Below are 576,716 nucleotides of genomic sequence, written 5' to 3' on the forward strand. Positions count from 1 at the left end.
ATCATTACGAAGCAAAAACAGGGTAAAATGTAAGACTCGCTCTAGTTATATATTCCCATCAAACATCATTTGTATATCTTCTGTATTGAAGAAGGCTAAACTGCGGCAGACAGAAGTCCCAGATAAAACTCACATGTATATGTTTTCAATGTTGTATTAGAACTTTCTTATTCTTACTTTCATATATATCTTACCTACAATTACCCATGTTTCATTTCTGCCCTTTACTATTCACTATTCATCACAGATATTTCTTATTTTCTTGCTTCGTTTGCTCTTTCCTACATCCGTATACATCAGCATAGTATTGGTGCTCAAAATTAGTACCTTGGAACTGTTAAGTGTTGCAAACCACACACTACTCATTAATAACTAAATCAATGCTGCCGATTAAATATCATATCTTCCCAAAGGGTGAGGTTAAATTTACATTGACGTTACACCACCCAAGAGTGACGTAATATCACGTGGTATTTAGTCTACTTTGCATATACTATTTTATTGACAAAAAAGGGATTTACTTAGGTTATGAAACACAGCAGAACGAGCCTCAGCGAGTGAAGGCAGTTAGACTACCCGCAGGGATGGTTTTGTTCCACCTTGATCCCAAACATAATACAGCAGCATAAATATCCTAAGTTAGTTAATAACACAATGAGGTTGAAACATTGTCAGACTATGTTCTAGTGGCACCTCATCGCATATCGCATCAATGTGCGCAGTCCACAATTTAACTTACGTTTTCACCCTTATTAATCACCTAGAATAATGACCTTTCTAACGTTTGCTATTCGTATTATCAGATTTAGTCTGATTCTGTTCATTTATCCGTAAATTTTGTATTTCTATGCCGCTATCTGGGGCAGTTAATTCTTCAAGAATATCATTCAGCCACTATTAATATTTAACATATTCTACTTGGTATAATTTTAAACGTGTGCCACTTCCCGAAAGCGAGTATTAAAATACACATGAGTGAAGAAAATCCTTTTCAAAACTCCTTTACCTTAAAGAAGCTATGTTCATTCTGGGGCATAATTTTAATCCCTATAGATTTGCAAAATATTATTTCGAATGAAATATGCCTACTTGCACCATTTCAATCTCCACTTCTCCGAAGTTGAGACTGGTCTCGTCCTATTGAATCTCGTAACCAGGAATCGAAATTAAGAAATTAGTCATAAATAACTAGTTGGCCAGTACAAGAAGAAGCGTACATGTGATATACAGTACCTTATTACTGTAAACAAAGTACGTTAATATTATCTTGGGTTAGTTTTCTCTCATTTACTTCTGATATAACAAAGGGATTTCTAAGAATGACTAAACCATTAGTACGACTGACACCTTATTTTTGGATTGTATCGAGAGACCCGCGTTTTATCATCGACTGTGACAACTTTAGAGGAAATTTGGTTCACGGTCAGTAGCCTTAAAAATAAAACCATTAACATGTACAGAAGTTGGACAAAAAAAATCTAAAACGTTTGCAAAAGTGTGAAAATCATACTTAGTATGGTGTGGGGCCTCCTTTTTCGTCCAAAACAGCTTGGATCCGACGTGGAATGGACGTATATAGCTGCTGAATCATGGTGTGTGTGAAATTTTGTACCATTGTTCCTAAAAAAACATGCTCCAGTTCCTTAAGGGATGCTGGTGGAGGGTAATAAGAACGAACACGCCTTTCTAATTCAAACCACAATGGCTCAATGATGTTCATATCTGGTAATTGTGGGACCCAGGAGAGATGTGTAAGCTCCTGGTCATGTTCTTCAAACCATGATTTCACCGTTTTAGCAGCGTGACCGGGTGCCAGATCATCTTGGTAGATGCCAGCACCATCAGGGAACAATATTTGGGCCATGGGTAGAACATGGTACCCCAAAATGGCATCATATGCCTTAGCATTCATTATTCCATGCAGGGCTATGATGGGACCTGCAGAAAACCACGATATCAGTGCCCATACTTTATCAGAACCACCCCCATGATTTACAGTTGGGAGCAGACAGTCTGTATCATAGGCCTGCGACGGTGTTCTCCATACGTAAACACAACCGGTTGTTGGAAACAAGGTGAAGGTCGATTCATCGGACAACATTACGTGTTTCCACTGCTCATGAGTAAACGCCTTGTGGTCCTTCCACGCCTCTTCGCATTTATTGCTGTGATCGGGGGGTTTGGCGATAGCGGCCCTGCCATGAAGTTTCATTTTATGAAATTCCCGTCGCACTGTTTTCAATGAAACCTTGTTCTGTAGGCCGGAATTGAGTTTAGACTTAATTTTAATTGCAGTGGTCTTCTTCTATAATCCGTTTTAATGCTCTCCGGTCCATATCTGACATGATTGTCTTTCGACCACTGTTGTGCTTTGCAGACGTGATTTGTCCATGAGTTGTATATGCCCTCGTGACATTGGACACAGTGGCTTTCGATTCCCCCACAATGTTCGCCGCTGTGGCCACTGAAGCTCCAACCAGACGGGCACCAACGATCATGCCTTTTTGGAAGTCTGTCAGGTTGCCCATTTTATCGCACCACATTCACACCACGCCACTCACAGGTGAACTGGTTACTGCTGACGGAAGAGGAAGGTCCACATGACACATTAAAGACAAAAGATGATCGGCAACCGCAACACTTGTTGTACAGTGGAGGGTCAAACTTACGTGTCCTTTATGAAGTGTTTTTAGATTTTTTTTGTCCACTCCCTGTACCTTCTGCAGTAGGATGTACCTTCTGCTCTAAAAGCGTAATCGGAATATAAGTTCTACACGTTAACTTCTAAGATAGACCGGATAGTTATACATGTTAGTTTTAGAAATCCCCAGCTCATCAATTTACGGATATTCAGTCACCGAGCGAGCGAGCGTTTATTAGAACAAACCTTGATGCAGATTTACAGGACTACTTGCTCATGATACAAATGAGACTATAACACGATACACCTTCTCAGTCCGGTTCGTCTAATTCCCAAATTATACGTTCCATGAACAGCGCTAGGAATAGGTAAAGCAGCAAAATGACGCACAGAATCTAACTAAAAATGACTAATATTATCTAAAAGATATAGGTAAATTTGTAGCTAATATAGTTTAACAAAAAAGTAAGCAAAATATATCAGAATTTAGGTTAATTAACTTAAAATGTGATGTAATGCTCTTCGTTATATTTTTGAAGATAACACTTTTACCATTAACACCTAATACATTTATAGTACGTGTTACTGTTTAATGATTTAAAGTACTAGTAAAATGTCTTGAAATTTCTACTTTTATGCCCAACTCTTTAGTATCACTGCCTATATTTTAATAAATTATTGACCTAGGATAACACTATTAATACACAACACAAGCAGCACTATAATACACAAATTCACAATGGGAGAGTCGAAACTAACTACGGGAAAACAAGAGTTTTATGAATTTGGGGTAGCACATAGAGGAAAGTGATACAAGGAAGATACTACAGTGTCACAATACCATTAGTGTTGCTGTACGTAAACGGGTACTGAACAAGTTACAATTGAAGCGCTTAGAGGATAAAGGCGTTATATAACAAATTGAATATGACGTAAAAGTTGACTTTCACAACTTTGTCCTTTTAACATACCGCCCTCATTGTTTCTAAATATCTGCGCTCAGACGAGGACTCAACTAATTAGGGATGATTCCATTCCGGGACCAAGTATCTGGGGAAAAACCTATATATCGTCTGAAAGCTCCTGCCATAACAAGTACGAAACCGTTTGCAAATCACGGGCAAACCAGCAACCTGACCCTCTAAGGGTCAATTTGTTGGTGTTTGTGATTCTACGAATGACATATTCGACAATAGTAAAAATTAATGTTACGGTGCATCATGTGTAATCACTTAAACCCGTCAGGTTCCCTTGTGATTCATTTCTAGGACGTGATTCGGGCAAGAATTTGATAATATCACTTTGCACCCCGACGTAGCCACAAGGTCAGTGTTGCAAAAAAATTGTAAACACCAAAAAACTGGCCCTTTATAGGGTCAGATTGAGGGGCTTGCCCTGTTTTGAAAACGGTTTCATACTTCTCATGGCAGGAGCTTTTAGACGAAATATAGGTTTTCCCCACGTACTCGGTCGAGGTATGGAATCATCCCTAGCAAGTAATGTGTTACGTAGGATAATTAACATACAACAGGTACATGAACCATCATAATGTAACGTTTCAAAAAATGTAATGTAGCACCTCTAAGTGCTTCAATCCCATATTATTGTAACGGAGATGTTGATAGTATAAGAGATTTAACTAGATATAAATTTCTAGAAACTGTCAAACATAGGTGCAGAATTTGTCACAATCATAGCTAATAATTAAACCATATTGTGCTACCTATTCAGGAAGTGTAAATGACCAGACTTAACTAATATAATTACTAAAATGGGAACACTGCCAATGAAATTGTGCATGAACTTTACCGTATTTTATGTCAGGTTACATGCTTTACGCGTAAACCGTTTTCATATAACAGCATAATACATTTCCGAAAATTTCTCGTATATTTCATTCAAGTACATTTTATCAGCATTATACGCAAGAATTTTTTTTATCACTTTCTACTTTCAAGAACATTCCTAGTTCCTGTTATAGTTACCCTCTTTTACCTACGCTTATGGGATTTTTTATTGAGAACAATATCCATAAATAAATAAAAACTAAACAACTGTTTCTACGTTGAAGTGATAATGTTAATCTCGGAAGAAGGAGGAAGCAAAGGGATATGATTAAATTCTACATTTTGCTCTCTTCCACAAATGTATTCTCTCTTTTTGCAACGGAAGATTCCCATATTTTCTCAAGGTAAAAAGGTAAAAAAATGAGATTAGTTTACATTATCTAGATAGTTTATTTACTTCTATAGATGTCATTAGAAAACTTTAACGTGTTTTTTCTAACATGTTCAAAACCCTGTAGAACTAGAATGACAATACGTAACACAAAAATTTAGATATTTAATTGTAATGAGGTTTAATAACTGCTGTAATGGCGATATAACAATAATAAAAATAAATAAATAAAATATTGGTAAATCTCAATAATGTTTTACAACCTATTTCCAACTATAATATTTTTTTAAAATTATAAGTCGTGAAGTAAATTATATAATATTGAGGTCGTTCTGTTTTTAATTGTAATGTTTATTTTACTATACATGATCGCATTGTAAAGTCATTTATACTACTAAACTAAAACACAAAAATTTGGATAGTGCAAGAAATTTCGTATATGGATTACTCGGTTCTAAAAGTGTATTCGGCTTCACAAGTGAAAATCTACTACCCGGATCCATTATTACTCATGACCGCTATCTCAATAACCAATTCTGGCCATCCCCACTACAGATCCAGTCTGCTCACCTTAGTTAGCATGTGTTTTATCTACTATTCGTAGCAAGGAGCAATAAGCTACTACACAGCGCTTTAATGACGGCGGCAAAAGGAAATCACACAATGTATTTATTTTGTGAAAGCAAATTAGTGAAAGTAAGAGTAATATAAACCTCATTATCTGTACGTACACCAAGGAGTTAACGTGTAACATCGCAAACCGGTGAGGGTTTTAATATGTCCTCTGCATAAACAAATATTTTTTCTCCCAGAAAATGTAATATTATTCTCGATTTTGTGCCTTTAGTTACTTTACTTTATAGTTAATACAAAACAGTGAAGAATATTACATTTTATGAAACAGAAAATAATGATTTATTTGGTGGACATTTTGTAACCCTTGATTAGTGTGTGGTGTTACGCGTAACGCATTAGTGTATGCAAGGTTTCTACTTTAATTACCAGTGGCGTAGCATAAGGGAACGCCGGTACGCCCCGGCATCTTCTGTTAATTAGAAAAGTGTATGTATTTCATTATATATAAATTGTTTACTTGTAATTGTCACAAATATTTCCACTGCAATCTTCTGAATGAATAAATAAATAAATAAATAAAGCTAATACACGATCTCTATGTTGCTTAAATGCGAAAAAAAATGTAAACCACCTGAGTTTTTTGTTGTCTGTTTCATCTTTTTATGCGTCCTATGGAAAATATCTGTACTATTTTGCTTACGTAAAAATTTTCTCATACAATATTAGGTTTTCAAACATACTTTTAGAAATTTACAAAGGATAAAAACTCGTTTCCAAGTACCATATTTTCAAAGTTTCCGAGAGGAAGTTTAAATACCTCAATAGGGGCAGAAAATCAACGCTCCATGCACGCAGGAACAGTATAAATTCAGCCTTCCCCCAGTCTTTCTTTAGTATTAGTAAATATAATGTATATACCTATATGTGAAAATAAAATAATGAAGGGGAATTTTAAATTAAGAAATGCTTAACTGAAAGTATCCTTTCCCATGGAGATTAAAAGAAACAGTTGAAACTCATTGCCGCTAGAACCATAAAGGTTGTACACACGTATATCATATTGAAGTTCCTACAGATTCACAACGGATTATAAATGATTTTCTGGACGTGAATACGCTTTGATTTAATTCAAGTAGATATTCAATTATCTGAGAAAGCTTGATGAACACCGAATATTCTGTTCATCCACCGGAAAACATAGTTAAATCACATGGGCAGAGTCGAAATTAGCATCTTAATTTCTCTAGGCTGAAAGGTGTTTATCGTTTCTCACTTCGACGTAGAAAGTTTAAAAAATAAATATATATGTTTTACACACATCTTTTTTTATTATTTTGTATGTAGTTCTCAATGTATTTAGTTTTGAATCTGTTGTAAGAAAAGGTGTGAATCGCTATATAATTTTACGTTTTTATAAATATTGTGCAGAAAATGATTATTTTACTTTTAGCATGTGCACTAGTATTATTACAAAAGAAATTCGTTTTGAATTCTTATCCGCTGTGCTGGGAATATTCAATCAATTAAAATACCACTAAAACGAATAGAATTATTGTTTGATTGTTAGGATCTGTAAGAGCGTTGTTTCGACTCTCTGCTACACTTTACAAAATGATTATGTTGATTACCAAGAAATTAAACTCTATTTTGGATCAAAATATCCCATATATTACAATCAAAAATTTTCTTATATGCCTAATATCTGGAAAACTAGTGGCCAAACCCAAACTATCGCTTTACTCAGTAATACGTGATTATTCTGCAGAAGATAAGAAAACTCGATTTAGGGGTCATTCAAAAATGTTACGGCCCCTGATCCAAGATACAATATATTTCAGCAAAAAAATTCTTGTACACCTTATATCTGGAGAACTACATATAGTGTAGCCAAACCAAAACTATCACTTAACTCACTATGATGTGTTTATTCCGTAGAAAATATGAATTTAGGGGGTCATTCAAAAATTTTGTGGTCCCTGATCCAAAAATTAATTATTGGCCAAGATCGCAACCTTTTGATGCAATTTTTTGATAATCCCTTAAATTCTTAGCCAAGATCGTAATCTCCTGATCCATTTTTGGATCATTCCTAAATTTTTTGGCCAAGATCGCAATCTACTGATCCATTTTTGGATCATTTCTAAATATCTTGGCCAAGATCCCAATCTCCTGATACATTTTTGGATCATTCCTAAATTTCTTGGCCAAGATCCCAATCTCCTGATCCATTTTTGGATCATTCCTAAATTTCTTGGCCAAGATCGCAATCCCCTGATCCATTTTTGGATCATTTCTAAATTTCTTGGCCAAGATCGCAATCTCGTGATCCATTTTGGATCATTCCTAAATTTATTGGCCAAGATCGCAATCTCCTGATCCATTTTTGGATCATTTCTAAATTTCTTGGCCAAGATCCCAATCTCCTGATCCATTTTTGGATCATTTCTAAATTTCTTGGCCAAGATCCCAATCTCCTGATCCATTTTTGGATCATTTCTAAATTTCTTGGACAAGATCCCAATCTCCTGATCCATTTTTGGATCATTTCTAAATTTCTTGGACAAGATCGCAATCTCCTGATCCATTTTTGGATCATTCCTAAATTTATTGGCCAAGATCGCAATCTCCTGATCCATTTTTGGATCATTCCTAAATTTATTGGCCAAGATCGCAATCTCCTGATCCATTTTTGGATCATTTCTGAATTCTTGGCCAAGATTGCAATCTCGTGATCCATTTTTGGATCATTCCTAAATTTCTTGGCCAAGATTGCAATCTACTGATCCATTTTTGGGTCATTCCTAAATTTCTTGGCCAAGATCGCAATCTCCTGATCCATTTTTGGATCATTCCTAAATTTCTTGGCCAAGATCGCAATCTCCTGATACATTTTTGGGTCATTCCTAAATTTCTTGGCCAAGATCGCAACCTCCTGATCCATTTTTGGATCATTCCTAAATTTCTTGGCCAAGATCGCAATCTCCTGATCCATTTTTGGATCATTCCTAAATTTATTGGCCAAGATCGCAATCTCCTGATCCATTTTTGGATCATTTCTAAATTTCTTGGCCAAAATCGCAATCTCGTGATCCATTTTTGGATCATTCCTAAATTATTGTTTGAAATAATATTTGCTTTATTCACAATAAATGTATAAAAGCAAATAAAACCTGAGGAAAGGATGTTATGGAACACTATAAGAAAATTTGTTACCATTGTCCAAAAACAGATTTGTGCAAGTACTAACCTTGAAAACAAATTCAAGAGGAATTATTAAATTGTCATGAAACGTACGCCTCTAGACCAGAGCCTATTGAGCCTAGAAGTAAATCCGCCCCTGCACATGGGCTAATCAATTGGATAAAAAGAAACAATGAAAAGTCAGCTTGTGGAAGAACAGGTATGATATCATAAGTCAAGCTTTCAGTTTAAGAGACGATACTATATTCTACAGCTATATAAAGTTATACAGAGAATAAACTCGTCTATAAGGAAATTAATTAAACTGATATTGTTAAAAAATATATGTAGACATTTTATATTCAAGTATTGTCCGAAGATTTACGTAAATACTAATTTTGTACATATGTGTTTGTATATACATATATGTATGCACAAGGTATTCAAGTTGTGATAGGGAAACTATGACGTTACACAGCATAACTTCTAGCTTTAATAATAATGAATTTGTTACCAGTAAGCCAGTCATAGGTCTATACACTTTTTAAAGAAAATAACTATATAGCTACTATAGCTTCCAGCCGATATTCCAGATGATTGAGGATTTATTCTTACCAGCTGAATGGAGACAAGATTTTCCTCTTGACTATATAGTTAGCGGACACGCCTTTGGTGTGAAAGAGGCGAGTTCGATTTCTGGTATGAGTTCATATGGTTAGGATCATAGTTATATTGGAGATACATCTTTCTTATATAACTTCGGTGTCAAACGGGATACTAAAATCCTTACCGGTAATAATACGTCCGGCAATTGAAAAAAAAAAAATAGATTTTTTATGATTCCAACATAATTTAAAGGACAATACTTTCTTATATATGTATATAATATAAAGGGTGAACCATTTATCCTAAAATGGTCATGAAATCTTTGAACTAATATAGCTCATATATAAATTGTGAATGTTCTAAATATCAACAGGGTAAGCCTACATTGTTTAATATACACTAATACACACTAATGACATAGTGACATGTTTTCAGTGTGCCAACCCAATATTTTCAAATGGCATACTTATTATTCAGTGTTACTAACTCAGGACGGTACAGTGTCATAACATGACAAATTTAGGAATCACTTACAACGGTAATAACGCAAGGCAACCTGTAGATGGAGAAATGCACATACAAAGTATGTTAGTGTTGTGTGGTTAAGTTGTAGTTTAGCGCCCCATTCAGCAATAAGGGTATATAGGCACTACGTATTATTCAACATCAATCTACAGTTTACATCTCTGAACCACATGAGATCATATCTGGAATAGCTTTGTGTAGAATTGTATAATGATAATATATAGTGTATCGTGAAGACACAGGAACAAAGTTTCAAGAGAATTGAATTCTTTAATTTTAAAATACTCTATTCAGTAAAACTGCTTTGCACTTGATGTTCATTTAAGCTCGGTTTCTTTTAACCCTATCGATTGATATTCAGGAAGGACGTGTGCTAGGAGTTGGGGTCTGGGAGAGTGTCATCCGAAATTCCGGCAGACTTCATTCCAAGTTCCAGGATCGCGTGGTGTCAAATTGATATCCAGCGCTCTTTTAATTACGGATTTTTCTTACCATCTACCAGTCCTGACTTGAACCTTCGAAATTGTTCCTTTGGGGCTTCCCAAAGGAAATAAAGGAGTTCCTCGTACACTGCAAGATTTGCGGACGGCAATTTTTTTTATTGCTTTACACTTGTCGATAGATATATCTGTAGACGGGTTTTACCAAAACTTCACGATTTGCATGTGGGAGATTAGCAAAAGGTGTGTAGGACACGTTGAGCATGTTATACATTCTATTCGCCAGTGGTGAGACTTAGAACAGTATTCTTTACCGTAATGCTATGATTATTTGTATAGGTAAATTCATTTGGTCACAGTAATAAAATGAAAAAGGGGCTAATTGACACTGTTTAATTTATTTTCATATTAAATTTGGACCCGCTTGAGAAAATCTATATACCTTTCGATATAAGTTCCTGCGTACTTCTCAGATATACGTACAATATGCATCATAATTGTGTAAAATGACGTTTAAATTTATAGTGCATTACAATTTTAAGCTACTATACATCAACCGCACTATAAACTGTAGGACTGCAAATCAGAATTACACGCAAGATATAAGGATATACTTAAATATCAGTTTCGTTTTAATAGCTATGGTATTTTTAATCTGTCATGTGCTGGTTTACAGATAAAAAAGTTTTTCTCAATTTTCTTTAAAAAAAAAACTACACGCAAGGATTTACACCCTCCCAACCAGTGGCGGATCTAGAAAGTAAAATTTGAGGGAGCCCGCCAGCACTGAGACTATATCATGAGTTTACTATGAGTGATATTTATATCATGATTTTACGAGTAGTGTAAGTAAAAGTTATCTCGAATGTAGCTAGAACTTTTCTTACGTTGTTCATACGGACAACTCTCCTCCTTTCATTTATTGTTATGCTCTTGTGGTCATGCTATGAAAGTTTGATCCTAGTTCCTTCATTTGTCTCCCTTTCGTTTCAGATAGATCATGGCCATTCCAATAGAAGTTGGCACCAAAGAGGAACAAGGATTCTGTTGTTGTGGTCGGAAAGTGTATCAGGAACCATGACTAATTTCCAGACGAAGTTTCACTTCAACAGTAGTCACTCGTCTGTGTAGCAGAACCTTGTCACGGGCATGTTCAATCTTGTCATCATTTGTGGCCGTAGACGTCTTTTGGCTCCTTTCTCCTTGTGCGACAATTTTTGAATTTTTCAATACATTTGTAGACACTCCGTTTCGGCAAGACACTGTTCCCGTATTGTGCCGAAAGTCTTTGATGGATTGCGGCCCCTGATACACTGTCCAACAGCAAGAACCGGATCACTGCTGATTGTTTCTCTCTGGTGAAGACTTTTAATGTAGCGGCCATGATCTATCCCTATGTGCAACAAAAGAAAGATAAATGGGAAAATTAAAAAAAAACTTTCATAGCACAACCACAGTAGCATAACAATAAAATAAACGAAAACAGAGGTCAGCATGGAAAATGTAAGAAGATTTATGTGAAAATTTTGCAAATAGTTTTTGACGTACCCTCGTATAAACTTCCAAAAACAAATATAAATAATAGCTTAAGTACTTTTGTATCTCAGAAACCCGGAGGAGTATGTAGGCTCTCCAACAACGGGCTAAATTCGCCACTAGCCCCTAAATCATTAGTTACTTTAATAGATTTATTGATTGATATAGTGTATGTGCTATATTCGGATATTTATAGCTATATTAAATGTATCAATATTGTAGAATAGAGCAATAGTACGAGTACCTAAAGGTTTCAATTCTTCAATATTTTGCGATATTTACTAAAAATTAGCGTTATTTCAGTAGCGCACAACTTATTAAATGAAAATGTCAAGCTGTGTAGGCTGTATTACCATAACGTTGCTACATTTCGTCACATCTTTTGTAAGTATAAAAGTTGTAACACAGACATGCCTACACACACACACACATTCACACACAGAAACATTTTTCTCTGTTGCTACTTTCGATTTTATTTTTCAACAGTGAGAAACCTATTGTCGTGACGAGGCTCTACGAGCTTCACAACACATAGAGCTTTTCCATTCTGTGAGCGCTTGCACACATCATGTTACGCACGCTGAAGCAACCTTTTGCTCTGTTATTCACAAGCGAGATATATTATCCATACTGAAAAAAAAGTGGTAAAAAGAACAATGTGACGAAGGAATAATTTACATGGGTTTTGCTTGTTATTAAAATTCCTTTCTTCTTTGTTCTACATTTTTTTACTTCAAGAAAACTTTTTTTTTCTGAAAGTTATAGAAAATATGTTTAAATAGCCCAGATTCGCATTGATTTTCTCATAATAACTGTAGCTTCCACCTACGTGTATGCAATATTATTGGTTCTTGGAGTTAATACACAATGCCCAACACGATTTGCAAATGTACAGGACTAGCATAAATGATTCACGCGTGTGTAATTATTTTTAATAACATGTTGAAATACCAGTTGTTATGTATAGAACGTAATGGATTCACAGATTAGGATATCATATTAGAATTATTGCAATGTTGGATTATCAAAGTATTTTCTTATTTGTCCTTAACGTCTCAAATCCTACGTACTATTCTTTATTGGCCGTACAGTTAATATATGCGCCTTGGACACGGAAAACCCATGTTCGACTCCCAGAAGGAGCTCATATCGTTGATCCCACGTTAAACTATAGGTTCACGTACTATATATTCTCGGCTCTGTAAAGGAAACAAAACCCTAATCCCGCAAACGAGCATATTCTATATAATTATATACTGTCCAAATTTCAAAATTGTACATAAAGCAGTTTTGCCTTGACGTTGGTGAATAACTCAGTTACAGGATTTCTGCTTGAGAAATGATACCAAGCTTACGGATATCAATAAAGCTAGCTTTCAAATTTGAAGTGTATTAGCAATATTTCTTGAATTAATTTTAGACGACCAAACTATGCTATACAGATATATTTGATGTCTTGGAAAACGGCTATGTCCGGCCGGCCGTCTGTCTCTCGATACATGCCAAATCCAAGAACGTATGGGTCTTTCTATGGGAAAACATGGTTCCTTCGTCTTTATCTCTCTTTTGCAACATAAAGTTGTATAAATATTGAAATTAAAAATCTCTCAGTTTAACGTCTCAATTTTATGCACTTTGGACTAAGAGGGATAATTAAGGGAAGTGAATCGTAATGGAGAATTGGTGGAATGGGATTGTGGGAGGAAACGGGAGTAGGTCGAGGAAATCAAGGAACAGAATGTTATCTAACATCAGGGCCGTCGCGCAATCGCCCCGAGCGCCGCGACCAGGGGGCGCCGGGACGACAAATCAACAAAATTCAAGGAATTCAGATTATGTTGGTAAATGATTTTTTTTAAAAAAAAAAAAAGTTAATTAACATATTTTAATAATGATCAGACCACGCCTAAGTAAAATTTATTTATTTATTTCATAAAAATAACACAACATGCCCAGTTATAGTGCCGTGTAGAGGAAGTACGGGTAATTTGGACCCCCATTTTTATTTTTAAACAGAAATTGGTCAATACACAAATGCATTGTATACTGTTAGAATAAAACAATTCTTTGTTTATTTGTAGAACGTTTGAACACAAGAGTTTCACTTACGTTATGTTACCTTTTCAATTATTCCTTGTTAAATACAAATGGCGAGTTTTGCCCGTTTGGAAAAAAGTCGGATATAGTGAACCCCAGGGTCCATTTTAGCCTCAAAATTTCAACTATTACCAAAAGATCATATCTTGTTGTTTAATTTTCATGATACATAACCACAGAAAATTACTGGCTACCACAAAAACATAAGCAATAAAAATAGACAAACAATAACTAAAATTAAAATGTAATATATGCTCTTCTTTCACTTTTATGTCAGAACAATTAGCAATTCAGTTATTGAACACTATTTAGCTATCCCGAGCTGAGCAATATTTTATCTGTTCTTAACACAAATCATAAATACAACGCTCAACATCTAATCCAGTGCATGTTTCATGCTACCACTCAAAACACTGTAGGCACTGCACCCACTTTTCGCCACCACAATCTCTGCTAAAATTTTATTATGATAGTATAGTGGTTAGTATCAGTTACCACTATACTCGCAAAATGTTTGACTATTATGCATCACCTGACTGTATAATAGGCATATACTCATAACAGCTTCATAATTTTTACGTTATTCGTGAAATAAATAGTAACTACGTAACACAAACAATTACTACTGAAAAGGTCGGGCAAATTGGATCCTACTCTAATTTAGCCGCCATGTTGGAGTCCACTTTAGCCCCAACAATGATGTTACATGTTTCTTGAAGAAATTACATGATATTCATTTTAAGGTCATACAAAGCTAATGTAACATACAACGATATCTCTTTCGTGATACATTATTAATATAATCATAAATGTACATATTACAAGAAAAAAAAATCGTAAACTAAGGTAGCTTTGCCAAATGTTAGAATCTTCTTCACACATATAATAATACCTCCTAACTCAATTTCAATGGTTGGTGCGAGCGATCTTGGGTTCGATTCCCGGTGGGGTCACTCGGTCGAACATGCTTTTTCAGGCCAGCCCCTCCCAATGAGGTTTTCCTGGGTTTTCCTCATTCACACCAGGCAAATGCCGGGGTAGTACCTAACTTATAGATCCCAGGCCTCTTCCTTCCTTCCCTTTCCCCGGATTGTGTGCCCGCCGAGGGACGTTATCCCTCAAATCGTGAAGGAAAAAATGACCTTAGATGTTGAAAGCCCAGAAATCTAAATCCTAATCCTAATCAACTTCAATGGCCTTCTTACTGAAAGTTTACGTTGATGACTAGGGAAGAGGGTGACACCTTTTGATAGTATTACCAAATCGTTCTCCTTATTTCTTTAGGAGAAAAACAGAGTCTACTTAAGCTACCCGGCTCCACTATACCCGCACTTCCTTAACGTAATTATCTAACATACACTATTACACATACACAAATATACGTCGTTTAATTATGGAGAATTTATTGCCTGACAATTGTTTTGAACTTGTTTTCGGACATACTAAATACATCTATTCGAGGAAATGTAATCATTTCGTCTTATGAAGCACACATTCTCCACAGAGAAGACTTATGTAATAAGTCAGTTCTTGCTTTTCTACAATAGATGTCCTAGTGCTTGCTGTTCTAGTTTTACCTATCGGGACTTTTAGCGATTAATAATTTATGTAAGAATAACAGATCAAACACCCATCTTTTTTTTAATGTTTGAAAACTAAAATTCGTTAGTAAGTCTTCATAGGAAACATACTTTGAGTAGAAACATTTTTTTTCGTAAGCAAGCATTTAAAAAAAATTTAAACTGAATATTTTCTATTGCATCAGACTATTTAGTGACATTTGGTGTCCAAATAGTACAACAATATTTTAATTTTGATCTTACATACGAAAAATATAACCTTATAAATGTTGATTCTTGTAGAAATTCTGCCCTATCCTATACATTAAGCCTATGTTTCTACGTGGACTACTAGTTATTGCGTCGGCGTGTTGAGGAAAGGTTAATTTGCTATCAAATACAGAATGGCCCAAAAGTAGGGTTACACGCTTGCATTGATTAAGTATAACATTCTAATTTATGAGTCTATTAGCATCGGCTGTTCCTAGCTTAAGATGTAAGTAAAACGACATTAAGAACAAAATATAAGGAAACTAAATCTACCTGATACATTCAATATAATAAGAATTGATAAACAATGCAACGAGCTGATCAGTGCGGTATTGTATACCAACTTTTGGATCACCCTGTATAACTTCTAGATCTTTGATAGTATTTGGGGTAGACAAGGAAGTGCCACTTATTGTATAGGTAAAGTTAATTGGATTTTCTTTCCTCGTCAAGGATACAGATTTATATTTGAATACATTCAGGACTAATTTATTTGAACTCTTTGTAGATCCTATTCAAGTTCCACGCACTCATCAATTAAACTAACTTGGGAGTATAATTTCGTCGACAGCGTCACAAAGTGTCGTATCTCAAAAAAATCGAAAATTGAGATATTTTACGATGTAGTTGCATACACTGACTTCTACAATTTCCCAAAACGACGCATCTGTAATGTGCGTTGTTTTGACGGTGGTGATGACGTCACTGTGTCGTATCTTAAGATGAAGCATATAAACCATTTTCACAAACAGTCGTATCTTGAGTTACGACAGTTTGTGAGCAACAGATCTTTCGCAACTGGACAGATACGCCTATATTCAAAGCAATTTGTTTATATATACAAAGTGGCCGAAAAGTAGGTATACAGTCCCGTACTGATAAACTCATTGCTTTTTATATCATTTCTTATTTTTATCCATCAGGTAGACTTATTTTCCTTATCATTTGTTCCTAATGTATTTTTACTTACATCTTAAGCTCGGAACAGCCGAAGCAAATAAACTTATAAGCTAGAATGTTATACTTGATCAATGCGAGGCTGTATACATATGTATTTACACGGCATGGGGCGTCCTCAGGTTGCGGATCGACACGACATGACATTTTTGAGTTTTACGTCCCAGAGTTATGCCGGTTAGGTCGAAGGAGACGGTGATTATAAGAAATGAAGGAAATGATGGAATGAAGAAAGTGGGAGGAGAACCCCGAGGAAACCCACGCACACGCTGTTTGTCCACCACAAAGTTCACTTGGCGGGAGCAGGGTTGAAACCCGCGACCCCATGAACTAGAGGTGAACGCTCTACCACTGAGCCACCGCGGTCCCAGGTTGCGGATCGAGGAGAAGGCCTTTAGATATAGAGGTTAGCTGCAAAAATACTGAATAAGCAGTCGCGGCAGACAAGGAGTGGCCCTCCAGCTTGGGGGCTTAGGTGGGCCTAACAAACTCATCCTGTAATAGAAAAAAAAATACACTTTTCAGAAACAATCACAGAAGCCTCGGACCAAGACTGATGACTTGGCACGACATCAGCAAAAGAAAATGGACATGAGATTTGGAACATGAAATATTAGAATTCTTTATAGGGAGGCGCGTTAAAATCCGTAACTAATGAGTTAGAGAAATACAGGATGGACCTAGTAGGAGTTCAGGTTGGTTGCTATGATGGGGTATGAGGTGCAAACACGTAAGAACATCAGAGAAATTTCTCTCCGATTCTTTCAATCTAGGCATGGACAAAATGAGGGAGATTCAGTCCACAGTGCTATAAGCACATCTATTAAGCACTGTGGCAGTAATTTTGTACCCTCGCAACTTGAACCGATTATTAAACTGGCAAGGAAAAAGAACACATATACCATTCATTGTGTTCACAGAAGCGATGTATGAGACTAGATCTCTGTCCCAATGTCTGTATTCTGTCAGTTAGACGTGACGAAAATGGAGATCCAATCAATTGGACGGAAATGCGCGACGTGAAAGTGAACAAAGACTATCCAAACTGCATTCAGTTTAAGACAAGTCATTTTGAGGACACTTACATCACTATTTTCCTGAAAAGAACGCAGATTGAATCCACCAGATAGAAGTTCCTACTTTGCAGACTTGTCAAAAATTATCGCTCCAGAGAAGTACGAAGACTCGTTTTGATTGATTGGTTGATTGATTTTAACGTCCCTTTCAGCAGCGAGGCTATATGAGTCGTGGACCTACTGATTAACGTGGAATCCGAACCACATGAGCTCCCGCCGGGAATCGAACCCGGGTCTCTCACACCTACGAGGACTCGTTATCATTGTGTCCGGGCCGAACTCCATTCATTTGAAACCCTGAACATGTACAATTTTACAGAAACTTACCACATTAGCCATCCTTCTCAAGTGCAATATCAAAGCATGCAATTTGCAAATTACTTTGCAAGATTTTATATTCTGGCATGACAACTTGATAGCATTATTTTATGTTATGGTTAGTATGCTCTTAATATTGTGTTTCTTGTGTGTTCTCAGGAATTTCGTTTTACCCTCAAGAATCTCAGGAAGCATTTGTTAAATTATTTTGTGTAATAAACACGAAGTTTTTCAATAAAAGTGCAATATATTCCGATTGTTCATCTATTAATGTATTTCTCAGTATAAAAAATATGCGTCGTATCTTTCATACAAAAGAGGATTACCATCGTCACAAACTGTCGTATCTTTTTCCCGCCAAATTTTCCACAAGCTTTTACAGGCAAATTCCATAAAACTTTCTACACTGATTTCTTATGATTTAAGTTATAACTTGGTAAATTTTCTCTCCTTTCGGTAAAATAGATTTTGAGTTATGGCTGTTCAAAGTTGTGTAAAAACCTAAAAATCGCTCTCCTGAAAAGTTTAAAAAACTGAGATACGACAGTTTGTGACGCTGTCGACGATTTGAGATTGTGAGCAAAATGAAAAAAAAAATTAAGAAGTTTTATTGCACAGACATATATCATTAATAAAAAGAAGAAACAGCAGGCGACCTATATTAGATCCTTGAGGGACTCTCGATAGAGTATTGAACTTGAAAATTATCGTTAATGTAAAACATTGTCTAGACCTAGGATTATTCAACTAGAACTCTCTCCAGCCCTCTGAGAGAAGAGTGTTTAATTTTAAATCTTGGAACTGTATATTTGTGTTGTTATTTGCATATTCTATGCTATTACTACGTTGATGTGTATCAAGTTCAAAATAAACAAGAATAGCACTAGCTTTCAATAATTGAAAACCATGTTTTCATTAACTTTCATGTTTTAACTAGAAAAGCCATTAAATACCAACTTCTTTTATCGTACATTTCACATTTAAATGCGCGGTGGCTCAGTGGTAGAGCATTCACCTCCGGTGCTTGGGGTCCCTGGTTGGATCCCAGCTCGCGCCATGTGTACTTTGAGGTGGACAAACACGGTGCTCGCGGGTTTTCTCGGGGTTCTCCCGTTTCCTCCCACTTTCTTCATTCCACCATTTCATTCATCTCTCATCCTCACTGTCTCCTTGAGCCTAACCGGAATAACCGTGTGACGTAAAACTTAAAGATTTCATTTCATTCTTTCCACCTTTAAATCTTGGAGTACAAAATTAACTCTAGTTGTTTCTCATAACACACTGGCTAGGGGGGCCGCCTTGGAATTAAGGCTTACAACCCACGTGACGGCCCTGTCTATCACAAAATTTCTTGACCAGGGATCGAAACACAGATCCCCCGCAGGAAAGATAAGCGCCATACCAATGGGTCACTGTACGTGTACATTCCCAAAATTTAAAGATTTACGGTTTCAATGTTAATCATAATATAAGAGAAATACTTAAAGGTAGCTACGAATGGTTTGTTGTTACTGATTTAGAATTTTAAATCACATGTCATGATCGGTCTTAACCCGCTGTGCAAATTGGGACTGATAAATCTGTCACTTCTTTTTAGAACAGTAGATCTCTATTACACTCACTCCACGGAACCTTTAAGCATATCCCTCAAATATAACGTTACCCTTTCAAAATCCACAATTTTTCCTCCAAATTCACACTTTCTCACCTTCAAATTTACAATTCCACTTACTTCCCCAAAATGTATTTTTCCCTCTATCGAAATTTACCACTCTCCTGTTTGAATGTGTCATTTTCAATGAAAAAAATATATATTGCTCCTAATATTCTCGTGAGTGTAATATGCGACATTGACCCAGGCTGTGTGCACTTCTGACAGTTTGAAGTCTACCGTAGATCCACACTTAAATGAAATACTTCTTCCAATACGTACGACAATCTATTTCATGTAGTATTTGACGAACCATCCCAGATAGAGCCAAGTGAGTTTTATTTTCGACAAACACCGTGTGCGTCTGTTTTTTCGTGTTTGTTTTTTCGTTTCCTTTCCCCTTCGTAGTTCCTACATTTCATTAATTCTCATAATCACAGTCTCCCTTAGCACACAAGGTATAATCGTGGGGTGTAAAAGTGAAATAATTCATTTCACCTTATTTGACGATCCCTATTCTGTAATAAGTTTTGACTTCCTGTAAACTTATAAAGGTGTGACGTAGGTATTTCCAAGGCAGAAATGTGTTTAATACATAACACCTATTAGAAACAAGTGAACTTTGCTTCACACCTATAAAGCTAGGGCATATTTCCATACTATGTCAATTCAATATTAAAACAGATTTGTCACTCACGGATGCAGATTTTTATTAGGTTACCATTCTGTTACTTTGAGAGTTATTGTTCAAATATAGAATTTAATTTGACGCAATTTCATCCTAAAACGCTGAATTTTTTATGTATACGTACGTACAAAAGGATTAGAGTTATTATTGGGCACAGACGCCATTGTTTCGGTTTTCGCTTTTCGAAATTCGAAACAGGTATTCGAAAACGATCGAGAGACTGTTTTCTAAACCCGGTTTCGCTTTTAGAACCAATTTTAGTTTTGTATCAAAAAATGGTTTCGTATTTTCAATGAAAACCGAACCGGTTTTGGAGAAAAACGAATTATCGGTTTTCGATTTTTCTACAAATCGGTTTCCGATTTTTATAAAAATACCTGTTGTGGCAATCTCGTTTTCAAAATATAATATTATCACTCATTTTTGCCAAAACGCATTGTTTTACTGTAAAACTAATTAATGTTTCATTTTATTTTCATTTAATGTACAGCCAGGCCCGTATCCATGGGAGCACGGAGGCTGGGCCCTCTAAATGTTTACTGGCTCCCTCTAAAATTTAAAAAAAAGTCACGGTAGGTTTGTAAATGAACTAGACTATGGTGATGAACTATAATGTGATTGGATCGCCATCCCTAACTTCTACCGGGCCCTTCTACATTATTGAGGTGGCAACGGGCCTTTATATGGGTAAACGCCAGTAAATTATAATCGTACATTGTTTTAACAGATGGTAGGGTTGCTTTAAATCGTTATGAGACTTCTTTTAGGTAAATGTATCAACTATTATTAGCCTACAAACTCGCTTTATTTCTCCTTTAGCAAACAGTTTGAATAAATATGTAAGTTTTGCTATATATTCTCAGGATATCAAATATGTAAGCTAACACATCGCAACCACGTAGTATTATTATGTTAAGTTAAAATTTAAACAATTGAGTACTATATTTCAATAAAATTTAATAATAACATACACCAATCAATCTTTTGAATGCCGACTCTAAGAGCGTAGTAAGAAATAAGTCGAAGCGAATGTAATATACTTATAGTAACTAGTAGATGTAAATAATGTAAGTATACTCTCCTTGATCAAACGGCTGAATTGGACAGAGATTTGTCTAAATTTACAATCACTAATTGATGTAGTTCTGAAGAAGAATTATATAATGAAGATAGTTTTTATTTACCTAAACTGCCTGCAGAACTGTGATCGTTGTTGTTGCGTACTAAAAACAAAATAAATGCATTTTTTTATTGTCTGCGGTAAATGTGGGTTTTGGTTTCACTAGCCCTCACCAAAGCAGGAAGCATCGAAAACGAGTAGAGGGAAGAAGAAAGCGAATTAGGTGATGAAAAGGTGAAGAAGTAAATACATGTTTTGTAGAGCAGCATACACACACAGGGTCTGATCATTTTTAAATTGCAGTGTTCTGGAAATATTTACCTGTCATTACGTATTCTCAGCTGTCATATCAAACACCAGCAGTTCTAAGACCTATAATACATACCAGTATTCATTTTAACTTCTTTGCATCGATTGGGGGACCGCTAGCCCCCAACGTATATACGCTCCTGTATATATAAGATAAATGTTAGGTTCCCACTCGTCCTGGAAATCCCGAAAATGTCCTTGAGTTGATTTTGTCCTGGAAACATCCTGGAAATGTTCTTGAAAATGCATTTCTGTACTTGAAATTTGCAGAAAAACTGAATGTCATAGTTTTCATAATTATAATGAAGATTTTAATTGATTGCTATTTTTGTTTGCTCCGTTTTTGTGCTGAATAATAATTTGTCATGGTCCTGCATTTGTGGTTTGGTGGTGGACTTTCTTCTACCGACAGAGTGGTTGATTTCTGTCTTCTTCTTTCATCCACTAGTCTGTTGTCTTCACTATCCTCCAGAAACTGTGCTCTGTACCAGTATCAATCCTCCATAATCAGTCTATTTTCGCAACAGTACATACTCTTCAGTAAAATTTCATATGTTATTATTGAGCTGAGCGAGCGAAGCTCTTATACTCGGGTTAGCCATTTGGTTGTCCGCGAACTCCTCCTAGACCGTTTGGCCGATCTCAACCAAACTTAGCACGCTGATACAGTATGTCGTACTGAGTGACAACATCGGTCGAAATCAAAAATCCGATGTACCATCGAGGAATAATGACCGAAAAACGCTTCCTCCTAGACCGTTTGGCCGATCTCAACCAAACTTAGCACGCTGATAGAGTATGTCGTGCTGAGTGACAACATAGGTCGAAATCAAAAAACCGATGTACCATCGAATAATAATCACCGAAAAACGCTTCCATAGACTTAACATGGGGAAAAAGTTTTCACGTAATTTTTTTGTCAACAATTAAAATCTGCGCGTGATTTTCAAAATTTCCGACGAAGCCCTTTTATTTTTTTAGCGTAAAAATTTACAATTTTAATCACAATTTAAAAACAAATTAACGATTTTTTAAACTTTTTTTAGCCGGAACAAAAGGTCAAGACGAAGAATTGTGCGATTGTTATGAAAAATACTGATTGTTTTAACAAGTCACAATAAACTGATTACGTTGCTTAAGCTCGCTCAGGTCATTTCATTGCAATCGAGTATATCCATTGCATTCCTAGTGTCTATAGATGAGGAAATCACACAACTCCATACTCAGTTGAAAAACTTGTAATATAATTCCTTTTTTCCCGTAATTATATCTGTCACACTGTCTTGCAGTGAAGATGCATCGTACGAAAAATAGGTTTTTGTTGCTTGTAAATTTGTTTGAAGCACAACTAAAATGACATGAAGAAAGAATGAAAATACATATGCTGGATGTGGGTGGATCGGGTGGCTATAAGGGGAGTTGGGAGGCGACAAAAATGCACATTACGCTCCGCTTTGTGTATATAATTATTGTGTATTAATACTGCACTTGAATTAACATTCACTTCATAAGATACTATACTTTTCATTTCAGTGTTGTGAGTTTTGCAATCCTGTTACAATCCTGTTATATCTTCCTGTGTGTAAGTCCTGCAAAACTGGCGATTTGTCTTTGAAACATCTTGGAATTTTTTTTTTTTTTTTTTTAAAGAAAAATAGTGGGAACCCTGAACGCGAGCCACTAAATGGCTACTTTAGTAGTTATTTCTCATGCTATAAAATCGGCAGTGATGGTTCTGGGTCGACCGAGGAAGGTAAGGTGGATCACATCTATCATAAAATAAGTAAAACATTTTTCAGCTAGAGGGTAATTTGGAACACGATACTGTACATTGATCAGACCCAACTGACTATTTGTGATAATCGTAAAGGACTCATAAATCATTAGAATGTCACATTGATGCAGGAAACTATCCAAGTAATTCACGGCTACAATTATTCACAGACCACCAAATTAAAAGTATTTAGCCTATGTATAGGCTTATATGTTGCGTACCTAAATGCATGCGAAGTAGAAAATAAAAGTAATTAAGTTCCCCAAGTATATTTTTATATTCCAACCGCTGTTATGAGGATTCCTCTTATTTTGAAGATTCTGTATAATAATGTGGAAGTCATAGTCTAATAAATAATAGCTTAAGGTACTGTACTTAATAGGGATCTGTATATTTTCTAATGTGAAAGTGCAAAACCACTTCACGGACCGATGGTTGAAAACCAAACATAATCTTTTAAACATGTCCGTAAAACATAATATTTTTCCAGAGCAGTGGAAAGAAAGTCTGATGTGTCCCGTTCCAAAACCTAGCAATGCTGAAAATATAGAAAGCTTTAGATCAATTAGAATTCTATCTCCATTTGCAAACGTTTTCGAATATATAAGATACAATTGCTTACTTTCCACTTCACGGACCGATGGTTGAAAACCAAACATAATCTTTTAAACATGTCCGTAAAACATAATATTTTTCCAGAGCAGTGGAAAGAAAGTCTGATGTGTCCCGTTCCAAAACCTAGCAATGCTGAAAATATAGAAAGCTTTAGATCAATTAGAATTCTATCTCCATTTGCAAACGTTTTCGAATATATAAGATACAATTGCTTACTTAATCACACCTTTTCCACCACCTCTGTATATCAGCATGGATTTCTACAGAGTTGATAACTCTCTACTAACCTGGCGATTATAAAAATCTTTACTGCTTTTATTGCTTCGGAACTCGACAGAGTGGAGCAGGTGGATGTAATCTACACCGATTTTCAGAAGGCGTGCGGTTTAGTTAAACATGGCATCTTGCTTTAAAAAGTAGCTCTTATGAATCTCTCTATACAAACAGTATATTTTGCTTCATACTTAGGTAATTGTAAGAAATCTGTATCTTACAAGGATTATATCTCAAATAATTGTAATGGTGCATCGTGAGTTCCGCAAGGATCAAACCTGGGCACTTTGTTATTTCTCATAATTGTTAATGAGATAACTAAGCACATTAAGAACTTACACACTTTACCTTTTTCCAGATGACTTAAAATTATATGCTCAAATTAAAATCTTTAGAAGACTACAAGAAACTCTAAGAAGATTTGGTAAATGTACACTGGCGCCACTTGAATACATTTAGGCTAAATATAATTAAGTACAAATTTAACACATTTAGTAGAAAATAAATATATATAAGTTTCGATTATACTATTATTGGGAGTAAATGTTTGTAAGCTGGAAACTGTTAAAGACCTTCGGGACGGGAACCCGGGGGGAAGGGATATAAACTGACATACGTGAATCACATTAAAACTTTTGCAAAGAATGCACTTATAAGAATCTTGGCTTTGTTTATCGTGTAAGTAAAGGCTTTTTTAGCACATGGCAATTTTGAGGTTATATTATTCCTATATCAGAAACCAAGTGAACCTATATGTTATTTTCACTCCTCGTAATGCAAAATATATCCAAATGATAAAAAATGTACAGGGCAAGTTTTAGAAATGATTAATGTATAGAAAACCCGGACCCCGGACCCGGACCCATGTACCCTGCATACATGTCATACATAGAACTGGCAGGTAACTTCAATACGCTGACCACGATGGCTCAGTGGTAGAGCGTTCATCTCTGGAACTTGGGGTCCCGAGTTCGATCCGAGCTCCCGCCAAGTGAACTTTGTGGTGGACAAACACCGTGTGCGTGGGTTTTCTCGGAGCTGTCCCGTTTCCTCCCACTTTCTTCACTCCACCATTTCATTCATTACTCGCAATCACCGTCTCCTTTAGCCTAACCGGCATAAGCGTGGGACGTAAAACTCAAAGATTTCATTTCAATACGCTGACATTAGAGCATCGTAGGTAGTTTTTCTGTATAAAATAATGAATAATAAAATTGATTACATGCAACTAAGTTCTAATAGCTTTCTGTGTGTTTAATTGTTATAATTACTCTCATAACCCATACATACGAGTACAATACAGATCGCTTCAACTGCCCGATGCTTCTTTATAACTTTATATATAACTTTCTGTAACTTTATTTTCGAAAGAAACAAATTTATATTTACAGGCATTACAATTAAAGTTATTTTTCTCGATTCCATTAATAGTTTTTTTTTTAAATTAATAAATGCTTTAGAGAAATAAAGAAGTAGGACAACCCCGAGAAAATTGAGGACAACTATGACATGTGCTACAATCTCAGAAGACTTAAGGAAATAAGTCTACCTAGAAAAGGAGCGACATTATAGAATCATTGTGCTTCCTCTTCTTCTTGAGAAAATAGCGTAACTAAGCGAAAGTATCGCTAAATTTAACGCTACATATTTCAAAGTACATGTTGAGAATTATGTTACTCAGAAAATCATATTGTTAAGAAAATATATTATTTTGAATAACTATTTTTCATTCTTTTCCGTTTTCATCCTTTTGTTCTTTTCTTTCTTTCTTTCTCCTTTTTTCCGTTTCCATTTTCTTTAGTACCCTCTATAGTTTACTTATTTTTTCCTTCATGTTACACCCATGTTATTTCTTTTGTTTCATACCTTTCCCTTTCCATTCATCTAAAGTCCCTCTCACTCTCTTTCTTTCCTTATCTACCATTTCCTTTCCTTTGTTTTCTGTTGTGTTTCTTCCACCTTTCTCCTTCATATCATTACTTTCCCCTTCCTCTCTTTGTTTTTCCATTATCTTCTTTTCCCTTTGTTTTCTTCAGGGCACTGTGATCACTTGCATATCGTTATTTCTGGTGCGATGAGATCCCTTGTTCGATCCCCACCCAAGACAGTTTGTGGTGGATAACTTCGTGTCCAAGGTTTCCTCGGGTACTTCCGTTTCCTTCCACGTTCTCATTCCACTATTTATTTTATCATCACTCACCTTAATTAACCGTCTCATTTAACCTAACATGGGACTCTAAACAGAACGATTTAATTTCTTTCGTTTCTTTGTATATGCCTTCCTTTTCTTTCCTTGTCTTTATTTCCTAATTTAAACGTTGTTTCTTTTCCTTTTTATTTCCCTTCCTTTTGCCTTTTCATTTCCCTTTAATTTTCACTTCTTTCTTTCCTTCTTATTCCATTAGCTTCTCATCTTAATGTTTCCCTTTCTTCTTTTTCTTTTCTTATTATTCCATTTCTTACCTTTTCTATCCTTTTCTTATCATTTTCATTCCTCTCTTAACCTTTTGTTTGATTTTCTATTCTTCTCTTTCATTTAATTTCCTTTTATCTTTTTAAATGGTTTATCTTTTTCTATTCTTACATTCATCTCTCTTTCGTTTCTTTTATTTTCATTATACTTGTTTCCTATCTTTTTCTTGATTTCATTCCATCATATTTGCTTTCCATTCTAACCTTTTTTTCTTTTATGAGCAGATTGGAGGCAGATCTAATTAGCAAAAAAAAAAAAAAAAAAAAAAAAAAAAAAGGGAGAATGAGTGAAATAGAAGTAAATATACTGTAATCAATACCTGAAACTAAGTCTTACGTATTGAAGATAAAGCACTAAAACTTGCAGTAGACAATAATAGTTTAAGCTGCTGGTGATAGTATGCGTACTCAACTCAGCTTACATTACATTCGATCCCTGATCGGAGTACACGTGATTTGAACTCCATATTTAGATCCATACACAGTACACGGTTATAAATAAATGCCAGTAAAACGCCAAAAATACATACTACATGGGACATGTATAATACTTTTAAGAGCTAATGGCCAAAAAGAAATATAAGATTCCTTGATGGACGACATATGGTCAGCTCAACCATTCACAATGACAGTATGTCTTATTTTCTTCAAAGATAGTCGCTATGATTTTATTCAAATAACTCCGCAATTATCACATTGTAGCAGAAAAAGTCGACGTAACTTGCTTCTACGAAGGAAACGAAGCAAGGTCGTTGCGTACCAAAAGTATACTCACTATTTCTTATGATATGTACACTCAATGACAAAAATTCCTTCCGTTTGACGAAATGAGTTTCGTAAATAATTTCAGAATGGAAGGACAATTTGAGTACAGTTTTCAGTATATTAAAAGTTATGTAATTAACGTCCTGTACGTTCCAGCCTTGGAACTCGGTGAAAATATGTACGTTGCACCGTTATCCCAAAATAAATTGTTTCATACGGAAATAACTCTTATTGCTGACTGTACATGGAACCATTAGAAAGAACATTTCAAAAAATAACTCTAATGATAAGGAATATCTGCATATCTTCTTTAATAAATCGAAATGTAGAACTTCCTCGTTCTTTGAATAAACCGCATTCACTCTGCTTTTAATGAAGTGGTTTATGGTTTGTAGGGTCACGTCGGATTGACGTCACAAGGAATAACCAATGCAAGAACTTAAGCTCAAATTATTTTTTTTTTTCGCTCTGATTCTATCTCATACGTAACTTAGTTTCTCTGTCATGTAGCCTGAAGAGAAAGGCTGTAATTATACAGCCAGACTACCCTTCCTTTTAATGAATATCCTCGTTCCACTATCATTTGAACACGAAGAACCAAAAGAAGAACTGAATCAGAAAGTATTGCCCAATCAAAGCCAGAAATTAGTTAAAGCAGAGCTAGTAGTGTGTTTCACAGGGTGATGAGTAAACTGGATAGTGAAAAAATCAAACAATTCTTTATTTTGCTTTGTTATAGGGAACAATTACATACCTATCGTTCTTCCTTTAACCTTCTAGATTCATTTAGAAGCACTAAATCAGATGAGACAGCCAAATAATAATAATAATAATAATAATAATAATAATAATAATAATAATAATAATAATAATAATAATAATAATAATAATAATAATAATAATAATAATAATAATGTGGTGTTATTGTAGAAGAGAAAGAGTTGTAGAGCGTTCACCTCTGGTGCGTAGGGTCCCTGGTTCGATCCCATATCGCTCCAAGTGGGCTCCGTGGTGAACGAACGCCGTGTGGGTGGGTTTTCTCGGAGTTCTCTCGTATTTCCTCACTTTCTTCATTCCACCATTTTCATTCATTTCTCATCAGCACCGTCTCCTTTTGCCTAGCCGGCATTCCCACGGAAGATTTCATTTTATTTTTCATTGTAGAAGGAGAAAGGGGGAGAGAATAGGACAATTGCGAATGTTAGTATTGAATTATGAAATTTAATCTAATCGTTCAAATTTCCGATGTTGCTTTACTGACTTGTGAGTACACATTTCTCACAGATAAAATGAAATATGATTTACAGTGGCTTCAATTATGATGGCAAGTTATTGGTGAGTGTCAAATCTACATGATACGAACAGATTCCATATTTATATTTTACACCCGTTGGCTCAAAAGGACTGTGTCCCTATTCTCCATGAAATTTACCGAATTTTGCATCTTTTTCCGATATTTGTTCGTGTTGGGTATAAACCTAAACAAACATGAACCTCCGCTTAAGATGAACCACTGACAATGGGTCATGGCTTGAAGAACTAAATACACGGAATATATTAACACCCGATAAGAATACTGTAAGTCCCTTTCAACGGCAATAGCATCGTAACAAGAAAGCTCGGTCGAGCTCTGATACCTACATCGTGTTCGGTTTCATTATAGATCTCCCTTAAATGTCTCTCTTGTGGATAATCTCTTTTTATTACACACTTTATACTTCAAGCTCGATTTTCTTTCTAAATATGCCACTCCTGGAAACTTCTTGTTCTTCGACTCCGTCTCTGTGCGTAGGTAGGAAGACGACTACAGTGGCCCCGCCTAGCAACCCCGGGCGTCTTCGGTGCGATCGGTTCCGGGTTCGATTCCCGGTGAGAGCATTTGGTCGGAAGGTGTAAAAAGCTTTTTCAGTCCAGCCATCCTGAATAAGGTTTCCCTGGGTTTTCCTTATTCACACCAGGCGAATGCCGGGACAGTGCCTAACATATAGGTCCCAGACCGCTTTGCTTCCTTTCTCAATTCTTTCTTACTTCCCTTTCCCCGGATATTCTGCAAGCCGAAAGACGTCATCCCAAATGCATGACTTAAGTGTCGAAAGATCAGAAATGTGAAACCTAATCCTAATCCGAACCTGACGACGGCTTAAAATGGAGCTAGAACAATATATAGTTAGAATTAAACTTGTATTTTCTGCTCATAAAACAACAACGCAATATAGGTATTTTATTACGATGAATTCTCTTCTGTAAATGTATCTATATATATATATATAAATGAAAGTGACTATGTTTGTGACTTAATTACTCTTATACCACTGGACCGATCTCAATCAAATTTTGAACTTTCATAAGGGGGGAGGGAACGTTCATATATGACATTTTTGATGATCGCTGTTATAAGCAGTGACATTTACGATGCCATTTAAATCCAAATTCAGCTTCGTAACTTGGGAGATGGGACACTTGCCGTTTAAATCTAAATTCAGCTTCGTAACTTGAGGGATAGGACACTTTCAATGCCGTTTAAATTTAAATTCAGCTTCGTAACTTGCGGGATGGGACACTTTCGATGCCGTTTAAATCTAATTTCAGCTTCGTAACTTGGGGGATAGGACACTTTCGATGCCGTTTAAATCTAAATTCAGCTGAGTAACTTGGGGAATGGGACACTTTCGATGCCATTTAAATCTAAATTCAGCTTCGTAACTTCGAGGATGGGACAATTTTGATGCCGTTTAAATCTAAATTCAGCTTAGTAACTTGGGGAATGGGACACTTTCGATGCCGTTTAAATCTAAATTCAGCTTCGTAACTTGGGGGATAGGACACTTTCGATGCCGTTTAAATCTAAATTCAGCTGAGTAACTTGGGGAATGGGACACTTTCGATGTCGTTTAAATCTAAATTCAGCTTCGTAACTTGGAGGAAGGGACAATTTTGATGCCGTTTAAATCTAAAATCAGCTGAGTAACTTGGGGAATGGGACACTTTCGATGCCGTTTAAATCTAAATTCAGCTTCGTAACTTGGGGGATAGGACACTTTCGATGCCGTTTAAATCTAAATTCAGCTTCGTAACTTGGAGGATGGGACAATTTTGATGCCGTTTAAATCTAATTTCAGCTTCGTAACTTGGGGGATAGGACACTTTCGATGCCGTTTAAATCTAAATTCAGCTTCGTAACTTGGGGGATAGGACACTTTCGATGTCGTTTAAATCTAAATTCAGCTTCGTAACTTGGAGGATGGGACAATTTTGATGCCGTTTAAATCTAAATTCAGCTGAGTAACTTGGGGAATGGGACATTTTCGATGCCGTTTAAATCTAAATTCAGCTTCGTAACTTGGAGGATGGGACAATTTTGATGCCGTTTAAATCTAAATTCAGCTCAGTAACTTGGGGGATCAGACACTTTCGACGCCGTTTAAATCAAAATTCAGCCCATAATAGTAATATTTAATTTTTAAGATAAAAATCATCGCCTATGTAAGAGAGAGCGCTTTAGTAATAGTAAAAAATGACTGACTAAAGGAACATATAGCTAATATATATTATTTTAACCCTGCGAAGCGGGGTAGTTGACAGTAGTTAAGAATAAAATTGAATTTCATAAAAATATTAAAGCAATATGTAAAAATAAACTGTTATACTCCATGATTGTCATTTATTTATTCAAAGTTGAAATATTTGTTTTACTCCTTCTGGCTCATATTCGTGCCGCTTTATAGTGTTCTGCATTCCAGAAACTGTATGGCAGGAAAAAAGGGAGTTAAAAACGCAAACTGTGACGCGGTACCAGCACCTTTTTCTGTCAGCAAGCACCATTTAAAGCGTGAAAGTCAAGCCATACCACATGGAAACAGGAGCCTCGGTGCGTTGCGATAAATTGGCGTTTTCGACCGAATGAAATCAATACCAGTAGTTGGGTAGCTTTTAAAGGATTTTGGGTTTTGGTCTCTCATCCTTCGCTCCCACGATCTTCTCTTCCTCTCTCTTTCTCTCTCTCTGTTTCCCTGTCTCTGTATCTTAACCCAAGAGTTAACACGCCCTGTCGAAACTGAGAGACAAAGTTAAACACTAAAGTTCCGACTTGCGAGTATTGGGTTTCTCTCTTCGAATTCACTGTTTCTGTTTTCTTTTTCTTATTCTTTACAACAAAGCATTTGTAAATTTCGTTAGGTAACAGAGACAAAGTTTAAATATTAGCTAACACTTTTAAAATAACTCTTTCCTAATTCATCAATTTTAACTAATTTTAATATACGTCATTATAATATACATAAATACAAGTTTTACTTTTAAATAATCTTCCCATAAAAGATAGTCTAATTAATAACTCGTTACAAGACCTATCTGGTTTTTCATAAGGACCAGACTTTTTCACGTGATCAGGTCAAAAGTGAAGTTTGCTTCCCAAGTCGAGTCTGGATATTTCAGATCAAGATATGAGATATATCAATCACGTAACTTCCGCGTGAGGCGACCTGGGTAATTCGAAGAAGGTGCATATACTTCATCATTATTATTTATTTTACTCAAACAACTTGCTTTTTGACAATGTTTCAACCATATTTACCTTACGTGCTATACATCGATTGTAAGCTCTTCATTATGTCTTTGCAATGAGCTTTCATTTAGTCATCTCCTTATTATAGCTTTTGAGACATGGACGAATTCATTTTTGTACATTGCTTTTCCATTGATATTAATGTTAATGTTTTGCGCGTTCTTTGACTATGTTTCATCCATTTTATGACAATTTGCTTTCAAAATATAGAACCTGCATAGCCTCTTCTACACTTGAGCTAAATTTTAGCCATCTACCTTTTTGCTTTTTGAGATAAGTGGAGGAATTATTGTTTTTATTATTGATTTCCATTGACATCAATGTTAATGTTTCGTGCGCTTTTTTAGCTATGTTCCATTCATTGTGGGACAATTTGGTATTCTAATATATCTACATAATCTATCTAATATAATCTACAAGGGCAAGTCAAAATTATCTACACTTTTCATTCTACAGTTTATTTACATGAAGCTAACGTTATACTATGCACATCATTTTTCTACGTAATCTCCCTCCTTATTAATGCACTTGGCCCAACGGTCAACGAGCTTACGTATTCCTTCCAAATAAAAGGTTTTCGGTTGGTCGTAAAGACACTTTTGCACCGCAGTTTGCACGTCTAAATCTGAGGCAAATCGGCAACCACGCAAAGCATCCTCGAGCGGCCCAAACAAGTAAAAATCAGTTGGTTGTAGGTCTGGGATATAGGGAAAATGATCCCATAACTTAAATTTCAGCTTGTTGATGGTTTCAATAGTGTGATGAGCCGTGTGTGGCCTTGCATTGTAATGCAACAACAAAACTTTCTTCGACAACAAACCTCGGCGTTTCTTGCAAATTGCCAGCTTCAGATTCTTTTCGAACATTTCACTATAACTCGCACAGTTCATCCTCTTTCCCTTGTCCATGAACTACGCCATTATGAGCCCCTGTGGGTCCCAAAACACAGTTATCAAACCTTTCCTGCGGATGGCTCAGTCTTGAATTTTTTCTTCGTCGGAGATCCAGGGTTTTTCCACTGCATACTCTGGCGCTTTGATTCTGGCTCATAATGATGAACCCGTGTTTCATCGCCAGTGACTATTCTGCTTAAAAATGCTTCACCTTCGTTGTTGAAATGAGTGAGTAAGCGTTGACAGACCCTAAAACGAGTGAGCTTGTGCTCTGCAGTAAGTTTTCTTGGTGCCCACCGTACGCAGACTTTATGAAAACCGAGCTCGTAGTGAATGATTTGTTGGGCAGATATATGACTGATGTTCAAAGCTACTGCTACCTCATCGATAGTGATTCTCCTATTCGCCGGAACCAACTCTCGAGCTTGCTGAATGTTGTCATCTGTAGCGGAGGTTCGTGGCCGTCCTGCTCCCTCTTCATGCGTTACACTTGTTCCATCACTTTTAAACTTCTCGAGCCATATAAACACAGTTTTACGTGATAATGCACTTCTCCCATGTTGCTATGATAGTCTGCGATGAATGTCTGATCCTTTGACACCCTCCGACCAGAGGAATCGGATCACTGCTCGTTGTTCCTCTTTGGTGAAAACTTCTAATGGAGCAGCCATAATATATCTGCAACAGAAGGAAGAAAATTGAGAAATTAAGATCACACTTTCACAGCATTACCACAAAAGTACAACAAATAAAATACGTGAGGACAGAAGACAAAGTGCGCAATTAAGAAAAGTTATGACAAAAGTGTAGATAATTTTTGACTCACCCTCGTATATAGTCTGTTATGCATTTGTGCTGAATTTGAGCCCTCTTTCCTAAATCCTGCTCACATGATTGCAACCGGATAAGCTTTTTTACTAAAACTTCAAATATGGGCACAGCACTTATTTGAATAGAAAGTTAAGTAAACGTGGGACTTATGGAATATCAGATAGTTTCTAACATTTGTGAAAAGAGATTATTGGGTAGGGATCCTATATTTTCAGACTGAAAATAAACATACTATGGAACTTAGAGTACAGGGTTATTCAAAAAGAAAGAACATATTTCAAACATTTATTTCTTCCAAACTACAAAAGATAGAAACATGATTCGGACGTTACTTGATTAAAAAAGGTTTACAATTTATTGTTAGTAATTATGATGTGCATTCAATATGAGCACCGTGTGTTACACGACAAATGTAAAAACGGTGGCTCATTTCTTGCCACACACGAATCAGCTGGTCTCTAGTTATCGAATTCACAGCTTCAACAATTCGATGTCATAGACCTTCAAGGGTGTCAGGCATAGGAGGGATAAAAACACGGTCTTTTACGTAACCCCATAGATCAAAATCACACGGAGTGAGATCTGGAGACCTGGGAGGCCACGGGCGATAAAGTTGATCTTCTGCTCCTCCTCTTTCAATCCAACGTCCTGGAATGGTGTCATTCAAGTAACGTCGAACGTGGTTAGAGAAATGAGGCGGGGCCCCATCTTGCATGAAGATGGAGTCATCTGAATGATCTTCAAGTTGGGAAAATAACCAGTTTTGAAGCGTGTCTAGATAGGTTAATCCTGTCACAGTTTTCTCCATGAAGAAGAAAGGCCCATAAACTTTGGTTACAGATATCGCACAGAAGACGTTCATCTTTGGTGAATCTCTTTCATGTTGAATACCTGCCGCAGGATTTTCACTTGCCCAAATTCTAATGTTATGGCGATTTCCCAAGCATGATCTTTTCAGCAAGTATCTTCGTTTCAACGTAAACTTTTTAAAATTTTAAATACCGTCAAAATCAACAGACAAAACATTCTCCTGTTTCTTCATTTTCTTGCCACAATACGTTCTAGCAGATACATATTATCTATGAACAGCTTCCCCTTAGCCAATGGTCTGATAAGTTTTTTTCCTCTTGTTTAGTTACATGCAAATTTGTTCTTTCTTTGGCTATGATTTCCAACACCTTCCATTCGTTTGCTACTTGACTCAGCTAGTACTCCCTACAAAGGTTATCTAATGTAATAATTCTTGCATACTTGAATTATAGGCAAATAACTAGTAGATGGTGTATACTTTTCTTCAATTAGTTTATAGTGTTAAAACTGAGTTTTAATGATTTGGCATTCGTTAATAGTTATGATTTGATTTGATTTGATTTTTAGTAGTTAGGCTATATGAGACGTGGACCCAACAGTTTACGTGGGATCCCAACTATATGAGCTCCCGTCAGGAATTATACCCGAGTCTCCTACGCCACATGCGCGTACGCTATCCGCTTAGCCACGTGGGAACTCTTAACAGTTGCCGTTGTTTTAACGTAGGTCTTACACGGACATCCCACCAATAAAATAATCGCATTTAGTTATAACTATTCGATATATAGCATGAAAAAAGCAAGTTAAGAGTGAAATACAATCTCGTTATGTTGATCTGCTTGATTTACTTAACTTGCAAAAAATCTTCAAAAGGAACGAACATTAAATTTCAAAGACCTACAAGCAATAATGACGTATAGGTACAAAGGTAACGAAATGTCAAACGATAAATAAGGCTTAAGAAACACAAATTGACAGCAGTAAACTCAAAATTCTCTAAAGTAGTTCAAAGTCACTTTACAGTATAAGGGTAACGTTATATTTGTTGGAGTTTCTTTTCCGTTTTCTTCAATATTTACGCACCACAAAATCTAACGAATAATTAATTAATAATCGAGAGACGTCGAACTCTATACTTCTTATAACGACTCTCTAATTAACGATCAAACTGGTCCTTTCTCCTTTCCATGTCATACAAGACACACCTAGCGTTTGACTGTCGCTTTCCTGCAATACTCAAGAGACGTCGAAAGTGACTAAAAAGCAACCACAGAAGCACTTTGAAATTTCAGAGATCTTTACAAGTTTATTCCTAATTTTCTTCTCGTGATTTCTTTACAAATATGACTTTGTAAATCAGTGCTTGATGTGGTTTCACACTAAGCTTCGTAGCACAAAAAAATTAATTGCTTCTTAGAAGTTGCTAAACAATCTAACTTTTTAATCAATAATATTGTTAATGTGACCCTTTTGCCGACGACTGAAAAATTCAATTCTAGTTCACATCAAAAGTTTAATTTAATATTCAAACAAAAACAGAGAGAAATTAATCGCTACAATGAACAATATACTCTAGGCCAGCTGATCGGTTTGTTCGTTGTTTTAATTTTTACAATCCTCTTTAACACCAAATTAATATATAAAAAATAAATCTTGAGATTAATGTGAAATATGAAATACAAAATTAGCTTGTAAGCAATAAAGCCCTAACGGGAATAAAGCCCGGTTGCCTTGGTCCATGATGGGGCGATGGACTCGAAATCTGTTTCAGCAGTACGCTAGTTTTTAATTTCAAGTAGAATACGAATAAAATCTTCTTCACGACCGGCACTTTCAGAGGACTGCATCCAGCTCACACAGAGAGAAAAACGTACTTGGCATACCTAAAAACGTAGGTTATGCATAAATCCTGTAGTTTTGGGCCTTAAAGTACGACTATAAGTAACAACCTGAAACAAACGTATCACTGAAGACATATGTTTATAACACTGTCCGTATAAGTGTTCCATCTATACGTACTTTCCGTATGACTGTCTATAGGCGGTAGGGATCTCATATACAGATGTGCATATATATCGTATAGCTGACGTACGCAACGTACGTATACGTATGTAATATACGGAAGATTGTTAAATGTCAGACATCCTGCAGGTGCAGGTAGAAAGCATGTTGCATTTGGATAATGTATGCTCCGTAAGACTTCCGTATTAAACATATGGATTCCGTATATATTTACAATATATCGTTATCCGGATGACGGACTTTTCTCAGTCTACGAGCCGTAGTTTGAGCATTACATATTTGGCAATGAATGATTTGCTAATTACTGACGTTCCGGTACTTAATCTTCAAACTTTGTATATTATACACCATGAATAAACCAGATAACATTCTAAATTATTTTGGAGTTTACCACTGTAGTGTACTCTCAAACGCTCTCGCCTTTGGTGTGAGCAATTCGGGGTTCGATTTCAGGTAGGAACATTCGATGGAAAAAGTGTGAAAGTTTTTTATTTCCGCCATTGTAAATGAGGTTTCCTTGGGTTTTGTTCTTATCATATTAGAAATTGACGGGAAAGTACCTAACAAAATGATTCCAGCCCAATTCTTTTCTCCCACAATCTTTTTTCCTCTCCAGTTCCCTGGACAGTTTGATCCCCGAGGGATGTCATCTCCCATACGTGACGGGATAACACAGACATAAATAAAGAAAATGAAGAAATCTAATACCTAATCTAAATTATTGCACATTATATTTTAAATATATGAAAACAAATATCAAATTACTTTCATAACGCATACAATAAATTTATAATTCTATGTTTTTGAACAATTTCGAAAAACGAATGATCACTGTGACCACAGAGATCGGATAAACAATCGTTGTGTGAACTACATTAATTAAACGTTATCATTAATATTTACATAGGTTCATTTGCATATATTCCTGATATTTTTCATACGTCCATGTATCCTAATCACCCATTATAATTTAGTTGCTGGTACACAGAACACACACACACACACACCCATATATATATATATATATATATATATATATATATATATATATATATATATATATATATATATATATATATATATATATATATGTGTGTGTGTGTGTGTGTATGTGTGTGTGTGATGCATATACATATTAAGAGCTATAGCATCGATCGATTATAGGATTTAAAAAAACGGAATAAACTCATCAAACTGATCTACATGATAAATATCTACCCCTCCCCATATTTCAGACCCGCGGTTATAACAAAATGTTAATAGTACATGTATGTGTGTGAGAGAGATTTTGTCTTTATTGCTGGGCTAATCTAGATTACTAGTTTTGGGCCAACATTCTCCAATGTCGCAGCTAACACATACCACGTAAAACCGCAAAACCATGCGATTACTGAAGCTGAAGTGATTTGTTGGTGTACAACAGCGACAGTAGATCATCTTAATGACAAACAGAGACGCTCAAAATCTGATGCAACCTATCAACATTTCCCCTACAATCCTTCAAACATTAGCTTCCTCTCATTCACAGGAACAATCAACCTTTTTTTACAACGACTTTTGCCTTTCGACATGTTACATGTATATATACATGTATCTATCTATCTATATCTATATATGTGTATATATATATATATATATATATATATATATATATATATATATATATATATATATATATATATATAGTATTATATAATGGGACAAATCAAGGACTGCGTCAAATTGTCTAATACGTTTATACGTTTTCAGCCATTAAAGGCCACAATGGAAATGACAAACGCATATAAATATATATACTTATATAAATTCATACTGTAACTATGAAACGTAATTTAACATTGTATTTTCTAGATACCAAATATAACCATAGTAATAGGAAGTCATATGTATGGATCTTATCAAATATAAATGCTTATATTATGCAATTACGATATGAACTAAATTGTAAGTTTATTGGTTTTAGTTAATCTGAATTATATATCATAAATTTGACTATTATGTTTCTATGAAATACATACGATATTATTTTTACTACAGTCATTTTCTTGAGTTACGAGGCACGTTTGATGTGACAGCCCAGAAGACAATTCATTCAATCTTAAAGAAAACAGAACAATTGATTTAAAAGTTTGCCATATGTGGGTATATAAGTTTGTTATAATCTGATCTAATATTATTAGAGATAACACAATTAAGTAATTACATTTTAAAAATATGAAATGTGGTCATGTTAGTAATTTCCAAATAGTTTTCACATATTACTGAAACATAAATTATGATCGAGGAAAAAGTGACACGAACATATTTCGTTGACTCAGGTTGGAATGCATTTTCATGATGTAGGTCCTTACCGGTACACTCGTAATACACTCAGTTACAAAATCTATGAGTATAATTACAGATAAGTTGGTCATTGACCTGAGGAAACGAGAAAAAGACTAGGGAAGAATTAGGCAACAAACTCAAAGTGTATAAGGGATATTATAGTTTTCCAAGAACTTATTTTATTAAAGTGCTTTAGCATGATTACAATCATGATTATTAGCATGACTATTCAACGTGAATCGATTGCTTAAGCTGATATATTTGCAAAAAGAAATATTTACTGATGTTAGTTCCTTAGTTAGCAAACCACGAATTTCAGGGATATCTTTAACTATGACCGCTTTTGTGAACAGGTAGGCATTGAGAAATCTTACAGAATAATATAACAAACCACGAATACATACAGTTAGAATTGTAAAGTTATGGAAATATTTTACGGTCATAGAAAATGAGCTTAAACACAGACATATGTTACCTATTCTTTTTCGATAACAATTCTTCAGCAAATCACTGAAATTATTCTTAGTCTTTTCCTTTGCTGTATTCGCAAAATTAATGCAATTTCTTGTATTCGTACTTTTCTCAAAAATGCCCAAGTACAAATGAAAAATAATATGAAATCTCGAATTTTAACGTCCCACGGTTATGCTGGTTAGGCTAAAGGAGACGATGATAATGAGAAATGAGTGAAATAGTAGAATGAAGAAGGTGGGAGGAAACGGGAGAAACCCGAGAAAGCCCTCGAGCACGGCGTTTGCCCACCACAAAGTCAACACGGCGCGAGCTGGGATCGAACCACCGACCCCAAGCACCGGAAGTGAACGCTCTACCACTGAGCCGCCGCGCCTCTTCCCCAAGTACTAATAGCCTTGCATACCGTCCTTGCAGTGTAGATGGAATATGACATCATAGTAAAGGCTAATGTCAAGATTTATAACTCCATTTTTATTAACCAAGTAACTCAGCACACCATTGTGAAGAAGTAAAGTTGACTGTGTCTGTTACTTGCATCGTGCTAACATAACCTTAACACCTAATGTCCCAGTGTCTGTTTTAACGGTCATGGGTTCATTTAAATTGAAAGACGTCAATGTGACCAGAATGATTTCCGAATTGTATAGGTGGTTGTAATATAATCCATTCACGCAACACCATCTTCATCTCTTAATTCCCAAACTTGAACTCACAACCAGGTTGATATACATTTTAATTTTAGTTGTGGAGGCAGTTTTGCGAAATAGGGATTTGACTGAAGAGTCAACATTACAAATACTGTGCTTTCCTCGAGTTGAGAAATTGGTATCATGTTTGTTGTTATGAACTGATACAACTTTCTGGTATCTTGTTTCTGGAGATGAAACCGTCAAAGTCAGTGAAAGTATATGTTAATATATATATTGTAGAATCTCTTGTAAGATTTTTTTTTTCAAAAAGAAATAATGATTGGAATAAGATGAGACTTTGGACTCGATATAAGTGACAACTTTGAGCAATACCATGCCTTGCGTTGTGTGAATAATCATAACGTAACGAACAGTATATTTCCTTGGAAGATAGTTTTACTATCTTTTCTCCACATTTTAGGAGGGATCAGTATGATGATATTAAGGAGCCAAGATTTAGTGAAGTTCTGGAAATCAACAAGAGATTGTTAATTAAGATAGTTTACAGTTATTGTTCATCTAGTCAGTTCAATTCATTTCAATTAACAATGCTAATTACTCTCTCTTTTGGTATTGATATGAATCTTTAAAGTGTTTCTAAATTTACTTCTTTCTTTTCTGTAAGTATGAGTCATATTAACAACCTATATATTATTCAACTAAGTAGAACAAGCATATCATTTTAATATATCATACATGTAAATGGAACTACCTATGTGGTTTTCGATTTAGTAACCACCTGCGTCATATATGTTGAGTATTGTTGTTTGTAGTCACCTTCTCCGTTCAAATTGACAGTTCCATCAGTTGAATATTTTTACTGCATTGAAAGGTAATTGTCTCATTCGCCATTCCCTGGGAATATTCTGCTTGCAGTAAAATCAAAAAAGTTCATCTCGATCAGCTGAGTAATTTTCGCTGCAGCGAAAAGAAAGTTACACTTGTCATTCCCTGAGAAGATTCTCCTTGCACTGCAATCTAAACATTATGACACTAGTTTTGATTATATATGAAAATAGGCAACCTGATTTTCACACACAATCAGTTAACCTCATTACATAACGACAGCTTTTCTCCCGTAAACCCTAACGAAAAGTGGATAATTTCGTAGGACATTACATCAGAAAATAAATATTAATAATGCGTAAGTAGTCACCGTGTAAGAACGGAACAGACAAAACAAAAATTTTAAAGAAGAGAATAAAGAAAACCTATCAAATTCCCTGTCCATTCTGTTCATCATATCACATATCATCATCGTTTCTAAAGTTTCATCATCAGGTAAATTTCGCCACCACCCCCCATTCCTCACACCTTGGAATTTCGAAACAAAGTCTATGCCAATCGTTTGTGCTACGTCTATGAAGGAATGCATCGCTAAATATTTAGTTTGTACCACTTCAGGTACAAAGATATAAGTGTTCTATAATGGGTGCTGCCTCCCCACCTTGGAATTTCGAAACAAAACCTATGCCCATCGTTTGTACTACGTTGTTATGGGAATGTATCGCAAAAAGATTCGTTTGTACCACTCCCGGTACAAAGTTATAAGAGTTTAAAAGTGGGGGTTTGGAAACGACAGCCCCCACATTGGAATTTCGGAACAAAACCTATGTCCATCGTTTGTACTAGGTTTGTATGGGAATGTATCGCAAAAAGATTTGTTTGTACCACTTCCGGTACAAAGTTATAAGAGTTTTAAAGTGGGGGTTTGGAAACGACAGCTCCCCCTTGGAATTTCGGAACAAAACCTATGTCCATCGTTTGTACTACGTTTGTATGGGAATGTATCGCAAAAAGATTCGTTTGTACCACTTCCGGTACAAAGTTATAAGAGTTCTAAAGTGGGGGTTTGGAAACGACAGCTCCCCCTTGGAATTTCGGAACAAAACCTATGTTCATCGTTTGTACTACGTTTGTATGGGAACGTATTGCAAAAAGATTCGTTTGTACCACTTCCGGTACAAAGTTATACGAGTTTTAAAGTGGGGGTTTTGAAGCGACAGCCCCCGCCTTGGAATTTCGGAACAAAACCTATGCTCACCGTTTGCAGTACGTTGGTATGGGAGTGTATCGCAAAACGATTCACATATACCACTTCTGGTACAAAGTTATAAGAGTTTTAAAGTGGGGGCTTTGGAAACGATAGCCCTCCCTTGGAATTTCGGAACAAAACCTATGTTCATCGTTTGTACTACGTTTGTATGGGAATGTATCGCAAAAAGATTCGTTTGTACCACTTCCGGTACAAATTTATAAGAGTTTTAAAGTGGGGATTTGGAAACGAGAGCTTCCCCTTGGAATTTCGGAACAAAACCTATGTTCATCGTTTGTACTACGTTTGTATGGGAATGTATTGCAAAAATATTCGTTTGTACCACTTACGGTACAAAGTTATAAGAGTTTTAAAGTGGGGGTTTTGAAGTGACAGCTCCCCCTCGGAATTTCGGAACAAAACCTATGTCCACCGTTTGCAGTACGTTGGTATGGGAATGTATCGCAAAAAGATTCACATGTGCCACTTCTGGTACAAAGTTATAATTGTTTTAAAGTGGGGGCTTTGAAAACGATAGTCCTCCCTTGGAATTTCGGAACAAAACCTATGTCCATCGTTACCGGACTGCACCGTAAATCATTTCGTTTGTACTGGCTTCAAATTCTGATACATTTCTACAGATTTGAAGATCTTCCAGTACGACTCGTTTTACTGCATTTGTACCGGATTTTAGTTTCGTTTGTACCGGTTTCAAATTCGAGAAAATCGAGAAATAAAGCGGTCCTGCTAAATTCACGTATACCTTAGCCGGACCAGGAAATAAATTTCTACAAATGTGAAGATTTTTCCGTACGAATTGTACCGTAAAAAAATCGTTTTTATCTGTTTCAAATTCGACAAAATAAAAAGTAATTATTGAGTTCACGGTAACATAGCCGGACTATTGACTAATTTTGTCAAATTTGAAGAACATGTGTATTCCAATAATAATTACTCAAAAATTCGAGAGACACGGAACACGAACCAAACTTTATTTACATTTTTAAAATGCGACATGATTTTACATCTACTATTTAAAATATTTAAATAGAGATTCGTACTTAAAGTGCACACAAGATTTGTAAAATAAAGTGAAAGACTTAAACACAACAAATAATACAAATGAATTCACATCTAAAAGTTTTCAGTTACGCCAACAGTTTGGTTGACTATTTACTATTTAGAAAAAATTAAAATAGGGTTAAAATAAAGAAATCATACATTCAGAACAGGGCTGGCCTTAAGCTGATTGGACCGATTGCTCCAAATCGGGCCTCACGCCTTACGGGGCCCCGCGTTAGTGCCGTCTACTCTACTATCCAGTCTAATCTACTCTCCAGTGCCGTTTTAACAGCATATTAAACCCCAGAGCCAAGAAGTGTGTTATGATCCTTATGATTAAATTTTGCTATTAATACACGTAATTAATACGTGCCATTCTGCTCGCGGGGCCTCCGGGCAAGTGGATATGGCACTATTAAGATGGTTCTGCTACTCTCAGTTGTTGTAATACGCATAATTATACATATATTAATTAACTACATTCATTGCTTAATTATATATTATTTAACTATATTCATTAAGGTTAACAAAGTATAAAGAAACAAGACGGCTGCAGACATCCGATTCTTTTCTCCTTTTTTAAAAAAAAAGAAAAGAAAGAAAGAAACAAGATAGAAGGTAGTCCTCATTATTTTACGGCCACACACGAGAAAAAAAAAATAGGCAACAAGCTTGTAAGTTCGTGGTTTCTTTCATGAAATTTTAGACTGTAGCGTCTTTACCACCCTGGAGAGGAATTTTAACATAGACAGTTCATTGACTGATTCGAAACAGACCATTTATTTATTTTAAGATTGTTACTTGTAGCTTGTCACCAACAAGAAAATGACCATAGATATAACAGACGAACTGCGGTTTTAAACCATGGGTGAACCATTTCCCAAATCTAACGAACATACACACAGGCCAGACTATCTGGAGACATACTAACAGAAACAGAATGCCCAATATGTTGTCACATTTATAAGATCAATAAGCACGCAAAATTTTAATGTATAAATAAAGCTTCGCTACTAAGAGAGTATAATAAAATAGATAACATTGCCGCGAGAGAGATAGTACTATTTAGTAATGCGACGAGCGAGAATAATGAGCTATATAATGGATTATTAGAATTAGACGCGTAGAGATGTGGCAACAGTTAAACACATGTTTGAAAGAAATTACCCCAACGCTGTGAATTTGACACTTCGCTTCGGAAAAGAAGAGAAAACCAGCCAAAATCGGCTACGTAAGGGGTCCAGAATGGCTGGCCATGACGCTAGAAAAATATTTTAATTATTCTACACATAAGCGAAAACATGAAACGCATGATGACAGAAAAGTAACACGGCTAAGTTTTGTGGTCATTTTAAGAAATTTTCTCAAGACACTCTGGCGTCTTGCGATATTTATTAAGACACGAAACATGTACCACGAGGAGACATAGTCCTCAAGAGCGGTCAGTGTCCAGCCGAAAAAGGGAGAGGAAAAGAAAAGAAAAGGTTTTTGAAAAGCAACCCTAAGAAAAAAAAACACCACAGAACAAGGAACGTAGAAAGAATAGGGGGTAAAATACACAGGAAGAAAAAGAGAGTGGGGGAATTTTACTAACTAAAATTACTATAATACGTAAAAATGATCAAAATTGAGTATATTTTATACGCAAATGTAAACAAATAAATGGAGCACTATTTCTTTGAAAGGATTTTCCTATGTCTGTCTGTCTGTCTGGCTGTCTCTCTCTATCTCTATGTATATGAGATCTATATATTACATATAATCATATAAGTATTAACAACATCAATTAAGTGCTAGGCAAAAGGTCATTCCTGAACTAGTTAAAAGCTGTACATAATCTGCGAAAATATTTAGAATAAAATCTTATTATTATTATTATTATTATTATTATTATTATTATTATTATTATTATTATTATTATTATTATTATTATTATTATCACGATTACTGGTAACTAGTATTTTGCATAAAGAATTATTAAAAAGGAGGATCATTTAGTTGTGTATAACATATTCAAGTAGATATAGAAATTTTATAGGGATACCACAATTATCATTAGTCTTATGTAACCAACAAATATTATTATTATTAACTCTAGAAATATTGTGATAGAAATATTGTTTTATTCAACATTATTAATACCACCATTATTATATCAAAACAAAATTGTCATAGAAATATAAATATTCGTATTCCAGTAAGAAACATCTGAGAAAATCTAAGAAAATTGTCATAAAAGAGTATAATATTTAGTAAATCGGGTTTAATAAATAGTAAAATCTATATTTGAAAATAAGATAATTTCGTAAGGCATTCACATTTGGCACTGGAGGATCATTCAAAATTGGTCGCGCGGTAACCTCAGCAGGGGTCTCTGGCTAAAGAGGGTGACTTTGAAAAAAAAAAAAAAAGGGGAGGTCTTTCTTAAGAAACAGGAGAAAAACCAATGAAAAGAGAGGGTGGTCAAGAAAAAGGAGAGAAACCAATAAGACAGAAAACGAAACTTAATGAAACAAAATGAAAAGAACAATTATTGGTTAGATTAGACAAGGGGTGTGTCAAAATGGTCAGAGTGTGTAAAGGACAAATAGGAAAGGAGAAACAAAAAAATGAATAAGTAATTAGTGTGAAATGATAAAGGAAGAGGACATAAAGAGGACAAAAAAGTTTTAGTTAGGTTGAGAGAGTCAAGTTGTCGAGATCATCGAATCGCGAAGTCCAGACCGAATTCAGGGGTAACAACCCGTATAATAACACATCTTCGCGCTCTGAGCGGTGAAAGACAGTTTCAGTGGGGCAAGTAATGGTAAAAATGCGAGAGGCCGCAAGAGTACGCTATTTTCGGCTGTGACAAAAGAACAGTATTGCAATTCTTTCTTGTACCAGAAGACCGTATAGTAAGTATAATAATTTAATCAACGTTTTATAAAAGTGTAGCGTCGCCTGTAGTGATAAAACGCAGTAAATGGAGTAAACGTTTGGAACTTTGCGAACTTTTCAAGAGTGTGAACCATCTAACACTTTCTGGGAAGCGAAACAATCAAGCAACACGGAAATCTGCCACGGAGAGACAGCGGAGTTACCTTACTAGAAGAAAAGGAAAATGTTCAACGGACAGTCATCAAAAAGGAGGTAAAGTGGCAAACATTTCATTAACTGAATTTTAAGTGCAGTGCGCGATAAGGTTTAAATTCCAAATGACACACCCTCGAATTAAGGTCATGTATAATTTGTGTAAAATTAAATTTCCTCCCTCTTGTTTTACAAAATAGATGTAACTATTGGTGTTAAAGATAGGATTTTGCTCGTAATTTATTAAATAAGTAGCATGATTTCTGATAACTTTGGTATTGATGCGAAATTGATTTTCTCAGATGTACTTACTATTTAAGTGTTATTATGTGCTATTTAAGTTTTATGAGTGATTTACGAATTTGAATTTTGTCATTTTTTTCTCATTTTCTCTGCTCTTTTAAGGAGATAGTGCTTTGTTTAGTTATTTTGTTGAACTTGATTAGAACGAAATGTTGCGTAAGCCTAGAAAAATCCGCGAAACGCGAACTCAGAAACGGCCAGCTAAGAAAACTAGTAATTTAGTTAGTGAAGAAAGGAATGAACTACACAACATGGAGCAGGCAAATAGTAGTCAGGGAAGTAGTGGTCTTAGGTTCGAAGCTAGTGGTAGTGTGGAGAATAGTAACCTTACGTTAGATAATTCGGTTGGCCAGGGATTAACTTTACTTGATTTAGCGAATATTTTTCGACAAGGTATTGCTAGATTGGAGAAAAAGTTGGATGATGCAGTACTAAACCTAGATTGTAAAATAAATAGTGTGCAGATAGAATCGAGGGAATTAGTAGAGACTCAAGGAGTCGAGTTACGGGAGTTTTGTTGTATGCGAACAGAAGGGTTACGAGAAGAGCTAATTGAACGTTTTGACACCATAGTTCGCGAAAACACAAGTGCTATGAGGGAAGAGCAAAATTCGTTAAACACGCAAATTAGTTCCGTAAGAGAGCAAGTAGAAACTTTGCAAAGAGATTGTTCTTCTGTACGATCTGAAATCAGGGGTTTGAACGTGTTGCCAGTCATACGCGCGGACGATTCAAATCTTGGTAACCATAGTAATAACATAACGCAAACAGTTGGTAATCCGCCTTCATTATGTCAAGATAGCAGCGCGAGTATTTTCTTACATAGAGACCTCAAACTCCCTATATTTTATGGTTGCGAACACGAAGTGCAAGCCTTTAGCTTCATTCACGAGTTAGAAACATACCTGCATTTAACGCAGACACCGCCTGAACAAATGGTCAGTGTCAGTGCACACTCATTACGTAATGACGCAGCTTCTTGGTACAGAATAGTGAAACAAAATATTTCGTCTTTTGAAGAATTCAAGGCAGCATTTATTTCAGAATATTTGGGGGAGGACAAAATGATCGATTTACGAGCGGAAATATTAACATCTCGGTACCAACCTAACTCCGGAAAGAAATTAACTGAGTATTTTACGGAGATCTTACAAAAGAATAGTGTTTTAGAAACACCGCTGGATGACAGGACACTTATAAAAGTGGTCAGTAGGCAAATGCCGTATAATGTAAGGCGGGTATTGATAAGTGCTCAACCACAAACTAAAAGTGAATTCTTAAGACTACTCCGTGAATTGCAAGAAATTCCCACCCATGGGGGAGGGGGGAGTAATCAAAACATTGCGCCCCGGCAAAGAGGACATATAAATCACGTACAATATCAGAGAAGTAACAGAGAGAATGGGATGAACTCAAATAATTCTCGTGATTTCCCGCGTTCCGCTAATGCGAACAACAATTATAGAAGGCAACCGCGTAGGGAGGACGATTATCAAACAGGGCATAGCAGGAATGAGCGAAGAAATGTCAGGAATGGGGGGAGAGAAAACCAGTCGCAACATGATAATCAGAATCGGTTTTCAAATAATGGGCGAGGCCCTGAGGTCAATCATGTACAATATGGCAGACAAGAGAACAGGAACTATGATCGCGATCCAAATAGTAGAGAGAACGTATCACGCGAAGAAAATGCCCAGGGAAGATTTGCGGGAATCGATCCGGGGCCGCCGCAAAACACAAACAGAGCGTGACTAACGAGACCGCAACAGCAAAATACACCGGGGGGAGAAATTAATCAAACCGTGATATTAGATAGAAAGGAATCGAACCAAGAAAACAAGATTGATACCGAAGAAGATAGGGAAACTTGTTTGAAAACAAGGGAGCAAATAACTTCAATTTTTGATGAACTCATTACCGAGAATGCGGAAATTCCCAGGCAACAAAATGTTTCAGTGTTGCCAGAAATAAAAGGAGAAATTGGAGAAATAGCTGTAAAAATTCTCTGTGACTCGGGCGCCAGCATTTCTTGTTTGAGTGAGACCCTATGGTCACAAATATTAGAGAAGGATCCTAATGTACCACATTTAAAACCCGGTGCCTTAAAGATTCTTTCTGCTTTTGGTACGAGAGCTGCGAAAGTTATAGCACAGACGTTTTGTCAGTTAAGATAGGAGGAGAACATTTTGATGTTGTAGCGCTAGTAGTGCGTTCTTTGGTTAGACCATTTATTCTAGGGGGGACTTTCTTTGAAGAATATAAGGCTGTAATGGATTATCAGCATGGTCTGTTAAAATTAGAGAATGGGAAAAAGGTAGTTAGTGTCCCTTTCGTTCAGGAGGATACGTCTGAAGTGGTAAATATTTTAAATGAACTTACCCTTGTGTTCGAAGAAATACAAGAAGAAGCGAGATTATTGCCCCTTAGAAATATAGAGGGATTCGATCCCTGGACCTTAAAGGGAATGGAACCCGTAACATTAAAGACAAACATAAGGGAAATGGGAAGTTATTATAATAACATGGACCAAAATAATGGTAGAGAAATTAAATGTAGTATGATTGAAAATGTAAAGGGGGGAGGAAAGAACAGTGTTGCCAACCCCTATTTACCATTGGAATGCGCGCGAAATATGGGAAAAGAAAGGAAAATTAATGTAGTAATGGACTCCGTCTCTCCACATGAGTATAGAGAGCATAATAAGTTGTGTTTACATAACACGTCTTTACCCAGCCAAGGGGCGGGAGCAGTTAGTAGTAGAACGTTGCGTTTCAACGAGTTAGAAAATGATGTTTGTCCCACCGGATCGTGTATTCCTGTATTGGCGACTTCTGTTACTAGTAATATCAATTGGTCCAAAGTTCCCACAAGGGCTACCCCTGAACAAATTCGCGAACACGTTATGCAGGCGGAAAATTTAACTGCGGAACAAAGGCAGCAGTTGGAAACACTGCTGTTGTCACACCAGAAAGTTTTCGACAATAAACCGGGATTATTAAAGGGATATGAACACCAAATAGAGCTCACAGACCACAAGCCATTTCAAGCAAAATTCTACCCATACCCTTTTAAATATAGGAAGCAAGTGAATGAGGAAGTGGAAAAATTATTAGCTTGGGATATAATAGAAAAACAAAGTACTGAATATACGTCACCCCTTGTGATTGTCCCAAAGAAAAACTCTGAAGATATAAGAATTTGTTTGGATATGCGAAATGTAAATGGGCGAATACGCGGTATGAGCGATATTCCTCCTCAGCCTTTTGAAGTACTACAAAAGTTTGAAGGAAAGAAAATTATTAGTACATTTGATCTTTCGTGTTTTTTCAATCAAATTTCAGTGCGAAAAGAAGATAGAAAATTCTTAGGTTTTGTGCATGGTGGTCAATCGTATGTATATAAAAGATTGTGTTTCGGATTAAAGACAGCAGTATCCTCGAGTATTAGCGCACTAAAGACAGTATTAACAAATGAAATTGATGACTTTTGCGAGGCGTACATAGATGATGTCATATGTGGCTCGGATTCGTTTGAAAACCATTTAAGACACTTAGACATTGTGCTGGGAAAATTAGAAAAGGCAGGCCTAACAATAAAGCTATCAAAATGCAAATTTGCCAGGCATACAGTGCCTATATTAGGCTATGTTTTGACTCCTTCTGGAATCGAAAAGGATCCTCAGAAAATACAGACAATAAACGAGTTCACTCCTCCCAGAAATGTAAAACAGCTGAGGTCTTATCTGGGATTCCTAAATTTCTACAGGGCGTTCCAAAATAAATATGCAGATTTAGTCTCGCCACTTTTGCCACTTTTGCGCAAAGGAACGCCGTTCCGCTGGACTCCTGAATGTCAAACGGCATTTGAAAACATTAAAAGAGCATTTTCAGAGGAGGTCACACTACATCGTCTTATGATGGATAGAGTGTTTTATTTAGCAGTTGATGCAAGCAGTGTTGCCATCGGAGCGCAATGTTTCCAGTATGATGATAATGGGGACATTAGAATAATAGGATTCGCTAGTCGAACGCTGAATAAGCATGAGATCCACTATACAATTACAGAGCTCGAATTTCTATCACTGATATATGGTATATCAAAATTCAGAGTGTACCTAGTTTCATCAAAATTTATTGTGTTGTCTGACCACGCTGCGCTTAAATTCATTTTAAAGTGTAAGTTAGGAAATGCTAGGCTCTCTAGGTGGATATTAGCCATCCAAGACCTGAATTTTGAATTCCGGTTTGTGCCTTCAAACCAAAATATGTCAGATTATCTTTCGAGATACCCAATCAATTCTGATTCTGAAAGTTATAAAATAAATCAGAATCCAATTTCGCCTGAGGTGGTGGCTGAGTTAACATGTCGGATACCAGGCGAGTTACGCAGACAGTTAGCTAATTTGTCGACACTGCAACAAAATGACGAGGTCCTAAGTGAAATATTAAATGAGGTAAAAGACGGAAAGAAACAGAGCAAGTACTATAGATATTTTGTACAAAATGGGTTGTTATGTAAAGAAGATAATAAGGGGACGCGAGTTTGTTTGCCTAAAGAAATTAGACTTCCTGTGATGGAATATTTTCACAATTTAGGACATTTTGCATACGAGAAAACGTTGGCTTCAATTAGTGAGTATTTTGTATGGCCGGGGATGCGGAGAGAAGTCAAGCAGTTTGCCGCTTCGTGCGACATATGTCAAAAATCCAGGTACCCTCAGAAATACAAAGCGGGTCCAGTAAAGCCCATAATCACAACAGGCGTGGCCCAATGTGTAAGTTTAGATTTCATAGGGCCATTGCCGCGTGGAAGAGGAGGCGTTCAGTATTGTGCAGTGTTTTGCGATCTCTTTAGCAAATATGTAGTAATATATCCTTTAAAAAGGGCAACTACAGAAGCTGTATTACACAGATTGAAAAATGAATATTTGCTCGTCAACCCAGGGGTGCAAATCATTCTCACGGATCGGGGGACACAGTTCTTAAGTAGGAAATGGAAGAATGGATTAGCGGAACTAGGAATCGAACACAGAACTACTACACCTTATCATCCTGCTGGAAACCCAGTAGAAATTTGCAATAAAACTGTAGGACGAATTATGAGAATTCTGTGTCACGAGAAACACAGCAAATGGCCATTGTGTGTTAACTTTGCAGCCAATTGCATAAATTTATCTGTTCATAGTTCCACGGGGTGCACGCCCTTTGAGTTGCATTTTAACAGAAAACCAACAAACGAGCTTTACAAAATTCTAGGGTTGGAGCCGCCCCCTCAGGACACACAAATGAGAATAGAACTAGCTCGTGCCAAACTGAGGAAGAAGGCAGAGCAACGTAAGCGTGCCTTTGACCAATCACACGCTCTTGTGACTTATAAGTTGGGACAGAAGGTTCTTTTGCGAAACTTTCACCATTCAGATGCCTTAAAAGGCGTGAGAAAGAAGCTCCTATTAGTTTTCCTCGGACCGTACCTTATTTCCAGAGTCGTAAACCCCAACGCGTACGAACTCACAGAGGTCAATTCCGGAAAAGTAGTAGGCGTATACAATGCCATTCACTTGAAAGAATATATCGAGAGGCAAGAAACATAAAAAAAAAAAAAAATGAGAGAGAGAACAGACGAGGAAAGTATACATATATGTAGAGAAGAAACATAGAGTACCCAAGATAATTACGATTTTGTATAATTTCTTTAGTGTAGATAGAGAAGAGATGTAGATGTTTAGAAGTAGGAGCAGTGTTGCAAAATCACGTTTTCACATTTTCACGCATTTTCTAAATGATGAAAAACTGAAAACGTGAGGGGGGAAATATGTAATACGCATAATTATACATATATTAATTAACTACATTCATTGCTTAATTATATATTATTTAACTATATTCATTAAGGTTAACAAAGTATAAAGAAACAAGACGGCTGCAGACATCCGATTCTTTTCTCCTTTTTAAAAAGAAAGAAAAGAAAGAAAGAAACAAGATAGAAGGTAGTCCTCATTATTTTACGGCCACACACGAGAAAAAAAATAGGCAACAAGCTTGTAAGTTCGTGGTTTCTTTCATGAAATTTTAGACTGTAGCGTCTTTACCACCCTGGAGAGGAATTTTAACATAGACAGTTCATTGACTGATTCGAAACAGACCATTTATTTATTTTAAGATTGTTACTTGTAGCTTGTCACCAACAAGAAAATGACCATAGATATAACAGACGAACTGCGGTTTTAAACCATGGGTGAACCATTTCCCAAATCTAACGAACATACACACAGGCCAGACTATCTGGAGACATACTAACAGAAACAGAATGCCCAATATGTTGTCACATTTATAAGATCAATAAGCACGCAAAATTTTAATGTATAAATAAAGCTTCGCTACTAAGAGAGTATAATAAAATAGATAACATTGCCGCGAGAGAGATAGTACTATTTAGTAATGCGACGAGCGAGAATAATGAGCTATATAATGGATTATTAGAATTAGACGCGTAGAGATGTGGCAACAGTTAAACACATGTTTGAAAGAAATTACCCCAACGCTGTGAATTTGACACTTCGCTTCGGAAAAGAAGAGAAAACCAGCCAAAATCGGCTACGTAAGGGGTCCAGAATGGCTGGCCATGACGCTAGAAAAATATTTTAATTATTCTACACATAAGCGAAAACATGAAACGCATGATGACAGAAAAGTAACACGGCTAAGTTTTGTGGTCATTTTAAGAAATTTTCTCAAGACACTCTGGCGTCTTGCGATATTTATTAAGACACGAAACATGTACCACGAGGAGACATAGTCCTCAAGAGCGGTCAGTGTCCAGCCGAAAAAGGGAGAGGAAAAGAAAAGAAAAGGTTTTTGAAAAGCAACCCTAAGAAAAAAAAAACACCACAGAACAAGGAACGTAGAAAGAATAGGGGGTAAAATACACAGGAAGAAAAAGAGAGTGGGGGAATTTTACTAACTAAAATTACTATAATACGTAAAAATGATCAAAATTGAGTATATTTTATACGCAAATGTAAACAAATAAATGGAGCACTATTTCTTTGAAAGGATTTTCCTATGTCTGTCTGTCTGTCTGGCTGTCTCTCTCTATCTCTATGTATATGAGATCTATATATTACATATAATCATATAAGTATTAACAACATCAATTAAGTGCTAGGCAAAAGGTCATTCCTGAACTAGTTAAAAGCTGTACATAATCTGCGAAAATATTTAGAATAAAATCTTATTATTATTATTATTATTATTATTATTATTATTATTATTATTATTATTATTATTATTATTATTATTATTATTATCACGATTACTGGTAACTAGTATTTTGCATAAAGAATTATTAAAAAGGAGGATCATTTAGTTGTGTATAACATATTCAAGTAGATATAGAAATTTTATAGGGATACCAGAATTATCATTAGTCTTATGTAACCAACAAATATTATTATTATTAACGCTAGAAATATTGTGATAGAAATATTGTTTTATTCAACATTATTAATACCACCATTATTATATCAAAACAAAATTGTCATAGAAATATAAATATTCGTATTCCAGTAAGAAACATCTGAGAAAATCTAAGAAAATTGTCATAAAAGAGTATAATATTTAGTAAATCGGGTTTAATAAATAGTAAAATCTATATTTGAAAATAAGATAATTTCGTAAGGCATTCACATTTGGCACTGGAGGATCATTCAAAATTGGTCGCGCGGTAACCTCAGCAGGGGTCTCTGGCTAAAGAGGGTGACTTTGAAAAAAAAAGGGGGAGGTCTTTCTTAAGAAACAGGAGAAAAACCAATGAAAAGAGAGGGTGGTCAAGAAAAAGGAGAGAAACCAATAAGACAGAAAACGAAACTTAATGAAACAAAATGAAAAGAACAATTATTGGTTAGATTAGACAAGGGGTGTGTCAAAATGGTCAGAGTGTGTAAAGGACAAATAGGAAAGGAGAAACAAAAAAATGAATAAGTAATTAGTGTGAAATGATAAAGGAAGAGGACATAAAGAGGACAAAAAAGTTTTAGTTAGGTTGAGAGAGTCAAGTTGTCGAGATCATCGAATCGCGAAGTCCAGACCGAATTCAGGGGTAACAACCCGTATAATAACACATCTTCGCGCTCTGAGCGGTGAAAGACAGTTTCAGTGGGGCAAGTAATGGTAAAAATGCGAGAGGCCGCAAGAGTACGCTATTTTCGGCTGTGACAAAAGAACAGTATTGCAATTCTTTCTTGTACCAGAAGACCGTATAGTAAGTATAATAATTTAATCAACGTTTTATAAAAGTGTAGCGTCGCCTGTAGTGATAAAACGCAGTAAATGGAGTAAACGTTTGGAACTTTGCGAACTTTTCAAGAGTGTGAACCATCTAACACTTTCTGGGAAGCGAAACAATCAAGCAACACGGAAATCTGCCACGGAGAGACAGCGGAGTTACCTTACTAGAAGAAAAGGAAAATGTTCAACGGACAGTCATCAAAAAGGAGGTAAAGTGGCAAACATTTCATTAACTGAATTTTAAGTGCAGTGCGCGATAAGGTTTAAATTCCAAATGACACACCCTCGAATTAAGGTCATGTATAATTTGTGTAAAATTAAATTTCCTCCCTCTTGTTTTACAAAATAGATGTAACTATTGGTGTTAAAGAAAAGGCCAACTTATATTTTGTGTTAGGTGAAGTATAGAATAATTCCAACCAACCTGTAAAGATAATAAGACTTAGACACAATTCTACAATTAATATAAAGTTGATTCTACAAGTAACATTTATCATTCAACGACGTGATAACTGTATTTATATTTGTAACTTTTATTTTATCTTTCATTTCAATTATTAAAGTAACCAAATGAACAATGGAGTTTTCATTATCCAAAATTTATTGTTGAGCAAATAAAGAGTTAAAAGAGTAATGGTACAGGTAGCTTTAGATGGAAAGCTAGCAGCAAACGGAGGCTCGACAGAAGCCCGAGGCCACGAAACCCTGAGATAAGAGTAAGTAATATTTTGACTTTAAGTTTCAGCAATTTTCACTTTATTACACAGTACGCTTCCAGCCAGTGCAGCCCATTACTTTTACATTGTCCAGTACACACAACATATTGCAAGAAAGGTATATCCATGAACTCCACAACGGAGAGTATGGCCTCTTCCTAACAAGTAAATTAATAGTCTGTATTAAGTTTCCGGTCACAAGCGAAAAGTTTCTAAATTTAATGCTGCAGTAGTTTCTTAATTTTTACTTTTACAACTTATGTTGTAAAAATAGATATTATGTCCAGTGAGTGTTTTGCTAACCCTCACCCCTAACATTCACCCAAATTTCCTTGCACACATCCCTGGGCATAAAAGTATTGTTTTCTTCGAGTTTGTGTAAAAATATATATCATTATACAGGGTGCACACCCTCTTTTATTTTGAACAACTCGCTAAGTAAAAGTTCTTGAGGTTCTTACTGATTATGACACATAACACTACCGTGAATACCGAGATGGCATCAAATATGTCAGCTTCAGTGAGACTTCTTTGCATGTTGTAATGTTCCACGTGTCTTCACGCCATGCTGCAACCATGAGGTTTTACTCCAAGTGCTTCAAGTAAACAAGCACACTACAAATCACAGCAACTAAGAGGACGTCGTCCATCATCGACAACATTCGACAAGTGACGCAGCTGTCGACAACATTTTGGCATAAAAGAGGAGAACACACCTCAGGAAGTATCAATGTCGCGCGGTTGATCAAACTACCAACTCTCTAAGGTCCCTGGCCATTCAGAGCATCATGTCAACTAAGATGCCTGGTCAACTGAGAAGCACCTTTCCTACATGCGTAATCGGAAAGTCTAAATTTGCGTGTACCGTATTTGGCTCTACGCTATAGAACAGAAATTTTTACAATATGCTTTCTCTTATTATATTTAAAATACAAAACAAGAGGACAAACTTGGCCCTCTCCTGAGAAAAAAAAATTATGTAATTGCATTTCTTTTGAAAACATCAAATCAGGAAAACCGAATATATATTAGTGCGTAGTGAATGGGTGTCTGCTTATGAAAGGTTGTCTTCTAACTCGAATAATTCAATGGAAAATATGTCATCCATCTTCCACCAATTCCTTAGGATTTGTGATCGTCTCATCACCATTTCATTTTGTCTGCAGTCGATAATGATTTCAAACTGATTATACCTTTCGTAAGTAGCTACGCACGATGTTCTCACTAGCGTACATTAGGTTTTCCTGACTTGAATTATTTTCAAAAATATAGAACTGTTAAGAAATCATTGAACCAATGAATTCATATTAATGTGCATTTCATTATGCCTTACAAATATAAACTTATAGGAACATAGACTTTACTATTGTATTTCTCGTAACATTCCAGCCCAATTTGATATATTACACGACTCCCTTCCTATTAAAAAAAATTGAGACAGATACAAGATGGCCGACTTCAAGATGGCGGCAATGATAAACATATTCTCAAATAGATATCTATTTCCTCTGTTGGTTAGTGTGTCTTTTGTTTTTTATCCCTTAACCCGTTTATCAAATAAAATTAAATTTTCAAACTTGAAACACATAGTTAAGGCTTATTCTGATCGATTAGGATTTTAGCCACTGCGGCCGTCTTTATAGACGGAAGCCTAAATTTTCCTTACGCTTGTTTCTTGATATTCCACATTTTTTTTTGACAAATTTGGTCAAGAAACTAGTTTCGACATCGATAGGAAAGAAAACTATGAATTACTTTCACAGCACCTTCTTAAAAAATTGCGAGATACAAGGATAAAATATCTATATATTAAAATGCTAGGTTTATATGTTTGTCTTCATGAAAAGATTATACGTTTGTCTCGAATCTTTTCGGCAATGAGATCTAGAAAACCACAAGTGCTAGAAACGTGCCGTTTTCGCTGGTCGATTTCAAATTTTATGTAGATTGTCTAGCTCTAATTGAATTTTAAAAAAAATCCTGGCTGTTATTTCTTTATCACATTTTGTAGGGGTACATTGGAAGTGATGATTTAAAAAAAAATCATATCCTATTAGTTACGCTTTCTAACACAACACAGTTGTATACATGGATTGCATATCTCCCAGCAATTTGTTTTATGGCCAAATGAAGGAAGAATAACCATTTTTCCAGGTTTAAGATGAATGTTTATTGTTTGGAGGGTTTTGCCCATTGAAGAATATATATCACTGACATTATAATTGTGTATGTAATGTATTTGCTTATAACATACTGCATGCAACAGGAAAGTGATTCTGATTATACATGAATTAGAAACTCCAACCGGAAGTAGGCTCAATCTTGCAAACGGTGCAAGATATTGAAACAATAATCGAAAAAATCTAACCTTTATGGTACCCCTTGCCGATTTTTATCAAGACGTCTTTTACTTATCTGTAAAGGAACATGTACAGATGTTGTGAGGAATGACAAGAAGATTTATGCTGATATGTGAATAATACGCTGTGTACAGAGCGCAGGTTCAACTGGTTAGTATATTAAAATGCTAGGTTTGTATGTTTGTCTCAAAGAAAAGTTTTTATGTTAATCTCCAATCTTTTCGGCAATGAGATCTAGAAAACCGGAAGTGCTAGAAACCTGCCGTTTTCGCTGATCGATTTCAAATTTTATGTAGATTGTCTAGTTCTAATTGAATTTTTAAAAAATCGTGGCCGTTATTTCTTTATTACATTTTGTAGGGGTACACTGGAAGTGATGATTTTTTTTTAAAAAAAAGTATCGTATCCTATTAGTTACACATTCTAACACAACACAGTTGTATACATGGGTTGCATATCTCTCAGCAATTTGTTCTATGGCCATATATATATGTATATATTGGCCCTACAGATCTTGGTGCAAGTTAATTGTAAATCTGGGGCCCCGAAAAATGTTCCCAATCGGGCCCCGCACCACCTAAGGCCGGCCCTGATTCAGAAATTAGTGCAAAACCAAGTTCACGGGAAACGTAATAGAAGTGTACATAAGAAATAATTCATACAAACATACTGTATAATCTTTTTTACAATAGAGATATTAATTACTCGTTACACACAGATTTTAATATAAGCATTTATTTCGTTTGTCGTTTATCAACACGACGTATATCAACACTAAAATAAAAATTCTACACTTCATCCTTATCTCTCTTACTTTTAATGAAAAGAAAAAGAGAAACATTTAGTTTGGGATTGAAAATGGGTTTCAATTCTGTCCATTATATTAAACTCAAATGTCAGTTGTCAACTTATATAAAAAAAAATGAAAAAGAACGAGTAAAATACCTTCTACATATATTTCCGAACATATTGCACACTATTTATTAACTGATAATTGCTAACAGATTATGTGTTTTGAATAATATTAATTCACTGTTTCAACACTATTAATAGTGTCTATTTCCAGATTTCAATTGGGGATTTTAAGTGCATGATATTCACATTTGAACCAAAATACCCCACGGAATTCTCTTCCATTTAATGTTTAATTTATATAAACTTTTAACTCTCACTAAACAGTGAAGTGTGATGAAAATTATTGTAATTCTCCATTTTCTCTATTTACGTTGACAACTAACATTTGAGTTTAATGTAATGATCGGAATTTAAAAAAAAAAAGACCATTTTGATTCACAAACTAAATAGTGTTTCTTTTAATTTAGAAGAACAGAGGTAAGAAAGAAGAGAGACGATTTTTTATTTTAGAGATTATTAGACATTTGATAAACGACAAACATGAATGTTTATATTGTAAAAAGAAAGATTATACCCTAAGTATATTATGCTATTTCGCGCGAATTTGAGTTTTAAACTATTTTCTGAAGGTAGGTATGATTTTGTAAACTTTGCTAAATTCCGTTTATTTTTTATGGACAATTACCAATTTCGGGTATATCTTACCGCGATCTAGTGTTCGCCTGCTACTCTATACACACTCCGAAGAGACAGTCAAAATTTATTTCGTACAGGAACTTAAATAAAACAAATGAAGCTGCCCTTTTCTTTGATGCGGCAAATATTCCTTGGCAGGTAATCTACAATTCTTCGTCTATAGATGAACAACTTAATTACTTTAATACAACGATATTAACACTACTTGATAAGCATGCTCCACTCATTAAACGCAAAGTATCGCGACCTTCTTCCCCGTGTGTAACTAACGAAATTCTAAATTTAATGGCTAAACGCGATTCCTCTTATAGATAATACACGAAACTCGTAACGATAATCCAATACAAGCTGATGACTGTTTTAAAAATACAAAACCTTACGAAATAGATGTACACACTTAAGTAGGAAAGCCAAAATGGAATTTGCCTCGAAACTAGAGAACAGCACTGGTAAATCGAAACTTTTGTGTAAAAAGTGAAATATATTAGGGATCAAGCGCAGTAGAAGACAAAATATGGCTAACAATAAATTTACTGCAGATGATCTTAATAATTTTTGTGACATTAAGCTTTTAAGTAATGCAGATTCTAAAATTACATATGATGAGAGTCCAGAATGTACAGAAAACGTTTTTCCCTTAGAATGTGTCAGTTCTCTAACAGTCATGAAGGCCATCAATAGAATTAAATCAAATGCTACTGGAGCTGACCAAATTAGTATTAAACTTATTTTTAAAAAATTTTGCCTTTTATACTAAATTCCATCACTAATATTTTCAACCGTTCTCTTATGAGCGGCACTTTCCCATCTGGTTGGAAAACAGCTGAAGTCCTAGCGTTTCCCAAAACAAGTAATATCACAAGTATTAATGATTTTCGGCCAATTAGTATTTTACCTGCTCTTTCAAAGGCATTAGAATACATTTTTAGTGATCAAATACGAACCCATTTAATGAAATACATTTTTTTGATCCGTTTCAATCAGGTTTCAGAAAGTACCATAGTACTGCTACAGCTGTTACTTATGTCACTGACGACATTAGACTACCAATGGATAGAAAGCAAGTAATTGTTCTTGCTCTACTAGATTTCTCTAAAGCTTTTCAATCAACTATACATAAGATTCTCTTCCATAAATTGGCGACGAAATTTAACTTCTCTAATGGTGCTGTAAAATGGGTTAAAAATTATTTACTGGGACGGAAACAATTTGTAATCGTAGCCGATACTTCTTCTGCACTACAGAATCTCACTCACGGCGTCCCTCAACGAAGCGTCCTTGGCCCTCTCCTATTCTGCCTGTACATTAACGACCTTCCTTCTGTCTTACAATACTGCAAGAATCACCTATAGCCAGATAATTTACAAATCTATATCTCAGATCTACCAGAAAACTTGGATAATTCAATTCAACTTCTATTTACTTGTGGTCAAAAGAAAATGGGTTAACCATAAATCCACTTAAATCGAAGTGCATTTGCGTCTCCTCTAAACTACTGATACAAATGCACCGTTCGAATATACCAACGGTACAGATAAATGGAACAATTATTCTATTTTCTGAAATTGTTACAATACTCGGTGTAATAAAAGATAAATTTTTTGAGTGGAAACCTCACATTAACGCTGTATGTAAGAAAGCGTTCTGGTCTTTGCATTCACTCACTAGACTAAAGAAAATTCTACCCACTGAAACAAAGCTACTACTTGTAAAATTTCTAATATTTCCTCATCTTGAATATTGTGATGTACACTATCTATCAGACTTAAGTAAAGAATTAGCGAATCGTCTGCAACGTATCCAAAATGCCTGTATATGGTTTGCTTATAATCTCAGACGATCAAATAATTAAACTCCATACTACAGAAAACTGGGCCTTTTAAAACTTACTGATAGACGTTATTTGCATCGAATTACACTTCTCTTTAAGGCCTTGCGGTTTGAACAATCTTCCTACTTATTTCAACGCTTGCAACCACTAAATGCTCACCACGATCACAATACAAGATCTGGTGTAAATAAACTCCTTTCTCTTCCCCTACATTCGTCAAAATTCTACTCGAACGCGTTCTTTGCATCCACTATCCGTGTATGGAATAACCTATCATCCAACACAATGCAATTTCAGACCATCAATCTATTTAAGAAGTCGGTTCAGCAGATCCTTCATAAGTCTATCAAGGCTTACTAACATCTAAAGTGCTGGTTTGTATTGTTCCTACCTTTTATTTGTTCGTTTTGTTCACTAAATGAATGTGACTATAGTATGTGGTCATTTGTTATAATCCATGTGTGCAGGGGATGTGATGTCTGTGTGTATTTGATTATTATTATTATTGCATTACAAATTATGATCATTGCATGGTCATGTGGAAGATAAGATATGATTAGCCTTAACTTCGCCATGTAAAATAAGACTAAATAAGTAAAATAAAAATAAATAATATAAGTAAAATTGTCGCTCCCTTTAGATTATTCAAATTTAGCCGTTTTTTGCATTTTTTTTTTTTTTTTTTTTTTGCATTTATCGCGCTAATTTTTGAAGATATATCAATGTTTCGTACATCGTTAGATTCCGTATTGCTCGAACGTTCAAACGTTTTGGTTTTCATTGTCATTGTTTCACGTTTTTGACAATCTTTAAGACAACATTTTTATTTTTAAGGAAGAATTTTTCAGTTAAGATTCATGGGCACTTTTGCACTTATATTATTAATGTTACACATTTTTGCGAAACACTAAACAGAAACATAATATAATTAATTCATAATTACACATTATTCTGCCATAGGTTGTGTTCCCGCTGATGTTTAGAAATGTAGCCGATATTGTGTAATTCCAGTTTTGAGTGTCCACCACAGCAGCATTACAAACATAGTGTGTGTTTAAAAGCTTTAGTGTTTACTACAAAAATGAATGGTTTCTTATTGATGCTGAAACTTGTAAAGATTGCATCAACTCATTTATGAGCAAAATGCTATATAACAGAAAATTAGCATCTTGCAACATTACTAAGTGTTAAGTGTGAAAGTGCATTTATTTTATTTTTGATAATACTGTAAATAGTACTGTTAATAGCAACGTTACGAAGCGTTTAGTGCGATTGTGAATTAATTTTGGTTTTCATAACGCTGAACATACTACAGATATTAATAGCGAATACTGAGAATTTGTCAAATCAAATTACTCCGGACTAAACAAATGAGTAGGTTAAAGTAAATAAAACTAGGAAGAACTCGACATGTATAATTCTGGGATTCCATCTGAGATTTCCGAAATTGATCTACCAACTTTCTAAGATGTTTTGACGTTCTATCTCTGGATTCGAGACCAAGCCTATGTAGAATCAGGAAAGCCAAAACCTGTTTCGGAAGTCGCTGACATCGTCGGCAAGAAAGTAGAGGAAATCTGGACAAAGGCATCAATCCCATAAACGAGTTGTTGATATGATTCGCTTGCATCGCATCAAGTATTCCAAAATTGGGAAGAGCGTAAGGAAAACAAAGTTCAGAAGTGGAAGAAGACAGTGAAAGTAACGGAGACACTAAAGTCTGTGACTTCTTCAGATGACTATGATGATGATGAATTTAATCCCAGCCGAAAAAAAAACAAGAATCGCCACTCGAACTCAAACCTACCCCTCCGACCGCTAGGCTAACGCTATCAAATTTTTCGATAGCTTGTGATCGAACTGGAAACTCAGACAGGAATGCTTACATTTCACGCCATCGACAGGGTCCAGCACTTCCATTGCTGAAGGACTATTACAAAGGCTAGAAAAGCAGGAATTTTCAGCAGAGCATATACGTTCGTTGCGACGGAACTGTGGTGAATACTGGACATACTTCATACTCGTGGGGTTATCCGACAACTTGAAACGAACCTGGGGAGACAGTTACAATGGGCAGTCTGTCTACTTCATGCAAAAGAGCTACCACTTCGTCATCTCATTCAATATTTGGACGGTCATACGACCGGACCCTACACGTTTTCTGGGCTTATAGGATCTCAACTCCAGAAGTGCAAAAAACGGATTCTCTATGACACTCTTGCCACAGTTGTGCCGTCAGTGGACCCTAAAGATCTTAGCTCTGACCAACAATACCTCTACGAAATATAACAAGTAATTGCAAGTGGACAATACACTACACGGTTGGAAAGCAAGAACCCTGGAAAACACTGCCACGCGAGGTGGTTAACTACTGACAACAGAATTCTTCGATAATGCATAGTTGCAGCGAATCGTTATGAGATTCTGAAGACGCTTGATACATTTGTCGTAAAGGTGTATGCTTCCACTTGGTTCGATATTAAGTTGAAACCGCATTTTGTGGAGGGGACGAAGCATCTTTTCAGTCTACGCATTCGGTCTCGGTATCCTAGCGAAGAACTAAAGAAGATAGTAGACCGTGATAGAGTTGTGAATGGGTGGAACTACAATGCAGACACCTCATCGAAGTTAGTCCGGGGTTATGAAAGGATGTGTAAAGGGTATTGTGCACTTGTAGAAATGCAAAGTTCAATTACACCTTACTTCCTGAAGTAAGCTAAGAGCTCCTAAACAAATATTATTTTTATGTGCATTCCGAATAAAGCACGGGCACTGACAAGTATAAAGTTTTAATAGAAAATCCGATTTCCCGCCGAAACCGTCTTGAAAGCGAGAAATATTCACAATGAGTAATAAGCTTTTTTAATGTAGTATCAAGACAAATCTAACGATAGACGGAACATTGATATACCTTATAAATTCGTGCAATGAATGCAAAAAATGCAAAAAATGCAAACAAAACCGGCTCAATTTGAATAATTTGAAGGAAGCGTCAAATTTGTCCCTAGCGAGAGATCAAACCATTAACAAAATGGACTGAACATTTACACAATTGTTCCTGAGATCATTTAGCAAATTTTCCGCACTAGCCACATACAGATTTTTAAAAAAAATTGAAAAATGTCAATTTTTCGCTCCACCCTATTAGACAGTATGTTCACGTGTACTCAGCAAAAAAAAAAAAATCTTTTCGAATTTGAAACCGAAAAAAAAACGAAATTCCTTACGGTACAATAAACGTTTTACAATAAAATCCGGATCAAATGCAGTAAAAACGTTTCGTACAGAAAGAGCTTCAAATTTGTAGACATTTGTATCCTGCTCCTGCTAGGTATAAGTGAACTCAGCAGGACAAAGTTATTTTACTATCTTTTTTCCAATTTGAAGCAGGTACAAACGAAAAGGTTAACGGTACAATCAGATAAAAACGCAGTACAAACGATTCGTGCAGAAAAATCTTCAAATTTCTAGATACTTGTCAGTGGCCCTATTATGTCGCTTGAAATTAGCAGGGTCACTTTTTGTCGATTTTTTCAAATTTCAAACCTGTACAAAGAAAGATTTTTTTTCAGTTCAAACCGCTACAAACGCAGTACAAACGTGCGGGATGCACATATTCATAGTTTTCATATGTTTGTTCTGCTAAGATCACACACGTGAGGGCTCCCCTTCGACAGGCTCCCCACTCTAAAGCTCTAACTTCATTTTACCGGAAGTGGTACAAAGGAAAATGTTTGCAATACATTCCAATACAAACGTAGTACAAACCATTTATATACTTTTTATTACAACATTTCAAGGTGGATGGCTGCCGTCTCAACGCCCCCACTTTAAAACTCTTATATCTTTGTACCGGAAGTAGTATAAACAAAAATGTGTGCGGTACATTCCGATACAAGTAGAGTACAAACGATTGACATAGGTTTTGTTTCGAAATTCCAAGGTGGGGGCTGCCGTTTTCACAGCCAACACTTTAAAACTCATAACTTTGTACCAGAAGTGGTACAAACGAAAATTGTTGCGGTACATTCCGGCACAAACGTAGCAAAAACGTCTGGCATAGGTTGTATTTCAGAATTCCAAGGTGGAATTCTGCTGTATCAACAGCTTCCACTATAAAATTCTTATAAGTTTGTACCCCGCAAGCGGTACAAACGAAATTTTTCCGGTACATTCCGGTACAAATGTAGTACAAGTGATTGGCGCAAGTTTTGTTTCGAAATTGTAAGATGTGGAACTGCCCGGCCATTTCAGAACTCATATCTTTGTACCGGAAATGGTACAAACAAAACTTTTTTGTGATACGTTGCGGCACAAACGTAACACAAACGATTGGCATTGGTTTTGTTTCGAAATTCCACGTTGTGTGTGTGTGTGGGGGGGGGGGGGCTGGTGCAATGTACCTTCACTCTTCTTTTGTATTCAAATTTTCACTTGTCGTATTTTTTGGTCTTACACATCCTTTGTGTGATAAACATTACGATATAATTTATATAGTATCTAATGATAGTAGTTTCATTACAATTTCTGGAATTAAATATAGAGCTAAGTAGTAAGCAAAACTTAACGCAAGATTTACTATATGCTAACTAGTTGACAAAAGTGATATTTATATAATGGGTGCATAAAATTAACCAGATATATTGATTCTCAGTAACCTTTAATAGGTAATTATTTTAATACCTTATAATTACTATAGTCAAGATCTCACCATAGCAATTAGCAAGGAAGCACGATGTCTCATGATAGAACAATCACATCTGTTGTATTCCAATCCAGATGAAATCACGGTAAATCACGTCGTCTCTGTAGGTTTCCTCAAGGTTCTTCTATTTTCTTCAACATACCAATTCTGCTATCCGTCTACCGTAGCCTAAACAGAATAAGAGCCATTCTACGAAAACGAAATGGCTTGGTGTTTATTTTTATAATCTTGCTTGATGTTAGTGCGATACTATACATTGCGTATATCACATTCTCTACCGTTAAAAACCTACAAGTTCACTGTACACCCTACCTTTTGTATTAATATGACCTTTCGCTTTCAAATTTCCTTCGCGTTTCGCCCAATTAAAGATGAGCTAAACATGTAAAGATTTTCGAATAACGAGGAAGTTCTACAAGTGATGTACAATTGGTTACACTTGCATCTTGAACTATACTTTCTCCTATAGAATAATTCCCCTTGTCACGTGCTGGTGTAGGAACATTCAGATAAGAGGGGAAACTACGTTGACATTTAGTAATGTTGCTAATAAATATTATTAATATATATATATATTAACATATTTATATTTACAAAGTTTGATATTATTTGCTCCAAGTGAATATTTGTTTTCAGAAAATATGACAGAACATCATAGATAAAATAGTGAATAATGAGATATAAGCAGAAATTTTAATCTCAGTATCAAGCATCCTATTTAATTTTTAGTGATCTAATATCTCCTTTTTTATAAATATGCTCTTTAGAATTATACATTTGAAAAAAAAAATTAAAATTTACAAATTTAAAAATGCTTCTTTACGTAAAGTTTTACGAGACGTCTTCTGTTATGTCACGTAAACTTTGTGTTACTTTCAGGTATCACTACGAACAATACTTTATTCAATCCTTTCACAACGTCAGGAACAATCATGTGTTTACTCTGTCCTCACCCCAGGATTCTTTGTAACCCTTCAACTTGCGTTTCTTTTATTTCCTTTTTTCTTCTGTTTGGAACTTCACGTTTATTTCGTTTTTTTTTATATTTTTCTTTACATTTTCTTTCCCATAGCTGATTTCTTTAGTCTTGAGTGGTAAAATGGCCTTATCCACTTTACGCAAAAGAACCGAAAGCTGTAAACATGTCAGATCAAACTGCACTTTGAGTTTCTTCTGCTTCTGTGTTAGATCGTCGACTTGTCTAAGAAAACAAGAAGAATGACTATCAAGGGAGAAGGGCATACAATTCTCCGGTGATCCTACTTCACTGTCAATCAATGTACATTGTATATCTTACAACACACACACACACACGCACTCACATACACTGATGTTATAAGATGGAGTTAAAATGGAAAGGGAGAAGAAGAGAGGAAGAAACAAGTAAGAGGAAGGACCTTTCATCTTGTAAGAATTTTTTCTTTTGATCTTTCGAAGGACTATAGTTTATAGTAATAATACAAATGAAACACTAAGATATTAAAAAGCCAGAAAGGGAAGTAATACAAATAACTAAATGGCTAGCAAGTATAGCATATATATATATATATATATATATATATATATATATATATATATATATATATATATATATCGGTTGCCATAGTGATATATTATGTTTTGCTTTTCAAATAATGGGCTTTCACATCAATTGCAAACTCTTGAATTCAAACGGCTCGGAAAAAGATCAGAAATTGAAGACAAATGAGTTCAGAGCGAAGATTGAAATAGCATGCAAGAGCTTAAATATTTTTCACTGTGTATCGTACTAAGATACATAGAGAAAAATTGACAATAACTGCAGTAGACATATCCATCTACACTCAATTCTAGGAAATGTATACTTATTTTAGTGAAGAAGAAAAATATCGATACCTTACTCTTTATCATTTATCGAAGTCAGCAGAAGGTTGATGATACCTGAAAATTTATATTCTGAGACTCACCCATTCATTCAAAGTTATATCGATAGTGTTACGGAAAAAAGTATTGTTACTAACAAGGAGGCTAACACTGTTAAAAAGAAACTATATACTAAGAGATCAAAGGAATATAGTATCCAGTTAATCACGGATATAGTCATGTCAGAACAATCATAAAATATGTTGGTGTAGCTAAAGCAGGAGTTAAATAACAATGAATGTGAAAGAGCATGGCATAATGTCAACTGCTACTGTATAGAATTCTACATATAATGAATTATTTCAATTTCACGCAGTTCTTCTTCGACGAGATTTGTACAAATACAAGAAAAGTGTACCAATCACTTTAACGGTTTCTGTGCAATCCCATGACAATTACAATTATCTAATTCAAGCAAGATTCATGGTGCATTATGATCTAGTGAATAAAGTGGAAGATAGGCACTGTTAGCTTATTTTCATTCTAAAATATTTCAACACATGCAGACCACCATGTCGGTTTGAAAATGCTATCAACTCTGTTGAACATAGAGGCCAAGTATATAATTTGATACATTGAAATAATCTTAAAAAATAGTGTAACTTTCTGTGTAGAAGTTACAAAATAATAAATGTGAATGTTACAACGTTGAATTAAACCGAAAGTTATATGATTGTTAAATTTGAAGTGTAAGATAAAAGATAGCATAAAAGAATTCAAGCTAAATTGCCGACAAAAATTTAAACTTTTTACAAAAAAGGATTTCTTAAACTAAACCCAATGAGGTCTCTATCAAAAATCAAAACTTGATGATTATGAAGAAATCAATCGTCAGTTTTCAACTTGAGGTATTTGGTCTAGGAATTAATTCGTGCGGGTGGACAAGAGATGGCGCAACGAACGGAGCGTCCCACAGTTCCGTGTATCCACACATGTGTTGCAAACCCCTGTCATCGCGTATCGTTCGTAGTATAGGGCAGTGGATTAAAGCGTCAACAACACCAGTTTGTAGTTAAGTGAACATGGCGCAATTTGTGCCTGATAAAGTGTTTTTGCGGGCTGTCCTGCTGCATTACTTTAACATGCAGAAAAGTGCGTCTGAAAGTCAACGTATTTTGGTGGAAGTGTATGGTGACCATGCTTTAGCTGAGCGAACGTGTCAGAAGTGGTTTGCACGGTTTAGAAGTGGTGATTTCGGCTTGGCAGACCAAGAGCGAGCTTGACAGCCAAAAAAATTTCAAGACGAAGAATTAACAGCATTGCTCGAGCAGGATTCGTGTCAAACGCAGGAACAACTTGCAGCAGCATTAGGCGTTGATCAAACAACAGTCTCCAAACGCTTGAAAGCCATGGGAATGATTCAAAAGATGTCACATTGGGTTCCACATGAATTGAAAGACAGAGACGTTGAAAGACGAAAAACCATTTTCGAATTGCTGCTTCAACGACAGAGCAGAAAGGGGTTTCTGCATCGAATTATTACGAGTGATGAGAAGTGGATCCATTAGGAGAACCCTAAACGAAAAAAAGGCCTGGGTGAAACCAGGTGAACCAGGTCCATCACAACCAAAACTAGATATTCACTGTGCAAAGGTTATGCTGTGCATATGGTGGGATATGAAAGGTGTGGTGTACTATGAGCTGCTGGAACCGGGTGAAACTATGAATGGGTAACGTTATCGACGACAATTAATGCGTTTGAAGCAAGCTCTGGCCATAACACGACCAGAATGGGAGAACAGACATGATAAACTTATTGTTCAACATGATAACGCTCGCCCACATGTCGCAAAACCGGTCAAAACCTATTTAGAAGATGTCGGATGGGAAGTTTTACCCCACCCGCCGTATTCACCAGACGTTGCTCCTTCGGACTACTACTTGTTCGATTGCATGAACAACGATTTGATTGGACAGCGGTTTACTTCTTCAGAAGATATCGAAACATGGGTCTCTGACTGGATCGCTTCCAAGGATGAGGACTTCTTTCGCCACGGAATCCGTACATTGCCTGACAGATGGGCGAAAGTGGTGGCTAGCGATGGACAATATTTTTCTTAAGGTATTTATGTATTTTGTGTTTGTACTACAGCTTCAATGTGTGCGTACCAACCGCACGAATTAATTCCTAGACCAAATAGAAGTATTGATTGATAACCAGAAAGTTCTGATCTCTGATAGATTTTATCTTTGAAACATAATGAATTAATTGTTTACGTTGCAAATATATACGCCTGCAGCATGTGACATTACAAAGACATGTAAACTAACAGTTTCTATTATTATTAACCAGAATATATGTTAGTAATAGAATGGAAGTAACCATTAATATTTTTATAATAATTACGGGGAGTAGTCACATACTGTGGAAACAAGGAGGAGTTTAAAAGTTGAAACTGTGTATTTCATTTTCTTCTAAACACAGAGAGATATACAAAAGGAAGAAGTCAGAAGCCTATAGGAAATCGTATTGCATAACTTCATCATCATTTCTTCACAGCAAACGCTCCTGGAGATTTGAGATATGAGCTATTGATAATCTCATCTTATCATAATATCAAGGCAATAACCTCCATGAAGATTGCGGAAAATAACTAGGAAGTATTTTGATGCATTATACATATGTTAAAAGCTAGTACGATAAATCAGGTTTTTGATTCTAAACAGAACTATAATTTTGGATTTGAATACTTCATAACAAACTTAAACATCAGGTAAAACAATAAATGACTTGTGTCATTTTTATGAATTTCTCATCTTAATATGGTCAATTGCGTGGTGAGTGGTAAAGGCGTTGGTTGTTTTTAATCAGAATCATCTATGTTCCGTTCAAGTAACTTATTTATCCTAATAGTCCTTTTCAGTTTCAAGATCTGCCTGCATTATAATGTGAGATTCGCATTACATACACTGCTAGTGGTAATCTTACTGTCACTGCAAAACGCAAAATCAAAACCAAATATTTGAGTCTGACAATCGATATTTTAATCATAATTCGAAAACAAAAGGTATATTAGCAAGTTGGCAAGTAGACATTGAAGAAACTCGTGAATATTGACTAAATTAACAATAAATTTTGAAAGTGTGCGATGGATTTATGATAGAATGCTTACCGCTTATGTATGGGATCCCTGCTCCCTGGTTTTATCTTATACCTTGCGTTTATATGAAAAAATACCGTGAGCGTTGCTGTTCTCGCTGTTTCTCCCACTTTCTTCATTCCATGATTTAGATAATTATCATCAACATCGTTTTCGTTAGCCTTGTAGCATAAACATCTCAATTTTAACTAACAACATAATCATTTAAGTGTTGGTATTAGTACGTCTTTAGGAATTTGGGAGTTTCAAGTTATTTTTGAAATGTGTATACCTTTTATCAACCCAAGTAAGAATATATATTATCTACCTGCCTAGTACTACATTTTAGTATTATATTAATTCATCTACTGGAAATATAATACATAGTGCTCTTCGATTGGTCAATTGGCAACACAAACGCGATGTGTTATACATTGTTTCATACTGCAACGCATTTTAATGTTTGCGAATATTCTATTCACCTGATGACAGACACTGAGATTGTAGGTAGTTGTGGCTGTTTCTCCCCAGCTTTCAATATCGAAGTATTTGATTTTTTTAAAAGAAAAAGATAAAATCTTTCACTTTAACATTCCAAGGTTTTGTCCTTGAGGCTAACGCAGACGAATGATTAAGATAAGCGAATGGTAATCTAAGAATTGGTGGAATGAGAAAGTGGGATGAAACGGGAATACGCCGAGAAAACCCACGGACCCGATGTTGTCCACCACTTACTTGATCGGGGATCGAACCAGAGACCTTTGAATTTGAGTTCACAATCTTTATTTTCTAATATTATGATCGACGAGGAAAGTATAGTCATTTTGAAGATTTACAATTAAAAAAACAATACCAAAATAATTTTGTGTTCTACTAGAGTATTATATATTATAGAATCCAAGTTCGGAAGTGAATGATAAGATACAAAAATCTTACATAGGGGGCTGCGGTGGCTCAGTGTTAGTGCATTCACCTCTGGTGCATGGATTTTATGGTTCAATCCCAGTTCGTGCCAAGTCATCTTTGTGGTAGACAAACACCGTGTTCGTTTGTTTTCTCTGGGTTCTTCCGTTTCTTCTCACTGTCTTCATTCCACCGTTTCATTCATTTCTCATCATCATCGTCTCTTTTCGCCTGGCCAGCATATGTGTGAGACGTATAACTTAAAGATTTCATTTCTTTGTACAAAAGTCTTATAACTCAGGAACCGTGTTCAAACTCTCATTCTGTATATCGTATAACACTGAAGCAAAATGTTTATCCGTAGTAGTGTAGTTAGTAAAATGAAGACTTATCAATCTCAGTGGCTGAATTTGGTGAAATGGTATTAAATCACATTCTAAACCTAATTTCAAAACAGCTCGGAGTTTCAACCACCGTTCATAAAAAGAATGCTTAAAATATTAGAGGAAAACCTGACCGTAACGTGAACTAACAACTTTCTCTACAAATGTTTATGGATTGAAGACGTGTAAGTGTGGAAAATCTGTAACGCTCCTGATTCTCTCAGACCTGTTACGAATGGGAGCTTGCCTTCACCAGGATGTTTTACAAGACTAGCATGTTTGGATTCTTGTTTATATATGATTTCTTTAATTAATAGGAACAATACATTTTCCTATTAATTAAATTAAATGAAATGTGATGTAATGAAATGTAATGAAGTAATTAAATTAAATATGGTTACATAGCATTACAAATTTATTCAATAATTGTTATTAAAAACATATTTCAAAACGGGAAGTTTGCTTGTTCACATTCAGGTTTAAATAAGATATTCTCGATTTACATACATTGTAAGCGCATGGATTGGTTGCAACCAACAATACCTAATCGTGTTGAGGGTTGCCTACATATACACTGTACCGTTACAAGCTTGGCATAGAAATTCGAATTATGTTCTTCCCTTAGCCGTAGATGGCTAAAATGCGTAAAAATTTACGTGTAGCCGTTTTGATTTTCCTTAACTGACACCTCACAACTACATACATTACAACCGTCAGTAGTATTTCCACTGATTACTTGGCCCTGTTGCAGCAGTTTATAATGAAAAGTTGTGGATGTTTTTGTTTCGTGTGTGTGTGTTTATTTGTTTCATTCTTTGCCGCGCGTATATTTTACATATCAGTGCATGGAAATTCAAGTTAGGTTATTACCGTGCGTAAAATTTGCACCTCTTATTTGCTGCCATAATTAAGATGTAATTTATTAACTGTAGCAAGTTACTTTTATGATTCATAATTGCATACTCTTGTAATGAAGTGTATTGAAAAATCATTCTTAATTAACAAAATTGCGTGTACGTAAAGTTTACACATAGTAATGGTAGTAATAGTAGTATAAGAAAACGCATTAGTAACCTGAAGTTAAATAAATAAATAAAATAAAAATTACTCTTCATTTGTAAAAGGAGTTTAACCTGAATGTGGGAATTAGTAAAGAACACGCAACGTTTGCATTTTTAATACGGCGAGTTACGAGTTCTTTCGCAGCTATATGGTTATCATACAGTAATCATAAGCAACTATATGTCTTCGATACGGGAGTTCTGAACGTGATTCCCGGCAGGAGTTCATGTGATTCGAATCACACATTAATCTGTAGACCACCTGTCATATAGTATTAGTGCTGAAAGGGACCGTAAAACGCTTAATATAAACAACCAACCATCCAACGGGGAGTTAAAGACGACATTGTTATCAGTCAAATTTGTGCCATTACGAAGAGCACATGTGACATTGTTAGGATTACGCATGACTATGTTAGAAGTTTTTTCATCACTGTCTGCAGTATCGGTGCTACTTTTCTGATTGCAAAATGAAAATTAAATGATTTTTTTGAGTTTTACTTCGCACGGTTATGTCGGCTTGCTAACTGAGACTGTGATGATGAGAAATGAATGAAATGGTGAAATGGAGAAAGTGGGAGGAAACGGGAGAACCCCGAGGAAACCCACGCACACGGTGTTTGTCCACCACAAAGTTCACTTAGCGGGGGCTGGGATGGAACGCTGGGTCCTTAGCACCAGAGGTGAACGCTGTACCACTGAACCACAGCGACCCCTTTTATGATTGCATGATTCCCTCTTAAAAATATGTGTCACAGTTAAGGAATGTCTATCAAATATAGATACAATCAGATAGTTAATAGCATACCTTTTTAAATATTCAATGCATGAATAAATAAATAATTTTCCATCCGTGTAAACTTATCAAGTATTATTAGCAGCGGAACACATACATTCTAGCGCCATACAAATTTGTGTCTTGTTGATTCTTAGAAAAGTATGCTACAGTTTTAACGTCTTAGCATTTTATTTTGTTCAGCAAAATCCTATCTACCCATTCATCTTTCCTCAATATTACAATTAAACTGAAAAGAGATAAAATTTATGAAATGATCAATATTTTAGAGCAGTGCTATTCAACTTTTTTTTCCTCATATACCCCTAGATACAGTTCGCCTTCCAATTGTGTTCACCTGAAACTCTTTAAAGGAAATTAAATCGAAATGAACTTATTAAACTTAATACACATCTTCTGATGGTTAAAAAGGGGGATAAATATAGACCCAACAAGAGTACAATCAGTGTGTCAATCAAAAGGCTATTTACAGGGGGATAAAGTGCACGTCCGAAAAACAAATTAAAATAGGAAATTTCAAAACATATGGGTGATATCCGCTTCTACTGAGGGGAAATTTTCTCCACATCCTCCGTGATAATTCACACGCTGCGAACAGTGTTAAAAATTCAAAACAACTAAAAGTAACATCAGAACTAACCTGTTAATGAGATGACAGCTTGTTTCTGTGTAGCCAACTCCTCGATTCTTGGTCGAATCTTCGCAAGTGCGAGAATCAGAACTGATTCTGGATTCAAGCAATTTCTGTGCTTCGTTTTCATTGATGTTAATGCAGAAAAACTCTGTTCACACAAATATGTTGATGAAAATGGAAGAAGTTGTGAAATAGCATTGTCGCTAATTTCATTGTACTCTTTTCGAGCATAAAGCCACAAATTGACAAGTTATCAAATTGCATTTGCAGTGAACTATCAACAGACATTTCCTGCAGACTTTCGTTTTAGTTCAAATGAAGATTGAAGAAGTAGAAACACTTCTCCAACTATAATCATTCAATAAATTTTGGAAATATGCTTATTTTAGGATTACGTACCCCCAAAACTTCTTCACTTTTCCCCAGGGGTACGCGTTCTCCCCGGGTTGAATAGCACTGTTTTAGAGTATATCTCTTTAAAGATACTGTGTGTCATTTTGTTACTTTGATTGGACTTTACTGTCTCTTTCAGCAGCTAGACGTAGACGCACAGGTCTAACATGGGATCCGAACCACATGCGACTCTGCTGGAAATATAACTTGGAAAGTCTCTCATGCAAAAGATTCGTACGCTAAACTTTTAGTCACACGAGGGAGCTCTAATTTTGCCACTGTTGTAATAGTAACTTAGATGAGGGACGGAAGTAATGTAAATTCAACACTAATCATGGTAATATTTCGATAGACTTTTGAATGAAATGTTATAGCATTAGCAAATATATTGACTATATTTTATTTAAACAGGAAATTATATGAATCAACAAATCGATATTGCATTATTTGTTACTTTGAAGTATGAAGGATGTAATACCTATATCGCACTCTCTGAGTATTGCTGTTATAATTATGAAAGTTTCATACAATTGAACAGTTTCATTAAATATGCTCAAACACTTTGTCTTTACTCGTTCGAAACCAGTAAAAGAAATTGAGCGGACAATAGTCAGCTCTGGATTGGATCACTTGCCACGAGAGATACATTCGCTATTTAGTTTAGACTTTTCAAAGTATGCTAATACATATAACGAGAAAATTTGCATTTAAATATGTTTCCTGATTCCTATCTTCGTCGTGTATTTCACAATATTGTGCTGATTACATCCAAAGGGCTTTTCCTTCCTACAGCAAAAGATTCTTTTGCAGAAACATCCTTCTTTATTCTCTAGTTTCTTTTCTAGTTTAAATGTTCGACATTTAACAAGTTGTTGTGTTGCTACATGAAGATCAAATTATATAATCATGTAATATGTTTATGATTATATACCAGTTATTTATTTGAATATATAACACTTATGAGATGATATTTCCGTGCGATATTACCGAATACATACATTATTTATGAAACTTGTTATTTATTTTAAATAACAAAATATTATTTATATCTCTTTTAATATAGATGCTAATTATTTTGGCAGTTTCAAGGCGCATATTCGGAAGATGAGCTACAAAGTCTCTTGAAGATGATTATGTAAAATATGACCCTCTTGAAAGACGCAAAAATTTTAAAAAATAAAACAGAAATCTTTTTTTAAAACAACTAGCGGGACTGAGAGCTTGTGTTTAATTTGTGATATAGTTTTTCCGCGTCTTTTAATATAATTTAACTTTACAACGTATTAACGTTTGCCATCTGTGGCACTCTAAGGACTTAATATTAACAAAAAGAGATAGGAATATATGTGGAGAACAAAGTAACAGAGTACGATATCTTCCGTCCTCTCCATGACCTTCTCTCTATGACCCCCTCCCCATACACGTTTATATATATTCCATACTTTTACCCCTACTTTTACCCATACCCATACATGACTCACATATTTTCATTACCAAATATGTGATGATTTACCTGACAGAAACAAACATTCATATCAACTAAAGGATAGTGTTTACGGACCACACATAAAGAGAAAGAAGAAAGCTAATATGTGAAAATACTCTATTTCTTGTAGCACTAAACTTAATTTATATCTCATAAACTGGCATCACGTGATACCTGGGTTCTTTTACAAGAATATGCTGCAAATGGTAGCCAGGTATGAAACTTAATGGGAAATTGAGAGATTTAAATCATAACGTGATTTATTAGTACCAATGTATTAGTCAGTAGCGTACTCAAAGGTAACAAACGTGATCAATACGCTTGTACTAATCCCCGATAAAAATAAAATTGATCTATAATTTAAACGCGAGGTACGGAAAAGTTGTTAAATAACTTGTTTCTTACTACACTAAATCACTAGCGAGGTACATTGACGTTCTCAATGGTATATATCTTGAAAATGCATCGTGATTAAGATCTCAGGTTACTCACTTTAATATGACAGTGTTGTTATCAATCGAATACTGTATCTTACCTTCAAGCAGTTGATTGATACATAATTACTAGAATCACCTCGCACAAGATTTAAAACATATTTTTACTCATGGGGCAGAGTGACATAGGGGTAGAGCGTCCACCTCTGGCGCGTGTAGCCCCTAGGTCGATACCAGCTCCTCACATGTGAGCTTTGTGATGGACACAAATTTGTGCGTTGGTTTCCTCGAGGCTCTGCTGCTTCCTCTTACTTTTCTCATTTCACCATTATCGTCTCTTTCATTATCACGGTTTTCCGTAGCTTCGGTGCGAAAGCATGGGATGTGAAGAAAAAGAAGAAGAAGCATAGCACTACGTTGATTTAAGCTGTTATTTCATTTCTTTCCTAAAGTCTTGTTTAATTGCAAGAAGTGCAACTCATTTATTCAGTACCGAAACAGAACAAGTAACTTAGAAATTATATTTTTTTGTCATTATTAAATGAGTTCATGTTAGACATCACGTTTGAGTTCCTTACAATGATATTGTATGTATTTCTTGGAATTCGATGCAATGTTGTTGGTTATATTCAAGTTTGGTTTATTTGATAATAACGATATGATGGTATGGAGTTAATCGGGAACATAGATTCAGGAAAAGGGCATTAAATTATTTCCATACCCGGTTCGTAGGACATGTGTTTTTTCAAGAAACAATATTTGTCGTCGTTAGTTCTGCAAGAGTGGTGTAAGTACTTGTTAAAGATCAAAAGTAAACTAAAATTGCAAAAATGAATACAGTTACATCCAGACGATTCTGATATGATCGTTAGTTAATGCACAACTCGCTTTTTAACATGAACTATCACTAAACAATTGTGTTCTAACATTTAAAAATATTCTTTTGTAATGGTCCTTTATACTACTCATTCAAATGGCAAGCCTAGAAGGTTTATCGTTCCTCGTTGATGTGGAGAAAACAAATATAATCAAACAAGGCGTGTATTGAATTATTTATTGAGTCTTGTCGGTTTTCCATGCGATTGAAGTTAACTGCATGCACAGTGACCTACTTTTATCAGTATCTTTTCGAAAATTACACAATACATTTTTTAATATTTTTAAAAAAGAATTTAATATAAAATGTGTATTTGTTTTCATTTTTTGCTCCTGCTTTTGAGAATGATAAGCATGCATCCCTTTGACGTCTATATGTGAATGGCAGACACAGACATACAAAGACAGAAATATTTTAATTTCGACTCTAGTTGTGTTTGAGTTTATATTGTAACTTTGAATGCAATATCCCTATCTTACATAAACTAAAGGTGTCAACACATGATTTTTAAACTATACAAAAACAACAATATACTCTTTCAACTAAATACAGCAAATTCAGGCGCGCACTCATATATATATATATATATATATATATATATATATATATATATTTGCTGGGATGGGTCCATGTTTTGAGGGATGGGATCCAATACAAAAATCCTAATATCTATGAAATATTTAACGGGTATTATGCAACATACCCGAAAATAATATAAGTGATTGTAAAATACGTGCACTAGTGTGGTTTGAAAAAAAAATGATTTTTCTATTTCCGGAACGCTATAGTGCGCAAAAGTTGCCGTTGTTATATAGAAGAAAAAACCTTAAAGGAAACGATTTTAATTACATATCTTCCGGTCCCGCATCGCCGTTGAAATTTGAAAGATCTAGAAAAAACAACAACATTTTCAATATTTTGTTTAATACGACTAAAGAATATGGGACGAGGACCCTTTATGACGTAAAACTTTCTTCAAGTATGTAAAAGCAACATTAAAATAAATAAACTATATTTATATGATATCATCTGGTCGCGCATTGCTTTCATTGTTTGCGAATTTGGCCAAATGTGTGATTCTAACATGTTTTTTTTATTTTTTTTTATTTTCTTACAACTAAGATAAAGATGCTATTTACCACGAGGGGTGGCTGCACTTGAAGTTCCACTACCCTACTAGCCATCCAATGATTAGGGTGTATTATTTACTACTGTATTAACAAGTTTCCAATTTTACATAATTCCCTCGTCTAAAATTTCCTTTTTCCTCTTTATTTTTGCCCATTAATAATGATTTTAAACTCTGATTTATGTGGAGACAACGGAGGCTCAGTGATGGAGTGTTAACCTCTTGTGCATGAGGTCCTTAGTTCGATCCCAGCTCGCAACAAGTGAGCTTTGTTGTGGACAAACATCGTGTGTGGGGGGGTTTTCTTGGAATTGTCTCGTTTCCTCCCACTTTCTTCGTTCCACCATTTGATTCATTTCTCATCATCACTGTCTGCTTCAGCCTAGTCGGCATAACCGTGGGACATAATACCTAAAAGTTTCCAGTTTTAATTTTCTCTGACTTAGGCGAAATGTAGGCGTAGATGATCTTGACAATAGTGTATCTCTGGTGAACCCGCCTCTAGCACTGTATCCACGCACACTACATGCTATTGAATTTAAACCTATCAATTGTGTGATTCCTGAAGGCAGATACTCAGCAAAGACCAACTATATTTACTATTACATATCAAAAATCATCCAGTTAGAGCACTGCTCTGAAGACTTTTTAGTTCGTGACTCTGGACTTTGTCACATTCAAGATGGCTCACTACAGCTAATAGAGTTCTGCGGCAATACATTATTGTGGAAAGTCCTTCAGGTAATGAGGCAAACTGTCACCTTTATCTTAAAGTTATAAAGTACGGGACAAGAAAAAACGACCTTAAACGCCATTAGTTTTAATGGCATTTTTGGTCGTTTATTCTTGTCCCGTACTTTATATGCCTATGTCGTTTGCCATTAAGTTGAGCAACAACTACCGAAAGTCCATAGTATGTTTACGAGACCATTCAGAAAACGCGGTATTATGACAGAATAGCTGAAATAAATTGTAGACCCCGTTATAGAAAGTAAAAAATGAAATGAAATGAAATCTTTAAATTTTACGTCCCACGGTTATGCCGGCTAGGCTAAAGAAGACGATGATGATGAGGAATGAATGAAATGGTGGAATGAAGAAAGTGGGATGAAATGGGAGAATCCCGAGAAAACCCACGAGCACGATGTTTATCCACCAGAAAGTCCACACGGAACGAGCTGGGATTGAACCAGGGACCCCAAGCATCGGAGGGGAACGCTCTACCACTGAGCCACCGCGCCCCCTGTTATAGAACGCAATGCTTACTTTGCTCACCCCAAAAATTTGCTCTTAGCGATGGTCATTGATGATAGAAACCACAGCTTAGGCACAGACAGACGACTTTTGAAGGCAAGGAAACCAGCTTTTGAAAGTGATCCTATTAGACATTTTTGCTACCAAACATGAACTTTGTAGCTAAAGATTACACTGAAATAATACAATGGGACACTTGTAATCTTACTTCTCCTCTTTTGTTCAGACCATTGACTAATGACGAAGTAACGACGAAATAATGACGACTAATGACGATAGTTTATAAACATAACAAGAAGTTCCCATGTCACACTCGAGCTGTCGGAAGATGCGTTAAGCTAGTGACGGAAGCTTCCGGTATAGTGTGTGTGTGAACACAGTGCTAGAGACGGTTTCATCAGAGGTACACTATTGTCAAGATCATCAATGCCTACTTTTTGCATAAATAAGAAAAAAATGAAAAAATGGAATCCTTTAAGTATTACGTCCCACGTTCATGCCGGCTAGGCAAAAGCAGACGGTGATGATGAGAAATGAATCAAATGGTGGAGTGAAGAAAACTGGAAGGATATGGTAGAATCCCAAGAAAACCCACACACACTGTGCTTGTCCACAACAAAACTCACTTGGCGCGAGATGGGATCAAACCAAAAGCCCCATGCACAAGAGGTTAACACTCTACCACTGTGTCACCGCTGTCCCCGCATAAATCATAGTTTAAATTCATTAGTAATGGAAAAAATGATGAAAAATTGGAAATTTGTTGTGGACGAATCATGTGAAATTATAAATTTGTAAATACAATTATAAATAATACCCACTTATCATTGGATAGCTGGTTGGTAGTGGAACTTCAAGTGCAGCCACCTCCTCGTGGTGAGTAGCGTCCTTATCTTACTCGTTTTACGAAAATAAAAAAAGCATGTTAAACTCTCAAATTTTGCTAAATTCGCAAATTTTGCAAATTTTTGACAGCAATGCACGACCAGGAGATATTATATATATATATATATATATATATATATATATATATATATATATATATACTTTACTTATTTCAACGTTGTTTTTACATTCTTTAAGAAATTTTTAGACCATATAGGATCCTCGTCCTATATTCTTTAGTTGTTTTAAAAAAATATCTAAAATTTACTGTTTTTACCGGATGTTTCAAATTTCAACGCCGATGCGGGACCGGAAGATATGTAAATAAAACTTTTTCCTTTAGGCTTATTCCTTGTCTATACGAACGACAACTTTTGCGCACTATAGCGTACCGGAAATAGAAAAATGATTTTTTTCGAAGCACCCTAACTTGCACCTATATTTTCTGAAAATATGATAGAGCTAGATTGTTTTGATAAGAGAAAGAGTATAGATGAAGTTTAATATAAAAGTGTCATGCTACACAGAATCATTTTTCTTTTAAACATGTATAGTTTTATTGAGAAAATTTACAAATGTGTGTTGAGCTAGAAGGTTTGTGAAGGTCCGGACCCGTTGGACCCCTCAGGATGCGCTGATGACGCTATTCCTTTATAACAAAATACTTTGGCTTGAGTAATATTTACCTGTACCTTGGGCAGAAAGTACTCATACATATGCACTATACTTAGTAGAATGTTCATTTCGTATTAACAAAAGAAGAATGTTTTTAATATATGTAAGTGAGTATTATGGGATAGTTGTTGATATGGACATGTTTTATGGTCACCTAGTCAGTGAGTTTGTGTACTTAACAGTTTAAAGAAAAGGATATTTAAGTTATATCAAATAATAAACCAGTTTAACACCATTTATAGATGTTGTCATATTTATTAAAAAGGTGAGATTAATGGTATTTACATATCGAAGCTAATTTTTACATGAAGAAGAAATACTACCACTTCGAATTTTTATTTTAGCAAACGAACCAGGTTTACGACTATTATTTTGATAAGTCGTTGTAAAAATTTGGTTTACCTCACCCGGGACTTTGTAAATTCAGTTCCCGAAGAAGAAGAGTAAGGTTGAATTTACTTTTATACTACAGTTAATGAATACGAACTTAACCGTATTGCGAAGTGGTAAAGTAATCATAAGAAAAATGGACAACGAAACAATGCAGCAGGAATCAAATACTAGTGACCAAGGTGAAACTAGTGTAACACCAGGTTTGTCATCAGAGGATCGACTCTTGTTAGCTGTACAGCGACAAATAATGCAGATGACTACCGAGATAAAGCAGACCATGGAACAGAAGTTCAACGAATCTAACACGACCATGGAACAGAAGATAGAACTGAAGTTTGACGAAGCTAACAAGCAAAATGAAGAATTAAGTAGACGAATGGAACAGAAGTTTGACGAAGCTAACCAGACCATGGAACAGAAGATAGAACTGAAGTTTGACGAAGCTAACAAGCAATATGAAGAATTAAGTAGACGGATAGAACAGAAATCAGATGAAACGAAACAGATAATTGTCCAGGTGGTGAACGACATATCCTCACAGTTCGAGGAAAAGTTAAAAAGGATATCCGATGATTGTCAAGAAAAGCACAATCACCAAAATCAAGAAATCTGTGCTGTAAAAAAAGATTTAGAAGTAATAGAATCTTCCATTAAACAGCAAAAGATCCAGGTCAGCAACAACTCTAATAACATACGTGTAAATACACAGTTGTTAGCTACTATTCAGGAAGAGATTAGAACGTTACAGGCTAAAGACAACATTTACCGTAATAACCCGGGTAGTGATCGCTTTGAGTTTCCCCACTCACCAGAGATGAACTCGCCTTCGCCGGGGTCTGATGAAGATATTATACTAGAAGAAAGTTGTCCGAAGAGTACTGACGAGCGAAACATAGATGGTGTCACGACACAGTCCGTCACGGATAGGAACTATCACTCAACAAGAACAAGGAATGAGAAAAAGAAGGTAAAATTAAGTGTTAAAATGAGTGAAATTCGAGCTATGAGCAAATTCAGTGGTAAGTGTAATGAGAATGCTACTTCTTTCTTAGAGAAATTCCAAGACGAATGCAATATAATGTCTATCGATCGATCACAATATATGAAATTAATACCCCATGTATTACTCCCACCTTGTTCCTTATGGTTTAAAGCAATACGTGATCACATTAGTTCATATGAAGAATTCAAAGCGGCATTGATCGCAAATTATGAAAATGACTTTTTGCTGGCAAATAGAGATGCCACCCTTAGAAATCAACACTTCAATCCTCGATTGCACAAATCTATTGTAGAGTTTGTTGTAAATGTCTACAACGAATTAAAGGTCGTTAATCCTTTGCAATCGGAATCGAGAATAATAGCATCGATTCGAAATTTGCTTCCATTTAAATTGCAACAGATCTTATTTTCCACACAGTGTATGAGTTTCAGCCATTTATTGATGCTTGTCCAATGCTACGAAACTCAATACCATGCCATGAATCCACAATCAGGAATAGGTAAAAATAAGAATAATTCAGATCATTTGGTGCCTGTTCGGAATTTAAATATTCGGAGTGTGAATAATACAGAACCTAACCTAAGCCGAGTATACTCTAGCAATCAAAATGCGCAAAATAGACAAGGTTATGTAGAGAATCCGCCTAACCTAATTAATCGTAGCAATTCATATGTTAGACCATATAGTCAAAATAGATTTAAAAATCGACGTAATGTATGGCGAAATTCCAGAAATACAGCGAACTACGCGGATAGACGTAATGGAAGGACAAGAGATGGCACTTCGCATCAAGATCCAGGCATTGAAGTAATTTCTTTACAGAACAATAATACGGGACATAACCACGATTGTGCTGTACAGTGTACCTTATTGGAACCATACACGAGTATGAATTTAAACTAATCGCGGCTGATGTGGTAGGGGTTAAACCCATGTCAGCTGTGGATTCTCATGAACATTTATCTAAAAATTTAAGTGATAATTCTTACGAACATTTATCTTCCAATTTACATGTTCATGCTAATTATGAAAATGATCTTTCACATGACGTCACTGTAAATAATTATTCGGAAATAGTAATTAATAGGTGTCAGTACCAATTTATACCGGTTGTAAATCGTTGTTGGTTTGAAGATGATACTGTTAATGATGGTTTTAATATTGAAGAAAATTTTGTATTTTTAAAGTCATATAGTACAGCTAAAATACCTATTAAAGTCAATGGGTTAAGTACCGAAGCTCTACTTGATACAGGAGCAAATGCCTCTCTATTATCGTATTCATTGTGGAAAGCAATTACTAGTAATTATTCGAATCCTAAGCTACAAAAGGCTGAGAAACTTATTATAGTTGATTTTACCGGTAAACATAAAAAGAGAGTAGCAGGAATTACTCGTGTGACAATATCTATTCAAGATTTTGAAATATCAATCCCTATTCTGGTGATAAAGGATCTTAACGAGAAATTAATTATGGGCTTAGATTTATTATCCCAATTACGTGTCATGCTTGATTTTAAAAACCAAACGTTGACGATACCGGGTATACATCAGGAAATTGTTCAGAAACTGCTTCCAAAATTAGATAATCTTGCTTGTCAATATAATGATATGTCTCCTATAGTGAATAATGTTTCTATTAGTGCAAAAAGTGATAAATTAAATGATCAACGATTGGAAAAGACACAAAATTTGATGAATGTAAAGGATGATGTATTATTTTCTGAAGATGTTAAATCACTCGAAAGCAGCCTTGATTTTGCTGATAATACCGTAATAGCCGACTTTAAGAACATCTTATATAAACATAGAAAGGCCTTTTCAGAACGTCCTGGACGCTGCAAGGATTTTGTTTATTCTTTTAAAGTTAAAACTGATAAACCCATAGTAACCAAGCCCTATATAATTCCATATAGATACAGGGAGAATGTACGTCAGCAAATCGCAGATATGTTAAGAGATGGGATCATTAGGCCTTCAAGGAGCGTCCACCTTAATCCATTACATGTTCCAAAGAAAAATGGTTCTCTACGTGTGGTATTAGATTTGAGACGCACTAACAGTCACATTGATCTGGAACAAGTGAGGTATCCTCCAGTAGAAGAAATACTAGCTTCTTTACAAGGGAACACTGTATTCGGAAATCTAGATCTAGTGATGGCGTATAATCAGGTCGAGTTACATGAAGATTCAAAACCATATACAGCATTTAGTTTTGAAGGTCACTTGTACGAATACAATCGTGTAGTCTTTGGACTTATCAATGGTAGTGCAGCATTAGCATCCTGCTTGAACAAAGTTCTAGGTCAAGACTTACGTAGCAACGTGATAACGTATGCTGATGACATCTTAATCATGGGGAAAAATCCACATGAATACCTGAAGTACTTAGATATAGTTTTAGACAGATTGGAAAGTTCGGGCCTTACTATCAATTTACAGAAATCCAAATTTTTGCAGAATTCTATAGAATTTCTTGGATACCAAATTGATGCCTCTGGTTTACAATTCAGTCAATCTAAAGTTCAAGCCATAGAAGATCTGCCTGCGCCAGTAAATGTGAAACAGACACGACAAATATTAGGACTCTTCAATTGGTTTCGCAAAGCCATCCCGCGATTCGCTGAGATAGCCCAGCCTTTATTTATGATCATAAAGAAAGGAGTACCATGGCAATGGGGTCCGATTCAAGAACACAGTTTTAATAAGTTGAAGGAGTGCGTAAAACGAAACATCCATTTGAACCATCCCAGATACAACGTTCCTTTCTATGTACAGTGTGACGGTTCTCAACTTGGAATCTCTGCAGTACTCTGGCAACCTAACCCAACTATTCAGGAACCAGCTGTTATACATTGCGCTAGCCGTACTCTAAAGAAAGCTGAAAAGCGATACACCACGACAGAAATTGAACTTTTGGCTATACGTTTTGCAATACAAAAATTCGCTCCATATCTTAGCGGATGTCATTTCATAGTGCTTACCGACCATAATTCATTGCGATATCTTAATAGCGTGCAAGGATATAATAACAGATTACTTCGCTGGTCGTTAGATCTTCAAGCTTATGATTTCGAAGTACAACACATTAAAGGGGTAGATAATGGACCCGTAGATACCTTATCACGTCTGTTTCCTGGAGAAGAGCAACATATTTTGTCCATTAACGAATTTAAGATCTTACAGGATGAAATAGCTACCATTTCGATAGAAGATTTAAGAGAACATCAAATGAAGTATCATGAATATAAACAAATCATGGAACATTTATCTTCATGTGGCGAGGGATGTAGTTGTCCCAAACACTGGAATTCCAGATTTAACCCTCGAGAAGTCGCGCTGAAAAAGTAACGCGAGTAGTCGCGCGCGGTCAAAAGGACCGCACGAACATAATGTGTTGCAAATATCGTTTCAAACATTTTTCTTGTATTAGAAACGTAATTTTCTATATTTTCCGATTAAGAGTGAATAACATTTTTATTATTATAACAAGTTTTACATTAATAACTATTAGAGGAACTTACAATTAGACATGTACTGTTTTTTATTTCTTATTTGGAATAAAATGTTTTTTTTCGTTACATATTTCTTTAGATAGATAGCTACGCCTTGGTTATATTGAAAATTCTAAATCTGATGAATATTTTTTGTTTTTGTCAACTCTTTGGTTCGTCTAAAATTAGAAATGCAATAGTAAATTAGTAAAAATAAATACTATATAAACATAACACTAAAATAAAGCTTCACAGCGCATTTTACATTCAATTAGAGCTCACTCGTAGCTAAGCGGTTAGCATACACGCCTTTGGCGTGGAACTTCCGGGCTCGATTCCCGGTGGGAGCACATGTGGTTCGGATTCCACGTTAAGCAGTAGGTCCACGTCTTTCATAGCCAAATAGTCCATTCCTAACATTTCTTTCCGTTTTTTAAGCTGTTCATTTCTAATTTTCTCTTCTTTTACACTTGGTATCAGTTTGTTAACTCTGTCGACCTCTCATCCGTCCATTAAAATAATATTTATGTTTATAAAGCTTAAAACATCTCCAAAGCAAAGGTCGCGTGCAAAGCGAAATACTGAGAAAAAACATTACACGGTTAGTCGCGCGCGGTGGAAAGCACCGCAGAATCACTAAACAATCACTAGTAGTTAAACTAAACAACAGATAACGGAGTGATTGAGCAAGAATGTTCGGGAAGGTGAGGGGGAAGATTAGCTAGACGGAGGAGTCTGTCGGACAAACAGAATAGACACACGATCAAAAATAATTTCCCTGCGGTGCTTTTGACCGCGGCGCGACTACTCGAAGGTTAAATTAAATAACGGAATTTTACTTATTAAGGATTTTAAATTCAAATCTAGGAACAAGATTTGCATTCCACCTACGTTAACAGCACGTATATTAAAGGCCTACCATGATGATTTCGGACATTTTGGGTATGTGAAGGTATGCGCCTTGGTTAATAAATCTTTTTACTGGAAGGGAATGAGAGCTCAGGTCAAAAATTATATCAATGACTGCATTGAGTGTATGCAAATTAAGCATAATTATCAGGCTATACAAAAACCAATGCTCTCAATAACACCAGAGAGACCACATTCATTTCTATCGATTGATTTATATGGACCGTTACCCAGAGCAGCTACTGGAGAAGTTTATTTGTTAACAACTATGGATATCTTTTCACGATATGTGGTAGCCTATCCCTTGCGTAAAGCAACCTCCGCTGCTATCGTGAATAAAATTCTGAATGTATATATTCCACATTGTGGCCCTATCGAGCATATATTATGCGATAACGGTTCACAATTCAAAAGTGATGTGTTTCTCAAAGCCATGAACAAGGCCAACATTAAAATTCATTTTGTGACTCCGTACCACCCAAGTAGCTCCGTGGTAGAAAATGTACATCGCAATTTTGGTATGTTGTTTCGGCACTTTTGTAAGGATAAACATGCTGAATGGATTAAGCATGTCAACCAAATTACGTACCTTTTGAACCATTCTATATCAGACACTTTAGGTGTGTCTCCTGCTAATGTGCATAATGGCTCTGATTTGATTTTCCCTGTGGAACAACATTTTGATGTCAAATTAGAAGATTCGACAATTATGAATTCATCCAGTTTAGTGAATATGGTGAAGATCCGAAGACATAACAAGTTTTTGAAACGTAATTCGCAAGTAGAGTCTTTGCAAGAAGGAAAATATCGGATCAAGGTCAATGACTTAGTTTTTGTTAAGCAACATCTACAAAGTAATATGCTGTTAAAAAAGATTTATAAATTTTGTGACATTTTCTCAGGTCCTTATTTATGTTTTAAGGAAATAAATCCTAAAGTTTTCGAATTGTTGAACGCTAAAACGGGGATGTCAATTGGACTTCGCAATATAGATGAGTTAAAGGTTTGGAAACCTACTCCGTATACAAAGGAAAAATGGATGCATCTAGTTAAAGAGTTAGTAGCACCTGACATTCTTGCTCAAATAAATAAGAATGAAAAATAATAATAATAATGAAAAATGTATTTATATAATAACAAAAGGGTGTCTTTTGTTTCTGTAAAATAGATTTATTTACTTACATTTGATTATTCAAACGTAGGTTATGTTTAATTTTTGATCTTTGTTCAATTATGTTTTCTTTGATTTTTATTCATCAACGATAAGTTTTCAATGACTTGAATTCCTTCTTATTAACGTGAAGGATTATAATGTAATTCATGATTAATCTAGCACAAAAATTGTTTTCATTATATTAATTTGTGTTAAAATTTTATTGTTGAAGATAAATATTGATGAAATGAAAGATTTGTTATGAATGCATTTATATATATGTGTATATGTGAAATGTAATGAATAGATATACAAGGTGCAATCAAAATATGATGGACATATGTAATGTATGAACATTAATGTAAACGGACCAGTGGTTCTTGAAGATAAAAGCCAAGCCTACTCATGACTTTTATATTCAGTCCCTTTGTCGAGCGACATTTTTATATAACAAAATACTTTGGCTTGAGTAATATTTACCTGTACCTTGGGCAGAAAGTACTCATACATATGCACTATACTTAGTAGAATGTTCATTTCGTATTAACAAAAGAAGAATGTTTTTAATATATGTAAGTGAGTATTATGGGATAGTTGTTGATATGGACATGTTTTATGGTCACCTAGTCAGTGAGTTTGTGTACTTAACAGTTTAAAGAAAAGGATATTTAAGTTATATCAAATAATAAACCAGTTTAACACCATTTATAGATGTTGTCATATTTATTAAAAAGGTGAGATTAATGGTATTTACATATCGAAGCTAATTTTTACATGAAGAAGAAATACTACCACTTCGAATTTTTATTTTAGCAAACGAACCAGGTTTACGACTATTATTTTGATAAGTCGTTGTACCTTGCATTCGAAGATTGAGTGGTACAATAATTCGATTCGAGTAAAAATGGTGGTAGCATTAATTAAGCGAAATCTGTACTCAAATTTATTTTGTGTTTATAGTAACTATATATAGACTGCACTGTACCGGATTGTGTTGTGTATGTGCCATTACTGTACATGATGGTAAAAGATGGTTTTCTTATTCGAGACATGTTACTGTCTTTTATCTTGCAGGTTCAATGGGGAAATAATGAGAATCGTTTGTATTCATCGGTCAATATAGATAATATTGATTGTATGTAATTTGTGAAAATCAGTCTATAGGAGAATTTGATTTGGTTTGCTTTGGATTTCCTTTGCTTATACTTTGATGTTATTTTTCATCCAGCTTTTTGTTCATGGCTACTCAAATTTGTCTTTCTTCAGCGATGAAAAATATGAAGCTCATTTTTCACCATGTTACATAGAATGACTTATTTGGTAAATGAGGCATATAAACTACATCCATCTTCTCCTAAAGTGTTGGTACTTAAAACGCCACACCTGTCCTCAAGGGATTGATCGACTGTGTATTTATGTAACACGCCAGTCCGTAAAGGATGCCTCTAGGGACGGGTGTCAGTCTCCATGCAGAGACGAAGTGAAATGAACGCTCTAAGAGCAAATGTTTGTATAAGCCTATGATTGATTTTGTAGTGACTTATTTGACAAATTGAACGAACACTGACAAGGAAAGCAGATGGACCTGTCATCTGGACATCCGAATCAAATCTAGTCCATTCGATAAACATAACAAAGATATATGTTCATACACAAAACATTAGATGCCATGGACAAAGAAGTAAGTCCCTGGGGCCCATTAACCCTGTTAGTATAAATAAAATCGTAGACTCGCAGTGAAATAGTTATTGCATCAACATTGTTCATTGGAAAGGCATGGTTTATAGTTCATTCTCTTCAGCATGAAACATGTTCTTCAAAGATGCTATGTATTGGGGCCCCTATGTACTTGAACAGGGAAAATTGGGAGAATGTCGGGAAAATTTCCTCCAGAAATTCCTCACATCAACTTTAGACCCCTCTTATAAACCACGCCTATTCTTTCCGTCTATATCGTATGTCTATATACCACATCCAGCTTCAGCCAAAGGATCAACTAGATATTCATTTGCCATGTCCGTCTGTAAAGGGATAAGAAAGTGAAACTGTAACTACATTTGCTGGTGAAAGCATTTGGTTTGTGTGCTTGTGCTTGACTAACTCATTTTCTCTTTCTGATCGGAGATCTGAGCATTCGATTCTTTTTTAAGGTGAACGAGTTTCGAGGGACCATCTTACCAAAATTCATTATTGGTAGTAATATTACCGGTCAGAGGTTGAGATATATCAGAGTAAATTTTACTGCTAACGTTTCGACTTACATTAATAGAGTTTTCCACTTGGGAACTTAATGATAAAACTTAAGGAAAATGCAATAAAAAAAGTCTAGAACGTTCAGTTGATACATTATATGCTTATATTCAAAATCCATTTGGTATTTTTAGTTATAATGTTCATTAAATATCCTATTGTTTAATAAAGATACATATAATGCTCATTTAGTGGCCAGTAATACTATTCAATTCAATTTATGAATTTAATATTTCTTCAATATCACATTTATATACTTAGTATGCATGCAATATTCATTCAAAATCTAATTCGAAGATTCAATGTAAGTATTCATTCAATTTGTAATTCACTTATTTACTATACACACAATATTTATTCAATACCAAATGAATACAAACAACGTATTTCTTCAATATTCATTTGTTATATTCAACATTGAATATCCAGTTTATATCAACATCCATATAATACATTTAATTAAATATGGTATTCATTCAATATCGAATTCAAACATTCAATACGCATTCGATATTCATTCCATGCCCAATGGATACATTCAATACACACACACACAAAATGTTCAGTTGATTTCGCAGGACTGAAGTTAAATCCTATTTCACTTTGAACCTATTTGTTTTCCAGCCTGATCTCATACGTTTAAGAGTAGTCAGATCGTACATATATACAAATGCCAGGAGAAAAATAAACATCTGGAAAAGTTTCCGAAGCACATATATCTCTCCAACATGTTTTCCAACTGACCTACGAGAAGATAAAGCCACGTTTTGTTGCGATTGAGGACAAAACTTTTCGGATATATATATATATATATATATATATATATATATATATATATATATATATATATATATATATGTGTGTGTGTGTGTGTGTGTGTGAGTTTTAAATGGAGACAGGTTGACTGTTGTGTAAGAATAGGAATTGACGGTTTAGTGGGATTTAACTATGGTGATCAATTGAATTGAATGTTAAGAGAAGGGTGCATTTGTCATTCGCTGAAATCTTTTTGCTCCATTCCATTTCATTTCCTTGTCCTCATTTCTCTCTTCACACACACACACACACACACACACACACACATATATATATATATATATATATATATATATATATATATATATATATATATATATATATATATATATATATATATATATATATATATATATATATATAATCTCTGTTCTCTTCAGTTTCGCAGCATCACAGTTTGACAGAGTATGCAGAAGGAAAGAGAAAGGCGCAATGACATAGAGATACAGAAGATGAAGGAAGAAAAAGAAAGATAAAGTTAAGTAAGAAGGGAAGGTAGAATAAAAGAATGGAACCTACGTTTTCCTTTTTGGTATTCTCTCTAGCAGAAAAGTTGAAGAGAATTACCCAATAGATATCGGGAGTTATTGGTGCATAAAAGAATGCTTAACGAGGAACCGTTGAAAGATGAGACAGGTTTCAGAAAGATTGAGAAAAAAACTCTATCTGTGACTCAGGTACCCGAAGAAATATGGCACGTGGACTTAATCACAGGGTGCCTCTAAAGTAAGTGAAAAAAATTACTGAAACTAAGTAAAGACGTAATAATAAATAATTTATCCTAAAGCATTAAGGATGCTAACTACTAAAAATAATACAAAAGCTAAGCGTGTTTCTTTTGTCCGTTTTTCGTAAGTGAAAAGAGATAATGAAATGTAACTTCCTACAATAATTGATAATGTTATTCTACACCCAAAAATGTGAATGGGAATCATTTTCAGTGTTGCTATCCATAGAAATTATAATGGTGTCTGAATATGAATTACGCAAAAATATAGGTTAAGACAGTGACTAGAAAACGAAACGGTAATTGATTACTTACCATATTGTCTTCATTCCTTGTTAACTACTTTTTAAATAATATGTATATTTATTTTGTACTGTTGATTACAAAATTATGTCTTTTTTATTATTTATTACAAACAATACAAATATATTCATTTTTCTTGTTGCTGTGTTAACCTAGATTTTTGGGTAATTCAAATTGTGGCCACATTGTAATTTCTAGGGATGGCAACACTAAAAAATTTTCTATTTTCGGGTGTAGAATAACGATGATTATTATTGTACACTTGTAATCACAACTGAACTCATCAAAGATTGTATTTGTATTTGTTTGATTTCACTTCAAATTTGATTATTTCGCATCCTCAGTTTACCTGATAGTGCTTTCCATCTTTTTCTGAAACTCTTCAGATTTTAAAAGAAAGTAACATTAAGTATAATAATATTAGTATGGAGTATTTATAGTATTCCCTTTCAAGAAATCCCTTGCAAACAATACAACTATGATCTCAAGACAACATTGTCGTAACATTATGTGTGGAAAGCACTAAACTTATTATTTTTGTATTGTTTGTTATTTTTGGAATGAAATGAAATGACATCTTCAAATTTTAGGTCCAACGGTTATGCTGGTTAGGCTAAAGGAGACAGTGATGATGAGGAATGAAACAAATGGTGGAATTAAGGAAGTGGGAGGAAACGGGAGAACTCCGAGAAAACTCACGCACACGGAATTTGTCCACCACAGAGTTGTCTTGGCACGAGCTGGGATCGAACCAAAGACCACAGCAGAGGTGAATGCTTTACCATTGAGCCACGCGACACCCTGTTTATATTTTTGTTTATTGGTGTGTAGTTAATTATTGTTTCTTTATCCTCATAGTACTACTGGTAGTATAACATTGCGGTGACTATGGATATGATGCCTCTAATAAACCTGGATGGTCAAGATTCGAAGCGTAGTGGTAGTGGGTATAAATTTTTTGTTTTAATCTTGTTCTAACACAAATCAAAAACTAATGCAAAATGTATTCTTCAGGAAATAGATGTGCTAAAAGTACGACGGAAGAAAATATCTTCTTATATGTCGCAAAGTCTGATAAATGTAAATATTTATCTTCACCTAGCAATTGGGACTCATATTGCAAGTCGGGGGTAAAGATAAACTTTATATTCTATTTAATTTCTGGGGCTATATTAATACTATCTCCTATTAAAAAAAACAACAACAACTGTTCGATTTTATCCGACATTTGGTTCCTGATTTATAGGTATTCTCTGCATTTTTTTTTTTTTTTTTTTTTTTTTTTTTTTGTCATAGCGCCCAAAGTAAGAATTTCTGCATCAAAGTCAGTGTACATATGTTGTATTGGCTTCAGGCAAGGCAACATATAGATCCATACCAACTGCTATGCCTGATGCTGCTAACCAGGCTACTTTTGCAAATCTTGTCAGTACCTACCAAGAGCTTTTGATGGTATTTCCGAACACTCTGTAGATAGGTGGTAGATCTTACCATTTACGTAGTTGAAAAATCGGTGCACCGAATAAACGCATTATTACATCACGGAAGATAAATGCAGAAAATAAAAGGGCATAAAGGAAGCAAGTACTTGTCTGTGAAATAGGAAATTGCATATAGTAAAAAGTGCGGTGGCTATACCTAATTGACAATTTTCACTACGTGACAGAGGTACCAAAAAAATCATCAAGAGGAAATTCATTTGAAAAGAAAAAAAAAGGATTGTGAATGTTCGCAGTGGAAGCGATGAGATGAAATTTTAAAAACTAAAGAAAAATGAGGTCGCTAGTGAGAATTAAATGTAAAAGTGTTACCAAGCGGAAGAGTGAATACGTGGGAAGGGAGGGACGAATAATTCTCAGTAACATGTCACCAACCAGTAGCGAACTATTACGTCTCATAGTTGGTATGTGCAGGCGTATGTTAAATGTGTGTATTTGTCAACGCGTCGAGGTTGTCTGCTATTGATGGCAGTGACACGAAGCTCTCTGTCACGTTGACAGAGTGTATGGAGCCCGGAGGCTACAAAAGAAAATGGCCTCTGCGCTTCAAGCTGTTTTCTATGTTATTTTATGCAATCCTCTCTTTCACTGACTGGACACATACGAACTGCCGTTATGATTTCAGTATTAAATAACCTGGAAGCCTAGAACGTGGTCATATTTCCTGTATATATCCACTATATGTATGATGTAATGTGTGACCATACAAACTATGCTTAAACAGACATGCATCTGCAAATTAGTTCCATCCACAAATAAACTGTCGTCAAAAATACATCAAAGGTAAGAAAGAAAAATGTGTATTTCCTTTTGTGCTTTATAGTGCATCTGCTGTAGATTGGACCGTACATTAAATAGAATAATGAGCAGATTTGCACAGATTGAAAGGATTGCATTCCCTATTAGTCCCTCAAAACATATTTTCAGATAGCTCATATTCGTATTAAATACTTTACGTACAATACATTGGTAAAAGATAAAGCTACGTCCGCAATTGAACACAGTCCAATGAAGTTGGCAGAAAGTATACAAATCGTCCCTTAATGTTTAGACTCTTATAACATATGAATTGAAATTACCTGTACTGTATTTCATTATGCTGACATGCTGACATTACAATATATATATATATATATATATATATATATATATATATATATATATATATATATATATATATATATATATGCATGCCGACATTGCTATTTTTCTAAGTGTTTCTGTATTCCGACAGCGTAAGACTATGTTTGGTATAGTTTCTGTCATATTTTATAACTGCTTGAAAAGCTTTGCCATCTGTATGGAAATCCGCTGCCCTGGAAGTAGTACTTAGGCATGCGTAGTAGGTGATACGAACATCATTACCTTCCGCTAGCCAATTTACTCTTTGTTTCTGCACCATACGTTTTAACAAAAGAAATACTAAATAAATAAAACTCTTTAAGCTATCACGAGGGGATTTGGTGCACGTATGCATGTAGTTTTCGGTACGAATCCCAGTGGAAGATCATGTACCTTTTCAATAATTAGGATTCCATTCTGAACCGTAGGTTCACGTAATGAACAGTCTCAGTCTCGGTATCGAATTGGATTTGTATGTATAACCTTAAAGTATACCTAATTTTAGCTCACCCTGTACATTTGGCTGTTGATTACATGATTTTTTTTAAAGTCATTTTAATGTTCAGTTCACACAAAACAGTAATTAAGAAAATCTATGCCATATGAAACCCAGAGGTATAATACCGCATTCATAAGAGCCTTTCATTGAATTCTGTACACAGACAACTACATCCAGGTTGTACTTTGTAGTCCAATCTCTGGGAGATCCTTCTTAATACTGTCCCCTCATCTGCACCTAGTTCTTCCTAATGGTCTTTTCTGATTAAATTTGCATTAAAAATTCTGAAAATGTTTTTACTTTTTTCCATTGCGGCTGCTGTCCAGCTGAGACTACTAAATGTAATGACCTTACTAATGTTAGGTAACAAACTACGTAGTTTCCCAATACAATTTCGATACAAAACTAATTCAGAGAATCCAAAACTGAATATTAGTGATTTTTCCCTCTGCCCTTCCTTATTTTCTAACGTATTCATGTTCCCACACTTAGACACCGTAAGAGTACACTTAGAATAATTATCATACACCTGCCACTTATATTCCTCCGATATATTTATATCTCCTTAGGTAACTACCATCAATGCACGCTAATAATAATAACTTCAGTTTCTGTTCTGTGAACTCCTCTTAGGCAAAATGATAGTACTAATTATACATTCCCTCACAAATACTACAAAAATGTCGTATATAATGAGATAAGCACCCCGGACAAAAAATTAGTCACCCCCGCGCGAGAGCAAGGCTGCGTCGGCAAACAGATACAGATGGCGCATTTGTCGAATCACATGGCCAAACGTGCATACCCTGCCTTGAGGCGATCAGAGGCCAGGGGCGGAGCTACACGATAATAACGTAACTACCAAGGGGGTGACTAATTTTTTGTCCGGGGAGCTTATAAACTAATTGTCAATGAAGTAGGTTAAATTTCTTGTCAGAAAGTTAACATACCTAAACCTACAAGGTTTACTCAAATATGATGCCCTAATAACTCAATGAGTTGAGTTGATTTTGAGTGTAACGTCCCTTTCAGCAGCGAGAGTATATGAGATGGGAGCTACTGATTAACTTGGAATCCGAACCACATGAGTACCTGTCGGAAATCGAACTCGAGTCTCCCACGCCACAGGCGCATACCGTAACCGCTTAGTTCTAATAATTCAAATTTTAGGTTTTCAGTGCCCCTACCAAATTGCATTTACCCAAAAATAAACAAATTCTCGAATCTACATATGTTTATGACTTCATTCATGGATTTTGAACCGCATGTTCACTATAATTAACATCTATTTGCAAATACTTAAATTTAAAAAGAATGCAGTTTAACTTTCAATTGAATCGTGAGAATAGATTACTGTAGGAATATACAAATATTAATGTTCAGATTTAAATATGGTTCGGCCTTGTCAAATTATGAAAGAAGTAAATTGAAGTCAAGGCAGTTTTCAAGTTGTAATTGTGTTATCAGAATATTTTAATCTGGAAATTAACTTCACGTTAGCATCACCTACTGACTCGAAGCAGACAAACAGGTAGGCAAGCGTTAACTATAAGGAATAATACAGTATTCTCAATCTCAAAAGCAGCAATTTATGTAGTAATAATAATTGTTCTATGACTGTGAAAAAATAGGTACATTCGGTTCGGCGATTCATGTGCCTGGCAACCATGAATAAACCATGTAGGGGTTGACGCTCGCACTACAATTGTTGTTTGTAAACAGTTTTCCATCCTAGAGTGAACGGACAATACGCACACATTTAGATGTGTTTACCTTTTATAGTAAGTAAACCAAGATGTTTTGTTTTAATTACACGTCACAAAGACAAAAGTTCGGGATCACTTAGTTGAATATTTTATCATAAACATAGATTAGCTAAAATATGCTAAATATTAGTGACGAACAAAATAGTTAGATCTTTGGGGGCGGTTCTCCACCAAAATCTTGAGTTTTCAGTAAATATAATCGTTTTTTAGAGGTAGTTTTACAAATTTTAATGTTTTCCCCTCATATTCAATTTGTCCCTTTCCCCCTGAAAGCTTTTCTGAACCGAAATACATTCCTGCGTAGATTGCTTCTGAAAATTCTTATAAATTTATTTTTTTTATCAGAAAACTAAAACCAGTAGTCTATGTGAGAAACGCACTGTTACATGCTATTCACTTAAAAAAAAAATATCTATATCTTGGTATAATTTCTCGGTTGTTATGAGAGTTTGCTCTCTGTTTAGTAGACATGTTTCATTTTGAATTTAGTAACGATCTCAATTTCTCACACCAACGATTCCCAACTGATAAGTCCGGAACATGTATAATGTAAAGATAAATTTTATGCCGTATAGGAGCCCTGCAAGCCCTTGCTCTCTCTCTCTCTCTCTCTCTCTCTCTCTCTATATATATATATATATATATATATATATATATATATATATATATATATATATATATATATATATTGTGTGTGTGTGTGTGCAATGAGCACATGAGTTGCAAACCCCGAGTTTTGCGAAACAGTTCGGTTTCCGAAAGAGTTTTTTCTATGAACAATTTACCCCTGCGGTTTGCAACAATATTATCGGGATATGAATACACACACATGCCTGTACTAACAGTTCAAAAGCATATGAGTGGTTTCCCAAATTTGCAAATTTTCGACCTCGCGGAGATGAATTCGTAACATTTCCGAAACCGATAATCTCCAAATTCAGCTCCACCGTCAAAATGGTAAGAAGTGATGAGAAAAAAAAATCCAAAATATCCAAGATTGAAGCCTGTGAAGAACATAAACTGAAAGAAAGCACATCGTGAAAACGAACGTTCTTGAAGATTCTGATAAGAATTTATATGTCTTCTGGAAATATGGGTTCTGCAAAATATGTCTTAGGAATTGTTGTTGAATTTCCCACTAATGAAGCAGTTCATTTTCTGTGCGAGCTAATTTTCTTCGGCAAACAACCAAGTAGAACTTTTAATACAATTCGTTATCTTCGAAGTGTGGGCACACAATGACTAAGCTGGATGCTAGAAGAATTTTGGTATTTGAACCTTTTCTATGTATATATGCATTACATAACAAGTCTCATACAGTTTAATTTAGTACTCACGCAAGAATATTTATTTTGATTTTGGTTTGATTTGAGCTTAGCGTTCCTGTTATATGCAAGACTATATCAGGCATGGACTTATAGCTTAATGTGGAATTCGAAGCACACGAGTTGTCTGTAGGAATCGAAATCGGGTATTCCATGTCAAAGGCTAGTGCGATAACAATATTTATTGTTCAACACCATTTGAACTAAGTAGGTATAATACATTTCTATTTTCCAAGTAAGATTTGGAGTCAGGAGCAACTTAAATAAACATTCTTAGTCATATGAATAATAGTCATTTTTTATTTTATAACAAAGTAGTCTTACTATTATGTATTCTATACTGCTTCTATTTTGACTATATGTTTATTACATGAAATATTCCAGATGATTAGATATATCAGAAGTTCAATCTTTTTTGAATAAAAAATGAAATCTTTAAGGTTTACGTCCCACGGTTATGCCGGTTAGGCGAAAGGAAATGGTGATGATGAGAAATGAATGAAATGGTGGAATGATGACAGGGGGGAGGAAACAGGAGAACCCCGAGAAAACCCACGAGCACGGTGTTTGTCCACCACAAAGTCCACACGGCGCGAGCTGGGATCGAACAAGGGACCCCAAGCACCGGAGGTGAACGCTCTACCACTGAGCCACCTCGCCCCCCTCAATCATATTTGTAGCTTGTTGTAATGATGCTCACACTTAATTAAATGTCGTCAGTTTCTAAATTCCTGTGATTGTGAAAATTTATTACCATGAAATATAAAACTTTGGAAATTTTAGATATTTCTTCAAACCACTTCTGTGTCCGTAACTGACCTGGTTCTCCTAGAAAACTGTGAACCCCCTAAGACACTGATGATCTCCTAGAATACCTCTGGACTACTGTACGTCTTGTTCAGAAGTAAGGAGGTATTTCCCTCCATGCAAAAGATGCTAGTCACGTCAATGGTCATCTTTGAAGAAATTTACTAGTTTAATAGCCTTGGAATTGGGCTGCCAGAAGACGGAACCGAGAGTCCTCTTGTTTCAAATGGTCCTTTATAGAAGTATCTCGTGACTATATGGTTAGCCTACCAGTCTTCACTTTTGTGACGGGGACAAATAGAAGTCTGTCGCGACTATATGGTTAGCCTACGAGTCTTCACTTTCGTGACGGGGACAAATAGAAGTCTCTCGTGACTATATGGTTAGCCTATGAGTCTTCACTTTCGTGACGGGGACAAATAGAAGTCTGTCGTGACTATATGGTTAGCCTACGAGTCTTCACTTTTGTGACGGGGACAAATAGAAGTCTATCGTGACTATATGGTTAGCCTACGAGTCTTCACTTTCGTGACAGGGACAAATAGAAGTCTCTCGTGACTATATGGTTAGCTTACGAGTCTTCACTTTTGTGACGGGGACAAATAGAAGTCTCTCGTGACTATATGGTTAGCTTACGAGTCTTCACTTTCGTGATGGGGACAAATATCATAGATGTTAGCGTTCTCATTAAACCTCAGCTAATAAATATATCAATAAATCTTCACCAGAGCAGACGCTGATTTAATCCCTTATAAAATATAATATAGTTAGGATTGCACATTTAGCTGAAGATCTAGTTTCATACAAACTCGTTAAAAGGACACTAGATTTTAAATAAGCCAACATTTTGTAATATTTTACAAGATCGTTGCATTAACATGAAAAGATTAAGAAAAATCTTTACACGCCTATGATATGTTACTTTGGTTACAAATATTACTGATTTTTCTCGGCAGTTAATTTACTTGAATCGGAAGCTAGACTTGTCTATCTTTAATCGGTCTAAACTCAGTAAATTTGTTTCGGGCAGTGGGTCAGGATGTTTTGAACGTGAAATTAACGAAAGAATGGGATTTTACAGTTGTTCCTTACTTTTGTTTTCAATTTGTGATTAAAAAGAATAAAAACAAGTAAAAGCTTAGATTTTTGTGGTTGCTAATGGCTTTACGAATGAAAAGAAACAAGCTAGAAAAGGTGGAAAGAGCGAAAAAGGTTGTTTGCCTCTCATTCTCTAAGTTCGTTTAAGGCTAGTACCTTGTTAGAGGCTTACGCACTTCAATATTGAAGTCAACATTTACAGGATATAAATTTTGTCTTTAGGTATGAAAATCTATAAACTAGAACATACGACTTAAGGTTTTTTCTGCCTTAACATATAAGTTACAAGCAGGGAAAATCTGAAAAGGTAGGTGGATGCATGACATCACGTTGTCCTCCATGCCTATCTTTACCCATTGTAATTTCTTAGGAATTGAAGGGACGTTAGAGATAATTTTTGGATGTGGGGGCCCGACGTGCACCCTCGTTGCCCCTCACCTTTAGCGCTGGTTGCAAGACCTTTAATAGATATATAACCATTCTCTAACAATTAGAAAGAAAATAATAAGAAGAGAACATTTTTTGCAAGCCAGGGCTAGCATCCTCTTAGAGGGCTATACTCTCTTGAAAGTTGAAGAGTTGATGGGATATGGCTCAGGGATTAGCATGTAGATGGGCTGTGATTTTGATATTTATTTATTATCATAAACCTGGACATTATGATCTTTGCGATCATAATCATAATACTGTGATAAGGAAAACTATTATATATTACTAAAATGGTAATTTATTAATATAGGAATGAAATGATCAGGGAGAAAGATAAAGTAAAAGTATGAGGAGAGAACCCCCCCACACATACACAAAAATATATAGATATATCGATTTTGAGATGTAGAGATATAGATATTTGTATAAACATAAGACAAAGTTCGAAACACAAATATATATAAATAGTGATGGTTTTGGTATCCTTAAATGTCTTACTATGGATTAGAAAATAATGAAGGTAAATGACGGAGCGAGGTGCGATACACAAGACAACACAGGAGATGATAGCAAGACAGGTGAAGTTATCTTCTGCCTAGGGGCTGCTCGAGGCTGATGAGGACATAAGGAGCCATGTTAGAGAAAGAAGGACTTACTGTGTAGAAAACGATGGAAATACGAGACATGATGAAGATGGGCATCTAATTTGATAGTCGTCGAGTAAATCTGGGTAATCGGGTGGCAGTGTATAGCAGAAGACTGTGAATAACTAACTAACTCTATGGCCTACGGAACCCGGAGGTTCAGTGCCGCGTTCACAAAAGCTCTCCACTGACTTCTATCCTTAACTAATTGCATCCAGTTTCTACTTTGTATTCCTATCTCTGCGAGATCCATCTTAATATTGTCCTCCCATCTGCGCCTAGGTCTTCCTAATGGTCGTTTCCTATGGGTCTACCAGTCAAGACTTTGAAAGCGTTTCTACTTTCTTCCATTCTAGCTACATGACCTGCCCACCTAAGCCTCCTAGACTTGACGACCCTAACAATGTTGGGTAAACCGTATACACTATGTAGTTCTCGTTATGAAGCTTCCGCCATTCCCCATTCCCGTTCCTCTTGGGTCCGAATATTCTTCTCAGGATCCTGTTCTCAAATACTTTCAGTCTATGTTCTTCCCTCAGAGTAAGCGACCATGTTTCACAACCATATAGAACAACAGGCATGATTATCGTTTTATATATTTTAAGCTTCAAATTTCTCGACAGAATTCGCGACGACAAGAGATTTTGAACCGAATAGTAACATGAATTCCCTGCTTTTAGTCGACATTTAATTTCTTCGTGAATATGATTTTCGTCTGTTAATATTGATCCTAAATATTAGAAAGTATCCACTTTATCAAAAGCATTATTTAATATTTTAACGCCTCCACAATTTGCCGTATTACGGTCCCGACGCACTTCCATGTATTTAGTTTTCTCTGCATTTACTTCTAGTGAATAGCAGACTAAAAGGAGAGTAGGCACAGAGAGGAGGAACAGAATGAAGATCATGATAGTGCACAGTATCGAGGAGTGAGGGCTGATAAGAGGTATATCGGACCAGTGTCACCACCCAGCCAAAACATTTCGTACTAATGTATGCAGAAAAAAAGTACTAGATCTGGGGTACAAGTACTAAAATTTAATCTGCTCCCGGTTCACCCTACTTATGACATTTTACGATATTAATATCTTATTAGAAGGTTTCCGGCAGCTTCCACTCCTGTGTGGGTGGGGTAGTGGTCCCCACTTTCTTGAAAGAACCCTCAACCTTATTTTTTTTACAGTTAAAATTCGATACAAACCGTGCAAACTATTTATATCCTTCCAATGTTGACTTTACACTCCAAACTAAAACTCCTGGCGAAATCCCTGTTTAATTGTGTCGAAACTTACGGTTAAACACCTAAAAGTAACACAAGTATGACAAATATAGATGATGTTGGTAGAAAACAAGAAATATCATAAAATTGGTTTATTGAGAAAATGAAGTTTTAATTCCTTAATAGCCTACTGTTTACACGGAACACCAAATATGTAATATTGTTCACTGTGACACTAGATTTGATGGTGAATGTACTAGAACACTAAAATATTATAAAAGGGCACTAGATCGGTCTATGTTTAGCAGAAGGCGTCCAGCTATTTTCTCTAAAAAATGATACAAGTTTGGTAATTTCTGTTCATATTCGGTTAGTTTAGGGTAGGGTTGGTTAGTTTAAGTTAGGTTAGGCTAGTTTAGGTTACGTTAGGTTAGTTTAGGTTATGTTATATTAGTGTAGGGATCCCGCATAATTTTCCAAAAAAAATGATAGAATTTCGCTTATTTCTACTAATATTACGTTAGTTTAGGTTAGTTCAGGTTAGCTTACGTTAGTTTATGTTAGGTTAGGTTAGATTTGGTTACGTTATGTTACGTCTAATTACTAGCATCATTAATTTCTCCTGTAAATTTTGTGTTTTTTTACGAGCTTCTGGACCCCTTGTACTAAACATACTCCACTAGATCTAGTACGAAAGTACTAGCGGTGGTCACACTGTATCGGACTGTGGTGAACTGGCGAAGGGATTCAAGTTGAAACAGTGATGTCGGGAATGAGATGAAGTTATATAATATGTATGTTGTATTTTTTTTCTCCCGGCTAGCATATGCTAGCTACTGCCCGAAGAAGGTTACGCCCTCTGTAGGGGAAGAGATGTAAAAGTATTATTGACTTTATTTGGAAACAATAGATGGGCTATGGGTAGTGAATAATCTTTATTAACAAACAATTGAGGTCATTATGGTTTTATAACCATAATCATGCGGAGTAAGGTACAGATGGAAAGGAGCATCAAGGTTGTAATGAAAGATGAATGAAGTGCAGTTCACATCACAACACATAGGTTCTGTTAGTATGACAAATGTGTATCTTCTCGCCTAGGGGCGACGCTAGGCATTAATGAAGACAAGGGTGCCCTGTTAAAACGGTAGGTATTACGGTGCATATGATGGCCAGACATGAAAAAGATGAGCATCGGAAGCGTATGGTTGATAGTATATACTGTCAGGGTGATCTGGAGGAATGGTGTAGCGGTACAGAGTAAGCAGTAATGAAAGTGGAGGAGTGAGAGCAGCAGAGGGGGAGGAAGTACGAGCGTGTTCTTCGAAACTTTGCTGTAGGAGTGGGTGATTGGACTTCAGACGGCGGGTAATATATTTTGTGCGAAGTGTTTCCAGATGATACAGAATGTGCGGGAATGTGAGTCGGGCATAGAGGTCCCGGGTTGGACTGGGCAGCTTAATGCGAAAAGCGATGCGCAAGGCATGGCTTTCAAGAATTCGTAGTTTTTTCATAGTATGATGGTGGTGCAGATAACCAGGCTGTGAAACCGTAGACCAGTATAGGTCGCAGAAAAACTTTATACGTGTTCAGGATAGTAGGTGCAGAAAGCCCCCAGGATGTTCCAGCAAGGCTTTTCAGTAAATTTAAACGACCATATGCCTTTTTTGAAATATCTTGAAGATGTGCCGACCAGAAGATATTTGACAGTACGAGAAGGTTTGAGCGGTGAGATTCAACAGACGAGGGTTACGGTGTAATGTATGTTGTATCTTGAGGGTTAATATTTATTAGCTGTGAATTTCTAACTACTTGGAAATTCTATTACTATTTGTGTAAAGAGAAACACACGTATTTAATTAATATTAATGTTAATATTAATATTTTATCACATATATAAGTAGTAATAATATCATCAAAACTGTCGGGTCGCCTGCAAATTGTTGGTACATCTCTCGTTATCAGATAGAGAGTAGCGCAACTAGTGATATCTATTAACCTCATTATGACTTACTAGGAATAGGCGTTACTGAGACTGAACTTTTTGTTCTTATCAGAAAAATTAAAAATTTGTCTAAATATTTTCGCCAAGATACAATCTGCAACTTTTGAAATACTTTTCAAGTTTGTCTGTTAATATTGCTCAAAGAGTAATGTGGTATACTTTAAAAAAAAATCACTACATAATGTTGAATAATGTATTGCAAAGAGATTTTGAATTGAAAATCACAGCAATTGTTTTATTTTTAATAATTACTTTCGTCTCTTTACAAACAATGTTGCACTTACAAGCTTATAGCAGTTAAGCTGAACCCATTTGCATACTGTTTTATCTAAAGAGAAAAGCAACAACATACTCGTATTTCGCCAAAATGTCCTTTTAAATAAAACATAATCTCGTTTTAACGTTCTCATTATGTAAAGCACATGTCTTAACATGTTTGCATTGTGTTTCTGTTTGATATTCTATCTTCAATGGCTTCGGTGCCTAAACAAAGCTAGTGTGAGAAGGTGCTGGCGGGAAATGTTTACATACAGCTCCTTCCAACCAGACGTTGATTAATTAGGAACCTCCTCATTTGTCAAAGGCGAGAGAATCTCCTTTCCCCTTCTCCGTTTAACTAGAGTGAAAATCCAACTCCATTTTAAGTGGAGTAGTAACAGCAGCAATAAAATTCTCAGTGATACGGATTCTAAGTGCGAAATGCCAATGGCTCCCTAGTTTTTTTCTTACCTTCTTTCTGAATTTCTTCTAGTGTTGTGTGTTGGGCAAACATTGGTATAACAGCTGCAGGGGAGGGGAGAGAGAGAGAGAAGCGCCCTTTCCTTTCAGAAGTACTCTTGACGCTGATCGATGTTTAGGGTCGAATTCCCCAAGTGGGAATTTATTTCTGAGAAAACGTACACCCAGTGGAACTCACCCAGAGTTTCAAAACCAATCCAATAGGATGATCTTGCACGGTTTAATTCCATTTAAGACAAGGAGGCTCTTACATATATGTCTTTAAATATGTAATATTATAATCTTAGTTTTAATTGGAACACATGTATGAACTTGTACATATCATATATACAAAACTATATGATATTCAGGGCCGGATTTAGTGGGGTGCAACGGTGCACATGCACCCCCACCCTTCGTTGTAAATATACATTACCTAAAATGAGAAGCTAGCAGTGAGAATAGCAAGGCATTCCGAAACTTTCTGCCATTATGTTTCGTTTGGGGCTTAAAAGAAAGCAGAGCTTTGCAAAAGCAAGTTTAACTTAATTTTCTGAAGGTCAATGCAAAAGAATTCACCAAACAAAACAATATAACATTTTTTTTAAGTAGGAAAGAAAACAGAATATAGGAGAAGAGAAGGGCATTTTTACCTTCCATTCCACTTGCGACTCTCTTTAAAATACCCCCTCCTACGCTCTATGTATCAGCGTTGTCAGAGGTAAGAAATACGGTCACATGTCACTTTGAAAAGTTTCAGTATGATTGGTTATTTTGGTAGTTATTGGTGCACCGCCCCCTCAGACACTCCTGGATCCGGCCCTGATGATATCCATATGTTAAATCTGTGTCGTGGTGTTAAAATCTCAAACAGCTACGTTCCACGTCAATAAGAATGTGCCAGAAATAGGAACGAAGGATTTAAAAGAAAACATGGGATTCATTTATAGAAAGATATTATACTGGTGATGTCCTAATAAATCATTTAATCAGATAATTACTTTATCTTAACTTGTAAATCATTGCATTACCTGACTATGAAAATAAAGTAATTGAACTTGCAGTGAACTGGTATGTTAAACGGAAAAATGATTATTGATAGACAAAATAATTCGTTACTGGATACCAAGAAGCAAAAAATGACCTCTTCAATGTAGTCATACAAGGTACTATCACGGAATCAAGAAACACTGTTGATTAACCTGTAAAAGAATGGTCCAAGATAAATTGTTTTAGAGAAGAGTTTGAAACACCTTCATTGGGCAGTGAATTAAAAACGGTTAACTACGATTATGGTTATGGTGATCGTAGGACGTATTACACCTTCATACGCCCTTGTAACCTTGAAACTAATAAGTAAGAACGCTTAACATTTGTAGGATGTAAGAATTGTTTCTGCGAAATGGGTATTGCCACAAAACCATCGGATATATAAAAAGGATGTTCGTAGAAGAGTTAACAATTTTAGGTATTAGCTACAAACATTAACGTTGTTTTCAGGCATACTCTCTATGCAGTTACACATGAACTGCATTTGAAGGCAGTTACACCTTAGTTTGACTAAACACGCTACACTTTGTTTTACTAATTATAGAAATTCCATTCAATATCCCTTTACTGATATGAAAGTACCTGAAGGGTTGTAAAAGCAACAGCACTTTGAATACAGATTTTTGGTTCTTGTATAGCATCTCTCGTTTGAGAAGAATGATGTATAGCATGTCTTTGAGATAGCCCAAACCGAAAGATAAAATGAGTGAGTTCCATTTGAACAAATAGTTATTTCTACATGTCGCATGTTGTTATTGGAATGTTACTGTGATATGAAGTACATGAGTTGTCTCTTACTCCGGTATTCACTGTGGTTATGATTGTTCCTACCTAAGAAGTTTGAGTACAGAAGTAGACCAATATACGTACGATCGGATCGTTTCCCATCATAATTATCCTAACAGGTGTTCTTCGCAACTGAAGTGTGTACAGCCCAAGATGAGTGACTGACTGTTCTTAGCGAGTTAACAATAACAGCATGTGATAATATACACAGAATTTAAGTTGTGTTACACAACATTATGATCTTTCAACGTTTCTTTACCAATGTTATAGGTGACACAGAATATAACTGGGAATCTACGTCTTTCGGAAAATGTATACGTACCCTCACCTCTTTTCGGTGCCTAGTGGCCCGGATTCGATTCTAAATAGGTTGCATTTACTACTTTACAGTTTCCTCATTAAATTGTAAGCCCGTGTCTTATATATCATCGGTACTGAAGAGAGTAACTGAATTTCAAGACAAAAGCACAACACGTACTCGCTCTGAATAGGAGCGGATCCAGAACGGACTACTGGGTGGCAGTGGGATGTAATACAGCTACTTAGAGCTCCTTTTAAGAGCTCCAAATTCTGGGATGAGTTTTATTTATACATAAAATAAGAAAGTTTCCTCTTCTGTGGGGGAGATCGCCCTGATCGCCCACCCTGGGTCCATCCCTGCCTCTGAAGAACTTGGACATCCTTCAGTGTACGAAGAATGTTCCGAATGTTTGTGGACTGGTAACACCGTGCCGATTGTATGTGAGTCCTTGCTTAACGCAGGTGAAGATTGGCTGAGGCATCCTTTGTTATGTAAGTAAAACCGAAGAACAGTTATTTGTTCTCTCAGCCGAAGCACAGTTATTTATTTGCCGAAGTACAGCTATTGTACTATGTACTATAATGGCTGAGAAAATCGTATACTGCTAATTACAAAACAAAGTATCAATATTGCATTTGTTTGAAGTTAAGCTACGCAATGTGTCCAGAAAGCGTTTGAATTGACCGAACACTCGCATGGTGAAGTATAAAATATTCTTAACTAGACTGCATTCATGTGACTGTAATGATAGTACAGCGATTAAAGTTGTTGGAAACACTTAGATGTGGAAAAAATTGGGTTGTATGAACTTTGACCTACGAATTGTAACAATGTGAAGCATTTTAAAGAAGGCAAATGCAACGTTCAAGAGAAGTTGAGAAGTGCGACGCCATCAATATTAGTGAATAATGAAAACATTGTGAAAGCACAGACATTGTCCAAAAAATATAAACATTCATCGATTCGTTTACCAAGATTCGATACCGAGAAAGATAATTAGATTAATTAAGATATGTTTAAATGAATCCCAAAGTAAAGTCCGAGTAGGAAAATTTTTGTCTACGAGCTTTCACGTCGAAAATGGCCTGAAACAACGAGATGCGTTGTCGCCATTATTATTTAACTTTGTTCTGGAATACGCTATAAGGAAAATCAAAGATAGCAACCAGGGCCTAGAGTTGAACGGTATTCGCCAGGTTATGGCATATGCTGATGATGTCAATTTAATAGGGGATGATACGAAAACAATAGAAAGGAATGCAGAGATCTTATTAAACGCTTGCAGGGATATGGGTTTAGAAGTAAATGCAGAGAAAACTAAATACATGGAAGTGCGTCGGGACCGTAATACGGCAAATTGTGGAGGCGTTAAAATATTAAATAATACTTTTGATAAAGTGGATAATTTCAAATATCTAGGATCAATATTAACAGATGAAAATCATGTTCACGAAGAAATTAAATGTCGACTAAAAGCAGGGCATTCGTGTTACTATTCGGTTCAAAATCTCTTGTCGTCGCGAATTCTGTCGAGAAATTTGAAACTTAAAATATACAAAACGGTAATCATGCCTGTTGTTCTGTATGGTTGCGAAACATGGTTGCTTACTCTGAGGGAAGAATATAGACTGAAAGTATTTGAGAACAAGATCCTTATACGAATATTCGGACCCAAGAGGAACGGGAATGGGGAATGGCGGAAACTTCATTACGAGGAATTACATAATTTATACGGTCTACCCAACATTGTTAGGATCGTCAAGTCTAGGAGGCTTAGGTGGGCAGGAATGGAAGAAAGTAGGAATGCTTTCAAAGTCTTGACTGGAAGACCAATCGGAAAACGACCGTTATTAAGATCTAGGTTGTTCGAGCTTAAGATATAAGTAAAAAGACATTAAGAACAAATAATAAAGAAAGTAAGTCTACCTAACGAGTAACAATAAGAAATGATATAAAAAGCATTTAATCGATCAGTACGAGGCTGTATACCTACTTTTGGGCCATCCTGTATATAACTCGTTTGTGCGAGATGGATCCCATGTTTGCTGAATGAAGAACAGAGGCTTCAACGTTGCCAGTTATTTCTTGAACAAGTGAAAATATATTCTAAATTCTTGAAGAGGATATTAACCACTGAACAGTCCTGCACGAGACTGTGATTCCGAATCAGTATCGAGAGTTCAATTTGTGTAAACACAGTTACTCATTGCCTACCAAAAGAATCGGGTTTCTTCTTTCTAAAAGAAGTTAATATTAATTTTGCGTCTTGATCTCCGTGCACTAGTAAGGAAGTACTTGGTTCGAGGTAATCAAGCTACAAATGGAGCTTCTTGTGCTAATGATTTGCAAATGCACATGAGGAGATCAATCAAATGAAGTAATGAGAAAGAATCTAAACTGTTTCACGAAAAATGGTTTCTTTTGCAGGATGACACCAAACCACATGTGGCATACCAGGCTATGATGGAAGCTTTGAAGAAATTAAGGGACAGACTACACGTCCTCTTCACATCCCAGACCTATTACTCTGAAGTTTGTGGGCGTTCTCAACACTGTAAAAATGATTTTTGGAAGGAATTGAAAGTTACCATATGTAATGACTTTCACTGACTTTCAGAATTTGTTTTCAACATGTCTCGATAAGCTGGAAACGGTTGGAGTGTAAAAAGAAAATAGTATTTCGAAAATAAAGATACACACACACTCTCCGACTGTCTCAGACTCCGAACAGTAAACTGAGTCCACTAAATTTTATAACAGCCCTCGTAGTTTTCCATTTTAAACCTTCATTGACAACAGTTTTGAAAGTCTGTATATCTTAAACAAATTTTCTCCCGGTTATGTTTATTTGAAAGAAAGTTTTCATGCTGAATAATTTATCTTCTAAAATGTATATGTTTCTATTTATTCTCTGTACACACCGCTGAGCTCTCTCCGCAAGATTGCCCTTTTCTTAATATTCTACTTCTCCACTATCTTAAACAACTTATGCCCTTCTACCTCCTTCTATTTATCAAACTGACGTCAACTTGCTTTCGAACTCAAAACTTTGGAAGACAAGCAGAGAAATGCTTTCAACTACTTGTCTATTTGTCTAATCTAACACAATTGTGCAATGTCTTACTGTTGATTGTTAGTATGAGTTGAGGGAGAGGAAGGATTTTATAAAAGGAGATAGGAGTTTGGTTCCACAAGAAGATAGGATTTAGGTTTACGAAATGAGATTCCACTTACTAAAACCAGAAAATGTGCAACAGACAAACAAACTAACAAACACAGCTCTGCATTGCTCACAAGTTTCGAATTATTTCACCAACTCGCCTATTGTGAGAGAAAGACACAATGAGACGTAACAATTTCACTTCTGTAACGGGAGATATATATATATATATAGTATATATATATCTACTAGTACTTCTAAGAAACATGACATAATTGTAGTTTATCCGGGTTGAAGAGAGTGGATTGGTGATTTTAAATTTTGTAAAGATAATCTTCTCATAGCGTCATGATTATCAGATATGCTTTTGCATCAAAAGATCCAATATATTTCAACCAATTTTTTGTAGAGCTTACCGGTATATCTGGAGAATTACATATAGTGCAGCCAAACCTAAACTATCAGTATGATGTGTTTATTTGTTTTAAAATACGAAACCTCTATTTACGAGACGTTCAAAAATGTCTTGGGATCCTGATCCAAAAACTAATTATTGGCCAAGTTCGCAATCTTTTGATCCATTTCTAGTTTGCCTCAAATTTTCATAATCTTTTGATCCATTTTTAGTTTATTTTTTTCCAATCTTGATTTTCTAAATTTGATTTTAGTTTAGCTGTGGCGTTAGTCTTGATCTAGTCTGCTTTGGCACAACGGAAAATGACATTTTTTAGCTTTGGAAAGAATCAAACATTCGATGGTGCTAAACTGTTTTTAAGACATCACACTCTCTGAATCTGCACGTTAACTCGAGTTTTGAGCGTTGCTCGATCTGTGAAATTGTGCCGACTGATCACTACACACTCTTGAGTTCAGCTACATTACTCGAATACTGCCTGTTATGACTTGTTCACACCTGTTAATTTAATAATTAGGCATATTAAGGATTGTAATGTACAAGATTTATTGTGATTGCATCAAAAATGCCAAACTTACAATAGTAAATTTTCCGGGAACTTTCTGACTGTCTTCGTAGTTCTATAGTGAGTTTTCGGCTGCTTTGAACCAAATAACTAATAAATTAAATTATTATTAGCAACATTCATTTTATTGCTCCTGGTATGTACAAATTTTCTATAATATCATAGAGAAATATTTGTGGCTATGAATTATATTTAACCCTACTTCACGTTTGCATATCCTATTGCCTAGCTGACTGAGAGATAAATGAGTAGAGGTTCCTCGGACAGTCCATGTAACATGATAGGATAGAGAAAGTTCGTCACAAAAGTAAACTACCTAAAACAAATTCTCTAAAACCATCTAGGTAATATTTCTCTTCCTTTGCTCTAAATTTTTCTGCTGCTTCTTCTTGTTCCTCTCTCTCTCTTTCTCTCCTTCTTTCTGTGCACGTATTTGTCTCGTGCTCTTTCTGTTTACCTTTTTCTCTCTTTTCGCCGCTGCTTTACTTTATCTTCTCTCTATTTCTCTGTTTATCTCTCTCTCGTTCTCAATTCTCTCAATCTATCTCTTTCTACTTTCATCTATTTTCTCATCCTTATCCTTTCTCTTGTATTGCACTAGTTTCTCTCAGTTTTACTTCACCTTTATTCTCTCTGTTTTCGTTTTGTAGTACCCCATGAGATTTTATCGACCCCATTCACCTGCTGAGCAAAGCTAAACACAGACACACACACACACACAAATGCACATATATTTAAAAGTGAGGGACCGACCACAAGGAAATGTGAACAAAAGTACTGCTGGTAGTGGAAGAGAGGGACGGATGGATAAAAGTGAGCAAATAAAGAAACCGTATAAATTTTCCACAAGCAACCAGCACACCAGTAACCCACTACCAACTAGCTACGCAGTTTTCTGTGCGTTTGGGTAGAAGGCTCAAAGGATATCCTTTTCAGAAAGAAATATCGGGGCTGACAAATAAGTTATTGTCGGATTACTACCAACAGAAATGTCCATTTCTTTTTTCTTTCTCTCTTTTTCTCCCTTTGTGACTGGGAACTAACTTTACGACATTCAAAGCTGATTTAGGACTTAAAAATGGCTTCGTTTTATTGCACGAATGAGCTTAAACTTATTTTTATTTATTTTGAAGAACAATTTTTTAAAAAAATAGTTTATTAGAGTACATGACGTTTGAGTGGTAAAGAATTCGTATATACCTTTACATATATCAGCGTTTTTTCCTTATAGCAACAAGTACGCTTAGAGGCAGATTTCAGATCAAATATAGCATATTTAGCCTCGGATTAGTTAATAAGATCTGAGCTCAGCGTTGTACTAAATCCTCCGCACAACGTTGACATTTCATTTTCTTCCAGTTTACCTGCCCATAGCGTGGACTTAAGGTGAAACTAATCTAATTTGGTCCAGTGTTCTTAGTCGCCACCGCAGCAATCGCTACTGAAAATTAAAAATATGTTGTCCGGGAACGTAGTCGCGAAGATAAATGCCGACAGTGAACATATTTGGATTACTTCATACAGATAAACTTATCATATGTTATTTATTAGCTAATTAATTCAAAAGTAAACAGAAACGTACAATTACTATTAAAATAATATATGACTGTGCATTTTATGAAATTTTATATTGCTTTCGATTATTCATGAACATACTAAAATATGAAACACACAAGATTAATATCATATCTAACGAAGTAAGTATTGCAGTAAGTAGCAGGTAATTGACAACAGTAATTTATATATATATATTAGTAGAGGCAATATACGGTTTGACCCGGAAATAATTGCAACACAAATGGTTTTTTCGTCTATCACTTCCAAATAGCGTTGCTAATAATATATTCAAAATCCGCTTTCGTAATGCTTGGGGAAAGTCCGCCATCTTGGATTCAATATGGCGGCCACACCGAGACATCGACTCACACTTAAATGACAATATCTACTCACAGATTTAAGCTGAAAACTTCGTTCCTGCGCCATTTTCAAGATAATAGCATACCTTAAGGGATGCAAGTTTGCATGCCTCTATGTACCACCGCCATATTGAAAAATGGCGGCGATTATTAAAAATATAGTTTCTTTTTAAATTGGCAATAATGTTTTATTGGCAGATAACTCAGAAACTAACAGAGATATGCAGAAATTTCTTGAAATAAACGTAAAAGCTCATGATCTTAGCTTTCCAACGAGGGTACTTATGTTCGTTTATCTTACAAAGTAACGGAGCTAGTCGAATTTATGTGGCACTGGATGTACGATTTTCGATAATATGACTTTTTTTCTCAGGTTCCTGCTAGAAGCTAAGTAGACGCAGTATACGGATTGACCAGTAAATAATTGCAACACAAATAATTTTTGTACCAGGAAGTGTAACAAGGTGTATTTAGCTACATATTAAAAATCTTCTACTCACCTCCTTGGGGAAAGTCCTCCGAAATTTCGTTGAAATATGACTTCTGAGATTTCGTTCAGATGTCGCTACAGATCGCGATAATCCATCATTGAAATGAAAGATGATGTGAAAAATCGCTCAAAATTACGATATTTCTTCAGTCCTTGTTATGGTTACGCTACATGTCTATTTGAAAGGCAAGAATTAAAAAAAGTGTAGCAACCTCTTCACTGAAAAAAATGTCCTCGTCTTTACAAAGTTTACACCGTTTTCCACATTATCACAAGTTTCTTCCAGGCAATTGTCACTAATTTATATTAGTAATAGATTACGTTTCTGGCATGAATACTTCATGTCTCTATTGTTTTCATGTATGTGTGTATATATAATGGATAACAAAACAGTGTAGCTATCTAATCATTAAAATAAATGATCATCTTCATAAAATTCTAGAATTTCTTTACACATTGCACAAGTTTCTCTCACATAATGCCCACATTCAATGTACAAACTATATCTACTTTGCACCGCATACGTGTATGTTCATACCTTATATGCATATTCAATACATAAAAACTACATTAATAAATAAAACTAATAATTTTCATTTTCAAAAACTTCAGTTTTGTCTCACATTATCAAAATATTTAACCAGAAACTGGTCACAAATTGATGTACAAAACTGTCCATACTCCTTGCATCAACACACCATACTGGCATAGTTTTCTGCGGATATGTATATTTAGTAAATAGCAAATAAGCAGCACACCAACCAGCATAGAGATATTTCATTGAAGAGGATGAGTAGGGATGCAGCTGATACTAAAAAAAAATACTTGATTTCTTAACATTATGTCAGCCGTTCCGAACTGAAGAGGAACTTATTAATATTACGAACGGTTTAACTGCCCAAGATCGTGTCAATGTTGATAAAGCAAAATGTGTTGGACAAAATATTTTACTGAAAATGAAGGAAAATTCGTCAGACTCATTCATAGTTTCGAAGAAGGATAAAGCCATTACAATGGCAGACAAGAAATCCATACATACGATTACCGGATCAATCAGTATGGAACATAACAAGCTTTTCCAAAGATTAGCAATTGTTGCTATTAGAGGAAACATGAATCTAGAAGACGTTTTCTCCTATGAGCTTTGTTCTGTTCCAAGAACTTTATTTGAAGATTATGAGAATCTACGACCAGCAAATAAATCAGCACTGGCTAATGCTTTATGGGAAATGACAAAATTACTTTCAAATACACCAACATCTTGTAAATATGTGATTGACGGTGGGTGGTTGCTCCACCAGGTCAATTGGCCAGTGAATCATACATTCAAAAGAGTATTTGAGTTCTACGTTTCTTACATGAAGACACACTTCAGTGACGCTTCAGTTATTTTCGATGGTTACATTAGTGGTCCATCGATAAAGGATTGCACACACCTAAGGAGAACTAGAGGTTTGAGCGCTCCTGAAGTGCTCCTTTCTCCAGAAATGAAACTTTCTATGAAAAGGGAGAGACTAATTCGAAAATTGGGTTTGGAGCTTTCTGCTGTTGGATTTCAAGTTTTGTATTCAGACAGGGATGCTGACACACTGATAGTCAACACAGCTATTCAAGAATCACGAAACCAAGATACTTGTGTCGTTGGAAATGATACTGATCTGCTCATTCTTCTCCTAAGTCTATCACCGTCAAACACGAATGCTTTGTTTTATAAAACAGAAACTAGGCTTTGGGACATTAAATCTACGAAAACAGACCTTGGCGAACTCTGTAACAATCTTCTATGTATCCATGTATTTCTTGGTTGTGATACAACATCACGATTTTTTGGAAAAGGAAAACAAGTGGCATTACAACTAGCTAATTCCGATGAGGCCTTTCAGAAATCCATCTCTATTTTTAATTCTAAAAATGCCTTTAAAGAAGAAATTATTCGTGCTGGAGAACAGACAACAGCAAGGCTGTACAAATGCAAGGCAGATGAATCTCTTGTTGCTTTAAGAATAATAATGTTTTCTAGCAAAATCAGTACAGCAACAGATTTTGTACGACCAGAAAACCTTCCGCCTACTCCTGATGCACTTAAATATCATTCTCTGGGTGTTTACTACCAAATCCCCAGTCTATCCTCTCAAATGCGACCAGAAGATGGGGTAATGGCGACTACATAAGGGAATGTATTTTCCAGTGATGATGGACAGGAAACCTGCTCCTGATAATATACTGGAAATCATTCCTTGTAATTGTCATGGAAATTGTATAAGCATGAAGTGTTCTTGCAAGAAGTATGGTCTGTTTTGTACATCATTCCTGTCTGGGACAAACTTGTGATAATGTAGAAAGGGAATCAGAACATTCTGACAATAAAGACGACTTGTTTTAGTAATTAGTTTTCTGCGGATATGTATATTTAGTAAATGGCAAATAAGCAGCACACCAACCTATGTCAGTATGGTGTGTTGATGCAAGGAGTATGGACAGTTTTGTACATCAATTTGCGACCAGTTTCTGGTTAAATATTTTGATAATGTGAGACAAAACTGAGGTTTTTGAAAATGAAAATTATTAGTTTTAGTTATTAATGTAGTTTTTATGTATTGAATATGCATATAAGGTATGAACATACACGTATGCGGTGCAAAGTAGATATAGTTTGTACATTGAATGTGGGCATTATGTGAGAGAAACTTGTGCAATGTGTAAAGAAATTCTAGAATTTTATGAAGATGATCATTCATTTTAATGATTAGATAGCTACACTGTTTTAATTGTTATCCATTATATATACACATACATGAAAACAATAGAGACATGAAGTATTCATGCCAGAAACGTAATCTATTACTAATATAAATTAGTGACAATTGCCTGGAAGAAACTTGTGATAATGTGGAAAACGGTGTAAACTTTGTAAAGACGAGGACAATTTTTTCAGTGAAGAGGTTGCTACACTGTTTTAATTCTTGCCTTTCAAATAGACATGTAGCGTTAACCATAACAAGGACTGAAGAAATATCGTAATTTTGAGCAATTTTTTACATCTTCTTTCATTTCAATGATGGATTATCGCGATCTGTAGCGACATCTGAACGAAATCTCAGAAGTCATATTTCAACGAAATTTCGGAGACTTTCCCCAAGGAGGTGAGTAGAAGATTTTTAATATGTAGCTAAATAGACCTTGTTACACATCCTGGTTCAAAAATTATTTGTGTTGCAATTATTTACTGGTCAATCCGTATACTGCGTCTACTTAGCTTCTAGCAGAAATCTGAAAAAAAAAGTCATATTATCGAAAATCGCACACTCAGTGCCACATAAATTCGACTAGCTCCGTTACTTTGTAAGATAAACGAACATAAGTACCCTCGTTGGAAAGCTAAGATCATGAGCTTTTACGTTTATTTCAAGAAAGTTCTGCATATCCCTGTTAGTTTCTGAGTTATCTGCCAATAAAACATTATTGCCAATTTAAAAAGAAACTATATTTTTAATAATCGCCGCCATTTTTCAATATGGCGGTGGTACATAGAGGCATGCAAACTTGCATCCCTTAAGGTATGCTATTATCTTGAAAATGGCGCAGGAACGAAGTTTTCAGCTTAAATCTGTGAGTAGATATTGTCATTTAAGTGTGAGTCGATGTCTCGGTGTGGCCGCCATATTGAATCCAAGATGGCGGACTTTCCCCAAGCATTACGAAAGCGGATTTTGAATATATTATTAGCAACGCTATTTGGAAGTGATAGACGAAAAAACCATTTGTGTTACAATTATTTCCGGGTTAGGCCATTTTTTCTCGTTTGTTTCTTCTACTATATATATGGCTAAATAGGACAGACTGTGGGCTTATTGCACGCAATAGCATTTTTCTTTATTTAATGTGCTTAGATTTAGCTATAGTATGTTAACGCATATTGGCACAGTAGCGTAGGATATTAAGTATATAGTAATGCTAGATGCTTCACGTAGTTTATGTACAATTAGTAGTAAATATAGTATCTTCTGTCGAATATTATATATTTGTAACCACATTTGTTATGTCTCATCTTCGTTTCAGGTATCCCATCCTCAACATACTATGCTGTTTAACCACGACTTGTAAGTATTCTTTTTATTTATTTACCATTTATATCCTTTCTTTTATTTATATTCTATTATTTTACTTTTATCAACTCATTTATTATTATCAATTGTATTTTATATATCTTCGCCGTACTTAATTACATATATGTATATATTCCTTTATTTATTTATTTATATCTCGCCGTATCCTTTTATTAATTGAATTTCTTAATGTCGTGTTACAGGTTAACGCAGCTAACTCAGGTGATACGCTGAAGTAAGAATGATGTAACTACAGAAGACAGAAGTAAGAAGTCCACAGAAATGTACATAAGAAGCAGATATATTGATTATTATCGCTCTAATGCGTATTTAGATTGCAATTGCTACGTGCATATTATAGTAATCAAACAATAGAAATTAGCTAAATTTGTATGCCACAATCTTTGTCAGTGCCATCATTTTTTAACTGCAGATTATACTAAACAGTAAGAATCAAATAAATGTGAATAAGTAACAGGATTGAACGAGGTATTCAGTCACAGCAAATTTAGTTGATCTGTTGATCGAGATAAGTATATAATTTACCTCATTTTACGAGTGGATAGCAGATAAGAGGAGGGAATGAAGATTCCACTCCCCGAACCGGTGACTTCTTCAATGATACATAATTTTTGTTATCATCATCTCACTAAATATATGAATAACAATGAGTAACATTGAATATACCTGGCATTTCTAGACATTTTTACGTTCTCTCTTCGCCTTTGTTCTAATTTATCTCCCACCCTGTATATGGTCTGCCATTAAACATCCTCTTTTTCTCTTTCTTTTGGTGCTGAATCCAGTGTTAGGAATAATTTTCAGCAATTGAGTTTACCAAATCGGAATGTTCCCTTGTAAGATTTGGAGAATCTTAATTGAAGTTTCCTATTTATTCGAGTAATTACAATTAAGTTAAAAATTTTATGTCTTAAGCGAGGATGCACAATACGATCGTTAATAAAATGTATTCCATATAAAATGACACGAAACATAAATTTAAAGTGATTTCCTTACCAAATAACGAAACCATGGTGACTATAATGCAAATATCAACTTATGTGCAAACAAATGTAAATACAAGTGAATACAAAAATAATTGGGTACATACAACTAGGTTAAAGTATATTGTATTATGTTTTGTGGTACTGTACTGAAAATTAACAGACAGTAACATCTGTTGACTTCCTTTTGAGTTTTTAAAAATTTAGTTTGTTTGTGCTTTCATCATTTGAATAATGATTATACAGTGTGGACTAAAATTAGGTACACAGTTTCGTACTGATCGGCTCATGAGATTTTATATAATTTATTTATTGTTATCCATACAGGTATTGAGTTAGTTTCTTCATTATTTATTCTTACTTTACAGTGTTTCCACTTATACCTTAAACTCGGAACAATCCGAAGCAAATTAATTCATTATCTTAAATTAAAATGTCATACTTGATCAATGCTGGCCAGTATACCTACTTTTGGGCCACCCTGTATATTAACTATGTTCATGTGATTTCTTAAGAGGAAACAACAGAGTACGAAACTGATTTTATCTCTGAATAAGTTCACACTTCACAAGAAGGAAATGAAACACGGTACCGTTTTAGTAAATGTTCTACAATGTCGGTTTACGTTTTACCAAATCTCTACCGAGTTAAATCAGAGGCGTCACTTGGGGAATATAGCAGTTCAATTGCTTCCTCTGAGTTTGAAGAACATATGCATTTTAATACATTATACGCTAGTAAACTACTAAAAACGTGAAAATATTATGTCGGTGGACAGTATTGCCTCGCTAACAAAGTCTGAAATAACATTACTGTGTTAAATATTGAACTAATGTATAAAAATGCACCATAAATCTTTCCTAACTAAACTATATTTAGGTAATCGAAATGAAACTTTAGATAGAATTTTTTATTAAATAAAATAGTTAATCTATATAATAATTTGGTTAATTGGAAATGAGAGAAACAATAATACAATGAACTGAAACATCAAAATCCCCTAGTACTAAAATGTGATTATGCACAGAAATAGTTTATGTTACAACATAACACTATCCAGTATCCAAAAATACAAACCAAATGAAATATGTAGCTATTGTTTTGATCCTCTGATAGATATCTTGAATGTATAACTGAACATGAGCTTGCATACCCACTTTAAACAGTATGCATTAACAAGTTTACCTTTACCTGAATTCTGATAAGCCAGAGACTGAAGTTCGCATTTTCATTTTTGTACTACAAGTAATCCCAATACTGCAATATAACGAATTTCAGGCTATGATCTCAATCTGCGGAACGCGAACGATTATTTGGTTACCCGTTGGAAAACAGTGATGTCATGGAATCGGTTTCCTGCCTAGCTTACAGTAGAATTGAATCAGCACATGTAGTGTTGGATCGAATTGTATATGCACAACGCCCATTCTGGGATTGGACAACACCCAATATCCCAGAAACGGGTTTAGGTTTTGGGGGTCCAGACAATCTGAAATATATATTTTTGTCTGTAAATTTAGTCTGATTTTATAGATGGTTTTGCACATTTTAATATAATTTATCCTTCTATCAAATTTGGATCTCCCGAAAACCTTTGAATCCGGAAATAAATTTATGTGTACGTCCGTGTGCAGAGGAATATACAGAGGGTGCAAAACTTATTCCCTATATAAAACAGCAAGAGTTAAAGCAGAGTTCCTAATAATAGTTCCTTCCCTCTCCATGTTTCTAAATGTGAACGCCCGTACATACCTCTAGGATGCACTTTATAATATACGAGGAGATATCAGGGGGGCGCGGTGGCTCAGTGGTAGAGCGTTCACCTCTGGTGCTTGGGGTCCCGGGTTCGATCCCAGCCTCCGCCAAGTGAACTTTGTGGTGGACAAACACCGTGCTCGTGGGTTTTCTGGGGGTTCTCCCGTTTCCTCCCACTTTCTTCATTCCACCATTTCACTCATCTCTCATCATCACCTAACCGGCATAACCGTGGGACGTAAAACTTAAAGATTTCATTTCATTACGAGGAGATATCACTTTATAAAGTAGATTCCACCTTGTATCCTATATTCCGCACTTAAGTGGTGCATTGAATCCCAGCCAACAAACCAATCAACGAAAACAAATAAATATGGGAAGCAGTAGCGAGCAGAAAATAGTAAAGCTTAAACTAGAAAAGCACCTTAAATATATAGTTTAACATTCTACACTTATATCCCCGAAGCAGGGGAAAACGCACCAAAAATTCAATGAACAGTTATAAAGAAAAATACGCAAGGGTAAAGAGAACGTCTAAAATTACGGAAACCGTGTTTTTAAAATAATATGTTCGTAGATTGGAACCTTATTTTCTTTTTTTAAAGTTTAATTTCTCACATTTCTACACCGAGTACAGTGAAATGAAGAAAATGGGATAATTCGAAAAATGTCCAATTAAATCCAAGTACGCAGTGTTTGTTGCCATACAGAACACTTCGCATGGATGGGATCGAAAGAGACACTGTAGCACTAAACAAATAAAATAATATTTCACTTAATTTTTGTATGTCTTGAATTTTATTTCGTACTTAGCCACAAATAAGGAAATAGTGTACATTTTTCGTGTTAAGTCTTTCACCACTTGAATGAAGTTTAACCTTATGCATACCTGCATAATGCGTTTATTGATGCCAAATAAAAACCTCCACGCTATCGAAAGCCGAATTGTTAGAAGAACTCGTAAAGCACATTTAATTTTAATTTCCACGTCACCAAAGGTTTGGATAAGAAACACATTGATAAATAAAATATATACTAGGTTGTTAATAAACTTATCTCTTATCAAATAAATATCATATAAAAATGTGTAGTCTTAAGTTGTAAATAAAACAAGAAATATTTCAATTTCACTTCTCTCAGTTATTCTCTGATGCAAGATAAAGGAATCGTTGGTTCATTTATGAAATGAAATGAATATATGTAATGGTATTGCAGAAGAAAACAATAACGTCGGAAAACCAATGAACGCGATGTTGTTCACCAAAAACCAACATTGCGTGGGACAGAATTAGACACCCCAGGACAAATTATGAACGCTCTACAACGTTTTAAAATATCTTTATTACTTTCATTACACTCTCAATCTATGTTAAGCGTAAGTGTCGGAATCTTATAAAAGATATATGTACAGAGTGCCCCAAAAGTAGGTATACAGAACTTCATTGATCAAGTATGACATTTTAATTTATTAAGGTAATGAATTTATTTGTTTCGGTCTGTTCCGAGCTTAAGGCATAAGTGAACAGAAATTAGAGAACGGACAATGAAGAAACTAAGACAATACCTGTATAGGTAATACTAAGTAAATGATATAAAATGCCATAAGGCGATCAGTAGGGGACTGTATACGTATTTTTGGACCACCCTGTATTTCCATCCGTCTTTCGACAGATTTCACCAATATGCTAGAATACAGTATATCCCAAAAGGGTGTTTAGCAATCGATTCACTGTTCCAAGAAGCATTTCCATTTGTAATAACCCTCTATTCAAATCAGAAGTGGTAGAAATATTCCGATTTCAACTTGAAACGTCATAAGAAAACAACGGTACTTTAAACATCATAACGGTGACAGATAGCACACTATTTTTTACATTCGTTTTAGAGTCTGAATAGAATATACCGTCACTATTCGAAACTCTAAACGAAAACAAAAAGTAATCGAAACTTATTAGTACTTTTGAACACTTACCGTATTTCCATAGAGAAAAAATGAAAGGAGACATTGAGAAGTGGATTTGTTGACCCAGATTCAGAGTCAGAAGAAAAAAATTAACTCTGGAATTTTATCTATCTGTTCAAACTAGAAATGACGAAAATCTACGATATCTTCATGATTTTCATTCAAAATAAGATCAAATAATTGATAAATCTGAAATAGATATCGACAAGCAGTTTTTTGATATAATAAACGCATTTTTTTAAAAATGGGTTTGTAAAACTATTTGTAATTCATAGATTGGTGTAATATGATAATAATATAAGCTTTAATGTGTAACGTAAGCTATGTTTTCAGTATTACGTTATAAATGTATTAGTATAATTTATAACCATTATGATTTTATTTTTATTTTTTAGTTTACTCATATGCGACAATAATGACCTATATGCAAATATTTTATGCCATGGATATTTACGAAATATTGCAACACTAGTGTATTGACTTTTTTTTTGGGCGTGAGTTTCCTCGAACGACTTTCCTTCGTCTTTTCTTTCTTTCTTTTACATCATCTCTTTCTCTCGAACGCTTCTCTATATACGTTGTGTTTGCTCTCAGCAGGTGAGCTGTGTCGATAAAATCTCATGTTTGACAGAAGGACAAAAAAATAACCAAGCAAAAAGTAAAAAGTGCATACAAAGCACTTCTTTGTCATCGATGTATATATTTGAATGATGAAAAAATATGGAACTTCTTTTATTGATGAAATGGCTAGGTGTATGTTGCAAAGGAAATTATATTTGTACATGGAAACATGTGAAACTATCATCAATATGTCAGTTTGAATATCAAAGTCGCTATTGCTTTGTTCCAAGACAGGAAATTAATTTTTTTGTTCCATTTTCCAAAATTCATATATATGAAAATGCTGGGCTGCCTATTTAGTTTCCATTTCTTTTTCCAATCAAATACTAATTGTGGCTCGGAATATTCTTCCCTTTCACAAAACTATGATCATTACGTCACATCATTATTGCTCCGCTAAGGTTAGGCAGTCTTCACTGAAATGTGATTCCGTCTGGTGTTTATTGTGATTCGTATCGGAGTCTGAGGAGAGTGATCAAAACGAACGGCGAATTTGTCTTTTTTTACTGAGGTTTATTTTTTTACATGTAAAAAGTGCTATATACGTACTAACAAATCCATATTTTATCACTTCATTCGATTATCCATACATCAGTCATTCCCGCACAACGATCATTTAGTGAGCACTTTTCTAAGCTCGAAGATTGTTCTAAGAAAATGATCCTCATTCTTTTCGCCTGTGCGTGAGTCGGAATAACATGAAAATGTTCAGATCAATGCACTTCTGATATCCGAACACCTACTAATTGTCTGTGAACTTACAGGGGAATTAAAACTTTCAATCGGTCATAGAGCCTGCACTTCTAAGAAATCGGAGGTATACGGTGCGCTTGGAGGATTCTAACACTGGATCACAACAGACGTTATGCCACCATCAACAGGGAACAGAAAGAAATCTCATTCGATGGTCTGGAATTTCTAGACAGTACCAATCACAGGAGAACGGATACGATCGAAAAACAAGGTAATATACTCCTAATTAATGTTGCTGGATCCCCCATGCCTGAACAGGTCCAGATAAGTTCGATCTTAGATACAACTACCGTCCTGAGTGTGTGTTCTCAAATGTTTGGGACTCTATATCACGAATTTCTCACAAGAAGTCAAGCTGACATTAAGGGTCTGCCTAGCTTGTTACAATGTTTATGCGATTACGCGTCAAATGGCAGGAAATGTGATAATCTGAGCAGTTTCCTTTCCATTACGGTGATTTCCTATGTGATTCTTGACAAATAATGTCAAATTTACTGCCCGAAAACAACATTCTTGTCGTACAGTACTGCCCTGCTCGCCACCCTAGCTCCATATGACTTTTTCTTGTTACTTACATACATCTCCAGCTTAAAAGGTGAACGATTTGACACAATGGCGTAGGGAAGGGGGGGACAGAGGGACCGGCCACCCAAAGAGGTCCGACAATGTACTTTGGTACTTTGATGTTTGTAATTTTTTATCTAATTTATGTTTATATATTTTTTGTTTGTAATTTTTTATATGTACCTATAACAGCACTTGCCCCTCCAAACACACATCCTGGCTACGCTACTGATTTGACAATATGTAGGGCATACAGGATAACACAACGCTGAACTCCAGCGTCTTCCGCAAAAGACTGCTTCCAACGTTGACGAAAACCTTGCAATCGATGTGCCATACACTAGAGAAATACTTTGAAAGGGATAAGAAGGGTATTCGCCCGTATAAAATTTACATAAGTTCATGAATTAAAGAAAAAAAATCTTGTATTTTAGCCTACATCCCCAATATTGCTATACACAAAGCTTTAAAAGAAATGCATTTTTAGCTTACTATATATATGAATATTTATTTCTGTTTTCCTTTTATGTTCAGCACTTTGTAGATTGTGACACAGCTTCATCTATAGTGCAGTATGGTACAAGAAAGTTAACAGCACTTCATAATTACAAACTCAATATCTTCGAACAACATCCACTTTCAATATTGATTCTTATAAACTAAGAGTTGTAGGATATACCAAGAACCTGCTTTCGGTAATGATTAAACTTTCCAAGGAAAGTTTCATCCTTGATATCTAAGAAACGGAAGTTAGACATAACTACAGGGTGTTAAAAAGTTACACACTCTTATGGGGAAATATTTCTAATTGCTTCCTCTTCTTCTTATCCTTTATTATTATTATTATTATTATTATTATTATTATTATTATTATTATTATTAAGATGATTGGCAATCTCTGTAACTCAGACTATATTTTTAATTAAAAATATGGGATTTTAAAGTTTCAATATATGGGACAAGGGGAAAGGCTTATTACACCGTATGACAGGAAATATATTTTGATCATGAGATTTTTAACAAACTATAATCGATACACATCTTGAAACAACTTTTTAACATATATTAGTAATTGTTTTTATCTTCATTTTTTAAAATTTTTGACATATGAATTGATTTAAACCACTGTATCTTATTATCAGTTCATTTTGACCATTATTTATCTTTTTTTTACTATATGGTAGTACGAAAATAATCTGGAATAATTTGCTGCATTTCGGTTGTTCTCAGGACATGAAATAAAGTTTATTATTATTGTTTGCATTTTCTACATTACGAGTCAGCAAGAGACACAACAAATAGGCTTTTTTGTCGGTTTTTTTTAAAAGAAATTCACCTTCCAATACAGTAGGAAATACATTTTAGCTCCATAGATGCCTCAGTAATTAGTTTCAAATATTCACTCTACAACCAGCACCAAACTGAAGGCATGTCACATACCATAAATCATGAATCAACAAGCCAGACGACTTTCTTCTAAGATCTTTTTCTCATTTTATGTAGGTTTTAAAAAGAAAAAAAAATCCCGTGAACCCAAAAGAGTACGGTATCTGTTTATGTTCTCTTGCTTTAAAAAACACTTACAAAATGTTCTCAACAACCACCAATTCACTGCATCACAAAAGTTAATGTGCTAAAGATTATTTATCTTGTATCATTATATTCTCACTCTTCCACATGTGCTCTAGTATATCAATCCACAAATTCAACTTGTTTTTATCTCCATATCAACTTTTAGATCTTTTTTCATTCTGTCAACTAGTTTATATTTTCTATTTTCCAGCTGAATATACTGAAGTTATTTTCTATGTAATTCAACAAGATGTATTTCAGCTTAATGGCACACATGTTCCGAGGCTAAGACAAATCACACTTTTTTCATACTTACACTTTGCTGAATAACAAATGTCACTAAGTATATGAAAACAATCTGATTTCCAAGTTTAAATTTCCAACTAATAGTAAGTTATTATTGAGTTTCTCAATATCTCTTTAGCTGGACTTGTGCGGTTACGGAAGTCACGGCTTCAATCAAGGGCGTCCATGTTGTGGTTTCCAAGGGGGAGGGGGCAAGTATAAGCGACATTTCAAATTTAGTCTCATATTTTGCGGTAACTTTTCTAAAATATCTATTGGGTTTTCGATCTTCCGAAGCACAATTTCCTCTAAAGGGGGGAGGTGAGCGCCCCACCTTGTCCCCCCTGATGGTCGACCTTGGCTTGAAATGATGTTTCGTCTCCTTTCCCTTGTTCGTCGATCGTGCCTTCTATCTGTTACTTTAGGATATTTTTTCTAAACAAAAATGTCCTGATCACTTTCTATTTCCTTTTAAATCAACATTTAATATTGGTTCTTGCTCTCTTGTATTCCTAACATTTTCTTATTTATTTGTCATTCGGATAAGTTAATTCTCTTAATTCATCCGCACTGACACATTTCGCAAATCCGTAACAGTTTTATTTATTTATTTATCTACTTTAAAATATGAGTATTTTGTAGTTCAGAAGTTCATCTTTCGAACAGTACACCACTACATGAAACATTCGATTAACCGTTGTTTTAGTTCTGTGTTTAGTCATCGACAAAATAGGCTTTCCTTCTTAAAGAAAAAAATGTGTTACCGTTTGTATTCTTGCTCTACTTCCCGTTTGCTCTAATCTTCTCTATCAGTACTATCCAGGTGCACACCTAGAACTTGTTGTTGAAAGGGGATCCAAAGTTGCGTGTTGGAGATAATTCAATACTACAAGACAGTTTATGCAGTATTGAACCGTGTTATTATGCACCCGAAAAGACAAGTAATTGTCAAGCAATGTCACCAATATTCTCAGAAGAAATAATGAAACTAGATTACTTTTATAAAGAAGATGATCTGTAGAGAAGAATCAAAAGATCAAATCACCCATCTATCTGAAAACATGTACAATTTTATTAAGAAAGTATAGAAATGTATACCGAATCACGAGTATTGGGAAGGGTCTTGACCCGGTGGACCCCTAGCGTGTATGCACTCCTCGCAATATCTAGCAATTCATACTCAACTCTATCACATTTCTTTTTTCTTTTTAATGTTCATCGTTGCTACATCTCCTCCTTCTGTTCAATCTCCATTGTTTCTGACATTTTAGTATTCACCTTCATTTAACAGTCTTAGTTTTTTTTATATAAATTTACTAATTATATGTTCCTGAGACGAATATTCGGACCTAAGAGGAACGGGGATGGGGAATGGCAGAAACTTCATAACGAGGAACTACATAATTTAGACGGTTTACCCAACATTGTTAGGGTCGTCAAGTCTAGGAGGCTTAGGTGGGCAGGTCATGTAGCTAGAATGGAAGAAAGTAGAAACGTTTTCAAAGTTCTTGACTTGAAGACCGATCGGAAAACGACCATTAGGAAGACCTAGGCGCAAATGGGAGGACAATATTAAGATGGATCTCGCAGAGATAGGAACACAAAATAGAAACTGGATCCAATTGGCTAAGGATAGAAGTCAGTGGAGAGCTTTTGTGAACGCAGTCTTTGAACCTCCGGGTTCCATAGGCCATAGAGTTAGTTAGTTAGTTAATTATATGTTCATTTTCGATAGAGATTCTATAACAAGACCCATATATCTTCCATATTTACTCCTTCTGAAATATGCCCATGCACACCCAATAAAAGAAAATGTCATCTCACTGCTAGTAAGATTCTCTCTTTACCGTTATAGATAGGGTTTCACTGATAAAACGTAACTAGACGTAGACGATACATCACTGTCCACATATAACCGCTGATGGAAGGAGTACGTACAATGGTTGTATGAAAACACTTGTCGAAATAGATTCAACTAAAGATGTGAAAGAATGATAAAAATTGTGGAATGAAGGAAGTTTAACGGAATGGAAAATCCCTTGAAAACATACTCGCATAGTACTTGCTCACCATTAAGTCTACTTGGCACGACTTGGGAACCAGGCATTCCCCGATCAGAGGTAAGCGCTGTATCACAAATCTACCGGGGACCTTTTCTTTTTAATTAATGCTAATTATTCAGTAGTTACATCTATAAGGTAATAAATTTCCTATTACTAAATGAAAACTCCTAAAAGAACTACTTCCAAAAGTCAAGTACTAAAACGAGAACAAAATCACTTATTTCTCGTCTGTATATGTATATGTATGATCATCATCATCATCATCATCATCATACATATTTCTGCTATTATTGGTAGGTCACTTGCTGCAACTTAGAAGCTTCCATGCTGTACGCTTTTTTGCCAACCTCTTCGTCTTCAGGTATATGTATATACTATATATAAATCTTCTACACGCCTACAGTACCAGTCAATGTACAAAAAATATATTGAGTCACAATTGGATACAACAATATTACGAAATTACAACCCAAAAGTATTTAAGAAGAGTCGTAAATCCACAATTAAACTATCTAAGTCTAGGGACTATGAAACCCGATGGAACAATGTCGCGTTCATAAAATCTCCCACTGACTCTTATCCTTAGCCAACTGGTTCCAGTTTCTACTTTATATTCCTATTACTGAGAGATACATCTTAATATTGTCCTCCCATCTGCACTAAGTCTTAATAATGGTTGTTTTCCGATTGGTCTTCAGTTAATACTTTGAAACCGTTCCTACTTTCTCCTCTCCTGGCTACATGACCTACTCACCTGAGTCTCCTAGACTTGATGACCCTAATAATGTTTGTAAACCGTATAAATTATTTAGTTCCGCGTTCCCGTTCCTCTTGGGTTTTAATATTCGTCTCAGGATCTTGTTCTCAAATACTTTCAGTCTACGTTTTCCCCTCAGAGTAAGCAACCATGTTTCGCATCCATACGGAACAATAAGCATGACTATCGTTTTATATACTTAAGGCGTCAAATTCCCGATAGAATTCGCTACGCCAAGAGATTTTGAACTGAACAATAACACGAATTTCTTGCCTTTAGTCGACATTTGTGGTTTTCGTGAATATGGTATTCGTCTGCTAATATTGATCCTAGATACTTAACTCGTTAGACAACTAACTCACCTATTTTGAATTTGTCTTGTCAAAATTCCCATACAAAATGTTTGGTTTTCAAGACTTCAAAACACGTTTTCTTTTCACCACTTTAAAACGCTCTTGATCGGAATAAGCAGTCTGTCTTTTAAAGTATAAAACTTGAATTATAAGTGTATTATGAAAACAAAACATATAGTTTGGCTTTTGTTTTTATATTATCATTATTATTAGCTGACATTCTCGTACTTTGCAGGAGAACAATATGTTTATGAAAAGTATCGGAACTCGTTCCGCATTAGGATCCGCACATACTATCCTATTCCGCACACATTGCCGATGTTTTGATACGAAACGTATTTATTTCATGTCAAATTTTATATTTCATAGATCATGGTTCATAAGTATTTTCTGGAATAACACGAATATACACATGAATGCTTGTAAACAGTGTTTATGCTTATCTCACAACAAAAGCTTACAAATGTTTATTTGTTTTCGAAGTACAACATAAGCTGATAAGAGTATAGTTATTTTTTAAAATGATTCAGTTCATTTTTGAACATTCTGTGCTGAATACCATATGCATTTCTTCAACGCAACTGTAAACAATCTAACTTCTTTACGATTTCCTTCATTAGCTCAGTGATTCAAACTTAGCGCCCTCTTAGATGAGTGCGATTGTGCTAAGCGTTCTCCAGGCATCTTAACTCATTCCACCCATCCATATAGATGAACATAAGATTTGGACGAAGAAATCTGAAAACCAGTAAATGATTTTAATAATTGAAGCATTCAAAGGAAATTTCGTATTCCCCGATTTACATCTATTTTTAACCTTTTTAAAAATATACGCTTGCAGTACTCACTTAAAAGGGAAATACACCAACGAACGTATTTTGGACCGAATATTTTGAAGCTTTAATGACTTAACTTTAATTTCAGTTAGATACATTAAGCACGTTAGTATTGTTAGTAAAGAAGCTTAAGCCTTTGATAACCTGTAAAATGCATATTCACGTCCATCCTATAATGAAAAACCCTTACAGTTTGTAAAACCTCAAACTCCCCCTAAATAATATAACGCCACTCAATCGCACTTTTTAGTTCTAGCACCCTGTTGGAAAGGAAAACGCAACTACGGAGGCGTTAACGCCTATGTTAGGTACCTCTGCTCTAGGCTATGAAATTCAATATAATTGTTATTCAGTTCTGTTTTACATAGAGTCTGAACATTTGACCACAAAGTTTCGCTTCACGTATTGCAACACAGAAAACAAAAGCGAAGCCGACTGTCAATGGACCGTCATCAAGAGGTTTCGGAAACCGAGAGTGAACAAGAAGAGTTGTGGGATATTGAGAAGAGACAGGGAGGGGGAGAAGACCAGAATAGAAAGCATGTACAGCTGATTGTGGCATTCTACACCCTTTGATGCATTGACTTCGAACAAGATCAACAAGTGTTAATTACTAGTTGTGAGTGACAGTCAGGACGGATAAACATAGGCAATCAATCTTCATAACAACTAGAAAGGTTTACCAACTACCAAAGGGATAAATGTGGAAGATAGGACGACGGTATTACACAAGCGATATTAACGAACTATCGGTCCATACGTTTGAGTTCGTGTTTCAGAATTAATCAATACTCTGGCCAGATTTCAAATACTTTATCATTAAGGGATAAAACTAAACAGATGCTACTGTGTGTTATAATACACCAAATACCGTAAGGGGTTCAAACTGTTTGCCTGAACCATATTATCTACATAATATTCGGTCACCAATTTTGTTGTTTCCTCATATTTTGTTTTTTACTCGAACGTTCGAGTATCTCCTTCTCAAATTCACGAAGAAACATTGGAACCATTTTAAGCCAACATCAGGAAGGAGACACAAACAACGATCGCCAAATATATTGTTAAATCCAATATGCGTTGCGGGGCCGCGGTGGGTCAGTATTGTCCTCCTTACTAGTTTAGTGGTAGCACGTGTGCCTATGGTGTAAGGGGTCCCGGGTTCGATTTCCAGTGGGAGAGCCTTTGGAATTTGAACTGTCCTCAATGTTTCTGTATTCGTATCCCTGTCGTTCTAGGTTAATGAAAAAACGAGCTATACAAGTAAAAATACAGTAAGAAGTAGATAAGCAAATTAATAAGGCACGTTCGGTGAATCAGTTAAGTTTTCAAAAAAGTGGTAGAACGTTCACCTCTGGTGCATGCGGCTCTTCGTTCGATCCCAGCTCGCGCCAAGTGAGCTTTGTGGTGGTCAAACACAATGTGCGTGGGTTTTCTTGGGTTCTCCTGTTTCCTCCCATTTTCTTTATTCCACCATTTCATTCATTTCTCATTATCACCGTGTTCTTTAACCTAGCCGGCATAACCGCGGGGCGTAAAACTTCAAGATTTCATTTAATTGTTTTTTCAATATGCCTTGCAAAATGTTCCATGTAATACGAAAAACCCACAAGTATCTAAAACTTAACGATATATATTTGTCTTCTTGTATTCAGAAGAGAAAGCTTTCATATTTTATATATAAATAAACCCCATCCCAGAGTTTGGAGCTCTTAAAAGTAGCTCTATGTAACAGTACCGCACCGCCCACGTTCCCCCAGAAGTCCGTTCTGGATCCGCCCCTGATTGTAACCACTAGTTTTGCAGTCGGTGAGCCTCTACCGATAAATACTGAAGTAAGTCCGGGTTATTTCGGTAGAGTATTAAACGCCACATACTTCAGTATAGAAGGAAATTCTAAGTATTTCAATTTACATAATATAAACTTCTTGAGGTCTATTGTAAATATTCTGATTAGAATTTGAAGTCCTTTTGTTTTCTTTACTATTCCGGATCCTTAAGGCTTTTGAAATGTTAATTAAAATATTCGTATCGGTTTTACACGAAGAGAAGCAAATTCAATACACAGGTCACAGCATACTCTATTAAAACTATAGCACTATTAGGCACAAAAGGAAATGTAAGTGGTAGAAGTGTACTTTTGTATACATATAAACTTTCTGATGATAAGAACGAGAAAGTGCGAACTTACAAGTTTGTTGTTATTCGCACCTCTTTATAGAATATTCGGTGTGGAAAGATATACATTAGGAAAAAGGGTGTACGAAAATGAAGATTCAAGGTAAAGAAAAAGAATATTTCCTAAAGAAAAGGAACAACACAGTCTCTCTTGGGAGATAGGATTGCACTGAGTATAGGCGTGAAAATAAAAATAAAATAAAATGAAGAAAGATGTTCGCTTAACAGAATGGAGAGACACCTACAGGGAGAAAAGGAAAAGAAAAGAGAAACATGGAATTCGAGCCTTTGTACTCTACCTCTTTTATCTATGCTTTTGTGTATGCTTTAGTTCTATGTAGGGAAGGTTTTCCTTGGGCTTTTTCCTGTCTCCTTTCTCCGTTTTTCACATTCTCTTCATCTTTCTTTCTTTCTTCTCTGCTTTCCCCTTCTCATTTCCCCACCATTTCTTTATACATCGTTCTCCCTATTTTCACTTTGTTCTTTGTTTTCTTCTGTCTTCACTTTGTCCTCCTTTCATCTTTCTCATCCTCTCTTTCCCTTTGACTTTTTTTTATAATTCCTTATTTTACTCTTCTTTTTCCCGCCCTTCTCTTCCTTCTTCCTTTGCTCCATTTCTTTCTTCCTCTCTTATCTTCCCTTTCTTTTCCAACCCCTTGTTTCTCTACTACTTTATCTTTCCCTTTTTTTCACCTCTCGTTTTCTCGAAAAAGGAGCAGGTACTCAATTCAATTCTTATGTGTATGTTAAATGTATGCTCACGCGTAATCTTGATATACGCGTAAGTACACTAAGTTAGACATTTCATATTTCTTTGAGAGAAAATTCTTTCCCGGACGACCCGCATACATTTCCTCAGGAGTCGATTATTGTCTTTGGCACTTGAGCACAAAACTCCTGAACAGGCGACGGTGTTAATCAGTTCACGCCATTGGGCGTATATACAATTTTAAATTAAAGATTATAATGATATTTTTCAGTGTGATAGAATATCCTACAAAAGTAGTCACTTATATATTTCATAAACAACATGTGATAGTTTTCGCGACCAGATCATGAAATTATTCAAGGCCTAGTAGTGTTAATACTCTAATTAAATCAGTTAATGCAAAAAGGTTTCAGTCAAACTTAGTTTTGAGAAATATAAGGTAAACAATTTTGAAACTATTAAATCAAAATGATCCATTTTCTTTACATGTAGATAAAAATTACATTAATTGAATGATGTATGGGAAAACCAGTTTTATGCTCATTACCGTGGTAAGAAAATGGTTTCAGCTATGGACTGAAGCCCTTTTTGGATGCAAATTATAGACGAACAACTTTATTCATGTACGTTTTTTAGGTATTAATTTTTACTCTCTTTTTTTAACACAAAACTGCGTTAAGACGTTTTTTTTTGCCAGGTTCCAGACGTTGTAGATCTATCAACCGAATGGGACGAAATCAATAGCTATTGCTACTAGCATATAAAACAAATATAATTCTCCATGCAGAAAGAGCTTCAGTCACTGACTCAAGCAAATGCTTCTTAGGATAGTCGAAGTTGACATCTGTTTATAAAATGTTAGACCAATAAAACTGAAGCTCTTTACACATAGAAACATAGATGTATCATCTGCATACACATATCCTTTTTAAGGTCACTGTAACTTACAGGTCTATTTCTATAGGTCGTTTTCAATAATTTGACTTTTTGACTTCGAGAGTAATAACTAGATCAGTAGTCCTTAAACTTTCCTATAACGCGGACCCCCTTTTCATTCGGGAAGTGATCTGCGGACCCTCTTGCAATGCTATATGAAATTTCACATGGTATTACAAAGATATACTAATTAGAATTATCATTGACAAGGAAAAGAACCAAAAATAATAATTCAATAAGCAATTTATTCTAAAAATACATGATTTTTCTAGTTACCGAAATTTCAATTGAAAATACCGTAACTTTCAAGAATAAAACTCATTTCTTAAAAAAGGTAATTCATTGATAAACAATGTTCTCAAATATGGGGTCACTAATGTGAGGAATAAATTTCTTTATTTTTCTATGATTGCATTGAAATCTGGAATAATTTTTATCGCCTCAATCTTAGATCCGATTCCACATTAAGGCGATTTCGCTTTGAAGTTTTAATACAGCAAAGAGCAGCAAAGGTATGCTCATGTAAGTAAATGGTAGGGAAAGAAATGAAATGTTGCAATGATTTATTAGACAAATCCTCGTACTCGCAATGCTCATGCAAATTAATTTGGGTCAAGAGTTACTCGCAGTGCCGGATCTAGGAACATATTTTGAGAAGAGTTTCTCATCGTCTTTTTTAGAAATTCCAGAATTAGGGATGTGGGAGAATTGATGTTCATAAGCACAAGAATGACTAACATTTACTTCTTTTAAAAAAAAAAAAAAACTCTGGAATTGGTGCTAGTGGTGGGAGCTTTCCGCCACTTGAAGATGAAATCCATGAAATTCCGAAGCGTCGTACAGTTAATGTACAACAATTTTTGAAAAAGCGACCTAATAAAGAAGAAATTTGTCTCACTTAAAGTAGTCCTATCTAACAATTGACCAACTTTAGGGCAAAAATTTAGTAAAGTAGGAAAACATTTAAATTTACAAACGTAGATATAATCTCTAATTGCTTTCTTTGTAGTAACTGAAAAAAATACTTCTTGCGTAAAATGTGGGAGTTCCATTTTATTACAATACACCTCCAATTTAGGTGTCGCGGACCCCTGGCTAGGTTCCACGGACCCCTTTGAGAACTACTGCCCTAGATGACTGGTTCGGTTATGGGATCTTGGTATTGACCTAAGGACCTATATACCAAATTTGAGCACCCTAGCTGTTATAGATAAAAAGTTATCTTGTTTACAGAGAAACGTATTTCACTCCATTTGCGAATCTGTATAGCACGTACCTCGCCATATAAGCACGCGGTAAGAAATGAAAAATTACTAAAAGTACTGAAAAAGGAGAAAAAATTCATGCTACGCAGTTAGTCTACATACAATATTTGTAATTGCTATTATCTATTTAAAAAGCATGTAAGTTATTCATTTGACTTTGTGTAGACTCTCTTTTTCTATAATTAATAATAGTAAAACTTAACCGTATAAAAGCTGATGCAATATAATATTGATATTTAAGTTTTTAACTTGTAAAGTCATTGCTTCATAATAACTTCAATGAAATAAGCATTTGTTGTATTCAGATAATGTTTTTTTCACTTTCTACTCTTTTGTATTAGTGCCAAACATGTTCCATAAAAGGTAGTAAGACAATTACAGTACTTAAAGCTTACATTGTTTTCCAAATCCATTTTCTAATCATTCACTAATGCATAGGATATTAACAATATTCGAAACTTCATTTTATATGAATTATTACTCAGTTCTCGTAATTGTCTTCGCCTTTATCCTTTTTATTTCAACACCTGATAATATACGAGAACGCTTAATTCTGACAAGAGCTGACTGTTTTCTCCAAATATATCTGTTTTATGTTAGCACATATTCCACACACCATACCACGATAAACTTCTGATTATTATTGCAAGTGATCGTTTACAGTTGTTCATTTCAGCCATTATTTTTAATTATATTTTAGTATGCGATTTTTGATGTGTTTCTATTTTTGTTGTAGGATCTTTCAATATGTAGTCTTCCGCCAAATTAATTCCGCCTGTGTTTCGTTTTCTAAGTTTTAAATGTTGTTTATTATAATATTACTTGCTCTATTTAAAACAAGGTAGGTACATATAAATATGTCTATGAAAAAAGATTTCAAAAGAACATTTAAAAGTATATACTTATTTCCTCTACTAGATCTAAATTACACTTATCCCTATCAAATCCCTTCGCAAACCTCGTTCATTCTTCTCGCGACACCTGAAGGGCTTTGACATCCAGATTGAGAGACTCTATTGTGAACAAATGGAGTTGTTTAATCCTTATGCTTTTAATTAATCTCATCTGTATATTACTACTAATATTTTCTTATTATTCCGTTGTTGTTAATATAGTAAGTGATAGATTTATTATTTATTGGTTGGTTGACGAAGGCTTAAAGTACTTTTCAAGCAACGTGACTATGTGAGACGGTGCCTACAGTTTAATATGGAATTCCAGCTACCGTAATACGTTCAAATTTAAAGAATCTCACAATGGGAATTGAACTCCGAATCCCACGCACCAAAGGTTCAGGAAACAGCAATCTGAGCAGCAGTGAGTGTGTTTATTTTTAAAATAACATTGATCATAGTTTATTTATTTGGGTCATCGTGTTTCAAAGTCTATCCTGAACTTTATATATGTACCGATAGACACAAGAAAAAACCTTGAAAATATACCATACAAGGAATTTGAACCTAAATATGTAACGTTCCTCTTTGGTCGTTGCATAATTTCACAAAAAACAATATTTCTTGGTTTTTATTAACTTTAAAAATAAATTAAACAACAATCGTGGAAGCATACATTTTTTTTGTGCAATGTCGTGCATGTTGTTTATACGTAATGATCTTTTAAAATAATATTTTGTTTTCTTTAACATATAAAAATATTATACGGTTATTTTTAATCATAATAGTCACTATAATATTGTACTGTTTATAAATTAATAGTATTTAGTCAATTTTTCTTTATCTATATGTAATTGTTTTAAATCAAACAATCAAAGGCATAAAAAATTAGCCGGCGCGGAAACGTAGTCCGGTGTGCACTAAGAAATGGCAAGTAGCCTATTAAATCTTGTTAATCATCGTTGGTATTAATCCAATCCATCACTCTAAAATTTGTAGTGTTTACTATTATTCTGCACAATTTATCACAAAACAAAATGTCTTATTTTCCGTAAGCATAAGTTTATGTAGTAAACTTTAAAAAATCAAAGCTATCATAACGTTTATTAACCGACTACTGCCTCATATAAAAAATATAAATTCTTTCTTGTTCAAACCTAAAAATAAAAAAACGATCACCAAGTAAAATCATTTACTTTAATTATTAAAAACTAAAACCTCCTTCATAGGTAACATTTATCTATACTACAAATTATAAACATTGTTTAAAAATTAATTAATCTACAAAAAAGCAAGTCACATGTCTACGCATTCTATAGTTATACAATAGAAGTCATTTTATTTATGTGTAACGAGTTACTAAGTACAAGTAAATCTTTACCGTAAATGGTTCATAATAAAATACAGGCAAACTAAATGTCGTAACTAATAATTCATATATCAGCAATAAAAACTGTCTTATAATAATTGTCTTTAATATAAATACTTCAAAAATGCCATATTATTCTAAAATAAATAAACTCCGTTCTAGTCAAACTACTTCTCGCACTAACCTAATAATATTCGCTATATTATCATTTCCTCATGCTATATGTATCAAACAATATCTAATGTATATCTAAATCATCACATTTCTATATAATAATGTCACCACAAATAATCATATATTCCTATTTTCATTAATTGATACAAACCATGTCTAACAAAGTCTATAAATTCTTTTTCGATAAATATTTACTTATAATCTAAATCTAAAAAGATATATATACTTTATATTATTACTTACTAAATACTGCTTAGGTCAGGCAAGTCAAAAACGGTGGGCAGCTTTAATTGTATATATCAATGCTTTAAATATTTAAATTTCTTAAATATTATATCACAAACATCCATGTTTAGTTGGCTATATATAGCACCCCAAAAAATATTTCCACTATTAAATGTAACGCTACTATAAACAAAATAACAAAGATCACAATTTATTAAAATCTATGTCTCCTTTTATAGTAGTTGGTTGTAATTTAGTTTATAAAAATAAAAATATTATATAATTTAAAAAAAACTATCAACTCAACCAATCATATTAAAATTTCTATATATTTATAAAATACCGCACAACCCATTCTATACCTAATAACATTATACGTCATGCAATCTATCCAATATTAACCTGATGCATGCCCCATATAAAAGTGCATCTACAATTAATATACTGTATATACATATTTACCAATACAAATAACTATATTTTAACAATTTCAGTGCTACTTAACAACAATAATATTCATAAACAAAAAATAATATTAAACTATACTTATTATATCATCTGTCCTTTATCAAACTAAACTTTAAATTTTTCCATCTAAAAAATTAAAACTATCACTATTTGCAATAATTAACTAACTAACTAACTCTATGGCCTATGGAACCCGGAGGTTCAGCGCCGCTTTCACAAAAGCTCTCCACTGATTTCTATCCTTAGCTAATTGCATCCAGTTTCAACTTTGTATTCCTATTAGCAATAATTAGTAACCCTATTTGTACCAAATTTCACAAAATTAAATCCCCACGTTAAGCGGGTTTGCATATCCAGGCTCCTAACTATGAAAAGATTTACGCTCACTCCAACCTCAATCATTTCACGAATTCAACCTGTTTTACGTATGTTATTAGGACATAATATCGATTGTGATTTATTCTAAAAACACTTTTATACAATGCAAGAGCTGTAACGTCCAAATTTTTACTGAGAACTCATAGTCGTATCGGAATAAACAAAAGCGAGTATGGAACAGTAAACTGCTTTCACAAAAGGCAAAAGAAGATGTGCGAAGGCATGCAAAACGGTCGAGTGGTTTGGGTCGATACACTACCAATCACATCTTTGTGTGTTCAAACCCGGTAGCAAGTTGTTTCTTTTTTTAAGTGTCTTCCTATTTTCATCCGGAGGCTAAAAATATTTCTTTGAGTAACTAATTGAAAACTTCTTTTCTTCAAATTCGATTAGAACGGAACATTATATGAATTGCGAATCTTAAATCCATAGCTAAAAAAAAAAAAAAAAAAAATAAAAAAATAAAATAAAAAAAGTGAAGTATACTCACTACTCCATTACCCTCTGATTTGTAACGAAAAACTATTTATAAACAGTGTTGACTTCAGAAAATTATCCTCGGGGGAATTTCAATATGCGGGTGGAGGGCAAACATTGGTAGTCCACATTGAGCACGATCGAATATATCGTCCTGAAGGCGGAAATTTCTTAGCTTGATAGGGGTCTCAAATTCTCCCTCAGATCACGTCCTGAAAGCATCATTGCTTAAAAGCTTTTCGTAACAAATATAACATTACACTTGTTTCTCGTTCTACATTTTGAATTGGTAAAATCATAACTTATAGAGGATTATAATAAAAGCATAAAAATTACAATACCAATTATGTATAAATTATCCTGTAAGTTACCAACTTTGGGTCAGATTAAAACTCAAATATTTGTTTTCGGATTGCACTTAGAAGTAAGTCCTCTCTATATAATCCTGATTGGAAAGCATGTATAACTCTAATTAATTAATCAATATTTATACAAATATTTTTTATTTTACTATTTTTACTATTCAATATTATATACACTTCATTTCCAAAATCAAATCTCGAAAATGTATATTGTACGAGTGCAGATTCGCAAATAAATGCTTATTTATCATATATATTGGTCTCTATTCGAAATTCTATTTAATCGAAGCCGACAAGAACACAGACAGAAACATCGAGAACAGGTGGAAAAAAAAGAGAGAAATAAAGTGCTGTACCCGGCGGGGACTCGTACTTAGTTCGAATGGCGCTTTATAAGCCAAACGCCTTAGACCACTCGGCTATGGTAACAACTAGTGATTGTTGCAAAGGCTTCGAGTAGTAGTTCTTATTACAGAATAACATTTTCTATTGCCTAAAATTTAAACCTAATTTACTTTGATATAATATATCTATTAGTTTCATGAACACGTTTTCCTTACTTTGATGAATGATGTATGTTGTTGATATAGATTCTATTATACGTTCTTTCGTAAATATTATAGAAAGTATCAGGGTTATTTATGATCTTTCATGGAAATTGACTGGCGCATGCGCAGTACACAGACAGTTCAATTGGAAGGCGAGGAATGAAACGCTAACACACTGTTAGAATGTTTCATCGCTGTGAAGTATAAAGAACATCTAAAATGTATTTAACGCTTGTGATTGCGTAAAGAATCACCAGGTTAATGTTTGTCCAAGTTTTTACTGATCAACTGGGCTCTTGAAAAATAATTAATATTGTCATTACTGCACAATATGAAGAATTAAGAACGTAAATTACACCACATTGTTCTCGAATTCGAACCTAGCTAAGGAAAGGACAATAAACAAAATGTGATTTATTCAGTCGAATTGAGATAATTCAATGAAACTAGAAATTAGACAATCTAAATTAAAAACATCGTTAAAATGACAATAATACTTTTATCCGAGATGTGAAATAAAGTTATTAATTAACTGAAATGAAAGTAATATTGGGCATGATATAGAGTAAGAAAAGAAAGTAAATGTATTCTTTGAAACGTTCAAAGTAAATTCAAAATACTTTTTGAAGATATACTACTCTTCCTTAACGTTTTAACCTTTTGTCACTCGCGCTGTTGGAAAAAAGCAAACAGGTGAATAAAAACTAATGATTTTTACGAACGGTTGCATTAGCGGATTCACCCTCACTGCTATTCCTCAAGTGGTTTCTCCCCCTCTTCCACCTAAAAGCTCGCAGACGTGCTGCAATTGTAGTAGCTTCCAGTACAGGTTGAGGAAATAGTTTCGTCTGTGTTTGCTTTTTTCAAACGCGCGAGTAGTTCCGTGATACAACTAGCAACCATATATTTCTATGGAGTTTGAAATTTTCCAAAGCGCGATCGTTAATGTAATAATTATTGTTTATAAGTGAAGTTTTGTTTTTCTAAGCAATGTTTCTCTTCTTGACTACAAGTGAGATACACAACTGGCCTGACAATATTAATGATGAATCTGATGCTAACTATCGAAAATTAGTGGTTGCTAAGAGTGATGCGGATTTAAGTAATAAAAAGTGGATGAAGATTATATTGATCATGATAGTGAAGCAGATAAGAACAGTGTAGATGCAAACAATATGGATGTGAGTTACAGTTGCAGTGAAAATTGTGAAGATTGTTTCATTGGGAAGGACAGAAAAAAAAATGGAAGAAGTAACTGGCAGCATCGGCAAAGACAAAGTGTAAAAACATTGTGAAAAAGATGCTACGACCGAAACTTACTGCTAAGGGTATCACTGAGTAAATTCATGCTTTTTAAAAAAATTTATCTATATTGCCGTGATTGATGAAATTGTAAAATGTACTAACAAGTATTTGGACAAATTACGAACAAGTTTCGAGGAAGAACGCACTGCAACTGTACAGCAACTTCAAGAGCGGAACTAATGGCTTTATTTCGACGTCTTTATTTGATTGCCACGAAGAAGGGAGCATGTGATGATGTAAGATCACAGTGGGCATGAGACGGAACAGGAATTCCAATCGTAACAGCAGAATGAGTTACACGAGCTTTTGACTGCTACTCAGGGCATTAGATTCGATGATTTCGTAACCCGATTCAGAGAAGAGATATTGACAAGCTATAGATATACATTGACGTGACACCTAGTCTTCTGTTCCAAGTGCTGCTATCGGCTAAGGAATCCACTCTCTTTCGCCAAAGCTCTCTCGTTTAGTAACAGCTGAACCCTTATTAGCTCAACGCGTGGGTGTGCGATGGTTTGAGCTTTAGTTCGCACTTTTGCCACGGATCAAGACATTTTAACAGCACTATAGCAACAATTCGAAATGTTCTGGTAATTTAGTCAACAATTGCATGCATTACTTCATATAAATGTTACTAAATATATTGTTTGTATCTCAAATTGTCAATGTTGAAAAAAAGCAAACGCGCGAGTAGTTATGTTACTAAATTTGGCGCGAGTGACAAAAGGTTAACGAACTAATAAGTAAACAAGCAAAGGAAAAGAATGAAGAACGAAAGTATTGCTCTTGAAAAAATATAATAAATAAATGAAACTTAAATAAATGTTTACACAAAAAATAACACACTAGTACTTCGTGTAATCACCTCCAGAGTCAATAACTTCTTGAAGTCTGGAGGGGATACTAGATACAAGTCTCGAGCAATACGACGATGTGTCACGAAAATGTTGCCACAGTTCCATAACATGATTTTGAAGAAACGTTTGGTCTCTGTCTTCACGTCTCTCTTCCCATTCTTGCACCATGTAGGCCCACAGATGTTCAATTGGGTTCAAATCTGGGGATAGAGGGGGCCACTCAATACAAGTTAACTCTGAATGTTCACTTAGCCACTCTCGTGTTTGCCGGAAAGTGTGAACAGCACTGTTATCATGCATAAATATATATTCTTCCTGTTCGGGGAAGTTTCTTTCTAAGGACGGTAACAACGTATTTTCGAGGATGTTAATGTAAACACTACTGTTCATTCTCTCAGGCACCGCAACCAAATCTCCAGGACAGGCAGCCGTCATGTATTCCCAAAAGTGTGCTGATATTCGCACTGAACAAGAAGTTCTGATAATATTTTGTTCAGCATACCTGGTTCCGCGCGGTCTATACAATATAACTCTGCCTTGTTGGTTAGACTTGAAAACCTTCTCGTCGGTCCAGATGACTAAGTCCCAATATGACTGAGGTTGGATTATGTTATTCTGTGCCCATTCCATTCGTCTGGCCTTGTGAGTTTCAGTCAGGAGAGTCTTCCTAGCGGGTCTTGAACAGTGTAGACCAGCCCCCAATAATCTTCTTCTTATTGTTTCGTGAGAACAATTATATTCTCTGGCTTTGTCCAAGAGGATTGACGTGTGGCGTAGAGGTCTGTTGATTACTTCTGTAACTAAAGCTTGATCTTGAGCTGCAGTTGTCACTTTTGGCCTTCCACTTCTTGACCGAGACCTGAACCATTCACCACCTTCTTTATGTCGCTGAACCCATTTCTTGACCGTTTTCTTGTCACATCCCAGATCTCTAGCAATCTGAGGCACAGTTTGTCCCATTTTTGCTCGGCCTATGATTTCTCCTCTCAGAGCAACAGACAGTTCTCCACAACCTTTAGAGCGAGGCATTTTCAGAACCTGTTAGAAATGTGCGTTCTGGCGTGTATGACAAATGTCGGTAAAGTGCATCTTTCTGTTTCTACTGCGCATGCACCAGTCAATTTTCATGAAAGATCATAAATAATCCTGACAATTGTTGTAATATTTATGAACGAATACGTAATAGAACCTATATTAACAACATCATTCGTCAAAGTAAAGAATACCGTAAACATAAAACAATTTCAACAGACTATTACATCAGGCCAAAATAGGCTTAGACTTCAGAGAATACAAAATAAATTTCATACTGTAACAAAAGATTCAACATGAAACACGCTTACAAAATTTTCTACTTGTCATATTAGCCGAGTGGACTAAGGCATTCGGCTAGAGATTCTGAGGCACCATTCAAGAATAGTTCGAATCCCACCACAGTACAATTTGATTTTACCTCTTCTTGACGTTTCTGTATGTGATCCTGCCGGATTCTATTAAATATAATTTCGTAATACGCTAAAATATACGTAATATTTGAAATTCTTAACCTTCCATTTTTACATTTTTCAAGCTCAGTTGAGAAGAAAGAGGGAAAATGAAAGTACAAAGATTTACAATAATTACTTAGCATTTACTGTCGTTGTAATTGTAGGTACTTAATATTATCTTAATCAACACTATCAAATTATATATATGTTTTGTAACAACAAAGCAATTTTTGCCTAATTATTTACATTAAAATTTAACAATGAAATATTGTTAAAACCGACGGCCTCATTCAAATTTGTAACATTCAAAGTTAATTAAAATTAGAAATTAGACAACAATAAGATTCCACTTTGCATTAAGTCCGCTGGCAAAACTACAAAATATTACATTCCTTGAACAGTGCACAATTTACATTTTACAGATTATTAAAATATAATTATTCACTAATACACGTTATTGTGATAAGCCTCACAACAGCATCCTCAAACCTTCGCCGAGATTACAAACAAAAGATCTCCTCCAATTCCTTACCAGAGGGTAGCGTTCCCAAAACTGACGCAACGTTCCCTCTTTGTACTGCCATGCTGATGCGTTGCAGTAGAAACGAGGTTGCTCTAGCATCTCCTGACGATAAACGAATGCGATGACCAACTTCTTTTATAAAGTTAAGGCCTTCGGGACCCCATGAACCACCCGATTCGACAGCTATAGCGACAAAATGATATTTGTCGCGTAAATTGCTATATTTCCTGCGCTTTTCTGTTTCCCGGCGAGCAGCCACGTTGCCAGCTTGTGCTGAGGAAGAATGAATATTTGAAGGGGCGAAGGTGTCGGAACAAGTAAAATCCCATAGAAGTGCTTTTCCTTTTTTCCACGGTATTAGAGTCATACCATCTGGCCTCTTGCCGTCTGCACGACTGCATCCCAACGGTTCACATATAGAAGGAACTCCTGCTGAAATTAGTGCCCTCATGATAATGTCGTTGACGCTGGAGTGGCGTGAATGTCTGCCCGCACTATTGGCACAGGACAGTCCATGAAGGCCCTTCTTGTCTACGACACTTCTACAGGCAGGACATCTGTGTTGCTCGCAAACATCTGCTCCCAAACGCAGTGCACTGGCAATTCGAAAACTGTCATTGGGAAGATGTAATCCTAAAGAAGGTGACGGGATAGCAGGGAGCCAAGCGCCTGCTTCTGGAGATGATGTAGCTAGAAGTCTGGCCTTATCTTCTGGGTTATCGGATGACTGAAGCAGAGCTGAAAAGTGATGATTTATAAGAGGATCGTCCCAAGAGGATTGTAGTCCTCTCTTATCAAGGTCAGGGGGATCTGATCCCACTATAGATGACCACTTAGCAATGCTATCGTTGACATCCGAATCCGATACTAGGCTAAGATCTTGCTGGAGAATGGTCTCGATCAATGGCTTAGCGCCATAGAATGAAGACAGAAAGGATGAAATAGCCAGATCCATGGCGCGACGAATGCCGAGACCTCCGTGGTTAACAGGAAGGGACGCCTGCAGCCAAGAGTTATTGTTGAGTGAACAATTCAGGATAGATTCTAGACCGGTTTTCAAGGTGTTGTCATAGCATTCCAGTAAATCAGCATCCCGCCAAGAAGGAGCACAGCGAAGAAAGTATAGCAGCCTTGGCATGGACAATGAGGCACGTAGTAGGTAAAAGGCAGAGTGAGCTGAAATCAAGGAAAGACGTGTAAGGAAGAATTCTAATTTAGAAATTTTGTCTTTTAATATTGTTCGTCTTGCCTCATTAGATAATGCTGCTCCTAATAAGCTGGCGTCATCTGTCGAAATTCTTTGAATCCCAGGCGCGGCTTCGTCAAACAGCTTGAAGAGATTATTAGACTGCTCATTGGAAACTCCGAGAAAGCTGACCTCACATTTGGAGAAATTCATTTGCAATCCGATCTCCTTAGCCCGTCTACGGATCATTTCTAATGTCTCTAGGACTGTATCCTTGTCTCCAGCTATAGTCCCGTCATCCAAATACCATATGTTCAGTTCTGTATTGATACTATTAACGATGGATTGTAAAGTTAGTGCGAACAAACCAGGGCCAAGAGGGTCGCCTTGTTGTACGCCACGCTGAGAGAGGATTATTTCATCTCCTAAGTATAAGTTGCTCGGTTGCGAGTAGCACTGATGTACGTATCGATAAATTGATGGAAAATTGTTTTTTACCTGTATGAGCATAGAATCACGATTCAGCTCGTTGAATGCGTTTCTAAAGTCTATCTTCAGAAACACTTTCTCCTGATGGTGTGGAAAAGAGTAGTACATACGAGCAGCGTGGACTGCTGCTTCTGCTCCGTGTGAGACGCAAACTCCCAGTTGGTGTGGGGATAGAAAAAGTGTTAGAGGTTCTCTAATTCTATGGCAAATTATTTTGGCTGACAATCTCCTCCACACATTGCCTACTGCGATGGGACGAATGCCGCCACTTTTCTTCCTCAAAGCTATTAGTGATGCTCCAAAGAAAATAGGTCTAATTTCCATGGGCACATCACCCGAAATAATCAAGTGGAGAAAATCACAGATGGTGTTAGTCAGGTGTTCTTTAGCTTTGCAGTCTTGGGAGAGTAGGAGGTCCTTTAATATTGAAGGACGGAGACTGTCCATACCTCCTGATGACCCGGAAGGAAATGATTTAAGTGCCTTCGTAAACTCGTCAGCTGATACTCTAGGCACTGGGCTCATACTGGGCTCAATGAGATCGGGAGGTTCAAAAGGGTGGCTATGAGCCGGGTGTTTCTCTTTTAATGCTTCTAATACAGATCCATTCGGAGAAGCTATAGTATCTTCTGAGATGAGAAGCCGTACTGCGTTGCGGACATCACCATCTACTAATTTGTTCTCGACATTCTTAATGTTAAAAGTGGAATTTACTGGTCGTCGAGCTTTGAAGGATTTTTTACTGTGGTTAGGAAGGGCTTCGCAACGAGAATCAGACCAACATCGCACTCTTTGTTTAAGTATAATGAACTAAGAATGAAGATTTATGAAAATGTATAATGAACTAAAAATATATTTAGTAGGTCACATGTCTCCATTTTTCGATTCTAACTTGAAAGTTACAGTTTAGGCGGTGACATATCAAAAACCCAGGGGGTTGAGGGGGTTCTAACCCCTCCCATTGAAACTTTTATATTCTATTGAAATAAAAAGTGTTTCAGTTTATAATCTTGGAAAAGCAACAATCACTGTGTGTGGAGGACGGTTTATTTACCTGTATACTACGATTTATCACTTCCAAATGTGTAGAAGATGTGACTGGATATTGTGCATAATCATTCAAGAAATATGACACAACGAAGGGACTTCGTAAACACTTCACGCCACCCCAGGAGGAGGAAGTGCGTCCCGCCGTCCCTCGGTTGTGAACTACTGCTTGCGAGGGAAACATTCTAACAGTGTGTTAGCGTTCCTCGCCTTCCAATTGAACTGTCTGTGTACTGCGCATGCGCCAGTCAATTTCCATGAAAGATCATAAATAACCCTGATACTTTCTATAATATTTACGAAAGAACGTATAATAGAATCTATATCAACAACATACATCATTCATCAAAGTAAGGAAAACGTGTTCATGAAACTAATAGATATATTATATCAAAGTAAATTAGGTTTAAATTTTAGGCAATAGAAAATGTTATTCTGTAATAAGAACTACTACTCGAAACCTTTGCAACAATCACTAGTTGTTACCATAGCCGAGTGGTCTAAGGCGTTCGGCTTATAAAGCACCATTCGAACTAAGTACGAGTCCCCGCCGGGTACAGCACTTTATTTCTCTCTTTTCTTTCACCTGTTCTCGATGTTTCTGTCTGTGTTCTTGTCGGCTTCGATTAAATAGAATTTCGAATAGAGACCAATATATATGATAAATAAGCATTTATTTGCGAATCTGCACTCGTACAATATACATTTTCGAGATTTTGATTTTGGAAATGAAGTGTATATAATATTGAATAGTAAAAATAGTAAAATAAAAAATATTTGTATAAATATTGATTAATTAATTAGAGTTATACATGCTTTCCAATCAGGATTATATAGAGAGGACTTACTTCTAAGTGCAATCCGAAAACAAATATTTGAGTTTTAATCTGACCCAAAGTTGGTAACTTACAGGATAATTTATACATAATTGGTATTGTAATTTTTATGCTTTTATTATAATCCTCTATAAGTTATGATTTTACCAATTCAAAATGTAGAACGAGAAACAAGTGTAATGTTATATTTGTTACGAAAAGCTTTTAAGCAATGATGCTTTCAGGACGTGATCTGAGGGAGAATTTGAGACCCCTATCAAGCTAAGAAATTTCCGCCTTCAGGACGATATATTCGATCGTGCTCAATGTGGACTACCAATGTTTGCCCTCCACCCGCATATTGAAATTCCCCCCGAGGATAATTTTCTGAAGTCACCACTGTTTATAAATAGTTTTTCGTTACAAATCAGAGGATAATGGAGTAGTGAGTATACTTCATTTTTTTATTTTATTTTTTTTATTTTTTTTTTTTTTAGCTATGGATTTAAGATTCGCAATTCATATAATGTTCCGTTCTAATCGAATTTGAAGAAAAGAAGTTTTCAATTAGTTACTCAAAGAAATATTTTTAGCCTCCGGATGAAAATAGGAAGACACTTAAAAAAAGAAACAACTTGCTACCGGGTTTGAACACACAAAGATGTGATTGGTAGTGTATCGACCCAAACCACTCGACCGTTTTGCATGCCTTCGCACATCTTCTTTTGCCTTTTGTGAAAGCAGTTTACTGTTCCATACTCGCTTTTGTTTATTCCGATACGACTATGAGTTCTCAGTAAAAATTTGGACGTTACAGCTCTTGCATTGTATAAAAGTGTTTTTAGAATAAATCACAATCGATATTATGTCCTAATAACATACGTAAAACAGGTTGAATTCGTGAAATGATTGAGGTTGGAGTGGGCGTAAATCTTTCCATAGTTAGGAGCCTGGATATGCAAACCCGCTTAACGTGGGGATTTAATTTTGTGAAATTTGGTACGTAGTTACCTACAGAAAACACTTATGTTAATTGCTATTAAAAATCCTGTCAAAAACATAATTAATAAATATTTTCTATCTAAAGCTGTTTATTATTATATTAATTATTAACAAAAATTAAAAAAGCAATAATAAAAAATAAAACATATGTAAGTTTTCTCTTTTATACTAAAATACAATATTAATAATAATATATATCTGTGTATTCTTTTCTTTCCTCAAAAATCACAACCATTCCTAAACCAATGCTATAACGAAAACCAAACATTTTTTAGTTTCTTTTAAAAAACAATTTTTTAATAGCACAACTAATACATATTTTTTTTCTTTCTTCTTCACTTCCATAACAGTAAAAGAATAACACATAATTCATCTAGCAACTCAATAGCCAAAATAAACAATACACATAAAAGATGTATATTCTATTACGAACTTCAATATTTTTATATCCCTTCCCTATATTGGCAGTTTTCGTACGGGTTGCCAGAAGATATAGATGTTATGAAGTTAAGTGAAATGTCTCATTTGAGCTATGGAAAATTATAGACTTTAGTTGGTAATTGTTCGCTGAGATTGTTTATTTTGTCGTCATTTCCCTTTAGATGTAACTACATGGTCAAGCTTTTCTAACAAGCTTACATTCTCTACGTGTGGTCTCGTAATCAATTTCTGGTGATGTTTCCGGTTCTGCTTTAAGCAGATGACGCCTTCTCATTATAGGCTCGTTGCTGAAAAGAGACGCCAAACTCCACTTAATCATTGTGATACCTTAAGTTCTATATAAAAGCATATTCATTGTAAGATGGATGGACAAGTTGAAAGAAGGTCAGAAAAAAGTTCCTAAGCTTTTAAAATAAATTGAAAACCAAATCTTACAGTTTAATGCCCCACGATTATGTCTGTCAGATTAAGGCAAATGATTTAGGCAAGCGAATGATGATGGAAGAATTACTCAAATGAGAAAGTTGGAGAAAACCGGAATACCCCGAGAAAACCATGGGGACAAAATCTTATCCACTACAAATTTACTTGATTGGGGTTTGAACCACGGACCTCAAACACAAGAATTAAGGGCTCTGCCACTGAGCCACCGTTTCCCCTATCCTAAACATTTGAAGATTCCAAGATATACGAGCAATTGTGTAATAGAGTTAATGAAAAACTCACGTTAGATTATCTTGTAATGTACGGCCAGGATATTTGAGCCTGACTCCTGATGGCAATGTGTGAATCAACAAACGTTACGATACCTACACGTTTTCATCAATTTGCCTTCCAAACATTCTTTCTTATTAAACATGTTGTAAGGAAATCACCCATACAAACACTTCTGCGACAAGAACTAAGCGATTTACGAGTTACTATCAGATTTCAAATCGTACATTTGAAGGCGATAAAATCTCATTTTCACAGGCAGATTTGATCTTAACTCTTAAGAATATTTCACAAGGGTTTACGTTGAATTCCTTTCTTTCCCTTGCGAATCCTCATTCCAAAAGAAATGACGTGATTTCTTTTAAAGAAACCGCTAAAATAACCCTTTAATAATACTGAGAATCAGAGAATTACCGTTGAAGAGAGAACAAACCTTAATGATCACATTTTTCCAACAGTTTCGTTTTCTTGAGGACTCTTGTGCCTAAATGTGTATGTTCTTGACGGCTTTTTCTTGTCACTTCCAAACCGTTCCACTGAATCCACTTGGTTCTTATTATATGATAGCAATTTTCTAGATCCTTATCTACGGACATTGAGTGACTGGTTCTTTGCTGTGAAGTAAGTCTTGCTCAAGAGGCCCGTAACATAATATAATTTGCAGTAATTTTGATAGTTTTCCTGTCGTGCTTTGGTAATGTCACAATAGTTTTTTTTTTAATATTTCATAAATGATAGTAACTAAATACAGTATCATGATTTATAGACACAAGTAACTTGTATTGGCAACACAATAGTTAGTTTTTTTCTATAAGGAAATTTCAGCTCGGGTATAATGAAGAGAACTCGGGTGTAACATTATTAACACTCATAGCATGTTATATATCTGTCATGGAGTAATTAGTAATACTGTTATATTAGGTATGTCGTTCATTCTTCAAAAGCATTACCCATGCAATATTTTTCCATCCCGCAACTAAGATCTTTGATTAACATAGCTTGTCGATATTCTTATATAACGTTACATATGTCACAACTATAACAAAAGTTAAATATATAATAATCTACACAAGAATAATGCATGTGATATTTTTTGTATTTTGTGCATAACATTTTACTTTTCCATTAGTATCCTTATATTAGGTATGTGCCATTCTTCATAAGCGTTGAATATGTAATACCTTCAGAATTATGAATAATATGTCTGAGCTTTTTGCATCTATGCCATTTTAACCCGTCATGCATGAGAGTTAAATTTCCCGAGATATAACACTACATAGGAAACTGAAGAAGGAAGAAAGGAATGGAAAAGGAAGAATGAAATGTGTTTTGATTTGAGTTTAGCGTTCTTTTCAGCAGAGAGGCCATATGGGACCTGGACGTATAGCTTAATGTGAGATTCAAAACATGAGCTTCCGCCTGGAATCAAAATAGGGTTTCTCACTCTCTAGAGGTGTATACTAGGGTGGGTCGTTTTGCCACTTTTTTTTTCGGAACGAAATGTAATACCTGGCAAAAGTGACCCACCAACATGGACATTACAAGTATAGATTTTTTTTCAAATCAGATAATATCTTCTGTGAGAACTATTGCCTCAAAGTTTCAAAATTTCACTGAAAATTACAAAAAATACCAAAATTGTTCATGAATTTTAGTTATATTAAAGTAAACATATTTTTGGATTTATATCTGCCAGATGCTATGAAAAATGACATTCAAGTCTCAAAATGCCAGTTATATGCCCCAGAGGTGGGATAGGGGTGCCTCCTCTGGGGCCCGAAAAAGGGGGCAAATTCAGTACAATCAAGCGTTTCTACAGTTATTTTCGTCCTTGCCTTTTCCTTCTACTGGTGGTTCATAGTGGTAGCAGAGCATCGTTATTTTTCACCATGACACTCCCACCCCTTTACCTTACAATACTGCAACGCCCTTCTGTCCCGATCTGCGTAACTCAGCGTCACTATCAGGAACGAGACGGATACGCTTCAAATTGGGCGCCATTTCTCAAGCGCTATATTTGGTTACTGTTGCCTTCAGCTTATATGAATTGGCCGTTACAGATAATAGTTTGCTAAACACTATTTTCACAGAAAATTCTGTATTTCTTTTTTAAGACAGTCAATCTTATTTATTATATCACAAAAATGACTTCAGTGACAATGAAGCAGACCTTGAAGAGAAAGCAGAGGAAAGCTCTTCTGAAGAAGGGACCAAACCCAGAGACAGAACATCTAAACCGAAGCTAGATTTGACTGAAACTGCTATGATTGCTCAGAGATACAATGCAAACGAAAGGGCTGCGGCACATATAACATCAACTGTGCTTCAGTCAGCTTTAAAGACTGGAATTATAACTTTTCAACAATCTAGCAACATAACTCTGCTTTTATTGTGGACAGGAGCAAAATAAGGCATGCGAAACTTAAAGTTGCTCGGAATTTAAAAGAACATTCTAGAAATGATGATCCCACTAAAAGCCTATACTTTGGTGGTCAAAGGGAAGACACTAAAACACACGCAGGCATCGTTACAGAAGAGCACTTATCACTTGTGGCTGAACCTAACTCCCAATACGTTGGTAACGTGACACCATCCTCTGGCTTTGGCCATGACGAGACCGCGGCTATTTTCGAGTACATCATGAACCAAATCGAAGGCGGCTTTGATGAAGTTGAGGTTCTTGGATGTGATGGAACAAACACTAACACTGGTTGGAAGGGAGGTATTCGTCGAGAATTAAAGGAACTAACAGGCTATTTGTTTCTTGCATTTTAATGAACTGCCTTTCCGAGCTCTGTTCACGAATATTGGCGCTAATTCAAGCCCCTATTCTTACACAGGTCCCATAGGTTCAAACCTATCTGACTGTGAAAAGCTTCCAATGGTGTAATTGAAACCAATAAAATGTGACTTACCTCATCATAGTCAGAAGAGCTCAGAAAACTCAGTAAAGACCTGTGATACTTATCTCAAGTCTCCCATTGCTAATGGTCCTTGTCACGTCTTTGAGAACTTTCACAGGTCTAGATACTTACCAAATGAATACCAGGCTGTAATCCGTTCATCCATTCAGACGAATGCATTTCTCGCACTCCCAGAGAATGTTCTTTTCGCCATGATAACTGATGGTCTACTTGCTGTCCGACAAGATGTATTACATAAGATTCTTAGTGCTCGAAAACACGAAGCAGAGAATCTTCATAACACTATTAGATATAATATCATTTCCAGACTGAATTTTGAGACGAAAGATAACACTGAAATGATCTTTTGGGAAAGCACTGATGTTTCAATAACTGTACCAACAGTTCTAAAGACGGTATCAAACAAATAGCCCATGGACAAACTTTCACTTTCTAACAACACTGTGCCAGAATAGTCCTCCACCCGCACGATGGCAGTAGAACGGATAGTGAAATTAGTCACTGAAGCAGCCTCCCGAGTATGTGACAGTGATGCTAGGGACGGGATGATCAGGTCAACCTTACTTTCTAGGCAAGCTGTGTCTAAATTGCAATCAAAGTCCCAATTTGTGAAAATTGTTCCTGACAGTGACGAATTGGTTAGTTCATCCATCCCTATATATGATTGGTTGGTTGGGTAGGGCTGGCGGAGGAGCCTTAGGTGCAGCCACATCCACGTGGTAGACGCTTGAACAGGCTATATGACCAGGTGAGCGAGGACCTGCAAAACCGCTTTAATGTACTGAATTTGCCCCCTTTGCGGGCCCCAGAGGAGGCACCCCTATCCCACCTCAGGGGCATATAACTGGCATTTTGAGACTTGAATGTCAGTTTTCATAGCATCTGGCATATATAAATCCAAAAATATGTTTATTTTAACATAACTAAAATTCATGAACAATTTTGGTATTTTTTGTAATTTTCAGCGAAATTTTGAAACTTTGAGGCATTAGTTCTCACAGAAGATATTATCTGATTTGAAAAAAAATCTATACCTGTAATGTCCATGTGGGTGGGCCACTTTTGCCAGGTATTACATTTCGTTCCGAAAAAAAAAAGTGGTAAAACGCTGCACCCTAGTGTATACACTAACTGTTTAGCTATTAGTGAGCTCCAAGAAAGGAACGGGGAAGAAAGGAAGCATCCTGAGTTAGGCACCATCCCGGCATGTTTCTGATATGAAAAAGATAGAACTAACACAATGGTAGGCCTGAAAAGGCCTTTATACCTTTCCTATGAGTATCCGTACCGCCAAGCATTTACCCAGTATTTTTTCGAGAGAAACGCGCAGCTCTTGGGGAATCCAAATCCAAAATGAGAAATAATTATGATTGTTCATTTTTTTAAAAACTCACATAAAATTTGGCTAAATTTACAGAAAAAGTATGGTCTTCGGGGACGTCCGGACCGCCACCACCAACCTTCTGCGTATGATCCTACTCACCAGATACAGAACTGGGGACTGCTTGCACCAAAGGTGTGAGCGTCAGCGACTAAGCTATGCAGGCTTCCGTGTAATACATTTTCCATTACTTTGTCACGTCCTTGATTTGTATTACATATTGACACCGTCACAGTATGTATACTCTTTTGTGTATGTTACACCCTTAATCTGCGATTTGTATTGTTACTTTTCTTGTCAATATATGCATTATAATTGAGAAGCATTATACACATAAAACTTATGTAATACCTGTATGTCTAGCATTGTCTGTTATAATAATATTAGATTTACTTCACACCTCTGATAAATATTACATGTATGATGCTCTTGCGTTAAGTAAGCACAACGTCCTTAATTTGAATAACGTTTACAATTTCGTTACATAACTATGTATATGAATATACAAAACACTCACTTATCACAAATGGTAATACTTTTAGAATCACTCTTTGGCCATTGTTCGCTTGACTAGCAATGAAGATGTTAGTGTAGGAAAGAAAGATTGACATAATCATTTTTTCAGCGAATGGATAAGAATGAAAGGTTTTTATATCTATTTCGTAATTTGATCCTTTATTCCTACTAGCTGCAATATCCTTTCTTGGCACGGGGAGAATTAGGTTTCTGCAATGTATCATATTTGAAGTTAAAGAAATGAGCAAAATAAGTAACGAAGAGCAACGCCAAAGGAGTTTTCTTCTGTCCTTCCTTCTTCTGTCTAGTGTACCTTCTTGTCCAAACTTAGGCATTTGTTTGACTTCCAGTATTTCTCACCATGATGAAACTAGAAAAAAGAAGTTTCATAGGCGATTAAATATGATAAAGATCTGTCTGTGTGTCAAATCTGGTGGCTATTAGTCACTCTTTTCTACGCGAAAAGCTGAGGACAGACAGACAGATACACACACATACACTCACATGGTTTGAGTCTTATTAAAGATGTAACATGCCATGGATATACACATTCTATTATTCATTCTTGTTGCAATTAGCCCTTTGGAGTTCTAGTACCTATTTTTAGGTACAGTACTAAAGTAGTGTCTTAATTATTGAATTAAAGAAGAACCAATAAAGCTTTTTACTTTGTTTTCTTGTTTTTCAAGTCTAGTGGCACTGTATCCACCTGACTGAATGTATATAATTTACATAAAAAGTGCCGTAATCTAAAAGGGTTAAAGCAGGAGTTCATGTGCCATATAAATCAAACTGCAAAGAACCTTAGACGCATCACTTAATCTCATAAAACCCTGGAAATATCTGAACTTTTGATATATTCATTGTTTAACTTTATTACATTAAGATGTTTTAAATCTGCAGTACATTTACATCATCTATGGTATATTAGATACGTCAGGGAAAGAAATATTTAACATAAATAATAAATAATAATCTTTCGCAACATTTGCCAAAGTACTTAAACTTTCATATTAAATTTTTAATCAAATATTATACCATGCTGCATTCACTTTTTAACCATTATTCAGTAATGCCAATATTTTCCAGATGACATTATTATACGTTTACGTTATTTGAGTATGTTATATAAATACCTGGAACTTTTAAGTTTTATTACAAATATATATAGTAAGTTTGGGTGATTCCGGAGAGTCACTGAAGCCGGACATCCTAAGCTTACGATAATACTGTTCTTCGCATGTGTAATGTAGAGACTTGATGTTATACCTATTTGAAACACTGCACCTTCCTACAGTTTAGTGCTGACTACGAAATGCAAAGAGTGTTATACGCAGTTTCGACGGTGGGGGAAAGAAGAAGAAACAAGAAAGTTCATGCACGTTTTCTGACCTGATGTAACTTTTTAGTGGAACATGATATTGTTTTACATAGAAGTTGTTATCAGCAAATGGTTAAGTAGGACATATATCGAAGCGAAGATCCTACTTTACTCGTTACATATTATAAGAATTCTGTTACTTTTCGAGTGCCTGCTCAACGCGTGCACAAGTTTACAGTGTTCACAACGGACGTTTAGGGAAGGGTGAATTTGGACACGTTTATTACGTTAAGCTGAATCCGGACAATGCGATTAATGAAGTAAGAAGATTCAGAACAATCTCTCCTCTCTCGCTTTTCATGTTTATGAGTGTGAAATAGTACGTGAGGTCTATTGCTTATATCTGGCATCTATTCATTTTTGCCATAAACAGACTCCGAGACATCACCAGAAAAAGCTATAAAATTATCTTAGGATCTGCAAACACAACTAAATTACAAAATGCTAATCACAAGGTGCTCAAAAATTCTACACTACTGAACGGCTACATCATCTCGTATATTCCCATTTGATCCGCAACAAGTTCGGGAAGATGAATTTCTTTTGTCGAATGAACATGATCCGCCAGTACCTGGAAAAATTCCTCTTCTGTCATCAGACTCATCCCCAAACACGTCTCAATCGCCTTCGGAGTTCTCAGTTAAACAGTTCATATCTTTTTCTGCTGTTGCTTCTTCCAAACCCACATCCCAAATGCCAGATGTTGCTAAAAGATTAAGTGTTACGAATTGGTGTTTGTTTCTAACTGTCTATTAAAACACAATCGAAGGTATGGATGAAAACAACTGTGGATTTTGTGGCAAGAATTACTATGCACTATCATCAGGCAAATACGGCTCCTGGATGTCCTGTACTGTGTGTAAGACCTGGTTTCAAGAAAGATGTGTAGGAGGTGACAAGGAACTGTATTTTATCTGTGGACGATGTGTCTGAATTATAACTATTGTTTCACGAAATTGGCAGGCGTCATTAACACAAATAAATAAATAAATAAATAAACCATAAATTCTTCCAATGCTAGTCTCAGTGCAAAAATATTATACATTTTACTAATAATCTAGTTGTTACTAGCAAAAAATAGTAGTAGAATGTAGTAATGGAAACAAATGTGATTATTGTGTTTAATGATTAAACGGTATGGTGATAGTTACACTACTGAGCATTTAGCTTACAATTCCAATAGTAATTAGTATAGAAATTACTATATTAGTAATTTGTATATATTTATCATGTATTTGTATTTATATTCTGTACTTATCATGTTAGAATGTTAGTGTAGCAAGATAGTAAGCTAAAATATACCTATCATGTGTGTATCTTCCCTCAAAGTTCACTGTCTGGAATCGCCATCCTACTATCCATATTCACCCTTCCAAATTTACAAACCAAAGATTTTGTCAGCTTTCGGAAAATTACATGCATAGCAACATATCATTAAATAATATGATGAAGTATTGGGTATTTTCGTTTAGCGGGGTAGTAGTAAAAGAAACATAAGAACTATCCGAATTCACCCAAACTTACCCTAAATCTGTAATTCAATAATTTTATATAGCATAACTAGAAATATTGTATATCTCAACTTTCATTCACGCTGAGAGAAAATATATTTATCACTTGATTAAGAATTTTGAGATAGCTGAAAATCTATGTGGAGCACGAAGTGCTATCCAATCTGTAATCCTGTAATAACAGCTATCTAAAGCCATGTACTGATAACGTATAACCAACCTTTGACCTTTCTGGTCTACCAAAGCCTTTTCCTTATTTATAACGTCAGTCAGTTGAGTTAGTTCTCTTAAAATCACACTGAATTATTTAAGATCAGGAGCGTTCGCCATTGCCAACTGTTTACGAATGTGATATTAAATAATTCTAAATACAAGCAAGTTATTTCCTTGACTTGCATTCCTCAGAGGTAGAGACTGCAAAAACGAGAGTATTTAGTACAATTGAGGAGGGGGGGGTGAGCGCAACAGTGGACTAACCCACAGTTTTAAAAAATGCAGAAAAATCAAGTTAAACACATGTGATTCTTTGTACAATATACGAAAAGCAAGCACAAGTGGTTGAATGTGCCATATACATACAAACATTGAACAAATCAAAACTCATGTGTTTAAGTTTCACTTGAGTTTTCTCCATTTTTAAAAATCTGGGTTAGACTACTGGTGCCTCAATTCCATTCTCATCTTCAACACGTTGTAAATACATTTACTTCAAATACACAGCCTGATTTTAAAAAAAAACTTAAAAAAAACATGATAATCTACTTCTCAAAAATCGTTGTACATCAATATTATTTCAACCCATACTTCCAATATAATTTGGATGATAAGGAAATTTACGTATCTATCTATCTACCTACATATCTATCTTATCTATCTATCTACAATAATATTTATAGGTACTTGTAATGTCATCATGTATTTCAAAATAACATTGTTATTGTTGCAGTCTTGTATCATTTTAAATTACATTATTTGTGTTCAGTTACGGATTTTGGAGGGAGATTAGTGATAAGAGAATATACATCGTAATATATGAACTAAAATATAGTCACGGTCAAGTTATTGCTGTAAATTGTCAGGATGCATACATGAACGTTAATAGTTATATAACTAAACAGATTTGTTGTTGTTTCTCTACACACTAACTTACATTCTATCGAAATGTTAATATTGATGTAATTTACATGAACGTTGTCAGGTTATGCTATGACAAGTTGCTCTGCAAAATGTAAGATTTCAATTTAAATTAAAATGAAAAGGTACTTCTCTTTAAACTACCTGCCTTCAACACCTTAATGTCTAAGCCCGAGGATCAGCAACATTTACAGGTCTATTGAAAAATAACATGTGATATTCGCATACCAGATATGCGCATGGCCTGTGTTATGTCTCTCAAAGAGTTTAAACACTATATTCTTGCAATTGTAAATTAAAAGTTTTGATCTTTTGGTTCAATTTAAATGCTTGTTCACCCAAAATAATTAATTGATTGAATTTACGATTTTATATATATATATATAGATAGATAGATAGATAGATAGATAGATAGATAGATATAGATAGATAGATAAATAGATTGATAGATAGATATAGATATAGATATAGATATAGATATAGATATAGATATAGATATATAGAGATATATATAGATATATAAGGGAAGAGAAATGAAATGAAAATTATAGTTTTACTTACAACACTGTATTATCATATAGAAAAAAAATAACACTACCCAATATGTCATGAATCGGAAGTTAAACTACAAAGTAAAATCTATAAAAAATATTTTGCATACGTTTTAACATGTAATGCTGTATATCCCATATAGTGAAATGTATGTTCGCTTCAACCATAACATGATGTGTATTTCTAACTGAAGAAGAGCATCTCTCCTTTAGAAACCGATTCGTTTCTCTTCCCTATGGAAGGTATCCTATTGGTAAACAGTTCACTTCTTCTTCTTAAATGAAGCAAATGGTGTTGTAAGAACTGATACCATTAAGAGCGTTCATTCATCATTTCGATCGAATCGTAAAGAAAATGCTAGAAAGAAAAAACATCGGAAGAAAAATTGGAGGCGAAAGTAGAGAGAAAAAGTGTAAAATCATGGCATTTTTAAAAAGGTTTGTTGAATTTAAAATCTTTCTTTTTTGTTTCTCTCCCTTCCTTTACGAGTATAAAGATTGGTGTTGTGGCTGCAATCACCCTATCCCCTGTTCAGAATGCTGATCACGCGACGCGAATACAGCCTCTGACCTCGATATCAGTTTGCGACGTACAGAGAGATCGGCTTTTTTCTGGCAGAGGAAAGAGACAGAGAACGAACACCGTCCACTCTCCTCCCCCAACATCATCACAAACTGGATCGATGGCAAACTCTGAGATAGAAATGTGAAGCTATCCCAATCTTGCTGCTAGCCAAGTTTTTGGAGTTCATAGCTAGGTTTCTGGAACCTTTCAAATGCTTTCAAATACAACATAAAACTCATTTTGCTAAGAACATAAGAGTACGTGTTATAGTTTTCGAAATCCCCATGCTCGTAACTTGTTATTCATTAAAATGAAAATATATTTCAGAGAGTGTTGTACAAGATGTCTGTTTAAATAAGCTACTTCGTGACTAACAGTTAATGCTACAGTACGTGAAACTTAGGTTCGACTCCTGGTAGGATGTCATGTGTATATATTACACTGCAAAAAATAAGGAAACTACTTTTAGACACAGTAGGACACTTTACACGTTACCTACACTCCTTGAACACTTAAAGAATACATATATTTAATTTTTAGACATTATGTTGTCCAAGTATGTTCCAGATGTATGTACAGAATGTCCAAAATGTATGTTATCATTTTGTTTTCGAACTGTTTGCCGAGAAGAAGTGTTTTAAATATGTCATACTAGATATTTTTTTTAGAAAATTAACGTTTTTGGACACGCGAAGCACATATTATAAACACTATTTCATCACTTTTCTCCTCAACATCTGTACTAAAAGTGTTTAAATGATCTTTTATGTTTTACAGTGTATAAACGGAACAGTGCCTTAACAACTCATATAGCATCAAACCAATGTATTTGACGTTGAGACAACCATCTGCAGAGAGATGGAACACAAACCAAGTATACTTTGGCAATCTGCATAAAGAAGTACCTGACAACCTATTAATTGTACTTACACTCACTATGTACTGTTTAAAATGTATATTTATTGATAATAATAATAATAATAACCAATTGTAACAATTTATGTAAAATTGGCGGCCATTTTAGAATCCGATAGGAATATCCCTACGAATTCTAGGAACGGAATTTTACTTAAAAATAAAAAAAACTAATATTTATTAATCCTTGCCAACGGTAATCTGATTTGTCAAAACCTGTCGAATATTTTAAGCACAAAATATATTTCACTTTCTTCTTTGAATACTTGAAAACCCTATTCCTATAGCTAATTTAAAAAATCAAAAGAAAACTTGTTGAGAATGCTCAAAGACCATTACTAGAACGAACTTAAAAAGAATGGAGAGATGGAGCGGGAGGATAATTGTGATTGTTCCTAGATGTAAATGTGAAACTTTTTTATCTGCACTTTCTTCTTTTTCTCCAAAACATCCGCAAAATATTATAACTTTCTGACTTACGATTGCCGAGATATGGCTCCTTAAATGTCACAAAATCGGAACTATTTTTGGAGTATGTTTAGTACAAGGAGTCCAGAAGCACGTAGAAAACACAAAATTTACAGGAGAAATTAATGATGCAAGTCCTTAGACGTAACAGAACGTAACCAAATCTAACCTAACCTAACCTAAAATAACCTAAGCTAACCTGAACTAACATAAACTAACCTAATATTAGTAGAAATAAGCGAAATTCTATCATTTTTTGGGGGGGGGGAATTATGCTGGACCCATACACTAATATGACATAAACTAACCGAACCTAACCTCAACTAAAATAACCTACCCTAAACTAACCTAATGCGAACAGAAATTACCAAAATAGTAACATTTTTTAAGAGAAAAGAGCTGGAATCCTTCTGCTAAACATAGGCCCTATTTTTCACCAATATCTCGGGAACGGTAAGTCATAGAGAGATGATATTAGTGTTAATCAATACCTAAGATTATAGTAAACATTTTGATAACGACACTAACACAGGAGGAGCTCTTAACGGGAAGCGCAGTTCCGTTTGGAACTTCTGTTATGCGCATGCCGTCAAGATAGGAGCATGTGAATATTCTATAACAAGAATGAAAAGACGCTGTGTCGCTCTTGCATGAGAAAAAAGCATTTTTGATCATTTTTTGCACCCGACTCGAGTAGCGTTTATGTCATGCCATTTTTATTCAAATGTGATCCTAAGGTGGAACAAAGAGGGTTCAAATTGTATCCCAAAAATAAAGTACCTCACCAGCACGCCAAGTAAGGAAGTTTAAACTCGGTACACAAACTCTTAATTAGAAAGAAGTGCCAAAACGTTCGGAAAAATACTATTTCGAAAGGGAGAGAGGTAAAATTTTGCTTCCGATTTTTTAATTATTATATGTGAGAAAACAGCTGAACCGTTGAAATGAAATTTTGAAAATACTGTAGTCAGCTCTGGGTTCACTTGTGTATTTATAATTTATTTTTGATTAAATTACATATCCAAAGGTGTTCCAAATACTTTTCTAAACATTATTCTTCTCGAGCGATAAACTAACGTATTGATAACAGACCTTTTAGGTGCGAGAGGGAAAAATCCTTAGTTTTTGCAATTCACTATCACTATCGAAGTGTTTCGTATATATATTTTTTTTAAAAAAAATCATATAGGTTTATTTCGGAGGTTTCCTTATTGGTGTTGTATTGTATAGGCGTATGTAAATGCAATGTGGGTGTTACATACTGTGTTTAGGTCGACTTTAAGTAGAGACTTTTCTTTTATTTCTTTTTTGTCTTGTAAGCCTGTACTATTTAGAAAAGTGAACATAAAAAGAATGTCTCGCTTTGCAGTAGCCAGTGTATAGATACAGCAGAAAAAACAAAATTGCAAACGTTGTGGTTGTTTTGTATGAGAATTGGCCGTCCTTTTGAGCAGCGAGCCCATATGAAACGTGAGTGAGGAATCAAACCCACATGAGTTCTCGCTGTTTGCACGGTGTTTGTCTACTACAAAGTTCACTTAGCGCGAGCAGGGATTGAGCTTAAGACCCCATGCACCAGAGATGAACGCACAAGCACAGGAGCCATCGTGGCCCCTGGGATACAAGAGTAAGTTGTTTGAATATCCAACGGATTCCGATTGCAAACGAAGAAAGTGTAGTTTGAAATACTGAAGTACGTTCTAGCTGCAAACTACAATCGTGCAAGTAGTAAAAATCTCAATTGGAGGTAATTGACCTACGTAGATAGATGTTCCGTTAACATGGACCGTTAACATGGTCACGACCGTTATTCTTTGTCATTGATGTCAGAGACCAGGAAACTTCCGCTAATTCAAACAAAGGTTCTTTACAAAGAGAGATTAAGCGATAGGACAGGAAAGATAAAGAGTTTCTGCATTAGATATAGTTAATATTTCGTCTACAGTGTTTTATGAAGTAAACAGAGGGATTTTCTCCCGAGTCGACTTTCTGGTACAACGACTTGGTATGAGCTGGCAACCTTGAAAAAGTTCAAGATTAAAATAATGTGAATCGTAAGACCCAGTAATATATCATAGAAATTAATAAAGAACCCTTTTCAACAGAATAAAGAAAAACTAGTAAACTTTAAAGGCAATGTGCAACACGTCTTTTGGAGTCATAAATAATGGTCTCGCTCGATTTTATCGAAAACTATGCAAGATTATTTACTCATTAAGAGTGTTGTATTCATGGGCGGCGATTAGGGGGGCAAAGGGGGGCAATTGCCCCCCCCCCACTTTTCTGAAATGGCCTATTAATGTATATAGTTTCAACCAGGGAAATTTGTATACAACATTGATATACAAATATTCAAATCATGTCTTGCTCCCCCCCACTTTTAACGTCCAATCGCCGTCACTGGTTGTATTCAAAGTTATCTAATAATTCATACAAATATCGTCTTTGAAAAACGTTATATTTGTGGTTAAATAAATAAATTATAAGAAAAGAGTTCTTCGTGTATCCAGTATCATAATAATAAGAATGATAAACGTATACTTTAGTATCAGCTTCAACTTAATAAGTGGAGTATCTATTGTACGGCGTCACATTTTTAAGGTTAAAAAATCTATTAGTTTTCTCAAATTTCACCAAAAGCTACGCATAAGGATTACACTGATTTTGTATCATTTTATTCATCCCAGTGCTATCTAACAGATTGTATATGTCTAATGTCCATGAGGTCCAGTGGCGCAATGCTGACACATTTCTCGGCGTTAGTGCTGTATACCCGGACCAATTTGAAAAACAATAAAAAAAAAATACCAAAATATACTGCATTCGGTTGTATTTCGTCAGGCTATACATTACATTACGTTACATGATTGATTACATTACATTACGTTAGATTATGTTACACAAGCCGTACAGTTTCACCATGCGGATCCATAGTATAAGTTATAGTAGGAGTAGCAATAGGAGTAGTAATAGGAACAGGTTAGAAACCACGCAAGTTTAGTTGGGTTCTGTTCTCGATATGAAATGGGCAAATTAAAGACTTGCCAAAATGTTTCTGTACATTTTACAATTTATATGTCTCCAAGGGCGCCCATCAGGGGGAAGGGTGGTGCGCAGGATCCCATCTAGAGGAAATTGTACTTCAGATGATCGAAAACCCAATAGATTTTTTTTACAATATTTACAGCAAAATTTGAGACTACATTTGAAATATCGTTTATACTTGCTCCCCATGGAAACCACAACATGGACGGCCTTGCATGTCACAGACTTGATATACACGAGTCATTTTGACACTCCCTTCCTCGTCATTATATTATAACAAGTGTTCCTCTCTGCCAAATATTCCGCGTCCACACTGTAACGTACCTATTACCTAACTACTTAGTCTTCGGTATCGTCACTGGGAGAGGGGGTATAAAATTCTCCCTCCATTTTATTTAGTATAATAAAGGCAGGTTTTATTGACAAGGTAGCGCATAAAAATTCAGATATTACCTTACGAGTGGGGTCGAACCCAGTTTTCTACAATAAGCAATTATGATGGCTCTTATCTCCGCATTCATCTATCCGTAAAATATAGGTATATTCTAGGATACAGAAGCGAAACTAAATGATTATAATGAAATAACGATTTGTGAAAAATCTTAACTGCATCAAAATTATGAACAAGAAACAATTAACCAACTGAATATCTGTATAGGACCTTACATACTGCCATAAGGGCTTTAGACTACATTGATTAATCATAAGCAAATGGTCCAATAACGAACAAAAATTAATTCCAACTCACCAGTTTGAAGATTCCGTACCATAGACATCAAATATAACAGGATACGACAATATACAATATATCACACCAATATATTGAGAGCACATAAACAAACTCACTTTTCCCTATATATGCCACTATCAATTAGACTTTTCATACTACTTTAACTATTTATCTCGGAAAATTTAAACCACTTCTCTTTTTAGAGAAACAAAACTATTTGGAAAATACACTTATCTTTTCCAACTTTCGTTAATTTTTTAATATTCCAGACTAAACCCTTGGTATCAATCAGCATTATAACGACGTACATTCGATAAGTAACTTGAAACATTGACGTATTAGATGAACTATTCCTATAGCTTCCAGTATACTTTTTCCCAGTTTGGCTTTCAGAGTGATTATTACGCTAGCGCCTGTAAAGCGCTATAAGTACAAAATAATTCTACCGGTCGCCGCTAATGGCGCCACTAGTAACTAGTGCTTAACAGCTGACAAAATTTTCAATTTTTCCCCCTAAATTAATGTAACTCATTACAACACACTGTACCGCTTACAACATCAAAAACAATCAAGAAATACAATCACTATCTTATACTTTTATTATTCCCCTTACCTGGCTTTCAGTCGTTCTTCCTTAGAAATCTAATAAATTCTCCATTTCACCCGGTAAATTTTCTAAAATTGGTCCGGCGATACAGCACTTAACCCAATTTCTCACTCCTAGCGTGTGGGCTCCAGGGTTGCCAACTTTTCTTAGGAAAACATCGGGACGAGACAATCGATGTTGGAACCCCCCGAGGACGACTACACGCATGGCGAGTCGTTGAAAAATGTAAATAATCAGCTGAATAATGAACCTAAATGAATGCGGCATCTTATTCCTTTATTTTCCCACGCACTGCTTGTCACTAGGTATAAGCAATATATGCAACAAATTCAAACCAAACAACTGTAATTTATTTAATATAAACAAAGTTTAGACAGAAAACTATATGGATTTTATTATCACAAATGAGTGCAGAACATTGTTGAGGAAGTACTGACAAAAAGTATTACTAAAATCAAATCTTATTCTTTGGCTATCCTCAAACAACAGGAACCAAGCAACTGCTATTTATTTAATATAAACAAAACAAAGTATTGTTAAATTGATTCTGTAAGTAAAACCGTGCGCAATAAAACATTAACTTTGAAATGCCATAAATCGGGACAATATGCGTCCAGATGAGTTTCTGTTCGGGACGCGAGACATATAAGTTAGAAATCGGTAAAGTCCCGATAGACTCGGGACGGTTGGCAACCCTGGTGGGATTCCTTCTTCGATTATATCTCATGCCAAGTGGACTTTGTGGTGGACAAACACCGCCTGCCTTGGTTTTCTTGTGGTTGTTCAACTTATTTACACTTCTGACATTCCGCCATTATTATTACCGTATTTCTAATTGTCGGTGCATAAACGTGGGACGTTAAAGGAAATTACATTGGGGCATTATCTTTTAAACACTAATAACATTCTGAAAATAGGGAATTTGGTGCAGTTTTACTTATTCTCACATGTTCAAACTTGCGAGATCTTTAAAGGATGGACATTATGCTCTGTTGTGATCTTCTGTAATAACAAGTTTTATTATTAATCAAAACAGCAGAAAATGTCGAGAACGATTTTGAAACATGCTCTTTATGTTTTCTGCATAACATGTGTACGCAGTTTTAACACCACACTTATATGTGATAAGATATTACTAGCATAGTTATTAGATTCATTATTAGACCAATAATGAATCTCTTTAAGCATACTTATTAGAAATGATGATGCCAAGAACAAGCATACATCCGATACTCCTATATTGTAACATAGAATCTTATAATATAGTATTATTTCTAAAATGGTCTTACAATACTAATCATATATTATATGTTGAAGTTAATATCTTATGCTTAAAACTTCCGTACGGGTACATAGTATACCCACAACTTTCTGGCATGAGTAATAGTGCTTGAGGATTGAAGATTTGCGGATTAAATCCTTATATTTGAAATAGCATCTTACCTTATATAATTAAGTCGCGTAGACTGAAATGCCAAAAGTCTTGGGATAGGCATACGGACCTAGTTCATGTTGTGGTAACATTAAGGAAAACTGGTAGAACGGCACGAAGCGCTTTCAGTGCTTTCAACGGGGCTTTTAAAATGCAATAAATCAAATGTAATGTGTTGATAACAATCCGGATTATCGGCGTTCGGGATGGTAGTTTATGATAGTCGAAATGGGAATGTGATTTAATAAGTCGTCCGAACACGGATTATTTTCGCATCACAATATTAGTAAGGCATTGGATACATTGTGACTCATCAAAGAGGAGACAATGGCCTCAAATATATGCCGAATGACCACAACTCGATGTAAACACGTCCAAATGAACAGATAACCTATAGTGCATGATCTGAGCCATGATTCTATGCAGGATGTCCTAACAACCTACCTCAGAAGCCAGTGAGCTTAAGTTGGTCTCCTTAAGATATCCGATAAGCAAGTCTACAGCATTTTAGCTATTACTCGCTGTCTATTGTTACCACAATTCAAGAGACCTCATCAACACATGGATTCGGCTTTAGATGACTGACAACGTGCGTTTCCAGTTTGCACGAGCTAATGTTTGAGTCTAGATGTAACGTATACCCCATAATTACATGCACTCATGTTGTCTCCAGGACAGTCTCCAAACTAATAGCGTATCTATAATGATTTGGGACGTGTTTCAGGCATGGCTTTGGTTCTCATATCAGTTTCCCGCCTATCATTGGCCGGTCCTTGATATGTTCAACTCCTCGTGACAATCTCCGGCTCTTTATGAACTTCGTGTAACCTGCCAAGAATATGCTTTTCCTTTTTCCACGTGGCTTGGCACCGAGCCGGAATGGCGTGAAACTGAGGAACATTCTAGCCACTTTAGAGGCATAATTTTGACTTATCAATATCCAAACATGGGTCATTTTGAGAACGTGTGAGATACTATCCAACGGATCGTTAGTGTGCAAAATCCTGACTTTACAAATCACTGAATTGTAGATAGCAATCTAGGCTGCATGACTGTGTATCCCTCCAGCAGACTACCATCAACTTGTCGCGTCTTTGTCATATCGACTTGATGAGCTTCTCTTTGCTCGAGGAGTGTATTTTTGGCACTTCAGCTTACATCACTTAATAGGGGAAACGTTAAACTTCAAATGAGACAAAGATAACATGTGATTTTTCGAGGACTATCGATCTAAGGAGCTAAAATAATGAAATGAATCTTGATAAATTATTACTTACAATTTAACTGAGCCTACTAGTGTTTTTATGCAGTTATATGAAGTTCATGCATTATCCCGTATGGTGGCCTATAAATAAGTTAAAATATTTCTGAAGCAATAGGCAAAATGCTTTTTGAGTCAGAATCTCATACAGGTATCACACAACACATTTTTATTCTGTCATGTTAATTGAAAAGGAAACGAAAAGAAGGTAAGTCATAATTCTTGCAATATGCTGGTACTACATGTATTTACGAGTATTACAAAGGAGGTTTATATTAAAAATGTAGTCCCTTATGCTACACTGTCTTAAGCCATGTTTCTGTTATTTCCTTGATTATACGTCGCTATATCTGTTGTCCTTGGAGGCAGAAACGTCATAACTGCTGTTTCCACCTCCTCCTGGTTTGGTAGATCATTGTTATTTCAAGAACTATGCCATGGACTGAAGCATACAGTAATCGAACAAAGGAAATCAATGGCATGACGTTCTCGTGATTCTCGCTTGTTTTTTCGAGTCGATTCTCATTTTGTCTCATCCTGTTGCAGCAGGGCACTCTTACATATACCAATACAGGATGTTTCATACTTTGTACAGCATTTAACCGTTCCAAATGTTTGCAATAGATTTCTACGCTGATGGCACAGCCAATAGGTACTAACTCGAAGTGGCACTTTCTCAAAACTTCTTTCGCACATTCGAATTTAGTAAGACATCCACTTTTCGTCGAAGTAATAATCTGTTTCATGGAACACACATCATGCTGATTTTGCCGCAATTGTTGCCACACATCCCCCTCCTGTCTGAACCTGGGCTGGTATCTACTGGTCTGGCATAAAGTAGTAAATCCTGACGTTTGTCCCTAGATTTTGAGCGTGACATACTACAGTAAAATGGATCATTCCGTCGTCGCGCGCTAAGGAATAAATTTCTTGCATGTAGTATAACCTCAGAATCTGTTACTCTGGGACAGCCTCACCTTGACTGATCTTCCATATATTTACAACATGTTGGAAATTTCTGGACCGGAGATACTGTGCTATAGTTCATTGCACCTCCCCCTATCGCAAGAAAGTATTTTGGGTTGCCTGCTCAGCATTGTGCCTGACTTCGAACTTATACAGTGATAGTTCACGTATCGGACGTTGTTCAGCACTCACCGTCACTGCCAGTAGAAACTGACTGAAGATGCTTGATGCTCATCTGTGGCTCGTCTGTGTAAAATAGTGACCCATCATTGTATACAGCTACCAAATGTAGCATACAACAAATTCGCAGTTCCATTCATTTCTAGTCGTCCTGTTGGTATTACCTTGGCTTTGCAGTACCCGAACCTGAAATAGCTTGAACATTTCTGGTATAAACAATCTAAAAGAATGGATAGTAAAAATAAAAGTTTGAAAGTAACTTAAGTTAAACATGGTACTTCAAGACACCATTAAAACCATATCAGTTAATGTTCGCGGGAAAATTATTGGAAATAGTGCATTGAGAATACAAAAAAGTGTTCCATTCCATACTCTTTATTGTCAGTAAGAGATGTAACGTATCACTATGAATCACTAGACACACACACATACACACACACACACACACACATATATATATATATATATATATATATATATATATATATATATATATAAAGCCGGATCCAGGATATTCTCAGGGAGGAATGCACCAATAACTACCGGTTTTTGAAATTTTTAAAATGCCTTTAGGTATCTTTGGTGTGAATGTGGAATTGCCTTAGAAATGCTAACTGTCTGCTCTCGGTAAATTCTTTTCCTTCAACCTTCAGAAAATTGATCTCAACTATTGCTTTTTTAAAACTTTGCTTTCTTTTAAGCCCAAACGGAAACATGACAGCACAAATTTTCAATAAATGTTATTTTCACTGCTACCTTCTCGTCTCAGGTAGTGTGTATTTACAAGGAAGGGAGGTTGCACTGCACTTTGCACCCCAAATCCGGCCCTGTATATATATATATATATATATATATATATATATGTATGTATGTATGTGTGTGTGTTTGTGTGTTGTGTGTGTGTGTGTGTGTGCTTTCACTTTCTTTCGTGTTACTTCTTTCTCGCTTTGTATTTTCGGACGAACGACAGAAACGGTCCGCATTTCTCGTTCATTGTATCGAGTCAGGCGCGGACACTGGGCAATTTATAACAGGAGACAGATTGAGATGGAACATTGGGTGACACCTTCAAGATTTATAGTCCTTGTACAGAAACGGGATGCGACGATTACTACTATTATTAGTATTACTCCTTCTGTGCTTTTATTGCTACTTCCTCTACTACTGGCGCACTGAATCATCTGCAGAAGAAAGCTAGCTTTTACAACAGCCACTCTGAAAAGCTCTTAAGGAAATCTTACGTTGAAAGGATAAAAATAAGAATACGTTGAATAACGCTTGACGTTTCTACTTTCCAGAGAAGAATATAATAATATTGCTTTTTTTTAAAACAATGTGTCTTCTTTGAACAAACTGAAGAAGCACTGTATATATGGAAAGCAGAGGGTTTTGGTGTCTCGTGTCAGTTGGCCACTTGATCCATGATGTTGTACCTCGCTATAAAAGAGTAAATATTATTTTTTTATGTTTCATATTGAACGGGGTCTGACTTAGGAAAGGTGGAGCCTTATCCTATAGTACATTTTGACATGGTTTGTCGTTTTCTCGTTTTTAAAGAGTAAAATGGTTAAAAAGTGCTGTATAATGATTTTTTAAAAAATGAACATCACTGCACCAACTCGATATTTTGAATTGCTTTGTGCTTTCATGTAGGAGTACTCGTAATTTAAATGCCAATACATTGTGAAAAATACTATGAAAAGCATTTTGCAAAATATACATTTTTTATTGAAATATTTCCACTGATAGATGATGAAGTCAGAATTTCATTTGTGGGATATGAAAGCCACCATTAGCGTCACCGTTACTCTTGAAAACGTCAATGAATTGTCTCAATTTTGAACTCGTCCGAGATAATAGTTGTAGCTGTTTATTGATAAAATATAGAGATCAAATTTTCGTTTCGTTGAAGTCTTATTATGTGGAGTAACGGGCAGACGGACTTACACAGACTACAATGTTACGAGATCTGCTATTGTGATCCTAATGATACTAAGTGATAAATAGATTTCTTGTATCAAAACTAAAATGTCAATTCCCTTTCGCTTTGGTGTTTAGGTAGAAAATGGCTAAGCAGAAACTGTTTCAACATCATCATCAATTCTGTCTTTCTAGATTCATGTTTGATTCATTCTGTTTCACATTACTTCCCAATTTTCTAGAAAATATAGACAAAGAAGAAATAATAAGCAAAAAGTTGATATTATAGATTTGGTCTAAAGTGACACAGAAAGCGATTGTTTGTAATTTTGAGTTCAGCGCACTTTTAATCAGTGAAGCTATATAAAACGTGGACTTACAGCTTAACGTGGAATTCGAACTACATGTGACCACGTCAGGAATTGAACTTGGGTCCTCCACACCGTAGGTGAGTACGGAAATCACTTAACCGCGAGAGAGCTCGTGTCAGAAGTTGAATTAGGTTACTCCTTCTACCTTATTTCCATTATTTGGTAAAGTTAATTTTTTTTATTTCTTAGCACTAAAGCTATGTGAGACATGAACCTAAAGTTTATGCAGGAACTCAAACTATCGTAATGAGTTTTATGCTTCCTGCTGGGAATCGAAACCAGAACCTCGTGGACCAAAGAAGCATGAGATGACATCTATAGCAGCGGAGATGACCTAAATAGAACATGTCTAATAGAATACGTGAATTTACTGTAGATATTAACGGCTTTGTTGTGAGTAATGTTTCAAAGCGTGTTACATAGCTTATTAAATATGTGCAATTTACCGAAATTAATATGATGTTGAATGCATAAACATATGTATTAGTAAATTATTCAATTTGCTACTAGACAACTTTCTTAATATATTATATGGGCTTCTTAATATATTATATGGGCTTCTTATGCTTTCTTAATATATTATATAAGCATGTGAACACGGTGTTAAAAATTTAAGTGTCATTCAAAGTTAAATTCTGAATTCCATAGTGGCTTAATTAGTGTTTCGTTCTTCGTCTATGGAGACCCGGCTTCAATTCAGAGTGAAACTCATGTGGTTGGGATCAAATATTAAGCCGCAGGTCCACGTATCATGTAGTTTCGTACTGAATGGGACGCTATACTATAAATCAACCAATGAAGGTTATTCCTATTGTTTGACGTTCAAAATAAAGAACTGTAAATTAAACATTAGCATATAATTTATTTTAGTTCATACGTAAAACTATTTCAATAATTTAACTCTTACAGACAGAAAAATTTGAATTTAATCCAAGCTTCGAACACAGGAGAATCAACACGTAAGACGTGCGTCCTAAATATTTTACTATCAGAGCAATGTGAGACGTGAATGTACAGCTTAACGTGAGATCTGAAATACAAATCATTCGGGTTTCCCACGAGAGAAGAGCATATGCTAACTATTGCCACGGAACAGATAAATGGAATTTCATACTAAATATTGCATCCAATGATGTATTAATACCATTGTCATCGATAATTCAAACAACATACATGATACACGTCTTAAAACAAGGAGAGCATACGTATTTAATGCAAACGATGCTCCAACATTGTAACAGAGTTCTCAATAAACGGTTATTATGGTAATCGTTATGTGAAATAGTGATACGACTAGCCACAATGATTAGTGGAATACACCTACCACATATGAGTTAATTGTATTAATAGTCTGCAATTTTCGCCGTGGTTAATTATTAGAAAAAATACAGTAAACGAAACATCGAGTATCCTAGAATGATAGAGCGCTAATTGCTACGGTACATTAGTAGCAAGGTGAACTACGACAGAGAAGAAAAATCATAAATTAGAACAGTAGGCAAGTAGCTAAGATAATTTAGTACGCGTGAACAATAACAGGATATTCCTTGCTAACTCATGACCTCTCGATTTACAGACGTAACAAGGATTTTACATATCATACTTGAATTGCAGGAAGTTAAAACAGTCTTCATGCTATAGTGGAATAAAATTAAAATTTACTTTTCTCGAAATTTTATTTGAAGTTTAAGGTCTTACAGAACCAAATTTATATTAGGATTGAATTTACAGCTAACGTGCGATCCGAAGCGCAAAAAGATGTTGGTCTCTCCCGCGAAAGACACATATGTTAACTTCTGACAGGAGGCATACACTTGATATGAGTTTTGTTCCTCAATGAACTACCTTGAATTTCAGAAAGGTAAACAAGGTTTGAAAATCCGAAAGATATTTTAAATGTACGTGACTCATTTTCTTTTCTTTTTACAAGTAAAAATGCACATACAATGCTACAAAATAGTAAAAAATCTCAAGTTTTCTTTTTTTAAAAATCGCCAATATCAACGTTTGTAAATTTCAGAAAATTCGAACCTATAAAAAGTATTTAACTGATTGTTACATGTTTTGAGTCTACATTAAAATTACAAATCCAGTTTCCAAACTGTAAGTATCAGAAATATCAATTTCGAATTCAATACAAATGGCAAATATGGAATCTACTCTTTGGAAGTTGAATCATATAAGAAGTTTTCAAGAAATTAATGTCTTACTCTGTCTGTTGTATCAGGGTAAATACTGAGACTGGAAATCGTGGATAACAGTGATAAAGTGGTAGTCATTTTTTTCCCTTAAAACTCTCAATACGTTAAAAGTAATTTCTCATTTTAGACTTTCAGCTTTACAGGATACAATATTGAAACTAAAAATGACTGGTTTACGCCAACTTCGCAAACACATTGAAAAATATTTATCACTTTTGTGATCTTTTAGTTTCGAGAGACGACAGGATAGAAAAAAGTATAGTTATCATGGAAAATAGACAATTCGATATTATAACAGATTTACACATTACGTGATATATCAAAAAGTATTTTTGAATGTTGTCCATCTGATTATCGCAATGTATATATAGTCACCTGGAGGTCAGTTTGTTCATCATAGCCGCGCCAAGGTTAAAACTTTAGTTTATTATGATATTCCCCAGGAGAGTACGAATATTCTTCCTATTCCCCTAAATAAGGAGTTTTAATAGATCGAAGTTTAAAAGAAGTGCGATTAAGGTACCTATATTGTGATAAAAGCTATTTTTCTGAACTACCCAGAATGGAGTAGTTTACTCTGCAGCGTAAGTTTTGTTTGGACAATTTTCTCGAAAATCATTCTTAACAGTTTGTTGATGTACCGAATGTTTAATAAGTGTTTCATAAATAAAGTGATATGATGAAGCTAATTTCTTTTGGCAAAATCCACAAGGAATAGTTTATCCTTGGAGGTCAGTATTTTTAGATCGATTTTCTCAAAAAATAAATCCTACGATTTTACTAACACGTATATTTCATAAATAAATGTTTCTTTTATAGAACTACAACAAAGGACAAGGCATTCCTTAAGGAAAATACACAAGGAATGATAAGGGATAGTTTATTCTTATTGTGAGTACTTCTTAGGGGGTTTTCTCTAAAACGGCTCAGGCGATATAGTTGATATTCCATCCTATATGCTGCGTAAATAATTTTCTATAAATTTGTCCGAGGTATTTACTGTTCCGGGTTTGGTTTTTGCCGATTTTCTCAATTGTGGTTCATACGAGATTGTTGACATTTTATAAGTAAATATTTAATTAATAACCCACTTATATGGTGTATATCATTCTCATAAGAAAATCTGCAAATGGGAGTTTATTTTGGGGAAGAGTTCGCTTCTGAAGTTTCCCGAAACTGCCCTGTAAGTTTGTTCAGAAAAATGTCATTCAGTAATAAGTACCCATCATTATCATGGGTATTCTGTCAGTGTTGGTAGCACACTTGTAACTGAGAAGCTCCCATGTTTACAGTAACAGTTTTTAATACTTATAAATCCTTATTTTATTGTAATTTTGGGGCGTAAGATATTTTAAAATATGTACTAGGCTGATTATGTAATTCGAAGAAGAAAAAGAAAAAGAAATATGTTAGTTATATTATTGATATAAAAAGATATTCATATGTTCTATATGTTTTAAATAATAGGATTTTTGGATTTTGGTTGTCAGGACAACAGAGATAAATAAATGGAATTATTCAACGGAGTTGGCGTTTTGATGGCTCAATAATTAATTATTATAAATAGAACCGTTATATGTTCAACGGTCCTTCGCCAACCTCTTTGTCTTCAATTATGATATTTACTTCTTCTCACTCCAGCTATTTGGCTTCATTCTTCTCCGCATCCACATTTTTAATGCTTCCAGTCGTTCCTTATCATAATAGTATGTAACTATAGCATTGTAATTTGTGTAATGTTATATAAATATACAATTTATTATAATATATGCTATTGTCATATAAGTAGTAACTATAGCATAATATTATCTAGATCATGAAAGTGCAGAAAGAAAGTTTAGTGCAGGTTCGCACTTTTGATTTTCCTCTATATTTGTCGACAAATGAAGACCTGAAATGCTAAGTGATCTAAGTGCCAAAGCTAGAAAATATTGTTTTGTCGCTGGTATGTGATTTACGAGCCCAAGCCAATGCGCTGCTATGAGATCTAAGTGCCAATACGTCTCTAAGTATTTGTAATAACTTCTAACAGAATGAGCAGTTTGCATTAAAATTTCTTCGTATTGTAAAAATAGTAATGTTTTTCTAGCTTTCCTTGAACCCTTTGCGGATCTACCCCGGGGCCGGGGGGCCTAGGCTCACCAATTTTTTGAGTGACATAAATAATTTAATCTGTTATTTATATTTTTGAATGTTTACAGTGTTCATGATATACCAATCATAGTCTGGGTTCTGGTAGGCCAACAAGATTTTACGTTCTAGATCCGCCACTGCCTTGAATACAAGTTTTTGGTACTTAAATCATTTAACGTTGCAGGTCTTCATAGGCCTAATGTCCAAAGTCGTTACGTAACCTTGACCACACTTAAACAGAGAATAATTTGGAATAAAAACATTTTTGTGTTCATATAACTATCTAAAAGATACGTTTCTCCCATACACTTGAATAGACTAGTTTATTATTCATATAATCTTATATAGATATATCATTCTTTTTATCTAGGGACAATACATTTAATACTTATTTAATATTTCTATTATACTAGAGTGCATGAGGAAATTATAACACTAATTACTACTAATACTACCACAAATTACCTAAAGTTATAATGAGAATCGCGTGTTAGAAGCGTTGAATTCAGGAGTTAATTTTTTTTCTCTCTAGAAGTTATCAATCACGCAACTTCAATTGCTTAAGGGCACTTCACTCTAACTTTACCCAAAAGTTTCCTTCCAAAACAACTGACGATAGGAAAAAAATATTACCACACTTTTTTATCCATTATTTAACACTTACAGCCGCTTCTTCATACTTTACATATTTTTAAAAGCGCTATCTTTCACAATGAGAAACCGAATCCTTTTTCTCTATCCAACTACATCAAAATTTCCATGTTTCTTGGAGGAAATATTTGTTTCTGTTGTCCTTAAGTTGAGTAACGGGGAATATTGTTTCAGTTCTTTTTAATGGCTTCCAGGAATTTTGCCAGAACTTACAAAAATAACCTCAAAGTATATTATCAAAAGCCTCTGTCAGGTCTACAGATATATGAATTACTCTCACAAAGAAGTTTTCACTTTCATAACTGAAAATATATTACAGTTTTCAGAAGTACGAAGAACTTAGTGGTGAGAGTTTGTATTTCTAATTCTTTTATTTACCTTCTAAAGTTTGTGTACTGTTAAGACTTTCGCAACTATGCTATCCCTCAATATTTTGTTGATAAAAAAAAATTATATTACCTTGTGGATACAATTCTATGCTTAGACCTTTTATTAAGTAATAATTGGTATTGTTTAATTTGAAGGTGAAGTATGCTACTTGTCGTAATTTGGTAAGTGTGTCACTTCAGTGTCAAAGCTTGTCTTTCACAGAATACTGATCTGCAGTTTTACTACATTTAAAGCTTCCTTTATTTCTTTAATCAAGTTAAAGTAAGGACTTATATATTAGTGTAATAATAGAATGAATTAAGACTTTGTTGCATCCTCATATGTTATTTTCGTGGATTTTAGGAATAGGAAAGCAAGTTCTAACACTCCATTTCCGGATCAAGACTTAAAATTTGTTAATCCCTTTTGTTACTACAGTAGATGGTGACGGATACTGATTGCTATCCCGTAATGATTTGAAATCCTAAGAATATGTATCTGAAAATTAAGAATCTGAAATACTCCTCTTCTTACGAAACGTTACAGATATTTATATCAGTTGATAAATAATTCGGCCTCTACAATTACGTTAATAAGTGTGTGTTCCACTTGTAACACACTTAATAACTTATTGATAAACGCTTTACACTTCCGAGATTTCGTATAGTCATTTGGTAAACACCTATTCTGCTTGTGTTTCATATACAGATTATAGAGTACCTCAGTCTATTGAAAAATACACAATTCCCTGTTAATATTTGCAAGACTATAATAATAAAGAAGTTTCTAATTTGTAACGCATAAGCTAACTAATCGATATACCTTGTGTTTTATTGGGTGAGATTTGGTTAACTTATTTATAAATGGATGTTTTACTTACGTTAATATTTGTGTTAGACTTCCGTTTGTCTATTGATAAATACGTATTTCCCCATATTATACTAATAGAAGAGTGTTCCACTTGTGACATATTGATAAACCATATGCTCTACTGGTGAGACTTCGATAGTTTATTGATGAAAACGTATTATGCCCATATTACACATCAATTTAAGGGACCACAATGGCTCAGTGATAGTTGTGCCAACTTTAGTGCGTGGGGTTTTTCGTTGAATCTTAGCCCGGGTCAAGGTGCTTTGTGGTGCAAGAAAAACAAGTGCTTGAATTTTATCGTAGTTCTTCCGCTTCCTTGAACTTAGTTCATTCCATAGTTTTCATCCATTTTTTATCGTCCTCTTTCTTTCTGCCTCAGTGCATAACTGTGAAACGTTAAATTATATATATATATATATATATATATATATATATATATATATATATATATATATATACACCACAGTCTATAGACAATACGCCTTTCGATATCAATACTATATCGATAGTACGATATCGGCAGTATATTTAGAATGAGAATTTTTCAGAAGATTGATATATATGTTTTTATTGATGTGGTTTCTATAAACTACAGTATTCATAAAGACATGTCTTAGCTATATAACACGCACATATAATATATACATTAATTAAATCAGCATATTGAAATATATGCCTTCCGCTGTTGATATTTAAGACAGTATATTAGTAAAATAATGTTTTGCTTGTAAGATATTAAAAAGGCCTATTTGTAGATATGTTTATATAATATAGTTTTTGTTGTTTGATGATGAATACAAGTTCAATCAACAATATACGTGTATATTCCAGTTCACCCATAAACTTAAATCGATAAACCTAGACTAAAATCATTATTCATGGCTAAATTGTAAAAATATGTATTTTTGCGATGTCCATCCACGTTCAACTTCAGTCCAAATAGTAGTTATGATCGCACGTAATATCCGTCTCATTTATATAAATAAAAATAAAAGTGACTACGGCCTAATTGGCGCTTTCGGATTTGGCGTAATTCAATATCACAAATATATCCTTCAATTTTAATTTGTATATCAGATTATTTACTATATATAAGCGTGTTATACCGGTTTGTTTTTATCGATATGGTCCACAATGTTTTTTTTAAACTTCACGGACAGTTGGAAGATTTTCAACAGTGAAAGTTGAAAAGAAAATTTGTTAAGGGACAAAGTCAGTTTAGCAATTGCAAGGATTTGTCTATAGAAAAGGAAATTATTATTTTTGTTATTTAGAATAATGAAGATACGTCTTTTTGCCAAGTTATAACTTAAGGAAATTTACAATTAAATTACAGTTGAATGTATTTTTATTTTACATTAATAGCATAAATATGATAATATTGCTTTGAATTATTGCATGAATTGTTTTGAATACATGTTCAAAATTTGGTATGAATCATCAAAGGCTCTGTAAATTAGGAAAGGCATTCAGGTGGGGAAGGCATATATGAGGATTTTAAGACAAATTGTATTCAAATTATGCCAAATATTGTATATTTCTAAATACAATGCGGGGGTCCCACATGAGCTTTGGGGTTACCGGCTCCCCGGCTCCTCTAGGATAGTCGCCCTTCTGCATTATTATCTAAAAACTAAATATTAAAGTACATGGGTAAACTTTGAACTCTGTTCCTCTATTCTCAAAACAACTTCTGTAACTTACACTAAATTACAAATTGCTGAGCAAATCAAAGTTTATTATAAGAAAATAATAAATATGTGACAGTTTCGCCAACTAACTAAACATATTGGCTTCATCAGACAATCTTATGTTTAGCTAGTTGGCGAAACTGTCACACATTTATTATTTTTTAAAATAAACTTTGATTTGCTCAGCAATTTGTAATTTAGTGTAAGTTATTGAATATAGCAAAGCTAGTATGAACTTCTGTAAATATCAGTGCTTTTGATTAGTGATAATTCAAGCATGTTTTCTGGAATACGTCACTGGTAGTTTGATTCTTATTTCTGAAATAAAGATGTACACGTTACTTCCCCATGATGTTTCAAAAATATTTTTAAATGAGGCTTGTCTTGAAAGTAATTGGGACTGGGGCTCTAACAATTTAGTTTTATGTTAAACTACAATCTAAATGGTATTTCTTCACTCGGACTTTCTTCTCTATCCATCTCTGCAATGTTTCTTTGCATTGCTGTTAGGATTATGTTGTGGTGCTATGAAACACCGGCATAACCCCCTTGTTTAATGTTCCCCACGTTTTCAAAATGGACTCCATTCATAATTACATTCCCTTCCCCTAGGGGTACAAAAGTAATCATAGGGGAAGTATTTGTTAAATATTTCAGTTCTGCGGAACTCTGCAAAATTCAGTTATTAGTGAAATGGGAAAACATGCTCCTTGCGACATACCTAACGCACACCGAGACCCTAGCATACGGTTGCCATTTACCCGTGTTACTGGGTACCACCCATTTTCGATACACTCTTTGCCTCCTCTTAATCATTACTAAAGGGCCAAAATTACCCGTTTGGCATGCTCCAGTGGAAAATGGATTATTCAGCTCTGAAAGAAGAAGATAAACATTGGCAATTGTTATTATGAGCACTCTTGAACTGTTTTGTACAATTCACCTCCTAATAAATATATCTTTCTATACTTCCTCCTCCCCTCCAGACGTTGTCAAGTGCTACTAAAGAATAATTGCAGTGAACTGTTGAGAGTAGCTCAGTATTTCCTTCCCTTTGCAATACCATGTTGCAGTTGAAAGTTTCTTTCCTGTACGCTGATACATAGTAAATATTCTGATAAACAAATTAAAATTGGAGGATATAATTAGGATATTGAGTGACATGTGTTTGCCAAATTCGAAAACGCCAAATTAACCGTTAGAATTTCGGCGGTATCAAAATTTTAACAGTTTTTAGATATGGATATTTGGTAAAAATTGTGATATCTCAATCCAAGTTCATTGATACATTGGCAATATTCAGTGATATTTATATTTTGTGAAACTTTGACATTTTTGGCCGTCATAGTTTTGGTGGTGGCTAAGTGATATCAAAATTTTACTATTTTTTTTATATAGATGAATAGTAAATATTATGATATCTCAATGAAAGTTGGTGGATATATTGGTGGTATAGAGTGATATATTTTGTGAAAATTTGAAGTTGGTTGCCGTCATTTTTGGCAGTTTCCAAGTTATATCAAAAGTTTAAAAGATTGTTAATATACATATACACACACACACACACACACACACATATATATATATATATATATATATATATATATATATATATATATATAGATAGATAGATAGATAGATAGATAGATAGATAGATAGTAATCTGCAAGTGGTCTATTTGCGGAAATTTGTCAGCAAAAAGACCACTTTCCATTATCTACTTACATGAAAGTGGCCTATTTGCTGATTGAGGTGGTCTATTGGCGGAATCTTGGTGGTCTATTTGCTGACTTGAGAAATTTGTGGTCTAAATGCGGAATAAGGCTTGCCAACCTCTGCATTCTCTACAATATAACTATACTCAGTAGATAGCCTCATTGCTTGACAATCTTGCAATTTAAGGTTTACCGCTAGTCGGCTATACTTGCTTAGGTTTATCTGGGTAAATCCCATTTCAGGGGTAGACGTAACATATCATTTCCATCAGAATATATACTTTTTCTCTAAAAATTTCCACCTTACTAGTTCATCATATTTTATTTGTCACGCTAGTGACTACGCCTGCTTCTACTCATTTGACATAGTTCTCATCAGCTTAAGCCGCTAAGCGGTAAGACTTAAATTCATTTCAGGGGTAAACATTTTATGAATGAAACCAAGAAAATTGTATCGCTTTTTCACCCACCACCTTCTAACATCATCATGCCACCTAAGACGTACCTCGAACATCAAAAATGATCCCCAAAAATATCGACGAGCTTGCCAACGTTTCGGAAGACCATGGATTCCATCGCGGAGGGCTTGAAGCAAAGAAGGTATCAAATGCATTTTGCACCTCTACTAGGAATTTGAGCTGGCGTCCTCTAAGGTGATTATCCAAGGAATGTAACAGGTAATAATCTGAGGTGCAATGTCCGGGGAGTGTGGCGGATGCAATAGTGTTTCCAATCCAAGGCGTGAAATGGTGTCCCGGATCATCCTAGCCACGTGAGGCTGAGCGTTGCCCTGTAACAAGAGGACCCCTTTGTGATTCAGAAGTGCTGGCTGAGTTTTGAGTTTTTCTTGAACATGGTTCAACTGCTGACAGTAGACAGTTACATTGATGCTCTGACCTGCTTGTAACAGATCCCGATGCACGATGCCGCGAGCAGTCCACCAAAAAACAGGAGGACGTTCTTCCGTGCAGTGCTAGTTTCGGCTGTTTTGGAATCGGTTCGTGGGATGCTAACCAATGATAATGGTGCCGTGGAGCTTCGTACAGGACCCACTTGTACGAGAAACAAACACATGTGTCTGCTTGTGTTGCCTTCTGGCCCGGAGTCAATTCATGTGGGGCCCATCTCCCCTACTTGTAGTGCCTCCCAAGTTGATGGAGGTGCTGCCGAATGGTTTATCCACTGACACTGAATTGTAGTTCTAGTTCCTCGTATATCTGGAAATCGTTCGCCAGATTTTCTGGCTGACGATCTTCATTTTGTACATATCTTCTGGCACGTGGTGCGTCTTCGAGTGTTTCGTCACCGTCCTTAAACTTGTTAAACCATCGTTGTACTGTCCGCGTAGTCAAGACACTCTCACCAAAGGCCTAGTATATCTTCCGCCCCGCTGCAGCGGCTTTGATCCGAGTTTGAACTCGTACACCATACACGCACTTATGACGCTCTATGGAGGTCCCATGCTCACTCTGTCCTTAAGCAAGTTCACGGTGTAAGTGAACTGCCACAACCAGGTAGTATGTTGGATATACCCACAACCACAACTGACCTTGGCATTATCTCCATCCGCGTTCAACTCACGGTGTGAGAGCCAATTGAACACAGATCTCCACAAAAAGCGACAGAATTTTCTTGGTTATCTTTATAATAAGTTGTCATGGAAGCCCGTCAATACAGTTTTTTTTTTTTTTTTTTAATATAGTCATCTTTTAATACTCTCAAAGTTGTATGACACTGATATTCTTGGATTAGGATTTCTAAATGACGATAGTTTATGTTAGTGAAACTTGTTTGCTTATTAATAATATGAATTAATGATGCATTGATTGTTTTTTAAATTGAGATAAGAAATTAACAGTGATGCTTAGATAATTAGAAAATTCAAGTGCACAGCAACCTGCTACAATCACTCTCAAAAATATACATAATTCAGGTTCATTTCACACCCTGATGTTCATTTTAAAAGTGTGACTATAACAAATACTGTATTCAGAAATTTTGCTGTATACTCTAATGTAACATATTTATCAATATACATATTTAAGTTATGTAGAATTTATTATTTTTATAGACAACATAAATTTAGGTTTCTAATACAGTACTTTAATTCATTTTTCGTTAATTACGTAAAGAACTCAAATATAGATGCTCAATGGTAAAACGCTTATCTATGGTGCGTAGGGTCCCCGGTTCGATTCCGGCTTTTTGTTAAGTTATTTTTGTGGCGGCCAAATGTGTGTGCATCGAAATTTCAAGAGGTTCTCCTTTTCTCGTTCGTCTTCATTCTACAATTTCATTCATTATCATCATCACCGCCTCCCTTAATATAGATACATAACGTGAGACGTTAACTAAAGAAAACATTGTGTTCGTGGGTTTTCCTGGGTTCACCCTTTCCTTCCATATTCTCCCTCTACACCCCTACGAGTAAGTCTATAATCTCGAACAAAATACACACTGTGTTTTATAAAAATAGGAGAAATATGAAATTGCCGTGGAAATATTTTATTTACAATCAGGAGGGATTCACTCCCTCATTATTGACGTCAAAATAGAACAATGTTACGTATGTAATTGTAGAACACTTATTTATTTGAACAACGGGGAAATGAGATAATTTCAATGTCTAGTTCTCGATTGATTTTAAATTCAGGTAGTAATGATGGTTGTGAAGCCTCAAAAAATATGCACTATATTGAGTCATTTTTTTTATTATTATTATTACGAAAGTTATAGTGTAGCTTATCCTGCAAAATTGTTTTGAATATTTACAACATGGGGTTGCTTTGATCCACCTTTCACCCCTTTAGGGGGAATTTACCCTATACTAGGGGTAAAGCCTTGGATTTTTTAAAAATCGTCGGATGCTGTGTAATCAATCTCCTTATACTTCAATGATTTCAGCTCCTCCCAGAGAGGCTCAAAGAAAATATACGCCATGTTGCATCAACATTTTTTAAACGAAAGTTATCTTGGAACATATTTATTTAAATGAGGTATAAATTCACCCTTCCATTCTTGGCAAATTTTAGTGGCGAACTGGGATATCATTGGAATCCCCTAAGAAAATTTTACATTGTATTTTCTCAAAATCGAATAATTATTAATAATATTAATATAATATATATGCAATTATTAATATATATATATATATACATTTATAACTAATGTAATGTACTGAACAAAAAGGAGAATGTCGTAAAATAAGCTACCGTACTAAATGTTTTACAAAATGAAGTATGTTACAATGCGTTTTTGCAGGGAAGAATTTGCCATTAATATTATTCCTAACAGGAATATTTTGTTCTATGAACTAGCTTTCGTTCCTGTATACACTGAAACTAATGGAAGGATGTAACTACAGGAAATTTTACAGTAATTTATTCATGTAATAATCTACTTCTACACTTAAGGTTTAAAAGATGTTCGTATTAATATACTTTTCAAACAACTATATTATCTTTTTAAATTCTACAATAGATTATTGTACAATAATTGTCCGAAGATGAGATATGCATATTAATCGATAAAGCTAGTTCAACCTAAGAAACTGAAACGCGGGAGGATAAAACCTTATGTGTACTTTTCGAGAAACTGCAAAAATAAATATTTATGGTGCTAAAAAAATGTTATTAGTGGCCAACAATAGCAGATCAGTAACATTATACCTATTAAAGGGAAATTCATATTTAAAAAAATAAAAAAAACTCCATAAAGCATTTCATTATGACACCACCAAGAAGGCAGTACACTATTTGGTTAAAAATACAATAACTTAATTATCATTGACTTTCATTTTAATAGAATATATCAAAAAATCCAGGATTGTAATTAATAATGTATCCCCTTTAACTAGGACTATATGAGTCTTTTCGCCTCGGACAAGGCACTCATAACAACTAAAGCAAATATGTGAAAGACGTTTGTGAATTGCCCAACCGCCACTTTCTAATTTTGATTCGGAACCGAAGCCATATATTCAGGCCCGTATTTATGTGTGCTATTCTGTGCTCGAGCACAGGGCGGTGGAATTTAGTGAACTGCAAAATTTTGGATTTTTTACGATTCACAATAAAGTAACATTTAAAACTAGCAACTCGCAGAGTCCCGCACAAACGCGAGAAAATATCTTAATGTGTTTAATTCGCTCTAATTACAATAGTTACTAATAAGCTAGATTACCTGATTATTTTAAAGAAGTCTTTCTCTCCCACCCTCACTCCAAGTGGGTGAGGATGAACTTGAACATAATGAAAACTGATCCCATTAAACTCAGCGACCTCGAAAACTATGAATTCAACAGTATTATCTGTTGCTTTTTATTACCTTTAAAATCTCGCGACCGCACTGGAGAGTGAAGTAAGACCTTAAAGTTGAATTGGACTAAAACTGTCACTATTCATCTCATCGACCTAAAAAAATATTAATTTAACTCTAATATTGGTCGTTTTCGATTATTTTAAAAATGCCTCATGTTGTTCTTATGGGTACTTTGCACCCCCATATCTCAGCTCAAGTATAACCTAAGAACCTGGAACAGTAATTTGGATAATTTCTCTTAGACCTTTAAAACATAATAAAATTTCACTTTTTTTTATATCTATTATGGTTCTCGAGTTGAAAAGTGCTACAGATATACAGGCAGAAAAAAACAGCTTATTGTATCATTAATATGGATGCTATTAAACCATTGTTGATAGTGAATAATGCAAACAGTTGTTTTTCTTATCAGTTATCACCAAGTGTCTCAGTGATGGATATCAGCCAATCCCAGTTTCAAAATTACGCCCCCATTAGATCTCTAGTAGGCTACTCTCTCTCTCTCTCTCTCTCTCTCTCTCTCTCTCTAGAAATTAATAGAATGTATTTTCTCCGGACAGTAAATTAAAACAAAAATGAATAAATTACATGCCAGTATTGAGAGAATGTGTCCCCAATGAATGAGCGGTAAGCTCATTGCCTGGTAATCAAAGGGTCCTGGGTTCGATTCCTGGTGGGGACACGAGAGGTTCGGATCCCAAGTTAAGCTGTAGGTCCCGTCCTTGGTACGTCATCATTATCCCATGGAAGGCAATGGCACTATCCATAGTTTCAGCTTGCCCTGGAACCTTCGGGTCAAACACCTACCTTTGGACAGAATACCACATCGTAGTCATCATTAAGAGAATTAGGCTATTTAAAATTACGTTGTAACGTTTGTAACTTGTAATACATAAACTGCTACTTAACAAGAGCTGGTATGTTTGCAAAATCAAAGCTTGTTTCCTTGTTTGAGACATAAGTTTGTTTGGAGCTCCTTCGTGGCTAAGCGGTTAGCGTACGCGCCTATGGCGTGGGACACCCGGGTTTGATTACCGGCGGAGCTCGTGTGGTTTGGATTTCACGTTACTCAGTAGGTCCACGTCTCATATAGCCTCGCTGCTGAACGGGAAGTTAAACTCAATATCATAATCATCAATCATAAGGTTGTGTGTGTGCGTGGGGGGGGGGGGCAAATTATGTAGAGCATAGGGGCGCACAATTTATAAATACGGGCCTGCAAACATTTGCTTTTCGTTTGTTATTGATTGTTTTGAATAATAAATCGTTTGTTTCGAAAACATAGAGATATATACAAAATTAAGTTAGTGGGGGCAGTGTGAAGTGACCCTCTATCAAATTTCGGTTCAAAACCAAAATCAATAGCATGTTTCTTGTTGGTTATCGATTCTTTTGAAGAAAAAAATCTTTTGTTTCAAAAACCTTCAAGAGATATTTATAAAATAAAGTTGGGACAACTTCACACTGTCCCCCACTTTCAAATTTTGTTTTAAAACTGATCTCAATCGTTTGTTTCTTGTTTGTTATTGATTGTTTTGAAGGGAAAAAATCGTTTGTTTCGATAAACGTACTGAGATATTTACAAACTGGACTGTAGTTAACTTTTGGATTGGGGTGTAGCTAACTTTACTCTCGATTCTCACATTTCAATTTTGATTGAAAATCCAAGCCAAATGTTTGTTTTTCTTTTGTTATTGATTCTCTTGAAAAAAAATAGTTACCTTCAAAAATTATGAAGAGATATTTACTCTTTCGCTGTAATTCTCCTACTTTTAAATTTTGATCCAAACCCAGAGCCAATCGTTTGTTATTGATTGTTTTGAAGAAAAAAATATTTATTTCGAAAATCATAAAGATATATTTACAAAACAAATTTTGAATATGACCAGATTTGCCCTGGTCCCTCTACTTACAAATTTCGATTGGAAACTAAAATCAGTCGTTTGATAAGGGTTTGTTGTTGATTATTTTGAAGAAAGGTTGTTTCGATAAACATAAGAATATAGTTACGATGTGGTTTGGATGAAAGTGGTTTGTTTCTCGATCGTTGTTGATTGTTTTGAAGAAAAAAATCGAAAAACAACAAGGGATATTTACAGAATACATTTGATGGGCCACTTCACACTGCTTATTCTACTTTTAAATTTCGATTCAAAGCTCAAGTCAAGTTTGTTTTTTGTTTCTTATTGATTAGTTTAAGAGAAAACAGTTTGTTTCGAAAAATATTAAGAGCCATTTACAAAATAAAGTTGGGTGGCCAACTTCATACTAGTCGTTTAAATTTCAAATTTCAGTTTTAAAATACTCAATCTTTTTTTTTTTTTTTTGCGTGTTATTGATTGTTTTGAAGAAAAATCGAAAAGCATTAAAATATTTTGATAATAAAGTTAGTGGTTATTTTCACGGTTGCCCTGCACTTCCAAATTGCATTCAAAGCAGAAAGTAATAAAAAATGTGAAAAGAAACACAATCGGTAACGTACGCAGAAATTCATCAAGGGGAGTCCAGACTTCGAAGTTCATATAATTTCAAGTGTTTATATATATATAACAGAATAATTAATATCAATTGAAAGTAGAACATATTTTATGATAAAGTTTAGATAGGAAAAGGCCAAATAATAATACCCGATACGAACAGATTCCATAAGAAACCAGTACGGTATTTCATTACATTCTTTTATACTTTGATAATAAGAAGTGAAACACAACGAATACAGATTAGATAATAACGCTTTAAAATTGCTTTATTTATTACAAGTTGAGAAGAAAGAAAGTAATATTATTTGATGGAACAAAGACTGAATAAAAATAGTGCTTCATTTTCCCTTTATACATTAAACAAGTGTCACATATACACCACGTGATGGTGTTTAGTTTTAATGGCATGATATTTTTTCAAGTATTATTGAAATCATAAGTGGTTAGAATTTATATTACTTCTAGTTTTAGTAGAGATATTATAGTTGAGACCCAATATATTCTTGGGATGCTTAATTGATTACAGATGACCGCGTCTTGCTATATAATACCGTTTTCATTTTATGACGATCAACGTTGGATGCGGACTCAAGTTTTTGTTATTTGTACAGCAATGCTTAATAATTTTCGAAAGAAACTATTTCTTCCAATATAATCAGTAACAAATGAAAAACAAACGATTGGCTTCGGTTTCGAATCAAAATTTGAAAGTGGGGTCAGTGCAAAGTTAGTCCCAGCTTTATTTTTAAATGTCTCTTGAAGTTTTTCGAAATAAATTATTTTTTCTTTATTCAAAACAATCAATAAAAAATGAAAAGAAAACGCTTGATTTTGGTTTCGAGTCGGATTTTGAAACTGAAGGACAATGTAAAGAAGTCCCAAAGTTTATTTTGCAAATATCTTCTGAAGTTTTTTGAAACAAACTATTTTCTTCAAAACAATCAAAAACAAAAGATTGATTTTGGTTTGGAATAGAAATTTGAAAGTTAGGGAGTTAGTGTGAATTTGCCCCAATTTTGTTTTGTATATATCTCTTAATGTTTATCGAAACAAACGATTGTTTCTTCCAAAGAGCCAACAACACAAAAAACAAACGGTTGACTTTAGTTTCAACTCGAAATTTGAAAGTCCCGAGGGAAGGGGGGGGGCAAGGCAATTTATAGATGCATGTAAAAGCAGTTTCACAAATATCAAGTATGACTAACTTGTAAGATAAGAGGACTCTGCCTCTGCCTGTGTAATTTTCTGCATCTCCTCCCTAATGTTGGTTAATAATTTTTGCTTTTTTGGCAATATAATTGTATTTTTCCATATTTAAACGATTGGAATCTAGTTTTAATTTGGTAAAAAAAACATTGTGTGGCAAGTAAAATTCATGTTCGACATAAGAAAATGTTATCTATTGTGTATCGTTATATTGTAGTTTATCTACTGTGCAAGGTTGGCAGCCTTGCTCCGCATTTAGACCACAAAACACATTGTTGCAAACTAAGTAGCACGTAATAAAACATCAATTGGACAAGAACATTAATCATGTGACGATTAAAAGGAACAGTATGGTGCATTTTCTCATGTCAATTAGGAATTCGTGTTCATAAATTGAATGTCACCATTAACTTACACTCGGTTTCAAATATTTGATTTAAAACACCGGTCAAATGACAATGAAGGTTTCAGGTAGGAGATGGTGACACTGAATTCTGCAAATAGACCACAAGCAGCTTTAATTATTGTATGTGCATTATTAAGCATTTTAATGCAAATATTGAAGTAAAAATTGGCATGTACAATCTCACCCTAAAGGGAAATATGTTTCAAACCTTATTTTCCTTAAACGTTTACAGAAAATTAGATTATTCCGGTTTTTGGCGAAATCTGGTTCTTTTTTCCGCAAATAGACCACTTTTTTCGGTTTATAATAAATATTTGCATATTAAACGCTCAATCAAGATGGAAAACCTATTTTTAATGGCCAATAATACTACATTAAACAATTACAGATACTCACAACAGTGAATATCAGAAATTTTAAAAATTCATTTTTTTTCACTTTTCCCTCTGATGACCTAACATCATTCTTGACTAACATATTGACTTTTTTGTCCCAAAAATGCAAACTTTTTTATTTGAAGATTGATAATATAGTTGATAAAGATTAAATTGTTCCTTTCAGCTCTTTAATGCCTATCAAACATCAATATTCTAAAAATAAAACACTTTTCTTTGTGATTTTCATAGTCGGCAAATAGACCACTTTGGGACATGTTTTTCCCAGTTGATAGCACAATTTTGCAATGAAACACTAGTCGGCTTTTACTTTTTTGGTTAATTCTACGCAATTCACTGTACGTACTATAATTTATTATGCCGACGTACTATTTTTAGACCTATAAATTGCGAGTCCGCAAATAAGCCACTTTCAAGCAGCTATAGATAGATAGATAGATAGATAGATAGATAGATAGGAAATATTTATTGTGTTATCCCAATGTACGTAAGTTGGTGGATATATTGGTGGTATTGAGTGATATATTTTAGAGAATTTGAAGTTGGTGGACGTCATAGTTTTGGCCATGACCACATTATTCGAAAATTTTTATCAGACCTTTGATGTGGATATACAGGGTGTTTCAAAACAACACCGACAACGTGTGGGAGGTGATTCCTGAAACAAAGGTAAGACAAAAAGTATAGACCAACCTGGCTGCACAAATGCTTCTGTCAGAGTTATAAGCTACCGAAAACATGAACTTTAAAGGTCCATAGCTCTAAAACTATGAAACCTATCGTAGTCGGGTCAAGACGTTATTTAGGAACTAGTATGTGTCCTATCCAAATATCCATATTTCATAATTTTGTGGCACTTCCGCAACAATTTTTATAGAGGTAGTTGCTGAGTGCTTCAAATTATAGGCCCCTAGTCGAACTGCCTTTATAAAAATTGTTGCGTAAGTACCTTAGGATTCTGGAACATTTATTTTTGAATAGCGCACATATTGAATTTTAAGTGAAGTCTTGACCCGACTACGGTAGGTCCCATAGTTTAGGAGCTATGGAACCTTAAAGTTCATTTCTTTCATGTTTTCGGCAGCCTATAAATCCGAAAGGAAGCATTTGTGCACCTATTTTGGTCTAGAACTTTTGTCTTATCTTGGTGTCAGGAATCACCTCCCAAACGTTGTCGGTGTTCTTTTGAAACACCCTGTATAGTAAATATTGTGATATCTCAATGAAAGTTGGTGGATATATTGGTGGTATTGAGTTATATATTTTGTGGAAATTAGATGTTGGTGGCCGTCATAGTTTTGGTGGTGGCCAAGGAAATGTTGTGGTCAGTATATTAGACACACCTATTTAGCAGTGCTTGCTTCACTAACCGCCGATAGTGGCGCCATCTATTATCCGCATGGGAAAACGGCGACTCGACGCAGATGAATCACTTTTTCCTACAACAGACGCTTCAAATATGCACTAGACGCGCCGGAATAGAAAATCAACTCTACAAGTTTTCTAGGAATCGAAGTAACCCGACTGACCTTGTTATTGCAGATGGCAAAGCCTCCCGATTTTCAGGCAAAGCCCCCCAAAAGTTAGCAAAGCCCTCCGGAAACAAAATCGTAAATACGCCACTGGTAGTTATTCATATCAAATAAACAATTTATCGCATCCAATGTAGTTTGTGTTTCGTAAGTTCAATACTGAAGCCGGAAGTAAGAATATCTTTTAGTATTTTCGGTCTCAGTAGAGATACTGAAACCAACATTAACTCTAGAACTCCCAGTGGACCTACTACTCTCTTAGGCAATTTGCATTTCATTAATATTATTAGAAATTAAAATTTGGTCCCTTATTTTTCCCATTTTCAAATGTTCCTTTTATTGCGTAAGTCGAACATTGTTTCCTTAAGAGTTTTCTTCAAAATTTGTATGTTCTAGCTAGGGACATCCGCAGCATTTTTCCAAGGGAACCGAACAAAACCAACACAGAAACGAAGATATGAATAGCAATCATTAGTGGTAAGTAATTATATATGAATTACTTGTCCTTCGAAAATACAGAGAATCGTGTTTACCACCTATTACTCCCAGCAGACGCCAATGGATGTAGTGTTTCTTAATAGTTGGAGTCCAAAGATTTATTTCTCTCTTGTAATTTCGGCGTTCCACAGATGTCGCTTTAGTTTAATAGGTATCGTTAATTACAATTTATTTCTTTATTTTGTTTTTGGAACTGCAAATTATCTATACATTTCATTCAAATGTTATAAGCACAAAATTTAGCAACTTTCTTTCAAGATTGTAACAGATGTTATGAAATGTTTGAGACATGACAAAACAAATATACAAGCACATTGCTACTTGTCGATGTCCAAGAATGAATTTTATTAACAAGGTTTGTTTCATAAATACGACATCCTAGCTAGACCTGTTTCACATAATTTCATTAATTTTTGAAAAGCATGTATAATGGTATAACCAGTATCTGAAGAGGTAGATAAACCATTAGTGTTACTGAATACTCAATCTTCATGTGTCCCTCTCAAATTGCAGCAAACATTTTCTTAGTTTTCAGTGACAGCACCACAGTGACGCAATGCGCAATTGTAACGTACACTCTTAAAAAAAATACCGGAATTTTTACGGTGAAATATATGGCAATCGGGGATGCCATATTTTCACCGGAAATTTGGCAGCAATTTCACCGGAAAATTCCAGGAATTTCACCTGAGCTTTAGATATTTAACCGGAAAATTTTAGTAATTTCACCGGAATATTTGCATGAATTTCCCCTCATCTTCAGACATTTCACCGAAAATTTGCAGTAACTTCACCTTGATAATTCCATTAATTTTATCTGATCTGTAGATAGTTTACTAAAACATTTACAGTAATTTCACCGGAATAATTCCATGAATTTCGCCTGGACTTTCAAATATTTTAACGGAAATTCTGTAGTAATTTTGCCGGAATATAGATATTAATGGAAGAGGAAACAACCAATTTTTTAACATACCAGATCCTATGTAGATGTGAATTCTATACCCCACAAACAGTGAAAAATGACCGACTGGACCGGAACTCGGACCCGGGACCTCTGCCATACCGTCTCGATGCGTTAACCATTATACCACCCAGTCCGCCTTCCACAACAGCCACTCACTCTCTCACTCTCGAAGTCAGTGCTCTCCACTGGAAGCACATGGGTTATACGGAGTCCGAGTGGAACCACCGATCTAGAGAGTGAGTGGCTGTTGCAGACGGGGAGGCATACGGGGTAGCATAGTAGTTAACGCATCGGCACGACATGCCGGAGATCCCGGGTTTGAGTCTTGGTCTAGTGGGTCAGTTTTTCATACTTTGTGCATTATAGAATTCACATCTACAGAGGAACTGGTGTGTTAAGAAATATGTTGTTTCCTCTTTCATTAACATCTATATGAAATCGCAACTGTCATAGGTGCTCAATGTACGAATATAGGCATTGTCCGAGCACAGCAATGGTTCTCTGGTACAATTCATGGTCTGAGTGTAGAGCATCGACTTCGAGAGTTTGTGACTCTTCTGGGAGACGAACTGGATGGTATAGTGGTTAACGCATCGACACGGTATGTCGGAGGTTCCGGGTTCGAGTCTCTGTCCAGTTGGTCATTTTTTACTCTTTGTGCATTATAGAATTTACGGGAATTATAGTATACATAACCTCAAGTGCTAGATATTTCACACAAAAATTTACAGATATTTTAACGGACATGTTGCATGAATTTCATTTAACAATTTACAGAAACTTCTCCTGAAAAGTTCCGTAAATTCACCAAAACGTTGGACATCTGTTTTCTACAGCCATTTGAAACTGCCTCACAGATTGAGGTGGAAATCATTATGGTTAAAAACTAAATATATTTATGTGATTTCGTGTTTAGTTTAGAGCAACAAATGTGCATGAGAGTATTTAGCACAGTGATGATTTAATGTATTTTTTTGCGGTGCTCTTCAACAAGCTTTGAAGTTATTGGCGTGTTCTTTTAACAAAGATATTTTTATCGGTACTGCTTAAGAGTCCAATTACACTGATGGCCTTAAGACACATTCTTCCTCGTCAAGGTTGCTAACTTACTGGGGAAGCTACGATGTATAAAGGTTGTGTAACTATTATCTGGCAAAAAAAAAAAAAACTGCATCGGAGTAGTTAAATACGACGCAATATGACTTAATCGCTTAAATTCTTATAGACTTCAGTTGAGGTTCTTCAACATCAAATTCAAGAAAGCGTCTCAAGAAAACAATTTTACAGTGGATAGGCTTAGGCGAGTTCTTCCATAAATTATAAAGTGAAATAGAATCAACGCTTGTTCCTTGGCCGAAAATGCGAGCAAGATACGTTATCAAAAAGCAAGAACTGAAATATAGTTCAGTTACTTTCAATCACGAAATTTCACTGTCCAAGACGCTTCTCGCAGCAAAAATGGATTACATTATGGCAAAATTCGAGCAAGATTGACATGTTTGACATCGCTAACGATCTAAACACCAAATAGTGAAAGGCCATTTAGAAAAAGCTTGCTACAAATAGAAGTTCGACGTTTAGATGGTACATGATCTGATTCAAAAGTATTTACTCGATCTAATTCCTATCTGCAAATCTGTACTGAAACAACGATCTCGAGCCATTTTTCAAGAGATTGATCAAGATTGATGAAAAGTGAATAGCTACGACAATATTGAGTAAAAAAAAAGTTCGTGGTAGAAGTGACTAGAAATTCCACACAGAAAGCCAACACTAACGTCCACGAAGGTTATACTGTGCGTTTAGTGGGATTGAAGGGGATCGTGCATCACGAGCTGCTGTCGCTGAAAAGAACGATATACTCCAACCTGTACTGTGGATACTTAGAGCGAGTGCACCTAGCAATGCAAAACAAACGACCGGACCTGGTCAACAGAATGAGTTACGGGTACCACGCTGACAATGCCACATTGCATAAACCCGCTATAGTTCATTCAAGGAACGTTCAGTACCTCATGTAAACAAATACACGTGTTGATTGTTTCATTTTATTGGTTAAAGAGCCTTGCCGCATCCATGCGACAGAAGAAAATAGTCCATTGTCAAGTAAGATGTTTTTCAATGTTTTTGTTGCTTATGAGGCTCATTACCAGAAATACAATTTACTTACGGTGAAATAACAGAAACAACACTCTATCTAAGAACTAAATTGAATTAATGCAATAAAAGAGAATACGCATGCGTAGAAACTGGGTTTGGTCCACCTTATTCGCGAATCACATTTTACAATATGGCTGCGTGCGGGGAATATGCAAAACGCCGACAGGGTACAAGCACGTGCTTCTCGAAAGAAGCGGTGACCGATAGCCAATCATCCGATGACTGGCGGAGTAATACCATTCTACAATGTTTACATCAGGATCAGAAGGTTCGTTGAATGAACTTTAGAGATTGAGATAGCTTGGCTAGGAGGTTTTAATCCATCCACCGTATAGCCCAGACTGACATCGTCACACTATCACTTATGTCGATCTCCACAGAACTATCTAAATGGTGTTAAGTTAGTTTCGAAAGAGGACTTTGAAACCCAGATGTCAATAATTCTTATAACAACGGGATATTGCCTTGAAAATGACAGAAGGGGATCGAACAAAATGGTGCACGCAGTTCGTAATGTTTACAAATGTATTCTCAACTTTCACCTCCAAATGCTCAATACTTTCTAGACAATCTGATATAAACACAAGAACATACATCACAATTAGACGTTATAAATTACGTTTACATGATGTTATAAACGCTATTTTCCAACCAGAAAACTTTTACCCAGATCAGTCCTTACTACTAACAACTTGGATTTCTTTCTGGACAATTTAATACAATGAACAATGCGTTTACGGTCTTTCTTTTCTTATCATCTGCATTTTCACTAGACATCAAACCAATATTCACATCCTTTAGACAACACTCTCTCTAATGTTTTCGATAACTGAAGTACAAGATTCAACTTTGCGAGGAGGAAAAGGGAAAAATTAATATTAATAAATAATAATCAATTATTGTGACTATTACTAATAGAGTTACAAGTAAGAATATTTTCAAGTGCACTTTTTAACAAGTATGTTAGGATTACTTTAAATTTTATTTCCTCCTGCAAATTCACACATAATTACTAAGACGAACCACCATATTTGTAACAAAGGATTACACAAATACATCTATAGCACATACTGGACATATTTTCAAAACTACACTAAAATCAAATCAAATCAAAACCTCACTTAAGCTTTTTCATTAAAAGGGACCACTGGATCAATAGCGTTATTTCAGGTTTTGACAGGAGGAACAAAATTGTTCACTGAGAAGAGTTTCACGTTTTTTCATTAGAATATTAGTAAACAATTTAATTAAAAGGACGTATTTCTCAAACTAAGTGCTAAGTGGGGTGCAATTGCCCCTACCCTTCCCACATGATGCCTCTGCAGTGAATCTGCAAACATTGAAGGCTAAAGCGGTAGGCAAGGAAATGGGTAAAGTTATTGTTTAATGTTATCTCGTGATTCTGTTCAGTGAAGAAAAACTCTACATGATATGTCGCAAAAGCAAGACGACTCCGTATTTTCGGTCACAGAATTGCGGCAAAATATCTAGTCTTGCATTCAGAAATATACAGTAGTTTGTATACTAAAACGTATATATATTCAAGACACCTTTTCTTTGTAAGAGTAACACAACCAGAGTTAAGTCTACATGTACAGAGAAGAGAAGAAGGTTTTCAGAGAAAAAGAAGCAGTCATATGGGAAGGGCAAGGAGGATAATTGTCCCCCTGGGTTTAAGAATTACATGCTCTTCAATAAATTCTATACTAAAATACTAATTCAAAACGTAAAACTCTTATGTTGATGGACAAACTTACTCCTACCTGGCAAAGTCTGAAATGACGCTACTGAAAAGAAATACTTAAAGATTTATACTTATAGGAAATTATTTGTTAAAGTTCCAGAGTTGTATTTAAAATGAACACTACCATGCAATCATTTAAGCTTATATTAGGAATAAGGATTGAAGAGTAATATTTATTGATAAGTTGTACCATGTAAAATTTATGAGATAACTATACATCGGAAAATTAAAAATAAGCATGAAACACTTTACGTTAAAGAGAGTTTAACTGTTGCTAAATAACAACGATAACTATAAAAAGCAATAATTATTGTATAAAGCAAATGAAATTGGTGTGTCTTAGCCAGCAACTCAATATGCTGATTAATATGTCCGATAAATTTTGAATGTTCAGCAAAGCAGTGTATTAAATAGAAAACTTCTTATCAAAAAAAAAAGTATGTTTACAGGGCTACTGTAAAATTTGTAACCTTAATTCCTCTGGCCTTACTCACCTTTTTTCCTAGCAATCAACTGTTAGAGAAAGGCACGAAAGCAAAGCAATATTCCGATCTCCACTATTTTCATTAACTGGTTAAAATGTATAACGAAGCATCCACAGAGAATTTCGAGTTAAGTGCGTGAGTGTAAGACCTGAAATACGAAAAATACGTAAATTTTCAAGGAAAGACATAGTAATTTTTTAATTCACGCTAGATAGTTTAATGTAATATTTTCAGACGTGAAAATCTGCGTGCTGTTGGTACTATTTTCAGTGGATGCATGCTGACATGAGACATTATGGTATAATGAGGAAATTAGTTCGGCGTATTCAAAGATGGCAACTCGGTGTTCGATTTCGATTTTGAGTATTATAAGAATTTGTGTTATGAAGAAAAGAGTTATTATATTTTGTAGACCGGTACGTATTATTGAAATTGAGCAGAACATATGACCAATGTAGGAAAACATTGAAAATAAAGAAATACAGAAATAGTTATACGTATATTCAAATGTGTTAATGATGTGAGAAAAATGAGCACATGAAAGGTTATCAGAGAAATTCAAGTCCTCTACCACAAACCAGTTGGTTGTTTATAGTTTCCTAAATGCAGTGTCGGCATTGTACAAATCGTAAAGGTAAGTAATAGCGTATGAAGAAAATAACCAAATTTATCTGTTTTCAATGACATCCTTGTCTACACGAATATCTACCATCGCTGACACGCATGCTACCTACGCACGCACCCTTTGCTACCGCTCGCGCTGCCCTGTCCTGACTCTATTACATGGCACTCGTGCGTTTAGTAGCCACCCAGCACAGGTTACTGCAGTTTTATAGCATATATCCGGACGCAGTATTTACACACAAACGGTGAGGTCCTCTTAAAGTGACTGCGTACCAAGAAACAATTTCTAACGTAGTGACAGTGAGTTTCTTGATAAATAATAAACTTTTAACGTTTATAAACCTGAAAATACTGGATCTGCACTACAGCACAAAGGCCCATTTTTTTCTTGCACTTAAATTGACGCCACACATTACTACTTGCACGAGAACAGTTCCGAACATACTTTTCCTTATGTGATGTTGCATAATATGTGACTTGAACGTCAGTGCGTTATTTGTACACTGAACATGGGATCAAACTTTGGATGAAAAAAAAAAAAAAAAACGAGATGCTTCACCGGTTAAAACTTTACACAGAAGACGATCATGAAACACTAAAAGAAACTTGACCTCCAATCCGTAATATATAAGCAATAAGAACCTTAAAATTATACTTAAAATAATAGTAATAAATGTACTCACCTATAATGTAAATGAAGAAAACGTATAATCAACAGTTTCTAATGTAATACACACAACACAAACAATCTCATTACTGGTGAGATTCTTTTTTTTTTCTTTGTCTTAAATGCTTCAGTTGCCGAAACAACTTTCATTTGTCATAAAAGTATCTTACGACAGTGTCTGCAACCACTAAATATAAGGCTAAAAGTATTTAATAATTCTTCTAATTATTTTGCGATTAAACCAGAAGAAATAATGAAAAACATCTTTGAAAGTTATTTTCTTTCGTATAACTTAATACTCATTCTATTATTCGAAATATAACAACAACTTCAAACAACTCGAAAGAACTTTAGTCAAATGCTGGATACACTGTTCAAAATTTACAGAAATTTCACCTGAGATGTCAATTCTGGTAAAAGATCTGTAAACTTTACGGTGAATGTTCTGCGAAACCACCTGAATCTTTAAGAGTGTACATGTGTTCCAATAGTTCTCCGTGCAGCGGTGAAACATATTTTGTGAAGAAAATATTTTTACTTGTACCAAATAATTACATTCCTGTGTAATTTCAACTTCTCTGTATTCTCTCCTATTCTATTTGTTCGACTTATAATTTCTGAGTGATTCAGACATTACACTTTAGAGGAAGAATACCATAAGTTAATACTCGTCTTGACAATATAATGTTAATATGCACTAGTGTATATCCGGGGTTGAGGGGAACATGTCCTCTCCAATCTTAGACATGAGGGACTGTCCCTCCAATAATACGATTTGAATTGTGTTGCATGGGGGAGGAAGGTGATAATTTGTGTCCGATTGCTACAAAGGAAAGTGGGATGAAATTGATGTCCCGCAGAATAAGCCTCACATCTGCCCGTCTCTCAATGTTGAAGACAATTCTCCCTGATCCTCCACAGCATTAATTTTCAACTTCATAAATATTTTGAACATCGTTTAAAGAAAAAAATATGGAAACGATCTAAACCCCCCTCCCAATGTTGAAGACAAAATTTGCGCCTCTGTTAATAGGTGTTTTTAACATTGACCCTTGTTCCCCTCAACTTCAAGATGGAAATTCGGAGTTCTTAAAATTAGTTTTCACATTACCTGCAACTTAAGTCTTTCAATTCAGCTGAACTTTACGTTTACATGTTTACAAGAAGTATTCTGTAGGTAAATTCTCACTTTTGGTCTTAAATTACCATTATGGAGCAAAACAAATGTTTTCGGATTCTCGCCTTCACTTGCAACATAAAACCTACATCCGTGTCAAACATAAAGTTTACACAGGAAATATATAGGAAATATTAGATTTTCAATCGTTGTCTCAAGAATGTGACAATATGTAGATATAAACTTTTCTCGCTAACTTTCTTCCATAGTTAGGAAGTTTTGAGTTTTCGGATATTTTTCTCTTTCTTTCTGCTACAAAACCTACATTTTTGCTAAATTTTAAATCCAGGTATATAGGAAGAATATTTCAAATACAGGTTTTGAATAGTTTTCATAATTGAAGTGACAATATGTAGTTTTGTACTTTCCTCCAATTTTCTGCTCGTTTAAGGTTGGGGGCGATGTTTCCATGATTACTGGAAAATGAAATTAAATCTTTCAGATTTACGTTCAACACGTATGCCGACTACTCTAAAGGAGACGGTGATGATGAGAAATTAATGAATTGGTGAAATGAATAAAATGGAAGAAAACGAGAGAACCCTGAGAAAATCCACACACATGGTGTTTGTCCACTACAAAATTCACTTTGCGTGCGCTGGGTCGAATCAATGATCCCATGCAGCCGAGGTGAACAATCTATCACTGAGCCACCACGACTCCCTGATAGGTTTCCAATTAAGAGGCGTATCAATATGTAACATCTGAAACTTACCTCCTAAGGTAAAATTACCTCCTAAGGTATTCCTCCTTGAAGGTAAAATTTCCAGTTTTCGGATTTTCGTCGTTAGCTCTATGACAAATCTGACACTTGTGATAAATTTCAAATTTCATTGCCTACAGAAACTGTCCTATGGGTTTTGAATCGAGTTACCTGGGAAAATTTCCAGTTTATTGATGTTTTGTTAATTTATTTATATCACCGATCGTACACCTGTGTTACATTTGAAGTTCCCATGCCTCCAGGAAGTATCCTTCATGATTTGAATAACTATTCTATCAGGCCTTGTTCCCACATTGTCAGACTAAACACAACAACAGACCGATCATGACTGTGTGATAATATGTAGAAAGCGACTCACAATCACGTAAAAATTTTGCGATAAACAAAGAGTGGAGGAAGATTCTAGTTTAAGAAGAAAGGAAAAGGAAAAAAGAAGGAAAAGGGACAAATTAATAATTGAACGTAACAAGGATAATTAGAGGAGAAGAAAGTATCCAGCAGAAACGTATAGTTTTAATTGGACAAGTGTGCGGCTAAAGAAGTGAAATGAAAAACACACGTGTTTCTTTTTAATGAAGAGGCAGAGCCTAATTAAAAGTTGATCTCCGGAAAGTGGAAGAGGTGACCAACTCCCAAGAAGCCAGAAGGAGTGGAAGTCTCAAAAAGAAGCAGTTATAGTGTTGAACCTGATAGGAGATTTATATATATATATATATATATATATATATATATATATATATATATATATATATATATATATATATATATATATTATCACATAGCCTTGGTCAGTGTATTCTTATGCTTTGAATCTACGTATTATATAATATAATTTTGCTCTTGCCTCATAATTTTCCTCTTTGGGGGAAGAAATGTCAAGTTTTCGGAATTTTCGTTTTACTTGTAGCACTAATCCTATATTTCTGCCAAGTTATTTCTTCTTCTATACGAACATCCCATACGTTTTGTATCAAGTAAAATAATTATGGCCTTATGTCTTAAGTTTCTCACTTGAGGAGGGGGAAAATTAATAGTTTTAGGATTTTTCCCTTTATTTTTGTCACAAATCCTAATCTGCCAAATTTCAAGTTTCCGTGTCTACATAATTGTATGGTATGACTTTTGAATCATACGACGTGATTTTGCACTTGCCCCTAAATTTCCCGCTTGGTGGGTGAGATTTCATGTTCCCGATTATTTCAATTTATTTGTAATACAAAATTTACATTTCTACCAATTTCGAAGTTCCTATACCTTTTTACTTATGTAACGAAGCTCCCGATATAATTTTACACTTGCAGCCTAATTTTTCTAGTTGGAGGGGGAATTTCAAGTTTCCGTACTTTATTATACGTGTATCACATATCTTGCCAAATTTCTAGTTGCTTGTATAATGGAAGTACTGTATTGTTGTTAAATCAAATGACGACGTTAAGTTTAAACTGGCCTCATAATTTTTAACTTGAAGGGGAAGATTCACTGTTTTCAAATTTCCTTCTGAACTGCTATCACAAATTACAAATTTGTGACAAATTTCAAATTTGTGTGTCTAAAAAAAGTACCCTATAGGTTTTGAATCAAGTAACGTAATTATATGTAATTTTCCCCTTGACCCTAATTTATTTTCTTGGAATGGAAAATTTCAGTTTTCGAACCTTTTTTCCCCTTTTAGTTATGTGTTTCTCCAGACATGTATACTAAAATTCAAATTTCTATGTGTACTGGACAAGCTTTCAATCAAGAGATGAGATTTTGAACTTGGTCCCTAATTTCCCAGCTTGCAGGGGGAAATTTTGCACTTTTCGTATGTTTTTCCCATTACTTCTGAGCCATATCCTACTGTTGTGCTTTATTTTAAATTTCCATGTCTGGAGAAACTACACTCATGTCCAAAATGATTGTCGCATATCTATTACTGTATTCTTGTAAGAATATAATTTGATAATGATTTTGCAGGGTACTTTTAATACTGATACTATGTGTATAACCAGGAAATGTATATTTGTGGTAAATTTCATAGGAAAAGAACTACAAATACGAAAATTAGAATGAGTAAAGCAAAATGTTGCTAAATAGGCAGGAAAGTTTTGTTTCCGTTTTGTTGTCCTTATTTACTGCTCTTTTGGCATGAAATTTGCCTCATACATGCCCTTGCCGATTACACACATACTAACATTATAAGAAATAGTGTGCGAATTCGTTATGAAATTATATTTCTGCAAAAATATACTTATAGACATGCGACAATAATTTTGAACATGAGTGTACACTATAAGTACTTGTGGCCTTACACGCAGGGTCGGATCCAGGATTTTCTGTGGAGGGTTGCACCAATAACTACCAGTACATTTGAATTGAATTGGAATTTTTAATTGCCTTTAAGCATCTGTGGTGTGAATGAGGAAATGCCCTGGAATGCTAAATGTGTGTTCTCGGTGAATCCTTTTCTTTCAACTTTGAGAAAGTTGACTTAAACTATCGATTTTGCAAAACTTCCCTTTGTTTTAAGCCCAAACGGAAACATGACAGCAGAAATTTTCGGAAAGTATTGCTATTTTCACTGTTGAGGTAGTGCATATTTACAACGAAGGGGGATGCAGTGCATCTTTGCACGCCCCCAAAAATCTGGCCCACCTTACACCCTAATTTTCCCATATGGAGAAGGGAGAGAAATTTACAGTTTTAGGTTTTAGTCTTAACTTGGATCACAAATCCTAGATTATGCCAAATTTCAAATCCCCATGTCTGGAGGAACTACCCTATATGCTTTGTATCAAAAATATAACTTTACTTAGTTTTAAGGTTTCTCCCTCAAGTTTCCTCTTGAATGAAGACATTTTCAGCTTTTGGTTTGTTTTCCTTTGTATAATAAACATTACATTTGCGATGAATTTCAAATTTCATGATTAATAGAACTACTTTATAGGAGTTTAACAAAGTGACGTAACTGTATATGTTCCCTTCTTTTTCTACTTGGATGGGGAAATGTCTAGTTTTCGGACTTTTTGCTTTACTTCTATTGAAAATTCTAGGTGCATTTGTGCCAAACTTCTTTCGCTGTCTGCAGGAACTAACGTATAGATTTTGAATCAAGTGACAAAATTTTGGAATTGTCTCTTAGTTTTCTTCTTTGGAGGGAAATTTTGTAGTTTTCGGATTTTTTCTTTTCCTATTATAGGAATATAGATTCAGAAGTTCGGTATATATATATATATATATATATATATATATATATATATATATATATATATATATATAGTGTTAGGTTTCCTTGCTTTAGAAACCAAATGCAAATAAACACATAATAATATCAAAGAGTTGTAAATTGCACTTATGTGACCTCAAGTTGGAAATGTAAACTAAGTTTGATTTGATTTCCTGAATCTTTGGAATGATTACTATGTTAATTAATATTAATTAATGAAGCCATGTGTTCTGAGTAATACTCACATAGAGATAATTAAATGGAAGATATTATGCAGTTAATAGAGATATGCTAGTAATTAATGAGGAATGCACCAATCCGTTCGCTGCGACTCCAATATAATAGCATTAATAATTATAATACAATAGCACTAGATCTTTGCTAAAAGTTAAAAGAAAACAACAATATTGCCATTATCATATTTAAACTATTATTATTACGTATAATTTTATTTATTTGTACGTAAGTGTCAAAGTCGCACTTATCTTGATCATTTTAAGTTAAGATGGTGCTATGCTTATTGTTATTATGATCGAATATTTTTAGATCATTCATAATTTATACTTTTCGTACTTTGTTTAAGTAAAAGAATAAAATCTGTTTCAGAAACATAATTAGGATTAGACGTGAAGTGTTATGACTATTATCCAACTGACTTTTTAAAAATATGTATGTAAGGTTTGTTCCCTAGCAAATGGTTGATATTTACGCTGGAATCATCAAATTAGAGCTTTGGATTTTTTGGAAATTTTAGTAATTCATTTTCGGACAAGTTTCTCTAAATATCGCCATGTAAACATAAACGATCTTCACCAAACTTAGCATAATTGTATATCTTCATGTGGTTATTATACAAGAGAAACGTTTCCCAATGTAGATTTTTGGTTTCTGTGTTACAAGCCAACGTAGATGGAAAAATAAAATCTTTGTTTTACGGCTAAAGAAGAGTATGATTATAAGAATTTAATCTGATGTTGGAATGAATGAAGAAGGAGGAAACGATTAAACCCCAAGAAAACCCACGCATGTGATGTTTGTCCACCACAAAATTTACTTGTCGCAAGCTGGGATCAAACTACGGACCCAACGCATCAGAATTGAATTCACTACAACATAACCAACGTGGTCCTTTTAACGGAGATGGCGTTTAGACCTGGAAGTCAATTTTAAAAGAATCAGTTATTGCTGTATTTAAGCATAAATATGTCAAATAAACTTCCTTACCGCCATGACTCATTGATACAGCGTTCATCTTTAGTGCACGTGGTCACTGGTTCGATGCCAGTTTGCACCAAGTGAGCTCTGTGGTGGACACTCACCATGTACGTGCGTTTTCTCGATGTTCTCCCATTTTGTATTACTTTCCTTATTTCACCATTTCGTTTTGGTATCACCTTCACCATCTCCTTTAGTCTTCCAGCATAATCGTAATGCATAAGGCTAAAAACATGTTGATTCGTTGAACAAGGAAATAAAAAAACTTTGCTGCAGACAGTGGAAACAATCACGTGAATTTTAACTCTTGAATGATGTATCAATGCTGGCTGTTAAAGCTCTTAATATCCCATGCATATGGGATGTTGATAGTCACCGTGAAGGTGTGAACAAATTGAATTCATTAGCAAACTCAGTCTATATAATAGCTCTATCTGTCAATTGCAGAAAACAATATTAATTTTCTCTCCATTGTTATCGTGCGAACAAACGGTCGCACTCACATTTCAGTCTCAATACGCTCATTACCAAGATCCAAAAATTGAAGGTGAATTAGCTTTGTTATAAGGACAATCTGCTCTTTTAATAAATATTTCCGAAAATCAAGAGTATTCATTTCTTGTGACAATAGGGGAAACGTAGTACTGTTTGTATTTGATCACCAAAAACCTTAACTATAAAATAAATAACTGTATGTTAATCAAATTAAAGGGTACAATGCCTAATAACTAAGTAAAGTCTAGTTTGATTCTCTGTGGGAGAGCATAAACAATTTTAGGTGATTCAAATTTCACTTAACCTGCATGTCCATGTCTCCTATATCCTTGTCACAGAAGAGAGATATCAACGTCGACAACAACAAACAAAATTGTTGCCTATAACGTTTACATGTTATATAGCCATAAGGAGATTAGAACGAGGGTACAACGTTGCAGAAACGTCTGCAATAGAAAGTTGCAGAATATTGCGCAGCTTCATAAAACGTACTTGGGGGTTAGTTAGGTCAGGAGCTTTCTTGTCTCTAAACAGTTAGTTTACGTGCCTTTTTAACGATATCTTTGTATTTTCATCGTAATTCTAACTATTTTTTATCATACTTGTGGGCAATGTGTGGTTTTAAAAGATGCACTAACTAGTTAGGAGAAGAGGAAGAAAATAATACGAAAAAGAAGAGAATCAAAATTGATTCTGATATATAATAACTTGATGAGTTTTTGTGTGTAAGTTGTCATAACAACGTTTTATAAATAAATGATATAATAGTTCACGAACCATCATATAAAGTATGTAGACCCTATGTATAATTAATAGGTGTATTTTATTTCAATGATTGCGTGCCACCATAAAGCTAAGAAGTCTAAACGCAACATAAACTGTTTTGAGTGAATTTAGTGATGTAGCTTGGATAGGAATATGACTGAGGATCTGTATATAACAAGTTATGTTGTTATACCTTTGTCGTGGAGTGCTCCGTTTAAGTTGCGGTGAACAGTGAGAGAACACGTCTCAAACTTCCTGACCCGCAAGACTTGAAAGAAATCAGTTCCGTGACCCACAAGACTCAGAGACAAATGAAAACACTGATCCGGCCTGACTTGATGACTCGACAGATTCGGCCGGAGGAAGCGAAACATCCTCATAGATTTTGGGAGTACGGATTACTTTGGTAGTGTACTTGTAAGAAACACAATTTGTCCTCTTTATGTAATCTCTGAAAATCGATTATTTTCTTTCTCTCTTGCCTGCGTCCGTATCGGTAGAGGTATTTAACTGAAAATAAATACAAGGTTTATCAGTATATAAACGTGTGAAAACAACAGAGAAGAAAACATGTTTTACTGAGAAATCATAACATTTCTTAAATCTATTTCTGACTTGTTGGGTAGACCATTAAAGATACTGCTGAGACAAAATATTGCTATGTTAAATTCTTTCAGCACGGCATGAGCTCAAAATTGCTCCAACATTTTTCAATATGGGAAGGATAACCATAAAATTATATTTGTTATAGCCAACATATGATACCTTATTTAAGTAATGTCATACGGTACCGAGTATAAAACACATCAATATTCTAATTTGAAGGATGGAAATCATTAATGCAATATAAATATATACCAGGTATAGTAATGCCAAAACTGATTCTTCTGGCATTCCCGGGCCATCGGATTTGTTCGTGTCACTAGGTATATCTGGATTACCTAGTCAGACTGGTTCCGAGAAGAAAGATCCAGAGGCATGTGACTGCAGTTGATTCGACTGACACTTCAAGGTGTAGCTGTACATCTTTTGTAACCTCAGTACTGAAAAGGATGATAAATTCAATTGAAACCAATCATTGCCATTGGCAATTCACTTTTTGTAAAGTATGCTAATTATATACTAGATACAAATATGTATAAAAAGTATAACTTTATGTGAATCAAGTCGGTTTTATTGATCACAGTTTTGTTCTATTGCGTGGCATATCTTCTGTATTTGTCTATTAAGACCGGGCAGTAGAAACTTGCTACTTAACATGTTTCATTGCTAACCATCCTCCTACTACATCCCGCTGTTATAAATATCTTTTAATATTTGAAAACGAAACTCACTCGTTTATATATATATATATATATATATATATATATATATATATATATATATATATATATTATATCAAATGCTCCCATCTCACTCACAACTGATATTTTAAAGAAGTGTTTAAACTCGAGTCCCTTACTATTAATGAGGAGTTCATATACCAAGTTGTATTTCTATAACTTGAAATCCTCGTGAGATACTCAATTTTAACCATACTTTCTTTGAACCCTGCTTTCCCCTTAGAGTGCATATTTCAGTCAAAGTAACATAATGAAATTCACACAATCAAGTTCTGCCATAGCCTAGTCATGTACTAAAATTCATCAGAACTGGTCAAGTAGCTTAGGAGGATTTCGAGGACACAATTTTTACATTATTTTTTACATATGTATAAATAGCAATTCGAGGTTTCATGCAATAAATTAAGTGTCTCAAGAATACAATTCATATCCAAATTGTACTTAAGCCATAAAGATAATAAAAATGGGTACGTAAATACGTAAGTTACATGTATATACTGCAGCACGTAGGTTACCTGTGTATCATGTGCGTCCTGTAGTTTTGGGACTTAATTAACGACTATATGTAACATACTACTATAGAACGACTATATGTACAATATTTTATAAGTGGTCAATTGATACGTACTTTCCGTATGAAAGAAAGAATTGTATATATCTAGTAAAGATATCATATACAGATTGACGTATAAAATAGCTGACGAGTGTAATACACGGAAGACTGTTAGACGTTAAACATTTCGCAGTGACATGATGTAACACCTAAGCCAGAAAGACGCAATACGTACCATATGGATAGCATATTTTGTGTACAGATTTCCATAGTAAACATATGAATTCCGTATATTTTAAAATATCCTGCTTGCCGGATAACGGACATTATTTTTCAGTGCAGACATCATAGAAAGAAATTTGAATTTCTGATCTCAATATTGATCAACATAGAAAGAAAACGATAAGATACATGGAGAAGCGTATTAACGTTCTTGGAACTATTCTTGGAACTATTTAGCGTATTGTTGGAACTATTTAGCGTATTCTTGGAACTATTTAGCGTATTCTTGGAACTATTTAGCGTATTCTTGGAACTATTTAGCGTATTTTTGGAACTATTCAGCGTATTCCTGGAACAATTTAGCGTATTTTTGGAACTATGTAGCGTTCCAAGAACACGAATCATCCCTCTTAGCCCTGTATTCATACAGCAAATGGTAAAAGTCATCCACCCGTTGTAGCATTTAAGATGGTCACTATAGAGCACAAAACTGCATTAGTTAGCGAAAGAAAGTGTTTTACAATAAAGTGAGCCTCCGAGTAATATATTCTATTCCTAATCTAATCTTTGTACTAAAATCGGAAGTGCTAAATCTCTTCTACACCTGAAGGTTAATACTGAGTTAATATCACCCTATACAAAATAAACAAATTCACATGGTACACGGTGTAAACACTTCACTGCTGCTTGCTTCACTATTTGCTATATTTCTTAAAGCAAATGTTCTCTCAGGCTTAGAAAACAGTATGAATTATTATTAATCTTTAATTAATATTGAGGGTTAATGACAACTAATAAAAATCACCACACCTTTTAGAAATTCAAATATTCCCTATAAGTTCCGTCTCAATCTTCAGGAGAGGCTTCTGCTACTAAATCCAATTCTCTTGAATATTTTCTGTGAATAAAGTTTAATGGTTAATGATTCTTCTATCTTCCAGAATGTTGACGGATGATCTTACATCCATATAAATAAACTTTCTGTCATGTTAAGTCCAAAATGAACTCATTTTATCATCTTTAATAGGGAGATTAAACTTTCGTTTCTTTCTTGGCTTTTTAACTTCAACTCTATGTCATATATATATATTCATTTAGTATGGTCTTACTCATTAGATGGAGAGTCACTAATTGAACTGTTAGTTGCAGGCAGTAATTGTAGTCAGCTGTTGGATTTGATTAAGCAAATGGACACGTTCATTAACGAACTTTATTCGTGTCTAGTAGTCATTTGTCTATTGTCATTGTGTGTTTAATTGCTCTAAATTCATCAATTTGGCGTCTCTATAATTAAAAGAAGAGCAAAAGCATACTGGAAAAAGTAGTACAGACAGCTGATAATATACACACGCAGTGGTGTACGCAAAGGGGTTTTCTACCCCTTTGAAGAAAAGAATATTGGAAAATAAGCATTTACTATATTAAAATAAATAGGTATACAACATTCATGATACGATATGAACTTTGGAGAGAACTTATGCGTAAGGTCATGCACATACCATGGCAGTCATAAAGTAACAGGAATGTTGTTATATGTCTTTATTCTCACAATATAAGTGCACATATACTTCATCGCCTGCAAAGTAGGCACCTTCGGAACATACATACTTGGTCCACCGCTTCTGTGATAACTGGAAACACAGACAAAAGTTCTCTTTTGATATCATCCGAAGTTTAGCTTTGATGTATTCTACGATGGCAAAACAGGTACGTTTGAGGCCTATTTCTAGCTTTAGGGAGATCCGAACATCGGATGGTGCTAAACTGTTTTTTAAGGCTATCAAGGTCTATGAACCATATTTTTCCCAATTGAGTGGTGTAGATGCAAAAGTGGCAATCTCCACTCGGCCAAAATTTTCAGGACGAGCGATTAATTGATATCTCGTAAACCTAAACCACATAAGATTTTAACGTACAGATTTTTTGGCATAGAAGATTGTAGCAATATTAGAGGGTTAAATATAAATTTTCCCCAGAGAAAGTCCCTCATTTTTTTGTAATTACTGTTTCAAAATTGGAGATTGCAAGTTTTGAAAATGAACGTGGATATTTTTTTCACAAACATTTTCCTTTTGGGGAAATTTTCTTCCCTCAGGTGCACGATAGGGATATGCACGTTATATCGTTCGAAAGGTCGATTCACGCCGAAGAGAAAGAGGTACGATGCATTATTTTAGGATACATAGCGATAATACTGTAGATACTTTACTAAACTCATTGACTAAAAGTGTGTAAATAAAGCAAAAATTCAAACATTGGAAAAGTTCCTGGCACATTTCTATTTACTCTAGGATCATGATTTGTATCTCGCTTTGTTCCAAATAACAGTAGGTTTCCAACGGTACCATTTCTATATGTCTGTGAATGTTCCTGAGGAGAGAAATTTAGAGCAAAAGGGCAATTTTCTCCCGCAAAAAAAAAAACAAAAAAAAAACATTTTTTCGGTTTGGGCGGGATTTTCCCGCTTCTGGTACATAATAGGGAAATTCGAGTGCTACATTTGGAGACTCTGCTTTATAACGAAACCAATGAGTTACTATGTTTCTACGACTAATAGGGGGGATGTAGGTTAATTAATAGGGGGATTACTGGGAGGGTGTAGGTTTTGATCCAAACAGACTTCACCGCTAGGTCGGGAACACTTAAAACAATACAGTCCCAATTCTAACTCAATTTCTCAAAAAAATTTGAGATTGCCACTTTTGCATCTACACCCCTCAATTTGCACATGTGCTTGACGTTTGCGCGTTGCTCGATCTATGAAATTGCGCCAACTGATGCCACACACGCTTCCATTCAGCTATAATTCTTGTACGTTGTCAGTTACGACCTGTTCTCACTTGTCAAATTCATAACTAGGTAACTTAAGGACAGCACTGTATAAGTTTCATTGTCATTGCGTCACAAATGCCAAGACTACAACATTCCGGGAACTTTTTGACTGCCCTGGTATGTATAGAGTGCTTATTAGACAAACAGTTTTGAGGAAATATTTCAGAAGAAAGCATGTAACCAAATACTGTAGATCAATATAAGTTCACAAATGTAACATTTTGGAGTTACAGCGTGCAGATAATTGATCTAAACGACATAAAATAAGCTATAACTGAAAAATTGAACATTGAATAAAGGTTATGCAAAGAACATACTGATGATTTTGGATTAGATTCCATTATTGCACTAATAGTTGGTTGGTTTGTTCGAATATAGGGCAGCCGAATAAGGCATCAATTGCCAGGGTGGAATGATCTGTTTGAAACCTCTCCTCCCTTAGTTCAGCGATATTAGCAACAAGATCCACTAGCAGGAAGTATTTTTCTATTAGTCACTTCAATCTTTTTTGTTTATAATTTATAACAGAAATAAGAATTCAACACTCATGTCTAGAAACAATCAGTTACAAGAAGATATATATTTCACCCTACTTAAAATTTCTGCAATTTACTTAAATCTATGGTCATAATCATTTCGAGCCCTTACTCTGCAAACATGTAGATATATCGTACAGTTTACGGTGGAATCCAAACACATCATTATGCGTTGAAATTTCAAGGTTGTCTAATCAGAAAACAACCTCTTGCACCAAACGCTCACGCGTTACTCTCTAATATACCAGTAGACATGGAAATCGTGTCTTTTATCTGTCACCATTTGTAGAAGAGTGCATGAATTTGCTTCTATGTTTCGAAGCTAATCTTGTGTTACTAACTCGTTTCCACATTCAATGGTACATTAATGTAATCTAGGATCAAATTGATCACAATTTTCTTGTACATGATCTTCATTTGTCATTTTTTTTCAAAAGTTTTGATCTCTAGGAAAAAATGCGTTTGAGCAAACATGCTGATCCTAATTTTTCTTTTTTTCATGTTAGGATTGATTTCTTAATGTTTTGAAAATACTTGTTCACATGGTTGTACACAAGGAAACTCATGAAATCCAACTTATTTATATAATAGGTAATATTGATTTACTTGTTCGTCATTGTAACTTCTACTTATGTCATTCATTAAAGAGAACAATACACATTTTAGGCAATATATCCTAAGTGTAAATCCAGTGAAAAGAGTTGCTAAACCAGTGTAGCATTTGTTGAATTCAGGTTACCTCCAAATTGTCTATAATACATTCTATTATCTATATCAAAGAAGAGAAATTAATTGAAAACATAGCACTTCTAATTAAAACATTTATCCACGTTCCTTCTTTCGGCACTACAATCAGTGATGCCAACCTGAAATAATATTAAATCCTATGTCGAGAGGCAAAAAACTCCCATTTTACATGTGAATTTCCCACTTTATACTAATTAAAAGTATGCTGTAATATTAGAAACTAAATTTCTTTGTGTTAGTCACTTTTTATAATATCTAAATGAATAAGCCGTAAATTTCGATCTTCTTGAAAATTCCCATATATCATTCTCCGAGAAAATAAGGTCAAAAACTGCCACGATATAGAATTTTCCCCACAGGTTGGCATCACTGACTTGACTACAATACATACGTACGAAGAAGATCCTTTTATAATGCTTTCCAGATAAAATAATGATGTTTTAACAACATATTTCATTAAAATTTTCTTATTTTCTTGTAGTGAAAAATGTTTTAATTATAATTTAGTTAATCATTCAGAGAAATAAACTTGATCAAATAAAGCAAAACTTCCATGAAAAGGTATTATTATAACCAATTCTTAAACCAAATTAAATTATAATATCTGTATTAAACAATTTGTGCCTTCGCGATGTGATGAATATTTGGGATGCCATCTATTTGATCTATCTAAGTACATAGCTGAGAACTGAATCAATAATACTTCTTGTGTAGTTACTTCTAACTCTATTTACCACTACAACCCATTACTCTAACTCCCAAATTTCAATAAGGTTGCATGAAAATTCAGGATCTCCTTTTCGATTACGTGAGAAAATGTAACTCATATTACTGTACCCAGAGTGTCAGAGCACGATGGGTTTACCACCCAGCTATGGAGGTGAAATTGCGTCTACTACTTCACAACTAAGTCCGGTGTAACAATTAGGTGTTTGTTACTGATAATAGTTTCTCTACAGGCAAAGTACAATACATACATTCTATGTTGCAGAAAATGAGGGAAAGGAAACATGTTGATACAGAAGAAGGCAGAAAGACGTACAGAACGTTAAATAATGAATTACGGAGAGAAACAGATCGAGCGAGAGAAGAGTTTTATAAAAGAAGATGCGAGGACATAGAAGAATTAAGAAGAAGAGTTGGGAAATATGAGGAAATGTGCAAGGAGGTAGAATCTATGGAATTTCGGAGTAAACAAGGGGGTATTACGATTTCAGTACAAAATAAGAATGGAAAAGTAGTCAGCGAGAGAAATGAGGTCATAGGAAGAATGAAAGAATACGTTGAAGACTTATATGAGAGTAGGGATAGACTTTGTGGCCTAAATGTTGAAATAGAAAATGAAATAGGCGAGAATGATGAAGGATTTAGTACTCTTCCGGATGAGTTTGAAAAGGCTATATTCGAGATTAGGAATGGAAAGGCAACCGAGATAGATAATATATCAATCGAATTCATTAAAAAAATGTGGGAGACAAGGGAAAGAAAGAATTGTTCCGAGTACGCAATGAAATACATGAAATAGGAGAGTGGCCAAAATACTTCCTAAAGACGATCATGATATCGATGGCTAAGAAATCGAACCCAAAGAGATGTGAGGATTATAGAACTATTAGTCTCATATCTCATGCAGCCAAAATTCTGCTCCGAATACTGAACAAGAGGTTATATGGAAGAACAAATGAAGAAGTTGGGGAGGAACAGTTCGGATTCAGAAGAGGTAAGGGCACAAGAGATGCTATTGGATTATTAAGGGCGATCGGTGAGAGATCTGTAGAAAAAGGGAAAGAGGTGTATGTTGCATTTATTAATCTAGAAAATGTTTTTGACCGAGTGAATTGGGAATTGTTGGCAGGTATAAAGAAGATAGGGCTGGAATGGAAAGATCGAAGATTCATAAGAAACTTGTACATGAACCAACAAGTAAGTGTTAGGATAGGGGAAGAACTGACGGAAAAGAGTGCATTTGGAAGGGGAGTTCGACAAGGATGCTGCCTCTCGCCAACACTATTTAATGTCTATCTAGAAGAGATAGTGAAAAAGAGCCCCTATGATGATGATGGCATTTCGGTAGGAGGTAGAATGATTACATGCATAAGATTTGCAGACGATATGGTGCGTGTTGTGAATCTGAAAAAGAAATCAATAAAATGTTAGAAAACCTGAGGATGTGCTTTGAAGAATATGGGATGAAAATTAATGTTAGAAAGACTAAAGCCATGGTGATTGGAACGAAAAGGTCTATGTCAAATATAAAAGTGGGAGGAGAGAAAATAGAACAAGTAAATAGTTTTCAATATCTAGGTAGTATTATTAGTAATGACATGAAGTGCGAACGTGAAATAAAAGCAAAGATAGGAATGGCGAAAGAAGCTTTTAGGAGGAAGAAAAGTCTGTTTTGTAGGACTTTGAATAAAAATTTGAAAAAAAAGATCCATAATATGCTTCGTATGGAGTGTTGTACTGTATGGGGAAGAAACATGGACATTACGTAAAAGTGACTGGATCGTTCGAAATGTGGGTGTGGAGAAGAAAGGAAAAATTAGTTGGGTCGAGAGGAAAACTAATGAGAGGGTGTTAGAAAAGGTGGGAAAGAAAAGAATACTTTTAGGTATTGTAAAGAATGATACAGTGATGATGAGTGATGATTGAAATGGTGGAGTGAAGAAAATGGGAGGAAACGGGAGAACCCTGAGAAAACCCAGGCACACGGTGTTTGTCCACCACAAAGTTCACTTGACGCGAGCTCGGATTGAATAAAGGACCCCATGCTCCAGAGGTGAACATGTCATATTTGTAGCTACAGTAAAAGCTAGAGGTAAGTTAATCGTGTCGGTGAAAATAACAACAAGACATTAATAAGGCGTGATTTAAATAATCGTTATTCAATAATTTATGAAATAAAAATTTTGGAATACTTTGTACAGCAGAACTTTATATCTATTTTATACGTTCAGAAAGTGCATAAACACTAGCTACGTATGCAGGGTGTGGGTCTTGGGGATCGTACCTCCCAGAAATCCCGAGTATTCAGTAAATTTATTCAAATTTTATGGGTTATTTTACAGATTTTAATATGGTTTATCCTAATGCTGAATTTGGTAAAAGCTTTGGACTTCTTACGAAATAAATTGCTGAGTGTGTCTCTGTTAAGTATACAAATGACATATTTTTATCGTCTTGTTTTTATGTAGAGTGATTTATCTTTGATATTCCTGTCAAAACTATAACGACGTTAGGTAACACTAGGCGACAGTGATTTTTTTTTTTTTTTTACAGAAATGTAAATGGTCATCCTTCATTGATTTTTGGACGCTGAACCCGACACACATGTGGCCCCGAACGGACGTATGGCAAGACAGCCCCCCCACTTTAGAAAATTGAAACAATGACTAGGTCATTCGTTTGTACTACGTTTGTACCGTTTGTACCGAAAATATTTTCGTTTGTACCATTTTCCTTATAGGGTTACTGGAGAGGTCAACTGGGGGGGCTATCTTGGCGCCAAGATAGCCCCCACGTATCACAGCACAAAAAAATTGGAATACACCATTCGAAAGCAAATCGTTTGTACCGTTTGTACCGAAAAAAGTTTTGTTAGTACCCTGATAGTTTTCGAGAAACAGGGGATGATATTTTGGGCGGGGGGCTATCTTGGCGCCAAGATAGCCCTCCCGTATCACAGCACAAAAAATTGGAATACACTATTCGAAAGCAAATCGTTTGTACCGTTTGTACCGAAAAAAGTTTTGTTTGTACCCTGATAGTTTTCGAGAAACAGGGGATGATATTTTGGGCGGGGGGCTATCTTGGCGTCAAGATAGCCCCCCCGTATCACAGCACAAAAAATTTGAATACACCATTCGAAAGCAAATCGTTTGTACCGTTTGTACCGAAAAAAGTTTGTTTGTACCCTGATAGTTTTCGAGAAACAGGGGATGATATTTTGGGCGGGGGGCTATCTTGGCGCCAAGATAGCCCCCCCGTATCACAGCACAAAAAATTGGAATACACCATTCGAAAGCAAATCGTTTGTACCGTTTGTACCGAAAAAAGTTTTGTTGTACCCTGATAGTTTTCGAGAAACAGGGGATGATATTTTGGGCGGGGGCTATCTTGGCGCCAAGATAGCCCCCCCGTATCACAGCACAAAAAAATTGGAATACACCATTCGAAAGCAAATCGTTTGTACCGAAAAAAGTTTTGTTTGTACCCTGATAGTTTTCGAGAAACAGGGGATGATATTTTGGGCGGGGGGCTATCTTGGCGCCAAGATAGCCCCCCCGTATCACAGCACAAAAAATTTGAATACACCATTCGAAAGCAAATCGTTTGTACCGTTTGTACCGAAAAAAGTTTTGTTTGTACCCTGATAGTTTTCGAGAAACAGGGGATGATATTTTGGGCGGGGGGCTATCTTGGCGCCAAGATAGCCCACCCCCGTATCACAGCACAAAAAATTGGAATACACCATTCGAAAGCAAATCGTTTGTACCGTTTGTACCGGAAAAAAGTTTTGTTTGTACCCTGATAGTTTTCGAGAAACAGGGGATGATATTTGGGGGTCTATCTTTGCGCCAAGATAGGCCCCCTAATATGTACTTTTTCCATGACCATTAATAAGTATTATGCGTCTAATCATGTGAATTTATGTGTATTTAGAACTCTTGTTGTACATATCCAAATAAAAAAAAGGACTTGTTGGGAATAACGCAACGTTAAAATTGAATCGGCGAGTGGGAAAACAGTGTGAGTTCAAAATAAGCCATTTTGAGTTAAAGGGGAAAATAACACGAAAGATGTAGAACTACAAGTTGTACTGAAGAGCAGTACAATTTGGAAGACCTCGCACGTTATAGCAGAATGCTATAATGTTGATTGTACATTTGTGGCATTAACAAACGAAAGTTCTTTCTTCAAATATCTCAAAATGCGTTTTGTGGACTAGTAGTGTTTTTCCGCTCAACGATTCAATTACATTTTCTCTATTTGTGCCCTTTTCCGTAAATAAATACCGTAAAAATAACAACAAAGTGTGTACAAGTTCAGAAAGATACTGGATTTACAGAAATAATCTTAAACAAAGAAAACTAAAAGATGAAATGTTTGCTTACCTAACTGCGTCCTTCCACGTTTCAGCTTTACACCAACTGAAAAAATTAGCTGTTTATATCTGTCACATTAACGGCTCGACAAGTTTGCCGCTTTCATGGACAATAGACGAAAGCGAATAGGCCATTGCTGAATAATACGTATTTACTTAAGGAAAAGGGCAGAAATAGAGAAATTTTAATTGAATCGGTGAGTGGAAAATCACTAGTAGTCCACAAAACGTATTTTGAGATATTTGAAAAAATAACTTTCTTTTGTTAATGCCACAAATGTACAGTCGACATTATAGCATTCTGTTATAACGTGCAAGATCTTGCAAATTGCACTGCTCTTCATTACAACTTGTAGTTCTCCATCTTTAGTGTTATTTTTGCCTTTACTTCAAAATGGTTTATTTTGGACACACACTGTTATCCCACTCGAACGATTCAATTGTAACGTTGAGTTATTACTGAAAAATTCATTTTTTTTATTTTTTAGGCACAACCAGAATTCTAAATACACATCAATTCACATGGATAAACATACAATACTTACTAATGGACATGGAAAAAGTACACATTAGGGGGCCTATTTTGCGTACAAGATAGCCCCCCGCCCAAAATATCATCCCCTGTTTCTCGAAAACTATCAGGGTACAAACAAAACTTTTTTCGGTACAAACGGTACAAACGATTTGCTTTCGAATGGTGTACTTCAATTTTTTTGCTGTGATACGGGGGGCTATCTTGGCGCCAAGATAGCCCCCCCATATATCATCCCCTGTTTCTCGAAAACTATCAGGGTACAAACAAAACGTTTTTCGGTACAAACGGTACAAACGATTTGCTTTCGAATGGTGTATTTTTAATCTTTTGTGCTGTGATACGGGGGGGCTATCTTGGCGCCAAGATAGCCCCCCAAATGTCATTCCCCGTTTCTTGAAAACTATCAGGGTACAAACAAAACGTTTTTCGGTACAAACGGTACAAAGGATTTGCTTTCGAATGGTGTATTTTAATCTTTTGTGCTGTGATACGGGGGGGCTATCTTGGCGCCAAGATAGCCAACCAAATGTCATTCCCCGTTTCTTGAAAACTATCAGGGTACAAACAAAACGTTTTTCGGTACAAACGGTACAAAGGATTTGCTTTCGAATGGTGTATTTCAATTTTTTGTGCTGTAATACCGGGGGGCTATCTTGGCTCCAAGATAGCCCCCCAAATGTCATTTCCTGTTTCTCGAAAACTATCAGGGTACAAACAAAACATTTTTCGGTACTTTCGGTACAACGATTAGCTTTCGAATGGTGTATTTCAATTTTTTGTGCTGTGATACGGGGGGGCTATCTTGGCGCCAAGATAGCCCCCCAAATGTCATCCCCTGTTTCTCGAAAACTATCAGGGCACAAACAAAACGTTCTTCGGTACAAACGGTACAGCGATTTGCTTTCGAATGGTGTATTTCAATTTTTTGTGCTGTGATACGGGGGGGCTATCTTGGCGCCAAGATAGCCCCCCCAAATGTCATCCCCTGTTTCTCGAAAACTATCAGGGCACAAACAAAATATTTTTCGGTACAAACGGTACAAACGATTTGCTTTCGAATGGTGTATTTCAATTTTTTGTGCTGTGATACGCGGGGGCTATCTTGGCGCCAAGATAGCCCCCCAAATGTCATCCCCTGTTTCTCGAAAACTATCAGGGCACAAACATAACGTTTTTCGGTACAAACGGTACAAACGATTTGCTTTCGAATGGTGTATTTCAATTTTTTGTGCTGTAATACCGGGGGGCTATCTTGGCTCCAAGATAGCCCCCCAAATGTCATTTCCTGTTTCTCGAAAACTATCAGGGTACAAACAAAACATTTTTCGGTACTTTCGGTACAACGATTAGCTTTCGAATGGTGTATTTCAATTTTTTGTGCTGTGATACGGGGGGGCTATCTTGGCGCCAAGATAGCCCCCCAAATGTCATCCCCTGTTTCTCGAAAACTACCAGGGCACAAACAAAACGTTTTTCGGTACAAACGGTACAAACGATTTGCTTTCGAATGGTGTATTTCAAGTTTTTGTGCTGTGATACGGGGAGGGCTATCTTGGCGCCAAGATAGCCCCCCCAAATGTCATCCCCTGTTTCTCGAAAACTATCAGGGCACAAACCTAACGTTTTTCGGTACAAACGGTACAAACGATTTGCTTTCGAATGGTGTATTTCAATTTTTTGTGCTGTGATACGCGGGGGCTATCTTGGCGCCAAGATAGCCCCCCCAAATGTCATCCCCTGTTTCTCGAAAACTATCAGGGCACAAACATAACGTTTTTCGGTACAAACGGTACAAACGATTTGCTTTCGAATGGTGTATTTCAATTTTTTGTGCTGTGATACGGGGGGGCTATCTTGGCGCCAAGATAGCCCCCCCAAATGTCATCCCCTGTTTCTCGAAAACTATCAGGGCACAAACAAAACGTTTTTCGGTACAAACGGTACAAACGATTTGCTTTCGAATGGTGTATTTCAATTTTTTGTGCTGTGATACGGGGGGGGCTATCTTGGCGCCAAGATAGACCCCCCCAAATGTCATCCCCTGTTTCTCGAAAACTATCAGGGTACAAACAAAACATTTTTCGGTACAAACGGTACAAACGATTAGCTATCGAATTTTGTATTTCAATTTTTTGTGCTGTGATACGGGGGGGCTATCTTGGCGCCAAGATAGCCCCCCAAATGTCATCCCCTGTTTCTCGAAAACTATCAGGGCACAAACAAAACGTTCTTCGGTACAAACGGTACAGCGATTTGCTTTCGAATGGTGTATTTCAATTTTTTGTGCTGTGATACGGGGGGGCTATCTTGGCGCCAAGATAGCCCCCCCAAATGTCATCCCCTGTTTCTCGAAAACTATCAGGGCACAAACAAAATATTTTTCGGTACAAACGGTACAAACGATTTGCTTTCGAATGGTGTATTTCAATTTTTTGTGCTGTGATACGCGGGGGCTATCTTGGCGCCAAGATAGCCCCCCAAATGTCATCCCCTGTTTCTCGAAAACTATCAGGGCACAAACATAACGTTTTTCGGTACAAACGGTACAAACGATTTGCTTTCGAATGGTGTATTTCAATTTTTTGTGCTGTAATACCGGGGGGCTATCTTGGCTCCAAGATAGCCCCCCAAATGTCATTTCCTGTTTCTCGAAAACTATCAGGGTACAAACAAAACATTTTTCGGTACTTTCGGTACAACGATTAGCTTTCGAATGGTGTATTTCAATTTTTTGTGCTGTGATACGGGGGGGCTATCTTGGCGCCAAGATAGCCCCCCAAATGTCATCCCCTGTTTCTCGAAAACTACCAGGGCACAAACAAAACGTTTTTCGGTACAAACGGTACAAACGATTTGCTTTCGAATGGTGTATTTCAAGTTTTTGTGCTGTGATACGGGGAGGGCTATCTTGGCGCCAAGATAGCCCCCCCAAATGTCATCCCCTGTTTCTCGAAAACTATCAGGGCACAAACCTAACGTTTTTCGGTACAAACGGTACAAACGATTTGCTTTCGAATGGTGTATTTCAATTTTTTGTGCTGTGATACGCGGGGGCTATCTTGGCGCCAAGATAGCCCCCCCAAATGTCATCCCCTGTTTCTCGAAAACTATCAGGGCACAAACATAACGTTTTTCGGTACAAACGGTACAAACGATTTGCTTTCGAATGGTGTATTTCAATTTTTTGTGCTGTGATACGGGGGGGCTATCTTGGCGCCAAGATAGCCCCCCCAAATGTCATCCCCTGTTTCTCGAAAACTATCAGGGCACAAACAAAACGTTTTTCGGTACAAACGGTACAAACGATTTGCTTTCGAATGGTGTATTTCAATTTTTTGTGCTGTGATACGGGGGGGGCTATCTTGGCGCCAAGATAGACCCCCCAAATGTCATCCCCTGTTTCTCGAAAACTATCAGGGTACAAACAAAACGTTTTTCGGTACAAACGGTACAAACGATTAGCTATCGAATTTTGTATTTCAATTTTTTGTGCTGTGATACGGGGGGGCTATCTTGGCGCCAAGATAGCCCCCCAGTTGACCTCTCAAATAACCCTATAAGGAAAATGGTACAAACGAAAATATTTTCGGTACAAATGGTACAAACGTAGTACAAACGAATGACCTAGTCATTGTTTCAATTTTCTAAAGTGGGGGGCTATCTTGCCATACGTTCCGAACGGGCCAGATTAATCAACATCTAATGTATGTTCTCGTTGTTCGTTTTATTTGCTCGTTGTGTGTTCAAAGCTTTTGCTCCTGGCACAGTTGGCCACTAGTTTACCGTTACTGCATTCTGTTTCTTCTTTCAATTGGTATTTCTTTTGGCGTTTCGACATATTTCTCCCCAGCTTCTTCTATTTGCTGTCTTATGTTGTTTATCCTAGAGCCCAACTGTGATTGAAGCCGAGAACAGAGGTTTTATTTTTCTGTAGATGTGGTATGTATTTTTTTGTAGTTTATGTGTGGAGGCTCCTTTACTGGTGTTGAGTAAATTTTGTGTTCTTTCAGCTCTGGATTACTGTGTGAGGTTTCTGTTTGTGTATATAGTTTTTTCGTATTAATTGTTTCCTTTGTTCTCTTGTATTACGTGTTCTTCTTTATATAGTTTGTTTGGTGGTGGAATGTGTTGTGTACTTTGCACATACTTCTGTAAGTTGTATTGATTATATTTAGTCGTGCTTGTCTTATGCATTTGGTAGATATTGTATAATTGTTTATGTGAGATGTCATTATTTGTTTGTGTCTGTGATTATGGTGGAGATTTTTGCCGCCCATTTCTGATGAATTGGATTAACTCTTCCACTGCTTGGTTGACTTTTCTTTGACGGAATTAGTCTCCTGGTCTCGACTTGCTCTCACTGTAGCTGAGCAGATATTCAGGTATTTCACTCCCAAGAAAAATGTTGGGCTTTCACCGTTATTTGTCCGTATTCAGTATAAGGTATAAACACTAATAAAATGATTGTGTTGGTTTATATTGAATCACCATTAACTGGGCGAGGTGTACGGGACAAAATCCATGGACTACACTGGCAGGCAGTAACAAACAATCTCATAATTCATTCAAGAACGAGTGTCTTCGTAAGAAGGAAATTATTTGCGTTGTGGTACCATATACAAGCATTGTTAGTCGTATCTTCCAAAATGTTTCGTTCGTGTGTATACTATTTCTCCACATAGTGTAATTATATCTCTATTTTTGACATGCCATTATAAACATGGGGCTCTGTAGCTCGTGTGTGAATACGGAACTCATTTTATCACTCACTTCGGATTTAGGACCTCTAATGTTTTCAAAGAATTCTAATTTATAACTATAAAGGAGATAAACAGTCACTAACAACAATTTTTACAACAATGTACTTTCTTGACCCTAACACCACAAGATGTGCTAGGCATGTGCCATTTAAGTGTCCCAGCAATTTTTTGGGTATTCGAAACTTGGCACATGATACTCATGTGCTAAGTATGTACTTCAGCTACCTACAATTCTTGTACTTGTTACATCTAATTGATATTTGCAACTATGTACCACAAATATAGCATTTATATACCTGGCTTGGTTTCGAACTCTAACAGTCATTTGTTATTATGTCGTCACTTGGGACATATATCTGTCATGTTCTAGGTACGTCCTTTGGGTACATACTGTTTTTGATACTCCAACAGCACAAGATGTGCTAGGCATGCGCCATTTAGGTGTTTTAAATTCATCTCCCACATTTAATGCATTTGTTGCTTCTTTTTCTAAGCGATTCTGTACTAGAAGTAACAAACGCATCAACTTATTAGATGGCAACTGTCGCCGATCATATGAAGGCGAATATGGAAGAGCCATGAAATAATACACTTGTCGTTTTGTTATAAAACTACATAGTAAAGAAACACTCGTCTTTTTGTTATAAAATTACATGACGAGGAAGATTTTATCTGATCCCAAACGGTTATCGTCGAATATACGCGGTTAAAGGAGCACTCTGATTATCCAAATTCAAAAGACCTCAACAATTTATTCCTCTACAAGCGACATTCTCTTCATCGCCTCCGTGGCCAAGTCGGAAGAGTACGCGGATAGTAATCCAAAAGTTGGTTGTTCGCGCCCACCGTGGGGTTCATTTTTTACTTGTTTAATCCTACGTGCACCAAGGGGTGTTAAAAAATGTCCACCCTTTCCAAAAATTACAATTTTTATTGATATTTCGTTAGTATCACACCATAACTCAGGTTTTGTGTAAAAACTAATGTAAACTGTACTTTCTGCTTTTCAGTGCTCTTAATTTCTGAAAGTTAACCTATTTTTTGAAAATGTTTTCTTGGTGGACATAAATTACCACCCTTGGTGCAGCGTGTCACCATAATGTACAAGAAGTTATATCAAGCTAAGTTTAAAATTCTGATACTAAACCCTGTTCGGCGTAAGCTCTACAAGTTTTGATTGGAATTTTGATTTTGATGGGTGTAAATAAGACAACACTTTGAGCCCAAAAAGTACGGGATATTGATAAGAATGTTAGCAAACTGTGAACAGCGTTATGTCCTCAATATGTAAGTTTATGTCGGCAGAGTAGAAGGATCGACCCCCCAATCAAGCGGCCCTAAAGAAATAGTGAAACGACTTGTTGCTCCTATTGTAAAATCAGGACGCAATGTGACAACTGGCAGGTATTATACATTTGTAGAACTTGCCAAAGAATTGTACAGAGACTATAATCTTACTCTAGTTGGAACGATGCAGTGCAATAGGAAGCACATTCCAGAAGAACTGAAGTTCACTAAAGGCAGAGAATTACACTCCAGCATATTTGTATTTACGGATTCTGCTTCTGGTAATCCACCAGTCACAATTGTGTCGTACATTGTTCGGGAAAAAACAAAGAAAGCACTAGTCATGCTCTAGACACAGCATGCGGATACAAAACGTGATGAAAGTCATAAAAAATAAGTCCGATACTATAGTGTTTTATAACTCGACCAAAGACGGAGCGACTCCATTGACCAAATGGCCAGGAAGTATACCATCAAAAGGAACACCAAAAGATGGCCATTATCTGTGTTTGTTTCGTTGTTGGATATCGTTTGTATCAATTCATATACTATTTACGTGTTGACTAATCCAGAGTGACATAAAAAAGATCTATCAAACGGCATAGTTTCCTCCAACTATTAGGCACGGAACTTATTAAAGAAACTGTGCAGGAAAGAGCTATGGATCCAATTGGTCTCCAGAATCACATTGTTGCAGCAATAGAATATGTTTTGGGACACACAGTCACGAAAAGTGTTAGGGAACTGAAAGAACCAAAGACACGAAGATGAAGATGTATTCTTTGTTGCAAAGAAGCCAAATCGAAAAGCATTCAATTGAAGAAACTTGCAAAAATAATAATTGTATGCGCAAAACATGAAGCCTTTGTTTGTGGAAAACATAGTGAAAAAACCAACATATGACTCGCTTGTAAATGCAATATGATTGATTCAAAGTAACCGACAAGTGATTTATGGGAGGTAATATAATAAAATTACGTTTACTCTGTAGCTTTCAACAATGAAAATAACTTATGTGTGTACTACCATATCCTTATTCTTGTAATTAGGAAAATATGCTAATAGCATTTCTTTGCTTTTAAAATATATTATGAGAATAACAAATAAAAATGTTAACATACATAATAATAGTTCTGTTCGTGGCCTTTAGTTGTCTTAGTTTACGTTTAGTACAAAATAATGTAGCAAATTACATTTTCTGGGACAGATAATTACAATTTATGTGGTGGGCATTTTCTAACCCTCCCTTGGTGCACGATGTTACGCGCAACCCCTTGGTGCAAGTAGGGTTAAAATGTTTTTTAGATTTACCTTAATGTAAAGACTCACACTTTTAGACTCACCACATTACGCATATGGGCGATTTAACATATTTTGGTTTAGTAATTTTGTGGTTCATTGACGCTTGTGGCATGGGGAACATACCTAGAACATACTAGACACTTTCACCAGATACATGTCAGGCATGTGCCTAGGGGTGGACATAGACTGTGACTGTTACTTGCCATCCATGTGATTTCTCTCTCAAAGGTACATAAGGCACATACTGGACACATTCCCATGTACCTGACAGAACATGATAGGTATATGCCTTCTATGTAATTGTGTGTTAGGGGATTCAAGTAATTATTACAAATAATCACAACTATGGAGCTGAAGTGAATGAAATATTATCTTTACTCTGGTATTATGGACACAATGCCCATCAAATGCGCATAATATTACACTTCCGTTTGAAAAAAAAATGATAATTTTAAAGTGCAACTCGTTTTTAGATTTTGAGATTTTTCAACTTGTAGGTTAATTTGTTTTTCCGATTTTACATCATGGTTTGTTATTTGTCCTACGTTTCAGTGATTTATTGTCATTTTTTATATGCTTCGACATTTTTAAAAAAATATTGTCCTCCTGTTGATTTTGACAATATGCTCGAGGCTTTGCACTGAGGTAAATATATTTCCTGATAAGATGGCAGTTTGCAAGCGAAAGAAAGAAACTCTGAACCACAGACACTAGTCTTTGTTTCTATATGTTAAGACAATTTTGTCTTGTAACTCTATGTGAGGTGAGTGAAAAAGAATGGAGATTCCATTTTAATTAAAACCTTTAAAAATTAATTTGTGTGTATGAAATATTTTTTAAAATCGTTTATGACATTTAAATCTGTTACGTTTTCGGTACTTTATATCTTGACAGAACGAAGCAGCGTATCTACAAATTCCCGATGCCCCAAATGCGTCCCAAATTTTCCCTTTCCAATTTTCATACACAATTAGTTAATGCTAAATCATAATTACACGATTTACGTGGAGGCATTATTTCTTCATCTCTGCACTAACGCAAGACATGGAAACTCGCCATGCTAAATAGTAGACCGAGATGCGAAAAATAAGTGTATTTTTTGATATGTATTTGTTGTATAAGTTGTAGACATTTAACTGTTTGAATTTATATTTCGTTTGGTTTTATTCATTTAAAATCATTTTGTCTGGCATCCGGAACACGTTGGAAATCATTTTGTATGTTTGTTGTATTGTTTTTAAAGTCATAGTTACAAATTTAATCGTATTTACAAAATGTTAGGTCTTTTTTTCACAATTTTGAGAGGTCACTTTTTGTTTTAAGGACCTTTTAAAGACCATATATCTACATACGTCTGGTCTTGAACTTCCGCACTCTAATGATAACAAAATATAACTTATTATTCTATATAGAAAGCTCGAATAATGTCTGAAAAAAGCATCTTATCTGCCCTACATAAATTGGACCCACAAGGTCTCTCCCAAATACAAACACTGTGGATAATTACATTGTTATACTCTCACCTCTCTAGTAGACAATAGAAGTATATTTCACATCTCTCTCTCCAATTTGTTGTATTGTCCTGGCAATATTATCATAAATCATCTTGTCATACTGTAACACATCATTTTAGTGAACAACGTGTTGGTCATTTCCGTAACCTATTTTGTCCTTTAAAAAAGAGGTTTGTTAAGGTTTTGCTGGTTTTCAAGAAACCTCATTTTATACTGCCTTTACCAATTATACTTCATTTTCTGCTACGCTGTTGCATTGGAAATGTTATGATGGTGTAAAATATTCTCTTATCAAACGAAAATGAAAGTATTATTAAAACTGAGCGTTTAGGAAATGTGACCCGTTATTCGATACAATTAAATTTGGGAAACAAAACGTCTGGAATACACCATCTAATGCATTAATCTTGTGTTTTACACAAGTACCTTTTGCCATCAAAACGTTAATCCACTTGGTGTAAATGTGTGTATTTCGAATAGGAAACCATGATTCAAATGTTCCCTTTGCCATGGGAACTGGACATATTAACCCTGTGCGTTTTTCTTCGAGAGATTAATTGGATAATATCGTCCATATTGAACAATGTGAAGTATCTATATGTTGAAATTTGAACATCATTTTCAGCCATCACAGATCAGATTTTTCTATGATCTTCATACTGGGCATATTAAAATGACTCTTATGCAGTTGTTTCAAAGTTAAGTTGTATTTGCAAAACTGGAATATATTATTTACTAATTCGAAGTTGAGTAGATCTATAAAAAGTAAAAAGTGGGTACAATATTATGTCTTGTTCTCAAGTAGAACGGCAGAGTTCTTGCTAAAAAAAATTGCTAACAAGTTTACTTGACTTATTTATATATCTTTTAACAAGACCCTAAGAATTTGCTCTGGTTATGGTAAAAAATGGCGATTATTTTACTGACATAATTGTACAAAAATGACACGTTTCCGTACACATCAACAACAGAAATATCGACAGAAAGTCAGTAGCTTGCCCCTATTTTTTATCTTACAATTGTAACTATTTAAAGTAAAAGATACATTTCTACAATCTAGATGCCGCAGGTAAAATTGATTTGTTTACTTACTCTAAGGTTGAGAGTCTGTTAAAACTATAACTTCCAAGTTAGTACATTTATAGAACATATTTACCGCGGAGGTAACTCTAAAGCATGTCGCCCAAACTGAAATCTATTCCGTTCTGTTACTTTTAATGTTGCTAAGGCACACTCTATTATTTCTTACTTTATCACTATTGTTACTAACGATGTTATTGAACAGTACAGCATAACTCCTTCCAGTGATGCATTCTTCATGATTACAACGTGAGATCTGTTAACGAACGAGTGAATTGCCTCTGCTTTATTGATTACATTAATTCCATGGGTTACTGATCATCAAATATTTGGAAGAGTTTGTCCCAACTTGTAACTACAAATACGTCTGTGTAAGATCCAAATTGGACATAATACTGTTCCTCTTAACTTATGCAGGAAGTCCTTACCTTTGAAAGTGGATATGCAGCTTGTTCTTGGGTGATATTTATCATACTTTTTAAAAAGAAATCAGTAAACAGATCTTTTTGTTCACTTTCAATAAGAGGTTGCCCAATCCGAATATACAACTTACTGTAGGTTGATCATCTGGCATAAACTATCCATTTCAATTCTTCCTTTAACAAGTAAGGTATTTCATAATGCTTTCTGAACATGAGGACTACACCTTGCTTCATTAGTATTGTAACTTGATATCGCTTTATAGGAGTAGCAATCAAATCCATGAATAAGGAAGAGATTTTTTAAAATTTATTTAACGCTCGTTTTCATCCTTTCTTTCGTGCTTACCAAAATCTCAAATACATTACTGGATTGAAAATATCATTCACATTTTAACCCTATTCGATACTATTATGTCTATACAATTGCGACCGATAAGAGCTTCGTGGTTAATAACACTCGTTAACTTATACTTGACTTCTTTTATAGATACATCTATGGTGTATATATAGTGAATGTTCTATCCGAGAAGAGTAGTTTCACCTAACCATTTCCCATTACAGCGTCAGTTTCTCCGACACCCATTAGAAAACTAAACGATTGTTGCTTCTACTTTAAGATTACTTAGAGTACAGAAGTTTCTATCCCTATCGCTGTATTTGTACCATTTCTTAGGTGCAGATTTTTAAGGTTGTTCTGCATCATTGGAATGTTTTCAAACAATCCAAATTTAGAACAATTAAGGAGGTAAACACTAATTAACAAGGTTTTAAACACATGTATATTCTTGATAAAATCTACTATTACAAATAATCATAACAAAATTCAAAAGGAAACACAACTTCTATACACCATTCTGGTCTATTGGATGGAAATAACACATTTTCTGCTTTGTTCCATTTTGAATCACAACAGTTGCCAGCCTAAGATATTCAGATTAGTAAGACTGAACCTCTCACTCTCTCTTTAGGAAAACCGTTAATACAATGTAAACTATTCTATTTGTGTTGTAGAACTGTTTAATATCTCACCGAATGAAGGAGATATGTTTCAAAGAAAAGGAAATGAAATGAAGGTCCCACAATTATGCCAACTAGGCTAGAGTAGACAGAGATGATGAGAAATGAATGCGATGGTGGAATGAATAAAGTGCTAGGGAACGGGAAAACCACGAGGAAACCCACGCACATAGTATTTGTCCAACACAAAATTTACTTCGTGCGAGCTGGCATCGAACCAGGGACCATATGTACCGGAGGTAAACGTTCTACCACTCCACCCTGGAACCTCTCTTTCAAAGAGTCTTCCATGTTTTACTGCAAGAACAGGGTATTCTTGTTCATAAAAGTTACTGTAATATCTTAAATGGATGTATTAGGGCAGAGGCCGGATGACTAGTTTATGTTTCGAATTTGCTTTGGATTGTTGTGGGGAACTGCAGATGGGTGGATAGGTAATTTCACATGTATCATGAACGTAAACAGAATCTTGGTGATGGTCGCATTTGAGTTTGCGATATCACTTTGTGAATTAAGGGGATATAATTTCTTTTCCAGCGTTTAGTGATCTGTTTCTTAAGTACATATCCTCGGTTCTGAAGGAAGTCGTATCCATTGACTGAAAAACTTGCAGCTGTGTCAATTGGAGTATCTTGAAGCGTTTTCCTTCAAGGTGACGTATGTGTTGGTGATGGAAAGTCGTATTGACGATAGATGTGAGATGGATATACATTTTGTCTTAGCTGGTTGAAAAATGTTTCGTCCACACAAGTGTTTCTTCCAGACCTGTTTTTTTGCGGGGCACTGCCCCCCGGAGCTCTCAGAGTGCCCCCATAAAGAGACCAAAATAATACGTCTACAATATAATAATACATAGAAAAGTACCAGCAGTGTCCCCCTCCGGGAAACTAAGTTTGCCCTTCTGCGGAACATTTTTTTCTGAACGAACGACTGGTCCAGACTGGGCCGGTCCGTTGTTCAATCCTACACTGGCAAAATACTCAGTTTGCAATGTAGCTGTAGTATAATTAATCTCCAACACTGATTCCATCATACACAAAACAGATTTTGTGATAGAAGCAGCCATTATTGGATCAATTTGCCGCTGAACAGGACATATATAGTAGAAATAGGTATGAGTATAGGTATAATTGATATTAAAATGTGTAAACTGGAAAATGAGTTCCCCGTATAATCATGAGTTTTATATGAAGTTATACATAGACTTTATTACTCGACTTCATGGCACGCGCTGCCCAAAACACCAGGAGAAAGTAACCTCTCTCCCAGAAATCTTGGTTGCATCTAGAAACTTTGTGATATTTGGTACATGTACGACTACCGTGCTCATTTGGCACTCACTCAGTCGTATTCTCATTTGAATAAACGTATCTGTATAATTTACATCTATTTTTCACGTACACATGTAAACGACGTACCACTAGGAGTATTTTGTAGTGTAGATCGTTAGTAGTAGCGAAACATGAGTAGGTGATACTGCAGCTATCGATCCCATGATAGAGTGTTTTTGACGGATAGCAAGAACATGTCTTAATTTTAATGAATGTGTTTCTTTAATAATTATTTGTCACTGTTTCTCTTTGCCTTTCTCCCTCTCTCTCTCTTCCTCTGTGTGTGTGTGTGTGTATGTGTGTGAGAAGTATGGTTGCCACATTTTAGAATTAGAAAAGCGGGGGATTCTAAACCGGAAATACTGGTGTGAACGTATATATTACAAATACGGACCTGGAATCCTTCGGACATTTTTTAGTGATTTCTTTGTTAAGTGACACTTCCAATGCACTTTTTTAATGGAACTAAACGAAAGGAAATTTAGTTTTTCCTTTAATGTTTTATTAAATTCAACAAATGTGAGTCTCAAATTGTAAAGTAAGTATTACAGTAAGATATCTGTAATTGTAATATCTGTAAGGCAACTTTTCCAAAACAAAAAAAAAGCGATACATAGCAGATATTATTCATACGGTTTTCTCTCTAAGAAACAAAATAGTTTCTAAAATTTTATCATAAGAAAGGTAAAACATGTTTAGGAGTCTTGGTCCATCTGTTATAAAATGTCTAACCACTTTTAGCGATTGCTGCTTGAAATCGTACTAACATACAAAATTACCACAGTTTCACAATATTTGAAGTAAAGTGTAACCAGTTTAAAAGAAAAGGAAATTATTAATAATGACTCTTATCTAAACAAAATGCTAAAGACACCGTAATTCTCGATCGGGATCTAAATTTAACTCAATCGCGATTGAGATTGACACAGAGATGTAGCGGTTTACGTTGAATATATCAACACTTTATCAACAAAGTATTTATTTTCCAATCCAAAAAGCGTGTGTTTTTTCCTGACAAAGAAATGACTAAGCGGTGGACGAATATAAGATTTGAAAATCGGGTGGTACCTGCTAAAATCGTGTAATATGGCAACCCTAATGAGAAAGAGATATATATGCGTATGTGTGTGAGAGACTGAGAGTTTTCTAATACAAATTTAGTAAACTGTTTTGTTCTTCAAGCCACAGAGATTGTTTTTGTTTATTAAAGGAAACAAATAGGATATCTAATTAGCATGAATACTCTTAATGTAATCATGATGATTCATATGTTTGTACACAGAAATAAGAAGTGTTTTGTAAGGACTATGACCCATCGAAAGAAGTAGTACTGAGTATTGGGACAATTGCAATATACAACAACTACACTACAATCCAACGAGGATGTATCCAGTTCCAGTGTCTCAGCTAGCTGCGATGTTATCGATGATGACTTATTTCAATTCAATTGATGGTTGAATTTCACAAATCAGATGGGCTGTTGATGAATTTTACTGTAATATAAAGCCATATATGATGCTTGTTATTCTTCAGTGAATAAAATTCAACATTTCAAATTTTACTTTAACTCACTTATAATCCTAAACACACACAAAAAACGGATTTAAAATCTGTAATGTTAGTTATAGATTAACAGTTTTAAATCTAACTATTTTTTGCGTAAAGAACCTTATTTCTGAACGCCATCTAACCTATTTTCTTAAGAGATTGTTGGCAACACTGATTTTAGGTTTTCATAAATAATTTTTCCACCAAACATAAATTAATTTATTATTTGTTTAAATAGTAAGTTGAGTCAAACTCCCGTGATATAATGCTCACAGGATTACTCAACTTATTTTTTTTAAAAAATAGGATATATAGGATTAGATATATAGGATTAGGATTAGATATATAGGATTAGAATATATACACACCAATAATGTTATCATTAATAACTTACTTATCTACTAGAATTTAAAGTTTAAAATTTCTCGATAACTTTTAGTGACAATGTTATTCAACATAACAGAAACGATAAGAGAAAGCGAGAAGCTGTTTCAAGAACTGATTTTGTGTTCTAAGAATAAATACGATCTTTTCTTTCATATCTCCTGGTGTTGATTGTCGTAGCGGAAATCAGTTTTCTGTAATCAATTAAGTGTCCTAAGAATATGTTCCATCTATAATCAAATTTTTCTACTGAAAGCAAAAGTGGAAGGAAACCAGTTACGTCCTGTTTCAATGTTGAACTTGATAGAGTAAAAATGTAATAGATATGGAGAAACAGTTCACACTAATCGATTGAGTATTTCAAGAATATGTTTCGTTTCTATCCTTATATCTGTACTAAAATGAAAACTGGTTGTTGGTGGTAATTATTATTATTATTACTATTATTATTATTATTATTATTATTATTATTATTAGTAGTAGTAGTAGTAGTAGTAGTAGTAGTATTAGTATTAGTATTAAGTATTGTGTCTTTTGGCAGGTTCTGGGACTAGGGAGTATTTTTCTTCTTTTTTCTTATTTCTTCTTAATTTCCAGTTTGCACCTGGAACTGTTTCTTCCATGTTTCCAGCTTCCTCTCTTAACTCCCAATATTTTCTTCTATTTTTGAAATCATTCATCACTTGTGTTCTTCTTCTTCCTATTCCTCACTTTCCTTCCATCTTTCTTTCTATGACGGTAGGGGCGTCATTTAGGGGGGGCAGGGAGGGGCATTTGCCTGCCCTGCGTTTGAGATTTATATAGATTTTATCAATAGAGTACTAGTAAATGAGTGAAAAACGCGGGATTTTACTTATATCGACGGGTTTGGCCCCGCCCCCCAAGCAAAATCTGAAATGACGCTCCTGGAAGAAGACAAAATATCATATAGTTTTTTTTTTTTTTTTTTGTTAATCAGTTTAGTGTTTTAAGAATAGGCACCATCTTCTCTCGTAACCTCTCTTCAAACCGGAAATGAGGCACGATTTTAATATAATTGAAAAAAATAACATACTAGAAACCAATTTTTTTTACGTAGTGTACATGTGATACTCATATTTGTTTATATGTCTAGTAGCGTAGTTCTTGGTCCACCTACCAATGCGTAACTGCAAGTTAACCAACTGCAAATGTTGGGCCTGCGTTGCAAATGGTCGTTTTGCTATTCATTTGCCAACGAACTCAATTACAAACGTTGATCGAACTTTGTAAATGGCCGCTTTGACAAGTAGGTCTATATGAAAATCAACACAATTGTCAACGTTGGCATACGTCGTAAACGGCCACTTTGCGTGTACTTATCAGCCAAGTGAATAGCCAAACTTGCACGTTGTAAATGACCGTTTTGCAAGGTGTTTGCCAACTAATTCAATTGAGAAAGTTGGCATAAGGCCATTGCACAAAATTGGATAGCCTATAGTATACAGGGAGAACCGCATGTTTCATGCTACCTTGTCATATAGTATAATACTTCGACCCTTTCAGTTAGCATTTAGTTTGGAAGAAAAATCTTTAAGGGGGCAGACTACTAAATATTTTTGAAAAGCTAACAAAGTTTCTTTTGCCCGTTTTTCGTAATGAAAAAAGGTAATGAAATGTAACTTACCACGATAATAGATAATGGTATTCTACATCCGAAAATACGAATCGGAAGAATTATCGGTGTTACCATCTATAGGAATTACAGTTTGTCCAACATTTGAATTACTCAAAAATCTAGGTTAAAGCAGCGACTAGAAAAATGAACTCAACGGTAGTTGATTAATTATCATGTTGTCTTTGTTCCTTGTTTACTACTTTTTAAATAATGTTTGTATTTATTTTGTAATAACTTACTTATTTTGTAATAACTTCTGTAAGTTTTTTACAAAAAACTGCCCCTTTAGAAAAATGTAGTTTCTCTTTCTTCATTAATCAAAATCACTACCACCTTATCATTACATTAGAATTAGTTAAGTTCCGAACACAGTCTCTTAGACAATTTGCTGTGCTCCAGAATTTTAATCAGTAATCAATATCCGCTCTGAACCTTATTGGCGATTACTTAGAGTAGTTCTACAATTTCATTCATTACGTTGGTTACTCACACACCTAGCAATTTGGGCGAGTGGAGTCCGGAGATTTATGTTTCTTCAAATTTCCAGAATTAACTAAATATATTCGATGGTTTGTTCGTCAATTATGTGTTTTGTAGTATGTTTCCTTTTTTTCTCAGTATTTGCATCTGTCTTCCCTATCCTAAAACTACAACTTCAGTTAATCTAAAAACAAAAATATATGAGGAATGATTGAAAGAGTCTATTTTAGCACACAAGAAAAATTAAAGTAGAATGAATTTTTGTTTGTATGTTTGCCAAGGAGTATATTTCCTGAGTTAGTAAATTTCTCACATTAAACAAGAAATTTTCCTGAACCTGTAGAATAAGTTCCCTAGTTCTAGTATTGAGAATACAGTAGAAAGATAGTAAACCGAATGACAATGTACGACTTGGTGGAATGAGAATGCGAAATTAAGCGGGAGAATTCTGGAGAAGCGCGTAGACGTTATTTTGTCCGCTACAAACTCAGCGAAACGAGTTTGAAATACATATCACTACTCAAAAATTAAATTTATTTTGGTTACAGTACGTCTATATTATGAAAATAGTAGATGTACGTATTACCCGTTAGCAATGCAATAATACACATTTTTTTCCCATTAGAAACTTGTAAAATAGATTCTGTTTGAAACGTTACTTCATAAACGTTCTTTTTTAAAAAATAAAAGGGAATCTTTCAGTATAAGGTCTAACGATTACACTATTTAGGTTATTGGAGACACCCAAGTAGTATAAATCGTTGGCCTTCCGTTGGAGAATGGTGGGCATAGTTTGTAGATGATTGGGAAAATGTTATTTTGAATTAGCGGTGTAATGAATGGATGGTTATTCTACGTATATTGGTTGCTGTTGGTTGATAATTTTGTGCCAATCATTAATTTCCCAAGAAAAAACAACAATGAGTCAAGTTTTTATATTCTTTCTTCTTCCGTTCCGAAATCAGAACATTCCGGAAATTCAAAGAATTTACGAAAAGTAAAAATCCCGTACTTCAAATATTAGGGTCTAAGAAATAGGATAAATTTTAGTTCTGTAAAATCTTAGAAATTGCAGAAAATATATATTTTCAAAAACTTCGAAATCAGTGATAATACTCGTCACAGAGGATACCAAGGGATACGTTATACCCCGGTGTCCACGTCTGCTCTCCTTGTGTCCCACCAGATATGTTGTATATAGATAAAGCAGGGATGCAAATAACCGCTCACCCACACGCCCGGGGCGAGTAGTTCAATGGTGCGGGCGAGTATTTAATATCATACCGAAGGTAAGTAGTTGTGGTATGTGGGATAGTAGAGTTTTTTCTTTTGGCGAGTAAAATTTTGTTGCTTATTTACATCCCTGAAATAAAGTAATACAAAAATAGGGGGTCTATACTTTTTAGTAAAAAAAATGTTATCCAGTTTTCTTGGCTTCTGCCTTTGGTCCCAAGAAATTAAAACTAGTGTCTTAATTCTTCCAACGAATTATTTCTGGAATGGAAATATCTTGTAAGGCATGTGTGATTCAGTTCTGCTCGCATAGAAACCTACTTTTATGCATCGATAATGACTCTTGCAATCCCAGTAGGTGGTCCCAGGGGTAGTTCGGATATCAGGTCCACATATCATCCTCATTGTTGTAAGATAAAAATTGATAAAACACGTATTTAATTATTTTAAATCAAAGGTATAAACATTGATATTTCACATCTCAATAACTCACGAGATTCCGAGATACTGACATCTTACAATTATTTAAACTTACAAACCTTTTTTCTTCTCCTTTAGGTCAAATGAAAAAAGTGATTATTCAGTGTAATAGAGGCTCTTTAAATTAAGTAGATTCTTTCCTTAATGTGTAGCGAATAATTTTATATTTTATCATATGTGGCTTCCTTCAAGAGCACCCACTCTACATTAAATAATCACTACTATATAACTTTTCTGCTGATACGAATTGAAAGGGATGACGTTTCCTCTATATTAGGGCTATTGAACTAAAAAGTAACAAGATTTAATTTACTGTCCCAATTTTTTGTGTCGAATTTTGACTAACGTTTCGACCGAAATACCTCGATATTGCTAGCATAAATTGTACGTATGTACTGTTCACATTTTATTGGATAATTCTTAATTTCTTATGTGTAAGAAGTTTATTGACTGTTGGTCCAACGTTTGAACATCGCAGAAAATTAGACCACAAAAGCGGATAGCGTCAACGTTGCTCGAAAATAATTGGCCTAGCCGAAAATTCAACGTTGGACCACGAAGTTTGTGCAACTTGGGCGGAATATTAAGACATGAATGATGATGAAAGAATTGGTAGTATGAGGATGTGGGAGGAAATTGTAATAACACGAGAAAATTCAGGGATGCAATGTTGTCCACCACAAACTTCTTGGTCAAGAATCGAGCCAGGGACCTCATGAACGAGAGATAAGCGCTCTATTGCTATTTACAATGGAAAACTTATATTCGTGTTTAGGTAAAGAAGGATTATAAGAAAACATGGATAATATGGTCTTGAGAAAGTAATTTTAATATAACTGTAAAAAATGTTCTGGGACTTGGTTGATAATCATGTCTGTAATATTTGAGAAGTTTATTTGCGACTGAAAACATGAGTTTTTGGTTTAGTTTAATAGCTTTCTCTTCTTAAATAAAATGAAAGTGAAACTTTTAATTTTACTGTGTAGTCTAAAGGAGACGGTGATGATGAGAAATGGATGAAATGGTGAAAGGAAGGAAGTGAGAGGGACCGGGAGAACCCCAAGGAAACTCACACATACGTTGTTTGTCCAGCATAAAGTCTACTTGGCACAAGCTTCGATCGAACTAGGGATCCTCCGCACCAGAGTTGAAAGCTCTACTATTGAGCCACCATGGTCCATGTGGTTCGGATTCCACGTTAATAGTAGGTCCACGTCTCATATAGCCTCGCTGCTGAACGGGACGTTAAACTCAAAATCAACTTAACTCAACGATTATGAAATATTTCTCAGAATGACAATGTAGTTATGAGGAAATCTACGCACACGATGTTCTTCACCACATATTCATACGATTCTGGATCGTATCAGGAAATTCTTGTATCAGAGTTTTGGCTCGATATTCCGAAGTAGTGAGTAGATTAAGTTATTATTTAATTTAAAAAACATTTGACACAGCTACAAAATACATTTTCTGGCACCAATTATATTCTTTCTGAGACGTTATTAAGAGATCAGTGAACACAAGAAGGAGATTGTTTTGTTCCCGAAAGAAGATGTAATGCACCATCAAATCGCTACGAAATTCAGATGCTTAAAAATCGACCATTGCTGTAAGCAAAAATAACATCTAACATTGGACAAATTGTTATAAAATTTCTTGATATAGTATTCCACTCCTTTCAGGATTTTCCTCAAGCAGTCCAAATTTGCATGGCGTACACAAATTGGCTTTCGAGGCTGCTCACAAGTAAAGCGAAATATCTTGTGCAGAAGGAAACTAGATGGCAAAAATTTTAAACATTTTTGAGAAGAATCCAAAAAATGATTTTTGAGACGATAGTTTTACCATGTAAAATAAGTGAAGTAACAACAATTACGTGGTATGTGCTATTGTCATTTATACATTATACACTTAAATATTTAGGGAGCACTATTACAGCATGTCCTCTCTCTTATGGATTAATAATGTTGCTAAGCAGTTTTACTTTAAGATTAATTCACGCTGGTTTAGCTGAAGAGTAATCACAGTTAGCCATTAAATGCTCACTTCGTTATTGTTCGTGTATATTAGCAATTTATTTGCTTCTTGTGTTTAGATATTTACAATTTTACTTCTTACCTTATTCATCCCTTCATTAGTCTCATTTAGACTACAAAATATGTGACTTTAAAAAGTATATATTTTATTTAAAGTTTTGTTAATTTAATTTTTACCATTGTTGGTTTAATTGAACATATGAATTTAATTTTCCAAATTTCTAAAAGACAGTTTCCGTGTATTATGTAAATAACCCATATGAACACAAAAGATAACAATAGCGTATCGTAATTTCTGTGTGGAAACGCCTGCTGGAGCGATATGCAAAATGATAAGGTAGTTGTTACTGATGATGTATATTATGGAGTCTCCACGCTGCTTTTGGATGCAATGTTGCTATTATCCGGTAACGCATTCGAAGCACGCATCGCGTGAGCATTAGTATTCCGTGTCTTTGTATAACAGGAGCAACCCACTAACGCCGAAAACCAGCAGCGCCTATCTTAATTTAGTTATCAGCCAGCGAATACAGTGTTGAAACAGCGAGTTTAACACCCCGTAAATATACGCAGCTGCATTCTGTGTATACGCTTTTACTTGTTTTTCATTCAACGACACCATCATCCTTCCCCAACTTTGCTCTGCAACACCTAACTTGAAATTCCGGGCAATGTCTTCAGGTGTGCTGTTTAATTTCTATTCAAACTGTCTTCTACACTGTTTGTAATGATGGTGAAAATATTTACTTATTTGGTGATAGTTCACTCGAAAAAGGAACATAAACTTACCAAAAGACACAAACTACTGATTGCACAGGGTAACCCAAAAGTAATGTCTAAGTTGTGGCAAAGAAATGCGTTGGTTCAGGAGATAAGCATATAAACCATGTTTGGAGGTGGGGCAACCTCCAAAGAACAAACAACCACCCGGATGCTATGTTGAACTTTCTGTTTTATATTTTTGTTGAATTTTATTAAAGAAAAAATGTCGGCATGCGGGATTTTAGATTTAGATTTCTGGGCTTTCGGCATCTCGAGCCATGTTATCCCGTTACGTTTGAGAGATGACGTCCCTCGGCAAGCAGACTATCCGGGGAAAGGGAAGGAAAGGAAGCGGCCTGAGACTTATGTTAGGTACTATTCCGACATTGGCCTGGTGTGAATGAGGATAATCCAGAAAACCCCCATTCAAGATAGCAGGCCTGAAAAAGCTGGTAACACTTTTTCGACCGAGTGCCCCCCCCCCCCCCAGGAGGCAATACAGGTTTTATATGCAGTTATTATTCACAGGAGTGCAATGCCACTTATTGATTTATTCTATATTATGACCATTTTATCTTTGCAGGTGTCACTGATTGAACAATTTTGCTGATCATTTAACCTTTTCACTAACTGCTCACTAATAATGCCTTGTTTTATGCATGAAGTCCATATTCCTGGTGTGTGTCGTGCCTTCTAAGTTTAGTGTACTATATTTTATGGAGCTACTTTTCCTGAAGGGTATAGAAAACGTTGTTAAGAGATTAGGGCAGACGGAATCTGTGGCCGAATAGCCTTGTAGTGGTCCTCCGAAAACGTCGACTGATGAGTAAGCCACTGTCACATTCCTTGTATATATCAATAAAAGATCTCAACGTAGCATACAATGTTTATCCTAGGAATGTGGAACAAGTCGAACGTCCATACGAGGGATATTTTTTGATAATAAGAGACACCGATACAAAATTTACGTGAATTATTTCAATCGAGCTTAGTGTTCCTGTCACCATCAAGGTTGCATTAAACATGGACCTACGGCATTACCATATGAGCCCCCCCCTCCCGAAATCGAGCCCGTGTCTCCCACGCCCTATAGAAACTTAACATGCACCAGTTTCAGACAGAGAACGATCCTGAGCTTAGTATGAAGTTTGCCGATTTATTGACGGAGGAACTGGCAACCGATCCGGGTCTGTTATTAACCATGTTCTTGAAGGAAACGTAATTTTACGTGGATGTGCGTAAAAGTAGATAAACAAAACCACTGCTACTAGAGTGATTGCAACCCAATTGGAATGATACATGAGGAATAAATAGTGGCGAAAATTATAGTATGGTGTGGTAATTTTTTAATGAAAGAATCATTTCTGTAAATTACGCCAAACATCGTTTGAGTGTCTGCATCTTCTGAATGACGAGATACTGCTTTGGAGACGGCGCATATCCAACATTTTTTTTCAGCAAATCGAGACCCTCCCATTTCGGATAGCGAGTTTTGAAAACGCAGTAGATCTTCCTTATAGAGACTGAGTTTAGCCAATCAGCAGTTAGAATGGAGATACCATCAAGCTAGTATGAGAAATTTATGCATCAAAAAGTCACATTTACTCTACACCTTAAATAAAAGTACTGGGTGGGAGTTCTTACACAAACCAACAAAAATTAGCTTCGAGAATGATGAAATAATTAAGATATGCTTTTGACACATATTGTTTTGCGGCAAAATTGAGTTTTGAGCAAGTTAGAATGATATGGTAATCATTGATAGAGGTTGATAAAAATCAAGTAGTTGTTCTGCGCAAAAATATAAATGTGTAATTATGATCGAAAAGCGAGTAAAAAGCAGCGAATGAAATTTTCCTTTAATTTACACATTGGTTTAGAATAGAGGAAAGTTTTGAGGATACTGGATTAACAAACGAATGATCAGAGTAGGGTTGCCATACTATCCGATTTGAGCAGGTACTACCTGCCTTTCAGATCCTATAATCGCCCCCCCCCCCCATCCTTAACAATTTCTTTACCACGAAAATGTGCCCGTAACCACTAGTAATCAACAGGTCAATTGTTGCTGTTTTATTTTTTCGTCCAATTTGAAAACTTGGAAAATTACTGATTAAAAAAGAACAGTTAATAGGCCTATCTGGCCGTTATACATTCAAAAATAGTTGTAAATTGAATTATGGTTATCTTCAGCATTACAATTATCACTTTCTAAAAATGTGTATGGTATATTTCATATGTATTATGAAATGGGATAATGCACGTTAGTAAAATGTCAAACAGCAATTTTTAAAAGTGGTTAGAAATATCATACCAGGTAGACCAACATCTGGAAGGCTCATAAATATGTTTTACAATAATATATATTAAACACGTTATAATTATTTTGCATGTTTATTTTTTAAATCTTCGTTACAATTTGAAATTCACATTAGATGAACTTAATAAAACATTAAAGGCAAAAGCTAGTAACGTACTTTATTGGAAGATAGTCATTACTGCAATATAGAATAAAACTTTTTTACTGTAATTAAGACATTCTGGCTTCGATTGCCAGTGGAAGCACAAGTGGTTCGGACCCAACGTTGAATTGTAGGTTCCGTCCTTAGGCGTCATCATCCCATGAAAGGCAATCGCAAACCACGCTCTCACTAGTATCCGAGATAAAATGAAGTAAAGAAAAAACAATTAAAAGGTAGTGCCGTAGACAATACAGTAAGTGTCCCAAGTATCGCCTCAGGAATAATTACACCTTGTAAATGTTTTCGAGACAAATGAGTTATGCCATATTTATTTACGAAATATGGAGAAAATCGTTTAAGTCGTTTCTGAGGAAAAAAGATGTGGAAAAGTCATCCCTAAAAATAAACGATCCCTTCTGTATTTTTCTAGAAAAAAAAATAACGACTGGAAAGTTGGTTTATGATATATGAACGAAATCGTTAAAGCCGTTTCTGAGAAAATGGCAAATTTCAATTATCTTCTTCTAATAAACTACCCTTATTTTTAGGTATATAAAGATTTTTTTAAAAAAAAATACCGAGCTTAGGGAATCTTATTATTTTTTTTAAGTTTTAAATTTGGTCTTGATACGTTGAACGCTGTGACATTTAGGCGAACGAACATCTTTACACCGGGACGAAACGAACAGACATCTAATAACACTGTTCAACAAATTTTGATCGAAAGTATGTAAATTCTTTGAAATTGCGATTTTTACATTCATTTAAGCATAATATGAAAGAAAATGATAATAGAAGAATTTTCTTAGCTCAGGTTGTAAAAAAAAAACGCCCTTGTACAACAGTAGCTGTATATATACAAATGTATTAATATTTATAGAACATTTAAGCAAAATCCTTGTATAAATCTACATTTCACTTATTATTTTATCTATTTCACTGTGATGTGATAAGCTGGTTAGTTAAGAAGTACCCTAACCAATAGCTTTCTATGCCCTTGTACTTTCTTTTTCAAAATTGCGCAAATACCAGTTTCACAGCGATACAGAAAATAAAGTAACCGTGGTCAAGTTAAACATTAACAATTCCGTAATAAAAATCAGTATTAACATCAAAACATGAAAAATATGTACAAATATCTTTTTGTGCAAGAACTACACTGCAATGTAGACAAAAGTTTCAAGTGATCCCTTGTACAGGATTATGTTTATTTTATTTTGAGCGTCTTCGCTTGGCTTGCCTTTTGTAGGTTACATCTGGAGCATCCCTTGCAATAGTCCAACAGTAGTCGGCCAATATGTTAGAACTCCACTTTCCCTCATATCCCTTCTCCATGGCTGCAATATCTTGATGGAAACGCTCACCATGTTCGTCACTTACTGCTCCACAATCTTCGGGAAAGAAGTCTAGATGTGAATGAAGAAAGTGGAGTTTCAGAGACATATTGCAACCAAGATTTTCGTAGCAGAATAACAACTTTGCTACCAGCTGTTTGTAATTTGTTGCTCGGTGTCTTCCCAAGAACTGTGAACAAACACTCTTCAAGCTTTCCCACGTAGCTTTCTCTTCACCTTGGAGAATTTCGTCGAACTTGCGATCTTTGAATAGTTGCCTAATCTGTGGCCCTATGAAAACATCCTCTTTAACTTTGGCATCACTTAATCGAGGGAATTGTCCTCTTAGGTACTTATAGGCCTCATCCTCTTGGTTCATGCTCTTAACAAAACTTTTCATAACACCTAATTTAATATGTAGAGGGGGATGCAAAATTCGGTTACGATCTACCAGTGGTTCATGCTGCACATTTTTCACTCCCGGCTGAAGAGTTTCTCTGGTACTCCAACCACTATTGCGGTAATGAGATCCACGATCTCTACTGTCCCATTCACATATAAAGCAACAATACTTTGTATACCCTAACTGCATACCTAGCAACAGTGCTATTAAGGTCACCACAAATGAGCCACTGAAAATCGTAATATTTAATGGCTTGAAGTAAACGTTTCAAGTTTTCATAAGATTCCTTCATATGAACTGCGTAACCTACAGGAACTGAAGGAAGTTCATTTCCAATATGTAAAAGCACTGCCTTTAAACTCACCTTGGACGAATCTATAAAGAGCTTCCACTCCGTAGGTTCGTAATTAATTTTAAGTGCCCTCATGAAACCATTTACATCTGTACATGCCACAAGTGTGTCTTCCATAGTAAAAAATGAAGTGAACATCTTCTCCCTAATCCGATACACTGAAATATTTACTTTTTCCTGCAATAAATTCCATTGCTTTAAGCATGACGCTAAAATTTCGGCTTTGCTTTTCGAGAGGTCCAAGTCTCTGATTAGATCACTTAGTTCCTCTTGAGTAAGTCTGTGTGGTTCACATGGAGGTTCTTCTACAACAAACGTAGGGTCCTTCGAAGTACTTGATACAGGAGCTTCAACTTCTTGATCATCATCAGAAAAAAGATCGTATTCTTTAGGTGGGTCAGGAACAGGTAGTCCTTCTCCATGTGGAACAGGGCACATTGCAGAAGGAATCTTAGGATAGATCAAGGCCCGCTTCTTCTTCGTGGAAATTCCCTTCTTGACGGAAGGAACCATACAAAAATAACAGTCTCTGATGTGGTCGCTTGGCTCCCTCCAAATCATGGACACTGCAAAAGGCATTGAGCGCCCCTTCCCATTAATCCAATTTCTGAGATTGCTGGCACAAGTGTTACACACAATGTGGGGTGCCCAAGATTTATCTTGGTCTCCAATTTTACAACCAAAGTAATATTGATAGGCTTTTCTTATTAGTGGTGTTATAGTCTGCTTTGTGAGGAAAATGTCACTTCCCCACACACGTAGCAGAAGCTATCCGCACTGTTTACACAATTTCGCGGCATTTTTGTTTATTGAAATCCTCAAAATGTCACTTGAAATAGTTCCGACAACTATTTAAAAATATACATTCGAAATACCAGTATTTTTGCGCACTTGTAGTTGTACTTTTATGTCCTTCACTACACAAACGTCACACCCAAAACGCTGATAACTGCACTAAACCTGTCTTTTCTAACAATAGCAGAACACTACTGAGATAAGGAACACAATGAAACCAAGCGTTCATATAGTTTCTCCAGTGTTGCCGGATCAGTGTAACATTTTACCCCAAACGAAGTGAATATATTTATTTTTAAAGCGTTATTATTAGAAATGCCTGTAAAACGAAAAGTAGAGCTAATATTCGAAAATAACTTTCAAATTCGCGATCAGCACACAAAATCAATAAGAATTAGCTGATTTTGTTCAATTTACATTTTCGTTGTTAAACAGCGTAATCAGTTCTTTTTATACACGTACAGACCATGAAATGTGTGAATGAACTGAATTCCTGAACTGAGTTCTCCCTTTTTTAGTGATACCGAAACAGATTCTGCTTTCGTACATCAAGTTTCATTTGTGATTTTTATATAAGCATGTTACAACTCTAATTAGTCACGGAAAACAATCAATACACAGACATGTTTACAAAACCTACAAAAGATTTTTAGCGCTTTTAACGAGGTGGCTCAGTGGTAGAGCCTTCACCTCTCGTGTTTCGGGTCGCGGGTTCGATCCCAGCCCCCGCCAAGTGCAGTTTTTTGGTGGAAAAACACCGTGTGCGTGGGTATCCTCGAGGTTCTCCCGTTTCTTCCCACTTTCTTCATTCCACCATTTCATTCATTACTCATCATCACCGTCTCCTTTGGCACAACCGGCATAACTTAAAACTCCAAAATTTCAGTTCATTTTTTAGCGTTATATACTGTATTCTTATAGTTGTTTACTGTATTCTTAATCTTTTTCAATTCCTTTTCGTTACCATAGCCATCAAAATGTTTCATCTGAGGGTGCAAATAGAAAGTATTAAAAGAACAAAGTAGATGTTTAAATTTTATTACTATCATAAGTAGCTACGGTTTAGCGAATTGTTAGTGTGCGCGATTTCAGTATGAATGGTTTCTGGTTCTATTCTTGGCAGATGAATGAAATTTTCTCGTATTTAACCAACATCATGAGGCTATTGGGGAGCTATCTGAATTAAGAGGTAGCAAATTCCGTTTCAAAAACCCAGAAATAATTGCGTCTGGGAACCGATGCACTGAAACTCATCTCCCAGTTGAACGTGAGCTATCTGGTTGGACATAGTCTTTTATGGATGTAACATCAGAAAGTTTAATTTGTTACCTCCTAACAAATTTTATCAGTATTTCACAATACTGCGCTAATAACGAAAACTGAAAAATAATTTATTTCTCATATCTCACCTGCAATTCGCCTCGATTCTTTGTACTAAAATAAAATACTACATTTCGTATGACAAAAGCCCATGAAGTACTCTTGTCGACAATATAGCCCACATTTCAGCCGAATGTTTGGTGTGTGTATGTGTGCAAGTCTATTTCGTCGTTACGGCAATTATTGGTGCTCTTCATGATATATTTCTGAACATCCGTTATTTCTCAACATCCGTTACTTTCATCGTAAGAACTATTGCTGAATCCAAACTAGAGCTATCAGTTTAAGACCGTAATAAAAGAAACAACATTGCCACGAATCAGGTCTGACTTTTAGCCATTAGGAAATAAAAAATCCAAGGAGAAACAGCAAGTACTGTTACCCTGTTTAATGTTAATTCATGATGAAGCAAGAATCAAATATTTATAATGTAAAAAGCTCAGAAAATCAAATTCTCGCAAAATGAAAGACAGGTGTTAAATGAAAGAAGTCGGGTTATTTTCTTAAATAACTTATATGAATACACAACACCTCTGAAACCACCATCTACACTTTCATTTTATAGACCCTTCCCAGTTATTAGCCGCGAGACTTTTTGATGCATAATTGTCTCATACTAGCTTGATGAAATCTCCATTCCAAATTCTGATTGGCTAACTGAAGAATGGGTGCGAGGTGGCTCAGGATTAAAACGCTTACTTGTAATGCAAGACGTCCCTGGTCCGATTCCAAACCATATAAGTTTGTGGTGAACAACATCGCGGTTGTAGCTTTTCTCTCAGTTTGCAAATTTCCGTCTATATTCTCATTCCATAAATATCATCCATAAATATACTTCTATTAATCATACATTTACTTTAACTTACAGAGTATACCTAGGTATAATCATTGGACTAAAATTGAAAGATTTAATTTAGAATTGAAGAAATTGTTTTGTTTTTCAACTTGCTTAAAGAAGTTTTCAGTATTATAGATATTTTCCATTTCCTTTCAATTGTTAAAATTATCCTAATTTTTGAGATGAGTAAACCTAATTTAAACCCCTTTCAAAATAACTCCCAATACCGCACGTAGTATTGCATAGACAGTTGTATCTCAACATCCCTTAGATTCATCATAAGAAGTATTGCTGAACCCAAACTACAGCTATCAGTTTAGGACCGAAATAAAAGAAACAACATTGCTATGAATAAGAGCTGAGTCGTAGCCATTAGGAAATAAAAAATTCAAGGAGAAACAGCAAGTACTGTTACCCTGTTTAATGTTAATTCATTATGAAGCAAGAATCAAATATTTATAATGTAAAAAGCTCAGAAAATCAATTTCTCGAAAAACGATAGACAGGTGTTAAATGAAAGAAGTCGGGTTATTTTCTTAAATAACTTATAAGAATACACAACACCTCTAAAACTATCATCTACACTTTCATTTTATAGACATTCCCAGTTATTAGCCGCGAGACATTTTGATGCATAATTGTCTCATGCTAGCTTGATGATATCTCCACTCCATCTCCTGATTGGCTAAGCTCGGTCTCCGTAAGAAAAGTCTACTGCGTTTCCAATACTCGCTTCCGGGTGAACTGATCAGCATTATCAGAATCATAGTATCCTGGGAGCTGGATCGGGCAACGGGAATTGGTTGAGTAATCACCATGGTCTCTGGAAATGACGCCTTTAAATATCTATCTGTGTGGTCTCCATAAGATCATTGTATGGTTCGTCAAGGCACGAGATTTATAGCAATTGATGCAGAGAATTTATGATGTCTGTGTTACTGTGGGTCCAGGAAGATTGTGCATGAGATGAAGATTGGTCGTGAAGACAGTAGTCATTGCGAGCATATATGTTTTGAAAAGATCAATAGAGCAGAAACAACCGCAATTAGTGAAAACATAGTTGTAAGGGTTTGACATCCTGAATGAAAACTGCATATGAAATATTCCGCATATTATAACGATAATGATGTTATCAATGACCAGAGGCGCAATATCATAATGATGTAATATCATCAATCTGTACTTGTCTTATGCATATGATTCTTGTTTATATATATATATATATATATATATATATATATATATATATATAATGTTATATTCAAGATGGTGTTTCCGACATGGCAGCTATTATTTGGGACTTTGAGGTTGCTCCACTCCCCAAATATTATATATGAGCAAAGTATGCAACCAACACGACCGCCTTTGTTATGTCAGGTCTATCACTTGACTTTTGAACCAGTCTGTATATCAATATTACTGTATGAACTTATTATTGGGTTTGGCCACGAAATCGAATATGTGGGGCTGTCTCGTATCTCAATCCTCCTCTGAAAGTGAAATCTCGTCTCGAAAAATTGTCCACGAACATAAGAAATCATGTTTTTTTTTTCATTAGTAAGCATACACCTTATTAAAAAGTACGTTTTCCTCAAATTTAATGGGGGGAAATTCCCCCTACCTGCCCCAAATTATACCCCAGTGTGTGAAGCAGCCTCTTCGCAGAATGTTTTCCTCCCATGAATACACATAAGTAAGTGAGATACGTGTAATCTTTGTTACTAAAGGTTTCGGTCCGAAAACCAAATCAGGGAAGATGTGGTTGACACAAAATCGATAATCCATATATTCGGGCCAATCAATATAAGTGCTAATGACAAAATATATTGGGGATAAATAACAACTATTTGCTGAAATTAAACAAATATGTAGCAGTGTCATATACACTGCAAGTAAAAGTGTTTAGTTCGAATAGTGTGATATTTTATTAATTATTGAAACCAGAAGACGTAGTAGATTTCTACCACTTCCGGGATTCTTAAAGCAATTTGAATATAGACGAAACACATTTCTCGAATGATTAAATTGAGTGCAGAAAATCGTTTCTCGCAATCTATTACCCTTCTTACCTAAAAACGATGAATGTTAAAACGAAAAGTGGCTTAGTTTTGCCACTTCCGATTTGATTAGAGAATTAAGGTATCTATTCTTATAGCGCAAAATTTATAATTAAAACATACGTTCCTCGTTTTCTCTTATCGTTCTGATCTACGTAGGATTTAGATCAATATTGGAATTAAAAACTTCTGGTATATTTGAACCTGTTCCGGTTTTGGTAGAAGATTAAGATGCCTAATCACTGCGAAATTAAAATACCGCTAATTTTACAGTAATTTTTTGTGATGTCTTCAAAAAGATAATAGATAATCGAAATATGAAACGAGAGCACGTTAGACAATATTATTTCGTATGGGGTACCGTTATTACGAGTCACCTAGTAGCATTCAATTTGCAAGCATTTAGAAACACGAAAATAATTCGGCAATATTGATAAATGGACAAGGAAGTTTTATTTTCGTTTTATTGTTCTTATTTACTGCTCTTTTGACATGAAATTTGCCACATACATGTCTTTGCCGATTATACACATACTAACATTATAAGAAATACCGGGCGAATTCGTTATCAAATTATATTCGTACAACAACATATTCATAGATAGGCTATGCGACAATAATTTTTGACATGAGTGTATGTATTTGCAAAATATATAAATAAATAGTATAAATCACCTATCGTAAATTTTTTACTACTACCCAAAATTCCAGTTTAAGTAACTCAGGAAAACAAATACTGAACATTTTCTGGAAATAAACATTTATCTGTTCATGTATTCTCTCAGAAGGGAACTAAAATGTAACTAATAAGCAAGCAGACTTATGTAGTTGTTCTTCCAATAAAATAATAAAAGGAACGTGAAGAGTTGCACTATTAGCGCTGCGAAGAAAGAAAAAAAAGTGATTTCATTTAAATTTAGAAAATAAAAAAATATTTTTTAACATTTTAAATAATGGATGAGGTATTTGTACTCTATGAATAGCATTTATGTTCCCTGCACTTGTCAACTTGTCAAATTTTTACTTGTCAACTTGAAATATTAGAAAATTTTCCGGTTTCCGAAAGCTAATTGCAAAATTATAATTTGTTGCTGTCTAACTTTCTTCTACAGGAATTCAATTTTATAGATCAATGTGCAGTTAAACATAGTTGAAAATTTTCCACTTAACATCACTATAACATAATATTCAAAATTGTTCGGCTTATGAAGGTTTTTTTCCCCAATTGTTTCTACATCATAATGAAAATTTTCAGATCCAGGAAAATACCTTTCACTTGTTTCTACAGAGCAATAAAACTTTCTGATTCATAAAAAGTTCTTTTACTTCTTGCTTCAAAAATGATGAAAATTTTTCGACTCATAAAAAGTTTTCCAATTTTTTCAATAAAAAAATTGTTCAATTTTTTCATACACGACACAAAATTATTCGATTCATGAAAAGTAGTTTCTACATAGTACTGGAAATTTTCTGAGTCATGAAAATTTCCAGATTTTTTAAAGCGATCTTTCACATTTAACATTTCTATACACGAATACAATCAATTTTATGGTTAATGAGGAATTATTACTTGATCACTGATATCTGTTTAAAACGGAAAATGTTCTTTAAAAAATATAGCGGAAAATTTTCCCAAATAGACAATTTTCCGTGGGAAATTTTCCGCCTGACATCACTATTCATAATCACGGAACATTAAACATGATTTTTTTTAAATTAAAAGCTTCAATCACAAAACCCTAACTAATGGCTAAGTTTAATAATAGCAAAGAAAGAATATAAGAAATGTGCTCTCTCCCTGGGAAGTAATATAATAGATTAAAAACGTAAACCCTAAATTCGGAATTGTCAGAATTTATTGTCATGACATATGAAAGTGAACAGTCGGTCTCTGACATATTGTTCTGCTGTATGTTCAAAGGTCAATAGGACCGCGGACTGTTAGTCATCCCAAACTCTCTAAGTTCAAATGTTCCTTCTCTCTCTTATTTCTTTTTATATTGTTACCTTTCCTATTTCTCTATACTTTTTTTACTTTTCTTCGATTAGGCTTTTCATGGTTGATTCGCTTTAGCTTCTTGATCATGAACTTGATAAAATGAACGGTTCTTTCGCTATTTCCTCCAATTTTCCTCACAATTCTCTTTTGGTTTTCTTCTTCTTTTTTTTCCCTCCCGTAGCGCCACACCCATTTCTAACCAAACCTACCACGTCCCCTTTTCGGTAGAAAGGCAGTTCCTTTGCAAAACGTACTCCAGTCGTAGATTTTCAATGGTAGTCTATATTTCACAACCGCACACAAACACGGTTAGAACAAAAGATCACGCAGTTCTTGTTCGAAAGACCCCCGAATAGGAAACAAGCCCATGTGGAAATGCTGCTGTAGTATAGCAGTGATGAACAGTGAAAGTCCCTAGAATAAAGAAAAAGGAGAAATCGTTTTTCAAAGCTTTGTGTAGGACTAGCAGAACCAAACGAAAGAAAAGAATGAAGGCTGTATTGGAAGAACCTTTGTTAGTTTAATATCCGATTCTGTGTCAGAGTCCAAGGTCTTTAAGTAATAGCGAACTATGGTATTTTAGAACAAATACTATAAAAAATAATAAACAATTTAATGTATTGTGTCGCCATATTGTTGTCGAAATTGAATTGAATTAACAATAAAAGATGTAATATGGTGTTCTGCCAGCAGATTTCGATAATCATATATATATAGAAATGCAAAAGTGGGGCTTTTTCGTGTAGAAGGATGATTTTTCAGAAAGCCCGGTTTCTGAAGAAAAGAAAGAACACAAATGTTCGCTTCTTGACTTGTTATGCTTTTCGTATTCAGGCACATCCTTTATTTACCTGCAAATCATTCTATAATCCCTTTACAACCTTTACACTACCTATAAATCCTATGTTCCAGAGGGATTTGTAATCTTTATTGATCTCTTGAACTGGAATTTCATTAGCTGTCAGCATATGTAAAATATGCAACCCAACATAACACGTGATTCATTTCGCTTGTCAAACCATATCAACCTTCTGAAAGTTATACATCTTCTCATTGTGTTTAACGGTTTGCCTAAATCCTAACTGGCAGAGAAGTAACATATAATACACCAAGCAACAGATACAAATCTATATTTATTCTGAAACATATTTTGGCTTACACCTCGTTCTCCGTTTAGGAGAAACTATAATATAATCTTCATATGTTCTAGTAGAACCCAACAATAGTTCAGTTTTCAAAATTAAGAACATGAACTCCATTTTTCGTATATGATGTTAGTTTAACGGTAGTAAAAGCCGTGATTTTTCTGATTTTTCTATCCTCAGTTAATGTCACCATATTTGTAACAGGGGACTTCTGAATATCCTTTGAAACCTTCTGCACTGAAAGTTTAATAAGTTTTAATTAATACTAGATATACAGTTGGATACACTTATTCCGCGTAACTCTCAACATAAAAGGTGACTTTAGCTCAAGAAAAAAGCTGAAGATTAAAGTTTATACATACATCCCAAACGTATATTTTTTACACTAAGTATAACTAATACATTTTCAGAATAAAAATTACTACCGGTAATACCTAACTAACTCTATGGCCTATAGAACCTGAAATGTCAATGTCGCATCAAAAAAACTTTATATTTAATTCTATCCTGGATCCAGTTTCAACTTTGTATTTCTATTTCTGTAAGATTGGTCTTAATATTGTCCTTTCTGCCCATATGTGTTCCTAATGGTTGTTTTTCGATTGGATTTCCAGTTGAAACTTTGAAAGCGTTCTGACGTTCTTCTATTCTGGCTACATGACCAGCCCACCTGAACCTCCTTGACTTGATGGTGTTTCGTAACCGGTATTTGTTCGTCGATATGAATTTTCCACCCTTTCCTATTCCCATTCCTCTTGGGTCCGAATATTAATCTCAAGATCTTATTATGAAATACTTTCAGTCTACCAAAGTAAGCGACTATATTGGATAACTATACCGAAGAACAGCCATGTTTATATGTTTTAAGCTTCAAATTCCTGGACAGAATTCGCAACGCCAAAAGATTTTGAACTTAATAATAACAAGAATTCCCTGCTTTTAGTAGACATTCAATTTCTTGGATATGGTTTTATTCTGTTGGTATTGGCCCTAGATACCTGAAAGTATCCACTTTGTCGAAAATATCATTTGATATTTTTAACCCATCCATAATTTGCAGTATTACAATCCCGACGAACTTCCATTTATTTAGTTTTCTCTACAGTTACTTCTAACCCCATGTCACTGCAAGCGTTTAATAAGACCTGTTCATTTCTTCCTGTTGTTTCCCTATCATCTTCTATTAAATTTACATCATCATCATACGCCATAACCTAGTGAACGTCATTCAACTCTAGGCCCTGGTTGCTATGTTTGATTTTTCTTATAACGTACTCCAGAACAAAGTTGAATAATATCCACTATTTGTGTTATGTATTATGTTAACTGCATTTGCAACCGCAATAGATTTTGTTATTTTACCAATGTATACAGCTTTCAAAGTTTTAATAAGGCCTACTACAATATCAAGGGAACTGTTTTTCTTATATTTTCCATTATTTTAAGAGACAACAATTCTACCAAGCGACAAACATGTATGTTCTTTTGTGACAAATAATACAGGGCACATCGTGTAGCAAATAGTGCCATGCCAGAATTTTCATTTCCAGCTACTACCCTGACGGAGAAAATTTTCTGGATAGAGTTATGGTCTTAATCTGACAGTGCATTCGCATTTTGGTCATGGCAGTCCCAGTTCGAGGGTCCTTGTCTCGGTGACCTGTGAGGTGTGACCTTCCTTTGTCGTTCCAGCTCTCACTCGTGACAACTTATGGCTTGTTGGTGCCATTTCCGTATTGCAGTATTTTGAAATATTAAATTTGGTTGTACAAATTTTACTTTAATGGTAACATAAATAATTTTATAATTAGTACACTTTAGCCTTGGTTAAAGCGTGCCATATTATAGAATGTAATTCATATATAATCATTGAATCAGAAATGTTATTTTCCTAGGGATAATGTAGTAGGAATGTAATAGGAATGTAGTAGGCTCTTGTGCTGGTTAGGAAAACTTCAACCTATAGAATGAGTGAAAGTAAAATTCCCCCCAAAAATTACTCTTTTTGATAGCCTACATATAATCCCTGCTGATATTTGTCAACTATGTTTTCCCTTAATATGACTTTCGTATATAATTTCTATATAACTAGATCTCTTTTACCTATGTTGTTGAAAGTTAACATAGTTTACATGGAATTTTATTTATGCCTCTTTTATCTTTATTTCGTTTTTTTTTTTCTACACAGTGGCATTTCACTACGGGAGGTCTCATGCAGGAAGTAATGAATGGTGAAAAAGGGCTTAAAGGGGGTGGGGTGAAAAGAGGGAAGTGGGGGAAACCTCTAGACTCATCAGGATAACATGAAAGTCTCCTGCATTTGCTATCAGCAACTTTTCACGCTAACACAAACGTCTGTGTTCGAGATATTTTCTCTCGCTTAAGTGGTGGTGTAATTAAGCGTCATTACCCCTTCTAAAGAGGGCCTTCACACAGAATGTCGCTTGGACTTGATATAATCCATCCTGTCTGTAATTTAGTGTTCTCGTTATTTTGTCCTCCTGTCCTCACTCCTATCCCATCTCTCTCTCTCTCTCTCTCTCTCTCTGAAGTGGAATGAAAAAGAAAAAAAAAAACACTCACACAAAGAATACAAAAGCTAACATTCAAGTAGTATATAATCGCTCCAAACAGCCTACTACACGCTAAATAATGCGGTAAGCAATTCATTTACCTCAAAGATCTTTAAGTACGTGTTTCACGTTATATTCGGAAAATATAGTGATAACAAAGGGTCGCGATGCTAGACCTAGCTTTACTAATTCCAGAACCAATATGTACCAATACCAGAACTAGTATTTATTGAATTCCAAAAATATGTTTTGCCTAAACTACATGTTTTTTACAATTTTTTTAAAATGATTTTTTGATTGAAAATTTCAATTTCGAATACAGAAAGTCGGAAAGTCCTGCGTTTGTTGACGAGCACGTGCAAACTTATGGCTCCCATATGTCATCTATTATCTGCTTCAACAGTCCAGCAGCGCCCTAGCTAGGAGCCTAGCCAATCGCTTGACCAAACTCAGCGAAATTTCCCGACCTTCCATTGACTACCGAAACTCTCGAATCCCGCACACAGGCTTGAATCTTGGACGTATGGTAAGCTTACCTATGAACAACTATAGTGTAGAGATGTGTCAACCAAGGCGAGATAAAATTGAATATTGTTTATAATTTACTGTTATATCAGCTATTATGTTTGTTTGTATTGCCAGATAAGATGTGTCATTATCTGTTGGGGGTAGTTAAATAAATAGCAGAGGCGTAACTTTGCGCATCTTGAAAAGATTTTGTTATTGAAGAATTTTTAAATATGCCCCAAGCAAGGGCGCCCATTGGAAACCACAATATGGGCGCTCTTGGTCCCAAGATAAGCGATTTACCTAAAAGAAATTTTTGAGAGACATTCGACCATACATTGTTAGAAACTAAAGAGAGGTTTGCATGGAATAATGAACAGTATTTGAAGTCCCTTTATTATGTGTTGCCACAGTCAAAAACAATGGACAGTTGAAACGTGTTTACCACTATTGAATCTCTAGACTGTAATAAACAGATTTTAGATTAGAACTTGAAGTTGTTAAAATAAATATTTTATCGAACAACAAGAGCGACAGTAATATTTCAAATATCTTAGATATGATATACCCGTATAAAAATGATTTTCTCATTGTGTATGTACAGTAGCTGTAGCAATTCGTGTTTCAACAAAAACATGTGAGAACACATTTTGTTCTGTTCAAAACGATGATACACTTGAAAGAGAATCTATGTTTTACGATGGAATACCCTAGTTGTTCTATTAGCATTCGAAAAACAATACTCGAGCGCTTTAGATCTGGAGCTCTTTGTCGTTGCATTTCGATTACGCTCTCGACGATTACAACTGTAGGAGGTTTGTAGGAGGTGAAATAAAAGTTACGAGCCGTTTTAAGTGTTTTCAAAAGCAAATACACATAGAGAGCTGTCGATGAGCATGGCTCCTATTACTTCTTATGTTATAGAGTCTCAAAGAGGAATGATTGTCCTGCGTATTTTCAGTTGTTTAATTTTGAAATAAAACAGCGTAATCCTACTTCAATTGGTATTCACAGTAAAAAAAAAAAAAAAAAAAATTAGAAGTTGTCCAGCATGAATGCATCTTGTTCTGAACTGTTTATGGCAGTGGTTCTCAAGGTGGGGTACACGTACGCCTAAAAATGGAAATGTATTATAATAAAATGGAACTCACAGCTGTTATGCAAGAAGTATTTTCTTCAGTTACTAAAAACAAAAGCAATTAGAAGTTATACTTACGTTTGTAAATGTAAATGTTTTCTTACTTTACTAAATTTCTGCACTGTGAGTATGAAGAGTTGTGTAAACATTCATTGCAACATTTGGTGCTTTTCCCTACCACTTACTTACGTGAACATACCTTTTCTGCTCTTTGCAGCATTAAAACCTGAAAGCGAAATCGTCTTAATGTGGACCTAAGATTAATGGTGACAAAACTTATTCAGTGAAATTATGAAAAAAAAAAAAAGAATTTCATTTATTTATTTAACAACCATCAGATATAGCTCAGAGGCCATTTTATACTGGATATCTAACAACAAAAAGAACAATGGAAAGGATTTGGGAAGGTGTCGGTCAGGCCCTGTTTAGTAGGTACCATCCCGGCATTTCCCTGGTAGAACTGAGGAAAACCCTGGAAACCCCAGTCAGGATGGTCGGCAGCGGGATTCGAACCCGCGACGTCCCGAATGCGAAGCCAACGCTCATTCCTCATATTAGAGACCCCACATTTGAGAACATTGTTTAGTAACTGAACTTCCTTAAAAAATCTGATTTTCAGTCTTGAAAGTTACTGTATTTTCAATTGAAATTTCGTTCACTAGGAAACAATCGTGAACCTCTAAAATAAATTATTTATTGCAGATCTATAAAACGCACAAATGTTCGGGTATATTTATATTCGTCAATATGGCGTCACATGTAAACAACTTAGCTTGGTAAGCTGGCGACTACGTCAATGTATTTTTTCATGCAATTATCGCTTTGGTTTAGAATCTTTGCAACGATACATAAATTATAGACTTACTTGAGCACACGCTAGTTTTCTTCAAAATATTCAACCCTTGATTCCCCAAGTGTGTTCCATTTTTTACTAAGATTTCAACCTAAAAGATCCATTCATTGCTTCTTGCTCGTATCCTTCATGTGAGGCGCGGATGCGCCCGTCTAGTGTTATTTGTTTACCGGTATAGTTCATGATATACCTACCATAGTTTGGGTTGCCCCCACCCCCCGAATGTTTAACTTCTAAATAAGCCATTGTCCCTTACCTGTTAATACGATAATAAACCCATTCCATTAACTGTCTCGGCCGAGGCTATTGCTCTAGCTGTTTATAGCAAGAAATATAAGTTTAAATATCCGTTTTCATGCATCGGGTATGAATTATAGATAGCCACCGTTAAATATTCCGTTATCCGTTAACAGGTTTAAAGGATTGACTGTGTTAACGAATATGGCCGAAATAATTGCTATAGCTATCTATTGCAAGAACTTGAAAGACAAGCGCTCTCGCTATCTGTTGCAAATAAATAAATAAATAAAATAAAAATATCACTTACAAGTATGGAATATGGAAGTATAGATAGCTACACTTTAAATCGCCATTACCCGTTACGGTCTTAATGTATTGACTCAGATAACGAGTTCAGTCGAGGTTATCTCTAGAGCTATCTATTAGGAAAAAACAGATTCTTAAACTTCGCTTACATATATGGAGTATGCGTCATATATAGTAAGTGATAAAGTTGCCAGTATTCGTTAATACGTTAATGAAGTGACCTCATTAACGAACAAGGTTGTGACAATCTCTATAGCTACCCATTCCAAGAAACAGAATTCGCAAATTCGCTTATATGTATGGGATACTAGTTATAGATAACCCTGGTTAAGGTCACCTTCATCTATTAAATTGTTCGAGGATTGACTCCATTAAACAAACTCGATTGAGGCAATCGCTGTTACTGTCTACTACAGAAAATAATAATAAATAAACAAATTAAAATTAGTACCAGTTCAACAGTCACCATGCTGAGTAGATAACGATCGGGCAGACATACTAACAACATAATCTCATAAGACGTAATGATAGGTAAACTCTTAAAGTGAACGGAAATGGTCTCATCTAACATAGAGAGAGGAAAAGAAGAAAAATAAACATTTAATTAGAAGGACAGACAGGGAGTGGATCGTGCTATTTAGAATTCTCTAACTTTAGGAGACTCGTGGTTCCTAGGGTGTAGGCCTAAGGCCAAATTTAATCAATTTTCAGGTTTGTTTGGTTGGTTCTTTTATTAGGAGTTTCACGTTCCTCTAGGCATCGACGAGAGAAAAAGTGAAATCCTTGACTTTAGCGTCCCACGTTTATGCTTATTAGGTTAAGGTAGACGACAATTAAAGCGAGTGAATTATCATGCAATAATTGATGGAATGAGATAGTAGAAGGAAACGGCAGTACCCCGAGAAATCTTACGACTATGATGTTCTCCACCATAAACTAAGTTGGGCGGGTATTGAACCAGGTACGTGCGGTACTAGTGAACGAACGTGCCCCCAAGCATTGAGAAGAACGTATAAATATAGTTTATCGTTGTAACCGATCCACATGAGCTCCCATTCGGGATCTAGCCTGAATTTCCAGCGCCGAAGGCTTCAATGCTAACCCTATATTTGCGTGGAACTTCTTACGTGGAAGTCAATGGGTCAGGGTATGTCTTGGTCAGATCGAGTCATGGGCCTGTCGAAGTCAGACGAGTTCACAGCTCTGTTCGTGTTGCCAGATCTAACGACTTCCGAGTCACGAAAGTCGAATTGACCTTTCCCATTACTGTCGTGTAGAGATATTTTTTATTGCAAGTTTATTAAAGAAAAGCCTTTACTATGTATATTTGAAATTGGATAATGCTCAAGTAAACAAAAGAAAGTAAACTATTCAACGAGTAGGAGGCATACTTGTCACTCCCATTACCTTTAACATAGCAGACGATAATAGTTACGACCTATTTAAGAACCTCTAGAATTAAAGTTGAATCTATATCATTACAAAAAAGAAACATAGATTTAACTCATTATTTTTGTGTGGAAGAGAAATAATGTGTTGGAAACTATTCTTTTATACTATTCGTCAGTATACTATTACACAGCTTGAAGACAAAAGAGGTAGAAATTATATATTCTATTCTAAAATTTCTTTTTAAAAATTTAAGACAAAGGGCGTCTTGTTGATTTAGAATTAGATTGGATTTCATATTTGCGTAAGTTTTGGATCGAAAGTTTCGTTTCGTGAGAAGTAAGAAAAAAAATGTAGTTGAAAAGAACCCAAAAAAATATAAGGGAAAAGAAAGTTGAATACAAAAAATTATAAGAAAAAGGTTCAGGATAAGGAAGGGAAAAAAATAATCACTTGAACATGGAAAGGAAAAAGGGGAAATAATTTTAAGTTGGAAAAGGAAGGAAAGCTATAATTTCATCAAAAACGTTAAAACGATTCTTACAAGACACAAAAGTAAAGAAAAAAAGAGTTTAAAGGTGATGAGCTTATGCCAAGAACATTGCAGCGGGAAGACTTCTGTTGAAAACCTTCGTACGTGGTCTGAGTACAAAAAAAGGGAGGTATGACGAGCAAAGGAAATTGATTAGTTGGACTGACGAGAGTGAGAGAGGCCAAAAGAAGAAGAACAAGAGAAAAAGAAAAAGAAAAAAGGAAATAAAGCAAATAGAACAAGGACAAGCGAGAATTGAAGAATAGATGAAGACATTGAGTGAGGAACACAAATAGAAGTAGACAGGTAAAAAATTCAGGGGTTTGCACTAATAGAGTTCCACCGTTGCTTTGTCGTTAAGGGACCCGTGTTATGTTGAATTATTTCCACTGTACTCACTACATCGACTCTTTGATTCGCGCAAAACACACACACACATACACATAGTGCAAAACTCGCTCACGCATAATACACTTTGAGAAACGAACAACGAAGAACAATTTGCTCATTCCTTGTCTTTCAATTATTAACACGTGACCTCAAACAGTAAATTTTCTCCCAATACATAATTTGTAATACGTACGTATGTTCTGCTCTATATATATACACTCCAGCAGACATTTCTCTGACTCAGTTCTTTTCACGAAACGTTGACTGCCCTCATTTACTGCTTTTGTTACACAATTTTTTGAAGATTAATTTTCTATTAAAGACCTTTTTAATAATTATTGTGAAAGAATGCGTATTATTTGAAGGCACTTATTGTTGAAATTATTAACAGATTCATTTTATATATAGTAGATTTCCGAGAAATGAAATGAAATGAAATCTTTGAGTTTTACGTCCTACGGTTATGCAGGTTAGGCTAAAGGAGACGGTGATGAAGAGTAATGAATGAAATGGTGGAATGAAGAAAGTGGGAGGAAACGGGAGAACCCCGAGAAAACCCACGCACACGGTGTTTGTCCACCACAAAGTTCACTTGGCGGGAGCTGGGAAAGATTTCCGAGAATCGTGCCTAATATGGAAGAAGGGCAAGCCAGATAACAAAAAAGCCGAATAGTCCGGAGTTAATTGTACTACATTTAAAAAGACATTAAGCATACAGTAATTACAATTTGCGAATACAGTACTTGCTTACTGTACAGTTATATCAGGAACAGTGACAAGCGTAGTGTATTGAGGCTCGTTCCGCACTGACGAAATAATGAACAAGCAGTAGACCGCTACTCTTTTCCTGTCACAACTTGCATTTTACACGCGACACGTAGAAGGATCGTAGCAGACGCTTCTTTCCATTACCATGGCAATGTTGCCAATGCAATGCCTTGCCTTCCTTATTTAATTACGGTAAAAGGAAATTAGGCCGAGTAGTACGGAGGCCGGAGAGTCACGAGCCGTATACTCGGTAGTCAACTGTATTTAATATCGGGGAAGTGTGGATGTCTCCACCGACATAAATTGCATGATTGTTATTAATCTACAATTGATAATGTCTTTTGAAACACAGGATAGATGAAGGAATAGCACTTCCCAAGACACAGTCATGTCAATACATGTGTAGGAGTAAGCGTGTCACTGTTGAAGAGTGAGTTTCCCACCGTTAGAGGAAACACAAGCAACAGACACAATCTACTACTGAATGGTGTATGATTTTCTCTCTACATATCAGTACATGAATGAATAAAAAGCTCTAATATATAATAAAAAGGAACCCGAATTAGAATTTACAATTTCGCTGGAGTGATGTCAAAATCTGGAGGACGTGTACTACCATCTAACACCGCAATGTGTATCTTCTGCTATCTTTGTTGAGAACAAGATTCAAATGTTAGGATTCGTTCAAGATGTACCGTCAGCAAAACCCGTTATTTGTATGCTCATTTACGCACAAACTGCTTGTAATTAAAAAAAAAAAAAATACAACACAAAGAAGAAAACTATTGGTATGAGATCAAAGACCGAAATGTTGGAAAGACTGCTGCATCTGCCGATCAGGTACCTAATGACAGTAAGCTCACTTTCATGTCACATCAAACTTCGTCTGCAACTGAACTGTTTAATTTATAGAATTTTATTTAAGAGAATTTTAATGCTCAGTAGTCTTAGATATAAATGTGTATAGTGGTTAGTATCTTATTACTCAAGTTAACAGCTAAATGATAAATTAGTAGTATATGAAAGAAAAGAAGTTCAATGTATATGTTTATTACAAAAGATTTCTATCTCATTATTACACATGTGCAGACATAGTATTATCAATTATCAAATATTAAGTGAGCTCAAAGGTCTGCAAAGTATTACAATATTAATTCATTAATAAACGATAAATTTAGCTTTAAGAGCTGTTATACTTGAGGCCTTAGCAGGAGACTGCCAGAAGAAAAAACTTCTGCAAAGAGACTTGAATTATTCAAAAGGTAAAGAACTTACATTTAACGTTAGGAGGTCTCTCTCTCAGCTCGATGTTAACCATCATCGTCGAAGCTTCAAAGTCCAATTGCAAGTCGCAAGATGACGGAGTAGCGAAGACAAGAGAATGATTGAGATTGAGATAAATAGTTTCAAATTTTCAAGCTTTTATACTAGTTTGAGAGAGCGAAAACAACTTGTACGTAATCAGTTCTTGTAACTTATTTTCGTTGTGGATTTTCTTTTTGAAAGTTGTTTGTCTTATGACGTCTAACATTATTTTCTTCCGTATAACACTGATGAAATGTTTTTTTTAATTGTACACTCATATACAGAAGTTTCGTTTTTAATATTGCAATAAATTAATTAAACATGACAGAACTGCCGCTTTCTAGACTCCCTCCATGTTATGTCACTAAATGGAGAAATCAGCACCATTGTTGCTTCATGGCCCTCTAATGTTTATCCTTCCATGATTTGAACTCCCTACTAAGGTATGTCTCCCTCTTGGTGCTGTGTATTTCCTATAGTTCCAGTAGGCACAAGCCACCCTAATGCCTTTAATGTTCCGGGGACTAAATGTCGAGAAGAATATTTTTGTCTAAAAGAAGTCTTGAGTGAGTGACTGAGTGATCAAAGCTCAGGCCAAATCATCTAAAATTTAAACTTGAAATTTGGGTAGTGAATTAGATACATGACGTAAGGTTCCCTGAGGAGGTTTCAAGTTAATTCGACAAGGAAGGGGGAAATAGAGGTGGCAATTATTATATTAAATGCCTATTTCAAAAAGCTTCGAAACTTGCAGACATGAAATTTATTATATGGTCATCTTATTTAAAATAATAAATTGTATGTTTAAGCATGTTTTAAATATTTGATTTAGATAATAAGAAAATGGTATGTGGAGAGAAAAAGGTGAATTACAATTATTAATAAGATATATAATAGCAATATCTTTGAATTTCTTAACATTAAAGCAGGATATTTGATATTTTGACTTTTTATTTAAAATAATAAAACACGTTTTTCAGTGTTTTTAAAAAGATTTTTTATTCTAAAAGGGAAGAAAATATTTGGAAAAAGTAGTGTGGGAGCCCCAATTATTATAACATATCTTGGAATCCCTTAAGAACAGAGATATGAAGTTTGGTGTTTGAAATGAATAAAATATTATCTTTTATTTGTTACCTTGTTCGCTATCAGAAGACACAACCAAATGAATCAGTGTCTTGTGTTGTAGATGAAACATAACTTTGTATTATAGTACAATATTTATAATATGTAACATTTCATTGCGCAGTAGTTAAGAGAATGAGTTAAAATATGTAATGACTTCCGGGTGGTGATCCACCTTAAAATCACAATTAGTGGTCAAATATGAAGATTATTGTTTATTCAGGTGCATCGTTTCCGATTGTACTTGAGGGGTGCCATAGTTTTCCACCAACCCAAGAGTTGTACTGTTTTCTATTAGTATATTTGTATACACTGATTTAAATATGTGTATCACACAAACAGACAGGGGCAGTTGCCCTCTTGTCTTTCCCAAATAGAACTCGTTTTTTATTGCAAAGAAAAATCTTTGATAAAATTGAATTTTGTGAATACAATATACAGACGTAAACAAGAGGAAAACACACACACACAGACACACACAAATTCATATCCAAGCAATAAAGGTAGTAAAATAAACAATACATAGTACGTCTTTCCTCTGTCAACCTTGTGATATTTATAGGGAAAATATTTCGATTCTGTGCTGAAAAATATGAATTTTGCTTTCAACGTAAAGCTCTTCTCCAGAGGTTATTTTGCTATGATATAAATATAGCTTATTCTGATTTGTTTTGTTTCTGTATGTGAGTGAATGACATATAATGTATATTTATTTATGGCTATAAGCTATGCATACTGTTTACATGCTAAAATAGTCATATAACAGCATTTATACAAAGAGAAAATAATACTACAACTGTTGGAACAGTGATTCGCAACCTTGTTTACCTGGAGCCACACTTCATGTTCTCTGCATACTTTATGGCCCCTCCTTGCCGCTAGTTGTTCTGACATTTTTGCGATTTCAGATGCAGCATTTGATTCTCAAATTTAACTAATAATAATAATAATAATAATAATAAAATAATAATAATAATAATAGTAATAGTGATAGGTAATCTGCCATTGTTGGCACGGCATATGCCTGAACTGAGAAGTTTCCATGCTCCACGGTCTTCTGCTAACCTCTTCGTTTTAACGTATGATTTCTCTGTTTTGATATCGTCTCCGTCCCCTCCCTCTCTTTCCTGCCACCAAATCCTATATAACATTCCTGATGATGCCTTTCCTTGTTAGCCAATGTCCCAACCAGTCTCTGTTCCTCTTCTTAATAATATCTAATAATTCTTAATAATATCTCATTCGTTTTCTGCTCTATCCAGTTAATTCCTTCCATCTTTCTCCACATCCACGTTTCGAAAGCTTCCAGTTGGTTTTCATCATTACTGCGTAATGTCCATGTTTCTGAGCCATACAATACAATACTCTACATGATACACTTTATGAGTCTTTTTCTCAACTCTTTGTTCAGAGTCTCACAAAATAGTATTTTCTTTCTTCTAAAGGCTTGTTATGCTCCAGCATCATAGCTATGGTGTTGTTCAAGGTTTTTCATTATGTTTTCAATTACATGTTTACTCCATGTTTCAATTTATTTGTTCTTTTGTCCATGAATCATCAGTTCACCAATATAAATTTTGATGTTGAGAAACACTAATGATGTAACCAACATATTATCTATCTGCACCGATGAAAAACTCTAATGGAAAATACTATAGGAATGTGGTAGTTGGTCTGTATTGTATTGAAGCAGCATTGCCAGATCTAGCATAATGATGCTAGATCTAGCATAATTTGCATGTCTTTAGCATCTAGCATCTTGCTTTTAGCATCCTGCCCAAATCTAGCATAATTTCAGCAAGTTTATCAGAAAGCCGTAAAACCTGGAGAGGAGAAAGAAGTTGGTCATAGGAAGAAAAAGAACGGAAGAAATTTATCATCTCCCATTGATTCATACAGTCGGTAAACCATACAGGCAGTCTTATTTTCCAAAGTAAGTTAGAAAAGGCTCTGGGCTTTTTTGTGTGTGGCTCCACACAGGGTTTTCTAATCCTTTAACTGCGAGGGATGGGCGGAGCTATGGGGGCCATTATCCTCACAACTTTTTGACAACTTCACCATCTTTATTTCTGACTTCATGACCATCTTTATTCTTGAAATGAAAGGTCCGAGACCGACCAAAAATCTGCCCCCCAGCAGACAATTCCCAACTCCGCTTATGCTGCGGAGTAATTTTCTTTCAAAATATGTAAACAAACACTTTGCATTCATTTATACGATATATACGCCATTGAGTCTGGCAACGACTGCACTAGTTTAGTTGAGTTAAAGCTTTGGTGAGTGAAGTATTGAGTTCTATCCACGCATTCTTGCGCTCTACGTATTTTAAGTTACGTTATCGTATCTCAACTTCGTTTTTTTCTTTTAAAACTCCTGAATTAGTAATTATGAGAATCTAGCATAATTTGACCGAATATAGCATAATTTCGATCAGGTAGTGGAATAATTCCGAGCTGTGAGTCTGGCAACGCTGTATTGAAGCAAAAACACAAAAAAATCGATTTACAGCTATAATACTTCTGATTTAAGATGAAATGAATGTTATAGTTTAAATACAGAATAATTTAATGTTTGAATACGTTTTAGTTGTGCTAATGACTCGGTAAAGTTATCTTTGAGGAAAATAATAATTAGTGGCCCTTTTCAAGGTAATATTAACTTTAATTTATATATTGTCTGAAAATATTTATTTTGTGGGTTACTAAGATGGATAAAATGTTGAACTAAGCAAATCTTCGGGAAGCTTTGCTTACCCTTTTCCTATGCTACTGCATAGCCATGCCACTAATTAAATCTAGAATACGCAAATACTAACTCGAAATGTTTTCAATAATCCAAAATGTCAGTTTCTTGTTTTCATGTTGGAATTTTACACAAATTGGTATGTTTGTTCGTATTCTGCTTGCTGTACATGACGATAAAGCACGAGTCAGAAGCAAATAACAGATTAACTTTAAACACGTTAATTACCTACTGTGGCATAGCTACATTTATGATATTATTGTGTTTATGAGGGTCCTATTGTACATAATTCTTTAATCCTTTTCATTACAGTGACCGTAGAATCTGTGTGTAATAACAGAAAGGAATGTTGCCAATTGTTAAATGAAGATAAATACTGTATTAGTAATTATACAGTTAATGGAATGTGTATAGTGGATACATATTTTAAGTTAATGCATATGGCAAATAATTTAATTAATTATTTAATATAAAGATAGAAATTTTATTGAGATTGCACATTCGTCTGTTATGAAGACGCTAGAACTAGCTGTATGAAGAAGGATTGGGTTACACTAGGCTTCTGAAGTAAATGATACATGATTTTATGCTACATCTACGGTAATCTAACGAATTAACAGCTTTATCTTTGCATGACATATATATCAACAGTAATCTTCTCAACATTATTGCGTCTTTATTTGCACAGGATACGAGTAACTATTCAAAATTTTAATCTAAATTATAAAATGCATGCATAAAATGAATAACATTATATCAGCTTGACCTAATTTAAACTATTGAAAGCTTTACTGCAAAACTCCTGAACTTAACCTAACTTTGCTACATTTCGGAAATACACCACAATTATTAAATTAAACCCTAACATGAAGGCTGCCGATATATGAAGTTGTAAAAGAAGACATCCGAATGCCTACCTTCTACCTCTGTATTCCTTCTGCGAAGTTCAATTGAATGTCAGTTTTCTGAGAATGTTGATTTCCTATTATGTTTTAATATTTAATGATACATTGCTATTATTATTAATTATGTAATATTCATTGTACTTCAGCGTTTGCTTTGAAGATGAGCTTCCATAAAGGTATTATCCAGTATAATTACTTTTATGTATTCATTCATCGGAATTAGTTTAAAACTTTATCTAATACTGTAGCTCGTATGCGTATGTGAAGACACGGTGTTTATTCTGTCCCGTGCAGGTTAATTTTAGAACTTAATCGGTACCACACTTACATTCCACCAAACCGGAATCAGCGTTATTTTCCGCGGTTTTCTACACGCGGTGGCGACCTAGAAATAATACAATGCTTTAACAATTTTCCGTTGCGATGCTGCCGTCAAAGATCTGAAGGAAATCTGATGTACGTGATTTCTTGGAGAAGACGGGAGTGCTACAAGGTGAGTCCTGCTTAGTTCAACATTTTATCCATCTTCGTAACCCACAAAATAAATATTTTCAGACAATATATAAATTAAAGTTAGTATTACCTTGAAAAGAGCCACTAATTATTATTTTCTTCAAATATAACTTTACCGAGTCATTAGCACAGCTAAAACGTATTCAAACATTAAATTATTCCGTATATAAATTACAACATTTATTTCATCTTAAATTAGAAGTATTATATCTGCAAATCGATTTTCTTGTGTTTTTGCTTGAATACGATACAGGTCAAGGACCACATTCCTGTAGTATTTTCCATTAGAGTTTTTTTATCGGTGCAGATAGATAATATGTTGGTTACATCATTAGTGTTTCTCAACATCAAAATTTATATAGGTGAACTGATGATTCATGGACAAAAGAACTTATAAATTGAAACATGGAATAAATATATAATTGAAAACATAATTAAAAACCATTAACAACAGCATAGCTGTGATGCTGGAGCATAACAGGCTTCTTTCGCCATTCCTATCCTTGCTTTTATTTCATGTTCACATTTCATATCATATTAGTAATAGCACCCAAGTATCTATACTACTCACTGTTCTATTTTCTCCCCTCCTTCTTCTATATCCTCTATCGATCATTTGTAGCGCCTATGCTACATTTGGATATTTTTAAATGAAAGACCCAAGTTTTGGTTGTGCGAAGGACCACTTGTAGTGCGTTTCCTACACACAACGCAACACGTTAGTCATTTTTTCTTCAAGCAAGTGTGCAGTTGGAGAGTAATTCAGAGTTGCCAGATCTACTGATTTTGCAGGAGATCTCCTGCTTTTTCTACGTTCTACTGATCTACTGCGAAAGAAAACGAAAAGTGAACAATCTCCTGCTTTTTCGTTACTTCGAGAAGTTGAGGATTATTAATATTGAATTCTCAATGTTTCCTCACATAAAAAGATGAAATTTCTCTGTTATAATACGCGTACACAAAGCTCTGAAGAGCATATAGGCCTAGTTATAGAGCTTTACTGTATATAATATGAATGCAAAGGATTCAACTGTACGTCATCTTCTATGATTCGTCTATATTCTGACTTTCTGTAAGATTTACAAGTAAGTGTTGTTTAGATTGGGACTTGGGTTAAAAGAGTGGCTCAGATAATTTCTCCACGATCGTCAGCAAGAAATCGTCTTACGCCACGATCATGTGTGACTTACCATATAGCTACGTTATCGCTACGTGCATAAAAAGACATTTTCCCACTCCATTTTCCTCTTTCACTACGTTTTACTTCACACACGTGTGTAGCAAATAATATTAATATAAATCGGGACTTTCCCTTTTATTTGCTCAACGTAGTTCATCGGTAATTAATTCTGAACTGCTTGTTTTGACTACTACCCCCTTAATAATGGCAAATTTTATTCCCCCGCGGATTTACATTCAAACGCCACCACTGTATGTGTCTACTGCTTTCTCCTGTTTTTTAACTTCGAATCTCCTGCTTTTCCAACTGATTCATCTGGCAACACTGGAGTAATTACGACTTTGTAATAATGGCATCGGAAACACGTCTCCGGTTCGGGAAGTAAAAAGAAGGTAAGTTAATTATTTTTCTGCAAAACTCGCCCTTTTTATTATGAAATAAAGAAAATATAAAACGAAGAAAATGTAGAAATTGGTTTTTGGTGTAATTTGACAAAAATAGACTTTTCACGTTAGTTTGATGTTTGTAGAACAGCTGCTACTTTGGGTTCTAACGACGATTTTACGTAGTAAACAGTGTTGATAGGCACGTTTCATTCATGACACTAAACTGCAATATTTTTTCCCCTGAAGTCTAGCTATTGTATTCATTTGTCTTGGTATTGATAGGCTAAAGTTTTAGCCTTTCTTTAGTATAAATTGAAAGCAGATAGAAAGAGTTATTAATAGTTTTTCCTAATAATAATACACGATGTATTAAAAAATACAACTTTAAATCTCATATTAACTTATTCATTCAGATATGGCTTTCATGCCATTTTGTAGCAAAATACATCAAGTTTTGACTTACGTAGTACACTAGTTCATAAACAAGCCACCGCAAGCGCTAGTGGCAGTCACAGAGAGATTAAGAGGCATTCATTTTTCCTTGTTCAAACCTGTGCTGAATACTGACATACCAGATCGTTTGGATATTATTGATGGAAACACATCTGATCTTTAACTCCCTGAAATCAGTGATGCTGATGAAGAAAGCAGTGATCCCAAGCCAAATTGAGAATGGAAGCAGTTCAGCGGGTGAAGAAGAAAACCAAATAGGCGACCAGACAATAAAGCATTATAACAACATTGTGGGGGTTGATCCCTTCAACAGGGTTATTTGATAGTTAGAGTTATCCACCACCTTCTTGACTCCTCCCTTGCTGCAGTATATCGCTTGCGTATCGCAGTGCCAAATCTAACAGATTGCCAAAGAAAGGTACTCTTGATGACTTTGAATTCAGAATGGTAATTGCTGAAGGGTTGATATATCCAATAAGAAGAGCTCTACATCCCTATAAATTGGAGAACCGTGCGGAACTTTTCCCCTTGTACTTATTGGAAGTGAGGGGGCGCCATAGATATTTTTGGAAGTAGGGGAACGGCGTCCTCCCGGGCTCCTCTTGTCTTTTGCCCCTGATGCCAACAGAAATTGTTTCAGCAGCTTTCACATCTAAAATACCTTCTTCTAAAGTTAGATGTGTATCTCAACTTACTGTCATCAACATATGTGTAAAAGTTTAACTTAAACACTAAATGTGTAAAGTTTAAAGTACACACTGAAAACAATGTTTAACGTATGCCAGGTATCACTCTAAATTGATGTATTTAAATATTACAATATGAAAAGGTGTAAAACGCTTACGATACTATTATTTATTAGAATATGTAAACACTTGAAAATATCATCATTATGATATGTTGTAGCACCCACGCTACATGACATCAGAAGCCACTAATATAAAAATCTTGAAAAAATGAATATTTTTTGTGTATTCAACCTCAAAGTAAAATGTTACAAAAGGATTCACTGAAATTCGAGTTATAGATGATTTTTGGGTGGATAGAGCACATTTGACACCTACCCTTTATAATATAATAATAATAGTAATGTCCTCCCTTGTGACCATATGGTGAGAGTACGGGCATGGTGGAAAGACTACAAAGTGGATGCAATGCAGTGCTACATTCTTGTCGCTCTGGCGCATGACGTCATCTTGGTTTCAGACGTGGCCAGCGAGAGTCAGATGAAATTTTAACAAGCGCTTCTCGCTGGTATCATACACGCAAAGTTCTCTTCTATTTATAGTGATCTCCAACGAAGTAAAAATCTTAGTACAAACAATAATTATATAAACGTTATGTAATAAATGCTTAAGCTAAGTGGATTCAAAGGAAGATATTTACAATAGCAAAAGAAACAGCAATATCAGTTCATATTAAACAACTTTGAAGCCCGAACAAGCCAATATTACTCACTACATTTTCTGCTTTTTCTTTCTTTCCTCTTTTAAACATCTGAAGTAATACACTCGAGTATGTATAAGCCTGAATAATCTATAACACAGTGTGTCGTTAATGCATTTCATTATTATATATTTATGTATGCTCAAGTATATTTTCGTAACACATTGATCGGTTTTGAGTTACTATTATTATTATTTTACTTAAAAGAGAATTCTTTACTGGTGACCCCATATAAATTCTGAGAATATCTCAAGGGAGAATTCATGGTTTTCGTAAACAGAAATGCACGTACGTATAGTTTCCTTATGCTTGGACAGTTTTTTAAAGAGGTTGCTCCCATGTAAGTTTCGTCAGAATCTCAGGGGAGGTTAAAAACTTTATTGAGCAGGGACGCACGTATTTAACATTTTAAACCGTTTTTATTTTTGATTTATAAAAATAAATTATCTTGTTTGAAATCGCCGATTGCTTATTTATAGAATTTGTATCTGAACAAAAGGTTTGGTGAAACTGACAGTTCTCTGAATATTAGTGTCAAAATTTACGCCATAACAAACTGTATTATTAAACATTTGTACGAAATAAAACGTTACATATACTATTGTGTTCTAAAATTATATCGAAATAAATATGTATATACAAAGCACCTCAAACAAAGAAATTGCAACATGACTATTTCAAGCAAGAAACAAAGTACTAGGCGTAGGTGAATACGATGGAGGGATGTTACAGCTAGACTAGAAAACATATAAACCATTAAATTACATAATTTTCTTAATTTTCTTGATAATGTTTCTATTTTCTGTCCTGTGGACTAAAGGAGACAAAAGATAAATGCAAATGAATGGTTATGTGGAATTTGGTGGAATGAGAATGCGGGAGTACACCGAGAAACTCACGGACACGATGTTGTCCACCAGAAACTTACTTGATCGAGAAGCGGACCAGTACCCGTTGCACCAGAGGTGAGCCTTCTGCCACTGAACCACCATGTTTCCTTGATTGGTTGAGAATCTACCATATTTTTAAATTTACTGCAATCATTTTTAATTTTGTAATTCTGTAGGGAACCCCTAAATATGTATCCAAAGTAAATTAGCCAAAGCTATGATTAAAATGAACAAAAATTTCAAAATCTAAGTGTGAAAATATCCCGACAATGTCGCCCTGACATGGTAGGTGGATACTTTATTCTTTTGATCTAATACATTGTTATATATCTTTGTAACCGTTAATCGTTATTACGAACCTTCCATTCGTTAGTTAATTTGAAGTGCAACGTCCCGTTTTAGCACCGAGGCTACAGGGAATGCAGACCTCCAGAATGAAATGGGACCTGAACTACTTTAACGCGTTCAATGCTCTCCATTTGCGTAACTCGAGGGAGATAAGCCTCCTAGATCATCGTGCCTCCCTTCTCGAATTACATGCCTGCCTCTGTGGGGAAAATTTTATCTCAATATCTTATGTAGAAGGAAATGATGATAGAAACGATCACCTCTGTCGGTTCCCCACCATCATGATTTCGAATCCAGGTCTTGCCTCATAGTTCGTCTTTTTAAATCGTACTATTGGATTTTTGTATGCAGAATCAACACAAGCTACTGTAGCCTTATATACTATTAATACTAAAAAGAATCTACATAATGAAATCGCTTTTTTATAATTTCATTTAACATTGCATTTATTTATTACTTTTATGTAAAACCATATTTTCGCCTGCAAGCTAAAATCCATTTCTGGAGACATTCCCCCTCTTTTTGAGGAAATCTAAAGTATTTTATATTAGTTTCCTAAGTTTTTCTGTTATAATTACTACAGCCGTACACTGCACAGTTAGGCATTCTTGATATTATTTAAAAGAACAAAGTAACAAAGAATTTCCACTTGTCACTTAAAGCCGCGCCGTTTCCCGTTGTGTCTTGCAAACCAGATGACGTCACAGCCACGACAGCGCTCCAGGCGACATGCGCATGCAACCACCTTGTAGTCTTTCTACCATGAGTACGGGCCTTAGACACGAGAGGTCTGAGTTAGTTCTCACTGAAGAGCATAGACATTTAATCATTTCCTTAATGCTAAAAGGCATACACTAATCATGAGATCTTAAATTACAAAAAAGTACTATTTCAATATCTTTTACACGCTTTGTTCTTAATAGAACCGTAGTTCTTGCTTAATTGTTACTTTGAGATTGTACAGTATGTAATTTAACGTAATTGTATTACAACATTCGTAATATTTCTAGTTATGAGTGTAATATACTTATGTCAGTATTTCACATTCCCGAGTTCACACTTCACGGGCCTTAGGCTAGAAATAACTATTATATAGAATACCAGGAATGCAACATAAAACCCTGACCCAATTTTACCATGTAGTATCCGAAGCAGTTATTACTTTGAGTGTCACTTACGAAAAGGACAGGAACATGTCCTGAACTTTCCTGTCCCACGCTTTAATTTCTCTTGATATTTTATTATCCTAGCGAATTAATGCTTTGAGTTTCACCTATGAGAAGGAACTTGAAAATGTACTGAGCTTTCCTGTCCCATGTTTTAATTTCACTTGATATTTTATTGTCCTAACGAATTAATGCTTTGATTTTCACCTATAAGAAGGAGCGGGAAAATGTCCTGAAATTTCCTGTTCCATGCTTTAATTTCTCTTGATATTTTATTATCCTAGCGAATTAATGTTTTAGTTTCACCTATAAGAAGGAACGGGAAAATGTCCTGAACTTTCCTGTCCCATGCTTTAATTTCAATTGATATTTTATTATCGTAGCGAATTAATGTTTTAGTTTCACCTATAAAAAGAAGCGGGAAAATGTCCTGAACTTTCCTGTCCCATGCTTTAATTTCTCTTGATATTTTATTATCCTAACGAATTAATGCTTTGAGTTTCACCTATAAGAAGGAACGGGAAAATGTCCTGAAATTTCCTGTTCCATGCTTTAATTTCTCTTGATAATTTATTATCCTAGCGAATTAATGTTTTAGTTTCACCTATAAGAAGGAACGGGAAAACGTCCTGAACTTTCCTGTCCCATACTTTAATTTCACTTGATATTTTATTATCCTAGCGAATTAATGTTTTAGTTTTACATATAAAAAGGAGCGGGAAAATGTCCTGAACTTTCCTGTCCCATGCTTTAATTTCACTTGATAATTTATCCTATCAAATTAATGTTTTGAGTTTCACCTATAAAAAGGAGCCGGAAAATGTCCTGAACTTTCCTGTCCCATGCTTTAATTTCACTTGGTATTTTATTATCCTAGGGAATTAATGTTTGAGTGTTACCTACGGAAAGGAGCGGGGAATGTTCTGGACTTTCCTACTTCATGCTTTATTTTCACTTGGTTATTTTATTAATTTTATGTGAGTTAAATACGAGGGTTGGGAGTAACTCAAGGCAACACACTAATATTTCAATAATCTCGAAGGCCGAATTAAAAATGTGTTATATACAACTGAAAGAATATTCATAATGATTATTTTGTTGATAATAATTATGAAAGATGACTTAAGAAATCCTGTGTATATACGCGTATTAATATACATGATACAAAAATTCGTCTCGTTATGATAAACCCTCAGACAACGTAATTGAACCCACGATTTCTTAATGACATGTAAATGTAGACGGAAAATAGAAACTGCGGAAAATAAAGAACGAAAATTGAAACAAAAGAATCAATGAACGAAACTAATTTAGAAACAATTCCATATGAAAGACATTAGTAAAGGACAAATAGAGAGGACTGAATAATAACATCTTAAAAATAAATAAATACTGAAACCTTTATCATAGTATTGGAAAATTGGATCATATTATAGAAGCACAAAGTAGAAATTTCTAATAAGGGAGGGTCACCAAATGACTCCACTGAGATCCCAACGAGACAATTGTGTTTGCATTTGATATGTTATAACTAGACGAATCCCAAAGTTATACTTACCACTGGGCGCGATATCGTGAATTACAACATATTTTGTAATGTAAAAACTACAAAGCTGGCAGAATAGATTAAACTGGGTCATTTGTTCGGAAACGATTGGGTAAATGCAAAGCTCGGCGAACACGTATCCCGTCGTTTTCAAGGGTATACCTTTTGGAATAAAATAGTTTGCCTCAGGGTCCCACACAGTGTCCCAGACGGGGTCCAACTGAAAAGTTTCGAATGGCAAGGGGGTTAAGTACCACATCGTTTGAAAGCTGTTGTAAAATGAAAGACAATGAAGCAAGTATCGACTCTCTACGATAACCCTGTGCAAAATGCCGGCGGGTCAAAATGTAAACAAAATCTTAATTGAAAAGTCAATGGCCACCACTGAATCGGAAACGGTCATATAAATGCAAAACCAGAAAAGGATGTATGGCATTATTTTCAAATTATAACAATTTAAGTTAAAACGTCTCTTCCTAGGGCCCCCACAGGGTCTCAAGGGGATCCAACTAAAAAAGATTTAAATGACAATGAGAGTTAGGTAGCACTTTGTTTGAAAGCTGTTGTTAAATGGAAGAAGATGAAGCAAGTCCCAACTCTACGATATTCATGTACAAAGTTGTGACGGGTCAAAGCGTATACGCAAACTTAATTGAAAATTCTAGGGTCAACTTGAATCCAAAATGGTCGCTTAAAATCTGTCATTCATAATAGTACAAATCTAAATCTGTATTTTTCTCTATCATGTATTTAGAAACAATAGGAAGACTAAAGAACAATTGAGTTTCGTTCACTTCAACTATTATTTCATTCCGTAACAACACATATATATTTTGTTCCTAATGCGCGTTCGTTACGGTTCTCTCGATATCATTTACGTGAATATAACGAATATGAGATGAACATACAACTCTAACTTCCTATTCATGCTCCCAAATAAAAGTTGAATACCTTCTGGTATTTTTCTAATTTTATCATACGTAGTTCATACATAATGGACTTGATTCAGCAGTCAGGTTGGAGGCTCTATTGTAATGTATTCATGATTGTTACCTTTGTATGACATGCGTTGATTTGATTGGATTATTTCAAGCAATGCTAAATATATATATATATATATATATATATATATATATATAAACGTTCATTTACAAGGTTGGCAAAAGCAGTACCTAAAAACGTGTAAATCATTTCAGTACATCGAGCTGAATCAAAAATTTTTTGTTTGGTCACAATATTAAAAGAAATAGCATATTTATATACAAACACATTTTTCACGCTGGCAATAATATTGGATTACAGATGATAATCTTTCATATTTTGTGGATATCTACTACCGATCACAAACGTAAATACCACATTTCGCTTCTCGAACACCAGTGGTTTGAGCTGGACATGCGTTCGACACATAGTGCGGCATTTTGAACTCAAGATATCGCGTTCTTAAACATTTCGCATCTTTTCGTCACGTACAATCAACATTCATGCCAAATTTGGCTTTCCTAGCTTCAGCAGTTTGGTATGCCTATCCTTTCGACATAGGTTTTAAGCAGACATCTTTGATTCAAGTTGGCCATAGATTTTTCAATTAGGTTTTTGTTTACATTATGACCCGCCGCATTTTACATAGGGTTGTCGTAGAGAGTCGAGACTTATTCATTTAACAACAGCTTTAAAACGATGTGCTACTTACCCCCCCCTTGCAATTTAAAACTTTTTAGTTGGATCCCTTTGGGACCCTGTTTGGGCCCTAGGAAGAGACGTTTTAATTTAAATTGTTGTACTTTGAAAATAATGGCACACGTCCTTTCCTGTTTTCACATTTGTCTCACCGTTTCCGATATATAGATGAAGCCATTGACTTTTCAATTAAGTTTTTGTTTACCTTTTGACCCGCCGCCATTTTGCACAAGGTTGTCCTGGAGAGTCTAGACTTGCTGCATTTTTTTTTTCATTTTACAACAGCTTTCAAACGATGTACTACTTAATCCCCTTACCATTTCAAATATTGGGTTGGACCCAGTCTGGGACCCTGTGGGGGACCGTGGGGCAACCTTTTAATCCCGAAATGTGTGCCCTTGAAAATGATAAATTACGTGTTCGCCTAATTCTTCATTTACCCAACCGTTTCCGAGCAAATGACTCGATTCAAACTATTCTGACAGGTATTCTTTTTGTAGCCTTTACATTACAAAATGTGTTATAATTAACGATACCCTGCCTGGTGGCACGTATAAATTCGGGATTCATCTACTTGGAATTTATATCAAACTCAAAAACAATTGCCTCATTCGGAATCTCAGTGGAGCCACTTTCTGACCCTCCCTGGTAAGTGGCAGAATCTATTAACATAAAACAGTATTTACCAATCTTATTGATGTTTTACCTATTGAAGGATTTAGAAATATTTTCTTTTTTCAAGTTTTGGAATTTTACTAGTTTATCATTAATACATTTAATAAAATATAACAAGGATAAATTTTACACATCAAACAAAACTCACTCCATACTTAAAAAGAGCTCAGGTTTTGTAAACAAAAGTTGTTCTGAAATAAATTTTGAATATTGTTGTTGGATATAGTTCGTATCAAGAAGGCAAGTCCAACTCGAAGTAAGATGCCCAAATGAAAAAAACAGAGAGAGCACAAGATATGTTTCATATTGTAAAATTCCATAGCGCCACGTGTATAAACTCATGCTTTATTCACAACCACGTGGCATTATGTACCAACATTGTTATCAGCAGGCGATGAAATTAAGACACTGAGAACTCACGAAGTTGGTTCAGAAGGAAACCTAAGATGTAGAACCTCTCCTCATGTGCAGCCTCTTCCGAGTACACACATAAAAGAGGCCCGGAAAAGGAGAGAAGTATGACTTAATAGCTATCATTAACCTACCAACACCTTCTCCGGGGGCTCCATCAGGCTAAGAAGAAATTCAAAATGAAAACAATATATTTAGTTTAGCACCGAGGCTAAGAGCGACAGTGATGATAAGAAATGCACGACATTATGGAATTAAGAGAGTGACAGGAAACAGAAAAACCCCGAGAAATTCCACGCACATTGTATTTGTTCAACACGAAGCTTACTTGGCGTGAGCTGGAATCATACCAGGGACCCACGCGCCAGAGATGAGCGTTCTAACACTGATCCACCGCGGCCCCAAGGAGAAATCCGTCTAAACATTAACTCTGGAGGCTGCATTGGACGAAAGAGATATCCTGCAAGTACTTTCCTCCTGGAGCTGCATTTAACCCCAGAGAAGACCTGCCACAATCTTCCGAGGTCACATTAGACAAAGAAGACAAATAATTAACTACTCCGAAGGCTGCATTGAGGAAAGAGGTTCCTAAATTAGCCTGTTGCGGTTGAACCTAGAAGTAATTGTAATAAAAGATATTTTATTTTTTTCTGGTACTACTGAGTGTTCTGAATAACATATCAAACGTCTACCAAAATCTGACTACGGGAAATCCGCCATTTAGGACCGCCTGTATATTTTGTATATTTTGTATATTTTCATAAACCATTTTGATAAACGTTTCTTGTAATATCTTCGCAATGAGTCAAGTTAGAAACTTGGTTCTTGTCTCGAATCGAAGCTAATAAACAATACAATGATGAAAATGTACAATTGGAATAATTATATGCAGAATTATTTAAATATGGTTTCTGTAAGGCTGAAAGCGTATTTAATTGGTCTTATTTTGTCACTTTCAAGGCTAATAACTATGAAATCCTCAGAGATACTGGAAAACACCCCGAAATGAAATTAATATATCTAAGTCTTATCTTTCCATCGACAAAAGACGGTTTACCTGTGTCTGAAAGTAAGGGAGTTATTCGGTTTTGTCTGAGGCAGTGTGCTGTATTTTGAGTCACGCATATACGCAATTCACGTACTGTAGTTAGACATCAAAACAATATGGAAGTTGGCACAAACGACAAATGACATTTTGAATCACTGCGTAAAAAGTAACTATAACTTCGTTTCCATAAAGCCGATTTTCTTTAATTTGGTGCCGAAATAAGGAGATAAGCTGGAGATGAAAAAGATAAACGTGGTGTTTCAATAAATTACAATTACATGTGTAACTATATATTTTATTTATATTTTTTGGTACGAAACATCATGTAGGAAACTTATATGCTGTAAAGATAACAATTAATTTTTACATGTTTTTCGCATTTTATGTGAATTTTTGCTTTTATTGAGACTATCGGGGTTCAAAGGATGTTTTCACCCACATGGAGGAGAAAGATACCTAACTACAACGTACTGATGCCTAAAATGTAAGAGGTGAATGCGTGGAGAGCATATAAATGACATTTATATAACTTCCATGGAATCGATATAGTGATCAACACAATATACTGTTACGTAAAAGTACTCTCTAATGTCAAAATTATAATATTTAGTTATCATTTGTTGTGAAATAAACAAAAGAATAAAGTATAAATTCGTATATCATCTGAAAAGAATATTTTCCGTATAATGGATATATGTTAAGAAGTCGGTGAAAGCACCCACACGCCTAAAGTTCATTCAACGAACCTTCTGATCCTGATGTAAACATTGCAGAATGGTATTAGTCCGCCAGTCATCAGATGATTGGCTATCGCAGCGCTTCTTTCGAGAAGCACATGCTTGTATCCTTCCCGCACGCGGCCATATTGTAAACTGTGATTCGCGCGTAAGATGGGTCAAAGCCAGGGTTGCCACACTCGAGACTCACTATGATGCCAAACACGGGCTTGAATTATGCTAGATTTTTGCAAATTATGCCAGATTTTCAAATTATCTTTCCGTACTAATTTTAAAGACCTGCCCCTATTATATATATCCCCCCGCCAGAAGAGGAAGTTTTTTTTATTATTATTTTATATATAAACAAAACCCATCCCAGAGTTTGGAGCTCTTAAAAGTAGCTCTAAGAAGCAGTATTATAACCCAACGTCCCCCCAGAAGTCCGTCCTGGATCCGCCCCTGGCATTCACAGAGAATATTTTACAAAATTTAAGTTTCGTGGGTAAATCAGTAGACTTTGAATACATTCACATCGTATCCACTGAATTGCGAAATAACCTTCAGACATGGGCGCCCGAAGAAAATTTTCTAGGGGAGCATCTTCATGGTTGTTGCTATATTATATCTGTTGGTTTGTTATATTACGTATACATTTTCGTGAGCCAGGGGGGAACATTCTTATCAAACACGGAGATTACTGAACAAAATATAATAAAAACATCTAATTCGAATTTCTATCATCCCTCAGTCCAACCCGAAATTGAAACATAAGAGACGGGCTTTGTTTTTAAACAACGTAACGTGCCTAGTGAAGGCTTCACATTGTTTAGATTATATTAGTGAAAGTTATAGAAATGCAATTTTACAACTTAATATACATATTACTAAATGTTGAGCTCCCTGTTGCTATGTGGTTAGAGTATGCGTCTTTTGTTAACGGAGTTTGATTCCCGGTAGAAGCTCATGTGTTTCAAATCCGACGTTAAGCTGTAAGTTTGCGTCTTGTAAACCTATGCTCCTCAAAGCAACACTACACTATAATCTAATTTAATATCACTAAATATTAAAACATAATGACTTACCGCAGCCATCAAATCCATTTTATATTTTCACTTAATCTAGTGGATATTAATATAACAATTACAAGGCACACGTATAAATACTCAGAAACAAGCACACACACACTTACACGTACACAAATATGAACCCTTCAAATCTGTTTACATCTGGTGGACTTTCGCTGCATCAAGCACTGTTATCCTCAAACAAACTTCGTCATCATCCACCCATGTTTCTGCATTATTTGATTCATCTACAGATTTGTCATCTGCACGCATCACTGCTTTTAGCATTTTCGGGAAGGGTTCAGGGCAAGGATCTTATAAAATAGAGGATGTGCCCTTACAACAAAATCTTAAAGCCATACGTCACAGTTTCGTCACCCCTACTCTGCCCACTCCGCCCAATAGGATTGCAATGTTTTGAGCCAACAATCATGGCGGAAACGAAAGTAGCCAATCAGACTATGGTGGAAACGAGAGTAGCCAATCAGATGTGTCGATGCTTGGTTGTTTTTTGGCTTCATCGATTTAATAGGATGACGATACATATGGGCAGATCCTCTATTTATAACATCCTTGGTTCAGGGTCCTTTCTTCATTTAAAGAATTGGTTCTCTGTATTGGAAAGAGAATCAGGGGAGGAAGGGAGAATTTATATTTTATGAATGGATAACATTTTAAGAAATATATACAAGACATGCCGCTTCCGACACAGCACTGAAGCATTTCTTTTAGCGGTTTATTACTAGGGGTCCCCTGCCGCTCATACCCCTTTCCTCACAAATTGTAAAATGATAACGGACAGAAACATCCCATATAACCACACACTCAGGTTTTAGTTGACAGAAGTAAAACTATAGGTAAATAAATATCTTGTGCAGAGTCACGTTTTGCTAATTTTCGAACATTTCTGTGAATTCAACAATACGACAGCGAAAATACTAACTGGTTTTATTGCTCCACCATCGCTACAACTAAAAGGGATTCCGGTCGTTGAACCATCCAAATTTTCGTTCTGTTTCTGTTCTCCAGAGGGAAGAATGAAATTATGCTAGATTTGGCCAAGATACTAAAGTCAAGATGCTAGATGCTAAATGTGTATGAATTATGCTAGATCTAGCACCAAGATGCTAGATATGGCTTCACTGGTCAAAGCCACCTTCTACGCATGCGTATTCTCTTTTATTGCATTAATTCAATTTAGTTCTTAGATAAAATGTTGTTTCTGTTATTTAACTGTAAGGAAACTGCATTTCTAATAATGAGCCTTAAAAGCAACAAAGACATTGAAAAACAGCTTACTTCACAATGGACTATTTTCTTCTGCCGCATGGATGTTCCATGGCTCTTTAACCAATAAAATGAAACAATCACCACGTGTATTTGTTTACATGAGGTATTGAACGTTCCTTGAATAAACTTTAGCACTGGAATACAAAAGTACGCGACAAACGCAGCTTAAATACATCATCTTTTCCTTTCTTGTAATGGCACTTTAAAACTTCAAAGATTACTCCTTGTATACAATCAATCACTCTTGTTCGAAGTCAGAAAGTTTCTTCATTGATGATTCAAAAGTATGAAGTTTATCATGACTAAACTACCCGTTTCCTTAAATGCAAAGAGTTTGCATCATATAAACTTCTCCAAATTAATAATTTAGCAAGAGTTGTTTTCCGCAAGTACAAGGGTGGAGTATGGATTGAAAAATGAAACAAATGATCAATAGTCTTAGCACCAATTCACGTAGTTATTTTAAAAGTACTTGTCATACGCCTAATTTGTTTATTAGTATGATCACTTTCACCAAAAATATATTTGACATGTTGAGTGTAACCTATTGAGATTCCAAAGGAGAGCTGAATGAAATATAAAATTATATAATTGAGAATATAATAGGTTGTGGTGTGATACATAATAGAATTTATTCTGAAATCTTTCGTTAATCAAAACATGTTTAGTTAAAATATGAGTAAATCTTGAGAATATGTTAAAAGTCTTTCCTAATTAGGTTTTAACCCTTTTCTGTCTGCCCATTGGAAACAAGAAATGAAAAAAGTTCGAACGATCAACGAAGATACGCGTATCACCAAACTAATAAATCTGATATAAAATATTTCAAGACATTTTTGTTGATCTCTCGCTTGGTGAGCTCAACTAAATTTAAGGTTGTTTTGTCCTCTTAGCTATGGCCCTGCACAACATATCGCCGCATGCAATACAAAAGGGCGTATCTTATACTTTTTCAGATTTTGAGAATTCAACTCTTCCGTTAGGGGTCGATCGTCTACAGCTACTGGCAATTTTTTGTGACTGCAGGATGAACCATTCAGCTGGGGGGTCAACTTTCATAAGGGCGTTGATATATATATATATATATTAATTGTACAAATTATAGGGGCTTAAATGACCAATACGCTCTTCTGTTATGGATGATGTGAATAAACGACGGTACGTTCTAGCGTTCATAAGGCATAATCATAGGCGTGCGCAACGTGGGTGCCATGGGTGCCTTGGCACCCCCATCAGACAAACTATTTTTATGTAGAATTATTACAAACTAAAAGAGATTACGTGTAAATTATTTTCCGTCTGCATGTGTGCCGTGCGTCGCCGACGCAGCGTCGGGTGCAATGACGCTTTTTTTTCATAGGGGAATGGGGGGGGGAAGGACGACATTCCATATGGTGGTACTTTAGATCTGGCACCCACATTACCAATGTCCTGAGCACGCTAGTGGCTATAATGTGTATTTCATTTTTTATCTCTCTGTGGGTAAATGCGGCCACGGATTGTTTACGATTGTTGATTTGGATTCATTTACGACTTTGTTATTGCAAACATGGTTAGTGACGTATGAAAGTGTTTTTATCACCATTACAAGAAAGGAACAACTTAGTTATTGTATCAGGTGGAGCTGAACAAGAAAGTCATGAAAATGAACGGGCAAAGCACAATTATTGCAAAAGAAGATATGTGCAGATTTCTGACGTATAACTACGATGATAGTCCTACTGAGTCTGCAGCGCTGGAAGATGATAATGAGGCGGATGCTGATTATTTACCTGAAAAAAGTATAGTATATTTTTCCTCACATTGATATTTTTTCAAGATTAATATTTTAAATTACTAAAACAATAGTAACAGATTATTACTTTAAGAACACTCTGTGAATTCGCTATAGCAAATTAATGTCACCGTATTTAGTTAGTATCCTACTGAAAAAGGATACCTATAATGAGTTTTAAGATGTTGGGTGTTTAAAATACCATACGATAAGGCATCAATAATCCGACAATGTTTTAAAGCTATTTCTCAGTCACTCTTCAACCAATTAGTACCACATTTGGAGGATAGGCTGCAATGGCTATTTTGTCATGTCCCCTAAGATTAGAAAGATCTCTTCTTCTGTACGTTAGCAACGATGCTAAAGGAAATGAGATAGGATGGGAAAAGTTATGGTGGATCAGATTTAGTCAAGAGGACATGGGATCTGTTTTGTTAGAAACACGCAGAGGCATGAATTCTCCAGATTTTCCGTGGTCAAAGGCTTCCAGCGAAGATATACACTAAACCAGCATAAACTCTTACTCCATTATTCTTCTGTTCGATCTATTTCCCAGCAAAAGAAGAAAGACTTAAAAATGTTGTGCAATATAGGAGTAATACCGCGAGAATACTACGCCTACTTCCCTAATCTTCAAAGACATGGACGCGCCGAAGAATTTGTTTGAGCTCGATTGCTAAAAGAACTTTCCGTTGTGTCAATACAGAAATAATGGCTTTCTTAAAGATAGATTCATTTTCATATTGTATGGCATATAGCAAATCTTAAAAAAAGTACATAATAATAAAAACTTTTATAATTATAACACAAATAAGAAAAAAATAAACAATTAAAATGTATTCTTAATGTTCATTATGTTGACAACTTTGCATAAATCTGAAGTAAAGCACAGAAACATTGTTATTTAAAACACTGGAAGTTAACATACATCTGTTTTCTCAGGATAAGTGGAAAATTTTGAAATCTTGTCAAAATAAACGACCAGCTTGAAAATAACCTTTACATGAAGAGGAACCCTCTCCTTTACTACTAAACCTGCAAAAAATCAAAGCATCCCTTAAAGTAGTTAAAACGTTATGTTGACTTGAACGTACCACAAAATGTTCTTTTGCTCCTCTGTAAAATTTTGAAAATGTTAGTTACACCCTTGTTTTTTATTGAAAGCGACGATATATTCTATTGTAATGTTCATATTAATAAAAGCATTTTTTTCTGTATACAGAAAATAGCTGCCACGTAAAAATGTCTCTGTCCTTCCGCTAGGCCCAGAACAAATTAAACCTGGCGTCGACACTCATACAATTAAAGGAAAATTCCAAAAATTGGAAATTCCTCCCCCATGACGAAATTTAGGGAGCTTGGCTAAATTACTTATAGTACATAACTTGATTCAATATTTGAAGTGTAGTTCTTACGACAACTTAAAATTTGGCAAAAAGATTATGCTTTTGTGGTACAAGTAAAGGGACAATTTGGAAAATTGGGAAATTCGTAGGCCAAAGAGGAAAATTAGCGGGTAAGGGGAAAATTCCGTGTAGTTATTTGACTATAAACCTATAGGGTACTTTCTATATACATGGAAAAAATGTGATTGCAAACTTTTCAGAAATGTGTAGGATTTATGATACATAGAAAGGAAAAAGCCCACAAACTAGAAATTTCGTACTCCAGAGAGGTACTTTAAAGACAAAGTTTAAAATTACATATCGCTGTGTCACTTCTGTAAACGTTAATAAAAGCCGAACAGGACGTACTTCTTGCGCACATACAAACTTGATGTTTAGCAGGAATAAAATCTATGAGCTGTAATATAAGTGAAAACAGTTGTAGAACTCCGAATTTCTATCTGCAAGTTGGAGAATTACGTGGGGATGCTATAATCATATACTGTAATAATACTAACTTATGAAGACGATGATGACCTTACAATACTTTTCCTGGAAAAATGAAAAGTTTCATATTGCATAATGAAAAGTCACTCTGAAATAGCATTTCATATTCCATACAGTAGTGTATTTCATTTAAGCAAAGAATTTGAAATTCTGCAGAAACTTAAGTTTTTAATGTAAGTCAGTGGTTTCAACCTAATGTTCATCACGACCACCATTTTATTACATACTCTTGCCACTGACCCCCTGAAATAAGCTTGTGTGAGATTTTTAATATACCTATTGCGGAGATCTCACAAAATCAATATATTTCTATAATAGTAGAATAGTAGTGTATATAATGGATGCAGCAACTTCCCTAAAAGCGAATGGATTAAAACCAAACTTGATCAGATCATACATATTACAAATATCGAATCTCATCCGTCATACTCCTTCAAAATGGAGACCGTCAAATTAGATTTCAATTTAGTTGTATTTAAATATGCGGGGGTTGTTGCATTTGCATTTTTCTGATAAATCATTTGCATTTGCATTTTTCTGATAAGCGGTCATTTTACAACGGTATGTTGTACTATTATTTACCTGTACCGGTCTTAGAAAGATGATCAGAGGTGCGACAACGGAGCATATTTTGTAAAGAAGAAGAAAAATTGTATTGTAAAGATTATTAGTGCTCCTTAGTTACCAAAAATTGAAATATAAATAAGAGAGGTTGTTAAGTAAAAAGATTAGTAAGTTCTCTGAAGAATAGATATCCAAGAAGTTAATGGTTTGTAATAGGAATATTAAACGAAGGTATAAATAAATAATATTTACGTTTCAATGTTCTGTTATAGATATTGTGGCTCAAGAAATACTTAGTAAGAACCAGTTACATAATTAAATGGTGCCTTCATACCGGGAGTTAGTGTATCGTTCTGAAGTACAGTAACAACGGACACAATTGAGCCCAATATTTATGTTACTATATTAAGAAGCGGTAAACGAATAAACCGAAGTATGTCGGAAACTGAAGGTATACAAGACCGACCTATGCAAAGTGGTAGTCATGCTCCTGATACCGTGACAGACCTTTTAAAGCAGATATCCTGTCAAATGAACCAACTTCAACAGAATCAACAGGAGTTCCAACATAAAATGAACCAACTTCAACAGAATCAACAGGAGTTCCAACATAAAATGGACCAACTTCAACAGAATCAACAGGAGTTCCAACATAAAATGGACCAACTTCAACAGAATCAACAGGAGTTCCAACAAAAAATGGTTACTCAACAACAATTTGAGGAGTTCCAGCAAAATATGGTGACTCAGCAGCAGTTTGAGAAGCAATTTGAGGAGTTCCAACAAAAAATGGTTACTCAACAACAATTTGATGAATTCCAGAATGTAACCCATCAACAATTGGAGGACTCCCTAAAGCAATTGCAACTTAAAATTGAGGAACGACTGGAAGATAAAATGGATCAATTACAATGTAAAATAGAAGGTCAATTGGAGGAACAGATTTCCACGAGATGTAAGCAGTATGACCAAAAGATGGAACGGATATCCCAAAATTACACTGAGATGGTGGATGTGGTCAAAGCCATGGAATCGGTAATTAACGAACACACCTTTCACATCCGAGAACTCCGGGAGGATATGAATTGTTGCCAAGAGTGGTACCATACTACTAAGGAAGAGCACGACGGTGGACATAGACATCAGTCTCACAGTGGACATAGAAATCAGGTTATGTATAATGGATTAGAACCAGTAATCTCTCATGATGGTGGTTATAGAAATCAGTCTCCTTTTAAGGAACCAGAACCAGTAACACCTCATCGAGTTTTGGAGGATAGTGAGTCTTCGGGATACAGTGAAGGAAGTATCGAAGTTGGAAGAAGAAAGAAATATTCATCCCGTAGGAATTCAAAATGTTACGGTAAATATTCAAAATCTCATAATAATGACAAACCTTTGCGATTTAGCGAGGTAAAATCATTGACTAAATTTAGCGGTGGACCTGATGATATTCCTGCACGAGTATTTATTGAAAAGTTTGAGGATGAGTGCGACTTAATAGGTATCAAAGAGTCGAAATTCTTGAAGATACTTCCACACGTCCTACAACCCCCATGCTTAACGTGGTTCAAAGCCATTCGAGAAAACCTACATGCTTATTCAGATTTTAAAGCTGCCCTTCTGTCTAATTATGAAAACGACTTTATGCTTGCTAATAGGGATGCTTTAATACGTACCAAAGTTTTCGATCCACGAAGCCACAAGAATGTTACGGAATTCGTAGTATCAACCTACAACGAATTAAAAGCTATAAATCCTAATCATCCCGAATCGCGCATAATTGCTTCGATTCGCATCCTATTGCCGTTCAGATTGCAACAAATGTTAATGTCTGCACAATGCGTCAATTTCAGTCATATGGTCATGCTAGTGCAGAACTTCGAGAGTCAATATTTGATGCAGAAAAATAATAAAAATCCCAATAGAGGTCAGGGTAATGTTAGCCGCAATCCTATTAATTATGCTCATATTCGCAATATAAGTGTACAGAATGGAAATAGCTCAAACACACAAGGAAATGGCAATCGTCGTTTTAATGAACGAGCGTGTAATCTAAATAATACCGGTAACTCAACTCAACCTAATGGAAGAAATAATAATATGAATTTCAGAAGTAATCACCGAAATTATAATCGAAGTAACAACAACTATCGTAATTTTGCACAAAATCGTTTTGCAAATGGCAGGAATTTCGTAAATAGGAAACAAAATATGGTAACATCCTGTGAAAGGCAAAGAAGTACTATAGATTGTGCTGTCCAATGCTGCTTAAATGCGCCATTTGAACGAATAACTTGAACCAGTAAAAAGGCGTCCGACAGATTTGTATTAGATCGACCTTTGCTTACGTCTATGGTTAATGTGTTCTTTATTCAATTTATTATTAAAATGTACGTTAAAAATATATGTAATCTGTGAAATATTACGAAATGTCGATGAAATAAAGTTATGGCAGTCTTCCGAAAATAATAGAAAGAAATGGATGGACTTAGTCAAAAATGTAGTCCCTCCTGAGATCATAAGTAAAATTAATATAAATAATGTATAATAGAGGGAACTCAATCTCAAAACGAGATAAACACAGTATTTTATAGTTGTATAATTTAGTTATTGTATTATTCCTCTTGTTATTTTATTTTCAACTATTTGTCTAGAGTAACAATTATTTTCTTCAATGTTAATGTATGCTATATTGTCTTATTGCGTTCACAACACTATAATTACTCCTTAAGCACTTTATGTGTTCTATATGTATATTCACGCAGAATGTTTATTCCGTGTTTACATCTGGATCAATTCTATTAGAGAACATATTTATATTAAATTCTGTGCAATTATCCTCAATTTCATGAATTAAACTATATACATTATAGTAAATATATTCCAATGAATCAAAAAAAAAAAAAAAATTGTGGACCGTATTATTATTGTTATTTTTCTGTTGATGTACCTTGTTATTTATATTACAATGTGAGGCCAAAGGATATGCCCAATTAGGCGATTAATATATGATATTAATATAAAATGTAATCGTATGTATATACAAGGGCTGATCAAAATGTGTATTCTTGTACGGTCCAGGATTCTTTTCATTTATTGTTAATAAATAAATGAAATCCATGTTCGTGGCGCCAGATACAACGGTATGTTTACTATTATTTACCTGTACCGGTCTTAGAAAGATGATCAGAGGTGCGACAACGGAGCATATTTTGTAAAGAAGAAGAAAAATTGTATTGTAAAGATTATTAGTGCTCCTTAGTTACCAAAAATTGAAATATAAATAAGAGAGGTTGTTAAGTAAAAAGATTAGTAAGTTTTCTGAAGAATAGATATCCAAGAAGTTAATGGTTTGTAATAGGAATATTAAACGAAGGTATAAATAAATAATATTTACGTTTCAATGTTCTGTTATAGATATTGTGGCTCAAGAAATACTTAGTTACAATTTTGACCCCTTGTGTTTTAAAGGTTTATAGGTTGAAATTTGGCGTTCCTTTGGCAACCAAGACTTGATGTGACTTCATATAAAAATTAATATGCGTTATAATCCACACTAACTTTAACCACGTATCAAACCATGGTCTCCTATTCCCAAAATGTTCGACAATATGTGAATAAATGTACACTTGAAATCTTTTTAAAGTTAAACTCAGGGACTTTTCTTGTACAAATAGGTTACGCGTTTATTTACAAATATAAGATGTGAGCATGCAAACGAGTACAAGTTTCAACAGTAGTTCAAAATTTTGATAATAGTATTATATTGAGGCGTATAGGTATAATTTCAATGCTGATTCCGCTACATGTCCCGATTTGGAACTTGTTCATTTTTCCGGTAGAAGAAAAATGAAATGAAATCTTTGAGTTTTACGTCCCACGGTTATGCCGGTTAGAATAAAGGAGACGGTGATGATGAGTAATGAATGGAATGGTGGAATGAAGAAAGTGGGAGGAAACGGGAGAACCCTGAGAAAACCCAAGCACACGGTGTTTGTCCACCACACAGTTCACTTGGCGGGGGCTGGGGTCGAACCCGGAACCCCAAGCAACAGAGGTGAACGCTCTTCCACTGAGCCACCGCGCCACCCCGGTAGAAGTTGTTGATGCTGCTTGCAAATCTTTCGAAACACGCTTTTGTCTAATTTTTTCACAGAATGCTCCTTTACCAACTTGAAAAGACAGAACTTCTCCAATTTTCTGTGTACTAATACACCTATTTGTAATACACTTGTATAAGATATGAGATTCTATGGCGGCCGAACCAAATATTTTATAAAAGAGCTATACTGACCATTTTCTTCTAACAGACTTCACAGAATATTTACTATCCATTTGGTCTACAACGTTTACACCAGTTTTCTACTGATTGTAAAACAAAACTTTCAGTTTTCTTATTTTCGTGACAACTCATTACAAAATTAGTACTCTTTTGTTTTTCTTGCGTTGATATGTGGTGAGTGTGATATCATCTACGGTTTTGAGTAGTCAGTGGTATAGAAATCTTTATTATGGAAACGTACGGAAGCTTGAACTTTTCTCCTGTTACTTCGGATAGTACCAAAGTTATTCCGATAATTTTTAGTTCCCTTGCAAGATGTAGAGACGTAAAAATGTTGTCTCAAGTTACATGCAATCCCGAGTTTCAAAAGATGTAAAACTACATGTTCAGCAAAAGGGATGCTCCTTTGCCTCTTTTCATCTTTTCCTAGATATGGAAAACTATTTACTATATATTTGTTCTTCACTTTTCAAGCATCCAAAATTTTTCGCCATATTTATTCGGCTTGCTACCCATGAACTGAATAATGGACCGCGAGATTTCATTGGAAAGAACTGCTCACCAATAGGGCAATAAGTATGGGGATTGTGGCACCTTTGAGAATTTTCAATCAACTGATACCAGATATCAAAAACTAAGCAAAACCTGTTAGTTTTAAGTCTTTCGTTCCTCTTAGATTTGAGATAAACCTTATAAACCTCATTATTTCTTCAAACCTGTTTCTGAGCATGACATTCCGAAAGAAACTGCAGCCCAAGCTTTCCAGACCAGAGACACTTTACACTTTACCAGAGGCAATCAGTCTGAATTCACTTGCACAAGCATCATCCATGTTGCGCGTAACGAGTGATGTGGGTTCTGGTCTGATGTTTTTGTAATCTTCTGTGTGTCTTGTTGTTTACATTCACTATCGCCCACACAGTCTGATCCGGAGTTCACCATGCCTACCAGTAATTTCAATAGAATTCTCTTGCCCAGATTCTTACTTGAGTCATTATTACGAGAATCAGTATATTTGATTTCTTTATCAAAACTACTGGAAAAATCTTATTTTTCAAGATCTGCAACTTTTTCCTTTTCAAGCCAGCTGTTACTGTCCTCATCACCAGAAACACTATCGTCAATATCCTGTAACTGAGTTAGAAACTCTGCTGCTGCACGTCGCTTACTACCTGAAGACTCCATCATTTGCAAAAAGTGAAACACCTTCTTCAAAACAATCATCAAAAATTAATGGTTGCTCACAATTGTTTCGGGGTATCAATAATAAACTTGATAAAAAGTATAAACAAGAATAAAAAGGCATTTTTTATCCAGGGTAAAATAAATAGGAAGTGAACTTTGTGGTGGACAAACACCGTGTGCGTGGGTTTTCTCAAGGTTCACCAGCTTCCTCCCACTTTGTTCGTTGCACCATTCCATTCATTTCTCATCATCAGCGTCTCCTTTGGCATAGCCGGCATAATCGTGGGACGTAAAAATCAAAGATTTCATTTCCATTTTCGGAGGAAATATGTAGGTGTCAAAATGACCCCCGTGGTAGTTCTAGGTAAATCACCATTTTTAAAGAAAACCAAAAATAATTGAAATATGGTATTTAGGATATAATTACACTGGTTAGAATGAAGAAAAGTGGAGCCATATGTTTGCATACTTTAATTAATGTTCAAATTAAAGGATGGTGTATGACGATGAGGGGTCAAAATGACCCCTTTGGTAGATCACGTGTTAAACTACTCTGCACTACTTGAAAATGTGTAATAGACCATTTTTGTTCTTATTAGTATATTAAAATAAAAATATACCAGTCAGAACAAAATTCAAATAACATTTAAAAATATTTTCCAGTATTTGATTTTAATTATATTTATCTCTTTTGCTTGTCTTCCCCACCACTATGAAACCCTCTCACGTCCCCCTATGTGCTTCGACCCCCAGGTTGAGGAATTCTGGTATAAGTAAAGAGAAAGCTGATAAAAATGTCGACTTTATCAGTTCATGAAAGATACTTCCTGTAAATAATATAATATGGAACTTGAAAGGCAAACATAAGGAATGAATATCCACCAAACTTGAAAGGCAAACATAAGGAATGAATATCCATCAGTATCACTATTGAGTACACTGAATTATATTTTACCTTCCGCTTTAGACACTAGATAATACACGCTAGTATTTTTTACATTGACACTATTATAACCAGATAAATTTGCTGTAATACAAGAATAAAGGTGATGATTGTACCTTAGTTAAGAAACTGAATCTATGTAAAAAAAAATGGTTCATTTCATGCATTACTATTTATTATTATTATTATTATTATTATTATTATTATTATTATTATTATTATTATTATTATTATTATTATTATTATTATTATTGTTAATAATATTATTATTAGGGAAAGGCGTTGTACCTTTGAAACAATGTACCTTTGAACAACTGTGCTTTTCTTGAATTCAGAGCTATCTAGGTGCAGTTATTAAAATTCATTTGAAAGATTAAATGAAAAAAAAAAAACACTACAAACGCGTTTGGCTGTTGTTTACTGAGTGTTGTGTCGAGTAAAGATCCTTTTAATTTATTAACCCCCAAAACGAAGATTTTTTGTAGTTACTTTTTGAGTTTTGTGCTCTTCGGTTTTCGCAACTTGTGATATTTATTTGTCCAAACTTGGGATAGAATCATTGGTCAATACAGTAATATTTTTAGTTTTAACTTCTGTTAAATATTTAAGCTAGTGGAGAACTTTTTTTCGTAATGGTGACCCTCTTGTACCTATGAACATTAATGCATCGTGTACCTTTGAACGATAAATAATACTGTTTAAAGCTACACAATGTAAGTAGTTAAAACAATTGATATATTTTATATAGGTTAGGTTAGGATATAAAGTTATTAATTATAATTTTAAGTAGTTTCTATATATTCGCTTATTATATAACATAATGTTAAGAGTTGTATATGCTCAACTTTATTGTTCACAAGCTTTTGTTAGAACTTCTCTTCAATTTTAAATTTAATTAATAAAATTATAGCTAAACCTTTTATTGCAATTTAAAACTGTTAATATTTACGGCTTCTTTTTATATTATTGCCGCAGAAAAATTGTAATTGGCTCCTTCCATGTCAAATGAACCAATATCAGATTTTATGGTTGCCCTTACATCATGGATTTTCTTCATATTTTGTCTGTGGGTAGATACCTATGAGAAATGACGACAGGAATATTTGCAGATTTTTATCTCCTAAACGGACCTCAGGAAAAATAAATGAAAATCTGGCATTTTCCGAGACTTCTGCCGCGGAAAAATCGACATGTAATGTTAAAAATTCTGTAACTCCCTTATTTTTCGGCCAATTGAAGTGTTTCTGGTGTCAAATTAAAGCTAATAGTCTCTACTGTTCAGAACTACTGTTGAATTAGAAAACGTGGTTCATAGAAAACAGATACAAACTCTGAAACACAATTTGTATGATTTATATGTGATTTTTTTAAAAAATCATATATGCTAAATCACTGAAAACACAACCTCCATATTTTTACCTCAGATTCACCTAAATATGTATGTTCAATAGTGCAAAAATGAAAAGGGTGTTTTTTGTGGTTTGTCGGTAAGAAATTATAATGCAGGGACACGACTTATGGCACGTTATTAACATTAACATGTTATTAACTATAGAAATGTTGCATTTTGTTGGAATGTTTACTACATTAGTTACATTTGGCTTGGTTGAGATGAACGCGTAACGTGCAAAAATTAATATATTGAAACATTATTTTATGAATACGGAAGGATATCATAAATATTGAAGGAAGTCAATTGCAATGACATTCTCGCTCACTCACTCCTCATCACACATACCCACGTTACTATTACTAGTGGGTCTAATGACCAGGTGCCTCACGTGAATTTCGAAAATTGCGCCGTATAGAGTGGATGGCCGCCATTTTGAAAAGGTTTGCAGCCATTTTGAAACTGTACATTGGATCACTTGATTGTTAGATACACTAAATTTTATATGTCTTTTGCTTCTATTCTCAAAATTTCAAGTCAAAATACTGAAAATTACGCCCTGGAGTGTAGATGGCCGCCATTTTAAAAATCGACCGGCATTTTGAAAGTTGACATTGCTCCACTTTAATGGTACGCACAGTAAATTGTATATGTCTCATGCTTCTATTCATAAAATTTCAAGTCAAAAACCCGAAAACCGCCCTATAGCGTGGATGGCCACCATTTTGAAAATCTGGCCGCCATTTTGAAATTTTACTTTTGTTCACTACCAAAATCTATAAAGCACATTTCGAGCGTCTCACGGTCCTTACCTCAAAATTTCGTTTAAAAGACTGGAAATTGCGCCGTAAAGAGTGGATGGCCGCCATTTTGAAATTTTACTTTTGATCACCGCCAAAATCTATACAGCAAGTTTAGGGTATCTCGTAGTCCTATCCTAAAAATTTCGTATTAAAATACCGAAAATTGTGCCCTGTAGCGTGGTACAGACAGACATACAAACAGACAGACAGGAAAATCCAAATGCAGATCGAGTCGAAGTAGGAGCCTCACTGAGTTCGGTAATTAGGCATATATAATTATTATTTTACATTATTAAATAATAGGTTATGCTTTTTAAAAGACTTGTCCAGTACGAAACTTATAAAAGCTGTGTCTGGTGAAGAATGAGTCACCTAAGAAGCACATGTTCTGTGTTGGATCTAACAGGTTTGGACGTGTTTGAGCCTGTTCAAACAGAAACTTGCTTGTGTCAAAGTGGCAGCTTTTACTCAGTTGGCCTTTAGAGCTTGTGGTATACACATGTTGTACTGTTGAAAAGGTGTTACTGAGTGACTGTTATTTGGTATTTTGAAGTTACTCTAACAATGTTACAAATGGAACCAGGTGACCAGTGTTCGGTTTGCAGGCAGTATGAGGAATGTGAGGAAGTTCCAGACAGGAAAGTAACTTCCGTGTGTGATATGAAAGCAAGTGATGTGGAACTTATCAGACTTAGAGTCAAATGTTCTGACTTGAAATTTATTTGTGATTTCCATTTAAAGCAGTATTTATCTCTTTATGAAGACAGGCAGAGAATATGCATTGATCCTTTTCAAAAGCATAAGAAAAGGGTAGTGAAAAGTTTAAAATCTATTTCGCTGGCATTTTCCAGAAGATTTACAGATATTGAACTAATTCCTGGCACAAAATTGTGTATATCTTGCAGGAAAGCAGTGATAGCAAGCAGCAAATCGAACAGTGAAATCAACTTTGATTCTGATGACGCTTACGAACCAGATGAATCTGTCTCAGAAAAACTTAATAAAGCGTGTGGATTACTTAACTGTTCACCACTGAAAGCTACCAAAAGAAAAGTGGACCGAAGAGGCACATACTTAACACATAAGGCTAGTCGTCTTGCTGCCAGTTTCACAGGGTTAGCAGCAAACACTTTTGGTACTGAAGGGCCCCAGTCCTGTAAGAATAAGGTGGACGAAGACAAAAAATGCAAGGATTGTGAAAGTCTGATGGAGAGACTTCGCGCAAAGTTTTCTGCCAGCAGTGTTGATGAAAAAGTCCAAATATTAACCCTTGTCCCTGAATCATGGAGTATCCAAGACACAGTGTCTTATTTCAATATCACTGTGTATTTAGCAAGAAAAGCAAGGAAAATATTACAAAATGAGGGGATTCTAGGCAAACCTAGTCAAAAGAAAGGACATACTCTCTCACATAATGTAGGAAAGAACATTGAACTTCACTACTATGATGATTATATTAGTCGGATATCATCAAACACTAGAGATGTCATATCTGTACCAACGGAGAGTGGGAACAGGGTATTGAAAGTTAAACGATTGATCCTCCACAACCTCAAAGATGTGTTTCTTGCCTTCAAAGAAAAACATCCCCATGATAAGGTTGGATTTTCTAAATTCTGCGAACTCCGACCTAAAGAATGTGTCACAGTCACCAATTGGGGAATACATTCCATTTGTGTCTGCACCTACCATCAAAATGTGAAATTAATGCTGCAGAGTATTCACATTCCTGTGCCCTACCAGGAATTATTCAGGAAAATAGTGTGTGATATAGAATCAGAAGAGTGCATGCTTCACCGGTGCCCCAACTGCCGAGGTACAACACCCCTTCATGACTACTTAATGCAACTGGAGGTATTAGATACAAGAGATGATGTTACTTTCAAGCAGTAGTTGCAAACAGATCGTTCTATGCTTGAAACATTAGTTAAATCTGTTGATGAATTCATCGATACTCTAGTTAATAAACTGGACACTTTGACAAAACATCATTTCATTGCCAAGTCTCAGAGTGCTTACCTGAAAGAAGTGAAAACCAAATTAGCAATTAATGAATGTCTTATATTGGTAGATTTCAGTGAAAATTACACCTGCATTGTGCAAGATGCTACTCAAGGCTTCCATTTGCACAATATCCAAGTTACAATACACCCTGTTGTTGTTTACACGAAGAAAGATACGGAACTTACATAATTGTCAATGTGTTTCATTAGTAACTGTTTAAAACATGATATCTGCACGTTTTTTACATTTCAGAAGAAATTCATACAGTACATATTAACTGAAAATCCGAACCTCACACATGCAATTTACTTTAGTGACGGAGCCCGGGCACAGTACAAGAACTATAAAAACTTTATTAACCTTTGTCACTGTCATCAAAACCATGTCTTAAAGGCTGAGTGGAATTTTTTTGCAACAAGCCATGGGAAAAATGCATGTGATGGAATAGGTGGTACCATTACGAGACTTGTTACTAGAACAAGTCTCCAGAGAACTACAGATGGTCACATTTTAAGTGCAGAAGATGTGTACAAATTTGCTGCCGAAAATGTAAAAGGAATAACATCATTCTATGTTGATGAAAAAAAAATAGAAGAAAGCACACAGTTTTTGGAAAAACGTTTTGAAACTGCCAACACAGTACCAGGAACAAGGGAAAACCATTTCTTCCAGTCTCTGCATGGATCAACCCTCCTTGTGAAGAAAACATCAAAGACATCATTTCAAGCTGTGCTTGGATGTAAGGAAAGGGATACTTTCATCAAAGTGTCACAAGAGAAGTTTTATGCTGTTCAGTATGACAGGAAGTGGTGGATAGGAAAAGTCATTGAAATCTCTTACTCTGAGAGGGATGCAAAGTTCAATTTATGCACCCGTTTGGACCTTCGAATACATTTTTTTGGCCAGAAACAGAAGACTATTGTCGGGCGCCATTTGAAAATATTATCAAACAGGTTCCAGTGCCAAGCTTGAAAACACTTTCAGGAACAAACTACTTCATTGCAGACAGCGTTCAAACATCAGTTGCTGAGGCCATTCATGCTTCAAATTACCAGCTGATGCAAAAGAAGGGGACGTTTTAAACTTTTATTTATTAAGGTATTTATTTGTAGTAGTATCTGCCTGTATATGTGTAGCTAATATGTTGTAACTCCTACATTTTATCCAGATATTATTTGTATATCTCTGTGAACATAAAAAAACTAACAGTGTGCCAGTGAATTGTACAATATTCAACGCATGTTAATAACGTGCCATAAGTCGTGTCCCTGCATTATAATTTCTTACTGACAAACCACAAAAAACCACCCTTTTCATTTTTGCACTATTGAACATACATATTTAGGTGAATCTGAGGTAAAAATGTGGAGGTTGTGTTTTCAGTGATTTAGCAGATATGATTTTTTTTAAAAAATCACATATAAATCATACAAATTGTGTTTCAGAGTTTGTATCTGTTTTCTATGAACCACTTTTTCTAATTCAACAGTAGTTCTGAACAGTAGAGACTATTAGCTTTAATTTGACACCAGAAACACTTCCAGACTGAGGTCCGTTTAGGAGATAAAAATCTGCAAATATTCCTGTCGTCATTTCTCATAGGTATCTACCCACAGACAAAATATGAAGAAAATCCATGACATAAGGGCAAATGACATTGGTTCATTTGACATGGAATGAGCCAATTATCACTTTGTTTAAAGGTACAAGAGGGTCTGTTCAATAGTACACGACCATAATGTACCTGTGAAGAAAACGGATTTGTTCTTATTTTATCTTATAAAAGCTATTGTAATTATGTAACACGTTTAAAAATCATCCTATCTGATAGCTAAGAGATGACACTTCAAATGTGCGACAAAAAGGGTCTAGGTCAAAACCCCCACAGCCAAAACCCCCACACTCAAGAAATGTCAAAACGCCCACACGATCGGTCATAACTCCCACACAAATGGACAAATCCCCCAAACGCATGAACGGTCAAAACCCCCACAGCCAAAACCCCCGCACTCAAGAAATGTCAAAACGCCCACACGATCGGTCAAAACTCCCACACAAATTGACAAAACTCCCACACATAGCAACGGTCACAATCTCCACATAAATGGACAAAACCCCCACACAAATGGACAAAACCCCCACACAATCGGACAAATCCCCCACACTCTGAAAATATCGAGATTGCACGTCTTTGTTGCGGCTCTTTACGACGCCCACTTTAGTGTTTCTGTCATTACAAAACAGTGCAAGAAGAATAGTTGCAACATCGGTTTAAGTGGAATAAAAAATGTTATTAAAAAGTACAAGGGCAAGACATACAACCAGGATCATTTCAGAGTGTGAGAGATTTGTGTCCATTTGTGTGGGGTTTTTGTCCATTTATGTGGGGATTGTGACCGTTGCTATGTGTGGCTGTTTTGTCCATTTGTGTGGGAGTTATGACCGTTGGAGGTTATGACCGTTTACCAGTGTGGGGGTTTTAGCTGTGGGGGTTATGACCGTTCGTGTGTTTGGGAGATTTGTCCATTTGTGTGGGGGTTATGACCGTTTGTGTGGGCGTTTTGACACTTCTTGAGTGTGGGTGTTTTGGCTGTGGAGGTTTTGACCGGTTCCCGACAAAAATTGGGGAAAAAGTGCTGAATATTAGCACCAAAATTTCGAAGACTCGAAAAGTGTTCACAGGTACAACGCCTTCCCCTACTACTATTATTATTATTATTATTATTATTATTATTATTATTATTATTATTATTATTATTATTATTATTATCTTACATCTATGAGACTGCAAATCGTAAATTGACATTCACTTTCAATTCGAATAAAGGGTTAAATCCGAGATTAAAATTTCACTTGTAATACTGAATACATATCAAAAGGTAATTTCTCACTATGTTTATAAGTTTTCTCCTATAGAGATACATACCTCAAACCATAAATTGTAATGGAATTTTCCTACTACTGGTTTTATTAGAGTGGAAATGGAATCTATATTCCGGATGCTGAATCAATTGGAAAAATCGCTTCTCGAAATACAAAGTGTATAAATAAGGTAATGAGATGGATTTTTTTACCTGTTTAGTTTCAAGATCAATACAGTGCAACACTGTATCCTACAAAGTAATTGCCGAAAGAAGCCTCACAGCGCGGAAAACGGTTCTTCCACTCATTACATCGGTGATGAAACAAAGCTACTGGAATTACCTTAAGCTGGTCGCTTACAGCCTTTTGAATGCAGTCCACGTACCCAAACCGACTTCGCTTCAGGTGTGTTTTCAATCTCAGAAGTAGGAAATAGTCATAACTACTCAAGTCAGATTATATTCTGAAGAATGATGAACCACCGGAATGTAGTTATAGATCAAAAAAGTGTTTGCTGAAATTGCTGTGTTACAAGGCGCATTATCATGATACAACACCCAGTTCACTTTTATGTTTGGTCATACACACACACACACATGACCGATTTTCACAACCTTTTCAGAACCTCTCAATAAAAGTATCGATTAATCCCTTGATCTGAAAACACAATCTTTTCGTGAGCAATTCCGTTGTTATCAAGTAAATTAGCCGGCTTTTATTCTTGACTTGATGACTGTTTTTTTCTTAGGACTTGGAGTGTGTCTGTGTTTGTTTGGCGAGTTACAATAGAACACAGAAAACTCTTAACCCGTAATGGCACGTTCCGGAAAACGGGTATACTTTGAAATGGAATCCACAAATTAGTATACCTGTCCCTTCGTATACTCTTTTACTTCGCGTGAAGAGTATTTGTAAGCAGTTTGGGCGAGTTCTCTCGCCTCTCGAATGGCGAGGATGTGACTCATTGGTCAACATCCCAGGCGGGGCCGTGGCTCAAATTCAAATCTGCCTCGATTATACTTACTATCAATCGATCTTAAGAACAGAGAAGCTACCGGGGTCTTTCCATATTTGTATCAGTTCTTCCAACCGAAGACCTTCAATTGACGACTATCCTCATGCAAGTGTCCTAAACCAACGGAGTACCTAGGTCCTTGAAAAAACACTGTCTCTGTAGCTTCGGCGAAGTTTTACAAAATATTTCATTGCACTGTGTTGAAATCTGAAACGAAACCTGATCGCATGGCTTTGCTCGATGTTCGTGTCAACCATTGTCAGAATTCGGAGCAAAGAATACTTCACTAAAACAATCTCTACGGACAACCATCGTGATGCTAGCTAGTTACGAATTACATTGATAGTGTATCACATATTTATCTTCCCTATAAGTCCAACATTTTCATTGTTGCTAGTTCTTGTCGCTGTGTTGCTAAACAATTTTTTACACACATTTGTGCACTACAGTAATAAATTTGTAACCAGAAATTGTTCCTTTATAGCACTTCTGGTTCCAATAAAAGGTTAAGGGAAAAGATGGAGCATATTCCTAGTGCACTGATTCAGTTTCACAAAACCACTATTTGTTGTCTCTAACTTTTTTCTGCTGAGGCTGTATCGAATGATCTATGCGATAACTCCTCTTCCAATACTTATCCGTAGCTTACCATGGAGGCAGGAGCGTCACTTTGGGCTCTTGCAAGGGGACAATTTCCTGCCTAAATTTTATATATACACATATCAATATAATAATACTGTCCGAATGAAAGACTACAATTCTTATGTTGGGGATTATTGCCACCCTCTGGCAAAGTTTGGAATACGTAGCTGTTTGAAAGTTTAGGAATGGTTGGACAAACATTTTATCTACAATGGAAATGAACATCCTAAATTCAGAGGAAAGTCAAACATTTTATAGCTTCTACATCATCATACAAAAATTTACAATTGATTCCCACCTCGATTATACAAATGTTTAGTTTTATCAACCAAATTCCCTTCATTTTACAATTCCATACAATTTACAAAATAGATGACTAGTCAGTAGCTTTCTGAATATTTGTTCCTTATATTTCGCTTAAATCATGATTATAAATTATTTATATGAACAGAATATAAATTATAAAAATAAAGTCAAAATGAAAATGTAACAAGAAATATATTTTTACGTATCTAAAATATATACACACTTTTACGTTATACCTATACTATGTGTTTTCCTACTCCTCGTGTGCGTAGCATGTCATTCCCCCAGGATTTGCGCCAGTGGTAGAACATAATGTTCTATCCTTTCATAACGTTTCCAGCCTTGAGAATTGTCGATACCAATTATCATTCGGTTTGAAGGCGGTAATGGTAGAGTCACTATCCTCTGTTATAATATAACTCTTAGTCTCACCTCTAGTCCTAAGAGTTGTCCAGTTTGGTACACCCTTATCTGGCACAGCTCTGAAGATGAACAGAGAACGTAATTACACAACTTATTGATTTTTGAAAAGAATCCGCCAATTTCCTAAGAATTGTAGGGAAATACAATCAACAAACATGAGTATTCCACGTTTTTTTTATTACGATATCAGTATTCAATTTTTAAGTAGTTGTTTCTCCAATTTAGAAGGACAATTCTCCAGCGTAACTTTAGATTTTGCTAGAGGTGCTAGAATACTCAGTTATATAAACATTTCACTAATTTTATTGGTAAATTACTATGCAATTCATTTAAATATATTTATTTCTCAAAATGAGGGAGGGTAACTGCCTTTTTCTGAACTCTACAAATGATGTCCCTTAAGGAAATTGCTCTCATTGCAATAAAAATATGCCGATCCTTAATAGCAGGTGAAATAGTCAAATTTTTAGAAGAAACAATCGCACATATTATTGTACGTACGTATTTATGAATCTTAATTAAATTTAACAATGTTTCCTTTTTATCTGCATTTTGCGCTTAAGTAGTTGTTTTAAGTGTTAAATGCTGGAAGATCAATATTTCTAAGAAGCATTACGCAATCAGTGTATGAAGGTATCGCTAAGAGTGACAATTTACGTTTCACTGCTCACGTTCTAGAGGAAAGAATTTCGGAGTGGGCAATCAGTGATTTCACACTAAAATGTCACGCTGTATCGTAAGTTGAGAGAGAGTCCCAATATCGACTTCACAACACTCAGTTACATTGCTAATTTTATATTACGTAAGTTTTAGTAAAATAACTTAGGTTAAGTTCGCTTAGTAAAGTTAAGCATTCTTTACTTCGGAATAACTGAACCCTAAATTTAAATACAGTTAAGGTTTATTAATCTATCAATATTGCAATATTTGTGGTAGTAGTGACAATGACAGTCTGAAATTCCAGCCCTTCACCTAATTTATTGTACATAATATTACAAGATAGTACTTGTGTCTACAAAGTGAATATTTTAAATCTTCCTTATGGCCAGAGAGGTGAAGGAATGACATGTTTTATACGAGAACCCTTTTAAATCACAGCAGCCTCCAAGGCGTCTTGCAGCGCTTTCAAGATACGGTGTTTTGGTAACCAATTTTTGCTCATGGTAGCCTCCAGAAGTTCAGTTTGTGGTTAGGAATCCCCTTCGCTCCTTGCAGTCTCCAGGGATTTCAGGCAAGGCAGAGTCTTTCTACTTTTAGTGTGCCTCTACTGTCACTGCTGTCGCTGTGTGTTTAACCGTACCTCCCTCGAAAGAGAATTAACAAGTTGTTGTGGCCGATATCTTTCAATTGTTGGATGCGGAAGCGTTGTCACATTGAATTATTTCACGGACGTCGCTATGTTCTGTCTTGTTAGCCATTCTAAATAGCCTACGATCTTCACTCGTCAAGACCACACGACAAATTGGCAACACAGTCCAGGTCATTCACTTTCTGCCCCTAAGCGAAGGGAGGGTTTCCTCCGTGACATTGTTGTGGGGATGGGGACAACATATCCTACACATATTTTGCGAGGGCAACTTCAAATAGAAAGGCTCTAGTACTCCTTCGTCCAGGTCGTCCTGAGGAGGAGATGTAGGTTCAGCGATCCGTGGTCAACTGAGGACTCCGTCTTCTTCGGGTCCACTTTTATAGGTCATTTGTGGTTGGCTCCTTCCTCTTTAGTTCCCGTCGTGTTGCTCTTCGTGTCTTCCTGGTTTTGTTTATAGTCTGCTGGTTTGATTCCTATAAACAATAGCACGTGTTGTTTGAATAACGTTCTCACACTGCAAGGTAGGTATGCTTAAAGTATTCATGGTACATTGTTTATAGAAACTAATTTTAGACATTACACAAACAAAGTTCATACTAGAATGAGCAGATCTGAAGTTTCTTCTTGGGATGTTTTTTTTTTGTTTTAACATTGTTCGTTACAATGAACTGGTGAGTGATCCTAACCTACCGAATCTTCATTTATACCTGGTGGTATGTAATACACCGACGAATTTAATCCGGTGATAGTAGAACTTAAGCAAGGAAAAGTATAACCAACATTGATAGAAAGCGGCATTGTTTTCAAGTGGTAGAAATTCAGAAGGCGATAATAGTGTTTGATATAATACCGTATACATCACAGGCGCGGGAATATACAGGGTTATTATAAATGGTGGAACAATTTTTAAAGATGTGTATTTATTAAGGAAGTTTCAAAGTCTTTTTGGAATACATTTTAAATGTTCAATGTATCCACCGTCTGCTGCACGGCAAACATGTATGCGGTAGCTAAACTCGTCCTACACACGAGCAAGTGTATCTACTGTTACTGAGTGCACCTCAGCTATGATACGGTTCCGCAGATCGTCCAGAGTTATTTGTAGAAGTGGGACGTAAGTAGCTTCCTTAACATAACCGAAGTTTGTATGAAATGCCCGCTGCACTACAATTTGTGACTCACATCTTGCGAACTCAAGAACGCAGAAAACCTTGTGCTCCACGGTAGCCACCTCATTCACAACTGAGAGGGAAACGAATGGCGGCCTATTGTCGCGCGAACTCTACCGGCCGCTTCGGGAACCATCATTGCCCACCGAAACTTTCAACCTTACTCTTTCCATTGGTATAAAATTGTTCATTTTGGATTTGTACTTTAATTACTACGAATTTTTAAACATCGGTCCATCATTTACAATAGCCCTGTATAACTATGAGTCAAATAATTACAGAGAATGTAACACCATACAAATAGAATGACGCATGACAAGCGGAGAATGGAAAGGTTACCACTCCATGGGATCCCCACGAAAAGGTGGAGAATGCTCATTACAGATTAGACATCAATATGATTCGGATTTCTATGGCCTTACCACGTTTAAAATGTGACCTAAAATACTATATAGAGGCCAAGGGTGTTCTGAGTTGCACGAGTGTGGAGCCATTTCTCTTACATATACATTTCAATTGCTAGAAACCACATAATTTGAAACTACCATAACACTTCACTTTAAGCATCTTGAAAGTGAGTGACACATTGTTTTATGACAAACATACTGCAGAACACAATTCGAAATATGTACGTAGTAACAGCATTGACGTAATTGCTTTGACATAGCAGGATTTAAGCCAAATTTTCCTTTTTGGACCATTCTGTCTGCGAATCCGTTCAGGTCAATTAGTTACAGGTTAACCAGTTTACACGCAATGACAACGAAATCTCTGAAGGAAGACGGTCAGTATATGAATTTAGCGATATATTCCAAACATCCCCCGGTATGACTGAGGGGGAAAATCTGGGGAATCAATTAAATAGGATGATCGGGAACAGATTTAGAATTGGAGGTCATATTGCATGCCACGAAAGCCTTCCATTACGATCTATACTTGTGGTTTTCTGATATTTGAATTTCTTAGAAATTGCTTTACTGAATTGGACCAAAATCCGTGGGACGGTCATTAATTATTTACTTGACTGGGCCGCTAAATTTGGTATAAATTATTCAAAGTTAAAAATTGAGAAATAGGAAAAGCAAATACTGACTTGAAATGTTATTTGGTTGCACTGTCTTCAGCCACAAGTTTCGTTAAGAGCAAGTAGAATATAATAGATAAGAGAAAGAGGTGCACCAAAAGTAATGGGTGGCAAAAGACCTACCAATCGGCTATATCCTGAAGGAGCTTGAAGCAAAAACAATTATGCACTAACTAAGCGTCACCCAACATGACATTACTATTCTACTTCCCTTTCATGGACGTCCATGACTAATTATCTAACACGAGTGGTTTAGAATCTATCTCCAAACTATAGGTGCGTGCTAAACAACATATAACTAGCAGTTCTGAAGTACTCCTGTCTCCCCCCACACGTTTATTTTACAATTATTTCCTTCATAGTTATTCACTCTCATTAATCATCTTGCTCACTTACCCTAAGGACCATATTGTGCGAACTTAAACTAGACTCTTCACTTCATTTTGTTAAATTTTGTTTGGGAACTATTTTTACGCTCAGCATAAAAAGAAAGGAATAAAACATGATCATAAATACTAATATTAAATTTAAGAGATGGCTGGTTAGACATTCTCTCCGATCGTACTCAAGGTGGAATAATAGTATTTTTGTAATACTACGTTTACCTCCAGTGTATATAAGGTCTCCACTTCTTGTAAATGTAAATTTTTTTCCATGAATATGCAACAAAAAAAATTGGACTTCAGATACATTTGTAATGGAAAAGAGGGAGAAAGGGACCTTCAGGAACTGAGATGATAATTTTTATTTTCCATACGATTGATGCAGCACCAGGTGAATTTAGTAATTATCTTCAAATACTATTACACAAGATCAAATTTTCCAAGAAGTTCCAAATAGCCTTATTGCTAATACTGCCAAGTATATTTGTGTGTTAGAGAGTAATATATGAGCAAAAATAATACTCAAGTAATATATGAGCAAAAATATATGTTTTTACATCATTTTGGGCTTAAATAAGCCCAAAACTGGTATGAAATGTAGTTTAAATATTGTAATATTCTTTGCATATGACCACGGTCGATGTGCTCAACAATAACATAGACGAAGGATGTCATCAATTAATATGAGATCTGAAAAAGAATGCCATCTCTAGTCCAAGATTCTACGACAACTCATAAGGATAAAATATACAAGATATCGCAGCACCTTGGAAAGCATCAGGCTGCTTTGAACTGGTCACTTACTTCCTTTCTTCTGGCTGCACTATTCCTTCGGAATTACCTTACACTCTCTTCTATGCGCCTAGGCCCCTCACGCTCCTAATCACAACTTCCTAGATTTGTTAGGGCACTGAGATTTGATATCTCCCTCTCTTGACTGTGTCTGGGCGCTGAAAATTCCCACCATTCTATTCGCTGTATTTTAGTCCTCATAGACATCATATACCAATTTTTTGGGTGCACCTGCGCTCTGGAATATTCCTAGTCACCAAGTACCAATTAAGTGGCTTGATTTTGACCTAGCGCCGGTTTTAGAATTATATCACAATGTCATAAACTGAACTTTTTATAATAAAAGGGTTGTGGAAGAAAATCCAATTCTATTTACCATTAATTATGTACCAACCTGCTTTCCGCAGCAGTTTACAATGTATATCAATATCAGCCTGTTTAAACCAGCTACCATTTTTAGGAAATCTGTAGAATAGTGAAGTTAGTAATATGCATAGAGTATTTCGCTGACAATTGTCAACCACGTGACTATATACCTAAGAAGTAAAATGTCAAATCTCTTGAATACGGAGACGATACAAGACACGTGTTCTGTAGTGGTGTCTTGACGAGAAAGAAGAGGAAACAAATTTGTGTTCTGATGAGAAGGATCAATAAATTAATGCAAAGCTCATAAACTGATCATGGTAATGCATTGCCATTTATAGATAATCTGTAAAATCAAAATTATGACCTGTAATTAACATTTTTCGTCAAATAAAAGAACGCATAGGACATAAAATCCTATATCTGAGAAAATTATTTTTTTTATACTGGATACTGGATACATTGTAAGAAATGGGAGACAGATGTTACCCATTCACCTTCCGATGGAACAGAAATGTACGAAAGTAACGCAAGTTAAAGTCATATTTTCTTTTCTAGAAATGACATTAAGATTTTAAATAAACATTATATGAACATGAAATAAAGTACTTTGATCTGTTGAAATATTATCCCGTAGATAACATTATTTTGTTCTCAGGAACTTTCCATATCGATTCCCTACAATATTGTAAGGTACATCTACGTAAAATGTGAAATAGTGTCCATATTCTTGAATCCAGTTAACAATGTTTCTATTTTATCAGCCTCTTCACTAAAACTCTTTAACAGGAGTTGTTTTTTTTTTTTTTTTTTTTTTTGCACGTATAAAAGTACAATATCCATTGAACAATTAGAAAATGTTCACAAGTCTTAGCACGAATTGATATATTATTTTTAAAAAGCAGTTGCAATAAGTATATTTTATTTTTAGTGTGACAGCTTTTACCAAAAATACTTTTTTTTTTATCTGATTAGTGTAACCTACTGAGATTGCAAAGAACCGCTGAACAAAATATAAAATGATTTAATTTAGAATAAATACGGTGCTGATATAATACATCACTGAGTTTATTCTAAACGCTTTCGTTAGTTAATGAATGGCTAGTTTAAATATCAGTAAATAAGCAAACTTGAAGTTTAGGAGAAATCAAATACATGATCTGAAAGTTAACAGAAAATTGTTCAAAGGTTAGAATTTCAATCTGCAAGGGAGAAGATAAGTGGTGATGCTAATAGCACATATAGTAATAATATTAACTTATGAAGACGATTATGAGATTACAATATCCTTCCTGTAAACATGAAAAGTTACATATTTGAGATATTTTTTTAGTGTAAGTAAAGAGAAAGCTGATAATAATGTCGACATTACTAATTCATGAAAAAGTACTAGGAGGAAGGCACATTAAAATTGCTTATTGGCTAGCTAAGGTACTGTCACTAAAAATCAATAAAAAGTTAAAAAATACGTTTTATAAACGATAAAATATGGAATGAATACATATCACTATTTAGTACACTAACTAATAGTCTGCCGCTTCAGATTTTAGATAAATCGAAGTAAATGATTTTCCAAAAGTTGTTATATCCCATCAGAACTATAAATGTGGAAAAATGAAGCCAAGCTTTCGTCCATATATCACTTCGTTAGGCCTGTTAAAATCTGAAAATCTGAAAATGAAATTTGCACCTTACGTCCTAGAAACAAGTTATCAGACAAAAACGTCTTAAGGTGATTCTGTATAGAACTTGCACTCACAACTAAAACTGCATTTAATTATCCAGCTTTCAGATATCAATATTATTTGGCATCGTTTGTGAATACTTACCCAGAAACTTTCAATTTCGTTTAAGATAATGTGAAAAAGTTTTGAAGTAAAGAATATTCAAATAAAAAGTTTGGACATCTGAAACGATGTCAAGTGCTCTATTATTTTACTGGCAAACCAAAGTGCTACATCTAAGTAAACATGGATTCGTTTTTTTTACATTTACGGTTTTGACCGAATGTTATTTTCGTAACTAATGACACTAATTATGGATGACTTTTCAGCAATCTCTGACAAGGGCGCCTATGTTGTGGTTTCCAAGGGAGGGCAAGTATAAGCGACGTTTCAAATATAGTTTCAAATTTTGCTGTAACTAATGTAAAAATTCTTTTTGGTTTTCAATATTTACAAGTTCAATTTCTTCTAGGAGGGGGCGGGCGCCCCACCTTGCCCCCCTGATGGGCGCCCTTGATTTCAAAGTACATTTGACTATAAGAAAGATAAATACATGTAAATTGATCAAATAACTATTTGTATTTCTTTGCTCAGGTCCAATAGATCAAACAAGACGATACTCAGTTTTCTCTCTAGCCGCTGGACTAACTCACTGTCATCAGAAATGCTTTGGAATGTTCTCCATCATGTTTTGTGCGGTTTTTCAACAAGAAAATTCTTGTAAATGTAGAGCAAAACACACAAAAATGTCTTATTTTTGTGGTTAAATGTACTTAGTGCGTGACGCAACAATGGTTGTAAGCCGTTGCTTTTACAAAGCTGATCTTAAAATAGAAATGACTGTTCTTTAATCCAAAGACAAGATCGTAATAGCAAAAATTACAATAGCTTTTATATTTTTACTGTTGGATAACAGATACTAAAAGCGACTGATCTAGCTTCTTAGTTTCGATTTTCGTTTATAGATTTAGAGATGGTCTTTCTTATGTGTTCATCGATTTTGAATTATTTGTATTCTTTGAGTTAGTCTTGTCATGTGCTATTTTATCAGAATCCTAGAATTTATGTTCTTGGGTTTAGAAATATCTCTAGTCATAACGAATTGCGTACAGAAGAGTATCTGCTATATTGAGAGAATGTATATTATTGTTCTGCCATTATAACACTGTATAAAGGTAACCACGAAAGTTCCGTTGTTTTTTGTAGGAGATCTGTGTTCAATTGGCCCTCAAACCGTGATTTGAATGCGAATAGAGAAAAGGCGAAGGTCAGTTATTGGTGTGGACATATACAATATACTACCTAGATGTGGCAGTTCAGTTTCACCGTGAACTTGTGTAAGGACAAAGTAAACATGTGACCTCCACAGAGCATCATAAGAGCGTGTATACTGTAAGAGTTCAAAGTGGGTCAAACGCCGCTGCAGCGGATCAGAATATATGTCAGGTCTTTGGTGAGATATCGTGACTACGCGGACAGTCTAGTGAGGGTTTAACAAGTTTAAGAACAATGAAGAAACATTCGAAGACCAACCACGTACCGGAATACCAACACATGTATAAAATGAAGATCTTCAGGCAGTAATTGAGATGAACAATGACCAGACATGTGAGAAACAGAGACTACAATTCACTGTGGAGGAACCATTCGACAGCACCTCCATCCACTTGGGAAGACTAGAAGTTGAGTCGATGGGTCCCACATGATCTGACTTCGGGCCAAAAGGCAACGCAAACAGACACCTGTGTTTCTTTGCCCGTTTAAGAAAGGAGCTATTTCTGGAGAAGGTGATGACATGTGATAAGAAGTGGGTCCTGTATGAAGCTCCACGGCGCCGTCATCATTGTTTAGCACCTCATGAAACGGTTCCAAAAGAGCTGAAACCACCACCGGACCAGGAGAAGTGGACTGCTCGCGGCATCGTGCATCGGGAACTGCTACCAGCTGGTCAAAGTATCAATGCAACTGCGTAGTGTCAGCACCTGAGCCGTATTCAAGAAAATTCAAAACTATAACATAACTCTGGAGCTAACATTTCTGAATCGCAAAGGGTTCTCCTCTTACAGAACAACGCTAAGCCGCGCGTGGCTAGGATAACCAAGGACACCATTCTATCCGTTGGATGGGAAACACTATTTCATCGCCATATTCGTCGAACATTGCACCGTCCGATTATCATATTTTCCATTCCCTGGAGAACCACCTTAGAGGACGCCAGTTCAAATGGCTATAGAGCTGCAAAATACATTTGACATCTTCTTCGCTTAATGGCGCACCATTTTCTATCGCGATGCAATCCATGGCCTTCCAGAACGTTGGCACAAGGTCGTCGATGCTGATAGGGACTATTTTTGATACTCCAGGTACATCTTAGGTAACATAACGATGTTCGATGGTGGTGGGTGAAAAAGAGAGAGAGCTTTCTTATTTACCTTTATATTAATCTGAATGTTCCATATGCGTTCCCAGACTTATTCGCATAACCTTATTCTTCCTTCACTTTTTATGTTTCAAGAAATGAACAGGAAAAGTAATAATTAAGATACATAGGATTAACATATTCGAATAACACTTCCATCCTATTTTAATGAGGTCTATTTTCAAATGGGTATACGTATTATTTTATAGATCTGCTTATGCGTTTTACATTGACAACCTTGTACTCATGTGAATTAGCTACAATTGAAGGATAAGTTGGAGATAATATCTTAGTTGTGGTACTGAATCCATGAAAGAATGTTACCTTTCCTACTGTTTTATTTTATAAAAATTATTATTATTATTGTGCTACGGCTATTAGACTGGAAATTATAGATTTACATTCACTGTGAATTCAAATAGAGGGATAAATGCGAAATAAAAATTACTCTTGAAATGATGTAATGTACATATCAAGATTTAATTTATCCCATTTTTATTCGCGTTTTTGTATGCAGATTCATATTAATATCACAACCTGTAGTAAAATTCTACTATTACTACTGGTTTTATTAAAGATGAATCTTGATCTACATTTGGGATACTGAATAGATTCGAAAAAATCTTTTCTCTCTATACAAGGTATATAAATAGAGTATTGAGACTGATTGTTTTACATGTTTTTGCACGATAACATTATAATGCAAATTATCTCTTTCAAAGAAAGTTACTTAATAAGCCACAAAGGGAAGGACACAGTTCTTCCACTTCTCATACAATTGCTGAAACGCAGATAGTGGAATAGATTTAAACTTTTCGGTTACAAACTTGTCAATGTTGTCCACATTCCCAACCCGCATCCATTCAGGTATGCTTTAAATCTCGGGAATACAAAAAAGTCACAAGAACTCAAATTTGGTAAATAACAAAAAAAGCTGGGGAGTCCAAAAAATGTTTTACTAGGTACACAAAAAATGTTTTACTAGGTAAACAAAAATGTTTACTGATATTGTTGTACTATAAAGAGATATGTCGTGATACGAACCGCACTTCCTTTTGATGTTTGCTCCGACACACATCACTCTTTTTGACATTCTTTTCAGAACCTCTCAGTTAATAGAGGTGCTCATTTATTTCTTGGCCTGATAGCAATCTCTTTGTGAACAACTACCTGACTATTACAGAAGCAAATTAGCATTTTTTTTACTTTGTCATTCTTGCTTTCTTTGGCCTTGGAGAACTTAGATTGTTCCACTCTGTGCTCTGACGTTTGTTCTCCGGATGATATTGGAATTCCCAAGTTTCGTCACCCGTAATGACGTGTTTCAGAAAAAAACGATTTATTTGAAATTAATCAAAATTCAACCTAACTGTCATTTCGCATGTTCTTTTCATCCTGCATGAGGAATCTTGCAATCTGTAAGAGCATATGTTTGCTTCCCCAATTCACTGAACAACAACTGGTGTGATACAAATCCAAATCCGCACCGATCATTATTACTGTCTCGGGAAGAAGCGAGCTCCGGATTCTTTCAATACTTCCATCAATTCTTGCAACTTATGGTCTACCACGACAAGCAGTGGCGTTTTTAAGATTTTGTTTCGGGGGGGGGACTTTGCCGGAAAATATGAAAATTCTGCAATATATTTCATATACTTTACTATAGTAAGTAAGATTTAGGGGGGGCGTAGGCCCGGAAGTCCCCCCTAAATACGCCACTGACTACAAGTTTCATCTTCAATGGAAGATATTTCTTCTGCAAATGCTTAAAATCAACGACATACCTAGGCCCTTGAGAAAAATGTCTCTGTAGGCCTGTCTGTCAAAGTTTTGAGCAAGTTTTCGTTGTACTGTGATTAAGTCTGAAGCAAAACCTAATCGCATACGGTTCTTTGCTATTCGTGTCATCATTGTCAGATTGCACAAGCAAACCTTACGTCATTAAAACAATTGCTACAGAGAACCAACGTAACACTAAGGGGCTCTCACTTACACTGATTGTGTATTACATGTTAATCTAACTCCCCTCCAAATCCTACATTATCATCTTTGCCGGTTCATCTTTAGTGTTGCTTACGTATTTACTCTGTTTACATACTTTGCATATTATCATTTTAGCTCAATGGTAATCATTTTATACCTGAAATGGTTTATTTATACTATTCCTGGATTCAAGAAATTATTAATCGAAAAGATGGAGAGTACTCTTGAGACACCGAATAAATTTTGGAAAACCGTTTCTCATCATCTCTATCCTTTTCTGCTGAGGAATGATAGGCGAATTGAGATAGCCTTTCTATGAGTCTTGCAATACTTATTCGTAACATACCTTGGAAGCAGGAGTGTCAATAAGGGTTTCCAACAGGAAAGAGGTTCCTCCCTTCAATTCTACATATACAAAGCAATAAGGTACCGTAATAAAGTACCAATCAAGCACTAGAATTCTACTTACATCCGAAAAATTATTAGGCTACCACACTTAGACAAAATCTGAAATGACGCAGCTGTTTGGAAGTCTAGAAAAGTTTGGAGAAATTTCTTGAATTTAACAGACAAGGACATTTAAATTCGGAGGAGGGTCAAATATTTGAGAGATTTTACATAATCATACAGCATTTACAATCTCACATATGACTGTCCCCTTGATCATAGAATTCGTTTTTTTCAACCAAACGGAATTTATTTTCAATTACCCCATAATTTACACTGTAGATGACTATTCAGTTGGGTTCTAAACATTTTCACTAAATTTTACGTAAATCATAATTACAACTCCTCTTTATGTACTAAATTAAATAAAATATACGAAACGAAGTATAAATGAAAAGGGTGAAAGTAGATGCATTCGAATGTGTCTAAAATAATAGAAATATAAAATTAATCACATTTAAGTTGAATCTAAAAACTGTATTTGTTTTCTTATCTTTTCTATTGATTTGCACTTTTACTTTCTTACGGTTATTTGTGTTCCCTCTTACGGATTTTATTTTCACGTGTATAGTTGAAATTAGAATAATTTGAATATTCTATAATCCAATTAAACTATAGTAATTTATAGAAAATAAATAATTACTTAATCATAGAAATGACCAGCGTTGACAGATCTAGCATAATGATGCTAGATCTAGCATAATTTGCATGTCTTTAGCATCTAGCATCCTGCCCAAATCTAGCATAATTTCAGCAAGTTTATCAAAAAGCCGTAAAACCTGGAGATGAGGAAGAAGTTGGTCGTGGGAAGAAAAAGAACGACAGAAATGTATCCTTTCCCATTGATTCATACAGTCAGTAAACCATACAGGCAGTCTTATTTCCGAAGTAGGTTAGAAACGGCTTTGGGCTTTTTTTCTTTCTTTCTTTTTTTGTGGCTCCACCCAGAGTTTTCTAATCCTTTAACTGCGAGGCATGGGTGGAGCTATGGGGGCCATCCTCCCCCCAACTTTTTGACAACTTCACTATCTTTATTTCTGACTTCATGACCATCTTTATTCCTGAAATGAAAAGTCCGAGACCGACCAAAAATTTTCCCCCCAGCAGACAATTCCCAACTCCGCTTATGCTGCGAGGTAATTTGCTTTCAAAATATGTAAACAAACACTTTGCATTCATTTATATGATATATACGCCATTGAGTCTGGCAATGACTGCACTAGTTTAGCTGAGTTAAAGCTTTGGCGCGTAAAGAATTGAGTTCTATCCACGCATTATTGCTCTCTGTGTATTTTAAGTTACGTTATCGTATCTCAACTTTCCTTTAAAAACTCCTGAATTAGTAATTATGAGGATCTAGCATAATTTGACCGAATCTAGCATAATTTCGATCAGGTTTTGGAATAATTCCGAGCTGTGAATCTGGCAACGCTGGAAATGACACAGCCGTCTTCGTAAAAGAAAAGACAATATTTATATCACATCATTAGCTCTTTAGCTTTGTTCTTTCGCACCGTATTCTTCAATTTAGTACTATCGATTATTTACCGTAAACTCGGAAGTTAGCGTCACTTACAAGGAGACTTACGGAAGTGTCACTCACCGATTTGAATGAAACTTTGTATACTTCAAGAACATCGAAAAATAATCGACACGTTTTATTTTTTTTGTTTTTTCTTTTTGTTTCGGCAATGGTGAAGATTTAAGGGAACAGACCACCCTTTGAACTTTAGGGGTGGTCTCTAAGCATAGACAGAAAACAATAATTTAATATAGAAGAATATATACTGCCAGGGGTTTTTCGGACAACTGATTCAGAATCTGACGTCAAAATTAGAAAATTCAAAATGGCGGATCCAATATAGTGATTACAATTACAAAATGTCTTCTGGTTTGAAATTCTCTGCAGTTAGCAAGAACAATTATAGTTGGCAGAGGTTACTACGACAAGGTTAATAAAACTAAAAGAAAGAGCAATTAGTAATACAACTAAAAGAAACAGCAATAATAAGTACATTTGTTAAATAGATTTTAAAAATTCAATTCTGATTTTAAAATCATGTCAAAAACTAAAATCCTTGTCCATTAATATTATAATTTAGTCGTAATGTTGAGTAACTAAGAATAACATTTTGAGTGCATTTCACTGCCTAAACATTTTTATTAAATGCCTATTCGCTCATACACGCTATGAAGCTAATGGGATATAACGTAACATCCCTAGACAGATCAGCAGGCGTCCAAATGTGAACCTAAAATTGACTTGAAAAATGTAATTCTTCTAGTCCATCTTTACTTTTTCATTAGGAGAAGTTCGGGTATTATGGAATACCTCAATACCTCACCTATGATGTGTTGCTTCCAAGCGGAGAGGAAAGAAACTACTACCTCACGTTCTCATGATGGTCTACATTCAGTCTCCTTGTGATTGTGACATTCGTTGTGTTGGTAGACGTAAAAATCTGATTTCTTATTCATGAAAACTTTTACAGGTAAGTGGTTTACAACCTCTATTTTCCTATTGAAATGTAAAAGAACAATAATTCTTTGTTTACTATGACGTTGGATATATAGAGTGGTAGTTTGATAAGCGACATTATCCCTTACGCCTTCGAATGCGTTTAACAGCTCTTTCATTTACAAGTTGGTGTGGAGGGCAATATGGAATACCCGGAAGAAAAGCATGATATTCCGTATTCCGTATGATATTCCGATTACAAAAATATCTATTGATATTGGACAATTAAACATCCATTTATGATGACAACAATGCTAAGCATATTTTTTTTATTACAGCAAATTTTCTGATGATACAACGGGTGAGCTTGGATCTAGCGTTCATCATGTTTAATGTGAGCACACAATGACTGTGCCGATCCTGAAGCAGAGTATTATAATTATGACTTTTGTAAGTAATCACATTCAGTTATGGCTTGGCATTCAGAATTTTCATATATTGTCACTGTATTCTTTGTATGTTCTAGAGAAAACCATAGCATTTGTATTCCATATTACCTGACTATTTCATATTACCCTCCAAAGTGGTTTCTTTACAAATTATAAATTTTGCTCACCCCTCTACCGAAACGTCTTTATCAAGATAACATAAATAAAGCCAAATATGTAAGGTGTATATTTGTTTTCCTTTTTGTTTCAATGTGCAATTCTTAGCTGAGTTACAAGGGAAACAAAAATGGGATTCCACAATACCCGAACTTCCTCTTAACTGAAATGATTAACTCAGACGTATGTGTATATTTATAATTAAATATATAAACATCTAGAATATAAATTAATTCTAGATGTTTATACTACTTAAAGTTCATTTTACAGAATGCCCTGAAGTTTACCAACTCTTAGTTATGCATCATATAACACAGAAACTACATATTGTGATCACAATTTATAACCACTTGTTACGCCACATTTTGTACATGTGCTCATATATTTTAATTATTACATACATTAGCTATAGTTAGACTGAAACATACACCAATCTCAATTTCTAAAGCACTATATTTGATGAGAAAGTACTTATTTTATACCATAGTTCAAAATTGTACGTCTGTCATGGCGATTTTCTCAACTATTATAAAACATATCCTTGACAACCATTTCCATCACTATAGCAACATACAAACAGAAATATAAATATTTAGATCAATCTACAGATATTGGTTACATTATTTCTCTCTTCTTTTATTTTATGGGAAAATGCTTGATCACTGCTGCTCTGATTACGAACTAAATATACAAAATACAGCGTTGTCGTTGTAAATCCTTTTGTAAAGAGGTTATCCTAGACCTCATATATTAGAAGTAAATGTTGCAACGTCAAGAAATACATTAACATTCGTTACTTATTGAATTATTATATTGTCAGAGCTACGTATAATTGCAAAGTGAATATATACAGAGGCGGATCCAGGATATGATCAAGGGAGGGGCTAAACCATATTTTGCCGTTTTATCCAGTGTAACGCATGATCGAAGCCCATTTTATGCAGTGTATACCTGAGCGTCAAGAGGGGGGCTATAGCCCTATAGCCCCTTGGATCAGCCACTATATATATATATATATATATATACAGGGTGTTAATGAACTACATAGATAAACTGTAAGAGGTGATTCCTCACATCAAAATAAGAGAAAAAGTTCATATGGACTTATGGCGAAATGTGCATAGTTTCAGAGCTAGGGCTGTACAAAGTCGCGAAAAAGCTAAATTTCAACAGCCTCTATTTCGAATTCCATAAACTATAGACGGTGGTCCTTATTAGTCTAAACGAAGTCATGCATGCACAACCTAAGAGTACATATTTTATCAATTTTCAATAGTTGTACACGGAATTCCCCACAGGGTGTAATTCTCATATATGTTCTCAATAGAGTTTTCAGATATACACTGATTTCAAGGAGGGTACAAAGTAGGCAGAAAATAAGCCTTCACAACAATGAATATTCAATGCTTCGAAGGGCTGTCGGAAGTGTTAGGAACCGGCAGCTGCATGATGTTTTGTGTTTGGAATAACGTGTCCTAGAAAGTATTTCGTCACGGAATATTTCACGTTTTCTTCATTTATAAGCGTGAAAGAAAACATGGCAGCATGCGCTTTCCCGAGTACTAAAGACCGTACTGTTCACAATCTTTAACACTTCCAACATCATGCCAAATGATTCTGTGTTCACCGCTGTTAGGGTTTATCGTTTGCCTACTTCGGTCAAATCATAAAGTCAGCAAAATTCGGTTAATGGCATGTCTGGAAATTTCACAGTGCAGGAAATACTCTGTACACCCATTGAACTTTAATGAAACATGCATTTTTGGATTGTGTGTGAGTAACTTTCTTTACATTGATAAGGACTACCATCAACAATATGTGGAATTCGAAATAGGGCCTCTTGAAATTTGGCTTTTGGATAGCCCTAGCTTCCCAACTATGGAGTTTTCCTCATAGGTCCATATGAACTTTTTTTCTAATTTTGATATAAGGAATAACCTGATACAGTTCGTCCTTATAGTTCAATAACAATCTGTATATATATATATATATATATATATATATATATATATATATATATATATATATATATATATATATATGTGTGTGTGTGTGTGTGTGTGTGTGTATGTATGTATGCATACTAGCTTACTATTCATTACAACTTATATGATGCATACGTAGATTAACAATTAGATGACATATAGCAAAATATAGCTACTATTTTTGTAATTAACAGTATATAATATTATACGTACAGAGTAATTAAAATGATTAATCAACCGTAGATGTATGGTGCAAATTAGACCCACATGAACATGTTTTCAATATTGTGTTACTATTCATTTATTATTATTTTAATAGCTATAGCTTTCCTAGACTACTCCTCTTTCATTTACGTTCTTTACTCTTAACGGATTTTCATAAATAATTGTTATTTTAATGCTTTCTTTACTGTTTACAAGATCAGCGTTCGTAGATTCGTTTACGGAAATTTCCCTTGACTGACACAAACTTTTTCCCTTTTCGTATCAAATTTTCCCTAGATTGGTGAATGTTCAATTCTTACGACAGAAGTTCTGTAACAAGACTAATTTAGCTATATTAAACGAAGTGTCAAAAACAGTTGTTTTATTCATTAGCTTTTTGCTTCGATTCTCTTTAACTTTTTCCTTCTTTTTTTGTTTTAAGGGATCGATACATACAAATGGACCTAACGAACAATAGCTGCAAACTATCCTACTTTGATCACACACTGATAGTTTATTGATACGTTATTGATTTATTCCTTAAGAAGAACAAAGAAAAATTTAAGCATGTATATTGGTCAATCAGTCGGCGTGAGAATTTCCCTGGATTTTAAGGTTTTATGGAAAACTCCCTTTCCCTTCAATTACACCTATGAAATTTCCTTAGGTTAGGGAAATTTCCCTCAAACCACGAACACTGTACCAGATACGTATAATGTATTCATTTGTGTTTTGTTACTGTGTAAGGTTAGTACCTCTCAACTGTTGAGTGAAGCAAAATACAATCTATTAAGAAATCACGAAAACACAGAATTCTTACCTTTTCATCTTTCCAGCCAGCATATAAACAACACTTTACTACATTATTATGTAAATAATCTCGTAGGGGGAAGTTGGGGTGGAACATCCTAGCAAATACACATCGCTGGAACATAAAACGTTGCAAAACACATACCACAATACGTCTTCCTTGCAGCTTGTCTCAGAAGAGCTATTCGTATTCATGAAATATTAACTTCTTTACCACCAAATAATCTCTTATTGCCTGACATTTTTATTCTTAATGGAGGAGTAGCATTAACGGGTGCATATTCAGTTTAGGAGGGCGGAGTACAACTGCAGCGTGAGCATATGTGTCATATGAATTGCACCGCATAAACCACGAATTAACTAACAAACACAAAGCAATTTGTGCTAGGTGGCCACTGAAAGGTACGAATGGTATCTGAGTAGCGCAGCCAAAGGAGCCGGATCGGCAGGGAAAGGGTGTGTCCATATTGAGGATGCACATTACTGACGGTGGGTATATGCTTAAACAAAGATAGTGGAAATTTTTTTATATCGCATAAAACATATGCCTCGCTGCACAGCACAGCTTTGCGACACTACTATGATCACTTTATGCACTGCGTTCAGATAGCACTCCCCTTCATCATGTCTAAACTACGTCAGCGTCATGTCTATTGAATACTGCATTCTAAAAAGCTCAATTTCAATTTCGTATTTTCCCTGTTATACATGAAAGAGGTAATATACCAATTCATTTTGATTACTTGTACAATCCGTGGGTTTTATTAATTTATGCCATTATGATGTGAGATAGCAACCAAAGTTTTGCTCCATTTCATCACATTTGGTGCGGATGTAACTCCTCTATTATTAGCTTAGTTTTTTACATTTATGCATTTTGTTCCATCATTGTATAACACACATTCTAGGTTAATTAATAAGACAATGACATTCAAACCCTGAAATATTATGCTCTTGCTTGATTATCTAAACATCGCATCGATATGCAAACTCATAAATAGTCCAAAATGTAACTTTGTTTTTATCCCTAATTAACCACTCTACGCTGACGAAACTTATTGACTTATTTGTTACTCGCACGCTGGCATTTGGTTTAATTCTGTTCATTTCACAGGGTCGGTATCTGCATCGCTTAACACATTAAGAAAAATAATAATTTCTAACAGATGAAAAGTGTCAAACATTATTGCCAACGAATGACATACTTTCAAGTGCCACACAACTTACTTTATTGTCTCAATTTTCTCACCAAGCATGAGCATTGACATTAGCTTGCCTGTTTTTCACCTTCATCTAAGTAGTAGTCTTACCTTTGGACAATATTATTGCCTCTATGCCACAGAGTAAGTCCAAGACATTAAGGCTTAGTTTAAGTAGTTTAGGTTGGATTAGGTTAAGTTTCATATTTCTGGACGTACTCTTTGGCAGCAAAGAAAAGGTAAATTAAATAAAAATGAGTCGTTGGCCCATCCCAGTAAAAAAAAATCTACTATTAGCGGCCCTAGAAATCGGATGGCTTTGATATTTGTCAATATTGTCCCCTTAATCAATTTATCATGTATGGAACGGACCCAGGGGCGTAACTAATAACCAAGCAGACCTTGCCGTGCGGGAGGGCCCGTAAAAAGCAAGAGAAGAATGGAATTCTCTGTAACTCTCTGTAAATATAACTCTGTAACTCTCTGGAATTCTCTGTAAACATATTTATAAAATTCCATGGGGGCCCACATCAGCTTTGGAGGGCTCGGGCCTCCTTGGCCTCCCAGGATCGGCGCACTTGCTTGCCCCCTCCCCGAGAAAAAAATCTAAGTTATAGCGCTGGTTATGATGTATGTCAATTTTGGTATGTTTTAAATTCGAAGGTATAAGCTAGCAGTTTATATCTTTCTAGAAACCGCTATAGGATTATGTATTTCTAAAGACGTTTTCTGTCGATTTTGGGTATCAACGGCATCAGTAGGAAATTCTTCATCTTCAAGACATACGTGTTGTTCTGGAAGGTAAAATATTAACAGTATGTTAATAGTTAACAGCAAAAAGTATAGGGCTTAACGCACTCTTCAATTTACAACTTGAACACAATTTGAAGGGACAATAACGCACCATAGATGAAAGTACAAAAGCTACTTTTCAAAGACGTTTAATTTTCCATCTAATTCCTTTTACAAATTCAAGTTTTCTCTTTACTATTTAAATTTTAATACCTTGAATTGCATCTTTTTCCATATAACGTCAATAATTTTAAATTAATTTAAAATATAATAAAAATTCTAGATTGTCACAAACAAAAGTATTTTACAAAGCCTATATATACGCAGATGAACTAATAAAAGCCTGATGGAAATGATATTTCACCAATCGTTATCTGTAAGATGTATAATTCTAATCGTGCTATCGAAATGTTGATGTAGAAATAAAATTAACGTAATCAGAGTGTTGATCTAAGGGGATTGGTTTAATTTTGTGAAATTGTTTCTTTACAATAGTTAGTATTTTCCTTGTAGCTGTTTTCATGTAAGTATTTGAAATATCTGGAATAAATTACTTTCTGGGACGCAGACATTTCTAGTAGTCCTATATAGGCTATATACACATCAATTTATTCAGGACAAAGAAATAAATAAATCGATTGACACCTGATTTCCCCCCTTCTACAAAGCACTTTCAGTTTAGAATCACAATTTACGTGTACTTGCAAGGGCATAGAATCTTGTATTGACTCTGTATATGTTATATGCTCATCAATCGATTCCAGACAATGCATGGAGTCAACTGACAGCAGTTATTTCTGAAATAGGGTATCTCATGAACTTTTAAAGTTAGGCAGATGAAACTCGCCTAGCTTGTACTCTACTTGTGAAAAATAAATCGATACCTATTCAGGGTCGTAGGGTATATTAAGGCTACCCTTATCCACATATATATACGTCAATCTCATAGTAATGTGCCTAATCTTTAATACTCTGTATTAAAATGCTAGGTTTATATGTTTGTCCACAATCCTTTCGACGATGAGATCCCGAAAACCGCAAGTGCTAGAAACGTGCTGTTTTCACTGGTCGATTCTAAATTGTGTAGATTGTACACTTCTTAGAAAAAGTTTGAAAATCCGTGTCGTTATTGTTCTATTCAACAATTTAGGGGAAGTTTTGAGTACATAACATAAACATTGTTGCATCGCAAAACCAGGGTGTTAGGCAACCAGTAGAGAAGTTACGTATGGCGGGTTGACGGACATCGCAGGCGCTTTGCTTAAATCTTAATGGTAAATCCTATTGCATACTGGCAACTTCAAAGAAACGCAATGAGGCGTACTTGGATGGACATGGATTTATTAGAAAAAAAATCCACTTGATATCGTGTTATTTCTACATATTTGCTACAAACTCACTCCAACATCTATACATAGCAATTCACTTCCTTTGTGAGTCTAATATCTTTTACTTGCATGAGTAAGGAGACTTGCACAGTGGGAAGGTGATTCATGGTTATAACAAAACGAAGTTCTGAGTAGACAGCGCTGGTTCAGTTAGTTTATTGTATAATTCTAGGTATAAACATAAGGCAAGTAACAATAGCTTTTCAAGTTTAGGCTGTCGAAGTATACTATGAAGATTATTCTTTCCTATCTATATCGCATGAGAATCGTAGGTGATAAGATCGCTTAGCCCTCATTCCCAAAAGACGAAATTGTTGACTGGAGTGCACAAACTCGAAGCCAAGAGAGGAAGACAGAGGAAGTGATTATATATTAGTCTTGGTGGAACTACGGATAACATCGACAGTGAGCATATCGTTTAGAAGAGGATAGTTATTGTTTCAGTATTTTTGCTATTGGCTGTAGATATACAAAAATTAAAAAAATAAATATAATTTGGATTCAGTAATTGTTAGAGCTGTTTTAAAGGAACAGAACAAAAGAATGATGTTATTGATATACATCCTTCTATATAAATGCTCCTATTGTTATACAACTGAACTGTAATTTCTTTCTTCCATAGTCAATGTCAAGGTAGTTATTTCCATGAAAGCATATATATCCAGGGGTAAAAGTGGATCTGAAAAGGTAGGGGGACAGTAAGTAATGACCGTCCCTCTGCCTATCTTTACTCATTGTAATTTTTAAGAACTGGGGGGACTCTGTAGATATTGTTGGAGGTGGAGGATGGCGTACCCCCGCGTTCCTCGTCACTTTTATCCCTCGACGTGACTTCATCAACAGCTTGGTACTATATTTACAAACGTGAAACTTGAACACAAAACTCTTTATGTTTCTAAAGCAAGAAAGGATTATTGGGTACACCTACACTGTAAAAAAATCGTGTTATTTCAACCACATGCCTATGTGTTAACAGAATTGTGTTAAAATATAACACAAACAAGTGGTTAGAACAACTCACTCTCCATTTGGAGTTGTGTGTCAAATATCTGTAGTTGAAATGACCCACAACCTGTGTATTAAATTAACACAAGTGTAGAGTCTTCGGTGTTGTTTTCTGCGTGATTGCCAAATATGTTGGGCATTTAATTATAAAGGCTTATGAATTGAAACTACAGACAAACACAGTAGAAAGAAATACTTAAACAAATCCAGGTATACGCAAAATTTCATCTTCCACATTTGATGCATTTATTGCTTCTTTTTCTAAGCGATTGTGTACTAGAAGCAACAAACGCATCAACGTTATTAGATGGCAACTGTCGCCGATCATTAGAAAGTAAATGTGGAAGAACTATAAAATAAAGTAAATAGAAGTCGTCATTTTGTTATAAAATTACATGCCAAGCAGATTTTATCTTATCCCGAACGGTTATCGTTGAATATACGCGATTAAAGGAGCACTCTGATTAGCCAAATTCAAAAGACCTCAACAATTTATCCCTCTCCAAGTAACGTTTTATTCATCGTTTCCGTGGCCAAGTCGGAAGAGCACGCTGCTAGTAATCGAAAGATTTGTGTTCGATCCCTATCCCCGCCAGTGAAGTATATTTTTACTTGTTTAAAGTTTTTTTTTTATACTCAGCATAATGTAAACGCCAACACCAACGCCACCCTTTGTTAAACGCCAACGCCAAGGGGTCTGTGTTGAACTAACACCACATAGTGGTAGTCACGCTGGAACCACTGCCTTGTGTTAAAATTGAGTTGAATTAACACAATCATTTTTTACAATGTATGTAAGAGATGATTAAATGGGTTCAGTTGTTTCTCTGAGAATAGAGTACCTCACGAATTCCCGAGGTCAGGGAAATGAAACGTGATACATAAACTCCGCAAGAGAAAAAAAACTTAATCCGTATTTCAGCGGTTTCCAAATTCCTGTACAACTTCTGTAATATCCAAATTTCGACTCCTTATACCTACACTGTAAAAAAATCGTGTTATTTCAACCACATGCCTATGTGTTAACAGAATTGTGTTAAAATATAACACAAACAAGTGGTTAGAACAACTCACTCTCCATTTGGAGTTGTGTGTCAAATATCTGTAGTTGAAATGACCCACAACCTGTGTATTAAATTAACACAAGTGTAGAGTCTTCGGTGTTGTTTTCTGCGTGATTGCCAAATATGTTGGGCATTTAATTATAAAGGCTTATGAATTGAAACTACAGACAAACACAGTAGAAGGAAATACTTAAACAAATCCAGGTATACGCAAAATTTCATCTTCCACATTTGATGCATTTATTGCTTCTTTTTCTAAGCGATTGTGTACTAGAAGCAACAAACGCATCAACGTTATTAGATGGCAACTGTCGCCGATCATTAGAAAGTAAATGTGGAAGAACTATAAAATAAAGTAAATAGAAGTCGTCATTTTGTTATAAAATTACATGCCAAGCAGATTTTATCTTATCCCGAACGGTTATCGTTGAATATACGCGATTAAAGGAGCACTCTGATTAGCCAAATTCAAAAGACCTCAACAATTTATCCCTCTCCAAGTAACGTTTTATTCATCGTTTCCGTGGCCAAGTCGGAAGAGCACGCTGCTAGTAATCGAAAGATTTGTGTTCGATCCCTATCCCCGCCAGTGAAGTATATTTTTACTTGTTTAAAGTTTTTTTTTATACTCAGCATAATGTAAACGCCAACACCAACGCCACCCTTTGTTAAACGCCAACGCCAAGGGGTCTGTGTTGAACTAACACCACATAGTGGTAGTCACGCTGGAACCACTGCCTTGTGTTAAAATTGAGTTGAATTAACACAATCATTTTTTACAATGTATGTAAGAGATGATTAAATGGGTTCAGTTGTTTCTCTGAGGATAGAGTACCTCACGAATTCCCGAGGTCAGGGAAATGAAACGTGATACATAAACTCCGCAAGAGAAAAAAAACTTAATCCGTATTTCAGCGGTTTCCAAATTCCTGTACAACTTCTGTAATATCCAAATTTCGACTCCTTGTTGAGCAAAATGTCTAATTTAAGGATTTGCGTAAGTTAGAGGTGTCAAATGTTGGAGATAAATTCGCAAATATAAAGAATGGAATACGTGTTTCAAGATTTTCAAAAAAATTCAGCTCGTAAGGGATAATATGGAGACAGTTTTTATAATATTCAAATGTAAGACTCGTTATTAAGGAAATTCCAAAGATAGGGATTCATATAAGTTGAGGATAAAAATTCGATATAGTACTCGCTAACTAAAAATCAGGGAATACGTGTTTTCATTGACGAAGCAGGGAGAGGAGCATTTTTTTTTATAATATTAAAATTTGCATTTCTTTGTATTCGCTGTTTAAATTTTCCATTTTTAAATTTTCCATTTTTAATGGGAGCAAATGTTTCATCATTTTCGAAAATTTTGTATTTAGATGGAAATTTCTGTTTTGTATTGAATAACTTTATTCTTCCCTGGCGAAGAACAAGAACATTCTACTTAATTCTGCACTATTCTGAAATATTAATGTTTTGCATGAGCACGTTGATATATATTGTTATAAAGTTGAGTAAGTAACTTTATATTGTATTTAGATGCTGAAACGTTAATAAAAACCTTTTTTTTTTGTACAATTTGAAGCTCTAATAACGTCATGTGAAACAGATATATTGTTATGTATCCTTTTGCATTTTATAGCCGACTGCTGCACGAGTTACCGGTTTCCGGGGAAGCAGTGATTTCAGCCTACACATATCGAAACTTGAAGCTAAATAACTGTACTTGCGTAACCACCGTTCTGAATATGGTAACGGGGGACATTACCTTCAACATTCTAATTAACGATTTTGCATTTATAAACTGACGGAAATGAGACAATGGATCAACTATCTATTTAGAAGTTTGGAACACAGTTTCTACTTAAGATAATCAGAAATGTTGTCATCAGTTTTTAATTAAAATGTGCGTTCTAAGCGAATTAGGTGCAATAATATTACTGCAAACAGCAATATCTGCTCCTTTGGAAACTGATTTAAGGCAAATTCTACAGCTTTGATTGAGCTGGAATTTTGAAATTTCATTTTGATTCTAATAAATTTCTTAAGGAGAAATCACATATAGGAGATAACATTCCATTGAGCCTATCCTTTTCGTCCTAAAAATATGCCTCTGAACTAATAAAACCATACATAAAAGGCTAGAAAAGTGTATAAAGAGTAAGTGTAATTCTTTCGGAACTATGAACGAAAGTCGATGTTATGATGTATACAACTAACTCTTTGTATTTCCATTTTGTTGCTTATACTGTATATGTTCATAATATTTTATTTTCATTTCTTAACAAGAATTTTACAAATGATCCAAAAAGTTGATAAAAAATTGTTGTCCAATAATTATTTTTTGGATCTGGGACCACAAAATTTTTGAACAGCCAGTAAATTGAATTTTTGTATTTGTTACGTAATAAAAACAATGGGCCTTATGCAGAGTCGTTTTGATGTATGATTAAGGTCACATTAAAAGCCTGACTACTGCAGAAAACATATCTTAGTCGAACTCTTTAGTATGGCACTAATCGCGTATCTGAACGACTCTGCATAAGGCCAAATATGACTGAGTTAAATGTTAGCTTGGGTTTAACTACACTATATGTAGTTCTCCAGGTATAATGCGTACAGAAAATTTTTGATTGATATATATTGGATCTTTTGATGATTTTTTGAATCAGGAGCCACAAAAGTTTTGAACGGGCCCTAAATAGGGTTTTCGTTTTTTGCGAAATAAGCACATTATACTGAGTTAAGTGATAGTTTGGCTTTGGTTACCGGTATATTATATGTAGTTCTCCAGATATAAAGCGTACTAGAAAAGTTTTTCCTAAAATATATTGGATCTTTTGATGCAACAACTTAAAAGTTTAATTGTTCCTGTAGACCGGATTAATGAGCTTAATGCAAATAGGTCGTTACATCACAGTACCATGACATTATTACGATGGTTGATTCAGTATTGTTAGAACCTTGACGACGATCAAACTTTTGGACCGTTTATTCTGCAGATGGTGGAAACATTAAAGAACGAATCCTCGTGCAGTAACAAATCTCTTCGAGATCCCCGGTTTAGGATATATGTGAGAAACTTAATCAGAATTTATAAGTTATTTTGAAGATGTAAGACATGCATCCTACACTATGTATAAAACTATAATTATTAGAAATTGCGGAATTCTCTTGGAAAATAAAGTTAAACCTCTGTTATTCTTTCCAAGGCGAATTAGCTACTCCTTACAAACAAAAAGTGAAACAAGAAAAAGGAAACGAAAACAAACATTAATATTATAAATATCAATATAAAACAATATGTTTATATCAAAAATAAGTATTTTCTAGAAATTTCGAAAAAGAGTACTTCAGTAAATTTTCGAAGTACACTTCACATCACAAAATGGCGACAGCAAACTCCATTCAGCTAGGCCACCCAAACGACACGTTCTTATCTCATATACGTGTCTGGTAAAGAGACCCCATCTCTCTTCTCTTTTAGTCTACCAAATACAAAAATCAGTATACAATAAGATCGCATTTCTAATTTCAAAATATACATGTATTAGTGTAGATATAATGAATAAACAAAGGTCAAACGAAACAAGATTCTTAAGTTGAATGAGGGAGAGACTTAAAACACACACAATTAAAAAATGAAATCGATGGCCTTCTGTTAGACAGAGGTACAGAAGTGAGACAGGGGGAGACGAAGAGTGGGCACATATAAAAATATGGAATTTAAACGTAGTAGACAGAAGAACTTAACACTATAGAGCTTCGTTTCTACAAATCTAAATCAGTGTCTATTAGATGAACGTTCGGATTTCATAGTTTTACAAGGCTGTTCGAGTAAATAGAGAATTCAAAAACGCATTAAGTCACTTTGAAAATGAAGACCAAACTTAGTGGCCAAATTAAATAATGAGAACTGTATAGTTCTGAGGCTCATCTAGGATAATTAGATGTTTTACACACATGCTTTCTTTGTTCGTGGAACTGTTGCAAAATCGGTGAAGTTTATTGAAAGAACTGATTCGAAATACATTATAATAAGCCCAGTAAGAAAAGTAAGTCACATCTTCCACTGCAGGATACCAATGCAAACTGAACAAAAAATTGAGTGAGTACAATTTTTCTGCTTCGTTTACATAAGAAGAAAGCCAATATGAGAATTTAAATCGCATCATAATGAAGAGTTCAACATGATACTTCCTTCCATATGCATCATGTTTGATGCTTCGTATTTTAAATATGAATGACCACATTGATTAGAAGGATGATGAGATAAAGTATAGGATTGAAAAGAATATTTGTCAAATTTTATATAAACAAAATCATTTCTTGGAATAACCGGAAAAATTGTCATTTTTACATCTCAAATCTCTCAAGCAATGCTGATTTAATTACAAGCGCAAATAATCAGATAATACTTATGGCTAACGACATCTGTGAGTTTAAATGTCATACATTGTTGTTTCCAAAATTCCAAGTAGGCCGAATTCTCACGTTGATTGAATTTACCGGTATTATATGTGTTAATCTAAACAATACAAGAACAGGCCCGTGCTGGGACAGTAATGAGGGCGGTGGAAAAGTCTACCAAAATGGCGCCCATACAAAAGTGAATAACTAACTAACTAACTAACTCTATGGCCTATGGAACCCGGAGGTTCAATGCCGCGTTCACAAAAGCTCTCCACTGACTTCTATACTTAGCTAACTGCATCCAGTTTCTACTCTGTATTCCAATCTCTGCGAGATCCATCTTAATATTGTCCTCCCATCTGCGCCTAGGTCTTCCTAATGGTCGTCTTCCGATTGGTCTTCCAGTCAAGACTTTGAAAGCGTCTTCTTTCTTCCATTCTAGCTACATGACCCGCCCATCTAAGCCTCCTAGACTTGACGACCCTAACAATGTTGGGTAAACCATATGAATTATGTAGTTCCTCGTTATGAAGTTTCCGCCATTCTCCATTCCCGTTCCTCTTGGGTCCGAATATTCGTCTCAGGATCTTGTTCTCAAATACTTTCAGTCTATGTTCTTCCCTCAGAGTAAGTGACCATGTTTCGCAGCCATACAGAACTACAGGTATGATTATCGTTTTGTATATTTTAAGTTTCAAATTCCTCGACAGAATTCGCACGACAAGAGATTTTGAACCGAATAGTAACACGAATTCCCTGCTTTTAGTCGACATTTAATTTCTCCGTGAATATGATTTTCCTCTGTTAATATTGATCCTAGATATTTGAAAGTATCCACTTTATCAAAAGTATTATTTAGTATTTTAACGCATCCATAATTTGCTGTATTCCGGTCCCGACGCACTTCCATGTATTTAGTTTTCTCTGCATTTACTTCTAAGCCCCTGTCCCTGCAAGCGTTTAATAAGATCTCTGCATTTCTTTCTATTGTTCTCCTATCATCTCCTATTAAATTTACATCATCAGCATATGCCATAACCTGGTGAATACCGTTCAACTGTAAGCCCTGGTTGCTATCTTTGAATTTCCTTATAGCGTATTCCAGAACGAAGTTAAATAATAATGGCGACAACACATCTCCTTGTTTCAGGCCATTTTCGACGTGAAAGCTCGTGGACAAAAATTTTCCTATCCGGACTTTACTTTGGGATTCATTTAAACATATCTTAATTAATCTAATTAGCTTTCTCGGTATTCCAAGTTCTGCAAGAACGTTGTATAATGTTTCTCTCCTAACCGAGTCGTACGCCTTTCTAAAATCAATAAATAGTTGATGTACCGGGGTATTGTATTCCCACTTCTTTTCGAGTATTTGGCGAATGGTAAATATTTGGTCGATAGTTGATCGATTTCGTCTAAATCCGCACTGATAATCTCCAATAATTTCATCTGCGTATGGGGTCAATCTTGCTAACAGAATATTTGAAAGTATTTTATAGGATGTTGACAGAAGAGAAATGCCTCGATAATTATTAGTCAGTTTTGTCGCCTTTCTTGTGGATTGGAACAATGATTGATTCTTTCCACTCTTGTGGCAATTCTTTCTTGTTCCAGATAAGGAGAATGAGTTTGTGTATCTTGTTCCACAATTTTTCGCCTCCGTCTAAAATTAACTCAGCCGGAATTTCATCTACACCCGGAGATCTGTGTTTCTTTAATTTCTTTATAGCGGTTTCTACTTCTCTTCGGTTGAGTTCTGGAATATACGGTTCTGCGGTGTGTATCTCCTTTTCTCCACGAACACTAGTTTTGGTTGCGTGTTAAGCAAATCGTCAAAGAAATCTTTCCATCTATTTAAGATGCTATCCTTGTCAGTGAGAACTGTACCGTCAGATTTCTTTAATATATAAGCAAGAGGTTGATAGCCTTTCTTAAGTTCGTTGATTCCCTTATACTTGTCCCGGATGTTTTTATTTTTACTATTATGTTCAAGTTACTTACTTTTAGCTTTCATAAAATCGCGTATCTTTGTTCTAAAAGTTTTGGAAGTTTCCCGCCTGATATCTGCGAAATTTTGTGTAGTTATTTCATTCGGATTTTGTAGCCAGCGTAATTTTGCTTGTTTTCTCTTCTCTGTTAGTTTTATGTATTCGTGGTCGAACCATGGTTTGTTTCTACGTATTTCCGCGTGTCCCAATTTTTCTTTTGCTGAAATTTTAATGCTATCTCTAATTTCTATCCAGGTATCCTCAACACTAGTGCACTCCGAATCTTCTAAAGCCGAAAATCTATTCGAAACTTCAATCTGGTATTCCTCTCTTACCTGGCTCTCTTCTAATTTCTTTAAATTGAATCTCTCCGTTTTCGGACAATGAATATTACCTTTATTCAACGATAACCTCTCTCGTATTATCGCTGCTACCAGGTAGTGGTCAGTGACACAATCAGCCCCTCTAAACGACCGTACATCAATTATGCTAGATTGCCTTCTTCTATCTACTAAAACGTGATCAATTTGATTATGTGTTTTCCCGTCTGGTGATGTCCAAGTGTATTTATGAACGTCGCGATGTGGGAATTTTGTACTCTTCACGATTAGATTTTTGGATGTTGCAAAGTTCACGAGTCTAACACCGTTGTCATTACTTTCCTTATGCAGACTTTCGTTCCCTATAATCGGTTTGAAAATATCCTCTCGTCCTACCTTCGCATTGAAATCCCCTAATAGAATTTTCATATGGTATCGCGGGAGTTGGTCAAATATCCGTTCCACTTCTTCGTAAAACCTGTCTTTTATATCGTCATCCTTATCTTCAGTTGGGGCATGTACATTTAAAACAATAATATCACACCACCGTCCCTTAAGAGTAATAAAAGAAAGTCTGTCAGTAACAAGTTCAACCCCTTTAATTGCTGGTAATATACGTTTATGAACGAAAAACCCTATTCCTAAATGGTGATTTTTATTTCCTTCCCCGTAAAAGAACGTAAAATTTCCAGAATTCTCAGATAAATTTCCTTCCCACCTAACTTCCTGAACTCCTACTGCGTCCATCCTGTATTTCTCTAACTCCCTCGTTACGGATTTTAACGCGCCTGCCCTATAAAGACTCCTAATATTCCATGTTCCAAATCTCATGTCCATTTTCTTTTGCTGAGGTCGTGCCAAGTTATCAGTCCTTTTCCGAGGCTTTTGTGAATATTTCTGAACAAGTGCTTTTTTTTACAGGATGAGGTTGTTAGCCCTACCCAAACCCCCAAGCTGGAGGATCACTCCTAGTCGTCTGTCCGCGACTGCTTATTCAGTATATTCGCAGCTAATCTCTATATCTAGAGGCCTTCTCCTCAATCCGCAACCTGAGGACGCGTCATGCCGTGGTGACAGGAACCCACGTTACACGGATACAAAAGTGAATACACACACACACACACACACACACACATATATATATATATATATATATATATATATATATATATATATATATATATATATATATATATATATATATATATGTGTGTGTGTGTGTGTGTGTAAAAGCAGCCATACTCGAGAACGAAACGTCGGATCAAAATCGGGTGAAAGGGAATATCCTTATTTTTAGTCGTAGATTCCATTAGTGTACATTCAAAGATAGTGAAGTAGCTGTAGAAGGGTGACCCCTAAGAAACTGGAGTATTCCTTCGAATATTTTATCAAACGTTGAATGAGGGAATTGAATAACAGTCAAGTACAAGATTTCAACAATAAAAAATAATAATGCATCATTCAAGCTAGAGGAAAACTTAGAATTCGAAAGCAAGAGAAATACACGTGTGTGACTGATCTATTTTGTCTGATTAAAAAATAAACTCTCGGAAGAATAATTTAAATGAAACGAAATCTTAGACGTATCACAGTTATATCTTCTAGGCAAATGGTGACGGATAATAACTTAAGGGCTTCTTGACCAAACTAAGAGTGTGTGAAAATGGAAAAAATAACTTTGACCCAGATTAAATTTATAACGACTGTGCATAAGAGAGTCAGGTATGAGGCGACAAAATTCATGTATGAACGAGAATACAAGACATTCTTGACATGGCAATAATGATTCTCACAAATTATGTGAATACAATTTGGGCGAATGTAAGCTGTATTAAAAGATTTCCTCCTTGTGATATGTAATTCCATGGAATATAATTATTCCGAGTACAGAAGCAACGAAGCTCGACGAAACACAAGCTGTTGTGCATGTTGCACAATCATACAAAGAAATACAATTTCAAACTACCGATTTGTTCTGTTTCGTACAAAGTTGGATAACTGTAAAATACTCAGAGATATCTTGTACAGTATTTGTGCAATGCAGTATGTGTACACGAGACAGCCGTGAAGAATAACAGTTCACAGTCTGATATTGTCGACCGTTGACCGCATTGCAAGATGCCATCAGGAAAACATTTTTTTTTTTTTCGCGCGCGGTCAACAAACACACCTGAAATTTCGGAGATGACTACCGCAGCTTTAATAACTCTAGCACCAAGTTCTGCGGCTTTCGAGGATGGTGTTGTATAAAAAGGGCGTTTCATACTCCCCAAAAAATAAATCAAGGGGGTGAGGTAGGTGAACGAGGTTGTCATAACTCAGCCCTTCTCTTCCAATCCAACGATATGGGAATGTTTCATTTAGGTAAGTCTGCATATTCCTGTCAAAATATGCAGGTGCACTGTCATGCTGGGATGACATTTGCTGTCTTATGTTCAAGTTTACGTGTACTACCAATTTTTGGAGAACATTACTTGAAAATGAAAGATATGAATAAGGTCCTACCACAATATTATCCATCATACAACATCGCACGCTACATTAAATCTCTGCTGCTGATGGTTTACTAGAGTTGCATGTGGATTTTTACGCCCTGCACATGACAACTTCTAGTTCCAGGATGGTCTCTGATCATTTCCAGTGCGCTCGTTTTAAATTCAACTGTCTACATGCTGCGATTTCATTCGATTTCACGTAGCGGAAATTGGAGAGACCCTGTCTCTCGAAAGCGAATATGAAGGCGTAGAAAAAATACTCTCCTTTGAGCGCGACGGTCACGATATAAATGCCTTGTCTCTGGGTTATTTCCCGTAGCGTCTCCACAAATGAGGTGCGTATCCGCCAGCTCGTCGACAGGGTAACCTACCACTGCGGAAGCATGTACAGAGTAACACAATTGATTTTACTTAAACCAACGTCTGTACTTTCACACGACCATGAATACCTGACACAAACCTATACCGTTGAACGCAATACTTCCTATCCTATTATACAGCTCTTCTACACGTGCATGGAGACTATGTATATCACTAGCAAATTGCGTAGATGCCTACTACAACACAGCTACGCTAATTGGTGCCATTCCACAAACTGGAAGATAGCTTTCTGCGAGCCACTCGCAATTGGCACACAAGGATGATAGTTCGGTGGTGTGCGACCAAACCATCACACCCTTAGTGAAAGTACTATGAGTTACGTAAGTGCTGCCACGTATACGCAAAAGTGACACATTTTCTTTCTTTCATGTAAGTATTCCATGCAGCTACAAGGCACATTAGAACATCGAGAAAAGATTTTCTCTCATTTTTTGGATGTAATTCCAACAAACTTTCTTCTGGAAAATTTCTCCAGTAGTGACAAAATGAAAATGTAAGTGTACTAGACTTGGATGCTATTTTAGTATATTCACAATATATATCGTAGCTCAGGGGTAAGGGGTGGTTTGCAAACTCCAAGGGAGTGGAAAAGCCCTTCAAAATATCCCTGGAAGAAGATTTACCTAACGGATAAATCAAGTAAACTGTCCCAGCGTATTTCTTTGCATCGTTATGCACGTGTACAATATGTCGTGTTTCGTCCATTATTGTTGGTTCTGTGCACAAAAGTATCATATTTCACTGAATTACATATTAGGAGTAGAAAACCTTTAAATTCAGCTTGCTTTTGCTCAATATGTATTCACGCAATATTTGGAAATCCCTGTGTTATGTGGAGAATCCTTTGTGCACTCGTTCATCACATATGATCTTTGCATATTTTAATACTACATATTATGTTTCTTTACATGGCGCCTGACTGTACTATGCACAGTCCGTTTTAAATTTAATGTGGTTCAATTGTTACGTTTCACATCTTCACACACTCATAACTTGGACAGGAAGCCGTTCATTTATCATACACCACCATTAGCCTAGAAGATATAACTGTGATACATTTAAGATTTCGTTTGATTTAAATTCTTCTTCCGAGAGTTTATTTTGTACCCAGACAAAATAGATCAGTCACACACGTGTATCTCTCTTACTTTCGAATTCTAAGTTTTCTTCTAGCTTGAACGATGCATTATTATTTTTTATTGTTGAAATCTTGTACTTGATTGTTATTCATTTCCCTCATTCAACGTTTCATAAAATATTCGAAGGAATACTCCAGTTTCTTAGGGGTCACACTTCCACAGCCACTTCACTATCTTTGAATGTACACTAATGGAATCTAGGACTAAAAATAAGGATATTCCCTTTCACCCGATTTCGATTCGACGTTTTGTTTTCGAGTATGGCTGTTTTTACTTTTTTTCTGAAAATTTTCTGATGGTCATAGCTCCGAAGCATTTCTACACCAAGGTCGGTATATACTTTTCGTTTTATCTCGGTGTCAAGAATCACCTCCTGACGTTTCTTATATTAATTAAGTTACATCCTGTATATGTATATGCGCCATTTTATGTATTAAGAGCACCACATTTTTAGTAACGTAAATAGCTAAATTGTGAAAACGTCTTTACTAGAGAAACACTTTTAATTTTTTAAATATTATTTTTCAAACAAAATGAAGCTAAATATATACCAAGAAATCAATATAGCTATATTTTAGAAATACAATAGGCAGTGATTATTCGAGCACTGCTCTGAGACACACAGGTACAAAAAATTTGTAAAGAACTTAATGAAACTTTAATTATTTAAATAGCGCTATATCGATTGCGGTTAGTTTTTGAAAGTGTCTTTGGCAATAAATGAGTAGCAGCACGAAAAACTCCTATACTATCTTACCAAATAGACCTTCTTGTTAAATGTTTTATTGGCTTTATTTATATTTTGCAAAGTGATTGTACTCTTTATCCGTTCTCTGCCAGTAGCAACTGTATATAGTAGAGTAGAAAACTAGTATTCAGAAAAAATTTAAAAATCGCAGGCTGCCTTTTATAAGGGTGCACTGTACCCTTCATAAGTTCTTTACCAACCGCCACTATATGAATTTACTATACAGAACTGATACAGAAGAACAACTAAACCACTTATCTATATTGTGATGTTTCGCAGGGAGCTCTGTGCGTAGGTTGCACTGTATCATTTACGGGTTCTTTACCAAGAGTAACAGTATATATTTACTGTACAGAACTGTGGTATACAGAAGAATAAATAAAACAGTTTATCTTTGATGTGGTTTTGCAAGAGCGCCTCACGTAAAGGGCGCACTGTACTCTTCACGGGTTCTTTACCAATTACAACTGGAAGAATTTATTATAGAAGAAACAGTGGACCAGCACGGGCCTGTACAGGAACTTAATTAATAGTGCATATGGGTGTCTTGTTTCCAGTGTTTATTGAAATAGTTCTGGGTAACTAAGTGACTACGAAATTTTTTCTCATAATACATTTGACTTCTGGAGGCAGATTGTCAGTGTAAGGTTTTCATCAATCTTATTGAAGAGTTAAGGCCACAAATTGTAACAAGCATATTTATCGTGTAGTGATAAAAATGTTCAAAGATGTTGCAGATGTAATTGTGTTATAAAAATGGTATACCAGAAAGTAGATCTTCATTCATAGTTCCTAGAAATTGTCAGTAAAACGATTTTTTTCACTTAAATGGAAGTAAAATTAGGCTTCGCAAGCACTTGGATTCACCGCAAGACTAGATTGAGGCTGTGTCGTCATAGAAATGCGCTTTCGTCTCAAAAAGCAGAGATGTTCCAATTAGGATAGCTCCGTATGTTCTCTTCTCAATGACAACACGTAGAAACGCACTACGTATTAAAGTGAAATCTAACACTAAAATATACACGCATTGAAACTTTCACTAAGAAAACTGTAGTTAGAGGAAGCATATCATGTGATTAATTAGATGCAGTGGCGTATTTATGATTTTTGTTTCGGGGGCGTTGCTAATTGTATTCCTCGAAATGTAAAAATTCTGCAAGATAATTCAATTACATTAAAATAGTTTTAAAATTTCGGTGGAAGCTTAAGTCAGGAAACGCCCGTTAAATACGCCACTGATGAGATGTAAGAAATTGAAAAAGTTATTCGAACTGTAAAGTTTGTTGTAAATATGTTTCAACTAACATTTGTTTCCTACGTTTGTTCTAATTTAATGACTTCCGTTTACGTTTCTAAAGAATTAACTGGTGAAATCAAATACAAAAAAAAAAAAAAACACTACTAATATTTTTTTTAGGGATATAATGGAGCGTAAAGTGGGTGTGCAGCGTATAACTACCTAAATTACTACAGTCTAGCGTATATTAAGCTGAAATTTACGAGGGAATGATGGTATATGGAGTGTGTATAGTTGCATTTTTGGAAACTACAGAGCATATACCTACCAAGGTTCTAGCATCACAACATGGATAACAATATAAAAGAATGCTTATAGAAGGATACTTGTGATTAGAACGCCACGTCCCAAAAATTTCAAATTTGTAGGCCCTATGGATTAAAATAACTTCAGGTCTATCAAATTTTAGAAATTACTATCAGTATCATGTTTACATGTGAAAGAGTTTCTCACTTAATAAGGAAACATTTGCTGCTTGTAGATGCCTACCATTTCCAGTTTTAAAAGGGAGATTATAGTGAAGTTTTAGTATTTTCTGGTGACTTAATTGATTGCAGAAAACACTTCTCGTTTTTACCGTTTTTACTCTGTAATGGTTGTATATCCGGAATGGTTGGTTTGGATATAGGTTTAAGTGAGAAGGAGGTAATTTTGTAAATGATAATTCGATAACAAGAAAGTAAATTTCTCGCCATCGTATTGTTTGTGGTGTATGTAGGTCAATATTGTAACCGAAAGTTGTATCGAGTTTCTATTACTTCCGTCTTTACTAGTGAAGATGGGATGTTGCTCTAAGACGCCTACTCGATTGTAAGAAACCGCTTCTCACTGTATGTTACCGTTCTTCCTCTTTAGTGTTCTACGTTGAAATTTTAAATAGTAAATATGTACCACTTTCCGTTTCAATATAATCTTCATCAATAAAATCGTTTGCTAATTTTCGACCTTTTACATCGTGGTCAAAAGTAGTAGTAATTCATCAGCAAGTTCTTTGTGAAATGTAGAAGTAATTACTTCTATTGAATGATTGAGATGCTTCCTATACTGAAATTATATTTACTAAAATACGATGTTAAAGTTAATCGCTTTAATAGCATAACATGTCTGTTAATCTGTTTTATGTCATTTCAATTGATTATTGCGCCACAATTTCGTTCGCACCGAAATATTTAAATTTTATTCTTCTAAATTGGAGAGGACTCTTAATACCGACCTTACTGATTTAATGACTGTAAAATAGGAAATTAATAAATAATATATCGTTAGAACAAAGCATTTTTTACCATTTAAAACTATTTAAATTATAACATCTGGAAAATCTAATAAAATGTAGATTTGTAAGCATAAAATGGAAATTACTGACTATCTCTCCAAGCTTTGTCGTTCATATTTACAAGATTAAATCAATACATGCTTGAGTGATTATAATAATTTAAAATATCGCATTATATCGGGAAACGTCGATCAAAATTCATTCTAAAGACATTTTTAACATGAAATGACGTGTACGAAATGATAGCGTTCTTATTGCGGTTATTAATAAAATTTGAACAAAATCTCGTGAATCATTGTTTGTCGTGTTTGTCAAGATTGTCTGCAAAAAGATCGCAACAGTAAACTGTTTGCGGATACATTCACAAGAAACAAATTACATCAAATTATATGATGAGGCTCTTTTCTTCTGAAGTTCGCCTTTATGTTAAATGGAGAGAGGACAATGTATCATTAGCTGGTGTCGTTACCGGGGTACGAGAGTTGATACCAACAGAAGGGCTGTAACAACCAAAGAGCTGCTACACTCAAAGCACATGGATATAGATCCTGTAAGCCTTCCTTGGAGGGGCCTTGAAGTAGAGGCAAAAGTGCAGATTTTTATGTGGTTAGCCAATTTAATGCATTGACTTATATTACAGATTCCTATAATTCTCCTCGAGAGAACTCAAACCCATAGTTTAGCGAACGTAAGACGGTCTTCTTCTATTTCTTCTTTTAAATGAATTCTAAATCAAGAGGTTTGTATTACGATGTGTTTCTTCATGAAATGTGAATATTGGCTGATAAGTGTTACTTCCAACGTTAATGCTTCGACGCTAAGGAATACGGTGCTAGTGGAATGGATTACTATGCTGAAATGAAGAATGTAAGAAGAAGTTGAAGAACCTCGTGAAAACTTAGTTACGCTCCATTACAAAGCCCATTTGGCGGGAGATGGGATCGAACCATGGATTCTATGCAATATAAATAAAACACAGTATCAGAAAACCACTACGACTCCGAGAAGTTTTTGATTAAAACAAATCGAAAAACTTTCTAGAAATTTAAATTAGCGGTTGCCAATAACATCAATTGAAGCTACTTACACAACATTATTGGATCCTTAAGAAAATATTTATTTATGAAATACGAACAATTTCCTGAGCAATTTTTGATAAAATCGTTCGGTAAAGAGTCTATTACCCTTTGTTTGTTTCTACAGAAGAAATAACTCCTTTTGAATATAGCAAAGTTTTTAGTATTTGCGTACCGTACGCTTTATCAACCAAATCGAGTGAGAAGTTTGTTTTAGAAAAAAAAATGTCTGAATAGAAGTAATCCCCACGAGTAAAGCACAACTTGTAGATATTTTAAGTGCGAACGACTTATACTATATTAAAGCGTAGTTGAAGAATGTAAACAAAATCGTCTCAGTTGTTTTTTGCGAAACATTTCCAACGGAAACTCACAGCCTATGACTAAGCAACCTCTTGTGGATTTTTCAATCATAAACTACTTACGTCGTTGTGCTTTTATTACTAAACTAGCTGAAATATCCGTCCTTCACGTGGGTCAAATGAAATATCAATGTAAACGAACTGAACAACGAAACTAAAATATATCGCTCATTTTTTAATACTTTTAGATATGTCGGTGGCCCCCTGAGACCCCTGGTTGGAATTTAAAAAAAGAAACGCCTATACAAACGCAAAACCGATGGAAGCTGTATTTGAAAGTCAACGCCTATGGGGGTATTGCCATTTATCTCAGTTATCGCAAAACTCTGGATTTGACACTAATATTCGTCATTTGTATTATTTTTACATGTCTCGGTAAACCTCCCTCCACAGGTGACGACCGATCCGCATACAGTTGTCGCTAATAGAAGTGCCACCATTTATCTCAGTGACAGCGGAAGCTATGAATTCGACAAAAATATCGATCATTTTCTACTACTTTTACATGTCAAGGTTAACGCCCTCTGACAACCCCTGGTTCGAATTTGCTAAAAAAAAAAAAAAAAATGATTCGTTAACCTTGGTCACAGGTACCTTGGTGCAGGCCCCAGATTCGTCTTGGTCTGGGGCCTGCACCAAGGTACCTGTGACCAAAATTTGGAAACTCTCGGTGCACTCGTGTGGTCCTCAAGGCGCACACAGAGAGACAACAGAAACACACGTTTTATTTTATTAATATTGGACGGATCAAGGTATATGGAATAATTCAGTATATTTTTGGTTGCTTCAATATTTTTAAAATTTTTAAAATGTACTATTATCATATTAGGAGGCACTACAAAATTAATTTATTTTTTAAAACATTCTAGTCCCAGCCCATTTGTGAGTATTGACACTTTTTGTTGAACATTACCTTCCAGTCAGTCAATTTGCAGGCGTTAACGTAAACTTGTATATTTTACGATTATTCAAAAATGCAACAAACGCCATTTTCTTCAGCTTTTATTTTGCCTCTCAGCATGGAAAGCCTTAATTGAATCCTCATAGATGAAAACTACTCATTAAGTATAGTATCGATACTTAAAAAAAAAAACTCTTTTTAGGTCTCAAGTTTATAATGAAGGAATGAAATATCGAAGTTTATTTTTTAATTACAATTAGATATGGTGCTATAGTCCCAATAGCTATGGTAACAACTAGTGCTCTCAAACGGGTCGGGTCAGGTCAGCTCGGGTCGGGTTGTCGGGTCGGGTCAGCTCGGGTCGGGTTATCGGGTCGGGTCACTCGGGTCGGGTTATCGGGTCGGGTTACTCGGGTCGGGTTGTCGGATCGGGTCAGTCGGGTCAGCTCGGGTCGGGTTGTCGGGTCGGGTTGTCGGGTCGGGTCAATCGGGTCAGGTCGGGTCGGGTTATTCGGGTCGGGTTGTCGGGTCGGGTCAATCGGGTCAACTCGGGTCGGGTTGTCGGGTCGGGTCAATCGGGTCAACTCGGGTCGGGTTATCGGGTCGGGTCACTCGGGTCGGGTCAGTCGGGTCGGGTTGTCGGGTCGGGTCAGTCGGGTCAGTTCACTTTGGTCAACTAAGTTTAGGTTGAGCTTAATCTCGGCTGGAGTCGAAAACTGCTGTTTTACACTACCTGCGTAATTAAAAATAGCAATTTTCAATTGATTTTATAGAAGCCATAAATGTATTTTGAACACTTGCAGCTAGTGTTTTTATGGTAAATGCTTATTTTTGTACTTGTGTGTACTTTAATTTTTAAATGTGGAAGATTGATTTTACCAATCGACTGTAATATTAATATCTACGCCAATATGGAGTCTGGATTTAGAACAAAACTAGAAGTTGTTTAAGCAAGGCCAAAAGAAAGATTGGATATGGACGACCAAGCCCAAGCAGGGCCGCGGTAGCTCAGTGGTAGAGAATTCATCTCTGGTGCATGGTGTCCATGGTTCGATCCCAGCTTGTGTTAAGTAGGCTTTGTGGTGGGGAAACGCAGTGTAGTGGGTTTTCTCGGGGTTCTCCTGTTTCCTCCCACTTTCTTCATTCCACCATTTCATTCATTTCTCATGGTCACCATATCCCTTAGCCTCGAAGCAGAATCGAGGGACCTTAAACTCAGGGGTGTAGCTAAGGGGGTCCATCGGGTCCAGGCCCCCCAAATGGTTTCCTGCCCCCCCCCAAATGACCAGCTTTAAAAACATCATAGTAAAATTATCTCGCTTCCTTCATTTAAAAGTAACAAAGTTATTGACAATTAATAATATACGGTAAAATAGTATGGAGAAATATTGTTTTTCCATACCGATCGAAAAATAGGATACATTTTTGTGACAGCAGATTACACAATTTACTGCGATTTATATTTGACAGTTTAAAGACAAAAATTTTAACAAGATATTATAAATACAGCCATAAAACAGAGGTACTAAACTGATTTGTAAGTACATTATTTTTTTATATGCTTTAACAAGTATTTTAAAAGACAGAGAATGGAAAATTTGGTGAGAAACAATGTTTTTATTCAGTTTGGATTTCATTCGCTCTCTTTTATTTCTACTCAGTGTAATAAAATAATTGTTTTTTTTAGTCACTAATAATTAAATATTTTTGTCAGGAAACTATAAAGAAATTAAGTGAAATTTAAAGAAAATCAATCTTGTGTACACAGGTTCTGTATACAAGGTCTTAAATTTAAATAAAAAGGTAACCAAGAAAAGTTTTGTTGCTTTTTCACCCACCACCTTCGAACATCGATACGTCACCTAACCTGGAAGATCAAAAATAGTCCCTATCAACATCGACGACCTTCTGAAAACGTTCCTGAAGGCCATGGAATTCATCGCGGTAGAAGTTGGTGGGCCGTGAAACGAAGAAGGTATCAGGTGCATTTTGGACTTTTACTAGGGATTTGAATTGGCGGCCTCTAAGGTGATTGTCCAAAGAATGGAACAGGTAATAATCGGACGGTGCAATACCCGGGGAATATAGTGGTTGCAATATTGTTTCCCATCCAAGGCGGAGAATGGTGTCCTGAGTCATCCTAGCCACGTGGGACTTAGCGTTGTCCCGTAAACGAGAACCCATTTGCAATTCAGAAGTGATGGCTCCAGAGTTTTGAGTTTTTGTTGAGCACAGCTCAACTGCTGACACTAGACAGTTGCATTGATACTCTGACCAGCTGGTAGCAGTTCCCGATGCACGATGCACCAAACACACAGAAGGACCTTCTTCTGGTACAGTGCTGGTTTCGGCTGTTTTGAAATCGGTTCATGAGATGCTAACCAATGATGACGGCGCCGTGGAGCTTCGTATAGGACCCACTTTTTATCACATGTCAACTCCCTGTCCAGAAATGGCTCCGAAACAGTAAATAAACCCATGCGACTGCCGCGTTGCCTTCTGGCCCGGAGTCAAAACATGTGAGACCCAACTTGTTGTGCTTCCCAACTTGATGGATGTGCTGCCGAATGGTTTCTCCACACACTGAATTGTAGTCCCAGTTCCTCTTTGTACGTACATGTGTTGGTCTTTTGGCATGTGGTGTTTTCGGGTGTTTGGTCATCGTCCTTAAACTTGTTAAACCATCGCTGCATTGTCCGAGTCGTCACGACACCCTCAACAAAGGCCTGGCATATTTTCTGTCCCGCTACAGCGGCATTTGACCTCCATTTGAACTCGTTCAGCATACATGCTCTTATGACGCTCTGTGGATGTCCCATGTTCCCTCTGTCTTTACGCAAGTTCACTGTGTATCTGAATTGCCACAACCAGGTAGTATGTTGGATATACCCACACCAACAACTGACGTTCGCCTTATCTCCACTCGCATTCAACTCACGGTGTGAGGTCCAATTGAACACAGACATCCACGAAAAGGGACAGAACTTTCTGGTTATTTTTATAGTTATGCACAAAAGTATAGCGTTTGGTCCCGGGCAGTAGTTCTTGATTAAGCATAATAAAAACTATCTTGAATATAATTTATGGCTAATAATAATAATAATAATAGTAATAATAATAATAAATAAGATAAAATAGTGTTTTTAGTTTTCCAGAAGGAAACCAAAATTTTCCTTTCTTTTAGGCCTGAAAAACACTAGCAGCAACACATTTTTTGCTTTGTACATTGTAGCCGCCCCCCCTCAAAAACGACGGGCCCTTCCTACACGAACCTGCTGGCTACACCCCTGCTTAAAGTGAATATTTCATTTTATTTCACCAAGCCCAAGGACATCGATACAAGAACAAGATAAAGATTGGATATGCAAGACGAATTGCATAGTAATCTTGCTCTTGGCCTTGTTTTGGTGATCACCAACTAGCAATGAGCGTATTTTCTAGCTTTTCGTATAGTATGAAATACCATAATCAAAATCACACTTGGTCTTCATTTGTACCGATGAGGTGAGCATTCTTGGCTCTTGTATAGCATGAAAGATCACCAAGACTACGAAATGCAGGACCAAGACTTGACTGCAAGACAAAGAATAAGACGCAGTATTGATGACCAAGACCTAGGGAGCGAATTGTTTGAATTTCATTTGTTGGGCTGAAAGTGATGAAATAAAATTAGTACTTTATAATTAAATATGAACCTGTATTTTTAAATTCATATTATGTATCTTCTTACGTGCAACTATATATACTGTAAAATACGTTTTAATTACCGAGAAAAAAAAATCAAAGTGGTACGGGTCCCGGAATCATAAGAGCCTATTTTGGAATGAAAGTTGAAGGGTTGGAAAAAATCACAGGTGTTCTCCTGTTTCCTCAACCCTTATCATTGTAGTAGACTCTTGCTACTGCCTTCCGAGAAGACGCCCTGCCGTCCCAGCAGGTGAGAACACTGACCTTGAAGAAAAATTTCGTCACTTAGAACTAAAGAAAAAAATAAAATAAAAATAAATAAATAAAATAAAAATAAAAATAAATTTCTCCCACGTCGGACATTGGTATCAGTTATAAAAAGAAATAACCAAACCTCAAAAGTGCCAAATATTCATTAAGATGCATATACAAATCCCCGCTTGATCTAGCTAGTGGTTAACGTGTAAGACTTCGGTACACGTGGTCCGGGTTCAATTCCCAATGGGAGTGCATTTTGGTGTTCACCCAGTGTTGTGACCATAGTGCTCTCAAACGGATCGGGTTGACCCGACCCGACCAATGACCCGACCCGACCCGACTCGGATCGGGTCATCTCGGGTCGGGTCAGGTCAACTCGGGTCGGGTTGTCGGGTCGGGTCAGTCGGGTCAGCTCGGGTCGGGTTATCGGGTCGGGTCACTCGGGTCGGGTTATCGGGTCAGGTCGGGTCGGGTTGTCGGGTTATTCGGGTCGGGTTGTTGGGTCGGGTTATCGGGTCGGGTCAATCGGGTCGGGTTATCGGGTCGGGTCACTCGGGTCGGGTTATCGGGTCAGGTCAGTCGGGTCAGATCGGGTCGGGTTGTCGGGTCGGGTCAATCAGGTCGGATCACGGTTCGGGTCGGGTCATCGGGTCGGGTCAGTCAATTCGGGTCACGGGTCGGGTCGGGTCGGTCTTCAACCGACAACACTAGTAACAACACTGTTACGTGCTTCTTCGATATTTATATTTCTTTAAAAATTTTAAATTTTCGTAGTTTATGTAGTTTGAAATATGATACATCTGGCATTACAGGTGTAAGAAGCTATTTCTATATCGAATACACATCTGTATAAGTAAAACTGTAATTAATGTTTCAACTTTGATATTTGACTGTAAACAAAATTATGATTTTTTAAGAAATTGATAATTAATGTAAACTTACACCTTAACCAAACAAAAAGAAAACTTTAACTTGCTCATTAGGCATATTCTAAGAGCTATTTCTACATATTTATGTTTTACAGGAATCAGCTTCAAATAAAAGAAATCAATTATTCACCAGTGAATAATAAATAATAATTTTTTAATAAAAAATACGTATTATCTTATTTACAAAGTTGAGAAAAAATTACGTTTGACATATTTTCCTAATCGGAATCACTTGGTAAGGAGCAGGCTCGGGCAAATTTGTAGAATGCTTATCACCTGCCAGTCGCTTTTGTTCAACACGTGATCTTATTCTTATAATACTTTTATTATGTACAAACACACATACACACACACACACATGATCACTAACAGGCTTCTTAAATAGTGTTTCATGACCTGCAGAATTTCAAAATCTTGCATGCTCTTCACTCCTCCCAAATTCGAGTTGTTCAACCTACGTTAACCGCCTATGTGCATCATATCGCCGTGTATTCGTGCCACTTCATAAAAGTTAATGATATAATTTGTGAACTATAAAGGTCTTGAGAGTTATTCACTTACGACATTACATAAGACCTATTACGTCTTCTCAAACGCCATGAAATGTTTAATACTTTCGTTTCCACACAACTTTTATATGTTGTTTCAAGTCCTTAAACTTAAGTAACAATTTCATGTTGTGTTGCAAGAGAATAGATAATAATTTTAATATTTTACTTGCAGAAATCGAACATAATCTCTGCACTGAAGATTTGATCACATGTCGTTCTTCGCTACCTGGGTTTTCTTACATGATATTCTGCTGTGCTTTCTACTCATTATTAAATAATGTCACTAGTAGAACATTCACATTCTAGTCCAAAATCTGCTTTGTAGTTGCCAATATTTATTTTATTTACTTATTTTTGGTATTATTTTATTGGCTGCCACTTCTACCCGAAAAGCAAATAACAAGGAATATCATTTACCTCATGTATTTGTTCCAAATTCAGTTACAATATTTTTTCAAGTTTTAAAGTATTATATTCATTTATTATTACTTGTAATTGTTTTATTTTATTTGTGATTAATTATATATTTTATTTAATTTTCAATTTAATTTATTTAAATGCTGTAAGGTTATACTAAGATGTAAGTTATTGAATATTAAAATACAAATTACAAATAAAGACAATAAAATACATATACTATAAATTACAAATAAATACAATAAAATACAAATTACAAATTTTAATTTTCATTCTAATTTAAACTGTACTTTTAGAGGTAGGAAGAACATTGGAAAAACGCCTCTAGAGAAGAAATTTATGAAACCATAACTTCAAAATTTGGTCGGAATATGTTGAACAATATGGCATTAATCGCTTAACGGTCGAATTTATTTTAGAGAAACGTCCCAAAAAGGTCTTTTTTTTTTTTCATATTTTAAATCTATCATAAATGCGTGCTAACACGATATATTTTAATTGTCATTCAGAACCAAATTTCGAAAGTTATAACCCCTCAAAATACTACTTCTGGATTCTCCAGTGTTTTTTGGGGCACAGTTGAAAATAAAATAATTATAAGATTAAATGAATTTGCGTGCTGAAAAAATATGTTTTATTTAAACAAAAGCTTTATCTGCTAAGTCCTGAACAGAATCATGGCAAAATTTCTATTATCTTATAAGTTGAGGCTATTTAAAACGTGAAAACATTCAATCGGGATTATTTCGAGATATTTCGGGCTCTGCAGGAGTAATACACTGCCCCCTAGTGTAAAAGTCGATAAATCAAAACAAAAGACTGTTAATTTGCTTGTTAAGATTTGCTGCCTGCACCTTTTCTTCTCACAAGAAAACATTTCGCTTAAATACAAATTCGAACAGAAAAATATAGTTTCAACGTAATAACTCGGGATAATCAAGAATTACATATTACCCTTGAACGTAATAATTCGGGTAAAACCGTTAAGCGGTTAAATCAGAACGTACGAAGACCTGTATAAAGCTCTATACACGGACAAGCGTTGACGATTCTTCTTTCAGCCTACAAGAAGCAATGAAACCAAAATTCGATACAATTCCGAATAAAATTAAAAGTAGATTTTTACCACTATGAAAATTATATTTAGAAAATTTTAGCTATTTGTTTTATAAAAAGTAAGAAAAGAGTTTTATATGGCCTTCTAGAAATAATGCAGTCATAGATATACGAACCTTCGGACCTACAACACAGTAGCACTATTTCTTATGAAACTAATAAATTTCTTGCAAAAGTTCGCAAATTTGTAGACCATTCTACAATAGCACAAATTTAATAGAAAAAAAATCAAAAAGACCATTTTCACTGACCTCTAGCAATTGAGAAACAAAACTAATTATTGTAATGTCAAAGAAATAAATAAACCTGAACCTTCTCTGACAAGGGCACCGATTTCTCTGAAAATTTGAGGAGGCCCATTTAGATGCAAAAGGTATATATATAATCCTCATATATATATATATATATATATATATATATATATATATATATATATATATATGATGATTTTTATACAATTTACATTCAAATTACGTCAAATATTGTATACTCATAAATACAATAGGAGGCCACATGAGTTTTGGGGGCCCAGCCCCCGGCCCCCCAGGAACGGCGCCCTTGTTGCCTGACGCTTTCATTGAGTTATTAATCTCATTTTCATTGGCTATCACCTGGCCGTCTATCCAAACTTCAGCGCCATAACTTAGAATTATTTCTTGGGGGCAAGCGTTAATATTTGGGCCCCATAGAAATATTGTTTTGAGCCCTCCCGCAAAATTCGAAAATAGGTCTTTTCTTTCCATCTTCCTCTTAATCTTTGTGAGCCCCAGAGCCTTTGTGGTTCCTTCCGCAAGCCCCTGGGCCCCTTCCATACATGGCAAATTAATTAAGGGGACATATCTCAAGGTCATACGAATAAATATTATTTCTAAGGCCCCTAATAGTAGACATTTATTTTACTGAAATGCTCCCATTACTCATTTTTGTTTTATTTACCTTTTGTGTACTGTTTTGTTTATGTAATGTAGTGAACCTGTTTGATGTTTTATTTATAATTTTAAGTTCATATCGTGTATGAAGTAAGAAAATTCTGCCTTAAAGTGGGCCCCCCTCCAACACCACCGTGGGCCTCTCTCCGGGAAAGTTCCTTGGGGGTGTGAAGTTGCCCCTGCCCCCCACAAATTTAGGACGCTGCAAAACTTGAAAGGGAATGCTCGTCATCAGTTGAAATTCGTGCGTTTTTGTATTTTAAATGTATGATTTCTGACTACGACTTTTCTGTGTGTTCTCCTACCTATATTCTGCTTAAAGTAGTAGGAATCGGATTCAATTCCCGGTAGGAGAGCACAAAAATTGTCACAACTATTCAATTTCATTAATCGTTCATCTTCCTGAATCCATAATACTTAACTATGGAACATTGAACTAAATAAAATTAATTCTCGCTTTTTTGTATTGAAATAATACATAATGGAGTACAGTGGTCTAGACTAGGAAAGAAAAATTTTAGAAGTTTCAGGAATATCCGATCTCCTTTTTGGCTGCAAAATTGGTCTTATTGTATACGATCGACGCATCATAATAACGTTGCAATGATCCATTTTTTTTTTCAAAATTTAACATCATGTTTCATAGTAGCAGGGTTGTTTGTTAATATGTCTCTCTTGTCTTACAGTTCCTCGTGAAAGAATGTTCGTCTGGATCTATGGACATTCTAGTAGATACTTAAAACTAGAATCATGTTCTCTGTAGGTGATCTTAAACGAGTTACGCTCGGCATCTGCAAGCTGGTGCAATTAATCCGTGATTCTTTAAATTACAGCTAAAGTATGTTCATGGTAAATAGGTATGAACACAGGAATTTATTTTCTGCTAGACAGAAATTCAATATAAGTAAAAGTTTTAAAATTTGCAAAAATCATCTCTAAAATTAAACTAAATTTACAGAAAATTCGGGATTTCAGAGAGTCTGGACAAATACCATGCGTACCTTCCTGATGCCAAAAGTGCAATAATGTTATTTGTATCCAGTGATGGCAATCCTTGCATAATGTAAATTTTGGTAACATTGATTGCTTGTAGTTGTGCTCCCAACACCCAACACCATTATAACGCTAAATTCTCTGTAGGCATGTTTCGGAAGGTTAACTTATGGATGATGTGATCCATTATACATTTTGGACAGTTTTAGTTACATTGACATACAGGGAGATTGAGGAGGAATGTCACATAATGATTCTACATGTGAAAATAAACTGAGAAATCCTATAAAGATATCTCTGATTTTCAATCGTTACTGAACTGAAACGACTTGAAGACTACACATATCCATGAATGATTATGAAGAGAAGTGTGCATATTACTTACCTAAATGCTGTGTTGTCGCTGTGGTAGGCAGAATAATGGTAGGACAGATGATTGATCCATGCTACAAGAGGTGTTCAAAACGTCCCCCATCCATCTCAATGCACTTGTCAACGTGTTGGAGGGTGTGTTGAATTGTACCTCGAACATCATTTCGGCCGGCTTTAATGCGGGCAATAGCATTTCTGATGCAAGCGACAAGACCTCCACATGTATCCACCTTCCCAGTGCACACATTCTCCTTCACCCAGTCCCATTAACAGAAGTCTAATGGGTTAGGTTGGGTGATCTGGGAAGCCAGTTAATGAGTCCATCACGTCCAATCTACCATTGAGGAAACGTGTTATTCAGATACTGGGATACTCTGGAAACTAACCTGGCACAGGGAGTTCGTCAATCACGGAAACGTCTTGTGTATTCTGTCATAGCTGCACTAACACTGCCATTATAGTATCCGTACAGAAACAACATGTCAGCGTATTCTGCATGAGTGAACGTAGCGCATGTTAGTATTCACGGAGTTACAGAACGAGTTACAGAAAAAGAAAAGGGAAGAGGTTCGGTGACAGACTTAGCACGTGCGTTTGAAAACGATATGCTGCCTTTTCTTAGACACAATTACAACGTATATTCTCAGTATTACTTAGTAAAGACACTTAAACAGACACTTACACAGAAAGAATGTGTACTCTACGTTGATTTCTCTGAGAACTATCAGTGTAAGTGTTCTGAAGAAATACAGCAGATGCATTTCGGTGCTTCTCGCAAGCAGGTACCCTTAGGCATATGTGTTGCCTATGTTTCTTCGCCCCATGGAGAAAATATTTGGTCATTTTGCACAATCTCAGAATGTACAAGACATGATGCATCTGCCATATGGGCTGACTTACATCCCGTACTAACTCACAATACACTGACATCCGATATTGATTATTTACATATCGTTAGTGATGGGCCGACAAGCCAGTATCGTTCTAGAAAAAATATGTTTTCGTTTTCAACTTTGTCTTTCAGCAAGTACAATTTTAAGTTTGATTCCAGGAATTTCAGTTAAACAATTCACGGAAAAGTGTTGCAGATGGTGTTGGTGAGACACTTAAAAGACAAGCTGACATATTAGTTTCGCGTGGACACGACTTAACTGATGCAAAACCAATGTTCAATATGTTAAATAGGTCTGAAACTTCAAACCTTAAGTTCTTTTACATTGATACTTCTGCAATTTCGGCTGTTGATTCCTTAGTACCTAACAGCTTGCCAAAAATACCAGATTTGATGAAAGTGCGCCAAGCAGTCTCAAAGAGGAAGGGTTATTTGAATGTGAGAATTCTTTCCTGTTTCTGTAACAGATCAACAGTGTGCAATTGTTTCAGGTCCAAAAAAGTGGACATGACAAATCTGTAAAAGTTGTGTTGTCAGAAAAAAACTGCATGAATAGTTTATGAATATTGTTAAAAATGAAGTTATTTGAATGCGGGAATACTTTCGTTTAAAAAAAAACAGATAAGCAGTACAAAAAATAACATAAGTACATAATTATTTTTTCTGTTGATCTGAAACAATTGCATAGTGTTCATCTGCTTTATCAGCAGCAAATTATGTTTTTTCAGTCTTTTATGCGAACTGTATTATTCTCAAACTGATGGCAATATTCACACACTGTATTATTGTATGTATTATTATTGTATAATCATTGTATTATATTGTGTTATTGCACTAGCAATAAGAACTTACTGTGTAGAGCAGCCCTGGCCACGGCGAGCAGATAGTGGAGACTCTCCTCGTGAGCGCTCTAAGTGCATTCTAAGTGCAAATACCGTTGTTCGTGCTTCGTGCATCTTCGGGTTTCGTCCTTCGAGAATCGGAAGTGTTGTCAACCTTGGCGGTAATCACTAGCCTACCAAATAAAAAAAGTATGTATGGTAACTGATTGCCATTTAATGTAAAGTGTTTTTTACAATGTGGTAACCGTTAACTATAGACAACACAAACTTGTAACAGCAATCAAATGATAAACTATGTACGTTCCTTTTCTTCTTTTTCTTTCCTTTTGCTAAAGAAGGAAGTGGTGGAACCAAACCAACGCTTACATTTATAAAAATTTGCTAGTTTGCCCAATGGAAAATCGGTTTTCAAGATATATATATATTATCAAGTACTTAATTCGAGTGTGGGTTTGTTATATTATGTTGTTTCGCTTTTTGGGAAAAGAGAGAATCTGTTGATACAAAAAAATACTGTAGCACTTGTTTGTAATTATCTAAGTATTATCTCCAGAAAATTAGATTATGAATGTATGTGTGTACGAATAGGCTTAGCAAGCGGTTGGTTGTGGAGATTAGAAGCCACTATTACACCATCAATTGGAAGAATAATATTTCTTACTCCACTTTTAAAGTTACTTTGATCGCAAAGAATCAAACAAAATATTAAGAGAGCCAAAGAGATTTTCCATTTTTAAGAGTGACCATTAGTGTTTTTTTTTAACAAGGAGTGTCTTTTTAATAATGAAAAATATATTGTCCCTGGCTGATTGCTTGCCGGTGGCTTGTTAAAAGTGAAAAAGAATGTTAAATCATATCAACGACTGAAGCTACACGCTTGTCTTTCTTCGATAGTTACTGATTGATTTTGAAAGTCACAATGTTGTAGGCCTACTGTAACAGTGTAAAATCGGAAGGAAACGTTCCAACTGAATGATACGAACAATTATTCCCAATATCTTGAACATGAAACGTGGATTGCAGGGAGAACGCTTAAAGTGGGCTGGACTGCACTGGAATTTCCTTCCGGCAAATTAGTGTTTGGTCGGAACTCAGTTCTTCTGTGTAATTGTCTCTTAACAACATTTGAACATTTCTTTTAGATAATAATAACTAACTAACTAACTAACTATATGCCCTATGGAACCCGAAGTTTCAATGCCGCGTTTACAAAATGTTTCCACTAATTTCTGTCCTTGGCCAACTGGATCCAGTTTCTACTTTGTACTCTTATTTCTGCAAGATCCATCTTAATATTGTCTTTCCATCTACGCCTAGGTCTTCCTAGTGGTCTTCTTCCAATTGGGTTTTCAGTTAAAATTATGAAAGCGTTTCTAATTTCTTCCATTCTGGCTACATGGCCTGCCCACCTGAGCCTTCTAAACCTAATGACCCTAACAATGTTAGGTGAGCGGTATAAACTATGCAATTCATCATTATGAATTTCCTCCAATCCCCATTTTCATCCCTCTTTGGTCCGAATACTACTACTACTACTACTACTACTACTACTACTACTACTACTAATAATAATAATAATAATAATAATAATAATAATAATAATAATATTTTCAATCTCCCGTCGTTCTGCTATCAATCTAGGAACGAAAGGCGTTGACAACTGAGCAAACGTGAAGCGAGTGACAAGTTACAGACCGAGTGCTAATGTAATACAACGTCAGGAATTGTGTAAGCAAGCTAAAAACGTCTGAAACAATTCGCTTCCGATTTTTGCAGTCGTTTTTACGTCTGTAAGATGACATGTTTAATATTAGTTTCTTTCTTTCTTTCTTTCTTTCTTTCTTGTTCATTTGTTAGTTACTTCAACGCTAACTGTAACCTCTATCATGCGTCTTCTTCGACCAAAAAACGTACCAATTTTATTTCCTGCAGTGTTTTCGCGTCACTGCTTTCGAAATGGAGAGGGGGAGGTGGAGAGCACACTTGCACATTTCACGCTTGCGTCTGCTCAATGCTTCAACATCGTGCGAATTTCTGACCAGGCTTGGCCGTAGGTTTTTTGCCATCATGTGTGGTTGGCAACACTTATCAGATGAAGTGGAAGGGGCGAGGCTACCACCATCTGTGTTCACCTGCTCTCGTCTCCGCTCGTGCTCGCTCACGCTTCGTCTCCGGGAGCCAATTCATGGACAGGCCTGGTGTAGAGCATTAGTATTCATTAGGGTTTTGTGCAGAAATGGCATAAAACACAAATAAAATTTACTACAATATCTTTATATTTTGTTAGAAGAGTAAAACATGTTTGGCTAGTGAACAAATATACAATATGAGCTCCAAATTGTATTAGTGGGGTTCGCCATTTTTGAACCAGACCACTGATATAGGAGAATTATATTAATGTGTTAGTGTATTCTGTCAAATATATTCCAATAATTGCATCATAAGTTATTTCCATTACATTTTTGGCGTTACCGTCACGATAACATATTTTTTGTTTCAATAAAGTACTAAAAATTACTAATACTTTTATATTTTTATTGTAAAATATTTTTACATCTCCGTTTGTCAATTTGTAACATAATACTGCCTTTTAAACAGAGAAAATACAGAATAAAACGAAAATTTGGAAACGTGTTACGGTAATGACAAATTAATCTAACGCGTTTGGAAACTTTGTCACGTACCTCAGAAAATATAAAAGTGCCGTGCACAAGGTGACATTGCCACTTTATATATAGGGCATATTTAGGAAAAAAAGCATTGAACCCCCAAAAGTTATTTTTTCAGTATTTGCACCTTCAAACTTGCCCCTAATCGTGAAATGGCCCATAACATTATTTTGCTGTCAGGAAATTTCTATATCGATTCCCTAGTATACTGTAAGTTACACCACATAAAATATGAAATAATAACCATATTATTGCATCCAGTTAACAATGTTTCCATTATATTAGATTATTCAGTACAATTGAATAACAGGAGTTTTTCTTTGCGCGTACAAAGGTACAACATTCATTGGGCAATGAGAAAAAGGTCACAATTCTTAGCACAAATTGATAAATTATTTTTAAATGACAGTTGCAATAAGTGTATTTTATTTTTAGTGTGATAGCCTTTACCAAAAATACTTTTTTATCTGATTAGTGTAACCTAATGAGATTCCAAGGAACATCTGAACAAAATATAAAATGATTTATTTTAGTATAAATACTGTGCTGATCTAATACATCATTGAGTTTATTCTAAACGCTTTCGTTAGTCAATGAATGACTAGTTTAAATATCAGTAAATACTGAGATTAGGGTTTAGGTTTCAGTCATTTCCTGCCCCCGTTACCTCACTGTTTGCCCTATTTGAATCTAAAAATAACAAAAACTTTTAACAATCAACGAAGATATTTCCAACGAATAAACCTGATATGAAACATATCAAGCAATTTACGTTGATCTCTTCCTTGGTGAGCACAATTAAATTTGGGTGTGTCTGACCTCTTTAGCTACGGACCTCCCACGCCGGTAGCCAGTCCAAAAATGTAGGGAGGGCTGGCAGAAGTTAGGCGGGGCCGAATCCAACTACATTATAGTTCATTTGCAGGCCTACCGTGAAATTTTTAATGGAGCCAGTAAAGCTTTAGGGGGACAACCCCCTAGATCCCTCTAGATATGGGCCTGAGACCTACCCAAGACATATTCTATTGTAATGTTGGTTAAGTAACATAAAGAAATTATTTTCGGTATTCAGAATACTTGCCCCCAAAAATGTTTCTTCTTCTCCGCTAGAACACCCAAGAAATTAAAGCTGGCGTCATCACAGATGCAAATAAACGAAAAACCCAAATATTGGAAATGTTCTTCTCTATGAGGAAAATTTAAGTGACATGACAAAATTACACATAATATACAGCGTGTTTCAAAAGTCCGGGAACACTTTTAATATTTTATTGTAGGCAAACTAGTAACAATGGAAAGTAACGAATTGCATAATTGTAAAGGGTAAACTGTAAAGTTTGTTTTGAACAATGCTTATTTCACAGACACTCTATGTGGGAACCACGTGTGGGGATACGGACAAAATCTTGCGGCCGAAACATCGCCGCCCAAAATTTCGCCGGCCAAAACCTCGCGTAGCCAAAACCACGCCGCCCAAAACATCGCGTGACCAAAACCTCGCCGCCAAAATTCTCGCGTGGCCAAAACCTCGTCGCCCAAAACCTCGCGGGACAAAATCTCGCCGGGACAAAATCTCGCCGGGCCAAAACCTCGCCACCCAAAACATCGCGTGGCCAAAACCTCGCCGCCAAAATCTCGTGAGCCAAAAAATATATATATATATATCCCCCTCCCCCTCCCTTTTGTAGTGCCGACAAAGTGAAATTATAAAAGACATTCTAGGCTCGAACCTCATCTATGTTGAAAATTTGATTGAGATCGGTAGGATAGCTCAAGAGGTATAATGTAACAAACATAGTCATTTTATTTTTATATATATAGATTTCCAAAGCATGCATTAGAATTTTTCTTGACATTATTTTAATGTAATTATGTGTTATTACTAAATATATACATATAGTAATATATATATAACATTCTACATTGAAGAAATTGTCGTGAAGAGGTTTAATCCTTACGACATTTCTTCTCAGGCGACACTACGTCTCACTTAATTTAGACAAGGCGAGATTCTGTGTCGCGAGATCATTACAACGAGGGTTTGGTCAGGCGAGATTTTGGGGCGCGAGGTTTTGGTAGAAGACGAGGTTTTGGCAAAGCGAGATTTTGGCCAGGCGAGGTTTCGGCCCGGCGAGATTTTGGACCGCGAGGTTTTGGGAGGCGAGGTATTGGGCAGGCGAGGTTTTGGGCGGCGAGGATTTGGCCAGGCGAGGTTTTGGTCAGCGAGGTTGTCGCCGCGAAATTTTGTACCCAAACCCCACGTGTGATCCTACAAATGTCTACGCGATAATCCAACTCTTGCCACACACGACCCAACATGTCTTTCGAGACTGTTGCTGTTGCTTGCTCAATTTTCCTTTTCAATTCCCTAACATCAACTGTCAAAGAAGCTACGTATACAAGGTCCTTCACGTACCCCCACAAAAAGAAATCCCAAGGGGTGATATCTGGAGACCTCCCATCATGTTTGTCCTGCAATGCACAACAAAACTGGAATCGCTCCTCTTTATCTTTTGGATATAACTTTTGAACTAACTGTAGTCTGTATGGTTTCATGTTTATTTTTTTACGAAAAACACGCCACACACACGTTGTTGACATTTGCAACTCAAGTGAAGCACTGCGTAACGATTTTCTCGGGCTCCTTATGAAAGCTTCTCTCACTCCTTCAACGTCATTTGCACTCACGCTTGGCCTACCACTTCTCTTCTTGGCACTGTTTCAACGAACTTCTCATGCCAATTGTAGATTGCCTTTCTTGTTGGTGCTGCTTTACCGTACTTCAACCTAAATTTTCGTTGGACATCTGTTGCACTCTTTGTTTTGTCAAATTGTAGGACGCAGAAAGCCTTCTCACTTCTAGAAAGCGCCATCTAGATTTTGGTACCATCTAGTGGCGATACATGGAACTACACGTTACACCTCCAATGGAAAAAGAATAGAACTTCAATGTTTCAAATTATTTACTTCGTTAGTTTACAAAGCTACTAGTTTGGCTACAATATATCTTTTAAAGTGTTCTCGGACTTTTGAAACAATATGTATAATTTGATTCACACCTATAAGGTACTTATAGAAACGGATGCGTGGAACAATAAAGGAACAAGTTCGAAAACTGGAAAACTTCCCCTCAAAAGTAGGAAAATTAGCGGGTATATTGAAATTACTTATACCTAGGTAGTTACTTGACTATAAGCCTACAGAGTACTTTTTCTAGACATGGAAGATATATATGTTTGTAAAATTTGAGGAAAATGTATTTAGTATTTATGATAGATAGAAAGGGAAACATCCGAAAATTAAAAATCTCTTCATCCATGGGGAAAATAATAGGGTACAGGGGAAATTTATATTACAGTTACACTCTTGATGTAAAAGTAATAGAGTAATTCTTGTAAGCATGTTGACCTTTAAATTTTTCCACAAATATCAATTTTTTGATACAGTGCAACTAAAGTAAAATAAATCCGAAAACTTAGGATTGCTTCCTCTAAGGAAGAAAATTAGTGGTACGTTCAAAATTACATAACGTTACGTCACTTATAAGAATGATTGAAAACATATAGGATACTTCCTGTAGAGATAGAAACTTGAAATTTAGCATAAATGTATTAATTGTGATGCAAATAAATAACAGAATGAAAATTTTCCTCTTAGAGTATAAAGTAGGGGAAAGGACAACATTAAATGTTTGCCATATCACTTATTACAATGATCCGAAACTTTAAGGGTACGTACGTTAAATATGTGAACTTATAATTTGGCACACATATAGAATTGATAGTAGAAAGAAAGGGAAAATATCGGAAAACTCGATATTTCTCGCTCCTTGAAAGAAACTTAGGACAGAAAGACAAAATCTACGTATTGTCACGTCACCTAACTCTTTGAGGCAGGGTGGGAAGTTGAGCTTACCACCTTTGATATTCATTTTTTTCTTCAACTATTAACTAAAAAGTAAAATTAAATTTATTTAGTGTTAATTATAATATGTTATTGCCGAGAACTTTATATGTGAGAACAGCGGCGAACAGATTTGGTGTCCCTAAAAGTTCTCTGTAAGACACTGTCATGGCAAAAGCAAGGAATGGAATTGATTGTTGTACCTAAGGTTGGACTATTCGAAAATGCTTTTCCCGATAGGTATTGAAGAACAAATGAAACAGCTCAACGCTTAATGTCATTATTAAAGAAAGAATTTCTGAATCTACCGTTTGAAATACTTGAATAACTAACACTCAATCACAGGTTCAACAAAGAAGAACAGAGCCCTGGGAAAGACTGTCACTACGAGTTTATGAAGCAACATCCCGATTTGTCTCTTAGAGCTTTTGAGTTTACAAGCATGTTGAGAACAACAGCTTTCAATAAATAGCAATTGCAAAGTTGTTTAAAACTTTTGTGCAAACTGATGGAGAAATTTTCTCTTCCACCATCACAAATGTTCAACGTAGATGAGATGTATATTGTGTGTTCATGTTAATCCCAAAGTGATATGTGAGAAAAGGAAACCAGTTGTGAAGTGATGACGTCGGGATAAAGATGTCGGAATATAGCAATGTTCCGCATGAATGCTACTGATCAGTTTGTACCACACGTCTTCATATTTCCGTACCAGAGAATGAAGGGGAGACTGATGGTTGGTGCTCCACACGAGAGTATTGATGTAACAGAATGTACTGGTTGGATGACGAGTAATACCGATATAACTTGCTTGTAACACTTTCTGAAATTCTGTTATCCTTACCACCAGAATCCATTTCTCTTAATTGTTGACTGGCATGGCCGCCATAAGGAATTGGACCTGATTCAGTACGCGGGAATCACAGTATTCAAATTCAATGATGGCTGGGTGCAGGGTGAATCGTACCATGGCTTGACTCATGAAAATTGCACCCCTATCGAATCAACAGATGTTCATTATACATATGATCACTATCCGCTTCGTGGGATAAGTGCTCTTATTGTTCATTGTACTGTATGTATAGAACATGATAATTTTGAAATATCTTTTGTGTCCGTTGGTACCCGCCAATATTCGAAACATGTAAATTGTTATTATCTGTAATTTCATTTGTTTATTTAATCATTTTCTGCATGTATGTCAATACCTTTGATTTGACAATGTAGTTCACATTCCAAATAACTATTTCAATCTTATTTTGGAACAATTGTGCTTCTTCAAACCAAGAGGCGCCACAACGTTTTAACATGTCCGGCCTACCACATTTTCCCCTACGTTTGATTTATAGGGACATTTTGTTCTTCAAGGCTACATTCAGTTCTTGCAAGTCAATCGACAAATACCATTACAAAAAGGTTCAGTAGAAAATCGCGTTACTGCTATTAGTATAACGATAAACATAAATATAGCACTAATCTCCCAAGTTTGAAAATTACACTATGTGTGTAAACAGACAATTGAATTAATTCTTTCTCACCTGAGTGGTAGAACCAGAAATAAATTCAGAATGATTTCAGGGAGAATTTCTTTTATCATAGATGAACGTTGTGAATATATTATATGGACTGTTTGTATGACAAGTGTAACTCCAAACTTTTCAGCAAGTATAAGGTAAACCTTAACTATTGTGAATCAATGAAACTCACCAAAATGTTAGCTTAGCATCGTTAACCACATAAAGTTTACAGAATTACCTTTAACATGCCGTACTTTATTATGCGAGGATTGTCTATTACTCAGAATTGTGTGTCTTTATTTTTTCAAGAAATCAACATACACACCTAAAAAAGTTATTCTCATCTTATAATAACACTGGTTTCGCTATAAACAAATTAAGAAAAAAACACAAATTACCGTGTGCAGACGAAATTGCGTCTGAGTTAATTTTAGCTGGTGGGGAAAAATTGTGGAACAAGATACACAAACTCATTTTCCTTATCTGGAATAAGAACGAATTGCCACAATAGTGGAAAGATTCAATTATTGTTCCAATTCACAAGAAAGACGACAAAACTGATTGTAATAACTATTGAGAAGGATGATAGCACAATAGAAATAAATGCAGAGGTCTTAATTAACGCTTGCAGGGACATGGGTGTAGAAGTAAATGCAGAGAAAACTAAACACATGGAAGTTCGTCCGGATCGTAATACGCCAAATTATGGATGCGTTAAAGTATTAAATAATACTTTCGATAAAGTGGATACTTTCAAGTATTTAGGATCAAGATTAAGAGACAAAAACCATATTCAGAAAGAAATTAAATGTCAACTAAAAGCAGGGAATTCATTTTATTATTCACTTTTCGTCTCAAATTCTGTCGAGGAATTTGAAGCTTCAATATATAAAATGATAAACATGCCTGCTGTTCTGTATAGTTGCAAAACATGGTCGCTTACTCTGAGGGAAGAACGCAGACTGAAATTATTTGAGAACAAGATCTGAGACGAATATTCGGACTCAAGAAGAACGGGAATGGGGAATAGCGGAAACTTCATAACGAGGAACTACATAATTTAGACGGATTACCGAATATTGTTGGGGTCATCATATCTATGACGCTCAGGTGGGCAGGTCATGTAGCAAGAATAGAAGAAAACGGTTTCAGAATCTTAACTGGTAGACCAATCGGAAAACGACCATTAGGAAGACTTAGACGCAGGTGGGACGACCATATTAAGATGGATCTCGCAGAAATAGGGATACAAAGTAGAAACTAGATCCAGTTACCTAAGGATAGAAGTCAGTGGAAAACTTTTGTGAACGCGGCATTGAACCTCCGGACTCCATAGGCCATAGAGTTAGTTAGTTAGATATACAACATTGATTTTAACTTACCACTGAAAAGGTGAAAATGTTAATGTTCTTCCACAATGACGCAGCAACTTTCTTCTTCTTCGAAATTGCACAGTATTTTTCTTCTTTTGTTTATTTATCCTCATTGTTCATAGAATACGGTAGAATAGAGTAACGATCAAAAACGGCCACAGGATTATTTTGAAGCGAGAAGAGGATCAAGACCGACTCAGAAGCGATCTCGTGAATATACATAGGTTGATTTACATAATACGTAATATAAAACAATTATTATTGACGTGCAATGCATAACTTTATTAACTACAGTAATAAGGTAAATGTTGTAGCGGATGAATAACCAAGTCTAATTAGATTTTACATGTATTTTCCAAGAACGGGTGTTTTGAAAACATACTACGTTTGATGGTTGCTCCCTACATTGGTCATAAATGGTTTATTCAGTAAAGTGTTAAACTACCAACTATAGTCGGCCCATAATCGATCCCTACGAAAAGAATAAATAACTTCAATTTCAATCCTTGTTCCAACAAGGATCTGGGACTCTCAGCCCCTCTGATATGTATCCTTGGGAAAACATGGAACTATATGTGCCAGGATCCAAGTGCTGATGATATCACCTCATGTAGGTGCTGAAGTGTAGTACATATGGTGACATTTCCTTACCCAGCAATCATACAGCATGTACGATTCGGGACATCCTTTATATTATTTGTTTACTTCTTGTAGAATACTCAAGCATTTTTTGCTTATTTTGGCATTGCCCCTCATCCTGTTGTGCATTATTCAAATATACTACGTAATATAGTTAATATCCCCTTTTGTTCCTCTTTAATCTGACACTTCATTCTCGAGTTGCCGTTTTCGCACTGTTACTTTTCTATTTGGCAAATTATAGCACGGAAAGGAGCTATTTCTGCATCAATGGCCATTTATACCCTTTGTCTTATTTGTGTATCATGATTATATTCGGCAAAATTTTGTTATTGTTTTGGAACACCCCGTATGCATAGATTATTTTCACAGTAAAGCACTTTGATGTCGTAATCTCATTACGATCTTCAATACAACATATATTAATAGAGTTAAACATATTCACATACATAGTCGTATTATGCTCTTCGTAAGACATTCTTTCGTAACGGATTTGTAACGGAACTAGTGTTTCTGAAAGCTACGTCTTGTGACATTTGTTATACATGTCTGATACATTGCTACATAGGTGCATCGTAACTAACTGATTTAATAATCAAATTGAAAATTAATTTTATAACTTTTAAAGAAAGTTTAAGCATTTTTTTTTAAACATTCATGTTTATATGGGAACTGTGTTTCCTGGCCTATTATTTCTGAGCATACATCAGCGGAACCTCTAGCGAAGTTCACATCTGTTGAAATGAAACGTTCATCATACCAATCTTAGGGCAAAAATCGTATCTAACATGGATCAGTACCCTATAATCAATTAAATCTCCGTCCGTTACTTTGAAGACACAGCGAAAGTTTTAACTAAATTTACTTTACTTAAGAGCGGCAATAGCAACAACTCGAATTACTGCAAAGATATTTGCTTGTTGAGCAAGCGGACGATTGTTTAAAACTTCTCTGTTGTTGAACAGCCATTGCGGCTTTTAAACCAATTATTTTTCAACATGATTCGTTATGATCAGGGCGTTAACTTGTGGGAGCAATTGTCCCTCTCCAAGGAAGCTCCCCGCCGTCCGAGGGGTGCCCACTTTAAGACAAAATTTTCTTACTCCATATACGATACGAACATGAAATTATAAATGAAGCATCAAACAGATTCACTACTTACATAAATCAAGCAGCAAACAAAACGTAAATTAAACAGAAACGAGTCGTTGGTTGATCTCAGTAAAAAAAAAAAAATATCTACTATTAACGGTCTTAGAAATAATATTTATTCGTATGGCTTTGAGATTTGTCAATATTGTCCCCTTAATTAATTTATCATGTATGGCACGGGCCCAGGGGCGTAACTTTTGGCCAAGCAGACCTTGCCGTGCGGGAAGGCCCACAGGCTCCGGGGGGGCATAAAAAATAGGAGAAGGTTGGAAATAGGGGTCCAAGAATTAGAAAAACAACTTTATCTAGGGGGCCCAAATACGCTGATTAATGCTTGCCCTCCCCCAGAAAAAATCTAAGCTATGGCGCTGGTTATGACGTATGACAATTTTTGTATGTTTTAAATTCGAAGGTATCAAGCTAGTAGTTTACATCTTCCTAGAAACTGGTATAAGATTACGTATTTCTAAAGACATTTTCTGTCATTATTTCGGGTGTCAACGTCGTCAGTATGAAATTCTTCATCTTCAACACATTCGTTTTGTTCTGGAAGGTAAGATATTAACGGTATGTTAATAGTTAACGGCAAAAAAAAAACTATAATACACTCTTCAATTTATTACTCGAAAACAATTTGAAGGGACAATAACGAACCACAGATGAAAGTACGAAAGTTACTTTTCAAAGACGTTTAATTTCCCGTCTAACTTCTTCTACAGGTACAGACCGTCTCTTTCATAGTAAAATTTTAATATCCTGAATTCTGCCGTTTTTCATGTAGCGTCATATTTTAAACTAATTTAAAATAAAATAAAAATTCTAGATCATCATAAGAAAACTATTTTATAAAATTTGTATATAAACAGATGAGTTAATAAATGCCTAATGGAAACGATATCTCATTGATCTCTATGGGTAAGTTGTATGATTCTAATCGTTCTATCGAAATGGCGATATAGAAGTAAATTAACGTTATTAGACTGTTGATCTAGGGAGATTGGTTTAAACTTGTGAAATTGTTTCTTCAATATAGTTAGTATTCACCTTGAAGTATCTGTCTTCATGAAAGTAATTACAATATCTGGAATAAATTACTTTATGGGACGCAGACATTTCTAGTAGTCCTATATAGGCTATACAAACTTCAATCTATTCTGGATAAGGAAATAAATCGATTGACACCTGATTTCGCCACTTCTAGAAAGCACTTCCAGTTTAGAATCACAATTTGCTTGTACTTAGAAGGTCATGGAGCTTTGTATTGACTCTGTATATGTTATATGCTCATCAATCGATTTCAGACAATGTATGGAGTAAAGTGACAGCAGTTATTTCTGAAATAGGGTATCTCTCGAACTCTTAAAGTTAGGCAGATGAAACTCGCCTAGCTTATACTCTACTTGTGAAAAATAAATCGATAACTATCCAGGATCGTAGGGTCTCTTAAGACTACCATTATCTACATATTTATACGTCAATCTCATAAAAATGCGCCTAATCTTTAATACTCTGTATTTTAAGAGGCCAATACAATCTATATATTAAAATGCTAGGTTTATATGTTTGTCCGCAATCCTTTCGACAATGAGATCCCGAAAACCGCAAGTACTAGAAACGTGCCGTTTTCACTGGTCGATTCCAAATTGTGTAGATTGTACAGTTCTCAGTAAAATTCTCAAAAATGGTGTCGTTATTGTTCTATTCAACATTTTAGGGTCCGTTTTGAGACCGCGGGTTGACGGAAATCGCAGGCGCTTTGCTTAAATCTTAATGGCAAAACCTATTGCATACTGCAACTTCAAAGAGACGCAATGAGGCGTACTTGGACGGATATGGATTTATTAGAAAAAAATCCCCCTTGATATCGTGTTATTTCTAGAAATTTGCTACGCTCCAACATCTATACATAGCAATTCACTTCCTTTGTGAGTCAGTGAATCCTTGTGTGAGTAAGGAGACATACACAGTGGGAAGGAGATTCAAGGTAATAACAGAACAAAGTTCTGAGTAGAGAGCGCTGGTTCAGTTAGTTTATTGTATAATTCTAGGTATAAACATGAGGCAAGTAACAGTAGCTTTTCAAGTTTAGTCTGTCGAAGAATACTATGAAGTTTATTATTTCGTATCTATATCGCATGAGAATCGTAGGTGATAAGGTCGTTTAGCCCTCATTCCCAAAAGACGAAATTGTTACCTGGAGTACACAAACTCGAAGCCAAGAGAGAAAGACAGAGGAAGTGACTATATATTAGCCTTGGTGGAACTTCGAATAACATCGTTTAGAAGAGGATAGTTATTTTTTCAGTATTTTTGCTATTTGCTGTAGATACACAAAAATTAAAAAATAAATAAAATTTGCATTCAGTAATTGTTAGAGCTGTTTTAAAGGAACAGAACAAAAGAATGATGTTATTGATATACATCCTTCTATATCAATTCTCCCATTGATGTACAACTGAACTGTAAATTCTTTGTTCCATTGTCAATGTCAAGGTAGTTATTTCCATGAAAGCATATATATCCAGGGGTAAAAGTGGATCTGAAAAGGTAGGGGGACAGTAAGTAATGACCGTCCCTCTGCCTATCTTTACTCATTGTAATTTTTAAGAACTGGGGGGACTCTGTAGATATTGTTGGAGGTGGAGGATGGCGTACCCCCGCGCTCCTCGTCACTTTTATCCCTCGACGTGACTTCATCAAGAGCTAGTCCTTGGTACTATATTTACAAACGTGAAACTTGAACACAAAACTCTTTATGTTTCTAAAGCAAGAAAGGATTATTGGGTATACCTACACTGTAAAAAAATCGTGTTATTTCAACGACATGCCTATGTGTTAACAGAATTGTGTTAAAATATAACACAAACAAGTGGTTAGAACAACTCACTCTCCATTTTGAGTTGTGTGTCAAATATCTGTAGTTGAAATGACCCACAACCTGTGTATTAAATTAGCACAAGTGTAGAGTCTTCGGTGTTGTTTTCTGCGTGATTGCCAAATATGTTGGGCATTTAATTATAAAGGCTTATGAATTGAAACTACAGACAAACACAGTAGAAAGAAATACTTAAACAAATCCAGGTATACGCAAAATTTCATCTTCCACATTGGATGCATTTATTGCTTCTTTTTCTAAGCGATTGTGTACTAGAAGCAACAAACGCATCAACGTTATTAGATGGCAACTGTCGCCGATCATTAGAAAGTAAATGTGGAAGAACTATAAAATAAAGTAAATAGAAGTCGTCATTTTGTTATAAAATTAAATGCCGAGCAGATTTTATCTTATCCCGAACGGTTATCGTTGAATATACGCGATTAAAGGAGCACTCTGATTAGCCAAATTCAAAAGACCTCAACAATTTATCCCTCTCCAAGTGACGTTTTATTCATCGTTTCCATGGCCAAGTCGGAAGAGCACGCTGCTAGTAATCGAAAGATTTGTGTTCGATCCCTATCCCCGCCAGTGAAGTATATTTTTACTTGTTTAAAGTTTTTTTTTTATACTCAGCATAATGTAAACGCCAACACCAACGCCACCCTTTGTTAAACGCCAACGCCAAGGGGTCTGTGTTGAACTAACACCACATAGTGGTAGTCACGCTGGAACCACTGCCTTGTGTTAAAATTGAGTTGAATTAACACAATCATTTTTTACAATGTATGTAAGAGATGATTAAATGGGTTCAGTTGTTTCTCTGAGAATAGAGTACCTCACGAATTCCCGAGGTCAGGGAAATGAAACGTGATACATAAACTCCGCAAGAGAAAAAAAACTTAATCCGTATTTCAGCGGTTTCCAAATTCCTGTACAACTTCTGTAATATCCAAATTTCGACTCCTTGTTGAGCAAAATGTCTAATTTAAGGATTTGCGTAAGTTAGAGGTGTCAAATGTTGGAGATAAATTCGCAAATATAAAGAATGGAATACGTGTTTCAAGATTTTCAAAAAAATTCAGCTCGTAAGGGATAATATGGAGACAGTTTTTATAATATTCAAATGTAAGACTCGTTATTAAGGAAATTCCAAAGATAGGGATTCATATAAGTTGAGGATAAAAATTCGATATAGTACTCGCTAACTAAAAATCAGGGAATACGTGTTTTCATTGACGAAGCAGGGAGAGGAGCATTTTTTTTTATAATATTAAAATTTGCATTTCTTTGTATTCGCTGTTTAAATTTTCCATTTTTAAATTTTCCATTTTTAATGGGAGCAAATGTCTCATCATTTTCGACAATTTCGTATTTAGATTGAAATTTCTGTTTTGTATTGAATAACTTTATTCTTCCCTGGCGAAGAACAAGCGCATTCTACTTAATTCTGCACTATTCTGAAATATTAATGTTTTGCATGAGCACGTTGATATATATTGTTATAAAGTTGAGTAAGTAACTTTATACTGTATTTAGATGCTGAAACGTTAATAAAAACCTTTTTTTTGTACAATTTGAAGCGCTAATAACGTCATGTGAAACAGATATATTGTTATGTATCCTTTTGCATTTTATAGCTGACTGCTGCACGAGTTACCGGTTTCCGGGGAAGCAGTGATTTCAGCCTACACATATCGAAACTTGAAGCTAAATAACTGTACTTGCGTAACCACCGTTCTGAATATGGTAACGGGGGACATTACCTTCAACATTCTAATTAACGATTTTGCATTTATAAACTGACGGAAATGAGACAATGGATCAACTATCTATTTAGAAGTTTGGAACACAGTTTCTACTTAAGATAAACAGAAATGTTGTCATCAGTTTTTAATTAAAATGTGCGTTCTAAGCGAATTAGGTGCAATAATATTACTGCAAACAGCAATATCTGCTCCTTTGGAAACTGATTTAAGGCAAATTCTACAGCTTTGATTGAGCTGGAATTTTGAAATTTCATTTTGATTCTAATAAATTTCTTAAGGAGAAATCACATATAGGAGATAACATTCCATTGAGCCTATCCTTTTCGTCCTAAAAATATGCCTCTGAACTAATAAAACCATACATAAAAGGCTAGAAAAGTGTATAAAGAGTAAGTGTAATTCTTTCGGAACTATGAACGAAAGTCGATGTTATGATGTATACAACTAACTCTTTGTATTTCCATTTTGTTGCTTATACTGTATATGTTCATAATATTTTATTTTCATTTCTTAACAAGAATTTTACAAATGATCCAAAAAGTTGATAAAAAATTGTTGTCCAATAATTATTTTTTGGATCTGGGACCACAAAATTTTTGAACAGCCAGTAAATTGAATTTTTGTATTTGTTACGTAATAAAAACAATGGGCCTTATGCAGAGTCGTTTTGACGTATGATTAAGGTCACATTAAAAGCCTGACTACTGCAGAAAACATATCTTAGTCGAACTCTTTAGTATGGCACTAATCGCGTATCTGAACGACTCTGCATAAGGCCAAATATGACTGAGTTAAATGTTAGCTTGGGTTTAACTACACTATATGTAGTTCTCCAGGTATAATGCGTACAGAAAATTTTTGATTGATATATATTGGATCTTTTGATGATTTTTTGAATCAGGAGCCACAAAATTTTTGAACGGGCCCTAAATAGGGTTTTCGTTTTTTGCGAAATAAGCACATTATACTGAGTTAAGTGATAGTTTGGCTTTGGTTACCGGTATATTATATGTAGTTCTCCAGATATAAAGCGTACTAGAAAAGTTTTTCCTAAAATATATTGGATCTTTTGATGCAACAACTTAAAAGTTTAATTGTTCCTGTAGACCGGATTAATGAGCTTAATGCAAATAGGTCGTTACATCACAGTACCATGACATTATTACGATGGTTGATTCAGTATTGTTAGAACCTTGACGACGATCAAACTTTTGGACCGTTTATTCTGCAGATGGTGGAAACATTAAAGAACGAATCCTCGTGCAGTAACAAATCTCTTCGAGATCCCCGGTTTAGGATATATGTGAGAAACTTAATCAGAATTTATAAGTTATTTTGAAGATGTAAGACATGCATCCTACACTATGTATAAAACTATAATTATTAGAAATTGCGGAATTCTCTTGGAAAATAAAGTTAAACCTCTGTTATTCTTTCCAAGGCGAATTAGCTACTCCTTACAAACAAAAAGTGAAACAAGAAAAAGGAAACGAAAACAAACATTAATATTATAAATATCAATATAAAACAATATGTTTATATCAAAAATAAGTATTTTCTAGAAATTTCGAAAAAGAGTACTTCAGTAAATTTTCGAAGTACACTTCACATCACAAAATGGCGACAGCAAACGCCATTCAGCTAGGCCACCCAAACGACACGTTCTTATCTCATATACGTGTCTGGTAAAGAGACCCCATCTCTCTTCTCTTTTAGTCTACCAAATACAAAAATCAGTATACAATAAGATCGCATTTCTAATTTCAAAATATACATGTATTAGTGTAGATATAATGAATAAACAAAGGTCAAACGAAACAAGATTCTTAAGTTGAATGAGGGAGAGACTTAAAACACACACAATTAAAAAATGAAATCGATGGCCTTCTGTTAGACAGAGGTACAGAAGTGAGACAGGGGGAGACGAAGAGTGGGCACATATAAAAATATGGAATTTAAACGTAGTAGACAGAAGAGATTAACACTATAGAGCTTCGTTTCTACAAATCTAAATCAGTGTCTATTAGATGAACGTTCGGATTTCATAGTTTTACAAGGCTGTTCGAGTAAATAGAGAATTCAAAAACGCATTAAGTCACTTTGAAAATGAAGACCAAACTTAGTGGCCAAATTAAATAATGAGAACTGTATAGTTCTGAGGCTCATCTAGGATAATTAGATGTTTTACACACATGCTTTCTTTGTTCGTGGAACTGTTGCAAAATCGGTGAAGTTTATTGAAAGAACTGATTCGAAATACATTATAATAAGCCCAGTAAGAAACGTAAGTCACATCTTCCACTGCAGGATACCAATGCAAACTGAACAAAAAATTGAGTGAGTACAATTTTTCTGCTTCGTTTACATAAGAAGAAAGCCAATATGAGAATTTAAATCGCATCATAATGAAGAGTTCAACATGATACTTCCTTCCATATGCATCATGTTTGATGCTTCGTATTTTAAATATGAATGACCACATTGATTAGAAGGATGATGAGATAAAGTATAGGATTGAAAAGAACATTTGTCAAATTTTATATAAACAAAATCATTTCTTGGAATAACCGGAAAAATTGTCATTTTTACATCTCAAATCTCTCAAGCAATGCTGATTTAATTACAAGCGCAAATAATCAGATAATACTTATGGCTAACGACATCTGTGAGTTTAAATGTCATACATTGTTGTTTCCAAAATTCCAAGTAGGCCGAATTCTCACGTTGATTGAATTTACCGGTATTATATGTGTTAATCTAAACAATACAAGAACAGGCCCGTGCTGGGACAGTAATGAGGGCGGTGGAAAAGTCTACCAAAATGGCGCCCATACAAAAGTGAATAACTAACTAACTAACTAACTCTATGGCCTATGGAACCCGGAGGTTCAATGCCGCGTTCACAAAAGCTCTCCACTGACTTCTATACTTAGCTAACTGCATCCAGTTTCTACTCTGTATTCCAATCTCTGCGAGATCCATCTTAATATTGTCCTCCCATCTGCGCCTAGGTCTTCCTAATGGTCGTCTTCCGATTGGTCTTCCAGTCAAGACTTTGAAAGCGTCTCTACTTTCTTCCATTCTAGCTACATGACCCGCCCATCTAAGCCTCCTAGACTTGACGACCCTAACAATGTTGGGTAAACCATATGAATTATGTAGTTCCTCGTTATGAAGTTTCCGCCATTCTCCATTCCCGTTCCTCTTGGGTCCGAATATTCGTCTCAGGATCTTGTTCTCAAATACTTTCAGTCTATGTTCTTCCCTCAGAGTAAGTGACCATGTTTCGCAGCCATACAGAACTACAGGCATGATTATCGTTTTGTATATTTTAAGTTTCAAATTCCTCGACAGAATTCGCACGACAAGAGATTTTGAACCGAATAGTAACACGAATTCCCTGCTTTTAGTCGACATTTAATTTCTCCGTGAATATGATTTTCCTCTGTTAATATTGATCCTAGATATTTGAAAGTATCCACTTTATCAAAAGTATTATTTAGTATTTTAACGCATCCATAATTTGCTGTATTCCGGTCCCGACGCACTTCCATGTATTTAGTTTTCTCTGCATTTACTTCTAAGCCCCTGTCCCTGCAAGCGTTTAATAAGATCTCTGCATTTCTTTCTATTGTTCTCCTATCATCTCCTATTAAATTTACATCATCAGCATATGCCATAACCTGGTGAATACCGTTCAACTGTAAGCCCTGGTTGCTATCTTTGAATTTCCTTATAGCGTATTCCAGAACGAAGTTAAATAATAATGGCGACAACGCATCTCCTTGTTTCAGGCCATTTTCGACGTGGAAGCTCGTGGACAAAAATTTTCCTACCCGGACTTTACTTTGGGATTCATTTAAACATATCTTAATTAATCTAATTAGCTTTCTCGGTATTCCAAGTTCTGCAAGAACGTTGTATAATGTTTCTCTCCTAACCGAGTCGTACGCCTTTCTAAAATCAATAAATAGTTGATGTACCGGGGTATTGTATTCCCACTTCTTTTCGAGTATTTGGCGAATGGTAAATATTTGGTCGATAGTTGATCGATTTCGTCTAAATCCGCACTGATAATCTCCAATAATTTCATCTGCGTATGGGGTCAATCTTGCTAACAGAATATTTGAAAGTATTTTATAGGATGTTGACAGAAGAGAAATGCCTCGATAATTATTACAGTCAGTTTTGTCGCCTTTCTTGTGGATTGGAACAATGATTGATTCTTTCCACTCTTGTGGCAATTCTTTCTTGTTCCAGATAAGGAGAATGAGTTTGTGTATCTTGTTCCACAATTTTTCGCCTCCGTCTAAAATTAACTCAGCCGGAATTTCATCTACACCCGGAGATCTGTGTTTCTTTAATTTCTTTATAGCGGTTTCTACTTCTCTTCGGTTGAGTTCTGGAATATACGGTTCTGCGGTGTGTATCTCCTTTTCTCCACGAACACTAGTTTTGGTTGCGTGTTAAGCAAATCGTCAAAGAAATCTTTCCATCTATTTAAGATGCTATCCTTGTCAGTGAGAACTGTACCGTCAGATTTCTTTAATATATAAGCAAGAGGTTGATAGCCTTTCTTAAGTTCGTTGATTCCCTTATACATGTCCCGGATGTTTTTATTTTTACTATTATGTTCAAGTTACTTACTTTTAGCTTTCATAAAATCGCGTATCTTTGTTCTAAAAGTTTTGGAAGTTTCCCGCCTGATATCTGCGAAATTTTGTGTAGTTATTTCATTCGGATTTTGTAGCCAGCGTAATTTTGCTTGTTTTCTCTTCTCTGTTAGTTTTATGTATTCGTGGTCGAACCATGGTTTGTTTCTACGTATTTCCGCGTGTCCCAATTTTTCTTTTGCTGAAATTTTAATGCTATCTCTAATTTCTATCCAGGTATCCTCAACACTAGTGCACTCCGAATCTTCTAAAGCCGAAAATCTATTCGAAACTTCAATCTGGTATTCCTCTCTTACCTGGCTCTCTTCTAATTTCTTTAAATTGAATCTCTCCGTTTTCGGACAATGAATATTACCTTTATTCAACGATAACCTCTCTCGTATTATCGCTGCTACCAGGTAGTGGTCAGTGACACAATCAGCCCCTCTAAACGACCGTACATCAATTATGCTAGATTGCCTTCTTCTATCTACTAAAACGTGATCAATTTGATTATGTGTTTTCCCGTCTGGTGATGTCCAAGTGTATTTATGAACGTCGCGATGTGGGAATTTTGTACTCTTCACGATTAGATTTTTGGATGTTGCAAAGTTCACGAGTCTAACACCGTTGTCATTACTTTCCTTATGCAGACTTTCGTTCCCTATAATCGGTTTGAAAATATCCTCTCGTCCTACCTTCGCATTGAAATCCCCTAATAGAATTTTCATATGGTATCGCGGGAGTTGGTCAAATATCCGTTCCACTTCTTCGTAAAACCTGTCTTTTATATCGTCATCCTTATCTTCTGTTGGGGCATGTACATTTAAAACAATAATATCACACCACCGTCCCTTAAGAGTAATAAAAGAAAGTCTGTCAGTAACAAGTTCAACCCCTTTAATTGCTGGTAATATACGTTTATGAACGAAAAACCCTATTCCTAAATGGTGATTTTTATTTCCTTCCCCGTAAAAGAACGTAAAATTTCCGGAATTCTCAGATAAATTTCCTTCCCACCTAACTTCCTGAACTCCTACTACGTCCATCCTGTATTTCTCTAACTCCCTCGTTACGGATTTTAACGCGCCTGCCCTATAAAGACTCCTAATATTCCATGTTCCAAATCTCATGTCCATTTTCTTTTGCTGAGGTCGTGCCAAGTTATCAGTCCTTTTCCGAGGCTTTTGTGAATATTTCTGAACAAGTGCTTTTTTTTACAGGATGAGGTTGTTAGCCCTACCCAAACCCCCAAGCTGGAGGATCACTCCTAGTCGTCTGTCCGCGACTGCTTATTCAGTATATTCGCAGCTAATCTCTATATCTAGAGGCCTTCTCCTCAATCCGCAACCTGAGGACGCGTCATGCCGTGGTGACAGGAACCCACGTTACACGGATACAAAAGTGAATACACACACACACACACACACACACACATATATATATATATATATATATATATATATATATATATATATATATATATATATATATATATATGTAAAAGCAGCCATACTCGAGAACGAAACGTCGGATCAAAATCGGGTGAAAGGGAATATCCTTATTTTTAGTCGTAGATTCCATTAGTGTACATTCAAAGATAGTGAAGTAGCTGCAGAAGGGTGACCCCTAAGAAACTGGAGTATTCCTTCGAATATTTTATCAAACGTTGAATGAGGGAATTGAATAACAGTCAAGTACAAGATTTCAACAATAAAAAATAATAATGCATCATTCAAGCTAGAGGAAAACTTAGAATTCGAAAGCAAGAGAAATACACGTGTGTGACTGATCTATTTTGTCTGATTAAAAAATAAACTCTCGGAAGAATAATTTAAATGAAACGAAATCTTAGACGTATCACAGTTATATCTTCTAGGCTAATGGTGACGGATAATAACTTAAGGGCTTCTTGACCAAACTAAGAGTGTGTGAAAATGGAAAAAATAACTTTGACCCAGATTAAATTTATAACGACTGTGCATAAGAGAGTCAGGTATGAGGCGACAAAATTCATGTATGAACGAGAATACAAGACATTCTTGACATGGCAATAATGATTCTCACAAATTATGTGAATACAATTTGGGCGAATGTAAGCTGTATTAAAAGATTTCCTCCTTGTGATATGTAATTCCATGGAATATAATTATTCCGAGTACAGAAGCAACGAAGCTCGACGAAACACAAGCTGTTGTGCATGTTGCACAATCATACAAAGAAATACAATTTCAAACTACCGATTTGTTCTGTTTCGTACAAAGTAGGATAACTGTAAAATACTCAGAGATATCTTGTACAGTATTAGTGCAATGCAGTATGTGTACACGAGACAGCCGTGAAGAATAACAGTTCACAGTCTGATATTGTCGACCGTTGACCGCATTGCAAGATGCCATCAGGAAAACATTTTTTTTTTTCGCGCGCGGTCAACAAACACACCTGAAATTTCGGAGATGACTACCGCAGCTTTAATAACTCTAGCACCAAGTTCTGCGGCTTTCGAGGATGGTGTTGTATAAAAAGGGCGTTTCATACTCCCCAAAAAATAAATCAAGGGGGTGAGGTAGGTGAACGAGGTTGTCATAACTCAGCCCTTCTCTTCCAATCCAACGATATGGGAATGTTTCATTTAGGTAAGTCTGCATATTCCTGTCAAAATATGCAGGTGCACTGTCATGCTGGGATGACATTTGCTGTCTTATGTTCAAGTTTACGTGTACTACCAATTTTTGGAGAACATTACTTGAAAATGAAAGATATGAATAAGGTCCTACCACAATATTATCCATCATACAACATCGCACGCTACATTAAATCTCTGCTGCTGATGGTTTACTAGAGTTGCATGTGGATTTTTACGCCCTGCACATGACAACTTCTAGTTCCAGGATGGTCTCTGATCATTTCCAGTGCGCTCGTTTTAAATTCAACTGTCTACATGCTGCGATTTCATTCGATTTCACGTAGCGGAAATTGGAGAGACCCTGTCTCTCGAAAGCGAATATGAAGGCGTAGAAAAAATACTCTCCTTTGAGCGCGACGGTCACGATATAAATGCCTTGTCTCTGGGTTATTTCCCGTAGCGTCTCCACAAATGAGGTGCGTATCCGCCAGCTCGTCGACAGGGTAACCTACCACTGCGGAAGCATGTACAGAGTAACACAATTGATTTTACTTAAACCAACGTCTGTACTTTCACACGACCATGAATACCTGACACAAACCTATACCGTTGAACGCAATACTTCCTATCCTATTATACAGCTCTTCTACACGTGCATGGAGACTATGTATATCACTAGCAAATTGCGTAGATGCCTACTACAACACAGCTACGCTAATTGGTGCCATTCCACAAACTGGAAGATAGCTTTCTGCGAGCCACTCGCAATTGGCACACAAGGATGATAGTTCGGTGGTGTGCGACCAAACCATCACACCCTTAGTGAAAGTACTATGAGTTACGTAAGTGCTGCCACGTATACGCAAAAGTGACACATTTTCTTTCTTTCATGTAAGTATTCCATGCAGCTACAAGGCACATTAGAACATCGAGAAAAGATTTTCTCTCATTTTTTGGATGTAATTCCAACAAACTTTCTTCTGGAAAATTTCTCCAGTAGTGACAAAATGAAAATGTAAGTGTACTAGACTTGGATGCTATTTTAGTATATTCACAATATATATCGTAGCTCAGGGGTAAGGGGTGGTTTGCAAACTCCAAGGGAGTGGAAAAGCCCTTCAAAATATCCCTGGAAGAAGATTTACCTAACGGATAAATCAAGTAAACTGTCCCAGCGTATTTCTTTGCATCGTTATGCACGTGTACAATATGTCGTGTTTCGTCCATTATTGTTGGTTCTGTGCACAAAAGTATCATATTTCACTGAATTACATATTAGGAGTAGAAAACCTTTAAATTCAGCTTGCTTTTGCTCAATATGTATTCACGCAATATTTGGAAATCCCTGTGTTATGTGGAGAATCCTTTGTGCACTCGTTCATCACATATGATCTTTGCATATTTTAATACTACATATTATGTTTCTTTACATGGCGCCTGACTGTACTATGCACAGTCCGTTTTAAATTTAATGTGGTTCAATTGTTACGTTTCACATCTTCACACACTCATAACTTGGACAGGAAGCCGTTCATTTATCATACACCACCATTAGCCTAGAAGATATAACTGTGATACATTTAAGATTTCGTTTGATTTAAATTCTTCTTCCGAGAGTTTATTTTGTACCCAGACAAAATAGATCAGTCACACACGTGTATCTCTCTTACTTTCGAATTCTAAGTTTTCTTCTAGCTTGAACGATGCATTATTATTTTTTATTGTTGAAATCTTGTACTTGATTGTTATTCATTTCCCTCATTCAACGTTTCATAAAATATTCGAAGGAATACTCCAGTTTCTTAGGGGTCACACTTCCACAGCCACTTCACTATCTTTGAATGTACACTAATGGAATCTAGGACTAAAAATAAGGATATTCCCTTTCACCCGATTTCGATTCGACGTTTTGTTTTCGAGTATGGCTGTTTTTACTTTTTTTCTGAAAATTTTCTGATGGTCATAGCTCCGAAGCATTTCTACACCAAGGTCGGTATATACTTTTCGTTTTATCTCGGTGTCAAGAATCACCTCCTGACGTTTCTTATATTAATTAAGTTACATCCTGTATATGTATATGCGCCATTTTATGTATTAAGAGCACCACATTTTTAGTAACGTAAATAGCTAAATTGTGAAAACGTCTTTACTAGAGAAACACTTTTAATTTTTTAAATATTATTTTTCAAACAAAATGAAGCTAAATATATACCAAGAAATCAATATAGCTATATTTTAGAAATACAATAGGCAGTGATTATTCGAGCACTGCTCTGAGACACACAGGTACAAAAAATTTGTAAAGAACTTAATGAAACTTTAATTATTTAAATAGCGCTATATCGATTGCGGTTAGTTTTTGAAAGTGTCTTTGGCAATAAATGAGTAGCAGCACGAAAAACTCCTATACTATCTTACCAAATAGACCTTCTTGTTAAATGTTTTATTGGCTTTATTTATATTTTGCAAAGTGATTGTACTCTTTATCCGTTCTCTGCCAGTAGCAACTGTATATAGTAGAGTAGAAAACTAGTATTCAGAAAAAATTTAAAAATCGCAGGCTGCCTTTTATAAGGGTGCACTGTACCCTTCATAAGTTCTTTACCAACCGCCACTATATGAATTTACTATACAGAACTGATACAGAAGAACAACTAAACCACTTATCTATATTGTGATGTTTCGCAGGGAGCTCTGTGCGTAGGTTGCACTGTATCATTTACGGGTTCTTTACCAAGAGTAACAGTATATATTTACTGTACAGAACTGTGGTATACAGAAGAATAAATAAAACAGTTTATCTTTGATGTGGTTTTGCAAGAGCGCCTCACGTAAAGGGCGCACTGTACTCTTCACGGGTTCTTTACCAATTACAACTGGAAGAATTTATTATAGAAGAAACAGTGGACCAGCACGGGCCTGTACAGGAACTTAATTAATAGTGCATATGGGTGTCTTGTTTCCAGTGTTTATTGAAATAGTTCTGGGTAACTAAGTGACTACGAAATTTTTTCTCATAATACATTTGACTTCTGGAGGCAGATTGTCAGTGTAAGGTTTTCATCAATCTTATTGAAGAGTTAAGGCCACAAATTGTAACAAGCATATTTATCGTGTAGTGATAAAAATGTTCAAAGATGTTGCAGATGTAATTGTGTTATAAAAATGGTATACCAGAAAGTAGATCTTCATTCATAGTTCCTAGAAATTGTCAGTAAAACGATTTTTTCACTTAAATGGAAGTAAAATTAGGCTTCGCAAGCACTTGGATTCACCGCAAGACTAGATTGAGGCTGTGTCGTCATAGAAATGCGCTTTCGTCTCAAAAAGCAGAGATGTTCCAATTAGGATAGCTCCGTATGTTCTCTTCTCAATGACAACACGTAGAAACGCACTACGTATTAAAGTGAAATCTAACACTAAAATATACACGCATTGAAACTTTCACTAAGAAAACTGTAGTTAGAGGAAGCATATCATGTGATTAATTAGATGCAGTGGCGTATTTATGATTTTTGTTTCGGGGGCGTTGCTAATTGTATTCCTCGAAATGTAAAAATTCTGCAAGATAATTCAATTACATTAAAATAGTTTTAAAATTTCGGTGGAAGCTTAAGTCAGGAAACGCCCGTTAAATACGCCACTGATGAGATGTAAGAAATTGAAAAAGTTATTCGAACTGTAAAGTTTGTTGTAAATATGTTTCAACTAACATTTGTTTCCTACGTTTGTTCTAATTTAATGACTTCCGTTTACGTTTCTAAAGAATTAACTGGTGAAATCAAATACAAAAAAAAAAAAACACTACTAATATTTTTTTTAGGGATATAATGGAGCGTAAAGTGGGTGTGCAGCGTATAACTACCTAAATTACTACAGTCTAGCGTATATTAAGCTGAAATTTACGAGGGAATGATGGTATATGGAGTGTGTATAGTTGCATTTTTGGAAACTACAGAGCATATACCTACCAAGGTTCTAGCATCACAACATGGATAACAATATAAAAGAATGCTTATAGAAGGATACTTGTGATTAGAACGCCACGTCCCAAAAATTTCAAATTTGTAGGCCCTATGGATTAAAATAACTTCAGGTCTATCAAATTTTAGAAATTACTATCAGTATCATGTTTACATGTGAAAGAGTTTCTCACTTAATAAGGAAACATTTGCTGCTTGTAGATGCCTACCATTTCCAGTTTTAAAAGGGAGATTATAGTGAAGTTTTAGTATTTTCTGGTGACTTAATTGATTGCAGAAAACACTTCTCGTTTTTACCGTTTTTACTCTGTAATGGTTGTATATCCGGAATGGTTGGTTTGGATATAGGTTTAAGTGAGAAGGAGGTAATTTTGTAAATGATAATTCGATAACAAGAAAGTAAATTTCTCGCCATCGTATTGTTTGTGGTGTATGTAGGTCAATATTGTAACCGAAAGTTGTATCGAGTTTCTATTACTTCCGTCTTTACTAGTGAAGATGGGATGTTGCTCTAAGACGCCTACTCGATTGTAAGAAACCGCTTCTCACTGTATGTTACCGTTCTTCCTCTTTAGTGTTCTACGTTGAAATTTTAAATAATAAATTTGTACCACTTTCCGTTTCAATATAATCTTCATCAATAAAATCGTTTGCTAATTTTCGACCTTTTACATCGTGGTCAAAAGTAGTAGTAATTCATCAGCAAGTTCTTTGTGAAATGTAGAAGTAATTACTTCTATTGAATGCTTGAGATGCTTCCTATACTGAAATTATATTTACTAAAATACGATGTTAAAGTTAATCGCTTTAATAGCATAACATGTCTGTTAATCTGTTTTATGTCATTTCAATTGATTATTGCGCCACAATTTCGTTCGCACCGAAATATTTAAATTTTATTCTTCTAAATTGGAGAGGGCTCTTAATACCGAACTTATTGATTTAATGACTGTAAAATAGGAAATTAATAAATAATCTATTGTTAGGACAAAGCATTTTTACCATTTAAAACTATTTAAATTATAACATCTGGAAAATCTAATAAAATGTAGATTTGTAAGCATAAAATGGAAATTACTGACTATCTCTCTAAGCTTTGTCGTTCATATTTACAAGATTAAATTAATACATGCTTGAGTGATTATCTTCACTCTGGCCATAGAGACGGCATAACCGTCTGCGGCCCGCCCATCGTCTGATGGGAATGAAAGACTTGTGAAAAAAAAAAAAAAAGAGTGATTATAATAATTTAAAATATCGCTTTATATCGGGAAAGTTCGATGAAAATTCATTCTAAAGACATTTTTCACATGAAATGTGTACGAAATGATAGCGTTCTTATTGCGGTTATTTATAAAATTTGAACAATATCTCGTGAATCATTGTTTGTCGTGTTTGTCAAGTTTGTCTGCAAAAAGATCGCAACAGTAAACTGTTTGCGGATACATTCACAAGAAACAAATTACACCAGATTATATGATGAGGCTCTTTTCTTCTGAGTTCGCCTTTATGTTAAATCGAAAGAGGAAAATGTGTCATTAACTGGTGTCGTTACCGGGGTACGAGAGTTGATACCAACAGAAGGGCTGTAACAACCAAAAGAGCTGCTACACTCAAAGCACATGGATATAGATCCTGTAAGCCTTCATTGAAGGTGCCTTGAAGCAGGGGCAAAAGTGCAGATTTTCATGTGGTTAGCCAATTTAATGCATTGACCGATATTACATATTCCTATACTAAGGTCAATAATTCTCCTCGACAGAACTCAAACCCATAGCAAGACGGTCTGCTTCTATTCTTTCTTTTAAATGAATTCTAAATCATGAGGTTTGTATTACGATATGTTTCTTCATGAAATGTGAACATTGGCTGATCAGTGTTGCTTCCAACGTTAATGGTCCGACGCTAAGGAAGACGGTGCTAGTGGAATGGATTACTATGCTGAAATGAAGAATGTAAGAAGAAGCTGAAGAACCTCGTGAAAACTTACTTACGATCCATTACAAAGCCCATTTAGCGGGAGATGGGATCGAACCATGGATTCTATGCAATATAAATAAAACACAGTATCAGAAAACCACTACGACTCCGAGAAGTTTTTGATTAAAACAAATCGAAAAACTTTCTAGAAATTTAAATTAGCGGTTGCCAATAACATCAATTGAAGCTACTTACACAACATTATTGGAACCTTGAGAAAATATTTATTTATGAAATACGAACAATTTCTTGAGCAATTTTGGATAAAATCGTTAACTAATCGAAATAACTCCTTTTGAATATAGCAAAGATTTTAGTATTTGCGTACCGTACGCTTTATCAACCAAATCGAGTGAGCAGTTTGTTTTAGAAAAAAATGTATGAATAGGAGTAAACCCCACGAGTAAAGCACAACTTGTAGATATTTTAAGTACGAACGACTTATACTATATTAAAGGTTTGTTGAAGAATGTAAACAAAATCGTCTCAGTTGTTTTTTGCGAAACATTTCCAACGGAAACTCACAGCCTATGACTAAACAACCTCTTGTGCATTTTTCAATTATAAACTACTTACGTCGTTGTGCTTTTATTACTAAACTAGCTGAAATATCCGTTCTTCGCGTGGGTCAAATGAAATATCAATGTAAACGAACTGAACAACGAAACTAAAACATATCGGTCATTTTTTAATACTTTTAGATATGTCGGTGGCCCTCTGAGACCCTGGTTGGAAATTAAAAAAAAAAAAAAACGCTTATACAAACGCAAAACTGATGGAAGATGTATTTGCAAGTCAATGCCTATGGGGATATTGCCATTTATCTCAGTTATCGCAAAACTCTGAATTTGACACTAATATTCGTCATTTGTATTATTTTTACATGTCTCGGTAAACCTCCGTCCACAGGTGACGACCGATCCGCATACAGTCGTCGCTAATACAAGTGCCACCATTTATCTCAGTGACAGCGAAAACTATGAATTCGACAAAAATATCGATGATTTTCTACTACTTTTACATGTCAAGGTTAACGCCCTCTGACAACCCCTGGTTCGAATTTGCTAAAAAAAAAAAATGATTCGTCTTGGTCTGGGGCCTGCACCAAGGTACCTGTGACCAAAATTTGGAAACTCTCGGTCCACTCGTGTGGTCCCCAAGGCGCACACAGACAGACAACATAAACAAACGTTTTATTTTATTAATATTGGGAGGATCAAGATATATGAAATAATTCAGTATATTTTTGGTTGCTTCAATATTTTTAAAATTTTTAAAATGTACTATTATCATATTAGGAGGTAGTAGAAAATTAATTTATTTTTTTAAAAAAATTCTAGTCCCAGCCTATTTGTGAGTATTGACACTTTTTGTTGAACATTACCTTCCAGTTAGTCAATTTGCAGACGTTAACGTAAACTTCTATATTTTACGATTATTCAAAATTGCAACAAACGCCATTTTCTTTAGCTTTTATTTTGTCTCTCAGTATGGAAAGCCTTAATTGAATCTTAATAGATGAAAACTACTCATTAAGTATAGTATCGATACTTAAAAAAAAAAAATTCTTTTTAGGTCTGAAGTTTATAATGAAGGAATGAAATATCGAAGTTTATTTTTTTAATTATAATTAGATATGGTGCTATAGTCCCAATAGCTATGGTAACAACACTGTTACGTGCTTCTTCGATATTTATATTTCTTTAAAAATTTTAAATTTTCGTAGTTTATGTAGTTTGAAATATGATACATCTGGCATTACAGGTGTAAGAAGCTATTTCTATATCGAATACACATCTGTATAAGTAAAACTGTAATTAACGTTTCAACTTTGATATTTGACTGTAAACAAAATTATGATTTTTTAAGAAATTGATAATTAATGTAAACTTACACCTTAACCAAACAAAAAGAAAACTTTAACTTGCTCATTAGGCATATTCTAAGAGCTATTTCTACATATTTATGTTTTACAGGAATCAGCTTCAAATAAAAGAAATCAATTATTCACCAGTGAATAATAAATAATAATTTTTTAATAAAAAATACGTATTATCTTATTTACAAAGTTGAGAAAAAATTACGTTTGACATATTTTCCTAATCGGAATCACTTGGTAAGGAGCAGGCTCGGGCAAATTTGTAGAATGCTTATCACCTGCCAGTCGCTTTTGTTCAACACGTGATCTTATTCTTATAATACTTTTATTATGTACAAACACACATACACACACACACACATGATCACTAACAGGCTTCTTAAATAGTGTTTCATGACCTGCAGAATTTCAAAATCTTGCATGCTCTTCACTCCTCCCAAATTCGAGTTGTTCAACCTACGTTAACCGCCTATGTGCATCATATCCCCGTGTATTCGTGCCACTTCATAAAAGTTAATGATATAATTTGTGAATTATAAAGGTCTTGATAGTTATTCGTTTACGACAATACATAAGACCTATTACGTCTTCTCAAACGCCATGAAATGTTTAATACTTTTGTGTTTCTTTCGTTTCCACACAACTTTTATATGTTGTTTCAAGTCCTTAAACTTAAGTAACAATTTCATGTTGTGTTGCAAGAGAATAGATAATAATTTTAATATTTTATTTGCAGAAATCAAACATAATCTCTGCACTGAAGATTTGATCACATGTCGTTCTTCGCTACCTGGGTTTTCTTACATGATATTCTGCTGTGCTTTCTACTCATTATTAAATAATGTCACTAGTAGAACATTCACATTCTAGTCCAAAATCTGCTTTGTGGTTGCAAATATTTATTTTATTTACTTATTTTTGGTATTATTTTATTAGCGGCCACTTCTACCCGAAAAGCAAATAACGAGGAACATCATTTACCTCATGTATTTGTTCCGAATTCAGTTACAATATTTTTTCAAGTTTTAAAGTATTATATCCATTTATTATTACTTGTAATTGTTTTATTTTATTTGTGATTAATTATATATTTTATTTAATTTATTTAAATGCTGTAAGGTTATACTAAGATGTAAGTTATTGAATATTAAAATACAAATTACAAATAAAGACAATAAAATACATATACTATAAATTACAAATAAATACAATAAAATACAAATTACAAATTTTAATTTTCATTCTAATTTAAACTGTACTTTTAGAGGTAGGAAGAATATAGGAAAAACGCCTCTAGAGAAGAAATTTATGAAACCATCACGTTTCAACTTCAAAATTTGGTCGTAATATGTTGAACAACATGGCATTAACCGCTTAACGGTCGAATTTATTTTAGAGAAACGTCCCAAAAAGGTCATACTTTTTTATTTCATATTTTAAATCTATCATAAATACGTGCTAACACGATATATTTTAATTGTCATTCAGAACCAAATTTCGAAAGTTATAACCCCTTAAAATACTACTTCTGGATTCTGCAGTGTTTTTTCGGGCACAGTTGAAAATAAAATAATTGTAAGATTAAATGAATTTGCGTGCTGAAAAAATATGTTTTATTTAAACAAAAGCTTTATCTGCTAAATCCTGAACAGAATCATGGCAAAATTTCTATTGTCTTATAAGTTGAGGCTATTTAAAACGTGAAAACATTCAATCGGGATTATCTCGAGATATTTCGGGCTCTGCAGGAGTAATACACTGCCCCCTAGTGTAAAAGTCAATAAACCAAAACAAAAGACGGTTAATTTGCTTGTTAAGATTTGCTGCCTGCACCTTTTCTTCTCACAAGAAAACATTTCGCTTGAATACAAATTCGAACAGAAAAATATAGTTTCAACTTGAACGTAATAATTCGGGTAAAACCGTTAAGCGGTTAAATCAGAACGTACGAAGACCTGTATAAAGCTCTATACACGGACAAGCGTTGACGATCCTTCTTTCAGCCTACAAGAAGCAATGAAACCAAAATTCGATACAATTCCGAATAAAATTAAAAGTAGATTTTTACCACTATGAAAATTATATTTAGAAATTTTAGCTATTTGTTTTATAAAAAGTAAGAGAAGAGTTTTATGTGGCTTTCTAGAAATAATGCAGTCATAGACATACGAACCTTCGGACCTACAACACAGTAGCACTATTTCTTATGAAACTAATAAATTTCTTGCAAAAGTTCGCAAATTTGTAGGCCATTCTACAATAGCACAAATTTAATAGAAAAAAAAAAACAAAAGAAGCATTTTCACTGACCTCTAGCAATTAAGAAACAAAAGTAATTATTGTAATTTCAAATAAATAAATGAACCTGAACCTTCTCTGACAAGGGCACCGATTTCTCTTAAAATTTGAGGAGGCCCATTCAGATGCAAAAGGTATATATATAATCCTTATATATATATATATATATATATATATATATATATATATATATATATATATATATATATATATATTTGGTCTAGGAATTAATTCGTGCGGTTGGTACGCACACATTGAAGCTGTAGTACAAACACAAAATACATAAATACCTTAAGAAAAATATTGTCCATCGCTAGCCACCACTTTCGCCCATCTGTCAGGCAATGTAAGGATTCCGTGGCGAAAGAAGTCCTCATCCTTGGAAGCGATCCAGTCAGAGACCCATGTTTCGATATCTTCTGAAGAAGTAAACCGCTGTCCAATCAAATCTTTGTTCATGCAATCGAACAAGTAGTAGTCCGAAGGAGCAACGTCTGGTGAATACGGCGGGTGGGGTAAAACTTCCCATCCGACATTTTCTAAATAGGTTTTGACCGGTTTTGCGACATGTGGGCGAGCGTTATCATGTTGAACAATAAGTTTATCATGTTTGTTCTCCCATTCTGGTCGTGTTCTGGCCAGAGCTTGCTTCAAACGCATTAATTGTCGTCGATAACGTTCTCCATTCATAGTTTCACCCGGTTGCAGCAGCTCATAGTACACCACACCTTCCATATCCCACCATATGCACAGCATAACCTTTGCACAGTGAATATCTCGTTTTGGTTGTGATGGACCTGGTTCACCTGGTTTCACCCAGGCCTTTTTTCGTTTAGGGTTCTCGTAATGGATCCACTTCTCATCACCCGTAATAATTCGATGCAGAAACCCCTTTCTGCTCTGTCGTTGAAGCAGCAATTCGCAAATGGTTTTTCGTCTTTCAACGTCTCTGTCTTTCAATTCATGTGGAACCCAATGTGACATCTTTTGAATCATTCCCATGGCTTTCAAGCGTTTGGAGACTGTTGTTTGATCAACGCCTAATGCTGCTGCAAGTTGTTCCTGCGTTTGACACGAATCCTGCTCGAGCAATGCTGTCAATTCTTCGTCTTGAAATTTTTTTGGCTGTCCAGCTCGCTCTTGGTCTGCCAAGCCGAAATCACCACTTCTAAACCGTGCAAACCACTTCTAACACGTTCGCTCAGCTAGAGCATGGTCACCATACACTTCCACCAAAATACGATGACTTTCAGTCGCACTTTTCTGCATGTTAAAGTAATGCAGCAGGACACCCCGCAAAAACACTTTATCAGGCACAAATTGCGCCATGTTCACTTAACTACAAACTGGTGTTGTTGACGCTTTAATCCACTGCCCTATACTACGAACGATACGCGATGACAGGGGTTTGCAACACATGTGTGGATACACGGAACTGTGGGACGCTCCGTTCGTTGCGCCATCTCTTGTCCACCCGCACGAATTATTTCCTAGACCAAATATATATATATATATATATATATATATATATATATATATATATATATATATATATATATATATATATATATATGAGGATTTTAATACAAATTACATTCAAATTATGCCAAATATTGTATAGGCCCTACTCATAAATACAATAGGGGATCACATGAGTTTTGGGGGCCCAGTCCCCGGCCCCCTAGGAACGGCGCCCTTGTTACCTGATGCTTTTATTGAGTTATTAATCTCATTTTCATTGGCTATAACCTGGCCGTCTATCCAAACTTCAGCGCCGTAACTTAGAATTATTTCTTGGGGGCAAGCGTTAATATTTGGGCCCCATAGAAATGTTGTTTTGAGCCCTCCCGCAAAATTCGAAAATAGGTCTTTTCTTTCCATCTTCCTCTTAATCTTTGTGAACCCCAGAGCCTTTGTGGTTCCTTCCGCAAGCCCCTGGGCCCGTTCCATACATGGAAAATTATTAAGGGGACATATCTCAAGGTCATACGAATAAATATTATTTCTAAGGCCCCTAATAGTAGACATTTATTTTACTGAAGTGCTCCCATTACTCATTTTTCTTTTATTTACCTTTTGTGTACTATTTTGTTTATGTAATGTAGTGAAGCTGATTGATGTTTTTTTATAATTCCAAGTTCATATCGTGTATGAAGTAAGAAAATTCTGCCTTGAAGTGGGCCGCGCTCCAACGCCGCCGTGGGCCGCCCTGCGGGAAAGCTCTTTTGAAGGGGTGGGAAGTTGCCCCTGACCCCCACAAATTTCCGACCCTGCAAAACTTGAAAGGGAATGCTCGTCATCAGTTGAAATTCGTGGGGTTTTGCATTTTAAATGTATGATTTCTGACTACGACATTTTCTGTGTGTTCTCCTACCTATATTCTGCTTAAAGTAGTAGGAGTCGGATTCGATTCCCGGTGGGAGAGCACAAAAATTGTCACAACTTCTCAATTTCATTAATCAATCGTCTTGCTGAACCCATAATAGACTACTTAACTATGGAACATTGAACTAAATAAAATTAATTCTCGCTTTTTGTATTGAAATAATACATAATGGAGTACACTGGTCTAGGTTAGGCAAGAAAAATTTTAGAAGTTTCAGGAATATCTCCTTTTTGACTGCAAAATTGGTCTTATTTTATACTATTGACACATTATAATAACGTTAAGACGATCCATTTTTTTTTTAAATTTAACATCATGTTTCATATTAGCAGGGTTGTTTGTTAATATGCCTCTCTTGTCTTACAGTTCCTCGTGAAAGAATGTTCGTATGGACCTATGGACATTCTAGTAGATACTTAAAACTAGAATCATGTTCTCTGTAGGTGATCTTAAACGAGTTACGCTCGGCATCTGCAAGCTGGTGCAATTAATCCGTAATTCTTTAAATTACAGCTAAAGTATGTTCATGGTAAATAGGTATGAACACAGGAATTTATTTTCTGCTAGACAGAAATTCAATATAAGTAAAAGTTTTAAAATTTACAAAAATCATCTCTAAAATTAGGCCATGCGTACCTTCCTGATGCCAAAAGTGCAATAATGTTATTTGTATCCAGTGATGGCAATCCTTGCATAATGTAAATTTTGGTAACATTGATTGCTTGTAGTTGTGCTCCCATCACCCAACACCATTATAACGCTAAATTCTCTTTAGGCGTGTTTCGGAAGGTTAACTTATGGATGATGTGATCCATTATAAATTTTGGACAGTTTTAGTTATATTGACATACAGGGAGATTGAGGAGGAATGTCACATAATGATTCTAAATGTGAAAATAAACTGAGAAATCCTATAAAGATATCTCTGATTTTCAATCGTTACTGAACTGAAACGACTCTAAGACTACACATATCCATGAATGATTATGAAGAGAAGTGTGCATATTACTTACCGAAATGCTGTGTTGTCGTTGTGGTAGGCAGAATAATGGTAGGACAGATGATTGATCCAAGCTACAAGAGGTGTTCAAAACGTCCCCCATCCATCTCAATGCACTTGTCAACGTGTTGGAGGGTGTGTTGAATTGTACCTCGAACATCATCTCGGCCGGCTTTAATGCGGGCAATAGCATTTCTGATGCAAGCGACAAGACCTCCACATGTATCCACCTTCCCAGTGCACACATTCCCCTTCACCCAGTCCCATAAAGAGAAGTCTAATGGGTTAGGTTGGGTGATCTGGGAAGCCAGTTAATGAGTCCATCACGGCCAATCTACAGTTGAGGAAACGTGTTATTCAGATACTGGGATACTCTGGAAACTAACCTGGCACAGGGAGTTCGGCAATCACGGAAACGTCTTCTGTATTCTGTCATAGCTGCACTAACACTGCCATTATAGTATCCGTACAGAAACAACATGTCAGCGTATTCTGCATGAGTGAACGTAGCGCATGTTAAGGTTTGGGTACAAAACCTCGCGGCCAGAACCTCGCGGCGACAACCTCGCGGACCAAAACCTCGCCTGGCCAAAACCTCGCCTCCCAAAACCTCGCGGCCCAAAATCTCGCCAGGCCGAAACCTTGCCTGGCCAAAACCTCGCGGCCCAAAATCTCGCCGGGCCAAAACCCCGCCTGGCCAAAACCTCGCCGCCCAAAACGTCGCGGGCCAAAATCTCGCGGGGCCAAAACCTCGCCTGGCCAAAACCTCGCGGGCCAAAATCTCGCCGGGCCAAAACCTCGCGCCCCAAAATATCGCCATACCCAAAATCTCGCCTGACCAAAATGTAAATGTTCCAACAGATGATAAGGATGACGGTATAAAAGACGCTGTTTCAGAAGAAGTATCACGGGTATTTGACCAAGTCCCGCGATACCATATGAAAATTCTATTTCTGTATTAGAGGATTTCAATGTGAAGGTAGGGCGACAGGATGTTTTTAAACTGGTTATAGGAAAGAAAGTTTGCATAAGGAAAGTAATGACAACTAACGAGGTTAGTTTCGTGAACTTTGGAACATCCAAAAACTTAAAATTTTAACAAAAATCTAATAATATTTATGAAAATATGAAACAATATATGAGTTTTTAGGACGTCCCTTGATTATGTCCTATAGGTTAAAGGAGACGTAGATGACCAGGATGAAGGAAATGATCGAATAAAGAAAGTGGGAGGAAACGGGAATAACCCGAGAAAGCCCACGCACACGACGTTTGTATCTTCTTCTTCTTCTTCTTCTTCTTCTTATTATTATTATTATTATTATTATTATTATTATTATTTGTAATGTGGAATTGCATATTAGGAAACACATTGGGTAAATGTTAAAGAAAAGTTTCATTTGCGGCGAGGTTTTGGCACGGCGAGATTTTGGGCGGCGAGGTTTTGGCCACGCGAGGTTTTGGTCCGGCGAGATTTTGTCCCGCGAGGTTTTGGGCGGCGAGGTTTTGGTCCGGCGAGATTTTGACCACGCGAGGTTTTGGCCCGGCGAGATTTTGTCCCGCGAGGTTTTGGCCGGCGAGATTTTGGGCGGCGATGTTTCGGCCGCGAGATTTTGTCCGTATACCGCATGTTAATATTCACGGACACAATGGACTTGCTTAATTAAAGAACACCCAAGCACGTCATGCACACCGCCTCACTACTGCTCACTGATCCAACCCACGATTTCACACTGGGTACGCTTGCACCTGTTGCCTCGGTGCGACGTTACAGTGCTGCCATCTGTTGGAGAACCCCCACACATTTTATAGGATGGATCAGTTATATTTTCCACCATTATTCTCTGCACCAAAGCCCCTATAAAGCATTTCGGTAAGTAATATTTACACTTTTCTTCATAATCATTCATGGATATGTGTAGTCTTCAACTCGCTCCGGTTCCGTAACGAAAGAAAATCTGACATGTTCATAGGATATTTTCGGTTTATTTTCACATGTAGAATAACCTTACAAGTTATGTGATATTTCTGTTGAATCACTTTAAATATACAATAATTTAAGTGCTCTTTAAATGATAACTAAGAATTTTGCTGACAATCTTGATACTGAAATTATCAGAAAGGTTTGAAAGGCAAGCTTTGCGTTATTGTAAGCGCTTTGCAGAGGATACTAATACCTAAATGCAATATGAAATTTAATTTCATGGTATTATCTTTCTGGAAATGATACTTTAGAAGTGGGTTTACCATTTTTTTATATTTTGGGTCTATTTTTTATCTAAGAAATGACTTGCGCTTTACTTTTCTACTCATTAGTTCACTATACTGTCAAGGAATTTAGTGTTAATGCTTAAAATTGTGTATATTTTAATATTAATCTTGAATACAACCAAGTCTACTTTCGTTAGTTTTAAGTTTCTTGTTTCATAAAACTTAGTTTGTGAATCTGGTTAATGCAGGGGTAAAGTGGATCTGAAATGTCGTCCCCTTTGCCTACATTTGCCCACTGTTATTTTGTTGAAAGTGGGAAACACCATAGATATTTTATGGAAGTAGGAGGACGACATCCTCCCAGTTTTCCCTCACTATTACCCGTGGGTTAATGTGGAAAGATGTCTGCAGAATGTTATGATAACGTATTCGTTTTAAAATTGCAATGTTATTGTAGAGATATATACATTTCGCCATACAACGTTATGTAAGTTACGCGAAATACTTATTGTTGACAAGATGCTCGGTCTTTACAAGGTACTATCATCGATGACCCGTTTTGCTGGGTTAAAATGAAACTTTTAATGCACAACTCCGTATCCCATGTGTTTGGTACCGGTGAAATATGTTGTTTTCGTTTCTAGTGACATCGGTTTAAACGGTATCGGAAAAATCGTTGTTCATCTCAGGGACCCCAAAAACTATGGATTCGATACTAATGTCAGTCATTTTAACATCATTTTTATATATTTCCTCTCCCCTCGATTACCGGTTGGGGCACTCCGTCGAAAAAGTGTAAAACGCTTTTTCAGGCAGGCCTGGATTTTCCTCATTCATAACTGGCAAATGCCGGGGAGCTACCTAACTTATAGGTCCTAGACCGCTTCCTCCCTTCCCCAATCCTTTCTTCCTTCCCTGTCCCCGGTTACCGTGCTCGCCGAGGGAAGTCATCCCTCAAACGTGACGGGCTAAATGGCCTTACATACCGAACGCCCAGAACTCTAAATCCTAAATCCTAATCTGCGCTGATATTGTGTTGAGTTGAGTTGATTTTGAGTTTAATGTCCCGTTCAGGAGCGAGACAATATGAGACGTGGACCTACTGATTAACGTGGAATCCGAACCACATGAGCTCCCACCGGGTATCCAACCCGGGTCTTCCACGCCAAAGGCGCGTATGCTAATCGCTTAGCCACGGAGGAGCTCCTGCGCTGATATTACTCATTGTCCATCATTTATATATAGGGTACAGCGGGGCAATTTGAATAATTTCAGACATTTCCTCATATATCTCAGAAACTGTAATTGGTATCCAGATACGAAATTGTGAACAAAAACTTTGAACCTTACTATTACTTAACAATTTTTCTTAAGATAGTATCTGAGATACATCATTGTGAAATTTGGGTATTCAATTTCCCCGCCGAAATTTCGAAAAACGTAAATATGAGGGGCAATTTGAATAACGAATGGGGTAATATGAATAACCAACAAAATAAACAAGTCTGATAGAAATAATGTATAAACTATTTAATAGATTGCAATTTCTACGGTAGTTGAAATATGCTAGTTTTGAATGAAAAGAAGTAGGCCTACATAAATTGTAAATATGCGTCACCTATAGCTATCTTTTTGAATGTAGGCATACACTTAAAAAAAACTTGTTCAGAACACTGTCTAAAGCAAAGAGCCGTAATTGGTTAATTCATCTTCCATTGTTCGTATTTAACGACAACGACAACAGATAAACTGTTTTCGACCTTCTGCACCTACACAAACTTCGTAGAACTATGTCTTACACCGCTGGCAACGAATCCAGTCTCCCTTTCTAGCAGAACGTTCTGAATAGCAATTAAGAAGGCACAAACAGCAATTCATTGTTTGACTTTCATTGCCTGCAGCCATCTTTAGACTTAGTCCTACATTTTCGTCACTGGAAGAGGTAGAGGATATCAGTTTCTTTCGAGCATTCATATGTTTTTTCTTGGCAGGTTCTGTATTAGCACTCTTCTTTCTTGTAGTGTCTTTGGATTTTGTTGCACCCGATGCTTGCGTCTTTCCTCAGTGGTGTTTTATTCTCATTGCCCGAATATTTTCAGAAGTTGAGTGGCATGATTTTCCTGCGACACGACGTCTCTTCTGCACACAAACTTTTTCTGGGCTGGGAAGCACTTGTATGGGTTCATCTATAAGCTTCGTTGGGACAAAGTTTTGAGAGCCATTACCGGAAGAAGGCGCGTTGTTAAGATCTTCTCCCCGAGAAGACTGCTCCTTAAAATGTATCATAAGGCCATACGTTTCCGAAGAGGCGAATCGAAATTCTTCAATTGCTTATGGACTAAACAGGTAGATACCAGTACATGAAAACCCATTAACTGCCAGTCCAACAGAAGCTGTCCACTTCTCACTTCTAGGCTTCACTGAACAAAATGCAGAACTGAGATTTACTAATCACTGACCTCGGGTTTTAGTGAATCCAGATAGTTGCCTCTTGGTGGTAATTGGCTTTAAGCGCCTTAAAAACAGAGCGATCGAGTGGTTATAATACGTGTGTTGTGTCTGGAGGTAGGTAAAGCATTTCGATGCCATGACTTTGGTAGAACTCTAAGGACAAAAGTTGTGAGTGAGATATTGGGTTTTAAAGTCCGGATTTATGCGTACGCCTTTGCATATTACTACAGGAGGTATAAAAGACCTTATGGCATTGCAGCATGCTATCACCATTACATTTTCTCCTCGCTCAACAGATGTTAAACTTACCACCTCTTTTCTACCCTTTTCTGCAAAACTTTCAGGGGTCTGTTATTTAGAGGAAGATTACTTTCGTCCATATTATAAATACGGTTACGATGGTTTATGGAGATCATACTCGTTCATTAATTTTCCCAGTAAGTCAAAATAAGAATTCGCAGTTTCCTTGTTAACAATAGAAGCTTTCGCTTTTGACAAACAAATATAAAATAATAGGCCTATAGTTCTAATTTCACTTCTATTCAAATTGCCCCGTTTTGAATTATCCAAATTGCCCCGCAATCGACGAATATTCCATTCAGAACGTGGTATGAAAACTGCTGATTAGTTGACGCCAGTGTACAGTATATCAATGCCCCACACTCTACTGATACGATTATAAACCAGAGCGGTTTCATTTTATCCAGTAAATAATAAGGAGAGCTTAAGGAAACAACGATGAAAATTATAACGGCCTAAAAATACACACATTCGTACTTACCTTGCAGCAAACAAAAAATCGTAGAAACCTTCAGAATCGAAGGAATAGTTTGTATTTCTGAGAGCGACTTCCGCAAACCACCATCTACAAATTCACCACAGGTTCACAAACATGGCGAGCCGCGTTTCCACTCCAGCTGGCAAAGTGCTTAACATTATTCAAATTCCCCGCCTATTCAAATTACCCCGCTGTACACTATGTCTCCCTCCTCTCATCCCTTAAGTTGCAACGTCAAAGTGAGATAATAAAAATCATCACAGGCCCGAACCTCATCTATGCTGAAATTTTGATCGAGATCGGTCTGGTGTTTCAATAGTTGTTATATATATCATGCCTGTTCTATGTGGTTGCGAAACATGGTCGCTTACTCTGAAAGAAGAACATAGACTGAAAGTATTTGAGAACAAGATCCTGAGAAGAATATTCGGACCCAAGAGGAACGGGAATGGGGAACGGCAGAAACTTCATAACGAGGAACTACATAATTTATACGGTTTACTAAACATTGTTAGGGTCATCAAGTCCAGGAGGCTTAGGTGGCAGTTCATGTAGCTAGGATGGAAGGAAGTAGAAACGCTTTCAAAGTCTTGACTGGAAGACCAATCGGAAAACGACCATTAGCAAGACCTAGGCGCAGATGGGAGGACAATATTAAGATGGATCTCGCAGAGATAGGAATACAAAGTAGAAACTGGATCCAGTTGGCTAAGGATAGAAGTCAGTGGAGAGCTTTTGTGAACGCGGCATTAAACCTCCGGGTTCTATAAGCCATAGAGTTTGTTAGTTAGTTTAGTTATATATATATATATATATATATATATATATATATATATATATATATATATATATATCCCTCTCCCTTCCTCCACCCCTAAGTTCTACCTTCATGTCATCTATATGGAAAATTTGATCTAGATCCGTCTTGTGGTTCAAGAGTAACGAAGTTACAGGGACAGTCGCTTTCATTTTTTTTTACAAATATCTCCCCCACCCTCTCCACTAACTTGCACCGTCCAAAACTAAGTGATGGTAAATTAAAAGGAGGAGTTTTCCCAGAACCTGATATCTGCAAACGTATCCATGACAAATTGTTTGAACAGAGTTTGAACGACAAAAAATTAAATGTCTGGCGTGTTTTTGTTGTAAAAGGTTTTTTTTTTTTGTGTGCAAAACTAAAGCTCAAAATTACGAGGCTCTGGTGCAGCAAGCTCTGGGATGTCGCATGACTTTGAAAATCCATTTTCTGCACTCCCACCTCAACTTCTTCCCAGAAAAGCTTCCAGATGTGAACGACGAAATGGGAGAACGGATTCACCAGGATGTAAGAAATATGGAAACTCGATATCATGGACGTTGGGACCCTACAATGATGGGGGACTGTTGCTGGTCGGTGAAGAAAAAAGTAAATCAGATGGTGATTTTTGCAGCTCTAAACATTAGAATTTATAAATTACTCTGTGTATGTAAATGCTAATAGGCCTACACTAACAGAATATATATAGTTTTTTAAACTTGTTTAATTCAATAAGTTAATTTTAAGAATTTTTAAAACTGAATGTCGTTCTTGACCAACTGTCGAAATGAAGTTGATTCCATTTCGGCACGCAAACAGCTCATTGACCGGTACACTTCATGATAGCTCATTTTCCCTATTATAGTAAATCTGGCAACTATGCGTTACACAAAAATGCGAGCTAATGTAGTAAAATTGATATAATATTCATATTCAGGGACCTAAAATTAATCAGAATCAGTGAGGTTTTTTTCTGTAACTTTTCGATAGTTCAAAAACGTCGGTCTATGTTACATTTGTTGAGTTTCTTCCTTTTAGTTAATATAGTTGCGCAACCTTGAGATTATATTGAACGGGGTAATTAACTAGAAATTGTAGAAAATGGGTAAATAGATGTATCTTGAATTATTCAGGGTGTTTCTGAAAAACACCGACAAAATTTGAGAGGCGATTCCTGATACCAAAATAAGACAAAAATATAGACCAACCTGGGTGCACAAATGCTTCCTTTAGGAGTTACAGGCTGCCGAAAACAAGAAAAATGATCTTTAAAGGTGAATAGCTTAAAAACTATGGGACCTACCGTAGTGGAGTCAAGATTTTACTAAGGAACTAATATGTGGTATATCCAAAAATACATGTTTCAGAATCCTAAGGTATTCACGCAACAGTTTATACAGGTAGTTTGGTTACGGGCATTTCATTTGAAGTACTCACCAACTACCTCTATAAACATTGTTGCGGAAGTACCTCAGGATTGTGAAACATGGATATTTTTATAGGGAACATACTGGTTCCCAAGTGAAATCTTGACCCGACTACAGTAGGCCCTATAGATTTGGAGCTATGGTCCTTTAAATTTCATTTTTTTATTTTTTCAGTAGCCTATAACTCCAGAAGGGAGCATTTATACACCCAGGTTCGTCTATACTTTTTGTCTCATTTTGGTGTCAGGAATCACCTCCCAAAAGTTGTCGGTGTTGTTTTGAAACACCTTGTAGATATGTAATGTACGTAAGCATTATACTGAAGAGTATAGTATAATGTAAAAATACTTCGTCTGATGTAGATAAAGGGTTTCATTACCTTCCCCGAGAGATTGCGATGTAAAAATACGTTTGTTGCTATAGTTTCATAAATTCGACAAATATAAAATGTAAACTTATAGTATACCGCCTTGCACTTAAATGTACCCTTCTTCTTGTAATGTAATTCAACTTATATGTGTATCTAACATATATGTATTACTTTACTAATTGCTTAAGGCATGTAGTAAAAGGACACGTTATAGTAACATATTATTAATATCAAGTATATGCATAAACCTTGTGAGCCTGGAATCCTATTATGTAATCATATCCCTATTTCTTTTCCCGATGCTTATGAATCTAGAACTCCGAATAGTGTTATCCGTCCGAGTGACCGTGATTACACCGCAATAGTGATAAGCAATGTTTGCAATATAGTTCCAAGTTTCACCCACGACATTTATTATAATATATAGTTCTAGTGATTCATCGTGCTTCTAAGTTGTATCAGTATAACCCTAATTCTGACATATTCAATAAACATCAATCTGGACTGTGCACATATTTAAGTGATAAGAATAAAGATTCAGTTAGCTGAATGAACCGAACAGTGGAATTTTAAGTGGTTGTCGAAAACGAATATAAGATAATTTAATAACTATGCAAATCTAGTATGTCTATGAGATGAATAAGTATTCTCTTGTGTTTACATTGAGAAGGAGATACTACGTGTATAGACGCTTAAGGAGTGAAATATGGACACGCGAAGCATATGATACCATTTGAAAGGAAGAGAGAAAATTACTCCTTAATTGTTTTTTTTAATTGTAACAAATGAGATTCGACCTCGTGTTACGAATGTTTAGACTATAGTAACTTTGTGTTTTAATATTTTTCGTTTTGTTTTCTGCATTTCATCATCTATATGATGATATATTTGCTTGACGTTATACATATACTGCATGTTACTATTACCTTCTCCTGTGCTTTTATCATAAGTAAATGTAATAGATGGTACAAAACAGTAGTTAGAAGGTAGTTTCCTTTTCTAAAGCAATAATAAATTTATCTGTATCAACACATTGTCAAATACAATACGAATATGTGTGTGAGTGAATGGTAACTCTAGTATTAAGTAAGGAGTTCTAAAGTTTAATGTAGATTAATGATCTTTGTTATGTGTATGTTCTAATGGGAAATCTGTTTACCTTTGAGTCCTGACCTACGTTATGAAGGTGATCTATCTCTAATTAATTTAAATCTGCTCTGAAAGGCAAGCCGAGGCAACTGAATGAAACTAGGGATGATAAAAATTTGTTCAGACTCTCCAAGAGCTACAATTTTCGGATGATGTGTTTATCTTCTGGATTTTTTTCTAATTAACTCAAATATGTGTTTGCTTCACTGCGTAAGAGTCAGTAAATGGATGAAAACTATTTAATGATCAGAAACAACAAATAAAACAATTAACTTAGCACTTCTCATCATCTGGTCTGGGTCAGGGTAACTCCAACTTGCTTAGTTACCTGCATTCAGGTCAGGGTTGTATGAGGGAACATGTGTCTTATCATGAACAGTTCAAAATCGATTCTTGTAGTAGAATTGGGATACGAAGTACCTTTAGTTCCTATTTAGCTTCTTTACTATATTTCGATAATTATCCCGTGTTTTTTGTTGTTATTTCTTCTTTCCCTCCCTCTTTAATCTTCTGTTTTAGCTATAGACTATCCAATATCCCTTTCATTAACATTTCCTCCTTTATTTCACTATCTCTAACATAATATATTTCCATCAGGAGATCTTTCTAGCACTCTTTCTTCCATTTCCATTCTTCTCCTTCTTCCTTTACCTTCCTCTTGACTTTTCTATGTCTCTTTCTAAGTCTTTCTCTATTTTAACTAAAACTGAAGGAAGTTGTGACTGGCAGTTGTCGCTATATGCGCAGTCAATAAGTTTAATCCGTTTTCGCTTCGGAAGTCCTATTAACTAACAATTAACGAAATATATGTAGAATATTATATTTAACAATTGGCCTAGTTTGTTTATCGAACTTACCTAATTCAGTTTCAAGATGGCGACAAGTTAGTGTATTTTACCAATCACGACACTACAAATTTATACAGAAATGTGCTATAAGAACAACAAGTCAACATGAATTTATGAAATTCAAAACCCCTGTCCTGCCGTCTTCATCCCCATTTCAGTGTTCATTGCTTAGGGCATCATTTAAGGACGCCCATGTTGTGGTTTCCCAGGGGGGCAAGTATAAGCGACATTTCAAATATAGTTTCAAATTTTGCTGTAACTATTCTAAAAATTCAATTAAGTTTTCGATATTTCGAAGTACAATTTCTTCAAGGGGGCGAGCGTCCCACCTTGCCCCCCCTAATGGGCGCCCTTGGCATCAGTTGATGAAGCCAGATATAGGGTCAAATATTACTTTCCTAATGCTTTCCATCATGCCCAACTTTGTTCGTATGTACATTTTACATGGATAAAACTTCGGGACCTCCTGACTTGACGAGAACAATGGCGGTGTTACATAATAAATTATGTCCCCTGACATGTCACGAACTCCAAAAGTCCCGGTTTTCTCTCAAAACAGAATTTCATGTTGAGAATGCTGAGAAATTTTAAAAGTCCACTTTTATTAGTCATTAAATAACCAACTAACGGATATAATGAGCTATCTCTCACTACACATGAGCTTTACTAATATACAGTATACGCATATCCAGAGGCATATAGGCGTTAGGTATGAATAAACATACACGATATGTGAGTCATTCACTCACGTAGACAAGTAATGGAGAAAAACTACATTTGCATCACGGTAATATAACCTCAGGAAGATAGTTTTATTTCAAATGTAGAAGAAAATAAGATTTTTCAGCAAATAATAGACATTTTTCCTGTAGTTGTCATCAATGTTGACATTTCTTATTCGTTTTGCTTATTTTACTGCATGCTAGGGATCGACAAGTTTCTTTTTGTGGCTTAATATAGAAAAGTACGGTAGTCACAAAATAAATACTTGTTTGAAGATTTTTCTTTGTAATGAAATGAACCACCATATTTGGCCAAAAAATATAAGCTGGGAATGACCGAGGAATAATATCATTTGAATTCAAGTTATGCATAAAGGTACCTCAGAGACTAGTGGAAGCACGGGGACTAAGTTGGGCTAGACCACTCATCCCTAATGAGTGGGGTCCCCGGCTTGATCCTAACTAACACGACGTGAGCCTTGAGGTAGATCAACTTCGTATACGTCACATAATTGTCATTCCTCAATTATCATACCGCCCATCTTCGCAATTCCTCTTATTCTGGGCGCGTAATCCTAGAACATCAAAAATAGAAGAGAGAGAGAGAGAAGAATGGAAGCAATTAGAGGGAACGGCCAAATTACTTGCAATTACACATTCTATGTTCAGCATTAAAATTAGAGTATCATTGTCAGATAAGTATTGTAAAAACTGCCCTCTGTAAAAACTGCCTAAAAATATTGCATAATCTACACGAAATCACAAGAGCGATGCACCAGAAATAGCAGAAACGTAACACTTTGGGTTAAAAAAAACTCCTGGTACGTCCAAAGCTATACAAGTGTGTGGAAGAGAACATTCTTTTCCTGGGTTTCCTTGAGAATCTCCTGACTTTTTGCACACTCTTACTTTACAACTTATTTCATGATTATTTAGTTTTTTTTAGGCGACCTCAATGCCGGATATAGAAATGTCGGACCCTCTCGTAAGAAAATTTGAAAGATCCCCATCTATACTCAATACTATTTTTAGTAGTACATTTTAAGGACATTCCTGATGTTCTACCTAAGGATTTGCTATGCAATAGAGATTCAAATACTTATGTTTTTACAAGGAATCATTTCTCCTCGACTTCATCTCCGCAAACTTCAGTGTAAGATCTCTTTTCAATGGTCGTAGTCCTCTCATGGTAGATTGCCAACATTCCCAAGTCGCTCATTCTCTCCTGTGGCATTGAACATCTTAAATAGCTCTTGATTCTGACTGAGAATACCCTTTCAGGAGAAGCCACAGTCACGGGTAAAGTCAGGAATAGTGCAAGAGTTGTCAAAGTTTTAGAATAACTTGGGGCAACAGAATTAAACTCAACGTATAGTAATACCACATATACAAGATCAGTTGGTCTTTGAAATATGGTTTTGAAGTCCAGTGTGATCGTAACGATGTAAGGCCTACCGCTCACTGGCAACATTTTGTCGGGCAACTATCTTGTTGCTCTGGCTAAATGCATTGAGTCTTATGGGAGTCCGCTCACTGAGGCGACAGCGACAGAAAAGTTGCCGAGGTGTCGCCAAGCAGGGCGACAGCAGGGCAACAGCTCGGCGACGGAACAGTTGCGCAACATCTAAAAATGCATTGAGTCTTATGGGAGTCCGCTCACTGAGGCGACGGCGACAAAAAAGTTGCCGAGGTACCTCCAAATAGAAAGGTAAAAAACAAATGTTTTCTACAAGTTTTTTCACGTAACAGTTCGTTCCGTGTGTAGCGCGTGAAAAGAAGTGTTCGCAATGGAAACTAACACATTCTTTGATTAGTGACTAGCATGTCTTTAGTGATAAAGAATATGAAAAATTAATTGAGGATATAGAGAAACGCTCAGCGTTAAAGAAGAAATATATATAAAGAAGAAATTATGGAAGGAAGTGTGTTTCCCTGTTATAAGAAACTAGAATGAGCTTTCCAGCTAAGAAAAAACAACATAGGCAGGTGCATTTTTCGATAATGACATATCGCTGTCATACTACACACTACTACTTTCATTAATTTCCCACAACTAGAAAAAAAATACAGATAAAATTATCATTTTCAAGTTTCTTTCCATTTCAAATAGCTATAAAGAAGAAAAAACTGTAGTGTATAAAAATGGCCGATTTTAAAACGTGAAGAATACGCGGGAAGAACGAAGAAAGCCAATTTTTATTTTATGGCTATACGTAGAACATTGAGAGTACAGTTACTGTACAGTGTTGTCGGATTGCCGCTTTTGTTAGTTTCGTTCTGTTAGTTATTTCCAGTCGTTTTATATTTTCGTTATTCTTGTTATTTTTTGATTCGAATAATTGTTCCTGTTCGTATTAGCTTACACAATGCTGTTATTTTTGTCACTTATTGACGTTCAGGGACGTCATTTAGGGGGGCAGGAGGTGCAATTGCTCCCCAAGAGTTTGAGGAATACATGTACTTTAATCAATTGTCTACTAATATACTAGTACAAAACGTGAAAGTCTTATGTCGGTGGTGCTCTTGCCATCCTCAAGTGAAGTCTGAAATAACGCCCCTGTTGACGCTACCTTCGCAAGTTTATTTAAATTTATTTATTTAACCATTGGAATGGGCGGTAGTTTTTTTCATGTCTGAAACCAGCGATTATGTGAACTGTTCCGGTTGCCGATTATGTAAATTGTGATATCAAATGCTCGGCAACTTTTCTGTTGCCGTCACCAGTGAGCGAGGGTATGGCAACAAAACTGTTTTGTCGCCGTGAAGTTGCTGACTGCAGGCGACAGCGACGAGATAGTTGCGCAACTGTTTTGTCGCCAGTGAGCGGTAGGCCTAAAACGGTCCTCTATTTCATTGCACGCGATATCTACAAATCTATTGTGAACATTAATTCTGAAGCAAGCTTCTGTGTCCGAAATACGATGATCTTCTACCAGTTTATCGAAGTGTTTTTTTTTTTTTTTTCAATTTGGATCAGGTGTAAAACTGAAGGGGCGACGCAGATGGACGTCGTTTCCCCACGCCAAAAATATATATATGGGGTTTCTCCATTTTCTAAAAATTACAATGGCCTAAGGAAGGCACGGGGACGGCGTGAAGGCAAGCTTTCTCCTACTTTTCAGATCCACTTTACTCCTGCTTTGGGCTCCCTTTTTTCTACGAACACAGAGTTGGCTTTTCACTTCGCAGCTACAGATTTGCCATCTTTTATTTGATTGTATTCTTATCAATTTTCTTCAATTTCTCTTGGCTTTCTTCAAATCATCTTTTATTTGATTGTATTCTTATCAATTTACTTCAATTTCTCTTGGGTTTCTTCAAGAGTACGTAAAGCATTCTCGAGTTCAATTTGTTCCATTGGAGAAGTTGCGATGCGATGTTCGGTTGTGAAAGTTTTTCGTTGACAGCGCCACATTCAGAAACACAAAAATCCAAGAAATCCATGACTCGCCAATCGATCTGCTTCTGATACCTCGTTAGCCTTCTTACTTGTCACTAAAAGGTTTCGGAGAGTGTTCATTACATCAGCAAACGTCAACCTGATAGCTACAATGGTCTAGTACCGTGAGGCCCATCTGATTGGATTGAGTCAAGAAAAAAGCATGAATTGTATGATACAAACATATCGCGAACTTTTGAAGGGCATAATTTTGATTTTGTAAATTACTAAATTTCGTCGGTCTCATTACGTTTCTGACATACCTCGTATACGGAGAAGCATCTGCTGGATATTTGTGTTTTCGTGTTGGAGAAAAGTAGCCGTGTGGTAAGCATCCACATTAGGGTGGAGCGAAAAAAACTTTTTTTCACCAAGCAAAACGCCTGGGGTCCAAAAAGTTGCGTAGTGGCATGGTGTCAACGGGTGTAAAATATTTCCTTGATCGGTTGATATCTTCAGGTTGCGCATGCGCACTGAAGTTTGGCGAAAATGGGGGAAATTTAAAAAAATAGGATATTTTAATTTATTTGCTTTTATTTTTTTTTGTCACCAAGCAAAACGCCCGGGGTCCAAAAAGTTGCGTAGTGGCCTGTTGACACGGGTGTAAAATATTTCCTTGATCGGCTGATATCTTCAGGTTGCGCATGCGCACTGAAGTTTGGCGAAAATGAGGAAAATTTGAAAAAATAGGATATTTTAATTTTTTTTTTTTTATTTTTTTGTCACCAAGCAAAACGCCTGGGGTCCAAAAAGTTGATAACGGGTGTAAAATATTTCCTTGATCGGTTGATATTTTCAGGTTGCGCATGCGCACTGAAGTAACATCCTTTTTTGCTTTACCAATAAATTCTATTATGCCATTAAGCCCAATTCGTGCACTGAAGTTCTGTTAGCAACATTCATGTATTGTTTGTAAGAGTAAGTTAAGAAGCAATTAGTTAATTATTCATTAATTAATTAATGATTAACAGGGGCCAAAGTCTTTCTTAGTTTCAAACTTCGGCATCGCGAGCCGATTCGGAAGACGCGCCCGGATGAAAAACCCTCGCGCCTGTCCTGTCCACAGACTTGAGTTGCAGCTTCTGTCACCACACGAATGCATCGTTCGACTGCTTGCGTATGGCACGGTAGATCCTTCCACCACAGATTTTGAAGTTGATCTTGATCCAGGCTATCTTCTGGCAGTCCAATAACGAGTGGTGGTTTGGTGACAGCGAGGTCTTGCCAAAAGATGATGTCTGTGTAATCCTTGGCGCTAAAGTTCAACGGCGGAACTTCGAAGGTTTGAATCGAGCCGCCAGGACCAGGAGGAGCCTCTCTTGCCTTCAGTATTCGTTTCTTGGCCGAAGTACGAATATGAGGTCTCTCGTCATGCAGCATCGCCAGTAGGAGGTTTTCGGGATATGCGGCGAAGGCGTTTCTCTGCATGGTATCGTAAACGACCTTCTTCAGTTCCGGATCGAGGTACTGCGACAACTGCATGGAATGCCATAGATTCTTTGGTGCATCCGTGATCTTCCAATGGCGCTTGATATTGAACCACATTGGAGCGTACACGCAGACCACGAACGTGGACAGGATGAATAGGTTTTCAGATGGGATTTCACTCGCCACATACAGCCGCAAGATTCGATTTGCAGTAGTCAACCATCGTGATGGGACAACATGCCAGGACTTCTTCCTCCCAGCCCTTGCGGGAATTGCCCGGTTGCGACAGCCCGACAGATGTCGAGTAGATACTGCTGGTCGGTGCTGAGGTCTGGGACGACGTCGGGAAAACTGCCTTGGATAGGCTGGAACTCCAGGACAGGAAGGTTCTCGCAAATATGAAGGTTCTTTGCGAGTGGTCCCGTATACCCTCGTGGGCTACTCGTAGGACCCTCTAGATACTCGATTAGATGACGTAGGGTAAGCTCATTGAAGTGGAGTTAACAGACTATCCACTGCAATGGCTTGCCCAGCTGAACTTCCAGGCAATGAATAACCCCATTTTGCTTTCCTGTGTTGACAGCAGTACCGTCGCTGCCGATCGCCTGCAGTCCCGACAACTCCATGTTCACGACGGTTGCGTATTGCATTCGTAATTGCTATAGCAGATCCGAATTTTGGTGTAACGTGTCCGAAGTATGTAGACCCTGGTTCACTGATTAGGGACACGTGTTCCTCCACAATCTCCCTGCGATGTAATTTTAAACCAGCCATCATTTCAACAGACATCGTTTTGTCCTTTCTCCCGTCGAAGTAGAGTGCCTGCAGTGGTTGGAGCTGGAGGGGCGGATCTTGTAAACCCTTCCTCATCTTCTCTCGCTCTCCCCTACTTTGCTTCTGTCGTTGACCGTACTCTCAGCTGACGGATGGGCTGTGTCGTGCAGAATAGCAGAAGCAATCGCTGCGGCAGGCCTGTCAGCAATCCCATATCTTTCTAACACCTGGGCAAACGTGGGGAGTTTGAGACTGGTACTGGGCGACTGCTTTGTGGATTTCCGGGTATCGAAGGTTACTGATTGGTCAGTTGTCTCAGCACTAGCAGACTGCGCGCAATCGATGCCATCGTTGGAATCCGAATAGTCAGCTTACGTGTCAAATTGGGACCTTGGACCGGAGTCTTCCTGAACCTGACGATGCCGCATGCGCAACCTGAAGATATCAACCGATCAAGGAAATATTTTACACCCGTTGTCACCAGGCCACTGCGCAACTTTTTGGACCCCGGGCGTTTTGCTTGGAGCCAAAAAAAAATAAAAAAATAAATTAAAATATCCCATTTTTTTCAAATTTTCTTCCTTTTCGCCAAACTTTAGTGCACATGCGCAACCTGAAGATATTAAACGATCAAGGAAATATTTTACACCCGTTGTCACCAGGCCACTACGCAACTTTTTGGACCCCAGGCGTTTTGCTTGGTGACAAAAAAAGAAAAGAAAAGAAATTAAAATATTACATTTTTTCAAATTTTCCTCATTTTCGCCAAACTTCAGTGCGCATGCGCAACCTGAAGATATCAACCGATCAAGGAAATATTTTACACCTGTTGTCACCAGGCCACTGCGCAACGTTTTGGACCCCAGGCGTTTTGCTTGGTGACAAAAAAATAAATAAAAAAATAAATTAAAATATCCTATTTTTTCAAATTTTCCTCATTTTCGCCAAACTTTAGTGCACATGCGCAACCTGAAGATATCAACCGATCAAGGAAATATTTTACACCCGTTGTCACCAGGTCACTACGCAACCTTTTCGACCCCAGGCGTTTTGCTTGGTGAAAAAAAGTTTTTTTTCACTCCACCCTAATCCACATTAATCTGTGAACAAAATGAACGATTTAAGTGTGTATATGTAATGATTTAGAATATATACTTTTATACAAAGTCCTTTTTTGGGGAGGGCTTAAACGAAACTATTTAAACATTTATCTCAAGAACTAGACTTAAATTATTTTCTTAAAATGTTATAAAGTATTTTATTCAAAACAAATTTGCTTAAATCGGCAGGATTCCGAAAAAAAATTATAAAACCATTCATGAAAGTCTAGTTTCTCAATTATGCATCCATCTATTATATTTACATTTTACTATTTACTACTATTTTTGTATTTTATTGTGTGATATTGCTTATGTAAATGCATAAATAAATGCAATGCAACACATCATACTGTATGATGAGCAGAAATTTGAATATATGGTGATGGATATACCAGTATACTAATTTTATAGGTTAACTGTTTTATATTTTTCGAATGAAGTTTACATAGACCAAAGAATACTTAAAACAATTGAATAAAATTTGTATCTGAAGCAGCAAAAAGTCCACGTTTAATATTGGTTTTCATAAAACGACCTAATCCATAACAGTCTAACGTCCGTAATATAAACCATGTACACATCGTAAACGTATTTTATAAGAGCTGAAGAGACCATTTGTACACCAATATCCTGTATGTTTTACAAGTGTTTCTTATTCTTATTTCCTTATTCTGTACGAAACAATCTAATGTAATGTGTCTGTAGAGATGTTTATCAAATTGATAGATCTATTATAGAGGAATTATTATCAGTATGTATATAGCTGTTAAATCATCTGACTTGTGTGAGTATTAGTCTTGTCTCCAGGCTAGTATCCAGGGGTGTAGGAGGCCGATCCTTCCTTAATCTTTACTGCCTGAAATTTTCACGGTAGGCTGGCAAATGAACTATAATATGGCGACAAAATATATTATGGTTGGATTGTCCCCACCATAACTTTTAACGCCCTCCCCTACATTTTCGGACTGGCTACGGGCCTGCTTGTCTCCCAGATACAATTCTATAAAATACAAGGAAATGATATTAAAAAAAAATAAATTTAATTTTCAAATAATATACCTTAGTGATGGTTCATAACTTTGTCCATTATTATCATCCATATTAAGATTAGCGTTTAGCTGCCTGGGTCTTTTTATAGGTTTAAATCACGCCCCTGGGTGTAGATTGTGCATAGCAGTAGGACTTGGCAACTATGTCCTGTTGTAGCTCATTTCGCACGCCAGTCAGGAGCAGTGATGCCAATTTAGCTTATTTTGGGCTAAATCTAGCCTATTTGAAGTGGCATTTAGCCATACAAATTTACGAAATGCTTGTACCCTTAAATATTGCTTATTTATGAAACTCTTTTGCCATTTTAGCTTTTCAATTAGCCGTTAAATTAATTCTAAAAATAATTTCTCCTTTGCAAATAAAGTGTAGTTTTTAAAAATTAGCCTATTTGTCATTATATATTATCGTATTAATTGATTTCTCTAGACAGAGGGGGTTTTATTACGCAAAGAACACGTTTTTCGTTCTTTTTCTCTCTCTCCACCGACAGATTTACAACTACTGAACAATACTTATCGACTGAGAAAGAATGTTAATGTCGCTCCCGTAACGGCTCCGTTTTCGCATTTCGTTACAAGAACGAAAGTTTCCTAATACAAATTTAGTAAACTATTCGGTTCTTGATGCCACAGAGATTGTTTCGGATTATTAAAGAAACAAATAGGATAATTAGCTTCTAACAAATATGATAATTAATTAGCTTGAAAAGGCAATCATGATGATTCATGTGAGTGTACGAAGAAATATGAAGTGTTTGTAAGGACTATGAGCTGCCTAAAGAACTATTAATGAAAATTGGAACATTGACACTTTACACAAATACACTCAACACAAATACACTCAATCCACAATCCAACGATGATGTATTCAGTTACAACGACTCGGCTAGCTGCAACTCATCGATTATGACTTATTTCAACTGATAATATGGCTGCTGACTTTCGCAAATCAGATGAGTTGTTGATGGATTAAAAAAAAAAATTAATTCATGTATGTTGCTTGTTAGTATTCAGCGAATGAAATTCAATACTTCAAATTTTACTATAACTCACTTATAATCTTATACAGAAAGTGGGGTTTAAAATGTACAATATGGCTTATAGGGAAGCAGTTTAAAATCTAGCAATTTTTTGCGTAAGAAAGCTTATTTCTGAAGGCCATCTTGCCTATTTTCTTCAGAGGTTGTTGGCAACACTTGTTAGGAGACTTTTATTCAAGATATTGGAAAACAATATGAAAGTGTAGACAAAACAGCGTATGATGTTGAAGTTTTTACTGAAGGATGGCATTAAAATACCTGAAATTTACAGGATACTTCAGTACCAACACTATGAGGAGGCACTCATTCGCAGCAAGATATTTCAGTAGTTCTAGTGTATCAAATATGGACCTGGCCTGCCACTAAATGTAAAGTCCGCGTTTTATTCCAGCCCAAACCGTCATTACTGCAAACATTCAAAAGATTTTTGTTATATCTTTTCTAAAGCCAGGACGATTCATCTTCTGGAATTATTTCGAAGAGCAACATATGTGTAATATATTATATACTATTTGTATTCCTATAGGTTTTGTTTCCTCTACCTTAAGAATTTTTCTTTTTATTTCGCGTCTTCAGGAGTTCCGAAGAACATCACCAATGAAGAAGAGGTGTTTGGAGTATATACGAAGTAAACATTTTTCCATATTATATTATTTCTTATAATATAGGATAAATTTTAATTTATTTTAGGATGTATTAATATCATAAGAATGCGATTCTGTTAAATTAGTATATGTAATACGATTATGAAATATGATTCCATTAATATCGCTGATTGCAAATAAAAGAATGTTAATAACAATTTGGCTTTGTCCTCTCCCTTCAGAACGTGAGATGTGCACAACCCATTTTTTTATTAGATTCTTGTGCATAAAATATTTAACATCTTTTGTGAGTTTACGATCTACCAATCACTGTTGCTTTTCACAGGCTTTGTGTTGAAATTAAACAGCGTTTTTTCCTAGAACAGTTAATACTGTGTGCCCCAAAAGATATGCTATCCAAACTTGGGCACAAAGAAATGCACGTGTGGTAAAATTTTTGCTTTATTTTTTTTTATTTTTTTTTCAGAATAGGAAATATGCTTTACAATTGTCAACGCAGCAAACCAACATGCCCATCCAATAAATATTGACGCATACTAAAGATTGAATTTAAGAATTATCGCAATTAAATATTTTTTCAGTTCCTCGCAATTGATTAATTGAAAAAATTGCAATTTTCAAAAATAACACTTCACTTCTGGTTACTTGAACAATTACTAAAATTCAGCGTTACGATTTGTCTCATCGGTTTTATTCTCAAAGTATTTCCAGAGACAATGCTACCTCTTGTCAAGAAAACCTTATCGCTGTCACACTTACTTCAAAAAGCAAACTCGATCAATTTTTGTTGTATTTATTTAAGGTGGATCACTAGGTGTTCTCGATGCTATGCTAAACGCTGATTGAATAGTGCGGCGTTGCCAGATAGTGTCGAATTTACTTATGGCAGATAATAAAGGAAGTGATCATGGAATTCTACTTGGATACTTACTGGAGAATTTAGTTGTAGACCTTATCGCAATACACACTTAAGTTCCGCTTCTCGAACTGCAACGCTAGAATTGAGGAATTTTCGTATCGTGACTACAAATTTGGCAACAACGCCTTATGGCGTTTTGCGCGTTTCTTCTCAAAATCTATTTCCTTAAGTGCAAATTAATATTTACATAAAATGTGAAACCTAACACGCGAAACGGTCAAATATCTATCTCGTAATAAGACCGTTACTTTAAAATACTTTACATTTGACTTAATGAACATTTCATAAAACTGAGCACTTCTAGTAAGATCTAACTGCAAGTGCCATCTTGTGTGCTTATTGCAAAACGAATCAAATATTTTATTTTATTTGATATCTTTTTAGGTATCAGAAGACACAACCAAATGAATCAATGTCTTGTGCTGTAACTGAAATGTAACTCTATCTTATATATAGTACAATATTTATAACATTTCATTACACAGTAGTTAACAGAATGAACAAATACATGTACAAACATCCGTGCGGTGATCCACCTTAATGTCAATATTAATTCAGGTGAATTTTACAGTACTCAAGATCTCTAAATCTTTTTTATTGTGATAAATAGTATGACTCTCATTTTAATAGTGTTAGTTGTAGTAGATAAAGTAGATCGTAGATTTATTGTGATAATTAGCGCATTATAAATGTCATATGTTTAAGAAATATTTATACTTAATGTAAGAAATGGAACAGAATTGAAAATAATATGAGCTTTCTGTGGTATAGATATTGGATGAATACAATTCGTTTTTGTGACATCTGTGAGTTTTAAATAAACATTTTCTGTTTTTTTTAATAAACGTTTTACACGTACATAAGCTGTTAATGTTATTTTAATCAGTACCACCCTATATAAATATTAATGCTACACTACTATCCTTGACATTGAAATAACAAAATTGCCATTTTTCAGGGACAGTGCCGTGCCTTGATGGGGCGACGGCCCCCAGGCGTCGAAGTAAGAGGGCGCAAAAGAAGGACGAAAAATGAGAAGAAAAGAAGGAAAAGTAATCAACTTTGCTTCTGGTCTAGCGACCACACTGATATGAACGGGGCCGGCGTCGTATGGTTTCGCCCCGCATGCTAATTTCACATGGCACGAACAGTTCAGGGAGACGATATTTATCTTTTTCCGTTTTTGTTATTAGAACATATTTGTCCACGATTCGAAGCATGGCAATTTGCATAAACACAGATAATTATCAAAATAATGGAAACTTTAAAAATCCAACTATCCTAACTAATAAATTTCTGCCTGGGAACCTTTTTAGCATGCAGAACAACCTTGATTCTGCGTGGAATAGAGATATGTAAGCCTTGAAGAACGTCCAAAGCTCATGTAGTGAAGCACACAAGTCCGTTATTAACATTGGATATCTCCCAGACCTTTACTCAGCCCAATTTCTTAGAGGGAACAGAAACGAATACTGAGAGAGCATTGGCAAGCCATCAAGGAAGACCACAAAAGTGTTTATGTATTTATTATTTATAAAATGTAAAACTAAGCTGTAGCTCATTTGACAAAAATATAATTATTATACTGACATATATTATATTGTACACAAAATCAAGATTACTAAGAATGGGCAGTATCATGCAAATATTTTAAAAGGAAATGGGAATATTGGGAAAATCCCAGCGACGCTTACTTGTCCAGGGATCGAAGTAGAGTTACCACGCACCAGAGGTAAGCTGTTTATCACTGAGCCACACTGCCCCGTCCATATATACTTATTAACCACAGTAAATAAAATGTATTACTATAGTTTAATATTAAGTACTATACCATTTGAAGGAAAATCAGTATATTTTCACATACATTTTCAAGACTATAACACTCTTCAAAAATCCAGTATAAAGTGTTAACTCTTGCCCCCCCTTCCTGTAGAGACTGTGATGACCTGAGTGCAGGTTTGTCAAAGTCAGTATAGTATTTTAAGTTCACTAAATAATCATCAGCGTTTAATACAGTGGCTGATAAGCAAAGTAAAGAAAACTTAATGATGTATTTAAAAATATTTTTAAAAATCAATAAAATCTTACGTAATAAAGTAGATTCTTAAAAAATAGAAATAACAAAAGGAAAGCCATGTAGCAGATGAAAATATATTGTTTCCATGACAACATTCGGCATCCTTTTCCTGCAACTACCTTACAGTTGTTTGGGAACAATTTCCTTACATTAGCAAAATTCAGAACAGTATCAGATGGATATCTGTTAACCTCCAGTCTTTCTTAGTCTAAAGATCAGAATCGTGGGACGTTAAACTGAAAGATTGCCATTTTTGTCAAATAAAGTAAGAGTGAAATTTGAGGGTTTCTGGAAACTGCACAGGCAAGAAGGCAAGTATCTTATCTGTAAAATTTTGGAATGTGTATATTTTACCTTTACAATGGCTCGTATTGACTTCGTATTAATTCCATCTGTGTTTTTTTCAACATCAGTTGAAGACATGTAGAAAACAAGTCAGATCTCATTTTTGGTATTATTATTACATGATATTACGAAATATTCTTCAAAGTCAGACGCCAAACGTTAAGTTTTTCGGCACACATTTTGTACGAGACAGGCCCCTTTAATCTTGTTTGGTGTTTAACAGTAGTTGGGAAGATGGATGAGATTACGATTTATTTTATCTGATCATTCAACTTGGAAGTAATTACACCTTTTCCTTTTACAAGTTTTACGGAGCAAACTAGCTCAAGTGGTAGAGTGTTGGCTTCGCATTCGGGAGGTCACGGGTTTGATTCCCGCTGCCGACTATCCTGACTGAGATTTCCTCAGTCCTACCAGGCAAATGCCGGGATGGTACCTACTAAACAGGTCCTGGCCGATACCTTCGCAAATCCTTTACATTGTTATTGTTGTTGTTAAATATCCAGTATAAAATGTCCTCTGAGCTATATCTGGTGATTGTTTAATAAATAAATAAATAAATAAATATAAAATTTCTTATTTGCTTCATATGAACCGAGGGCCGTAGAAAAACGAGTTAAAGCCACATGTGATTCGAGGGCCCCGCGTTCAGCATACGTGGTTTAGTGTATACATACAGTATTTAGCTTCGTAGGGAATCGAAAAGAAAAAAAAAAACATTTTTATAGGACTAACTATATGTCACGTTCTTCAATGGTTTTATGCAGTTGATTACTTTTGTCCAGCTGAAATACAATTTTTATTTATTTATGCATATGCACAGTATGTAAAACTATCCACTGTTAAACAAAACATTGCATTTATTTTAGTTTAATTTATTCTAAAGGTCTTGTGCACACATCTAACACAAACACATGTCTCGTATTTGTGACACTTTTAATAGAACTGCAATAGAATTACTCATCATCCCTAAATAATTTATTCTGATTCTTTAAGACAAAAAATTGCTCAGATTCATATAAGGATTTCTAGACAATTTTTACTGTCCCCCTTAGCGACAGCCCATTTCTCTCGTAATGTGTTCATTGTGATGTAAGCTGACGTTACAACTGTTTCTGTAATCTTGTGGAAAATGGATCGTCAAGAAGCCGACGCTGTTACATAAAAAGGAGATCAAGGAAAGGAAATATGCTTGTGCCTTTCTGGAAATGAATTATAACTTCAAAATCTGTTCCACTCGAGTGACCTTCATTCTACCAGCCATCATCATAACCATCCACAGTATTATTATATGATGTAGAGCTTTCTTTTTGCTTTTTTTTCAATCTCGCTGAGTTTTGTCTTTTCGTCAGGTTTTAGCTTTACATATATTCTGATTTATTTTTCTCTACAATTGAAGTAGTAGTTAAAATTATTACAGTTACTTTCCAAATATGCCATTTCTCCTTAATTCCCTCACAGCAGACAAAACAGGCAATGTCGTATTCATGGCCGCCAACAGGTTGACGAAATGGGATCAATGCATTTTAGAAGGAGATTCAGCTCGTTGAAATACGTTAAAAATTATTTTATTTGCTTACACGCATACGCTGTACGATTTAATATATATTACATATACTGCTATAGTACTGTTTTTGGATCAAAAGAGTCATTATACTTCAATCAAACATTTTCTTGCAGGCATTATATCTGGACAACTACAACTACTAGCCAAACTTAAACTATCAGTTAACTCAGTATGATGTGCTTACTCCGTAAAAAAATCACAAACTCGAATTAAGGGCCGTTCAAATTTTTTTGTGGCTCCTGATCCAAAAAATCCGATATATTTCATTCAATCAAAAACTTATTTTAAAAGTATTATATATGAAGAACTACATATAGTGTAGTGAAACCCAACCATCAGTTTTACAATATGATGTGCTTATTCCGTAAATAAATAAAAAAAACAAAAACGAAAACTAGATTTTGGGGCTTTTTAAAAATTGTGTGCCCCCTGATCCAAAAACTAATTATTGGCCAAGATCGAAATCTTTTGATCTTTTTTTCGGATGACTCCTAAAATTCCTGTTTATATTTACTGTAATTAAGAAAATTATTTTATGAAACGCACATAAGTAGATATTTGTTCTTGGAAGTTTTATGTGCACACACGCATCTACCTATCTATACAGGGCAAGTCAAAATGATGGACCCGATTTCAGAAATTTATTCTGTGAAATATAATACATATTTATTATTGTGTGACCTCTGCTACGAAAGGTAAATTGCCAAGGTTTTCTCAAACATATTATCACAAATGATCTATGTGACAACTTTGTGTAATACGGTACACATCAGAGCCAATAGTCTGTCTCCTGCTAAATTTTCTGTAGCTTTTTGCAGGGAATATCAGCAGTCGGACGGCCAGTGGAGTTTAGTTTACAGATGCAGCCCGAATCTCTTAAATGTTCAATCACTTAGGATGGCCTTCGCCAGAAGGGGTCTCTCCGATATTTTGTTTTGAAATGAAGTTGCACACTAAGCTCAGAAGGGTGCAGAAGACCGACACGTAGGCTCTGTCACGAATATACACTGAAGTAAACATACATATATCACACAATATAAAACAATACTTACGTCACATATCCTTACTTACTACAGTAAATTGTCCCTGACGTATGAAGTATTTAATATTTTATATAGTACTACAGTTTGTGAGTAAGCATATTAGCATGTGTTGACTAAAAATTGCATGAACCAATAAAAATTTGACCAAAGACCCACTGATCCACCACCTGCCGTCACCCACAAACTATCGCGACCTACGCTAACCCAGGACCCACCATGATCGACCACCTGCTGTAACCCTTTGTGACCCACCACAACCAATCATCATCAACTCTGACTTATGATCCAAGCCCTCTTTTCTACTCATTAAAGAGATTACATTTGTAATAAAAGAAGACTGTGAAATTATCACTAATCAGAGTTTGAATTTCTACGGTCAATCCCTCAACCACCTAATTGTGACAATATTGGTGGATCTGACTTTTGTGATATAAAATGGTAAAGTGTTTGTCATAACCATGCTACGAAGAATTTCAATTTATTTAGTATATAAAATTATTCCTTGTTGAATTATAGATACTTGTTAGTGCAAAATATGAAATTTGAAAATCTCAAATAAAGGTAAACTACGTCAACGTACTGGTAAAAACTGTGTAAAATCCGAATGTGTCTTGAAAGCCAAATACGAGTAATAAGTCCTTATGCTTTAAATTACAATTACAAACATCAATGTTCAAAAGCGCCTGAAGTTCTTTTTTCGCTTAGTTACACTCATCCCAGATACGTAAATACTTTGTAAATACAGATGAAAAAGAAAGAAAAATGGAGACCCTGACTGAGAGAGAAAAATGAAACGTACGTAGACAGATTCATCAGTGTTGAAGAGATGCTTTCTACAATGCACTGAGCAGAGTGGGTCGGTGGGTCAAAGTCGACCACGGTGGGTGCTGGTTCGCAGTGGGCCACGTTATATTGACCTCTGATCTACTAGTAAATTTTGATTTACTTGATCTTCTTGATCCAGATCCACCGACCTACTCTATCACCGATCTTGACAGGTACTTCTACCAAGTGAACATCCCATGAACTCAAAATCTGTGCTCCACTCCCTGCGGTAGGTCATGCCAGCGATATGTAATGATTCTTATACCAGTAAGGCGTACGTACCAACTACAAGTAGTGTTGTTGTCAGGACTGTTTTCCTTGCTGAGAAACTATGTGTTGCATTACAAAAAGCAATCAAAGCCTATTTGCTGTTAAGTGTTTTCGTACAATAAAGTTTAAAATACTTTTTCTCTCCCTTCAAAAGACACCTGGGTGGTGATTCGAATAATTATAATGGGGTACTTTGCTAGATACTCAATTCGCCTAATTTATATTCCACGAAACAATTCTCAGGCTTAAATCACTGATAAAAAAACATGTTCATCATTTTAGACAAAGCGAGAATTCCTGTTTGTCCTAATTCCCATTTCGCCTAACGATCTTATCAAGTCTCAAACTTTATATACTTACAAGCTCTGACAGTGTTTCCAAGCTAGGTACTAATTTCATAGTACATGTTTACTCACGAAGTTGCGTGCATCATCTCAACATGAGGACCGAGGATATTAGCCATGATCATATTTGATCCAGATCATTTTCTCCTACTGTTTTTTTTTTTTTTTCATAGATGGAGGTATGTAAATTGGAGTTATCTATTTGAGCGTGTTATTGTAATATTGTTTTCGTTCTGGCGTTAAGTACATGGAGGCTTTTGATATGTATGGGCAGTACTATGCCTTAGGGGGGGGCGAGTGTGTTGACGTCCCCGGGAGCCGAAGTAAGAGGGCGCAAAATTAAGAGGACCCGAAGTAAGAGGGGAGAAAAAAGGGAAAAGAGAGAAAAATACTTGGAATGTATGCATGGGTGTGTCATCGTATACTGTCGCCCCAGGCACAGATTTTCCACGGCACGGCATTGTGTATGGGACTTTAAAGGTGAAAGCACATTTCGTTATCCAGAACTTTCTGTTGCTGATAGATATTCTACATACTGAACTGACTGTAAGAATATAGTTATAAGTCTTATGGTTGTTTTATATTCTGAAACAACAAAAAGACGATGTTATATATGAGATTTTAAAGGTCAAAGCACATATCATTATGATCAACCTTCTGTTACTGATAGATATTCTATATTCTAAACTGAATATATTGATAAGGGTCCTATCATAGATTTACATACTGAAACAACTAGTTTTATTGAAAAGGAACATGTCGACTGGTGGAATCTTTTTAAAAAATCTTCAGTTATAATATGTTATTGTAACTTCATCTTTGCATGTTATTTAAGTTATTATATTTTAATGACATTCCTTTCTTGTCATGTATAGTTTCATGTCTGTTGTCATGCATGTTGTTTTATAACGGCGGAGGACGATGTAACGATATGAAAACAAGAGGTAGATTCATATAATGTGTGTTTGTCAACTTTTTGTCTTCTAAATCCGAGGGCACATACTAAAGTCTGTTTTGCCTAATTGAAGAAATTGCATGGTCAAGTTATGTTACATTTAAGTTTGAGGATATTATTATTGATTTTGAGATGACAGTGTTCACCGCTATTGTGCAATGTCGCTCTTCTAATAAAATTCATGGACGTCTTTTTTCACTACTCTGACTGTATTTGGAAAAAGATACAGAATCTGGGTTTGTCTTCAGCGTACAGTGAAAATAAAGAGGATTCGTCATGTAGAAACTCTTTCTCTTATTGCCCTAAAGATAGTCATTGAAACATCTTTGTATTTATAAGAAACTGCTCCTGAAATGCCGTAAAGCAAGACTTCCATTACTGTTTCGTAAAAACTTTGATTAATGATGCAGATAAAATATCTTTTTCATATTATTTTTTTTATTATTAACGGAATTCATATTACCAGGCTTAGACTGTTATGCAGCATTACATTTTCGTAGTCTAATATACCTAACGTTACTTTATTATTATTTCATAAACGTTCTGGTTTGTCAATATATATAGTTTTTCATGAGTGTCCATTTTAGCGAATGATTTTAAAATAGTACTTGATATTCGTGAAATATGTTATAAATTACAGAGCTAGTTTATCAAGAAATAACATTACATTTGACAACTTGCTGTGTCTGCATTAACCACCTGATTACTTCAAAGTGTTATGTATAATGCATATATCTTTACTTTTCCCCAAATGATACCCCTAACTAACAAATGTGAGTACTCGCTGGTTACTAATAGATACAAGCTATGTCCAGTGTCCGTAGGTTTCCTTAAGAAAATTTCTCTCGACTGACAAAAAATTTTCCCTTTTCTATAAGATTAATTTAGCTATTACCTGACCAGCGAACGAGTGCGGGCGGGCGGCCGGTTTTGGAACTCAAATGCAAGCAGCAGTGTTTCTAACCGGATTACTTGTAATCAATCTACCACAGTTCTTTTTGTCCAGTTCGTAATAAACCACTTCACGCATATGCTCGTCAGAGGCAGATCCAGGGGGCAGGGCGATTGGGGCGATTGCCCCCCCAGAATAGTTTTTATTTTTAAAAAACCTAAGAATTTTCACCTTTGTATTATAAATGTAAAATAAAATATAAAATAGATAGGCCTTACTCTTTTTGGTTTTACGTTGCAAGTCAAATAAAGCAATAAATTACAAGAAATTACTTACATTGGCGTTCTTGATAAAAAAAAAAAAGTCCACCTTCGAAATTGCTGGTGGTCATTTCTGTTGTAGAAATAGCAGACAATAGCTATTCCTCCTTTTCTAAAGTTGTTTTCTTTCTCTTTTTCTTTTTTTTCTTTTTGCAATACACTCCTACCTTGATTTGACTGCGACCGATCGCCCCCTAACCTTCAGCCTGGATCCGCCCCTGGCTCAAATTAAGACAAACAGTTTCAAAAGTTATTGGAAAACAACTGCAACAAAAATACACCCTCCATATTAACTTGCGAACAAACTAGCGAGCAGCGTTTTACAGGCTGCTCCTGTTTTATAATGACATCGAATAAAACGTAATCAATTTTTATACAATCTTTCTAATACACGGTAGAAGCTCACTGAATTTTCAATTGTGCTATTTTCTTCCTATATTGGTAATTTCCATTCATATATATATCACTATTCACAATACATCTGCATTACTGTAGGAATGGTTAACTACAACCATGTAGCTTACGGCGTCCTTTAGTAAGCGGAAAGAGATTAGGCTATGCATAACATCTAAACTGTAACTTTTAGAAACCGTTACACTGGATACACTGGAAACTGGATACACTGCAGAGTGAAACTCTCCGCTCTCCTGTCCCACCGCGCTTACCAAGAAACTGGTGTAAACTCAACAGCAGCGCCATCCTCCCGAAACCGCACTGCTATCCAGTTCAGGTAATATATTAAAGGAAGTTTACACATTTGTTTATTCTTTGGTTCTATGTTTCTTACTTTTTTCCTTCACTTTTTTTTTTTTACAAATATACTCTAAACACACCAAGCTAACAACGGGTGCAAATTATGCAACTCTCTGATACACACACAAACTATTGCTATTGTATTCGATTATTTCTGAAGTACAAAGAAACATTTAAGCAATCAGATTGGTTAATCAGTCAGCGCGAGAATTTCCCTGCATTTTAATGTTTTATCGAAAATATTCCCATTTTGCTAAATTTCCCTTAACCTGCGAGCACTGGTTATGTCACACCAGGCTTTATAAGCAGCTATTTTCACTGTTTTCTATGTTGATTTTTATCAAATATTAGCTTAAATGTCCATTCTTCGCATCTTAAGAATAAGATGTATAGAACTGATTTGAAATATTTACTTGAACATTCTTCAGTTCTCCTAAGGCAGATATTTCAACTAAAGTAAAATGATAAATTTTCAAGTGGATTCGAGTGTTAACTATATTCTTGAATTTATCTGTAAAGGCTAAGCCGTTCCCACAGTAAGTGACACCATAATGTATAGCTAGAAAAACGTTGCCACTAATATCTGTATATATTGTCTATCTATATGCTTCATGTATCTTGTAGGCAATTTAGTTATTCTCTTAAGCGTGTAATTTTGATAATTTATTGACTATTCTATCGTATGGCGTGCAATTCAGGAAATAGTTATGGAGTCAATTGTAGCGGACAATGCATCAAGCAAATTCATAGCTTTGCACGCCCACTGTATCCGTATAAACAAAATATATTGTACCTCCACAATGACGAGGAAGGAACTCTACACAGCGGCATTAAATTGTTGAAACCTTCTCCAAATCACCGTCACACGATGACAGATTAAAGTTATCCAGTTTCCACCATGATAGTGTAAGAGCCTTGTCACTCAAGTGACAAATGTTTCCTCATGTCATTTGTCACTCTATGTCATTAGCAAAGTGCAAGAGTGGTTGAGGAGGCAAGAGAGGTTGGTAGCCACCTGATGCAGTTTTTGTTATGTGTGTCAGTTGTTTGGTCTCTGTATTACTCATATATGATTGGAAATGTAAAATGTTTTTTAAAAAAGGAAAAAGAAGATCAGTTTTTTGTTGCGTTGATCTGAAATTGGTAATCAGATTCTGTAGTAGTAACAGCAGAATTCTGTTCTGGGAAGCTATGTCGAACCGAAACTAAATGAGGTATTATTAGAAATGATAGGAGATAAACGGGCAATATTAGTTGTGGTTAGGAAAAAAGGAAGAGACATGATAGTATTGGGTAAGAAGAAAGTTTATCATAAAAGACGAAGTAGTATGTGATTTCTTCCCGGTCCACCTTCCATCACACAGGGCTGAAAAGCTCTTCCCGTTTGTCTCTTGTCTCACTGGCGTCGTTACCTTTTAAATACTGGGGAGAGAGACTACATGCGCAACATATGCATTTAACACGGTACTATGGTTTCGTTTGTTTTAATTTGATAGAAGTCCTACGTAATTCATACTGCCAAAAAGTCATTCATCGACATATGAATACATAGAGTGAACCCAAGGGGTGTAGGAAGATTTGTCCCTCTCTCCGCCGAAATGGGTAACATCAAATTTTTTTGTTTATAGTATGAGAAAAATACCTTCAGTATACGATATGTTATGAAACAATATCGCTCTTCAGAAATAATATCCCAAGATCGCCTAGAAAATTGTTAAAGGAGACATCCCTACCTTTCTCCCATTACGTTGTCGATGAATTGGCTAGCGTGCTTGTCTTCTATTTACGGGATCCCTGGCTCGGTCTCCGGTTGAAAGCTTTGACATTTAAAAACATCACCGTGGTTAGAAGTCCACCTTAAACTGTAGGGTCATGCTTCGACAGCCTCGGTGATTAAAAAAAGACGCTAAACCCCAAACAACCAAACTAAATAAACAGGGGATGAAAATAGTAAAGTCATTGTTAATTTACTTTGAGCACGATCCCTGATGTGGATCAGAAGCGGAATTCCGTTGTTTTAGGAGAGGGAAATTCTACCTATAGAAGACCTCCTTAGATCATTACTGTGTAATAGCACTTCATGTGGCAGTAAACGCGGAAGTTTAGAAAGAAGTTTAGTCAAGGCTATGTTGTACTTTTTAAAACAAATCACAATACAAAAATAAAGAGATTTGTGACTTATTAGACTTTCACGTTGAAGAAGGAAATGATTATAGATTCCTGTCCACATTTTTCCATTTACTGGGTATTACTTTGAATGGTTGACAACTGTTGTAAGCTCAATTTACTAACAGAAATAAAAATAATATTCCAGTAAACGCTTTCTTAAAATCCCTTAGTTACAGACTTACGGACCACCAAAGCGTGGAGAAATTAACTTTGAGGGTGAATGTCCCCAATACAATTCTCTTTGATCCCACACTATTGAGCAACTTCCAACATGTTAAAATAGTTACAAATTTACTTTTTCTTCGAGTTAACTACATATGTAGAGGCCCGTATCCTCGAGTGGCCTAGGGGGCTCTCCCTCTAAATTTTTACGGTAGGCTTGTAAATAAACTATAATATGGTGACGAACTGTAATATGTTTGGATCGGCCCCCCTAACTTCTACCGCCCCCGTACACTTTTGGGCTGGCTACGGACCTGAATATGTGTCCAGAAATGTTTACCCTAACGCTGATTTTTAATACAAGTCTACTTGGGAACGCATTAAGTTTCTGTACAGTTGTGTTGCATTTAACAATTTCTTCACAAGGAACGCTCTCTGAGCTACATCGTAAAAATGGCTTCTCTTCAGGAGAAAACTCAATGAGATATGTGACTTGCAGAAACCAAATCACAAATTATTGTGCAGCGAAACTTCAGGTTCCATTATGGAAAGAAAACACGTAACGTCAAATTAATCTGAACATGGGTGGATACGTTTTTTTTAGCAACAAGGTCAGTTCAGAAACACACAGGCAGCAGCAGACTTATCTGTTTCGGAGGAGACTGTGCAGGCAGTTCAAACAGGATTCAGGAGATCGCCACAGAAATTACTTCCTTAGATTTATTTTATCTGAAGTACACGTTGTGTGCAAAACAACAGTTCCTCATATTGTGACCTTGTAACGACGAATGATAGATGGCACTGATACATGCACGTTGTAGAATGTGTCAATACAGGCTTGATGTTTTGCGTATTACATGCTGAAGTAGTTTAAATGTTACAATGTATTAACTGTATTAAATGTTTATGTATGATTCAAAACGTAATGATTAGAAGTATATGTGGTATAATGCATGTTCTATTTACTGTATCTAATTAAGAGTTACATCAAGATAACATTTATGGACAGCCGGTATAATAGTTACATTTTACAACGTCAATAAGTTTTTCTTCGAAATGTATTAATCTTCGGCTAGCCCGTACTTTTGATTCCCAGGTTCAATAAGTTTATAGACGTAAATGTGCATGGTAATAGTTGCTAGTCTGCAAAATTAGAAACATATAAGAATGAGTTAAAGTACATTGCGTTCGTGGTTCATAAAAATTAATGCAGATTGGATGATTCCAGGTTTAACTTCATGACCAAATCTATGTGGCTATGTATGTGCTGTGTGTTATAGGCCTACAGTTTAACATTGAGTCTTAGCTAGGGTTGCCAACCGACGAGTAGTTCTCCAGACAGTTCGCTTTTTCTTACCTCCTTGTCTAGTATCCGGTACGATCTCAAAACCGAACGTTAAATGTCTGGGATTTTAACCTCTTATTTGTCCAATTCTCTGTTCTATTCAGATCATTTTGGTGTGACGAAAGGAATCGTTTGTCGATGAACATGGTTAAAGCAGAGCTTATAATTCGCTTTGGTATCAACCTATCGTTCTCGGAATTTGCTGAAGAGTTGAAGGCAGAAAAATTTACTGAACTCATCAAAAATGCTAAAGGTCAACAAAAGTGCAGTTTCAATAGCGCAGCTATTGCTGCTTCCTCCTCAGCTACATCTTCCAATTAAATAATGCATCTAGATCCAGTAAAAGTATTGTTCCGTAACCCATCCTAGAGGTCCTAGATTCGATTCCCTGCGATGTACCTGTATAAAGAAAATTTTATTTATTTATCTTTTTTTTTTTTTTTTTTTTTTTAGAACTATCGTAGTTTCAAGGCTCGGTGAGCATGCTGTAATTTTCTTCTTTTTTTCTGTTAGCAATAAACGCTGGCACATGAGGCAAATACCCTTTCCTACCAAAACTTCCGCAAAGTTAGTTAATTTTTCAACTTCTGGATTCCCTCATTATTTCCTTATCTGTTACGATTTCCCTATAGGTCTGCATTCTCGAGGAATGCTGAAGTATTGATTTAGAAGTTCCTGTTTTGGTCGTCAACTAGGAAGGAATAACTTGCTAAGCCGCGTGTCTTCCGTGTTATTAGTTTGATGTCGCACTCAAGGCTTTTTGCTTTAACGCCAGAATTTCTACCGGGTTTTTTGTCCGCTTGTGTTGTCAATCCACGGACACGTTTTGTTGAGGATCGAAGCTGACGTTTGGTTTTGACTACGAGTGTGGGAGGTGCTAGTTTCGACACCATCGTCCCATATTTGGGATTAGAAGGAGGATAGAGGTGGAGTTTCATCTTAACACCGGAAATGGAAGATTAACAAAACCAGGAGGATGTGAGACATCCGGCGTTTTGACGATCAGTTGGTTGGGGAGATATTGCGTGCTGTAAGAGAGTTTATACAATCCATTGAACGATGGGACTTCATCGACTACAAAAGATAAAGTGCCTATACAACAACCAGGAACACATACACCACATGTATCTTTAAGTCCGTTCAAAGATAATTCTTGCATTAACCTTTCCTTATAATTTGCCGTGCCAAATATTTAAAATAGATTTGAATTGTGTTTTGTTTCTGAACTTAATGAAAACAAACTACATTCCACTAGTTATAAGAGATACTAAATTATTAGTTTTTATTTTAGAAACTTAAGTCTATTAGTTGTGTAAATTTTAGATAAAAGGGATAATATTACCATTTCATTACAATCGAAAATTGGTAATGTTTCATGGTGGAGATATGCTGTTTTTTAGATCTCTGTTGTGCCTCTTGTTAAACACAGGGCTGGCCTAAGATTTTATGATATATTACCAGCCCCAGCGAAGCTAGTAAGACATATTTTTAAAGTAAGTATATATTGTGCATATAATAATTATGTTACTAATTGTATTTGCTTTTGTGATTTAAATGCGCTGTATTATTGATAGTAGACTATACAAATTACATATGCCGACTCAAACTAAATTGGAATAAGCAGGTTTAATAAATGCTTCAAAAGCAAGTAAAGTTATTTAATTAGAACTCCAAATCTTTCAATTTTACGTGTAGTAACCACATTCAGATTGTTCACATTTTTGACAAGCGGTGAAGTCACAATTTTAAGACTATACGTACTCCAACAGGGTGTCCGATATTTCCAATTTCAAAAGTTGTTAACCCTAGTCACAAACAAATAAGCTCCCATTAGAAACTGAACTGATGTCTCATCCACCAAAGATGGTTATGCTAACCTACGACGAAACTCCTTAATACACATGCTACCTGTCTTAGTGTATGCATTCTTGATCAATGTATATTTATTTTCTTACACTTAAACTAAAACAATTCCGTTAATATTACATAAGGATCACGATGAAAAGGCATTTACCTATTAACTACGGTGTCACCGTCCTACAGCTCATTTTTGCGATTTAAGAGAAACTTTGAGAAAATAGATTTATTCCAAACTTTATTAACCAACCCTCGTATAAACCCAAATGTTCTAGAAACTCTTTGTCATCGCTTTGGAATGTCTGTTCGTCTGTGTTAGTAGACTTCCGTTAGATTTCGTAACCATATATGGACATACGTTGCAGAGACAGTGATTTCCTTTGTGAACGCTCTCTGAGCCCAGAAAAACGGGAAAGTCGCAAAAACACTTTACTTCTTGTCAGTGCTCAACGCTGATTTGTTTATTTAGAATGTCCGCACTTTTTCAACCAAAGAGGGTGAACTTATTATCATATGTCATCACCGAAGAGTTTCAGCCCGGAAAAAATATACGCACTTGGTAACTGAACAAAGGGGGCAGTCGCCGTTAGCCAGTCCAGGAGGAACGTGTCGACGTTCGCTCCCACAAATTACGCTTTCCTAAAAGCAGCATTTAAGCTGCCTGACTTTCTTTATACAAAAGTGATAGTTGATATTTTTTCACAGTGATTTTTATATAAGTGCACTTGTTTAACAGTACGTCAAGAACGACCCTATGAAACAGAACTCATACTTATAGTTCCTATTTGGGAACTCTCATTGAAGAAGCGGCGGTGGAAAATTAACCTTGGGACTTCAACTCCAGAAACAGCGCATATCCCCAAACGCGGGACAACCAGGGAGCAACTTCAACAGGCTAGCCGAAGACACACGTTAGTCTACTAACATTTTAAGCCACCACTTTATTCATTACCAAAGCCAAGCCACCATAGTGTCGTTAGTATTAAATTGTTAATGATGAATATATTGGAAATCTAAAAGCATGTAATACTTGTGCTCTTATAGTAACATTATATTTCTTTTATCGAAAAGTAACTTTATCATTTGTTACATGTTTAATACTTAATTTTCTTTATACGTGTAGCTAAACAACAAACTTTACGTTGCTTACATTTTCACTTATCATGTCCCAGTCATCGTAAGTGGAACTGTAAGCATGGGCAGTGGTCGTTTACGTCATGGCGTAACTGGGAAACCTAACTAAGAAAAGGGGGAATATATGAGGAATAAAAGTTGTTCCGAACCACGACGTAAATAACGATTACAACGGGATATTTTGTTTTCGAAATACCCTGTTGATTGTCTTAACTACGGATATTTCGATTTCGAAATGGTACTACAATAACGTTTGTAACACTTTTTGTTTCGTTGTCTTCGATATATAGGAGTGACGAAATGGACTGCTTTGTAAACTCTTACGAAAACGCTTTAAGTGTAGTTTAAACGTCAAATAAATTACCCCCGTAGTTTAAAGGTTTAAACATAATGAAAACCTAAATGTTTATCTGTAAGTTACAATATCAGACACACTGTTGTATATGTATATATAGTAACAATAAATACCATCAAAACCACCCCCTCAGGCCCTTCTGTTTGAGTTTTACTTTTTGACTGTTACAAGGAAAGAGAGTGGAAAAAATAAGCATGATTTGAGAACAGTGTTGCTACTAGTAGTAGTTAATTCTCGTTAAAGATTCTGATAGTGAGTTTCTTCTTTCCCTCGAAATATGTACACCAAATATTTTATCTATAGCATTGACATATACAATTACATGACTGGGTAAAGTATGTAAGGCCTATGCGAAACAACAAGCGTATTTCGAAATGCAATCTAGAGAAAAAAAAAAGCACAAAGGTATCTGGTTAAAACAAGAATTCAGTTGTATTGCTGATATCAGATTTGTTCTTCCTGATGGGATTTCAATACTCAGGAGTTTAAAATAGTACTCCTGACATACCTCGATCGGAGATTTGTTTTGGGGGAATTTCATAAATTCGAGGGAGAATCTGCCCTTCCCAGGTCTACTTCCTGAAATTATCACTGCTAGTACATGTTGTCAAAATATGGATCGAAGACCAATACTGCAGAACGGTAAAATTAGTACTAATCGGTTAGACCAGTTTTTCTCAAACTAATTTTGATCACGACCCCAATTTTATCACATCTTAATATACCACTTTTAATATACCTATTATAAAAATCTCACGATATCCTCTATTTCTGTAATAGTAGAATCCATTTCTTGTATATAGTGGATACAGTAACAGTAATATACTTCCTAAGATGAAATAGAGGATATTAAATCCCTTCATTGAAGACACCATCAAAGTACCTGATTTAAGCCCACAACGTCTTGACCAACTAATAGAACTATCGTGCTACAAGTCTTTGCAACTGGTTTTCTTTAACGAAGACTTGGACAAATTCTAGCTGAAGAGGACAAGTCCTGATTTGGTATCTGTTGCTTTAAAAGTAATAATTCCATTTCCTACGTCGTGCCTATGCAAAAGTAGTATTTCTTCCATAGCAAGCATTGAAACAAGGACAAGAAATCGCTTATGAGTTCAGAAAGACTTGATAACGTGTGTCATGGATACTGAACCGGACATTGCCACACTACTGAAATCAAGCCAGGCTCAGGTATATAATAAGCTTTTATTTTAATCGTATTTTAATATGCTGATTTTATTGCATTTGTATTTTTCTGGTTTTTCAATATGCAGTTCTCATTAGTTTCATTTCGTACCTCTTTCATTTAAATTGTTTTCTAAACAACTCTGCTCCTGTTCAAAAAATTTAGTGGATCTATTTTTTGTTGTTCTTAACAGGATGTATAAGAATAAAAATATTTCTCTCAGAACAAAATTCAAAATAATTAAAATATATTCCGTTATTAGATTCGAATTATATTTATCTTTCCCGTTTATCTTCACGACCCTCAAGAAACCCTCTCGCTAACTCCGCTATAGATCGCGACATCCAGATTAAGAAACCATGTGTTATACATCCACTTATGAATAGAATGTTTTATCAGGAATGCGGTAGAAAGCGCTGTGAAATGTAAAAGATGTAGAGAAGAATACTACAGTTGAGTCAGCTTTTGCAGAAAAGCATACATATTACTAATTACAAATTTTAAGTTATTCATTAAAAATTGAATAACAATACAATTTATGTTCGAAAATGAAAATATTTTCATATTAATCTAATAGTATGTGTAACTCATGAACAGTAACATTCTATAAATACTACTATAGCTTACTGTATAATACAATAATTCAAATTAACCATTCATTTCTAGTCGTTTTCGAGATATACAAAGCCATACAATTCCTTTGCTAGTAATACTTCTTTATAGCATTCCCTACCATTAATATACATGTCATCGTGATAAGCTTTTAAAGTGAAATAAGCGCTGTATACGGTATACAAACATTCAAGTATTAAATTTTCAAAGTGGGGAAACAGTATTCCTCTTTTTTTGGGAGGGAAGGGTTTGTACACTGTAGTTTCTTTTGAATTGTGCAAAATTATATCTAATACAATCACAAATGACATAAACAGGTCACCACTTCAGCATAACATTACGATTAGCTATTATAAAATGTAATACATAAAAGGAATCAACAAAACTACAACTAATTATGTATTATGATTTAGCTTTAAATGCGGCAATGTTGCGAATTAATTTCCTAGTTTACAATTGACGTCAGCCACAACGCAACGTTGTTAGAGGATCTGGTTTTAAGTGAGCATTGCATCTTGCTGGAAATCATACGTTTTCAATCTAAAGTGTTAATTTAAAAAAAAAAATCGAACCAACAGTTTTAGCTCTACACTGGTCGATATCCAATGGTAATTGAAAAGCCAACGTTGTCAGTCTTAATGATGCAATCGACTGATTGAGTGATGACTGATAAAAATATGTCGTTAATAATAAATCGAAATGCTGTGAACGGAGAATTATTATCTTTATTTTGAATTACATAACCCATTGGTTCTGGTGCAGTACAAAGAGGTTATTTCATAAACTGTTCAGGCAGGGATAAGAATCTATTCAAATCTATCCATTTCATTCGATGCCTTGCAATTGTATACCTAGATACATGCTGCTGTGTTGAGCAGAGAGAATCGACTTCCGATGGTTTGTCGAAAGAAGATTGGTGAGAGTAATTCTGATTTATCACCACTCTCTAATTCAGAATTAATATCTTTCTCCCTTTCTTGTGCATCCCCGTAAGATATCCCTACACCTTGAATTCCACAATCTTTGCTTTCTACGTTCTGAAGTTCAGTTAATATTTCAGAACTACTGAAAATTTTGTAGTAGTTCTGGAACCTACTGCCATATACACTTATCCCAGATATCCGAAATTCATTACTATAACATTTTTTGGTTTTATTTCGTAGTCACTGACTTCAACGTCTTACTTGTTCATTCAAAACATTTAGCAGAAGCTTTAAGTAGTTATTCGTAAGGAATAATATAGACATAAAGAGGAAGTTTAGAAGGACAAGTGCTGAAAATTATGATTTTAACCAATATAGTTTTGCACAAAAAGGTAAATAAATTATTTTCTATATATTACTCAAAAAATATGTTCGTTGTATTTTGTACTCCCAATAATGAGTTGAGTTGATTTAGAGTTTAACGTCCCTTTTAGCAGCTAGGCTACATGGGACGTGGACCTACTGATTAACGTGGAATCCAAACCACATGAACTACACTAGCAAATAAACCATTGTCCAGCTTTAACAATCCTGTCGTTTTAGTGTTAAACAAATACTTAATAAATCACACACTTGAGGCTTACAATATTGCAATATTAGTACGGCCGTTACTCACCACGATAACCCTTCAACGAAAGAGAAATATTGAGTCTTTTTCAGAGATGGAAAAAGGACCGCTCTCTTTGTTAAAGAACAGGTTCAGGAACCGAGAACCCATGATAAAGTTAGGAATGGTTCGAAAACTAGTTTCATTGTTTGTTGAATTTAAGGACCGCTCTCAGTACCGGTTCTATTGTTTTGTTAACTTTAGAAACCGCTCCCAGATCCGGTTTCATTGATTTCTGAAGTTTCGAAACCGCTCCCAGAACCGGTTCAACATATTTCCTACATTTAAGAATCGCTCTCAAAACTGGTTCTGTGTTTTGACCACGGTTCAGGAACAGGTTCAAGAATCTTTTTGGTTTATAACGAAGTGGTTCTGGCATATGAAGAAAAGAGCAGAACCGGTTCTGTGATGTCAAGAAACTACAGAGACCTGTTCTTGTGTTAGTCCTCCTGTTCTTGTGTTAGTCCTTTATGTAGGGTAAAAGTGACCCCTTTTTGTAAATGGAAGAAAAATCTAAAACCGTTTCTGATGCTCTTTCTGAGAAAGGAACGGTGTTTGTACCAAAACTGAAAAGTTAAACAAAAGACTGGTTCTGCGACAGTCGGTACCGATCCGTTGATACCGTACGAGAACAAGTAAGACATACATGGGACGTCCCATGGACACCCTATTTACGTCGTGACGATCATGGGATATCCAAATGACATAACCAGGATATTCTCTTTTATTAGGGCGACATATTTGAGCAATGCTCGTAAAAATGCAATGAAAAACATTTGAATAAGTATATTTAATTCATGCAAGTGCAGTGGGTTTGATTTCATTGTTTGTGTGTGTGTGCGTGTGTGTAGTCCAGAAGCCGAAGGCCATCAAAAGGCGAAAGTAGTGAGAGTAAGCGAAGAATACAAAGAGTAGACCAAGTAAGCTTTAATCATGTAAGATTATCAAGTCTTACTATTAGTTTTATTGACGGTGAATGATATTTGTTTCATATATACAACCAAACAGGTTGATCAATTGACCGCACACATTTTTCAAATATGCTTATCATCAGCGGTAATCAGGATCAATGCTACATTGCGTTGGTTTTCCATCATACATTGCTTCCTCTGTAGACAATGATGGACTGATTTATTTATTTATTGCATTATTTAGTTTCTTAATTAGTCCCTCAGTCGACTATATAACTCCAGTTATAGAAGGCGTATAGTTTACATGCAAATAAATATATGAGATATTTGTGTGCCATAGGATAATATAATAGTTGTAATTAAAATACATGCATTAGTTAACTACATATTATTACATGTGATAATATAGAGTTAACGTTATATAATAGAACAAACTAAGATTACTGGAAAAAGATGAAATAACAAACTTTATAATACTATCGAATAAGAAAAGTACAGTAATTTGAGAAAGGTAAATTTGTGTTGAAGCTCTAATATAAGATCATGTCGAGATAATACATGAACGTATAGTACAAAAAAAGGAAAGAAAGAATGTAAATGTAATTAAGTAAAGAATTGATTTTCTTATTCATAATATCAGTATAAGACAAATTACATTCAGTAGAACATTAAAGACAAGCGTTATCACTCAATAAATGTATACATACCGAAATCTATTATCAGTATCACTAGGTTCATATTATTGATCCTCCCAAACATGTAAGAACCACTGACAGAATCAGTTGGACGTTTTCCTATCATACCAGAACCAGTTCTAGAAACGCTCCTTCTTCTTAACTCTGAGAGCTGCACCGAGAACCACTTCGTATGAAAACGGTTTGTTAACCGGTTCTTGAACAATAGCTACAACCCAGAACCGGTTCGGGAACAAATCCGGAACGTCTGAGAACCGGTTCGACCTTCTTCCTAACATCTCAGAAGCGGTTCATTATTTTTTGATGTCTCAGAATCGGTTAGAGAACCGCTCCTCTCTATCCTGAACATCTCAGAACCGGTTCGAAAACCACTTCCTCAAAACATAGAATGGTTCCTGAGCCGGTTCCTGAACAACAGCCAGAACCAAGAACCGGTTCATCAACAGGTCCGGAGCGTTTTCACAAGAACCGGTTCATTTTCCATTCCTGATCTTTTCTTTTGGCAATAGATACCTAGAGTGGTCATCTCAGCTGAGTTTGTTAATACAATTATATATCAGCATCTTAGTTGTAACGACAAGGCTTTACAAATCTTGCTGTTAGATGGCAGACACTTATTTTTAATGATTCAAACCCACAGGACGAAATTGAAACTTATTCTATGTGACCCATTTTACTGTATTTTTAAGAGATAATTATTTTTAATTAAATGAGTCAGCTTTGCTATAAACTACACAATGATTTCATAAATTTAACACATCTTCGTTACATTTACCATGTAATAAATCGTATTCCTTAGTGTGATATATAATTTATAAATTTTATTTACTGCTCAGACCTCTGGCCAGAGAGAAGGCGTAACCTTCTGTGGCCCGCCCATCTCCGGATGGGAATGAAATGCTTTATTTATGTTATTTACTGTGTAATCGTTAAATGCCATGATTATTTGGAGATGGCTTGTTTACCAGCGGGGGCTGAGGTAAAGCGCAAAAATTTCAACAATTTTTCTGCCTGACTCTTGTAATACTCCTTTACTCTCCTTCTATATGTCAGCGTCGCCAGGGTCAAAAATTTGTCACATAAATGTCATTCTGAAGAGTTAGTGTGAGTTGGTTATTTGTTGTGTGCGGTTGTAGTTGCGATTTTGTTGCTTATTATTCATTTGACAATGGCTTCACAGCGTAAGAGAGCGAAGCTAAAGAAGTAATAAGGAAGGTCATAGTGCAGTGCGGCGAAGAAGCGAAGGAGAAAAAACTGAAGCATTTGTTATCATAGCCTAATTTGCGTGTGTCCACGTATACAGGGATCTTAGATAGGGATTGCATAATTACATAAACTCTTTCAATTAAGTGAGTATTAGCTGAATTTTTTGACAACGCACTGGCAACCCCGCCCAGGACCGTCGAGTGACCGTTCCTTGGCGACGTGGTGGGGAACCTGCCAATCAACTCTGAATTCCTCAGCTTCGCATTAAAGCTAGCTCCCTACAATACATTAGGGTGAATCCTATTCAGTGTTACCACACTTGGTACAATTGTATCAAATTCAGCCCTTTTTGTTATTCATCGGTCCGTTGGTGCCACGCAGGCACTTTCAGCCCATTTGGTGAAAAAGTTGGTACAATTCTATCCAATTCAGCACCATTTAACAAATATTTGTCACATTTTCAAAAGTGTTGGTAAAACGTTTCCTACATCTCACGGTACTCATACTGTGTGTTGGACTCTTAAAAATGCTGTTGAACATTCATTCTGTGACGATGCACCGCATAATGCTACGAACTTTGTGTGGAAAATTCGTAATTCGAACTATACCGGGAAACAAATGACGCTTGGTGGGCACAACCGCGCCACGCATGAACGAGATGAGAAAGAAGCAGTGTGGTGGACATTTTAGCTTGAAATCAAAAACAACAAAAAAGTATACATACGTTGAATGAAGTGTTGCATATTCTGAAGAAGACCAGCGTGTGCTCAAGTAAGTCTATAATGTATTTGTCGTTGCAAAGATTCTACATCAAAATGTTAATAGTATAGTGCCGTACCTTGGAAAATCAGCGCCTGGACGAGAATATACGACGGCTCTCCCGTACATATGAGTGAGGTCAGGTCGATAGACCAGCCGCGAAGCGCCACCACGGTTGGCGCGAAGTGTACTAAAATTTTTGAAAATAAACCCTGCTTTTCCTTGATTTTGAGCACTTTTTATTACTTTTTTCTTCCATTTTTTATATATCTTTTCGTTTTTCCTTCTGAATTTTACGCCCCGTTACTTGAGCGTCCAGGACTGTCTCTCCATTCGCCCCTCCCCCTTTAACGGCACGATACTGAATAGCACGAAAAAATACATTGACGTAGTTGCCGGCTTACCGGGCTAAGTTGTCTACTAGTGACGCCATATTAACGAATATAAAGATACCCGAACATTTTAGCGTTTTATAGATCTATATCGACGCATTGTAACAAACTTTATGTATAGGCCTAAAGTTGGATCAGGGGCGATCATACGTGGAAAAAATATTTTACTTTTTGACAAAAATGAATTCAACCCTTTTTCTTTCAATTTGGTACTATTTTTCAGCTCACTCCAGAGCTAGGACTGTGGCAACACTGATTCTACTGAATTATAATATCCAAATAACGGAAGACAATTCAATTCACGTAGAAAAAAAGTAAGAATAAAACTAGGTATAAGTCTAGGCATCGGGGCTTAAAAATTGAATTCTAAGGGAAAATCATGTAACAATTTGGCATCCGACATTTTTTGAATATATACCTATCACTGTTCACAAAAATGCCGGATTAAAAAAAAACTCACGAGAGGGAGGAGGGAGAGAAAGCCGAAATTTTTGCCATCTTTATTATTCACTACATCTCCGTAACCATTCGAGATAGAGCATCCAAACGCTTTTCATTTCGTTTGTATAATTGTTTTCTACAATTTAACTTTAGTGCATTTTTGAGATATATAAAATGCTTCTCTTGTTAGTTTTATTTTTACTCAGTATTGGTTGCGCGTGACGTCAGTTTGTCAGTCACAGATTGTTTACAAGATCGAATTCGGAGAAATGTTTCCTCTAAACTGTTTTCGTTACTTTATGCTCTTTCAAAAAATGTATACTTATTAGTGTAGGACTAATATTACCTAAGCAACTTTATTCTGTCGTGTGCGAAACTGATCACGGCGCGCCCTAAGAGTTCACCTTCCCACAAACGATAGATATTAGCAGCTGATGATGATTAATATATACCATTCAGTGATGTATATAATCCTAATCATTAAGTCTGTCTATAATCTAATTAAAAATATCCATTTCTAATATGAATTGAAGGACTATTCGAAAAGTAACCCTTCTCAAAACACAACATTTCTCTGAAGAAAGGAAACAAAGCTTTCTCTTGTACACAGTGTGAGAAACTCTGCAAATCTGTTTCTTTACATGTGTCTCTGATACTTTCTGAAACATGCATAAACATCCAGCTTTCTATTCCTTTTTCTAAAAAAAAAATCTTGTTTCGAAAAGGGTTGTTTTTGCTAAAAGTCCTTCGACTTATGTAATACAATGGTACTGAGTGAAATAGACTAGGAACCAGATTACAAAATTGCCTTTAAGAAAGAATCGTGGATAATTTGCTACCCACGTTTTTACACCTTTCTCTCTTAATACTTACTGTAACGTTAAGGAAACCAACAAATAATATGACATACCTAAAACATTTTATAAACGATCAGTTTTTATACTGTTAAAACTTATTTACAGAAGAAACTCATCAATTAGCGTACGCGCCTTTGGCACGGGAGACCCGGGTTCCACGTTAATCAGTAGGTCCACGTCTCATATAGCCTCGCTGCTAAATGGGACGATAAACTCAAAATCAACTCAACTCAAGAAACTCATCAAGTGCATTTTGCACCTCTACTAGGGATTTGAACTGGTGTTATCTAAGGTGATTGTCCAAGGAAAGGAAAGGGGGATAATCGGACTGTGCAATGTCCGGGGAGTATGGAGGATGCAATATTTTTTCCCATCCAAGACGTAGAATGGTGTCCCGAGTCATCCTAACCAGTAGGGTTTAGCGTTGTTCTGTAACAGAAGGACCTTTTTTCGATTCAAGAGTGGTGACCCCAGAGTTTTAAGTTTATCTTGAACACGGATCAACTGCTGACAGTACACAGTTGATGTTCTGACCAGCTGATAGCAGTCCCCGAAGCTCGATGCTGCGAGCAATCCACCAAACACACAAGAGAAGCTTCGTCTGGCGCAGTGCTGATTTCGGCTGTTTTGGAACGGGTTCATGGGATGCTAACCAATGGTGACGTTGCCGTGGAGCTTTGTACAGGTCCCACTTGTCATCATATGTCAACAACCTGTCCAGAAAAGGCTCCTTCTTCAGACGAGACAGCCAAAGAAACACAGGTGTCTGCTCGCTATGCCTTCTTGCCCGGAGTCAAATCATGTAGGGCCCATCGACCCAACTTGTAGTGCTTCTCAAGTTGATTCAGGCACTGCAGAAAATGTTTTACACTCACACTGAATTGTAGTCCCAGTTCCTTACATGTCAGGCCCCTTGTCGCCCTAATTGCTGCCTGTAGGTCTTTATTTTGTACATGTATTGGTCTTCCGGAAAGTAGTGCGTCTTCGAGTGTTTTGTCACCATCCTTAAACTTATTAAACCACCACTGCATAGTTCGTATAATTACGACACCTTCATCAAAAACCTGCATATCTAGTGCCTCGCTGCAGAGGTGTTTGATCCCTGTTTGAACTCTTACAGTGTACACGCCCTTATGTGAGTACGTACTCGTACAGCGTACACACCCTTACACTCTGTTGAGATCCCATGTTCACCCTGTCCTTACGCAATTTCACAATGTAACTGAACTGGCCAAAAACACGTAGTATCATGCATATAAATACATCAACAACTGACCTTCACCTTATCTGCATTCACATTCAACTCACGATGTGAGGGCCAATTGAACACAGACCTCAACAAAAAGCGACAGAACTTTCTTCATTACCTTTAGATCTCGAAAATGATAAAGAAATTATTAATGTTTTTTATTCATCATTCAGTCTTCTTCACCACTTTGTTCACTATCTGATGTTGAATTTTTATACAACTACACATTGGCGTGCACAGGAAACCGCGATTCTTACATTTGCATTTCAAACTTACACTCTCAAGTTTCAGACAGCTACACATGGTAATCTCTAATCAAGCCTTTGGAATATCTTCGAGTGTTTTCAAAACTGGCTTAATAATTTAGTCCTCCAACTATCATCCGGAGTCTTCTGGCCTTGGTAGATCAATCTCACTAATCAGCATTTCCCAAAATGTTGTTGGTAATGGGATCTCTTTACATGTTGCTTCAGAGTATCACTAGTTGGAAGTAATTTCTCCAGACTGCGTTTTCCTAAAAGTAGGAGTATAGCTTCATCACAGATCTTCACAATAACGTTGAGGAGCTTTGTGAAAAACAGTTCTGCAGATTCAGTGACTCTTGCTGATAAACGAATCTGTCCTAAGGAATAAAAGGTCACAGTTTTATGATATGAGTAAGTTGACAGTTCTTGATCTTTAATATTCCAACTAGATATGAGGTTATGCCGCATCCAAGTGGAGCGTGATAAGGTATTACTTCTCTTCTCGTTCTCAGATAACTAGTGGCAAAATGCGGTGAACTGGAATAAACCTTCTTGTCTTTGAAATCCCGCCATTATGTACAATTCTATACAAGAAATTTTGTCATAATGGTGTATCAACACAGGAATATATCGATGTCTCTACTCATCACAACAATTTTTTTGTGAATTCTGATTCATAGCATGAAGTATCATTTTAGAACCTGCTTCTTCATTCTTCCATTCAAGATTTTGAACATTGATTTGCAAGTTTGATTTAACAGTCCCCTGATATTTAAAACTACTGGAAACAACAACAAAAGAGTCTTGAAGGTGATAATTCCAGCAATGCATTATCTACTTATAGTCTACTTACTCAGAGAAGGGGCCGCGGTGGCTCAGTGGCAGAGCGTTCCCGTACGGTGCTAGGGGTCCCGGGTTCGATCCCAGCCCTCGCCAAGTGAACTTTGTGGTGGAAAAACACCGTGTGCGTGGGTTTTCTCGGGGTTCTCCCGTTTCCTCCCACTTTCTTCATTCCACCATTTCATTCATTACTCATCATCACCGTCTCCTTTAGCCTAACCGGCATAACCGTGGGACGTAAATCTCAAAGATTTCATTTCATTTTTTTTACTCAGAGAACTGTGGCCTTTTATTTTTCGTAGGACAGATTCCTTTATGAACAAATACTATTGAATCTGCAGAATTGTTTTTTCACAAAGCTCTTCAAGGTTAATGCGAAGATCTGTGATGAAACTTGGTTCCTACTTTTAGGAAAGTGCAGCAAGGAGATATTACTTCCAACTACATATTCTTAATTAGGACCCAATAAAAATTCTAAGAGGCCCTAGAGGTTCGCTGATAGAGTACTCACCTGTCGTGCAAGGCCGTAGCTCGATCCCTACTTGTGCCAAATAACATATTTTGGAAAGGCACCTTGTAAATCGGTTTTCACGGAGTCTCCCCTGTCCTCCTATCTTCTCCATCCCATCATTTCATGCAGTATCATCTCATACTCCCTTCGCCTCAGTGCATGCTGTAGGAATTTTTAAAAAATGAATAAAAGGGAAGCTAAACTTTGTTGTAACGTCAACTTTTGTTGGGAATAAAAATTACACACACACACACACACACACACACATATATATATATATATATATATATATATATATATATAGATAGATAGATAGATAGATAGATAGATAGGTAGATAGATAGATCGATCGATAGATATATAGATATAGATATAGATATAGATATAAATCAATAATAATATTAATATTTCACAATATTGAAATAACTTTGACGCATTTTAAACTAATACTCTTCCGGAAAATAAAAGAAAGAGATGAGCAAATTTCTGACAATTTGTGAACATAATTCTGCGAATATTGTTCTGAGAGATATATAGAGTGATTTTTTGTAAAAAAAAAAAAAAAAAAAAAAAAAAAAACTCATGGATTTCATTTGGGTCTAAAATTTCTAACTCAACTCCGTTTTCCATGCGGTTTGTGATGAATGATCAAGGAAGGATAGGAGACTTATGGAACCATGTTTAGTGCTTTAAATTTATCCGGGACAATATCGACCACGCCTCAAGAACAGCACCAAATATTCGCTATGGTACCTTACAAATTGGAATGAGGTTTTGGATTTTTGAAGGAGAATTGCAGAATATAAATTAAGTGGTAGAGAAAATACAAATTTAATGGTAATGGTAACTCCCATAAATCACATGTTGAATAGCAATAACCGGTTTCTTGCGATAAACGATGGAGAAATTTCTTGGGCAACCTAAAGAATAGATACCTACCATCTTCCACAACATCCGCCTGCGGAGTTCAATGCTTTCCTGTTTTTCTCAGAAATGATCCTGTTTCTTCCAATTTATTCACTAACGACCATATTATGTTCTTGTTTGGGCAAAACGTAAGGTAAATTTGTTTCTAAATGTCCATTGCGTTGCAACAACAGATCCCGTTCTCCAAAAACTTTTAACGATAAACTCATGTTGCTCCAAAGAGTACAGTATTCTCACTGTATCCTGATTATACATAGTAGTACAGAATTGTACAGTACAATTCCCAATATAATTTCCAGCTTGTTGTTTCCTATTGACCTTGGCGAGACGACCATCTAACAAAGAGAACTCAAAACTTCACATCGTACCCCATCCCATTCCAATTGAAAGGTACACTGGCGAATATTTGCTGTTTTTCTTGAGGTGTGGCCCATATTACCTCGTATGAATTTAAACCAGTAAACATAGTTCCATAAATCTCCTAATCTTCCTTGATCATTTGCCATAAACCGCATGGAAATCGAACGCCATTTAGAAACTATATAACCAAAAGAAATCCGTTAGTTTTAAAAAATCACCCTGTGCAATGCCTTCTTATATGGAATTAACCACTTAACGTAAAAGGACGAGAATACTCGTCTTTTTAATTTTTATCAAAACTTAAAACGACAAGTATACTGGTTCTAGCTTCCGTTCACCGGTTCTTCTTTTTAAAGGTAGAATATACACGTTTTTGCCGATTTTTGTTTAAAGTTAAAACGATAATAAAGTCTGTTGTTCTGTATGGTTGCGAAACATGGTCGCTTACTCTGAGGGAAGAACATAGACTGAAAGTATTTGAGAACAAGATCCTGAGAAGAATATTCGGACCCAAGAGGAACAGGAATGGGGAAAGGCGGAAACTTCTTAACGAGGAACTACATAATTTATACGGTTTACCCAACATTGTTAAGGTCGTCAAGTCTAGGAGGCTTAGGTGGGCAGGTCATATAGCTAGAATGGAAGAAAGTAGAAACGCTTTGAAAGTCTTGACTGGAAGACCCATCAGAAAACGACCATTAGGAAGACCTAGGCGAAGATGGGAGGACAATATTAAGATGGATCTCGCAGAGATTGGAATACAAAGTAGAAACTGGATCCAATTAGCTAAGGATAGAAGTCAGCGGAGAGCTTTTGTGAACGCGGCATTGAACCTCCGGGTTCCATACGCCATAGAGTTAGTTAGTTTGTTTGTTTGTTTAAAGTTAGATACTGAATAATTCTATTCAATATTTTATATAAAACAACAATCTATTCATATACTAACTTATAGAAGCTATACATCTCTCGTTAAACGAATATGGTATTATTTTGAATGATTCTCAGACTACGAAAGGAAACATTATGAAATTTGGATGATAATATCCAGACTATTTACAATAAGACACAACATTGATAGCGTAACCACAGTTACACCAAGAACAAGAAACACATTTCTCCTTGCTGGAACGACCGAAGAAAGTCACGATATCAACTTAATGCTACGCAGTTTACACCAAGTAACTAGACGGTTCTCATATTTGCAAAAGGTGTTCTCACAAGGAAGGGTCACGCAATGGCTCCGCTGAGATCCGAACGAGACGATTGCGTTTGCATTTGATATGTTATAACTAGACGAATCCCAAAGTTATACGTTCCACCGGGCGGAATGTCGTGAGTTACAACGTATTTTGTAATATAAAAACTATTAGCTGGCAGAAATAGTTTGAACCGAGTCATTTGTTCGGAAACGGTTGGGTAAATTGAAAACTCGGACAATACGTATCCCATCATTTTCAAGGACACACTTTTTCGGATAAAAAAGTTTGCCCCAGGGTCCTCGGAGGATCCCAGACGGAGCCCAACTCATTTTTTTAAATGGCAAGGGGGGTTAAGTAGCACATTGTTGAAAGTTGTTGTAAAATGAAAGAAAATGCAGCAAGTCACGACAACCCTGTGCAAAATGGAAGAGGGTCAAAATATAAACAAAAGCGTAATTGAAAAGTCCATGGTCACCCCTATAAATCGGAAACGACGAGACAAATATGAAAATAGGAAAGGGAGTGTGGCATTATTTTCAAAGTACAACAATTTAAGTTAGAGCGTCTTGTCCCAGGATGGCCACAGGATCCCAGGTGAGGTCCAACTAAAAAGTTTCAAATGGCAAGAGAGGTTAAGAAACCCATCGTTTGCAAGATGTTGTTAAATGAGAATATACTGAGCAAGTCTTGACTTTCTACGACAACCCTGTCCAAAATTGCGGCTGGGCCAAATGTAAACAAAATCTTAATTGAAAAAATAGCCACCTTGAAGCCAAGATGGTCGCTTAAAATCTATGCCATTCATAACAGTACAAATCTAAATATCTATTTTTCTCAATTATGTATCTAGAAATAATAGGAAGACTAAAGAACAATTGAATTTCGATTAATTTCAACTATTATTTCATTCGGTAGCAACACATATAAGTTATGTTCTTAATGCACGTTCCTCGTGGTTCTCTCGGCATTATTTACTTGAATTTAACGAATATGCGATGAACACACATCACTGACTTCCTATTTATGCTGCTAAAGAAAAGTTGGATACCTTTGGATATTTTTTCTAATTTTTTCATACGTAGTTCATACAGAAATAACTTGCTGCAGCAGTAGGATGGGGGTTCTATTGTAACGTATTCGTGATGGTTACATTTGTATGTCATTCTTTGGTTTGATCGCAATACTTCAAGCAATACCAAATATACAAAAAAAAATCACTTGCAAGATTAAAGAGTAGTACCACACATGTGTAAGTCATTTCTGTACATCGAGCTGCGTCAAACTTTGTTGGTTTCGTCACATTATTCCAAGAAATAACATATTTATATAAAACTCATTTTTCACGCTGGTGCCATATTGGATTACAGATTACACTCTGATACTTTGTGGATATCTACTATTAACCATAAACGTTCGCTTCTCCAACACCAGTGGTGTGAGCTGGATATGCGTTCGATACATAGTGCGGCATTTTGAACTCAAGATGTCGCGTTTTTGAACATTTTGCATATTTTAGTTACTTACTAATCAACATTAATGCGAAATTTGTTTTCCTAGCTTCAGCAGTTTAGTATGCTTATCCTTTCGATATAGGTTTTAAGCGGCCATCTTGGATTCAGGGTGGCCATAGATTTTCAATTAAGATTTTGTTCACATTTTGACCAACCTCAATTTTGAACAGGTTTGTCGTAGAAAGTCGATACGTGTTCCATCTTCTTTCACTCAATAAAAGCTTTCAAACGATGTCCTACCTCTCTTGCCATTTGAAACTTTTTAGTTGGACCCCAATTGGGACCATGTGGGGACCTTGAGGCAAGACGTTTTCACTTAAGTCGTTGTACTTTGAAAATAATGCCACACTTCCTTTCCTGTTTCCACATTTGTCGCACCGTTTCCAATTTATAGGGGTGACTATGAACTTTTAATTAAGTTTTTGTTTATTTACACTTAGATCCGTTGCCATTTTGCTCAGGATTGTTGAAGAGAGGAGAAACTTGCTGCATTTTCTTTCATTTTACAACAGCTTTCAAATGATGTGCCACTTAAGCCCCCTTGCGCTTTGAAAATTTTGAGTTGGACCCCGCCTGGGACAAAGCTTTTTACCCCAAAAAGTTTGTCCTTGAAAACGATGGGATACGTGTTGGCAGTTTTTTTTTTTTTTTTACTTACCCAACCGTTTCCGAACAAATGACTCGGTTCAAACTATTCTGACAGATATATATATTTGTAGTTTTTACATTACAAAATATGTTGTAACTCACGATATTTCGCACAGTGGCACGTATAACTTTGGGATTAATCTATTTATAACATATCAAATGCAAACACAATCGTCTCGTTCGCATCTCAGCGGAGCCACTGCGTGACCCTTTCTTGTCACAAAGCGGTAAACTGATTTTAAGTTATATATAAAAAAAACTTTCACGATTGGAAAGTGTATCTATTACAAATGCTGATAACCTTTATTTATCCCGGTATATATAGCAAGGGCGTCGCTCCTGGGGGACCAGGAGTTCCGGGCCCCTGAAGCTCATGTACTCGCGGCATTGTATTTATGAATATACAATATTTGCCATTATTTGAATGCAATTTCTCTTAAAATCCTCATATATGAATTCTGCATCTGAATGGGCTCCCCAAATTTACAGAGAAATCGGCGAGCTTGATATTTAAGAGGGAGAACTTTGCTTCATTGACTTGTTCCCTAACTTGAGAAAGTAATCGGAGTAACTAGTGATCAGAGAAACAGTTTTATAATTTCTTTCACCGTACTCGAAAGTTTCTTTACACAAATCGTGATAGCCTGTAAGTTATCCCAAGGTAGGTGGAAGGGAGAGCTTGGACCTTATGTTGTATTAACTCTTATATTCAAGAAAGTAATCTTAGAAATTAGACTGAAGCCAGTATGAAAACCTTTCATAAATTAAAACACATTTATTTATATAAAAAGTCAATTGGGAAGTAAACACTTTCTTTCAATATAAATTTTGACAATTTTTCGTACTTTTCTACAAAATGTGAGATCCAGGGATGCAAATAACCACTCGCCTAGTGGGTTCGTGGGTAGTGGTTCGTCGTTTCGCTCGAGTATTTAACACCTTCGAGTATTTAACACCTTCAGTGTGGGTGGCGAGATAACTCGGGTCTTCAAAACGCACCTGCTGTGCGGATGGCGTATATATACGCTTTCATTTTGCTTTGGCTATTTTTTTATTGTGTATGGCGTATATACTTGCCCATAGTATGAGTAATGTTATTCCCGACAATATTTAGCGAGTTTGCGCTCACCTAGGAAACCAATAGACCACACAGAAAAATTTGGCTTGATATGTTGAGGCATTCTCAAATTTTGTGTAACCTAACCATATGATGATGATGATGATGATGATGATGATGATAACCATAAATACGACAATGACAAATTATAGTAGCTAATTAGAAGCAACAAAGATCATAATGCCGAAAATTTCATTGCGTGAGAGATTTAAAAGCTATTAAAAGGTAACAAATTCGAAAGTTCTAAAAAAAACTACACTTTTTACAGCGGTTCGCATCTGAAAATTACGCACTGAAGGGGTTAATATCATACCGAAGGTAAGTAAATCATTTCTATTGTTTGATGTGGGCTAGTAACTTTCTTCTTGGGCGAGTAAAATTTTGTTGCCTATTTGTATCTCTATATTAAATCCATTCTATTATACCGTATTTACAAATTTTGCAACACAAGTCAATGAACGGTTTACAAAATATGTTTCATATTTGAACAGCTATTATACGTATTTTCGTGCTAAAATTACTGGAGCTCTATTTAAACTAAATCAATACAAAATTAAACCTCGAATGTAGTTAATTGTATGAAATTTTTTGTAATGTGGAAAAGAATAAGAGAAAATTACAGAGAAATTAAGATTGTTCAAGATAAAATAATATACATATAATTACACATCTAGAAGATTTTTTTTTTTTTTTTTTTTTTTTTTTTTTTTTGCTGTATCACCTAAGTGACATCACGACTCGGACGATGGATCTGCACCGGAGATTCTACTAGAAATATTTCGTCGGAGGACATGCAGAGGAAAAGCCTTCTAAGGTCGCTTTTTAGACTTTTCTGTGACTTTCAATGGTAGGTTGGAAGCCATCATAGCGAGACCCTGTTTCAAAAACTCAAAGCCAAAGAAATCCACAGGTAATGTGTAGGAAGACTTGACAGAAACACACGAGAATGGCATTACCTTGATAATCAACTCGGGCTCTGTGTGAAAATGGTACACCAGTGAAGACCGGGAAGTGTAACTGGATGCCTTATCCATATAGATAGGGATGTTTCTGTTCTAGTTTTACAGTCGACGGATGTGGGTAGCATAAAGTGGGCCCATAACATGCTCGGTTAAACAGGCCTCACTGACCTTCATATCGAATGGCATTGACCTTCATGTCGAAGAGGAGGAAGTGCACTATGACTGCAGTACTCGGTCACCACCATGATACTGCGTGAAAATTGTCTTTGTGTTGAGAGACGCATTCTAATGTTGTCACACTGCCCACGGTTTGGTAAAAAAAAAAAAAAAAAAAAAAAAAAAACGCTGTGTGTTAATAGTGATGTGACGAAACACGGTTGTACAGTATAGTCCCCGTTCTACAGTATGGTCCCCATCCTCCTTCTAATATAACTTAGAGTACAAACTATGATATATATGTAAAGATACTCATAACGTTTTTACGAACACTTTTTTTTATTTTATCATTATAATCATTGGCAAGAGATGGTAGAAATTTGCCAGGGAAGAATCGGAAGAAGTTAAACTGAAAAACTTAGTATTAATAACATGAATTTCATTCGATTAATATTATTATAATATTAAGGCTCCCGTAGCATTATATAATGTGGAAATTGTATGAATATAGTACATAGATAATAAAACAAATATCAATTTATCATAGTTATGTCTGGGACATTAATGCTTATATATTGCAGATCTGCTCTTAATAATAAATTTACTCATCATTGGTTCTATTCATAATTCTATTCATAATTGTTTTCTTACGCGAATTCCTGAATTGAATTTGACTTCAGACTTCAGACTTGTCTTGGCGGTGCTTTTTGTTTGTAGAAGTTTCGGGCTTATGCCCATGCCTTCCATCTGGTTGTTGCTTGGCTTGTGTTTGTTTTTGGCGTCTGTGTTGTCAGGGTCGCAACTGTCGCGCTCCCTGGCTTGGTCGTCATCTAGTGTGCTGGGTTAGGTTGTCTTCATGGGGGGCGGGGCATCCGGTGAACGTGGCGTTTGGGGTTGGAGTGCCCTAAGCGGGCAATTTCGGGGTTGGTGGAGGTGGTCGTGTTTCTCCAGAAGTTGATTGCTTGTCTTGTTCTTACTTCTTCTAACATTGGGAGTGAGAGGTCCTCGTGTAGCTGCGTGATCCGAGTGTCTCTGGAGTGTCCCGTGATTATCCTGGCGGCTTTGTTCTGAATTGTTTGCAGTGAACGTAGGTGAGTTTTGGCTGCATGCTGCCATGCGTTGTGCGCATACAGCATGATGGGGCGGAGACAGGTGGTGTAGATGTGTCTCTTCGTTTCCAGAGGTAGCGAAGGAGACAGTATCAGTGGTAGGAGTGCCATGAAGCGTTGCAGTCCTCTCTTCGTCACTGCCTGGAGGTGTCTGGCGAATGTGAGTCTTCTATCTAGAATGACTCCCAAGTATTTGGCTTCTTCCTTGAGAGTCAGTGCTGTCCCATCCATGGTGAGCCGGATGTTCTCTTTTCGTTTGGCCCTGGTGAAATCTACCACTGCTGTTTTTGTGGGATTGATTTTTATCCGCCATTTCTTCGTCCAGTCATGCAGGAGCTGGATGTGCCGTTGAAGATGGACCGTTGCGTATCGCAGGTTGGAGTGGCTGGCGAATACCGCGGTGTCATCTGCGTAGGTGGCCATTATGGTGTTTGGGGTGGTCGGGATGTCTGCTGTGTATACTGCATACAGGAGGGGTGATATGCAGGAGCCTTGAGGGACACCTGCATTTGAGCTTCTTGGTGGTGTGACGTTGCCTGAGTGTGCGACCCGGAAGATCCTGTCAGCTAGGTAGGATTTGATGACCCGTATCTGGTAGTGTGGGAAGGCCCGTTGAAGAAGCTTGTGGATGAGGCCTTCGTGCCACACCTTGTCGAAAGCTTTCTCTATGTCGAGGAAGAGTCCCAAGGTGTGGCCTTCGTCATTGAATCTGGTGGTGATGATTTCTGCTGCCCTCACTAGCTGGTGTTCTGCACAGTGTCCTGAGCGAAACCCGAACTGGTGGTCAGGGATGATGTTGTGTTCATCTGAGTGATGTAGTAGTCTTTTGTGAAGAATCCTCTCAAACACCTTGCTAGTGTGGGAGAGCAGACTGATTGGTCGATATCCGGTTGGGTTTGAGCGTGGGGCCCCTGGTTTCGGGATCATCACTATCCTAGCTTCTTTCCAGGCCGATGGGAAGTGTCCTGTATGCAGTATAGCGTTGAAAATCCGACTGAGTAGAACGAGGACTTTTCGGGGAGCGTTTCGAAGTGCGGAGGGTGGGACTTTGTCTGGGCCGGGTGCACGGTGAGGGTGGAGTTTTTTGATGACTGCCTGGATCTCTCTGGGCGTGGTGCGGTCTCCTGGGGGGAGGGGGTCGGTCAAGGGGATATGGTGGATACTGTGATGCACTGCTCGGAGGATGGTCACTGGTGGGGGAGCTTGATTCGGTTGGAGGGTTTTTTCTAGTGTGGTGGCAAACAGCTCTGCTTGGTCTTCTGGCTTGTGTAAGAGTCCATGGGGCCCTTGCAGTGGGAAGATCCTTGTCCCGGATTGTGGTCTGGAGGTATGTTTGACCAGTCTCCAGAATTCCGTGTTCGGCGATGTCATCTCGCTTAGCTTCTGGTTCCACTGCTGGATCTTGAGTCGCTGGAGCCGCTTGCGCACTCTGGTGACGAGGTTGTTCCATAGGGTTTTGTATCTGGGGTTTCTGGTAGTGTGCCACTTCTTGCGTGCCCAACGTTTGAGGTGGATCAGCACTGTGGTTCGGAGTTCGTCTGGGGTGGTGGGTGGAGTGGTGGGGGTTGAGGTGTTGGTGGCTAGTTTGTACGCAGACATCATGGAGGCCGTGAGGGAATTCACTGCTGCGTCGATGTCATCCGGGGTGGTGATGGCCATTCTTGTGTCTACGAGTTGGGAGAGTGTTTGCTTGTACTCTTCCCAATCGGTGGTGCTGACGGTGGGGAGTCGTGAAGCTGGGAGGTGATGACTCACTGAGAGGGTTTGGAACACTGGAACATGATCAGACGCTAGTGTTCGAATGGAGTGGGGTCCATCGAGAATTGCGATGTTGCTGGTGAGGATCATGTCCAGTACGTCAGGTGCGCCTCCGTTGGTGGGGTAGTGCGTGGGCTCTGGGGGTGCTGACGGGGTGAAGTCGATTCGTTGCAGTGCCTGATGGAGTGCGTTGCCGCCGGCGTTGGACACTCTCGAGTTCCAAGTCGGGTGTTTGCAATTTAAGTCTCCGCCAATGAGGATGCGGTGTCCCAGTTGTCGAAGAGCTCTGAGATCCTGGGGTTCTAGTGCGGTGGTTGGTTGCCTGTATGCCGCAATCACGTGGATAGGTCCATCTGGTGAGTAGATTGTTATCCCCGTGGCCTCGAGGGATTGGAGTTGAGGGAGGGGAAGGGTGTCGTGGGCTATGGTTGATTTGATGAGGATTGCGGTGCCTCCTCGGGGTCCTTGGCGGTCGGTGCGGATGCAGGTGTAGTTTCGGATGCGGAAGGATGTGTGTGGTTTGAGGAAGGTCTCGGTGAGGAGTGCGACGTCTGTTTGCTCGCGTCGCAGGAAATCTTCTAGGTTGGGTTTTTGTGGGCTGACTCCAGCTGCATTCCAATGGATAACCCTGAGGTCACGGGAGAGTAGACTCTTATTCGGAGCCATTATCGAGCAGACTGGCGACGACTTCTATCATGGCGGTGAACTTGGATGCGGAGTCCGTTGCTGCTTGGACTTTGCGTAGCCCGACTTGGAGTTTTTGTAGGAAACTGGTGAGGTTCAGCCCTTGGATGAGGGTCATGACCTCTTTCAATGTGTCGGCGATGCTCCCTGCCGGTGGCTGGCTTGCGGTAGATTCGTTGTCAGTGGTTTGTCGGTTCCTGTGAATCTTCTGGGCGGAGGGTGTTTCTGTGGGCTGTTCTTGACGATGGGGTGGGTCTCTGTCGTCTGTCACTGCTGCGTAGCTATTGTTGGGGGGAGGTGCTTTTGGGGGGTTGGTGGGCTTGGGTGGTTGGTTGTCTTCGGGCTGCTTGTTCCTTGGTTGCGGTGATCGTTTGGCTTTGGCTGCTTTGAGGACAGGGCATCCCAGGTAGTTGGCGGGGTGGGCACCTTCACAGTTGACACACTTGGCTGGGGTGTCCCTGGTCTGCTTTGGGCACTCACTGGTGAGATGGGGCCCAGCGCACTTGACGCAGCGTGGCAGCGCGCGGCACATTTTTTGGGTGTGACCAACTCTTTGGCACGTGTAGCACTGGATGATTTCCTGTCCACGGTAGTTTTCAACTACGACGCGGTAGCTGAGGAGATGTTTTACATTGAAAATCTCGTGGTTCATGGGGTGACGGTGTAGAGCAACCAGGAAGAGTGGGAACAGTGGGCGCTCTCCATTGGTGTCGCGGCGGCCTTTCATTTGGGACACTGATTTCACCGGGAACTTCAGGTCAATCAGGTCGTCGTGGATGTCTTGGGTGGGAGTGTCCATGGGCAGTTTGCGAATGACGACTTTCATGGGCCTGGAGGGCTTTGGGACTTCTGAGGCATACTGGTAGTTCTGTTGAATACAGAACGCTTCGATCTTCTGGTAGTCCGCCATTGATTGGCAACGCATGGTCACACTATCTTTGTATGGGAACACTTTAGGGGGTTGCTTGCATGTGGCACTTACACTTTTGACGAACGCGTGCACTTTTTGTAGTCCGTAGACGTGCAACGGAGGGACGTTCCTCTTGGAGAGGGATTCTTCTTGAGTGGGGGGGGTAGTGTCTTCCATTAATAAAACATCACACTAATAGTATTTATTCATGGGTATACATATATACGGTCGGATCCAGGATTTTCTGAGGGGGATGCACCAAATAACTGCCAGTACATTTGAATTAAACTGAGTTTTTTTTAAAAAATGCCTTTAGGCATGTGTGGTGTGAATGAGAAATTGCCCTGGAAATGGTATATGTCTGCTCTCGGTGAATCCCTCTGCCCTGTCGCGACAAAACGCTGTAACTTTGGCGGAGCAGTTTTGAGAAAAAGAGCCGTAAAGTAGCTACAGACCGGCTAATTTCCTACTTACATCGAAATTCTCTTTGGTATATTTTCAAAAGTATTTGACTCAGCTCAATGCTGGGCCTGGTGAACATAAATATCGGTGGCGGGAAATTCAAAAATGCTTCTAGCGACAAAACAATGTAACTCAAGTTACAGGGTTTTGTCGCGACACGGCAGCCCTTTCCTTCAACCTTCAGAAAATTGACTGAAACTATTGATTTTTGCAAAACTCACTGCTAGCGTCTCACCTTTGCACCTCCCTAAACCCGGCCATATATATATATATATATATATATATATATATATATATATATATATATATATATATATATATATATATATATATATATATACTGCTCCACAAAACTTAAGCAACTCGAAGAAAGTGGCAGAAAATAAAACGACACGATCACTGCACCAAGTATAATGAACAAACAGACGGTCCAGATGCACAATGCAACACAAGTCAAGACGAACAATACGGTTAGGATGTACAAAGTGACCAAAAAGTTCAGCTCAACGATACCTCAACAGGTGAAGCTGGATTGTGCGAGGGCATAGGCAGTCAATATGGCGTGTGACCACCACGAACAGCTATACAGACACGACATCTAGCCTCCAATGCTGCAAATCAGAGTGTTGATCAAGTCTTGCGTTAGATGGCGCCACTCCTCGATGACAGCTGTTTCCAGGTCAGGGAGAGTGCCTGCTGGTGGACTGCGCTGTGCTATTAAGTGACCAAGAGCATCCCACACATGCTCGATGGGTTTCAAGTCCGGTGAATATGCAGGCCATGCAATACGAGTAATGTATTCGCTGTGCTGTGGTTGTTTTCCTTTTTCTCTTTTTCCTTTTCCCTTTTCCAGAAATATAATGGATAATGAATAAAGAAAAGAAAAAATGGCAATGATGATAACCCGTTCCGGTTTAATTTTTCAGATACCGGATCTGAAAGACGGGCCTGAGCCAAAAAAAAAAAATGTATTCGCTCTCCAGATACTCGAACACAAGATATGCATGGTGGGGGCTTGCATTGTCATCCATGAACAGGAAGTCTGGCCCAAATGCTCCGCGGAAATTGCGCACATGTGTATTGAGAATTTCATCCCGGTACCGTTGTGCTAACAAAGTGCCATGTTGCACAATATGGAGGTCCGTTTTCCCATCCAGCATAATTCCACGCCAAACCATAATGGAACCACCGCCATAGGACGGCCGTTCAGCAATGAAGTTTGGATGATAGCGTGTTCCTGGCTCTCTCCATACTAAAGTCCGACCAGAATCTGAAGACAAATTGAATCTCGACTTATCGGTGAATATGACACGAACCCACTGGTGTTCCTCCATGCAACATATTCCTAACACCATGTGCAACGCGCACGTTTGTGCTAAAGTTTCAATGACACACACAGCACAGACCTTCTTGCATACAGTCCTGCTCTATTGAGCCGCCGACGAACAGTGTTACGACTTACGCGTTGTCCTGTAGCCTGAAACAACTCATTAGCCAGTTGAGAGCATGAAGCTTGACGGTCACGTTTGGCAGAAATTGTGAGAAATCGGTCATCGAAGGCCGACGTCTTCTTCGGACGGCCTCCTCCATGACGTCTACTGGCTTCACCTCCATTTTGAAAGCGACTCCACAGTCTCGACACAACACTTTTGTTCACGTTGAATTCCTGCGCCACTTCCACTTGGGAACGGCCCAATTCCAACTGCCCAATTATTCGCCCACGGTCAAAGTCACTCAAATGTCGTCTACCAGCCATTGCAGGGGTGTGTACCCCACACAAGAACCACTAACTCAATGCTTGGAGCCTCGGACACTACTGGGCTGTGGTGTACACCTCATGGCATAAGTTGTTCACCGCGCTTGCAACGGTGCTGCTTATGCGATAGAGTGAGTGCTCGCCTTGCCTGTGTGTCTCTGTGTATATGTATGCTGCTAACCAGTGTTGAATGCGCCCCACACGTCACTTATACCACGTTCTTTCGGGTTTCTTAAGTTTTGGGGAGCAGTGTTTATATATATATATATATATATTCCATGGTAAGTGTAAGAAGATGCGTTAAATTTATTGCATGATTTTGCATTTATGGTGAAATTGGGTCGTGTAATTAAACGTAATTAGGTCCGAAAAAAGCAGCAAAATGAATCACAAACTAGAAGTTTCAATTTCGTCTGGTAGATGTCAATCAAGAGAGAACATTTACTGCAATCTAACAGCGTGGTATGTAACTCCTTTGTTTGTTTGAATAGTTGAAAATGGGGTAAAGATAATTAGGCCTACTATTAGAGGCAGCATTAGTCGTGTAAACGGATTTACTTTATTAACAACTTTACTACCGTAAAAATCACGCTAGATATGTATTGAACCAAACAGAATTCAAAAAGTTACCTTTTATCAAAGAGTTATCATGTGAAATAACGAACGGACGTAGTTATCCGTTATGATGTAAACATATTAATTCTATTAATAATTCAGCTGAGATTATCGCTCTACCTATCTATTGCTGAAAACGGTATTCAAAAATTTGCTTTCGTCGAAGATAATTCAGTAAGAGACAAACGTAAGTCGTCATTACCCCTTATGGTGATAAATCCATTAACAAACTCGGCCCAGAAAAAACGTTCTAGCTGTCTATTGTCAAGAAAGGCTCAATAATTCTCATCTGTTCAAGAGTTATTGTGAGGAGAAAACAAAGTAACAACATTAAAATATTGTAAGTCCAAATCACGTAATCCCGTTATCTTTATCGAGAAATACATAGTAGGTTATCTTTTTCTGTTTAATAGTAGAAACAAAATGCTTATTTATTGATAACTAGGAGAAGAATTAATTGTTAAAAAAATTACAATATGTAACCTGAATCGCAGTACAGGCATTTGAGTTCTCTGCCTTATAGGCTATATGGATTACTCTTTACAACAAAATACCCTACCCTAAGTTTCCTAAGTTTCTTTTATCTATAAAGCTTTTATATATATATATATATATATATATATATATATATATATATATATATATATATATATATATATATATATATATATACAGTACACTACAGTCAGTCAGTTCGTGGACTGGACGCAGTGTGGTGCTGGTGCTGTACTACAACTGATAAGTATTATCCTGGAGGAAGCAATGGAAGTTCATCTTTCGACCCAGCAAGAGGCAGGTCTGTGCATAGAGTGTAAACAGACGTACTGTTTCTGTTGTGAAAGGAGTTGATTCCGCCGCGGCGGACTTGGAGAATGTCACAGTTTGAGCAACGGGCAAACATCAAGTTCTGCCAAAAACTAGGCCAGTCCGCTGCAGAAACGTTTTAGATGATCAGGCAAGTGTATAGTGACACCGCCCTGGGCCGCAGTGCAACTGGCATCAACGGCTTACGGAGGAGAGAAAGAGTTTAGAGGATTATGAACCAGTAGGTCGGCCAACAATAGTCCGAACATAACGCAAAATGGAAAAGGTTGCAATGGTTGTGCGTCCTAACCGTTCCCAGTCGGTAGATGACATCACAGCAGCAGTACAGATCAGCCATGGTACGTGTCACACCCTTCTGACGGATGACTTGAATATGTAGCGTGTCGCTAAGCACCGTGTCCCACGAATTCCGACACAAGACCAACGATCAGAAGTGCTGACGCTGATGGAACGTTCCCGAACAGGAGATAAAACATGGTGTCCCCACTACAATCCACAACTAAAGAGAAAAGCAACCACCTGGGAATCGCCATCATCTCCAAACCGAGAAAACCCGAAAGAAGACAGCAATTTTTATAGGGGGAGTTTGGCTACGGTCATATATTTTGAAGTACTCTCCAACTACCCCTACAAAAATTGTTGCGGAAATACCTCAGGATTCTGAAACTTTGATTTTTGGATAGGGCACATACTACTTCCTAACTGAAGTCTTGACCCGACTATTATAGGTCCCATAGTTTTGGAGCTATGGACCTTTAAATTCCATTTTTCATGTTTTCGGCTGCTTATAACTCCGAAAGGAAGCACTTGTGCACCCAGGTTGGTCTATACTTTTGGTTTTATCTTGGTGTCAGGAATCACCTCCCAAACGCTGTCGGTGTTGTTTTGAAACACCCTGTATATATAGTAGAACAGTCAATAAATTCTATATAATTTCTTAATAGCGTACCGTCTCTTCCCTGCAGATACGTCGAAGTATCCCAAATACGATGTAGAATTACATATGGGACAAAAAGAAACAATCAACTTTAGAAAACTAGCCTTCGGCAATTTCGTTAAAACACGTTGATCTTTTCTCTACGACCATTAGCAAAGAAGTTATGTATGTTTTGAATTTCAAAATGATCGCCATCTTAAAACAAACTGGTGTTTCAAAATGAAATTTGTACACATTCTTATGAAGATTAAGAAACTCTATTTTTTTTAGCAAAAATATTTAAAAAATTACGGGTCTCCTGTGTATTTATCTATCTATCTTTAATATATATATATATATATATATATATATATATATATATATATATATATATATATATATATATATAGGGTATTTGAACACATCAGCGACAAAGTTTGAGAGGTGATTCCTGATACCAAGATAAGCCAAAAAGTATATACCGTCCTCCGTCCTGGGTGCACAAATGCTTCCTTTTGGAGTTATAGGCTGGCGAAAACATAAAAAAATGAACTTTAAAGGTCCATAGATTCAACATTATGGCACCTACCGTGGTAGGGTCAAGACTTCACTTAGGAACTAGTATGTGAGCTATCCAAATATCCATGTTTCAGAATCCTGCGGTATTTCCCCCAAAATTTTTATAGAGGCAGTTGAAGAGTACTTCAAAATATATGACCGTAGCAAAACTCCTTGTATAGAAATTGCTGTCTTGTCTCGGGTTTTCTCGGTTTGGAGATGATGGCGATTCACAGGTGGTTGCGGGAGTTTGGCTACGGTCATGTATTTTGAAGTACTCTCCAACTACCTCTACAAAAATTGTTGAGGAAATACCTGAGGATTCGGAAACATTGATTTTTAGATAGGGCATATATTAGTTCCCAAGTGATGTCTTGACCCGACTACGATATGTCTCATAGTTTTGAAGCTATGGACCTTTAAAGTTCATTTTCTCATGTTTTCGGGAGCCTATAACTCCAAAAGGAAGCATTTGTGTACACAGGTTGCTCGTTGTTGTTTTGAAACACCCTATATATATATATTAAGAGTCCCTTAAAAAGGTAATTTCAAGCTACGATACGCACACCCGCGAAATGTATTCTATGCGACCGTAAATGCGCTTTAGTGAAATAACAGCTTCCTACGAAAATGTCCAACCGCAAACAAAGGAGAAACCACAGAGACAGAGAAATTAAATTTTGCACGAAGCAACTAGAGAAAGGAATACACCTGGTCATGTATTGATGAACGTCACCGGAAGAATAGTGTTGCCCACCCAAGAAAGAGTTATATTTTTGTAAATCGAATGACCTAAATTGGATATCATCGGTGGAAGCAACAATGAAAATAAAGACAAAAGAGATGGTAAACGCAGATCATATATATATATATATATATATATATATATATATATATATATATATATATATATATATATATGTGTGTGTGTGTGTGTGTGTGTGTGTGTGTGTGTGTGTTTTACATACTGTTTTCTAAAAGTCGCGCTCACAAACTACAAAGCACTATTCTACTATTCAAAATGAAGGGAAATATATATAATTATATATCTTTCATATCATCGTCTGGGGATGTGAATTACACTATGTGGCAACGTCATTCATAAAATTATAGAGTAGACCTACCAATATATAATGTAGTTATATCTATTTTTTTAGATGAGAAAGTCAATAGATGTTGACACTGTCACCACTTATTAGTTAATTATTCGAACTCTTTTATGGATTTATAAAGAATACTAATGCTTCCAAGTTAATATAGGACATTGCCACATAGTGAATGTTTTTATCTCTCGTAGCAAATGAAGAAAGCCCCCGCTGGTATATATGCCCTAATATCCCTTATACACCAAAACCCAAATTTTTCACACTTTTACTGCTGGTCACATGGCAAATTATAAAACCACAAAATTTCAAGATCCTGCAGCTACTGGAGCTACTAAAAATTTTGAGGAGGGGAAGTAGACCCGTATAATACTTGGAGTGGAGCATCTAATGTATACATATATATAAAGACCTGTTAAACACAGACCGTTTTTATCTTTCACGTCTTGTCTTTTACTTTCAAAAATCTATGAGTAATGCTAAGCTTTGAGTTTCTATTACAATTCGAAATATTAAATTTTCAAGTTTTTCATTTAGAAATTATTCTAATTCATGGGGAAAATGTTCTTGACCTCCCCCCTTAGATTTCCTACGAACTAAGAAGTAATCATGTTTTGCAATTTTTTCAGAGGATTTGTCTCCGGAGGCTAAAAACATACTGTATTTCATCATTGCAGTCCTACCAGCAGTGATTATAATAACTATGGGGTGTTGAGGGTATCCAATTAAATACGAGGGGAAGATTTTTCAGTATTCAATAAAACCCCAGTAAACTTTGAAATGTTTAATTTTGCGATTTACTTAGATAACACACGCAAATACAAGTGTACAGAATTTCAAGTATTTACTCCAGTCCCAATTAAATAAGATTCATGTCTTTTTTATGTCCAGGAAAACTCCAATGTAAATAACATGGAAAATATTTTCATACCGTCATTTTACCTTCTGACAATGTACACTGTAAAAAATGAGGTGTTGAAACAACACAAAATGACTACCACTTTTGCGTGTTTCTTGTGTCTTAATTCAGTACCAAACACATCGCCTTCTGAGCATATCAGAAGAAACTCGGTACTATCTGAGGGAATTTGCATTGGTATTTATCTTTTAATATGAGCAAAGCTTTGCAGAATATATTTGGCACTTGTGCCAAGTTAGGAATAATGTTCTATGCTTCCTGTTATCGATCACAGTAATATTGCTGTAAACCTGTGAATCATCTGACAACAGTTACATAAACAACAGCTCTTCCATCTCCAGTTCATACGTGCTAAGACACAAGAATAACAAATAAAGAAAAATAGATGGAAGTACTGCTTCTGTGTAACTCTTGTCAGATTATTCACAGGTTTACAAAGATATTATTGTGGCTGATTGCAGGGAACATAGAATGTTATTAGCCATTTACCATAAATGTGAAATGAATTTCGCAAAGCTTTACTCATACCAAACAGTAAAAAAAAAAAAAAAAAAAAAAAAAAAGCAAGCAAGCAAATACTCACAGCCAGTAATGTGGTATTTTTGATATGCTCTGAAGGCGATGTCTTGGTATTGAATTTACACACAAGTAACACGCTAAAGTAGTAGTCATTTTGTGTTGTTTCAACACCTCAGTTTTTGCTGTGTAAAAATATTCTTTACATTATAAATGTAAAAATATCATTTACCTGTTTATATTATTACCTGTTTTTGTTTCAGTTACAATATACCTAGATAATATGACAACTAGTGGTTTGTGTTACATGGTAGCTTAGATAGTATTAGATATAAAAACAAATATTTATAATAACACTATGTGTTATTCAGCTAATATTCAATCTGTTGTCTTACTACCCACGTTCGACTAAACAAGGATCGTCGTGGAATTTACTTCCGGATCAGCCATACCTCAACAGTCAATGATGGCGGTAGTATTAGCTTTGGTAAGTTGGTAAGTGGGAGGGTTGGTGTTGATATGCAACGAGGTAGTGTTTTTGTATGGGTGTGTGTGAGAGAGAGCTGGTGCTGTTGAATTGTTAAAGCCTCTTTTGCAGTTTCTCCCAAGAGAACCATAAATTCTGTTCTGCGCCTGGATGCTTCTTTTACTGACTTAGCACATTGTAAACTACGCTTGAAATCCGTTATAGAGCAGCAGATGCGAAGAGTTAGTTCCCTTCATGCACAATGCATCAGCAGGATGAGAAGGTGGAGGGGAAAGAAGTAGAGCCTCTCTCGTCCATCCATATCACTCTCGAGAGTAGACATTATATCCACACATACACATGATATATATTTTCACATGTGATTCTAATACCAACCACATTTTGCCAGGCGGACGGACCACTCGTCGTTTTCTCACGGTGGGGTATGGGAAAAAGCGTTCATGGGTAACTAGAGCCGTAGCTCCAGGTAAAAGCACTGATGGAATATGAGCGATGATAAATATGTACGATATAGGAGTTAGGACGGAAGAAACACGAATCAAAAAGGCACTATGTATAATACATGTATATACATCACCATGAATGTTAGGACATTTTACGTGGAGGAACTGAAAATACCTAAGGCTATTTCAAGGCACGATTTGAAGCAGCTACATAAATGCTATACTGCACTCTTGAGCCTTTTCGAAACATACCACAAGGGTACAATTGATGTTTTACTTGTTTGAGAAACTATAATATTTTACCTTTCAATATAAATTCGTATAGTACACCAGAAAGTGATGGATTGTGTTATATAGTGTTCCGGAAAGGATCTGGAAAGTAGTTCTTAGGTTGTTTTGGTTGTATAGCAAATGTATGCTTTTATTCACTTCCTACAGTCTACGGTCGGCTCCCTGAAAGACCATCCGGCTCGCATCATGATTCCTAATCTTTGGAGTTAGAAATAAGGAAAATAATCTTTGGGAATATAAACAGACTGACAGCTAAGCATTCTGATTGACTTCTCCTCTGATAATCAATACATTCTTGTTCGAATCAGTTGATGACAAAGTTTTAGAAATGCAGTCAAATTTCTATAATCAGATTATTCTGCATAATATTTAAATCATTGTTATGGTTTAGCATTACAAAAAACGTACTAGAGTTATCTGTTTACTTGTATAAAAATAAAAGTCACTATGTTTGTAACTTAATAACTCTTGAACCATCCTACCAATCCCGATAAAATTTTCAACATAAATGATGTTCGGGCCTGGGATGTTTCTTATCATTTCACTTTGACGTTGCAACATAGGGGAGGGGGAGGCGGGGGAGATATTTAAAAATGATCGAAAATTACCTATATTAGTGTCGAATTCATAGTTTTTGGAGTCGCTGAAATGAACAGTAACACTTCCGATGCCGTTTAAATGTAAATCCAGCCCGGGAACTTGCAATACGGGGAAATATACAAAGGTATTGCACATTTAAAGTTTTTATTTCAATTCAGCGAAGTGGGTAATCAGCGCTAGTATTTAAGAAATAATATTTTTCGGAGTAAAGTATAGTCATTCTTGTTTGCCTCCATTCTTTAATAGTTTGCCTATGACTCCAATAAATTTTACTTTGAGCTCTCTCGTAGATAAGTGGTGAATGTTAGCACCTTTGGCGTGGGAGACCTGGGTTCGATTCGCAGCGGGAGCTTATGCGCTTTATGCCCAACATTTAACCGTAGGTTTCTGTCTCATATAACCTCGCTACTACAAGAAACGCTACACTCAAAATCACATCACATCACTCAATTTTACTTTGTTCACAATTACAATATCTTGTAGTGGATGTGAAATAGGGTTAGCTTAGGTTAACGGCAAAGGAATTTCATAGAAGTGATTTCTGCTTATACGAACACACTCTGCATTGATGTTCAATTACATAGTAGGATAGTTCCTCACACAGGTTAACCCTAGCAATATATGAACTCATAATTGCTGTGATTACGCTTTTCTAATCGTGATACCGAAAGCAAACAAACGATCTTCAGAGAGTAGCGTACCCAGGAATTTATTTCGGGGGGTCCTAAGTCAATATGAGGGTATTTTATATTATAATCCCTAAAATTGCCCCTAAAATTAGACTAAATTTACACAAAGTTGAAATTTCGGGGAGTCCGGCCCCCCAGGATCCTGTCTTCAAAAGACGAGGGTATATCCTGTTATATTCTAAAAGTGTGGAAGTCCACCATATTTCCAATGTTTCCTACTCTTGAAGATAACTTTAAAAAAACTAGTTTCAAATTGTTAAACATCACTTCACTTCACTACTTCACTACTATGGGAATTCAATATTCCGACTGAAATTGGTAGGTTTATCAATTCTACTTGCAGTAATGCCATAAGGTAGATGACAGAGTCTGCTGTGATACATTAAATCCAACATGATGAACACACTTACAAAAACATGCCTAGCCATATGTTACCGTTTTGTCTCAAAAGTCATCAGGATTGAAACGGGAAAAAGTCATTCCCACGATTACTATCCCTTCTACATTTTTATAAATTTAGAGCAATCAAAGAAATAGAAGAAATCGTTCTTTTTGTTGGGAGAAAATAGCATTTCTTTCTAAATTTTCTCACTAGAATATGTTACCATTATTCTTGGAAGTAGAAAGAATTGTTTAAAAAAAAGGGGGGGATTTGGAGAACCATTTCTAAACTCTCAAATGAAAATTTAAGTGAGACATGTTCGACGAGTGGTACATACATCAGGAAACACTAATGAACAGACATCCAAATCACTTTTTAAGTGAAGAAATCGAAAAGAATAATAGGTTTAAATTTCGATATTTAAAGATAATGCCATATTTCATCTCTCCTACTGACGCCCGAAATTTGTGTACATAATAAAATAATATGTATTTTTTGGAATACCAGTTTTAATTGGTTTTCGTATCTAATTAACAGAAAGGGACAGAGTAGGTCACAGATGCATGAGAACCCTGGTTCAATCCCTGACCGAATAAATTTATGGTGGACATTATTGTGTATATGAAGTTTCTCAGGATACTCCCGTTTCCTTAAACATTCCACGAATTCCATTATCGTTTTCTTGCTTTGATAATCCGTCTCACTTAGATTAAAGGGCATAATCATGGAACATTAACCGAGAGATTTAAATAAAAAGGTTTTATTTATAAAAACTGGATACACAATAGTATTGGTCAATTCTGTAAAATTAACCAGAAGAGATTTGATAGCCATAAGCAATGTTACAAATGTTTCCAAACAAAAGGGGTAATTAAAATTGGTCCTTGAACATATATGTGAGTTGCAACATAACTGTAATGTCCTCAGGATTCCACATACCTATTATTATTATTATTATTATTATTATTATTATTATTATTATTATTATTAGTAGTAGTAGTAGTAGTAGTAGTAGTAGTAGTAGTAGTAGTAGTAGTAGTAGTAGTAGTAGTAGTAGTAGTAGTAGTAGTAGTAAAGTTGATACTTTGAAATGTCTAGGATCAATATTAACAGATCAAAATAAAATATATATGAAGAAATTACATGCACTGAAAGCAGGAAATCCATGCTATTCATCATCATAGGTATTCTGCCTTTATTGGCAGGTCACTTGCCGCAGCTGAGAAGCTTCCATGCTCAACGGTCCTCCGCTAACCTTTTCGTCTTCGCGTATGATCTTTCTGTTTTAATATCATCCATTAATTGTAGTCTCTTTCGCCCCCTCCCTCTCTTTCCCGCCACCATACCCTCTAGGACGTCCCTCATGATACAATCTCTTCTTAGGCAATGTCCCAACCAGTTTCTCTTCGTCTTCCTAATAATATCTAAAAGTGTTCTCTTCTCACCCACCATTTCTAACACTCTCGCATTCGTTTTCCGCTCGACCCAACTAATTCTTTCCATTCTTCTCCACACCCACATTTCGAAGGCTTCCAGTCGATTTTCGTCACCTTTACGTAATGTCCACGATTCCGCCCCATACAGTACAACACTCCACACGAAGCATTTTATGAGTCTTTTTCTCAACTCTTTGTTCAAAGTCCCACAAAACAGACTTTTCTTTCTTTTAAAGGCTTCTTTCGCCATTCCTATCCTTGCTTTTATTTCACGTTCGCATTTCATGTCATTACTAAGAACACTACCCAGGTATCGAAAACTATTCACTTGTTCTATTTTCTCCACTCCTACTTTTATATTTGACACAGACCCCTTCGTTCCAATCACCATGGCTTTTGTCTTTCTAACATTTATTTTCATCCCATATTATTCAAAGCCCTTTCTCATTTTTTCTAACATTTTATTGATTTTCTTTTCAGATTCTGCAACAAGCGCCATATCGTCTGCAAATCTTATACATCTAATCATTCTACCTCCTACCGAAATGCCATCATCATCATGTAGGCTCTTTTTCACTATTTCTTCTAGATAGACATTAAATAGTGTTGGCGAGAGGTGAGAGATAGTTCATGCTATTATTCAGTTCAAAATCGTTTATCGTTGCGAATTCTGTCGAGGAATTTAAAGGTTAAAATATGTGAAACAATATAATCATGCCTGTTGTTCTGTATGGTTGCGAAATATGGTCGCTCAATCTGAGGGAAGAATGTAGACTGAGAGTATTTGAGAATAAAATCCTGAGGCAAATATTCGGACTTCAGAGGAACGGGAATGGAAAATGGCGGAATCTTCAAACGAGGAACTACATAATTTATTGATGACCGAACATTGTTAGGGTTATCAAGTCTAGGAGACTCAGGTAGAAATACTTTCAAAGTTTAAACTGGAAATCCAATCGGAAAACGTCCGTTAGGAAGACATAGGCGCAAATGGGAGGACAATATTACGATGAATTTCGTAGAAATAAGACACAAAGTAGAAACTGGATCCAATGAAGAGATCTGGGAACACGGCGTTAAACCTCCGGGTTCCATTACACCATAGAATTAGTTAGATAGTTACTACTACTAATAGTAGTACTAAAGAATTATCAAACACACATAAAAGGAGTGATTTCATTAATATTGCAAAAAATAAAAAATAAAAAACTAACACTTTTGCTTAAGGAAATTTTCACAGCATTTAATCACATCATAGCATAGAACATTTTAATCTAAAATATTACACGTCAGATTATACTTTTTTTTTTCTTTTACTAAACATACCCTCTCCTTCATCCTATCTAGTAGAAAAGTTCGGAAATTCAGCGAACAGGGTAGCAAAGCATCACTTCATATAAGGCTTTTATCGCAACAGTACAAACACAAGTTTCGAAGCGTGGATAAGCGAAACCTCGTAGCGTTAAAAGAACCAAAAAAAAAATATAATGTAAAAAAAATAATGAAAACGTGTGAGTGTGTGAAAGGAAGGGGAAAAGGTAGGATATGAAAGAACGTGAAACTGAAAAAAAAACGAAAAAAAAACTTTTTTAATTAATGAAGATTGGGAGAATAGATTTTTTCCACAAGCGGTAGTATTTCTGAAACTACATGTTCAACATGGCGATTAATCACACGATGTACAACCAGCGTCCACGGAGGAAACTTTAAATCATTCGGGAAACTCCAATATAAGTAGTGCATATGTTCATTCTACTTTTTTTCCCTATTTTATTTTTTTCTTTTCTTTTCTAAATTTAAATTCATTATCTTTCTAACAGGATAACGTAGGTTGTACCTTCAGATCGTTTTCCAAAGTTTAAATTAAATGTTCCATGATGACCAAACTTATAGATTAAAAAAAAAATTCGCACATTCTTTAAAATATTGTGAAGTTTAAAATGGGATTATCCGAAACAGCCAATACAATGGATACCCTTTCCCTTAATCACAGTTGTCAGAGTTTAAGCTTTTGTGGTTATGCAATACCGAGGTTGTGAAAATGCAGTACTTACTTTTAACGAGGTTCCTAACTATAATGAAGGCTTGAATCCGACGCCACTTCCGGGAGCACAGAACATGAAAGAAGATAAACACTTACAGCATATAAAATTTATCATAACACTTTCTCATGTTCAAGAGAGTTAGATTGTATAACCTATCACAGTTTCGGCCACAATTACGAGGCGCATTCAGAAAGTAAATGTCCCACTCGTACCATAACTAGGAAGCCGTACGTTGACATACGTGAGAGAGTAACGTCTTAGCATAGCGCATGCGCCAGTGGAAAGTCCCTAGTGCTCTCAGTATCGTCGTAGTAGTGGTTGGAGATGGACGTTCCTATTGAAGCTCCCGTAACGTGTGAAGCGCTAAAAGTGATAAAGTTTTTGAATACACAGGGCATAGCGCCAACTGAAATCCATCGTCAGCTATACCAGGTGAATGGACCTTACGTTATGAGAAAACAAGTGGTGCGTTGCTAGTGTAGACAATCTGCAGAAGGACGTCAAATGTGCATGATGAGTTCTGTAAGCAACCCACTTTTCATCCCCTGTGATGATTCCGTCCAGAAACTCTCTTATCTCTTATCCTGGTATAGTTGCAAAAATATTTTTGCAAACCCTATGCGCCTTGCTTTGTATTGTGGAGTCAGTTGGTTCGGCACCCACCTGGCACACATCCTCTTGAACAATAGGTGCTCTCTGACAGTGGTGTGCAATAAGGAGCGGGAAATCTGTCAGAACTAACCGCTGAGTTTCTTTATTGTGAAGCGACGATTTTGCATGATGCGTTCCTGAACAAGGTCCACAAGATCGTCTGTGATGACGGTTGGCCTCCGAATTCGCTCCTCATTATCCACGTTTTGACGGCGGAAGCTGGAATAGGAAAGTTCATCTTCAACCACAATTACGACGCTCTGAGAGCATTAGAGAAGTTCCGCTGTCGCATGAGACATACCAAACCTTATTCTCTCACGTGCATGCCGCCGCTTTACTCAATATACGGTTTCCTAGCTATGAGACGCATGGGATATTAACTTTCTGGATTAACTTCTCATATTACATAAAAATACCTACAGTTGATTGATACATTAATAATAAATTTATTCTTAGCTTAACACCTTAAAACCTTCTTTTACCTAGAGTACAAAGAACATATTTGTTTAGTTACCAGGTCCACACGTATTGCATAAGAACCTTGAGGCATTGTGGCATTTCTCGTAGTATTCTAGGTTATTCAATTATGGGTTCTCTCTCTTCGTACCCGGATGACAAACACTCGTATTTCGCCTGCTCTTGGTTCCAGATTCAAATTTTGGTGGCGGTATTTATCTGGGATTCAAATGTTACTACTTTGACTAGGATATACAACAATACACAGAAAAATCAGTTCTCCGGGAAGCGGTATATTGTACAAATATAAGAAATCCTCTTGCTTACTTCAGAAATCAATATGTAGAGTACGTTATCTATATGCTACATATGCACTGCCCTTAGATGTTGCATCATGTCGTAACGGGGTGTCTGACATCTAACAGTTTTCCGTATATCACATGCATATACTTATATTAGAATTCCTCAGCTATAATATGTTATATACGTCTATTTCTATGTAAGATCTTGACCGCCTATATTGTTTCATACGGAAAGTACGTATAGATGGCACACTTATACGGAAAGTATTATAAAACATGCGTTTTTAGTTATATGTCTGCTGTAAGTCCAAAAACTACACGAATTACGCATGTAACCAACTTTTTTAAGTATGCCACCTACATTTTTTATCTCAGTATATGATGTTTTGTATCTGCACAGACTACCAAATTCGAAGCAAAGCGTAGAGGAATCGCTTGTTCGTGAACTTTAACAACTTTCGTTTGTACATATTTAACGTTATGGGGATAATCGCAATTGACCCTGAAAACATATACATATTATCTCGTTTTTACAGCTTTGCTAGATAGATTTCATATCTTAATAGCTGAAACAAAAATAAATATTATCAATACAGGAAATCAATACACAGTTTACTTCAGAATCTACCTGTCTTGTTCTCATATGATCATTATCTAAAATAGTATTTAGATTCCCTTATGTTATGATCTTATAGAATTATTTATTGCCAAGTTCGTGAATTGACTTCTCAGAAATTTCTTCTCGCTTCCGAAAACTGTTAGAATTTCTGACATTTTCTTATTAATATTTGGCTATAGTCAATTGATCAAAAGCCGCTTCAACACCTCCTAATGTGCTGTAATAATCTAATTATTCAAACGTCATTCACAGATTACCTTTGAGCGCTTGGTTACATGATTGAAAGCACTTACTATGACAGACGCGAATGTACGAAGTAATTGAGCTATATAGTATGTCTTTCGCACAGAATAGTTCTTCTGATTCGCTAAATTACTTAAGAGTTGTCCATTGTTATTAAATGTATGTGCAATATTAACATGAAGTAACACAATATTGTTTTAAAAATGTTCTATCAAGCTCGTTAAGGTAATTTTCTCGTTATGAATAGATTCAATAAACTGACCTTAAATAATGATACTATTTTTTTTTTAATAATCACATCATTGATCTCACATTATTGGAAGGAGATTTCTAATTTTACAAAGAATTTGTGGCAAAAGAATGTGGAGCGAAACAGGAAAATACCAAAAAATACTATTAACACGATGATATTCATTACAAATGTATTGATCCGAGATCGAATCTGGGACTCTTGGCGCCAGAGTCGAGCGCTCTACAAGTGAGCCGTTGATGTTTAAACATGAATATAAAAAATGTAAAAAAAAAAAAGTTATGAAAATTTCTAATTACAGTTTTTCTGTCTTGATTAAATTCAAAGTAAACAATATGAATAGCAGCTAATCAGTGGCGGATCTACCCCGGATCAGAGGGGCCAAGGACCCAGTTTTTTGAGTGACAAAAATAATTTGAAACTATGATTTATACATTTTTGAAAGTTTGTAGTAAACTCATGACATACCTATCATAGTATAGTTCCCAATGCCACCAGTATTTTACTTTCTGCATACACCAGTTTCTCATTCATAAAACAAATTGTGTCAAAATCGACGGCAAGCGGGACTATTAAGTAAATTTTCCATCCCCGCTGTTCGAAGATTAAAGTTATGGTGGATAATTACTAAGATTTGGCCTTTAGCACTTAGTTTTTTTCACTTGGATAATAGTTTCCATCCATATTTTTTCGGGTACTGTATCCGGAAGAGAGAACGATGGTCCAACGATATACACCTAATCATTAGTACAATGAGAGACATTAGGGTGATGTCTCACCCAATAATTTTCTGTGCCATGTCTAAGGTTGCCAACAGACTCGCATTTTACCGGTAGTCCCGATATATTACTGCTAGTTTCACTAAGGATGAACTATATCATGAATAATATCAGAGGATAAATGCAATCTCATTTGTACGGGACATATACCATCTTTATCCCTCCAAATAAGAAAATGAAAATGAAATGAAATCTTTAAGTTTTACGTCCCACGGTTATGCCGGTTAGGCTAAAGGAGACGGTGATGATGAGTAATGAATGAAATGGTGAAGTGAAGAAAGTTGGAGGAAGCGGGAGAACCCCGAGGAAACCCACACACACGGTGTTTGCCCACCACAAAGTTCACTTGGTGGGGACTGGGATCGAACCCGGGACCCCAAGCACCAGAGCTTAACAACCTGCCACTGATCCACCGCGGCCTCAAATAAGAAAAATATATGTTATTTTTCAGAGCTTCGTGGTAAGTTCTACACGTTTTGTTTCATTATTATTATGATTAAGTATTCTTCCTTTTGGAAGGCTTTGGGACTAATGAGGATTTTTTTCCTTTTCTTCTTAATTTTCAAGTTTGAGCCTGGACATATTTCTTCCATGTTTTTTTGATTTTCAGCTTCCTCTTTTAACTCCCAATATTTTCTTCTGTTTATCAAATCATCGATCACTTGTATTCTTCTTCTTCCTATTCCTCACTTTCCTTCCATCTTTCCTTCTGTGGCGGTATGAAGAAGACATTTTTTCGCAAGATGTGTCCAATCCGATTTGCCTTTCTTCGAATTATCTTGGGTAGAAATGTCGTTTTCTCTCCCATCCGCATAAAAGTATCGTTTCTAACTACTTTCTCTGTCGATTTTATCTTCTCCATCTTCCTCCAACACCAACTTTTGATATCTCTAAACATTTCTTCCCTCACTTCCGTAATATTCAAGTCTCTGAACCATAAATTCCGTAGTCCGTATATAGCATTTGACCAAAACTCTTCCTTACTCCAATCCTGCTAGTTAAGAGTGACCTTTCATTACTAAATGCTTCGTGGGCTGTGGCAGTTCTCGACCTGATGTCTTTGGTGCAGTACGCGTCTTTCGTCAACATATTTCTCAGATATTTGAAATGATCAACTCCATTCAGGTACTCTTTGTTCTACTCTGACTCCTAAAGGCGCATTTCCACAGGGTATTCTCATGACTTTCGCTCTTTCGATGTTGAGTTCCATTATATATATCTTCCTAGTATCAACTATTTTGTCAATCATCTCCTGTACTCTCTCTGTACTCTGTACGCTATAATAACCGTATCATCTGCATACCTGATCTTGTTAATGATCTGCCCTCCAGTCTTGAAATCTCCAATTCCCATTAATGCTTCTTTCACTATTCATTCACTGTAAATGTTGAATAATTTGAAGCGACATACTACATATTTGTCTGACTCATCTTCCAATCTCCACACCATTTGGTTCTCCTTCATTTAAGCGCCGCTTGACTCGTTGTCCTACTACAAGTTGCGAATGAGTCGTTGGTCTCTCTAGTTGAGCAACGTTTCTTTCATTATGACAAATTTTACAGATAAAATGATATCACCCCACTGTCACCTTTTGTGTATGTAAATAAATAAGTTTACTTGTTTGGTTTTTAATCTCAAGCCAGAGACCTACGGAAACGTAAATTTGGCTCTAATTGTCCCAATCTTTCTAGGCTAATACCCAAAGCCAGAGAAGCTGGTGACCAAATAGAGAAAACGACAAAATATGACACTCCCTTTATTACATAAAAGATAATTTTGAGTGCACAAACGTACACAATCGATGCAGTAACTGTTGAAATCAGTTTCGCGGTAATCAGCGTTAATGGGGAACTTTGGCGTAAGTTAGATGGGCCAGCGTCTCAACTTTCTGTTAAGCACAAACTAGTGATGTGCCGTGATTGGAGGAGAGCGTGGCGACGGCCCCGGGCGCCGAAGTAAGGGGGTCAAAAAATGAAAGGAAAAAAGAGAGGAAAAATGTTACTCATGTTATGAAAATGCACGTGCACATATATAAAGTGGAACGAAAAAAGAAATAGAGAGTGCTCAAAATAAAGGACAAGCAGGCTTTATTTTTGATTTTTTACGCTTCGCGCCAACAATGGTGGCGCTTCGCGTCTGGTCTGTCGACCTCATTCATATGTACGAGGACGCTGTCGTATACTCTCGCATTGATTTTCGACGGCACGGTACTGGCATAAACAAAAATATTTCGTTCTCAGACGTGCATAAAAGATGTACTAATGGTTGACACAATTTTGGCCAGAATTGGTGTTTTTAGCAGCGGTTTACGCCTAAATTAGACTCTCCCGGTTGGGAACAAATGCGTTTTGCGAGCAGAAACGATACACAAAGTTTTGATGCTGTTTTGGGGAAATTTGGAAGAGGTATGGGAGCTGTCTAAACGGACGTCGGAGAAAAGACAGGGTTATTAGAAATGATTCATCGGGTTTTGTATGAATGTATTTCACAAAGTATTACATACAAAATAATGATTGATACATCATTTGAAAAAGCACATTTTCAAGTTTCTTACACATCATTACAAATGTTCTATGAGCGCTACTCGTGTTACAGGACACACATCTATGCGGTAGTCGAGCTCAGCCCATACACGTTCGAGTTCTCCCCCGTTTTCTCCGAGACAGGTTGTCGTCCGGGACTCTTTCCTTTACAGCCTGTGTCCTTAAACTGTCGATACCATCGCAAAATGCTTTGGTGGGTTGGTGGTCGTATGTTGTACTGTCTTCGGAACACACACTGCACGGCAGGCCCGTAACCAGCCCAAAAATTTAGGGGGGACCCGGTAGAAGTGGGGGGGCGACCCAATCATATTATACTTCATCACCCTATTATAGTTCGTTTGCAAGCCTACCGTGAAATTTTATGGGGGCCAGCCAAAGTTTAGGGGGAGCCCGGCCCCCTTGCCCCCGGCCTGCTGCACGGTGGTGACGGATTCTGTCTTTACATATTCCATCACACAAAATGCTTTCTGTTGATTATTCGCCATTTTGCAAACTGTTATCACCCTACCACCTGGTGAGTCACAACGGAATCTGCAATGTCATAAACAAAATTTTAAAGTATGCTCTTTCGATTGGTTATTAGTACAAATAGGTGGGCATTAAATGCTTATAAAACTTATAAGACTTTAGAACCTGATGAATCATTTGTAATAACCCTGCACATCACAAAACTGGCAAACTACTAGAATATCATCAGATGTTGTTTTACTATTTTGAATTCTTTCGAATAGAGTTATCGGTTGTACTTGTACGGAATATATTTCCGTTGGAAATAATAATGGAATTGCTACATGTATGGTTTTCGCCTACGATGTAATAAATTCAAGTAAAAATAATTTACAACTCTGGGAGAGTAATAGAAATAGTAAACTCAGTGACTGGCGTAGCATAAATTTAAAAAGACACGAATGAATATGTAGTAGCGCTGCGCATTTCTTGCTACTTTACGGTACTGGATGTATATACAATGTTGTTGAAACAAGTAATGTTTTTGGAATAAATCTACCCAATTTCAAGTATTTCTACCAAAAAATGTTTATGACGATTCCAATCTCCAGTCTATTTCATAAACTACGTGTAAGATATTATACAAATGTATAATATAAAGTAATAATTCTAACAAGTAAGACAGTAACAAAACATGTACTATACAGGATATTTAGTATCATCTTCCAAGCATGGAAATTATGCTTAACTCGCATTTTAAAATGCAACATTAATGGACAGTTTAATAAATGTTCATTTATGTAGGAATAGAATGTCTCCTAATACCTAGCAGTTTATTCCATGTAGATAGCTTAGCACGATTTCCAAACCCACAAGAAATGATTTATGGTTAGATGTTTATAAAGCACTAATTTCTGTATATATGTGCTGTTTGGAGAGGCAGTCGCTCGTAGCCGATGCATTATACGGGCTATTTACCAACATTTACTAATGGTTGTGAAATAAAGCGTTAGTATGCAAGCATGCTTTGGCACAGTTCAAAACTCATATATATACATATACATATAACCAGAATACACAGTATACACATAACTCTACAAACACAAGCCATACCGTAAACAAATGCTTACTGTTTGTTAAAAGCAAACAAATATCAGTGTAGTCAGTGCTCAAACAGACCGTGTGAAGAGCAGTGTAGAAACTTAATCAGAAACAGCATTGACTTTTAAAGAAATTCCTTGTATATAAGCGTTTGTTTGAAGAATTCTTTGTTTATTTTTTCCCAACATGAAGCAGTAATCTTGTTTCTTAATATTGCAAGGAGTTAGAAATCATCATCTTAGAAGAATGTTGAGCGAAATTCTAGATTGAATAGAGAAAAAATAATATCAATGAATGAAAGAAAGAGAGAAGTGAAGAAAAATCGATAAATCTAGAGAAGTATAATAATGTGAAGAAACAGATAGATAATTTTGAGGGTGGATATAGCACGTTCAGTGCACAATGGATTCAAGCGCACTTCTGATCATTTTGCACATTTTTCATTTTTAACAACTGTCTATCTGAAGTTCGTTTCAGAGCTTTATGTTCAACTATTTTGAATAACTCTTATAACGTAAAAAAAGATATCAGTGTTAACATTTCCACGTACTTAAGAGAATTAGTGAACTATCGCATAACTTTAGTAATGGATCTGATCTCCTTGTCTGTATTATGAACGCTCTATTATGTTTTCGCTTGTAAGAAAAACAATGTATGCTTTATAGGTCGTACTTAATAATATAGAGACGTATCTTAGACAAACAATGACATCATTCCCAGAATAATGATATATTCACTGGTCTTCCTATGTTGTCAAATTGACGTCTCATGGATATATAATGTGAAAATCTCACATGTTATGTTACTTGTACGATATTTCTTGATTCTTTGTGGAATAATCCTAACGGACCTTGGGAAATCTAACTCTTGTCTCATGGCAGAAATATCCAAGGGAAATCCCGTGTATATTATCAGTATTCGTGCAGGGAGTTAGTGCAGGTGAGTTTGAGCAGGACCTGTTGTACCAGCATAAAAGAAAACAAACTGATTATTATTGGTCTTATATAGATAAGACGAAAGAATTGCTTGTCAAAAGTAGGAAGAATTGTAAGTATGTAGGATTCAAAATTTACTATCAGCAGCTATTTTAAAGGTGAGTTAATGCTGGTAATAGTGTAAAATTTACTAAATATAGTAAAAAAATAAATGGAATAAATTAGCATATTATTCTGTCTATTGGTAAAATAGCTCTGAAATTGGAATAGCGCTATTCAACCTTATATACGTAGATTTTATGTTAGTACTCCGTCCGTCCGCCCGTCACTTCATACGATATCCCTTGTAGTAAAGCAAATTTTTGAATTGTCTTCTGTAATAGGCAGCTACAGACTGACAATCTTGGTCGAGGTCGTTCATACAGTCAATGTTTTGAATTCTTCTTTGAAATAGATAACTGCAGCGAATATCTCCTGTGGGAGCGTTAATAGAGGTGATCCATTAACGTATTAATGGATCACAGCGACTATAACTGTGGATATCTATACCACATGTTCTATACATGAAAGAGAATTCTTTCAATTCTGTGTTCCGCAACGTACAGCTAAATCAGTTACCTGGACCGATTTCATTTAGGAGTCATATCGTCAATGTATTAAAGAATACCGGTGACTTTAACGATGGATACCTCTAGTTGATAGATCACACAAGTAAGCAACATTTTTAAAGTTCTGTTTTCTTAGATAGCTAGGGCTATTATTTGACCGAGTTGGTTAATACGGTCGATCGAATAACGTACTAATGAATAACGGCAATTATATGTAACCTTAAATCCATATCTGTATGAGAACTATTACTTGTCTTTTGTAAAAGATAGACAGAGCAACTACCTCGACCAAGTTTAATAACGGAGTAAATTCACCGTGTTCTTTTACACCAATCAGCACCAGTTTTTCCGAAAGTATTGTGTAGCTAACTACAAGTCTCAGGGTACATTTGTTTTTTCCAATGATAAGGACGTTAATAGTTTATTTTTAACTTTTTTGACCGTCTAACAATGCCTTCAAACAAGCCAAAACGTTTTCCAGGCCATGGCAGAACGGTAATGTGATGTTCATGGAACCATTTCATGCATTTTTTGGCAGTATGAGAGTGTGCTCCATCCTGCTGAAAGATATATTTCCGAGCATCACCACCAAACAAATCTCTGATAGTTGGCAGAAGATTGTCTTCCAGCATATTATTCTATTACTTTGCCGGGCTAATATTGCCTTCTATTGCAGTCACACACCCAATCCCATAGGTAGTCATTCAAACAAACACCATAACACTCACAGGTTTCTTCATTGTGACTGTAGTACATTGTGGTAAATGGACTTCTCCAGGTCGTCTACGAACAAACTTTACACAATCACTTCCAAAGATGCTGATTGTCTCGTTACTCCAAATTATCTTACACCACTGTTCATCGGTCCATTTTCTGTGTGCTAAAGTCCATTAAATACGTTTTTGTCTCTGTTTCTTTGTTGAAATATAGTTTTTTTTTCCTCGGTGTCCTCACCCGCAATCCATTTTCACGCAACTTTCTTCGAAAGTTTTTTTTTTTTTTTCAGATATTTTCAAACCTGGTGATTTAATACTGTTATTAAAATCTTTTGCTGATCGCTGTAATGGAACATGCAAGAATATTTAAAATAATGCATTTATAAGAGAATGTTTGATTTTTGAAAAGTTTCCAGAATTATGACAACTAGTGTAATCCTAATTAGCACTACTGTGGAAAGCAATCTTTCCGCCCCTTCGTAAATGTAACTGAATTTAAGGAATCGATGCAGTTTTGCCATTCACTAAATCTGAAATTTTTGTTGATTTATTTTAACATGAATGACTGTTAAATCTTAGTGTTATTATTGTTATTATTTAATGTATATATACAATTGATTTGCACATTCAAACACTGCCAAAAATGTGCGTGCTAAAATTATTATATATTCACTTATTATTGTCAGAGCTGGAGCTTTTGTTCTTATGTTCCTCTCAATTTTTATCGAGTGGCTAAGCGGTTAGGGTACGCGCGTTTGGCGCGGGAGACCCGGTTCAATTTCCGGCGGGAGCTCATGTGGTTCGGATTACACATTAATCAGTAGGTCCACATCTCATATAGCCTCGCTGCAAAACGGGACGTTAAACTCAAAATCAACTCAGAGCTCCTTCGTGGCTAAGCGGTTAGCGTACGCGCCCTTGGAGTAGGAGACCCGGGTTCGATTCCCGGCGGGAGCTCGTGTGGTTCGGATTTCCACGTTAATCAGTAGGTCTACGTCTCATATAGCCTCGCTGATGAACGGACGCTAAACTAAAATCACCTCACCTCACCTCAAAATCAACTCAACTCAATTTTTATCAAGCTGCTTAGACACACCATTCCAATAGCCAAAAGTAATCATTATGTATTCTTTTACAAATAAGAACTGTTTTCAAGAGGCTTATTTTGTTAAATATGACAAAACTACCTTTGGTTGTATACAAATCAATTGCAGAACAGTTATGGAATTTTACAACTATTTACAACGTTTCATACTATCGATGTGAAATGAAATGTCAATACATTAGAAACTATGTGATTGTAAAATGTTCGAAATGGGTGTGAGCAGTAATTTGCAGTAATAATTCAAAACTGTTATAATTTTATTCTCTATGAGACCAGAAAAATACCATTCTAATTTCGACTCTTTTGCGGTAAAAAAAATATACTAATCACGTCCTTATCATTGAAAAAAAAACTGAAACTTGTAATCAGCTACACAACACTTTCGGAAAAACTGTTGCTGAGTAGTCTATAAGGATCATACGATTTATTAGTGGTCAATAGGAAAGATTCGTGGCCACAATGCCATATTGTATTTGAATTTTTAAATTTGGCTTTTATTTAGGTTAGAGATTCAATATATTTAAATAAAACAAATATATATGTAAGTACCTATTTTAGAAACACACCTAAAGTAAAGTAGATATACAAAGCAATAAGGGAGAAAAGTAAAAATAATTTTAGAATTTCCTAGGATATTTAAAATAATGCATTTGTAAGAGAAAATGTAATGGCCATTAGTGTAAAATGGTGCGGTCAATGAAGCCGATTTAAAGTTCGAAACTGAAAACTGAATGGTAAGGGGAAAAAAGTAGGAATGCCACAAAACTGTATTTTCGAGAAAACGGCGGTTTAATATTGAAAACCGCGTAAAAAGAATAGGGTTAGTAAAATATTTTGCCTTTTTTTTACATGGATACTTTTTTACATCTACACATGCATACATATACAGTAAAATAGTATCAAGAGTGACCAACAGATATGACAAAGTACCCGATAAAGCATGCACATGGACATTCCTTGTCTTTTCCCTTTACTTTCGATTACATATTATTGTTATTAGTAGTAATATTGTACTAGCTTTTACAATTATGACGTGCCAAACGAAAATATGATATTTTGTTTTGTAATTATGATAATTTTAAAGAGAAAAATCCATAACTTTCTTTTTTGAGGTTGGCAACTTTGATTTAACGTGACTGACATTTTTATCTTATGAATGGAAATTCCTTGTGGGTGTTACCGGCGGAATCTCATGTCGTTTGTATCCCATGTTAAGCTGATGTCCACGTTTCATACAGCCTCGCAGCTGAAGGGTCGCTAAACTAATATTAAATAAAAATAATCTTGTGAATAGGATGCAAATTATATGTGTGCTTGTATTAATTATTAGATTACAATAAGCCAAGTTAATTAATGTTTAAAATAATACGGGCAATGGTTGTTAAGTGGCAGAGAGCTTGCCTCTTATGTCAGGGGTCGTGATTCGACTTCAAAGTATGTTTGGTTTTACTGTGTGACATGGTCTCCCAGGATTCTCCTTTTTACTACCAAATTCACTTTCATCAGTCATCGGACTCTAATACTTTAAGGCTCAGCATTCTACACAATTAATTTAATCAAATTCTAATGCCGCATTATTGCCTATTAATGGTTACGACGTAGAGAAACTGTCACATTATTAAGGGACCAATTTACAAACATTATATATGTGATTTTATTAACATAAAATTCAATTTATTGTCTTGCTCTAAGCTGACATTTAAGTAAATTTGTGAGTAAAACTATAAGTTTATGTTCTAAAAGTACAATTAAATGCTTTCAGAGACATCTGTTTGTTCATAAATGTTTCCTTTACATTTCATACATTTGAACGATGATATTTTTTCTTTCACCTTCCACACCTGTACAACAGACAACTGAATATTCAATATTGAACGCTCAGCAATCAAAGAACGCCATCAACGTTGATACAAAGCAGAACCTTTATTTCGTCAGAGGAACAGCAATTTTCATCGCATTGAAGTTCTGTAATTGTTCGTGCGATGAAAGCCTTTTGTTACGTTGCTTCTAGGTACAAATACACATAGGCTATTTTCTTGCTCTTGACTATCAAATTTTTTTGTTGTTTTCTGTTTTGATTGTCTGTGAGTATATTTCATCACACAGATTTGTTTCATCAGTGTTTCATCACACTCCATGAGATCTGTAAAGCTATGCACTCAGAAACGAAACAAGTTCTCAATGATTATATTTGCATATTGAAAAACCGTGATCTGAATTCAAAGCTACTTTTGAACACAGAGACATTTTGGTTTTCAAAACAAGATATACTGATTTGTTTTTGCATGTATTTCAAATACAATTTACACTAGGGTTACCTTAATAACTGAGCTACATCAATTAGTTATACGAGATATTTTCATAGGATAAAGGAGTGTCTTTCTAAGGCTTTTGCATTTAACAAGAGTGAGATTCATATTTAACAAGTATGAAATTATTATAGACTTGGTTATTTCAATTATAGCTGACTTCAATATTAATATGAAATAACCAAGTCTGTAATAATTTCATACTTGTTAAATATGAATCTCACTCTTGTTCTGGTGTGGATTAAGTTTGAACAGGTTTAAGAGATAGAGAGAAACTGTTTCCGATATGGATTCAGTTTAAACAGGTTAAAGAGATAGGGATAAACTGTTTCTGATATGGATTCAGTGTGAACAGGTTTCATCGGTGACCTTGTCCGTCTATTACTAACGGAAGTGATATATATATATATATATATATATATATATATATATATATATATATATATATATATCGGGTGTTGCAAAATAAGTGTTACAACTCTTGGGAGGTGACTCCTACCACTGAGACAAGAAAAAAAGTTCTCTTGAACTTTCGGCTATCGGACATAGTTTCGGATCTACAAGGTGCCGAAAGCGTGGGAAAATGACTTTCGGACGCCAATAGTTCGGAAACTATCCAACATAAAGAGGGCGGGTAAAAAATTCACTGAAGAAGTCATACCTGCTCTATTGAATTTTGCATGTTTCACAATCTTACCATGCACGCGCAAGGGATTCCCCAAAGGAACGAGGGAGTCCCGGATAATTTGCCAAATGAAAATTGGTCTAAATGGATATGAATTGATGGGTTTCTACCAGGTAAGAATAATTCGTTTGTATTAAATCGATATCTGGAACAAATACAAAATGGCGGACACCTTCATGCCGATGAAACAGGGTGATTCACATGTGTGGAAACACGTAGGCCTAACAAAAAATGTCCAGAAATACACTCATACTCAGTAAACTTGTGTCTAAAGCATCGGAAATGTAAGGAATAGCATCAAGAACATGATAGCAATTGCCAATTCACCAATAATATTCCCTCAAAACGATGCAATGTGATGTACACGGTTGCATACCATAAGGATGCAACAACTGAGGCCAAGTTGAAATTTTGCAAGTGACTCACTAAGAAACTGGGTAAACTAAATAAATGTCAGTAGTGGGATCGCATGATCGATATTGAAATGCGGCCAATGTGTGTGTTGATATCGACATGTAGCTAATGGATAAATGTGAACATGTCCCACTACTGCTGGGACGCCGTCCCACGTGCGAAAAATAGAAAAATAACTACTTAGGTCTTGAAGCTGAAGCCGTGGGCCTCCAGTTGGATTGGAAACTGCGACCACGCGAGCGAAAGCGAGTGCTCTAGCCCTGAGGCTTCGAGGGCGCCTCACTTTCTCTGTATTCATTTCTTTGAGAAGTACCCACTTTGTTTCGCAAGCGCTCTTGTACAGCCTCCCGACATGCTTGTGTGTTTCATTTTGTTACTCCTACTGCACAGTTGTAAACAATCAGAGCTTTAAGACGTTTCTTCTTATTTCTCATGTTTTATTTTCCATATGTATGGTATTCCAGCAGTACTGTTACATGTGCCAAATTGGTTCATTTTCGCCTTTGTCTTGGCATATGCACTGTGTGTAAGATTCGAATTTCTGGAGATATTTGAGTATATTTCGAGTACGTGGTATGTCCCAGAAGACGTGGGGCATGATACAGGTTTGTTATTTTCACGCTCTATCAGAATTTGAACCATGGATTAAGAGATATCTTTTCATATGTGTCGACTATGGAACAATGTCCCAAACAAAGAGGAACATTGATACAATCGTGTCCTAGTTACGTTCTGCCAAAAAAGTGCACCAGAGTAATAGCAGAATGTACAACGTTATTTTCCTAGTTTTCGCACGTGGGACGGTGTCCTAGCAGTGGTGGGACATTTTGACATTTATCCATTAGCTACATGTTGATATCAACACACACCTTAGCCATATATCAATATCGATCATGCGATCCCACTACTAACATTAATTTAGTTTACCCAGTTTCTTTTTGAGTCCCCTTGCACAATTTCAATTTGCCCTCAGTTGTTGCATCCTTATAGATATGCAACCGTGCAGATCATATTGCATCGGATTGATGAAATATTATCGGTGAATTGACAATGGCTTTCATGTTCTTAATGTTATTCCTTACATTTCCGACGCTTTGAACTCAGGTTTACTGAGTATGAGTGCATTTCTGGGCATTTTTTGTTACGTGTTTCCACACATGTGAATCACCCTGCTTCATCTGTTGTGCTCTACCGACACTCCAGATGTCTTTCTTGAGCATTTGAGTACAAATTCGCTACACTTAATACTCAGAACGTCACTGTTGGCCAGCATCCGTACCTGGTGATTATGCAACCACACACAACGGGCATGAAGGTGTCCGCCATTTTGTATTTGTTCCAGATATCGATTTAATACAAACGAATTATTCTTACCTGGTAGAAACCCTATCAATTCATATCCATTTAGACCAATTTTCATTTGGCAAATTATCCGGGACTCCCTCGTTCCTTTGGGGAATCCCTTGCGCGTGCATGGTAGGATTGTGAAACATGCAAAATTCAATAGAGCAGGTATGACTTCTTCAGTGAATTTTTTACCCGCCCTCTTTATGTTGGATAGTTTCCGAACTATTGGCGTCCGAAAGTCATTTTCCCACGCTTTCGGTACCTTGTAGATCCGAAACTATGTCCGATAGCCGAAAGTTCAAGAGAACTTTTTATCTTGTCTCAGTGGTAGGAGTCACCTCCCAAGAGTTGTAACACTTATTTTGCAACACCCGATATATATATATATATATATATATATATATATATATATATATATATATATATATATATATATATATATATATATATATATATATATATATATATCACTTCCGTTAGTAATAGACCGACAAGGTCACCGATGAAACCTGTTCACACTGAATCCATATCAGAAACAGTTTATCCCTATCTCTTGAACCTGTTTAAACTGAATCCATATCGGAAACAGTTTCTCTCTATCTCTTAAACCTGTTCAAACTTAATCCACACCAGAAACATTTTCCCCCTATGTTTTAAACCTATTCACACTGATTCCACATCAGAAACAGTATCTATCTATCTCTTACACTTTATCGAACCTAATGCATATCAAAAACCGAATCCTTTATCTACCTGTCTCTTAAACCTGTTCAAACTGAATCCACATCAAAAACAGTTTCTCCCTATCTCTTGAACCTGTTCAAACTGAATGCATTTCAGAAATAGTTTCTCCCTATCTCTTAAACCTGTTCAAACTGAACCAACATCAGAAACAGTTTTTCCCTATGTTTTAAACCTGTTCAAACTGAATTCCCATCAGAAATAGTATATTTCTATCTCTTAAATTTTATTAAACCGAATCCACATCAAAAACAGTTTCTCCCTATGTCTTAAACCTGTTCAAACTGAATCCATATGAGAATTAGTTCTCTCATTCTCTTACACCTATCCAAAACAAATCCATATGAGAAAGAGTTTCTTCCTATCTCTTAAACCTGTTCAAGCTGAATCCAAATTAGAAATTTTTTGCTGTATTGGAGTCAATTTTCAAACCGAAGTTCCTTTAATTTTATTATTTTCAGTTTCAATAGAAGAATAAGAGCTAGGATGGAACCCATTCTTGGACATCTGAACCTATTCGACAAGAAAACAAAAAGTATTTGTAGAAAGCTCCGGTCGAGTGATGGGAAACGAATCTGGTTTTACGACAGAGAATATATATAAAACACCGATTGTCCTGTTTTGCTCTTTAGCGATTAATAGTGAAACTGAAAATAGTAAATTTCTATCACTACTCATTTGGTTAGACACATAGAAGATTGAGATATAACTTATTTTTGAAAGCTAATTCCCTGTTAGAGAGTTTTTTTTTTTTTTTTGTCGTAGCTTATTGCTTTTACTACATGAAGCTAAATATTGAAATTGGAAATTGAGAATTCATACTTCTTCTGGTTTTTAAACAGCAACAAGAGTGAAGGTAAAGCATATTCTAGCGATTAACAGTCAGATTCATATAGGGGCGTATGCAGCACCGACTTCTGGGGGGCAGTGGGTTGTCATACTGCTACTTAGAGCTACTTTTAAGAGCTTCAAACTCTGTTATGGGTTTTATATATATATCTAAAATAAGAAAGTTTTCTCTTCTGGGGGGATCGCCCAGATCGCCCCCCTGGATACGCCACTAGATTCAGAAAACCGTCTTTTGCTATTTGTTATGGTTTTTAACCGACATAAAGAAAGATGAATAAGAAAGAAACGGAGAGGAAGAAGATTCTAAATTCGAACCGTTCATATGATATAATTATATTTTCACTCTTAATTTTAACATGGTTCCACCGATTTCAGTTACTTTTTTTTTTTTGAAAGACCATGTTTTTCCGGTGGTCTCATATAAACTTCATCGGGATGTGATGATAGTCATTAGAACTAAATAGTTAAAAACTCATCGGGTGTAGGAAAAAAGCGTAATTAACTAAGTTCGTGGAAGATGAAGAAGGATAAATCGGGCAGAGAGAGTAACGAACGAAGATGTTCTGAAACAGATAAGGGACAAGAGGACACTTCCAGCCAGCACCCTTCGTAAGAAGGCCATTTGGATTGGACACATCTTGCGAAGAAATTTTCTACTTCGCACCGCAATAGAAGGAAAGATCGAAGTACAGCTAGGAGTGGGCATGCAATTATCTGTCAAGTAGAACACTTGTGCATATGGTGGATAACTGACTTTGAAACGGGCTTTAAAAAAAATCATTATGTTGAAGTGTTCGATCCCAGGTCGCACCGAGTGAAACTATGATAAACACTATGTGACACGTGTGTGTGGGTTTTCTCATGGTTCTCTCGTTTTGTTTTTCTTTCTATTATTTGCTTTCCACCAGTTTGTTCATTATCATCATAATCACTGCCTCCTATAGTCTAAATAAGATATAAACCTTACATTGAACGTAACACTGAAAGATATTAGAACTTTTCTTACGCTCCTCTAGGAGGTATTCAAATTCCAGTTCAACGATAAGGAGGTATTATTGAGAAATATAATAAATCTCTGCCATTGTGGTAGCGTGAGTTATCTGCTATTGTGGTAGTATCCTTTATCAGCTCAATTTTTACAACGAAAGAAGCCAACTTGCTTTGACTATGAAGGCAGACGTCAACTTTGAAGATCGGAAAATGAAGAAGTCACCCTTCGTTTGGATTCCAGTATGGTTTACATTAGGGGTGGGACACTAGCACAAGAAAATGAAAAATGAAGTAGAATCTTTCCGTTTAACGTCCCATGTTTATACCCTTTAGGTTAAGGAGACCGGTGATTAAGGTATGTGAATGGTGATGAATTCATTGATGGAACGAGAAAACTCACCGACACGATGTTGTCCACCACAAGCTTAGGGTAAAGACATACCAAAGAGACTTCGCGATCGAGGTCGAGGTTTAAGTCGCGGTAGCTATTCGATGTTTAGGTTGCAATGGATGAAGGGCGAGCGAGGAGGTAGAAACCCTCGCTGTAAGTTCTCAGTTTGAGGAGAAACATTAGTGTGATGCATGTGAAATTGTTCCGTCAGTGCATAAAAATCACTGTAAAACTACATTTTGAAATTGAAAGGACCAAAAAGTTTATAAATACGGATGGACGCGAGACGAGATCTGAGAAATGCCAAAGTCTCGTCTCTTGTTTCGCAAAAATATTTGAGTCTCGTCTCTTGTCCGTCTCTATCAATAAATCAAAGACTTTTACATTTTTTTTTCAATTTTCTGTGAAGAAATGCCCTCTTTCAGCATCAGAAGAAAAATCGTTACCCAGTAAAATAAAAAGAAAAGAAAACAAGTAGGTCCTCAGGTCAGGTCGTAGGTCGAGGTGGAGGAGGTGTTAATTCCAGAAAATGAAGTTTTGCCACTGCAATTCCATTATTCGACATTTCCTCCCCATGGATACGTGCCTGTTGTTATAGGCATTTCTTTACCTTATATCAGTAACGAATTTAGAAGAAACTCTTTTTATTAATCTGGGAATTGGGTGGGGGGGGCGTGGAATTTTTAAGCACAGATATGATTAATAGTAGCTTCTTTTTTCTTTAGAAATTTCACAATTTACTGACTTAAGCCCGAAAGGCCCCTCCCTGTAACAGCCACTACCTTGTATAATAACAAACTACAGTATAATTCACAAATAAGTATGAATAATTTAATACATTTCCATTTCAGTTGCTATTTTCTTCTATTCTCTATTTAAAACATGCCTATTATGATGTTTGTGTTTGTTATTCCATATTGCTGGGACATTCTTAATTAGTTCCATTAATATGTTTTTCATAATCAAATTTAACAGAGCAGCAAAACCTCTCGAGCGTAGATACACACAATCCTCTGCAGACGAAATTCTAAACAAATGAAGACTTTATTCCGTGCAGCGCTTCAGGGGGAACCAATGAAAACACGAGCCACAGCGATGCTTGCGCTAAACATCAATGTAAAATTAAACTCGGTTGTTTATCATCGCGACCACTAATTCACCCTCGCGGTCGATTTCAAGGTCGCGATATAACGTACATCTTCGGCATGCTCTTACCCATTTGAACCCATATGTTTGTGTATCGAGGTAGCGACTGTAACTTAAACCTCGACCTCGATCGCGAGGTCTCTTCGGTATGTTTTTAAGCCTTACTCCTTCCAGAATCGAATCGGTTACCACACAAATCAGATATAAGGGTTCTTCCATTGACCCACCGCGTCCCCAGCACAAGAGAGCAAATCGGTCTTGGTTGTAACAAAGAAGAATAACGATATCTGTAAACAAAAGTAGGTATTTGTAACTGTTCTTTCTGTTAGTTGAGTGCCTTATTTCAGTGATGCTTTTTTCTTTATGCGTGGCCCTGCATGAAATAACTTCGGTTAGTACATGTCCTGACGTAATCTATCACTACGTAATTTTAAATCAAATAATAGTATTTCCGTGTAATAAGAACGAGGATGTTCCTTTTATAATCGAACAGGTCAAAGGCAGGGGCGTCATTTGGAGAAGACATGAGGGGCAATGCCTCCCTAAGTATGAGAAATATATTTTAAATAAATATATAGTCATATAATAATAAAAAGCGTAATTGTTTTAAGAGTGAATAATCTTGACCCACTTCACCTAGTAAGTCTGAAATGATGCTGTTGGTACGATATTCTGGGCAAGAGTTTTGCTGTTGTGTTCACGTAATACGATTATCTCACTTTTATAAAAGAGGTATTGTGTGACTGACTTATGAACGCCAACGCGAAATATTTCCCATAGTAACACACATCGGGACATTGTTACTAGAAAGTTAATAAACAAATTCCTGTACTGATGTTATGAACCCAAAGAGTCTTGCAAACTTCATCTATATGCCTTCCGAAGCTTCACTTATCCCTCTGTGTAAAATGTACTTTTTTTGTTATTTCTCTTGTAAAAAGTTAACATTCAAAGCAAGTACGATTCTTTTTCTCTTTATGAAAGGAAGGATGGACCTCTCAATTAGGTTACGTGCCCTGGGGGTTACTTGTCATGGAAAACTTACTTTTTTTTCTTCCTTTTGTTTCATCTTTTCATGTCCTGACTTGTTTTAAAATGAAATTTTGTTTGCTTTCTTTCTGCACACGTCGTCCCTGCAATACTTGCTCTAACTTAATTTACGAATCAGAATCATCAAATACAGATTCGTAAGACATGCTATGTTGGAAATAATACTATTTTAAAATAAATGACAGTTTGATCTCTAAACAAGAATAGAGCTTATGGTCAGTCATTGATAAAAGAAATTAACATATTTTACGATAAACTGAGTACAAAATATGCACATAGGGCACAGTGGGGGTTAATCTACAACTATGTACTGCATATTAAACCTAGACATCGATTTAAAGAAATACTAGTCAATTTAATTAGAAACTTTTATAAACTGGTAATATTTTAAAGGAAGTTATCTCAATGGCTTTCCCAATGGTAGAAACTTTGCGATTTTAACTTTTTACTCGGTGTTTCTCTGTTCTTATCACTGTGTTGTCCGGTAGTCTTGAAAAAATGAAATGACTTCTTTGAAGTTAACGCATGATGATCATGCCTGTTAGGCTAAGGAAAACGATGATTACAGCCCCTGATTGATGATGGTAGAATTGGTGGAATGAGAAAGTGGGACGAAACGAGAGTACCGCGATAAAACCCAAGAACACGATGTTGTCAACCACAAATTTACGTGGCCGGGGATTGAACCAGGGACCATAGGCGTCGGTAGACTTGAACAGTTGAAAAGTAGTAAAATAAGCGTTAGATAGCTCTATTCAAAGGGAAGCTATTTGTAAAGTTCTCTTCACCGGTGGTGTATCGGTGCCTTGGTTCGATTGCAGCTCAAGCCAATTAGACTTTGTGGTGGACACCTGGCAACTCAATTAAACATCCTAAAAATATAATCCATCTCCACTCTAATCTCTCCACTACCAGTTCTGGTTTAAATAATAATTGAAAAATATCATAGCATATAAACCAAACTCCTTACGTAATGTACACGTTAAGTTTCTACTTGTATGACGTCATTTTGGAATATTAAGTCCTCCTTTACACGCAATGGAACTAATAGTTTCTTCCCACTTTTCTTTGTATGGACAAGTGTGCGTGGACTTCTCATTTGACTTCTGGGCTGTACCCTCCGTTTGTCTCTGTTGTTTTCTTAGGCATATCTCGAATGTTGCTACTATCAGCAGTTGAGTGCGTTTTGGTCTCAGTGTATAATATATCTGTTTATCGCAAAACGAATTAATCTTAGGAAAAGGTTTGCCATTTGAGGGATCGGTCGCCTCATTTGCTTATCAAATTGATCCGCCACTGATGGGATGCGTCTGTTCTGCGAACTGTGAGAATTGAGAAATGTGCTTTTCACTGTTAAATAACAAAATGTACGGAAGATTGAGTAAGAAGAAGCAAAAGTAATTTAAAATGTGAACAGGTTTCAAGTCTCATCTCTGATTCTCTGAGTATATACACTTTTATAATGGACAACACAATAGAAAGTTATTTTATTTCTTTCCAATCTACAGGAATACTGCGAAAATATATTAGTTTTTAAATTCCCATTATTGTTTCTTATACCCTGTATGGGGTAATAAGAGACACTGCCCAGAGACTCTTTTATGCTATGCCTTGTTATAAAACTGGGGTTTCAAGGGATATGCCTAACAAGTAAAGGGGCCAAATGGATGAATCGAGTTGCGGGATGAAACATAGTGCGCCTAATAGAGTATGTGAAAATATGCATATGTGAAAAGTTATAGCGGCTGAGCGCCATAAGAAACGGAGCGGGATGGGGTTAGAGTTGGTGGGAGAAGGGCTATACTATAATATAGAAATACAACAAATAAACTGTTGAATCGTAAAAATAGTGAAGGAGAGACAATGCAAACGGTGATACTTTCACACATTGGCAAAAGACGAATGTTCAGAGTAGATCACGAACCTCCCCCGCCATCTTGAAACCTGGCATTTTGAAATGAAAATGTAGTCATGTGATGCATCGATTAGGGCCAGCATGTTCCCAAAAAGAAAATTATGGACTTTAGTGATCGTTATCTATATTTATTTAGACGATTTGCGATCATTTTTATAGTTATTTACGAAACTCTAGGAGACATATTAGTATGTTGAAAGTTTGGATTATCGCGAAAACCCATGTAAGTTAAACATACCTACAAGCCAAGAAAGCTAACAATAAAATTTGTTATCTAAGTTGTATCTTATTACATTATTATTTCTATCATTACTTCCAATTTGATTCACATTGTACGATTATTTTGCTTTAGGTCGAAAACAATGTGGAGTTTATATAGCTACCTTTTGTTAAATGACATACTTATTATTACAATAACATCATAAAATCTGATAAATTGGAATGCATTTATTACGTATTGTACGAAAACCACTACTTTATCACCGCTTGCTATACTTTTTTCTTCCTCAACTTTCTTTGTCCACCTTCGTAAGCAATAGCAACTTGGGATAAGTGTAGCATGTGACCTGGATGACAAGTGGACTACTGCAGTCGAATACAGCAATGAAGTTGTTGCGGAAAATAAGTTACCGGTTGAGGTGACTTTCTCGAGTGTCTATCGTGTTGCATTGTGTTTGATTTGTTTGCTTGAAATGTGACGACTTCGATTATTGTGCAAATGTTGGTTCGCGAGTTCGGAATTTGCAAGTGGAGTTAGTCGAACCTCCATTCGGAGAATTCTTTTCACTAACAAATGGCACACATACAAACTCCAGATTCATGTGCTTCTAACAGAGGACGATCCAGACCGTCAGGTGCAGTTTGCAGAAAGGGCAACAGCACAAGTGGCAACCAATCCAGATTTCACCTTGATCATGCTGTTTTCCGACGAGGCGAGTTTTTATGTCAACGAAGAAGTAAACAAATACACGTAAAATCACCGCTACTGGAGTGATAATAACCCTTATTGGAGTGATACATCAGGGATGGTTGGTGGTCAGCATGTTGTGGTATGGTGTGGTATTCTTGATACGAAGGTTATTGGCCCATTCTTCATCTACGGCACTCTGAAAGTCAACCAACGACTGCTGCTGGACAAGGATATCCTGCCGTCAGTGTTGTCGAACGACGGTTCATTTCCAACCATCTACTTCCAGGATGGAGTCCCTTCCTATTACGGTCTTGGTGTGTGGGAAGTACATGGTGAAAACAGTTTCCTGGAAGGCGGAACAGGCTTCGGGAACCGGTCAAGTGGCCACTACTCTCTCCGGATCTTGACTTTTACCTGTGGTACCATCTTCAGTCCATAGTATATTCCGTCAATATCCGGAATTTACCACATCTCGTGCAGTGGATTGAGGATGCATATGATTCTGTGCGTCCAAAGACATTCACAAATGTTGCACAGAGTGATCATTTCCAGCGTGTTTTGTGATGGTATCCAAAAGAATAAAACAGCCCATAAAGTTAGCACTAACGGTTAGTGATATGACAAAATGGACAGCAGCATTGCATTCCTGATTAAAGCACAGTCTGAACATATGTGCCACACGACTACCTTACCATTTTATAAAATTTCACAGATTTCGAAATGGCGAATTTGAAGATGGCGGCAGATATTCGTGATCTATTCTGCCCAATCTTCTTTTGCCAATAGGCTTATGTGAAACTACCACCGTCTGCATTGTCTCTCTTTCAATATTTTCACGGTTCAACAGTTTATTTGGTGTATTTCTATAATATAGTATAGCTCTTCTCCTACCAACTTTAACCCCTTGCCTCTCCGTTTCTTATGGCGCTCAGCCGCTACTTTTCACATACACATATTTTCACAAAGTCTATTAGGCGCACTATGTCTCATCCAGCAACTCAATTCATCCATTTGGACCCTTTACTTGTAAGATGTATTCTCATGCTCTAACTGTTTACATGTTTTTATTCTGGCAACTTTCCTGTCTATTGCCATGTGAAAACTAAGGTTAGTGAAAGTCGTGCCTGAAAGTTGAATGCTTTTAGTTACAAAGTGTACAAATTACAGCCTTTCATAATAAGTGTAATTACGAATTACAGTGACTTCTTACACACTGGGCTATATAAAATTAAATAGGCTATACCAAACTGAAAAATATCCTGCGTAAATACCTTTAACAAATAATGGAATGAAACGTTAAGCCCTACAACAGAAAATAGAACTAGACCAAATTTTTAAAACCAAGCACTCACCCTTTTTAACAGGATAAAGATTCTTAATAATTTACAAGTTCTGGTCTTTTAACAATGAAGAGATCAATCCCTAATAAAATTAGAGGATCATAAAAAATAAACACTTTATTCACTTCGTGAATATCATCATGAGGCGAGTGTAACTTTAAACTTCAGTTAGTATTGAACCAGGAAAGACCAAACGACTGTCTCTTATTACCCAGACAAAACGAAAGAAATGGGGTAATAAGAGACACGTATTTTCTAGCAACCCCATTTATCATAGAAAAACTGGAACAATTCAACTTTGGAGTATACTAGTACCGTACGAATTTATGCAATCATTTTTAAAAAAACATTTATAACTAAGTTATAAATCAAAATTCTTCACGGAAAAGACTGACTTTAGGTACCTAAAGTTTTTGACAGACACTTTTTAAAAGCAAGAGAAGAAGGTAAAGAAGTTGCCTAAAATCAATTATTTTTTAAAGACTTGTACACAGAAAGATATAGCAAGCTGTGGATTTTTCAGTTTTCTTCCAATGATAAACCAAAGTACCAGACATTTTGTTTCTTATTACATCTGTCCCTTATTACTCCATCTTCCCCTATTGCTAGGCCATGTGTCATTATATGACAAAACGCTATTTTTATCAAAGGTGGCTTGTGAGAGATGTATAGGAATTCCACACACTCCGATTTAGTAGGGACTGTTCCGGATTTACATCACAGATGCCCTTACAATTGTTTAAAACTCCAAATATCCCAGTTTTTCTCCAAAGCATAATTTGAATCATGAGATATTTTTAAAAATATGGTTTTGATTATTTACGTTTAATAAGTGTTGATCTACTTTTTAAGAGGTAATTCCAGTATTTCAGCAAAAAACAAATCTACAAATATGACTATTTTCTATTTATACTACGTTATAAATAATCATACGGTTTCCCGGTATTATAACAGCATAACTTGTCATATTCGGGACGTCATTCATATTTCTTTCTATTTTGTATCACGAAATTTACTCAAAACAGTTATCTTGTATTTAGATTTCCTAGCTTTTAGAGTGGCACACAATTATTGAAAGAAATACACTTTTACTTATGCATACATACATTATATTATGGTTCCTGAACTATTATATCATTTATATATAAAACGTTGCTATGACAACTCATCAAATTAACATATTGAAATCAATTTTTTGATTATATGCTTTTTACCGTATCTTCTTCTTCTTCTAACTAGTTAGCGCATATTTTAAAATTACACATTGCCCATAAGTATAATAAAAGATATTTAGAATTACGCTGAAACTACAAAGGTATCGTTACATATGTCGCCCGAAATAGAGAACTTTCTTTTGTAAATTTACAAAATAAAAGAAAAGGATCCTGTACCGTTAAGTAATACATATATTAATCACTCGGGTTTTCGAATGCACCTCGTATATATGGAAATTACAATTCATATAAATATGCGTATATCGCATTTATTTTTATAACAATATTATTATCATATTTATTTTAAATTTTATCACTGACTTAATTTATCTATACATTTCAACGACGATAAGGCACATTCGAAATTTGATTTACAAGTCAGTTAAAGTTAAGTCTTTTTTCGGGTCCATTAAATGCTTATTACAATTTAATAATTATTTACTTGGGCACGATGAAAAAGGTTTTGAAAAAAAGATGTATTTGTGATATTCATTAGTTGTTCTTTGTACGAAAAAGGATCAAATATAGAATATAGTTAAACAAAATATAGATTAAGATTGAAATATCGATAATAATCAAAATATAACATAATAATTAACTTCTTATTAAGCTCATAAATGTATCAATTGTTCTATTCGTTATTTCATTGATTATCTTCATACAATTCAAACACTGTACGGATGACAAACAAAATCATAATGATGTTTTAAAGCGAAATATAGCAAAAATCAATTGAATACGGTTTTCTAGGACGCCGTAACTTCAGCTTAAGTTACATGACCAATGAATTCGTTCATGTTGTATTGAAAGTCACAAACAGGAATACAGTATTGCGGGTTATTTACTTCTACAGTTCTTTGTTTCTTACTTTGAGAATTTTTGTCATCTATGAGATTTCTACGAAGTTCAATTTGAGGGAAATTATTTCTAATGTTTACATGCTTTCTAAGTGTAAGTATTCGTAATCGTACTACACTTGGATTAGGTTCCGGTACACGATCACTATTACTGTTGCTACTAAGATTAGGTTCAGTTATTTTACCGGTAAAATTAGGTTCAGTTCTCATTCGTTTTACTGGTGGCGAAATATTGTGTCTCCTAACGGATCTGCACTTGCCCTTTACACGATATCCACGGTAGTCTGTCCTACCACGGTTTCTGTTTCTTCTGTAATTAGGTTCGGTTACGTTACCGGTACATATGAATTTAGCATTACCTTTTACACGTGATCATTTTTAATCTCACATGGAGGTTTCGAATTTGGTTTCGATTAAGGTTAGTTTGGTTCAGGTTAGTACTGTATTGCATCATTGATGGATTTTCAAATCTTTGCAATGTCATACTTAAATTATTAATATCATCGTACTGCATCACGTTCTGTAAAAACACCATAGGATTGTTCACTACTATCATTTTGGTATTTTCGTAGAATGAACATTTCAATAGCTCTAAGTCTATCGAACAATCACTACAAGCATTGGTGAGAACACATGTTCTCTTTTTGAATTTTACGAATACTGGAATCAATTTTTTTCCTGCCGCATGAGCCGGTGTTGGGAATATATCATTGAACGTTTCCATTACAATTACTTCACCTCCAGAATTAATATCATTTTAAATATGCCATGAACAACCAATAACATTCATTAGTCGAATATGACCATAACTTTTCGCATATTGATACATATTAAAAATCATCATTACACGCAGCACCAATAAAGCAATCAAAAACATTCGAATGGAAAGAAAAGTCAGAATAATCTGATCCAACCAATACCGCAGTATGTTTTTGCGAAAACTCAGAAAATTTCATCCACACATTTAAATCAACGATATCACATTCCTTCGTCAATGCAAATTTAGGATCTGTATTCTCCATAATTTCTGGGGAAGACTCAGATTCACTTATTTGGGTAGTAGTTTCTACCATTTCGATGGAATTTTGCATTTCACTGAATCTATGTATAATTCGTTCCATTTTAAGGTCACTTTGTTCAATTCGTAGAGTTGTCTGGTCGATTTTATTATTGAGTTGTGTCATGTGTTCACCAAGATCTTGTCTTAATTGTCCCATAAGTTGATCAGTTTTACTGTCAAGTTGGTTCATTCGTTGATCCAATCGGTCAATCTGTTGATCAATTTTACTGTCAAGTTGGTTCATTCGTTGATCCATTTTATTGTCAAGTTGGTTCATTTGTTCCGTCTCCTGATACATTTTACTGTTGCTTCGATTGTTCCATTTGTTGTTTAATTAGATCGGCCAGGTCGTAAAATCTCATTTCCTTCTACTCATCTACTTCAGATGTATTTTCAACGTCAGTACGACTCACTTTGATAGTTCTGAAAATTATTGTGCCACTCCTTAATAATGTTTAAAAGAACTAAAGAACTAGTTGCACTGGAATTGCAAACCGATACATTGAGATTGAAGCTCGATATTGAATTCTATAAAAAGGATTACCATCTTTCTTTTGCAGGTGTGTTTGCTTTATCTTTCACTAACATAATAGATTAATATTTAAAGAAAAAAACAGACACAACGGGATTGCATTTTAGTAAGTATTTAAGCCTTTCTGAGTGCGACTACAGTTACCCTCCCCTTCGTTGTTCATGCTGGAGTAGCATATTTAAAATCATGACTTTTTAATATTATTGTTTCGAAACTTTGTAGTATATATTACAATTAACTTAGAATTATAAATATTATATCAAATGAAAGAGCAAGTCAAACAGTTTTGTACGCACGCATGCACTGCATTGTTTCCTCTGTCTGCCGTTAGAAAGAGCAAGTAGGAAAGATGGAGACTAGAGAGCAGAAAGCTTTTTGCGTTTTAATAAAGACTGAATCTGTACAGTGCAACCGTCTGTGTGAAGAATATTAAGGAGACACTTGCAACTACGTCCTTATCGTTTGCAGTTGCTACAAGGTCTAAAGCCTACAGACTACGGTTTATGTGCCAATTTCGCAAGTGAAATATTGCTGCATAACAATGATTTTCTGGATCGTGTCGACTTCAGTGATAATCGACATTTCACCTAAGAGCTAATGTGAACACTCATAAAGTTTGCATCTGGCCGTCAGCAAATCCTCAGGAGATGGTACAGTTGAAACGAGACTCCCCTAAATTGAATATGTTTTGTGCCATATGGCGGAAAGTTTATGGTCCTTTCTCGCCTATCGACTAGATGTGTACCGTATGACGAATGAATCTCACATCGAACACTTGTAGCAGAGACTGTTTGAGGTGCTCTTTTACTTTATGCATTGCTTATAATTGTAATAATTGCTTATAATTGTATAAATGTAAAAGTACTACGCCGATATTCATTTTGAAACACCTGCATTTCTCACCAACAGTGTTTGAACTAAGGTGTAAAAAGGAGAGAAAATTTCCCTTATAAAGTTATTATTTACAACAACGATATTATTATTAGTCGAGACTATAACTACAAGAACTACACGGGTTAGTAGTCAAAAAAAATGTAATCAAATGTGCATACACTAGGTGGCCCAGGTGGGCTAAGGGGCAGGTGACCAAAGTGGCACACAGAGGTGTGTCACTTTTTTAATCCGCTCCTGTGTGGACACTATTAAGATATCGGGGTATTATTCTTGCCAAATATGGCTGGACCATAGTTTATCATATTAATTTATTTTTCTTCTGGTGTCGAATTTCCTTCTTAAATTTCACCCCAGTCAAAAGTTCGAGAATTTTCCAATTTCGAATTTCCATTACTTCTTTTTTCCCCTATAGTTCCCTTCGTTGTAGAAAGACCTCCTTAAGACTTGCCAGATAGATACCTCGGATGGATACCTAACTGTTGATATCAAATGGACGGGCCTCCGCTTAGAGTTGACGATTAGGGAAATTAAAACTTCCCTAAATTTGGTCAAAAAAAAATCGAGATTTTTGTTTATAAATCCGTACCTATACGTCCGAGTGCAAGTCAACTTACGCCAATCGAACATTTGTTCTTACTTAACAAACGCAAGTACAGATCGTATCATTTGGATAATTACGGGCCGCACTAAAAATTCGTATTTAGGTTCTAACCCTTGATTTTTCTCGTTTTTCCCTACTTTTATATTTAGCGTAATATATTTTTGGTAATTAGAAGCTTTGTTCCTTAAATATCGCCATAATACTTATAGGATATATTAGTGGTGTACAAATGTATAACTTTGCGTCTGTCTGGTAGCAGTGTTGCCAGCTACAGAAAATTTTAATTCCAGATTTTAGGGGGAAAGTTTGGGAAAATTATCTGTTTTGTCTCTATTATTTCCCTCTTGTTCGCTACATCTTAACAAACGTACCAGTATCTGGAAGTCTCCTCTATGTTCAACACAACGCACTATAGAAAGTTTCAACAGGATAATTAGGGGAAGTACAGTTGAGGTTTACAGTAGACCTTGTTCTATAATTGGAAAGATAACTGTGATTTTTTTTAAGGTAGATTGAGGTATTTTTATTGACATGCTTACTTTATTAGATATCTTCACAATACTTGTAGGATATATTAGAGGGATACCAAAGCTTATTTTAAGATAGTTTGTGTGTGTCTGATAGCAATATTGCCAGCTACAGAAAATTTTAAACCCAAATTTTAGGGGCAAATTTTGAAAAAAAATCCCTTTTTGTTTCTATTATTTCCCTCTTGTTGGCTGCACTCGAACAAACGCACCAATGTCTAAAAGCTTCGTTCTTAGTCTACACAGCGCACATAAAAAGTTTCACTAGAATAATTAGAAGAAGTACAGTTGAGGTTTATAATAAACCATGTTCTGGAAATGGTAAGAAAATGGTGAATTTCTGAGGTTGAATGAAATTTTTTTTTTAATTTCATGCTTACTTTATTAATTATCGCCATGATACGTGTAGAATATATTCTTGGAGAACTAAGGTTTATTTTCAGTTAGTTTTCTGTCTGTCAGATGGCAGTGTTTCCAGCCAAAACAATTAATTCCCGATTTTAGGTGAAAAATTCGGAAAATTTCCCTTTTTCCTCTATTATTACCCTTTTGCTGGCTACATTGAAACAAACGTACCACTAACTGAAAGCTTACTCTTTGGCCTACAGAACGCACCATAAAAAGTTTCAATAGGATAATTAGAGAAGCTGTAGCCCTGGCATATCTCTTTAATTTTGCTTCTGTGACGTAAAAACTGTCAAAATTTCATGTGCATGATGAGAGAAAAACTTTCCCTTCATCTTGGAATGGAATCCAGCAACTTCAGGATTTTATTCTACCTTGTCAGCACACCAAAGAATTTTTAGGTGACTTGAACCCATATAGCAGCAGTGGTACTAGATACCAAAAAAAAAAAAAAAATTAAATTTGGTTAGGGAATTTTTTGTAAATTTTCACCCCTACATTTCCCTCAATAATTTCCCACCCGTTGGCAACACTGCAATGCAACATACACCCAAAATTAGCCACATCAATTTCCTAAAAAAACAAGGCTTTAACCTTATCAATCTAATGAATGTTTTTTGAGCAATAAGTCACAAACTGAAAATGTAGAAAAACGACAAAAATGACCTGGGTCCGAAAGGAATAATCGCACAATTTTGCTCGTATAGGTAAAAAGACGACCCGCTCGGGAGAGTAATACTCCCGGAAGTACGTTTTTCCGCGCGCTACTCTAGCCAGCTGTTTTACGCGCTATTCTAGCCAGTTGTTTTAAGTTTGTCACACAATTTATATCATGAAGTACAAGGGGAACAAAACGAGCCCTATATCATGGAGTACAAGGGCATAAGTACTACAACCACTTATCTGCACAAAAATAAATAGATCACTTTTTAAGTATTATTTTCATATTTTAATTTAATAAGTGTTATAAAAATGTAAAAAAAAAAACTTTCCTCGGGCCGGGTTTGAACTCGCGCCAAAACAGACTTATATTACTAGCATATAAGACTAGCTCACTCGGCCACGAAGGCCGACAGCAGCAAGCGTTTAATTTCTGCTATTTTAAAACAACGTGGCAAGAAGTGAATAACGCCAACCAATCAGAACTGTGTTTCTCGTTTCTACTTCCGGGAGCATTACTCTCCCGAGTTGTCCTGTAAAAAGCTGTAGCCCTAACATTGTAAAACGATTTGTAAGTTACAAGAACTTCGACTCAAGTTCTGTTGATTATTTTAATAATCTGCAACATAAATCAATAAATAATAGTTGCCAGAAAAAACAGACATTTGAAAAAACATGAAAAAGAACGATGTTTTTTATTGAAAAAAACTTCACAGAAAAAAACTTTTTTTTTTTTTGCAACACTAGTGTCAAGTTTATTTAATATTTCCAACTGTTGGGGTACAAGGCGCTATAAAATGAACAATGATTACGTTATTTCAGTTGCATATAACATATTTCTGTATTAGATATTTTCTTCCAACTGCAGAGTATTTCTGTACGGTGTACGAAAGCGTATTCAATGTTTACAAATGTTACGTTACTACTGTGAAACCATTACAAGTGTTACAGGAGCACATATCGCTGTGGAACTCCCATTAAGGTCCAAGTAAATATATAAAAGCACTAAACTATCATGATCTAATCTAACATACTGTAGAAACCTAACCTACCCTACTAACCAAACTTAATCTACTCCACTAACCTAAATTAAAACCTACACTACCATCAAGCCAACCTTATTATACTAATCCTAACCAGCACTACTAACATAGTGAAACCTACACAATTCTAACCAATCATACTAACCTAACCTACCGTGCCTTACTACATTATACTGCACTGGAAACTAGCACACATCAATACGTGTTTTTGTACGAAAAATAATTTGCATTGCACATCAGTTTGCAGGAACATTATCAATATGTACGTAATTATTTGGGCATATATATTTAGTTTGACGAACTACAGTAAATCTGTGCGCAATGAAACTGCGGGCAAAAATATTTAAGAAGAATTCCGTGATTATCGCTATTTCGATTCCTAACGATTCACAAGTTAACACGAGATCGCCCTCGAGTCTAAGCGATTAGTGTATGCTCCCTTGGTGGGGTTGAGTTGGGTTTGATTCCAGGTGGGATTTAATGTGATTCTTATCCCACATTAAGTTGTATCTCCAGGTCTCATTTAGCCTCGCTGCTGAAAGGTACTCCAAAAGTAAATCGACTTATCACGATTTGTAATTTGGTACCTAAATTCCAATTATTGTATTCCAAATTCGAATTATAGCGACCGATTTAATGTGTATTGCACTACACATGCAAGGAAAATGAGAAAATATTAGGTTTTCGCTGTATAAAACGTCCATTCCGAATGAGTCATTTCATAAATAATTAAAAGTACAGTCCAACTTTATATCTCTATATATATATATATACATTTACAACTGTCCATTGAGAAACAACCTGCAAATGATGGTTTTATAAATATCGGTGGTAAAATCGTTTACCACTTTATTTTTAAGAAAAAGAAGAAAGGTATTCAACGATCATTGATTATGTTCCATGGTTTATTTTTAATTCCATGTCTTTGTTTAAAAACAGTGTGTGGTATAAGTAGCGATTATAAAAATGGTTACAGATAAGAAATTAACATTGTAACTGAATATGACGGGGACATTAGATTTGACAGTGAAAAGATTTAAAAGAAAGTTTCGCTTAATGTAATGTTACATTACTTACATATTAAGTTGCTTCTTTTTCGCTTCTCCTTCGTACTACAGAACTCAAACCTCCATTACGTACCTTGAAAGGGTAAATGGCTCCCTACTTCAGCAAATCTTACTAAATAAAGAGTAGTTGTTTTATCTGATGCTGGAGTACATCTTTTACCAATTGCAGTACCTGGTTTTAGCTTACTAGAAAACTTGTGAATACGCTCATTTGCTAGTATACTTCTAAACATTAAATGACACATTGGCTTCTCTTTGGGATCGTGTAACAGCAACGTTTCCTTATGCAATACATAATTGGTGAGAATTGACGAATTTCACATATATTAAAATAATTTCATCCACAACCTTCGCGAATTCCATGAGACAGAATAACAACCATGGAGTTGATCAAATTTGACAATCCCACCCATATATAATATTTATTATAGTCCGCAACGCTAGCTGGACGTGACAATTATTCTCTCTTACCTTCCCTATTCCAACATAACACATTTATAATATCACTTGGATCGTGCATAGTTCTAGCTACTTTAACAGCCTGTATTTCGAGTATAAATTATACAGCCCCTTTGAGTGTCCCTTCAAATCAAGGACTTGAGGAAAATCCTCAAAGTTGCGGCTCCACTGACCATATATTACACATGGTATTTCAAAAGCAAAGCAATCTTGCTTTATCTAGGAGTGAAAGTCAGTAGTATGCATTATGAACTTGTTATTTACATTCTTCATACATGAATTCATGGTTCGAACCCAGCTTGAACCAAGTGAAGTTTGTAGTGGACAAACTCATGTTTTCTCGGGGTTCTACCGATTCCTCCTACTTTCTTCATTCGACCATCTCCTTAATTTCTCATAATCATCATCTCTTTTAGCCTAGCCAGCATAAGCGTGAGACGTAAAGCTGAAAGATTTCATTTCATTTCATTTGCTTCCTCATTCATGACTGACGTCGTCACCCCCGCTACCAATATATTTTGTAAACGGGGACATCAAAATTGCAAGTTATACATGTTCGGCTGCGTTTCAGTTATCGTACTCAACATATTATTGTGCATATATTCATTATATAGGTGATTTCACTAAAGTACATTTCTGCACTAAAACAGCAATAGCAACAAATTATAGTGCAAGACGTTTTATCAGCTATATTATCTTTGCGCAAGAGAACTTGCAATATCGTTCGATATTTTTCTGTCTCTTAATACTTCAATTTTGAAATAAAAATGATATTTTTAAACATGACTTTTCTGACTTTAACGGACCATAGGTAGATTAGTTTACCACCTTTTGGCAAAAGTGACGAAATAATACAAATAACTGACAAGCGTAATTGGTTATTAGCAAAACCATTGGTAAGAATACATACCACTGAACTCACTAAGGAGAATTTAGTCCAACATCATTAATGGTCCGTGCTGAGTAGGTGGTAAATATTCATACCATGCACACTAAAGTCAAATAGTTATCAAATGATACACATCATTAATTTCGTGAAAAACGACTATGAAGAATATAAAACCTAGCGTTACTTTAAGTATGAATTTTATTTCCACATTTAATCTTTAGAAAAATCTGTGTTACCTGATGAACTAAGAATAACAAATAACAGAATGCATTTTCAATGTTAAAGATTTTCAATTTTTAGTGATAGGTTCATTTAATGTAATTTAACATTTGCAAGCTAGCTTTACTGCTTCCATCCACAATTTTGGTTACATTAGAAACACATCAATCATTAGATCTGACATCTGTTATCTTTTGCTTCTACGATAGATGTATAAATCAATAAAATCCCTTTTAATTTTAATTGATTACTAATAAAGTGCAACATGCAAGTGATCTCTTTTAGGCCACTTACTGGTTTATATATTGAATAGGTGTAATTAATTATTACTGATTACCAATATAAAAATAACATAATACAAAATAACGTATATCAAAGTATACGTTAAACATTTTAATTGTATATAAGGTAGAGTTGGAACAACTGGAACCGTAGGTCAATTGGGACATTGGTTGCTGATACTATCTGGCGGTAATAACGTATACTTTTTGTAGTACTGTGGATGTGTGTGTAAGTGTCTGACGGTTGTTTATGGCATGTCAGTCGTACGAACTAACACGCACGAAGAAGATGAAGGTAAGAACATTTTAGACAGGTAAAAGTAAATTCTTTGTATCGTATTATGAACGCAATTTTCCCCTTAGAACACTTATGTATTCTTAAGGCGAATACCTATGTTCAACACGTGCTTTCAGGGCTCCAACATAGAAAGCCGATTCCAAGGACACGGCGTGTGAAAAATGGCCGTGTGTGATCAACTGAGACATTTCGCTTGGGGACAACCGGAACAATGTCCTGATTGTTTTCACTGGATATGTTTTTGTATGTAGTGCTTCTAATAGTGTAACAAGATGAATATATTTTGTTTTTGTAAACCTAATAGCAGTGAATCGTAAGGACTGTATTACAGGCATTGTTTGACATTAATGATCTACTTCACATTACCATATTTTATGTTCATCACCTTGTCATTAATTTAATCAATTACGTACTACTAATTGAATGTTTTATGTTCACAAAGTTTTCAAATTAGAAATAATAACAATAAAAGTTAGAAGCATTTTCAACAATTTTCTTATAATTTTCGCTAGTAGGTCTAAAGGATATTTGTACAATTTTGATCACTAAAAATAGATCCTAAACAGTGGCGTATTTACGATTTTGTTTCGGGAGGGGCTTTGCTAACTTTCGGGGGGGGGGGGGGCTTGCCTGGAAATGTGAAAATTCTGCAAGATATTTCATTTACTTTACTAAGTAAGATTTTGGGGGGGCTTAAGCCCGGAAGACAGCCCCTAAATACGCCACTGGTCCTAAGTATGTTGTTTCTTGTTTACATAGTAAAATATTTAACACTGATACTGGTTTGCCATGTAATTTTGACCATTTAACATAAACTCCTCATTGCTTACATTTATATTACTTTGTCCCAGTTGATCCCAATAAATATCCCAGTTGACCTGCCAATATGGACAAATGGGACAAAATGCACTGTCGAATTAACTTACAACAAATTTTTAATGAAATATTTTTTTCTATTGGCCTCCAAAAAATATGGACTGTTTGCAAACAATTTTTAATATGTTACTTTTGGTTTCTCAATTAAATCAAAATTGTAAATGATAAAAAATCTGAACAGAAAATTGTCCCTATTCTCCCCGCTCTACCCTACATTACTTATGTATGTAATATTAGTTATGCAAAAATACAGCGCTCTTATTAGAATATTATTCCTATTGATATCTTCGAATCCGTCTACTGCTTTTGTCTAATACTTCTTATTCATAATCTTTTATACAATATAGTTAAGTACTAAAGAAAAACTAGATTTTCCTCTTGATGCCACTTTCGATTAGTTGGATACATTAGTTTTTATCTGTCAGTAGGTTACAACCAAGGAGTAACGAGGGCCCCTGTATGAATTTTTATAGTCCCTCTCATGGATACAAGTCAGGGGACCACAGGAGGACGCCTTTCCCTCCTCTTCCAAAAAAAATATATCTATGGCGTCCTAAAAATTATGAGCAAAGATAAGCACGGAGACGGCATAACATCATCCGTCCCCCTACCTTTTCAGATCCATATCAACCCCTGGTCCCTTCTATACATTACTATTTGAGGACAGAGAAGATAATGTGTCAAAGAAGCTGTTGGCAACTGTTTCCATATAAAGTGAGATTTCCACAACGACAGAATCGCTTTATCAATTTTATTGAGAGAAGCAGGGATCTCTACTCAGGATTGGTTCTGACCGTTTGATTGGAGTTGTCTCCTGGGTTTAATCAGTCAAAGAAATGGCTATACGTTCGGGAATTGTACTAGGTGATAGAAAAACTCATTTTTAAGACAGGGATTTGAAAAATAGAGTCTATGCGGTTACCTAAAGGAGATTTTTGTTTGTTTGTGTTTGTTTTTTCTGTGTTTTATTTTCTTTATTTAATAAAGAATAAATTTTACCTTTTTAATTTAGTCTAAGGTTGCACGTATGTTAAGAGAGTTAGGAAATGTAGAAATTGTTTTTTTGAAGTAAAGGTGCTCGGTCTTCTTTATTACACCACATTTATTTACAAGGTTCCTGCTTCGAACCCAGTTGCCTTCTGGATATTTAAAGCCTGGTTGATAAATTTTATTTATATGGTTTCGCTCTAAGGCACTAGAGAACTACATTTTAGAAGAATTTTACCTGCTTTCGAGATCTTAATGATGATTTCTTTTTTTTACATCTTTCTTTAGGAGTATCCACCAATTCTAGCTTAACATCTGAAACCCTAGTAATAACTGATTTAGCTGGAAACCTTTTGGTGAGTAGTCTGTGATCGGATTACTCATAGATATGTTTACGCCAGATGTTGGACAATTGAATAAGACACTTTACATATGTGAGAGACCTGAGTTCGATTTCCAGCGGGTGCTCATATGGTTCAGATTAATTAATAGGTCCACGTCTGATATAGCCTAGTTGTGGGAGCAAACTTTCAGTCAGACGTACTCGCCAATCCAATAATGATGGTCACCTGTATCTCTCACTTACAAAGTATGAGAGTTTGTCCCCCAACACCACCACCTTCACGGCCTTTGGTTTCACAAAAAAAAGAAAAAAAAGAAAAAAAAGAAAAAAATTACATCAAGGCATAAAATTTCAAAACCAGGCAAGTAGATTCAGGATGATCAATTTTGAATTGGATAATTCATATACTGTACATGTTAAAAATATCTTACCTTAAAACTTCACGTTTATGTAACGCTCTCTCTCTGAACTGAAGTACCAGTTTTCGGATCAGTCTATAAGTGAGGGGCCATTGATAGAAATTTTCAGCAAATCATTCAGTGTATCATTTTTCAGTGAATTCCTGTAGGCAGTCTTAACTCTGTCGGGTCTGCTGAAGCCTCTCTCACATGAAGCAGTACTCTCAGGGAAAACTGCACAAAATGTGACAATTGGAAGCAAATTTGGGAATCTCGCAATGAAGTTTTCGATTGAGAGCGGGAAAGGAGGGGCAAATTACAAGGTTGTGAAGACTTCACTATCCATTCCGTTGTGAAGACTTCACATTCCTGGTTTCTTTCGCTCAATAACAATTATTTTAGTGCAAAAAAGAAACTGCACAAACCTGTAAGTTTAAGGAGAAATCATTCCAACTGAATACTAGTCGCCACTGTAAATTTCTAGTCGCCAATGGTGATTTGGCGACCGAAAATTTTGCGCTGTGGCCTAGCTGCTGAAAGGGACGCTAGTTGGTTCACATCATAGCTTGGAAAAGAACACTCCTGGTGAAACCTTGAGAACCTAAAGTTAAGTCTTAGACGATTATTGTATTCTAAATGAAGAGAAATTAGACCATTTAGACATCGAGTTAATTGTCTATACTTTCGGAAATTAGGATTACGTGCTTCATTCAAACTGCTTTACCGTTGTGAAGGAGAACAAAAAGAGCATAAAGAAAGAAGACTGTTATTTTATAGTATTTTATTTATTATTAATTTTTAAATAAAGAGGTTCTTGTTCTTGTTAATCAAATCTTTAAGTTTTACGTCCCACGTTTATGCTGGTTAGGCTAAAGGAGACGATGATGATGAGAGATGAGTGAAATGGTGGAATGAAGAAAGTGGGAGGAAACCGGAGAACCCCGAGAAAACCCACCAGCACGGTGTTTGTCCACCACAAAGTCCACACGGAGCGAGCTGGGATCAAACTAGGGACCCCAAGCACCGGAGATGAACGCTCTACCACCGAGCCAACGCGCCCGCAATTGTTCTTGTTAAGAGGAAATACGATGAATGTTTGATTAACGAATTGAGTCTGGATTAGCTAGCTGTTAAGTAACAATTCCCTAGGTTCTTGCTCATTTAGGTGATTTATGTTCACCTTTTGCGTGTGATTAATTAACATTCTTTTAATTTTAATTTTATTTCATTCCCTGAACATTGTTACCCTTGTGGACATTTTCTTTTTCTTTTTTCTGTGGAATAGATTAAAGGAAAAGAGGTAGAACGAGCCGTAAGATAGCAAATCAAAACAGACTAAGAATTTTTATATTTATTTGTTCCTATTGCAGGTTTAAAGAGGTTTTCTTCAGTACCTGAAAACCATAAAAATTAGGTCAGATCTCTTGTGTAATCTTTGCCTCAAATGCAGATTTCAGATCTGTTCTCAATGCATTGATGTTAAACCTGCAAGGAGTTGCTTGTCCTATCTGTCCTGTCCCCGGTCATACCGCAAATAAACGCAATTAAGTGTGGTAAGGAGAGACTTGTATCCTGGAATGGCTAGGAAAAGCCCATGACTTAACTACACACTCTAAACCGTAAATTTTAGACTAATCAGTTGGCAGCCAGAATTGACGGTAATCGGTCAGTAAATGTGACATTACAGTATTTTACAGTGTAGTTTGTATGAACTGGGAACAAGGAAATATCGCCAAACATGTGGAACGTGTTTATAAGGGCTCCAATGTAAATCTAGCGAGCCTGATTATCTTTTCTCTCCCTTTCTCTATCTCTCTGTAAATCTATTATTCTCTTTCATACAATTGTAGGGTGCATCTATATATCAGGAACGCACCCATACGAGGGTTCACTGGATCCGAACCTCCTCCAAGGGTTCGTATTGTGACTGACATTTGTGCACTTTCTAAACACAAGTATACTTGTTTAACAAATAAAATATTGATTTTAGATAAAATACTTGATTTTTGACCATCCGTAAGCTTTCTTTCCATATGAAAATTTTAGTTCTGCTCTTTTTACTGTGCATGTAATCAGCAATAATTAACAATTTCCTATCGTCTTTCCGGCTGCAGAATAACATTGAAAAAATGAAATGAAATCTTTAAGCTTTACGTCCCACGGTTATGCTGGTTAGGCTAAAGGAGATGGTGATAATGAGAGATAAGTGAAATGGTGGAATGAAGAAAGTGGGAGGAAACGGGAGAAACCCGAGAAAACCCACGAGCACGGTGTATGTCCACCACAAAGTTCACACGGAGCGAGCTGAGATCGAACCAGGGACCCCAAGTACCGGAGGTAAACGCTCTACCACTGAGCCACCGCGCCCCCCAGAATAAAATTGATTCAATATTATATATGTAATGGACTTTCTCCGCAAAAGAGCTTTGGATCACTTGCATAAAAATTAGGCGCGCTCATGATTTACATGTATGATAAAGCACTCTTCAGTTGGGGCGTAGTATGAGAAGTGGAACCATTCATCGCAAGGTGCCAGAGATTTCATGTGATTAGTCAGTCTTGCACTTGTGCAGAGAATTGGAAAATCAGACTTTAATAGGTACCAGATTTCGATAGCCTGGGAACATATGTCTCGGAAACAGCTCGATTTATCGGGTGGTCGTGAGCTGTCATAGTTAGTGTCTTCCATAGATACGATAGCAGGAAATGACAAAGCGTCAGGCGACAACATCCTTTTAAAGATATAGGACTTTGTAGTCTGTCGAGGTTGGTAAATAAGGCTAGGTCGCAAACTGTGCCGCAATTAACACCGAACTTCACCCGATTTTAACAGTGAACGAAACACGAGTATTTCTGTAATGTGAGGTGCACAAAACTCAAGAGATGGTGCACAAAACTTCACAGAATGAATACTAATATTTCATATAACAATTACTTTGGTCGACATTGTATGCTGTTCACTGACATGTTCAGTGCCGGTTGAAAGGGGACCTTTATACGTCAAGCGTCCTTTTTCAGCGATAAAATGTGGCCATTTTTGGGGTTTGAATATATGCAATATGCTAATTTATGGACCTAATAAATATATAAATGTAAAAAAGGGCCTATTACAAGCAGGGGAGGCAAACAGGGACTTTATTATAAGCGGAGATGGATAACAGGGGTCTGGTTACAATTAGAGATGACAAATAGAGCCATATTACTTGCTTCATAAAAGCCTCGTACATAACATTACAAACCTTCACTGTTGTATCTGTGCCTTATCTTATTTGCTTTTTCTTGTTATTTGGGAATTACATAACAATCTGTTTTTTATGTAAATTATTTTGGGCTCCTAAGTAAGTGGGGCTCTAAGCTATACCTTGTTTAGCTTATACGTAAATCCGGCACCGATGCTGTTCAGCGCTTGGGGTACTTATAATTTTCTCGTGGTTATATGTCGATTAACTGACGTGCACAAAACTCAGCAGATGTTGCACAAAACTCTACAAAGTGAGTACTAAGATTTTACATACCACTGGCTTTGCCTGGCGTTGTACATACTTTGGTTATTGGTTCAGACTCTATTTTCAAGTGGCAATATCTCGATTATCTGACGTATATGAAACCCGACCTCTGGTACACAAAATTTTATAAAATGAATGCTAGTGTTTAATGTCACTTTTGTTAGAATCGCTGTTATGTCAACTCCAGCCTGGCATGTTTTGAAGTAGCTATACCTCCATTATATGAAGTACACAAAACTTGAAATGTAGTGCACAAAATTTCATAAAATGAACGCTAACTATTGGTATAACTTATGCCGGAATCAGTGTTATCCGATCTTCAGTGACTGGCATACATAGTCTTTTCGAGGGCCATATCTCTATTTCAGGTGCACAAAATTGGGGAAATGGTGCATAAAACTTCACAAAACTGGGTCTAAATATTGTTATATATTATTTTCTTTTTTCCGGGTGGACAAACTCGGGCCTACCATACAGTGAAAAATTTAAACTTAAAAAAAAATTGCGTTTCTTAAGATGCACAAAAATGCACAAAAAAGTGTAAATTTTACTTAAATCGGTTTTACACGAACTCCAAACCAGCGGACCTAGTCAAATGAAGGAATCAAAACGCTCCTCATGAAAAGGGCCTGGGTCAAAAGAGTACCACGACAAAAGGATCCGAGTCAAAAGGGGCCCGCTACAAAATGCCCGAGTCAAAACAGCCCCGCGCCGAAAGGGCCTAGGTAAAAAGGTCTCCGCGACAAAATGGCTCTGCGTTAAAAGGGCCCGGGTCAAAAAGGATCTGCAACAAAAGGAGCCGAGTTATAAGGACGCTGCGTCAAAAGTGTCCGGGTCCAAAGGGTTCTGCGACAAAAGGGCCAGAGTCATCAAGAAACTTCGTCAAACGGGCCCTGATCAAAAGGAGCACCATTACAATAGGGCACGGGTCAAAACGGCCAGGCGTCAACTGGGTGCGAGTCAAAAGGGCCCTGCGTCAAAAAGGCACAAGTCAGAAAGACCCCGCGTCCAAAGGGCCCGGTAAATACGGTTCCACGTGTAAAAAGCTTGAGATCAAAGCAAGAGTGGAGATCAATCATGCAAAAGAGGATTGTGTCTCCTTAGTAAGTTGAAGTGTTTATGCAAATGAAGGAAATATATCTGTGGTTATTAATAACAAATAGGAAATTTGAATGATAATATTAGTTTTGTTTGCTTGTTGATTGTTTTGGAACAATCGCTATCGCTTTAGTCGTTCTCCATGAAAGTTTTCTTGCACTCCCGTCAGGAGCGGACTGGGTGTATTAGGGCCTAGGCCGCGGTTACTATGGAGGGAGCTCAGACTATAACACCAATTTCTAAAATAACGTACAATCAGTGGCGCAACGAGCTATGAACTCGGGGGCCCATGCCCTCTCCGAAGCAAACCTGATCTATCTTATACAGCAGCGTTGCAGACAAATTTTGGTGAAATTTCAAAATAGATCAAAGCATAAATGAATATTGAATTAAGTCAAAGCACTGTACCAAAGGAGAAATACCCAGTGAAAACCCCTACATTAATTTCTTAGAGTAATAAATGTTAGTAAAGAGTGCGTCATTTTATGCAAAAATAAAGATGTTCAAAATATTTATTATAGCGCAAATTTTAAAACTTGTAACCGTTAATAATAGGGAATTTGTGAATTGGAATTTTCATTTTAAGGTTTTTTAGCATGTTAATAATAAGGATAACTAAATTGCTTGTAATGAGGAGAATTCAAAATTTCAATTTTGTCCACATCAAATGGTGCAGCACGTCGTTTGCAGACTACTGTACTGGATATTCTTGGCCCCTCCCGAAATAAAATCCTGGTTGCGCCACTGCGTACAATGAACATCTGCGATGGGCCATCGCGTTGTGCAGTTGTAAATTCGTTGTTACTTGATAGTTTTTGCAAGCTATAATTTATCATTGGTCGTTGAAAATTTGATGTCACAGCAAGCACAGAATTTCCAGAAACAAACTTTCAAGAGAATATTTTATAATTATTTTTGCATTGCCACACGGGGTGTCTAAAAAGTTCCCTGACATGGATAACTCTGTTGTTATCAGAGTTACAACAAAATGTAAGAGGGGAAACCGCCTACAAATATAATGTTTTTAATAGACAGTAACTTTATTCATTTATGTTGTGGGTCCGGGTAAATGGTAACGTTGCATTTTCATGTAACATTGGGCGCATATAGAGTGTACAGCCAAAACGGCTTGTCCGATTTTAAAAATTCTTTCACTTTAGATTGAAAACATCATATTTGGAGACCGTTTCCCCGCCTATATTTTGTTGTAACTCTGATAATAAGAGAGTTACCGTATGTCACGGGACTTTTGAGACACTCTGTATAGTAGCTGAAACACTAAAAAAATAATAGCGAATAACTTTTACTATGGAATGAACAGGGGAGCTTACTAAAAATTGTAACACTAAACAACTAATAATAACTTTTGACTGTAGAATGAACACGACAGTTTTACTGAAAATGATAAACACTGCTGAACCACGAAACAACTAATAATTTTAAAAAGTGAAGATTCTTTGCAGTTCAGCTTATGAATTGCGGAGTTCCTGAATAACTTCGTTCACAGACACTAAATTTAACATGTCTCTTTCCATATTCATTAGCAAAAATGTGTCCAAAATGTCTTCAAACAAACTACCTCTGAGATTTGTTTACTCTAACTTTAACTTTGAGAAGCACCTTCCACATGTCACTTGCGTGCATGGTAGAGACAACGCATGTTTGTATACAATGTATAAATTATTAAAGCAACTAGACTGACAGAAATTGGTACAAAATTGTCCCTGCACATGACAAACAATTTTTATACAAGGTGTTTGCAGCATCATTATCACTCTTACTGTGGATCCCGTCCAAAGATGTTCCATCTCCCATAGCATGCTCAGATGCATAATCATCATCATCTTCTACGGATTCAGGGACATCATTCTCTTCAGGATCATCAAAAACGAGAACGTTTTGTGACAGTGAAATACACGACAGAGAACTGCTGGAGCTCTTTGTATATTTTCTCCTGTTTTATATTTAGTTTTTTTTTTCGGAAGAACTCTGAAAGCTCTTGCAGATACACCATTCCTCCTGATTTCTGAAAAGTCCTTAGGTTCCAGTATTTGGAGTTCTTTCGGCTGCTGAAATCTATCACTGACACATGTAACAGCTGTATTCAGAATTTTCGTTGAAGTTTTTTTATTCTGAATAAATCATTTTCACTTATATTTAAGTTCTTTTCCAGTTCATCTGCTCTCCTGGCATTTTCTTTTTCTTTAAGATTCTTCTGTGCAAAAAGTTTTTTTCCATTGCTATCTCTACACCAGATTGCGCAAGCTGTTGATTTATTTTCACACAAAATATTTTTGTGTTTTCGTAAAGCATTAAACAGACATCTTTTGCCTCTATTTTCTTCTGAAGCTGCTGCTGCAAATTGTCTAGAAATCTCCAGGTAGTAAGATAGTCCAATCCGTAAGACTGCAGGTATTTTGGAACAGGCTCCATTTCCGTAAATAAGTCCTGAAACACAGAAGTCCTCATTACAGTATTAAATTCTGTCCATTTATTCAGCAAAGTTTAGCTTAAAATTTTCATTTCGCATTAAAACCTCTGTTCTGTACATCATCACTGAGGAACAATAAAAATGAAAGAAATCTTGATGATAGACAGTCATCCTCGTCTTGGTTTCATGTTTCGTAGCGAAACTCATTACTGTCCACTACTGCATTCAGTGCCTTGTTTCTGCTCCATCATCGTGTTGTACCAACTTGTTGAACTTTTCGTAGTCTGTCATGTCCCTCGTGGCTTGCATCAATCATTTTCTTACAAACATCCTTTCTTTTGTAGTATTCAGACAGAACATGGCACTGGTTTCAAATAAATTTGCAGCTTCAGGTATCTACTCAGTCGAATTTGTCATAACGAAATTAAGAGCATAAGCCATGCATTGGGTGTAAATGATTTCAGGATTATCCTTCTCCAGTAATGCTTTAACTCCTTAATAGCATCCACTGAAGTTAGCAGCTGCATCAAAAAGCAACTTACAATATCATCACAAGCATCAAAACATTTTTGTCACAAAGTACTCTTCTGATTTCATTATAAGTTACTTGTCTTGTAGTGTCATTGTTTACCACTGGCGTCTCTGGCATATACAATTTGGGGAGGACATCAAAGAAAGTTATTTAAATGGTACTATCTAGCCCAACCTGTTTATTATCTTTAATTCCATTTGTTACATTTCTGCTTACCTTCACGGACCCCGTGAGGCATATCAAGAACTCTGTTACACAGGCTGAATATTATATGACAAATAAATATAATTATTATCATTTATATGTTATTCTGCCGTTAGTAAATAAATTAAATTAGAACAAAATATTGAATATTTTGTACTTCAAAATATTGGAGGGACGCGTCCCCATCGTCCCCCCGCCAGAGACGCCCAAGCAGTTTACGACAACTACTAACAGCCGCTCAAATACTTGACCGTTTATAAACGCAGAGAATTACTATAGGCAGCTGATTAAGCCCTGAAACATCTTGGATAGAATCAACCATTATGTTGAAATGCCGCTTTCTTGGCGTCTTCCACTGTTTTCTCCTGTTATTTTGTAAACTTTTTGATAGAAAATAAATTTTTAAAAATGCGTTGTTTTCCCATTTTTGAATTATCAAATATAGACCTACAAGGTGTATTAACATCCATAAAGAACCAATCAGCCTGTGGTTAAATATGAACCCAGCTACAAACCAGGCACCAGTCTTCAACCTTGAAAGGGATGCAACTACTCTACATTATGAAAAAAGGTCCCAGGTCCCAACAGCTCAACATGATGAAAAACATGCCTAGGACCGCAACTGCTCAATGAAATGAAAGAAGGGCCCCAACTGCCCAATATAATGAATAAAGGGCGCAGGGCCCCAACTTCTCAATGTAATGAAAGAAGGGCCCAACTGTCCAATATATTGAAAGAAGGGCCCAAGGCCCCAATTACAAACTAAATCACAGTTTCTGATAATAAAAGACCATAGTGAAAGATGGACCTAGCCACAAATCTAGTAACGAAAGGACCCTATTAAAAAAGATAACTTACTGATTGATGGAAGGGTGGAAGAGGAGTGTGTGTTGGTAGCATAATAACACTGAGCTACCGAATTATTTAGCTCTCTTTTGTTTTAGCTTTTCTTTCTATTTTTTTCTTTATTCTTTCATCATTGTTTTCTTAGAGGGCCTAGGCCGCGATTGCGACCTAAGGGCCCTGGCCAGTCCGCCCCTAACTACCGTCTTTCTGAATTTGTATTCTCGTGACATAGCTCAATCAAACTTTATCTATTGCTGACTTTTCCCTTACTTCTAGAATTCCATTTCTACTCCTGGATCAAAGTATAAAAATACATATTAGTATGAAAAATATTCTGTGGAAAACATTAGTTTAATTTTGCTGTGAGAAGACATGTGGATCTGTATACAGGGTTACTGAAAAGTATTGGGACAGAACAATAATAACATGTCAATTGCATTGATTTGGAGTGTGGTCACCATGGAAGGCATCTTGAATTCCGCCATATTGCATATCACACAATATTGTTTTAAATGTAAAAGGTTATGATTCTACACTTCAACTTAGACTTGAATATTCTCACAAATGAGAATGTGAATTCATTTTTGACACTTCATCTGTTTGAGACAGGGTGTGCTATGTTTTACATATGTATCAAATAGGGAAAGTATTATGACAGGGCTGTAACAAAGAGACACATAGACGGAGTAAAAGCAAATGTTATAATTTGGCATTGGTGTATAAACTGCGTTAAATGATTTAGTGCACATCATGGCAGCCATCTTGAATTCCGAATATTGTATACCACACAATATTTTTAAATAGAAAGAGGTATGTGTTGAGTTTTGATTTAGAGTTTAACGTCCCGTTCAACAGCGATGTTATATGAAAAGAGGTATGTGTGTCACATAAATTGATGCTAGAATCTTCGTACAAACTACATTCATCGTCCGTTTCAAAAGCATCGGAGTCTACATTATTTATTATTTCCATAATTTCTCCGGACGAAAATACGCCACTATCATAAGAACCACGACTTGTCGCGGTGGTATTCATTAGGGATGGCCTTTTTAAAAAATCTGTTTTTCGATTTTCGGAAATTTCATTTCTCGTTTTTTCGTTCGTTTTTCGAAAAAAAAATGTTTTTCGTTTTTCGGAAATTTTTTCGTCTTTCATTTTTCGAAAAAAATTGTTTTCCGTTTTTTCGAAAAGATCTTTTTTCGAAAAATTCGTTTTGCCTTTTTTGATGATTTTTCTTTTCTCGAAAAGTTTTCGGAATTCGTGGAATGATAATGTGGGAGGAAATGGGAGTACCCCGGGAAAATACAAGGACACGATGTTGTCTGCCACGAAATTACTTGGTCTGGGATCAAATGCACAAGAGGTAAGCGTTCTAACACTGAGCTACCGTGCTTTTTGGATTTGGATCTAATGAAAGGTTGAATTGATTTTGAGTTTAACGTCCCATTCAGCAGCGAGGCTATATGAGACGTGGACCTACTGATTAACGTGGACGTTCACCTCTGGTGCTTGGGGTAACGGATTCGATCCCAGCCCCCGCCAAGTGAACTTTGTGGTGGACAAACACCGTGCTCGTGGGTTTTCTCGGGGTTCTCCCGTTTCCTCCCACTTTCTTCATTCCACCATTTTCATTCATCTCTCATCATCACCGTCTCCTTTAGCCTAACCGGCAAAACCGTGGGACGTAAAACTCAAAGATTTCATTTCATTGATTAACGTGGAATCCGAACCACATGAGCTCCCGCCGGGAATCGAACGCGGGTCTAACACGCCAAAGGCACGTACGCTAACCGCTAAGCCACGGAGGAGCGGCTACAGTGCCGCTTACAACATCAAAAACAACCATCAAATACAATCACTATCTGAGCTTTTACTATTCCCCTTACCTGACTTTCAATCACTCTTCCTTATAAACTTAAATAATTTCTCCAATTGACCCGGTAAATTTCCTAAAATTAGTCCGGCGATACAGCAATTAGCCCGACATTATATTTTATAATCTAAAAAAAGACTAACAAATTACCAAATAGAAGGATGCTGTATAAACTGATCGTGATAGTATCAGGCAACTCTGTAATAAATTGACTTTTAACAATTGATTTTAACAAAATATGAAACATGAAGTGATTATATATACTGATACTAAAGACTTCTCACTAAGATCCCCCATTCATTTCTCTTATTTTCTATAACTAATTAAGTCAGTATCAAAACCAATTTGATTGCTTTCAAAAATAGGCAATTTAATGCTAACAAAATTCTATTGAATGGTTTATTTGTTCTAAAGATGTTTTATATACGGTAAGACAAAGAACTAAGTATCTGAGTATAATAATCTCATCAAACGAGAATTCAAATTTTAAATAGGTGGGTCTTCGTTTTCGTATTAGTTTTTACTGCTACTAACTTCAGTAGAAGAATACTACTAAGATGAAATATTTTTTATTTGGTTGTTTGTTGAAGTTCAGCGTCCCTTTTCAGAATCGAGCAAGACTATACAAGACGTGGACCTACATTATAAAGTGGAATCCGAACCACCATAACACGTTAAATGTTTTCCCACTCGGGACCCTGTGCATCAAAGGAATACGCGCTAGCCACTAGACCAGTTGCAGGGCTTGAAATCTTTTCTTGGAATTATAAAATTATATATTGAAAAGAAACGTTTGTCGCTTCCTAGTACTTCTCTCGTTCTATGAGAAAGAAAGATTGTAACCAGAGATATAGTAAGTATTTATCACTTTCGGTTGCATTAAACTTAGAAATGGAAACTACCATTGTGGCACAGAATCCATATCAAAAACTGCTTCCGGCTATCGCCTTTTCTTTACTATGAAATCGGAAATGGTAGTTTCTCACTATTTCCGGTTTACATAGAGGGATAGCGATCGATATGACAATCTTCGAATCCTGGATTCATATATATAAACATATCTCATTATCTCTTATTAGTTTTGCTCTATGGTGATCACTATTGAAATTAGAAGTGGTAGTAAATTTCTACCACAGGATAAAACTTGGACATAGTCTATTGCGAAGGTACTGAATTCATGCTTCTCGCTTGCTCTATGGTGATCAATACTGAAATCGGGAGTTGTGATCAGGGGCGGATCCAGGACGGACTTCTGGGGGGATTGTAATACTGCTACTTAGAGCTATTTTTACGAGCTCCAACTCTGGGATGGGTTTTATTTATATATAAAATAGGAGTGTTCTCTTCTGGGGGGCGATCGACCCCTGGATCCCCCCTGATTGTGATACATTTTTCCTGTTTTTGTAGAGAAACAAATGAGTTTCGTTTCACAGTGTAAAACTGAGGCAGACTTGCAATCCATGCGAATTAAATATTCAAAACTTCAGTACAACAAGTAGCACAACTAAAACTCTTGGTTGGAATAGATTAATAAAATCAAAGCTAGAATATGTTCCTCGGATGCTGAATCCATATCAAAAAGCCATTATTAGCTATCACTTATCGTTTTTGTTCTATGGCGATAAAGATTGAAAGCAGGAATGGCTAATTTGAACAAGCAGGAATGGCTAATTTGAACCACTTCCGGCTTGAATAAAGGGTTAAGGGAGGAGACGGAATCTATTTTTAGGACGCTGAATCGATTTCAGAAAACTTCTCGATATCTTTTATAGTTATTGTTCTATGCATATAAGTATTGGAACCGAAAGTAGTAGTAAATATCAAGCATTTCCGTTTCAGAAGAGTGGTGCAGGTTATGAAGATATGTTCTCTTAAAACCCTGAATTGATTCCAGAAAATTGCTTGTCGCTATCTATTACAATTTTGTTTTATCGCGACAAGTGTTAACACCGGAAATGGTTAATTTGAACACTTTCGGTTCAAATAAAGTGTTAACGAAGAAGGTGGAATCTATTCTTGGGATGCTGGATTAATTTTTTATAAAAAATGCATCTCGATATCTCTGACCGATTTTGCTCTATGGAAATTAGTATTACCTATAAAATCAAAAATAGTAATAACCTTCAACCATTTCTGCCTTTGTGGAGTGTTGTGGATTGTAATTGTATTTCCTCTTGAGAACCTGAATCGATTGTAGATGAACCACTTGTCGCTATCTATTACCAATTTTGTTCTGTGGCGATTAATGTTGAAACTTGTAATCGTTAATTTGAACCACTTCTGGTGTGAATAGAGATCAAGGGAGAAGGTAGAGCCTATTCTTAGAACGCTTAGTCGATCGCAAAATACCGCATCACTATTTCTTCAATCTTTTGCTTTATAAAAATCCGTATTGAATCCCTATTGAATATACTAGTAAATTCAGCCACTTTCAATTTCGATAGTATTGTGCGTTGAGATGATATATAGCTTATATACTCTTGAGACGCTGTATAGATTTAAAAAAAAAAACACTTGTGGCTATCTATTACTATTTTTGTTCTATATCGATCAATGTTAAACCGAAAATGATTATTTTAAACAACTTCCGATCTGAATAGAGGATTAATGGAAAAGATATAGCTATTTCTAGGTAGTTGAATCGATTGCCAAAATCTACATCTCGATATCTCGTAATCCAGTATTTCTGGTTTTGATTAAATGTTGTGGATAGTTGTATGTTGTCTAAGACGCTAAATTGTTTGCAACAAATCGCTTCTCGCTATCTATTACGATTTTCGTTCTATAGCGATACAAATTGAAACCAAAAATGGTATTAGAACCACTTACGGTTTTAAATGGAGGGTTAATTTAGGAGATCGAACCTATTTTAGAGGCTCTAAATCGACCGCAAGAAACGACGTCTCAATATTTGTTACTGTTTTGCTCTGACACCTCTCGACAGACAGACGGACAAAGAAATTCTCAAGACTTTCGACACTTATGCATAGCTTAAGCTGCAAGTGTAATAAGGGCGAACATTGAATATATTCTTGGGACACTGAATTGGTTCTGGAAAATCGCGTCTTTCTATATGTTACCGTTTGTGTTCTGTGTTGATCAACAATGTAGCAGAAAGCGATAGATCTCTACCACTTCTGGATTATTAAATAAAACTCAAATACATTAGATGAATCTATTCGTGTTGCAAACTTACATGTATGCTTCTCGCTATTTCTTGCTGCTCTTGCTCTGATACCAGCTGACAGACGAACGGATGGATAGGCAGACAGATGAACATAGCCCTTCTATAAGACTTCCTATACGTATGCATAGTATACTATAGTTTGGAAGTACTAACAAATGAAATAAACTCAGTTTGTTTTACAAAAATGATCCGTTTTCCGTTTCTCGGTAGTTTTCGTTTTCCGGCTTTCGGAAAAATTTCGTTTTCGTTTTTTCGAAAAAAATCGTTTTTCGTTTCTCGAAAAAATTTCGTATTTTCGAAAAAATTTTCGTTTTTGAAAAATTCATTTTTCGAAAGAATGTGGCTATCCCTAGTATTCATAGCCGAAAGCTCAACTAAAAAGCCGAATGCTAAGCAAGCTACAAGAAGGATGTTGAAACAACGCTTCCACTGGCTAATAGAAAAAGGAAAACAAAAGTAACTACAGGTTTTTGCCTTTTGAGTACTCATATCTTTTTGGGAATATATACTTGACACAGTATGCCTTTTAAATGTACGCCAGACGTGACCTGTACACATGAAGGTGCAAAATATTCGTGAAAAGTAAACAGATGAGACTAGTTATATGCTTCTGTTTTCTAACAGTCAACTTCGTGTTCAACTGCAGGAACTGACCTTGATACCTACTCAACACCTTGTAACAAGAGGGCAACTATAGTTACCCATAGGTCTCTTGCAGCTTACACAGCGAGCTTTGTGTTCTGTGTGTGTCTCTCTCTCTGCCCCTGGCTGTGTTTGCTTTTCATGCTTTGGGGGAAGGGGTAAGACACCCTTGCACACCTTCGAACATAAAATGATCGAAAGACGACCTATGTTAATGTAGAGTTCATAGTTTCAAACAGTGGCGTATACTGGTTTGAAGGCATGGGCTACCACTGACCTTGCATATTATTATTAATAAAAATGGTAATAATAATAAAAGTAATATAATAATAATAATAATAATCACAATATGCATAACAATGAACAAAAAGTGATTGATGTGTTTTGTTTAGTGATGAGCAAATGCAAGGTCTTGGTCTGAGCTCCTCCGTGGCTAAGCGGTTAGCGTACGCGCCTTTGGCGTGGGAGACCCGGGTTCGATTCCCGGCGGGAGCTCATGTGGTTCGGATTCCACGTTAATCAGTAGGTCCACGTCTCATATAGCCTCGCTGCTGAAAGGGACGCTAAACTAAAATCAACTCAACTCAACGCAAGGTCTTGGTCTTGGCCTTGCACATCGAGCCTTGGTCTTGGTCTTGCATATCGAGTCTTGGTCTTGGTCTTGCCCTGGAACCCTTGGTCTTGGTCTTGGTCTTGCATGCAAGAGTCTTGCAAGTTTTGCATTTAAGAAATCTCAAGCTTTTCATAGGTAAATTTTACTATGGATATAAGCGATAATAAACTCTACAAAGCACCAGTAGTAACGGAAATACAATGTATGTTTCTAAATGTAATATAATTTAACGTCGTGTAAGTATGATAGCGTACAACATATGACCTTTATTTTTTTTAATGGGTGCCCATGCTTCACTACTTATAAGATATGCCTAAATCACAGGGTTTCGTAATCTGTTTATATATATATTTTTTAACAGATCCAACATTCCACTGGTTCCCAAACTGAGGAGCCTACCCCTGTTTCGCATGAAAGAAAATCAGACGGCACAGATTATTGAAATACCATGAATTGCAAAATTATTTTTACACTCTAAAGGCGTCAGATTTTTCTTTCCAACCACGATTAGCTAATTCTTGTATTAAACAAACTTCCAATTAAATATTGAATTTTTGTTTTACTGATTCCAATATGTACTCTATGGGGCAGAGACATTCACATTACGCAAAAGCGATGAAAAAATTGCAGACTTTCGAAACACGGGCATGGAAAAAAAAGGAGAGAATTAACCGTGTTGAACGAAAACGAATGAGGTGTTAGAAATATTAGCAGTAGGAGAAAAAAAGAAGAATTTTAGATATTGTTAAGAGGGGGAAAGGGAACTGTTTAGGATATTGGCTGACGAGGAACTGTATTACAAGGGACGTGCTAGAGAGTATTGTGGAAGGAAAAAGAGGGAGGGAGCGAATCAGACTAGTTGAAGGAAGGTATTGAAACAGAAAATTGCCACGTCAAGACGAAGAGACCAGCTGAGGACCACCGAACGTCAAACCTTGTCTGTTGAAGCAAATAACCTGCCAATAATAGCAGAATAGCTATTATGATGATGATATGTTTAGCAATATTGACAAAAAAAAAAAGAGGGAAAGAATATTAAAATAATAATTATTATAATCAAACCTCTTAATATTTTAGAATAATTTGAGGGAAAACTGAAAACGACTCAACTGTCTATGTCTTTTGTGTAGACTCAATTTATATAAATACTGTTGACCTGTATTAGAAATACAAAATAAGGGCATCAAACTCCAAGTTATTTGAAGTCTCACTTGTGAATATGGATTACTAGCATCAAGTATCTACTTTGTTGGGTTAAACTAAAATAATAATAATAATAATAATTATATATATATATATATATATATATATATATATATATATATATATATATATATATATCGTTAGTCAATCACTTTTTTACTATTAGTAAAGCGCTCTCTAATATCGGTCATCTTCGATTATTTTTATGTTTCCCTCTCTTCCTCCTCCCCAAGTTGCCGGGCTGAATTTGGATTTAAACGGCATCACAAGTGTCACTGTTCGTGTCAGAGACCACGAAACTATGGATTCGGCACTAATATTTGGTCATTTTTAATCATTATTATGCATCTTCCTCTTCCCCAAATTACGAGGCTGAATTTTTTCGTAAATGGTATAGGAAGTCTCAGTATTCAACTCAGCGACCTCGAAAACTATGGATTCGACACTAATATTCGCCATTTTCGATCATTTTTATATATCTCCCCTCCCCTCCGCCAAGCTACGGGGCTGAATTTTGATTTAAACAGCATCGAAAGTATCATTGTTTACCTTAGCGGTCCCCAAAACTATAGATTCCATTTCAATGTCGGTCATTTTCCATCATTTTTAAATATCTTTCCTCTCCGTCTCCTTTAAACTTCAAGATCAAAGTGATATGACAGAAACCATCTCAGGCCCGATCCTCATCTATCTTAAAATAAGATCGAGTTCGGTCAGGTGGTTCAAGAGTTATTAAGTTATATACATACATATATATATATATATATATATATATATATATATATATATATATATATATATATATATATATATATACCCTTTCGCTCTTCTCCCCCTAGGTTCTACCATCAAAGTGAACTGACATATAACATTCCAGGCTTGAACCTCATCTATGTTAAAAATTTGATCGAGATTACTCGTTTGGTTGAAGTTGTTAAGTTTTATTTATTATTATATAACTCCCCCTTCTCCCCTCTCCTAAGCTTTCCGTCAAAGTGAAATGATGAAAACACTCCCAGGCTCAAACTCCATCTGTGTTGAAAATTTGATCGAGATCGGTTGGGTGGTTCAAGAGATTAGGAGTTATAAAAATAGTCACTTTCAATTTTATGGCATAGATTTATTGTTGTAGGATAATGTTATATCGCTCAACCCTCGATGTGTCGTATACCTAAGGATGCTAAAAGTTATATTGATAAACAATTATTCAACGTATAAGCATACGCCCATGAAATCAAACTTGCGGTTACATGTATTAAGTTTTTTCAATGTCATGAAAATGTTATTTCGATATTAATTTTATGAGCACACATTAAAAATTCCCAACGGATGCTTGAGTCTGGGAGCCAAGGCCATACCCATGTAGTCGACACCTATGGTGTACGGTATCACCAATGTTCAATACTACATTTCACTTTAGTTTTGGAAGAAAAACACCACTAATATGTTTTAAAACGAAACGAAATATCTAGTTTAACGTCCCACGATTATGCATCGGGGCTAAGGGAGACGGTATTCATGAGAAATGAATGAAATAGTGGATTGAAGAAAGTAGGAGGGAACATCAAAACACCGAGAAATAGAGACCTGCACGGGCCGAAGTTTTCGGCCCGAGCCCAATCCAGCCCGAATGTACGTAGGCGCGGCCCAGCCTGGACCCGAAACGTTTTGGAGATTTTCGGCCCGAGCCCGGCCCTATAAGTTTTTTAAAATTCTTGGCCCAAGCCCGGCCCGGGCCCGATAAATTTTTGAAGTTTCATTTTATAACATTTTTCACGGGCACACTTCTTCAACGTTTGCCTTTATTCTAATTATCGTTTAACGAATGTCAATAATTATTAACCCTCGAGTAGTCGCGCCGCGGTCAAAAGCACCACAGGGAAATTATTTTCGATCGTGTGTCTATTCTGTTTGTCCGACAGACTTCTCCGTCTAGCTAATCTTGCCCCTCACCTTCCCAAACATTCCTGCTCAATCACTCCGTTATCCGTTGTTTAGTTTAAGTACTAGTGATTGTTTAGTGATTCTGCGGTGCTTTCCACCGCGCGCGACTAACCGTGTAATGTTTTTTCTCAGTGTTTCGCTCTGCACGTGACCTTTGCTTTGGAGATGTTTTAAGCTTTATAAACATAAATATTATTTTAATGGACGGAAGAGAGGTCGACAGAGTTAACAAACTGATACCAAGTATGAGAAAAGAGAAAATTAGAAATGAACAGCTTAAAACAACGGAGGGAAATGTTAGGGATTGACTATTTGGATAAATCAGCCGACATGATCTCGTGGAAGCTTTGTCTGAGGAAGATCATAACAAATATTTATATATATATATGAGTGAACACGAAAGGCCAAGTGAGGAGTCTGCGAGCGAATCTGAAGACCTTAAACCCAGAAATGATCAGCGATTCCCCGAATATAGTCAGAGCAAGAGGGGACGAAATAAGCGACGACGAAGTGTAGAACAGTGTAAATTTGAAGATAACCTAAAATAATTCAATGTAGTGCTGTATAGGTGAAGATTCAAAATAACAGGACCTTAAAATAATTCAATGTAAATTTGATTTGATTTCAATTTAGCGCCCTTTTCAGCATCAAGGCTATGCAAGACGTGGACCTACTGCTTAACGAAGGATCCGAACCACATGAGGTCCCACCGGGAATCGAGCCGGCAGTCCCACGCCAAAGGCGTGTATGCTAACCGCTTAGCTACGACTGAGCTCTAATTCAATGTAAAATCCGCTGTGAAGCTTTGTTTTACTGTTATGTTTATATAGTATATTTTTAACTAATTTACTATTGCATTTCTAATTTTCGACGAACCAAAGTTGACAAAAACAAAAGATCATCATCAGGTTTAGAATTTTCAATAAAACCAGTGCGTAGCTATCTATCTAAAGAAATATGTAACGACAAAAACATTTTATTCCAAATGAGAAATAAAAAAATAACATGTCTAGTTGTAGGTTTCTCTAATAGTTATTACTATAAAACTTATTATAATAATAAAAATGTTATTCCATCTTAATCAGGAAATATACAAAATTACGTTTCTAATACAAGAAAACTGTTTAAAACGATTTTTGCAACACATTATGTTCGTTCGGTCCATTTGACCGCGCGCGACTACTCGCGTTACTTTTTCAGCGCGACTTCTCAAGGGTTAAAGAATTGCAATTAATCGGCCCCAGCCCGGCCCGACCTGAAAAGAAATCAGTGTCGGACCGCCAAGCCCGGCCCGCGGGCAGGGCCGGGCTTCGGGTCTCGCCAAGGCCCGGCACATGGAGGTCTCTACCGAGAAAACCCACCGAAACGGTACTTGTGCAAGACTCTTGCGCAAGAGTCTTGGTCTTGGTCTTGGTCTTGCAGGTGTGGTCTTGGTCTTGGTCTTGGTCTTGGTCTTGCATCGGGACTCCTGGTCTTGGTCTTGCATGCAAGACTCTTGCAAAAACTGCAAGACCAAGACTCTTGTGCTCATCACTAGTTTTGTTTGATCTTTTGTTTTGAGACCGTTAATGTTTTCCACCGTAAATGAAATTCCATCATACATTTGTGCAGTTAACTTCTTGTGGATTGCGTTCGTAAAATGTTAATTTTTACCAATGTCACTTACCTCAAGAGTCGCCTCTGTTACTGACGTTGGTTGTCATTCCGTACCAGTATACACAAAAATCTGCAGACATCATTATAATTGTTATGTTTATTATCGCTATCTAAATCTCAAATTTTTGCGTTGTGTTAACAAACGATTCTCAGGCCTTTTGTTGCGGAGACATTCCGACCCGGGCCCTTTTGATGAGGGGCGTTTTGATTCGGGCCTTCTGTCTCGGGCCCGTTTGTTGAGGAAATATTTCGACCCGGGCCCTTTCGACGCGGGCCCGTTTGACTCCGGCTTTATTTGACCCGGGTCCATTTGACGCAGGGCCTTTCGACTCGGTTCCCTTTGTCGTGGAACACTTTTGACTTGGGTTCTTTTTATGAAGGGCGTTTTGAGTCGGCCCCTTTTGACTCCAGTCCTTTAAACCAGCACCCTTTTGACGCACGGTCGTTTGACTCGGGCACTTTAGTAGGGGGACCCCTTTGGACTCGGCTCCTTTTTATGAGGGGCATTATGATTCGGGCCCTTTTGTTGTGGAGACCTTTTGAACAGGTCCCTTTTGATGTGGGGCCGATTTCACTCGGGCCCTTTTGTAGCGGGGCCCATTTCGACGCAGGCGCGTTTAATGCAGGTCCTTTTGACTCGGGTCTTTTGTCGTGAGACTCTTTTGACTATGGCCCTTTTTATGAGGGGCGTTTTGATTCGGGCCTTCTGGCTCGGGCCCTTTTGTTGAGGAGACCTTTCGACCCGGGCCCTTTAGACGCGGGGCCGTTTGACTCCGGCTTTATTTGACCCGGGTCCGTTTGACGCAGGGTCTTTTCACTCAGGTAACTTTGTCGTGGAACCCTTTTGACCCGGGCTCTTTTTATGAGGTGCATTTTGATTTGGCCCCTTTTGACTAGGGCCTTTTTAATCCGCGACCTTTTTACTTACGGCCGTTTGACTCGGGCCCTTTCGTAGCGAGGCCCCTTTTGACTCTGCTTCTTTTTATGACGGGCGTTTTGATTCGGGCCCTTTTGACTCGGGACTTATGTTGTGGAGACCTGTTGACCTGGGCCCTTACTGTAACTAATCTCTCAGAACTTACACATTTTATAGCTAATCAAGTTGATAAAAAGGAACAATTAGACGTAATTTATACAGATTTCTCCAAGGCGTTCGACGTAATTAATCACGATATACTTCTAAGCAAACTTGTGACATTCAATTTTTCACGAAACCTTCAACAATTTATAGCGTCCTATCTTTGCCAACGCAAACATCGCGTTCGATACAAAAATATTCTAACTGAGGAATATGTCGTAGACTCTGGTGTGCCTCAGGGATCGAACTTAGGACCTCTATTATTTATATTATTTGTTAATGATTTACCACCTGTAATAACATCCTCCCACAAACTATTGTTTGCTGACGATTTAAAAATCTATCGTAGTATCTCCACGGAGTTAGACGCTATTTCTTTGCAAAGCGATATAAATTCTATTTTCCAATGGTGTGAATCAAACAAATTGCTGTTAAATATTAAAAAATGTAAAGTAGTATCATACACCAGGAAAATGAACTATGTCCGCAATGTGTATACTATTAATCAAACACCAATTGAAAGAGTGGATTATATAACTGATCTTGGAGTCACTCTGCAGTCAAACCTATCATTTGATATTCATGTCAACAGAGTAGTTGGTGAGGCCTTTAGGAACCTTGGCTTTGTGATGAGATTAGGAAGTGATTTTTCTAACACCGATGTCCTCAAAACATTATACATTGCCTATGTAAGGTCTAAGGTGGAATATGCAGCGATAATATGGGGTTCTGATAGTAAGAAATATACAAGTAAAATCGAAAACATTCAAAATAAATTTGTGCGCTTTTTAACATATAAAGAAACAGGGATATATCCGAAATTTGAGAAGTATGAAGATCTTCGAAGCAAATATTCATTACAATCACTTGAAAGCAGGAGGACTCACTTCATTTTATCTTTCTTACATAAAATAATACATAGTACAGTAGATTCAGAATATTTACTATCAGAAATCAAACTTCACGTCCCACATAGAGCAACCAGACCCCATAATAGCATATTCCATCTCTCAGCGCAAAGGACTAATGCATTGGATGTATCGCCTGTCAGAAAAATGTGTTTATTGTATAATAAGGTGTCAGAAAAGCACCCAGAGATAGACATTTTTAGCTATAGACAGAATTTTACTCTAAATAAATAAGGTGTAGATCATGTTATATGTATTTTAAAGTATTTTGCAATCGTATTATTTTGTTATCATAAGTGTATTTTAAATTACATTATCATGATGGAAAACTGTAATTAGGCATCCGCCTGTTGTTTTCTGAAATAAATAAATAAATAAATGTGGGGTCGTTTTCACACGGTCCCTTTTGTGGCAGAGCCCCTTTGACCCGGGCTCATTTGACGCAGGGCCTTTGACTCGGATCCTTTTCTCGTGGGCTACTTTTGACTATGGCTCTTTTTATGAGGGGCGTTTTGATTCGGCCACTTTTGACTCGGTCCCTTTTGACGCAGGGTCGTTTGACTCTGGCTCTTTTGTAGCGGAGTCCCTTTTGACTCGGGCTTTTTATGAGGGTCGTTTTGATTCGGGGCCTTTTGACTCGGGTCCTTTTGTTGCGGAGACTTTTCGACCTGGGTCTTTTTTATGAGGGGCGTTTTGATTCGGGCCCTTTTGACCTGAGCCCGTTTGACGCAGGGTCTTTTTACTCGTGCCCTTTTGTTGCGGAGATCTTTTGACTCGGGCCCTTTTGTAGCGAGGGGGCCATCTCGACCCGGGCCCATTTGACGCAGGGCCCTTTTGACTCGGGTCCTTCTGTCTTTGACCTTTTGTTTGGCCCTTCTGACATGGAACCATATATATAACGCAGCAGCTGAAATACCTGTGGCAGAGGGCCTGGGGGAGTATGAGTAAATCGATGATCGATCGATCCAGGGCGCAATAAAATTAGTTACACCACTGTTCATGTCTATTTCTTTCTATTCTCTCGACATTATGTCTGGAGATGAATGTTCTGACTAATAGGCTACAGTGGCGAAAGACGATATACGCTATCAATGATAAATGTTATGACCGTTAATATATATAGGGAATAAAACGAAACATTCTATATCGGACTTCCCCTCCACCCGTTGAAAAAAATCCTGCGGGCGTTAGTGATTATGATGTTGCTTAGTTACTGTATTATATTGTTCTATACACGGAATAAATACTTATGTGTTTTATATAATAATGAGAACCTTATTTACATTTATTACGGCCCTTGCTTTTCGAGAAACATTTTCACGTTCAGCGTAATCAGTTTCCATTCTAAAATAATTACAGTGAGGCGAATAAAATAATTCACGCACAGATTTAGGACTTAGAATAATGTTTTGCGAACATGTAGTAAATCCCTGAAGATTAAAAAGCGCTAGTATCAGTAATTAGCTTAGTCGTTTCCTATAGTCCCTTAGTGAATTACATAAATCTTACAGATGTTGTATCTCTTTCTTTCTCCTCTCTATACATCATGTCTCGAGATTAATGTATGGACAAATAGGCTACAGAGGCAATTTTAAAAAAGTAAGATGATCTACGCTATCAGTGACAGATGTTGTGGTGTTTAACTTAACATATAAGGCAATAATACGAATCTTTTCAGAGATGACAGTGCACTGATGCTTCAAATCTGTGTCTTTACTCCCTATACTTACTTTATTTTCCTAGTCAAAATAAAAACTCTTCAAAATTAATCACAAATTCTTATGCAACCATCCCTTCTTTAGAGTACTGCGCTGTCACATACCCGTCACGGCGATGTAAAGGCACTTTTGGCGACGAGGATACAAAGAAAATATGTCAAAGTACATAAAAATGGCATGTAGTTTTTAGGAAAGCTATTGAACATTTTTTAAAATTGTGAATAAGAGTAATTTCATATTGCGTTTAAATTCACCGCAGGATTCTTTCCTTAATTGTGGGGTTTGCGGAAATGTCCAATGCAAAATATTCTTGTGAAAGTCAAATATTATTTTTTTACACTACAAAGTTGTCTTTTATGTGTATTTTCAATCTTGCAACATTGGCTGAATTTGACATTCTTTTAGTATTTTATTATTCGTGGTTTCCAAGCCAGAGCAATAGGCTTACAACAAAAGGTTGAGGGGAGGAATGTTCCCAGTTGCATTAGAATTGGATAAGATTTTATTGAGATAAATTAGCGAAAAGACGATAATAAAATATACATACAAATGCCAATAGAGCCGAATGGTAGAAGCTCGCCATGCCCACTTTAGTAAACTTAGCAAATACGGGGATTTTTCACAGAGATGTATGTGTTTTGCTCAATGGTTTTCGAAAATTAGCCTGGTTAGCAATTATATCATAAGATTATGTGTTTTGCTCTAATGGTTTTCGAAAATTAGCCTGGTTAGCAATTATATCATAAGATTATGTGTTTTGCTCTAATGGTTTTCGAAAATTAGCCTGGTTAGCAATTAAATCATAAGATTATGTGTTTTGCTCTAATGGTTTTCAAAAATTAGCCTGGTTAGCAATTATATCATAAGATGATGTGTTTTGCTCTAATGGTTTTCGAAAATTAGCCTGGTTAGCAATTATATCATAATATTATGTGTTCTGCTCTAATGGCTTTCGAAAATTAGCCTGGTTAGAAATTATATCATAAGATGATGTGTTTTGCTCTAATAGTTTTCGAAAATTAGCCTGGTTAGCAATTATATCATAAGATTATGTGTTTTGCTCTAATGGTTTTCGAAAATTAGCCTGGTTAGCAATTACATCATAAGATTTTGTGTTTCGTTCTAATGGCTTTCGAAAATTGGCCTGGTTAGCAATTATATCATAAGATTATGTGTTTTGCTCTAATGGTTTTCGAAAATTAGCCTGGTTAGCAATTATATCATAAGATTATGTGTTTTGCTCTAATGGCTTTCGAAAATTAGCCTGGTTAGCAATTATATTATAAGATTATGTGTTTTGCTCTAATGGTTTTCGAAAATTAGCCTGGTTAGCAATTATATCATAAGATTATGTGTTTTGCTCTAATGGTTTTCGAAAATTAGCCTGGTTAGCAATTACATCATAAGATTATGTGTTTCGTTCTAATGGCTTTCGAAAATTGGCCTGGTTAGCAATTATATCATAAGATTATGTGTTTTGCTCTAATGGTTTTCGAAAATTAGCCTGGTTAGCAATTATATCATAAGATTATGTGTTTTGCTCTAATGGGTTTCGAAAATTAGCCTGGTTAGGACTTATATCATAAGGTGATGTGTTTTGCTATAATGGTTTTCGAAAACTAGCCTGGTTAACAATTATATCATAAAAGTACTTTGAACGTGAATTTGTATTACTACAGTATAATTACTATGGCTGTTTTATTCGTAACAGGCCTTGAACTGCCTGTTGTAATGATGTTAGCGATTCGTGAAGGAAAGTGTGAACACTGAAGTTGAAAAATTATACAATTGAAGACCAAATGTAAGAGTTACTTTTCATTTTATGTAAGTATTCAACTAAATAAGTTTTATACTGCATGTAACGCAAATGCGCCCCCGAATGCTGTCTTGTTTTTCAAGTTTGTGGATCATCTGAAAACTGAAATAGCTATGAAATAACCTGAAAACGAGTTGGACAAAGATTGAAAAAATTCAGGTAAATTAGTTTGTCATTAAGCGAGTTATGAATAACTTGAACGAATCAAAATGTGAACGGTTTTAATAGAGAGAAGTAGTATTTCACGGATTAAGTAAATTGTAAAAATTACGATATCTGTTGTATCACAGAAACATGGTTAATAAAAATGTACATTTCGTACATACAGAGTATGTCGGAAAAGTAACAGAACTTTGTTTTCTTACAGATAACCCTAGCTACATCTATTAATGCAACATATCATTCAAAAGCTGGATATCTGCTCAACAAAACAAAACCATAAGCATGAAAACACATTAACGAAGTTTCAAGTTATAGCAAGAAAACTAAGTGTATTCGGTGTTACCTCGTGACAAAAACACAATGGAGTAAATTGCCAATATTAAATTCTGTTTCAAGCTAGGTAAAACATTTACACAAACTTTGAAAATGATGAAACAAATATATGGTGATTAGTGCTGATCTCGTACACGTATTCGGTATACGCGATTCCGAGACGATGTGAGTCCTTGAAAGACAACCCGAAACCAGACAGACCGAAAAATCTTGAAATCTTAGAGTTTTGCGTCCCACGGTTATGCCGGTTGGGCTAAACGGGACGGTGATGATGAGAAATGAATGAAATGTTGGAATGAAGGAAGTGGGAGGAAATGGGAGAACACCTACGAAACCCACACACACAGTGTATGTCCACCACAAAGTTCAGTTGGCAAGGAGCTGGGATCAAACACGAAGACCGAGAAACAAAAATCGCGATGAGGTGATGGAACATGTTAATGAAATAATCGCCCACGATGGGAATGCGACTAAATGGGAATGCAATGGATGCTGAAGGAGTGACGAATGAAATGATTCACATATTTTTAACAAAGGATATAAAGAAATGGAAAGTCTGTGCTTGCATACTTTAACTAACGCCCGCATACTTTAACTAACGACCACAAATTTGCTTGCGTTTAACATATTGCCTCGCGTCGAATGATCTGATTAAAACAGCCAGATGGAACAGAACATTCCTGAAATAGATTGTAACTAGTGATGAGACTTGATGATTCAAGTACAACCCGCAAACAAAATGTCAAAGTGCTACATGGAAGTCCTCAGGTAATCCGGAAGCGAAAAAATTGCAATTTCAAATGTCATTTGAGAAGACAATGTTGATTTGTTTTTACATTTCCAAAGGTATTATGCTTCAGGAATTCATTCCATAGGGTCAAACTCTAAATGGTGAATATTATTTGAGTGTTATGGAGCGTTTGTAGAAACAAATTGTTCTCGTAAAGCCCGAGAATCGAGCGCCAGGCAATTGGTCTTTATTGCAATACAGTGCACCATCATACAGAACAGTCGCAGTTCGAGATTTTGAGGCTAAAAACAAATCTCGATTTTCCGCATCCTTCATATTCGCCTGATTTATCGCTTCCTATTCCAGAAATTAAAATTGGCCATGTAAGGAATATATTTATGACAGTGTTACACACGTTCAGTCTGCCGTAAATATGGTAATTGAGGCGATTCCGGAAAAGGACTTTAAAAACTCTATGGTAGCATTGGCTGAGCGTTCCCAGCTGTATCTTGATGCGCAAGGGATATATGTTGAACAAAGAGCACTACAGTTGGTAAGCTACATAATTCGCTTTGATTAATTTTAAGAAGTCCCGTCATTTTTAAGACTCACTGTCGATATCTAATAACTATAATATTATTATGAAGTACAGGAATCTTGTCACTGAAAATAAATGTAAGGGAGACAGATATAGAATTGTAATAGACCACAAATACTTGTACTCAATAATAAATGTCCCTTGGGACAGGACAGGCGTAATTGTAGGTAAAAAAAATAATCTCTAACTGTAAACTACTCTTGCAAATTTAACACAATTTTCCTCCTACACTACCGCTGAAGAATGTTATAGAGTATTGAGATTGGTTATCTTCCTACTTGTTGACAACAAACAGTAATACTCGAGAAATTGACTAGAAAACAGGGACTGTAACAATTAGTAAGTTTTATGCCAAGAAAAAAGCAGAATATATATGTAATGAAATTAAGCAACTTTCTACAAATGAATCAGCTAAATAAATCGTATGATACCGTGAACAATGAAAGAGTGCTAGACCTGTTGTTTACGAATATAGAAAACGAAGACAACTTTAATGTTGAACAATTAACTGAAGTCTATCGCTTTTATAAACTACTTATATGTTCATGGATTATTATACGAAACAATAACTCAAAAGCGAATCCAAAATATACAAGCAATTATCACTTTATGAAATCTGATTTCATACTTGTTTAACCCAGAATAAGTGAAATCAAATAAAACTGTGATCTATCAATAACGTCAATAAAGTAATCGAAAATGTATATGACAAAATTAATGGAGGATTTGAAAAAATGAAATGAAATGATTTCTTTGCGTTTTACGTTTAATGCTTATACCGGTTAGGCTAAAGGAGACGGTGATGATGAGTAATGAATGAAATGGTGGAATGAAGACAGTTGGAGGAAACGGAAAACCCCGAGAAAACTCACGCGCACGGTGTTTGTCCACCACAAAGTACACTTGGCGTGTTCTGGGATCGAACCTGAAACCCCAATCACCAGAGGTGAACGTCCTACCACTGACTCACCGCGGCCCCTATGGAGATTTTGATTCTCACGTACAAAGAAATTATGTAATAATAAATAATATAACATATAAAAAATGGAGACTTAAATAATAACCAAGAAAGCAAAATATTTTGTATAAGTCGCACTATAAAGAAAACGAATATGCTATCAGAGGTACTCCGAGTTAAGAAACATCCTCAAAGAAATATCTTGACACTAGGAATATTCCTTCAGTATGGACACACGTATATGTTGTGTCAGTATGAAATTCTGGTGATCAAGATGATGTTAAGAATTATATATATAAAAGTTTAATAAATGTATTCTCTAAAAATTCAGAATTGCTTCACACAAACATAATGTATCCCAATATAAAGATTATTTTAAGTGGTACGCGACGAGGTTTCTAAAAAGATAGATCGATTGCAACAAGTCATATTCATTTTAACAATTTTACAAAGTTACCACTAAAACGTAATTTAAATATACATGTTATATACATCGACATGTCAAAGGCTTTTGACTCCATTAATGGAAAATTATTCGTTATCAATTATTACTTGTAAAACTTAGCAAATATTGGATGATCACTTTCGTATATTACACGGAGTAGTTTGAGCTGCTTGGAGTAGTTAATAATTAGTATTATAATTATTTGCTAGAGAAAGGTTTAGAAACAGTAAATCACTGGTGCTAAAGTAATCTATTAGTGTTCAACCCTGAAAAAACTGAACATATGACGTTCACTAGTAAACCTTATTAGCTTCTCAACAACCTTAAACTTAATGGAGCAATAATAAAGAAACCAGAAAAAATTAAAGATTGGTAATATGCATCACAATTGAAGTTTCGTAATCATATAAATAATATAGTGCAGCGAGAAAAATAATGCTTTACAATAATCAATGCCGTGATTTTATAAATGGTTGTTCCAATTTGTGCCTATAAAGAACACTTACTCCTGTTTTTATATAGAAGTTGAATTTGGTTCAGTCGTCAGAAACAGTTTATCTAATAAACTTGTGAAGAAAATTGAAATCTTTTATACTAATACGCAATAACACACTGAGCAAGGCTATGTGATAATATGTAAAAAAAAAAAAAAACAGTATCACGTAACAGTTTCAACACAATAACTGTGTCTTCATCAGACTTTCACTCCTTCTGGCTGCTTGGGAGTTGGACATCACTTATATAGTCTCCGGAGATCAACTTTTAATTAGGCTCCGCCCCTTCGTTAAAAATTAACACTTGTGTGGCTTTCACTTTCACTTTTTAGCTGCACACGTGTCCAATTAAAAGTTTAATTTTTTCGTTGGATACATTCTGTCCTCTAATTATCCTTATTTTCCTTAGTAATTTTTCCTCTTTCTTTCTTCTTCCTTTTCATTTCTTCTTCTTTAAGCAGAATCTTCTCTCACTCTTTATTTATCGAGAATCCTGCATTCCAATTCATCACCTTTTCTCCTGCCCTCATAATCTCCCTCGCTTCCTTCCATTTTCTCACTAAAGTTCTGTTCTCTAATTCTATGACCTCTGCTCCTTCCCACCCTACCCTGTGGTATGTCTCTTTGTGGTGATTGTATGTCGCATTGTTGTCCCTTTTGGTGTTTTGTTTAATTTCACCAGAAATTTGATGTTAATTCGCTGCTCAACTTTAATGTTCACCATGATTCCGGAACTCTACAGAACACTGTCTTCATGCAAGCCTGAAAAAAAAGCATACAGAATCGTGAAACAAACAGTGGCTGCTGATGAAGGTTCAAGATCAACAACACATCATTAGCTATCTCCCCCCCCCCCCCCTCATGATCCTGCGCGACAGGAGGTGGGCAGTCTCGTTTTTTAATTGCCATATCTCATATAACGATTATAGTGCCGATTTATAGTGTAGGGAATTGATAGACATTTTTACACTAAACATGAAGTGTGAAATGCTGAAATGAGTGATAATGTCTTATAATAATTTCAAATGAACATATGCTAAGCCGAGTAACAGAGTATTTCTTACAAATATTAAATTTCATCTGCCTGACGTACAATTTTAGGCAACGTTGATTAATGCTTTTAGATACTGGTTATATGAAACTTTAACTACAAGAATTTGGAAGTGGTAAGCGTACTATGAAACTGACGTTTTATGGTTTTAATCTTCTTTTATAAATCAACTTGAAGTGTTTTATTCAGGAAGTTTTAAATTTCTGAGAGAATAACTCTTGTATTTACTATATAATAAAAATCTTTCTGGTCGCTTCTAATTGATTGTATAACGCTTTTAATAAGTACTATACTTTTGCCAATTAACTGTTTAAAAGTAAAGTGATTTTATTAGTACAGTATAACGTGCCACCTGTAATCATCGGGGCTAAATTAGACCGTGCTGATGTTAATGGGCAAAATAGTGGAATGTTAGAGGTAACTATACAAACAAAGGAAAAATTAACGCAATCGGACCTTGTCCACCACAAAGCCCACTTACCATGAATTAGGGTCTAAATATGGACTACACCAAGGTGACCAGACGTCCCGTTTTAACCGGGACAGTTCCTTTTTTCCAACCATTGTCCCGTTTCTTTCTGATTCTCGAACGGGACGCCTAAATGTCTCGTTTTTAAGTAAAAATGACCTAATTATTATCCAAAATATAAATCGTCAATGCAAATTCTTCCTTACGTACCAACACTAGTTGCCAAGGTTCAGCCGTGAACTTCTGAATTTTCAAATGGGAATTGTGTGTTGGTAGTTCAAGTGAGAATTGAGTGGGGATTCTGATTATTCAACTAGTTAAAAGAATTGTTCGGAAGAACTTGCAATGGGGAACCATTATTTGAAATGAAACCTTTGAGTTTTACGACCCATGGTTATGCCGGTTAGGCTAAAGGAGACGGTGATTATGAGAAATTAGTGAAATGGAGTGAAGAAAGTGGGAGGAAACGGGAGAACAGCGAGGAAACCCACGCACACGGTGTTTATCCACCACAAATTTCACTTGGCGGGGGTTGGGATCGAACCCGGGACCCCAAGCACCAGAGGTGAACGCTCTACCACTGAGCCACCGCGGCCCAGGGAATCATTAATTGTTGTGGGGTACACGCAATGTTAGAAACGGTGTTTTATCACTCTTACTTGTATATTTTGTAAATTGAGAACACTGCTGAGTCCCAAAATGCAATCCGGAAGTCAGATACCTTCCCCGTAGCCGATTCGTATGCGTCCCGTTTTCGCAAGTGAAAATTCTGGTCACCTTGGACTACACTTATCAGAGATGTGTGTTCTACTACTGAGCTACCGCGGGCTCTCGTGGTAGCATTAGTAACAATTTCAAACTTGCTGCGAGTCTTCATTACACTTCCAAACTATCTATCCTATGGTTAAAATGGGCAGAGACATAGGTGCCGACTTGAAGAAAATATTGGGGGGCCAAACAATGAACATCATCATATTCAGCCGTTTTCTATCAACTATTCTATCTTCTCCCCTTCCCAATGGTCGGTCCGCTTCATCCCCTCCGCTGTGAAATTCACGACCTAAGTCAAATTTGTCTAAAGCCAGTAAAACAAATTCAAGTTCAAAATTTGGGTACTTCGCTGCAACTTTACGCACCATATTGATCTTCACTTGTCATATCAATGATGCCACAGTGTTGGTTGAAGCTTCAGTGCTCTATTAAACATAGTTTTAAAAACGGCTTTTTCTATTCAATAGGAAGGCTGTTCCTAATGTATAATTAAAGGCACGCCGATGCTTATGACAAAAATTCTTGCTCCACTTTGTTAATTCTTCCTCGACTGGATTATATTGGAGGGGCGAGGACCCCACCTTTAAATATTGGGGGACCAAAGTCGGCGCCTATGGGCAGAGTGAAATCAAGCCCTCTGTATGTCAACAAATGTCAATAAAAAACGATAAGAGACAGAAATAGCTTTTGAATACAAAGTTAGTGTTTCATCTATAAGTTTATTCTCGATACTTATCCATAGATTTAAATTGAAAATATGAAAATCTCCGATTTCTGGTTTCCGTGTTGATCATCATAGTGAGAAAACTGTTATAATGAATGTTCATAAAAGTAGTATCATAGTTTAAAGTTGTTTTACGTCATTCTGGATAATGGTGTTTAAATGAAATTAGTCCCATTTGAAAGAGAAAAGTCAAATATTTTTTACTGTACCTTATATACCTTGCAATGGGCCCCACGAGTAACAATGCAGACATCAAAACAATATTTCCATTCACACACGCTCGAAAATATTTGATGAAATGAACTGGCTGGCAGCATTGATTCGAACGTGCACTTCTTGTAGGTTTTGAGGCAATGGGATTACATAGACGAAATTCTTTAGATAACCCCATAAAAAGAAGCCAGAGAACCTCAAGTCAGGCGACCTCGGTGGCCACTTGTAGAAGACATTATCATCATTTTCGGCACCGAGGATGCATTTTCTTGGAAGCCGCTCAATCAAATGTTCCCGAACATGTAAATGCCAGTGAAAGGGTGCTCCATCTTGTTGGGAAATAAAGTTATTGCCTTTGTTCTTCTTCCAATTGTTAAAGTAACCAATTAGTGAAAATATCAAAATATCCAACAATGAACTCATATCGACTAATCACAGTGTAATCAAGAGCGAATTTCCTTTTTTCTGTGTTTGATTCCGTCCATTATTTTCACTGTTGTCCATTGTTGATATGCAAAAAAGAAGAAGAAGAAGAAGAGCTTATCTTTCAAATGTGAAGAATTTCATTTAAATACTATTAACTAAAGTGACGTAATACCACTTAAAAATAAATTAGTATTTTTTATGGATACGCCGTACATAGCATATTTATATGATTCAGTACTGCAAGAATTATTCTTATATACTAATAAAAAAATGGTAGAAATCCACTACCATTTACGGTAACAAGAATAAATCCAATGGAGAGAAAATATTATAAGAAGACTAGAATCTAGTTCTTGATATGAATTTAAGATTCCAATAGTACATTCTGTCTTGACTGAAAGACCAATCGGAAAACGACCATTAGGAAGACCTAGGCGCAGATGGGAGGACACTATTAAGATGGATCTCGCAGAGATTGGAGTCCAAAGTAGAAACTGGATGCAGTTAGCTAAGGATAGAAGTCAGTGGAGAGCTTTTGTGAACGCGGCACTGAACCTCCGGGTTCCATAGGCCATAGAGTTAGTTAGTTAGTTAATAGTACATTCAATTTCAGTTGATATTCTTTTACTGTAAAAGAATGATCGAAAAGCTAATACAACTTCCGCTGACGATATTGATTTCTAAACAGTAATAATTGTAAGAGGAACTAGAAAAATGTTCTCAATGTGGATTCAACGTTTAAAGATCACAATATATCCCTGAACTTGTACCTCTACGCGAACAGAAAGTTCTAAATCAACTAGTTCAGATTGTAGTGTTGACTTTGCTCAATTAGATGTGTCCTGTAAATTCAGTATTCTGTCACCAATCCGCCAGGAAGGAAGAGAAAAGAAATTTGTTGTTGAAGTGATAACAAGTTACGAAAAATGTTAATTAATTAAATAAGTATGTACCCTGCAGACTATGTTTAAAGAAAACATTACAATATAGTAAGTAAAAACCGGGATAAGCCCAAACAGAATAATCACTGGAGAGAAAAATCGTAGCCCCACATGCTAACACCCAATCTTTGCTAATTAACTATTAAAATAAACTTAGAAAATAAAGAAAAGTTTATGATAAACGTTTTAAATATGTAAGGTGGGTGGAAGCAGAGGATCATCATAATCTCATCTTGTCTTCTTGCATTACAATGTGGACAAACACCGTGCTCGTGGGTTTTCTCGGGGTTCTCCCGTTTCCTCCCACTTTCTTCATTCCATCAGTTCACTCATCTCTCATCATCACCGTCCCCTTTAGCCTAACCAGCATAACGTGGGACGTAAAACTTAAAGATTTCATTTTATATTTTCATTACAATATATCCGAACGCACTCTGGTAAGCAGGGATTAAGGTTTAGGGGGGACGCAGGTGGATGCAATTGCCCCACTCCCAAACAATATATATGGTCCTCTTCTTTCGTAAAAATTACAATGGACAAAGATAGGCACGGAGAACAGAGTTAAGTCATGCGTTCCCCACTTTTGAAATTCACTTTTACCCCTGCTGGAAATACAGCAGCAGCTCTAAGAAGGAAGAATGCTGTTGGGACTGGAAGTTGTGTCCACACTGTAAGTTGGTTTCCAAACTCTCTTCCACATGGCTTTCGTTTGAACGCCGGAAAGAGTAGCAAAATTGGTATCCCGTGAGAGGATATTTTATACCACTATACAACTTGTAGATTTTCGACCATTTGACTTCACTCTGCATACCTTAGGTAACAAAGAAATCTTTGTGTACTTTGGAATTTTGTACAGTCCGCAGCAAAAAAACTGCAACATGAGCCTTTAAGTTTATTGTGACACGACAAAATCTTTTGCTCTAAAATAAGTGTGCTGGAGAGGACGCCGAAATTTCGCCTGGCGTGATTCAAACCACTTAGACGTTATGTTGATTCCCTGGGCTGTTAGGGGTAGTTTCACAATAAACTTACATGCTCGTGTTGCAGGTTTTTTGACGCAGATTGTACCACTTTTAAACTTGTATATTTCTTGTAAACTAGAAGTTAGTTGACTGTTAATAAATGTTGCTTTTCAAACTGAACCTATCTCGCCTTTTCTGAAACCGGTTCCGGGTTCGATTCAAGCTTTTCTGGACTGTCATTCTGAATGAGGATTTCCTCTTTCACACCAGGCAAATGCAGAGGTAGTATCTAACATATAGATCCCAGGCCGCTTTCTTCCTTCCATTTCCCCGGATAGTGTTAGCGCTGAGGGATATCATTACTCATACGTCACAGGTAAATGGTAATATATGTCGAAACCCAGAAATCTAAATCCTAAATCCTCAAACTGAACCTAGAGGTCTAATTTTGTAATTCAGTAGCAAACCTATTCTCTTAGCTCTTTTCTTAACTTGAAAGATACAAAACATTTAGAGAAATAAAGTAATTGAAACCAACTTACTTCTAATGAAACTGAGAATACCGCTAGTGGAGGGAAGAAAATAACAAAGACATACTTTTCATACAGTTATTATTGTTCACTTTTATGAAGAAAAGAGATACCTTAAACTGTAAATATACTTTCATTCTCATGAAGAAGAGATATAAAATGTGTGAGAGTATGTTGCTACGTTAAACTAAACTTTCTTAATTTAGACGGAAGTCTTATATTATAAAACTTAAATGTCCATTTGAACTGCCCAAAGAGATTGTCAGCAGCTTATATAGAAAGAAACAAAGTTGGGTTTATTATACGTTGTTATATGTAGTATTCTCTTACAACTAGTAATACAAGTTCCGTTCATGACAAAATACAAAGTAATAAAAGTTGTGGTCATCGTAATAATATTTAATATTTTCCTGAACAACATTGAAGATCTTGTGTAAGTAGACTGTTGGTAGACTTTATGGCCAATCTTGTAACGGTATAGTGTAATTTTTTTATAATAACTTCTATTTACGGGCAAAATGTGATTTTAAAGTATTCACAAGCTGTTCAAAAAGAAGAAGAAGAAAATATAAAAAGTAATAGTTGTAATTTTTTTCTATTTTTATGATTGATGTTCTGTTTGTGATAGTGATATGATATGTTTTGTAAGTCATCATAGCAACGGAAAACAAATATATAGAGAATCCATCTTGTGAAAATTACATGTACAATGTATATAAATGCGTAGTTTCACGCACGGAACTTATTACATACTACAATTAAAAAAGGAAATATCGAAATGAAGTGTTTATATTGATTTTGATAAAACAGTAACCTAGATTATATAAAATACGGACTGTGGACCTTACGTTATAAATAGGCGTCACCCGTTCCAGGTTTACGTCTTATAAATTAGGTGTTTTCCGCCAAGGAATACGTCTTATGAACTTTATAAGTTTGGTCAGAATGCTGCCTCAGGATGTTAGGAGATTTGTGTCAAGTTAAGTAAACAATCTCCTAGATAATTAACTCCAGGATTGGAGATTGATTTTGAGGCTACGTAGTGATTTTTGTAAAAACATCAAAACGGAATACACTTTATTAAGGAGTGGAAGAAACATTTTCAGAAATATCAAAATGAGTCTTCCTGGTATTGAAAATGCAACTGAATCAAATGGTAACAGTAAGATGAACTCCCCTGACTTAGCGGACCTAATTAAACAGAAGATTGGACAACTGAAGCAAGATTTTGGTGAGCAGATTGGACAACTGGGGCAAGATTTTGGTGAAATCAACGTATGAATCAACAAATTGAACAAATAATACAACTCGACAGTAAAATCGACATTAACAGTCAACATTTATCAGAACAGATTAGTCAGACTAATCAACGAATTGAAGAAAATGACCTTAAAATGGAACAGATTATACGTATATTCACTGAAGTACAAAATTCCGTTGAAGTGGATGAAACTATAGTTAATGATCACGCTACCCAAATAAGTGAACCTGAACCTTCTACAGAAACCTGACCTGAACCAAATTAACCTTAATCGAAACCAAGTTCGAAATATCCATGTGAGATGAAAGTGTGATTCCAATGTAAAACGTGATGTTAAATTCACGTGTAGCGGTAATGTAACCGAATCTAATCTTAATAACAATAGTAACACTAATCGTACTACACTTAGAAAGCATGTAATCATTTGATTTAATTTCTCTCGAATTGGATTTCGTACAAATTTTCTAGATGGCAAAAATTCTCAAAATAGGAAACAAAGAACTGTAGATGTAAATAACGCGTGAGTTTGTATTCCTATTTATGATTTTCAATGCAAACTAAACGAATTCGCTGGTCATGTAACTTAAGCTAAAGTTACGGGGTCCGAGAAAGAATACATTCAATTGATTTTTGTTATACTGCACTGTAAATACCGTTATGATTTCGTTTGTTATCTGTACTTTAGTTAAATTCTATGAACATAATATAAATGTTCAAACCAATGATTTAGTCTTTCTAAAACTACCCTCTCAAATTGATGCGTCCTTAAAAAGGATTTACAAATTTTGTCATTTATTTGCTGGATCATATTTATGTATACGACAAGTTAATCCTAAACTTTTCGAATTAATGGACGTGAAGACTGGAAAACTTTTGGGTTTACGCAACATTGATGAAATTAAGTTATGGCGTCCTTCGAAGTATACTAAAAACAAATGAATGCAATTAGTTAAGACATTAGTTCTTTCGGAAGTTGTAACCAAAGTTAACATGAATGCCATTTAATCATTGAACTAATTCTTATATTAATTTATGTTATGATGTTGATTATTGTGTTACATTGCATTTTGTTTGAATATATAATATGTTTGATCCTTTTTCATTTAAGAGAACAATTATACAAACATCATAATAATATCCTTTTCGCAATCTACATAGTTTTGCCCAAGAAAATGGCATAGATTTTGTTATTTTTCAGCCTGTAACAGGTACCGATGGCCTCGAAAGGAATTTAAATTAAACAACTTTTATAACGTTATTTGAATGCACCTTCTATTATCAATGTTAAATTGTATAAAATGAAATTAATTATAAGAATTAAGACAAATATGAAAATAATATTGATATAAAAGTAAAATATATATTATTATATGAATTGTAGTTATTGCATGTACTAGGGTCATTCGAAAACTCAAATAATCAACATTTGATATCGAACGGTCCAGGAATTCTTTTTTTTATTTTTAAACAAAAATGTCCCATTTTTCGGGCGACATTATGTAACGGTATTGTGTAATTTTTATATAATAACTTGTATTTAAGGGCAAAATGTGTTTTTAAAATATGCACAAGCTGTTCAAATGGAAGAAGAAGAAGATATAAAATGTAATAGATGTAATTCCTTTTCTATTATTATGATTGACGTTCTGTTTGTGATAGTGATGTGGCATATTTTGTAAGTCGTAATAGCAACGAAAAACATATAATATATAGAGAATTCATCTTGTGAAAATTACATGTATAATGTGTGTAAATGTATAACTTATTACATGCTACAATAAAAAAGGTAATATCGAAATGAAGTGTTTATATTGATTTTGATAAAACAGTAACCTAGATTATATAAATGTACGGCCTGTGGGTTATAATGACATATAAAACTATTCAAAACAAACATTAAGCTTATTACAAACTGGTGTTTTCCGTAGTAATACATATTTAGTGTGGTTATAATCTCATGAACAGCAACTAAAAGAAGAAGCAAGTGATTAATTATTTCAGCATTGTACAAGGAAATGGTGGAAGAAAATAAATGGAAAATTTGTGGTCTACCACAAACTTAGTCTGGAATATGGATTTGACCACTATTCAGAGCACAAAATAAGGTATGTTATTATTCATAGAAACTACGAATTACACGATCTATAGGTATATAATTACTAAGAAACATCGATAAAATACGATATTCTTGATAAGATGCTTAGTCGAAACAATCGGCAGTGCTACAAATGAAGTGTGACGATGTGCAGACTCTTTTTAATTATTTAGCTCGTTTTATTCCACCATAATGTAGAGATCTGCTCACGCTAATTCTGTAGCGGATGTCACAAAGAAATATACTTAAATTACACCATGATTTTCATGGGAAAAGTGGTTTAATCTAGGGGAATGACAACATTATTTATAAAAAGTAAGTTTATTACATAACTAAAATGGTAATATATAACAACATTTGATTTAGTGATTCAACAAAAGTAATGGAATATCTGATAGTTCATTTGATAGATTGATACCTTAATTTATATGTATGTTGATTGACAGGCTAGAGATTGAAATATTTAAGTTAGAAGAAACGGAAGATGAAATACAAGTATGTGACAACAGTTCGTAATCTTGAAAGTTTTATGATAGGTACACAATTCATTTTGAAGTACCGCATGACATCTCTAAACTTGAATTTTATGATGCAACAAGAGATTATACATACCTTATGGTAGTATTCTTGTAACTCTTAGAAACTTTGACGATGATTCTGTCTGGTCACAACCGACGTCTCGAACCTCTGCACCGGAACTTCTGCACTTGTGCACCTCTGAACAACCGTTTGAAACCTTGAGGTTCTTTTATATTATTCTCGAGGGTCACACCCAAGCCTCACATCCGTCAGTACATCCGTTTTATCATCTCCACAAATATGGAAACTTATTGCTCTTTTGCATTTTGATTGGCTCTTAGAGACCGCCGCACCCAAAATACGTGGCGTGACACACATGTACACACGTGTACTGTCACAGCCGGAAGAATTCAATAGCATGATTTCTAGACTTATCCATAGATTCTTAACTATTTAACCAATTTCCGCTTATTTATGCTGCGTCACGTTGTCAAAATCATGATTAGTGTATCCTGTATGATGATTATGAGTATTCTTCGACAAGTAAACTTCCTACAAAAGTGCGCAGCAAAAGCAACATTAGTCACCTTCAGAAGGTTTTACGTATTTCCTTTTTCTGTTACTAGCTTGCAGCAAGGCAAGAGAGAAAAATGTCTTAAAATGCATATTAATTCAAAATTATCTTTTCAATTCCTTCAATAAAGAGCAATGTAACCATATTTTTGAACTCAGCGTCACATTCCCACTGCTTCATAATTTTCGACCTCGAAAATCATCAAGAAGCGAGGTTAAAGCTGGAACATGGGTAATTTACTTTCCGAGTGCCCCTCGTAAAAAAATAAAATTAAATTAAATTAAAAAAGTTGTTTGAAAAAAAAGTTTTAGCCAAGTGAAGGATATTATATGTCATGGATATAAGTATGAGCCTGTTGTCTACATAGTCGCATTTCACCTTTTCTGTACAATAATTAAAGAACGTGTACAACAAGAATGGTGTATTTGTTCCTTCATTAGCACAGCTAAATGCAAATATAGGTGATTATGAATGAGTAACTTCCAACTAACAAGAATATTTTAGTTTGACATCATATAACATTACCGATGTACTATATCAAAGTAAAGATGAACAACATTTCAATGTGCTAAAATTTGCAAGAAGTCACTCGAAGGAAATATTACACTAAAGTTGAAAAGTCAATGAAATATTGAACATGCTATATTAAGAGAAAAAGTCATTTTTTTTTAATTATCATAAATGCTTCGATTGCAAGAATGCAACAGAAGAACAACCTACATAATGTTCATTAACAACTAGCAGTTCTCAGTTCTAAAGATTCATTATTAAAAAAAATCTTGCATAAAAACCTTACCGACAAGCATCCACATTTTATTGGAATTGTAATATATGCAAAAGGAATGCATTGGAGTTGTAATATATACAGAGAATAAAGTAATGACAGAGAGTGAATTAGACTACTGAACAATAACAGAGAACCGTTCGGTTTATCATTCTAACGGTGATTTTGTAATGTTTAGCACACTATCTTAAATTCAATTTAGTTCCTTTAGTACAGTAGATTCACTAATGGCAAATTCTGAGCTTTAATAAAAGTAAGTATTAATATACGGTTACGTACGTTAAATACTACAATCTAGTGAGATGTGTACCATCTCATATTCAACGAAATAGGGTCCCATTAGAAATTTAACGCTACACAAGTAAGAAGTAGTATTGTTATAATTAGTAACAATGTAATATACTCAGGAGCAAAATAGTTTGCATTATTTCATTTCATTACACAAATATTTTAATTTCAATATTGTGCTTATGAAGTGATTGAATGAAATAAGAGAACATAAACCATTGATGAAGAGATTGGCACCTAAGATGAATGGAAAAGAAGATATGCCAATACATAAATTGTGGGAATTACATAGCAAGACAACCTTGTTTCGTTGTTTACAAAGATAAATGAATGATTTCAATTTAGTCACCCCAAGTAATTGGTAATGAGTAATTAGTAACGTCAACTATTAATGGGGTTTAAATAGAGATCTCTACAGTTACATAGCTCGTAGAGATTTGGTTACATAAGGATTCGAGATATCAACAAGGGTTGAATTACAATGTTTGACTACCATTGATTTGTTAATTTATTATAATGAATTTTCAATATTTAAGTCCATGTAGATTCAAGGGGGAACTACCGTCAAACTGTTGATATTATGACCTTGAATTTTAATTTATCTCTTTACGATAGGTTATATTATTTTAAGTGTGACAAACAACGAATAATAATTCAATATTGAGTTTACTCGTAGCCGTTGCCTTGAGTCTACATGTCATGAATTTAAAATTTATTGGAACCCTGTTTCGTTTTAAGTAATCCTCCAAAATATTGAATAATCCTCTCTTTCCTTTCTCCTCTTTTGTGCATTTTAAAAGTTTACAGGTGTATTCAAAAGGAGCGAGGAAGGAAAAGGATCCCTTGTTGTTTATTAGTCGGTGACTTCGGAGAATCGAACCAATACTTAGTTAGATTTGGAACCTCCACACCTAGTGGTTCTTGCTTCCGCTAGAGGTTGTGGGCGTTTATCAGGTATACCGAATTTAGCCAATTAGAGAATTTTAATCATTCACATTTTATTAACTTCTCGCTGGCATTAAAGTATATTGCCACAGGCGATTATTCGCAATCTTAGATTAGGTAAAACCGCATGCATTTCCTGTTTACTGTCTACAATTTGCATAGACAGGAAGCGTGTGCCAATTTAGCTAGGAAAACGTTTACAAAATTTCCAACTGAATAAGAAGTAATGCTATATTCCTTTTTGTTTTTACTGTTGGAACCCACAAGAATCAGGGGCTTAATTGTGAGTGTTATTGAGTGTTCATAATTCACAAATAAAGTGTCGGGTTGGATACTCCTTATTCGAGTTAATGTTCTAAGGATGACGCCATACATCATATAAGGAAAGTAATAGACGTCTCAATTCTTTTTGGTCTATTAATATAGCGGATGGGTGGATACCGGATATTTTGTATTATGCAAAGCTTGTGACCACGTAGTCAAACGTTGGTAATTCGCGGATTGACATGCACATCGTAGTTACTCTTATTCTTGAGAGTCGCGAAGTGATCGTAATGTAGGCGTTTGTGTGAGTGTTGTTTAAGTAAGAAATGCATATTGAATGCAAGTACAACAATTACTAAAATATAAAAGTGCGTTTAATACTACGGGTAGTTAGGGATTTAGATCATTTTGGAAATATTATAATCGCGTCGGCGTGATTTACTTCAGCATCCTACCTATGGATTACCATAGGAAAAGTGTCCAGTGGTAAGTAGAAACTTAGAAACTATATTCTGACATAGTATAATACTCTAACACTTGAATGTAATGCCACGTTTTGAATTAAATACACCACTATACACCATTAAAGACAATTACTTCCTGAAGTTGTAGTCTGATGTCCGAAGTACAGTAAGGATTTCCAAATTATTTCCAATTTTACAAATTACAAATTTTACTCTTCTTAGGCATTCTTCCATTTTTCAAGGAACATAACTCGTACTCAGAAGTCAATTAGATCCATGAAAATAGAATAAAACACGATTAGTTTATAATATATCATTTTCAATTAAAAGATTTAAATAACTAATAAATAACTAAATAACTTCTCCATTTAACTAAAAGACTGATATGATACACCATAGTATAAGCAGAATTTCCTAACGCAATGTTGATAAAAATTATATAGATATATTAAGTAGTAAAAAAAATTGAACTTATAGTAAGGAAACAAAATTAAAAGAAAAAGTATTTAGAGTAAAGAAAAATAAAATTCTTTGCAATAGTAAATGGTAGTTACAACGATTAGCAAGTCTCACTAATATAAGGAGGGAGCGTATCCAATATTGGGCCCACAAGAAATACGCACAGGAAGCTATGCAAGTAGTCACAATGGAAGTAGTGGTATTAGAAGAAGGTATTCAAATAATATTTGTTATAGGAAGTAATACTTGTTTTATACAATAATTGTTATAGGAAGAGTAATGAGGACAATTGTTATGTAACATGTACATTCTTCAATTGAACGTAACGAATTTGAGTAAGTGGGGATCGATGGTAATTTAGACGGGGAATCGAAAAGTGAATAGCTTATATATGCTCATTAGTATTACTATTTAACTTAGATGACAGTACAAATCACTGTTATTATTATTATTATTATTAGTAGTAGTATTAGCATTTTTAGTATTGCATGAAAACTTATGGGTAAGGTTGCTGCTATTCAACTTGACCTAATTCCAATAGTAGAACTAAGAGTGTGTGGTGATAACAGTTGAGTAAGGAAGTAGATAACTTACTTCCGGAATGCAGAAACTATGCAAGAGAACATTATTACATAATAGCAGATAATACTGTTATGAAGTAAGATCGTTGAGAAAAGAAACAATATTTGATTTAACAAATATGAAGTATATAACAATATTTTATTTAATAAATATGAAATACATAATAAAACATATACTTGTTTGGAGAGGGAGACATTTAAAAAGGGTACAGAACGTTGCAGGATCAGGCCGGAAATAGACCGGAAAAAAAGTAAAGTGGAAAGAAGTCGTCCTAGCTTCGTAACAGAATACTATACCTACATTCATGCCAATGAAAAAAAATAAAGAGGGGGTACACAGGTATTTCGGGGCTACCTATAGTGCTTACGCAAACGGTGAATTGTGAATCGTCATCCATCTGCAATATTTGTAATACAATAATGTATGTAACTATAATACTTTATATAGAATATACTATAATGTTGCATTGCAATAATACAAACAAAACAAGACGTAATTACTTACGACCAATGGCAATTAATAGAGACTTTTATCTGTAAAAGGAAGCAAAACATGATTATACAAAATTAAGATTGTTGTCGCTCGTGTTCTTTTCTTGTCTTTGTTTTTGTTTTCAAATGACAACTACGTTCTCACTGCTTCATTATATAATGTTCTAGAGTAAAATAATACTAATAGAATTATGGAATTGATTACTAATAGAATACTAATAATGAATTGCATCTGCTTATAAAGGTAGTAGGCTACTACTTGAATAAGATAGGTAGTCAGTGTATATGAAATTTATAACCTATATTTGCAGATATCATAAAAATGAGAGTTCCTAATATAACTAAGGAACAACTTATACTAAGCTAACGAAAACTAATAAGGGTACATACAATGCCATGCAATAATATTATATACATAATATTCTATTCCTTTATTGAATTTATACTGACTTCATTTACTTTTGAAGAACATAAGAACACTTAAAGCGAATAAGTACGCAAAAAAATTCTTATTTCCTGTCGCATAAAATAGAAAAGAGAGAGAACAACTTAGCTAATCTCGCATAGTTGAGATAGAGACATATGGTATAATAAGGAAGTGCGTTTCTAATTTACAAGCAATTAATATTTACCGTTGTAACAGATAACATTAACATATTAATTCCAATATATAGTTCTATACTCTAACAACGGGTGTCTACAAATAACACATTGTCGAGTTGAGTCTGCACAGTAGGTGCACAGGCTAAATGATTACAATGATTTACGTATAGTAAATGTATATTGACATATACATACATTTATTTACAGCAAGCCTACTATATACATAGTGAAGACTATACTGTTGCCACTTGAATTAATCATAATTGAATTAAACATTCGCATTGCACTAGCTTTTGTGCACGGATGTCTTTTGAATAGTACTCTCGAACCATACATTCCAGATTCTGTTATAGATTGGTGGCGGGGAGTAATATCCCGTAATCGAAGGCAATCTTAACCTAACTTATGAACTTATTCATGCTTCTTCATATATTCTAAATGAATATATGATTTGTGTTGTTTTGTTTTCTTGTGCCTTTTTTTTTCTTCAGATTATGGAGGTTATCTGTATGTACAGTGTTAATAATTAAGGTCTAGTGGATCGAATTCTTTCTAAAGATATGTCCTGCGTGAATTTTATTTACAAAATTCAAATTTGTCGAATTCTTGAAAGTGAGGGGAGGGGGTACCAATACGCACTTGAGATTTGGGCATTATTAGGAATTTCTACATTTTAAGTTCTACCTACATTATTGTTCTGTCTCTCCCTATTAAGGCGTCTTCTAGAATGTCGTCCCTCTATTATGCGGCTGATCTCTATTATTATAATAACCTCTTTTACCACGACCCTTATTATTATAGTATCATTGTTCTCCACGATTTATCAATACACTCTGTCGATTGATTTTAACTTTGGTTGAATACATTCCACATTATGGAGCTCCAAGGGAGCATCAGAGAGGGCACGTAAACCTGCTTGAACCTTAGCAGATTCATACAATTTAAGTAGTCTCTTAACTTCATTTACACACGACCTGGCTCACGAGTAAAGATAATTTCCAAAGCACGGGGGTTCAAACCATTTTTAATATGTAATGTGTACTCATAATTAACTCTAGTTTGTTACATGCTCTTAGAACTGCATACTTAATTCGAAAACGTTCATGAGGTGTTTTATTCCGTCTTGTCAATAAGACAATGGTTCACCAAGCTTAGCGGAGGCTGCGAAGGCAAAAGCCTATCTGGACGTATAAAATACGAAGGCGTATCCTATTTTTTTTATTCTATTTTATATTCTTATTCTCTTAATATATTCTTATTCTCTTTTATATATTCTCATTAATGCGATTTTCAATCCTTCTAACGGAAGTTTTACTTTTAATAAATAGAATTTAACTTTTGTATATCTATTCACTTCTCTCGTCTTCTTCCTCTTGGTGTTTTTTTTGTCTGTCTGTCTGTCTGTCTGGCCATCGGTCTGTCTGTCAACACCAGGAATATAATACCTACGCAAGGAATCAAGTTGGTTCCTTAGTTGTATATATATATATATATTCTCTTATTCTCTTTTCTTTTTATTCTTTTGTGGCAGGGTTTCCTACCATATATGGATTTAAACTATCTTGTACTTCTCTATACTACTCTTTTCTCTATTTATTCCTTCCTATACACAGAGATGTATTTACTTAATTGGTTAGGTACCTATTTACTTATTTATTTATTGATTGATTTATTTATGTATTAACATAACATTTCTTTCAGAAAGCCTGCATCAACATTGAATTTCACGTTAGAAGTTCCTACGCCTATCGCGATAACTTATTAAAATAACATTTTTAACTTGACTATGCAGTGTGGGATGATCTAACAAAATCGATCAGTTTGGAACTAGAGAACTTAGATAATATAATTTCATTCGTTCAACATTAACTTTCTTTGGCTGATCTTCCTCGTTTACATTTAAGAAATAACCCCGGCTTAGTTGCCAAATTTCTAATGAAGACTAAATCATTTTCCTTTTGCGTATGGGCTTTCCTACACTTATCTTTTTTTTTTTTTGCTTTTGTTTTTACTGCTGACTAAGGTCTTTTGAGCTAGTTTTCTTATACGACTAAGATTCTTTTTCACGAGTTTCCCATACAGGGTTCGACATGGTGTCTCGACTTCGATACCTAATACAGCCTTTCTACCAAACACCAATTCAAAAGGAGAATAAGGATGGTGTTCGTGTCTCGCAGTATTATAAGCGTAACAAGCAGTTCTAACAAATAGAGGCCAAACTTCTAGAGAAGTAGACACATATTTCTTCAATTAGTTTGCCAAATTATGATCATATTTCTCGACTATGGTCTGATATTCATCGAGGATTCTAGTAATAGATTGTTTAGGACTTCCTTTAAATTTCGGCAATTTCAATACCGGTACACTGGCTACTCGATCTCCATTTTCTTCTCTTGCACTTGATTCATCAAGATTTTGTCTATTTTCTACTTGGGGTTCTTTCGGAGGGGGTGAATTAACTTTTATTGCCTTATTCTCGTCCAAGGGTAATGAATCCTCTGAGGGAGTTTAACTTCGTGATTATTTAAAATTTCTTGCCTAATATTATTATATAACAAAAATTCAAGTGCGTTATCGACAGTGGGGAAATATTTCATTTGAGGAGGGTGAGAAGCAACTTGCGGATATGTAAGAAAACTTAGATTCTCAATACAAGGTTCTTCATTTATAAACTCTTTAAGTTCTTCGCCTGAGTCATATGAGAAAGGACTTGGTGTTAGTACGTCACGTGCAGTCTTTTCCTGATAGAGCACCTTCTTTGCCAATTGTTTAATTTCGTCATTGGAATCATATTTACTTATATTTATTTATAATCATATTTATTTATAATATTTACTATAATTAAATCACTCGTCATAATGCCAGGAGACTCTTCGGATGAGCTATCTGCACCTTCATTAGAAGGGTTAGTAAGTTGTTCTGGCTTAAGGAAAATTGTGCGTTTCGCGACCACTGCTTTATACTGTGTACTGTCCAAAGGAGTCGAGGATGGCATTTTATTACAAGTTTCTTCAAACTTAGCTAAATTTCTTTATAACGCTGCGTTTGTGTTATCGGTTGCCTATCCACAGGATCCTGTAAACTATACTGATGTGGATGGTTTATACGCGGTTCAAGTAAAGTAGACGAACTGGCTACTGGGAAACTGGCTTGCTGCACGGGCAGATCTGTTGCTTCTTTTGCCAGGGGACATACTTCGGAGCGCAAAGCCTGCGTAAGCGCGGCGTTCTGAGCAAGAGTTTTTCTGCAATATTTGCAACTTGCTTCCCCCGATTTTACAATATAACAAACATGAAATTTTGGTGGGGATTTCTTAGGTTTGAAAAAGGGGAACCAATGGAAAGACATTTTGAATTACTGTTTTCACTATTTTTTTTTGTTTTCTCTAATCAGAAAAATTTAATGGGGGGGGGGTATTTCACTATGAGCAATATAATCAAATCACTAATTGACATTAGAATCCACAATAACACAATTGCAGTAATGCGACAACTTACATAATTCACTTAAATTAACATGCACTATGAACAAAATACCAAAACATAAACATAAGACACAGAATAGAAAAGGAAAGATGTCATAGCAGCACCACAAAATTTTTCGTCCCGAAAAATGAAAAAAAGAAAAGGCTTTGGACGAACCCCCATTTGTGACGATGTGCAGACTCTTTTTAATTAGCTCGTTTTATTCCACCATAATGTAGAGATCTGCTCACGCTAATTCTGTAGCGGATGTCACAAAGAAATATACTTAAATTACACCATGATTTTCATGGGAAAAGTGGTTTAATCTAGGGGAATGACAACATTATTTATAAAAAGTAAGTTTATTACATAACTAAAATGGTAATATATAACAACATTTGATTTAGTGATTCAACAAAAGTAATGGAATATCTGATAGTTCATTTGATAGATTGATACCTTAATTTATATGTATGTTGATTGACAGGCTAGAGATTGAAATATTTAAGTTAGAAGAAACGGAAGATGAAATACAAGTATGTGACAACAGTTCGTAATCTTGAAAGTTTTATGATAGGTACACAATTCATTTTGAAGTACCGCATGACATCTCTAAACTTGAATTTTATGATGCAACAAGAGATTATACATACCTTATGGTAGTATTCTTGTAACTCTTAGAAACTTTGACGATGATTCTGTCTGGTCACAACCGACGTCTCGAACCTCTGCACCGGAACTTCTGCACTTGTGCACCTCTGAACAACCGTTTGAAACTTTGAGGTTCTTTTATATTATTCTCGAGGGTCACACCCATGCCTCACATCCGTCAGTACATCCGTTTTATCATCTCCACAAATATGGAAACTTATTGCTCTTTTGCATTTTGATTGGCTCTTAGAGACTGCCGCACCCAAAATACGTGGCGTGACACACATGTACACACGTGTACTGTCACAGCCGGAAGAATTCAATAGCATGATTTCTAGACTTATCCATAGATTCTTAACTATTTAACCAATTTCCGCTTTTTTATGCTGCGTCACGTTGTCAAAATCATGATTAGTGTATCCTGTATGATGATTATGAGTATTCTTCGACAAGTAAACTTCCTACAAAAGTGCGCAGCAAAAGCAACATTAGTCACCTTCAGAAGGTTTTACGTATTTCCTTTTTCTGTTACTAGCTTGCAGCAAGGCAAGAGAGAAAAATGTCTTAAAATGCATATTAATTCAAAATTATCTTTTCAATTCCTTCAATAAAGAGCAATGTAACCATATTTTTTAACTCAGCGTCACAGAAGTTTACCGGGTTCTCGAAGGAAGGGCCGCGTACAGTCATTTAAAGCTCGTGTTAGTTATTACTAATTATTTAAATGATCCACTTAGTATAAGGACGTCAATTGTCACAAATTTGCCCTTGCATCCAAGGTTTACAAGGCATGATCCCTAATTTAAAATCAATGATTTATGATGCAGAATAATACCCATCTTGATTTTGAGAGGGATTCCTTGGCCCAGACCCATAATTTGGGAGAGTTATATAGAATCACCCCTTAAATTTTGCCAAAAATAAAATTTTGGTGTGGTCGTATAGACTCGGATGATATACTTCGGAAAGTGTCTTTGATCCATCGTTTTCCCTTTAATCGGTAAAAGATGGTCAAAAATTTAGATTATGGAGGTTTTCGACGTTTTATATCCCCTTTGATGCGGCTTTGATGTGGATTTGATGTGTGAATGGTTATAAATATGAGTACAAGGATCCATTCCCATTGAAAGAACATGGAAACGATGTAATTCTCTTAAATTTCAGAGAGTACATTGGTCAACCCTTTAAATTTGAGAATTGTCAAAATCAAAAATTGGTAAAGGTTAAGTAAACCTTAAATAATATTTGTGTAAATTTAGTTGGGTTTGCTTATACCCTAGTGTGGGTTAAAATTTCAATAATATTAACGAAATCAATAAACTGTACCACTAGGGCCATTATTGATACAATTTATTTGCTTTGATAAACTTTTACTACAACACTCTTTTATGTAAATGAGTACAGGGATCTATGCGCTTACGTGGGACATAAGTGCACTGAGCTTTCTCCTGAAAATCTGGTAGGAATTTTTGGTCTATCAATTAAATTTAGGAATTTTCAAAAATTAAGGTTTGATAAATGTTGTCTAAGACTCAAATACATAACTCTATACATTAATGTTGTCCTACTCATTCTCTTCTATTTATAAAAAAAAAACAAATATAAGTATTATCATAAATGCTTACCACATTGACAGTAATTGGTCTAATTTTGAATTTGGGGTGAAATTTTAATTAGCATGGGTTGAGATTTTGAATTAGTGCTCCGAAGTCCACTAAGATGAGATTTTTTGTAAGATATAATTAAATGGTTGAGCATATTGATTTCGTCTCTTGAATATTACATAAGAATTGTGAGGCAATTCTTAAATTTTTGGACGGGTACAGATAAATTATTAAAACTGAGTATTATACAACAACGAGAAGCTCATACTTCAAACTTTACTTTCAGCTCGTAGTCTGAAGTTATCAGTGAAAAATTCTTGTAGATGAAATTTGATTGTTTGGTCACTTTTAAGTCTCTTATTTTTTTTTAAAAAAAAAAAAAAACGCTTTTCATCTTTAAAAATATATTTTGATCATAATTTGAAATGTTTTGTCCTTAATGTTTTAGTTTGAGAGTTTTGAATCTTTGTAGAACAGTTACAATAGATAATCAAAGTTAATTGATGGGAAATTATTTTTGGTGCAATCCGATTGGAACTTCCGCTTAAAATTGGTCAAAAGCTTTGTTAAGTTTTGTTTATCAAATTTCTGCTTAAAATTGGTCAAAAGTTTTGAAAAATTTTTGTTTAAAAATATCAGATCATAGCTTCATTATTCTTTTCCAAATTTTTAGTTTGAAAATAATTGCATCTTAGATTGATATAATATTTATTCAAAGAGCCATGAAGGCACACTTATATACCAATTTCACCACCAAATAGAACGCGAGGGTTTGCCCTGATCCTCAGCCCCCATCCATACAATTTGGCCAGTCTAGTCTGTCACACTTTACGGAGAACGTCTCCTGAAGGAACTGTGTTGTTAGATCTCCAATATTTTTTTTGTTACTTTTTCTCGTTATTGCTATTGTCGTTGTTTTATATTTTTGCTATCATTATTGTTACAGATTAATTAGAATAATTGTTAGGATTCGTATTAAGATGCGTTAAGTGATGTGTTCTGTAGCTCATTCGCCATGGCCTCTAAGTTTGGCAACATTGTTGCTGCACATCTGTTGTTTCACATTTTCTCAAATGTGCGTTCGGACGGCAACTTCACGTATCGTGCCAAATGATTCCGACTCATCACCAAAGTAGCTCCTATGATTGATAAAGTGGCCAGACTTCACGAGTCCTAGCGGTAACTATAGTTACGACTTAGAGTCTAAAGTCATTGGTGTGAAGATATTGTTAGTACAATTTAATTGGTTGATTACTTTCAGATCTTTGGTTTTTTTAATTTTTTAAGATTAGAAAGTTTATCAATCACTTTCTAACTTGTAAAAAAAAATTAAGTTTCAAAAAATGTTTGAACATTTAGAGTTGTAAGTGATTGATGTAAGAATCAAGACTTGAATTCTCACAAGATAATTATTAAGACCAATTAACACGTTCGCTGCTGAGGACGCCCATCGGCGTCCAGTACTGAATTTGACATATGCGCCGGACGCCTCTCGGCGCTTGTCCCTGCAGCTGATTCACTGAGGATGGGCGTCCTCAGCAGCGAACGTGTTAATAAGTAATAATAAGAATTTCTCACTTTGAACACTAATCATAACTCAAAGTGATTGTTCGAACGTTATTATTGATGCAATCTGAGTGGTTGATCAATTCCTAATCACTGTTTATTTTTTCAAAACTTTTCAGAAACTTTTTAGACCCACGAAATTAAGTAATATTGTAAACATTAGTAACAGGAGTGTGTAAGAACCAGAATTTATAAAACTGTTTATGTATTTGCACTACTTAACGAAAAAAATGCCTGTTGCGAAAACGCAACATCGAGATCATTATGAAAGAAAATAAAACGCAATTGTTTAATAACACTACAAATGTTGCGAAAACGCAACTATGGGCACATATGAATTTAGAAAATGATCACGGTTTGAAAATTTGCTTTTGAAAGGTTTTATTTTGGAAATAGTTGTGAAAATTTTCACTTTGAAAATTCTTGAACTCGTTGATAAACATTTTACAAGTATAACAAAAGGAACCGTTTCTAAAGAGTCGGAACAGTGTAATTCTGAAGAATTTGGAAACATTGTACATGAAACAAATATGATTTCTGTAAACTAAGGGCTTATTGCACTGAACTAAACAATTTTGTAGAATACACCGTACCTAAATATATCACAGCACACTTTATAGCGAATGCGATGAACAGTGGATATATTATTCAATGATTTGCAAAATGACAATAGCATTTAGTTACAACGTTTAAGAAAAAAAAAGAACTAAATAAATCCAAAGAGGTAAAGTATAAGCTGGAAAATGAACATATGTGTGAAATTGTGTTATGTTTATATCTTAAAATTGGAAGTTCAAATCAGAGGCTGGATAATTTCAATTCTCTACTACTTGGCATAATTTCAAGCTTAGTCTTTAATACATATCTGTATATGAAAACATTCAAAACTGATAGCCAGCTTAAGTAAATCATCTATACACAGAGGAAGTAATTACTTTTTCCTTGCTTTAATTGTCGTGTTTAAGACACACACAAAAAAGTTTACTTTCAACCGTCTTCAGTAAACGAGTAAAACATAATAATAAGTGAATTTCGTTTCACAGTATGAAACTACGATAGTCTTGATGTGAATTTGATACTCAATCCTGATATAGTACGTATTTAACTATTGGTTGCAATCAGTGGCGTATTTAGGAGGGTGGTTTCCGGGCTTAAGCCCCCCCGAGATCTTACTATTATAGTAAAGTAAATGAAATATCTTGCAGAATTTTCACATTTCCAGGCAAAGCCCCCCCCCGAAAGTTAGCAAAGCCCCTCCCGAAACAAAATCGTAAATACGGCACTGGTTGCAATAAAGTAATAGATCAAACATAGAACCATTTTCTAGAACGCTGAATCAATATGAGAAATCAATGTATCTTACTATCATTGACTTATAGGAATTAACATTAAAAGCGGTAGTAGTAAATGATGTCAATCTCTCCTGATTGCAATAAAAAATAATACAACCAAATATAAAATATATTGTTGTTACTGAGTTTATACCAAAAATCTACTTGTCCGTAACTATGCCCGTTTCATCCATTATGCGGCCAGTGCTGTAATCGAATAAAAGTAAACATAAGCCACTTCCAGTTTCAACATATCAATAAAAATCGAAACTAAAATCTTTTTTGGGTCCGGATATTGTATCAAAACAGTCTTTTGATGTCAGTTACCGGTTTGCCTCTGTACAAACAAGAATTGCAACTGGAACTAGTAGTAAATTCCAACCATATTCAGTTTTCGTAGGGTGTTGCAGACATGCGCGCCTACTACGTGGGTGCTCCGGGGCTCCGGCACCCACAAAAAATAATCTTTAGTCTTAGTTTGGATTCGAGTTTGAACCCGTTTCTCTTGCGTTTAAGTCAGCCATGTTACAGACTGAGCTAGGGCAGCCCCAACTTATCCTTATAGTACCGGTATATTTTACTTTATCACAGCACAGCCCTTTATGACAGTCTTCATAAAAGATTTTAACTAAAAATAAATCAATCAAATTTCGAGACTTCCCTGAAAACATATAGGCTAACACTTCCGGCCATTGATATGCACTCACATAAATTTGGGGAGTCGGCGCCGTTGGTTGCAGATGGTGATGATATTTTCACTTGAAACTTTGAATCGATTGCTGAAATCTATATATCACTCTCTACTACAGTTTTATTTAAGGGTAATGAACGTTAAAATCTGAAACGGGTGATTTCTACCATTTCCAATTTGAACAGAAGCTTAGGACCTATTCTTTCAATGCTGAATCTTTTCCAAAAAGTCGCATCCCGATGTGTTTTACCATTTTTGCTCTATGAAAATCAATATATATTCGAAAGTACTAGTAGATTTCAATTAATTCCAGTTTCGACAGAGTGTAGAAGATGGTGATGAATTGTTCTCATTAGACATTGAATTGATTGCAAATATACGCTTCTGTTTGAATAGGAACTCAACTTAGAGGATAAAACCTATTTTTAGGGCATAAATCGATTGCAAGAAATTGTTTTCTGATATCATTTACCGTTTTTGCTCTATAAAAATTGGTATTGAAACCGAAAATACTAGTAAATTTTAATCATTTAGGGCTTCGATAGAGTGTTGCAGGTGATAACGATATGTTCTCTTCAGACACTGAAATAGCAGGATGGCTCAATGGTAGAGTGCTTAACACTGGTACGTGGAGTCCTTAGTTCGATCCTGGCCAAGTAAGTTTGTGGTGGACAACACCGTGTCCATTGGTTTTCTCGGAGTACTCCCATCTGTTCCTACACTATTATTCCACCAATTATTACGTCATCATTCAATTAGCTTAATCCTCCCTCTCACTTAGTCTAAACAGTAATCGTGGGACGTTAAACTGAAAAATTTCATTTCATTTCAAAGATTTTTGAGACGCTGAATCGATTCCAAAAGAAGAAAAAGCTTATTTCTTTTATCGTTTTATTTTTTTAATGGAACACAGAGCTCCTCCATGGCTAAGCGGGTAGCGTATACGCACCATTGGCGTGAGATATCCGGGTTAGATTCCCGGCGAGAGCTCATGTGACTCGGATTCTACGTTAATCAGTAGGTCCACGTCTCATATAGCCTCGCTGTTCAAAGGGACGTTAAACTCAAAATGAACTCAACTCAACTCTTTCAATGGGACAAACATTGAAACCGGATGTTGTTGATTTTATCACTTCTAATTTCAATCAGTTTATGATATGCAATCTATTCTTGGGACGCTGAAACTACTGCACAAAAGCCTCTTATTAATATAATTTACAGTTTTTGCTGTATGAAAATCACAATTGAAATAGTAGTAGATGTAACCACTTCTAATTTCGGTAGAGTGTTGCTAACGGCGACACTGTGTTTCCTTAACATGCTGAAATTCATTTTCAAAATCCGCTTATCGCTATCTATAACCGTTTTTGTTCTATTACAAAAAATGTAGAAGCCGGAAACTGCTACTTTCAACCACTTCCGGTTTAAACGACAGGTTAACAGATGAGATGGAAACATATACTTGGAATGATGAATCGATTGAAAAGAAACGCTTGTTAATATCTCCAACCATTTCTACTTTGATACCTATGAAAAAGGAGACAGACGGAAGGAGGTAAGCATTCTATAAGACTTTCGTCACGTATGCATGCATAGTTTGGAAGTCTAATAATAAAAATAATAATGTCTTCGTTATAAAATATGTCAGACGTAAAGCAATTTTAAAATTGTTTGGCAGCTTGCGACGCAAGAACTCAAACATATCGTTTTCTTTCATTCATATAGGAGATGCAGTTACCGAAATTAAGTGTTTGTGCGCTGCCATTCTGTCCTCATCTTACGTGCTAATGAGCTTTCTGAAGCCCTCCGTCATAGGAAGGGCGTTTCTTAAACAATATCGACATAAGAGGACAGTGATTTGCAGAACGGGGAACAGTAAAAGAGATAGGAAATGAAAGAAAGTGCTAGTAAATGAATTGAAAATTCAATATTTTACTTAGTTTCAAAAGCAAATATCATTCGTTTCGTCTGATTTTATACGAACAGCTACAGAAGCCTTATTTTCAAATGGCAATATCTTTGTAGATGTAATTAATGGGAACATTACATCTACATTGCTAAAGCAAAGTCAGTTCAAATGGTAGGGCTTTATTAAGTCAAAGATGGAAGCCATCTACTTCTCTTGTTACCCGAACCAGAGCATACAACTAATAATCCACATATTCTGTGTACTACAAAGTAAGCGCATTATAATCTTACCTAAAGTATTCTTTTAGTACTACAGAATTTCATGATGGTTCTGGAATATAAATCCTTTTGATGTGAATATCTTTGTATCACAGATAAATCCTTAAAATATTATTCATCAAAAGAGGAAAAACATGAATCTGAGGTTGCCTACAACCAGCCAATTAGAACTTTGTCCTTAATTAAGTAGTAATCTTCTCCAAAATTATTATTTTTGAAAGAAATTTTCTCATGTAGTATAAATAATTTACTATGTTTGAGTTACATTTTAGGTAAGTTACTCGGACGCTGAGGAGCTAATATCTTTTTATATTGTTCTCATCTAACAGTAGGCATCTAATTTTATGGATTTCAGTCACGTTGCCAGACACATTGACTCAACTATTTGTCTTAGCTTTCAGAGATGTTTTTTGTCTTAGCAGTATCGTGTGTATGTGTGTGTTTGTTGACGGAAGAGTGAGGATATGTCTACAAAAATATGTCTTTAGTAAAATGACTTTTTTTTAAATGCATCTTCCTACGTTGTATTGATGTTTTTTTTTTATGTTCCTTATTGTCCTTTCTGTTGTGTCTAGAAGATTCTTGAACAGTCGTTCTACATGGGCTATGTTTTCAGTCGCCCTGTGTTTCCACCGAGAATTGAACCCAGGACGGCCAACACCAAAGGCGAGATGTTACCGGATACGCAATGCAGGGCTACAAAACAAGTAGCAGTGCCACCTGTATACCACGTGAAGAAGTATGGTTTGTATAGCGATATATGTTTTCAATTAATATCGTTACCGGAAGTGCTAGTAGATAACTACCATTCCCGATTTTAGTGGAGAGAGTTTAACGTAAAAGTCGAATATTTCCTTTTGATCTTTAATTGATTACAGCAAACGCTTATCAGTTTTAAACTATGGCGTCAATGCACCAACTGGAAAATGTAGTGGATTTATATCACTTCCGGTTTTAGTAGACAGATCATAACGGCGATGAAATGTATTATTGAAACGGTTAATAGAAAGCGAAGAAAACAGCTTCATGCTATCCGTCACATTTTTTTTTTTTTTTTTTTTTTTGGTTTATGGTGATGAACGTTGAAACTGGCATGACTAATTATAAAACTTGGAGGAGAGGTAGCTCAGTGGTACAGCGAATACATCTGGTGCCTGAGGTCCCTGGTTTGATCCCCGGCTAAGTAAGAAGTTGGTAGAAAATATCATGTCTGTTGGTTTTCTCGGAGTATTCCCGTTTCCTCGCATTTTTCTCCTTCCACAAATTCCTCCATCACAATTCACTTGCCTTAATAATCGTTTCTTTCAACCTGAAGGGCATAACCATGGGACGTTAAACTGAAAGATTTCTATATATCCTACTTCAGATGGATGGATCACTTTCATCAACAAACCCCGGTCTTAACATTTGACCTACTACGTCGTGGTTAAAATTGGTAATTCTTGAGGTTGCGTATTTTCAGTTCGGATACACGGACGGGGAGACCAAATGTACTGTATATTATTAAAAAATGTACATTTTATTTATTTTCATTTTTATTTCATTATATTTATTTATTTATTTATTTATTTATTTATTTATTTATTTATTTATTTATTTTGTAGATGAAACCTCCTAAAAAAGAGTCAGAAATTCTATAAGAAGAATTGTTGCTCTTTGCTGGACTAGTAACCTTTGTTGTGCAGTCGAGGAGTCTGAAGCAACAAAATCACTATCGGAAACGAACTTTATGGGTCCCAATCTCTAAGAACAACATGCATTTTTAACTATCCTCGTTGTTTCCGTGCTTCTGTTCTTGAAATACGAGGGTCTTTCCGAAATTAATGTCACCAATTTTTTTTTTTTTTTTTTTTTTTGTGTGTGTGTGTGTGTTGACTTTGTATGTCCGTACCAAATGTCGTTGGCGTAGTGCTAATGCTTGAACCTTCCTCTTTCAATTGCAGCTGGTCCCGTTGTTCTGCGGTGATTGACGACAACGTAGGAGTGTTCCGAAATAGAGCCTGATATGGACTTGCGTAATAAAACAACGATGTGTGATTGAATTCTTCAGTGCTGAAGGAATTGCGTCGATTGAAATCCATCGAACCTTGATAAAGGTTTATGGAGATGATACAATAGATGTGAGCAATGTGAGGTGATGGGTACGACATTTTCAAGGTGGTGAAAAGGATGTTAATGACAAGCCCCTGCACAGCTGTCATACCTCGCAATGAAGAGCCTCTTGATTAACTCATCCGTGCTGATCGCCGGATAAGAACCATATAATTGTACACAAACTTGAATGTCGGCTATAATGCCTTGGAAAAATGCTGGAACATCAAAGCTTTAAGGAAGTGGTTAGCTTCACCTGGTTCTGACTTTTACAAGCGCAGATGCAGGCTCTGGTTCATCGTTGGCAAAAGTGCATAACGAATGGTGGGAACTATGTGTACAAATGACAGTCTGTAGCTGAAATAATGCTCTGTTTAGCTGTGCTGTTGTTATTTATGTATCTCCATTAGTTTCCGTGAAAAAACGAGACATTACTTTCGGAACGACCATCGTACTAATTAAGTAGAATGCTGACTAAAATTAATAAGAATACATTGTAGAAAAGTGTCCCGTTTTGATGGAGTAAAAACATAAAGCGCGGCAGCGGGTGTATTCTGAGAGGACGTTAATCTGGCTCCGATTTTTGATGGGTGATCATTCTTAAACGCATCATGGGGGTTTGAATTCCGGATTAAATAGTAGATAAACGTCTCATATAGTATGTGTACTAAGACGAAACACCAAACCTAAACAAATAATAATAATTATAACAACAAGAACATATACTGTGAGTTAAGTTTTGTAAGATAAAGTAAGAAAGAAAAGGAGTAAAATGAATGCAATTGATTTATGTTGCAAACCGATTTAACTTTTCCAAGACGGAGAGATGAACTGAGGAATGTAAAGATCTCTCAGTACATTGATTAATTTATTTCAGTTTACCGTCCCTTCTATAAGGTCCTCAGTTTATATATATAAAATCTTGATGCAGTGTGAAAAATGGATTTTGATGAATCAGTAGCCTTGTAGGTATATATATATATATATATATATATATATATATATATATATATATATATATATATATATATATATATATATATACCTACAAGGCTACTGGTTCATCAAAATCCATTTTTCACACTGCATCAAGATTTTACATTTTATTGTATCATGTAACAAATTAAACAAGTAAACTCCTTAAAAGTTGTACGTATAGATTACACGAGATGGATCCTTAGTTATGCATTATTTATTTTTTCGTTGCTATTACAACTAACACATCGTCGATAACAAAATAATATCGCAAAACGACCAGAAAAGAAATTACATCTATATATGTTTTCATATTCTTCTTCTTCCTTTCTTGAGCAGCTTGTGCATCATTTAAAATATATTCTGCCCACAAATACAAATAAAGATATAAAGATGTTGAAATACAAGTATCGTTGTATGTGGCGTCTGAATAATAGGACCCTTTTCTCTTAAAAAAGAGAAATCCTGGACCGTTACCTATTTCATATTAATTACCTGAGTTTCCGAATGACCCTCGTATATATAAAAATTACAATTCATATACGTTTCACTTTTATAACAATATTAATTTCATATTTTATCTTAACCCTCTTAATTAATTTCATTTCAAAGATATATATTTGGTCTAGGAATTAATTCGTGCGGGTGGACAAGAGATGGCGCAACGAACGGAGCGTCCCACAGTTCCGTGTATCCACACATGTGTTGCAAACCCCTGTCATCGCGTATCGTTCGTAGTATAGGGCAGTGGATTAAAGCGTCAACAACACCAGTTTGTAGTTAAGTGAACATGGCGCAATTTGTGCCTGATAAAGTGTTTTTGTGGAGTGTCCTGCTGCATTACTTTATCATGCAGAAAAGTGCGACTGAAAGTCATCGTATTTTGATGGGAGTGTATGGTGACCATGCTCTAGCTGAGCGAACGTGTCAGAAGTGGTTTGCACGGTTTAGAAGTGGTGATTTCGGCTTGGCAGACCAAGAGCGAGCTGGACAGCCAAAAAATTTCAAGACGAAGAATTGACAGCATTGCTCGAGCAGGATTCGTGTCAAACGCAGGAACAACTTGCAGCAGCATTAGGCGTTGATCAAACAACAGTTTCCAAACGCTTGAAAGCCATGGGAATGATTCAAAAGATGTCACATTGGGTTCCACATGAATTGAAAGACAGAGACGTTGAAAGACGAAAAACCATTTGCGAATTGCTGCTTCAACAACAGAGCAGAAAGGGGTTTCTGCATCGAATTATTACGGGTGATGAGAAGTGGATCCATTACGAGAACCCTAAACGAAAAAAGGCCTGGGTGAAACCAGGTGAACCAGGTCCATCACAACCAAAACCAGATATTCACTGTGCAAAGGTTATGCTGTGCATATGGTGGGATATGAAAGGTGTGGTGTACTATGAGCTGCTGCAACCGGGTGAAACTATGAATGGAGAACGTTATCGACTATAATTAATGCGTTTGAAGCAAGCTCTGGCCAGAACACGACCAGAATGGGAGAACAGACATGATAAACTTATTGTTCAACATGATAACGCTCGCCCACATGTCGCAAAACCGGTCAAAACCTATTTAGAAAATGTCGGATGGGAAGTTTTACCCCACCCGCCGTATTCACCAGACGTTGCTGCTTCGGACTACTACTTGTTCGATTGCATGAACAACGATTTGATTGGACAGCGGTTTACTTCTTCAGAAGATATCGAAACATGGGTCTCTGACTGGATCGCTTCCAAGGATGAGGACTTCTTTCGCCACGGAATCCGTACATTGCCTGACAGATGGGCGAAAGTGGTGGCTAGCGATGGACAATATTTTTCTTAAGGTATTTATGTATTTTGTGTTTGTACTGCAGCTTGAATGTGTGCGTACCAACCGCACGAATTAATTCCTAGACCAAATATATTTCAATTTTGATAACAAAAGGTACATTCACGTACTGGGAGAGAAGTTGTTTAATTTTAAGGTCCTTTTGTGGCCATTCATACATTGTATAAGTTGAAGATAGCTTGGAAAACTAGTTGAAGATAGCGGGCAAAACTAATTATGACATTTACACAATTGCGATTTTACACAAGAAAGGATCAAATATATGATATAGTCAAGCAAAATACAAATCAAAATAAGTTACGAAATAATCTGCAACATTTATTGACCGATGTATATTCATATTAATGTAGGTAATTGAGACATCATATTATTAAATTATTGATATACATTTTAATTGTTGGTTATTATATAATTTTAAAGTTATAATATGTAACAATAAGATATTGTTATTATATATATGTATTGTAACAACAAAGCAATTTTTGCCTAATTATTTACATTAAAATTTAACAATGAAATATTGTTAAAACCGACGGCCTCATTCAAATTTGTAACATTCAAAGTTAATTAAAATTAGAAATTAGACAACAATAAGATCCGACTTTGCATTAAGTCCGCTGGCAAAACTACAAAATATTACATTCCTTGAACAGTGCACAATTTACATTTTACAGATTATTAAAATATAATTATTCACTAATACACGTTATTGTGATAAGCCTCGCAACAGCATCCTCAAACCTTCGCCGAGATTACAAACAAAAGATCTCCTCCAGTTCCTTACCAGAGGGTAGCGTTCCCAAAACTGATGCAACGTTCCCTCTTTGTACTGCCATGCTGATGCGTTGCAGTAGAAACGAGGTTGCTCTAGCATCTCCTGACGATAGACGAATGCGGTGACCAACTTCTTTTATAAAGTGAAGGCCTTCGGGACCCCATGAACCACCCGATTCGACAGCTATAGCGACAAAATGATATTTGTCGAGTAAATTGCTATATTTCCTGCGCTTTTCTGTTTCCCGGCGATCAAAATTGAAATTTCGACAATATCTAAAACAAAATAAGATAATCAACATTACAACAGAAACAAACATAAGTAAAGAAATTACCATACTAAGAATAAATTCAAAGATTATATATCATTCATGTTAACTTTGGTCACAATATTTTAACTTTTTATCAAGATCATAAATGTACGAATTGCTCCATCTGTTGATTCATTGAAATATCTTCATAGAATTCAAATAAGGTACGAATAAACAAAATCAAAACGATATTTGCAGTGAAATAAAACAAGAATCAATTGAATACGGTTTTCTCGGACGCCGTAACTTTAGCTTAAGTTTACATGACCAACGAATTCATTCAAGATGCATTGAAAGTCATAAACCGGAATACAATCTTGTGTGTTATTTACATCTGTAGTTTTCTGTTTCTTATTTCGAGAATTTTTACCAGCTATGAAATTTCTACGAAATTCACTTCGATGGAAATTAGATCTAATGATTACATACTTTCTAAGTGTAGTGGGATTGCTATTGCTGTTACTACTAAGATTAGGTTCGGTTACGCGATTACTATTACTGTTACTACTAAGGTTAGATTCGGTTATCTTACCGGTAAAATTAGGTTCAGCTCATTCGTTTTACTGGTGCGAAGTATCGTGTCTCCTAACAGATCTGTATCTATTTTTTCCCACATTTTCACTGTAATTTGTCCTATTACGGTTTTGTTTCCTCTGTAATTAGGTTCGGTTACATTACTGGTACACGTGAATGTAACATCACTTTTTACATTGAGATCACACTTTAATCTCACATGGATGCTTCGAAGTTGGTTTCGATTAAGGTTAGTTAGGTTCAGGTTAGTACTGTATTGCACCATTGATGGATTTTCAAAATTTTGCAATGTCATACCTAGATGATTGAAGTCAGTACATTGTATCACGTACTGTAAAAGCACAATCTTATTGTGCACTATAATCATTTTGGTCTTTTCGTTAAGTGAACATTTCAACAGCTCCAACTCAATCGACCAATCACTACAAGCATTGGTGCGAACACACGTTCTCTTTCTGAATTTTACAAATACTGGAATCAACTTTCTTCCTGTTACACGCCAAGTGAACTTTGTGCTGGACAAACACCGTGTGCGTGGGTTTTCTCGGGGTTCTCCCGTTTCCTCCCACTTTCTTCATTCCACCATTTCATTCATTACTCATCATCACCGTCTCCTTTAGCCTAACCGGCATAACCGTGGGACGTAAAACTCACAGATTTCATTTCATTTTTTCTTCCTGTTACATGAACCAAGGTCATGTACATATCATTAAACGATTCTATTACCATTATTTCATCTCCGGGATTAATATAATGTTGAATATATCGAGAATACAAGCAGTCAATAGCGTTCACTAGACGAAGATGACCATAACTTTTTGCACATTGATGCATACCAAAATCTTGATTACATACAGTATCAGTAAGGCAATCAGAAACATTGGAATGAAGAGAGAAGTTCTGATAATCTGGTCCAACCAACACTGCAGTATGTTTTTGCGAACACTCAGCAACACATTTCATCCACACAGTTGAATCAATAATGTAATATTTCTTCGTTAATGCAAATTTAGGATCTATATTCTCTATAGTTTCTGCAGAAGGTTCAGGTTCACATATTTGGGTAGCGTGATCATTAACTATAGTTTCTATCAGTTCAACGGAGTTTTGTACTTCAGTGAATCTACGTATAATCTGTTCCATTTTAAGGTCGGTTTGTTCAATTCGTTGATTTGTCTGATTAATCTGTTCTGATAAGTGTTGATTGTTCCTGTCGATTTTACTGTCGAGTTGTTTCACCTGTTCACCAAGAGTTTGTTTTAGTTGTCCCATCTGTTCACCAAGATCTTGCTTTACTTGTCCCATCTGCTGATTCATTTGTTCCATTTGTTGATTCATTCGGTCACTCAGTTGTCGAATTTGCTGTCCCATTTGTTGATTCATTCGGTCACTCAGTTGTCCAATTTGCTGTTCCATTTGTTGATTCATTTGGTCACCCAATTGTCCAATTTGCTGTTTGATTAGGTCTGCTAGGTCAAGGGAGTTCATCTCCCTGTTACCATTTGATTCAGATGCATTTTCCATACCAGGAAGACTCATTTTGATGGCCCCGCGTAGCGTAGTCGCTAACGCTCTCGCCTTCGGTGCGAGCGGTCCCGGGTTCGATTCCCGTTCGGGTCACTCGGTCGAAAAAGTGTAACACGTTTTTTCAGGCCAGCCACAATGAATGAGGTTTTCCTGGGTTTTCCTCATTCACACCAGGCAAATGCCGGGGTGGTACCTAGCTTATAGTTCCCAGGCCGCCTCCTTCCCTCCCCAATCCTTTCTTCCTTCTCTTTCCCCGGATTGTGTGTTCGCCGAGGGACGTCATCCCTAAAATCGTGACGGGCTAAATGGCCTTAGATGCCGAAAGCCTCAGAAATCTAAATCCTAAATCATTTTGATATTTCTGAAAATTTATCTTCTACTCCTTAATAAAGTATATTCCGTTTTGATGGTTTTCTTTTTTATATATAGCAAAATCACTACGTAGCCTCAAAATCAATCTTCAATCCTGGAGTTAATTATTTAGGAGATTGTTTACCTAACACCACACGAATCTCCTGAAATCCTGAGGCGGCAAACCACCAATTTGTATAAGGTCCTCAATATATATAACTACAAGCCTACTATTTCATCAAAATCCATTTTTTACACTGCATCAAGATATTACCTTTTATTATATCACGTCACAAATTAAACAAGTACACTCCTTAAAAGTTGTACATATAGATTAAACGAGATGGATAATTAGTTAGGCATTATTTATTTTTTTCGTTGTTACGACAACTATCTCACATCGTCAATAACAAAATATTATCGCATAAGGACCAGAAAAGAAATTACATCTATATCTTTTTTATATTCTTCTTCTTCCTTTCTTGAGCAGGTTGTGCATAATTAAAAGTATATTCTGCCCACAAATACAAATAAAGGAAGATATAACGAAGATGTTGAAATACAAGTATCGTTGTACTTCTAGCAGGGAGGTTATATGACACATGAACCTACAGCTTATCGTGAAATCCGAACCACATGAGCTCCTAGTGTGAATCAAACCAAGGTCTTCCACACCAAAGACGGGTACGCTATTCAAATAACCAGGGGAGGTCTCTCTCAATATATTGTGACTTGTTAATTAACGACAAGATACATGCAGCAAAGGTTATTGTTTTGCAATCTTCGTAAATACCCTCTGAGCTTGCCTTATGGCACAAATTAGTAATATAACTTTCATCTTGTTCATTCATTATAGAACGGGAGAATATTAAAAGTAAAAGCAGTTATTGGAAACTTTAATATTTGAAAATCTAGCAAAACACTCTTTGATGTAAGATTGACGTCTAAGCATTTGAAATACTAGCCTCAGGTAGATAGATTTATGTTTCTGCCAGCCTCATTTATATTTCTTACTTCCTGTAAGTTCTTCTCTCTTTTACTGGCATTACAATTTCTCTCTTTGAATTGAATTTCGTTAGTTTTTGGCCTTAGGATTTTTTTTTCTCCCTCTTCAAGAGATAAATCTGAAGTTAATAACATTTCCTGTCGACTGAGACAGCCAAATTAAGATAAAGTTTCAATTGTATGTTCCCAATGTTAAAAAGGAGAACAACTTTTTTAAAAAAAAATCTTTTATCTCGTTTGTTGTCAAAAAATAATCATCTTTCATTTCTATAGAAACCATTTCTGAATAGCTTTCTTTTATTGTTATTGCTTCGAACATTACGCACGACTGTGTTCTTTCTAGTTTGGAGTTCATAACAATAATGAGCTATCCTTACCTTCAGGCAAAACAGAATATTGGTTTAGTATTTCACTTAAGAAATACATTATTTCAAAAGTTTCAATAAATTTCTACACTGTTGTATGATTTGCAAATTATTATTTGTACATTTCCATACCTCTACTCTAATTAGGAGGTACTTTTTATTTGCTTCCTCCTGACAGAACTACTTGTGAAGAACGTGAATATCATGCATGTATATTATTTATGTATGTATATAGATCGCATGTCTAAAACATGTGCCATAGTGGAGAAAATTCGCGACAAAGGAAAATTAAACGATACTTCCGTCAACCTCAACATCACTACCATCCCTTTTTCGCGAATGTTCTCCACTACAGTACATGCTAGAGACAAGCGAGTGGTACCGTTTTTTTTTTTTTTTGAAAGACTGGTTTTGTCCAAATAAAACTGTATCAATCATGTCTCTACGATAATTAGGGATGAGTCAGGAAATTTTTATATAAAATGGGTTATCCATTGCTGACATAGGTGAAAGTTGGTACTGTTTGCACATGGGGCAATATGTTTTCCCTGCCTTATTTTTCAAGATATAACATTGAAACTTCGTACAGTTATTACTCTTAGTATGTAGTATGTTTGACATTTTTTGGGGCTCTGTGGGTTGACACACGGGCCGGCCAGAGGGGCCCAAAAGCGGGGGAAAAGGGATTTTTTGACAAAAATTTCCCTTTTTTGCGAATTTTCAGCACTATGGTACATGCTAGGGACATGCGAGTGATTCCGTTTGAAAGACTGGTTCATGCAAGTGGTATGAGCGATTTAAAAGCGGAAATGAGTTGATAGAAGACCAGCAACAAGCGGGACGTCCATTAACCTCAAAAACAGAAAATAACTTACAAAAAGTTTCAAATAACTATTTGGTTTGATTTAGTTTAACGTCCCATGTTTATGCCTGCTAGACTAAAGGAGACGTGTACCTACTGATTATAGTGGAATCCGAATCACTTTGGTCGTTGAACAGTACCTCACCTGGAATTGAACACGAGAACACGTTAACCGATGTCAAGCGTTGTCCAAAAAAATCTATTAGAGTGTTCATTCACAGAGGAGAATTACTATTCGAAAGCTTTCCAAAGAACTAAACATCTCGTACGAGTCCCTATAAATCATTGTAACTACCAATTTAAAAATGAGAAGAGTTTGTGTGAAATTCGTTCCCTGACTTTTGAGTTACGAACAAGAGTTTCTGCCGAAAAAGATATTCATGTCTGCCCAGATATAACATGGCGTGACTTGTGGCACTTCGCCAAAATTAAAACCATGCTTAAAGGAAAAAGATTGGACATCATTCCTGACATCGAGAGAATCTCGACAGAGTGGCTGAACGCCATTCGAAAAGAAGCCTTCCGGAAATGCTTCCAGTTATGGATTCAACGTTGGGGTAAGTGCATTGCTAGTCAAGAAGAGTATTTTGAAGGAGATTAAATCAAATTTCATGTAAAGTTATTACTTTTGTTTGTAACAAAATTATTCACCGTATTTTTTAATCGTTCCTCGTAAAACAAATAATTGGTGAAATGGTAATTTGAAACGAAACTGAAGAAAATTGAGAAAACCCACGAACATGTTGTTGTCCTGCTTAAAACTACACAACCTGAATTCAACCAGGTACCCCATAAAGAACAGGTTAGTACTCTACCACTGAGCCCATGCACCACCAATAATTTTAGAAATCTTCGAACATGGTATCAATACTAATTTTCTGAAGCTTTGTAACGTTCCTAAACAATAATGCACAATGTTCTCGTGTAAGAATAAAAGAAATAGCTGTTGAATAATCTTGCTGAGAACGAAACTGTACCATCATTATATATATAGGGTGTTTCAAAACAACGCCGACAAGGTTTGGGAGTTGATTCCTGACACCAAGAAAACACGAAAGGTATAGACCAACCTGGGTGTACAAATACTTCCTTTCGGAGTTATTGGCTGTGGAAAACATGAAAGAAATGAAGTTTAAAGGTCCATAGTTCCAAAACTGTTGGACCTACCGTAGTCGGGTCAGAACTTCACGTAGAAACCAATATTCAGAAGTATGTGCGCTATCCAGAAATACATGTTTCAGAATCCTAAAGCACTAACGCAACAATTTTCAGAGAGGCACTTTGGCTATACGCATATAATTTGAAGCACTCACCAACTACTTCTATGAAAATTGTTGCGGAAGTGCCATAGAATTCTAAAACATGGATATTTGGATAGCACACATACTAATTCCTAAATGAAATCTTGACCCGACTACGATAGGTTCCATAGTTTTGGAGCTATGGACCTTTAAAGTATATGTTTTCATGTTTTGGGCAGCCTATACCTCCGAAGGGAAGCATTTGTGCACCCAGGTTGGTCTATACTTTTCGCCTTATCTTGGTGTAAGAAACACCTCCCAAATATTGTCGGTGCTGTTTTGAAACACCCTACATACATATATATATATATATATATATATATATATATATATATATATATATATATATATATATATATATATAATTTCATAAGAAAGCAGCAAGTTTCAACTATTTAAACTTTACTGTATAGGAATTTTTCAGTGCATGAACGAACACGACATGTAATGCACTTCCTTTCTGAGAACTTACACGCAAGAATTAAATCTGAATGCATGACATATATATGAACTTATATATACACAGTATAAAGTTACAGTTAAAGTTAATACAGTATAAGTTCATTAGTTCAAAAAGAAAAGTTTTTCCTTCTCTTCTGGGACACATTCAAAGCATTAATTCATTACATTTCAGATTATAATCAATTTCTCAACATACAGGTACAATACGTTTGACACGATACTGAATTCCAATGCCCTCAAAGTTCAGGAACTGGTTCATGGTTTTCAGAAAGAAAGTTATTGAAGAATATGACGGAATTTCTGATTTTAATGTTCTGTCAAACATTGAAAAATTGGCTTTATCGCCTGTCAAACTAGAAACAATTCCGTCAAAATAAGAAACAAAATTAATACTTTATGAACACTTTCAGTTCTTGACTTGTATTGAGTAATTGATGTCGAGAAGAAATAGATCTTTCTTTAGGTAGTTGTATACAACTAACTGCATTCCGATACAACTAATCGGTCATTGAATGTTCGTATATATCGTGTTCAATACGCTCATACCATTGATACTTCGACGCGTGATGGACATCTAGCCAGGGATATTCAACGGACAATCGTTAATATTCTCTGGAAAATCATAGGAATTTGATAATAAATCCATATTGGACCCGTATTTTTATTTGTTTGTCTGTATGTGTTGGAAATTGAGACGCTCTCTGTACTGTATGTTCCAAATCTCCTAAGGAAGGCTATAAACTGACAACTACTATTGTTGCAGATATCCTTCTTGGCTAAGCAGTAGCCTATGTGTAGGTGTCTTTGGCGTGGGAGACCCTGGTTCAATTTCGCGGAAGCTCATGTAGTTCAGTTTCCACGTTAATCAGTAGGTCCATGTCCCATATAGGCTCACTGCTGAACCGGACGTTAAACTCAAAAACAACTGAACTCAACTACCATTGTTGCTTCACAATCGAAAGTATCCTGGATTATATCAGGTGTCCGGCATCCTGAGTTAGCTTTTATTGCCTTGTTCAACTAGACGAAGTTCAGAATGTAGTTATTTGATGCTCGTTTCACATTCGTTACCCCCATATCATTAATATTTTGACAGTTAACGGATACACAGTTACTATTATCTGTGAACATTCATTAATATTTAGTTGACGTTATGTGACTCTTCAGGGGAATTACTATTAGTCCATCTCGGACACCAAAGGTTGTACCCTAAATATCCTTCCTTCATTTGATTATTCTGCATGTTTAGGAAAAATCGAGAAGTAAATTAGGGAGCCAAGACTCATAACAAAATGCTCACCTTTTATGAGTTTGGTGCTTGGGTATTTCCATCTGGTGCGAAGTGAGCTTTTCAGTGCTCAAAAATCGTGTATGTGAGTTCTTTTGAGACTCTACTATTTTCTCCTACATAACTCAACCCATACTTTCATTCATTATCATCCTCAATGTCACGCAAAGCATCATCAGATCTTATTGTATGGCCTTTAAACTTTAAAGAAAAAAGACTTAGAGTATACTGGTAAGCTACTTTGATGTAGTTGAGGAATATGAACCGTTTGGCTCATAATCGTTTAGCGAAAACCATCGACGGTTCGACCCCACTATATATATATATATATATATATATATATATATATATATATAATCGACTTTCTATAATTCCTTCTCCTACTTCTCTAAATGTAAAAGCAGGTTTCTATGTCATATATCGTGCAGTTGACAACAGAAATTGGGACTCTCACACATTTTACCCTAGTGCAGGCCGCTCTCACCTTCAGTCTCTCTCAGGTTACTAGATAAAGATGAGAGCCAATGACCGCGAAGGTGAGAAAAAGTAATTTGAGGGCTAGGATGAGTAAGACTAAGGACGAGAAAATATTTTGAGGGTAACAGCAAGTGAGGTTAAAGGGCAGAAAAAAATATTTGGAGTGAGTGTAAGGGCGAGAAAAGTATTTTGAGGGCAACAGCGAGAAAATATTTTGAGGACATGGGCATGTGACGGTAGGGCGTGTCATTTTTGAGGGTGAAACATACTTTTTGCAATTTTTCATGATGAGGGGTCTTAAAAGTATGTTTTTAGGTATGAGAAATTCAAATCTGTACTTAGTTTTGCGATTAAATAAATTCTAGCTAGGTAAATCAAGATTTGAATATAGCACAAGAGCAGTTTTCGGAATTTTATACTGAAATACTTTCGAAAATGCCATGCAATGCTATAAAATAAATTATTTTTCCGTGTGAAACATTTTATTAATCATCAAACATATTAATAAAGCTAGAGGTACAGTAAGAAAGAGTATATAACCTATACCTTGAGAAAGCATTCAATAAAATTCCTGCATACATAGACGTACGTGCTGAAATACTGCATTTAGACTTTATATTATTGCGTTGCAGTTACTAATAGCAGAAAGCATTATTTTTATTAAATACTATTATACTTTATAATTGTTTTAGCAAAAACGTAACATTCTCCAGGGTTGAAGTGTGTAGCTTCTGTTACAAATCTTGAGAAACACATTTTTCATTGATTTTAAAAATACCTTACTCAACCACATTGAGAAATTACTAATTTTCAAATTTTAATGAATTATTTTTTAACTGCTGCATCATACAGTTCATACACTTCTTACTTAGGCCTACTAGTATAGTATTACTATATGTAGCCTACATTTGTGTTACATTTTGTGACAAAGCTGTCCTTGTTTTACTTAATACAAATGTATTCAACAAACAGCAACAAGTAAGCAATACTATTAACGTGCAAGTTATTCACAAAGCAAGTTTCATAATGTCCTGTTTCGATTCATTTTCAGACATCATCTGTGGACTTGCTTCTTGAACTATCATGTACCCCTCACGTTTCTCATGCGTATAGACTTTTGCTGCTGCCTCTGTGACTTGTTTCATACACCTTTCTATAGATTGATCGTGATTTGGCCGATGAAAGTAGCAAGCGGAACTTTTACAAATTTCTTTACTACCACTATTGAAAGTTTGCATGTCAAGGGAGGTTCATAAACACCTTTAGAGCAGTCGATCATCTCTAGCACGAGCGAGGCATTGGGATCGATAGCAGGTGTTTCCCTCGGACGTACCGAGAGATTTCCTTGTACTGCATCACTTCTCAAGTTCAGTATCTTTTGAAGTACAGCATTCACAACAATCTTCTTCTGCATATTAAGTCACTGGAGTTGGAACAAGATGTGGCATGGCCCTTTTTCAGCAGTGCGTGACTTTGATGTTGAACCAGCAGGGTAAGAGACACTAATAATGTATTTCACTATCCGCCTAAGATTTATGAGATATTTGACGTTAAGTTCATGTTTAAAAACCCACAAACTACGCAGTCTATTTGCTGTAGTCAACCATCTTGAATGACTGACTAGACGAATTTCAAGAAGCGCCAGACCCCATGGAGGTTTTCCAGTGAGAATGACATGTGTAATCTGATATCCGTATGCTTGATCTGTAGATAAATCTTTTGCGATGTTTTCACTCAGCGTAATAAGAGGCTCTTCAATTGGGAGGTTTTGCTATGAAGGATCGATTTCAAGTCCGGTAACTGCGTCTAGCATATCTCCAATAGTACCTTTCCACTGATTGCTTGACAAAATTATGCCATCCAGTGTTGTGACTAAGTGTCGCAAAGGTAACCCGCTGCTGTGAAGAGCACACACTAACCAATTTAGCTTACAACCGAGTTTGACATCTACCCAATGCATAGTACGACCTTCCCAACCAGTGTTGACGCTAGCAGAATCACCTCCAATTGCTTGTAAGATTTTATCAATGCCCTTCTAAAATCTTAAAGATTATCAGAAAAAAATCATTTTGCTTTTTATTGTCACAATTTTTCTGAGGAGTGAAATGATGAAGATAGCGTCCACTTGGCTCGCTATAAACAGAATAGTGTTGTTCTCATATAATCCCAGGGAACTGGTGATTTGAATTTTCTGCTACCAACATAACGTTCGTATTATCTTCACGGCCGTCAAAGAAGATGCAGTCGATTATACCTTGCTGACAAAACTCATCAAATTCTTGGTCCACGGATTTTATTATTTTTTCTTGTGCTCTCTTCACTTTATTGTGATCAATCACAAGCCTTTGGTCTTTGTCGGTCATCAAGCCAACATCCCTAAGGGCGGCAGTAGATATGGCAGCTGTGGCACCCAAGCCGACACTATATCAAATGCTCTGCATGACAACATAGCTTAATGACGGGAAGTTCAGAAGGTAACAATTCTCTGTCGGTTCCTATAAAATTACTCCTATGTGTAAATGTATTACGTTTGCTTTTGTCATAGAAGTCATTGTAAAGAAACATCAAGAAACCACGATGTTACTTTAAGGACTAGTTGGAAAAGTTTGCACCCTCAAATTTGCTCTCAATCTTATTCCCTTGGAATTATTATATAATAAATGTGAAAACTTTAGCACCCGTTTAAAATTGAAAATGTATCTAATTTAATGATTGTAGAATATAAATTTGACATAATATTAAAACTGTAATACAGCAATGTGCAAATAGATAAACTAATCTTAAGAAGCACGTATTTCTGCTAAATAAATGAAATACAACGCTGGCGCCATCTATGAGCAACAAAAGTAAATTTGTAAAAAAAGAACGAAAATGACAAACCTTTGGACTGATATTTACCTAGCAAAACAACATTATATCGAATTTGTAAATATATGCTTCGAAATACAATGTCAGGTCTCAACTTTTTAGCACCCCTCATTTTAGGATTTTGATAATATAAAAAATCGACACGCCCTAATGTGACGGTAA

Source organism: Thermobia domestica, chromosome 2 (assembly GCF_964235325.1).
Source record: "Thermobia domestica chromosome 2, izTheDome1.hap1.1, whole genome shotgun sequence".
Lineage (NCBI taxonomy): Eukaryota > Metazoa > Arthropoda > Insecta > Zygentoma > Lepismatidae > Thermobia > Thermobia domestica.